Consider the following 487,587-nt stretch of genomic DNA (forward strand, 5'->3'; position numbering starts at 1 on the left):
GATACCTAATGAATTTCTACTTTGTTACTTTATATGATTTTTAAAATATGAAATGAAAACTTTCTGATACATATCACCTTCTGAATAGAATATCATTGGAATTAAATTTCTCTTTTTTTTTCCTCAGGCTGTATTATCAATGAGATTCTGTGGGCCCATTCGCTAGCGTTTATAAGCTTTTCAAGGGCTTACCAAAATTTTTGATACCATAAAAATATTTCAGCCAAGATATGAAAATGAAAAAATTGAATTTAAATACTTTAATATCTACAGAAGATAGCACTTGAACTGCCAGCCATCTCAATTCTGATGTAGGGAATCATATTTAATGTGGTTACATTTTAATGTGTAATGTAATATGAAATGCTTACTATTTGGCTGTGGAATCCCAAGTAAGAATGTCTAGACCGACAAAGGTTTTAAATTGGCCATGCCCTTGCTTTTCTTTTCTTTCTTTATATATATATATATATATATATATATATATATATATATATATATATATATATATATATATATATTTATACAGATTAGACTTTTTTTCTTCAAATGTTTCCCTGCAAAAGAGAAATGTGAATATTTTTGGAAGAAATTTCTGTGGCATCCACATGTTAATTCTGGGAGCACAGATGGAAAATAATTACTAGGCAGATCCCTTCAGATGCTGCCGTTTCCCCAGCACATGGACACATTTGTTAAGTATGTGATGTAGTCTTTCATGGGCTCTTCATTAGTACTTCCCAAACAATATGGCTATAGAAATCCTTAAACGATTCCTGCTGGGCCTCCTAGTTTGCTTGAAAAGAAAACTAGGTTAAGGACCACATTCTTCTGTTAGGCATAGAATAAAAAAAACCAAAGCCAAATACTGTTTTCTTCCTTGAGGCAGATATATTGCCAAATCTGCACAATCAGTAAAATGGCAGGTTTTTATGATCAAAGTTTTTGAATGAAAAGTAAAGAGTACTTTTAAAGGAGTAATAAATGGATAGTAATAAGTAACAGTAATGAGTGATTTGTGTTAAGTCCTACCCTTACCACCAGAAAAAGTTATTTTCTGATGGGGGAGTGGTTGGTCATATGAGCCATTCTCCTCTTTGATTGGCTTCTGTGAACGCCCTTAACTTTTTAATATGCAGAAAGGAAGTATTGAGATAGCTGAAATCTTCTCATCAGTCCACCAACTTAGAATTAGACAAAATGGTAGCACGTGAATTCAGAGTGGCAACAGGAAACAGAAAATATAGTCACGGAGGATTAAGCAAATGGGTGGAAATTTTATCATGTAACAAAAAGTCTGGATGTAAACAACAAGCGATTCTGATGCCAGTGCCTTCTTTGTAGTGATTCTCTTGGCCTTTCCCTCATAGTTACAGGAGTGTTGCCACAGCTCCAGATATCACATCTGTTTTCAAAGCAGGAAGAAGGAAGGAAGAGTGGGGTCTGTCACATCAGTTTCTTTAATGAAAAAAGTAACAGCTTTCATTGACTTATCCTCAGATCTCCTTGGCGGGAACTGGATCAAGTAGCCTCCCATTGCCGCAAAGGAGGTTGAAAACTAGGAAATAGGATTTTTCTGACTAATCAAAGCAGCACTATCGGCATTTGAGGGCCTGATAATCCTTTATTGTGGGGAGTTTGTCCTGTGCATTGTAGGAGTTTAGCAGCATCCTTGCTCTCTAACCACTAGATGCCAGTAGCAGCTCTTCCCCTGCCCCCTCCAGCTGTGACAACCAAAACTATCTCAATATTGCCAGATGTCCCCCTTTGAGAACCACTGGTTTAAGCCAATCATGATCCACCAGTTGAGGTTGGATATGTTGCTGCCTGAAAAAAAAATCAGAATTCTGTAAACAAAGGAAGATGACAGTGAGAGGTCTTAAGCAATCTTGTGCTGTTGGACATTTAGTTTGCTTCCAAATTTTGCTACTATAATCAATGCAACAGAGACTCTTCTTTGCCCACATGTGACTTACTTCCAAAGAAGAAACTTTTAGAAGTGAATTTGCTGGGTCAAAGGACATAGGCATTTTACATTTAGACAGGTTTTGCCAAATTCCCAAAGAGGTTATACAAATTTACACACCTGCCAGGAGTAGTCAACAATGCCTGTTTGCCCACACCCTAGCCAACACAGAGGGTTTCAAACTTTGATCTTTGCTAATCTGATAGGTGAATACTTGTGTCTCATGATAGTTATAGTTTAAAAATTATTTTAGCTTTCCCCAAGCACAATCAGGACCCCAGTAATTATTCCACGTGACAAAATCACTTTCAATGTGAGAAAAACATTTCTTGAAGCTCTTCAAATCTCAGCTGGGGACTTTGCCCTCCAAAAGGGTGTCAAATGTTTGTACTGATTGCTTCATCTGTCACGTGTCCCACCACGGCACTGCTCACCAGTAACCACGGTGGATGCAGAACAAAAGGCAAAACTGGATATTCAATGCTAAAAGCTAGCACAAGCTATAAGAATAACTGGATGTCACTGTTTTGGGTTTGTTTCTGTGTTTTTTTAATTATGATGTTTCTCAAAGGTAACATAGCTAGATATCGGGTAATTGTACAGCTTGTTCATGTAGCTGAACAAAAAAGGGGCCACCTCTGCCCCCTAATCCTCAGTGACTGACTCATGGATTTGCTCTTGGAATCCAAGGTTTATGGAGCCTCTGAGACAAAGGACTGTTGACTTAACTGAACAGCCATAACACTTAAAAATAAGTGCGCGCGTGACGGTGAGGCAAGGAAATGCGTTTAGGAAATAGGTGGGGAAAGCAGAAAACAGTCGTCGAGTCTCCTGTTTGGGAAGATTCTAGAATGTCGCCTAGAAGATGAGCCACCCAGTGGTCCTGGCAGGGTAAAGAAGCCTTCTGGCATGCTCAGGACATGATGGCGAGCCAGGAGACAGCAAAAAAAACAGGCTTCTTGGTGAAAAGCTCTAAAACCCAAGTTGAGAGAGTCCGTGACACAGTCACCCCATTGATCTTTTAGGTTTGTGCAGGCAGGGGTGTTTTGATTTCCCAGTTCTCTCCAAGGCTGCCATAAAAACTTCACCAACCCCAGGGAGGAGTAATGAGGAGGCCCACACCAAACCCTGCAGAGAGGAAGAGCTAGCAGCTCTTACAGGCAGGCTTTCTTGGCCTTTTCCCTCCCAACCACCCTAGTTCTTTCTTTCCATCTTTCTTCTCATCCTCCCCTCTTCTCCTCCCTTCATTCCTTCCTACCCCACCCCCCCTTTTTTTTAGAAAAATGTGGGATAATACACATACAATAAAATGTACCATTTTAACCATTTTAAAGTGGCATTAATTATCTTCCCAATGTGTAGACATCACCACTGTCTACTTCCAAAATCCTTTCATCCCCCCAAATGGAAATTTCCTCCCATTAAGCACTCACTCCCCAAGCGCCCCTTCCCCCCACCTCCGGCAACCACAAATCTCTTTGCTGTCTCTGGATGTGCCTGTTCTGGACTTTTCATATAAATGGAATCCAACAATATGTGGCCTTTGTTGTCTGGTCTCTTTAATTCATAGCCTCACGCCGCCAAGGTACTCCCACATCACACGATGTGTCAGTACTTCATTCGTGCTGACGGCCGACAACCTTCCGATGTGTAGATATTTGGACTGTTTTCTCTTTTTGGCTATGGTGAGTAATGCTGCTGTGAATACACATCTACAAGCTTTTGTTTGAATAACTGTTTTCAGTTCCTTTGGGTTTATACTTAACAGTGGAATTACTGGATCACATGGTAATTCCCAGTTTAATTCATTGAGGAACTGCCAAACTGGTTTCTCCTCCTTCCTTTTTTTTAAAATTTCAAGCACTTTTTAAAAAATTTATTTATTAATTAAAAAAATTAACAAACCAAATAAAACATTAACATATATAATCAGTCATTCACAATATCATCACTTAGTTGCATATTCATCATTTCTTAGAACATTTGCATTAATTCAGAAAAAGAAATAAAAAGACAATAGAAAAAGAAATAAAATGAAAACAGAAAAGGAAAAAAAGATTATATCTACCATATCCCTTACCCGTCGCTTTCATTGATCACTAGCATTTCACACTAAATTTATTTTAGCATTTGTTCCCCCTATTATTTATTTTTATTCCATATGTTCTACTCCTTTGTTGACAAGGTAGATAAAAGGAGCATCAGACACAAGGTTTTCACAATCACACAGTCACACTGTGAAAGCTATATCATTATTCAGTCATCCTCAAGAAACATGGCTGCTGGAACACAGCGCTACATTTTCAAGCATTTCCCTCCAGCCTCTCCATTACATCTTGAATAGCAAGATGATATCTACTTAATGCATAAGAATAACCTCCAGGATAACCTCTCGACTCTGTTTGGAATCTCGCAGTCATTGCCACTTTGTCTAATTTCACTCTTCCCTCTTTTGGTGGAGAAGGTTTTCTCAATCCCTTGATGCTGAGTCTCAGCTCATTCTAGGATTTCTGTCCCACGTTGCCAGGAAGGTCCACACCCCTGGGAGTCACGTCCCACGTGGACAGGGGGAGGGTGGTGAGATTGCTTGTTGTGTTGGCTGGAGAGAGATCTTCTCCTTCCTTTTTGATTCTGATGAGCAAACCTTCACAACTTAAAAAGATTTTAGCTCATATTTAAAATCTCTTCACTCTCTGCAAAGCAGACAGTGACTCCTTTAAAATATACACCTGATTTCTGTCCCCAGCTTATACCATTCCAATGACTTCTTCCCAATGCATGCAAACAAAATCCAACCTCCTTTCCAGGGCCTGCAAAACCCATGAGATCAGGCTATGCCTGCAGGTCACCTCCTAACCCATCTCCCCCCTCCCCCTCCAGCCATTCAGATCTGTGTCAAACGTAGTTACTCAAAGAAACTCCTGGCTCCATCATGTCCATTGTCTCCCCAGCAGTCCCTCTCTTCCACATCTCCCCAATGTTGTTTCCTCATGTTTAGCTCAGCCTGAGCAAATGCCTTAGCACAGCCTACAGGGCATAGCTGCTCTGGCCCTGCTCACCTCTCTGCTCTTCTGTGGTATCACCCTTTGCCTCATGCTCCATGTCCCAACCTGCCCAACTGGCACCTGCCGCAGGCCCTTTGCACTTGCTGCTTCCCCACCTGAAATGCTCTCCTCTCAGATATTTCCATGGCTGTGCCTTCTCAGTCATGCAGTTATGGCTCAGCTCTTGCCTCATCAATGAGGCCCTCTGGGATAGGTTTATTAAGGGCACAAGGTGTTCATTTCATTACTCCTTTTCCTTCTATGAATGTTTGAAATTTTCCCCAATCAGGAAAAAAGTTTGAGGTAGTGCCCCGAATACATGGACAAATACTTATGCTCTAGAATTTTTAGGTCTTATGCAAATGCTTAGCACTAAGGCTTTTATTATCTTCTTAGAATTAAAAACATACCTAAAATATATATGTGGTTAAAAAAATACAACAGTATTGTTTGGTTACCTGTTGCAGCTTAATGAATCATTCCAAATGTGGTGGTGTAAAACAACAGCAGCCCATTATCGCCTCCCAGGGTTTGGGAGTGGTGGGGTCAGTGGGCGAGTCGCACACAGGGTGAGCCACGTGCTCAGGGTCAGGCAGGGATGGGGTCCACCCTCACTCACAGGCCAAGCTTGTCTGGGATGGGGCACCTGCACGTGGCCTCTTCCTGGGGTCTGGGCCTCTTCCCAGCTTGGAGGCCAGGTCCCTAGAGAGACAGCCAGGTGGAAGCTGCCCCGCCTTTTATTGCCTGGCCTCAGAGTCCTTCGATACCACTCCTACCCTATCCGATGCATCGGAAACGAGTGCAGCTAGGAGGTTCGACTTCTAGGTCACATCTGCAGAAAAGGAAGCTGGTTGCCTCCCATTCTCTTTTTCTACTTCCTCTGGGCTGGAAGCTGGTGAACATGGTGCTATGAGACGGCGCTTACCTGGGGGGATGATGGAGTGGGAAGACAGCAGTCCACATTCAAGGGGAAGAGAGTCAGACACCACCTTGTTACCGGAGAAGGATTCACAGATGGGTTTTTAAGTCACCACAGTATAAAACGGAGTTTGGCGAAAGGTAAGTCTTACCCACCCTGACTACCCTTCCCAGGGACTACCTGTTACCCTTTTCTCCTGTATCCTTTCAGAGATTTCTTTGAGGCTTTCAAATGTAAAGTTCTATAGAAATCGGGCAGAGTTCTTATTTCTGCAAAATGAACCGAAAAAGTGGAACTTGGCAGTTTCAGGTTTCTCATGACCTCAAAATCCCCATTTGAAACATAAGGAAGTGGCAGGGAATCATTTTTAAGGGCTCTACTTTTCAGCTCTGTCGGTAAAGTGAACCTTTGCCTACCCTTCTCGGGCCTCCTTTCCTTCTGGTTTATGGAGGTTCTGAGTTGACTCAAAAAGTTATGTCTTAACAGAGGAAGCAGTTTGCTGTGAACAATGTCTGATTTGCCATTTGGCAAGACTATAACAGCTCTGATTTAGTTTCACATAAATAAGAACTCAGCTTCCTCTTGTCAGCTCTATGCCGGGAAAAACTCTAATTTCAGTTCTTTATTTTATAGAAACTCCAGATAACATGAAATGTGGCAACAGAAAAATATAAAAATGCTGCCCTTTTTAAGGTTCTTATTCAATCTGAAATTCACACGTATGGGTGTCAATTATGGATGAAGATGAGGCATAAGGTGGAATGGTATGGAGGAGATTCCTAATTAGCATCTCCCCCTTTTGCCTTGTGGGTTTAAAACCTCCAGAGTTTCAGCAGAGTACATGGCCGCCCAGCTGAGCACCGTTTCCCCAGCCCCCACTGAAGCCCAGTGTGAGCGGGAGCTGTATTCTGGCCTGTGGGACACAGTGGATGTGGTAGGGAATGACCAGGAGGCCACATCATTGCCCCCCCAGTCTCTCCCATTTCCTTTGGGCAGAAGGCAGACATGCAGCTTGTGGTCCACTAGGACCTGGGGGATGACAGAGCACAAGACAGCAGGAAGCTGGGTCCCTGAAGGACCCGGAGAGTTTAACTTCCCTTCTGCCTGGACCACTGCTACCTCAAGACCGGTAGGTGAGAGAGAAATGAATTCCTAACTTGTTACAGCCACGTTATAGTAGCTTAATTTATACCCTAACAGAGGTGGCTTTCCCCTTTCTTTATATGACTTTGGTTTTTACCTTTTTAAACACTGTTTTTCACTGATCTATGGGTTCCATGAGGACAGGCCCTGTACCTGCTTGTTGACCATTACATCCCAGCACCTGCCACCTAGGAATAGTCGGAAGAAAATGGGTCCTAGACTTAAGAGCACATGACGACGAGCTAGACCATGGAATAACAGTTCACATTCCTTGGAGTCTCAACCCAAATCAGTGGAATCAATCTTTGAACCTGGCTGCAAATATATAAACTTTATTTGTAATTGAACAAAAGATTTAGTTTACCACAGCAAAAGTAATCATAAAATGTCCAGCAGCAAATCTCCCAAGAAAGTGGAGGACATGGATGAAGAAAGGTTTAAATTCTGCTGTTATAGTAAAGGAGGTTTGAATCGGTGGCAAGAAAATTGTTCTTAGAGAGTATCTTATTTCCCAGCTGCTATGACAAATACTACACAATATGTTGGCTTAAAAAAAGGCATTTGAATGAAAAGAGCTCAAGTTCAAAGCAGCCAGCCTGCTGCCATTTAGACATCCCTTTTTAAAACTGAGGCCAAGACTCCCGACAACTAGACTCAGATTTACTTTGAAACTGCTCAGGGTTGATATATTTCAAGTCTGTAAATATGGACACCAACGCCATTTAATCTAATTTAAGAACAGAGGGATTATGCAGCTTTAAGACAAGATAAACTTATGAAGCATGTAATAACATGGATGGACCTAGAGAACATTATGCTGAGTGAGTCCAGCCAAAAACTAAAGGACAAATACTGTATGGTCCCACTGATGTGAACGGACATTCGAGAATAAACTTGAAATATGTCATTGGTAACAGAGTCCAGCAGGAGTTAGAAACAGGGTAAGATAATGGGTAATTGGAGCCGAAGGGATACAGACTATGCAACAGGACTAGATACAAAAACTCAAAAATGGACAGCACAATAATACCTAACTGTAAAGTAATCATGTTAAAACACTGAATGAAGCTGCATCTGAGTTATAGGGTTTTCTTTGGTTTTTTTTTTTTTTTTTTTTTTACTATTATTACTACTTTCATTTCTTTTCTCTATATTAACATTCTATATCTTTTTCTGTTGTGTTGCTAGTTCCTCTAAACCGATGCAAATGTACTAAGAAACGATGATCATGCATCTATGTGATGATGTTAAGAATTACTGATTGCATATGTAGAATGGTATGATTTCTAAATGTTGTGTTAATTTCTTTTTTTTTTTCCGTTAATTAGTAAAAAAAAAAAAAAAAAGAACAGAGGGGAATTGAACCTTCCATGCTGAGGGCTGCAGGCTACTGCATCTAAATCAATACCTTGGCTACCCGTCTTAGGTAGCTCTTAGAATGTTGGCAGCACTTCAGGAGCAAGTCTGAGTGGACCCACATGTAATCTGTTACGAAAAACCATTTGTATATTGTATTTCATTTTTTAATATGTGGAAATAAAGAAATTTAAAGGATTTCTGTACAAGTCCCATTTGAATTTTTTTTTTTAATTTTTATTTGTGGTTCTCTGGAAGATCCCACTTGTGCAACTGTATAGATTTATCTCTCTTCTCCAGTGAAAATGGGGCCTTGAGAGCTGTCACCTATCAACCGAAACCTGGAGTTTTTGGCTACTCCAGGAGAATGATCATGATGGGACTTTTCCCCCTGCTCTTTTGGACTCTTTGTGCTGTGTAAGTGACAAGGAGAGTGCCTGCCCTTTTTGGTTTTTTATTTTTGATGTAAGCAGTAAAGAGGTCACTTGCTGACAGTTTCTGTTATGTCCTGAGCTTTTTTTTTTTTTTCCATTTGGTTTTAAGTTTTACTAATTTCCGTATGTAAATGAAAAAAAGAAAAGAAATTTATTGGCTCATGGTTTCAAGAAGCCAGAAGGCTTGCTTTCTCCTGGGGTCAGTAGGGTGCTGGCTGGAAATCCTTGGGTGCCTTGGCTTACCGAGACATGGCAATATCTTCACCTTTCTCTTCCAGCTTCCATTGACTTCCAGCTTCTGAATCTTCCCAGTGACTTTCTCTTTTATAGAGTCTCCAGAAATAGAATCAAGACCCATCTTGATTATTTTAACTAAAAATAACATCTTCAAAAGGTCCTATTTACAAAGGGTTCACACCCACAGGAATGGGATTAAAAACACATCTTTTTTTTCTGGGGTATGTAATTCAACCTACTACAGACAAAAAAGAATCCATTTTGGGAAGATGTCATAGTCCCCTAAATTTAACCAGAAGTCAATACAATCCCAGTGAAAACACCAACAGGAAGATTTTTGGAATTTGACAAAATGGTGCCAAGTTCCTCATGGTGGCAGAGCGGCTATAACAATTCTTGACTTTGCATCAGCATCCTGGGATGCACAGAAGAGCAGAGGAAGTATACCTTCCTGGCACGCCAAGCAGGAGGCCTGAGGTTTTCCCTCACTAGACTGCTTGGGTTACATGCCAATTCCTGGGAGTGGAAAGTGCTGACAGCTGAAAGCAAGCAGGCCCTGCTCTGGATATAGTCTGGAGGAGAACCCACCCTGTCACCCTGTTGTGGGTTGAACGATGGCCCCAAAAGTTATGTCCAGGTCCTAAACCCCTGACCCTGTAAATATGTCCTTACTGAGGAAAAAAAAGAAGTCTTGCTGATGCAATTAAGTTAAAGATCTCAAGATAAGATCACACTGGGTTTAGGGTGGCCCTATATCATGGGGATGCAGGAGAAGTCCATGTGGAGATAAGGCAGAGATTGCAGGGAGGCAGCCACAAGCAAGGAGCTCCTGGGCCACCAGCAGCTGCAAGAGGTCAGGAAAGAACTTCCCCCTAGAGCCTTTGGAGGGCGCTGGCCCCACCCACACCTTGTTTCAGACTTCTGGCTTCCAGAACTGTAATAGCAGACCCTTCTGTTCTTCCAAGCCATCAAGTTTGTGGCACTTTGTTCTGGAAGCCCCAGGAAACCAAGATGCATCCATAGTTGCCCACCAATGTTCATAGCAGCATTCTTCACTACAGTCAAAAGCTGCGAGAAACTTAGGTGTCCATCAACCGAGGAATGAATCAGCGAAATGGAGGATGTACATACAATGGAATGATACTCAGCCTAAAGAAGGAATGAGGTCCTGCTATATGGTACCTCATGGGTGAATCTAGACAACGTCACGTTGAGTGAAATAAATCAGATTGGTGTGATTTCACTTATATGATATAGCTAGATTATGCAAATTCATAGAGATAAAGTAGAGTACAGGTTACGGGGAGAGGGAGAAGAGGAGTTAATGCACAGATGTAGGGCTTCTGTTTTGGGGTGATGGGAAAGTTCTGGTAGCGAGTGGTGGTGAGGGTGGTACAACTATGTGACTGTGATTCATCCCACTGAATGGGGTGCTGGGAGAAGGTGAGAAGGGAAAGTTCGTGTTGTATATATGTCTGCACATTAAAAAATAAAAAGAGAACATTGTTCAGCCGTGCTCTAAATTAAAAGAAGTGCAAAGCAGTGTGCCAGATTTGCAATGGATGGAGGTGGCCTAAGGGTACAACTGAGGGAAGGGCTGTGGTGTTTACATACCACAGACTTCTGAGAAGCCTCAAGAAAGAATGAAGTTGTGAGGCATGCAACTACGTGCTACGTGAATGAAACTTGAGGACACTATGTTCAATGAAATGTCAGAAACAAGAAGACAAATATCATCATGCCTCACTCATATGTGCTAACTATAATATAAAAACTCAGAGAATTGAAGTCAAGAGCATGGATATCAGGTTGGGGCCTCTTGCAAAGGGTCCTAGACTGTAAGCCCTAACAGCAGTCGCTTCTGTTCTGGAGTTGTAACTATTATTTCTAAATTCTGAGATGCTGAGTTATTTGTCTATAACCTGGTCGTCCCCTGGAACTTTAAGTGTTTGTGTGACACCTGAAGCTCAGAGTTAGAACTCTGAAACTATGAAAGTCAGCACTACAGCCATACAACAACTGTTTAAAAAGTTGACAAAGTTATCAGACATTAAGCAGAGATGTGAATGAAGCTGATCTGGATAGGACTAAGGTAAACCACAATATAGGGTAAAGGATGATAAGATCTTGGTCTGTATTTTAAAACTTCAACTTCTCTGAGACCAAACGAAGAGATGTTTCTTTGGTGCAAAATTTATAATTTTGGTAGCAACCTATCTAATTTAACTTGTTTGGTCACTTTATTTGAACACCATAATTTCATTGAATCTTGAATAGGGCATTAGATCTTGTTGGTTTGTACAGGTCAATGTGATACCTTGATATATCTCAGAGTCATTTGGGCAGAAAATTAAAAATATTTGCAAAGACCCCTGGAGGGACTGGTGAGAAAAGAAGGAGTATTCAACTTCCCCACCTGGGGAATTCCTGGTAGCCTCACAAGAGTGGGGACAACCAATTTAATAGGTCCAGACATTGATCTTGGGATTCGACCCTATGAAACTTATTCCTGCAAAGGAGAAACTAAGCTTATTTATAATTATGCCTAAGAGTCACCCCCAGAGAACCTCTTTTGTTGCTTAGATGTGGCCTCTCTCTCTAAGTCAACTTGGTAGGTGAACTCACTGCCCTCCCTGCTACGTGGGACATGACTCCCAGGGATGTAAGTCTCCCAGCAACATGGGACATGACTCCCAGGGATGAGCCAGAAGCTGGCATCATGGGATTGAGAAAGCCGTCTTGACCAAAAGGGGAAAGAGAGAAATGAGACAAAATAAAAATTTCAGTGGCTGAGAGATTTCAGATTCAAGAGATTATCTGGCAGTCATTCTTATGCATTATATAGACATCCCTTTTTAGGTTATGGTGTATAGAAGTGGCTAGAGGGAAGAACCTGAAACTGTTGAGCTGTGTTACAGTAGTCTTGATTCTTGAAGATGATTGTATAACTATACAGCTTTTACAATATGACTGTGTGATTGTGAAAACCTTGTGTCTGATGCTCCCTTTATCCAGGGTATGGACAGATGGTGACAAAAATAAGGACCAAAAAAAAAAAAAAAAAAGAATAGATAATAGAAGGGGATAGGCATAAAAAAATTGGGTTGAGTGCAATACCAATGGTCAATGAGAGGGAGGGGTAAGGGGTATAGGATTTTTTTTCTTTTTTTCTTTATTTCTATTTCTGGAGTGATGCAAATGTTCTAAAAATGATCATGGCAATGAATACACAACTTTGTGAAGATATTGTGAGTCACTGGTTATATACTTTGGGTGGACTATATGGCACATGAAAGTATCTCAATAAAAATTTTTTTTTAAATGCACCTTGTTCCTATAGCTGCAAGGAAACAAATTTTGAATGAATTTGAATGAATAAGGAATGACTTCTCCCTTCAGGCCTCCAGCAAGGAAAACAGCCCTGCTGAAGCCTGGATGTTAACCTAGTGAAACTTGTGCCAGACTTCAGATCTATAGAAGATAATAAATGTGCATTCTTTTAAGCAGCAAAAATTTAAAAAGTGCAAAGCAAGTAATTTTCATCCATCCAGTTCTCAAAAATCCTGAGTTTGATAATACCCAGTTGTCAAGGACGTGAAGAACAGGATCACACTATATTGTTGGTGGGAGTATAAGTGGGGGTGCTTCTTTGGGACAGCAGCTTGAAAACACCCATCAGGATGAAGAAAGCACATATCTCGAACCCAGCAGGTCCATAACTGGAGATTTAACCTTATGGAAATGGAGTGGGCATTGCTGGGCGCACCCAGAATCCATCTCCCCCATGCTCTCTCTCTCCTCTACGAGAGGGGTACCACTTTCCATCACGACGAAAGCGGAGTTAAAGAGGAAGCCTGGAGCAGAGCAGGGCACAGCTGCATGGGACACAGAACCATGAGCCTGTCTTACACCCACATCCTGACTATGTCACTCGTTGTCCCAGCATCTCAGTTTGGGTTTTCTGCGAATGGCGAGTGAAAACATCCTAACTGGATCAAGAGATGATAGCTCAGATTTAGTTCTTCTGGGTCAAGATGGCGGCTTAACAACGTGCATGTTTTAGTTCATCCTCCAGAACAACTACTAAATAACCAGAACCAGTACAGAACAGCTCCTGGGGCCATGTCAGTGACCAGACACACAACATATCCCAGTCTGGACCAGTTGGACCGGCTGCGAGCACCCCTAGAACCGTGAGTTCCCAAAGCTGCGGCGGCCAGCGCCCCACCCCCACAGGCCACCTCCCAGAGGGGAAAGGAAAGGACTTTACCAGCAGCAGGGACTGGGCACAATCAAACGCCAATTGTGGAACTAATTAACAAATTCTGACTACTAAAAATAGGCCCCCAGCTTAGGTGAACCTGATCAAGGCGGAGGTTGTTCATTTTTGCCACGGCACCAAGGGGGCAGGACTGACAGAAAAAGGGGGGAAAAAAGAAGGAAACAGAGGTTTTTGTGGCTGTGTATCTACAAAGGCTTGACTGCCTCTGGATACAGTGGCAGGACTTTTCAGGCTGCAACTGCCCCAGGCATAGGCAGAAGTGAGCTCTTTTGGGGGCTTATCTGGAGCCTGTGCCTTCCCCAGGGGAGGGGTGAAGCCCAACTCAGATGGAATCCCTCCATCAAGGAATTCAGATCCCAGGGCTTGGTAATTTGAAGCCATTAAAACCAGCCTACAACCTCTCCTCTGTCTCCACCGCACCCCCAGCAAGGAGAGTCTGCCAAAGTTAAAGGTACCACATCATCTTATGCTGGTGGGACCCGCAGGCAGACAAAGCCACATACTGGGCAGGATAAGAAAAACAGAGTCCAGAGACTTCACAGGAAAGTCTTTCAACCTGCTGGGTCTCACCCTCAGGGAAAACCGACGCAGGTGACTCTTTCCTCCTGATAGGAGGCCAGTTTGGTCTGGGAAAGTCTGGCTGGGGTCTATAATATCTAAATAGACCCTTCTAAGTGTGTGTGTGTGGGGAAAGGCACCACACAAGCAGGACAAGAAACAAGAAAACAAGAACTGAAAAATTCTCCTCTGTTAAACAAAACTTAAGCTAAAGGTCCAGATAATGCTGAACGGAATGCCAAAGAACAGACAGACAACAAATTCATCCAGCAAGAAAACCCTAGATAAAAGAAGTGAAAGCAATCTCCAGAATAAACTAATTAAGGTAATTAAATGCCTAGACGCCAGCAAAAAAAAAATCACACTAGGAAAATTGAAGATATGGCCCAGTCAAAGGAACAAACCAACAATTCAAATGACATACAGGAGCTGAAACAATTAATTCAGAATGTACGAACAGACATGAAAAACCTCACCAAAAACCAAATCAATGAATTGAGAGAGGATACAAAGAAGGCAAGGAAAGAACAAAAAGAAGAAACTGAAAATCTGAAAAAACAAATCACAGAACTTATGGGAATGAAAGACACAGAAGAAGAGATAAAAAAAACAATGGAAACCTACAATGGTAGATTTCGAGAGACAGAACATAGGATTTCTGAACTGGAGGATGGAACATCTGAAATACAACAAGAAACAGAAACTATAGGAAAAAAAAATGGAAAAATATGAGCAGAGACTCAGGGAATTGAAAGACAATATGAAGCGCATGAATATACGTGTTGTGGGTGTCCCAGAAGGAGAAGAGAAGGGAAAAGGAGGAGAAAAACTAATGGAGGAAATTATCACTGAAAATTTCCCAACTCTTATGAAAGACTTAAAATTAAAGATCCAAGAAGTGCGGCGTACCCCAAAGAGAATAGATCCAAATAGATGTACTCCAAGACATCTAATAATCAGAATGTCCGAGGTCAAAGAGAAAGAGAGAATCTTGAAAGCACCAAGAGAAAAGCAATCCATCACATACAAGGGAAGCCCAATAAGACTATGCGCAGATCTCTCAGCAGAAACCATGGAGGCGAGAAGACAGTGGGATGATATATTTAAATTATTAAAAGAGAAAAACTGCCAACCAATATCCAGCAAAATTGTCCTTCAAAAATGAGGGAGAAATTAAAACATTTTCAGACAAAAAATCACTGAGAGAATTTGTGACCAAGAGACCAGCTCTGCAAGAAATACTAAAGGGAACATTAGAGACAGATATGAAGACAGAAGAGAGAGGTGTGGAGAAGAGTGTAGAAAGGAAGACTATGAGTAAAGGTAAAAGGAAGGAAAATTAGATATGACATATAAAATCCAGAAGGCAAAATAGTAGAAGAAAGTACTACCCATGCAGTAATAACACTGAATGTTAATGGATTAAACTCTCCAATCAAAAGACATAGTCTGGCAGAATGGATTAAAAAACAGGACCCATCTATATGCTGTCTCTACTCAAAGAACACGAGGCCAAGGACACAAATGGACATTTGCACACCAATGTTTATAGCAGCATTATTAACAATTACCAAGAGATGGAAACAGCCAAAATGTCCATCAACAGATAGTTTGCTAAACAAACTGTGACATTTACATAATATGGAATATTATGCAGCTGTAAGACAGAATAAAGTTATGAAATATGTAACAACATGAATGGACCTTAAGGACATTATGCTGAGTGTGATTAGCCAGAAACAAAAGGACAAATACTGTATGGTCTCACTGATATGAACCTACATTAGTGAATAAACTTGGAGTATTTCCTTGGTAACAGAGACCATCAGGAGATAGAAATAGGGTAAGATATTGGGTAATTGGAGCTGAAGGGATACAGATTGTGCAACAGGACTGAATATAAAAACTCAGAAATGGACAGCACAATATTATCTAACTGTAATACAACTATGCTAAAACACTGAATGAAGCTGCATATGAGAATGATAGAGGGAGGAGGCCTGGGGCATAAATGAAATCACAAAGAAAGATAGACGATAAAGACTGAGATGGTATAATCTAGGAATGCCTGGAGTGTATAGTGATAGTGACTAAATGTACAAATTTCAAAAATGTTTTTGCATGAGGAAGAACAGAAGAATGTCATTACTGCAGTGTGCTGAAAATAGATGGTACTTAATATTTAAAAATTTCAACTAATGTGCGAAACTAAAGCAAAAAATGTTTATTTGGTACAAATCTATACTTTGACTAGTGCATCTCCTAATATAACTTATGTAGATAGTTTATTGAACACCTTAAGTACATGGAACTTTGTATAGGACATGAGATTTTGTTGGTTTATCCAGGTGATGCCCTGATGAATCCCAGAGTGAATTGATCAGTGAGTGGAAAAGTATTTGCAAAGTCCCCTTCAGGGAGTGGTGAGAACGGGGGAAAACTCAACTTCCCCAAGTTGAATTCTTGATATGCTCACAAGCAGTGTGGACAACCAAAGCTATAGGCTGAGCCCCCAGTCTTGGGGTTTGTTCATATGAAACTTAACCCCACAGGGGATAGGTCAAGCCTACTTAAAATTAAGCTTAAGAGTCACCCCCAAAAGAACCTCTTTTGTTGCTCAGATGTGGCCTCCCTCTCCAGCCAACACAGCAAGCAGACTCACCATCCTTCCCCTGTCTACGTGGGACATGACTACCAGGGATCTTCCTGGCAGGGAAGTGGATCTTCCTGGCAGCGTGGGACAGAAATCCCAGAATAAGCTGAGATTCAGCATCAAGGGATTGAGAAAAACTCTAGAATGAGCTGAGACCCAGCATCAAGGGATTGAGAAAACCTTCTCGACCAAAAGGGGGAAGAGTGAAATGAGACAAAGTGTCAATGGCTGAGAGATTCCAAACAGAGTTGAGAGGTTATCCTGGAGGTTATTCTTATGCATTAAGTAGATATCACCTTGTTGTTGGAGAGGTAGTGGAGAGGCTAGAGGGAAATGCCTGAAAATGTAGAGCTGTGTTCCAGTAGCCATGCTTCTTGATGATGATTGTATAATGATATAGCTTTCACAATGTGACTGTGTGATTGTGAAAACCTTGTGTCTGATGCTCCTTTTATCTACCTTGTCAACAGATGAGAGGAACATATGGAATAAAAATAAATAATAGGGGGAACAAATGTTAAAACAGATTTAGTTTGAAATGCTAGTGATCAATGAAAGGGATCAGTAGGGGGTATGGCATGTAAAATTTTTTTTTCTGTTTGTTATATTTTTCTGTTGTCTTTTTATTTCTTTTTCTGAATTGATGCTAATGTTGTGGGAAATGATCATGATGATGAATATGCAACTATGTGATGATATTGTGAATTGCTGAGTGTATGTGTTGGGAATGTTTGTGTTTCTTGTAATTTTTTTTAATTAATAAGAAATTTTAAAAAAAAGAGAGATGATAGCTCAAGAATGCAAAGATGATCGGTGCGGACAAACACAGCAGCTGTGTCAGTAGTGGCAGAATAATGGAATCAATCTAATCCAAGGGGCACCGGTGAAATGTATGAAGGCACACACATTCCTTCTCTGGGTTCTGGAATGTTCTGTAGCAGTTAGAAAAAACGCGGCCAATCACTCTGTGTTAATATAGAGTGATGATGTTCAAGATGCATTATATGGCGAAGGCATCATGCAGAATAGTACGTGTAGAATCCCATTTCTATTTTCTTTCAACCAAATACGCCATATACTGTTTTATGTAATTTCTAGAAGGAATCCCAGGGAGCTTGTCAATAATTACTGCTTTTGGAGAGGGGGGCTGGGGAGAGTTGGATGTCTCGAGATGGTAACTTACTGTCTTCTACTTTTCTGCATTGTTTGAATTTTTTACTTAGGCTTTGGTTACTTTTATTAAAACAACCAACAAAACCTCCTTGTCCATTAAAGTCATAAACTTTTTAATTGCGAAACATAACATAAATGCAGAAAGCATGAAGAGTTTAAGAAATAAAGTAGTGCCATGTATTACAGCCACAACATTAAGTAGGAGAATTTCCAGTACCCTAGAAGTACCCCCATCCCCAGACCCTTCCTGTGTTACACATTCCTCATTAGGATTTAAGCATGCCTCAGGGAAAAAAAAAACAAGAAAGCTCACCTTAAAGCAAGACATAATTATATTTCTTTATATAATATCCATATGTGCATACTTAACATAAGTGTCATTGTGTGCGTGTAAATTTGTGTTTTACTCTATTAACCATAATTTGTAAGGACTTTTCTCACCCCATCCACATATACTCACCTCCTTTTAAAAAGTTAGCTTTACCAGATATGTTCCAGAGTAATTTGGGCAGTGAGCAAAGAATTATTTGCAAAGTCCTCTTTAGGAGACTGGGGAGAAAGGAGGAAATATTCAACTTCTACATTTGGAGAATTTCTGATATTCTCACATGCAGTGGGGACAAGCAAATCAATAGGCTGAGCCCTCCATCTTTGGGTTTGCTCTTATGAAAATTATTCCTGTAAAGGACAGGCTAAGCTTACTTAAAATTAGGCCTAAGAGTCACCCCCAGAGAACCTGTTTTGTTGCTCAGATGTGGCCTCTCTCTCTCTAAGCCAACTTGGCAGGTGAACTCACTGCCCTCCCCTTACGTGAGACATGACTACCAGGGGTACAAATCTCCCTGGCAACATGGGATAGAACTCCGGGATGAGCTGGAACCTGGGATTGAAAAAGCCTTCTTGACTAAAAAGGGGAAGAGAGAAATGAGACAAAATAAAGTTTCAGTGGCTGAGAGATTTCAGAGTCGAGAGGTTATCTGGAGGTTATTCTTATGCATGATATAGATATAGATATCCCTTTTTAATTTATGGTGTAGTGGAGTGACTGGAGGGAAGTACCTGAAACTGTTGAGTTATGGTCCTGTAACCTTGATTCTTTTTTTTTTTTTAATTTTTTTTTAAACATAACAACATATAAACACGAACATTCTTACCATATGATCATTCCATTCTTGGTATAGATTCAAAAACTCACAATATCATCACATAGTTGTATATTCATCACCATGATCATTTCTTAGAACTTTTGTATCAATTCAGAAAAATAAATAAAAAAAGAAAGAAAAACACTCATACATACCTCTTACCCTCCCTCTCATTGACAGCTAGCATTTCCATCTACCCAATATACCTTAGCATTTGTTTCCCCTATATATTTTTTCTATACCCCTTACCACTCCCTTTCACTTAGTAGCATTTCAATCTACCAAATTTATTTTAACATTTGTTCCTCCTATTATTTATTTATTTTTAATCTATGTGTTTTACTCGTCTGTCCATACCGTAGATAAAAGGAGCATCAGACACATCAGAAGCCTTGATTCTTGGAGACATTTGTATAACTATAAAGCTTTTCCATTGTGACTGTGTGATTGTGAAAACCTCATGTTTGATGCTCCTTTTATATGGACAGTGAGTAAAAAAAATGTGGATAAAGAATAAATAAATAGGGGAGATAAGGGGTAAAATAAATTGTGTAGATTGAAATACTAGTGGCCAATGAGAGGGAGGAATAAAGAGTATGGGATGTATGAGGTTTTTTTTTTATTACTTTATTTCTTTTTCTGGAGTGATGCAAATGCTCTAAAAATGATCATGGTGATGAATAAACAACTATGTTATGATACTGTGGGCCACTGATTTGTACACCATGTATGGACTGTACCTGTGTGAAGATTTGTCAATAAAAACATACATATAAAAAAGTCAGCATTAGCATACCACTGGGTTGACATGCCCAGGTTAGCCCTTCCCTCATTGGGACAAACTCAATCATCCCTTCACTTGGTGTGGTTCCTTCATTTTCTCATTGCATCTGATACGAACCAGGCACCGCAGAATGTTGGGGAGTACAGTGTGGACCTGCTCCCCCACTTCAGGAAGCTTGTGGCCTAGGGGGGCGGGGGGGAGACAGTTAGCAAGCAGCAGATTCTGATTTCACATCTAAGTGTCAATGCGAGCCCACACAGCTAACTGTAGAAGGCGCCTCCAACAAGCCCTAAAACGTGTCTCCAGACAGAGCCTGAAGCACAAGGAGGCGTGGGTCAGAAGAAGGGGGAAGCATCAAGCAGGTTCCTCGGGCAGAGGGGACAGCACGTGCAAAGACCCTTGGCTGGCAGGAAGGGCAATGGGGAGAGGTGGGGGCAGAGGGTCAAGAAAACAAAGCCCCAGTCAAAAGTGCCTTTTCCTATAGAGACCTTGATTATTCTGCCTTCCTAGGAGTCAGAAATAGGCTGTGCCAGTGGGGCTTCCTTTAACAGCCGGTCACCCCAGGGAGGGGTTCTCTGTCTGCTCTCGGGAGCTCTGAACGGAATGAACCATAATCCTTGGCTCACACAAGGTCGTCACTTGGTCTCTACACCGCCTGCTTGCATATATTTACTTAGGAGTTAATTGCACCCCATTTATATGAAATGTCCACCGTAGGCAAATCCGTAGGGACTGAAAGCAGATTGGTGGTTGCTAGGGGGTGGGTGTGGGGCTTCTTTTGGGAGTGATGAGAATGGTTTGGAATTAGATGGTAGTGAGCGGTGCACAATTTTGGAACTATACTAAACGCCATTGAACTGTAAAGGGGTGAATTTTATGGTGATCATTTTTTTCTATTTTTAATAATCCATCGTCCCAAACCAAAATTAAGGCCTGTGTCTGGCCATGTAGCGCCCCATCCACCTGTCCAACCGTCTTCCCAACCTGAAGCCAAAGCCATTGTGCTGGTTTGAAAGGATTTATGAACCCTAGAAAAGCCGTGTTTTAATCCTAGCACTCTTGTGAGAGCAACGGTTTCTTCTAATCTGTATTCAGTACTTTAGGTTGGAATAGGTTGGAAGCTTGATTAGATTATCTCCACGGAGATGTGGCTCGATCAATGTGAGTATCAAACTTGATTAGATGGAGACGTGTCACCACCCATTCAATGTGAGTCTCGATTAGTTACTGGAATCTTATAAAAGAGGAGAAATTTCGGAGAGAGTTCCTTTTGAGAACAGGAGAGAGCTGCAGAACCATGACATAAGGACGAGAGAACCAGAGCCCACCCCCAGCAACCTTTGGAGATGAAGAAGGAAAACGCCTCCCGGGGAGCTTCATGAAGCAAGAAGCCTGGAGAGACAGCTAGGAGATGCCGCCGTGTTCTGCCATGTGCCCTTCCAGCTGAGAGAAATGCTGAACGTCACTGGCCTTCTTGAACCAAGGTATCTTTCCCTGGATGCCTTAGATTGGACTTTTCTATAAACTTGTTTTAATTAGGACAATTTCACTGCCTTAGAACTGTAAACTGGCAACTTATTAAATTCCCCTTTTTAAAAGCCGTTTCGTTTCTGCTACATGGCATTCTGACAGCTATTAAACTAGAACAGCCACCATCCTCCGACATCTGTGTTCCACATCCCCTTGGTTTTTTAAAAATACATAGTTTGGTGACATCTCTATATATTCATAACAATATATATTTTTAATTGAGTTGCTTTTCGCCTTATCTTGCAATGCTAACATAGCATGAGGTGGTGTGCTGGTTTGAAGCTATTATGTGCCCCAGAGAAAAGCCATGTCCTTTAATCCTCATTCAACATTGCTGGGTGGAATCGTTTTTATTGCTTCCATGGAGATATGACACACCCAATTGTGGGTGGTAACTTTTGATTAGATGGTGTCTTAGTTTGCTAGCTGCCGGAATGCAAATATACCAGAAACGGGACAGCTTTTAAAAAGAAAAATTTAATAAGTTGCAAGTTTACAGTTCTAAGGCAGTAAGAATGTCCAAATTAAAGCAAGTCTAAAAAATTTCCAAATTAAGGCATCAACAAGAGTTTACCTTCACTCAAGAAAAGTCTGTGAAGTTCAGGGTTCTCCCTCAACTGGAAAGGCACGTGGCAACCGTGGTGATGTCTGCTAACTTCCTCTCCAGGCCTCTTGCTTCACGAAGCTCCCCCAGGGGCCTTCTCCCTCTTCTTCTCCAAAGGTCTCTGGTTGGTGGACTCTGTGGTTCTCATGGCTATCTCCACATTCTAGTGGCTCTCTCAGATCTCATGACTTTTCCAAAATGCTTCCTCTTTTAAAGGATTCCAGTAAACTAATCAATGCCCACCTGGACTGGGTGGAGTCACATCTCGCTCTAATGAATGGTTAAGACCCACAAGTGGGTGAGTCCCATCTCCGTGGAGATGATCTAATCCAATTTCCAACCTACATTGCTGAATAGGGATTAAAAGAAACTGTTGCTCCCACAAGATTGATTAGGATTAAAACATGGCTTTTCTAGGGTGCACAAATCCTTTCAAACCAGCACAGATGGTTTCCATGGAGATGTGTTTCCGCCCATTCTAGGTGGGGTTGCTTATGGAGCCCTTTAAGAGGGAACCATTTTGGAAAAAGCTTTGGAGCCACGTGAGCCACCAAAACCGACAGAGCCCCAGGAAGCTGTCGAAGGGAAAGCTAGCAGATCTCGCCCTGCGCCTTTCCAGCTGAGAGAGAAACCCTGAACTTCATCAACTTTCTTGAACTAAGGCATCTTTCCCTGGATGCCTTAGACTGGACATTTTCATAGCCTTGCCTTAATTTGTACATTTTCACAACCTTAGAACTGTAAACTTGCAATGTTTTAATTTTTATATTTAATTTCTCTTTTTAAAAGCCATTCCGTTTCTGGTATATCACATTCTGACAGCTTTCATACTAAAGCAGGTGGTATAATATCAGAAGGGTACTAGGTGCTAGGCTAGGGACCTGGTTTTCTCAGAAGTGCAACCACCAGATAGCCAAACAAAATCGGGGTTCTGCAAGCCAGGAAGTGGGGGGCAGAGGACTTACTATGGGGCACGCCTCTGCCGTCGGGGGCCAAGTCTGGAGTAAAACTTTTTTAAACTCTGAAGAATCTACGACACCCTCCCCTGAAGACGTAAGCAGTAAGGCAGGTAAAGCAAGTCTATCAGCATTCTTCTCATCTTCTCACGCTCTTTTCATTTTAAAAGCATGAAATACCAAATTACTTACAAATTTCACAGGAGTGGAACAGGTGGCTGGAGGACAGGCGAGGGAGGGGGACTTAATGTTTCTTCAAACACCCCTTTCTGTTTCTCTTGGATTTTGTGGAGCTCGGCTCTGGGAGCTGGTGGCCCAGGTTCAGATCCCGACTCAGTCCTTCCCTAACTGTGGGACCCTCGGATGCAGCACTTCCCTGCTCTGTGCCTCGGTTTCCTCATCTGAAAAGGAGGGGCAATACTCGTCCCGACTTCAGTTTGAGGATTCACTGAGCTAAGACAGAAGTCCTTTAGAGTGATGCCTGGCACACAGGAGTCAGACATATTAGCTGCTATTATTATTACCTACTCAAAATTATTTGATGCAAATAATTCAAAACAATTGAAACAAAGCTCCAAAGTTTTTTTCAAAACAAAAACAATTCTTGAAAACAGTTCTTTCTTCCTGTGCCTGGGCCCTGGAGCAGGGCCGAAGGTGCTGGCAGCAGGTGCCCCTGGGGAGCCCAGGTAGCACGCAGTACCTGGCACAGGTGCATGGACTTTATCCTGTAGGTGCAGAGTGGCCAAAGGTTTCAGAGGTGAGTTCTGGAAAGCTCCAGCTCCCTAGCGGAGGGTGGATGGGGGGATGAGAGGGTTTAGGCCAGGAAATCAGTTAAGGGGTTGGAGCTGTCATCCAGGCAGGAGAGCGACCAATAGTTCTCAAAGTGAGGTTGCCAGAGGAGCAGCGGCAGCATTAGAAATGCAGATTCTCGGGCCTCACCCCAGAGATTGTGAATCAGACCCTCTGGGTCCAGAATTTAGCAGCTGCCGCTTTCCCAGGCCTGTCAGGTGATTCTCTCACCTCCCCCAAGTGAGAGACCCACTGGTCTGAATCAAGGGGTATAGGTGGGGGCAGTGAAGGGACTCAAGTAAGTATCACCGAGAGAGAAGCCTTGGAGATTCGATGGGGGGGGGGGGGGGGAGAGGAAGAGTGGAAGAGGAATGAAGAGAAAAATGGCTCAAATGTACTGCCATTGTGTGATAACAAAGCTCGGAGTAAATGAATGAGGTTCTTAGGATAGGATTTCAGGACCTTTATTCTAATATCTCAGGCCAGGTAAACACATGGCTGAAATGCCCCCTTCCCACCCTATGGCTCCTCTCCCTTCCCCGAGGGGCAGGGCCTGGGAAGGCGGGGAGGGAACTCCCCTTCCTGTGGGGCCATGCAATACATCACACTAATTCCAGTTTGGGGAGATACTTTAGAGTCCCAACCTAATTCGAGGTCACAGGACGCCAAGCCATCTGAATCTACTCCAGATCGCAGCAACCTCAAGGGAAAGGATATTTCAGAGTACACCTGGGGCCTGCCTTTGAGAGCGGGACGGGGGACCTGTCAGCACGGGGGTTCCTTCTGCCTGCGAGGCATCGCCAAAGTGTCTGTCCTGTCCAGAGGATTCTCCCCCCACCACCCACTCCCGCCGCCCCGGGGTTCTCAGGCTTGAGGGTGCCCTAGCATCCCCTCCCAGGGGCGTGTGACTCAGTGGGTCTGGCGTGAAGCCCCAGAATGTGCATTTCTAGCTAGTTCCCTGATCATGCCAGGTGCTGCTGTTCAGGATGGCCCCAGGCTGCAGGTTGGACTCTCACGGAGTGGTTCAAAACAATGCAGCTGAGTCGGATCTCAGGGATGGGACACGAGCACTGGCACCCTTTTAAGGCTGTCTCCCTGCCAACCCTCCCAGGAGCTTCTAATGATCCACCACAGTTGAGGACAGCAGCTTAATTCTCGCTCATCCTACAGATGTAAATCCGAGTATCACTTCTTCAGAAAACCTTCCCTAACCTCCCACATGGGGTCAGATACCTCATTCATTCATTCATTCAACCATCATGTCGCTGGCATGCACCAGGCCCCGTGTTGGGGCTGGGGATACAGCCCTAAGGCCAGGCAAGGACTTTGTCCTCACGGTGCTTTGATCCCAGTGGCGGAGATGGCCGGTCAATAACCAAGCTGGAAAATGTCAGGGCGCAATACACAGAGAGCGTTCCTTTCAGGGGCTGCTCAGCCAGGACGGCTCCGAGGAGGGGAGGTTGGAGACACACCTGGAAGGCGTCACCAGGGGGAGAGTGTTCGAGGCAGGGAGCACAGCAAGCCATTCCTCTGTAAGGCAGCCTCCCCTCAGCCTAAACCAATTCCCTTCCTGGAGGGCATTTTGCTGAGGTGTAACAGGCGTAGAGTCCTTTTGTGTCCTGTGAGAGGCCCCAGTCCAGGTGTCCCCCTTACCCAGAGAAGCCCTCCGTTAATTTCTGTTGAACAAATGACTCTTGTTTCCTGACATGAAAACAATTCTGTTGGTAACGCCTACGTAAGACAAAATTTCACATTTTCACCACGTGTGTGCGTATCATTCGGTAATATAATTCGTAGTCACGATACCATGCCAACCGCCATCACCCACTACCAAAACTTTTCCAAAGCTCCAAATGGGAATCCTGGGCCTGTTAAGCAAGAGCTCCCCGCTGCCCCTCTCCCAGCCCCTGGCAACCTCAGATCTACTTTGTGTCTCAATGGATTTTTTTTCCCTCTCCCAGCCCCTGGCAACCTCAGATCTACTTTCTGTCTCAATGGATTTCCCTAGTCTAGATATTTCATACCAGTGGGTTCACGCACTGTTTGTCCTTTTGTGTATGGCTTCTCCCACTCGCATAATGCTTTCAAGGCTCATCTGTGTCACGGCGAATGAATGATTCTTGTTGAGTGGCTGTCCATTGGGCCACCGTGCCCCACCCCATCCCTGCCAGCACAGGAGCTTCTGCTGCCTGTGACTGTGCCCAGAAAGGTGCTGCCAGCAGGTGCTTTCCCAAGAATGTTTCTTGGGACCCACTTCTCCCTGGGTTCCAGCCTCTGCTGGCATGAACCTCAGCCTAGCGCTCAGGGACAGTTTTTCTAATCTAAAGGATTCTTTGCACCAATGCTGGTTTCAAGAATGTCCTCCTATCCACTGGGAAGTGGGCATCCTGGTGCCCTGAGGCTGCTGAATGTGTCCCCCAGGCCCCCGGGGACCCCAGGCAGAGGAGGGGGCTCTGAGGGGAGGGGGCCAAGGAGAAGAGCTGCGGTTTCCCAGGCAGCATGGAAAATGCTGCTCCAGCAGGGAAAATTGGAAAACCTGTTAGAGGACTCGCTGGGAATAGAGCTGTTTCATTAGCTGTAGTAGGAAAACTTGGCCTTAATTTAAAAACCCGGCTTGTCTGGGGCCCACCCACAGTTAGAGGTGAAGGAGTTCCCTTGAGTCAGGTAGAGAAGCCTGGGAACAAAAGCCTGAAGCAAGCAAGAGGAGGGAGGCGAAAAGCTCAGACTGTGGGTCTTTTGTTTACTTTGACATTCTTTCTGCAATGCTGCTTCCATAATCCTGCCACCCTTACACTCCACACTTCAGTTCCTCAAACACACAGAGAGCACTCCCACCTCAGGGCCTTTGCACTCCCTGTGCCCTTCACCTGGAATGCTCTCTCCTGGCTGTCAGGTGGCAGACTTTTCCTTCAGTTCTCTTCTCAAACCCACCTTCCCAGAGAAGTCCCACTGTGTTAGTTAGTAAGCTGCTGGAATGCAATATACTAGAATTAGAATGGCTTTTATAAAGGGAATTGGATAAGTTACAAGTTTACAGTTCTAAGGAAGCAAAAGTGTCCAAATTAAAGCACCAGCCAGGGTTACCTTCACTCAAGAAAGGCCGAGGGGTCAGGAACACCTGTCAGCTGGGTAGTCATGTGGCTGGCATCTGCTGGTCCCTTGCTCTTGGACTCCATTGCTTTCACCCTCTGTTCCTGTGGGGGTTTCTCATTTAGCTTCTCTTGGACTGGCTTTCATCTCTTGGCTTCCTTTGGCTTTCTCCAAGGAGTCAGGATGGCAGTGGCCGTCCGTGAAACCTGGGTACAGCGAGATGGAGAGAGCAGGTCCCTAGGTGAGGCCTGTGACCACTGAAACTTGGAACCCCGAATCTGCCCCATCTCAGGCTTCCTGTTATGTGGAAATAACTGTCATCATTGTTAAACCTCTTGGGTCGGTGCTTTCTAGCACCTTCAGCCAAAAGCATCTCCATGGATACGGATGAGTTACCCCCCCACACACAGGTAGTAGCAGCCACAATCAACAGTTATACGGATTTATTCAGTCATTGAATATTGAGAGAGGCTTCTGTGTTCCAGGATAGTTCTGGGCATCCGGGGTCATAATAAAAGTCCTTTCCCTTAAGTACATTCCAGAGGCTGGAGATGGACTAACTAAATAGACAAAATGATTTCAGATGCCAAATGCTGAGAAGGAAATAAACTCAAATGATTTAGTAGAGAATGAGAGAGAGTGGGTGTGATGGTTTGAAAGTATTATACACCCCAGAAAAGCCATGTTTTAATTCTGATTCAATCTTATGGAGGCAGTCGTTTACTTTAATCCTAATCCAGTATCGTAGGGCAGAAACTTTTGATTAGATTAACTCCAAGGAGCTGTGGGTGGGCTTTGATTAGTTTACCGAATCCTTTAAAAGAGGAAGCATTTTGGAAACCAGAGAAACGACTATAGCCTCAGAACCTACAGAGGAAGAGCCCACAAAAACTTAAGAGCAGAGCTGGCAGAGTCACCGACACTTTGAGAACAGAGACCCAGTTGCCTGAAGCGCAGCAGGCACCGCTGTGTGACGTTAAGCAAACCCAGAAAGGCGGAAGCCCCGCTGCCAGGTGGCCCTTTTTTATCAATGAAGAGCCTTTCCCAGAAGGCCGCTGGCGCACCACTGCCCACGTCTTATTGGCCAGACTTTGGTGACATGTCCATCCCTAAGCCAATCACATTTTGCCATCCAGGAAGAAGGAGGTACGAGAAAAAGAATTTGGGGAAAGCAAATTCGCAGTTTGTGACTACACACGTTATTTAATTTCATCCTCAAAACCCCTTTGCAGTGCCTATTAGCCATACACCTAGAATTTCCCCCCGGAGAGGGTCGTTTTTTTGGCACCTCCATTTACACCATTGTTTTGAATAATCATGTGGTCACCAGCCATAGTCTTGACTCCTTTTCTTGACTCCTACTTTTGTTGTTAAACAAACCAAAAAGAGCAATAAATTCCCATTTAAAGATATTCAGATTCAATAAAATATTTCGAGCATACACTGAGTCTGCATGTGGGGATGGGCATCTGGAGTTCTCTACACTTAATTCCATGTAGAATACAATATTTATTAAAAGATAAGTGACAAAATGTGTTGTTTGAAGCGTACATATACATTATTAAAACCCAACAGTCGTGTTATTAAAACTCAGCAGTAACCGAACAATTGTTTAGTACAAGATGCCTTTCCTGTAAAGGGCAAGATAGTAAATAGTAAATATTTCAGGCTTTCGAGGCTGAACTACTCACATATGCCTTTGTAGCATGAAAGTTGCCACAGGCAATATGTAAAGGAAGAGGTGTGGTTGTGTGCTGATAAAACTTTATTTACAAAAGCAGGCTGGGTTGGAGATAAGAACGAAGCAGATCAGGTCAGGATTAAGGTAATTTAGAATACAAGGGTAAGGAAGACATTTATGTTTTAGAACCTCAGCTACACTTTGAGACCAAAGGAAGAAAGGTTTATTTTGTTCAGAACCTAAATTTTCTGTAGCACATAATCTAACAACCTCAACCTGTCTGGATAGCTCATTTAAACAATCCAAACACAGGGAGCCCAGAATAAGCATGAGGGCCTTTAATCCTGTATAGCTTAATGTAACGCCTGGATACATCCAGAGTATATTAAGCAGATAATCAAAAAGTATTGGCAAAGTCCCTTGAGGGATGGGAGAAGAAATATGGAACTATTTAACGTTACCACTGGGGAAGTCCCTGATACTATGTGGAACATTAGGGACACCCAAATCAATACGCCAAGTCCTTGATTTTAAGGTTTGCCCTTGTGAAACTTATGTATGTAGCAGGAGAAGCTTAGACTACCTATAAGCATGCCTAAGAGTCCCCTCCAGAGCACCCCTTTTGTTGCTCAGATGTGGCCCCTCTCTCTCTAAACACAACTCTGCAAGTGAAACTATTGCCCCCACCACTACGTAGACATGACATCCAGGGGTGAAAGTCTCCCTGGCCCCATGGGAGAGGACTCCCAGGGATGAGTCCGGTTCTGGCACGGTGGAATCAACAATGCCATGTTGACCAAAATGGGGAAAAGAAATGTAACAAATAAGGTATCAGTGGCTAAGAGAGTTCAAATAGAGTCAAGAGGCTACTCTGGAGGTTGCTCTTACACAAGCTCCAGTTAGACATTGCTACCTATCATAACTTGCCAATCCCCAAACAAAACCATTCCAGCCAATCCTAAAGAACAGCTAGGCACTATATAAGATTCTACAAAGGTTCCATGCACTACAACCTCCAGAAGGGTCCCTGGACCAGGTAAGTCCTGAAACCTAGAGGGCCCAGCCTCTCCAGAACATCAGCTAGTTCCATCTTCCTATCCCATTTTATTGACAGCTCCTTCCAACAAGAAAAAGTTAGAATGGCCATAGCCCAGATACCCCTAAAGAGTGGGAGAAAGAGCAGAGGTGATGGTGGAGTTATACAGAGAAGGTAGGATGTAACTAATGAGCAGTGAGTGCTGAATCAGTATACTGATATTTCTTTTAGTCTCCAGTGTCTTAGAGTAGCTAGGAGTAAAAACCTAAAATTGTGGAGTGTGGCCCATACCAGACGCTGAAATCCGCTCTACGGCTGATTGTTGTGATGTGCTTTGAAATTTATTGCTTTTTTAATCGGTATTCTTTTTTTCCAAAAAAAAATTTACTATTTTTCACAACAAAATGAAAAACAACAACAAAAAGAATGGTGTTTTGTAGGATGTTGGCTTGAGGATTGATTTCAAGATCTTTTTTGTTAATTTAAATACGTAACATATGCAGGAAGTGTTTTATCAAGGAAAAACAAAGTACTTTTTCCCCTAAAGTAAAATAACTGATTATTGCAGAATGAGAAACAGGAATGTGTGGGACAAAATGGATGGATATAGAAAGTTGTAGGAGCCTTGTTGAAAGTTAATTTTACTGGTTGTGGTTAAGATTGACTAAGATTTTATAGTTTTATAAGGTTTTTAATAGTTTACTTATCAGACGTATCTTCGTGCCAAACAAGAATTTGATTTTCATGCTATTAAAATGACAATGTTTTCTTAGATTATTTGTTTGCTCTTAGCGATAAGCTATAAAAGGATTTTAACCATCTGAGTAATCTGCCTAGATGACAAAGAGTCTATGTCTTATCAGCCCAGTATACTTATTGCTATGTATGTTGACCATTTCCTTCCTTATTGTTTTAGACAATGCCGCCTCACTTAAAAACAAATTATGTCTTTGTAAAATCATGTTAACTCCTCTGTTTACTTTCAAACTTTTATGTCACCTTGATTAAATAAATAACAAAAAATAAATAAAATAAAGCAGGCTGGGGGTCAGACGTGGCCTGTGGCCTGGCGTTTGCGAACTCCTGGTTTAGAATCCTGACCATTACAGTGTCTTTTTCAGGAAGAGATTTTAGACTTTTTAGAGCCACTGGTGCATAGTGATAATAAAAACAAGACTGACTTCTAGTCGTTTTTATTTTTGTTTTTAAATTATCTACAGACAGCTGCAGCCCTCCCTGCTTGTAGGGGTGTGCCTGGCCCCCCACTGCCGTCCCGTAGTCCATCTCTGAGCCCATTTCACAGAGGGGCACCTGGGCACAGTGGGGGGACCTGGGCCCCGGGGCTCAGAGGGCGCATCTGGGATTTGGAGGAACTGAACTACTGGGGAGAAATCCTGGCTCCGTGGCCCATTTGGGGGCAGGAGGGGCTGGGAGGGGGCTGGCGGGGGCTGGGAGGGGGCTGGCTGCCGGCTGCTCTCCTGCCTTCCTGCGCAGTGGGGTCTTTGCTCCCAGGACTGTACCGCAACCCCAGTGCTGGGCAGGGAGTCAGGCCCCAGGGGTGGGCTTGCCTGCAGCGTGTGCAGACCCCCTTCAGAGGCTGTGGGGACCTCGGTCTCCCCCCCTTCTTATCTGCTGCCTCCCTAGCACTTGATCAAAGACCAACTCTGAAGCTTGCTTCCTATAGCTCAATTTCCCTCCATCTTCCGAGAGGCTTCTGGACGCTCTGGCCACCTCCTCTTCTAGCCTTCTGTCTGGCTCAGCCCTTTTAAGTCCTGCCCCAGGGCCCCTTGCACACCCCTCCCCTGTGTCACCCTCCACGCTAAGAGCCTGCGATGGCCTGGCCTGACAGCCATCAGCAAGTGCCCTTGCCTCTTGTATCTGCATTCCCATCTGTGAAATGGGGTGAGGATAATAGCGGGCATCAAGAGCACTTGGTAAAGTAACGCATCTAAAGAGGCTAAAATTGTGCCTGGCGTGTTGTAAGCACTCAATCAACGTTAGCTCATTCCTCTTATGTTGTGACACTCCAGGGTCCAACGAAATCCTAGGAGTTCTTTGAAACAGGAGAGGTGTGCTCAGGAAAAAGAGATTGGGGTACTTAAAGTTGGTCTCTCCACTCCCCTGCAGATCCTAAGAGCCTCGTCTGCTCCCTGGAGTGTTTGGTTTCATTAGTCCCCCAGGACCGTGTCCCCCCAAGCCTTGGCGTGCCTTCAGCCTCCTGTCCCACGTCCTCGGTCCCCTCCCAGGCCCCGCCAGCCCCCACCGGCCCCCGCCAGCCTGGCGCCTTGGTTTGCTTGCTCCATTTAACAAGCATCCTGTTCTGAGGGTGTCACAGGTGCCAACTCATTTGGTCCACATCACAGCCCTCGGATATAGGTATTAATAGTGCCATTTCACAGTTGGGGGGATTGAGGCACAACATCAGGTGACGTGCCCAAAGGACAGCAGGGATCTGAGCCTGGAAGGTCGGGCTGCTGCCTTTGTGTGGTTAACTGCCATACCCCCCTCCCCTCCCTGCTGTTCCCTGCCTCTCAGTGTCTCTTCCTCTGAATTACTTCCTCTTCTACCTTTAGGGAAGCCTGCATCCCACCCTCCCCAGAGTCAACTCCTGCATGCATTAGGGCATGGCAGGAAGTAGCTGGCACACTCAGAATACGAGAACCTGAAGACGGTTTAATGGACTATTTACAAAACTGCAGGGAAAACAAAGGAGACAGTGGAGCTGTTCCCATGGCTGGGACTCAGGCAGGAAGGAAGGGCGTGAGGACAGGGACCTGGAAGGGCAGGGGCTGCCTGGCCAGCAGTGGGCAAGGGGTACAGCCAGCCTGAGTGTCTCAGTGACCCATGGCTCTGTAACTTAAATCACCCCAAAACTTAGTCACCCCAAACACCTCCACTTCAGTATTGCTCAGAATTTTGCAGGGTGCTGGGACAGTTGGAGGGTCTCAGGGGGCGCTGCGCATGGCTGTGGGCTCAGGGCTCCGTGCGTGGCTGTGGGCTGAGAGCTTGGTCTTCCCGGGACTTCTCCACGTGGCTGCTTGGGCTGCCTCTTGGCCTGGCGGCTGAGCTCAAGCGGGAGATGTCCAAGAAGGAAGAGCAGAGTGGCCCATCTCTGAAGACCCACCTTCGGAGGTCATGCAGGGCCACCCCTGTGACCTTCTAGTGGCAGAAGCAGGCACATGGTCACCCCAGATTCCAGGGGAGGGGAGACCCCAGGTTAGGCATGGCTAAGGAGCTGTCGCCAACACTTTTCTTCTGCATGGAAGAAGGAACAGCTCATCTTCCCTTCTCTTACCTTCCTTGGATTCTCCCGCTGGCCAAATCCAACTAGAAACCAGAGGTGTGGGAGCCGGAGGGCCCCTTCCTGGAAAAAGGGGGGTGGGAGAAGCAGAGAATGATTCTTGGGGAGATAGCCTGGCCTAGCACCTCCTGCTGTCAAGCTCTTCTAGAACTCTCTATTTTCCCTCCACTGTACACGTTGTAATTGCAGACTTCCGTGATTGCTTTTCGTCTTTTCTCTAGACTGTGAGCCCCAAGAGGGGTGGGACAACGTCTGCTTTGCCCACCGTTGCATCCCCAGCCCAGCACCTGACACGGGGCAGATGCTCAATAAATATCAGTGAACTGGAGGACTCCTTCCCGATACAACCCACCTGGATTTCTTCTCCTCTTCAAGTGCGAGCCGTCCGCCAGAGTAGATTTCGAATCCATCCAATTCCTCTGGCTCTCCCTGAGTCATGGCGGTATAACCTTGGCACCAGGACAACTGGGAATTGGGTTGAATTAGACATTAATTCAACCACCCTCTGGGCTTACCAGATAGGCTGGGGTCAGGCCAGTCCTTAGCTTAAAGCTACCCAATGGCCTTCGGGAACCCCTGGAATCAAATCCAAACTCCCAAGCATGACTTCCTCGGGCCCACGGAAGCTGCCCCCACTCCCTTCCCTGTCCTAGCACCCCACCCCCCACCCCGTTCCCCTTGACCCAGCATTGCATTTACTTTCCCTGGGTTCTTCTGACATGCCAAGCTATGCCCATGCTGTTTCTACCCAGGCACGCCCACAGGTGTGTCCCAGCACCCCATACAGCACCGGCACATAGTAGGTGCTCAATCAACACTGGTAAATGAACAGAACAGCAAATGTGAGCTCTGGTTCCTTTCCCACGGAACAGCTGATCTAGGGAACAGATGGGCAAAAATGCTCAAGTTTCCTCTGGCCTCTGAGTCCCCCCTCTCAACCCTCTCTTCCCTTTTCTCCACTTTCTTCCTCTTTTTACTTTCTCTGCTTTTCCCTGTTCCCCAGCAGGGTGACTCATGGTTCCTGTTTGGGCTCTGGAGCTAGCTGACCTTGGTTCAGGTCCTTGCTCTCTATGCCTTGCCATCAACCACCTCCGTTAGCTTGCGTGCGATGCATCTCAGTTGCTCCTGGCAGGAATGATAATTCTGACCTCCGGGCTGGGTGCCTGCACGTGGAGATGGGCCCATCTAACATCTGTCCAGCATTTTACCCCACGCCAGTCTCCTGACTAAGTGTGGAACTCACTTAATTCTCATGATGACCCCATGAGGTAGGCAGCCTTCATATCATCTCCATTCCACAGAGAAGAAAGCCGAGGTACAGAGAGGTTAAGCAACTTGCCCAAGGCCACACAGCTGGGCAGCTGCGGAGCCAGCTTCTAAATCCGGGGGCTCTGGTTGCTGTGGTTCATGCAATCAACAGTGCATATTGATTGAGGGCCTACTGTGTGCTGGGAACTGCTCTAGGACCTGGGGATACAGCAATGAGCAAAATAGACAGTGATTCCTGAGCTCCTGGAGCTTGTATTGTTCTAGAGAGGAAGGGAGCGAATAAACAAGTAAATGAATCATGCAGTGTTGGATGGCGGCAAGAATTTGGGGAAAATAAAGCAGGGAAGGAGGCAGGGGGCCAGGGTGGGGCTTGTCATTTTAAAAGGGTGGACAGGAAGGAAGGCCTTGCTGAGATAAGGACATTGGAATGGGGAGTTGGAGGCAGAAAGGGAGAACCACGTGAAGTGTAGGAGCAGAGGGGAGGCCTAAGAAGGGAGGGGAAAGCGGCTTTGCGGCCGTGGAGAGGGACTTTGACTTGTTCTCCCAGGGAGGTGGGAGCCAAGGAGGTTGTTTTGTTTTTGTTGTTGTTTTTTAAAAGCAGCTTAACTGAGATATAATTCTCCTGTTCCACATTTCACCCACTTAAAGTGGACAATTTGGCAGCTTTTAGGACACTTCATCAGGCCCATTAGCAGTTACTCCCCATTCCCTCTGCTGTCCCTCCCAGCTCCTGGCAACCCCTCATTGCAGATTTGCCTATTCTGGACATTTTAAATAAATGGAATCATACAATAAGTGGTCCCTAGTGCCTGGTTTATTCACGTAGCATGCTTTCAAGGGTCAGCCACGTGGACAGTATCGGTGGCGTGGCTAAAACCCACTCTGACATCCCTTCATCCGTTGATGGGTGCTTGGCTGCTGGACCTCTCGTGGCCAGGTGTCTGCGTGGACACATGGTCTCGTTTCTCTCCGATGGACACCAGGAGGGGTAGAGCCCGGCCGTGGGGTGCCTTGAGGTTGAGCCTTTTGGGGACCTACTAGACTGTTTCCCACAGGAGGCACCCTGGTTTACATTTCCACCCCCAGGACCCCAGGGTCCCCATGCCTCCACGCCTTCGCCGGCCCTCAGGATGGCCTGTCCTTTTGGTCAGGGGAGGGCTGGGGGGCGGCGGAGGGTTTGCGTAGGATCCCTCTGACACCCGCGTTGATAATATTTGGTTTATCATCAATAACCTTTCATTTGGCCCTGCTTTGCCTTGCCTCATTCCGGCAAGACCTCCCTCTGAAAAGTGACCTCATCCTTCTCTTGCCCCCGCCAAGGCTGCCCTGCTTGCCACCGGAAGTGACTCTTCCTCAGCGAGGCCACGCTTGGCCCTCAAGTCCAGCGTCCTGTCATCTCTGCCCTTCTCTCTTGTCGAGAGGCTGTGGCTGGCGCGAGGACGCTCTGGCCAAGGCCTTGGGGCTCTCTTGGGTAAATACCACGTACTTTTGGACCTTGAAGATTTGGTAATAAATAAAAGCTAGATTGGGTGAGGGTCAGGGGAACTTGGGCCTTGCACTGGGTGGGGGCTGGGGGTGGGGTCAAGGAAGGGGAGACATGCCAGGCCAGGGCCGGCCAGCAGTTTAGTTAATTGGTTAATGGTCCAAACACCATAAAGGTCAATTAAAATAAACCAGTCCCCATAGCTAAAGGCTGGTGAAGGAATTCAGTTAAAAGATAGTGATCAATTGATTAATATTAACAGATTCATTGATTAATGAATTGACTAGCTAACTGATTATTTATTGAGAACCTACTATGTGCTAGGCATTGTTTCAGGTGCTGGAACATATACCAATGTTGGAATATCAAGGGATATACCAATCAGCAAAAACAGTCCAGCTTTACGCTCTCTTGTATGTAAGGGGGGGAGGGGGTAGTGGACAGACATGTATACAGATAAATGAATAAGATGATTTCAGACAAAAAGAGTAGTGGGTTGGGGGCACCTGTTTTCTGAGGAGGGGCTGTGAGCTGAGATCTGAAGGAGAAGGAACCAGCCATACAGGAACTGGGGAAGAGTGTTCCAGGCAAAGGGAATGGCAAGTGCAAAGACCCTTAGGTGGGAAAAAGTTGGGGATTGTTCAAAGAACAGAAAGAAGACCTGGGAAGCTGGAAGCAGAGTGAACAAGGGGGAGAGGGGCAGCAGCTGGGGCAGGGAGGTGGGCAGGAGCCAGCTCATGTAATGCCTCTCCCCTTCCACGATCACTAGTACCTAATAGTGCCTACATTAGGTTCTAAGTGTTCTAACTCGTTTAATCCTCACAACAACCCTTGGAGAGAGGTTCATATTATCTCCATTTTAGAGATGAGGACATTGATGTTCAGAGTGGACCAGGTCACTTGCTCAGGAGTGGAAGCCACCAGAGTATGGATTTCTCTGACACCACTGCCTTGCCCCAAGCACTTGATCTAGATCAGATATTGGGGCCACACCCGGGGACACTGGACAGTCTCAAGTCTCCCGAGGCCAAACAGTGCTAGGCAGGGCAGTCTGGCCACGCATAGTAGGTGCTCAATAAATAGGGATTCAGGTCACAACCTGTAGCTTAAAGATGGGTGTGGCAGAATGTCACTTCCTGTGAGGGTTGAATAAGTTTTAAAAGGCATTATTCTCACCCCTCAAGGATTGGCCTGGCTTTCCCAGGTCTTGGGGACAAAGCCAGGACACCCAAATTCTGGTTCCTGCCCTGCCCTCTCGTTCCTGTGGGACCGGGGATATGCCCCTTGCCCTCTCAGGAGCTCCATCTAGAAAATGAGAACATTGGCCTACTTCATGGACTGAAAACTAAACCCAGATGTCGAGGGTAGGGGCGGCATTGGGGAGTGGGCACTGGGGGCCGTGGAGGACTGCAGGTGGGCCATTGCCCATGGGAGCCAGCTGCCTCTTAGTGCCAGCGCCTGGTTCTATCCCCTGCCAAGTTTTCTTGGAGTACTTGTTAACCGCAATTATCCCATTGTTGATTTGCTGGCTTGTTCCTCATGTCTTCCTCTTCATCAGAGGGCAGGGATTTTGTTTACCCCTTTGTGCCTCAGTTTCTATATTTGTCAAACAGAGCTATTGTGTGGAAATCATTTAGCCCCGCAACTACGGGACTCCCCAGTCATTCATTATAAAATATTTCCTGAAGAGAATACTTCCTGGCAAGGGACCTCGTAGGGGGCATTCTCGTTGGGGGACTTGGCAACGGAATGTCAAGGTGCAGATGGGTATGTGATGTGACAGGCGGTGCTCAGTGATAAGGGTGGGCGTGCATGGGGAGCATGGGGGACGCTGTGGGGCTGGGGAAGGCCTTTCTGATAAGGGGACACCAGAGCGGGGACCAGAAGTCACAACCAGGCAGATATCTAGGGAAACGGAATTCCAAGTCGCGGGTGCACAAAGGGCCTGTTCCCGGGGAGCTGCTGCTAGGCCTGCTCCAGGGAGGGGGGCTGGAGTCCTGTGTGTGTGTGGGCAGGGGGGGCAGTGGGGGCAGATACGGTCGGAGGGGTCGGGAGCTGTAGACCATTGTAAGGGCTTTGGCTACCCTGAGTGGGCTGGGAAAGGCCTACTGATCGCGAGCAGTGAGGACGGTCGGTCGTGATAGAAGAGGGGAGGAAAAGGGACAGGGGGGAAAAGAGGGGACAGAGGAGAAAGGGAAATCGGAGGGAAGGAGGGTTGGAAGAGGAGGGGAAAAGATGGGAGGAGGGAGGTGAAGGAGGAGAGCAGGCGGAGGAGGAGGAAGGTAAAAGGAAAAGAGGGGGTAGGCGAGAAAGAGAGAGGAGGAGGGGCAGCGGGGCCAGGCCCAGTCCCGATCCAGGCGCAGAAAAGGAAGCCAGGGTGCGAGGCCAGAAGGCCAGGGACAGCCTGGAGGGGCGTGTCCCGGCGGCGGCGGCCCCGCCCCCCGCCCCTCGCCAGGGCCCCGGCCCGTCCGACCCGCGCCCCGCCCCCTCTCGCGGCGCCCCGCCCCCGGCCCGTCCGACCCGCGCCCCGCCCCCTCCCGCGGCGCCCCGCCCCCGGCCCGTCCGACCCGCGCCCCGCCCCCTCCCGCGGCGCCCCGCCCCCGGCCCGTCCGATCCGCGCCCCGCCCCCGCCGGCTGGCGCGCGCCCGAATCCCGATGCCCAGGGCGTCTCGGGGGCGGCGCGGCCGCGCAGGCGATGGCGCATAAAACCGCTGGTCGCCCGTCGGGCCGCTCGTCCGTGCGCTGCCGCGCCGCTGCTGCCCGTGTCCCCGGAGTCGCCGCCGCCGCCTCCGTCGCCGTCGTCGACCCCCCGCGTCCCGGCCGCGGAGCCCCGCGAGCGCCGGACGGGCGCCGGGGCGCGCAGACATGGGCAGCCGCGCCAGAGCGCGCCGGGTGGTCGCGGCGCTGGGCCTCCTCGGGCTGCTGTGCGCGGTGCTGGGCGCCGTCATGATCGTGCTGGTGCCCACGGTCATCAGGCAGCAGATCCTCAAGGTGGGTGAGGGGCGCGGCCCCGGGCTGCGTGCGCTCGGGGCCCGCCGGGGCCTGGCTGAGGCAGCGAGAGGCCACCGGGGCCTGACACTGGGCCGGCGCTCTGAGGCGGGGACTGGGGCCCAGGACGGGCCACTTGCCGCGCGCTGCTGCCCCGAGGAGCGCAGCGGCCAGTTTGCGAGGCTCCTTCCTCCTGCAGCCTGCGGTCTGGTAAAATTAGAGCTGCAGTTTGCCTGTTTCCTGTGGGTCCTGGGAGGCCCGAACTCGCCGTCCCGGTGGTGCTTCTGTGAGGCCCCCTGGCATGCGGGCACGGCCTCAGCTGGGCGGAATCTCCCCATAAAATTCCCTTCTCCGAGGGCCGTCCTCCCCCACACAGGCTTCTTGGCGTAGGTGTGGATTGCTAAGCTGCTTTTCTCCCCAGTCTCACTCAGAGGTAAGCCGGAGCTGAAAGCAGGGTGCCAGGGTCCTTTCAGCGCCTTCCCCCCCCCCCCCCCCCCCCCGCCCACGTCTGAGGTCTTTCTTCTCTTCCTGACTTTACACGTTTGCCCTTTTAACCCCCCAGGGGGACAAATGAAAGGTGTCAGCTGGCCTTCAGGCCAGGGGCAGCTGGGCAGTCGATTGCGGTGAACCTGGAGGCAACTGAGGGCCTGCAGGTTGCAAAGTTATCACCCTTCAGCTTTGAAGCCGGTGAGCCATGCAGGGTGCTAGAGGGGAAACAGGCTTGCCTTTGCGCAAAATCTTATTATAACCAACCTGACATAGAGCTGGGATGGGGCCATGAACTTGTCACACTCATTCATTTCTCTTTGTCCTGTAGATTTGCTTCTTTAAACTTGAGAGTTTCTTAAGAATAGGGACTTGTCCGTATTTCCTGACCTTTCTCTCCTGCCCAGCACAGGGCTTGCGGAAATGAATGAGTGAATGACTGAGTGAACGAGTGAAGGAAGAGACTGCTTAGTCCCGACTTCTTGGGCCCTGGCTGGCTGTAAAGCTGTGGGCAATGTTTGGCTTTTCTCAAGGTCTCTGGGTGACCAGTTGTCTGGAGTCTTCTTGACTATTCCTAGACTTTTGGTTTTTCACATTTTGTCCTGCTAAGTCCTGTAATCTGACTGCAAGGAGGTCCTGGTTGAGGGCGACAGCCCATCCCTGTGGCAGAGAAGCATGCGTTGGGGGATCCCCGGAGCGGCAGACCTGCTATTTCTCTCCTGGGAAGGATACGGCATGTTTCTCTGTTCTGCTTTTCACTGTCAATTGGGGCTGCTTGATCTCAATGAAAGTCTTTTGATAACGCCTGCCGATTTTGTGGTTTCTGTAGTGCTGCAGACCTCCCAGGGTGCACATGGTGAGCAGGCTGGCTCTCTCACCGCACGTGGAGAAGCTGTCACTCAGCTGGTATAAGCAGGACCAGCTGTGACCCTGTGCAAAGAACGACCTGCCCCTTTGGGGAGTGTGGGAGGGGATAGGATTTGCACTAGATGAAGAATCCTGTCGGCCCGGTAATTCTTGGGTTATTTCAGTGTGTTGATGAGGTGAAGGATTTCGGTGGTGTTTGTGTGTCTGTATGTGTGTATACATGCGTGTGCACGTGTGCATATGTGTGCCCCCTGATTTCCCACTCCATGGGCTTCCAAAGGAAAACCACGTGGTCCTCCATTGCCCTGGAGCGAGGCTCTCTAGGTTTAAAGTTGAACGAGAGCCTCCTAGCATCCTTTGTTAATATCTCATATGTGGTAGGTTTGGGGCCCGGTGGCAGGAAAACAGGAAGACAGCCCTGCCCAAACCCATAATTTCTTCAGCAACTCCGACTGGATCCCAGGCCAAGTGCTTTCCTGAGGAAGAATTCCGCCTGTGTCCAGGGGACGGAGCTGGTGGGACTCTACTATACGAAAGGAGGGTAGAACCGCCTGTTGGTGTTTACTTTGGCTGCATGCTGCTATGTGCAGTGTGAATGGGAGGCCTTGTGCTTTTATTTTCATTTTTGAATGCTTTTTTGTTCACCGGAAAGGTCCATATATGAAATACACGAATATTGGCTTGTTAAAAAAATTAAAAAGAGAGAAAAAGAGAATGTCCCCTCCCCCCCATTTTATTTCCTTCCTTGGATGTCAACCACCATTGATGTGTATCTTTCTAGACCTTTTAAAATACATCATAAGACATATGTGTGAATGTATTAATATGCATTTTTAAACAGCCATTGAAAGTATACTATATATAAGTATCCTGCTGCTTGTTTCTCAATTCAGTGTTAAAGCTTGAGTGATTTTTCCATGTTAGGGCATATAAATCTATATTTTTTCTCCTCACAGCTGCATAGTTTTCGTTGAAATGGATGTACCCTTATTTATTTAGCTGATTCTCATCACCAACAATTGTGCAGTGAATGTCTTGATACTTGCCTCATTGTTGTGCATGTGTGACTACTTCTATAGGGCAGATTTCTAGAAGTGAAACCTCAGGACCAGAAGATCTGCTAGGTTTGAATTTGGATAGAGACCGCCAAATCGCCCATCTGAAATGCTCTGCTATTTATACCTCCACTAACGGCATATGAAAATGCCCATTTCCCCCACATCTTGGCCATCACTGCAGATTGCTGATTTATTATGATCCTTTTTTAATTAATCTGATGGGTTTGATTTACATTTCTCGGGGTGCTGACGAGGTTGAGGAGGATATGATACATTTTGAAACCTGTATCCTTTCTGGGAGACGAGGGTTCCAGGCTGGGCTGAGCCGTTGGCTCGCTTGAGACAGTTGTCATACCTCTCTGAGCTGTGGTTTCTTTCTTCAGTTCTAAAACAGGTACCAGATCTGGTTACCTCCTGTGAGATGAGCAAGTACAAAGAGGTTCCCCATGTGTGGAAATGCCTCAGGTCTGCTTTGGTTCTCCCTCGGTTTTCCTTTGAACCTGACAACACTGGCACCGAATGGGCCCAGGCAGTGGTGTTTTCCAGATAGGGAAACTGAGGCACAGCAAAAGTCAGCCACTCACCCAGGTTCATGCAGTCTGTGGCGGTACTAGGCATGAATCCCAGTCGCTGAATTTTGGACAAGACTTCCTCGCACAAAGCACAGCTCAAAAATGACAACTTCAGGGGACGCTGGTGTCAACTAAGTGGGTTTCCTAGCATCTTATGTGATGCTCCCACTTAATGTCCTCCTGGACCTTTTGAGTTTGCTGCTAAAGTTGTTCTCTGCATTTTTCAGGTGACTCCGTCAAGGTGCAGGGAAGCAGAGAAAATGCTGCAGTAGGAAGTGCCTCTGGAACTGGCATTCTTATCCTCTGAGAATATAATATAGCCTATGGAACTAGGAAGCATAAGGGCACCTGGTGTCTGCTTGTCATGCACGCGCGTGTGTTTTCAGGCATGCATGTGTTTTCAGGCTTTTGCTCTGAACCCCGTGGAGGCTTCTCCTTCCTTGTCCTTGTTTCAGGTTAGGCCAGGGGAGGTGTAGGTTAAAGCTGGTTGCTGAACATTTTCGGGGTTCGTGCCTTCTTCTCAGGCATCAACATGTGTGTCTGCAGGCCTAGGAGAACCTTGGAGGGCTTTCTGTTTGAGTATCAGACACTCTAAATTGATTTCGTGACCTACTGGAGGTGGGGGGTCTGGGATTTGACAAACATTGCCCGAGAAGGAGCTTAGAAGGAGTCCTTGAGGTGGCCCTGGCAGCATTGCCTGTGATAAGTGGATGATGGAACAAACCTAAGTACCCATCAAAGGGGGACTAAGAAATAAAATGGGAGTGCCTCATCTGACTGATTTCTAGACAAACGTTAGAAAGAAAGAACTAGATATATATGTTGTAGGACTGATAGGTTGCAAAAACACGCTGCTGATTGTAAAAAGCTATAGTGCTACTTATTTAAACCAAACAGACAAACCAGAAAACTATATAGATATTTTCAGTGGTTTAATATTAGTGTATATAAGAGTATAGAAAAAAGTGTGGAAGGATGCACACTAGACTGACAAGAATGGTTCGTCTGAAAGGAGAGGACAGGGCACTGGCTTTGTGGCTAGAAGAGAGGCTTAACATTATTTCTGTAATGCTCCTATTCTTTTTTTTTTTTTTAGCCAAGAGTATGGATTCATATATTACATGTGTATCATTTTCCTGGGCTGCAGTACCAAAGCACCACAAACTAGGTGACTTAAAGCCACAGAAATTTATTCTCTTTCTGAATCAAGATCACAAATCTGAACCAAGTTGTGGGTAGTGTTAGGTCGGGGGAACAGGGCAGGTTACCATGACTCGAGCTGTGTAAAATGTGCTGCCCCTTCTAGACGTCATCTAACCCCCTTGCTTAAAAGCCGCCGGCACTGGGACCCAGCGGCGAGCTGGCAACTCCCTACCTGGAATTCTGTGAGCTCTGCCCGGGAGTGCAGGAATAAACTCGTTCACTCTAAGGTTTTTTGGTCTTCCCCTTCTCTCTTTCGCCTCCTAAACCTTACAGGTAGGGCTATGCCCCCTCTGAAGGCTTTAGGAATGGCTCCTTCCTGGCCCCTTCCAGCTCTGGTGGCCGCCAGCCGCCAGCCACCTTGGTGCTCTGTGGCCTGTAGCTGCATCCCCCCCCCCCCCCCCGCCCCGTCTCTGCCTCCATCTTCATGTGGCCTTCTCCCCGGTGTGACTGCCTCCTCTTCTCAAAAGGACCTGGTCATTGGATTTAGGGCCTACCCTCAGCCATCATCTTAACTCGATTACATCTGCAAGGACCCTATTTTCAAATAAGGTCGCCTTGGCAGGTGTCAGGGGTTAAGACTTCAACATGTCTTTTTGGGGTATACAATTCAACCCACTACTATGTGGTAAGTAAAAATTAGTAAGGGAAAGGCACACGGTGTTCCCCAGAGAACCACCTGACGAATTGGACACACAGATGAGGCTGGCTCACAGCCTGGCATTGGGGTGTTTGGAGAGGGCTTGGGGAAGAAGCAAAGAAACTCATTTCTGCTCCTTCCTCCCGCGGATGGGACTGGGTGAGAGGCGTTCAGTCCACATGAGCCCAGGTGTGAGATCGTGAGCTTCCCAGTGAGCTTTGTGTGTGCAAGGCAGGGCACGAGCACCTCTGGCAGGTTCTATCGTTTAGTCCGAGGAAGGTGATGTGACTGTCCCATTGTCATTGCTGACAGCTGAGGAAGCAGAAGTGGCCCTGCTGGTGAGTGTGTGTGTAGCTGGTGCAGAGCCCGGCCGCATGGCGATGCGTGCACTTGGACGTGAGGCCTAGAGCTGAGCCTGGCATGCCGTGGCCCTCAAGCACTTGAATGAAGAACAGAGGCCTGGTCCAGTCCCTTGAAGTTTCCGTGGGCCTCTGGTCTACCAGGGGAAGGCCCACCCATGCACAGTGGCCGAGGCGCCCCCTGCCGTGTGGCCGCAGGGGATGGAGCTTATCTCCTGGCTGCTGTGCACCACTATGGGTTCAGGCGGGCCTCCTCCCATGTCCGGGATGGAAGCCGAGTCCTCCCTGAGATCTTTAACTTGGTGTTCTAGTTGGAATCAACCTCAGGGGCTTTCTCCACTAGTTTTTCCAGCTTCTGATGGTCTCCCACCTGCGTTCCCCATCTTGATTAATGGTGCCTCCATTTTTCGACCCTTGGACCAGCCTTGTCTGCACACTACCTGTTTAGCCAGCATGTCTTACGGGCTCTTCTTTCACAACCTAACCTGAATCTGCCCCCCTCTCAACATCTGCACCGCTGCACACGCAACATCTCCTGCTTGGACTATTGCAGTGGCCTCTTCCCAGCTTTCCCGCACCTGTGTGGCCCCCTGCAGTCTGCTCTCTAGTGAACATCGAGAGGGACCCTGTGGAAACACTAGTCAGGTCATGGTCCCCCCTGCCCCAAACCTTTTGGGGTTCCCCCTCTTGCTTCAAGTGGATGCCAAAGACCTTTCAGTGGGCCAAAGCCCTCCACAAGCTGGTCCTCGTTCCCTTCTCTCCTCACCGCCCCCGCTCACCAGGCTTGGCCCCATGTCAGGGTCTCTGGCCTGGAAGACTGGCCCCCCTTCCCCTGTGCTGCCCCCACCCTGTTACGTGTTTTTCTCTGCATTCTCTTTCTCCTTCATGAGATGAAGTCCATCAGGGGAGGGGCTTTATTTGTCGTGGTCACTATGGTATCTCCGAAGATGGGGACAATGCCAGCTTCTGGCAGACCCCTGAATGCTAGTGGGATGGTGGAATGAACTGGGTGGTAAGTGCTGTGAGATAGGGTTGTTTCTTTACCCTCTCCTGCCTCCCCTGGCCCCACCCTGAGCCTCAGACTCTATTCACCCCCTCCTCCCTCAACCATAGCTGCATAATGAGCCCAGGAGCAGCGAGGCCTCATTCCCAAATTATTTTGTGTCCTTTGGCAAGCCTTTGCTTGCCAGTCAAAAGGTGGGAGTTGATGATAGCTAGCAGTTAGAGGGCACTTATTATGCATCGGACACTGCTTTGTTTTATATGTATTAACTTATCTAAATAGCTCTGTTTATGTTTTTTTTTTTTTTAAACTGAGGAAAATGGGAGCACAGAGATGTTAAGTGGCTCGCTCTAGGTCACACAGCTCAGAAGTGATGGCCATGCCAGGCTGCCCTCTCCTCGGTGGCCTTCCTGCTCTCCCTGTTTCTGAGCATCCCTACCTGATCTTGGGAGGCAGGGCAGGGACCCTTCCCCAGTTCTCTTCTTGGGCTGTCCTTTGTTTTTCCCTGTACCTTCAGTGGCCAGCAGGGATGCTCCCAGGCCTTTTTCCTTGTACTCACGGCCTAATCGCAGGTGCAGAGTTCCTCCTGACATCTGCTTTTCCAGGGGCAAATTTGATAGATCCAGGGTGTGTTCTGAGATCACAGAGGCCAAGGGAAGCTCGAGAAAGCCTCATGGTTGAATCCTCCAAGACAGTCTACTTGCTGACACCCTGGCCATTTCTTCCAGAAGCCCCGAGTCTATAGGACAAAGCTACGGTAGCATCAGTGGATGGGGGTGGGGGTGGGAGTGGGGGCCTCTCTTCTCCGCCTGTCGTGAAGTTCTGATTCTATTTTCCTTTTCTTCCTCTTTCCTGTGCTCTAACTTCTTATCCCTGCTGCCACATTGGAGGCTCACTTCACCTACTCCACGGGTGACAGCTGAAAAACACAGGTCTATTTTTAGTTTAGTTCTGGAGGCTCGTTTATTTTTGTTTCCCTCTTTGCTCTTGGTGGGTTTGCTTCTCTCTGGCTTCATGTACTTGCAGCTGTTTGTGTGCCTGCACATAATTTGTCCCCACTTCCATTCGGCTTTCCCAGGTCACGCACACTGTGGGACTGTGTTCCTTGGCCCCGCTCCATGGAGTGCTCCCCGACCCTTCCAGGAATGATGGCTTCTTCCTGTGCTTCCGCTTGGGAGATCAGGCATGGATAAGCTAGAACACGATTAAGCAGAAATGTGTAGCCAGTTACCTGGAATTCCTATGGTCTGATCTCCGGTTTCTAACCAGCTGACAAAGAAGTGAGCCCGTAATGAGAACTTGCTAAATACAGGTTGTTTTTTTTTCTTGGACACGTCCAGGTCTCCCTGGAGATTTGCCCCAAGCATCAGTCTCTGCTCACACTGTGAGTCTCTTGACCCATCAGTGCCCAGAAGGGAGACCTCCTGTCTTTGGTCAGCAAAAGACAGGACCCTGGGGCCATAAGCCACTGCTTCCCAAGCCTAGGGGACAATTAACAAAAGATTCCATCCACAATGTGTGACGCCAGGAGGGTTTCCCGGTTCCTAATGTGTTAAGTAGGGAATCCAGTTGAGGAACATTTTGACCAAGGCTTCTGGTTCCTGAGCATCACATTGTGTTTGTCGAGAGAATTCAACCATAGGGCTTGGCCAAAAGGGAGGGGAGGCCTTTATTTACCTGTCTCCCACTTTCGGACCTTGGCCCCACGGGCCCAGGGAGTGGCAGGTGGGAGCTGAAATATAAGGAGAAACAGAAATAGCACAGAAAGGTTCGCTCTTGCTTTGGAGGCTTAAAGCTCAGCAGCTGGATTTTGATCCTCAGCCCCTTGGGTAAGATCTGGGGCCCTCAGCTTTCCTTCTCCCTCTCTCCACCCCACTGTGTGGCTTCCTGTTCACTGCTTGCCTGGAGCTGGGGAGGGGAAAGGAACAGGAATGTCCCACCTTTGTGCACTTCCTGGCATTTGGGGTGAAGTTCCTTCCACCTTCTCTGGGAACTTCGAGAAGGGTTCTTGGGAGGACTGAGATGCCCTTTCTCTAAGATTTCCTCTTACACACCGGCTCTTCGCTGGTGCCTCCTTATCTTCCTGACCTCTTGGAATGTTCCAGGGCTTGGGCCTCTCCGGATGACCTCATTCCGTGCTGTCTTTGTCCTGGCCACTCCCAAACTCACATCCCAGCCCAAACCTTTCCCCTGGACTCCAGCTCGAGTATCCAGTGGCCGACTCTATCTCAGCTTGGATGGCCTACAGGCAGCTCACTCTACACCCAGCCTACATCAATCCATGGTCCTTCCATTCGCCAGCTCCCCAGGCCCCAACCTCAGAGCCTCTCCCTCTCTGTGTCACATCTAGCGTGCTGAACATATCAGGAAATTTTACAGCTCCATTTTGAAAATACGGAATCCATGCCCTGCTCGCCACGTCCAGTGCCACCGTCCTGGTCAGGGTGCTGTCTCACCTGGGTTCCAGCATCTGCCGCCCCACTGGCACCCCTGCTGCTGCCCTGCTCCCCCAAAGCTGCAGCCTGGGACATCCTGTTAAAACTGCAGCCAGATCAGGGCCTCCTCTGCTCAAAGCCAGACCTGTCCCTGCAACCCTGCTGCCTTTTGGCTTCCCTTCTTCCCCCAGCTTCTGTTCCTGGGGCTCCAGCTGCACCCCTGCCAGTGTCCCAGTCCTCAGACAGCCCAGGAGCCTTCCAGTGCAGCCCTTCTCTCTGCTCTGTGGGAAACCTTTCCCCCTATATGGATGTGATTCCCACCTCCCTTAGGGCTCCTTCCTCCCTCGGGGCTCCCGCCTCCATTAGGGCTCCCACCTTCATTAGTGCTCCCACCTCCCTCGGGGCTCCCACCTCCCTTGGGGCTCCCACTTTCTTCAGTGCTCCTGCCTCCCTTAGTGCTCCTGCCTCCCTCGGGGCTCCCACCTCCATTAGGGCTCCCACCTTCATGAGTGCTCCCACCTCCCTTGGGGCTCCCACCTTCTTCAGTTCTCCCGCCTCCCCTAGTGCTGCTCCCTCCGTTAATGCTTCCGCCTCCCTCAGGGCTTCTGCCTCCTTGAGTGCTCCTGCCTTCCTTAGTGCTCCTGCCTCCTTCAGGGCTCCTGCCTCCCTAGGGGCTCCCGCCTCCCTAGGGGCTCCCACCTCCCTCAGTTTCCCACCTCCTTTGGTGCTCCCACCTCCTTTAGTGCTCCCACCTCCTTTAGTGCTTCCATCTCCCTTAGGGCTCTTTTCAAACCTACCTAACAGAGGCCCACCCTGACCGCCCTTTTATATTTATTTATTTATTGAAATTGTTCATTTTTTTAATTATTATTAAACATACCAACATACAAACACAAGCATTCTTACCATATGATCATTGATTCTACATATATAATCAGTAATTCACTAATATTGTATATTCATCATATAGTTGTATATTCATCACTATCGTGATCATTTCTTAGAACATTTGCATCAATTCAGAAACAGAGATAAAAAGAAAACAAAAAAATTCATATATACCATACCCCTTACCCTCCCTTTCATTGATCACTAGCATTTCAATCTACTAAATTTATTTCAACATTTGTTCCCCTTATTTATTTATTTTTAATCCATATGTTTTACTTGTCTGTTGATAAAGTAGATAAAAGGATTATCAGACACAAGGTTTTCACAATCACACAGTCACATTGTGAAAGCTGTATCATTGTTCAATCATCATCAAGAAACATGGCTACTGGAACACAGCTCTACATTTTCAGGCGGTTCCCTCCAGCCTCTCCATTACACCTTAACTAAAAAGCTGATATCTATTTAATGCATAAGAATAACCTCCAGGATAACCTCTCGACTATGTTTGGAATCTCTCAGCCATTGACACTTTATTTTGTGTCACTTCTCTCCTCCCCCTTTTGGTCGAGAAGGTTTTCTCATCCCTTGATGCTGAGTCCTTGACCGCCCTTTTTTAAGAAATATTTTTATTGATAAGTCTTCACACACATACGGTCCATACATGCTGTATAATCAGTGGCTCACAGTTTCATCACATAGTTGGGTATTTATCACCATGAACATTTTTAGAACATTTGCATCATTCCAGCAAAAGAAAGAAAAATAAAGAAGTAAAAACATATACATCCCATACCCCTTACCCCTCCCTCTCATTGAGTATTTCCATCTACCCAATTTATTTGACCCCTTTTCTCCCCTAGAATCTATTTTTTAATCCATATTTTTTACTCATTTGTCCATACCCTAGATGAAAGGAGTATCAGACACAAAAATTTCACAGTCACACAGTCACAATGGAAAAGCTATATCTCTATAAAGTTGTCTTCAAGAATCAAGGCTACTGGAACACAGCTCAGCAGTTTCAGGTAGTTCCCTCCAGCAGTCCACTGCACCATCAACTAAAAGGGGATAGCTTTATAATGTGTAAGAATAACCTCCAGGATAACCTCTCTATTTGAAATCTCTCAGCCATTGAAACTTTGACTCATTTCTCTCTTCCCACTTTGGTCAATAAGGCTCTCTCAATCTCTTGATGCTGGGTCCTGGCTCATCCCGGGATTTCTGTCCCACAGGGCCAGGGAGATTTACACCACTGGAAGTCATGGCCCATTTGGGGGTGGGAGGGAGGGCAGTGAGTTCACCTGCTGAGTTGGCTTAGAGAGAGGCCTTATCTGAACAATAAAAGAGGTTCTCTGGGGGTGACTCTCAGGCCTAATTTTAAGTAGGCTTAGCCTATCCTTTGTAGGAATAAATTCCAAGAAGGCTCATACGATTGATTTATTGTCTCCCCTGGTTACGAGAATATCAAGAATTCTCCAAATGGGAAAGTTAGATATTTCCTCCTTTCTTCCCAGTCCCCCAAAGGGACTTTGCAAATACTTCTTTATTCACTGCCCAACTTACTCTGGGATTTATCGGGGTGTTATTAACCGGGACAGACCCACAAGATCTCATGCCCAATTCAAGATTCCTTGTACTTTTGGCATTCAACTAAATTGACCATACGGGTTAAATTAGGTAATGCACTACCAAAATACATATTTTGCACCACTAAACATCTTTCCCTTTGGTCTCACACAGAAGTTGAAGTTTTGAAATATGGACGATGTCATCCTTTACTCTGTATTCTGATCTAACCCCAGTCCTATCCAGTCAGCTTCATGCATATCTTTAGTTGAAGTCTGATCCCTTTTCACCTTTTTAAACAGTTCCTGTATGGGGTACTGCTCACTTTCATAGCTTCAGAGCTCTAACTGACTGAACACCCTTTTTTAAAAATAGCAAGTCCCCTCCCTGCCATCCTGCACTCCCAGCCCTCCTTACCCTGCTGTATTTTTCCTGTAGCTCTTATCACCCTCTAAGATACCATATAACTGACTTGTGACTCATGTAGATTGTTTTTTTTTCCTAATAGCTTTTTTTGAGACAGAATTCACATATACGATTTACTCATTTGAAGGGACAATTCATCGTTTTTTAGTATATTCAGCATTGTGCACCCAGCACCACAATCATTTTAGAACATTTTTAGCCCTTCCAAAAGAAACCCTGTACCCTTTAGCCATCACTTTCAGAACCTTCCTCCACCCCTGCCCCGGATCCCTGCCCCATCCTAGACGACCCCTAATCTACTTTCTGCCTCTATGGATTTGCCTGCTTTGGACAGTTCATATAAATGGAATCATACAATATGTGGTCCTTTGTGACTGGTTTCTTTTACTCAGCATCGTGTTTTTAGGGCTCCTTCATAGGGCAGAATGTATCAGAACTTCATTCCCTTTTTAAAATTCAGTATCATTGGGGTAACATCCATAGAACATAAAATTTCCCATTTTAACCATTTTAAGTGTCCCGTTCAGGGATAAGAACACATTCACCTTGCTGGGCTGCCCTCGCCCCCAGCCTCTACCAAGGTTTTTCCCTCACCCCAAACAGAAACTCTGCATCCATTCCATCATAGCTCCCCATTCTCCTGTCATCCTAGCCCCTGGAAACCTTTACTCTGCTTTCTGACCCTATGAATTTTCTATTTTAGATCTTTCCTATAAGTGGAATTATTACAATATTTGTCCTTATGCGCTTGGCTGCTTTCACTTGGCATTATGTTTTCAGGGCTCATCCATTTAGTCACTTGTATCAGAACTTCATCCTTTTTATGGCTTTTTATATTGTATGGATAGACCACATTTGGTTTATTCATTGATTGGTTGATGGGCATTTGGGTTGTTCCCACCAATATTATGTTAATGCAGCTGTGGACGTTCCTGCATAAGGGCTAGTGTGGATGTGTGTTTTATGTTTATTGTTCTTTTTTTGTCTGTTCCTCCCGGTGAAAATGTCAGGCCCATGAAGGCAGGGACCACTCTTTTGTTCATTGCCATGTCCCAAGCATCTGGAACGATGCCTGGCACATAATTGTAGATTCTCAAATATTTATTGCTGGCTGTTTAAAAGACAAGGGTTTCACAGGGTGTTTTGTGACCAGTGGCAGGTTGTGGCCCTGACACTGGGACATAGAGCCTGCTTCCCCACCTGCACGGCCTCCGAGACTGAGCCGCCACCATCTCTTACCTTCGGGGTGCGACAGGAGCAGGAAGCTTTGCAGGTTCTTGGATTCACAGCCAGAGACTCAACAAGCCCAGTCCTAGGTTCCAGTGACTCTTCTCTGAGTCCAGAGTCTGGGCGTTTCCCCTGGCCTGGCATCCTGCCGCAACACAAAGGCGAAAGACCTGGGAGGGAGGAACACAGGGTGAGATGATGTGGTCAGGGATGTCTGTGAGTGGTGAATAAAGAAAGCTGTGTCTGTCCTGGGCCAGGGGCCAGGGGCCAGGGGCAGGCGTGGGGGCTGGTTCCGGCTCCATCTCCCTCTCTGTGGACTGGGCAGGATCCTCATTGCAGCCATCTTGTCCCAGCCAGCTGCCCTGGATGGGGAGGGGGCTTCCCTCCCTCCTGTATGTGAGCTTAAGTTCCCCAGTTAGACTGAAACCATTTGCTTCATTTTCTTGTCCTCGCCAACAGAAACTGTGTGTGAGCTGAGATGTGCGATCCAGGTCCATCCCAGTGGTGCTTTTACTCCATGTAGGATTGTGCAGGTGTAGCATCTAGGCGTTCAGATCATGCAGACTCACCCGTGTGCACTCAGATTAAAAAAGAGGAAAAAGAACGACGACGTTGCAAGTCTAGACGCCCACACGTTGTCCTGGGGTCAGCGCGGAGCCTGGGAAGGGCTGGGACAGCTTTTCCGTCCTCCTCCCTGGTCCTGTGATGGGGAGCCGGGCCAAGCTGAGTGCAGGCCTGCCCCATTTGCCAGCAATTTCTGGGGCACGTGAAATGAATGCCATATGCAGCACGTCGGGGGCATGGGGAGACAGGCTGCTGCGGCTTTCCCATGAGATCTACAAAATGAACCTTCCAGGCTTTGATTTAAGGGTTGTGGCGGGAATGCTCCTTGGCTCTGATTGGCTGGACTTGGGTCATGTGCTCAGCCTTGAGCCAATCACTGTGATTTGGGACATGGCCTGCTCTGATTGGTCAGGCTTTGGTCACCCACATGCCCAGCCTTAGCGCTGGGCGGGGAAATTCTCCCTCAAACCAGCAGGACTGAAGTGGGGTTGAGATGGTTGGGTAAAGGGAATCCAAGAAGCTTTTAGCAGGAGGCAGAAAGGGTGATGGGCAGCAAAAATGGTAATGGGCCCCTTTGCCCCCAAATAACTTCCCCACCTCATCTCCAGGTTACCTCTTATTGTCTCTCCCTGTCTCTACTATAGAATTAGAGATTATTTTGTTTGGCTGTGTAGCCAAGATTTCTTGAGGTGGTTCCTTTTGCGCTAATTGTTGTTATCAGGGATGGTTTATAATCTCTGAGATTGTTAGCTCTGGGGTTGGGGCTTGGATATCACTCAGTTCCATCTTTTATTTTCTCCTTGAGGAAACAACAACGCAGAGGAGGTGGGGGTTTACTCAAGGTCACCAAGCTGGTTAGCAGTGAATGGTGGCAGGGCAGTTTGTCATTTCAGGCTAACAGAGAAAGTGGGATACTGGGTGGAGGCCGAAAGGTCAGTACAGCAAGATTGGAAGGGGCCCGGCAGGTGCAGTAAGACGCTGTTAGCTAGCATCCTTCAGGCTCAAAGTCCCCGGGGTTCTGCCTGCACCCCTGTCTGCCTACATCCTGACAGCCAGCCTGGGAATAGATGTTTTTAAATTAACTGGGAGTGATGTCAGGACTGGGGCATGCCAGAGTTCAGGCTTTGTCCACTCTAGATTGGGGAGACTTCCGGGGTGAGCACATGGCGGGACCTGTTGGGGCTCTGTGGCCTTTTTCAGAATATTCTCGGGTAAGAGGTGGAGCAGTTGGTCTGGAATCATCCAGAGGGTATAGTCCTCTATGTGCTCCAGCACAAATTTCAGCCACAGTCCCTGATACGATGCTGCCAATCTGCTGCCCCATGCTGCAAACTCTGGGGGCAAATCCTTCTAGCTCCCACTTCGGGTGTGTGAGGTGGTATCCCCAGGCCAGCCAGGATCCAGGGCCTCAGGGAAACTCCTAGCTGAGCTGGCAGTGTGCCCTAGTGCCCACACATGTACCCTCCCTGCTGAGTAGAAGCGTGGGGCAGGCTGGAGCATGGGGAGCTGAAAGTTGGCACTTCAAAGTCTGGCTCACGGCATCACTGTCAGAGGTCAGATCTGCAATCTCAAATCTGTCCCCCTTCTCTCCACCCGATTTCAGGGTCTCAGTGTTTAGGAATGTAGGTGGTCCCAAGTGTGTGGCCACCCCAAACTTGAATCCTGACTCTGCCTCTTATCAACTGTACACACTCGGGCAAGTTATGCAACCTCTCTGTGCCTTATTTTCTCATCTCTAAAACGGGATTAATAAAAATATCTTGTGGGCTGGGCTGTTGTGAAGGCAGGGAATTGATACATTAGAGCTCTCAGAATAGCCGGGCAGCTGTCACCAAGCAGTTTGCTGCTGTTGCAGAGATGCAACCATATAAAGGGATTATTTTGTCATAATTTCACCCGAATCAGGTTGTACAATGCACACTCTGCGGCACCCTGCTTCCTGGCTCGGCCCTCTCTTGTGTAAACCTTCCTGTCCCTGAGCAGCTCTAATTGACCATCGATATGGCCCTGAGTGGCCCCTGCTGTGACTGTGTCATCACTTCTTCTGCTATTCCCGTAAGGGAACTTTCAGTCTCAGAAAACAATCCATAAAGCAACCAAACATGTTCTTTTTCCACCCTGAGTTTTTTACTCTGCAAAAAAATGGCGAGAATAATCCCGTGAGCTCCCCAGGCCTCTCCACTGCACCACCAGTTGCCACCAGTTGCCTGACTTGGCTGCGGTGCCCTCTTTCTTTCTGGTTGCTGAGCTTTGGAGGGTTTCTTGTGGACTCTGGGGTCTCTCACCCTGGGAGCGTCCAGCGTGTGTGCAGCAAGAGCACAGCTGTCCCCTACGACCCCATACTGTGGCCATGCTTGGGAAAGTTCACGACCATTGGTTCTTCAATCCAACACCCCGTACTGGATAAGTAACACCATGTATAGGAGCTCTTTATTCTGATTTTTTAAATCTGGGGTGACGTACTACGTTTGGCCGTCTCGTCTCCTTCACCTCATTTACTCTCACTGGTCCCCCAGTCTTTTAAAAACATTTTAATTGGGTCTTTCAGGGCTTTGGTATTTGTGAAGTGGGGCCGGGCCTTGTTTGGCAGTATGTCCCTTCCTTTGGATTTGTCTGATTGTTTCGTCGTGGGGGAACGTTTTTCCCCAACAGCCTCTTACGCAATGGCCTCCTGGTGTGACTCGGATGAGTGCACATTCCCCTGGCTGGGCCGGCTGTCCGGCTGCCTCCCTGGCCTGGCAACACCCCACCCCCAGCAGGCCAGGACTCCAGGGTGGGTTTGGAACCCCCTGGACAGGAGGCAGCCTGCACCCCGGTCCTGCTGAGCTCAGCCACTCCTCTTCCTGCTCCCTAATTTCCCCAGCCTGGCCCGTGCCCTAGCTTCTGCGGTGTGGTGGTGCTCGGGCCAGCCCGAGTCCACCCCCAGGCCCCCCACCTCATGCCTACCTTGACTTCTGGGCTGGAAAGATCCCGGGGGCCCCACTTCATCTCCAGGTTGCCTCTTACTTTCTCTCCCTGTCTCTGAATTAGAGATTTTGTTTGGATGTGTAGCCAAGACTTCTTGAGGTTGTTCCTTTTAACCTAGCTGTTGTTATCAGGGATGGTTTATAACCAACCGAGTGGGCTGGCAGGGGCTTTTCTCCCTACTTCACCTCCCCACCCCACCCCATCCCTTTGAGCCATGCACTAAGGCTGTAGGTCAGCATGGGAGCTGCTGGCTTGGCAGAGGGCCGTGGGTCATGGTGGCTTTCAGTCTGCATCCTCTTGAGCCTCTGGAAGTCCACCTGTGCTGCCACGTGTCCTCCTGCCAGCCCCCAGGCACCCCAGCTTTGACCTGCAATCTCATGCTTATTGTTTTTAACTCAGTCTTTGATTTCTTTTTATTGTGAAATATTGCACACTTCATGGAAGGTGCAGAAAACACGTGCAGTAACTAAGTGGGTACTCACTTAGTTATCAATGAATAACTAAGTGAGCACCCATTAATCACCACCCAGATAAAAGCTAAACCTTGTCTACCCAGCAGATAAAAATATAGAACCTCGTCCACCTGCCAAGAAACCCTGCTGAGGAAACCATGCCCCTGGCCTGCTTTGCTTTTGGAGTATTGTCATCTCTATGTGCATTCCAAAGCGCTGGAGTTTGGTTCTGTCTGTGTCTGTGTCTGGACTTTAAGGGCTGTAATTTATTTTTTGTCTGGCTTCTTTTGCTCCACATTATGTTTGTGAGATTCATCCATGTTGCTGCACTAAGCAGCCCTCATTTTTATGGCTGTGTAATATTCCATGAGGCTCTCATGGTCTAGACGTCTGTGCTATTGTGTGCTGTTATGTATACCAGAAAAGCCATGTTCTTTTTCCTAATCCAATTTTATGGGAGCAGACCAATTGTTTAGGGTAGGATTTTTTGATTAAGGTCTTTCCATGAAGATGTGACCCACCCAATTGTGGGTGGGACCTTTTGATTAGGTGATTTTCATGAAGATGTATTTCTACCTATTCAAGGTGGGGTACTGGAGTCTTTTAAGAGAGAATCATTTTGGAAAAAGCTGTCAGAGATGACAGAACTGAAACAGGCAGAGACCTTTGGAGATGAAGAAAGAAAATGTCCCTGGGGAAGCTGTTGGAAATATGAAGCCAGAGATCCCAGCAGATGCCAGTCATGCGCCTTCCTAGCTGACAGAGGTGTTCCAGACACATTGAGCTTTCTTGAATCAAGGTATCTTTCTCTGGATGCCTTAATTTGGACATTTTTATAGCCTTAGAACTGTAAACTTGTAACATCATAAACTCCCCTTTTAAAAGCCATTCCATTTCTGGTATTTTGCATTCCAGCAGCTTTAGCAAACCAAAACACCATCCTGCTTGGGAAGGTTGTGAGTGCATCCTGTTCTGGTTTTGAACATTTTTGTATCTCTGCCCCTGAATCCATCGGCCTGAATTCCACTAGTTTATAAGTAGGAGCTGGTGGGTCCTGGCATGTAGACATTTGACTTTTCAAGGCAGTGCCAGACTGTTTTCCAGGCATTGCTGCCATTTTCACTCCCACTGTTCGTTTTGGAGAGCTGATGTCATGCTCCCTCCTTGCCAGTGCCCTCTCCAAGCCACCCACATCTCTGCAGAGCAGATACAACACCTTGCCTCCACCCTTGTCCCCACCTCCATCTCTTCCTGCCCTCCCCTCCCCTCTCTAAGCTGCAGCCGCTCAGGCCTTCTCTTTGCCCCTGGGGCCTGCCAAGCTCCACCCTACCTCCAAGCTTTCATCTTAGCTATTCCCTCTGCCTGGAACGTCCTCGCCTCAGAAGACACCTGACTTAACTTCTGTCATTCGGCTCGCAACTCCAACGTCTGCACAGCTCCCCGTTTTCTTTCTACATTTACAGCAAGCATTACCATCTGAAATGTCTCATGCACTTGCCTGCTTGTCTGTAGAGTCTTGTGGGCGGGGCTGTCCACAGCCGGATCCCCAGGGCCTAGAACGGTGCCTGGCTTGTATAAGTGCTCACGTGCAGGTGTCGTGAGTGGCACCTGTCCTTCTCCTCTTCAGCTCAGGGGTTGAGTTCATGGTCCCTGCAGCTAGGCGTCAGGGCAGCTGGTTTCCCTTCTGCCTCTTCCATCCCTTCATCATGCCCAGACCCCACCCTTCCTCACACTGGCCCCCACCTGGGTCCCTCCACCACATGTCATGCTGGAAGTCTGCACACGCAGCAGGGGTGAGGGAGGGGCAGGCCGGGATTCAAATCCTGCCACTGCAGCATGCTGAGAAGAGCCTCAAGGCTGCAGTATCTCACCTGTAGAACAGGTAAGACCACACTTTCCCTTGGGTTGGGGTGAAGACTCTGAGTGAATGGGCTCAAGGGCTTAGAGCCGAGCCTGGCCTGGTCCAGCACCCACAAGCAGCACTGTTTGTGTTTCAGAGAGGACCTCAGTGTCCTGGACGTGGCACTCGGGAGTGTGGTCCCAGGCCTGCTTTCCTCATGGCCCTGTCCTGCTGCCACCCGGAGCTCCTAGTTTGTGTTTGTCACATTTTATTTTTTCCCTTAGGGGCAGATTCCTAGATTGTGTTCACCTCCTGCCTCCATGGGGAATATCCTGGAGCCTGCCGCCTTGTAGTTCGTGGGAGTTTCCACAGGATGCGCTGGATGTGGAATTGCCGGGTCAGAGGGCACTGGGAAAGCCTAGCAAATTTCACTAAATTTGCTCTCCAGGAGGGCTTTGCTATTTACTGTCTCTGTAGCCTGTAGTAGTTAGGTTCAGGTGATGGTGCCCAGCAGATGTCATTTCAGGTGCCTTACCAAATTAGTAAATCTGTAACTACAAAATCCCCTGTATAAAAGCCTCTGTATTTCTGGTGTATTGCATTCTGTCAGCCTTAGCAAACTAAACATCACCCAGCATTTGGTATGATGGAGCCTTCTAGAATGTCTGTGGTTCCAGTGGGGTCCGCTGAATCCCTGTTTTGATTTGCATCTCTCGGTCGTGGGTTTGGACCTTATTCCTTCCGTAATGTTGATGGGACATGTGTGGCGCGTGCGTGTGTGTATGTGTGTGTAAATCTGAGGCTCAGAGAGCTTGAGTGACTCCATGAAGGATCACACAGTAAATTGGGGCTGGGCCTCAGATCTCTGGTTTGGTTTCATCAAAATCTTTGGCCCGGGCAGGCCACGGTGGCTCAGCAGACAAGAATGCTCGCCTGCCATGCCAGAGGACCTAGGTTCAATTCCCAGTGCCTGCCCATGTAAAAAAAAAAAAAATCTTTGGCCCATGGCAGCAAACCAAGTGTGCATGAGCGGATGGACAGATAAACGAAACATGGTCTGTCCACCTGATGGAATATTATTCAGCTATGAAAAGGAGGAAAGTGCTGATCCCTGCTACAAATCCCTGAAAACATTACGCTAAGTGAAAGAAGTCAGAGACAAAAGAGCAGGTAGTGTATGGTTCCAGTTACAGGAAATTATGGCCTTAGCAAATCCTCAGCATCAGAGCGTAGGACCAGAGGTTACCAGGGGGAGGAAACTGGAGTCATTGCTTAAAGAGCACAGAGTTTGTTTGGGGTGATGAAACAGTTATGGTGGTGGATGGCAGTGAAATTGGCTCGATACTGTGAATGTAATTATATTGCTGAGTTATGCACATGATAGCGGTCAACATGAAAAATTTTGTTGTGTATTTGTTACCACAATAAAAATTAAAAAAACACAAAAACCTCTCTGGCCCAAGCTGTGGATCTAGAGAGTGGCAATGGTGGCACTGCCTGGCAAATGTACTTAACACCACTAAATTGTCCACTTAAAAGTGGTTGAAATGGCAAACTTTATATGTCTTACCACCATTAAAAGTAAAGGAAAGGAAAAGCAAAACAAAAGTTTACCTAGCAACATGCCGGAGGAAAGGGTACATCACAAAGAGTGAAAACTATGGTCAAACCTTGGTACCAAATTGTTGAACTTGAGGACGCTGTCATCTCTACGGATTTGAGTCAGATGTGGGTCCCAGGGCTCAGCCATGAGGGCAGGACCAGAGAGGAGTGGAAAAGAGGGAACCACACCCAGGGAAGAAAGTGAAAAAGAAGTGGCGAACTGTGGAAAGGATTTTCTGTGGGAAAAAGAGATGGGGTGAAGAGTATATGGGTGCTTTTTTTTTTTAATGTACAGTGGTAAAATACATATAACATAGAATTTCCTTTATAACCATATTTGAGTATACAATTCGATGGCGTTGGTTCCATTTATAGGGTCATGCTGCAGTCACCACTGTCCATTGCCAAAACCTTTTCATTGTCCCAGAGGCCATGTATTTATTAAGCATTAATGCCCCGTTCCCCTCCCTGCAGCCCTGGGTAGCTGGTGATTTACTTTCTGTCTCTAGGTATTTGCTATTTCTAGATGTTTCATGTACATGGAATCATACAGTACTTTCGGGGCTGGCTTGTTTCTCTGAGCCTAATGTTTTCAAGGTTCATCCGTGTCATAGCAGGCATCGGCACTTCCTTCCCTCTTACCGCTGCATAGTATTCCATTACGTGGAGAGACCACATTTGTTGCCCATTCATCTGTGTGAATGGCCCCTTGGGTTGTTTTTACCATTTGCTGTGAATAATCCTGCTATGAACACTGGACGGTGCTGTTTTAAAATGAGAGTTCTAGAATGATTTAGCTGTTACAACTATGTGAATTTGATTTTAAAAAGAATCCACCTTTAAAATCTCTGGCCCTGATGAGTGAGGGGTTTTGTGGAGGGAGTTGTGAGCGGGCCGGCAGCACTGAGATTGAGGGAGGAAAGAGTGTAGCTTGTCCACCCCAGCCCCACTGTCCGGGAACCGGCCTCTGCTGATGGGATGCCTGTGGGGGCCCAGTGGGCATCTGCACTTGTGGGTATCAGTTTCTAGCAGCTGCTGTAACAACTGAGCACAAACCGGGTGACTTCGCTATTTATTCCCTCTGAGTTCTGGAGACCAGAAGTCTGAAACCAAGGCAGTCAAGGTTGGTTCCTTCTGGAAGCTTTCCTTGGCGTTCCTAGACATAGAGCTGCATCCCTCCAGTCTGTACCTTTGTCTCTGCGTGGCCTTCTTCCCCATATCACCGTGTCCTTTCCTCTTACAAGGACACAGCTCACGGGCTTTAGGGCCTGCCCTACTCTAGGGTGGTCTCGAGAGCCTTACCTAATTACATTTGCAGAGACCCTGTTTCCAAGTAAGATTACATCTGAAGTTCTAGGGGAACAAGAGGTTAGGGGACACCCTTCAACCCACTGCAGTTTGTGTATGTGTGTGTGTGTGTGTGTGTGTGTGTGTGTCTACTTGTGCCTGCCCAACATTGGACACACGGAACTCCGACTTCACATCCAGGCCCCAGTATTCAGGTTCTGTGGGAACCTGATTTTCTTCTGAGAGCCAATTTCCTCATCTGCAGAGCGAGCCGATTTTCTCCTCTCTCACAAGCTAAAGGGCAAGAGAGCAGCCTCAGATGTTCACTCCCGAGAGCAGCATGGATGAGCTCAGCAGGGCTCGTTCTTGCCCAGACAACTCCTGCTGGCATGAACCAGATGATGAAGTGCGGTGGTCCTTGTTCCTGGGTGGAGGCAAGGAAACTCAGAGAGGTTAAGGTACCGGCCCCAGGTCACGCAGCTGCTGGGGGAAGCAAGGCCGCCCACATGCCCAGGCCTGGCTAGAGAGGAGTTTCGTTTGGCTCTTGCTGATATTTAAAAAAAAAAAATTAAGGAAGTTGCCAGCATGTAAAGATTGGCAGAGTTTGCATCCAGATCTGGATTTCTAGGCCCTCTTTCCCTTTTGGAAGATCTGCGTGGCCACCCTTTTAAAGGAGCCCTTTCTTCAGTCAGCTTCTCCTCATTGCAGCGGGGCTTCTGGGCTGCTCCATGCCTCAGTTTTCTCATCTGGAATAGGGAGTAACGCCAGCCCTCTCCTCCCAGAGCTGTTGGGTTGAGGGCAAAATGATCCATAAATATGAAGTGTGTAGGTGTTGTCTGGAACGTGTTCAGTTGCCTGCAGCTGCCAGGAGGGGGCCTGGGTGAGGGCGGGTGCTGTGGCTGGTAATTCCACCCCTTTACAGAAGAAGTTCCGAGACAGGCCATGGAGACACGGGGTCCTGGGCAAAGGAAGAATAAAGAGAGGAGTGTGGTGGCCATGGGGCCCTGAGACACACACCTGGGAAACCTCCTGTTTCAATTTCCTCATCTGTGAAAACACTTTCTCTTTCTGCATTATCAAGGAAGGGCACAATGAAAACGATGAAAAAAATATCATTTGTTATTGTAATGATTATTTCAGTATATGTGGTAGCACAGGGTAGGGCTAAGAGAATGGGCCCAATTTCTAGCTAGGCCTTGGGCCGATGACCCATTACCTCTCCCAGCCTCAGTTTCCCCCTCTGTAAGGTGGCATGATTTTAGTGTCCACTTCATCGATTGTCATGACCTCGGGTAGCCGCTTTCCTGGCCACCGTTTCCCCATCTATAAGGCAGCTGGTGTCAGCTTCCACTTTACAGATGGTCATGACCTTGTGCCCCATTCATAAGGCAGATGGCATCAGCTTCCACTTTGCAGACGGTCGTGACCTCCCTGGCCTCAATGTCCCTATCCGTAGAGCAGATGGCGTCAGCTCCCACTCACAGACTGTCATGACCTTGCACAGCGACCTCCCTGGCCTCAATTTCCCTAACTGAAAGGCGGATGGCGTCAGTTCCCACTTTATAGATGGTCTTGACCTTGGGCAACCACCTCTCTGGCCTTGGTTTCTGTAAGGCAGATGGCGTCAGCTCCCACTTTGCAGATGGTCTTGACCTCGGGCAATGACCTCCCTGGCCTTGGTTTCCCCATCTGTAAGGCAGATGGCGTCAGCTCCCACTTTGTAGATGGTCTTGACCTTGGGCAACAACCTCCCTGGCCTTGGTTTCTGTAAGGCAGATGGCGTCAGCTCCCACTTTGCAGATGGTCTTGACCTTGGGCAGCCACCTCTCTGGTCTCAGTTTCCCCATCTGTAAGGAGATGGCGTCAGCTTCCACTTTGTAGATGGTCTTGACCTCGGGCAACTACCTCCCCCGCCAGGCGGGATGGCGTCAGCATCGGCACCACAGGGCTGCGGTGGCACCCAGTGAGTTGCCTGCCCTGAAGGGAGCTCCCTTGGTGCCCGCGGTGCTGGGCCCTGCTGGGAGATGCTGCTTGTGGTGCTCCTGGAAGTCTCGGCCAGGGCGTGCCTAGAGCAGCTGAGGACAAACCCAGCGTGACCCAAAGGCGGGGGCAGGTGGCCGCCCTTGGGGACTGACGTCGCCAGCCCTGATATGCACCCGGAGCGTAGATAAGCATGGCAGAGCGTAGACGTCGGGGCCATCATCTGTCCTTGGGGGTGGAGGAGCAGACCCGTGGTGATGGGGCCAGGGCCGGGGTCCAGCTGAGAGGTTGGTTTCCTTCTGCCCTGCACAGCTGCGTGGAGACAGCCCTCTGAACCCTCTAACGGGACGGACTTTGTAACCAGACAGCCTTGCTTTCTGCAGCATTTCCGCCTTTTCTGATGCCCTCAGCTGGTGGCCTGGTTGACCCCTGCAAGTGGGGCCATTAAAGCACTGAGAGTCTGCTTCACCTGGCCAGGTGAAGGCTCAGCAGGACAGGGCAGGCATCAGCAACATCCACTTGCTGCAGGCACGAGAGTGAACACTTTGCCTCCTGACCCCCAGAGGGTCAGGCTTGAGTGACACCCCCCACTTTACACTTGGGACCAACTCCAGGGGAGAATCAGCCAGGGCAGCTCAGGGAAGCTGGGCTTATGCACCCCCAAGTGGCGCAGACAGGATGGGAGGGGGCCGGCATTCAGCCTGCCTTGGCTGAGCTCCTATTGCATGCCAGGCCCGGAGGCCACTGCTGTAGACAGCCCAGACGAGGTCCTGCTTATAGGAGCTGGCATTCCAGCAAGAGCAGCAGCCAGCCCAAGGACAAGCCAACTAACAGACAGATGCACAAGAGGGTCAGGGCCACAAAGGGAACGAGGAGGTCGAGTGGACATCTAGCAGCTGGTGGCTGTCGGGAAGGACTTTGTGTGGGAGCGGCACTCCAGGTGGGGCCGGGGCAGGAGCCGGCAGCATGGAGGCCAGGAAGCAGGACATTGGGGCCGGTAGTCTGAGGTGAGGGGTGGGCAGGGGCCTTGTGGCACCCCAGTTCCATGGAGGAGGCCGTCAGAGGGTTACAGGCAGGGGAGAGCCTGGATCTGACTCAGGTCTTAAGAGCCCTCTGGTTGCTGGGGAGAGGAGGTATGGTTGGGGGGCCAGGGTGGAAGTGGGGAGAGCAGTAGCAGGGGTGTACCTCCCAGGCATAGAGAGTGGGGGCCAGGACCAGCGTGGGGCAGTGGAAATGGAGAAAAGTAAGTAGACTTCAGATGTCTTTTTGGGGGAGAGGCAACAGGATGTGCCAAAGGGCAGTGTGGGGGGCTTTTAGCTTTCCAGTGGGAGGAACGTGATAGAGTAGAGCCCTTCTCCAAGGGGGAAAGATCAGAGCAGAATCGGGAGGCCTGTGCAGGAAGGGCAGCTGGGGAGTGTGGGATGAAAACCTGTTTGTAAAGTCCTGGTTGGGTTTAATCTGAGAGGAGGGTGGGTGTCGGCCCCTGCTGGTGGTCAGGCTGTTGGCTTTGTAGATGGGAAGCGAGGGTACAGGGCCTTTGGAGTCACATTGAAGTGACGACACCCTGGGCCTCTTGCAAAAAGCTCTAGCCTCTGAAGGAGGCAGCTCAGAGCTGCTGATTCCTACATGCCCAGACCACCGGTGCTCCACATTACAAGACATCGGCACGCCCTGGGATTTGTTCTTGAACTTGGGCCAGCTGGTAGCCGAGGAACGCTTGTTTAGCAACAGTCCTCTGTGGCATGTACACCTGGGTACCTTCTTCAGAGCAGACCATGTTCTGGGTCATTCATTCTCTCTACCACCCTGGGTAGAGGAGGGCATAGCATTCAGATTTCCAGGTGGCAGATGGGGAGACAGGGAGAGCTGGGTGAGCAGAGGACAACCTGGGTCTCCACGGCCCTGTCAGCCCTGAAGCCTCCTCCAGGCCGCCCTAAGCTGCTGTGGCAGGGGGGGCCCTTTCCGAATGGTCTGGGACTGGAATCAGCAAATGTCCTCTGTAAAGTGAGGGAGTAAACATTTTCGTCTTTGCAGGCCAGACAGGTGCCACTTGGGCTTGCTGAGCTCTGAAGCTGCTGTACCGAAGCAGCCACAGATAATGCATAAATGCATAGCTGGGTGCCAGGAAAACGTGGTTTATGGACATTGGAATTTGATTGTCCATAATTTGAGTGGACATTTGAATGTGATAGAGTGTTCTTTTGATTTTTCCAACCATTTAAAAATGGTTATAGGCTGATAGAATCAGGCATCGGGCTGAATTTGGCCCACCTACCATAGTTTGCTGAATCTTGTTCTGAAAATAGAAAGTACTAATGTCTTGTTGGAGAACAACTGGCTTTATTATTTGCAGAGAGGACACTGTGGAGTTTGAAGGCAGAGTTATATTCCACCTGACTTACTTGGGAAAGCAGGGCTTAACTCTGCCATGGCAGAGGCTGTGCTTGCAAGAGACATGGACAGGTGGACGCCTGTAGTTCCCGTCATGGAGATGGAGTTTGGAGTCAGGAGAAGGCCTTGATTTGGGAGTTGGAAGATGAGATTGTGCTTCATTGGTCTTGGAGGTATGGAATCAGGCCTGCACGTGCTTTCCAGCAGTCCCCTCCCTTGCCTGTGATACTCATGGCAGCAAGGCTTCACGAAGGCAGTAGATACAGTGGGTGGAGCAGAGGTGCTGGGGTCAGGACTGAATTCAAGGCCCTCTGCCGCTGCTGGGCTTAATCTGAATGAATGGTTTAAAATCTCCGTGTCTTGTTCTCCTCGCCTGTAAAATGATGCTGATATCAGTGCTTATGTAAAAAATTATTAGGGCTTAATGAAAGAAAGCATTGTTTCAGGTGGTATCCTTTGGGCTGTAAGTAACATAAAACCTGCCTCTAGGCAGCTTGTATAATAGACATTTGTCATCATGCTTAATAAGCGATTGGAAGTGGTAGGTGTTTTCAGACTTGTTCAGGATTCAAAATGTCAGTATATGGGTCAGTGTCTCTGTGAATTGCTGGGCTTTGCCCTCGTGGCCTCCTTATGGCTGCCCTGGCACTGGGCATCACACTTTCTTACAACATCAATCAAAACCAGAGAGAAGCATGGTGCATGAGAGGGATCTGCTCAGGTCTCCCTCTTTTATTGGAAGAAGAGTTTCCTCAGCAGCTGCCAATATACTTCTCCTTCCTTCTGCTTGGCCAGAGCAAGGTCACAGGGGATTGGAGTATAGGCCCATTTTCCCTGAGATTTAGGGCTTCCTACCCAATACTAGCACCAACCCAACGTTCTGTAGCAGTGGGGCTTGGGGTGAGAAAGGGATAGAGACGGCCTTTGGGTGGGCAGTGGTCAGTGTCTGCCTCATGTGCACCAAACACTTGTTAGCGCGGCCTGGCCACAGTGAGCACCCAGTAAAGCCAGACGTCATCTCCATTAGGTCCGCATGCCGAAAGTTCACAGTCAGGTGTACGTGAGCACCCAGCACGCAGATCAAGAAACAGCAGCTCTCCCACCCCCGAGCTCCCTTGTGTCTGTCCCTCTCCAGCGGCTCCCTCACAGAGGGTAGCCATCACCCTCGCCTCTACCTGCACAGGCGAGTTGACTTGCTTTTTTTGCTCTTTGAAAATGAAGCCACACAGTAGGCCCTTTCATGTCGCACAACATTAGGTTTATGAGATTCACCCTTGGTGCATGTGGCCGTTCTTCCTCATTGCTACGTCGTGTTCCTAAGTGATTACACCCTAGTGTGCGCTGATTACCACTCGGCTTCTTTCCAGTTTGGGGTCCTTATGAATTCGGTACTGGGGACACTTACGTGGTGTCCTGGTGTGGGCACATGCTTTCCTTTCTGGGGTTACTGGGTTGTGGGGTGGTACTAGTGCTGCTTTAGTAGACACTGCCCGGCCTCTTGCAGGGTGATTGCACATATAGAGGTCCCCCAGCAGTGGGAGTGGTCCAGGTGCTTGCCAGCGCATGTCAGTAAGTTCATCTGATGCCCCCGAGCTTTTCTTACAGTGTATCTGAGTCATTTGTGAATGTCATGTTCTCTCCTCGCTTCAGGCGCGGCTTTCCAAGGGCAGAGGCTCTATCTGGTTGACTCTGCCCCTCATGGCACTAAGCACCAACTTTGAGCGTATTAGATGCTTGGGTCAGGTTGGAATGAATGAATGAATGAATGCTGTGTTCTCATTCCGTGTTACCGTAGGACAGGGATCGCAGACTCAGATGCCTGCAAGGGCCATGCGGGCAACGTAAGTGAGCGAAGCAGCCCAGCGTGAGGCGACGGGGAGGCAGGGTCTGTGGCAACGTGGAGCACACCCCCTGTCCAAGGGGCAGCCGTGGCTCAGCTCTGCGGGGTGCAGGCCCAAGGCTGGTACATCTCTCCGTTCCTCTAAAGAAGCCAGAAATCTGTCATTTAGTTATAGTTTTACCATCATGTTGATCCATTCCATTATTTTGAAAATACCATGTGGTCCAGAAGGTACCTGCTGGCCAGATCGGACGCGTGGGCTGACGGCTTATAGAGTTGTCTTGAAGACAGAAGACCTGGTCTGTGTTTTTTGCTGTTGTTTAATTTGGGGATCAGGTGGGTAGATGTTTTAAGTGATTTAAAAAAGCTGGTTATTATGAAACATTCAAACATACATCAAAATCAGAAGAGAGTAATGGAGTGCTCAGGTACCCCTCAGTGGCTTCACAGAATTTGCAGCTTACAGGCATCTGAGTTTGTGATCTCTGTCCTATAGTAACACAGGAGAACACAGCATTCGTTCATTCCTCTTCCCAGGTGGTTCAGGAGCGCAGCCTGACGTCATTTCCTGCATTGGCATCTCTGCAGCGGTGGTTCTCGAATGCCATCGTGTGTCGGCCACCTGGGGGGAAGCAGAGAGCTGGGCTCACAACCCTGTGAGGGGCTGGGTCTGCAAGTCTGAGAAGGGGCCTGAGAATGTCCATTTCGGTCAGGTTCCCAGGTGAGGCTGATGTGGCCGGCCCCGGGCCCCACTTTGCAAGCCACGGCTCCAACAGACACACCAAACTACAGCAAAACAACGCAGGGAACCCCCAGGCATCTGCCACGTGGCTGTGGTCAAGATCATTCCAGAGCGTGGTGACGGGCTTCTGAACAGGGAATCTGCTCAGATGTCCTGAAGTCCCCAGGCCTGCACCCCTTACTGCTCGGGCCCTTCCAGGAGGCCGAGGGGCTGTGCCTGGCGGTCAGCACTAGGCCTGGGTCCCAGTGTTTCTGTTTCCTGGGAAGTGTCTCGAGGACTCCAGGCCCTCTGCTTGCTCTAACCCCTGGCTGGCTTTTTTTTTTTCTTTCTAAAAAAATTTTCCCCCCTTTTTTTATTGTGGTAAAATACACATAAACTAAAATTTGCCATTTTAACCATTTTTGTTTTTGTTTTTTTTTGCATGGGCAGGCACTGGGAATGGAACCCAGGTCTCCGGCATGGCATGTGAGAACTCTGCCTGCTGAACCACCGTGGCCCACCCATTTTAACCATTTTTAAGCACGTAAGTCAGTGCTGTTAAGTGCATTCACAGTGTTGAGCGACCAGCACCCTTATTTCTAGATGTTTTTCATCACTTGGAGCAGAAACCCTGTTGTTGAGCAGTCACTCCCCATATCCCCTGCCCCCAGCCCCTGGCAGCCTCTCACCTGCTTTCTGATTCTGAATTTATGGATTTTAGATATTTCATGTAAGTGGGATCACACAGTATTTGTCCTCTTGTGCTGGCATCTTTCACTGAGCGTGATGCTTTAGAGGCTCACCCGTGCTGGAGCAGGTGCCTAAACCTTGTTTCTTTTGATGGCTGAATAATGTCCCATTGTCTGGTGGACGACGCTGTATTTATCCATCATCAGTTACCAGACACTTGAGTTGCTTCCAGAGCCTTGTAGCTGTTGTGAATAGTCCATGATGAAATCGCTGCACAAGTATCTGTGGGAGTCCCTGTTTTGATTCCATTGGGTATATTTACATCTTGGGTATGTTTGTGTTTTGGGGCCTGTTAGTGGGATTCCTGCCGGCTCTTGAGGTCCGCTTGGCAAGACCCCGGGCTCTGAGACTGCCCCGAGAGGGGCTAGTAGCCTTCTAGGGCTCTTCACATGCCCACAATATCTTCATGGCGCCCTGCCATCCATGGGTGGCACCTGGGTTTTCCCTCCTTTAGGGGTGAGGATGAACCTTATTTAGGGCACCACTCAGATGTGTTGCTGACACCCCGTCAAGCGGAGTTTTCTTTGCTCTTATAGTCAGGAGGTGCGGCCGGCGCCTGCAGCCCCTGCTCTCTAGGTCCTGGTTGCTGAAACAAAGGCCCCCGCCACTGTGCCACTTGAAAGGAGCCACCTGGAGTGTATCCTGCCCGGCAGGCCACCCATGCAGGTGTTTCTCTTTGGGCAGTTCAGGCTGCACATATAAAAGGGTTCACAGAGGTGGGGTGCCTTGCACCATCTGGGCGTGCAGTCTGACTTAAAAGAGGGCAGTTGGTCCTCTCATGGGTGGGACCCAGGCCCACCCTGTCTGCTCTCCTCCAGCTCCATCAATGTGCTGGGTGGATGCCTGCATGGGGGCCAGGCAGACCTCTGCCTGGGGAAGGGTGGGGAATGGGTGTGGGGGGCATGCCACCCTGCCCAGAGCTGGGACATGTGGGTGTGGAGGGGGCTGTGTGGGAGACACCCCTCTGCATCTCGGCATGGGTGGGTAGACGGAATAACAGCCCCTTAAGGTGCTACCTCTGAATCTCCAGACCTGTGAATCTGAGACTTCATCTGGCTAAAGGGACTTGCAGGTGCAATCAGGTCAGGGCTGTTGAGACGGGGAGGTGGTGATGGGTTGTCCACGTGGGCCCAGTGTCACCACAGGGGCCTCGTAAAAGGGAGGTGGTGGGGGGACCCGGGTCAGAGGAGGCCACGCAATGGCGAAGCAGCAGTCAGAATGATGCGGGGCCCCTGGCCGAGGGATGGGGACCCTGGGCCGAGGGATGGGGCGGCCCTTAGAAGACACAACAGGCAGGACCACGGGTTGTCCTGGAGCTTCCGGAAGGAATGCAGTCCTGCCACACCTATATCTTAGGCCAGCGAGGCCCATCTCACCTTCCAGACCCCGGAACCGTGCCGGGGTGTTTAAGCCTCTGCATTGGTGGTCATTTCTTGCAGCAGCCTCGGGACACTCACACAAGGAGTTTGCTTCCATTCAAAGCAGGAGAGTGAAGTTAGAGTACATTCTGGTTTGGGTATAAATCAAATATTTAAACCTAGGTATTTAAAAAGTTTTAATACATCTACGTTTCAGTACTTTTTCAGCTGCTTTAATGTTCTGGAGATCAACATAAATGCGGTGAACCTTTTTTCTTTTCCCTCCAGCTGTGATATAACTCAGCTTGTCACTGGTTTGACCCCCACCTTGCCTTACGGGACTGGCCCTAGTTTTTCTAAATAAACTTTATTTTTTTGAACAGTTTCAGATTTACAGAAAAACTGCAGAGCCAGTACAGAGAGTTCTCATACACCACGCACCCAGCGTCCTCCAGAAGTAACGTCTTGCCTTGCTGTGGTCTCTTTGTTACGGTTCTAGTTTGCTAGCTGCCGGGATGCAATATACCAGGAATGGAATGGCTTTGTAAAAGGGGATTTAATAAGTTGCTAGTTTACAGTTACAAGGCTGAGAAAATGTCCCAATTAAAACAAGTCTACAGAAATGTCCAGGCAAAGGTATCCAGAGAAAGATACCTTGGTTCAAGAAGGCCGATGACATGACGTTCAGGGTTTCTCTCTCAAGTGAGAAGGCACATGGCAAACACAGTCAGGGCTTCTCTCTCATCTCAGCTGGAAGGGGCACATGGCGAACAAGGCGTCACTTGCTAGCTTTCTCTCCTGGCTTCCTGTTTCATGAAGCTCCCTGGGAGACATTTTCCTTCTTCATTTCCAAAGGTCTCTGGCTGATAGACTCTCTGCTTCATGGTGCTACAGCATTCGCTGCTCTCTCTGAATCTGTAACTTTCTCCAAAAGGATTTCAATAAACTAATCAAGACCACCCGAATGGGTGGAGACACATCTCCACCTAATCCAGTTTAACAACCACTCTTGATTGAGTCACATCTCCAGGGAGATGATCTAGTTATGGTTTCAAATATATGGTACTGAATAGGGTTTAAAAGAAACAGCTGCCATTATAAAACGGGATTAGGATTAAAACATAGCTTTTCTAGGGTCCATACATCCTATCACACCAGCAGTTACCGTGAATGAACCACTATTGACATGTAATTCTTGACCAAAGTCCCTGGCCTAGTCAGCTTTCCATAGCATTCCTCAATGCCCCAGACCCCATCCTGGGGCCCACCTTACCTTTGGTTGTCATGGCCCTTTAGGCTCCTCTGGGCTGGGGCAGTTTCTGAAACTTTCCTTGTTCCTGGTTTGGAGGAGAACCGTGCAGCTGTTTTGTAGAGGACTCCTCACTCGGGTTTGTCTGCTGTTTCTCTGATGATTAGCCTAAGGTTATGTGGCTGGGAAGGAAGACCCATAGGTGAGTGCCATCTCATTACATCCTATCAGGGGGACCAGCGATTAATCACTGTTGAGGAAGAGCCTGTTTTAATCCTCATTTATAGATGAGGAAACTGAGGCACAGAAAGTTGTGTCAAGTCACTGCTAGTAGATGGAGAAGGGGCAGAAGGTTGAGGGGGCCAGGAGGGGCTCGCTGTGGCAGCAGGGTCAGAGCCCCTTTGGGAGGGGTCCCCCGGTCCCCTCCTCCCACCTAGGTTGCCCAGTGGCCTCCTGGTGAGTCTCCTCGCTTTCAGAAATACAGATTTGACAGGACATATACTATGTGCTCAGCTCCCATGGTTAAGATTTTTGTAACTTTCCTACAGGAGAGTGCAAACTCTTAGCACCCAGGCCAAAGTGATTGTACAACTTGTACTTCCACCAGCAGTGTGTGTGCGTTGTGGTTGCTCCACATCCTTGCCAGTGTTTTGTATTGCCATTTGTTTTGTATTAGTCATTCGGTCTGTGAATCTCATGGATTTAATGGGCATTTCTCTGATGATTTGTCTAGCCAGGGCTAGTGGGGTGGCTCAATGTAGTCACAGGAGATCCTCTCTTCTATTTTTCTTCCCCACCATCCTTTGCATATGGCATCCATTCTCAAGGCTGTCTCTTGGCCCAAGGTGGCTGCTTGAGCTCTGTCCATTATGACTGAATCCCTGGCAGCAGAAAGGGAAACTTATAAACAAATACATAAGAATTTCAGATATAGGTATCAAGAAAATAAAAGAGTGGATAGACCATGATGGGAAACGGGCTTCTTTAGAAAGGATGGTCTTTTTGCCCATTTTGTTCACTGTTGTAGTAATTCTGTGTTTATGTTTTTGAGGGACCAATGATAATTCTTTTGCAGCCCCTTTGCACCCACCTGGCAATTTCTGTAGGGGCAGAGTTTTCAGACTGTGGGGTGTGCTCAGTTAGTGGGTTGGGAAGTCACTGGGGTGAGTGGGGGCTAGTGTTTGAAAAGTAGAAGAGAATAACAGATTAGGAGGTTGGCTAGTGCAACTGAAGTCACATCATGCCAGAAACCGTGAGTGTCCTTCTGTGAAACTTCTGTCTCGGTCATCCCAGGTGGCACGAAGGGGGGGCAGGCCGTGCTGGGAAGCCGTTGCTCCATGTCAGGTGTGAGCGGGGACCTGCAGAGATCAGCTATGCCACACCCTCAGCGCCTTAGTGGAGCACCCCTCACCCTGCAGTGAGCCTCTTCCTGCAGGGCATGGTGCCCCCTTACCCTACCTCTGTGCCAGCCCTCAGTTTTCCCATGTGTCTTAATTTTTGTCTGTCGTTGGGAAATGGTATCTTGTTTTTTTTTTAAATACAATTTTGTTGAGATATTTTCCCATACCATCTAAAGTATACAGTCAGTGGCTCACAGTATCATCATATTGTTGTGCAGTCAGTACCACAATCAATTTTAGAACACTTTCATTACTTCAAAGAATAAAAAATAACACCCAAAACACCCCAACCCCCTTATCCCCCCTATTATTTATTCTTTTGTCTTTATTTTCTTACTCATCTGCCCATACACTGGGTAAAGGGAGTGTCAGTCACTGGGTTTTCACAATCACAGTGTCCCATCATAAACACTATATAGTTGCACAGTCGTCTTCAAGAATCAAAGCTACTGGATTACAGTTTAACAGTGTCAGCTATTTCCTTCTAGCTATTCGAATACACGATAAACTAAAAAGGAATATCTTTATAATGCATAATAAGAACCTCCAGAAAACCCTCTTTCTTCTATTTGAAATCTCTTAGCCACTGAAACTCTATTTTGTTAATTTCTTTTCCCCCTTTGGGTCAAGAAGGCTTTCTCAATCCCACGATGCCAGGGCCAGGCTCATCCCTGGGAGGTCCTGTCCCTCATTGCCAGTGACATTTACCTCTGGGAGTCATGTGGGGCAGAGCAGTGAATTTATTTGCAGAACTGGCTTAAAGAGAGAAGCCACACGTGAGCAGCAAAAAAAGGTTCTTTGGTATTTCTTTTAGGCATAATAATAAGTAGGCTTCACTTCTACTTTGCAGGGATAAGTTTCATGAGGGCAAGCCCTAAAACTGAGGCTTGGCTTATGAAATTGGGAATCCCTAATGCTTGTGAGAATATCAGGAATTCCCCAGGTAGGGAATTTTGCTATTTTCACATTTTCCCCTAGTCCCTCAAGGGGCCTTTGCAAATACTGTTTTATTTCCTGGCCGGAATACTCATGGATGCTTCAGGGTATTACATTAACCTATGCAAAGTAATAAGATCCCGTTCCCTATTCAAGGTTCCATGTAATTATGTTGCTTGAATAAATTGACCATACATATTAAGTTAGACAGTATGCTAAGAAAACATAAATTTTGTACGAAATAAATATCCCTTCCTTTGATCTGACCCAGAAGTTGAAGTTTTAAAATGCAGTCAATATCATCCTTTATCCTGTATTGTGATTTATCTTAGTCCTAACCCGATCAGCTTCATTCATATTTCTGACTGAAGTCTGATCTCTGTCTCAGCATCTGAAACAGTTGCTGTATGGAGTAATGCTGACATTCAGAGCTGCAGAACTCTCATTCTGAGTCTCAGGGGTCACACAGACCCGAAGTTCCAGGGAACGGCCAGGTTATACACAAAGAGCTCAGCATCTCAGGATTTAGAAATAACAGTTGCGACTCGGAATAGATGTGACTGCTGTAAGAGCTCACAATCTGGGAACCTTTACAATAAACTTTATTAAGCATTCTGTACTCCTTAATTACCAGTTGCCCAATCTCTGCCCACGTTCCAGCCCCTGGTAATCTATGCTCTTGAATTCATGTCTCAGAGTTTGTACATTATAGTTAGTCCATGTTAGTGAAGTCTTACAAAATTTGTCTCTTCTTTCTGGCTTCTTTCATTCAACATAATGTCCTCAAGGTTCATTCACCTGACAGCATGCTTCGCAACTCCCTTCCTTCTTGCAGCCACTCAGTATTCCACTGTGTGTGTATACCACGGTTCCCCTTTGGTTCATCAGACGATGTACCCTTAGGCCACCTGCATCCACTGCAAATGATGAATTCTGCTGCAGTGTGCAGATGTCCATGCAAGTCCCTGCTTTCAGTTCTTCTAAGAATATCGTAATAATGGGTGTGCTGATCTGAATCTGTGGTGGACCCCAGAAAAGCCATGCCCTTTGATCCTCATTCAGTATTGCTGGGTGGAAGCATTTTGATTGTTTCCATGAAGATCTGACCCACCCAGTTGTGGGTGGTAACTTTTAATTAGATGATTTCCGTGGAGGTGTGTCTCCACCTACTGAAGGTGGAGTTGCTTGCTGGAATCCTTTAAAAGAGGAAACGTTTTGGAGAGAGCCCTTTTGGTAGAGCCACGTGAATGCCGGCAGGCGCCACCATGTTTGCCATGTGCGCTTCCAGCTGAGAGAGAAACATTGAACTTCGTTCGCCTTCTTGAACCAAGGTATCTTTCCACGGATGCCTTAAATTGGACATGTCTATAGACTTGTTTTAACTGGGACATTTTCTTGGCCTTAGAACTGTAAACTAGCAACTTATTAAATTCCCCTTTTTAAAAGCCATTCTGTTTTTGGTATATTGCATTCTGGCAGTTAGCAAACTAGAACAATGGGGTTGCAGGAGGTATCTTGTTTTAATTTGCAGTTAATCTCTTAAAAGTTTACATTATGGTTTCAAAAACATCCTATTTGAAGTATAGGGTATGTATAGAAAAGCATACTCGTTGCACAGGAACGAAGTAAGCCCCATGTAATCAGCTTCCTGATCTGGAAACAGAAACTTCCCAGGAGCCCCCTGGCCCCCGCCCACCCACTTCCCGCATCCCAATTTAAGTCCACTTTCTTACCTATATTGCCGCACCCTAACCGTGCCTGTTCTAGAGCTGCACACAACTGGGTGCGTGCAGCTTGTATTCCTGTGTGTCTCCCTCTTTTGCTCAACGTGATTACATTGTATTTTTAAAGTAATAATCCATACCCTTTCCTCTCTTTTTTTTAACCTGAAATATCCTAGAGGTTATTCCATAGTTGTAAATACAGCTTGCTGACATGTGGTGCTTTGTAGTTGTGAATGTGAATGTGTGTGTGTGTGCTTTATAGTTGTGTGTATGTGTTTTATTTATTTATTTATTTATTTATTTAGGGGGGTGGGTGCATGGTCCAGGAATCGAACCCAGATTTCCTGCATGGAAGGCAAGCATTCTACCACTGAACCACCCCTGCACTCCAAAACCTCTTCGCCAACAAAGGAAGACTTTTTTTTTTTGGCACGTGCAGACTCTTAGGAATCGAACCTCAGTCTCCGACATGCAAGCAAGAATTCCAACACTGAGCTACCCTTGCATTGCCAGTGTGTATGCTTTAAATCAGCTCTACTGAGGTATATCTCATTTGCAATAAAATGTACATATTTTAAGTGTGCAGTTTGATGAGCTTTTCTTGGCAACGTTGTTCATTATAGCTGCAAACTGGAAGCTGCACAAATGTCTGTCAGCTCACTTGGCCCTTTCATACAATGGAGACTACGTAGCAACAAAAGGATGAATCTTAGAGACAGTAATTTGAGCAAAAGAAGACAGGAAACAGACCAGCTGCAAAGGGCTTGAGAGAAGTTTCTTTCTTTTTTTTTTTGTTGAGAGAAGTTTCTGAGGGCAGTGGAAAAATATTCTATATTGTAGGCCTGTTGATGTGTAATAATTTAAACACAATGACTTTTATAAAGATAAAATTCATATACCATAGAATTCACCCATTTGAACAATCTGGTGGTGTTTAGGGGATTAACTCTGGAGTTGTGCAGCTGTCCCCACCTCTGATTTTGGCCCCCATTAAAGCAGCCCTGTACCCTTTAGCCGTCCCTCCCCACCCCCGCCCCTGACAACTGCTTGTCTGCTCTCTATCGATGAACATTTCATGGAAATGGACTCAGGCAATCTGTGGTCTTTTGTGTCCCATCTCTTACACTTGCTTCGTGTCTTCATGGCTCATCACATGTTCGTTCATCCTTCTTACGTCAGTGTCCAGTGCGATGGGTTTTGTTAGGTGTGTGCCTCTCACTTGACTGACAACTCCAGGCAGGACAAGTGACACTCTCATCCCCCCAGACAGTTCCTTGATGACCCTTTGCAGTCAGTTGTCTCCCTCCACCCTCAGCCCCTGGCAACCCCTGCTCTGACTTCTGTCCCGACAGTTTTACCTTTTCCAGAATGTAGTATAAATGGAATTAAATAGAATCGGTGTATCTTTTTGCATCTAGCTTTTCCCCCTTAGGGTGCTACTTTTGAGGTTCTCCATGTTAGGGCATGTGTTAGTAGTTGCGCCCTTTTCTTGCCGAGCACCCTTCCTTTGTGCGGACAGACACCAGTCTGGGTTGTTTTTGTATATCGTTTATTTTTTAAGAGGGACATTTAGGCAGGCTGTCCTTTAAGATCCCCCAGCCTTTGCCCAAGCTGTGTCTTCTGCCAAGAATGTTCTCCCTTCTTTTCCTAACAAACCTCAGCCAAGAGGTAGATACCTCCTCCAGGCAGCCTTCCTGATTGACTGTCTCTTCAGCTGGAGGAGAGGGACCGAGATCTGTTTGGTGGGAGGACAGGGAATGGCATCCAGGAGGTATCACTCTGGTAGCCTCTCACAATCTCTGTGTCCAGGGCCACAACCTTTGGATCTCTGACCTTGGGGGTGGGCTGGGGGTGGGGTACAGACTCAGTAATGTTAGGCAAAAGGCCATGAGCTTCTCCAGCTCCCATATCTAATCAGCTGCTTGGACCATATGCCTCAGATCTGATGCTACTGAAAAACAGTTATTCTGCTGACCAAAAGCAGGGCGAAGTCCAGCCCCCACTGTGGCTGGGGGTGGGGCAGCCGCCTGGGCAGGAGGAAGGGACATTTCATGCCGGGCTGGCCTTCCCAACCCCCTCTCCCTGTGCCCACCAGACTGTTCTACACTCGGTACCTGGGTGCGCTCATTTCACCCTCACAATCACCCTGCACGGTGGGCACTGTCCTTACGCACGGTTTACGGATGGGGAAACCGAGGCCCATAGAAGGTCAATGATTTATTCACGGTCGCCCAGCAGGGAGGGGCAGAGCTGAGTCACGGAAGACTCTGGTGGGTGCTGAATGAACGGGGTGGGGTCCAGTGCCACTCGCGGTCTCTTTTGTAGACAGGACAGATGGACATGTGGGTTTATCTAATGACTTGTGAACTGGGGATGGCCCCGGTTCGTCCCCCATGCAAGGGTGAGCTGGTCGTGGCTGAGGACATCATGGGGGGTTCCGGAGGCTTCTCCCGCCCCTGCTGTCTTTGCAGAGACACGTGCCTGGGGAGGGAGGCAGCGAAGGGAAAGAAAGATCTGTTTGTTTTTCTTAAAATCTGTTGGGTAGAATTTAGCCATTGTGACCATTTTTGAGTGTGTAGTTCAGCGGCCTCCTGTGAGTGTAAATGTACACTGTTGTGCTAGCATGAGCACTACCCGTTACCAAAACCTTTCTAACACCCACAGAGCCTGAACTCATGACACACTTCCTCCTTCCCCTCCCCTCATCCCCCAGTGACCTCTATCTACTCTGCTTACTCACACTATGATTTGCTTATTCCAGATATTTCGTGTAAGAGGAATCATGCAATATTTGTCCAAAGAGGCAGCAGGCCCGTTGTGGCTCCAGCCCACCCACCCCCTCCTCCAGGAAGCCTTCCGGGACCCCCTCCATGCCCTTAAATGGCTTTTTGACATTGTCTCTCTTCAGCGTGGGGCTTTGTACCTCCGTTTCCTAGTCTGTTAGATAGGAATAACAAAAGTAACAATGCCTCAAAGAGGCCAGTGAGATACTAATGCACTGGAGAGTCTGGAGCAGTGCCTGGCACGCCGTGTGCCCAGGAAATGACCATTTGGTCACTCTGTTATCGGCCTTATGTTTATTGGTCACGTTTATTTGCTCCTGTTGTATGCCCGGGTCCTAAACATGAGTTGACACCGGCAGCTATACCAGCTGGTCGGAAGGTGTCCTTAACGATAAACACTTATTACACCCAAAGGCAAGTGTCTGATTCCTGATTTCATTCAAGGAAACCCACAAATGTGGATTTTATATAAACTCTCCCAATTTTTAATTCTTGGCAACGAGTTCAACTTTTCTTCACTTAAATGCTGTCTATGTGCAGTTAGACCCGGCTCAACCTTTCATGTGCTCCAGAGCCTCTGCCTGTGGCTGTGGCTGTCCTGGGGATGGTGGGTGGCCATCCATGTCCTGCAGGCCATGTTTGGAAGAAGGGGAGGGGACATGAGCCGGCCAGCTGCTGGCCTGGTGACATCGGGCTGTGGGCATCAGCCTGGCGGGGCCTGGGCTGTGAGGGATGTGAGTGCCCTGGGAGTGGGTCTTGGGGCACAATTGGGGGACCTCCCTGCCATGCAGGGGACTGCAGAGCTGGAGGAGGAGCAGGGGTTGTAGGCAAACCTGGGGAGTTGGCCCTGGGCCCCTTTCCTTGGGCTTTTTAAGAAAACGAACTTATTGCCAGGCTTTATAAATGGGGGGATTTCACACAAATGCCTACATTTCTGGCTTTTCATGCAAAACTGGTGCCCCCTCAGAGCTGTGCTCCAGCCCCACTGATCACCTTGCTGGGCCTGGAACTCTGTTTAGGCACCTCTCTGCCTCAGGCCTTTTTTGCTTTTAGTTTTTATTCTGGTTAGATAGATATGACACAGAATTTCCCACCTAACCCTGTCAAGTGTGTGGTGCAGTGAGTGTGATCACATATACGGTGCTGAGCTGTCACCACTGTCCGTCCCCAAGACTTTGTCATCCCCCGAACAGAAACTCTGTCCCCATTAAGCAGCGACTCCCCATTTTCCCCTCCCCCCCAGCCCCTGGAAGCCTCGAATCAACTTTCTTGTTGCTATGAATTTGCCAATTTTAGCTATTTCATATAAAGTGGAATCACGCAGTATCTGTCCTTTCACGTCTGGCTTGTCTCACTCAATATGGTGTCTTCAAGGTTCGTGCAGGTAGTGGCATGTCTCAGGGCTTCCTTCCTTTTTGGAGCTAACCCCCCACTGCATGCACTGCCCCAGGGCCTTTGCACTGGCTGTTCCTTTTTTTTTTTTTTCCTGTCATAGAATCTTTATTTTACACATTTGCATCACAGCAAGAGAATCCATCCCATGCTTCATCCTGATCCGAACCCCAACCCCATTATGTTTACATTAATCCTCTTCAATGATTCTTAGTGTTAAAAAAAATATTGATAAATCCTTCTGCATCCCAGTCTTAACCTGGAAGGCAAAATATTTACAGACCTTCAGGCCCCCGCGCCTGAAAATATGTCTGCTTTAAGGTTGCAGGTCTAGGCAAATCCAGTTTGTAATCTGCAAGTTGCTTAAGGAGTCAAGAAACTCCCTTGTGCATCCAGGATTTCTGGAGCCTTCTGTAACAGTGTCTTAAATGCTAAAAAGGCCAACTCATGTGGCCAAATCACACAGGAGAGCCAGATGACTTGGCTGTTCCTTTTGTGTAGAACTCATCTCTCCTGGAAACCACAGATTCTCCCCCTCACTGCCTGTTGTTTTCGTTTTCATTCATTTTGGCTTTTGTTTTTTTTGTGTGTGTGTGTGCATGCTATATGGCAGGGTTACATTTCATTGTTTTTCCATGCGAGTATACAATTATTGAAGCACCATTTGTTGAATTTTTGTTTGTTTATTTTGCTTGTTCATTTGTTTGGGAAGTGCATGGACTGGGAATCGAACCCAGGGTCTCCTGCATGGCAGGCGAGAATTCTACCACTGAATTATGCTTGCACGCTTGGCTTTTGGTTTTTGTTTATTTTTTCTACATTTCACCTTTCTGATTATCCTGTTTAAACTTGCAATCCTCTTCCCTACCCTCCTTTGTTTTCTCCGCCTCTGTCATATAGCATTTACCTTAGTAGTTTAACATCTGACTTGCCCCACTAGAATATAAGCCTCCACAGAGTTGAGGATTTGGGTCTGTCTTGTTCACTGTCCTATCCACAGTTCTTAGAACATGGCCTGACATGTAGTAGGTGCTTAGTGTTTGTTGAATGAATGAATGAGTGAATGAATGAATGACTTCATCTGGCTATACGGAGCTCACATTCCTGTATGGAGCCATGGGCTCCAGCTGCACAGCAGGCCTCCATCAGATGGAGGTCCCCTCCCTGTGCCTGTTTGCATGGTCCCCTGATAAATGCTCTATTTAAGAGAATTGGCTTGTGAGACTGTGGGACGGGCATGTCTGAAGGTTGCAGGGCTGCAGCGGGAGGCTCAGGCAGGGGTAGAGGCTGCAGTCTGGAGGCTGAATTCTTCTCTGAGAAACCTTAGCTTTTGCTCTGAGGTCTTTTGAGTGATGGGGTGAGGTCCACCCACATTTTTGAGGGGGATGGTTACTTAAAGTCACCTGATGGTAGGTGTCAGCCAGCGTGCACGGCACCCTCGCAGCCGCCGTGGGCAGTGTTTGTTGAAGCACTGGGGGCTGTGGCCCTGCCAAGGTGACACTGTTACTTTACTTCTGTGGACTCCAGGCGCTAGAGCAGCGTGTGCCTAGGCTTTTCCCCACTCCGAGCTGCTGGGGGTGGGGTCCGCGGGGCAGGGCAGGTGGGCGGCCCCCCGCGGCCCCCTCTCAGGTGTGCCTGTCCTGTCCCCGCAGAACGTGCGCATCGACCCCAGTAGCCTGGCCTTCAACATGTGGAAGGAGATCCCCGTCCCCTTCTACCTCTCCGTCTACTTCTTCGACGTGGTCAACCCCAGCGAGATCCTGAAGGGTGGGAGGCCACAGGTGCGGGAACGCGGGCCCTACGTGTACAGGTAAGGAGCAGGGCTGCACCCAGGGGACTGGAGCCAGCTGGGGTGGGGCTGCCGGGCTGTTCCTGCAGCAGGCAGACAGGGGAGGGGAAAGCGATGGTGCCCGAGAGGCCCTCTGTGGAGCGGTGGGGCAGCGGAGGCATGGAGCAGCCTGCAGGGTGTATGTGTGTGAGAGACGGACAAAGACATACAGACAGACATGCATGCACATACATTCAGGGTTGGCCACTAGGTGAGCCAGGACCTGCTCTCCAAGCTAAGCCCTCACAGGGCCTGACCCTACTGCCCTGGTGACCCATCCAGGGTAACCCATTCATTTATTCACATAGTACACATTTGTTGCACACCTACTGGGTGCCAGCTGCTGTTCGAAGCTCTGTACACAGTAGGGAATGAGATGGGAAAAAGTTCCAGCCTCAGAGCTTAGATTTAGGGATACAGATGAGAAATAAGTAAATGAATATATAATGTGATGGCTAGTTGTATTAAGTGCTGTAAAGAAAAGTCCAGCAGGGTAAGGGAATTGTCTGTGTGTGTGTGTGTATGTGCGCGTGTGTGTGCACAATTTTGTCCATCTTAGGTAGGGGGGCCTGGAAAGGCCTCTTGGCATTTTGCACAAGGGAGTGAGCCATGGGGAGAGGTGTTCCTGGCAGGGGGACAGCAAGTGCCAAGGCCCTGGGGCAGGAAAGAGCATGTAGTGTTTGAAGAGCAGCAGGGAGGCCAGTGTGATTGGGGAGAAGGAGCTGGGAGGAGGGGGTAAGAGACAAGGTCAGAGAAGGGCCCCATTTGGGACTTGAGGCCCAGGCAAGCACTCTGGAGGGTGGAGAGCAGGTGAGGGATGCGACAGAGCCTGGAATGTGGTGATGAGAGGTCTCAGAGGAGCAATTTGTCATACTGAGCCAGTGTTTCCTGGGTGTGCACTGCATGCCAGACACTGGGGACATGATGGTGACAGATAAGCTCTCTGTCTCCTGATGGCCCAGGACCAAAGGAAATGTAAGTGTAGAGAAGGTATGGAATTGAAATGACAAAACAGTGCTAGGCAGGAGAGGGAAGGGCATTCCAGGTGGAGGGCTTTGCACATGCAAAGTCTCGAAGGTAGGAAGGGGCAGGGGATGTTTGAGAGCAGAGGAGGCAACATGACTGGGCTGCCAAGATGGGGGAGCTTGTATGAGATGGGTCCGGTGGGCCATGGCAGGACAGCCCTGGGGAAGCCACTGGAAGGTTTTAAACAGAGACCAAAATTGGGAAGAAATGTTGGTCAGAGTTGGCAGCCTGCATTCCCATATTCATTCACTCATTCACTCACATATCCACTTCTTCTCTCATCCACTCATTCATTCATTGGATGGAGGGATCGAGGAAGGCTCATGCAGGAACACGCTGACCGAGTACCCATGGCACCTCTGCTTTCTGGCCTTGCCTTGCCCCTGACTGTGGCCTTGGGGAGGGGACTTTACTCCTCTGTGGCACCTCTGTGCCCCAATTTACCCAGGTGCCCAGTGAGGATAATGACAACAAGGCAACAGCCACTTCATCAGGTTGTCAGGACACTCACACGAGCTGATGATACATTCAGAGGAGGTGAAGACGGGGCACCTGGGATGTGATGGATACAGGAAACAAGGGTATCTCCCTTTTCATTACATTCCTTACCCTATGAATCCTCATAACAACCCCACACTTAATCATGCCCAGTTTATAGACAGGGACTCAGGCTCAGGCAGGCTCCCCAGCTTGCCCCTGGCCCTTGGGGATGGTGTAGGGGCAGGCTGTGGACCCACCCTCCGGAGCTTTATCTGTGGCTTGTGGAGCCGGGAGCACCCCTGAAGCGTGACTGAGCCTGTTCAGGCTTTCCTGGAAATGGGATGGTCAGGAAATGTTCTAGCTCTTTGAGAGGCACAGGTGGATTCCGGGGAACCAAGATGAAAAAAATCAACAAATGTGTCTGAGGTTTGTGGCCAGAAAGATTGATCAGAGTTGGCAGCATGCGTTCACGCATTCATTCATTTATTCGCTTGTTCATGCACTCACCGATCCATTCATTCATTCATTCAACAAATGTTTATTGAACACCTGCTAGGTACCAGCTACTGTTCTAGGTACAGACCCAACAGTGGATAAAATGGACATAAGCCTGCCCCTGGGGTGCTTGCAGTCAAGTTGGGGGTTGGATGAAGATGAATCAGTAAAATCATAGATTAGAGTCCAGTACTAAGAAGATAGCAGTCAAGGAGGGGCGGGGATGCTTCTAGAAGAGATGACCAGTGTGGTTTCAAAGAAGGAGACTGGGAGCAGAAACCTGACTGGGTAGGGAGCAGACCATACAGGGATCCAGGGAAAGGCTGTTGTGGGCGTGCAAAGGCCCTGAGGCAGGAGCCTAGGTTAACATTCCCCCTTGGGCACAGAGCCCTGGGGCCTGGTGGCACCACTGCCAGCCTTAGGGTTCCCAAGGCACCCTTCTGCCTTGTTCCTCCTGTTGGATGCAACAACCCAGCGAGGCAGGAAGCATTATCACCCCATTTTACAGGTGGAGAAACTGAGTCCTGGAAAGATGGTGGAGTTTGTCTCAGGTCATACTGCTTCTCTTGGGCCAGTCCATGGGACCATGGACTCTGGAATACTGCCTGGGTTGGAAATGTGGCTTTGCCACTCACCAGCTCTCTGATTTTGGGCCTCAGTTTCCCCATATGTAAAGTGAGATAGCAGTGTTTGCCATAGGGTGGTTCTGAGGACTGAGTGAGAGTTAGTGTGAAGCCCTCAGCCCAGTGCCTGGCGTACAGTATAAGCAAGCACTCTGTTCATGTTGCTTGCTAACATCATGTTAGTATTACTTCCATTTCATGGATGGGAACACTGAGGCACAGGTGGTAAGTGTTGGAGGCAGGATTTGCATCCTGGTCACCTGGCCCCCGAGTCCATGTTCCTAACACTGTGCTACACTGCACGCCCTAGAAAGAGCAGGGATACGTGGAAGGAGCCTGGTGGGTCACCCCATCTTAGCCAGGGATGGTGGCGGCTTGGCTGAGGTGGAGTGTTGGGATTTGGGACTCTTCGGGGGTGGATCTGAAAGTCGCGGAGAGGTTGGTAGCGGTGGGTGAGGGAGGGCAGGAGCAAGGCTGGGTGGACGGTGGTGCTGGGTGCAGGGGTGGGCAGATGGCAGGAGGGGCAGGCTTGGGGAGGTGGCTGAGCTCAGCTTGGCCATGGCCATCCCAGGGCCCTTCAGGTAAGTGTGGGTGGGCCCCGTGACACCACGCTGGGGAGCTCCCGCCAGCGTCCTCTCCCCCAGGGAATTCAGGCACAAGAGCAACATCACCTTCAACGGCAACGACACCGTGTCCTTCCTGGAGTACCGCAGCTTCCAGTTCCAGCCCGCCAAGTCCTGCGGCCTGGAGAGCGACTACATCATCACGCCCAACATCCTGGTCCTGGTGAGGCTGCCCTCTGCGGTCGCCCGGCCCTGCTCCCGCCCCGCCTCCCACCCCGCTCTCCTCCCATGGGGTGGACCCTGGGGTGACCCTCAGGCCTGGCGGGAGCTCCCCATGGCCTGGACTCTCAGTCCAGTGCTCTCTCTACTGTCCTGGTGAATTTTGAGTTTCCCAGGCATGCTGTCCTGTCTCTGATTTGGAAATACTGGCCAAAGTCATTGTCGTTTGCTTCCTAGTCGGACGTCTCCTAAAACAAGGCCCCAAGTGGGGGACTGGACCGGGCACCCATGGGCCACCTCATCACCTGCCCCACTTGCTGGAGAGCATGTGGGCAAGTCTGTTCTGAGGAGTCGAGAATCATAGAATTATAGTGACTGCTGGCATTTACTGACAGCTTACTGTGGGAGTTGGGGGTCCCCAAGACCACCCCAGGAGAATGCGGAGAGGAGGGGCAGAGGTTAGAGAGGGGCTGATGTTTATTTTATGTCTTTTTATACATTAAAAAACAAAACAAAACATGCACATACTGCTTTTTAAGAAATGATAAAAGGAGACCCTGTTATGTCCCCATGGAGCCAAGCCTTCATAGCCGGTGTTTTAGAAAACCCTCGTGGTGGAAATTGGCTTTTTGATGAGTTGCCTCAAATGAAACAAAGTAGCAATCAAAACATTGTCTCCAAAGGAAAGTAAAAATTAAAAGAAAAATAATTTTTTTTTGTTCCCAATACCCACGCGTTGGGTAGAATGGGTGAACATACGGAGCTCTTGGTGTTTGGGAAGCAGGCGATAAGGAAGTAGAGTCGTGTCTCCATTAAGACTCTTGGTTACAAGTGATACCAAAACCTGCTCCAAATTGGCTCAAGCAAAAAGGGAATTAATGGGCTCATGGTGCTGAACAGACAGGGGATGGATTGGTTTCAGGCATGGCTTAATCCAGGGCGCAGACAGGATTGCCCAGATCTGTGTTGGGTCTGTTCTCTGGCACTGCTGCCCCTCAGGGTGGCTATAGCCTTGCATGTTCCCATCCCTTCTACCTCCTGCGGATCTGGGGGTGGGAGTAACTTACCCTGAATTTGGGGGGTGAGGGCAGGTGGTTTGCAAGAGTCAACAGTGAACCTGTTACTAAAGGCCCAGGGATGGTTCTGGATGCCCCAGACCCCCCATGTCCATCCCAGGGCCCCTCCTGGTCTTGAATGCTTCCCCGAACAGGGTCCCTGCAGGGAGCCCCGCTGGGAGGCGGGGGGAAGGGCCCCAGCTCCCGGCCTCCCAGTGCGGCATCCACCCCCTCTGCAGGGCGCGGCGGTGATGATGGAGGACAAGCCCATGAGCCTGAAGCTGCTCATCACCATGGCACTCAGCACCTTCGGCGAGCGCGCCTTCATGAACCGCACCATTGGTGAGATCATGTGGGGCTACGAGGACCCTCTCGTGAACCTCATCAATAAGTACTTCCCAGGCATGTTCCCCTTCGACGGCAAGTTCGGGTTGTTCGCCGAGGTAAGTGTGGCCCTGCGAGAAGCTGTGAGTTCCAGGCCTGTGTCTGGTCCTAGCAGCCTAATCACCAGCTCGTTTGGAGCTGACCATGGCTGGGGGTCCAGAGGCTGTGGGTTGGAAATGCCAGGAAACCTTACTTATACTGTCCTGAGCAAAACAGCCAGTGGACTGGTTTGTATAACTGAAAACTCTGTTGATGGGTTCAGGTGCAGCTTGATCAGGGCTCAAATAATGCGATTGGGGCTTGGCTTAGAAAATCAGAGGCTGTTGCTAGAAGAAAGGGGGATGGATGCTGGGGAGACAGATCACAAATGTCGGCTCTGAGCTGCCAACTCTTTCTTAATCCTGACCCTGGGTTACCTGGTAGGTCAATTATTGGGTTCCTGAGTTAAGATCTGGTCCATGTAGGGTTGGATCCCTGACCTCTGACCCCTGACCTAGGCTCCCTCAACCACGAGTTTTAATGAGCCCTCTGGATTGCTCCAGCACAACCCTCTCTTTGGGCTCTGCTCATCTGGTCTAGAGTTTTCTGGGGGGTGGGTGGTAAATCACAGTTCTATACCTAGCAGGTGATAGCTGCTCAATATGTTTTTGACCAGGACCACAGGTTCTGGGTGTGTGGATAAATTGGCAAGTTTGGGGTAAGTGGCATGATTATGTAAAAGCATTTCATAAACTTTGACATGCTTTGCCAATTAAAATTATTATAAAGTCACATGTGTGGCTATAATCTGTTTAACTGTCTGTAATGGAAATCCCCGAACAATAGTCCAGCAGTTGGCAGTTCATTGTTGAACTGGTGGCTTCATAGATTGCAGGGATCTAGGATCCTTCCACTACACTGCTCTGCCGTCCTTAGGGCATGTGTTCCACACTGCAGATTACCTCATGGTCCAAGATGGCTTCTAGAACTTCAGCTCTCACGTCCACATTCCAGGCAGCAGGAAGGAAGAAGCATGGGGAAGGAGAGGAGTTAAGGACAAAACAGGATGTCCCAGCTGCCTCCCTCTTTGGGAGCTTTCCAAAGGGAAAGGAGGGGAAGGGAAGCTAGGAAATACAGCTTTTTAGCTGGGCACCTTGGTGCCCTAAGTAGGATTTGGATTTTGTTATGAAGCAGAAAGGAGAAAATGGATTTTTGGGGGTAGAAAATAGCAGTCTCTGACATACTTTGTCTATTATAACTATTACTGAAGTACTCTATTGGGTGAGCATTTGTTAATAATATTAACAGTAATAATAAAAATAAAGACTAGCCTTTTGAAGTGTTACTAGGTCCTAGGTGCTGTGCTCTGCACTTCTACACGTTAGCTCTTTTAATACTCTTGCCACCTCTGTTATTCTCTCCTCGTGATGGCTGCAGTACTCAGAGGATCAGTGAGGGCAGGTCATGCCCTAAAAGCCCCTACCTGGTAAGAGGCCAGTCTGAGCTCTGAGCTGGGCCTGCTCTGGAGCCTGTTTGCTTAACCAGTTGGTAATCAATTTAGCCCTTTGGCCAGAAACCCTTCAATGAGTTCCTAATGTGTGCTGTACCTTACATCATATAGCACTTCCACATTTGATCCAGGAGTTGCTCATTTCTTTTCACGATTTGCATGTCTTTGTTCTTAATTAGAAGCCACTGCTTCTAGCAGATGCCCTCAGAGTGCCAAAGCTTGGAGCCTATGATGTAGAGAATGCTCAACTAATACTGGGTCTTGTTTCAGTTAGGATAAGCCACGTTATGCTTCTGTAACAAGCATCCCTGGACTCTCAGTAGCTTGAAACAACCACAGTTTATTTCCTGCTCACATAGCATGTCTAGTGTGGCTGAGCAGGGGGCCCTCTGTTCATTGTCATCACCCAGGGTCCCAGGCCGAAGGATGCTCTGTCCTGACACACACTTCACACACACAGTCACTGCAGGAGGCACAGTGAATTACTCACTGGCCCCTGATGTGTCCATGGCAGTGACGTGCCATTGCTGCCGCTTTCCTATTGACCAACAAGGTCACGTGCCATGCTTTATTTAAGTTGTGGGGACTGTGTTCCCTGACACGCCTGGGAGGAGAGTTAGACTTTCCTTGCATTGGGAAGGAAAAGCAGGATGCTCCATTGAGCCTTGTAATCAGCGGAGTGTCCCAACCAGAAAGCCCCCAAGACCTCCTTCTCCCCTTGGTCCCTGGACACGGGGCATGCAGCAGTGAGTGAGACAGAGCAGGCCCCTGCCGTCAGAGGAGGGGGCACAGCCCAGATAAACAGGCAGGTTGAGGGCCGGCCGCATCCCCAGCCTCTACATGCAGTTTCTCTGCTGTTGTCTGCAGCTCAACAACTCCCACTCTGGACTCTTCACCGTGTTTACGGGGTTCAAAGACTTCAGCAGGATCCACCAGGTGGACAGGTGGAACGGCCTCAGCAAGGTGAGGGCGCGAGGTCTGTCTCGCTTCAAACTTGGGAGGGCAAAGTCGCATCGGTCCATCGCCAGGCCCTGGGGAGGTCGGGATTTCCTGTAGCGGGGGCACAGGGCGCTCTGGGTCTCGCAGGGTCCTACTGGGCGCTGGGAGTCAAGGGTTTCCTTCCTTTGGTTCTCACTTCAGAAGCATGTGAAAATATCCTACTAGAGATGCACAGAGACGTTGACATTAAAGAATGTACTGGAACAGTCAAGCTGAACATAATGAACAGGTCCCCCTTCGTGCCACCCCCAGCTCCAATTGCAGAGGAAACCCATGCTTAGCAGTATGGGGTGCAGTCTTTCTGTCTATTTTTAGCCCTTTGCACACATAGAAAATATAATGTTTAAAAAAAAACTTTTTTTTTTTTTTTTTTTTTTGCTTCTTTGAACATCACAAAGTTAAACTGGGTGTCCGTTTTTGCAATTTGCTTTTTTCATCGCCATGGCCTTTTTTTGATCTGCATGAAAAGGGCCGGGCAGTGGTGTCACTTCCACCCAGGAAGCTGCCTCCCTGCTGGAGGCCTGGGGCTGGTGCCTGTCAGCGAGCTCACTCTCCAGCCATCGTACCTATTCCAGGGGATGCGATGAGAATCCTGTGTGCTTAGTGTTTGTTTCTTTTTTCTTTTTTTTTTTTTTTTAACATTTTTACATTGTAACAAATAGCATAAAATATTTTGTTCTATGTTAGCCGCAATAAAAAAAATAGCATATAATCTAAGATTTCCGATTTTAACGACTTTGGAATGTACAACTCGGCGGCGTTAATTACATTCATGATGTTGAGCTGCCATCACCACCATCACCAATGCTTTTTCATCTGTCCCCCTTAAGCAGCAGCTCCCCATTCTCCTCCTGCTCAGCTTCTGCTAACCTCTCATTTACTATCTCTATGGATTCGCCTAGTCTAGAGATTTCATAAAAAAGTGGAGCCATACAGTATTTGCCCTCTTGTGTCTGGCTTCGTTCACTCGGCAATGAAGTCTTTAAGATTCATCCACGTGGTGGCATGCATCACAGTCTCATTTCTTTTATGACCAAATAACGTTCCGTTGTGTGTGTACGTTTTGTGTATCCGTTCATCTGTCCATGGGCAGTTGTTTGCAGCTTTTGGCTGTTGTGAATAATGCTTCCGTGAACATTGGCGTGTAAGCATCGTGTTTTCAGTTCACTGGGGTGTTTACCTAGAAGTGGGATTGCTGGTCATACGGTGAAATTCTGTTTGACTTTTTTTTTTTTTAATTTTTTAAAAAAAATTACAAGAAAGAAACACAAACATTTGTAACATATGCTTATTCCATTCTACATATATAATCAGTAATTCACCATATCATCACATAGTTGCATATTCACCATCATAATCATTTCTTAGAACATTTGCATCAATTCAGAAAAAGAAATAAAGACAACAGAAAAATAAAACAAAAACAGAAAGAAAAAAAGATTATACATACCATACCCCTTACCCCTCCCTTTCATTGATCACTAGCATTTCAAACTAAATTTATTTTATCTGTTTGACTTTTTGAGGACACATCTAACTTAATTTTGATGAAGCTGCTAATGTCTTAGGTTGATGCAAATGATTTCTTAGGAGTTGATTTTCTCCAACAGTAGGGTATTAGCAGAGCCCCTCCCTGGGCCATGCGGTGCCCGCCTCTGCCCGTAGGCCCCAAGCCCCTGCCAGCCCTGGCCTACTGCAGAGCCACTGCCACCATGAGAAGCCCCACGTCCTCACTTGACTCCCCCCTCCAATTCACGGCTGGTGACTGAACATCACCTTTGCTCCACGGTCCCCGTGACCTGTGATCACGCCTCCCTGGCGAGGGCCAGCCCTCTAGCACGGCCAAAGGTACACGGGATGGGGCGGAATCCAGTGGCAGTTGCCAGAAGGAGAACTCTGCTCCATCACCCGCAGAGCTTCTCTTACCCCAGTCAGCAGCTGCCGGATAGATCATATTTTCTTCATTGCTCGCCTGTCGATTCTTTTTGGCTAGTTTTAAAAATATGAACGCCTACATATGCATGCACATGGTTTTAAAAAATCCATTGGGCAGAAGGGGAAAAATCTGCTGTGTTTCCTCTAGGTATTACTCCCCAGAGGCAGCTACTCTGAAAGTTTCTGTGTTGGCGTCTCTTGGGGCCACCATTACAATTTTAAATATTTTTCTTCTGTGCTATTTCCTGACTTTCTCTGCATTTAGGAGGCGTCCGTTGACTTCTGTGGTGAACGACAAGCATTTCCACTTCCTACCTCCCACTCTTCTGCACACTGCACCCCTTGCTCTGTTTGTTCAGGAGCTGTATGTTATATACCCATTTCACAGATGAAGAACTGAAGTCTTAACAAAGTTATATGCTCAAGTATCAGTAGGGAGGGCATAGGAAGGTGTGTTCACTGTTCTGCATGTTTGACCGGCTACCCAGCTAGCTCTCTGACCGCCGTGCAGGGCCATCTCCCCAAGTGATCTGGCTTCTGTCAAGGAAGAGTTTCGGGGATGAAAGGGCAAAGTCCACACCTGGCTCTGAATTGGAAGTGGGGCGCCTGAGAGCATTTTGCAGGAGACCTTGGCTGCCCTAACTGGCCGTGTCTGAATGCTTCCCTGCAGGTCAACTTCTGGCATTCCGACCAGTGCAACATGATTAACGGGACTTCTGGGCAAATGTGGGCGCCGTTTATGACTCCTGATTCCTCGCTGGAATTCTACAGCCCCGAGGCCTGCCGGTAATGGCTCCAGTGGGGCATTTTGGGCCTCCTGTGCAGCGGGGACCTGCTTCCCAGATGGCTCGTGGCACTTGGAAAGTGGGCTGGCTTGCCGTAGGTTCCCTGGTCTTTCTGGCACCATCTTGAATTCTCTTTGCTTACATCATGATGAGTCAAACTCCAACTGCTGACGCTTTTGAGAGGCCCAGAAGGAAGCTGCTGGCAGTGGTTTGGGGCACGACGGTGGTAGTGGTGGGCAGGAAAGGACCAAGGTGTGAAATGAAGGCAGATTGTAGGCTCCCTTCCTCCACTGGCTGGCTGCCAGTGGAGGCATTTTTTCATTTGGGATGGTGACTTAGTCGGCCAGGCCGATATGAAAATCATCCCACCATGGATTGGCTTAAGCAATGGGAATTTTTGGGGTCAACACTTTGAGGCTTTGAGAAGTCCAAAACAGAGGTGTTAGCAAGGTGATGCCTTCTCCTTGAAGCCTGTCACATCTCAGTGCAGGCTGCCAGTGGCCCTTGGGTTCCTTGGCTGTGTCCCCCCTGCACATCACCTGGCATGTCCTCTCCTTTCTCTTCCGGCTGCTCCCTGTGGTTTTCTCTGACAATGTCTGAATCTCTTCTGCTTATAAAGGACTCCAGTTTTCTGGATTAAGAGCCACCTTCAATCCGTGGGCCACCTTCAAGAGGTACTGTCTCTAGAAGGGACTCTCGCCACAGGGATGGGAATTACGACGAAGAACATGCCTGAACCCATTCAGCCCCCCACAGTAGGGGAACATCCAGATCAGTGTCCTGTGGCCTCTTCAGAGGTGGCAGCTCCAGTGCACCCCACCTGTGGCTGAGCGTAATGGGGGGGGTGCTCAGCCACTTCTGGGTGTGGCTATATCTTCTCTTGCATTCTGGTCCCCCTGAAAGGTCCATTACATAGGAATGAACTAATGGGAACCTTATGTGCCTTCCTTCTACAGACTTTTATTAAGCTCCTACTGTATGCCAGGTTGTGGGGACATGGCCGTTCCTGTTGGCGGGGGGGGAGCTTACATCCTATTGTGGGGAGTCCGCCAAAGAAGGAAAGGAGGATGTCAGAGACTGAAAATGCTTTTGCTTTACATGTGTCACTTTTTAAGAATATAATTTTAAACTTGAGAGGAAAGTACATGTAACTCCCATGAGCCCTTTACCGAGATCAGCCAGTCTGTTCTGTTTTGTTCCATCTGCTCTATCATTACTTGCCACCTCTTTCTTTGTGTCTTTTTTCCTGAACCATTTGAGACTAAGTTCGAGATACTGAGCTTTATGTCTTTATGTGTTTTCTAAAACCTAGGATGTTTTATTATATGGCCACATTACAGGGATCAAAAAATCAGGAAATTTAATATAAATATAATACTATTATCTAATCCAGTGCTTTCCAATAAAAAGAATGCAAGCCACGTGTGTATTTTTATATTTTCTAGCTGTCACATTAAAAAAAAAAGAAACCAGCAAAATAAATTTTCATAATATATTTTATTTGACCCAGTATATCTAAAATATCATTTCAGTATGTCATCAATATAAAGCATTATTAAAGAGCTATTTAAAATAGCTTTTTCCACATTTAGTCTTAGAACTCCGGAGCGTATTTCCTACAGCACCTCTCGATTTGGACCAGCCCCTTTCGAGGGCTCAGTAGCCTCCTGTGGCTCGTGGTTGCTCCATCGGTCAGTGCAGTGACCCACACTCCACGTTACAATTCACAAGCCTGTTTGCAGAGTGCAGCAGGGTGAAGGGGTGGAGGGCATCTTGGTCACCCAGGGCTGCCGTAACAAAGCCCGCAGCCTGGCTTACAGCCACAGAAATTGGTCACCTCTCGGGTCTGAAGGCTCGAAGTCTGAAACCAGGGTGTCGGCAGGACCCTGCTCCCTAAGCCTGTAGGGGAGACGCCTCTCTGCCTTCCAGTTTCTCGGGGACGCTGACCTTCCTTGATGCTCTTGGCAGTGGCGGCATCACTCCCATCTCTGCCTCCTCCTTGTCCTGGTGCATCTGTCTGTCTCTGTGTCTCTTCTCATCTTCTCAGAACATCCATTGTATTGGATTAAGGGCCACCCTACTCCAATAGGACCTCATCTTAATTTAACTCATTCCATCTGTACCAACTCTATTTCCAAATAAGGCCATACTCTGAGGTGCTGCGGGTGAGGAGGTCCTTTGGGGGGCAAGTTCAGCCCACCCTGGAGATGCATAAGGTGGGGGTGAGGTGGGAGAATGGTTCTATTGCTGCCTCAGTAGGTGACAGCCGCACCAAGACCTGGTGGGAGAACTGAAGTCTGACATGCAAGGCTGGGAGCGAAAAACACTCTAGTAGCAGGTGCAAAGGCCCTGAGGCAGGGATGAGCGTATCTGAGGAGCAGTGTGGGGGCCCATGGGATGAAGTAAAGTGGGTGAGGGGGTGAGCCGAGGAGGGGCTGAACCCCGGAGGCCCTCGTGGACATTGGCTCTTACCTTAGGACCGCCTAGAGGTGACCGGAGCAGGTTTTGTTGTTTTTAATGTAATACAGCTTTTATTTTTTATTTTTATTTTATGTGGCAACATGAATAACATAAAATTTTCCATTTTAACCATTTTTAAGTGTACAATTCAGTGGCATTAGTTGCATCTACAACATTGTGCTGCCATCACCACCATCCATTACCGAGACTTTCCCATCACCCCAAACAGAAACTATCCCCATTAAGCATTGACCCCCGATCCCCTCTGACCCAGCAGCCCCTGATAATCTCTAACCTACTTTCTGTCTCATAGTTCACGGATGTGGACTCAACATGGTATCAGCCCTTTTGTGTCTGGCTGCTCTCCTCAGCTTCATGTTTTTGGGGTCCACCACAGTGTGGCCTGTGCCAGCACCTCCCTCCTTTTCAGAGCTGAGGTGCACTCCACCACGTGGAGAGAGCACCTCTTCTTTCTCGGTCATCAGCCAAGGGACCCTTGGGCTGTGTCCACCTGCCGCCTGTTGTGACTGGTGTGATTTCAGGGCTTTGGCAGGGGAGTGCTGTGTTCCATCCTGCGGTGGAGAAGAGCTGCGAGATGGGGAGGGAGGGTAGAGGTAGAGAGCCCAGGTAGAGGCTGTTGTAGTTTCGGGGGTGAGAGATGTCATGGTTTATAGCTGGGTGCTGCCACGCAGGTGGGGCACAGTGGGCCGATTTGGGCAACGCTCAGCGGCCCCTGGTTCTGGGTGGGTCCCTCACCTCCTGTCTCTCCTGCAGGTCCATGAAGCTCATCTACAAGGAGTCAGGGATGTTTGAAGGTATTCCCACCTATCGCTTTGTGGCACCCAACACCTTATTTGCCAATGGGTCCGTCTACCCACCCAACGAAGGCTTCTGCCCATGCGTGGAGTCCGGAGTCCAGAATGTCAGCACCTGCCGGTTCAGTATGTGTCGCCCCTCCCCCACCCCACCTGGGGGTTCAGGATGTGCTGCTCCTCCCCCCCCACCTGCCAGTTCAGTGTGTGTCGCCCCTCCCCCACCCCACCTGGGGGTTCAGGACATGCCACCCCCCCCCACCCCACCTGCCAGTTCAGTGTGTGTCGCCCCTCCCCCACCCCACCTGGGGGTTCAGGACATGCCACCCCTCCCCCACCCCACCTGCCAGTTCAGTGTGTGTCGCCCCTCCCCCATCGGACAGAGAGCAGGAGGGTGGTTCTCAACGAGGGGTTTATCTGCTATTCTGTAGCCTCTGAACTCTTGATAAGCCCATAAAGCTGGAAATAATGAGGGCAGCAGAAAGATAACTTGAAGAAAAAAAAAAGCCCAGTGTGTTAATTGCTGCCATAATAAATCCCTACTAACTCAGTAGTTTGAAGCAGCACAGATGTATGCTCTGACAGGTCTCCCTGAGCTGAAATCAAGGTGTGGGCAGGGCTGCGTTCCTTCTGGAGGCCCTAGGGGAGTATGCCCTTCCTTACCTTTTCCAGCTTCTCAGGGATGCCCACATTTCTTGGCTTGCAGCTCCTTCCTCCATCGTCAAAGCCAGCAACTTTGCATCTATCTGTTGCTATTTCTGTCCTCCCACCTCCTCTGATTCACCCCTCCTCCCCTTGTGATTTCCTTGGGCCCACGTAGTTTATTGAGGATGCTCGCCCTATTTTAAAGTCAGCTGATTTGCAACCTCAATTCCCTCTTGCCATGTAACCTAACATATTCACAGATTCCGGGATTGGGACCGGGGCATCTTTGGAGGGGGGGGACATTATTGTGCCCACCACGCTGCAGTAGGTGGCTTGAGAGTGAGGCTTGGTGGGGAGGTACCTCACCCCACCCTGGGACAGACAGTGGCCATGGTCCAACTTGTTTTGCAAAGTCCTCTCGGTTGGCAGATGGGGCTTCCTGGTGGGGGTGACAGTTGATGCTGGCAAGGTCACCTCTGGTATTGTCTGTGTCTTTTGCTTATGTGCCAGTCCCCAAGATGCCTTCGCCTCATTGTTCGGCTCAGACACTTGGACGTTAGCTGATCCCCCGTCCTCACCCCGTCGGCTGGCAATCAGCAGGCCCCACGGCTCCTTTTCCTGAGTCAGTCCTGTGTCCTGCCTCCCTCCCTCCCATCCTGCTGCCACCGCCTGGGCCAGGCCGCCATGGTCTGGTACCCAGTAACTCTAGCCCCCTCCCTGTCAATCTCCCTGTTGCCTGGTTGCCACCCATAGTTCTTACCCAGACTGGTCAGTTTGTTACTTCTGGCCCCATGTGGCACTTTAAATTGAAGTTGATTTAAATGAAGTACAATGAAGAATGCAATTCATCAGCTGCATCAGACCCATTTCAAATCTTCAATAGCCTTGTGTGCTCAGTGGCTAGACTACTGGGCAGTGTGGGGGACTCTTTCCATCACTTAAAGTTTTGTTGGGCAGGGTTCTGTCTGGAGGAGGAGCTTTCAAAACTCAGATTGTCACCCCAGGCTTTTCTTAAAATGTCTAAGGGTTCCCTTTGCATTTATAGAGAAGCCTGAACTCCCTGCCTTGGCCTTGAGCCTGCCAGCCATTCTAAAATAATTTCTTCCTATGCCCCTACTCACTCCCCTTCAGCTCCTCTGCCTTCTCCCTGATTCTAGAGTATATCAAGTTCAGTCCCATCTCAGAGCCTTTAGGTTGGCCTTCTCCCCCTGCATGGAGACCCCTTTCCTCAGATGTCCAGGCAGATCATTCTCTCATCTTCTTTTATTCTCAGCTCAGATGTCACCTCGTCTAAGAAACTGGCTTTGATTTCCTGGCATTATCTTTTCGTGATCTTCTTGGCACTTGTCGCAACCTGAAATCACTGACTGCGAACTTCATTTTACTTGTTTGTTGTCTTCATCGTGCCCTGGGCTGTAACTGTAAGGCCAGGCTCGGCTGCCCTGTATTCTTCTTTGCTACATCCTTGGCTTGTAGAGCTGCACCCAGCACCTTGGTGTGCTCACCAAATAACTGAACGTATGGCTGCACGAGGGTAGTCTGTTTAGGAAACTGAGGCCCGAGGCTGTGGTGTGACTGGGGGTCAGAGCTGGTGAACTGGAAACCAGCTCTCTGTCCTACTGGAGTCTCTCCAAGGACTTGCACCTTCATTGTTTGCCTTGGGAACCGTGTGGGTGGAAGTCACATGCTTCCAGCAACACTGGTTTGCAGCAGGGCATGGGAGGAAGGACTGCCAGCAGATTGGATGGATTCCTCGATTTCAGGCAGAACAGGACCCCTGAAGGTTCTGGGGACGGGGCCTGGAAATGCCCACCTCCCATCACGGCCCTGCTCAGCCGACCCTGTCCTTGTCCTCTTTTCATTCTGTTCATTCCTCTCTGGCGTCCACAGAATTTCTGCTTGAAGGGTGGGGACTGGGGGTTGATACCCAGACGTGGTAGTCAGCATGTTAGGACAGATTACATGGCAAATGACAGACTCCAGACACAACCTGACTTAGGCCTAAAAGGGTACTTCTTTGTTCATTCACTAAAAAGCCCGAGGCAGGTCCTTGAATTGGGCAGGGGACCAGAGCTCAGATGTGGCCAGCAGCTGTCTTTCTCCATGTCCCAGATGGGTTTCCCTCTGGGCTGGCTTTGCTGCCAGGGGCTCTCCCCTTGTAACTGCCCAGGACTGCACCACACTCCAATCCTCACACCTCTGAGCTCTGCACAAGAGCCACCTGGAGCCACTTCATTCCAGCAAAAGCCCCAGATTCTCTCTGGTGGGTCTGCCTTGCATCACATACCCAGCTATGAACCAATTACCATAGCCAAGGGTGGAACATGCCGATTGGCCAGGCTTGTATCACGTGCTCCTGGATCCATAGGTGGGGCCAACACCACTTGAAGCACATGTATTAGAGTAGGGGAGCACCAAAATTGGGGTACGGGTGCCAGGAGAAGAGGGAGTGGATGCCAGTGGGGCAGAAGCAACACATGTCCATGTACTATGGCAGACTTGGGATAAGGTTTGAACTGCCTTAGCTTAGTGCTAAGATATTCAGGAGTCTGCTAGGTAGGTGCACAGGTGGTTCTGTGGTGCAGTGCTCACCCGCCATGTGGGACACCCCAGTTTGATTCCCGGCCCATGCACACCCCCCAAAAAATAAAAGTTCTGCTAAGGCTTTAAAAAATACTTATTTAAAATTTTCACATTTCAATATTGATATACATATAGATATAAACTCTCCATATGAACATACGGAGAAGTACCCTCATCATTGTGCAGTTTGAATTTTCACAAACTGAGCACACCTAGGTAACCAGCTCCCAGATCAAGAAGCAGAACCCAATTGGCCTCCCCTAAGCCCCCATGTCCCCTTCCCAATCACTGTCCTGGGCTCTAAGCCTGTGGGTGAGGCTTGTCCTGTTTGGGATCAGTATGTGAATGGAGTCAGAGTACATACTCCCTTTCACGTAGCTTCACATTTATGAGATTTATCTGTGTCTTCATGGGTGGTTGTGGTGCAAATTTTTCCTTACTGTATAGTATTCCACAGCAAGAACTGACCTCGATTTACTTCCCCTTCTCCTCTTCATCAGCCGCTGAGCTTCTCTTGTTTGGCCGTTACTGTCGTGCTGCTAGGAACCTCCCTGTACATGATTTTAGTGCACACATGTCTTTATTTCGGAGACATCTTTTCTGAAGATAAGAAATGTCCACACATGCCCCTTTCTGGGCTCTGAACGTTTCTGGGAAGCAGAGAACTCTCTAGCATCAAATCCTCTGCTGTGTGAAGGCCTCACTTGCCCAATAGGGCCTTTAATCATAATAAGGGATGACCCTGGGCAATTACGTGTGGTTAGATGTGCCATAAAGCTATAAATTAATTACCACTTATCGCCTGGGCAGGTCTCTCTCAGTTTGGAAACAAAATGGAAAGGAATTTGTGCATGCATGCTTTTAAAAAAACCAAGCTGGCCTAAGGCCTGAAGCAAGGGTAGGTGCTGGCACATTGGTTCAATCCACTTCAATCTCCTCCTGTTTGGGGGTGACAGGGCTTGTTTGAGGTTCTTTATGTTCAAAGGTCAGGCTTGGGATCTCCAGAGTTTTGTCACCTGTAAAGACGGGGATCCTCATATTTGCCCTGTCCATATCCTTTCACCATTGAGATAGGAGGATGGGGAACAGGGATTTCCAAAGTGTGGGACACTGCACCTTGGGGTGCCCAAGACAGATTTAAAGGGTCCATGGATGTGACTTCAAAAACACTGAGTTTCAGGGTGAGAGGGCATCCTATTCCATTCTCTCCCTCCTTCTGGTTTCTTCCTGGAGGCAGTCTCTGTGGGTGCTGAGATGTACTGCCCATCTTTCTAACACTTATCATCCCAGTGGGAAAAGAGAAAGAACGGCTTGCAGGTACAGCCTGGCCAGGTAGCAGTCCTTAGTTAGAGTTTACAGCATTTCTTGGTTTCCATTGTTTATCCACCTATTTACGAATTGTGGCAATTACTAGAAAGATAGAAAGTTCCCTTTAAAAATATTTTTACTGAAGTAAAGCGATGGCAGGTGACTTCAGGAAGCACCTTATGTAACAGCTCAAGGAGAATCCGACGTGGCAGACTTGAAGAGGTCTTGGCCTCAGTGATGCTCGAGAAAGTTAAGGCAGTGAATGGAAGAGGACTCTGGGAAAAATAAAGTCAGACCGAAAATAATTGCCCAGCTTTTACTTCAACCCAATGCTTGGCTTTGCTAAGAAAAAAAAAAAGCAGAAATAACCCAGAAACTGGAATAAGCCAGACATGCATAAGCATGAACCCCCACCGTGTGGCGGGGGGCCAAGGAGGGGCTGGTGGTTGTAGGGAGGGAGATCTCCTCAGGTTTTTGTTTGTTTGTTTATTTATCTATTTATTTATTTTCACGAGCAGGCACTGGGAAAGGAACCCGGGTCTCCGGAATGGCAGGCGAGAACTCTGCTACTGAGCCATTGTTGCCCACCCTGTTTATTTTTTATTAAAGTGACATTCATGGAACATAAAACTGTTTTGAAATGAACGATTCAGTGGCATTTATACAACCACCAGTCCAGAACATTTCCATCTATCCCAGAAAGAGACTCCAGACCCACGAAGCCAGCCCTTCCCACGCCCCCCCTTGCCGCAGCCACCAGCCTGCTTTCTGTGTCTGTGGCTTTGCCTGGTTTGAGTGCTCTTGCACTTCTGGGGAGGGAGCTCATTCTTCTCCTTGCTGTGCCTGGTCTTGAACACATGGGGGTGAGTTTGACCTGGCCTTTGTTTGCGTGGGTGATGGCGAGGTTCAGCCTCAGGGTCTGGGAGCCCCTTTCTCCCTCAGAGGCTACAGCCCACCCCAGCTCACCCACACTGGCTTCCATCCTGCACACTGGCTTCTGGGAGAGAAGGGGCCAAACAGCCGAGTCTTGCTCTGTCCTGGACGTAAAGGAAGCTTGATGAGAGCTGTGCACACCTGAGCGGCTTGGCCTGGCGCTCGAGATGCTGCTCTCCTCCCCACCAGGTTCATACCTGGCCTCGACTTACCTTTCTGTCCTTAACTCATCTAATTCCTATTCACCTACCTAGGCCACCAGGCGTCTCCCCACCTACCTGCTTTGGCTCCTGCCAGCCTTCCCACCTAGACTCTTGTTTTCTCTTCCTTCCTTTAATCTCTCCTGCCAGAATCAGCGGCTCCCAGCTCGCCATTCCCCCAGCACAGAGCTTGTTGCTTGCTGTGTCCCCAGTGCCTGGCACCTCTTGGATGCCCAAGAAGTTTGTTTGGATGAGTGGCAGGACTGTGCCGCCCACCCTGGCTGGCATCCTGCTCTTTCCCGTTGGTGCTGTGCAGGTGGCGTCTCCCTTCTGACCCCCACGTGGGCCAACAGGCTCCCCTGGCCTGATGCCCCTCTCTGCCCCTCCTTTCCAGATGCACCCTTGTTTCTGTCTCACCCTCACTTCCTCAACGCCGACCCAGTCCTGGCAGAGGCAGTGCTTGGCATCCGTCCTGACCCTGAAGAACATGCCTTGTTTCTGGACCTCCACCCTGTGAGTCCCTGGAAGTGGGGTGGGGGCTGGGGATCTGATGGTGCACCCCAAACCCTGTCCTCTCTCCCAGGCACAATGCTGTCCCAGGGCTTGGCTGGAGAGAAGCCTGGCTTTCTTTGGCATCAATAGCTTCTAGAACATCGAGACATCAAAGGTCCCTACTTTACCCTGACTCCAGAGTTCAAGGATTTTGATGATCCTTTTATAAGGGAATTGACCCTATAAAAGGTCCATAAGACAGTAAATCAATTAGGAATTATCAGCCTGGTAGGTCTCCTGCAGATTAGCCAGGGGCAACCCTCTGTCTGTGCCAGGTACCTGTGGACCAGCAAGAGCTGGGACATCTCGTAGATAAGTAGGTTCAGGGGAATTTGTCCCCTGTTACATTCTGTCTAGAGGCAGTGACCAGTAAGGTATTGGATACTATGTATGGCCCTCCCGTGCTCCCTATTTTTTGTACCTCTCTGTCCTGTCTGTAAAATGTCATCAGTCAGAGTCAGTGTCCACTACTGATTAAAACATCCTGTGGGGTCCTGCTTCCTGAGTGGATGCCTGCAGCCTTCACCATGGGGCTTTGTCACAGTTCTCCTGCACGATGCTGTTGGACTCCATTTTTCTCTGCCCCCTGGCCTGTAGACTCTCCAGGCTACTAACAAGGAACCACCACCGGCCCCTCAGCAATCTGCCTCCCCTCTTTTGGGCTAATTTATTTTACTGCCACTCTCTGCTGGCTCCCAGGGAATTCCACCATGACCCTTCCCTGCTCTCACTGTTGTCTTAAAGTGTGGATTTTCTTTGCTCCCCCACATTGGGAAATAGGGATTCAAGTTGGCACCTTCTGCTTCTCTGCTTTCTGGTTAGCTTTAGCTTGGGGCAGACAGGGAGAGGAAGCGGCTCTGAATTTTTTGTTGTTGTTGAAGGTCGAACGCTTTGAGGGGAGGGTGATGAAGGAAGCTGTGTGCTGCCTGTTGGGCATCAGCTCTGAAAACCCAGAGCCTCCTGGAAGCCACCTCTGTGTGGCGGCCACTCCCCTGCTCCTGAACCTGGGAAGGGAGCTCAGGAGTGGCCTTGTTTTTGTCCTCTGGGTACGTGGAATGGGTGGGGCTCTGCACACAGTGGTGGCCTCACAAGAGCTGGAAGGACCAGCCAGGAGGGCTTGGGGAGACCCCAGAATGTGCAGCACTGTTCTGGAGAAGGGAAAGGGCCGGCGGGTTGTGTCGGGGTCCCCAAGACCACCCTCATACGATGACAGCCTAGCAGGACTCCCAGGTCTCAGCACAGAGTTGCACCCACGGCTCTGATTTATCAGCAAAGGAAGAAGGCACATCTCCCCGGGCAAAGAGCTAGGACAGCACGTGGGCAATGCTGTCTCCCAGTGAAGCCATTAGAGACTCTTTGCCCAGGGTTTTTAATTGGGGGCTGGTCACATAGTCCCCTCTGCCTGGTATGTACCAGTGTTCCCGACTCAGAAGGGAAGCAGGTGCTGAGCATAGACTGTGCCATTTGCACCAGCACTGGAGCGCAGAGAGCCAGCCCCTCTTACCAGTCAGGGAATGGTGGGACCTGCCCGTACCCAGGTTCCCAGGTGCCAGCCAAGGCCTTTCCAAGGAGAGCAGCCTCGGGCCTGCTGGGTGGGTTCTTTTCTGCACTCGTAACCTCACTCCCATCCAGCCAGAGGTCTCAAGTCCAAACCCTCCCCACTCCATGGGAGCCAGGCCTCTGGCCAGGCCCCCTGGGCACAGGGGCCTGAGGTCGTGGAGTGCTGGGCCTGCCCACTGGCCTGCCCAAGGAGAACAGCCACTGCCCTTCCTGGCCCTGAGCCGTGGCTGTCTTGCATACCTTATTTTGGCTTGGCAAAAATTTCATGATGAGTGTAAAGTAAATTCATTGTGCAGGTGAGCTAACAAGGCTCAGCTAATCAGCAACCTGATGGTCTTCTGACCTCCAACCCAGGGGCCAGGGCCTTTGCACTCTAACCTCCTGACTACTCCATGCCCTCCTTCCTCCTGCCTTTACTCATATATGTGCGACATTTCTCCTGTTACTTATTGGCTGTTTTTTCTTAAATAAATTTCTGCACCAAGGAAGCTTTACATCACTACCTTACATAGGATATTTAAAAGTTTCCAAAATTAAAGGAAAAAAAAAAAAGGAAGGCAACAGTAAAAATAAACACAAGCAAAATAAAATTAGACTCTGCTTAAAGTACTGTGGCTCACCAGTGGTGCTGAGCTCCAGGCCTGTCCACTCAGGTGTGGGTGCCTTAGAGCCAAGTTCAGGACCAGGCAAGCTCCTGACAAAGACTTTCCCTTTGGGGTGATCAGGAAAAGCAGGAAATGAGTTGAAAGGGGAGTGACTTTTTCACCATGAACTCCTATATTATTTAATGTGGAGAGTGGTGGGTTCACCTTAAAATATTATCCCACCCTTTGGAAAATGTAGCCTTAAGAGGACAGATGAAAAGGCTTGGGTTTTCCCATTTCTAGACGTTTCTAGAAGGCTCCACTGAGGCTGTGGGCACTAGAGCTTCTGGGGAAGTGTGTGTTTACCTGCCAGGCTATAGAATCAATTGAGGGGATCCCAGATGCATGTGCACACCATTTCTAAGACAACCCATTGCTTTGCTTTAGCAAATGAAAGCCAGCCACTGGGCCTATGTAGTTGGGAAGGCCACCCTCTGAAGAGCAGCCAGGTCAGAGGGGGTTTGAAGGGGTCCCTGGAGCACGAGAGAGGCCAGTACCCTCATTGTATATGTTTGTGGCCACAGGTTACAGGGATCCCCATGAACTGCTCTGTGAAACTGCAGCTGAGCCTCTACATGAAGGCCATCAGGGGCATTGGGTGAGTGAACGGGGTCTTTGAGCTGGGGTTGCATCACTCATTGAGAGGCCAGAGTTCAGGGTTTATGGTGGTCCAAGATTCCAATGGCTCCACCAGGACTGAGGGCTTCAGGGAGGGAGGTGGGCACAGTCCATGTGGAGTCCAGGCTCTGTCGGGCCGTGGTCTTAGCTCTGGGCTGCGGCCTGACTCCCCTGCTATCATCTCTGCCCCAGAATCCTTTCTTCCCTCTTAATGTAACTACCCTCTGCACCCCCCCACACCCACCCCCTGCCAGTGAAAATCTTCTATCCAGGCTGTTTCCCACTCACCTGGACAAAATTATGTTTGCATAAATGGAATCATGGATATGAGATCCGTGTATCTGGCTTCTTTCACTTAATTGTGATGTCTTCAGGGTTCCTTCATGTTGTAGTAGGTCTCAGGACTTCATTCCTTTTTAAGGCTGAATAATATTCTACGCTATGCACAGACCACATTTTCTTTATTCGTTCATCAGTTGGTGGACATTTGGGCTCTTTCTGCCTCTTGGCTATTGTGAATACTGCTGCTGTGAACATTCATGTACAAGTTTTTGTGTGTTCATGTTTTCATTTCTCTTGGAGAGGAATTGCTGGGTCATGGGGTAACTCTAGGTTTAAATTTTGAAGAACCGCCACACTGTTTTCCAAAGTGGCTGCGCCAGCTTACATTCCCAGCAACAATATGCGAGGATTCCAATTTCTCCATATCCTCAACATTTCGATTGATCTGGGTGAGGGACACACTGGTTTGTTACATTAGCGCCTGTACTTCTTAGCATATTTGACATAGTTTCACCAAAAAAACCAACCAACAAAAAACTCCCCTAGAAAGATTCCTGGGTCAGCTGGAGAGAATTATATTTTCATCCGAGAGCAGTGGAGAATAAAAGCTATACACTCATTTCCCTCCCTGGCTTTTTATTGTTCTAGTTGAGGTTGCTCAAGGGAGCATTTCATGGATTAGTGGAGGGTGGCACTGCCCCAGGAAGACTGGGAGCTTGCAGCTCAGGTGCTCACTCTGCTGCCCACAGTGGTGTGGCACCTGCTGTGCACACTCAGATGCCACTGGGACCAGTCAGGGAACCAGAAAAGGGACTGGGCAGGCTGGGACCTGGGAACGCAGGTCACAGCTTCCCGCTGTTCCAAAGGAACTGGAACCTGATTTTTAACAACTCTTGGCAGAGCACATCCGTAGAGCTGTTTCCCAAGCCCTCGCCGATTAATAGCTGCAAAATCAAATCCTTCCTGATCCCAGAGCTTATGACCACGTGTCCAAAGCCTGCTGTTGTCTCACTTCTTTCCAGACAAACGGGGAATATCAAGCCTGTGATCCTGCCCCTGCTGTGGTTTGAAGAGGTGAGGTCGCGACCCTATCCCTTCCCCGGTACCCTCAGGCATGGCGTCAGGTCTCCAGGGGAGGGCCTGGACAATGGGTCGAGGCTGGGTAACGGGACTGGCATACTGAACAACATAATAGAAACTTTTCACACCGCCCATGCACTTTGTGTCAATTATCCCGCCGAGTTGACGGATCATTCCAGAAGAGGGAAGGAAGCCAGCGGCTGTTTGAAAAGGTCCAGGCACCCCCCCGCCCAGCGTTGGTCGGTGTAAACACTCCTGCTGAGATAGGTCGACTTGGTTTTCAGCTGCCAACTTTTCACTTGAACCTTCTTCTCTCCCAGCGTTTTGGGGTTCCTGCAGGCCCAGCTCATTTTAAATCAGGGTGAGCTAAGGGCTGAAACAGGCTGGGAATCCCTGGTGTCCTTCCCGCTCGCATCATCGCCAGCCTTGGCTGGGGGAGGCGGGGCTCTGCTCCACAGAGGCATTCGGGATGCCCGGGCTCCTCCCCACTGGGGGTGGGCCACGAGACGGGCTTGGAAAGTACACACGTCACTCCGCCAAGTCCCCATTGGGCGGAACGCCATCACGCGTCCGCGCCCAACCCTTAGGGAGTCTGGGAAATGTAGTCTTGCTCCCTCACGTGCTATCGCCCAGTCGCTAGGGTGTCTGGGAAATGTAGTCTCGTTCGGTCACGCGGCCTTGCCCCACCGCTGGAGGGGTCTGGGAAATGTAGTCTGTCGCAGAGGAAAAGGCACCCATCGTCTCCGTCCCGAAGTTTGGCCAGTGAGCTTGAGACGCGGGATGGCGTGAGGGAGGGACAAAAGAGGTGGTCGCAACAGCCCGTGGCCCCAGCTCGTGGTTCTCTCTCTTCAGAGAGGGGCGATGGAGGGTCAGACACTTCAGACCTTCTACAACCAGCTGGTGCTGATGCCCAAAGTGCTGCAGTACGCCCAGTACGTTCTCCTAGCCCTGGGCTGCGCCCTGCTGCTCATCCCCATCGTCCACCAACTCCGGAACCAAGTAGGTGGTGGCAGGAGCATGGCCGGGGCTGAGCGGCCCTTTGCTTGGCGCCCCCGGGGGAGGGGGGAGGGCTCAGTTCCCATCCTCCAGCTGCCCCTTCCGCTGTCTGCACATACGCGCTCAGCATGGAGCCCCCATCTCCGGCCGTGGTCCCAGTGGGCTCCGTGCAGGCCATCGCCTCCTTGCTGCTGTGCCTCCTGGGGTCTCGCCTGCCCGGGAGCTCTTGCTGCTGCTGTCCCGGGGAGCCAAATGCCGCTTTCTCTTGCATCCTGCTTTGAACTTCTCTGCTGATTCTGGATGGCCTGGGGGCCCCACCCCACTCCCTCTTTTGGGGGATGGCAGGTGGGTCTTGGATAATGAGACCTGATACTTGAATCATTTGTTCATCTAGTCAGCATCAGCTGGGTGCCAGGGAAATAGCGGTGAATAAGACAGATGCGGGTCCTGAGGGGAGGGGGAGGGCAGGGCTGGCATTCCAATAGGGGAGACTGATGACAAAGAAGCAGACAGGTGGAAAGGATAATTCATCAATGATAAAGATTACAGGACATGTGATGGGCTAGAGCAGTGCTACCCAATAGGAATACAGTGTGAGCCACACGCATGATTTAAAATTTTCCAATAGTTACATTAAAAATGTAAAAAGAAACAGGTGAAATGAGTTTTATTTAACCTCATATATCCAAAATATAATTTCAACATGTAACCAACATAAAAAGTGTGAGATGTTTTGCACTCTTTTTTCTTTTTTCAATTGAGTCTTTGAACTCAATGTACTATACATTTACAGTACATCTCCATTTGGAACCCTTTTTGTCTCATAGCTGCCTGATTGGACAGTGAGGGCCTAAGGGGGTTGGGGACAGCTATAGGTAGACTGCCAGGAAAAGCTTCTCTGAAGAGGTAAAATTTAAGCTTAGGTGTGGTTGCTAAGGAGGCGCTTGGCCCTAAGCCACAGAGAGTGCTCCAGGCAGCAGGAATGGCATGTGCAAAGGCCGTGGGGCAGGCGTGGGTGTGGTCTGTTGGGGATCAGACAGGGCCAGGGTGGCTGGAGTGCAGTGAGCTTGGGAGAAAGGACAAAAGGTGGTATCTGAGAGGGCAGCAGGGGCAGGCTGCCCTCAGCCCTGGGATGCACAGTGAGGAGTTTGGAGGTGATTCTGTAGTGCCAGGAAGCCATTGGAGGCTTTTCAGGAGAGGAGTGACAGAATCAGCTCTTGGTTGGGAGGACCAGAAGCAGGGAGACCATTGCAGAGGCCCAGGTGAGCAAGGACGGTGATTTGGACCAGGGCGTGGTGAGTACTGGATACTTTGGGGTGTATCTGGGGAGTCTATTCCATACGCCCTGCCAATGGCTTGGATATAGGGGGTGGGGGAGGTAGACCCTGAGGTCGCCCCAGGTCAGTGGCTTGATCACCTAAGTAGATGGTGTGAGCCCATTAACTGTGATGGCGGCAGACAGGGTGGCAGCCTGGGGCAGTGCAGTGGATCCCTGGGAGCTTGGGCCGCGCCATCTCTTCCTGCCCTGAGCCTGCATATTCCATCCACGGGACTTCTTTTGCCAGGACTCTGGCCCTCCCTGCCCATTCATTTCCCAGAAACATATCCAGTGCCAGTAGATTCCAGCCCTGGGTCCAGTTTTGGAGCCCTGGGAGGCTCATTCCTGAGCTCTTGGCTCCTTCCTCTCCCTCATCCCCCAGGGGGCAGCACTTCCCACCCCTAGGGACCCCAGGCAGGGATGGCACCTGCCTCTTCCCCCTCATCCCCCCCCCCCCCGCCCCATCTCCAGGCCCCCTAGGCAGGATGGCCTGGCTCCCCCTGCTGTTAGTCTGGGCGCAGGCTGCATCAGCAGCTTCAGGGGTCTGGCCCCTGCAGGTAGCAGTCAGGTGCCTTAGGGTGTGGGGACCCCAGGAAGGCTGAGCCTAATGCACAAATGCCAAGTTAGCATCTGGGACAGTCTCTTCTTTCAGGGGGCCTGTGAGTTTGGCAATTTAAAGGTTATTTCCAGAGATGAATTGGCTCATTGTGGACCTTGGGAAAAGTACCCAGGAGCCGGAAGGGCCTTCCCCACTTCCTGGCAGAGGCTGCTTGACGGGGGAGGGGTGGGGGAAGCCCAAGGGATAGACTCCAGATGGAGGGAAGGAGCAGGCAGGTGGATGTCTGGATTGAAGTTTAGGGTAGCTGTCGGGGATGGAAGGTTGAATTTGGAATCATGACCACGTAGGCAGGTTTACTTTGGGGTGGGGGGAGCATAGCTGGAGAAGGGCTGTGAAAATGGAAGAGGAGGGGCAACAACAGATACCCCTTCTTGTTTGGAGTCATTCATTCATTCATTCATGACATTTGCTGACAGACAAGCAGCTTATTTTTTGCAGGGCACTAGTAGGGGAGGGTCTGGCCTTTTCCGATTTCCCTGACCCTGGAAGCCCTTCCAGGGGCTCCCCCCGAGTGGTCCCGGAGCCACCGGCCAACTCTCCCATGCCGTGTCAGCTCGGGCCCCTCCCTGCTGGTCTCTGGGCCATCTTCAGAGCTGCCTTCCTTGCTTTACCTTTGGCAGATAGTCTTCCTCTTTCCCCTCTTTCTCAGGGGGAGCTTTGCGTACTTGCTTGCTTGCTAGAGCCAGTAATAAACCTTTCTATGCTCGTTTCAGCTTTTGGAAACTGAACCAGATTTCTCTTCCAAATTCCCCCGACCCTTGGGTGAGACGGTGTCCCCTGGTACAAGGTTGCCAAGGGCCACCAGCGCTAGTGCCTGGTCCTTGATGAACAGTCAGTGGAAGCAGCCTTACTGGGCACCCCTCTTCTCTGCTGCTCCCCAGTTAGAGCTGGGCAGGGCTGGCCTGGGCCTCCAGCCAGCAGGAGGAATTATTATGTGGAAGGGACCAGAAACACCAGGCAAAGCATAATTGTGGGCTGCTGCCAGTGAAGACTTGGGGGGGGGCGGTCCTGGGGGCCAGCTGGAGGGGACTGGGCCAGGGTAGGGGGTGGCTAAGTCAGCCCCTGCCCTCTGTCCCCTTCTGTCTTGTTCCCATGAGAGAGGGAGAGGAACCCCCCGCCCTGGGAAGAAGGAGGGGTAGAACCCAAAATGTGACAACATCTCCAGGTTCCCCTTCCCCTGCCTCACCCCCAAATCAGTGGGACACACTTGGGTCCAATAAGAACATATCTGTTTCTGCCGACCATGCGGTCGAGGTCCTCCTCCCTGCATAATCTTTTTGGAGGCCAAATGACAGCAATTTGTCCCCTTCTGTATTCTTTGGCTTTGCAGGGTTAAGCCTCACGTGTTTATATTTGTCTCACCTTAAAAAAAAAAAAAAAAAAATCGCACATTGGTGAACTCAATGTTTTTAATTTCTCTTCAGTTGAAGCTATTCTTTTTTTTTTGAGGGGTGGTAGGGGACCATGGTAGCGCATGGTCCAGGAATCGAACCTGGGTCTCCCACGTGGAAGGCGAACATTCTACCCCTGAACCACCTGTGCACCTCTGGTTCAAGCTATCCTTAAAAATAATGATAATAATTAACAGAAAAATCTGTTTCTGGTTGATTCAAATGCCTCCCACACAGTGTACTGATTCTTGACAGCCAGCCCTCCCCAGCAGGGCCTATTGCCCCGCCTGGCTTCCTCTCTAGAGCCTGCATTGTCAGGGACATGCACCCTTTTAAGCTAGGCTTGACTGTCCATCCAAGCTTGTTTCCCAAAGATGCTTCTATTTCTGTCTCTGGTGAAGGGTAGCATCCCCCAAATCTCCGGCAACTCCAATCATTCTCAGTTGTTGAACTCTAAAATTCCGAACCCTCCCGGGCTCCTCTTTCCTGTTTGAAAATTGAAGAACCATGTAAACCCTTGGTCCTTGACTGCAACGTCAACTATAAATTAGCTTGGTTATCTTCTAGGAGAAATGCTATTTATTTTGGAATAGTAGTAAAAAGGGCTCAAAGGATAAGGAGGCCATTCAGGCCTATGCAGAATCCCTGATGGCCTCAGCTCCCAAGGGCACAGTGCTGCAAGAAGCAAGACTGTAGGTGGGTACCAGGTAACGTGTCGCGCCTCTCTGCCCCCTCCCGTAGTGAGTAGGACTCTGCAGCTTGAAACACTGTGGAGTCTACCCATTTCTTCAGCTTCACCTTCACCTGGAGTGTCTACAGACTTACAGTACCTGTATGTGTAGTTCGCCTTTGGAGAAACTGCCCTTCTTACTTTCAGAGTGAACAGCAGTTTCTTTCATCCTGGTGCTAAAGGGCAACTGATGTACTGGTGTCTTATTTGCAAGGTTGTATTAGAAAGGCAGGGTCCAAGGTTTGGACCAGGCTTGGGAACGTAGACTTTCCTGGGGAAGTTTGCTAAAAATGCAGAATTTTTGGGCCCCCTTCCAAACCTCCTAGAAGAAAATCGTGAATGTGGCCCAGAGATTTGTATTTTAATAAGTCCTTCAGGAAATTTTGGTGTAGGTGACCCAGGGACCCGGTTGGAGAAACATTAGTCTAAATCTGGGATGGCTGGCCAAGAAAAATAATTTAGGCATCAATTGAGCACCAACTGTGTATCTAGTATTTAACCTAAGAGTCGGGGTGCCATATTTAGCATAACAAACAAAACAAATAAAGCAATGAAAAAGAATGCCCTGCTAAATTTGTATTCTAGATAAATAGTGAATATGTTTTTAGTATAAGTATGCCCCATGCAATATTTTTAGTATAAGTATATCCCAAATGTTGCATGGGCCATGCTTACACTAAAAACTTATTTGCTCTATACCTGAATTTCACATTTAACTGGGCACCCTGATTTTGTTTGGCATCGTAACTGGAGAGAGAAGTAGGTGCCAGGGCTGGTGGCATTGGAGGCTGCTCCATTTTCCTAGCCATGCTTCTTCGGGTTCTGAGTCTTAGGAGAGCCAAGTCCAGGGGAGGTGGTGCCCTTCCAGAGAAGGTGATACCAAAGCTGTAGGCCCTACAAGTTGGGGGTATTTAAGGGAGGGGAGTCACCGTACTGATGTGCCTCTGATAATAGCTATTATTTTAGTTTCTGAAAAATGTGCCATCTGTGGCCGGGCCTGCCGTGGGATGAAATGGTTTTCTTGGGAGCTGCAGAGCAAGGGAGTGAGGCCAGAGCCCTGTTCCTGGGGCCAGGGGGCGGCTTCCACTTTGCTTCCACTGCCAGGCTGCAGGAAGGAATAAAATAGACAATGGCAGTGGTGGGCGGTAGCACTCTGGCTCCAGCAGGCGGCCGCCAGCCCACGAGGCAGAGGGGGCAGCTGGGCCTCCAGACAGCCACTCTTCATATGGGCTAAGAAGGGCAGGGCCCCGTCACTTTGGGGCTGAGGACCCAGTCCCAGGCTCGGGGTCAGGGCGTCCTGGCCCAAGATATGACCCCATTTCCTTCTCCCCAAATTCCTTGGGATGCATTGTTGTCAACAGTTGCAACCTGTGGCACCCTACCCCTTCCTGCTAAAAGTCACTTCTGCAGGAAGATGCTCGTCATTCCTGGGGTACAGAGTGGGGGTTTCTGGACATAGAGAAGGGAATTACTCATCTGTTCAGCTGTTATGTGGGGATGGGGGTGAGGGCTGGGGAAAGTGCAGAGTTGCTCTGAGGGCAGATGGAGCTGCTGGTTGAGTGGTCCAAGCCTGCAGACCCCAGGTGCACCTCCCTGACTCCCTGGGGCGGGTCCTGTCAACCTCCCACCTCCCTAAAAGTCAGCCAGGCTGGGGTTGCTTCATTTCGCCAATGGAGTCCCATTTTCAAGTTATTAGGGAAGCATTCAACTTAAGAAATCTTGCTGTCCTGCCTGCTGTCAGGTGGCTCCACCCCATCGCCTTGCCTGGACCCCAGCCTCTGGGCTTGGGGAATACGGTGCCCTGTTGTGGGTGGGCTTTGGTGGTGGGGGGCCGGGCACTGGGAAGTGGCCTGCAGGCCTGGGAGACCAGGTCTTTCTGTAGAGTGGCCTCCAGCCTGGGCTGAGTCATGGGCTGAGTCTCAGGGCTGGGTCCTTGGGGCAGACCCCACAACTTGCCCTACACATGGGTGTGGGGTTGGCCCAGAGGCTCTGGGAACAGGCCTGGCTGGGAAGGACTGCCTTGTGGGCATGACTAGCCCACAGGAGTATTTTTGTGTAAATAAGACAAAAAAGACTCCCCCTCTGGGCAGACATGCCCTGTTCCAGGATGGAGGGCTTGGCAAACAGAAGACGTGAACTGGTTTGGGCCCCCTTGGCTGAGCCGCTTTGTGTAGTGAACATCCTGGACAACTAACTGTACAGGGTGGCCCTTCAGTGAAATATCCCTGGGCCTTTCTTATCTGCTCCTTTGCTTTCTCCCATTCCAGTCCTTTCCTCAGTTAAACAGGAGTGGAAGGAGGAAGTGGAGGAATTTGCTTCACCACCTGCCTGGCTCTTTGGGGGGTTGTTACATTTTTTTTCTTTGAAAAGACCAGGAGCCCTTTCACAGCCTGGGGGTCATTTCCCCTTTTCACTATTTTTTTTTTGCATGGGCAGGCACTGGAAATTGAACCCAGGTCTCCAGCATGGCAGGCGAGAACTCTGCCTGCTGAGCCACCGTGGCCTGCCTCCTTTTTACTTTTGAGGGAGACTTTCTCAAGTCATGGCGCTATGGGCCCAAATTACTAAGGCCCTGGCCACCCATGGGTATCCCATGCTGCCTCTGGGTGGCCTTGGGGTGGGCCTGGCCCACACTGGCCTGGTCCCCGGGCTTATGTGGCTCCATCTGGGAAGCCTTGCTGTGTCCCAGAGTGGACGGGGCTGTGGCGTCTCTGTCCAGCCCAGAGTGGGGAGGTTTGCTTTCCCACCTGCTGGGGAAGAAAGCAGGCCCCTGGGGGTTTTCCAACCCCAAGTGTTGGGACAAGGGGGCTGTGGGGTCAGATCTTATCATCAGTATCTTTATTTAAAAATTTTTTTCAGTTGATAAATTTTTTTAAGGTGTAAAATTCGGTAAGTTAGAATATCTGAGTGTATTCTCACCCAGAGTCTGCAGTGATTAACATCTGTCTTATCTCTTTTCCCTTTGTCCCTCTCCCCATCCTACTGCCCACTCTCAGCTTCTAGAAGCAACCCCTGTTACGAAGTTCGGTGTGTGGGGTTTCCCCCTAATATGTATTCTGAACAATAGGTACTTTTTTCAGGTTTTGCTTAACTAGTGTCCTGTGTTGTGTCCTGTTGGGCAGCTGGCTTCCCCTCTTCAGTTTCGGGTCTGTGAGAACTGCCATGTAAATACCAACCCATGACCATACTTTAAAGATACGTTCTCCTTCTGAAGGATGTTTGGTTGTTGCAAGTTTTTCTGGGTTAATAGTATTTCAGATAAGGCTTGAACTCCCTGTTTGCCCGTCTTGCTTTATGAGGCAAGTCCCTTTGGGCCTTAGTTTCCCCATCTCTGATACGGGTGGGGGCAGAACAGGGTGGTGTCTGGTGAAATGAGGCCCTTGCCAGCTGCAGTCAACCAGTCTGTAGGTCACTCCAGCCTTCTCTGTTGTCATCTTGAGCTTGATGGGGAAGGAGAATGGGTGGTTTCCATGCTGGGGGTGGGGAGGATGTGGGTGGGTGCAGGGGCCAGGGTGGGGGCTTGGTGGTCAGGTCAGGTGATTAGCTTCCCCTTTCCCCACAGGGCCCCAGAGACGTCACAAGCCAGCCAAACCTGGCCGCTCCGCCAGACCTGCGCCCCAGCCCCTACACCCCGCTTCTTCAGGACTCTCTCAGCCGACAGCCCACAAGTTACAAAACCTGAGCCCCCCGGTTTCCACATACCTGTCCGCAGGCCTGCATACCTGTGCCAGCACATGTGCACACGCATACACAGGTGTGTGTAGACACACTCAGGGATGGAGCCACTGCTGAGAGGACTCTGGGGAAGGGAGGCTCATCAACAAGGAAAGTTCTGGGACCTTTCTCTAAGTGGCCCCTGGGCCTTGTGTCCTGTCTGTGGCTACCAGGCAATGTGGTCACTGCATCCCCTCCCTAGGGTGAGCTCTTGGTGACTCCCGCCACCCTTCTCCAGTGTCCCGCACTATCAGGCATGAAACACTGCAGTCCCTTGCTTGGTAGCTCGTCCCGCAGGACAGAGGTTTGCGCTAAGGGTCCAGGCCATTGTCATGAATGTCAAGCTGGAAGGGCAGGTTTCCAGCCAAAGTCAGTGGGCCTGGGCCAAGAGCTTCAGCCATGTGTGCACCCCCCTGGGTTGTGGGTGGAGCACCTTCAGACAGGCCTCAGAAAGCAGGGTGAGCCCAAGCTGGACATGCTGCTGCTCCGATCATCTCCTCACCCCGAAGCAGGGGTCCACCTTTGGAATGCCCATACAGGCATTGTTTTTTGGTGTCTGGGCCCTTTCCTCCAGGCTGACTGACATCATCCTTGACACTGAGCTGGCCACACCCTGGATGGGGTGGAGGCGGGCTCTGCCCCATGCTGTCCCTCCCCTAGGGGGTCCCTCAGTTTCTAGGTGCTGGGTTGGAGGCAGAGAGGCCTGTGTGGCTGGCAAGCCTCTGCCTCTTTTCTACTGGAAGAGAAATTAATTTTAGTGCCTTTTAAAAACAATTCACTACTGAAGTAATAAATCTTCTCAAAAATCAATGCTTGAGTCTGTGACAGCCTGTTTGTTGGGGTGGGTGGAGGGGGCTTCCCCAAATGTTCTGGACTCTTGTTTGTCTTGGTAAAGAGTTCTCTTCTGACTGCTGTGAAGAGTGCCTCTCAACAGGGCTGGGCTGCTGACTTGCCACTGGGTTTTCAGTTTCCACTTGGTATAAATTTAAATGTTTATATAAATAGTGAATGAACACAGTCCTTGTTTCAAAAAGAGGAAGGCACCCATCCCTCTGACCACTCACAGTCCCTGGCGCCAGGGCTAAGTTTGGCCACTGTGGTGTGGCGCCCCCTGTTTTCTGTGCCTTTATATAGAATCCCTCTGACTGTGGAACATATGTAGTGTTGTTCAGGACTTCTGCTCTTTCTCGTTACATAATATGGCAAAATCCAGGCTCTGCTGCTTACTAGGTCTGTGACCTCAGTCCAGTTGCTTGACTGCTCTGTGCCTCAGTTTCCCCATCTCTAAAATGGGGATAATAGTACTGACCTCGTAGAGTAGAATTATGAGGAATTAATGAGGTAATGCATAAAGTGCTTTTAGAAAGCAGCTGGCAACATAAGGGCAATATAAGTTTGCCGTCATTACTCTTAGTATCTTTTATGATGTATCCTGTAATTTGATTTTTCCCCACCTACGCACGTTGTCCAGGACACTATTCTTGGTTCAAGCATTTGGCGCCACCTCCTTTTTAGCAGCTGCATAGAATTCCAAAGGACTGTTTATCACGCTTGATTCACCCCCTCTCCCTGTCTGTGGACATTTGTGCTGCTTCCACTTTTGCAAACACAGCTCCAGTCTGCCGTTTTTCCTTCATTCACAGAATACCGAACAGCTTTTCTGTGCCTGGCGAGGGCTCCAGGGACTGGGATGTGGCAGTGAGCTGAACGTGCCTATTGTCGCTTCCTTTTACGAGTTTCTCCAAGGTGGATGAGAGATGTGGGATGGCCAGACACTAGCTGTGCAGCTTTCAGCCTTGACGGACACTGCCAATGACACCCCCCCACCTCCAGAGGCCTGCCTCAGCCCCATGGGGTGCCCCTTTGCGCTTTGTGTTGCTGATGTTGGGATACCAGCTGGATTTCTTCTGCCCCCTGGCAGGCCCCGAACCTAGGCCCCACAATTATTTTAGGGGCCCACAAAAACGTTTTAATTACTTCCAAAGTCAGGAACGTTATTTTCATTTTTTAGATTAAGGAAAACGGTTTTGATATATAGTATTAATATATTTGCCTTTATACCAATGCAGTTGTAAGACCTCACTTTTAACGGAGGAAGGGGCCCTGCCAGGGCCCGGCCTAGGGGGCTGGGGCGAGGCGGGTGAGAGCACAGCCCGGCGCCCCCTCCCCGGAGCCCCCACCCCTGGGCCACCCTTAGCGCCCACTTCCCCGGCTCTGAACACCTCTCTCAGTCTCGGCCCCATGCAGCGGCTGGGAATCTGCGGTAAAACGTGGGACTTCTTCCAAGCACAAAGCTCAAAGCTCTGATCACATTCTCAGAGGGATCCTGAAGGCCATGGACGTAGCGTTCGGAAACGCTGCGTTGATTCAAAGAGTGATCCCGATGACGCAAGGGGCGCGTGATGATGTAAGAGGCGCCGCGATGACGTATAAATCAGGGCGCCGGAAGACTTCCTGTCTAGTTTGGGCGCTGGGTCCTAGAGGCCGCCGCGTTTGGATCCAATCCTACCCTTTTAGGACTTGGCGCTTGGGGCTCCTTGCGGTCCTTTCGCTGGTTCTTCGGTTCAAGCACTTAGGTCCTCCCTCCCCCAAAGAAGTTTTATAATGCTACTTGCGTGCTCACGCACTGAAGTTGACATCTAAAAAATTGTTTTATGAGTTTGAATGGTTGCAATTCCCCACTTATTAAAATAAAATCATTTCATACTGTTTTGAATGTGCCCTTTGGGATCTAAATACGATGGCAGGTTGATACCCATCATCAAACATTTCAAATAATGGATGAATGTGCTCTTTAATAGTCAGGAAATTTATGTCTTTTTTTTCCCCCTTGAATCTGTTTCCTTTTTTTTTCCTCTTCCCATTTTGTCTGTTATATATTTTATGCTTTTAAATGTTTTATTGGTCATCCTATTACACGTCTCTGCAACGTAAAGTCTGCATATTATTTCTTCTGTCCATAAAGGTTAGATTTTTTGTTTGTTTGGATCGCTACTGAACTTCAGGTACCCAAGTGATCAGAACAACATTTATGTTTTATGACTATTACTTATTGCCATAATGAGACTGATTTTTGTTATCAATTCTATCTGTATTTATAGATATGAATGCACGGAGGCCCTGTTTACATAAATAAGTAGCTGGTTCTCAATTCTTGAAAACTCCTGTGCAATAGGCAACTAGGATCGGCATGCAGAAGGCTTTCTAATGTAGTTCTAAGGCTGAGAAAATGTCCCAATTAAAAAAAAAAAAGGCTTTTTAATGCTCTAGCAGCTGACAATTCCATTTCACCCTTCTCCAAAATCGTAGAAAGCAATGAACTTGCAAAAGGATGTATTACTTAAAGAGGCTGGGGGAGCTGCAGAGAGACCTAGGGACCTCTTGAGGAGGCCTGAAGGTCAATAGCAAATGCAGTGGTCAAGGTCGAGAAATGAGGAGATGGTTCCCTTAAAACTTCCTCTGTCAGTTCCCTTGGCAAGTCGAGCCCTGTGCCCCGGATTTCAGTTATTTGGTAACCACTGCAAGGATTTTTAATTTATCGGCTTTTGAGCCATATCATGGACACTTTTAAGTTTTGCATTTAGCTCCACCTGCTTATAAAAAAGAAAAACAAACAAACAAACAAGCTTTTCCATAAAGCATTTGTGGTGGCTTGGGGTTGTTCTGTACTCCAGGAAAACACGTTCTAAACCTTAGCTCATTTCTGTGGATGAGAACCCACTGTCAGTGCGCACCCTTCGGTTAAGGTGTGAGGATGGGTCTAAATCCCAGAGGCCTTAGCGAGCAGGCCACAGAGAGAGGAGCCCGGGGGAGCAGCCGGAACCTGCAAGTTGGCGGGGCCCAGAAGAGAAAGGAGAAGAGACCCCCATGTGCGTCGTCACGTGACCAGCCCGGAACCCACCGGAGGGAGGCCGCCTACTGGCTTCTGAAACCGTGTGAGCCAACAATTCCTGTTCCGCGTTAACCCCTTGGGTGGGTGGTATTTGTTTTAGCCACTGGAGAACTAAAACAGCGTTCTACCCTGTGTATGCACCTGTGTGTCCCAAGCGAACTTGGGAAGGGAGAGGTGACATTTCCCTCCCCCATGTGTTTTACTGCATGAGTCTCTGCTTGTGGGTGTTTTAAGATATGAATTCATTTGGATTCGGTACAACCTTGATTCATAAGTTGGTCCCAGCCAACGAAGTCGCGTGCCCCAAAATGGTGGAAGGGCGGCCTGTGCGGACACTTGAGGGGCAGCCTTCGTGAAGCGTGGCATTGCCCTAAGGAATTAATTTTGTCAGGGGTGTCTCTGACTTCATGAAATGTTCTTCTCATGTTCTCACTTTAGGCCCTGCCCCCCACCTACTATGTGACTCTACTACTTAGCATTTTCTTTAAATTGATTCACTTTTCTTTTGAGAGGAAGAAATGTGTATCTGTGAAATTACAGGTCCTAAACTATACACAAACTATTAAAGTTTAAAGATGGCCACGCAGGCTCAACCAGTGACTCCCCGCTGCCCCCTTGTGGTGTCCACCCCCACCCCATGACACAATTCCAGCCACGCCTCCTCCTCCAGGAAGCCTCCCTGATCACTCAGCTTTTCCCAGTCTTGGCTCTCCTGGGGCACTGGATCTGTACCCCACTTGATACTAAAATGTCTTATATCTCAGGAAGTCCTAATTCCAGTGCAGAGGCCCAGCCCCGGACACGCCACCCCGGGATGCCCCACTCTGGAGCAACCGGCTGATTCCATTCCCCCTGCACTCAGCCCCATCTCCCGGCTGATAGTCACAGCACCCTGCCAGGCGATTTAGGGCTCATTTCAGTTCAAAGGGGAGAGAGCGGCCTGGAGAGGCTGGGTGAATGGACGCCTAGTCCCAGCAACCAAGGGCCTGTAAGGTAACCCCGGGGGCCTGGCGTTGTGCCAGCAACTGTCATAAGCTTAGCTGAGACGGTCACTTAACTGTCATAAGCTCAGCTAAGACAGTCACTTACATCCCTTTGTATTCTTTCACTTGCTGTTTCAGCAAATACTTGTGCAGCCCTCCCTGTGCTGGGCATGCTTTGGTGGGAGAGGCAGACCCGGCCCCTCCTCTGCAGCACCCTTGCCATCCTGCCACCCACCAGCTCTGGGACTAGGCGTCCATTCACCCAGCCTCTCCAGGCCGCTCTCTCCCCTTTGAACTGAAATGAGCCCTAAATCGCCTGGCAGGGTGCTGTGACTATCAGCCGGGAGATGGGGCTGAGTGCAGGGGGAATGAAATCAGCCGGTTGCTCCAGAGTGGGGCATCCCGGGGTGGCGTGTCCGGGGCTGGGCCTCTGCACTGACGCGTCCCCCAGCCTCGGGGGTCCTTGCCTAAATCCGTGGGAGGCTTTTCCCATCGTCCAGGGGAGCCGGGAGCCCGGTCTCCTCGGCAGTTCCGGGATCGGCCGCTGGGCGGCGCGCTGCGCACACAGGTCGCTGCTGCCGAGCTGGGCACGCGCGCTCGAGGGCGCCCCTGGCCGCGCCACTGTTACTTCCCTGAATTGATTTGAAACCGGGGTTTGTTTCCTGGAGCTCACAGCCTGTCCCTGGGAACCCCCAACCCCCCGGAAATTGTTATCTTACGTGTGTCTCTGAGCATGTTTGCTGGGGAAGTGTTTCCTTAATATTCTTCAGGTTTTCAAAGGCGTCCGCGACCCTTTCCAAGCCCCCGAAGAGGGTCAGCCCTAAAGTAGCAAGCAGGGTCCCTCAGTGTTTGCTCTGCGCGTGCAGCAGAAGGGCCCTGCCCTTCCCGGTCCTGCTCAGGTGGCCCCGAGGGCCGTGCAGAGACACGCCGCGTTTCCAACCGCGAACCGGGAGGGAAAACGCCTGCTACGCCATCCCCAACGGACCCCAGAGGGTGAGGAGAAATCGGTGTGGGTGTTCTCTGTGGGGTCCAGGACTATTATGGAAGAGTCTCCAGCTAGCACCTATTAGATACCTACTGCATGCTGAGAGCACCTCCTGGACACTGGAAGAAAGTCGAGTTCTGAGATGGCTGTTGATACATTCATTCACTCATTCATTCATTCAACAAATGCTGTCCACTATGGGTCAGGCCCTGAGGTGTTGGGCACTTGGATCGGGCTCCCAGGAGGGGACGCTGAGACAGAGATTCCAGTGCAAGTGACTGATGGAGGCAGAACTCCCAGGGGATGCTGGCGGGGGACGAGCAGGCTGGGGATGGGCAAAAAGGGGAAGGGGAGGCAGCCGGCCGGGGACGGGGGGGATCTCAGCAGAGTCCCCAAGAGGGTGGCCCCAGCCTCATCCAGGGGTGGGGGTCTGTGCAGGGTGAGCCCTGGCTGGGTGACACCCCCCCCCCCCAGGCCCGAGAGCTGGGTGTTCATACCCCTCCCCTAAGCGCCATTGGGTAAGGGGCATCCCAGGAGGACAAGTTGGGTGATTGTCCAAGAAGGAGCCACAGGTGCTGGGGTTCGGACAGGAAAGCACACCAAAGCCCAGGGGTGCACAGATGCAGTAAGAAGGGATCAGCTGGGCTCTGGGGGTCAGGGTGGAGCACCAATATGCTGTCTTTGGCTTTAGAAATACTGTGACAGACAAAGTAGGAGAGGCCCCTGATGCCAAGGGTTTATGTCCAGTCACCAGTGAATGAATATCTCTCACTCCAGATAGCGTGGGTGTGTGGAAAGAAATAAGAGCAAGCATGACAGAGAGGAAGTGTGTGTGTGTGTGTGTGTGTGTGTGTGTGTGTGTGTGTGTGTGTGTGTGGTGAGACTTAGGTGAGAGAGTGTTTCTAGAAGTTTGCCTTGAGACGCTGCCAGTTATGATGATTCTTGCAGGATTTGAAGAGCCAGAGAAAGAGTGTTTCAGGAACAAGCCATAGCATGTGCAAAGGCCCTGAGGTAGCAACATGCAGAGCCGAAATGAGTGTGTGACTGGAGCACAGGAAGCCTGGGGAGGGGTGAGCATCAGCGGGAGCTGAGCTTGGAGAGTTAGGAAGAAATCATGCAGGGCATAGGAGTTTGGATTTTAAAGACAATGGGAAACCGGTGGAGGGTTTTAACTTGGGGACTAACATGATCTGGTTTATACTGTATGAACTGCCACGCTTTCGTTGCACGGGGCAATCTGTGGTGCTCTCGCTTGCTTCCAAGTCGCCGCTTCAGAAGGGGGCATTTCCTGGCTTCTTGCCCCCCTGAGTTTTGCTTTTCTCCTGCGTAAAGTATCTCCTTCTGCCTCCTGCATTAGACTCTAAGCTCCCGAGGGCAGGTATAGGGTCTCCTTGGTCCATGGTCTCATTCGCAGTGCCTGGCTCACTCTAGGGCGGAGGTGTGTGTGCAGATCAGTATTTGCTGAACAAATGAATGAATGATCGGGGGAGTGAGCAGGATTGGGGGCATGACTTGCTGGAGGGGAGAGGCCAAGTCACCCTCCAGCCTGGCTTCCTGGGGTTCTGCATAGGTCCACGACCAGCCAGGGGCCACCTGCAGGCACGGCCACCAGAGGGCGCTGGGGGTCCACCACTGCCGCACACCCGGGACAGCGAGCGGCCAGGCCAACAGCGACCTGGGGTGGATTGCAAGTAAAAAAGAAAATTGCACAAACTAGAGCTGCAAAAACTACACCCAGTTGTTTTATGTTTGCAGTTATCAAGTTAGCCATTTCTGCCTATAAAAATGCCATGCAACAGACATACATGAATTTGTGGGGTTTGTGAAAATGTGGACTCTCAGCATGCAGGGAGGGCTGGATTTTGTAATGGGGAACCATTACAGCACCATCCTCTTTCAGTCTGGATCCGACGTTGAGGACAAAGGGGTCAGCCTCATGGGGAGATTGGGTCCAAAGTCCCATTGGGGGGCTCTGGGGAGTGCAGGGCACAGGCAAATGGCCCACTTGTCCATCTCCAGGATGCCTGGAGGACATCACATCTCAGATGCTGGCCGCTCCTGGCCCATCAGGCTGAGCTGGGCCCCAGTGTCTCAGCTTCCCCTTCTAAAACATCCCGTCGGGTCGCTGATGGCATTTATTGGGCACTTACTGTGTGTCAGGCAGTGTTTTACCCTTGGCTCATTGAGTCCTTGTAGTAACCCAGCTAGATGGTTCTGTCATCCTCCTCATTTCACAGATGAGCAAACTGAGGCACAGAGCCGGGAGCTAAGTGTCCACAGCCTGTGGCCAGTCACTCTCAGCATCTGGATTTCATCTTAGTGGCCTGGCCCGGGCCACACACGCTGAACTATTTGTTGCATGGTTAGGAAGGATTTTTTGGCAGTTGCTGGCGACCAGAGACCCCAGGCTTTTCTCCTCCATTCTGAAATCACTCCTGGGAACCCGGCTTCAAGGAACGTCATTTCCGACCAAGGCGGCAAATCGAGATGTGTCCTGCTCCTGGAGAATCCGTGCAGGCTGGCCAAGGAAAGGAGGTTGCAAGGCTCATTTCTCCCAAACCCCAATCCCAGAGATCTCTTTCATCTTGAAAGAGGCCCTGTACCTCAAGCATGTGCCTGACCACTCTGGAAGGACCCAGCAGGGGCACAGCCAGGCTCATTCCAGAAAAGTTGAGGATGGGAGGGGAAGGAGAGGCGTTAAGAGTAAACATTTCTAAAAATAGTGCTTGGCTCTCGAAACCTACAACAAGACTCGAAAGAGGGCAGGAGAACTGGAGGAGGCAGCCCTGGGGATTGGCCACAGGAAGGAGAGGGCCCACTGGTTCTCGTACTTTCTCTTCTGAGGTTTGGGAGTCAAGGTGAATGTCGTGAGGGCTGCAGGTGTAGGGTATCTTCCTGAGGGTGAAACCCTGAGCCAAATGACAACATCTTTTGGAGTCTGGAGTTAGGCGTGGTTCCAGATTTCTCATCACATTTGCCACAAAGCAAATCTGACAGCATTCAGAAATCCTCGGTGGAGGCAGAAGGGAACCCTTTGAGGTAGAGCTGTTTGTTTTCTGCGTCAAGAAGACAGATGTTTGAGCAACATGGGCCACAACGCACATTTCTGCAAACGAGATCTCATTTACCTCCACGGCTTCCAGAATGAAACGTGCCTTCCACTCCCCTGGGAGAGTATCTGAGCAGATGGATTTGAGAAGTGTGATGTGGGAAGGCATTAGACTGGTGGTCAGGCCTGCAGTGTCTTTTCAGAACGGTGCAGCCCCCTTCTGGTGTCTGGGAACTTCACTCTGCTTTCGTGACCCACCCCATCTGTTCTTCCCAGAGCCACAGGAATTCCTTCCATTTCTGGGCTGCGGATTCCCAGACTAGATGTCAGCGTCTCTGGTTCTGCCTCATGGAGTGCTCTGCCCTGTGGGCTGCAGGCGGGAAGGATGTAGTTTCCTTCATGGTATCAGCCTTGGCTGTGAGGTGGGCTGCAGGGCTTAGAAGCTAGAGCTTTGTGCTGATGAGGCCTGGGTCCACCGCATCCCCTCACACAAGCCCCTTGATCGCTCTGTGCCGGGCCCACCACTGCCCAATAGCACCCCAATTCCCACCATGTCCACCTCACAAGAGTCTTGAGGAGGATCGTAAAGAAAAAATTTTATACACATAAGGCTGAAAATAGTTTTAAGAGATTTTCAGGTATCACAAAGTACTCTTGGAACAAACCCTAACATTAAGGATTCATTTTAAGTATTGATGTGGTCTTTTTGAGCTGGGCTGTAATACCGCACATCACCAGGAGGTGCCGCTGTCAAACACAGCGTGGGCATTCTCCTGCCGGTGCATCATTGTGGGGCTAGCCCGGAGGCCTGTAAAACTAGCTTCTTAAAGGGAGAGGTACATGTAGGTCAGAGGAGGCACGTGCACTGGCCACAGAGCCAGGCAGGTGGTGGTAAGAGGCCTGGTGGGCTGGGCATCTATTCACTGAGCAGCTGGAGGTTGAAGCCATATGCCCTGCCATATACCTTGCATGAGGACAAGTGAGGGAGGCAAACAGGTAGCTGATGGTTTTCCTCCCCAAAGGGGCACCTCTCAAAGCCTTTTTTTTGTTTATTATTTTTTAATGCAATTTTGTTGAGATACATTCACATGCCATAAAAAAACATCTGAAGTATACCATCACTGCTCATAGCATCATCACATAGCTGTGCCTACATCCCCATGATGAAATTTAGAACATTTTCATTACTCTAGAAAAGAAATAAAAGACCCTAATCCTCCCATACTCCTTATCTCCCACCATTACTGACCCACAGTACTCTCGATAAAAGAAAGAATAATCAAATATTACTGTTAACTATAATCCATAGTTTGTAGTAGGTGCATTCCCCCCCATACACCCCCCTAATATCAGCTCCTTGTAATAGTGTTGTACATTTGCTCTAGTTCGTGAAAGAACTTTTTTATATTTGCACATCCCCCTTTTAAAGGTCCATCACTGCATGTTGTTGCTGAGACTGTGATGAAACTGGTCTGGGCGTGAAGGCGAGGCTGATGGACCCGCGGGCGAACACATTGGCATTTTGCCTGTTGGGTGCTGGGTCTGTGCGCGTGATCCTGGGGTCTAGCTCTGCCTCCGGCCACAGCTGACCGCTGCCTTGTAGGAATGCAGCCAGGGGTGCTCAGAGTCTCCTTCTTCCTTGTTGCAAGAGAAGGTGGGAATTGGGTTTTTTAAATGTAAAGTCTCCCGGGTTTTAATAATTGGCAACAACTTCCAATTAAAAAAATACTGCATGGGCCAAACACAACATGTCTTGGACAGGGTTTTGACGGTTGGAGCTGTATCTGCCTTTGCCTGTTGGTTGTGCAAGCTAAAATGGTATAACTGTCTACCCAGCCCTTCACCTTCCTATGTGGGTGTGTGAGGGTCCTTCTCTGTCTCCTTCAGTGAATGTGTTTATCTTGTGCATGGACAAGATCAACAGATCATTCTTTGGAATCTGTAGCTTCTAGGGTCAGGTGGAACTGGGTTTGAATCTCAGCTCCGTTATTTACTAGCTGGGTGACCTTCTGCAAGTCACTTGACCTCTCTGAGCCTCAACCTTCTCATCTGTAAAAATGGAGATAATAGAGATGCCATTGTAGTGGCCCTTAGTAGTGAGTCCATCAGTCCCTTTTGACTCTCACCTCTGGGCTCATGCATGGATGGCATCTCCTGGTCCCCGGGGGGTTGACTGGGGCCTTGTGATTCGTTCTGGCCAAAAGCTGAGAGTGGAGTAACATGCATCTATCCCAGGCTGGAGCACCTTGATCACGAGAACCTTGTGAGCTCTTTTTCCCTCTGCTGTGGTGACAGGTAATATATCTCAGATGGTGACTCTCCATCAGCTTGGGTCTCAGAATGAGGGTGGCAGAGAGCAGAGCCCCGAGCTGACTTAGGGTGCATGAGCAAGAGATAAACCTTTGTTTGATTTGGCGGGTTATTTGTTACTGCAGCATAACCTGGACTGTCCTGACTGATACAATCCCAGGCCACGTAGTGGAGTGAGCATTCAGTGAAATAATACATTGAATGGGCTGAGTAACTGGCACATAACAAACACTCAATCCATGGTAGATTCTTCTTCATTCAGTTAATGGATATTTACTGGGCACCTACGCCTTTTTGGGCCCTGTTCTAGGCACTGGGATACAGCAATGAACAAACAGACCCAAAGCCTTGTCCTCACAGAGCCTCCACTCTCGCCATGCAGTGGCTCCTTTCCCTAAGCTGCAGGTTCTACGCACATGGAGCCACACTTTGTTGGGGGGCGCGGTGGACAATAAGGTGAATCTGCAGACACAAACAGGAGCTCGGGGTCCCCTCCTTCTCGAGGGCACAGTGGGCAGAGTGTGGAGACCATGAACTTCTCAGGCCAGGTCCACCCCAGCTGCCCAGGGTGATACCAGTGATTGAGCCAGTCCTGGGGCAGAGACCAGAGCCACCTGGGGAGCCTGTTAATATCCATGCAGCAGTAAGGCTGGGGTAGGGAGTCACCCCACAGCTCTGCACACCTGGAAGGTGTAAAGTTTTGCATTCAGACTCCGCCCCCTTTAATGCAAAAGCCAGGAACTGCAGTGAAAAGAATGCATCAGGAATTTCTTAAAAGGCCCTAACCTTTTGCAAGGGCCTTTTCCACTTGCTCTGTTCTTGGGTTCCATTAAACCTTTCAATCCCTACAAAAATTCTCAAGGAGAAATTGCCCTACATTACGTTCTGAGTAACGAAACCGAGGCTCAGAGAGGTCATGTGAGCTGCTACAGGCTGCACAGCGGGGCAGTGAGGCAGGTCTTCTGCCACCACGTCTTGTGTGTGTCCCTGTGCTAGTGTCTCATGATATTCCTGTGAACAAGAGGAAATGTGCAGACCAGATAAATGTCCTGGGCCCCCTTCCCTTTTTCAAGTCTTCCGGGGACCCCCAGCTGAGGCAGGCTTCTTTTCTTACCGGTTTTGATGGTTTTTGCTGCGCTGACTGAGCAGCTGCTGTGTACTGTGCTGAGCCCTCCACCCGCCAGGGGCCCTCACTTCCTGCCCATGCCGGCCCTGAAGGGCCGTTGCTACCCTCACCCACATTTTAAAGACTCCCTGAGCCCTGAGCGCTGCAGCCACTTAGCTGGGTGGCAGCTGGCAGGGGCGGTGTTGGGAAAATGATGCACCGAGGGGGGTCTGAAGCGGGGAAAGGGTCAGTGAGCTGTGGGGGCTCCTCCCGGGGGCCAGCGGGCAGGCAGCTGTCAGGACCAGTGTCCCCAGCCAGGGCCCTGTGGCAGGGTGAGCTCTGGGGTAACTGCACGCTGCTGTGGGGTCGTCTCCAGGCAGGGCCTGGGACCAGAGCAGAGGGTGCAAGCTAGTGGCCTGTTTTCTTTGGTTTTATATAGTGTTTTAAGGAGAAAAAAAAAATCTGAATTAGTGGCCAAGATGAAAAAAATCATGGGATTTTTGTTTAAAAAATCTGCCTTTCCAATGTGCAAAACTGGACGCTCTGGCCCCACTGGGCCGTCCCTGCCTGGGGGTTGGTTGTGCCTCTGAGAGGGGACACATGTGTTGTGTCACCCCACCGGGCCGGCCCTGGGGCTGGAGCTGAGCTTGAAGTCTGTGGACAGGCTCCCCCCGGGAACTTGGCTGTCCCTGGCATGTCATTGTCCCCCAGCCCTTGCAGCCCCTGACCTCCCCAGCCTCCAGGCACAGCGAGGGTGCCCACAGGCCCCTCCACTGCTCACCCTGGGGAACGGCGCAGCGCCCCTCCTTGACCCTGCCCACGCCCATCAGTCCTTCCCTTCGTTAAAGCCTCTTAAACCATCAAACTAGGGTTCTGCTTCCTGCTCGAGGCACACTTGTGATCTCCTCCCGTCCCTTCAGCCACCTCGTGACACGGGTTTAGGCACACAGAAGAGGAGACAAAGGTCCAGAGAGGCGCAATTGCTCACCCACTGCGTCCTAGCCCATGAACACCAGAGCTCGGCTCCAACTCCGAAGGCCACCCTCACCCACTCTGCCCTCCTCCACGTCTCTGGACAGTGGAGCAGCCAGGCACATACTCCTCCCACTCCCACAGCCTCAGTTTCTCCGTCTGTAAGATGAAGAGGAAAAATAATAACTACCGCAAAGCATTAGTATGAAGATAATTTTCCTTCCTGGCCTTGGGTCAGCATGAAAACCAACTTAGAGGGGGTGGTTTTTACATTTATGCTCCCCTTTCCCCTCTGCCATCTGGAAGCCATAGCTCGTGTTCAGTTCCTTGGGTAGTTGCTCTTGTACATTTTCTCCACATGGTTGCAGCTCTAAGAATTTCTAGAATCTTCTCAACCATGTCAAGGCTCTTAGCATTCTCTAACCTCCCATCAACCCCACTTCCGTCTTGTAACTCTTTAGACCAAGGTTTTGCAACCTTAGCACTGCTGACATCTGGGGCCAGATTATCGGTTGGGGGGTGTCCTGTGCATTGGGGGGGCGGGCAGCCGCTCGCTGGCCTCGGCCCATTGGATGCAATGCTAGCAAACCCCAAGTTGCAGCAACCAAAAATGTCTCGAGATGCTGCCTTAGGTCTTCTGGGAGGCAAATCAGATCTAGCTTAGAGCCACTGGGTGGGAGTTTGAGCTTTCCTGGCCTGCATTTGGAGTAGCTGTGCTTTTCAGGGGGGAACTTCCTGTCCACAGGCCCCCACCCCCCACCCCCCACCCCCCACCCCCCAGCGTCAGGTTTCCAGAAGTGTTCATTGCATGAGCCTGATTTGGGTTGTTCTGTGGGTCTCTAAAAGCTGTTTGCAAGTTCCACAGGGGTGTCTGTGTTTCCTTCTGGAACCATCCTGTTTGTCCCGAGGCCCCTGCACCAGCCCTACTCCCTTGGATCTTTGGGGAATGTCTCTTCCTGACCCAGAGGATTTCCAAAATGGGACTTCCTCCAGCCAGCCCTTTCCTCCACCTCCCTGCCCCTTAACAGAATTATGTTCCTGGAAAAAAAGAAAATCAATGCCTGTCTCCTCTGCACCAAATATCAGACCATTTTGCAGGACTTGAGCTGGCAGCCTATTCATTGACAGTGGATTAGTGCTCTCTGCTCTGGGGAGTGGGGACAGAGGTGGGGGGGTTGCCCGGAGAAGGGCAGAAGCCCAGATGATGCCGTGAAGTCCCTGCCACCTACCACCACCTCTCGCCACCTCCTGCCACCTCCCCGCCACCTCCTGCCACCATGCTAGCTTTGTCATTGAGGACGCAGGATTCACACAGGGCCCCCCGATACCCATTTGTCTCCCCTCATTTGCAAACCCTGGATGAAATCGTTCAGCGTTTCCCCGACAGGGCACAATGCTGCAACTCCAAATGAGCTATTTATGGGCCATTTTTTTTCAGCATTACGTGCGTATTATAATTAAGAGATAATGTCAGTGGAATAGAACATTGTCACTGGGTAATGGTCTCCCGCTGCTTCCGAAATGTCAAGGCAAAGTCACAGCATTTATCAAAAATAAATGTTGGCGGCAAGACGCGACGTTTGTTTTCACAGCAGGGACATTAATCCCGGGACAACGATACGGCAATGGCTTTATTTCTCTGCTCAGAGTGACGGATGCCAGCGGGGCGGGGACGGCTGGCCAGGCCAGGGGGGCGATGCTGCGCTGGGGCCGGCGGGAGGGCTCCGGCTGCCCTCACCGCTGCCCGTGGTCAGCAGATGTGCTTCGCCCCATGGCCCCTGGGGTGTCCTGCAGCTGGTGGCGGCCGTCTGCTCGGGAGGGGAGAGGCTAAACATTGGGCCCAGGTCCTCCCTTCTGCCACCGCTGCCGTCCCCGGGGAAGCAGCTAATGACGGGGCGGCATGCCCTTGGACAACCTCAGTTTCCGCGTCGCTGCCCATGGGGAAGCCAGCGTCCGAGGGAGCAGCGGACACAGCCAGACACCGGCTGTGACGAGCCCGGGTGGTGGCGCTGCCGTATGCCCTTGGCACCTATGACGCCAGTGGCAGTGCTTAATTGCAGGCTCGGCTGACCTTCCTGCTGCCCTGCTGCCCGCCGAGATCTTTCTCAAGTGCAAATCCGATTGGAGGAAACCTGCCAGGCCCTGAGGTTACAACCTCCAGCAGAGCTTTCCCAACTTGCCTGCAGTTCCCCAAAGCAGCCTCTTCCTTTCCTCCCGCTGTCTGGAGTGGCCTCTTGGCTTCCTGCCTGCCCACGGTTCCCCAGGCTGGCTGCTTTTCACTCCTTCTTCAGACTTCCATTTAGACAACACCTCCTCCAGGAAGCCTTCCTGACCTCCTCAGTCTTGGATATGCGCCCTTCCCAGGTGCTTCTTGCACAGCCCCTGTGCTTAGGCCCTTCACAGGGCTTTACCACATTGTTGTAAGCAAGGGGGCTCTTGCCTTTCTCCCCCAGGAACTGTGGGCTCTCTGCGGCCTCCTGACAGGTCTCTCTCTGGACACACACTGGATGTTCATTAAGTATGTCTTTGAACAGCTAAATACATGAGCGAATGGATGGAGGCCTTCGATTTGTTTGTATCAGTGATCTATTGGCAAACTCATGCTGCGTAACAAGTTGCCCCAGATATCAGTGACCTAAAACAATACCTGAATTGTACACTTCAAATGGATGAATTGTATGATATGTGACTTACATCTCAATAAAGCTGCTAAACTGAAACATAAAAACCTCCAAGCCTTTATTTGCTCATGAGTCTGATGCTTTTCCTATCTCAGAGGCGCCCGCTCACATGTCGGGATGGCCAGCTGCCTGCTGGGTTGTCAGGTCAGCTCTGTCTGCTCCAGGTTTGTCCTCCAGCCCGCCGGCCTGGGCATGGTCTGCAGGGGTGGCAGGGGTGCGAGAGGACAAACAGAAGCCCGCAAGGGCTTAGGACCCAGGCTCAACACCAGCATGTCGTCATTCCTGCATATTTTATTGACTGACACCAGTCACAGGGCCAGCTCAGACCCCAGGGGAAATAAACATCACCTTCTCAGAGGGAGTAGCTGCCAAGTCACAGTGCAGAGGGCGTGGAGGTAGGGCGGGTGTCTTACGGGGGGTTTGAATGAACTCCAGCTGAACTGTCCAGCTGTTACAGCAGCACACCTGGCCCTGCAAAGTATAGTGTAACGTGACTGTTCCTCTGGTGATGATGATGGCGAAGTGACAATGAAGGTCCCCTTGGAAGATGAACTCTTGACCATGGGGTTTATGGGGTGAGCTCTGGGCTGACACCGCTTGGCTTGAATCCCAGCTCTGCTGCTTTCCAATTGCCTATTCTCAGTCAAATCCCTCACCCTGAGCCTCTGTTTCCTCCTCTGTAAAATGGGAGTGTTCCAGTTTGCTAGTGGCTGGAATGCAATATACCAGAAATGGAATGGCTTTTAAAAAGGGGAATTTAATAAGTTGCTAGTTTATAGTTCTAAGGCCGAGAAAATGTCCCAATTAAAACAAGTCTATAGAAATGTCCAATCTAAGGCATCCAGGGAAAGATACCTTGGTTCAAGAAGGCCAGTGAAGTTCAGGGTTTCTCTCTCAAGTGAGAAGGCACATGGCAAACACAGTCACAGTTTCTCTCTCATCTGGAAGAGCATGTGGAGAGCATGGAGTCATCTGCTAGCTTCCTCTCCTGGCTTCCCTTCACGAAGCTCCCCAGGAGCATTTTCCTTCTTCATCTCCAAAGGTCACTGGCTCGTGGACTGAGCTTCTCATGGCTGTGTTGTTCAGCTCTGCTCTCTCTGAATCGCTTTTATTCTCCAAAAAATGTTCCTCTCTTATAGGACTCCAGAAACTTATCAAGACCCACCCAAATGGGTGGAGACATGTTGTCACTTAATCCAGTTTAACAACCACTCTTGATGAAATCACATCTCCAGGGAGATGATCTGATTACAGTTTCAAACATACAATATTGAATAGGGATTATTCCTTTCAGACCAGCACAGGGGCCAACAAGAGTCCCTAAAGTCCTAAAGCCCCTAAAGTCTGAGGACTAAATGAGGAAGGTGCTTAGGACGGAGCCTGGCACCAGAGAGCGTTGGCTGAGTCCTAGCCAAGTGTTGTCTCCCGGGAGGTTCTTTCCCATGACCTGCACCTTGGCAGGTCCCCACCCCCAAGGGTGCAGGTGAGGAGCTCATGGCTGGCCAGAAGTGATCTTTTTCTCTCTATCAGCCTATCCTCAGTTTCCCTGCCTCGTGAGGGCTCCAGGGACGTGGGGGCTGCTATTGCTGCCTCGGGGTTCCGCCCTGGGGAGGGGCCTGGCGGTGGGAGGGGGGTCCCCGCGTGCAGGCCGGCTCGGTTAGGGCCACCCGCCCAGCCGCCGCTTCCCCTGCCCAGACTGCAATTTCGGCCACCGCAGGAAGAGAAATGAGCTTGCACAATAGAGGAACATGTGCTCCTTCCGGCCCGGCCTGCAGGCGGGAAGGCTTTTGTGCCGAAGTGTACGAAGTGTACGGGGCGGCGGGGGCTGCTTCCTGTGCGTGCGCTGGGGGGGGGGGGGGCTGAGGTCCAGATGGATGTGGGGGAGGGGAGGGGACGGGGGAGGGGGTACGGGGTGGGGAGCTCTATGACTGTGTTTTCAAGAGACTGGAGGCAGGGCATGGAGAAACCACTCAGACAGAGATGGGAACTTCGGGCCACTTCCTTCATGCCCAGAGAGGTCTGTGGCACCAACCCAGAGGGTACCCTGCAACACCCCCCACCAGGGACGCGGGGAGGGGGCCACCTGGCCAGAGTGTGCAGAGAGCCAGGTGTGAGCACAGCCAAGGTCTGGAGGGCGTCCCCCCGCCCAGGTCGCACCCCGTACTCGCTATTTTTCAGGGGACAGAATGGGCATCACCTGTCCTAGAGATCCAAGGGCCAGGGTGGGGGTACAGAGTCATCACCCTCGGGGGGCTTGTGTAACTCCCGAGGCATTGTTCATGCCTGGCCATGCAGGGAGGTTGGGGGGGCCAGTTGCTCATTGGTTCCACAAATATCTGTTGAGTGTCTCTTCTGTCCCCAGCCCTGTCCTATTGCTGGGGGTACAGCAGTGACCAGAGCAGATAAAAGTCCCTGCACCCAAGGGCTTTACAGACACCAAACAAAGAAATACACAAATAAAGACAATTGACTTCCGTGTGGGAGAGGTTATCAGCAGCCTCCGTTCTCCACTCCTCCCTGCATCTGTGCCCTCTGCTCTGTGCCCTGTGACTTCTCCTCCCCAAGGGTTAGCTTGCCTTTCCCACCTCTTGACTTTGGGTCTATCCCATGAATAGCTTTGTCCCATGATGGGGTGGGGCATGGTGCTTGCTGGTTCCCACCCTCAGTCTTGAGAGGCCTTGAACTTGCTGCACCTCTCCACTGTGTGGTCGAAATGAGCCCTGGCTTGGCCTCCTGACCCAAGGATGAGGGGAGATGGGGCAGAGCCAGATCCTCAGAGCTGCTTGGGGCACAGCTGACCAGCTGGGCCTAGCCTGGGTCAGCTTGCCCCCAACCAACTGGCAGATGCATAAACAATAATGCACAATTGTTGTTTTAAGCCACTGAGTTTGGGGGCTGCTTTGTTACACAGCATGATGGTAGCAATCGCTAACTGATACATCAGCTACTACCAATTGTTATTATTCACCCCATTCTGTGGAAGAGAAAACCGATGCCCAAAGAGGTAAAGAGAGCTTCTTGAAATTACAGAATAATGCAGCTGAGTCTAGACAAGATCCTACCTCTCTTGACTCTCGCTAGCTTATTCATTTATTCAGCAAATTTTTATCGAACACCTACTATGTGCCTATAATTGTGCTAGAAGCTAGGGCTAGCACAAAGAATGAGCCGTTCCTTCTGTGAATCACCCCAGTTCAAAGAGAATGCCTCCTTTCTTAGGGTTTCAACAAAAGTCACAGAATTGGCCCTCATTGGCCTAGTGGGGGTCCCATCCCCACCCCAGAGCCCTTGCTGTCCTGATTGGATGGGGGTTGGGATTGGCTGGATCATGTGTGCATTGCCTGAACGACGTGCACTGAGAATGGAGGGGAATGGTTTTCCCAGGGAAAAATGAGGTGCTGCTAAAGCTTAAGGGGAGACAGATGCCAGGCAGTAAAACCATTGATCACAACAGGCCTCTGGGACCCCTTAGAAGACCCCCCAGGAGCTCCGTGAAGTCCTCCAGGGTCCACAGTAGCTCCAGGGCTCCCCTCACCCCTGATGTTCCTAGGGGGAGCTCTGCCCAGCTCTGGGAAGATCAGATGTGATTTATTCCTGGCATCTGTGCTGCCACTCGCCGCGAGGTGCTTTGCAGCGGAACAATAAGTTACAGGGCCATTTATCTTGTTGGCGGCTTCTGATAAAAATGAGCAGCCAGAGCAGACAGGGCCTATAACGAACATGATCAGGGCTGCTCATTTAGAAACCAGGAGACCTTGAAATTGGCTTTAATTGAAGGGGTTAGCAGTGAGGGGCTTGGCTGGGTTTGCTCAGAATGGAAGACAGCCCACCTCTGGGAAGGTCACAGCAATGGGCAGGCCTGGCCTGGGGTCTTGTCTGTGCCTCTACTCTGTGTTTGACTTTGGGCAACCCATGTGACCTCTCTGAGATTTCGTGTCCTCATCTGTGAAATGGAGATGGATCGGTCAGCACAGGCTCTGTTAGGTTGCAGTAACAACTAGTCCCCAAATATCAGTGGTTTGAAAGAAGCCAAGTTCATTCTCACTTATGCTGCCTGCCTGCTGTGTCCCGGCTGAGGTTCTACTCCACCACTGCCTGCTCTTGGATCCATGCTGCTGGAGAATCCATTACATGGGGCATCATCAGGTGTGAGGCAAATCATGCACTGGCTCTCAAAGTTTCTTCTCAGAAGCAACTTCCATCGCTGCAGCTCACATTTCACTGGCCAAGGCACATCACATGGCCATGCTTAACTTTTGGGGGTGGGAACGTGGGAGTACGGTAGAGAAGAGATATCCTGCCATGTAACTGTTGGCAGGAAAACCAGTGCTATTATTCATTAGAGAGCAATTCTGCTGAGCCATTGTAGGAGTCAGGGTTTTTTTCCTCTTTCCTCCTGGGGATGCTCATCATCTGACTCTAATCCACTCTGTATTTCCCTGCCAGATCCACCATCCTCCCCTCTGCTTTGCCACGTTCCTCCATCTGCTGCAAACTTCCAAGCTGACTGCTGAGCATTAAAGCTGGTCAGCCTGGTGTATTCAAAGAAGCCCTAGCCTGGCTCCACTCGAGAGAGCCAGGTCTGTTCAGAGAGGGTAGGGAGCAGGTATCTCTTACTTACCCTACCCGCTGCATCTCTAGCATCTAGAGCAATGCCTGGCACACAGTAAGTGCTCAATAATTGTTTGTCGCAATTGTGAGATGACTTGCCCAACATCACACACCCTGAGAAACATCCAAGGCAGGATTTTGAGCCAAGCCGGGCTCACTCCAAATGCTCAGCACAGCCCCCTGCCCCCACCCCGGATTATTGGCCTTTTACCATGCACTTGGTCATGCGTCAACCCCCCCGGCCTTCGAACCACCTTCCAAGGGTGGCGTTCTTGTGGCAGGATTCTTTCCTGAGATATCAATGTGCATGTGTTCACCCTGTAATTTTCCCTCTCCTGATTCTGAGACAGCATCCAGCCTTTCGTATTTTCTTGGTTTTTGTTTTTGTCAGGCAAGAAGTTGAAGCTTCTGGAAGATAGTCCCTCTATTTGCCTTTTGTGAAAACCCAATGTATCAGTCAGGATGTGTTTGCTAAGCTGCTGTAACAAGGGAGCCGCAAAGCATGGTGGTGCAAAGAAGATAAATGTGTGTTTCTCTCGGGAGCCGAGTGGGCGGGTGTGCCCAGGAAGGCCCCAGCTCTGCTCTGCAGTTGCTTGGGGACTCAGGTTCCCCCAGCTTATTGCTCCATGTGGGCCTCAACTGCACAGTTGAAATGGGGTCAAACCAGGTCCCCATCCCAGCTCCCAGAAAGAAGGCAGACAGTTTCCTGTTAGGGAAGTGATGTGGAAGCTGCACAAACCATTTCCATTTGTTTTCCACTGGGAGCAAGGCGGGTGGGAAATGGCACCTCCAGCTCTGCAGCCATGTGCCCCCTAAAATGTTACTATTGTGGAACAAGATTCACATGTATTTTGGGGGGATCGACAAGTCGGCTGCGCCCGAACCTGGCAAGGAGCTGTTATTGGTTCTGGAGGGGGAGCCAGGGAAGGAGCACGAGCAGGAGGCAGGGCTGTGGGCCTGGTGACCCCCTTCTGTGGTATGGAAGCGACAGGCTCCAGAAGCAACGCGGGCACCAGGAAGGGGTGCCCTAAGCAAAGAGGATCCTGTGCAGACGAGGAGCCCCGCCCCACCCCTAACACACACACCCGTTGTGGACGCAAAGGGTTTCACACCAGAAGGAGCCAACTTGTCAGGATCCATCATCTCAGGGGCCCCCAGAGGGAACCACTGAGCAGACGGACTTCGGGGACATTGGGTCTTTGATCCACTCCAGCGTGAAGAATTCCCAATCTTGAGATGAGACTGAATTTTCCATCATCCAGGTAGGATGAAAGCTTGATATCAGCTCTAAGTTAATTGGCAAAAATAAAAGTATATTATTTCTTATAGGCCTGGTGTTGTGACCTGAGATTTATACCACCTGCATTGATATCTCCATTGTATAAGTGATGAGACTGGGGCTCAGAGAGGTGAGGTCACTGCCCCATGGTCACACAGCAAGTGCATAATAAAGCTGGAATTTGGAACCAAGCCTGTAGTTTGTAGCCGCCCCCCCCCATGCATCATTGCTGTCCTGTATCAATTGGGGGGTTGGATGCAGGGAAGGAAGGAGGAGTTGGGTGATCGGGGGCTCTGGGCGCCTGAGGAGATGGCTGCGATGTGACGTAGGTTGGCAAACCATTCTGGAAAGTTAAGCAGGTTGTGCCCTGGGAAGCTTCTTGGAGGCTTGTCCATATGTGCGTCTCAGAAACAGTGGGCTGTTTCCTGCATGGGGTGTCACTGCTGTCAACTCGGCCAGAAGCCACTGGTGAATTATTCAGAGGCCACTCATCTGAGGTCCTTGGGCCTTGTAGGATCCCCTCCTCACTTCTTGTCATGTGCCCGTTTGGGGAGCAAACAAACAAATGTAGTCACAGAAAACCAGGCAGAACACGATTCCTTGTTCTGAAGTCTGAAACAAGTACGGCCCCATGATACATTGTTTAGAGCTGTGGTTCTCAAAGTGGGGTTCCTGGGCCAGCAGCTGCAGCGACTCTGGGGATAAAAGCACATTCTCAGACTCTGGCCCAGCACCCAAGCCTGTACCCTCGCGGCATTCTGAGCACACTCAGACCTGACAACCCCTGGTGTGTCACCCCAGACATTCTCCTGTCAGGACAATTTGACAGACAAGAGCATGGGTGGAGGTGAAAATCAGGGAGAAAGCGGGGCACGGGCGGGTGCCTCACAAGCCATCCTCTCGTTCTTGCATTGAAGAGTCGCTCCACAAGTGTCCAAAATGTTATTAACCAATTAATTAATTTGAAAAGAAATGAGTGAATATGTAAACATAGAAAAGAAACCCAGCGAGTCCCAAGATGTGCTGGATGCAGCCTCGCCTGCCTGCGGTCGTTACGGAGCCAACGCTGGCTCCTTCTACTGTGTCTAGGGGTGTTCATTGAAAGGAGGGTGGGGTCCTGCTGACCCCCACAAATAAGCCCTGACCTCTGCTGCCCGATGGACATTCCTTCCCCACAGGCCTCTGGAAATGGCCAGCTTTTCTCACCCACCCCCAGCTCCAGAAATTAGGAGTACTTGCTACAATTTGTTGACTTAAACCTAAGCACCGATAGCCACTCTGGGGGTCTTGGTGTCCCATTTTACAGATGAGGAAACTGAGGCTCAGAGAGGTTGAGTGACTGGCCCAAAGTCACACAGTTAAAGGAGCCAGGATGTGACCCCTCCCTTTGAGTTGAGAGACCAGTTAGGGCTGTATTCGCGGCTCCCTGTAGGTGAGGATGTGACAAGCAAGCAGGCCCACGCGGCAGCTTTTAGCTTTTCATAATGTCGTTTCTCCTGGGTTAGGCTGCCTGGGCGGGCAGCACTAATTGAAGCGCAGTCTGGGCCAAGGGATGTCGCAGCGGCTGTGGCACAGCAGGGCCGGAGGTGGGGGTGGGGGAGGGAGTGGCGGTCTTGGCAGCCGTGACAAATAGAAAACAGATTGTGTTTCCCTCTGCTTCCACCCCCAGCGGGGAAGGGGATGCGCCGGAACCCAATTACCCACTTACAATGGATGCTCTGTTGTGGGGTGGAGGCAAGGTCAGGGGCAGGCCGGGTGCAGAGGCCCAGGCACAGCTGGGTGGCCGGGCCCTGGCTGACCTAACTTTCTCCTGCCTCTGCTGCCAGGCCCCGAGTGCCACCCTTCCCGCTTCCCAAGGACCCTGCGCCCCTTTGCAGAGCTGGGTTTTGCTCTCCAAGTAGGCTGGAAGTTCTCACTGACTCAGACTAAAAACCATAGATCCTCTTCTGAGTGTTCCATGTGCTGGGAAAGGTTTGTTACTCACCCTTTCTTTCTCTCTCTTTCATTCATTCATTCTTTTGTTCTTTCTTGCCTTCCATCTATCATCTACCTGCTGCCTGCTACCATGTATCTGTCTATCAATCAGTCACCTTGTCAATGATCTGGGAATGTTTGGGAAGCCAAGCAGCTTGGCTCCCACTGAGATTCACTCATTCACTCACTATTTGTTGAGCACCTACTATGTGTACATACAAAGGATATGTTCGTTCATTTGCCAGCTACTTGCAGAGTACCTACTGTGAGCCGTGGCTACGTCCATTCCTTTGCCACATATCTATGGAGCGCCTGCTGTGCGCTGGGGCCGGGGATGCCGTGGCCAACAAGACAGCTGTGGTTTCTGCCTTCACACATCTTATGGTCTGGGGTGGAGCAGACACTTAACACCAGTTCAAATTGATGGACATTTATGGCCTACCAACTGTGTGCGGGCTTCTCCGACTTTTGGAGGGCAGGATTAGAGACAGCTGGTGGTCAGTGTGGGCAGCAGGATTACGAGTCAGAACAGGTCAAGGTTAGAATGCTGCCTCCATCACGGATTGAGTTTGGGATTCTGAGAGACAGACGTCACTCCCAGCATCTTCCATTTACTCCTCTGTAAAATGGGTGCTAGTGAGACCTAGAAAAGAGGCTTGTAGGGGATAGCTGTGGCTTTTGACAGCTCAGCATCTTTCCTCCTTTGGCAGCAGCAACTGGGGCTTGTGTGTGTGTGTGTGTGGGGGGATAATCCTCTCTGCACCTGCAGTTCAGGTGCGACTGGCCCCGCCTACCTCACGCCTGTGGGGAGCACATGACCCTGGCCAGCCAATCAGATGATCCCAAGCCCCAACCATATGGTTAGCTCAGGTGGGCCACATGATCCAGGCAGGGTGTGTGAGATTCAGTTCTGCCAGTTTCCGGAAGCCTCGGGAGGACCTCTTTCCCTGGGGTGGCAAGTGGGTGGGGCTGGGCTTGGTGCTGCAGGAGCAGAGAAGCCTGCCTGAGAATGAAGCCAACCCAGGAGAAATGGAGAAGATGAGTCCTCATGCTGCCGCTTGGAGCCCCTGGACACAGCCGTGCCTAAAGGCAACACAACTCCTAGGCTTTTCAGGAACACGAGCCAAAGTCTTTTTGCAACTTCGGCCACTTTGAATAGGGATTTTTATCACTTGCAACCAAGAGGTCTGATTAATAAATCGGCCTTTCCTCTCCCCTCATTTCATAAGACAGAAAGTCCACTATACCACCCATGGAACAGTGGAAATTAATTTCCCAGCTTTCTAAAAAGCTGCTGAGAAATGGATAACTGGAGAGGATGCCCATTGACTCCTTCTCCTTTGGAGTGGGAGGACATTCATTCCCTTGCCTGCCCCTGACCTCGCCTCACTGAACTGGAGCAGAAATCACTTAACCTTCTGGGCCTCTGCTGTTAAAGATTTATGATGGATAGAGCTTGGCCTCATGGGCGGAAATGGAAAATTCTCGGCTGATGGGTCTGTCCTTTCTTTCTGCATTTCCGAGCTGGCCCAGGCCAGGGAAGAGGTTGCTGAACTAAAAGCTGGTGGGTCCAGAGGCAGCAAACATGCTTTGTAACCAGCAGGATAGGAAATACTTTAGCCTTTGTGGGACATGTGGGACATGAGGGCTCTTTTGCGTTTTCTTCTTTGTATTTATGATCCTTTAACAATGTCAAACCATTTTTAGCTTGCAGGCTGTACAAAAGCAGGCTGAAGGCGGGATTTGGCCAATAGGCCTTAGTTTGAAGATCCCTGGATTAGGTCATAATTAGGGGGACTGAACCCAATTTCTTTCTTTCCTTCCCTTCCCTTCCTTTTCCTTTCCTTGTTTTCCCCTCCCTCTTTCTATCTTCTCTTCCTCCCTCCTCCTCCTCCTTTCTTTCCTTCTCTCTCTCTACTGGAACAAATCCCTTATTTCTCCAAACCGAGGAAATATCCTAGAAATCCTAACACTTTGGTGTCAAAACAAACGCAAAAGTGACCCTCTTCTCCTTTGCCTCTCATTTCTCCCCTTGGCACTAATCACAATTTGTAGTTACACATTTATTTAGTTGACTGTGGGCTCCCTGGAGAAGGAAAGCTGGGTGGGGGGTGGGGGTCTAGGTCTCCTGGCAATCTGGGGCTGATGTCAGTAGCTGCAGGAATGCTGGGCCATGTGAGCAGAACTGGAGGGAGGGGCAGGCAGCCAGCTGCAGCCCCGCTGCATGAGCCAGCTTCCGCATCGTCCTGAGTGCTGTGCCAGAGTGGGAGTAAGCAAACCGTCCTGGAAGTGTGCAAGTGGAAGCTAGCTGCCACCGGGGCCAGCTTGCAATGTGGTTCAGCCCCCAAAGGCAGATCTTTCCTCGGTTGGAGGAAGCACGCAGCTCCCTGGCCTGCTTGGAAACACAAGGCTGTAATTTGCTGGGGTCCAGAGCTGGCTGCTTTAGCACAGGGGAGCTGCCAGGAGTGGCCCTGTGCTCTTGCTTACACTTGTCAGGCAGAGACAGAGGGAGACGTGGGTGCTGTGGTTCTTTAGGAGCCCAGCTCCCTGGGAAACCCTCAGCTTGGGGTATCCTCTTGGCCTGGACTTTTTTTTTTTTTTTTGCATGGGCAGGCACTGGGAATCGAACCCAGGTCTCCAGCATGGCAGGTGAGAAGTCTGCCTGCTGAGCCACCATCGCCCACCCGTGGCCTAGACTTAAATAACCTGAGTCACCCAGCGACCTCCTCTGACAGAGCCCTTCTTGCCACTCACACACCCACTGTCCGAGCTGGAGGAAACCCCAAGTTACAAAAGCCGTAAACGAGCTCAAGGGGGGCTTAGGGACCAGACAGGACTTGCTGCCTCCCCACCTTTGGGGAGCCCAGCCCGGGGCGGGGGTAGCGTTGGGGCTGCCCCGCTGCCACTTTCTGTGGGTTTGGCCACCCTACCTGTCATCTGTGATTGTCCCCGTGACTCACCCAGCCTGGGCGCCCTGCCCGCTCCTGGGCGGTCACCCGTGGTGGCAGGTGAGGGCTCGTCAGAGGCTCAGCTCCCAGCCTGGTAGAGCTGCACCGCGGCGGCTGCACACTGACCCCGCGTTTAGGCCGGGTCCTTCTGATGGGCAGGTGCCCGGGCCATGGAGGTGGTCAGCTGTTCCGACGCCCCCCACCTGCGCAGCTTTGGCCAGGTGAGCTCAGCCATGGCTGGCACTTTGAGTCTCCCCACCCCATCTCAGTCACACACCTTGTTGGAGCTCCCCTCAAGAGGAGAAGCTCAGAACACCTTTACCGAGGTGGGGGGGGCATTATTATCCCCATTTCATGAAAGAGAAACTGAGGCACAAAAAGGCTAAGTGCCCAAAGGCGCAGGGCTGGGCCGCACAGTCATTTATTTACACACTTGTGTCTATTTGATGATGCGCTGAGCCCTGGGCCAGTATTGGGCGTCAGAGGTGGAGGAGGCAGCCCCCAATTCACTGAACATGGGCGACTCAGCTAAAGTCCGAGTCTGAGAAATTTCCCCGAGGACTGTAAACCCTGCGAGGGCAGGGCTGTCTGCTCCCAGCTCCCAGCTTGGTGCAGCTCGGTGCTTCACCAGCCAGCTTCTGCAGACAGCTCTGCCTGGGGCCAAATCGTGGTTCTGCCACTTAATAGCTGTGCCTCCGTTTCCTCACCTCATAGGTTTTTGGTGAAGATTAGTTAAATTATACTAGGATGGGACAGGGCCTGGTACATCCTAAGTGCCAGATGAATGTCATTAATTATTGTAGTTAACACTTGTTGAAATAAATAAATGGAAAGTGACATTTCTGCCCAGGCTTTGATCCTCAGGGGTAGAGAGTAGCCAGGCAAAGTGAAGACAGTGTGGGGAACAGTGTTCCAAATAGAAGAAACAGCCTATGCAAAGGCCTGCAATGTTATTGCATCTAAATGCATGAAGAGCTAAGTACTGAGCACAGGACAGAACTGGCTAAGGCTGAGGCCTGCCTTTCAGGGTTTGCAGGGATAAATCCAACCCTTCAAGGGGAGGTTGGAAAGGAATGGGCTGGTATGTCCAGGAGGGTGCAGAAGAGGGACAGGGAGCCTTGGATGCCATTTGTCAGCACAAAAATTACAGGGACCTTGCTGATGAAAATGATAACTCGGGTCTAGGGGCCAAGGCATGGGCATGTAGGTCTTCCTGGGAGATTACTCTTTTCCCCAGCTCCTCCTCTAGTCTGAGCCCCGAGGCTGGAAAAATGAAGAGTCTACCTTCCTGGTTGTGCACACGGGCCTGCAGTGACTCTCGGTTAGGAGCAAAGAAATGACTCAGATAAATTTGTCAGCAGAGGCTGCAGCTGCCGCCCTGGGATTAATTTGGAAAGTGCTGGCTCAGGATGGCAGAGCTGCAGGCCGACCATGGAGCCCAGGCCTTCTGTGCACTTTTGGGCAAGGTCACTCTCAGAGCCTCACTCTGAGGAAGCTCCACTCCCAGAGGGGAAGGGATGGACCTGCAGTGCACCCCTGGGAAATCATGCTGAGGCTTTTCTCTGCCCTCTTGTACTAGTGACAGCTGGTAAGAAGGCCTGCGGAGGGTGCTTATTCAGTTATTTAACCAGCAAATTGTTACTCAATCAACAAGCATTTGCTTGGCACCTCCTAAGTGCCAGGTGCTGTGCTAGCTGCTGATACCATGTTAAATAAAGTATTGACCCAACCTTAAAAGAATTTCAGCTGAATATGAGAGAGACATGCAAGCTGGTCATTACTCACTGTGAAATTCTTATGGATTAGGAGCTGTATTGACCAGGCTCTTTTGTAAGTGGTAAAACAAAACAACCACAACAAAAATCCTCAAACTAGCACAGACAAAAAAGGAAATTTTATGGTCAATGGGTAATTGACAAGTTAAAGCCACAGCTTCAGGTACAGTTTGATCCAGGGACTCCAAACATTTGCCAGGATTTAGTTTCTTTCCATATCATCACCCTGCCTTCCATGGTTTTAATGTGGCGGCGGCATAATGGATGCCCCCAAAATGTCCATGTTCTGAAACCCGGGAACCTGTGACTGTTAGGGTCTGTGGCAAAAGGGATTTTGTGGATGTAGTTAAGTTACAGATCTTGAGATGAGGAAGTTACCCTGGGGTAATGTGATCACAGGGGTCCTTAGAAGTGAAAGAGGCAGCCAGAGGAGATGTGGTGGAGGGAGTGACGTCCTCACCGGCAGGGGCCAGAGCCCAGGAACGTGGATGGCCTCCAGAAGCTGGAAAAGACAAGGAAGCAGATCCTCCCCCAGCGCCTCCAGGAAGGGTCCCAGTCCTGCTGACACCCGCATTTTAGCCAGGGAGGCTCCTTTTGGACTTCTGACCTCCGGAACTGCTAGACGGTGGGTGTGTGTCATTTTCGCTCACATCTCCTTTGTCTCCAGTCTAGTGGGAGCACATGGGTTGTTTTGTGTAGGCCCCTCCTGCACAGGTCCTGGCATCACTGATTGGCTCACTCAAGTGACCCGCTCAAGGGCTTCTATGCGGCACCCCTCATTGACAGTCCAGTCCAGCCCTGAGATCCTTGCATGATGGAACTGCTCAGGGTGGGGTAGCCTCTGGAGTTTGCTTTCTCTGGTGTTTTGCTTTTTTGGGGCATCAAGTGATTTCCAGCTCAGCACATGGGCAGGGGAAAGGGCGTTTAGTTTGGAGGGTCCTTTGTACTCTGACCCTTGCCTCTGTCTCTTAAAACAATGGCTTTATCCCCCCCATTGCAGATTCCAGCCCCCCAACACCCCTCCTTTCTCCTTCTGGGGAAGTCTGTAGGGAGAGAGGGAGGAAAGAAATTCAGACTTTGTTCAGTGTATTAGTTAGGAAAAGATTTGGCTATAATAGAAAGCTTAAGAATTGATTAAATAAAATAGTAGTTACTTTTCTGTTGCTATAAAAAGTCTAGAGGGAGGTGGGCTGTTGAAGGCTGCCGGTTTCAGGGACTGAGTTGCCACCTATCATTTTGTACTACCATCCTTGGTGTGGCTTATGAGCTTGTCTCATGGCTATAAGACGGCTGCTGTGGCTCCAGCCATCATGTAGGCATGCAGGGAAGGAGGGGAAAGGGGTAAGGGCAGAAGGGCATCTTCCAAGTGAGTCTGGCTCCTTTAAAAGTTTTCCAGGGGGAAATAATCCAAATATTCTTCAATAAATGGATGGGTAAACTATGGTATGTAGATACAATGGAATATCACTCAGCAGTAAATAGAAATCAGTTAGTGATATATGCAACAACCCTGATAAATTTCAAATGCCTTCTGCTAAGTGAAAGAAGCCAGACTGAAAAGACTGTGCTGTATGATTTTATTTATATGATATTCTGGAAAAGGTAAGCTTGAAGAACAGTAAAGAGTTCAGTGGGGGAGAGGTTGACTACAAAGGGGCATGGAGTGGTTTTAGGGGTCACTAGCACCGTTCATTTCCTCGATTGTGGTGTTAGTATACAATGCTACATTTCTGTAAACAACAATGGTTAGAAGGGTTGGGCAGGCCATGGTGGCTCAGTGACAGAGTTCTTGCCTGCCATGCTGGAGACCCAGGTTCGATTCCCAGTGCCTGCCCATGTTAAAAAAAAAAAAGAGCAGAAGAGGTCAATTGCAGGTTTTAAACCAGTTTGTGGGCGTGAGGAAGCCCTGATGTGTGTCATTCAATTTCCAAGATGTAAAATTCCTGAAAATTTCAAAGTCAGTGGGAATGCTACTGAATATTGCAGATAAATTAGATCTCAATAATTCTGACTTTTCAAAAGGATGCTTTCCAAGAAGCCGAGCCTAGCAACATCCGTTCATCACTCATTGGCGCTCTCGATCTGCAGGGGAGGTAGGGAGGTGGAGCTCTGCAGCTGGACATGGTGCTGCCCCCCACCCTGAAAAAAAAGAGGGATCTTGTACTTCCTCCAGCCCCCCAGGGCTGAAGACAGCCTCTCACCTGGTCTCCCGTCCTCTGGTTTTTCCCTACCTCAGGACCTTTGCACTCGCTATTCCTGCTACTTGGAACCATCTTCCCCTAAATCTTTGTCTCACTGGCTCCTTCCCATCCAGTTTTCAGCTCAAACGTCAGCTACTCAGAGAGGCTTTCTCTGGTCTCTTGGGCAGAGGAATCAAACCATCCCCAGGCTTTATTTTCAGTGTAGCATTGCATATTGTCTAAAATTACTGCTGTTTTTTCTTTTATATTGTCTGTCTTTCCTGGAGCTTGGTCCCTACCATGTTCTTGGAACTGAGAGACACGCCAGGTTCACCACCGGCCCTTTCTCCATCCTGGCTGAATGAATGAGGGTGATTACACAACATAAGCCGTCCTTGCCCACACCTAAGGCACAGTCACCAACCCAGACTCCATCACACAATCCCGTATCTGTGCCCCTAGGCCCGGAGAAGGGGGTGCGGCCAGCATTCATTTATGCCTGTTCCAAGTTGACCTTTCTCTGCAGAGCTGCGTTCTGGAATTGCTGAGATGTTTCCCACAGAGAAGTGAAAAAACAGAAGAGTTTTGCCAGAGAGTGGGAGAGAGAGAGAGAGCGCTAGCTGTGCGAAGGCCAGAGGCTGCCTGGGGCTGGGGCCCAGCCTTCGCCAAGGAGGATTTGAGCTGCCACAAGCCTCCAACTTCCCCTGCAGTCCAGAAGCCTCTGGGGGGGTGGGGGATGGGGAGAGAAGGCCTGGGGGAGGGCCCCCCTTTAGGGGAAGGTCTCATATGACTCACCCTTTGCTTGCAGCTGTGCCCCCTGCCCTCGCCCGGGCTCTCTTGGGGCCTGGAGGGACATTTGAGGCCTAAATCCTGGTGACTGCAATGAGGGCTCCAAAGAGGCATCTCATTCCTGCTGGATTTGGATCTGGACCTGGGAGATGGTAGCCATTTTGCCACCATGAGCAATCATCCTCCACCATGGAGGAGAGGAGGGATTAGATGAGGAGAAAGAAATCCAGGCCTGGTACATTATCTAAATCCCTGGATCCAGCTATGCCTGAAGTTGAACCTATTCCTGGAGTTTTAGTTACTTGAACCAATAAATCTACCCCCCATCTTTTTGTTTGTTTGTTTAACTCAATGTGATTTGCACGGGCATGTGAAAAAGCTTCCTGACATTATCTGTTGTGTGTGTGTGGGTGTGTGGTTGTTTTTTTTTTTTTTTTGAGCAAGCTGCAGCTCTGGCTCTGGCATTCTCAGGGATTTTTTTTTTTTCTTAATTCAGCAAGAATGTTGAGCAAGTGGCAGCTGTGGCGAGCACTGAACATCTCCTGCTTGTGCTCTTTTGGTCAGCGTCATCTCTGCACAGAGCCAGGGTGGGTGGGGCCGCCACCCGACTGGGTGCAGCTGCGACCACACACCCCATTCACCACCTGCCTGGTGTCAGGTGCCCCGGGGAGCCTGTCCTGCCCCTCCCACGGGCCTCCCCAGCCCCTCCGGGAACAGGAAGGCACACCCAGATGAGACCCTGTGGCCAGGTTGCCTGGCCTCAAAACCTGCCCCCGCACCTTCTCAGCCGTGGGGCCTCGACTAGGTTACTTTTTCCCTCATTGGTGAAATGGGCATTTTATTTATTTTTTTGTAAATGGGCATTTTAACAGCAGTCTGCTTTGGCGGTTGAGAGGATTAAATGGGAACAGAAGAAAAAGGCTTACTAGTAAGTTCTTGGTCAGCATTCGCTGTGTTAGCTTTCCTGAGCTACATAACCTCTCTGGGCCTCAGTCTCCTTATGCAAGCTGGGAGTGATGATGGTACTTGCTTCATGGGTGGCTGTGAGGGGCAGGTTCTTTTCTGCAGACCTCTTAGCGCTGCACCCGGTACAGGGTTGCTGTCACCTAAACAGTTCCGTGTGGCCTCTTCTCAATGCCCGCACAGGTCCTTAGAATTTCCCATCTGATGGATTCTCCATGATTTCACCTACAAGGTACAAACTCCAGTGCCTGCAGGGCCAGGCAGGGCAGGCAAGTGAGCGCTACAGGTGCAGGGATGGTTCCTGGGAGAGGTGGGGCCTGTGGCAAACCAGAGCTCTAGTGGGGCCGGTCTCCACTTGCTGTAGTGGATATGGGCCTCTTGCCAGATCTTCTGGATTTTCCTCTTGGGTTTTCTTCCCCGCCCCCCCCCCCAGTTGTGAATTGTAGCATGCATTAACACTGTCCCTGTTTTCCTGAGGCAGGGACAGGTGGGCTGCTTGCTCAAGATCATCTGGAGAAGCCGGGATTTGAACCGCAGAAGGCCTGGCTTCAGAGTCTGCAGGACTAACTGAGACACTGTGCCAGGCCACCTCTTTCCCAGCACCCCTAACCCTCGCTGTGTCCTTCTCCTTTTAGACTGGACTTTGGAGAATGAGACCCTTTAACCCACCCCCAGGCTGGGGCAGGGTAAGTGGGCAAATGCAGAGGAAGCCTGCTGCCACGCTTTCCTCCGGGCCAGACATCAATAATCGAGCTTTGCATATTCCTCGGAGGAGCCCACAGGCCTCCTCACAGCTTCCTGGGCAGCCTCTGCTCGGCCAGCAGGGTGGGCAGGTGGGATGGACCCTTTGCCCTTTTTGTTCTAAGGGGCCCTGGAGTTTTACTCACAGTGCTTTCAAATGCATTAGTTGGTTCTCTTGTTCCTCCCAGTAAAAATGGGGCCCAACTGTTTGTGGAAGAGACACCGTTGTCTGTGTCCCTAAGAGAGGATACCCATTTGTTTCCCCGGTTGCTCATGTGCTCTGTGGCTTTAGACGAGCTCTAACCTCTAAGTGCCCCCAATTCCTCGTCAGCAAAAGGGGCATTTGCAGCCCCTACTTCACAGGGTCCTTATCAGGGTAAATGAGAAATGCCCCCGTGTGCCTTGCACACTGACCACCTTGATTCTCGGCCACAGGGGGCTCCCCAACATGGTCTCTCCAGGAGGGAGAGACTCCCCCAGCAGGACAGAATTACAGTTTTATGTGACGTGAGTGACAGCCTGTCCCTTTTGCTATTGGACAGAAGCAAGTTACAGGAGTCCTGCCCACGCCCGAGAGGAGGAGGTCCCCAAGGAAGTGAAAGCAAGGGGAGGTGGGTCCTGGGGCCCCCTCAGAGTCTGTCGGCCACATGCAATGTCCAGCTGGGCTTTTATTTACTTTCAGGGATTGCTCAATCCAGAATAAAAGTGAGCATTTCTGTGGTGCTTAGTGTGAACTGGACAGGGTTCTAAGGACGTCATATGAATTAACTCTTTGAATCTGTATCAGGCAGGAGAGGTTAGGTTCTGCTGCAGTAACAAACGATCCCCAAATCCCAGCTTTACCAACAACAACAAAAATTTCTCTCTTCTGCACGGTAGGCTAGAATGGGGGACTCTCTTTCTTGCACATGGAACTGCTGGCATTTGAAGTGAAGTGGCTGAAGTGAATCACAGCAAACTGTGCTCGGGCTCATAAAGCAACACGCAGCACTTCTGTTTGCATTTTATGGGCAGAAGTGAGTCACATGATCATGCCGACATCCAAGGGGTGGGGAAGTGCAGTCCTACCAGTGCTGGGGCAGAGACCCAGAAAGCTAGCAGGAGACTCAGGGAACGTGACCGACACCCGTGTCCCCTCCTCACCAGCTGTGATACAGAACAGCTGCAGCTGCTACCTCCATTTTGCAAATGAGAAAACCAAGGCCCAGAGAGGTTGGGTAATTTGTTCCCAGACATACAGCTTTGAAGCAGGTAGCCCGGGCCATCATCTGATGTCCTCAAGGGAAAGGTCACAGTTCTCATTCATGCCACGTCCGCTTTTATCACCTTCCCCGGGACACAGACACACGTGCATGTGCCCAGTGGGGTGATGATTTGGAGCTTGTGAGGCTTTGGGGGCCCCCGCCAACCCCCCCGCCACATTCCTTCTATAGCTCTGCTGAGATCACAGAGATTTCCTGTTACCTTGTAATAATTTATGGCAAATCCAATGTCCCTGCCTCTGCGTGAGCTCATCCGAATCCCCTCTATTGTCTGAGCCTCATACCAGACAATACGTCCTCAGAAGGCCCTGGGATCGTCTCGGGGTGATTTATGGCATCAGCTTCCCTGTGGGTGGAGGCCGACCCAGTTGGAGGCTCGCCTGGCTCAGGAGGGACGGCAGAGAAAGATCTGGTTGGTTTGCTTTATCCCCAGAGGAGAGCCAGCCTGAGGAGTGAAGATTTGCAGAAACTTAACCCAGACAGTGCATTACATTTCCTGCTGCTGTGTCCTTGGAGAAAAACCCAGCTGGGCTACGGATGGCTAACGGGTGCTCAAGCATAACTTGTTTCTCACTGGCCTCGGACCTTCTCCTCCTGCTGCCTCCCCCTCTCTGACGGTGGCAGTTCCGTCTTCTGGTTACCGGGCTGAAAGCCTTGGGACTTAGCCCTGATGCCTGCTAGTCAATCATGCCCCACATGCAGTTCACTGGGAGATCCTATTGTTTTGATCTTCAAATTATATCCAGGATCTGGTACCTTTCCATGGCCTCCACTCTCTCCACTCAGGGTCCAGCCTTCATCTTGTTTGCTTGGACTGCTGCAGTAGACTCCTCCCCTGTCGCCAGTCTTCTGCCCCATTCCCTGCCTTCCCCCACAGCAGCCAGAGGGAGCCTGTTAAAACCCAAGTCAGATCACGTCACTCCCTTGCTCAGAAGTCACCCATGGCTCCCACTTCACCTGGAGCAAAAGTCAGAAACCTCACGGCCTCAAAGCACCCCCGTCTCCTCTGGCCCCTGCTCCTTCTCTGTGCTCACCTCACACCATGGACCCCTTCAGTCCTCTGTGTTGGCCTCTTTGCTGTTCCTCAAATTTGCCCGGCACATTCCAGCCTCCAGACCTTTGCACTGGCTGTTCTGTGTGCCCCAGAACAGCCCAGAACACTGCCCAACTCATTTCCTCACCTTTCTCAGGAAAACGACCTCTTCTCAGCAAGCTCTTCCTTCCTGCTCTATTTGTCATTGTACCCGCAGGTATTCCCTGCCCTTTCCTGCTTTGTTTTCTGTCTGGAGCAATGATCGGTAGCTGACATAGTTTACATACGTGCATTGTCTTGTGTATCCCTCTGTTACTTAAATGCCAGCTCTCTGGGGGCAAGGATTCTGTCTGTCTTGCTCACTGCTGTATACCTAGTACCTAGGATGGTGTTTGGCCCTTAGTAGATGCTCATTAAACGTTTGCCCGAATACATGTGTTCACATGTGCGCTATGCACATGCTGTGTGCCAGGTCCCGTGGAGTCTCTGGGGTCACTGCAACATGCAAACCCAATGCCAGACCTAACAGTGGGGTCAGGAGAAGGCAGATGGGCTGGGATCGAAGAAGCAGAGGGAGGGGCTGCAGAGGGGTCCAGGGCCCAGACTCTGGGCTGAGACAAGCCTGGCCTCAAATCCTGCCTCTCCAACATCCATGGGCCCGGGTGACGCTGGGCCTGTGGCCCGACCTCTCCAGGCCCCCATGTGCTTGTTACAGAACGGGGGTGGCTGCGAAGGTCTCCTCATAGGAGTGCTCTGGCCAGAAGCAGAAGTCCCACCGTCACTGATTTGTAAAAGCAGAAACATCTGAGAGTCGCTTTAAATTGCGCTAGACTTGTTGACAAGATGTTCGGCCCCTTTACTACCTAAGTCAGCACCAGTTAGTTTGGAGCCTGCCACAGTCTTTTCTGTTTTGGAGGTGATGTCATCTTGGTTTAAAGTCTCAGGCCTTGTCCAGGCCCTTTGAGCTGGAGGGCTCTGATTACTGTGCCCACAGGGCCAGCAGCCGCAGCGATGGGGGCCAATGCTCACAGGATCTCATCTACACCGTGCCCCCCTCCGCAAATCCCTTCCCGTGCTCCTGGAGTTCAGCCTCCCTCACCTCTGCAAACATCTCTGCACAGGGCCTTTGCACCTGCTGAGCCTCTGCCCTGCCCTCCTCTCATCGCATGACCATTGCCATGCATCTTTCAAATTTCAGCCCCAACATCTTCTCCTTGGAGAAGCTTTTCTTTCCTCCAAGGCCAGCTGGGAGCCTCCATTACAGGTGCCCATAGCACGACTGCCTCCTGTTTGGAGCACTTCTCACTTGATGTTCACGTGCATGACACCTTTCACGTCTCTCTCCCCTCTTCTCTGTCTGACAATTCTTCATCCTTCCTTTTTTCCATGCTCTTTTCGGTTCCTTCTGCTGTAGAGGAGGACTTTATTTCCCTGCCCTCTGACTTTCTCTTTAATTGATAGAATGAGGTCTTGAGAGCTCTTTGCTCTGCTGCCATTGCCCTGAGAAGAACAAGCCGAGCTAGGCCACTGGTTCCAGAGGGAGGGTAAGACCTGTGGAGCTGAGCCACCCTCTGAGCTGTTCCAGCTGTCCCCTGAAAATAACCCGCCTCCCTACTGGCCCAGCTGACCTGCAGTGACATGCTGAGTCCAGCTGAGGGCAGCAGAGTCCACAAGGCAGGCCAGCCTAGACCAGCCAGTCCCTAGCCGACCCCCAGATGCATCAGCTAAAATAACACCCATCGTTTTATGCCACAGCATGCAGTGGGTGTTTAATAAGTGTTTGCCCTTAAGGCCAGAGGTCAAGGAGAGGCAGCCAAATAAAGCTGACAGCACTGTTCCGGCCTGTAGCAGGTGCTTAATGCCTGCATGCTCCTCTGCCCACTTCCTTCTCTCCAGGGTGGCTGCAGTGGGTCAGAGGTCAATGTTTGGGACTTTTTGGCAACCATCACACTGTCTACACTTTACTTTTATGACAAGACGCCCCTGTCCACCAGCCACCACATCAGCTGGTGCTTGGCCACACGCGGCCTGGACATTTACCTCCTGCTCTGCTCTGCAGAGACTTGTTCCCAGGTCGTGAGGGAAACCAGAGCTTACAAGGAAGCCTTTTCATGCCCCAGCCGAGGGTGGCTGCCTTGTGTTTCTGCAAGACACCGGATTTGTCTCTTCATCCAACTCGGCTCCTGCTATTTATTATAAATAATCAAATAAGATCTGCTCCCATCCTACCCTTCCACCCACCCCCTTTTCACATGCAAAAGCCATAATTATTTCCACGCAGGGTCCCTGTCACCAGTCCGTTGAAAAGGAGGTACAATTAGCGCTGGCTGGGGATCCAATATTTCGTGTTTGTACACAGTGATTATTTTGGCAAAGAGAGCGGAAAGTTGAACCTGGAGGTGTGCTCGCTCTCCAGCCACCTGGGAAGCACCCTTCCCCACCTTGCCCCAGGCCGGTCCTTTAATTCCTGAACCTCTTCTGTCTGGGTGGCCCTTGCCCTGGTGTCTTCCAGACAACTGGCCCTGGCCATGCTCCAGGCGAGGTGGGAGTGGCCGTGCTCCAGGAGGCCAGGCCCGTGGGGCAGGGACAAGGGCCGGGAATCTCTCCTGGGCCCGCTGGTTCCTGGCAGTTCCTGGCCACTAGCTCTTAAACCGGTTTTTCCCCAGGCTCCTGAAACTTTTGGTGGCCTGGGGACAGGCCTCTTCATTCAAACAGCCAGGCCGAAGCTGCAGGATGTTGATATCTGTCTAATCTAGGTGTTCATATATATGCACTCAGCTCAGTTACTATCTGCCTCCTTTGTGTGATTGAAATAATTCGTAATTTAGAAGACAGTGAGAAAGTGGGTTTGGAAAGTGCTGATGTGATGATTGCTAGAGTCTAGTGTGCTAAATGAAGTTTGTTCGTTTTTTCCCAAGGTAGGGAACACTTGAAATGGTAAAAGGATTTAAGTCAAGCTGGTTGTACATACATGCACTCAGAATATACAAGCACCGCCTCTGTGATAAATGCTAAGGGCTTTGGTAACGTCCTCCCAAAATCTTCACAACCAAAACGAGACCACTTTGAAGGCTGCTCCACATCCCTAGGAAACCTATGATTTGCTCAGATACTTTGCTGCCATTATGAATTAGCTGTGAGTGGCAAAGAAGCCAAAATATTCAGGGTTGGGGCGGGTGGAGTTAAATAAAGTAGAAGTCTACTTATCACAGGAAAACAAAATCCAGAGGGAGTCAGGGCTTTCACCTCATGACCCAAAATGGCTGTTCCAGTTCCAGCCACCACATCTGAATTCAAGCCAGGAAGGAAAAAGGCCCTGTGCATGATGACTGTGCCTCCTCCATTTAATGGTGCTTTCCAGACATTACACGTATCTCTTCCACTTCTATCTCAGTGGGCTGGGTTTGGCCTAAGGGCCCTTCTGTGCCAACCCTGATTTAAGTGTGTGGATTCTGGAATGAGACAGCTTTTCTTCAAATCGATTTACTAGTTTGTATGACTTTGGGCAATTAATCTTTCTGTGCTTCAGTTTCCTGCTCTATAAAATAAAGAAGCTGGGTCATTCCAGGTCCCTGCAGGAAGCACAATGTCCCCTGGCTGGTTCCAGTGAAGAGTGTTTACTGAAGGGAGTCTTCACAGAGGCTGAGCAGGGTGGGGGTGCAGCAGCATGGGGCTGCCAACAGTAGGAGCAGTCCCCGCTGCTGGGGCAAAGGGCAAAGGTGGGTAACAGCCTTAGTAGGGCCCTGTGAGACTCAGAACCACAGAAGGGCCCCTGGTGACAGCTGTACTCCCAGACCAAGGAGCCATGGCCAGAACTGAGCAGGCGAGAGGGAGCTGGAGGAATGGGCACCCTGATTCCTCTCTCCTCCTGCCCCCCAGTCCTGCCTGTACCACCCATCGGCCAAGGCCAGCCAGAAGCAGAAGGCAGAGGATGCCCAAGAGACAGATTGTAGGGCTAGCTTCCTGGCACCCAGAACCCGCTGGAAACAGGCGTGGGCGCAAGTGGAGAATGCCTAGCACCAGTGCTGATGACAGCAGGACAATTGAGAGTTTAAAAACACACATGCCCATGCAAGTCAAAACCACAACGAGGTGCCACTTCACACCCTCTAGGATGGGTCTAATCAAGAAGTGAGACGATGCTAAGTGTTGGCGAAGACATGGAGAAATCGGAAGCCCCATGCACTGCTGTTGGGAATGCAAAACGGTGCAGCTGCTGCAGAAGACAATCTGCTAGTTCCTCAGACCGTTAGACACCGAGCCACCGTCTGTCCCCCAGTTCCACTCTTAGGTGTGTCCCCAGCAGGACCGAAAACCTATGCTCACGCAAACACGTGCTCACCATTGTTCATAGCAGAATTATTTGCAGTAACCGAAAGGTGGAAACAACACAATGTCCATCAGCAATGAATGGATAAACCAAATGTGCTTTATCCAGACAGGGAATATTACGCAGCCATAACAAGAGAAGAGGAACAAAGCTCTGAAGCATGTGACAATGTGGGCGGAACTTGAAGACATTGTGATAAGTAAAAGAAGCCGGACACAAAGGACACGTCCTATGGAAGTCCCTTTACACAGAAGTCCAGAGTGGGCCCTCTACAGAGACAGAGTGAGTTAAGCTTTGCCAAGGGTTGGGGAGTGGGGGCCTGGGGGTGACGGGGGTACAGATTTTCTTTTAGAGCTGATCAAAATGTCCTGACGTTGACGGCAGGGATGGTGGCATGGATCTGTGAAAATATCCCAAAGGCACTGAGTTGCACTCTTTGGGTAAATCGTATGCTATGTGGGTTAAATCTCAATAAAGCAATTATGAAAAACAAACCCAAGCCACATGGCCGGCCCACAGCCAGTGCCCCGTGGGGAGGGGACGGAGCGGCAGAGTGCAAGGCCTGCCGCCCAGAGGGAGACACAAAGCCTGGGCCAGGTCAGCGAGTAGGTGGCAGTCCCCCACCTTGGTCCCTGCTGGGAAACCCGTTCCCCGGAGCCTGGTGACCCATCCAGAACCTCGGCTTTTCTTCCCTGCCGCGGTTTCCAGCACAGTCGTTGGGGGGTTATCAGTGGGCCAGGGTCTTCAAAGGGGGCTTGTTTCTCGGAGTGCGACTGGGGACGCCATAGGTGCTTTCAGCATTGTGGCTCCTGCACACACATGGCCCTGACCGCCGTGTCCTGCCCCCAGCCTGCTCAGCTGCATGCGTGCCTCTTGCTCTCAGAAGACCCCTGAGGTGGAGCCAAATGGCCTGGGTTCAAAGCCTGGCTCTGCCATTTCCCATTGAGCACTAATTTACCGTGCTTAGACTTAGCTTTTCCGTGCCTCAGTTTCCCCACCTGTGAAATGGGGATGGTGGCGTTCCCTCCCTCCTGAGGTTCAGATGAGTTCATGGAAGGAACATGCTAAAACAGTTCCGGGCACCTGACAAGCACTGCGGTTTGAAACCGTCGGTATTGCCTGAGAGGATTAGAAATCCCTCTCTGCTTAAGCTGCAGTTTGGGAATTTCTGTTGCCTGCAGCCAAATGAAACCCTGACTTAGGAAGCTATCAAATGGATGTGACCTCACCGTGCCTGAGTCCAGGCCCCCTCCGAGGGTCCTTCTCCAGTCCCACCCCCACCCCAGACTCCCTCCTTCCCCCCAGCCTCTGCATTCAGCTGCGGAAGTCTGGGCAGGGTGCAGGCAAGCAATAAAGCAGAGAAAGCTCCGATTCTGGCTTTCCAACAAGGAAAGCTTAATGAGGCAATTAAGCAAAACTATTTTCTCTTTATCTCCCTCTCCATCTTCCCCAAGCTCTGTCAGAGCCTAAAAGCCTGGAGGGCCCTTGAAGATGAGAGCCGATCCGTCCCTCCACCTTAGAAACAAGAACGGGAAGACCAGGCTCAGAGAGGGCAGGGGCTGGGCCAAGGTCACACAGTAAGTTGGGAGAGCAGGGACAGGCTGGGGCCAACCCTGGTGTTAAAGGACCTGGAAGGGGAGGGGCCCGAGGCTGGACTGAGGCCAGTAGGAACTGTCAGGCTCTGACCAGAGAGAGCGGCAACCAAGGAGTGCCAGGAGATTGTGCCCACAAGGGGGACACGGGCCCTGTGTCACCAGGTCGGCTGAGTTTTCAAGAGAAACTAAAACTCACATTTATAGGGGCTGAGGGGGTGAACGGGTGGTTCAGTGGTGGAATTCTCGCCTGCCATGTGGGAGACCTGGGTTCCACTCCTGGCCCATGCACTTCCCCCACCCCATAAAAAATAAGGGAAATAAGGGATGAAACCACCAATTAATTTAAAATTCTAGGAAACCCAGTGTGGGGCAAACGCAGTGATCTGTGCTGAGGCCAGCGCCTGTGCTGGGATTGTGTGGTGCCCAGAGACACCCCTGCAGGGCTCTTTTCCAGCCTGCCCCCTCTGACACCCCCAGCCCAGGGCTCTGCTGCAGCCTTGCCATGCCCGGTGCACAGACTGCGCCCTGCACACAGGGGCCCGCCGGAGAGGTGACCGCGGGTTAGCCCTGCCCATGCTCTCCCTGTGTCCCTGGCTGCCTGCCTTAGTTCCCCCGGGCTGCTAGTGCCTGGACGGCTCAGAACAACAGAGATGCATAACTCTCACGGGTCTGGAGGCCAGAAGTCTGAAATCTGTTCCCTGCCTCTCTCCTGGCCTCTGGCTGTGGCCACCCTCGGTGTGCTTGGCTTGTGGCGCACCGGTCTCTGCCTCTGTCCTCTCATGTTGACATCTGTCAGTGTCTTCTCTGCCCTTCTTAGGAGGGCACCAGTCGTACCGGGCTAAGGACCCATCTCTTCTTGATTTAGCTGATCCCACCGGCCAGGACCCTATTTCCAAATCAGGTCACATTCACAGGAAGCAGGCGTGGGGACGTCCATGTCCTTTTTTGGGCACTGTTTGTTCGGGAAGAAGCATCTGACCCCTGTAATGCGTCCACCTGGAGGGGCTCCGTTCTGTAATTTCCACAGCGGTGCTGGACACATTTGGGTCCTGCCAAAGTGATGTCAGAGGAGCGAGAGCTTGACTGGGGGGAGGAGGGCAGGGACAGGAGGTGGTGGTGGTACTGCCCTGACCTTTGTGTAGGAAGGTAGCGCTGGGGCTGGGGAGCACCTCAGGCTCCAGCATGATTCTAAGAAACTTTTTGTCCTGGCCCAGGAGGCATCCTCTACCCTAAGCGCCCACCTGAGGGGCCCCACATCTTGCCAGAAGGGACCTGCCTGCCTTCACAGCCTCCTGTGCTCTGTCACTGGCTGGGCGCGGATGCAATGGTGAATTCAGAGCACAGCAGCTGGGGCCGTCTGTCTGTCTCACCCCACGGAAGGACAGCTGAGAGGCCCTCTTCCAGGGGGTGCCTGGTCTGGGAGAACATGGAAACAGCCTGCCTGCTGTTCAGCAGCTTGCATCTTAGGGTAGCCATTCAAGCACATTTTGCATCCTGCAGCATAAGAGATCTGAAATTATGGTGATCTAAAAATGTTTATTTCTCCATCATCCTTGTGGATTCCCCTGTGCCAGGCGTGTTGCCCTGTGCCCAAGGGAAGTGCATGGTCTTATACCAAATGCATCTGTTTCCTGTGGCGGCTGCAACAAATTGCCCCAAACTTAGTAGCTGAAAACAACACATGTGCATTGTACAGTTCAGGAGGCCGAAAGTCTAAAATGGGTCTCAAGGGGCTAAAGCCAGGATGTTGGGAGAACTGGTCTTTTCAGGGGGCTCTCGGAGAGGATGTGTTTTCCTGTCTTTTACAGCTTCTAGGGGCCTCTGACAGTCCTTGGCTCATGGCCCCTTCCTGCATCTTCAAAGCCAGCAATGTAGCGTCTTCTCTCCGCTCTGACCTCCTGCCTCCCTCTTTCACTTATAAAGACCCCTGTGATTACATCGGGCCCACCCAGAAAGCCCGGGAGGCCTCCCCATCTCAAGGTCCTTAACTCCCATCTGCAAAGTCCCTTTGCCATGGACGGTCACACAGTTGTAGTCCTGCTGATGAGGACGTGGGCATCTGGGGCTGGGGGTGGAGGGCACTACACAGCCAAACAAGGAAGTTGGGGTTGGTGGGTAGAAAAAGTCTCAGTTGGGAGGGAAGAGCCCAGGCAGGCTGTGTGATCCCTACAAGCCCCTTTGCCTCTCTGGGCTTGGTCCCTCCAGACCTGAACTCTCCAAGTCGACAGTTCCTGCTCTGTGTGCATAACATCCGTTCTCCCTTGACTTGCAACATCTCCCCAGGTTTGGGGGAGCCTCCCCCCAAAACCTTTCAGTCCAAGTGCTTCAAGTGGAGCTGATCCTCCCCCCCACTTCGGCTCCAGGCTGGGCACTGGGTCCAAGGCAGGCCCATCAGGGTGGTTCATCACCTGCACCCAGCCAAAGAGAATTGGGGTGAGGCCAGAAAGAGGGGCTTACTTTCTGCTAGGTGGCAAAGCCACTAGAATGAAAACCTGGAGCAGCTGGTGGTCATCCCATCACCAGTTTGGAAGATGCTGCCTGAGAGTGAAATCTACACAGAAGAAAATAGGCTAAGAAACAGAGACCAGTTTCCTATGACCTGAAGCACCTGGATCCAGTTGTACCTGAAGCCAAACCAGCTTGAACATTTCAGGTACTGGGGTGACGAGTCACCCTTGGGTTTATGCCGGCTTGAATTGAGTTCGTAATTCTCGCCACTAGGAGCCTTGGCTGGCACTCTCTTCACCAGTTTTGAACATGCAGCCCCCATACTGCAGAATTAACAGCATTTTGTGTGTGGGTGCTGAGCTCAAGTCTGCCTCACTTGCTTTCCTTCCTCTCTCCTCTTCCCCTGCCAGCTATGCCATTGGGTGATATATCCTAATGTATATTTAACAGTGGCTCAAAATCGAATTAATTTAGATTGGTTAATAAACTGTAACATCCGTTTCTAAATCAAGCTACATTTTCCTCTTGAGCAACTAAATTCATGCCTGTTGGTTTAATTTGTTGCTATTGTAATCCTTTAACGCTGATGAAATTATGGAAAGGTTTCTAGTGAAATTATCCAGATTTGATTAGGGTTGAACATATTAATATTTTTCCTTCCCAGTACTCTTTGGAGAGAGATTGGCTTGGAGTGTGCGGGTTGTGAGCTTAGAAAGCAGAGTCACTCTGTCCCTCTTCAGCTTGTCCTTCTTTTGGTGTGCATTTATTGAGCACCGAATGCATGCCCAGCCCTGTGTCCCTGGGGATACTTTGGTGAATCAGATGTGCTCTGCCACCATGGAACGCAGGGTCTAGTTGGGAAATGAAACACAAACCGACAACAGCCACGTGGTTGAGTGGGTGTCTCTGTTGGGTTCCCTGGGAGCAGACCCTGAAACAAGGGTGAGACTGGGAGAAATGTCAATGGGCAGGTATCACAGGGAGCAGCAGTGGGAGAGGGGGCGTGAGACCAAAAGGGAAGGGAAACAGCACAGGTGTGTTTGGTAAGCTGGCCATGCAGTGGACAGCAAGGGCTCAGTCCCACTGGGGGCCTCTGGAAGACCATGCAGGACGTGCCCCAATGCTGTCCCAGGCAAACAACAGGCCCCCTGGGAATTTCTCCACCAACTCCCTTCTGTTGCTGAGCACTGCTCCAGGGGAGTGTCCACGACCCACACTCCCCAACCACAGAAAGTCACAGGGGCCAGCAGAGAAAACCAGCAGAGTGTGCAGAAAGAGTGGGTGTCCCAGGGCATGGGGGCAGGGCATTGCAAACCCTGGGGGCTTCCTGGAGGAGGTGTCCTCTGAGCATGACTTGGAAGCACAGGGAGGAGTTGTGCCCTCTGTCTCCTTTGTCTGGGCCCGGCCCAGGCGAGGCGCTCAGCACCTGGTGTCCTCACTCAGCAGCCTCTGTGGGGTCTGCAGGCCCCACCACAGTCCTCGTCTCTGGAGCTAAGGCCCGGGGTGTCCCGGAGTTTCCTGTTACGGGAAGGTCCAGTTGCCAGTGAGCCCAAAGAAGACATTATAGGAGCAGCGCCCCCAAGTCTCCCCACTTCTCACTGACTTTTTTGTTGTTGTTATTGGGTGCATGGTCCAGGAATTGAACCCAGGTTTTCTGTATGAAAAGCAGGCATTCTAACCACTCAACTACCTGTCTCATTGACTTATATGACCTCACCTTCCAGTCTACCCCTCTCCATCCCCCTCTAAGAAGCACTTGCAACCTTCTCCTTTCCTCTGTGCTTCTTGGATAGGAATGTTCTAGAACACCACAGGCTTGTCTTAGGCCACAGTTTAGACACATGAACAGCTGCCAGGCCTGGGATACAATGCCAGTATAAAGTGTCAGTGGCAGGAGGGATCAGTGTGTTTGCTGGCCCTGCTCTGGAAATCTGTAAGAGGCCTGGGCTCTTCAGAGACAGCTGTTTCAAGGGGACATTTGCAGACACCCAGAGTCACCTTAAGCTTTGCCTCCAAGTGGACGCACCTCCCGCTGCGATGGCCCTCGCTGACTTGTTCTTGGAAACCGGGTGCCAGACACATTGCTAAATGCAAAACAGTTTGACCTTGAGCTCGAGATGGAAAAATTTCCTGCTGATAAACTGCACCTCTAGGGCAGCTTACGGCAAGCTGGAACAGGGTGAGGGCCAGAGTGGCAGAGAGGGCTGGGACCCGGTGGCCCCTTCCCCTCCCCTCCTGCCTCCTGAGGCCACACCTCCCCGCCTGCTAACTCCACTTGTTCTGGAATGCGCCAGGCTCCACCCAACAGTACCTAATTGTGGAGGAATCTGCAGTGCCTTCCAGGTTCCCTCCTTCAGGAAAGAGTGGGTTGGGGCAGGGTGTGGGAGCCAAGCTGGGAAGGATGATGTCAGGCCCCAGGGAGGGTCCCCAAACCCGACTTCCCTCCAGCCCATGCTGGGGGTGGGGAGGGGTGCATCCTGGGCAGAGAAACAAGGCAGAGTTTCCCAGAGGGGCTGCCCCAGGTTTCTTCTTGTGTGTGGGGGGGTGCATCCCGGTCATCCCTTGTATGGGCAAAGTACCCGCACCATGGTGGGCGCCTTCTGGAGCTGAGGCTGGGCAGAGCCTTCGCCTGTGCTGTTCCCTCTGCTGACCCTGCCCTTCCCCGCTGCCCTCTCCCCCGCCACCCCGTGCAGCGCCCCCCAGTGAGCCCAGCCTCCAGGTCTGACATCCCTTCTCCAGCGAGCCTCCCCCTTCTTGAAATGGGCTCTGCCAGCTCTCAGTATTTCTCCCTCGTGGAAAGGGACACAACGGTAATCCTAGAATTGTGAAATCATTTCCTCACACCCCGCTCCCCCCGCTGGACTGCAAATTCAAGTTCAGTGAGATCAGGGGCCCCACATGGCCTACCCAGAGGTGGCCCACAAATGTTTTTAATAAGTTGTCATTATTTTAAAAATTTTATTTATTGAAATGAAATTCATATAGCATAAAATTAACCATTTTAAAATGGCATTTAATGCATTTATAATGTCGTACAGCCACCATCTCTATCTAGGTCCAAAACATTTCCATCTCTCAGGAATAAAATTCCATATGCAATATACAGCCACTCATTTCCCCCCGGCCCCCCAATTCCTGGGAACCAACAATCTGCTTCTGTCTCTATAGATTTTCCTTTTCTGGACATTTCACATAACTGGGATCATACATTATGTGTCCTTTTGTGTCTGGCTTCTTGCATTCAGCATCATGTTTTCAAGGTTCCTTCATGTTTGCAGCATGAATCAGTAACCTTCATTTTACAGTTAGGAGCCTTCCCATTAAAAATCTAGATTTGTGGTTTTTGTTACCAAAATAAAACAAAGCAAAACACAGAAACTCTGGTAACCCTGGGCCCTCCATTCCTCATTACTGTTGGTTGGAACTGGCCCTTACGGGGGCAGGAACACTCTAGCTCACCTCCCACCAACCCTATCGCAGCATGCTGGAGCTGCTTCACCTGTTTTGTTGCCTGCCTGGCGCCTCTAGAGGCATTTGAGCTTTTAACTCCTTGCTTAGTCGTTTGTGTCCCTGGTCCCTAACTGCAGCTGGCACACAGAAGACCCTTTAGTCAGTCAGTGACTACAGCAACCCACCAGACACATCTCCCCACTCTCGAGGCTCAGAGAGGCTAAGTGCGCTTCCTGAGATCACCCAGACGGCGAGTGGCACAGCCAGGATTTTTTTTTTTGCAAGTAGGTAAGAAATTTTATTAAATACACACATGCAAGTAAAGATGGAGGGTGAGAGGCTCAATCTTAGCTTTGGGGCCATCTGCTTTCATTGCTGTGCTTTACCTACTCCCCTCCCCCTTCTTCTCCAGGGCACTGCCTGGTGGCAGGCAGTCCATTTGGGTGGGTCAGTTGGTTCCACCTTTCTCCATAGATGATGCCCTGGTTGGGAGGTGGGGCCCTTTGGTTCCAGATGGGTCAGTGGCCTCTAAGTGAGTGGCCCTGGACAGGCTGTCGTCCAGCCAGGATTTGAACCACCGATTCTGGTTCCTAAACCCGGGCTCCCTCCACACCACCCCATGTCTGCACCAACCTGGGGGGAGAAGGCCTCTTTTTACTCAAAATCCCACTGAGGGGGAAAAGAAGTATAATAAAGTATCAGTGGCAGAGAGAGTTCAAATAGAGTCTAGGGCTACTCTGGAGGTTGCTTTCATGCAAGCTTCAGTTAGTCCTTGCTACCTATCACAACCTGCCACCCCCCACCAGGACCATTCCAGCCAATCCTAAACCACACCTACGGCAATATATAAGATTCCACAAGGGTTCCCAGGCGCTAGAGTAACTTTCCAGAACCCTACAACCTCCAGATGGGTCCCTGGTCCAGATAAGTCCTGAAACCTAGTACAGCCTCTCCAGAATATCAGATAGTTCCATCTCTCTACCCCATATTAGTGACAGACCCTTCCAATATGAAAATATTTAGAATTGCCACAGCCCAAACACCCCCAAAGAGACGGATGGAAAGATCAAAGATGATGGTGGAGTTATACAGAGAAGATAGGATTTTACAAATGAATATGAATGTTGAATCATTCAATTGATATTTATTTTAGTCTCCAGTATTTTAGGGCAGCTAGAAGTAAAAACCGAAAATTGTGAAATTGTAACCCACGTCAAAGTCTGAAGCATGTTTTACAACCAATTGTGGTGCTGTGATTTGAAATTTATAGATTTTTTGTATATATGTTATTTCTCACAAAAAAAGAAGGAAAAAAAGTTGATTGTGATAAAAAAAATTCCTAAGCCTGTACTGGTTTGAAAGGATGTACATACTCTAGAAAACCCATGTTTTAATCTTAATCCCATTTTGTAAAGGCAGCCGTTTCTTCTAATCCCTATTTAGTACTGTATGTTTGAAACAGTAATCAGATCATCTCCCTGGAGATGTGACTCAATCAAGAGTGGTTGTTAAACTGGATTAGGTGGAGATGTGTCTCCACCCATTTGGGTGGGTCTGGATTAGTTTACTGGAATCTAATAAAAGAGGAAACATTTTGGAGAATGCAAGAGATTTCTGAGAGAGCAGAGAATGACACAGCCACAAGAAGCAGAGTCCACCAGCCAGCGACCTTTGGAGATGAAGAAGGAAAACGCCTCCTGGGGAGCTTCATGAAAGGAAGCCAGGAGATAAAGCTGGCAGATGATGCTGTGTTCACCATGTGCCCTTCCAGATGAGAGAGAAGCCCTGACCCTGTTTGCCATGTGCCTTCTCACTTGAGAGAGACCCTGAACTTCATCAGCCTTATTGAACCAAAGTATCTCTCCCTGGATGCCTTAGATTGGATATTAGTATAGACTTGTTTTAATTGGGACATTTTCTTGGCCTTAGAACTGTAAACTAGCAACTTATTAAATTCCCCCTTTAAAAGTCATTCCAGCAAGAATGCTTGCCTGCCATGCCAGAGGACCCAGGTTCAATTCCCGGTGCCTGTCCATGTAAAAAATAATAATAATAAATAATAATAATAATAAAAGTCATTCCGTTTCTGGTATATTGCATTCCAGTAGGTAGCAAACTCGAACAAGTCCTCTAGCCTCCTATATTCTGGAGCAGCTAGAAGGAAAAATCTGAGAGGATCGTATTGTAGCCCATGACAAACTCTGGGATCTGTCCTGTAACCACTTGTTGAAGAGTGCTTTGAAAACTATTGCTTTTTTATTTCTTTGCTTTGTGTATATGTTATACTATACAATAAAGAAAGTAAAAAAAAAAAAATAAAATGAATAGAAAGCTGTCTTAATGTCTATATTTGTAAGAAAGTTCTTATACTTTCAAAACATGCAAGGAAATGAAATATGTATGTGCATGCACAAACATATTCTAATAAAGAACTTAAATCAGAACATAAAAAAACAAAACAAAACAAAACCCCACTGAGATCCTTGTCAGAACTCCCACTGGCTCCCTTGAAATCGAGGGTTGAACACTCGTGTGCCCATGAGAAGCACGCAGGCACATACACGCGGGAACGGGGGTGCCCTGTGGAGCCCAGGGTGTGTCCGCTCAGCCCCTGTCTTGCGCGGCAAGCAGGAACATGGCCCAGTGTGGCCAGAATTTCAGATGTTTCCAGAAAGGCTGGATGCCTGGATTTGTGAGTGACATATCCCAGTCTTCAAGTGCAGGCCTAAAATTCCAATGTATAAAAGACCCTCAGTGGCCAAATTGAGTAAGTCAGAAGCTGGGTACTCCCCACCCCATGCTGCCAGGTTGTGCCCTCGACTTTAAAGCCTGGTTTTGACTGTTGGCTACAGAGATCTGGACTACATCTGGGGTGGCCTGGCCTCCTCACTCAGGGTTCTCAGGCGGGGTGGGGGAGCCCAGTTCACCTGGACTAAGGGTCCTTTGTGACGCTGGGACCCAGGATGCATAGGGACCGCCACCTCCAAACCCTAGAATACACGACAGCATCGTTTCCTCCCACCATCTCCAGACTCTTCCACCTTATTTATTTCTTTTACATTAAACAAGAAGAAAATTATCGAGCACTTATTACGTACCAGGCATCATGCAATGTCCTGTGTAATTTCCAAAACCATATCAGTACTGACTCCTGGAGCCTGAAAGAGATGTGTGCTCCCACCTTCCAGAGAGTCCGCTCCAAGTACCTGGGAGACAATCTGACACGTAGTAGGTGCTCAGTAAATGCTTGTTGAATGACAGAATGATAGGGTAATAGTAGCATCTCCTCCTACATTCACTAGTGGGAGTTCCACAAAAGGAGCTTCTGTAATTTCTCCTCCCTGAGGGATGAGGAATCTAAGATGCTGAGAGGGGAAGTAACAGCCCAGCATTTGAGCAGCTGCCTGGGGTGGGGCCTCTTCTGGCCTCAGCTAAGGATCAAAACCCTCTCTCTTTTCTCTCTCTGCCTTCCAGCATGCAACTGTAGCTTTTTTACATGGTGGATTTTCAGAGCCTATGGTTGACATCCAGAGCCACTCCTAGGACACTCACTTCTTGGAAAGGGGACTTGCCTCTTCCTTTCAGAAAAAGCTTCACTCTGAAATCCAGGCAGCCATGGAGAAGTTCCTTCTGGAACGATGTGTTAGCATTCATCACACATAATTATTTCCCTAAGCAAAATATTTAAACAGAGCTTCAAGGAGTCCAACAAAAGAAAATGAGTTTTAGGGGAAATACACGTGCACACACACAAACCACATTCTTTCCTCCAAACCTTAGCTGGAAGGATTTTATCTGCTCTCTCAGGGAAAACTCAAGAGGTTTAATTTAAAACTTGGGCGGGCTCGTGACCCATCAGTGGGGTGATTGTTCCATAATCCGACAGTGAGATAATAAGAAAACGTTCTGGAGCCAGTGTTTGATTTGGCTGCAGAAATTCAAACCGGCTTCCTTCTGAGAGCTTTCGGGCCTGGTGTGTGGCTGGGGCTGGTGTATCTCCCCTGGCCAGAGACCACATCTGCAATAATGTTTATGCAACTGGAGACTTCAGGAGAAGGCAGGCAAAGGAGGAGGTCATTTAACCTGGCTGCCAGGCACCCAGCACCGTGGTGGTGACCTAAAATATGGGCTAAGAAAATCGCAGGAATGGCCTGTCACTCCCTGGCTGCCCCACGACGCTGTGATCTGTCCCCTGCAGGGTTCCTGTCTCTCCTGCTGGCTTGCTGTCAGCTTACGGAGGGAAAACCCAAAGTGATCTCAAAAATGTAGATGACTGCGTTGCACCTGCTCCCCCTGGGCTCTTTGAAAATGGGTTTTATCGGGTTGAAAGGAGCAAAATGATATGTTGAGTGTCTAGGGCTGTTTTCCCCCCTCCCTCTTTGCTTTGCTTCTCTCGCTCTGCCTGGGGCTGTGCTGGGAAAAGATTCCCTTCCTAAAAGAACAGTTCATTCTTGGAGCCCACACTCAGGGGGAAGGAAGCCAGGTGGGAAGTGTGAACTGGCACCGTCTTGGGCATAAACAAGCATTTCAGGCCAGAGCTTCTGACTCGTGGGGGGCTGGCGGGGAAGGGGGCTGGAGGTTGAATCACTCACGCCGTAGGGGTCTTCCCCACCCCAACCCCCGTCCAGGGGACAGGTCATTTCTAGCTGTTGAGCAATCAACAAACATCCTCTTGAGAAAGTGGTTTAGTAGCATCCCAGCATCCTGCCCCGCTAGTCCACCGATGGGTTCCTGCAGGGGATGGTGATATCTGTCCCCATGGAGAGTCCCACTCCAAAGGCTACTTGCTGGCCTTCTGCAACTGGCTGTTTAGTCTAGAGGCCTGAAGACTCCCCCCATGGGCTTTCCTTAGCCCTCAATTTACTGTAACCTACCCACACCTCTTCCACCCTGGCCCGAGCCGTCCTGCGAGGTCCGAACACTTGGATGGGGAGTCCAGCCCTGGGCTGCTCTGGTTATCCCACCCTCCCCTTGAGGGGCACCCGCCTCCTAAGAGCCCTGCCTGCCATCTCTCGGGCAGCCCAGCACCACCCCTGCTCAGGCCTCCCACACTGGGTGTCCTTCCTGGGGTTTGCCCTCCAAACATGCCCTGAGATCAGAACATGACTGTGTTTCCTACGGATATTTCCCCTAGACCTTCAGAACCCATCAGAACAGACTGTGAGTCACCGCAAAAACCAATCCCCGCTTCTGGAGCACAGGGCAGGCTCTGTGCCCCCCACCCAGGTAGTGGGCTGGTGCTGGCTCCCCAGCTCCTGCCCACATCCTCAGCCCCAGGGCCTGGGCCTGGGCACTTATTTGGTAGAAGGGTCTTTGCATTTGTGATTACACTAAAGATTCTGAGGTTAAGGCTATTACCGGGGATTATCTGGGTGGGCCCCCTAAGGACAAGGGCTGTTGGAAGACAGAAGAGAAGAGAGGCACAGAGAGGAGAAGGTGATGCCAAGGTGGAAAGAGAGGCTGGAGGGCTGAGGCCACAAGCCAGGGAATGCTGCAGCCACAGGAAGCTGACGGGCAGGTAAGGGATTCTACTGGGGGAGAAAGAAAGAAGAAAGAAGAGAGAGAGAGGAGAGAAGACCAGAAGAGAGAGAGAGGAGGAGGGTGGGAGGAAAAGAGGGAAGGAAGGGAGGACGGAAGGAGGGAGGGAAGAATGGAAGTGGAGGGAAGGGAAGGGGGAGGGGGATAGAAGGAGGGAGGGAGGGAGGGGAGAGAGAGAAGGAGAGTAGATGAAGAGAGACAGAGAGGGAAGGAGGGGAGGGAGGAAGGGTGGGTACTGGAGCCAGACTAAAGAGGAGGGAGAGGACTGGTTATAATAATGAAGCTGCCTTAAGGGGGACAGAAAGGGAGGAGTGGAATTTACTAGCCCCCCAGAGAACCAACCCAGAGGGCAGCTCGAGCCAGTCCGCTCTACAATGACTCAGCAAAAATCCCTGGACCTGATAGTTATTGGTCCCGGGGGAGTCACATGCCCATTCATGAGCCAATCACAAGAGGCCAGGGTGTTGCCAGCCTCTGATTGGCCCGGCTCGGGTCACGTGCCCATCCTGGGCGCGAGTGGCGCAAGGAGGGGGAATGGCCGTCTGCAGGCACCAAGGCCAGCTGCCCGTTACACTTCCCTTCCAGGGGACAGAGAGCGCGGAGGTGAGGAGGCGGGGAGGGCCCGCCTTGTGGGAAGGGCTATGGCACGTGCAGCAGAAGGCGACCGAGGCGGGGTTGTGGCAGCCCTGAGGAAACCGGGGCGGGGAGCTGCCCTCTCAGCCTCCAGCGGCGCCGCCTCAGGCACCAGCCGCCCTTCCTTCCCAGGGTGCCCCCCGCCCACGGGTCCAATGACAAGTGCAGGCCACCCTGTGCCTTCCGACTTTGCCAAGCCGCCCACCTGCTAAAATGTATCTGTAACTCGGAGCTCAGTACTCGCGGCGCCTTCGTGGTCACTCCTGTGCGTGCGCTCCTGGGCACTGCTCCTTCCCAGCTGGGTGGGGGGGACTGGGCCTCGCCGCTGGTTCCAACTCCCCCACCGTGGACAGGTGCCCTTCTTGTGGCACCTTTTTTTTTTTTTTCATTTATTTGTGCTTTAAAATGGTTCTGAGGCTGAAGTGCTTTTAGTCTCCCTAAGCAAGGCGGTGATGTTGCCCTATGGAGAAAATAGGGGTGTTAGAGAAACTTCCTTCGGGCCTGAGTTACAGAGCTGTTGGCTGTGAGTTCAGAGTTAGTGAGTCAACGACATATATGAAATAAGGTATCTTACATAGAAATACATATTCAGCGTTGGCAATTGCTTTTTAGAACATAACTGTGAATAGCAAGCACTGACTTGTACTGAAATAACCCCTCCCCTTGTGGAAGCCTCCCCCAGGATCTGCACTGGGCTGAGCAGCTTTCTATTTCCCAGTTAAAGCCCTCATGGCACAGAGGAGAGAACTGAGCCTAAAAGGAGTTAAATGTCGTCCGCCAGGGTCACCCAGATGGAAAAATGATGCCGTGATTTGAACTCAAGTCAGACTGACTCCAGATCCTTCTCTCACGTATAAACCTCACAGTCTCTAGTCCCCTGAACATTGAGTCCAAGAGAAGCCTGGATGAGAATTCACACATTTGTAGCCTTATTTATTTTAGGCATTTGGGCTTTACAGCCCTCATTAAAAAACCTGTTGACCTGGCCAGCCAATGTGAGGCGTGGTGAAGGGTTAAAACAGTTTTTCTAGGTGAATCCATAGAGACAGAAAGCAGATTGTTACTTAGCAGGAGTGGACGAAGCAGGGAATTGTGTTACTGACAGTGGGTCTAGGGTTTCCTTTTGGGATGATGAAAATATTTGGGAACTCGATAGAGGTGGTGGTTGCATGACAATGTGAATGTACTTAGTGCCACTGAATTTTACATTTAAAAATGGATAATTCTGTGCTGTGTGAATTTTATCTCAACTTAAAAATGTCTTTCCTGCCATGATATCTGTCGTTTATCTAAAATTTCCACTGCTAGAGTTTATCTTTGGTCTTGGGGTATTGGAATCATACCCTTTGGTGTGGAGGTATTGTGGGACAAGAGGCCAAGAAAAGCATGTTTCCTGGAAAGTAGGTATGGGCTGCCAAGCCCCTCCTTTAACAGCTAGCCATAGTTCAGGATATCTCATTGGCCAGCTATCATTTCACAAGGCTAAAAGCAATTGGGTTGTGTCATGGGACAGATACGCTTTGCTTGGTTAATTTGGTGGAAGAGGGATAGAGGACAAGCGAGGTCAGCTGGGGAGATGGAATCTGAAAGTTTATCTGCTTCTCCTGATCTGGCCCTTAGCCAGTCCCCCACCTCCCTGCCTTCATTCTGCTCCCTGTCTCCCCAGCGTCTAGCCCAGCCCACCAGGTGAGCTGTCAGTCCTGGGAGCACTGTTCCCTGGATATTTGCTGAAAGGCCTGATACAGCAATAGCTCAATTTTATTGATCATGTCAAAAGCAGTAATTCAAGAAAGCTATTTAAATTCACGGGAGGAAGCCAGAGCAATTATCCATGTCTGGATCAGATTCTTCATCATTTTTGTTATTGGCTATTGAGCTTGGAGACAGGCATTTTACGTAAGGCTGATGTGGCAGTGAGGGGTCTGGTGAGAGCTGGTGTTTCATTTAGAGCCCGAAAAGAGCCTTAATCAACAGTTCACCAATATAAATCTATATGCATAAAGGTTTATGGGGTATTATCAGGGGGGCGTGCAGGCACCCAGTGTTTTAAATTCATTTTGTTCTTAATCCCAACCAAATCCCCTTGACCCAGTCCTGCATCTCCTATTTCAGCAGCACATAATAACATTGTGATTTGTGATGGAGCAGGTGATTCTTTTTGCAGTCTTTCCCCCATAGTTAAACTTTAATGAAAGCTTAAATCACAGCGGAAATCTCACGGGCGACAAGCAGATGCGATCTGTGGAAGGTACCGTGAGACTGGCTGGGATGGGCTACAGTAGGAATGGCTCCCACCCCCCACAGCGCCTTGGACCTCAGCAGACAGCAGTCTCGCTGGGCATGGATCGTGCTTAATTCAGCTCTAAATCCTTGGCTCCCAGTGCAGTGCCTCCAACATGGTGGCTGCCCAGTGAGTGATTGAATGAACAAACTGGGGAGCTGCCTACTTTGAACCGTTGTTTGCCAAACTCAGTCACTCCCCTTTGTCATGATATTTGCTGTTTCTGTGCTGGGCATCTTTTGTTCACCTCTCCAGAATCACTCTTCACCCTTTTCTACTCTGTCCTGTGGCCCTCTGGTGTCCTGCTGAGTGCAACCAGTGGGAGGAACCAGTTGGAGGTCAGAGGTGGTGGAGACAGAGGCTGAGTATTTTTACGTGGCCCCCTCTCTGCCTTACCTCTGGTTGGGTGTGTCCCTCCACAAAGTTTACCACTCTTCTGGGGATGGGGAGTGGGGGGAATCCTCTCTCTAGCTGCCCTCTTTGGGTTCCAATAACTGCCTCCACCTCCGTCCCAGTCAGGTGTGTTAAAAGCCCCCCCTCCCCACTTGTTGCTAGCCTGGGAGGGGAGGCTTCACCATTACTTGCCCCCACCTTTGTTAATATTCTTTTTATTATGTTCTTTTCAATTTCCTGTCTGAGCATGTCCTCTGTTTTCTATTGGGATCTGATGGATAACACATCTCAACTATGATGTCCTTTTGTTGTGCTTTAAAAATCAGTTCATGGTTGGGTGATAGTGGCTCAGCAGGCAGAGTTCTCGCCTGCCATAGCGGAGACCCAGGTTCGATTCCTGGTGCCTGCCTATGTTAAAAAAAAATCAATTCATGTATTTTTACTTGAGCACTGACTTCAGCCATTCTCAAAGGGTGGTGTCCAGACCAGCAGCCTGAGCGTCACTGGGCTGCTCGATGGAAAAGCAAATTCTTGGGCTCTTACCTCAGACCTCCTGAGTCAGACATTCTGAGGGTGGAGTTCAGCAACCTGTATTTTAAAAAGCCCTGGGGGTGATTTTAACAAATGCTTAAGCTTGAGAAACACTGCTTTTAGTAATAATTCCTGTGAAATCATAGATGCATGCTACTGGCTGCCTTCTCAGTAGTCATTCTCCTATCCTTCCTTGTCAGTGAAACCCTAATTTTGTTCAGGACAGCCGTGTGCCCAGTTTAAACTCCACTTTTCCCGGCTTCCTTTGCAAATAGAGGCAGCCCCATGACATAGTTCTGTAAGTAGAAGTTATCGGGTAGGCTCCTGTGAAAACTCTAAAAGAGGACAGGAAAGAAAAATAGAAGAAGCTAGTGCAGGTCTTTTGCCTTGTGTCCTTTTCCTTGTTCCCATCTGGAATGTAGATGCAGTGTTGGAGATGGAGCAGCCACTTTGTGTTCAAAGGAGCCCATAAGAATGATACTTAGAAAAGGGCTCAAGTGTCAGTGGCATGATAGTACTACCTTCCTGGTCCTGGATGGGCCATCTCCAGATGTCTTGTTAAAAAAACAAGAAACCCTTTATTTGGGTAAGCTGCTGCTATTTGAGTTTTCTGATGTATGTGGCTAAATAAAATTTCTAGTTAAAATAAACATGCTGGGCGGGCCATGGTGGCTTAGCAGGCAGAGTTCTCACCTGCTGTGCCAGAGACCCAGGTTTGATTCCCAGTGCCTGCCCATGCAAAAATAGAAAAAGTAAAATAAAAATAAAACATGCTCATCTGTGTGTACCACCCCAAATCAGCTCATAGCCATGAAACTGCTTGAATGAAGCCGTGTGGCTGAGGGCAAGATGCCAATCAAATCTGGCAAAGAGAGGCTTGGCCTGGTAGAGAGCTGGGTACGTAGCAGATGCTGGGTTTTATGCCTTTGTTTATACCTGTGTCCTTGCATAAATGGAATTGAAGAAAACTTCTGGAATCAAATTAAACTGAAATTAAATCAGGATAAGGATTAAGGAGACCTGGGAAGTCTCCAGTGACTTTTTTTTTTCATCATCATTATTGTTGTCATCATCATCAATCTCAAAATACCTAGAGCATCCACTATTTACAAGCCTTGTGCCAGGCTCTGGGGAATCCAAAGGCACTAGTGACCTGATCTGATCTGAGCATCTAGGGAGCTCACTGTGCAGGCAGGAGCGGAGACTAAGAGGTCATCAAAGCAGGGCAGTTGGGAAACACTGCTCAGAGGAGGTGGGAAAGAGGGAGTGCCCATAGACTATATATCTGCCTGTCTCGGGCACTGCTTTAGTGGCTCCTGCCAGCCTCATAACTGCTTTGTGAAATAGAGAAACCAGAGGCTCAGAGATGAAGAATGACTTGCCCAGTGTTACATAGCTTGTTAGGGGTAGATCTGGGTTTCAATTCTGAACTCTCAAATAGAGTCAACTAACATTAGACTATTAGCTAATTAGAATTGACTAGCATTATGGATAGATTCCCCCCAAACCATGAGAGAGGGAAGGGACCCAGAGAGAGTACAGCCCTTCAGTACAGTCAGTGCTAAGTATCCACAGAACCATAGTGCTAAGTATCCACCAGAACCATCTCAGGTACTCTTTCTCTTCCAGAAGAGGAAGCTGAGGCTCAGAGAGATGAAGCCACTTTCCCAGGGTCACACAGCTGGTGGAGCAGAGCTGGAACTTCAGGTCTGTGGGACTCTAGGGAGTCTGAGTACATTGGGAATCTCAGGAAGGCTTCCTGGAGGAGGGAGGCCTAGGTGGATCTGGATGGCAGAGAGAAAGGCATAGGCCAGGGTTTGATGGTGGGAACATGGGGTTTGATGGGGCCCAGGTTAGCAAGGAATCCATGTTCAATATCTCTGTGTGTACCGTTCTGAGCCCTTCTAACGAATAATAACAGGTATAACATCTCCTTTAAGCTTCACCACCCTAAGAGGGCGGTGCTAGTTTTGATCCCCATTTTACAGAAAGAGAGACTGAAGCAGGTTAATATTTAACCTCTTTGTTCTTTGTCATTTCTTGTGTTGCTCACTCTGCAGGCAGCCCAGTGCCCTGGGCAGGATTTTTGGGCAGGTCCAGGTGAGCATTGGCAACTGTGGCCGTGTGTCTCCATCACTCACAGGCTTTGAGCCTCCAATCCCAGTGTCTCACCTGATGGACGCAGACAGGGAGCTCAGGCTCCTGCAGTGGATATCGGTGTCCCTCCCTTCCCAGGTATTCTTCTCCTGGGAGGAAATCTCCCTACCATGTCCCCTCTTCCTTACCCTCCACCCATGTGGTTTGGGTGGGACAGAATCTGGTACACCACCACAGTGATTGGGTCATGACTAGTCATGTGACCCTAGTTCAGCCAATGAGAACCTTCTCTGACACTCTTTCTGGAACAACTAGGAAAGTGAATCTTTCTTTCCACTGAGTTGTGATGCCAGTGGGTTGTAATCAGCCCTGCCTGAGGAAGAAACCAGGAAACTGAGGCTCAGAGAGGTGAAGCTACTTTCCCAGGGTCACACAGTTGAGGGGTAGAGCACATCTGGAGGACTTTGAATGAAATTTCTTCCACCCCAATAGGAGGCAGAGCCCTGGGAGGAAAGAAGGGTGGGGCCAGGTGGGGAAACCTTTAAGTATGGAGGAGAAGGGAGACTTTGGACTTAATTCCCAAGGCAGGAACGAGGGTCTGTTACTGGTCTTTGAGCAGGGAGAGGACATGATTCGAGAGTTTGCTCTTGGGAGGTAGAATATAGTGGAGTCATATCCTTGTTGAAACTTGAGGACTCCATCAGACTCTGCTCCAGCTCTGGGTTGTGCAGGAGCAACCTCCCCTGCCTGAGCTGAGCCACTTAACAGCTGATGTGGAGATGAAAAAAGAAGCCAATCAAGCTAACAGCCCATCCTGGCTGCCCTGTGATGATCGGGCTCTGTGCTGAGCAGGGGGAAATATTGGCCATTTAAGCAATTGCACTCTCTGGGGAGCAGCTGCCGGGAGGAGGGTGACTGCCGGGTCAAACTTGAGGCAGATTAAGCTACTGAGAGATATTTATTCCAGGCAAGGCCAGTGTCCCTCCACCCACAAAATAATTTTTATAATGTTTATAAAAGTGATGTGCTCTTTATATATGGTGGTTTCACTTCAGGCCCATTTTACATATGAGGGAACTGAGATTCAGAATGCAAAAGTGACCCACCCAAGGTTCTAGTGCTTGGAGGTACTGAATGTGGTCCAGGACTGTGTGACTCCAAATTCTGCATCATTTCCATTGTGCAGGTGTCCTCTTAGAGCAGGTAGGAAGAAGGAGGAGGAGGTAGGCATGAAGTGGAGAGGCCCCAAGTCGAGGGCTTCACCAGTGAGACCTGGTGAGGGTGACTTGAGGGAGACAGCCTGAGGAGGGTGCATGTGCCTATGAGATGGAGAGAGGGAATTATCATTTTCATCCTTCCTTAGTTCTTTAGAATTTCTCATGTCCTAGACTGCTTCCGGGGAGGCCAATTATCCATTCACTCATTTATTCAACATTTACACCTTTTTAACTGAGCACCTATGCCAAGTTCTGGGAAATTTAACAGTGGACAAGACAGACACAAATCTGGACCTTCATGGAAGTGTACATTCTGTTTGGGGGATGGAGGGAAAAAAAGAGGTGAACAATAAAGAAGGGACAAAAAAGAAAAATGAAGAGCAAGTTTCAGGTAGTGACAAGTACTGTGAAGATACTAAGGTAGGTGGGATCAGACAGAAAGTCACTAGCATGGCCTGAAAGGGTCCATTTTGTATGAAATGATCACAGAAGGCCTCTTGGAGGAGGTGACATTTGATCTAGAGCTCATATGTCAGGAAAAAGCCAAGGGCTAGGTACCTGCAAGCTGGGCCTGGATGAACAGACCTCTAATGCCCTTTGCCTCCACCTGGGAGAAAAGAAGGTTGAAGGAAAACCCAACTTGAACTTAGCCCAGGAAAAAACTGCTTTGTAATTGAAAAACCTTGGGCTGACTGGATCCAGGGGCCCAAGTGATGTTGCCAGCATTTGATCTCTCCGTCTCTCAACCCTGCTTTCTGCTCTCTCAGCTTCGTCTTTAGGCAGGCAGGCAGACAAGATGGCTACCACAGCCACAGGTGCCCTCCATGTATCAGCTCTGCTCTGGGTATGGGGGCTTCATCCTCAGTCAGCCCTTGCCTCCGTGGTCACAGGATAGCTGCCCCAATTCCACATGCCCCATCAGAGACATAAAAGAGGCTGTGGTAGACAGTGCCCAAGCTGGCCCCCATGACTGATGACTCCACAGAATTCACCTGCCTGGGGGCTGCCTTACCCCTATGTGGTGCCTGGGATGGTCCATGTCACCAGTAGCAGAAGGCAAAAGTGACATGTGTCTTCTAAGGCCAGGTCCTTGCTCTCTCTCATACACGCAGGTCTTTGTGCTGCAGGAAACTGGTGGCCATGTTATGAGGCTACTCAAGTGGCCACATGGAGGGGCTCCTGTAGGGGGAACTAAGGTGTGCTGCCAGGATCACCTTGCCAGCTATGTAAGTGGGCATGCTCCACAGGAAAACCAGTGATGTCAGCCTGAGATAGGGAGTGGGCTCTGGGTCAGCCATGGTGTTTGTCATGGAGAGCCTGCCCAGGGACAGTTTCTTTGGATTTGAGACAGCCACATTGGATTCGAGGCAACCACATAGAACTGAATGGGGAACTGTGGCTCAGAGCAGTAGCTGTGGAGCTGTCCACCTGGGTTCAAATTCTGGCTCGGCCATTTTGCAGCTGTGTGACCCTGGGCACATAATGTAATCTCTCTGTGCTGCAGCCTCCCTATCTGTGAAAAGGTGATTTTGGAAGTACCTACCTTGTTGGGTCATTGTCTGAGTTAGATGTGAATACCTGCAAAGCGTGTAGGACAGTGTTGGCCAGGGGAAGTTATTCGTAGGTGTTGGCTGCTCTTTTTCCCATTGTCTTCCTGCCTAGTCCCCAGCACAACTGGCAACTTCCATAAGTCACATTGTCCTAGTTTATATTTATTATGAATAAAATTATGCACCAAAAAAATACTGTATTGATGGATACCTGGCTAATTGCATAGGCAAACTGTCGTGTTTTAAGATTACCTCGAGAATTCCTTAAATAACTAAAGACAGGAGATAGGAACAGCTCAGTTTTTTCATCCTCTACAAGTCAGTCAGCCCCCTCCCCTCCTCTGTGGAGGACCTAGGGCAGCACAGAGTGTTACTTAAAAAAATATAAAAGGTATTCTAGAATCCAGTGCTAATAAAATTACCCTAAAAGCATCTCTCCCTTGTTTGAAGTTAACTTGCTCCTAATGATGATAAACCCTCCCACATTGCCGGGCCCCGAGGCAGGTGGAACTGTTTTGCAAAAGGCTGAGGAGTTTCAGCCTCCTGCCAGAGTCCTGGCTTTCTGCCTCTGGAGCAGCCAGGGTGTGGTTTGATCGTCACAGGAGGGGAATGCTGGGGGCATAATAGAAGCTGTCTGAACCCCATCCTGGGGAAGGAAACCATTGTGCTGCTGCCTCTGACCCCTTTGGTTCCTCTTGATGAGCTTTCAAAAACAAAGGCTGAAGGTGGAAAGACAATAAATCCACTCTCAGATGCCTTTCCAGGTACCTCAGGAAGATGCCGGAACGTTTTGGCTCATTTCAGCTGGATACAGCCCAAATCCTGGAGGCTGTTCTGAAGATTTTGACACTTGGAACAATATTCTGGTTTTCACCAGTGAGTCACTCTTGGGAGACAGAGAGCTGTGCTGTTGGCAGTTTCATTTTGACCTTGTAACAAATGCGCCCTGCCCTCCTTATTCTCTTTACGTCAGTCTATAAAGCATCCATGCCTGAGGAGAGAGAGGCCCAGTTTCTCTAGATCTGCTTGGGGGAGGATGAATAAGACTTGGCTTTGGAGATATGGGCAAACTATGGTGAGTGAGAGTTGCTTTGTGAATTACCAGTCACCATCTTTCAGGAACTGAGTACTAATGCTTTGAAGGTTGGACATTCTGGAGTCCTTAAGTATGTAGCTGAATAGAAAAAAGGCTTGGTTCACCCCCATGGCCTCTGTGGTAGTTAGGTTCGTGTCAACTTGGCCAGGTGATGGTGCCCAGTTCTGTTGCTGTGAACTTAAATTGTCAGCATGTGAATTTCCTCTATGCCTGATTACGGCTGTGGTCAGCTAAGGGGAGGGCCTTCTATAATGAGTGACGTTTAATTTAATTAGCTGGAGGCTTAAAAGAGAGAGGTCAGAAGAGAGAGAAGCAGTTTAGCAGAGCCCAGCACAGTTTGGCTCAGAGTTCAGAGATGAGATAGACCCAAATGTTTGGAGATGCAAAAAGGAAATGTCCCTGGGAAAGCCTTTTGAATCCAGAAGCTGGGAGTGAAGGCCCATAGACATCGTTGTGTGCCTTCCCAAATTAGTAAATTTCTAACTAAATAAATCCCCTTTATAAAAGCCAGTCCATCTCTGGTGTATTGCATTCCAGTAGTTTTAGCAAATGAAATCAGCCTCTTTGGCACTAGACCACTGGGCCTAAATTCACTTTCTTAGTCTTGGTCTGAAGCCCATGGGTGACAGAACCCTTATGACCTTTTCCTGCCCAGCCAGCCTGAATCTCACTTGTTTCCCCATAAGCACTCACTGCATCACATATAAATTGTAGTGCACATTCAGGTAAGTTACGTCCTGAGAATTTGATCAGAAATTCAATCTGATCAAATTCAACCATTTTGTCTGAAACAGTCCTAAGAGCTATGCATTGTGCATCAGGAGCTGTGCCAACAGCTTGCACGTGCTGCTGAATGGCAAACAGGCTCAAAGAGGGATGGGACCGGGTTCCAACCCAGTCACCTGGCTCCAGAGTCTGCGTCTTGGATTGCTATGTCTACCACCGCTTGGCAGAAAAGTTATTCGTTTAAAAAAAAAAAAGCAGCTTTATTTGAGACATAATTCACATTCCATACAATGCACTTGGACAATTCAAAGAGTTTTAGTCTGTTCACAGGGCTGTACAGCCACAGCTGGTTTCAGGACATTTTCATCACTGTAAAAAGAACCTCCGCCCCATTTAGCCTTCACCCCACTAGCCCTCAATCCGTCCAACCCCTGGCAACCACTCATTGTTCTCTGTCTCAATAGATTTGTCTGTTTTGGACATTTCATACTGTTCTAGTTTGCTAGCTGCCAGAATGCAATATACCAGAAACAGAATGGCTTTTAAAAAGGGGGAATTTAATAAGTTGCTAGTTTATAGTTCTAAGGTCAAGAAAATATCCCAATTAAAACAAGTCTATAGAAATGTCCAATCAAAGGCATCCATCCAGGGATAGATACCTTGGTTCAAGAAGGCCAATGAAGTTCAGGGTTTCTCAAGTGAGAAGGCACATGGTGAACACAGTCAGGGTTTCTCTCTCTGCTGGAAGGGCACACGGCGAACACAGCGTCATCTGCCAGCTTTCTCTCCTGGCTTCTAGTTTCATGAAACTGCCCGGGAGGTGTTTTCCTTCTCCATCTCCAAAGGTGGCTGTCTCATGGACTCTCTGCTTCGTGGTGCTGCAGATTCTCTGCTCTCTCCAAACCTCTTGCTTTCTCCAAAATGTTCTCTCTTTTATAGGACCTCAGAAACTAATCAAGACCCACCCAAATGGGTGGAGACACATTTCCGCCAATCCAGTTTAACAACCACTCTTGATTGGATTACATTTCTGGTGAGATGATCTAATTACAGATTGAAACATACAGTATTGAATAGGAATTATTCTGCCTTTACAAAATAGGATTTAGATTAAAATATGCCTTTTCTAGGGGACATACATCCTTTCAAACCAACACACATACAAATGGAATCACACAACAGGTTGCCTTTGTGTCTGGCTTCCTTTACTCAACATAATGTATTCAAGGCTCATCCATGCTGTAGCCTGAATCAGAACTCCGTTCCTTTCTACAGCTGAGCAATATTCCATTTTATGAACAGATCACATTGGGCTTCAGTCATCTGCTGAGGGATACTTGGGTTGTTTTCACCATCTCACTGTGTTTTATTGGACAACGTTAACCAAGGGAAGCTTGACGAAAATAATTGGCATCTGGGCTCCCCATGCTCCAGCCAGAGATCAACAGAGATGGGCAGGCTGTGCCTTCTATCAGCCTCAGGCAGGCACCTTGCCTTGCAGAGCACAACTCCAGAGTTTCCTACCTCAGGGGTCTTAAACAATTGCCAACCACCTCATCCGGCGCTCAGCCAAAGAGCCAGCCTCTGGCCCAACACTGGAGAGAGACCTGGGGCCTTCCACAGAGGTTTGCAAAGGTAATTTTGAAACAGGCTCTTTTCACCTCAAGGGCTGACTTCACACTAATTCCAGCTGAAGGTGTGACCCTGTTGTGTCATCTCTTGAGCAAACCACTTAGCCATGAGCCTTGCCTCCCAAGGTGCAGCAGCAGCGCCTGCCTTTTGAGTTGCTAAGAGTCCATTCAGCAGCACGTGCAAGCTGTCGGCACAGCTCCTGATGCAGAATGCATAGCTCTTAGGACTGTTTCGGACAAAATGGTCCATTTCTGATCAAATTCTCAGGACGTAACTTACCTGAATGTGCACTACAATTTATATGTGATGCAGTGAGTGCTTATGGGGAAACAAGTGAGATTCAGGCTGGCTGGGCAGGAAAAGGTCATAAGGGTTCTGTCACCCATGGGCTTCAGACCAAGACTAAGAAAGTGAATTTAGGCCCAGTGGTCTAGTGCCAAAGAGGCTGATCTCATTTGCCATCTGTAAAATGGGGATAACAATAGTGCCAACCTCAGAGGATTGTGGGAGGAGCTTGCTAAATTAAAGTCAGTACCGTTAACTGTTCCCGTCACTGCGGTGAGATCAGGAGGGCAGGGGTCATCCCACGTCATTCTAGCCTTTTTGGAGTTTTTCACAGCCAGCACATGTGATTACATGTGCACATTTGAAACTAGGGAAAAAATGATAATGAATAGTTATTTTTTTTAACGTTTTTTAAATTGTGTAATATAGCATATATACAAATCAAAGAAAGAAAAAAGCAATAATTTTCAAAGCACACTTGATAGTTACAGAACAGATCCCAGAGTCTGTCATGGGCTACCATTCCACCATCTCAGATTTTTCCTTCTAGCTGCTCCCAAACACTGGAGGCTAGAAGGAATATTAATATAGTGATTCAGCCGTACTTGTTTGTTAAATCCTGTTTTCTGTCATACCTCCTCCTTCTCCTTTGATCCTTCTCCCAGTCTATAGGGATCTTTGAGCAATGCCCATTCTGACTTTTTCATGTTGAGAAGGGATGTCACTAAAGGATAGGGGGATATAATTACTTGATAATCTTGGAGAGACTAGTCGCTCTGGGTTTCAGAATTTATCTTAGCTAGGAACCCTCTGAGGATTTTATGTTCCAGGAGGGCAAACCTAGTGCATGAAACCTGTATAGAGTCTCAATTCGAGCTCTAGATGTTCTTAAGAGACAACAGGAATGATGTTGGTTGGGGTTTAGCAAATCATGGCAATTAGTACCCTCTAAGTGAAGCTTGCATAAGAGCAGTCTCCAGATAGCCTCTTGAGTCCATTTGATCTTGCTTGGCTACTGATACCTTATTTTATTTTATTACACTTTTCCCCCTTTTGGTCAGGAAGGGGTTGCCGATCCCCTCCGTGCCAGAGCCAGACTCATCCCCAGGAGTCATGCCCCATGCTTTCAGGGAGATTTTCAACCCTGAATAGCTTGTACCATGTAGTGGGGAGGGCAACAATTTTCCTTGCACAGTTGGGCTTAGAGAGAGGCCACATCTGAGTAACAAAAAAGCTTTCTGGAAGCAACTCTTAGGCCTCTTAGCTACGAGAAGTAGTTGTAGCTTCTCCCCTACAGAAATAAGTTTCATAAGAGCAAGCCTCAAAATCCAGAGCTTGGCCTATTTTCCTGGGAGTCCTCAGTGGTGGGAGGGTACCCAGGGTTTCCCAGGTGGGAGAACTTAAATAGTTCCATATATATTAAAGGATCTTTCAGATCCTCAAGGGACTCTACCAATACTGAATACTTATTTTTAAAACGTAAATTCACAGGGTGTTAAGAATGCCTGAACACAGCATACCCCCTTGGAGGCCGTCCTGTAGTTTGGGGGGTTTGCTAGGGGTGCAGGCCCAGCCGGGCAGCTCGGCCCTGTGTAAACCCTCACCCTTTCAGCTGGTGGACAGGGCTGTGGGCAGAGGCAGGGACCTGGGGAAGGGAGAGGGCCACCAACGTTTAGCAGGGGGGTCGGGAAGTGGGCTTACTCCTCAACAGGTCCCCTCTTGTGTTAGCTGGGGGCTTTGGGACAGCAGGCCTTCAGCAGAGCAGGCTCCTTCATGGAGGCACCAGCCGAGCCAAGTTGAGCTGAGCTGAGTTGAAACGCTCTGTTGACATACAAAGGAAGAGCTTCTTTAGGAAAATTCCTCGGCAGGGTGAGGTTTGCCAGGCCTTTAGTGCAAGGGACTGGGGGCTCCTGAGAGCTTTACTAAGAGGTGGGGTGGGGGCTGATTCTTCAAGTAACCAGCTTTCACTGGGTATCTTCTACATGCGTGTCACTGAGGACTGGCAAAAAACAAATATATGAGTATGATCACTCCAAAGAGTTTTGCATTCTATGAAGATGATAGAATCATTGGATGGGATCATGTGACTGGGTGGGGAGGTGGGGGGATGCTTTCAATTGAGTGGTCTGAGAGGGCTTCTCTGAGGAGCTGACTTTCACATGGACACCTGAGTAAAATAAGGGAACCGACTGGGTATTTCTGGGGGGACAGTGTTCCTGCAGAGGGCATGGCAAATGCAAAGGCCTTGAGGCTAGAGTCGCCCTGACATGTTCCTGAACCAACAGCAGATCAGTGTAGCTGGAAGGAATTGCTCAGGCAGGAAGGGGTGGGGGTGAGGTCAGGGAGGTGAGTAGAGCCCAATTGTGTGGGAATTTAGATTAGAAAATTTGTGTCTTCAGTTGCTCAAAAACTGTTTTGTAAGCACCAGTTACGCGCGGTGGAAGGCCCGATGCTCAGGCCGTTTAGCTGAGAAGCTCTGATTTCACTGATGTGCACAATATTGGGGCTGGACCCACCTGCTCACATACCACAGTGGAGAATCGAGGCCCAAGGGTGGTGTTCGGGAGGCACGGGGCAGGACCCGGTACCAGGCTCCAGGACACCAAGTCAAAGGTGGCACTGACCAGGGGCAGCACCTGTGTGCCTCACCTTGTTCACTCCAGTCCTGGCCCTGCAGGGCCCTCCTGGTCTGGACTCCACAGACTCTGGCAGCCCAGGCTCGGCAGGGGTTGAGGGGTACGAATGGTCTCCCTGAGAAAACTTCCAGCATCCACTTCACTGGGAGGGAGGCTCAGGGGGTCCCAGAGGCCGCCAGCTGGCCCCCACCCTGCCCTGCCCTCGCCAGTGCTGTCCTCCCCTGAAACACACACATGCCTGGCCCACCATCTGCAGGGCTTGTTACATTTCACACAGGTGTGAGCTGTGGGTGCTGTCACCTGCATTCACTGGGCTCTGAGGGATGCAAAGACCACCTGGTCACAGGCCTAGAGAGGGTCATGGGTGGGATGTCAACTACCCACTCCCTGGAAGCCAGGGCCTCTCCTTTTGTCCTTCACAGCTGTGCAGGGTGGAGGCTTCTGTGTGTACACAGGTGACCCGGGGTCTTGTGAAAATCCATTTTCTCGTTTGGTTGGCCTGGGGTGGACCCCAGGACTCTGCAGGGCTAACAAGTTCCAGGTGAGTCCGCGCTGCAGGTATGTGGCGTAGGCAAGGTTTAGGGGACAGCTCTTACTCACCCATCCCAGCCACGGTCTCCCATGTCTGCCTGGCTAAGGAACTGTTGTTTAGTCCAGTGTTCATCCTTCAGGGAAGGTGACGGTCCAACTCAGGGGGATTTGTCTAGCCTGGAGGCAGGAAAGTTTTTTCTATAAAGGGTGGAGAGTCAATATTTTAGGCTCTGTCATAGCTCCTCGGCTCTGCAGCTGCAGCACCAAAGCAGCCATAGCAATATGGAAGTAAATGAGCAGGCTGTTTTTTAATAAAACTTTATTTACAAAAATGGGCTGTGGGCCATATTTGGCCAGTGAGCATGCCCAGTTCCCCTTGCCAGGTCTTCTTGCAACCCATCTCCCATCTCTAGCCTATGAGGTGTGAGGGGAAACTCCACTGGGGGATTTCCAGGACGTGTTTACTTGTTCTTAAAAAAATAATAAACATGAGGAAGAGATGGCTGCTTCATCTTCTGCTGCACCTTGTGCTGTTGGGATACAATGCCTGGATCTGCAGCATCTATCTTGGGACCATGAGGGGAGTGCCCTCATAAGGGGGACAGAAGAGAGCGAGATGGAAAGAACCAGGTCGAAGCCATCAGTGAGCTTTTGAGTCACCCAGCCCTAGGACTCCCTCAGGACTTCTTATGGAAAATTATCTTCCTCATTATTAAAGCTTATTGAATTGGAGATATTTCTCTCATTTGCTACCTGTGTCATTCTGAGTGATACAGCTTTTTCTAGGTGCCCAGGCCCTGGGGCTGCTGACAAGCTCCCCCCACGTTAGCACTGTCTTCGTTGGCTCTGGCAGGCGAGGACCGAAGCCCAGGCCCCGTGGTGCAGTGCGAGTGCACTGACTTGGCAGTCTGCAGATCTGGCTCCTGGCTCTGAATCTGTGTGGCTTTGGCCAAACCACGAACCTCCCTCTGGCTTCCATCTGGAAAACGAGGGCAAGTCTACCAGTCAGACAGGTTTGTGGTGAGGTTTGTAAGGGTCAGACCGTGACCACACGTAAAGAGTGTGCAGGTGGTGGGGGCTGAGCTGTATCCCCCAAAAAGGTGGGTGCAATTCTTAAGCCTGAGGACCTGGGAATGTGGCCTTGTTTGGAAATAGGGCCCTTGCAGATGGAATTGATTCGATTAAGCTGAGGTCATCCTGGAGCAGGGTGACTTTACCCCACGTGGCTGGTGTCTTTGGAAGAGGGAGTTGGAGGAGGCAGAGAGTGAGGGACAGTCTAAAGCCAAGGAGCCCCAAGGATGGCCAGTGTTGTCACAGGGAGCATGGCTGATTTCAGATTTCTGGCCTCCTGACCATGACAGAGTACATTTTTTGTTGTTGTCAGCCCCTCAGTTTGTGGTCCTTTCGTACAGCAGCCCTGGGAAATAAGACAGCAGGTAACTCCTAAAATAACAGACATTAACTGAGACAGCGTGGGGCCAGCATTTCCTTGCAGGCCTCAGGCCAGCATACCCAACCCCGCCTCTGCATGCTCTGCTCCCAACTGCTTTGTCCTTTCTTCTGTGGGCGGTGGTGACTTAGGCTACTGGACCCACTCTGGCCCCTCACCCAGAAGCCCTGACCTGCCTGGGAATTGCATCCCTCTGGGGGGCAACCCTTGGTCCACCAACTGACAGTAGGAGAGTCCTGCCCCCTGGCCTCTGTGCCTGACAAACTCACACTCCAGAGGCTTCCCCAGGATCAGGCTGAGCTGTTGCTTGGCCTGAAGTGGCACCTTTGCTTGGCTCCCTGGAGCCTGGCCCTTGAATCTGTCTCTGGATATCTGCTGTAAGACCCAATGCTTGCTCTGTCCCATTTCCTATTCTAAGGGTATCAGCTGATCTAATCCTCACAAGAACTCCACGAAGCAGATACTAGTATTCCAATTTGCAGAAGTGGAAACTGAAGCCCAGAGAGGTAGAGTAATTAGTTCAGGGTCACACAGCTGGTCTGGCTCCTGACTTTGCGTTCAAAGCACTGCACTCTACTATGGAATGGAGTACATGGGCTCTGGGGAGGCCTGGATTTGAACCCTGGCTTTGCCCTTATCAGTCATGGGACTGTGGGCAAGTTATTTTGCCCCTTTGGGCCTTAGTTTCTTCATCTATCAACAGGTTATCACAAAAATTAAGGGAATGAAGACCTATAAGGGGCCAAGGGTTCAGTACACATCAGCTGGTATTGGTTATTAAGAGGGGTGTTGAGCTGGCTTTACCCTGCTGGGGTTGGCCCTGGGGGAGTGGGAGGTGAAGCGGCCAGCTGAGCCGCAGCCCACTCAGTGCCTGGAAGAGGCAGGATGCGGCCCACGCCGAGTCCAGGGTCGCTAGCTCCGTTGCCATGGCAGCAGCCTCCTGGCTTCTAGCTGCCCAAGGCGCCCGCGGGGCTGCCACCCACCTCCCTGGGCCGAGGGCAGCCAGAGGTGACTGCTGCCCTTTCTGCCATGACAGCCTCCTGATTGTCAGCACGGGAGTATCTTCTGGGGCAGAACATACACATCTGCCGCTTATGAGCTGTGAGGGGCCCATGCGAGGAAACCTCAGGACCACCCTGACCTGAGTGGGGATCCCTGAGGCTAGCCCACTCCCACTTTCCTCCTCATGCAGTTTATCTTTCCGGGAAGGGTGGACTCAGGGGTGGGGTGACAGGTTTGAAGCCAGATCAGTCACTTCTAGCGGGGTGGCCTCAGGCAAATTACTTTTTCTCTAGGGCTCAGTTTCATTATCGAAACAAACCAGGACCCGGGCCGAGCCAGCAGCCTTGTAGGGATGCGGTGAGGGGCAAGTGAGAGCAAGGGCCTGCACAGGACCAGTGGTAGCCCAGACGCCTGGAATGTCATGTGCCAGGGCAGAGCCCGTGGACTGTGAGGCCCTGTCATCATTGCCCTAGTCTACGGAGAGGGAAACTGAGGCACGAGGAGGTGATGGAGGTTGCCAAGTGAGGTTTCTGTTTCCCTCAGTCCGTCCATGTTGTACTTCCGTAGGGGCCTGCAGAAAACACCCAGGTCCGTCAGCAGGCCTTTATTGAGCACCTGCTCAATGCCAGCATGGCTCTGCTTCCTGTGGTGAATGGGGTGCCTGGAGGGGAATCTCGGTAGAGCTGGGACCCAAGGGGCCATGAGAAGTGTGGAGACTCCCTGGTCTCTGCCTCTTCTACGATTTTGTGGTTTGGGTCTTAGAAGGCAGCTTTGGGGGCCACAACCTATTTCCCTCTGAACATAGAAACGGAGACAGTCCAACCCTGTGTTAGAGGGAGCTCTGCATTTCTGGTTTCTGGTGGGCTCTGTCCAGACTGTTGGAGTTTCTTTGGGGTAAATACTGAGTCAATGTCAAACTCTTGGCCAGACTGTGTCCTACCCACCCCCTTCCACCTCAGGTGCTCTCCCTCCTGGCCCCTCCCCAAGGTGGCTCACAGATCCCAAGCCTTGGGCTCAAGGGCCGACCTCGGGATTCCGGCTGAGACAGAGCCACAGCCAGCATCTTGGGTCCTGCTTCTTGCTGGGCCTCAGTGCCTCCTCTATAAGATGGGGCCACTTTGAGAGGACCCCATGAGATAGCGCAGAGAAAGTACCTCCAGGAGGTCTGCTCCTTCCCAGCTCACCTAGGGTGGGGCTGGGGCTAAAAAGATTTGAATGTTAGGCTCTTCTCCGTCCCCTCCCTCTCTTCTTTCCCTCCCTCTCTTCCTTCCTTCCCTCCCTCCCTTGCCCCCCCTTCATCCCTTCTCTCCCTTCCTTCCTCCCCCTTTCCTTTTCTTTCCCCCCACCTACCCTTTCTCCCTCCTTGCCTGTCACTGCGCCCTTCCCTCCCTTTTTTATTCCTCCTGCCCGACCTCTCTCCCTGCTTCCTTCCCTCTCTTTCCTCTTTCTTTTATAGAAAAGAAATGTTCTTTTATAGAAAAGTTCAAAGCTCGCCCCCCCCCCCCCCCCGAACCCAGGGTTCTCCATCCCCCTCCTGGGGCGGTCTGGGGCCCTTGGGGGCTTACCGCGGTAGGGAGCCCTGGGCCAGCGGGGAGGGCAGCGTTACTCTCTGTAATGTCACGGTTGCCCTTAGCACTTTTCATGTTCAAAGTGCTTCCTTGGCGCTAAATAATTAATTCTCGCCACGCTCCCATGTGAGGGAATAAATAAATGTCACTTGTATGGGGTGACTAAAGCCTGCAGGGAACCAAGGCTGACAGCTCGGCGGCACCAGCAGAGGGGTCGGTTGGGGACGTTACCTTCAGAGCTTGTCGCTAGATGAGAGCTCGCTGATAGCTCAGCCCTGGTGCCGGGGGTGGGGGGGTGGGTGGGGAACGCCAGCAGAGGACCCCTGTGGGCCGGGCACTGGGGCCTGTGCCCTTTTCTTCCTCCTTAACCTTGGCTTTCTCATCTGAGAAAGGGGACTCAGCTCCCAGGGCCACCACAAGGGCAGAGCCCGCTCACGTTGCTTCTGGACTGGCCCTGTTGTATTCTCAGAAGCAAGCAAAGGGGACCCAGCCACAAGCGGAAGGACCCCCGGGCTGGGGGACGGGAGGGTGGAGATCAGCTAGGTGGAAGCCAAGAAGGCTTCCTGTAGGAGATGACCTTTAGGCTGACTGGTGGAGATGGGGAGCTTGGATATGGGGGAGTGAAGGGAATTAGGGTCTTTGTTTATATGCCCAGACAGTATGTTCATTCATTCATTCAACAAATATTTACTGAATTCCTACTGTGCTCCAGGTGCTGGTTTAGGTGCTGAAGGTACGCAGAGGAGAAGGCAGACAGAATCTCCGCTGTGCCTTGGCGGGCTGATGGTGTGGAGAGGGAGGCAGTGTGCTAGATGAGAAAAAGCAAAGAGCAGAACCGTCCAAGGAAATTCAAGGTGAGCCACTTGTATAATCTTAAATTTTCTTGTGGCCCTGAAAAAAAAATAATAAATAAAAACGTTAATTTTAATCATGTTTTATTTAATTCAATGTGTCCAAAATACTGTCTTTCCAATGGGCAATTGATAGAAAAATTATGAATGTGATATTTCACATTCTTTTTCCATACTAAAATCCAGTGTACATTTTACATGTATAGTCAATCTCAATTTGGACCAACCCCATTTCATGGGTTCAGTACCCACCAGGGTTTGGGGCTGCCTTTTTGGATAGTGTGGAGTTAAGGGGGGCTGTGTGGGAAATACAGTCAAGTTGGGGTGGGAGCTCAGTGAGATGGGGCCTTGGAGCAAGCACTTGAAGTGACAAGGGAAGGAGCCAGGTGGGTATCTGGGGGAAGGGCGTTCTACGCAGAGAGCTCAGCCAGTGCAAAGGCCCTGAGGTGGGGTCTGCAAGGGGGACAGTATGGCTGGAACAGAGTCAGAGAGCTGAGAAGAGTGGGAGATGAGTTGGTGACCAATGGGGAATTGTCATGTGGGGCCTTGGAGGCCACTGAGGCCTTTGGTTTTTACCTTGGGTGAGGTAGGAAGCCAGGGGGCCAGGGGAGGGTTCTGGGAATTATCATCACCCTCATTTTCTTTTGAAAATTTTGTTGTGAAATATCAATAGAGTTACAGGAAATTGCAAGAAATACTTGAGAGAAAGCCCCTGTGCCCTTCTTCCAGCTTCCCCCAATGTAACCTCTTGGGTAATTACATTGTCATTGATATAACTGTCATTGTTAGGAGATTCATTGATATTGTCTTTGATAGATTGTCTTTGACATAGTTCATGGACCATACTCATATCTTAGTTTTATATGCACTCATGTGTGCACATGTGGGCAGTTTGATCATGCGAAGGTTTGCGTGTCCATCACCTCCGTCGAGATTCAGAGTGGTCTCACCGCAAAGGTCCCTGGTGCTACCCTCTTATAGCTGCAGCAGCTGCCTCCTGGCTCCCAGCAACCACTAATCAGTTCCCAGTCTCTGTGATTATTAATTTAGGAAGGGTCTATAAATGGAGTCATATAGCATGTACCCATTTGGAGATTAGCTTTTTCCACACACATAAAACCCATGAGATCCACCTGGGTTGCTTTGTGCCCCTATAGTTTGTCCCTTTTCATTGCTGAGTCGTAGTCTGTGGTGTGGCTGTCAGTGGCCTTTTTGTCCATTGCTCATTAAAGGACATCTGAGCTGCTTCCATCCTTCAGCTGTTCTGACTACAGCTGCAGTGACATTCACTTAGAGGTTTTTGCATGAAAGTAAGTCTTCATTTTTCTAAGGTAAATGCTGAGTGAAATTCTTGGTCTGTCTTGTAGCTGCAGGTTGAGTTTTATATGAAACTGCCTTCTAGAGTGGCTGTACCATTTGCATTCCCCCAGCAATGGCCGAGGGCTCATTTCTCTGTATCCTGAAGAGCAGTTGGTGTTGTCGCTACTTTTCATTTTAGCCATTCTGATAGGTTATCACCCCCAGTTTACAAGGGAGAAACCTGAGGCTCGGAGAGGAGGGGTTGCTGCCCCAGTCTCCCATCAGATGGAGGGGAGGCTGGCAGGTTTCTCAGGACCAAGGGGTGGCTGGAGCCAGGATGTCTGGGTACTGAACCTGGCCATGCCCCTTCTTAGCTGTGTGGCCTTCAGTGGTGGCATGACCTCTCTGTGCCTCTGTCTTCCCTCTCTGAAATGGGCTCATCCTCGTACCTACGCTGGAGGTATGCTCTGAAGTGTCAGTGAGACAAATCCTAATGTGCCCTTCGGCGGAGGGTGGACCCTGGGTGTATTACCTACGTGGAGTTGTCATCTTCATTATGTGCCTCAGTCTACCCTCCCCCACCCCCACCCATACACACACTGTAACCCCTGGGATTTCTTCCCAGGTCTCACCTTCCCCAGACCCTTCACTATGTCACCCACCCCCACTTGCCCTCTCTCCAGTTCTGCCAGCTCCAGCCCCTGACCTCCTGGTGGCTCCTGCACACCAAACACGTTCCCATCTCAGGGCCTTAACCTGGCTGCTCCCTCTGCCTGGAACATTCTTCCCCAGTTATCCTCAGGGCTGGGCCTTCACTTCATCCAGGTCTCTGCTCATATGTCACTTCCTCAGGGAGGTCCTTCCTGACTGCTCTAAAATTATAAAGTGGATGTAGAATGCCATGTTCCACCCCTTGCTAGCCTTCATCCTTCATCAGAGACTCACCCAGCATCGTGTATTTGTTTCTCCTCTGTCTCCTCAGCAGGCTGGGAGCTCCGTGGGGAAGGGGCTGTGTCATTTTTGGTGAATCCCTAATGCCTAGAAATGTGCCCAGCACATAGTAGATGCTCAAAAAAAAAAATGAGTTTGTTTGTGACTGGGTTCCCATGGCCTGTAGTGGCTCCTGGCACATAGCAGGGACTCGGTAAATATTTGTTTTGTTCATTACTGTCCTTCCAGTACCTGTACTTTGTAGGCATTTGATGTTTATCGAATGTTATGAGTGAATGGTTGAATACAGGGCTGTTCTCTCCCCAAACAGAGTCTTCCAGAACATAAGTGCTGTGATATGGAGCGAGAGGTGGGGCAGTCTAGAAGGGCCAGTGCTTGCCGGCCTGGCAGTACTCCTGAGCTTAGCTGTCTGTGCACACGGGCGGCCCTCTCTGAGGAGCAGCCCCCCAGTTCCTTGCCTGGCATGGCCTGCTGGGCAGCACATGGCCCCACTGTACTCTGTCAGCCCGAGGGGCCTCACCCAGCACAGGCCTGGTCACGCAGGCGGAGGAGGGGAAGCGGGAGGGGGTGCCTGCAGATGGCAGGCCATCTGGCTGTGCAGGAGGCTGGGCCGGCAGGCGCCCTCCCCATGGCCCACGCTGTGCTGTCGTCTTCCTTTCTGCTTAATGGTGCTAGGCAGAGGCTCTAGGGCAATGCATGCCCTCACCTGGTTCTGGGCCCCACTGGGCACCTGTAGTATGTTGGGTGTACATCTGGCCCTAGAGCCCAGTACAGACTTGGCAGAGTGGGTGTCAGGAGGACTGTGTTTAGGGTGTCTGAGGCCAGGTCATGTGGAGGCTCTGAGGACAGGGCTGGAGGTTGACCCCTCCACCCTGTCAGCACCAGCACCATGCTGCCCACTGCCTCCCACCCCTGGCAGATGAGGGATGTGTGTATGGTTGAATGTGCATGTGTATTTGTGCATGTATGAACATGTGCATGGGTGTATGGATGCATATATTTATGGATATATGTATTGTGAGTGCCTGTGCCTGTGTATATACACTTGTGCCTGGGCATGTGTGCAAACTTGTGTGTCCCAGGCAGCAGCATGCTAGGTATTAGGGGCACAGACTAGAGCTGATATTCTGGATTCAAAATCTGGCTTCACCACTCACTGGCTGTGTGACCCTGGGAAAGTTACTTAACTTCTCTGGGCCCCATCTGATAATAAAAACGGCACCTACCTTGTAGGCTTGCTGTGAGAATTAAGCGAGATAATGCCTGGGACCCATGGAACTGCTTCTGGCACATAGCAAGCCCTGTCCAAGCATTTGCTATCATCATAATTTGTGATTATTCTCAAATGGTTGGTAGGACCTGGGATGGATACTGACACAGCATTAAATAATACTGAACAGCAAGAAACAGCATTCCCTTTTATCTTTTTGGTTCTTCTGCCGGCTGTAAGGAGAATGTCTCCATGGAGGGCTGAGAGGGCTGGAAGGCTGGTGCAATTTCCACTATAACAGAATGGGAGGAAATGTCAGTCTAAAACCTTCCTCCGATGGCAGGGACTAACCGGACTGTGGTGACACCCTTTGTTTGCAATGTATTTATTTTTATGGTCACCTTCTGTTTACAGCTAGCGATACCAGCTTTCCAGTTATGGGGTGATACAAACTTTCCTTTTAAGTCAATATATTTAAGTGAAAAGAAAGCATTTGCTTTTAAAAAACTGAGCAAATAGTAGTTGTCTTAGTTTCCTGAGGGTGCCATAACGAAGTCTCCCAAACTGGGGGGCTTAAAACAACACAAGTTTACTCTCTCCTCATCCTGGAGGCCAGACGTCCAAAAGCAAGGTGAGGGTGGCCAGCCCCTCTAAAACCTGCCGGGGGGGTGTCGTGCCTCTTCCAGCTCTCGTGGCCGCTGACAGTCCTTGGTGTTCTTTGCTGGCAGTTGTGGCACTCGAGTCTCTGCCTCTCTTGCCACATGGCCTTCCCTCCCCTGCGTCCAAGTTATTCTCCTCTGTGAGGACAGCAGTTACACTGGACTTGGGCCTGCTCTGATCCAGTTTGACTTCAACTAATCACATTTTCTAAGACCCCATTTCCAAATAAGGTTCCATCGTGGGGGCCTGGACTTAGGGCTGGACGTGTCCTTTCAGGGGACACAGACCAAGTGGGCACAGTTGTTCAAGTGTGAAGAATGCAGAGTCTGTTCCCTAGGGTGTAGGGGTGCTGGGGGCGGGGAGGAGGCAGGGACCATGTGGCGATGCCCAAATGCCCAGGGACTTGGCAGCCGTCTGGTGATTCAGGCCCAGGGTGGAAGTTTTCGTTGCACAGCTTCAAAGGGTTCAGTGATCTGGACTATCTTCTGATCTGTGTAGATACCAGCTGGGCCTAGTTCATGTTCAGCACCATCTCCCTGCACTTGGGGGCACCTGCCGGGGGTGGCTGGGCGGGACGGGGACCAGACAATCCCAGGAGATCTGACTCAGGGGCAAAGGCAGCCCAGGACAGAGAAATGGGGATGCCCTTTGCAATTCAGCCTTCTCCATTCTCAGTAGGAAGAAGCCTTCTGTCCCTGCATGTTCATCTTCAGAGGGTGCCACGTCCTGCCCACAAGTCAGTGAGACGCGGCTGCGCCAGCTTCTGGAAGGGCCCATGTAGAGAATGAGCGTTTGTCCTCATGGCTGGTGGGGCTGCCACATTGTCTAGGGAGGTTTGCAACAAGTACACGGTGGTGTGGGGGGTCACAGGTGCAGGAGCTCAGGTGCAGCCCAGCTTGTTCTTTCTCTCTCTCTGACAGACTTTTGTTTCCCAGGGAGGTGAGCTCTGGGGACAGAGTCCCCCACGATAGTGTCTGCCCACTGCTCTGATTACCCACCGCAGCATGGCTTAAATCAACAGGAATTGCTTTATTGTTGGGTCTAGGTGCTGGGGTTGACCAGCCTCTGCCAGGGGTTTGTGCAGGGTGGGTCCTGCAGTAGTGGTCAGAGGGGGCTGGGCTGGGGTCATCTCAGCTTTCCCGTGCTCATAGGTTGGGGTTAGGTGCTAGCTAGGGCTGTCAACTGTTCCCTCCATGTGCCTCCACATGTGGTCAGGGCCTCCTTACAATATGGCAGCCAGGTTCTAGAGCTAGAGGCCCTGGAGGTGTGGAGGAAGCTGCAGCACCTTCTGTGACTCTGAAGCAATGTCAGAGCCCTGGCTGGCTTCAAGGGGAGGGCCATAGATGCCCCTCAAGGGGAGGAAGGAATGTGAGTATGTTGCTGTGACCTCCTTGGACACACGCTGCCACTTCTATCCTTGCCTCCCTCTCTGCTCTCATTCTAGCCCAGCCTCTCAGCTTCTGATTCCATGCACTCTCATTGGGCATCTTCTCTATGCCAATTGCTTCCACTCATACTGTCACTTTCGCTGCCCACAGCTCCCCTTTGGGGCAGGTCTTTAATATTCTCATTTCAGAGCATGTAGGAAAGGCACCTGTCCAAGCTCCATGGCTGTTGGTGCCTTTGGGGAACACCATAGTCTCTGGTTTCCCTTGGAGACAACCCCTCGCTTATCTTAGACCACGTGGTTTGGGTAGGTCCAGAGATGGGCATGTGACTCAGGCCTGGTGCATCAGAGTTTTTCCTCCCAGTAATTGGGATCATCAGGTGATCCAGCTTGGTACAGTGGTAGTTAATTCCAGGACTGTTGCTAGATTAGTCAGGAAGTGAGAATGTGGCTGATAAAGCATCATGGACATTCAGCCAGGCTTCCTCCTTGAGGGCAGGGCCTGCTTGAAATGAAGCCAACATAGGCAAAAACAGGCAAGAGATGAAAAGAGACAGAATCCTTAAGATGACCTTAAGTCATTGTTTAAAGTTCTGGATCCAGCCATACCTGAGGTTAGACCTCTCCTTGCACTTTGTTATTATAGAGGCCAATAACTTTCTTTTTAATTGATGTCACTTTGAGTTGAGGTCTCTGTCATAGCCCAGAGACCCCTAGGTCATAAAGAGGCAGAAAAAGGAATTTGAGCCCAGGCCTATCTTAAGTGCAAATTCCAGATTCTTCCCCAGAGCTGTATTACTTTCCCATCCCTCTACCAGGACTGAGATAAACTCTCCCTCCTCCACAATGCCCTCCATGACAGTATCTCTGGAGTTTGTGACCTTTGGTCTTGGTGCTTTCAGGAATGGTTCCCTATGCCTTCTCCTGCTAGTCTTGGGTACTGAACTTCTGAACTGTCACCATCGGAGCATCAGAGCATCATTCCTTTGGGTTAAGCATTGCCCCATCAACTGATGTATTTTTTTTTTTTTTTGTATGCTGTATGTCAGGGTCACATTGCAGTCTTTTTCCATGTGAGTATCCTGTTATTGCAGCGCCATTTGTTGAATTTTTTTGCTTGTTTGTTTTTTTGTTTGCTTGTTTGTTTGTTTTTGGGGGGGAAGTGTGTGGGCCGGGAATTGAACCCAGGTCTTCTGCATGGTAGGCAAGAATTCTACCACTGAACTACTGTCGTACCCCCCAACTAATGTTTTTAAAAATAGTCTTGATCCCACTAGAGTCCAAGGAAAAACTGGATGCTTTAATGGAGCTTCAGGGTAGTGGTGGTAATGGAGGGGGCTGTGTTTGGTTCTGATGAGAAAGGAGAAAGTGACATTTAAGCTGGACCTTTAACAACAACAAAAAAAGGGCAGGATTTGGTGATCCAGGATGTGGGAAAGGGCATTCGAAGAGGAAGGAACAGACCAAGATATAAGAATTTCCAGAGCAGAGTCAGGAAACCATGAGCTGCTGCTGTGGCTAGTTTGTGGTGTCCATGGCAGGACTGAAGCCAGCAAAGATGACCCTGGAACCTTGAAACACCAGGCTGAGAAATTTGATACTTACTTCCCAGATAATAGGGAGCCACTGACGGTGTTTGAGCAGGAGAGAATCTCAATCTGAGCAGCACTTAGGACAGTTAATCTTGGGCCAGCATGGAGAGTGATTTGAAGAAGCTAAAGCAAGGCATGGCCAGCGGGAGTTCAAGTGAGAACCAGAGTTGGAACCACGAGAGAAGTGAGGAGCCAGCAGAGATATTTTTGGGACAATTGGCAAGACACAGAGATGGCCTGGGTGGCAGGGACAGGCAGAATCCTCAGAGCATCCCAATCAAGGCCATAGTAGGTTTCTCCCCCCTTCAAGAATAGGGGGGGGGTACCTCCACCTGTCCATACAATACCTGTGGATGTGTGCTGGGTGTGTGGATTCACTGCTGTGTAGTTTTCCATTGTAGGGATGTACCACAATCTTTTTATCCATTCATGGGTTGATGGGCATTTGGGTAGCTCCCAGTTACCCCCTTTTTAAACATCAGTAAATGTCGCTTTACACTAAGCAATAAAATCTATGAAATCATGCATAGGGTATGCTAGTTAAATTTTCTCTAGTACACATTAAAATCAATGCACAATTATTATAAATTTAAAATGTTTATCCAAGAACCACCTTCCATCGTTTCAGCCACACTTTGGCATAGGCTCTGACAACTGCTGCTGTGGTTGGATTGATAGCCAGGGGCACTGAGGTGAAACTCCCTTTCCCAGCCCCCAGCCCTGGATGGGGGGCCGTGGCCCCACCTGTGCTCAGCTGGACCGAGACACTGAGCTCAATTCATCCTGCCTTCAAAGAACCCCTGTCTTCTCCAGGCTCCTGGGTGAGGCCCTAGCGGTGCACTGGGGAAAGCCAAATCCTCGCCTGGAAAAGCACACTCAGCCCTTGTTTAGATCAAGGCTTGCCTGCAGTAGGATAGCCCAGCTGCGAGGGCAGGGTTCCCCCCTCAGCCACCAGCCCCATGCCCACCCGGGTGACAGCGGCTACCCTGGCAGCAGGGCCCTTACCTGCGCGTGTATCCTGGGGGTTAGATGCCCAGAGGCCTGTCCCTCGGCCGGGTCTCCCACTCCCCTCAGCTCTTAGAAGCTAGATGTGGTCCATTTCACTTTCTCTCAGGACTCAAACTGCCCCTTCCCAGCAAGACGCTCCCCATCTGCCATTAAATGCCCTCACAATTCCCCACTTTAACAGAAAAGCCTTTTCTGACGTGACAGCCCACGGCAGGGCCAGTTTACCGGGGGGACACTCCCCACCCCCGTTTGTTTATCTCCTGTTGCTCCTCTGTCCTGAGCAGGCTGGGCCTGTTCTCTGGCTGTATGTTTCAAAGCTTGAACAAGGGGCATCGGCATTTTTCGTCTAAAAAGAAGGCTGGCAGAAGGGTCAGCTGCTGGGATTGGGGCAGCAAGCAGGCGGTGGGGCTTGGTGGGGCTCTGCTCCCTCTCTGGGGGTGGAAAGAGGCTGCAGGGGGCTAACAGCCTCTGGATGACAGACGGCATCTTCCCAAAACCTGTGAGTGTGACCTGATTTGGAAATAGGGTCTTTGCAGATTTCGTTAGTTAAGACAAGGCCACACGGGAGTAGAATGAGCTCTAAATTTATCTGACTGGTGCCATTCTAGGAAAAGGGACCTTTGGACAGAGAGACACAGATGAGGCACAGACGGGAGGCTCTAGAGACCACCAGGAGCTGGATGAGGCCGGGAAGGAGCCTCCCGGAGGGGCTGCCCTGCCCGCCCCTCCATTTAGGGCTTCTGGCCTCCAGAGCCCTGAGACCCCCCAGGTTGTGGAACTTAGTTGCAACAACGCAAAGAAACCAGTAGAGGAAATCTGAGGTTGCAGGAAGTCCTTCAGCTTTTTAGAGACACAAGGCCAGGGTTTTGTACCAGCTCAGTCCCTGCCTAGCAGTGGGTTTGCCAGGGGTGTCCTAGGTTCTGACAGTTACCTTCCCAGGTCCATCAGAAGGCCCTGCAGTCTGCACCGGGCTGGCAGGACCCCAGGACAGAGGGGCTGGCAAGTGGGAGGGGCTCAGAGAACTCCTCTGGGATTAGTGAGGAAGTGGCATGGCCACTTCTCCAGTCCCCAAATCAGCTGCAAGCACCACCCCCCCCCAGCTAGCCAAGTGACCGCACACGATCTACCCCTTGGCCAAGCCTCAGTTTACCCTCTGTGCAGCATGATGGTAGAAAATTGGCTTCTGGTGCCAGACTGCTTGGGTCTGAATCTGAGTTTCCCCTCCTGGCTGCCCCTCTTTGGGGGGTGGTCCCTGCCCTCTCTGAGCCTCTCGGTTTCCTCTTATATAAAACAGGACTCATCTTAGCACTTTTTCGTGGGTTGGTCTGAGGGCGCTTCGCACGCCTGCATGCAGTAGGTGTTAAATAAGTACTTATGACTTTGATAATGATCTGAACTCTGAGACCTTTCAGAGATCCCTTTTGGGCCACCAAGCTGCACTCCCCATTTTCTGAGATTTTAGAAAGCCAAGGCCCCAGCCTCTGGTCTGCAGATAGAGATCTTCCCCTACAAGCAACCTGGCTCCCTGCAGATGCCCCCTTCCAGCATTGACATGGGGAGACTCAGTCCCCAGGGGCTATGCCCCAAATCTTGGAAGTTCTCCATCTGCCTCCCTTGGAGGGCAGCGTGTTGTCAGCGGGCAGAGGGGAGCGGGGTGCATGAATGGATGAGTGGGTTTATGGTGGTGGGGAGGTGGAATATGGTGCTGATTCATGGCTTCTTGTCCCTGCCCGAGAAAGCTCCAGACACACGTGCTCAGGCTGTGGTCATTTATCTCAGCCTTGCGAGAGCGGAGGTCACGCGGGAGGAGGGGGGTGAGCGGGGGTGGGAGGAGGGAAAAGGAAGGGCAGAACAGCGCAGAGCAGGTCTGGAGCTTGTCCACCCACCGGGAAACTCGTGAAATGAGTCAGAGGAAATTGCCTTGCGGAGAGGGAAAGCTCCGACTCAGGTTCCATTCTCTGGTTTCTAAAGGGAGGCAGGGTAAAAATTGTTCTGCAGATCTGCACACCTGTCCCACCCACCTGTCTTGTGTTGTTTTATTCCCCATCCCCTCCTGCCCCCCGCCCCCAGGCTCCAAGGATGAGGGCCCGCCCACCCCCGCCAGTGTCCTGCTGCAGTGTGAGGTATCTCATTAATTAGAATGGTGGGGGGTGGGGTGGGGGGAGGCAGATGTCACCAATCATTAGGCCACTATGCACAGTGCTGGCCTCCAGACTCCTTCTCCAGGCCCTGTCCTGCCCTTTGTGCTCATCACTTAATTCCACGCAACTCCCCTCCTGGCCCTGGGTCTGGGGAAGAAGCCTGGCGGGCAGGGGAACAGCTCAGCAGAACGGAGGTGCCCCTGCGTCCTTGCTGCCTGGGCATGCAGCCAGACGCGGAGGTGATGGAGATTTTTAATTTTCATCACGGCTGTCCATCGGAGCCCGGTTTTAAATCACTTTAACGGCAGATTAAATATATATAAGCTGATATTAGAGGACATTCTTAGTACCTTTATAAATATCTTAAATCATAAGTTTGGCTTAATTGCACTTGGGGGGTTTGAGGAGCCTGGGGATTGGTGGGAGGCTGGACAGGTAAGCTCTGGGGTTGGGGAGGTGTCAGGGGTATAGATGGAGGTTCTGCACACAGAGGGGGAGAGGAGAAGCTGCCCAGGGAGAGGGTGGGGCGTCCACAAGTGCTTGGTGTTAAAAAAAATCCATCCGTTTAGCAAGTGATGGTGAATATAAGGCCCCTCACTTCTCTGAATAGCCCCCAGTGCACAGTGCCCAGGGCAGCTCAGGGCAGGCCCAGTTCTCCCTCCATTGAGTTACAGGCTGGCAGGGAAGACCTGGGAAGGCAAGTAATTCCACACCACCATGACACAACAGCCACTGAGCGCAGTCGGAGGCATGACCTCTGCAGGCTGGGGATACATATGCTCTCATTTAGTCCTCATAACAGCCCTATAAGGTGGGCATTACTATCTTCACCTTATGAATGGGGAAACAGAAGCTCAGAGAGGTTAAGTGACTGGTCAAGGTCACACTGCTCTTCCATGAGAGAGTAAGATTTGAACCCAAGCAGCAAGGCCCCTGAGGCTGTGCCTGAGCCACCAGCTACTGAGCAGAACTTTCTGCCTCTCCCTCCAAGTGTCAAGAAAGACCACAGGGAAGGATGGGGGGAGCATAGGGGGCCTGACTTTGTCCAAAGGCTTAGAGGAGGCTTCCGGAGAAGGGGCATTAAAGCCGAGAGCGACAGCTAAGTAGAAGTAAGGCCAAATGAAGCAGAAAGTAGGTGGCAGAGGAGAGAACAGCAAGTGTGAAGGTCTTGAGGTTGGCATTCGCTTGGTATGTTCAGGGAACAGAGGAAGTCAGTGCAGTTGAATTGAGACTGAACCTGAGGGCAGATGGGACTACATGCCTCTTGGGGACGTCTTGGGGACTCTTGACTGAGGAAGGCTCATGGACCCTCACTGCCCCAGAGTGGCTGAACTAGACTCAGCCCTGGGAACAGGGTAGAAGAAGAGTGGGAAGCCCCCAGACTCACCAAGGTCCTGTTTGCGCCTCCCTGGCAGAATGAGGCTCAAAATAGAAATTCAGTTGAGTTCCAGAAAATTCTAGAGGATTCACTTCCTGCCCTCCTGAGCCCACAGGCTGAGATTCCACCTGCTGCAGTAACAGGAAGAGCAGGGATGAGGAGGGTTGGTGAGGTGCATTGACGAAGCTGATTTGGCTGGTGAAGAAATGGAGGACAGATGGTGGTCTGAGAAGCTTAGCCAAAGAGAAAGGCAAGCCGAAGCCCCTGATAGATTGGGATGCCAGGGGTGGGGGTCGGTGAAATGACTCAGAATCATTAAAGGTCAAAGCAGGAACAGCCTTTCAGTTGTTCAGGCCCAGGGTAGGGCAGGAACCAGTGAAGACCTTATTGTCTGTGTTGAGCCCTGTGTTTCTCTCCCATTCTGCATCTGCTCCATCCCTAATCCTGTTGGCAGTACAAAAAAATCCACCTCCACTCTAATCCCTTCCTCCTTCCACCCCACTCCCTCCCCCCGTCCTCATTCCCACTTGTTGTTCACCTGGACTCTTGCAGGAGTCTCCTCAAGGTTCTCCCAGTTTCTGCCTTAGCCCCTGCAGTCCATTCTCTACCCAGCAGCCAGAAGGAAATTGTTAAACCTCCGTCAGGACATGCTGCTTCTCTGCTCAAAAACCCACAACCGCTCCCTACCTCCCTGGAGTAAACGTTAGTTCTGGCCGTGGCCTGCAAGGCCCAGCACTGTCTGCCCCCACACCCTCTGTTATGCCTCTGAGCGCATCTCCTCCCATTCCTCCCTCTGGCCTCCTAAACACACCAAGCTCCTGCCCGCCCCAGGGCCTTCGTGCGGGCGGTTCCTGCTTCCTGGAACATCCTTTCTTCAGATTCCTGCTCCACTCATTCCCTTACCTCCTTCATGCCCTTACTCCAAGGTCACTTTTGTCCTGAGATTTTCTCCAACCTTTAAGTCACCCCACCCCTCATGCTCCTTCCTAGCCCTCACTGCTTTATTTTGCTTCATATCATTTATCGCTGTCTGATCCACTTTATATTTCATTTATTTTGTGTATCATCTACTTCCTCCCACCAGAGTGAGGGCAAGGAGTTATTTTCTGTATTATTCAGAGCTAAGTGTCCAGTGCTGAGGGCAATGCCCAAGCCAAGTAGATGGATGCTCAGTACATATTTGATGGATGAATGAAGGGGCCAGGTCACATGGGAAGGCCAGATGTCCAGTGCTCAGTTCTGGACATGGCCTGCAGCTGTCAGCCCAGGACTGCTCTGTGGGTACCCCAGGACCATGTGCCTCCTGCCAGCCAGCCCTTCTGGAGAGCAGGCCCCAGGCCTTGCGGTGGCTGCTTGGGCCCAGTCTCCTGCATTAACAGGTGGAGGGAGGCAAAGGGGTGGAGTCTCACCACTGACTCTGCAGTAGCCATTGTTTGCTTTGGTGTCCCTAGCATCCTTTCCTCCCTATCTGGCTGTTGCACCCCACTCTTAGTCCATGAGAAGGAGGGAGGCCACACCCCAAGTTCTGGGATAGGCACATGGCCAATCAGCAGAGTGCGATCCCTCACCACTGTTATTGTTTCAGGGATGGACATGTGACCTGCTATGGGCCAATGACAGTCAGCCCTGGGACTTTTGCTGGAATTAATGGAAAAGAAAGCTTTGTCTGGGTAGAATTTGTTGAGCTGGAGGAATATAAAGTAGGTGTTTTGTGTTGAATTGCATCCCAAAAAAGATGTGTTGAAGTCCTCATCTGTGGTACCTGCGGATGTGACCTCATTTGGAAATAGGGTCTTTGCAGATGTCATCAAGTTAAGATGCAGGCATTCTGGATTAGGGTGGGCCCTAAAGCCAATGACCAGGTCCTTCTAAGAATAGAAGGCTCAGACACACCGGAGAAAAGGCCCCCAAGACACAGGCCCTCCCTACCTAAGTCACCTCTGTTTTATTCTCTTTCTAGGCCTTATGGTTTCTGAGCTTACTTATTTGTAAATTGATGCCTTCTCCTTTCACAAACAGACTCGTGGAAGCAGAATCCTTGTTGCTCCAACAGGTTTATAGTAGGTCCTCGATGAATCTTTATGGACTGACATGCGAGCTCAGGCAAGACCCTCTCAGAACCTACCTCTGTTTTCTCATCTGTAATTCTGTGCCTGGTAGACCTATGGGATCCAAGGAAATTATGATGGCTCTGTACGCTCTCATATTATGTTGAAATGATACTAAAAAGTGAGAGCAGCTTGTTAGTTTGTGGGATGATCTCCAGTGCTCCGCACAACTTTCTAACCATAGCCTTCCCTAAAGCCACTGCTGAAGCAGGAATGCTCCCTGTCATATAGGCTTCAATCTGAGAAGACTGCCTGGAAGAGGGAGCACTCTCCCACTAGCTTATCACTCCTCCATCTCCAGGGTTGGCTCCCTCATTTCAAAACCTCCTCCCACCTCACCATTCCCTGCCCAAAGCCTTGAAGCTTCCCTCTTGCAAGCCCCTCACCCTATCACTGCTTCTCGCCCCCTCCACCCCCCACCCCCAGCCTGGATGGAACATTTTCTTCAAGAATGCCAACGGTCAAGGTCACAGTTTCCTCTCTGAGCTCCCCACCCCCTAGCCCAGGGAATTAGACTCGAGGCCACTCCATCTGTCTGAAAACAATTAGCAGTAAACGCCAGCGCCAAGGGGCTCTGGGTCACCCGGGAATGGAGCTGTGGGGGTTATAAATCCAGAAGATTCCCAGCTGAATCAGCCTTCCTGTCTGTGGGCCAAGAAGCATCTCCCCTGGCCTGGCAGGGAGTCTTCGCAGCCACCGATGTGGAGCGGGGCCTCACAAAGACCTGGCCTCAGCTGGGAAGGTAGAGGGGCCCAGCTGGCCAAGTGCAGGGACTGCGTCGCAGCCGGACAGGAGAGCAGCCTTATTTGCTGTGTATTGTGTGTTCCATTTCTCAAAACACTCTGTGCATATGCTTCAAGTGTACTGGCCCGCAACCAACTGGGACTTGGGGTCCAGGAGCTGGTGGTGGGTATGTATTGGGGAGGTGGGAGGGGTTTGATGGGCCTGCTGAAGGTTTCATACTGCACCAAGTGAGGACAGCTCTAACCCTGCCCCCTCCCCACCCCCACCTGGCCTGCCTCTGCCCCCGCCCCCTCCCACCCCCCAATCCAGGCTTGTGCCTGATGTGCCTCCTTCAAATTCCAGTTTCTCTTAGAAGGGAAGGGGAGCCTGCTTGGACAACCTGGACTGACTTTATCTACATAAGGCTTGGCTTACAGAGTTATTTTTTTCCTTTCTGTTAATTTGGATTTCTTGCTAGTGTTTCAAAAATCAAGAGATTCTACATAAAAATCTGGATTTTCAGCTCCTTTGGAAAAATGCAGGCCTGGGCGAGACAGCATGGCAACAGTCAGCCAGATTTAGGGCATGGAGGGGATGGTCACCCTTTAGAGTGGCATGACCCTTTTGTTCCAATCATTTGCTCATTCCTTCATTAGCGTTGGGACCCATCACTGGGCCTGGGCCTTTGTGGGGTTGAGATTCTCACAGGAAGCTAAACCCCTCAACCAGCACATGTATAGTATGTCAGGGGGTGATAAGGAAAGATAAAGCTGCAGGGGGTAGAGAGAGACGTGGCAGGGGGTGAGTGGATGGGGATGGTGTATCAGTCACGGTTTGCCGCAGATACAGAATCAATAGGAGTTTCTTTATCTTTATGTAATTTTAAAGGAATTGGCTCATGTGGCAGTGGGGCTGGCAAGTCCAAAATCTGTAGGGCAGGCCACAGGTGGGCACCCAGGCAGGGTTCGATACTATAGACTGGAGACAGAATCTCTTCTTGCCCGGGAATCCCAGTGTCTTAAGACCTTCAGCTGATTGATGTGGCCCACTCACATTACTGAGGTCATATCCTTTATGTCACATCAGCTGAGTGTAGATGTTAGTCAGCACAGAGGGGTTGTCACTGTTTTACCCCCGGGCCAGGAGGGCCTGGGTAAGGGGCCTCTCAGTGGAGGAAAGGCATGCCAGCTGGAGGGAACAGTGGGTGCAGAGGCCCTGAGGCTGCAGTCTGTTTCGAGTGCCTTAGGGGCAGTAGGAAGGCCGATGAGCTGGAGGGGAGTAAGTGAGGGGTGATCAGGCCTCTTGCGGGACAGGGGTTGGGGTACCTCAACCGGGGCATATGGCTGCTCAGTTGGCAGGCCACCTGCCCACCCCCATCTTGGACAAGTGGCCTCTCCTCTGGCAGCCTGAGTTTCCCCAGCTGTAAAATGGGGGCATATGAGAACCCATCTCAGAGGATGCCACTAAAGCCGTATCTAGACTAATAGCTACGTAAACATATTTATGCAAAATGTTTAGGTACATGCCAGGCATGTAGAAAGTGCTATCTCTTAGCCGCTCTAAGTTAGGGAGTGCTACCTAAGTAGCAGTTCTCAAAGCTTTTGGTCTCTGGACCCTGCGACCCTCTTAACAATTATTGAGGAGCCCAAAGATTTATGTGGGTTCTATGTATCAATATTTACCATATTACAGGTTAAAACAGAATAAAAATTAAAAAACTCTATCAATTCATGGGAAAAAGTAATATGCTCATTAGATGACACCATAAATAATATTTTTATGAGAAATAACTGTATTTTATAAGGCAAAATTCAATGTGGGAGAAGAATGGCCTTCGTTTATGTGCTTGTAAATTTCTTTAAAGTCCGGCTCGTTAGAAGAAGCTGGATCCTCCGATCTGCTTCTGCATTTGATCTGTTGCGATTTGTTGTTTTGGTGAAGTAGGTGAAGAATACCCAGCCTCATCCACATGTTGTTGGAAAAGGACGACCTCATCCACCCCACTGTGAGGGTCTGGGGGACCTCAGCACTTGCTGCAGGCTGGCTATGAAAACTCCCCTTCAAGGGCCTTCAGTGGCCCCGTTATCCCTGTTTTATAGAGGAGGAAACTGAGTCTTCTGCCCCAAGAGGCTGTGTTGCCGGTTATTGTGGGTAGCAGAGTCTGGGAGGGCCTCCAGGCCTTGACTCACTGCTGGAGGTAGGGGGCAGTGCCAGGCAGAACAGGGACAGCTCTCTCTCCCCAGTGTCAGGTGCCTTCTGGGGCTCTGGACGAGGCCAGGGAGACCTGGGACACGTCCCTCCCCTCATTCCTCAAGGCGCCACTGCTGTGGGACGGGCAGGCACTACTTCTGCCAGCAGCTCTCAGAGCCGAGGTTTCCTCATCTTAAAATGGGTGTAATGACATGTTGTAACGAGGATGAATGGAACGCATGCCCCGTACGGGTGGCACACAGTGGTCAGTAACCAACATGCAATCCGTGGCCTCTTCTGCTTGCAGAGTTCTCCCAGGACTCACTCTGCCTTGTAAACGAGGTCCCCTTTGTGTATGGCTAGGATGACGATTTCTAAAAGCGTAAGCCTTGGATGGACCTGAAGGGCTGACCCCTTTCCATCTTACCTCCATTAAAGTCACTTGGCAGCTTTGCCAGGAGGGTGGAGGTAGGGGTACCGGGCCAGGGCACCCAGGCAGTAAGGCACAGCCCCATCTCTGCTCTGTGTGGAAACTGCAATGAGCAAGGGGGCCTCGTCCAAGCAGAAGGAAAAGAGAAGAGAATCGACAGCCCTGGGTAGGCTCACGACGGCCCCCGTTGGCCCAGAATGTGGGACTTGAGTGCAAAAGCCAGGACTGTCCCGGTCAAACTGGGACGTGTTGGTGACTCTAACCCCACAGACCCTCTGTTGCCCAATCCAGGTCTGGGCGGGTGGGGAGTGCAGGGACCAAAGGCCAAAAGTCCACGGTGAGGCGCCTTCCTGGCCTGAACTCCCATGCAGACAGGGAAGGGGCCTGGGCAGGTGGAAGCTGACCAGGGTGGCTGGAGCCTGCCAGAGTGACTTCATCATCTCAGCCTGGGATGCTAATGAGATGATTTCACTGTAGATGGGGGAGGAGGCCCTCACCAGGGGCAAATATGGGACTGACAGGAAGGGGATCAGTCAGGCCTTCTCCAGAGCCACTTGTGACCCCGTGGATGAAAGCATCTCAGCCTCCTGGCTGGAGGTCCAACAGTCAGATGGTGATGGACGGTACCTTATGGGGCCCAGGACCCTTGTGGGGCTGATAGCAGAAAAATGACAATGAATACCATTGCTAATTCTTGTCCTTACCCCCCCACACACCCCCATACCCCAATATCCTACCCAGTCCTTACCACCCAACCCCCGATGAGGGAGCTAAGGCAATGGATCTGAAGCCAGAGCTGCTGCCTCCTGGCTGCATGCCCTCAGGCAAGTTGCTTAACCTCTCTGAACCTGTTTTCTCAGCTGTACAAAAGAGCAGGTTTGGCTGACATTCTCATTCCTTGGTTCATCCTATCTTTCCTGTGACCTTCTCAGCCACTGTCTAACGAGGTCACCTGAAAATGGGGGCTTAGAGAGGCCAAGGGATTGTTCAGAGTCCCACAGTCTTAAGAGGTGAGGCTGGGACCTGAATCTGACTTAGCCAGGCTAAGGGCTGTCTCCTCTCTGTGACACTTGGGCTACTGAGGAAGGGAGTAAAATGAAGAGCTGCCAGCAGAACTTTATTGCTGTGCTTCCCAAAGTGTGGTGCCAGGACCAGCACGGCAGGCTCACCTGGGATTTCAGAATCTACGGTTCCACCCCAAGCCAGCTGAATTAGAATCTGCTTTTTAACAAAATCTTCAGGTGATTTGTGGGCATAGTAAAGTTTGCGAAGCTCTGGGCTGGATCCGTGTTTCCTGGAGTGTGCTTAGGAAAATGAGTAGGTGTGATGAAAAGCAGAGGTAAGGGGTGGGATGAGGATGGGGGAGGAGGGAGTCGAGTGCTCAAATAAACCTGGGAAAGGCAGGATGAAACAAACGGCAACTGCAGGACTTATCAGGGCATTTAACATTCAAATATGTGTTTGGGATCTGTAGGAGACATTCCCTGATTGTATTGACCTCAGAATCTATTATTTTGGAGAAATGTATAAGGTTCTGTAGAAACCCTGGCCTGGGAGATATTGATAGAACATTATCTCCGGCTCACTGAGCACATTGTACATCAGGCTGGTACAAAGGCTACCAGACCAATTGTCCTCCCCGCCACCCTCTGAATTGCTGGCAGCCCTTGGGCCTTCTCCCTGCTTCTGGGTTTAATCTAGCAAAAGTAAAGGGGTCTCCTTGCTTCTCTAACAAGCACTGAGAGTCACTCCAATTCGACGACTTGGGGTCATGTGTATGCTCTAGATTGATCACTGTGGCTAGAGGAATGTAGGCTCTAGTTGGCTTACGCCTGAGTGGAGGCTGTACCCAAGGGCCATGGTGGAGGCTCACCCAGATGACAGGTTCTCAGAATGGGGGAGGGGATGTCCTAAAGTAAATATGGGGTTATTGCAGACAGAACGGGTGGTTGAGGGTGCTGGGAAGGCCAGGAGCAAACACCACCCATGATTGGTGGGTTGGCTGATTAGTTGGTGAATTGGTCAGGTGATTGACTATTTGGTGGATTGAATGAATGGACAGATGGACAGATGAATGGTTGAGCAAATGAGCGATGTATTCCCTAGGTGTTGCAGATGGTGAGCAAGAGACCAGGAGAAATGGAGTGATGGATGGAGGGCTTCCTGGAGGAGGAAGAAGGGGCACAGTTGATGAGGAAACTGTTTTCTCCCAAGATCCTTGAGCTGCAAACATCCCCCAAATTCATGCCTGGGCCCATCAGGGGAGGATGCCCCTTTGGCTCAGCTCAGCTACTGCTTTACAGATAAGGAAACTGAGGCACAGAAAGCAAAGTAAGTTGCCAGTGGTCACTCTGCTTGTAACTGCCAGAGGTAACATTTGAACCCAGGCAGTCTGGCTGTCGAGGCTGAGCTTATGATCACTATACTTCTGCCAGGGGAGAGGGCCCTGCATTCTAGTCCTGGCTCCCCTGGGCATCCACCAGCACCATCAGAGCTGGCCCCCACCACTGAGATATGTTTTTCTCATTTAACTGTTCTTTGGTCATCTTTTCAGACCCAGGCCCTCCTGCTCTCTCTTGCGGGGTGGGCAGCTTATGGCTCTCCAATGGCCCCTCCCCAGGTGAGAAGCTGACTGATGAGGCCAGCGGGCAGCTGTGTGGGCCAGGATGCTGGGATGAATGGTGGATTCTCTCCAGTTCAAACCCCCAGCTCTGCCCCTTAGGAGCAGGGACCGTTCAGGAGCCTCAACCTCCTCATCTGCAAAGTAGGTTTGCAGCCCAGGTGAGAATCTCTGTGAATATGGTACATGAAGCACCCAAGGTCTCAGGCTCCCTGCCCAAGGTAAATTCAGCCAGCAGTTTGACCAGCTTGGGCTCTCATTTCCTGCACACCCCACCACTTCCTATTATCTTCCCCACCGCAGCCTGCTTCTCTCATTTTCATTAGCTTCTGGGCCCCTGTGGGCATTTGAGCTAGCAATCCCTATTAGAAATGCAAAATGAAGTCATGAGGGATCAGAATTGGGTAAGCAGAGAGAAGAAGGAAGGGTGCGTCAGGAGAAGGAAGAGGCCAACATAACCAGGCAGACCAGGGGGCGTAGGTGAGGAGGAGTGGGAGGGGGGAGGTTATGGCCAAGTGGTCAGGCCAAGGATCTTTAGGGAGACTGAGAGAGACTGGCTAGGACCACCCTGACCTGGTCTGTAAATGCCAGAGTACACCTGGAGGCCGTGACTGGAGTCTGGCACTGTGTAAAGGGAAACTCAGCACATGCAGTATGTCGAGACTGACAGCCATGATGGGTGCAAGGATGCTGATTGTGGAGCTGCAGCATCTGCTGGGAGAGGAGGGGAGCTGTTAGTGAACACTGACTGTGTACTGTAGGCAACACACTCTTGGGATGAAAAGAAGGACACTCAAAGTTCCAAGCAGCTTATACCCCTCATTGATATGAGGTAGTGTGTACCAGTTAGGAACTACTTTTCACTGTAAGTGGTTCAGACACCCCATGGCCTAGTCTCTTGCATTAAAAAAAAGCCCAGAAGTTCAGAGCTCCTATGGTGGATTCATAGTTACCCAGAACCCAGGTTCTTCCTCGTAATCCGAGATGGCTGCTGAAAGTCCAGCATCACACTTGTGTTCAAGGAAGCAGAAAGGAGGAAAGAGAACATCTCTCAACCGAGTCATTCTTCTGAAAGCCCCTCATAATACTTCCCTCTTCATCTCAGTGACCAGATTTAATCATAGAAGCATATTTAATTGCAAGGTATGCTGGAAAATGTAGGTCAGCTAAACATTGTGGAATTGTTACTAAAGGAGAATGTGAAAGTGACTATTTAGAAGATAATTATTGGTCTCTGCCATGGTGCTTTCCTATAGATGAAAACCAAGAGAGGGGGGTCACCCAAGGACACTGCACATCAGTAGGGGAACTGAGATTTGAGCACAACACTGTCAGGTTCCTCAGCATTTGCTACATTTGTTCCACCATGCTGCCTCCTCCGTTACTCTCATTATCTAGGTCACAATTTGCCAAGGTGGTTTTTGAGGGAAATCAAAAGGTATTTCTTAAATTTTCCTCTTGAAGATTTTCTGCTCAGATAAGCCCACTGTTGTCATTGGAGACTTAGGCTCCTTCCATTTCTGTGCTCTGCCATCTTTACTGTCATCCCCTCATGGCACAAGATTGCTGCTCTTGCACCAGATCAGTCAGGAGCTGACTGTCCCCCTTCCCCCAGGCAAGTGTATTATTATCTGCACTGGTTGGGACCCTGCAAGAGACAGCTCAGCTCAGGATCATTAAAGACATGCAAGGAAGGATGTGATTTACAGCAGGTGGACCCGGCTGAGGGAACAAAAAGGGGAGATACAGCCCCAGGGCTGGCACCGGAGAAGGAGTGGAATGGGAGCCCCAGAGGGTAGAATAATGACCCCCAAGATGTCCACATCCTAATCTCTGGGGCTGAGAAGACATCAGGTAATAGGGTTGAAGAGAATTAAGGTTCCGTGTAAGGCAACTAGCGATGGGGAGCCCATACTGGCTTAGCTGGCTGGACCTGATGCACTCACCAGGGGCCCTTCAGGGCAGGTGACAGAGGCAGGAGGTCAGAGAGTCAGAGATTTGAAGATGCTGTGTGGCTGACTTGGAAGTTGGTGGGAGGGGGCATGGGCCAAGGAATGTGGGCAGCTTCTAGAAGTTGTAAAAAGCCTGGTGGACTCTCCCTGAGAGCCCCCAGAAGGAACGCAGCCCTGCTGACTGCTCATTTTTAGCCGAACAAGACCCGTGTTGGGTGTCTGATCTCCAGAACTGTAAGAGAATACATTCATGTTGTTTTAAGCCACTAAATGGTCATTTGTTATGGGATCCCTAGAAAATTCATACAGGTGACAAAAGGAAAGGTCTGCCTAGCAGGAGCTGGGACCTTCAAGAGAGGGTTTTGCCTGCTGCCACACCTTAGCTCTGCAAGGCAGGTAACTGCAGGAGTAAATACCCCCACCTCTCTTGTCCTGTCTGCTGCTGGTGCTTCCCATTGGCCAACCCAGCCTGAGGCCAGTGGGTAGAGAGTCTGTTGCGTGAGTTGATGCAAGCTGCATGAGTTGACCCTGGCAGGTACAGAGCAAGCTAGAAGAGGGCAAGAGTGGGTCTGCAGGGGCAAATGGAGAATGACCAGCACACCATCCTCATTTTATGGTCAAAGAATTGGAGATCCTTAGAGGTCAAGTTCATTGTCTCAGGACACTTGGCTGACAAGTGGCAGAGGCAGGACTTGGCACCCAGGGCCTCGTGGCCCCTCAGCCCCAGCTCTCCACTGCTACCCTGGGACAGAGTATCTGTGTGGGGAGCCCAGCCACGTGAGTGCATGGCATCTGCACGCACCTGTGTGTGTGTGTGTACTTGCTGCTTCTCACACCCCAGGCATGCCTTTCTGTGGGCGTTCTCTTTCTTCCGATCTCTGCCATCACCAGGGAATTTCAAAAGCAGAGAGAGAGAGTTGAAATGACACTTTTTACTAAACAGGAACTATCACCCACCATCTCCACTCACTCACAGGGCCTTGGTGGCTAATTAGTGGGTGTGTAGTTCTGGGTATGAACGTCAAATTGCTGCTCCCTCCCCGGGCAGGGCCAGTGGTGTGGGCGAGGTAGAGATCGATTTCTGGGAGGCAGGGCTGGGCTTGCTCATGTTGCCTCCATCACTTCCAGTAGGGCCTGGGGAGGCTGCCTCTAGAGCCCCTGGGGGAGCTGAATGCAATGGCTTCGTGGGGACTGATGGGTCTTTGGGGAAGCAGGACCTGTTACATGGGTCATGTTCTTGGCTCTGTGACTGGAAGCTGTTTCCTGGGACTCATATGGGATAGGGGGAAGGATTTAGTTTGGGTGAACACCCACTAAATATTATTCCATCTAATCCTTGCAGCAACCAGGGAGCACTCAGGAATGGTGGGCCCCAAAGCTAGTTGCTCAGCCCCTGAGGCTCAGCAGGCGGCTCCTGCCGGCCACTGCAGCCCCCCTCTTTGTGTTCCATCCATCCTTTCCTTCCTTCAGCCCCTCCTGCACCCCTAGCTACTTCCATCCTGGCCTTTAGCACATGCTGTTCCCTCTGCTAAAAAAATGCTCTTCCCTGCCTTCCTGGGCTACCTAATCCCTACTCATCTTTCAGGCCTCACCTTAAAGGCTGTGTCCTCTGGTAGGCAGACTAGGTCAGGCTTTAGAGCTTTGGGAGCCAAACTGCATGGGTTTGAATCCCAGCTCTGCCAGTTACTTAAACTGCCTGTGCCTCAGATTTATCTTCTGTGAAATGGGAACAGAAATAGTACTTACCTCCTAGGGTTGCTGACAAAATTGGGTGAGGGAAGTAAGTAAAGCACGCAGAATGATGTGTCCGGGGAGTAGAGGGGAGCGTGGGCTCCTATCACCGTGTGCCCCCTTGACCAAGTCTCCCTCCTCCCGCACATTACAGCCCTTCCCAGTTCTCCTTTGTTGACTTAATGCAGCTGGAATCACACTGCAGGCATTTGTGTAATGATGGGTCTAAGGTCTGTCTGGCTCTCCCAGGCTTCCCAGCATTTCCACATCAGGCCCAGCACTTTTTGATAAAAAAGTAAACTGGTGAGTGTGGAGCTTCCAGGCCCCATGCTCTTTTTCTTGAAATACTGCACTTCCAGAGGAATGCCTTAGTGGGAAGGTAGTTATAAAGCAACCACCACGAGCCAGTGCCCAGATCAAGAAAGAAAATGTGGTCTGTGCCCGGGAATCTGCATTCTACCCACCGCCGGCTGCCTGCCCTTCTTTGGTGTCCTCCCTGCGTCCCCCAGGACTAAGTACCAACCTGGCTTTGGTGATACCCATGTGCTTCCCTGTGTTGTGGTTCTGCTGTGCAAATATGTGTCTTTAACGCTGTGGATTATAGTTTTCCCTCTTCTACAAAAGCAGAGTGGTTCAGTGTGTTCTTCTTTCCTGCCTTTTGCTCAGCAAACATTTGAGATCTGCTGGTTGTGGTGTTATGTGCCTCAGAACTTTGTTTTCTTCTGTTGCTGAAAAGCATCCCATTGAATTGCAGTCTACAATTTGTTTATCCACTTATCTGTTGATGGACATTGGTTTTCTTCCCCCCAGTTTCTGGCTGCCGTGAATAAAGCTTCTAGGAACATTTGTCTTTGTGTGGATGCATATTTTCATTTCTCTTGGGAATATAGTCCGAGGAGTTGGGATTGCTGGGTCATGGGAAATGAATATCTTTCATCTTAGTAGTAATTACTATGCTGATTTCCAAAACGGTGGCACCAGCTCACCCCCGCTCGTGCGCACGTTGATTCCCTTGCCCATACTCTTGCTACCACTGGGTGTTCTCAGACTTTTTCATCTTTGCGAATCTGTTGGGCGCGGGTCGTTGCTTGCTGTGGTTTCCCCCACTCCCTAGGAACCACCAGGCAGAATCAGGTCATGGTGAAAATCCGGGGTTCGGAAACCCAGACGCCTGGGTTGGCGCCCCACCTCTAGCATTTCTTGGTGATATGACCTCGGGCAGGTATTTATCTTCTCTGTGCCTCGGTTTCTTCATGCATGCAGTGGGGGTGAAAATAGTACCTCCCCCAGGATCACATGGTTTAAGATGCATAAAGAACTTGACACAGGGTCTGATACCCAGGGAACTCAACAGGCGACACCTCTCATGGCTTCTGAAGTTGTGCTACTCTGCCCTGGGGTACTTGCTTCTCTGTCCCACCCTTAGGAGCAGAAGTTCTTCAAAGGCAGGGGCCTCTTATGAGTTGCTGGCTATTGCCTTGGCCTCCCTGTCGTTCCCGCCTCCCCCCACCCCAACCCCCTGGTAAACACACAGCGTGTCATCCCCTCCACCCTGACTAGAGCTGATCTGTACAGCTAGTAAGACACTGTGGCGATGACAGTTTCCACGCTGTGGCGCTGCGACTCTGCCTTACTCTCTCCGGGGTCCATCAGTCCAGGGATGTGGGCCACCATGTTGTCAGAACACTTCTGTTGCCTGCGTGATAACCCATAGCACTCCTACCCATAACCATGTGCCAGCGCTGCCTTTAGCCTTCAGGTGATGGCAGGCCCACTACCCTCTTCATCACAGCCTCACGAGAGACCCTGAGCCAAACCACCCAGGTAAGCTGCTCCTGAATTCCTGACTCACTGAAACTCTGTGAGATAAGAAATAGTTGTTTTAAGTGGGCCTGTATTAGGGTGGTTTGTTACACAGCACTGGATAACCAATATACCTGCAAAGGGGAGTCCCAAAGGCTAAACTTGACTCACTGCATGTTGGGGCTGGCTGCTCAGACCTCTTCAGGAGTGAGATGAAGCCCTGGGCCTGGAAGGTGGGCTCCAGCTTTCTCAGCAGCTCTGCCCAACAAAAGACAAAAGAGAAATGGGAGCTGGTAGATAACCAGCTGTGTTTTCATCTAAAGCTGTGGCCAACTCAGGAGCCTTTTTTCCTCACTCTTGCTGTCCTGAGATCGCACTCTGTCAAAATAGCTTTGGCAGGTAACCCAGCTAATCTGAGGTAAAACAAAGGGGCTGACAATTGAGGGGCCCCATCTCCTCCTGACCAAGAGGTGACCCCAGTGAGCCCAGCTAGCCCCTCTCATCCCAAACTTTGAGTATGACAGCAAACATAGAAGTAGTTGGGAGATGACTCACACCAGGGGAGATGGCTTGGCATGCAAAGCTTACTTTCTGCCCTCTCCAGGCCTAGCTCTTTAGCTCTCCCATCATTTTAGTGAGCCACCCCATATCCTTTCCCAAACTCTCTTTGTGTTCGAGTTTTGGACTTGGTTTCTGTTGCTTGCAGCCAAAGATCTCTAATAGATGTAGATACACAGATTCTGGCTGTTATTTTTACTCTTTAATGCAATGACTGATTTACACTTGGCATATAGCTGATGCTCAATAAACACTTGTCAACGGTGAATGAGTAATACACGCATGTACTGCGGGCACCTCCTCTGGCAGATAGATACTTAATCAGGACTGTTATTTTTTTTTTCAGGACTATTTTTAGAATTCTGCAAGGAAAGACACTCTGAAAATTTCCCTTAGCAACTTTTCTAAATGTCTAGCAACCCTGGATGTCATGAAATTCTTTCCACACACTCAACTTGTTTTTCACCTATTGCAGCTAAAACTCTCTTTTTTTGCTTTCTTTTTTACTTAAAAATTCCTGTTATTTGTTGAACAAATGTCTGTGGAACATTGCCCCTTAGCCAGGTCCTCTAGGAAGGACATAATGATAGATATGCCCTTTCCCTTAAGGGAAGACTGTAAGCTGGGAGTCCAGCGACCTGAATTCTCCCGAATTCTCCCCGTTTCCCTTCCAATCACTCCCTCCTCCCTTTCATTCACTCCCTCCTTCTGTTGCTCAAACCCTGCCTCTGGGCCTTTGCACATGCTACTCCCCTGCTTTCCCCAGATGTCTGCAGGACTGGCTCTTTTCTATCGGTCCCCTCTCACACCAAATGTGTTCCCTGACCTCCTTATCTAAATAGCCTGAAGCCATCTCTCACTGCCCATCCCCTTCTGCTATATTTTCTTCCTGTAGTGTCTTCCTGACATTACAATGGAGTGTTTGCAGGTTGTCTTTCTGCTCTGGAAGATAAACTCCTGGAGGGCAGAGACCTGTCTGTCTGGTTCTACCATATCCTGGTGCCTGGGGAGTCCTGGCTTTCAATGAGTGAAGGAGGATTTGTGGGCCTAGAGTAGTCAGAGTACTGTGGGTACTTTATCACTGGGTACTGTGATAAAGGCAGAAGCCAGTCCCCTTCTCCCACCCCAGTACCCCATACCAAAATAAATGGAGCCTGTCCCCCCCGTCCCCTTACCTGGACATGTGCACGTGCATACACACTTCTCATCTCCCCGTCAGAGAGGCAACGTGTGCAGTGGTTAAGAGTGTAGACTCAGGAGCCAGATTGGTTTCACATTTTTACTTCTTACTTACTGGCTTTGGATAAGTTACTTAACTTCTCTGTGCCTCTGTCTTCTCATCTGTTAAGTGGGACTATAGCAGCTGCCTGGAAACATTATTGTCAGGGTTAAATGAGGTAAAAGTTCATAGTAGATTGCAAAACAGGCCACAAATGCTTTCCATCCCTGTATGCACACCCCTCTGTCACATGACCAGGAAGCTCTTCCTATCAAGCAGGGGAACCAACCCCTTCCCCCCTCCCCCGAATCTGGGCTGGGCCATGTGACTTGCTTCGGCCAATGGGACATTAGCAAATGTGATATAAGCAAAGACTGGAAAAATGCTGGGGCTTCTTTCCTGCCTGTTTTTGATAACTCTGCGACCACCTGACACACAAAGCTGATGCATCCCCTTGCCCTAGCTGGCACTGAGCCCAAGGCCAGACATGTCAATGAGGCCATCCTAAATCTCCCAGCCCCAGCCAAGCCAGAACAGATCAGAAGTACCAGTCAGCCAACAAAAAGAGTCGTGACTAATTATAAATGTTAGTTGTTGTAAGCTAACACATTTTGGGGTGGTTTGTTAGGCAGCGAAAGTTAACTGATACATATCAGATGTGCTCAGTTACTGTCTGGCACATTATAAATGTTCCATAGATGTTTGTTCTAATTATTGGTAGTCAAATTTTGACTCTTTGTGGGGGAGCAAATACTCTGGCCTTAAAGTATTAAGAGAACTTTTGTGCCTGCACTGCCCTATGAGGCTTCTCAATGCTTCCCACATTAACCAGATAATGGAGAATAACTTACTCCACTACTTTTCTCTACTCTTTTTTGGTGGGGGATTTTCCATTCACCTTGAAACACTGCTATGGTCACACTGCCCCCACGGGCTGGGGACAGCCTGGTCATTGGAGGTTGTCATACCTGGGTTGACCCACATCCAGATGGGCCAAGGCCCAGGGCAGAGCTCTCTGGAGTCTTGCCAAGCAGGAGCCCTTGGCCTCCTTGGGTCCACTCCTCTGTGCTCCTTCAGAGCAGAGAGGACAGCCCACCTGGCCACATGGGGTGGGGGACAGGGTGGCCTCTGGGAGGATGATCTCTCCTAGGGAGGGCAGCAGGAGCCTGAAGATCAGTTCCCCTTTGGGAACATGGTACCTCTTCTCCCCCCTTACCATGAAATGAGTGAAGGTCAGAGAAGGCCCAGTCAAAATACCAGCCACACATGCTTGTCTGGTGCCAGTGCATGCCAGGCACTGCTGTAGCCACCCAGTTCGTGCTGACCCCCCGGGGCAGGCCCTGTCTCATGCCTTCGAATCTCAGGGGCCCATTGTCTGTGGCGCTGAAAGCAAACACATTCGGAGAAGTGGCAAATTGTCAGGGTTTACATGGCGACTGTTTTAGCTGGCCAGGCCTGCTGCCACAAAATACTGCAGAGTGTCTGGCTTGAGAGGAAATCCATCGGCTCACAGTATGGAGGATGCAGTTCCCAAATCCAGGTCTTGGGAGGCCAACCCTCTTCCCAGACCTGCAACATTCTGGTGGTGACCTCCTGGTGGTGAATTTTTGCCACTGTCACATGGCTGTCTGTGTCCTCTGTTTCCTTCTGTGGCTTCTGCTTCTGTTTCCAGATTTCCTCTGTTCATAAGGACCCTGGTCCTATGGGGTGTAGGCCCAGCCTGACTCGTTCAGCCTTAGCCACACAGGATCTTGGAAGATGAGCCCCCACCCACACAGGGCCTGGGATTAGGATTTGAGTGCATCCTCTGAGGGGGACAGCAGCATTCTCTGCCTTAGTGGTACACAACATCACGGTGTAGTTCTCAGTCCACATGTCTTGATTGTGATGAAATACAGATGGGGAAACTGAGGCCCTGGGAGACTAGAGGCCTTGCTTGAGCTCATGCTAGTGGTGACTGGGGGAGCCAGGTGTGGGCTGGGCAGGTGCTGCCCAGAGATCTCTGAAGATAGAGAGAGAAGCCCAAGGAGCCCCATCTGTTTGGGACTTTCTAGTCCAGGTGCCAGATAGGTAATAAGGGAGCCAGGGGCCCAGCCTCAGTCCCCGACACCCTCTGCGGCAGCCTATGGGAGACCTGAGGGCCAAACCATCCCACTGATCCATGCCTGAGTTCCTGATCACATACTCTGAGATAGGAAGTGATTGTGGTTGCTTTAAGCCTCCAAGTTGGGGGGTGATTTGCTATGCAGCCACCCTTGTTCTGGGCATTCATCATATGAGGAGATAGTCTTCTCCTACTGATTAATCCAGGGGTTAGCAAACCGTTTCTGTAAAGGGTCAGACAAATTATTTTAGGCTTTGCAAGTCCTCTGGTCTCTGCTGAAATGGCTCAACTCTGTAGTTGAGCTGTTCCAATAAAACTTTATTACAGAAACAGGCAGCTGGCTCATAGGTTGTAGTTCACTGATCCCTGGTTTAAGGATTTCTGGCTTTGGTTTTCTGTTAACGTGCAGGCTTAAGCTTCCCAACCAATACGGTTCTCCCATCACAGAACTCAGGGCTGAGTGCAAACATGAGAGGCTCGGGGTGTGTGTGCATGGCGTTCGGGTGTGTGCATAGGGTCTGTGTATGTGTGTTCATGGGCTCTGGATGTGTGCATGTTGGCTCTGGGTATGTGTGCATGAGCTCTGGATATGTACGTGGGCTCTGGATGTGTGCATGGGCTCTGGGTATGTGGGCACAGGCTCTGGATGTGTGTGGGGGGGGCTCTAGATGTGTGTGCATGGGGTCTGTGTGTGTACAGGGCTTTGAATATGTAGTTGTGTGAGGGCTCTAGGTGTGTGTATGGCCTCTAGGTGTGTTGGCATGGGCTCTGGGTGTGTAAGTAAGGGCTCTCAGTGTGAGTGCATGGACTCTGGGTGTGTACACATGAGCTCTGGGTATGTGCATGGGCTCTGGGTATATGTGCAGTGCTCTGGGGTGTGCATGGTCTCTGGATATATGTGCAGTACTCTGGGGTGTGCATGGACTGTGGTGTGTTCATGGTCCTGGGTGTGTCAACACAGGCTCTGGGTGTGTGTGCATGGGCTTTGGGTGTATATGTGGGCTTGGTGTGTATGTAGGGGCTCTGGTGTGTATGTGCATGGGTTCTGGGTGTGTGTGTGCAAGGGCTCTGGGTATGTACATGGTCTCTGGGTGTGCATGCATGGCTGCTGGGACTCCCACCACCTACCCCTGTCTCTGACCCAGAGGAACTGCGCCATGGGCTTCAATAACTGCTTTCAGGTCTCTTATCAAGAGGTTACCGCATACCTGCCTTTCTTCCTCCCTTCTCTGGAATCTTCTCCTCTGCCTGGCAGGAAGGAGCAGGGTAGCCTCCCCTTAGGCAGGGAGTTCTGGCTAACTCTGGCGTGGAACAGGCCTGCATAAAGAGAAGAGAGGAAGGAAGGTCAAGGTGTGCAGGTGGAGTGTCCTCCCTCGCCCCACCTCTGCCACCTCCTCTTGTGCCCACCTCAGCAGGGTGGACAGTAGGGTGGAAGAGAGGGGACTCTCGCTTCATTAACAACAGTAACAACGACTTGCCAAGCACTTGCTGTGTGCTCAGCACTATGCTCAGCATTTACTACTCAGGTGGCACGTGGTAAGGTAGATGCTCTTATCTGCCCAATTTCTCAGGCAAGGCAACAAGGGGCACGGAGAGGGGCTGTCACTGTTCCCAGGACCCTCTGCACTAAGCGGGGCTTCAGGACAAACCCAGTTATGAGAGGTGTGGGCGCGGACCCACCTCCGCTGCCTCCAGCCCAGGTGGGCCCTGCCTGGGCCCCCGCCAGCCGGGTTGATGTGGGTGACACTGCAGCTTGCCGCCTGCGTGCTCATCTTGTTTGTTCCAATTATGTCAAGTAAGTCATTATAATTTTATGTTTTCTAGATTAACATTTTCGCTCAAGGGCACGGTAATTAGCGTTCAGCTTGGAGTTTAACGATCCTGAAATGTGAGGGAAAGTTTTCCCAAGTAAATCTGTGGAAAGACCTGGAGGCTGCTGGGCCACCCCTGCAGTACCAGGAGAGAGGGGCTTTTTCATGGTGCAGACAACCTGGGTGGGGACAGGGGAAAACCAGCGTCCTGCATGCCAGCCCAGGCCAGGTGCAACGCCCAGCCTTCCCAACACAGCCCCTGCCCCCCTCCCCTCCACCCTTTATCTCTTTTGTCCAGGGCCTAGAATTGTGCCTGGCATGCAGTAAGTGCTCAATAAATATTTATTATTTGGATAAATGGACATAGGTTGCCAACTGGTGGCCCATAAACCAATTCTAGCTCTATATGCATTGATTCAAGCTAGTGTAGTACTTTTAATGCCATTTGGATAAATAACTATTATTTGATGAAGAGGATGTTTTGCACATGTCTAATTTTCCAGCTTCTCTAGAAAAGTTGGGCGTTCTGCCACTGGGTCCATATTCCCATTAACTGTTGGGGACGTCACATGGCTTCTTCCTCTAGATAGAGTGTGGGCTCCCATTTGCCACAGTCGCCACCATTCTCTATTGCCTTATACTCAACATGCTCCTCTCTCTTACATTAACCATCAAGTCCTGCGAGCATTTGGGTTGAGTCCTGTTGATTTAGAAATGCTCCAGTTTGTGGCTTAATGCAACAGAGTTTCCTCCCCACATAACCATTTGGCGTTCAGGGTGGGTATTTAGGTAGAGAAAGGCTCTCATTCCTCACTCATTCTTGACTCAGCCTCCTGTCAACTGTGGTTTCTCCCATGCCCCAGGGCTTCCTTGCTGCTTCAGCCTCCTGTTGGGGAAAGAAGAAAGGGACTGGGGAGCATACAGGGGAGGTTCAGAGGGCCAGGCCTGCAAGGTCGCCCCTGCCCCTATCACCTAACTCACCTTCCCTTGGCCAGAACCTGGTCACATGGCCTCGCCTCACAGCAAAGGAGACTGGGAAGTGCCATCTCTGTTTGCCCAAGGAGAGTGGTCCTGCTGGACAGCTGAAGATTTCTGCCGCATCCCCTGCTGCCCTTTTCTAGCCCAGGAGCCAGCAGCCCCCCTGGGCTGTCGATCAGCTGTCTTATCACTACAAACGGTTCTCCCCAATCTGTCATTGCTGGTGTAAACTTGATATCCAGAGCTCTTCATGGCTGAGGTTTTAAAGCTCAAAAGGACAGGTTCTTGCAGTTAAAAAGCTTTAGCTTCTGAAAGGGAACAGCCTTTCCTATGCTTGTCTACTTAACTGTTCTTCCCCGGAGGCATTGGATGACTCTTGGTCTAGTTTTCAAGAGGGAAGGGGGCAAGGGGCAAAGAAGGGATCAAAAGGACGTTGATTATTGCTTAATGGGTACAGAGTTTCTGTTTGAGGTGATGAAAAGTTTTGCTGATGAATGTTAGTAGTAATAGCACAACATGGAGGATGTAATTAATGCCACTGAATTGTACACTTGAAAGTGGGTAAAATGAGACATTTAAAGTCACATATGTGTTACTACAATAAAAAGTTGTGTTGTTGTTTTTTTAAATGGACATTGGTTAGAAATAGTATTCTGCCACATGGTAATTTGATACAAAGTTTTATGTCATGAGCCAGTAATTCCACTCCTAGGTATTTACCCAAGAGGAATTTACCCCCAACAAGAGGCTGACCTCGGCCTTTGGGGAAAAATGCTGCATTCTTGAAAGGTTCTCCAGCAGGAATCCAAGAGTGTGGTGTACCTGCCTCGCATCCCCACCCCCTCCCTACCCTTCTGAAACCTCCCAGCCTTTGCCAAGTGTTTCCTGGGCAGGGAGCAGCAGCTTCCCAGTTCTGCTGCTGCACAGAGCTGGGGGGAGAGTGGAGCTGTACTAGGGGTGATCGGCAAGCATTTAGCCGCACATGAGTGTGGGCAGAGGCTGGCAGGGGCTTTGGGAGCAGGAGGGCACCCTACACCAAGGGCTTGTCATTGCCTCGAATAACTCCCCCACACCCAGCTCTGTCGTTTAGTCACTCATTCAATCATTGATTCATTTTTCATCCTATGGTTCTAAGAACTGGGATACAGCAGTAAAAGAGAAAGGCCAACCGTAAGCAAACACGCAATGCTATTTCGGGCAGGAAGAAATGATAGAAATTCAATAAAATGAGATGCTGGGGAAGTGAGTGACAGAAGGGGTGGGGCTGTTTCAGAAAGGCAGTTGGGGGGGTGCCCTGTTTGAAGAGGTGACCTTTAACCTGAAACCTGCCATACTTTGAAGATCTGGGGGAGGAGGGTTTCAATCTGAAGGAAAACTCCAAGTGCAAAGGCCCTGGGGCAGGACCCAACTAGGCATGGTCGGGGACCAATAGGGAGACCTGTGTTTGGCTAGGGTGGAGCGTTCACACTCAACACGGAACTGCCCCTCCCCCACAGCTCTTTTCTGCCTCCCAGTTCTGCCCAAAGTCCTCAGCATTCAGTGCTCTCCACCACGTGGACCCCTGCCCATCATCATGCTTCCTGGTTCTCTGCCACCTCCCCATTATTTCCCACATCCTTGCTTTCGCTCATATCCCATTAGGATTTATTTAATTAATTAATCATTTTTTAAAACAAGAAGTAGTCAATCATGGGCAGATCCGTAGAGACAGCAGATTAGTGGTTGCTGGGGGCTGGGGGAGGGGAGGAGGGATTGTGGAGGAGGAGGAGGTTTTCTGTTGGGTGATGAAAAGTTTTGAAACTAGAGAGCAGTGATGGTTGCACAATGCTGGGAATGCACCCAAATTTATTGAGTCGTACACTTTAGATGGTTAACTGTATGTTTATGTAAATTCAACCTCAACAGAAAATAAAAAAGAATTAGTAGCATGCAAGCACTTTTCAGAGTCACCTTCTCAAGGATCTTAGAAGTCCCTGGAGAAGATGGGATGGCTGGGATGCTGAGATTGGGGACTGAGAGGAAGAGTAATTGAACGAGGCATAGGGAGGGGGGCACTTCAATGCCTAATGCCAGAGCACTTTGTCATCCTGCTACAGACTAACTTGTATCAATCCATAAGAGCTGGCACCTGGAATCTTCTACTTTAGGGGCATTGCTGCTGTATCCACGACCCCCCCAAAAATCTCTCTGGGCCTCAGTTGCGGTGTCTAGGGAATGGACCTAAGATTGCTAACCTGGTGTCCAGACAGCCAGGAGATGGACTCAGCCCTGCTCATAAGACCAAAGTTGCCAGCCCACACCCCACTCTAGGCCACTTGTGAGGTTGTCTTATCTCTTCTGGGTAATGGGGACCCATTTAAGTGATCTTTTCATCTCCCAGCCTCCGTTTGCCCTTCCTGGAAGGGGGCAGTCTCACTCCTGCCAACCCCAGGCTTCCCGCAGTGCAGCAACTCGGGTTCATTCCAGGGGATCCTGACAGCAGCAGAACAGAGGGGCCAACCTTGAACTCAGCAAAGAGGAACGCTTGACTCTTTTCCAATTGGAAGGATATGTGATGGCTGGGAATTTATGAGCCTGCTCTAAGTAAATGCTCAGCGTTTTTGTTAAGGGGGAAGGAAAAATAAAATCCCAAATCAACATTAGATGGATGTCTCTTCCCCAGACAGCAGTCCCAGGCCTCTGCAGCTTCTGCAGTTCAGTCAGGTGGAGAAGATGCCATAGCTGCCAAGGCCATGACCAGGGACAGCCACCTCTGCCCAGGTTGAATCCTCAGCTGGGCTTTGTTTATTGCTCCCCAGGGTGAAAGGACCATCCCACTTCCCATGGAATAGCACAGATGAATCCCATACCGTGTTCCCTGCACCTATTGCTACCCTGTACCTTCTTAGCCTCACACCGTATCCCTTGAGAAGCACATAGCAATGTTGTCACCATTTGGCAGTTGGTGAACCAGGAGGCCCCGGGGGGTGGTGCAGTTTACTTGAGGTCACCCAGCTGACCAAGGTAGAGCAGGGATAGGAGTCCACACAAAGTTTCTTTCCCAAACCCCGTATCACCAAGTCTATAGAAGCAAGAGAATACTGAATCAATTAAGAATGCCCTTGGCTGCAAGAAACAGAAAACTAGGCTAACAGTGGCTTAAATCATAAGGCCATTCATTGTTTACTTAGGGCAATATTGGGAAGTAGGCAGTGCCCAGGTGGGTATAGTCCTTCCTCAATATCGTGATACAGGGTTGACAACTCTGCAGGTCTTCTGACCTTCTTCTCATGATGACAAGAGGGCTGTCACAGCTCCAGACATAACTTCCTCACACAGTGACTTCCAAACGCAGGAAGCAGGGTGGGGGTGGAGGGGAGAGCTAAACTGAAGAAGTTTCCCTTCTGATGTCTTTCTCATTTTATTAGTGAGACCTCTCTTTCCTAGTAGCTGCCAGAAGTCTTCCCCTAATTTCTTATCAGCCAGAAATGGGTCACAGGCCCTCCCCTAGGCCACCCCAGACCCAGAGGGGTGGAATTTAGTTCCTTCCACATGATGGGCTGGAGGTTTGAAATAAAATCGGCTCACTAACAGAAGAAAATAAAGGGTGCTGTATTCCTCACACCTTGAGTTGATTTGTGGTGGTTTGAAGCTGTTATATACCCCAGAAAAGACCATGTTCTCCTCATCTATTCCTGTGGGTGTAGGTGGGACCTTTTGATCAGGTTATTTCAATCAAGGAGTTGCCCAGGGTGGGTCTTAATCCTTATACTGGTGTCCTTTAAGAAAGAGGAAATTACTAGAAGCCCATAGAGAAAAGCCCCAGAGAAGCTCAGAGAGGAAGCCACTGGAAACAGATACTGGAAGCAATGAAACCTGGGAATGAAGGACCAGCAAATGCCGGCCATGTGCCTTCCCGTAAGACAGAGGTGTCCTGGATGCCAACAGTCTGTCTTCAGTGTCCAGGTATCGTCCTGTTGATGCCTTGAGTCTGACATTTTCACGGCCTTAGAATTGTAATCTTATAAGCTAATAAATCCCCATTGTTAAAAGCCAACTCATTTCTGGTATATTGCATTCAGCAGCTTTAGCAAACCAAAATAGGGTGAGATTGGTATCTGATACTCTTGACTCACCAGAACCATGAACTCCTTGAAGGTAGCATAACACCCCATTTGGAATCTCCCCAGAGTCTAAGCACTGTCCTCCATCCTTCTGCTAACACCTTGGCACCCACTCACCAGCCACTCTTGCCTGGACTGGCACTGCAGCCTCCTCACTGGGCACCCTCTCCCACCTCTGATCCACCTTCAGCTGGTTCTCATCACAGCCGTGAGAGGGACCCTGTTGGAATCAAAGTCAGGGAGCCTCTTCCTCTGCATATAAGTCACCCCCATTTCACCCAGAGTCAAAGCTGAGTCCCTGGCTCGGCCGAGAAGGTCTCCACAGTCTGGCCCTGTCACCTCTCTGACCTCATCACTCCCTCTACTCTTTGTCTTTCTCTCTCTACTCCAGCCACACTGGCCTCCTCATTGCTCTTCTCATCCACCACACCCACTGTCGCCCCAGGTCCTTTGCACTTGGATGTTCCCTATGCCTGGATATTGTCATGCTCTCCTCACTTCACTTAGGTCTCTGGTTAGATGCCACTTCCTGCGAGCAACCTTCCTTGACTCTTTGTCTAAAATAGCCTGCTCCCCCCATCTTACTCCATCCCCACCGCCCCCCCATCCCCAAGGTGGTCACTGCTTCTTCATAAGTCTGCCCTGTTCCACACTCAGCTTATAAACCTCTGATGTCCCCACCTTATGGGGAGGAAGCTAGTTTCAGAGAGGTGAGACACTTGGCCCAGGTCACATAGCACCATCCCCACAACCCTCAACGGTAGCTTCATCTGCCAGCAGTACCTTCCAGCTCCTTCACCCGAGGGCAGGGCAGGTGCCTGGCTTTCCCAGGACTCCCCAACAAAATGCCACAAACTGGGCAACTTAAATACTAGTGATGGATCCCTTCACATTCTGGAGATCAGAAGTTCAAAATCAAGGTGTGGGCAGGGCCACTCTGGCTCTGAAGGCTGCTGGGAGGGTCCTCCTGGCTTCACGCTTCTACCGTCACCAGCGATCCTTGGTGCTCCTTAGTCTGTGGCAGCAGATGCCGATCTCTGACCCCATCTTCACGAGGCGTTTTCCTCCCTGCCTGAGTCCCTTCTCCTTTCCCTAAAGGTCACTAGTCCTACTGGATCAGGACCCACTCTAATTTGGTCTGATTTCATCTCCACTGATCCCATCTTCAGGGACCCTCCACCCCCCAAAAGGTCCCATTCACAGGTTCTGAGGGTCAGAACTTCAACATCTCTTTGGGGGATACAGTTCAACCTGTACCAGTGGATGAAAGAGAACACACAGGAGTTAGACAAATTCAGGTAAAATTCCAGTTGCATCACTTGTTGTGGGGCCTTGCAAATTACTTCACCTCTGTGGGCCTTATTTTCCCCATGTGGGAAATGACTAGAATAGTAGCACCTGGCTCCTAGGGTTATTCTGAGGATTAAATTATTTATCAACAGTCAACATCATTAGTCATTAGGGAAATCAAATCAAAACCACAATGAGCTACCACTTCACATTCACTGGGATGGGTGTAGTAAAAAAACAAAACAAAAACAGAAAATAACAAGCACTGGCAAGGATATGGAGAAATTGAAGCCCTGATACATTGCTAGTGAGACTGTAAAATGGTGCATCCACTATGGAAGACGGTTTGGCAGTTCCTCAGGAAATTAAACATAGAATTACCATACAACCTGCAATCCCACTTCGAGGTATGTACAGCAAAGGAATTAAAACAGGAACTCAGACAGCTCCTTGCACAACAGTATTCATAGCAGCATTATTCAGAAAAACCAAAAGAAGGAATCAACAGATGAAGGGATAAACAAACTGCAGCTATCCATGTGATGGAATATTATTGAGCCATAAAAAGGAATGAAATACTGCTTCATGTATGACAGTTCATCATGTACAACATAGACGAACCTTGAAATGCTAAATGAAAGAAGCCAGAAATAAAGAACACGTAAGATATGACTCTGTTTCTATGAAGTGTCCAGAATAAGCAAATCCATAGAGATGGAAAGAAGATTAGAGGTTGCCAGAGGCAGTCGGGGACAGGGGGTGGCAATGGAAGAGTGATTGCTTTATGGGTAAGGGATTCCCTTGTTGGGTGATGGAAATGTTGTGGAACTAGATGGTGATGGCTTCACAGCACTGCAAATGTAAGAAATGCCGCCAATGGTAAAGTTTACATGATGTGTATCATACTGTAATAAAAACATCCTTTATGACCGTCCAAAAAACATTATAAATCAAGAGAGGGAAGGATGTGCTCTACAGAAGACAGGTGCCTGGGACCGGTGGGCCTGGACAAATGGCTGCTTGTCACCACCCAACTACACAGCCCCCTTGGGCTTACGGCTCAGGGAAGGCGGGTCAATTGCCAACAACCCATCCTGCCCCATAGGATTTATTCATTAATTTACTTATTCACTGGATACTGATTTGTTCTTGCCGTGTTCCAGGTGCTGTGCTGGGCACCAGGAGTACGCAGGGAAGATGAGAACACAGGTCACTGGCGAGAGGCACAGGGGGCCCGGCTGCAGGGAAGGAGGGCCATGGAACAGGTTTACTCCCCAAAACCTGGGGCTGAAGCCAAGAGTTAAAGATGACACGTGACCAGTGTGGAAACTGAAGCCCTTGGCATATGGGCTGGAATGCCATCCAGGGCAGACTACCAGGGAGGGTCCCCAGTCGTGGCACGCAGGGTCATTTGTCCCTATTGTCCCTTGGAATCAAAAGCTTATGCAAACGGGAGAATGGCGTGGGCCCAGAATGAAAATTTGCATGGAGGAAAGGCACTCGCCAAGCACGCCTGGCTGTTCTGAATTTCCTGGAAGCGAGAAGGAGGCAGCTCTCCTGCCCAAGCCCTGGTAGGTGTTGGGCTTGCTCCTTTCAGCAACCAGCATGGCCTTGCATGATACCTGCCCTACTTCCTGGGGGACTTAAAACCATGGGCATTTATCCTTTCTTGGGTATGGAGGCTGAAAGTCTGAGACCAGAGTGCGGGCAGGGCTGGTTCCCACTGGAGGCACTGAGGGAGACGCAGGTCCACTGCTTGCTCCTGGCTCCCAGCAGCTGTGGCATGCCTCGGGGGTCCTTGGCTTGCAGCTTCAGCATGCCAGCCTCTGCCTATGTCTTCTCATGGCCTTCACCTTTCTGTGGACCTCTGTGTGTATCCTCTCTTTCACTTAGAATGATTTAGGGCCCAGAGTAGTCCAGTCTGGCTGCATCCTAACTTAACTAATTACATCTGCAGTTTATGCACAACCACATGCAACCAGACACAGCTGGAGTGGGAACACAGGTCAGCAGAGGGCATATCTGCACAGCCTGAGAGTCTCCTGCCTCACCTCTCCCATTGGAGCTCAGCAGAGAGATCTGGGCTCAGGAGCATTGAGGAAACTTGCCCCCTCTGTTCTTGAGTGGAAGAAAGATGCTAGTTATTCCTTATTGGAGTACCTACTAATAATGAGTCTAAGAACTTTCACAGAGCATTTCATTTAAACCCCCTCACAACTCTAAGAATTAGAAACTATCGGGATCATAAAGTCCAGTTGTGCAAGCTGTGCACTGCATAAGGGCAAGCGGAGACTGGGATCCAGCCTCCACTCTGTCACCAGCCTGGGCGCCTGGTGCAGACCACATCTACCGAGAGAGAATGTTTCCTTCTGATTTGCACAAATACACCTTAGAAAGGTGAGTGGCCCTCGGAAAGTTAAACATTGAAAGTTAAACGTATCCCAGCGGTTCCACTCCTAGGCACGCATATTCAAGAGAAATGAAAGCATACGTCAATACCAAAATTTGTATGAATGTTCATAGCAGCATTATTCGTAATAATCAAAGTAGAAACAACCAAAATGTCCATGAACTGATGAATAGATAAACAAAATGTGGCATACCCATACAGTGGAAAGTGATTCAGCCATAAAAAGGAACAAAGTTCTGACACATGCTAAGCATGGATGAAGCTTGTAAATATGATGCTAAGTGAAAGAAGTCAGTCACAAAAGACCACACATTGTATGAGTCCATTCACATAAAAGGTCCAGAAGAGTCAAATACACAGAGACAGAAATGAGATTGTTGGTTGCCAGAGTCTGAGAGTTGGGACAAGAAAAAATGGGAGTGACTGATGATGGATAGGGGGTTTCCTTTTGAGGTAATTGAAAATGCTGTAGAATGAGATAGTGGTGATGGTTGCACAGCTTTGTGAATATGCTGAAAACCGTGGATTGTTTACTTAAAAAAAAGAGTGTCTGCTCTGAAAGCTATTACTGCCCCCATTCTACAGATGAGAACACTGAGGCTCAGAGACTAAAATGACTTGCCCGGAGACATAGAGCTGGTATGTGGGGAAGCTGGGATTTAAATTCAGGCCAGTTCAGCCTCCAAAGCCCCAGGTAACCCCATCTAAGGGTCTTCCCTCGTTTTCCCTCTCTTTGGCTCAGTGTCCCCTGTTTGCACATTAGGCCTGATGCTAAGGGGCATGAAAGTGCCTGCACTATGCAGGCAGAGAACAGACACAGCAGAAGATGTTACTCACCCTCCTCTGTTTCGAGAAAGAAGAGAGAACAGCCTCAGCACACCTAGGCCGGTGGAGGCTGTGACTGCCCAGAGAATCTCACTACCTCCCAGCACCCATCCCCAGGTAGGGAGTATGGCCACGGTCTCGTGCTCCTGCCGCCAGTTTGTGGGTGTTTCCTGACACCCCCTTTGTGCTCGGGAAAGCACATCCTTGGTGACATCCCCCTTGCCATGGCAAGAGGTGTCCTCTTCTATGAGAGTGACAATCACCACCTCATTGAGACTGGAGCCAGAACAGCCTAGAGGCAGATTAATTCTGCCCTGGTGAGTCAGACTCGGAGGCTCTGTACCTCCCGGGGAAGCCAGCTGCCTTCCCACTGGCTGCTCCTTCCATGGGAGCAAATTGAGGGAGTGCCAGACTTCTCCCAGAGCTTTGCCCTATTCCCTTAGGGGCTCTAGGCGGGGACATGGCAAGCTGACGTGAGTTTGATTCTTGGTACCTCTTTATAAGCTGTGTGACCTTGAGACTCAGTTTCTTTGTTTGGAAAATGTAGCTTTGGGGTTCACATATTCATCCAATCAGCATTTCTTGAGCTTCTGCTAAACACTGGGGAGACAGCAGGGAGCTAGAGAGAAGGTCTGTGTCCTTGTCAAACGAGAATGAATATTTGGGAGGAGTGCTATGCAGTCGGGGGAACTAAAGTGATGTAATAAAGAGTGTCAGGAGAGGGGACTGTGACTTTAGCCTGGGGGAGTGAGGAAGAAGCTCAGGGAAAGCCTTTGCTGAGCCATGCCTGGAGGGACCAGTATGCAGGTAGTGGGAATAGCATGTGCAAAAGCCCTGGGGCAGGAATGGGCTCAACATGTTCAAGGAACAAGAAGGCTGGTGTTGCTGGAATGGATTGAGCATGATGGTGAAAGCAGGAGGAAATGATACAGGAGGGGAGGGCAGAGGCCTGGTTATACAGGGCCGTGTAGGCTGCTGGGGGAATCTGGATTTTGTTTTGAGAGCAAATGGAAAGCAACTGGAAGGATTTAAGCAAGGAAGTAGCAAGATCTGTTTTCCATTTTAATGAATCCATGATGGAAAGTGCCAGGCACACAGCAGACGCTTAATACACAGGCATGTTACTATTGACCTGCCCATGTGGCCCTTGGGCTTCTACACTCCTACCCCCCAAATTCAGAATAAAACCTTGTGAAAAATGCTTTCTCTCTACTCCCTCCAAGTCTGACCTTAAACTTGGCCAAATCTCCAGCCCACCAGCATTGCAGAGCTCTGTATTAAGCACTTGGTGGGGAGACTCAAAAGAATGACGTGGGGGGGAAGGGAGGGGCTCGTTATTGAGTGTCTGCTGTGTGTCGCACCCACCCTGACCCTTCCCTCCCACGGCTCATTAACTCCATTTGCTAACTGACGCTGCTGTCCTCCCTAGTCGGCCCCAGCTCTGCTCTTATTTCCACATTCTAACCCATCTTCTTCCAGGTATGCCTAGGACATCTGTGCACAGGAAGGAAACAGTCATTCAGAAAAGTTGCTTTAGAAAAAATTCATGTAGCTACAAATGATGCGCCTGTCCTCTCTTCTCCTCTCCTCTAAGTGGTTAGGTAGTAGAAGTGGGTGAAACCTACCCACTTCTGCTACCACTTGCTGGAAGATTACACCTCTGTGTCCTGATGAACACATCTATTGCCAATCTCCAGAGTTTCTGCCTTCATGAAAATGTATATTACCTGTCACCTGCATTTTTAGTCAGTACTCTTGGTTGAAAGTGACAGAAACCCCAATTCAGTTGGAGAGCTTATTCGCTCACTTAACTGAAATATCAAGGGGTAGTACCTTCAGGCATGGCTGGATCCAGGGGCTTGAATCATGTTGTCAGACTCAGTCTCTCACTGTTTCTCAGCTTGGCTTTCTTCTGAGTTGGCACCTTTTCCATGATAGCAGTGAAGGTGGCCACCAGCAGGGACCAGCGAACTTTCATCCTTGCCAGCATCCCTGGTGAAGGAGAGCTCCGCTATACATGTAGAACCAGAAAAAGTTCCATGGCTGACTGTTAAGTGGCTGAGTTTGGGTCACATGCCCATCTCTGAACCAACCACTAGACTGGAGGCGTGGAGAATTCTGATTGGACAGACCTATGTTGTGCCCAACCTGGGAGTGGAGGAAATGGCTGGTTTTCTAAAGGGACCTTCCGGTGCCAGGGGAGGGGGAAACAGAAGTAAGAATGGCAAGTACAAGAGACATCTGCTCCTACCCTGAGTCCTTCCCCTTTCCCCAGTTGTGGGCTTGTGTGTATATGTGAGTATGTGTTCAGTAGGGCTCCAGACACCAGCCTGAGCCTTTGCCCTAGCCGACACCTGCCTCTGTGTCACCCCTCCTGAGGGGGCTGCTTCTGGTAGAAATGACACATGAACTGTAGTTTATAAGCGCGCCTTCTGTGTGCTGGGCGCTGAGCTCAGCATTTTACATTCAGCAGTGTGTAAGCCCTCTGGACAGCACACCAGGGTCCCCGCCTTACAAGGGAGGAAACTGAGGCTCAGAGTGCTTGAGCCACCCAAAGGCCCATTGGGAATACGTGCTGTGGGATGTGTGAACTTAGTTGGATTCCAGAGCCCAAATCCCTCAGTCTGCCCGTCATGCCCCTGCAAAGCCACCCAAATACTCCTTCTGGCACATACAGGTGTTATCCATTCAATCTGTTTTGAAAACATAACAAATCTTTCCTTAGGCATTTGTTTTAAAAAGGAAAAGGGGGCTAACAGAATCTTCTAGATTGTTCCAGATCTTGCCAAAGTTCTGACAGGAACTTTGGAAAACAGGCAGTTTTCTCAAACGCTGTACATGAATTGCCATAAGACCTAGCAATTCCACTCCCTGGTGTCTACCCAGGAGACCTGGAAGCATATACCCACACGAGCTTACACGCCGCTACTCATTACGGTATTACTTATAAGAGCCCCAGACTGGAAACAAACCAAATGTCCATCCACTTGTGAGTGTATCCGCAAAATGTGGTCTGTCCACGTAATGTAATGCTCTTCACCCACGAAAAGAATGACATTTTTCATTCTTCACCCTGGGAACATGATGATGAGTGAAAAAAGCAAGGCACAAAAGGACCGCATACTGTATGATTCCATTTATATGAAATATCCAGAAAAGGCAAATCCTTAGAGATGGAAAGCAGATGTATGATTGCCAGAGAGTGGGGGTGATGGGGAGAATGGGAGTTTTCTTTGGGGGGTGATGAGATGTTCTGGAATTAGATAGTGGCGATGGTTGCACAACCTTGTGAATACACTAAAATCCATTGAATTGAATACTTTAAAATGGTGAATTGGTGGTGTATGAATTATATCTCAAAAAAACAAAACAAAACTGGATGCTGCCCACTTGCTTCTTCCCAATCAATTCCCCTTTTATCCCCACCGCCAGGAAGCCACTGCTGTGCTTTCTGCCCCACATAGGTTAGCTTTTGTCTGTTCTTAAACTTCGTATGAATGGACTCATAAGACATGTGCCCTGTAGCCTCTGGCCTATTTTGCACCACACAACGTACCTGAGATGTGTCTCTGCTGCTGCAGGTGTCCGTCTTTCATTCCTTTTCATTGTTACTCTGGAGAGATCAGGATTTGATTTTCCTCTCACTCACCGATGGACATTTGGGCTGTTCCCACTCTGGGTGCTAATGAGTAGAGCTGCTGTGAACATTCACATCCTAATGAAAATGGAGGTGAATTCTCCCTAAAGTGACTTCAGAAAGGGCGAAGTGCCCGAGATGAGGCCAAAGGCAGTGTTCTCACCTGCCATGGGGGCTGAAGGATGGTCTCATGCGTCATCAGGGCCCAGACCCTAAATTTTTTAAAAAAGAAAATAGACAAAAACTAGGAATCTGGGAGAATCCGTGGGAAGTGGAGCTTTCTGGAAGGGGGACAGAGGAAGCCCACACACTAGGGCTGGGATGGGCAAGTGACCAGCAGCTGAACCATAATGGTGACCACAGATTGGATGCCATGTTCCCTGCCGCTGCTCCCCCTGTGGGCTCTACCCTGGTCCAGGCCACCACCATGTGCCAGGACCACTGCAGTAGCCTCTTCCTGCTCTCCTGGCAGCCCAGTCTCCTCCCCACAGCCAAGAGATCCAGTGTACACACTTGACTAATCCCGTCACATCCACTCTCAGTGCTCCCCAGCTCAGAGTGAGATCTCGGGTCTTTGCAAAAGTCCCAAGGTCCTGGATGATCTATCCCCCTATTTTGGTTTGCTAATGCTGCCAAAATGCAGTATACCAGAAATGGGTTGACTTTTATAAAGGAAATTTATAAAGTTCCAAATTTATAGTTTTCAGGCTATAAAAATGTCCAACCTAAGGCATTTAGAGAAAAATACCTTTACTCAAGAAAGTTCAATCTGGGAAGGCACGTGGCTGGCATCTGCTGGTTCTTGTTCCCTGGTCCATTGCTTCCAGCTTCTGATGCCAGTGGTTTCCTCTCTAAGCATCTGTGGGCCTTCACTTAGCTCCTCCAGGACACAACTCTGGGTTCTGGCTTGTTTAGCATCTCATGGGAAGGCACATGGCGACATCTGCTGGGCTCTGGCGTCTCCAGACATCCATGTCTAGGCATCTGCTCTCTCTGTTGGCACTCCAAGCATCTCCAAATATCTGTGTCTCTGTCAGCTCTAAAGCAACTGTTCTCCAAGTGTCTATGTCTGAGGTTTTTCTAAAATGCTTCCCCTTTTGAAGGACTCTAGTAAACTAATCAAGACGCATCTTGAATGGGTGGAGTCACATTTCCATCTAACCAAAACACCACACCTACAATTGAGTGGGTCAGTCTCCATGGAAACAGTCTAACCAAAGGTTTCCAACCTACAATATTGAATCAGGGTTAAAGGACATGGCTTTTCTGGCTTAAAAAATACCTTCAAACCAGCACACACCCATACCCACCCCTTTCTAGCCCTGACTTGCTCTGCTCCAGCCAACCAGTTCCTTGCTGTGTGTCGCTTTGGCTGTTCTTTGCACCTGGGCTCTCTTCCCTGCACCTGGGCTCTCTTCCCCTTCTCTCCTTAAGGTCTCTCTGCTCAGTGTCACTTGGCGGAGCTTCCCTGACTGCCTTGTCTCATTAGGCCCCCTCCCTTCCCACTCTCACCTCCCCCCATCCTTTATTTTCTCAGTACCCTTAAAGCTCTCTGGCATTATAGGACACATCTATGGGGAGGGCTCTGTGTCCCAGCTCCTCAAACAGCCCTGCAGATGGCAGGCACAACAAGAAATATTTATACAGTGAGTAAATAAATAAATACTGCTCAATCAGAAGAGCTGATTGAGGCTCAGAGTGGTGGAATACCCTACCCAGAGTCACACAGCCAGCAAGCAGGCAGGTTGGAATCTGAACCCAAACTTTCCACCCAAGCAGGTTAAGCCAGTGACATACAAGCAGGAGGCACAGCCATTCTGCCTTTCCCTCTCCCATGGGGACAGGTTCCTATGCATGACCAAGTCTCCTATTCACCAAATGCTCACTCTGTGTTAAGCCTGATGCTGAGAATCTTTTTCTTAGGCCTCTCACCACCGGTGACAAAGTAGGTGCCTAAAAGCTATTTTACAAATGAGGGAAACTGAGGCCTAGAGAGAGGAGGGCTGGTAAGAGAGGACAGGATCTGCACAGTGGGCCTGAGGTTGCCACTATTCTACATCCCTGGGGTCTGGGCCCGAACAGGACCCAGAACAGCTGTTCTGGAACAGGACTCCGGAACAGCTCGGAGGCTAGTGTGGGTGGATCAGGGTGAGCAGGGGTGGGGGGTGGGTAGGTGGGAAGGAGATGGGGTCTGACAGGTGGGGGCAGAGCACCCAGGACCTGTGGACCAGGGGAGGGTGTTGATTTTGTTCTCAGTGTGAAGAGCAGGTATCATAAGCCCAGGTGTGAGCTAAGCCCTCGACATTCATTATCACGTCTAGCGCTCATGATGGCCCTGGGACCCAGGCACGCTTAGTGTCCCCATTCCATAGGGGAGCAGACTGAGGCATAGGAAAAGCTGCTTGCTCAGGGGCTCACTGTGGCTGTGCCTGACACATCCCTGGGTGTTCATGTCCTCCACTTCCCGCATGCCACACATCTGGGCTATAGAGACCAGGTGGGAAGTGGCCTCGGTCCCAGGTGGCCCCTTGTCATTCCTTCCTTGAAGCCGCAGCCAGCTGACCTGTTTTTCCCATGGTGACTTCCTCCAGAACTCCTGCCAACATGCCAAGCAGCTCGGGCCTGGCCTGGGTAGGGGAACCCCCTGTAGCCACAGAGCAGGAAAGGCACCTTTTATTTTTATTTATCTTTTTTTTTAAACTCTTATATACACATGCTTAAGATTTTTTGGTGAATGGTGTAAAGCAGGTTTCTCCCTATATCATCCTCACATCCTAATTTCCCATCCCAGAAGCATCTATGGTTTCCAGTTTCTTCTGGGTTCTTCCAAAGCTGATATAGGAACACACAAGCAGAAGCAGACACATGTAGGTAGAAATATATGCCTCAGAATAACTTCCCTGGTCTCCTGTGCTCACCTGACTTCGTACCCTTGACCGTATAGCTTGAAAAAAATCATCGGACCTGTAATCCCAGTCTAGTCGTGAGAAAAACAGCAGACACATCCCAGTTAAGGGACATTCTGCTAAAGTCCTGGCCAGGGATCCTCAACTCTCCAGGTTAGAAAGGGGGGAAATTCAGCTTCCTCAAGTGGAGGATTCCTGATATTCGCACAAGCTGTGTGGACAACCAAAGCAATAGGCTGAACCCCGAATCTTGGGGTTTGGTCATATGAAACTTAACCCTGCAAAGGTTAGGCTAGGCCTACTTAAAATTAGGTCTAAGAGTTACCCCCAGAGAACCTCTTTTGTTGCTCAGATGTGGCCTCTCTCTCTCAGCCAACACGATAAGCAAACTCACTGCCCTCCCCCTCTCTATGTGGGACATGACTCCCAGGGGTGTGGACCTTCCTGGCAACGTGGAACAGAAATCCTAGAATGAGCTGGGACTCAGCATCAAGGGATTCAGAAAACCTTCTCGACCGAAAAAGGAAAGGGAGAAATGAGACAAAATAAAGTGTCAATGGCTGCGAGATTCCAAACAGAGTCGAGAGGTTATCCTGGAGGTTATTCTTATGCATTAAATAAATATCACCTTTTTAGTTAATGTGTAATGGAGAGGGTGGAGGGAACTGCCTGAAAATGTAGAGCTGTGTTCCAGTAGCCATGTTTCTTGAAGAAGATTGTGTAATGATATAGCTTTTGCGGTGTAACTGTGTGATTGTGAAAACCTTGTGTCTGATGCTCCTTTTATCTACCTTATCGAAAGATGAGTAAAATATATGAATTAAAAATAGATAAATAATAAGGGGAACAGATGTTAAAAGAAATTTAGTAGATTGAAATGGTGGTAATCGGGTATCAGGAGGGGGAGGGGGGATGGTATGTACAAATTATTTTCTTTTTATTTCTTTTTCTGAATTGATGCAAATGTTCTGAGAGGTGATTGTGGTGATGAATATACAACTATCTGATGATATTGTGAGTTATTGTTTATATACCAAGAATGGAATGATCATATAGCAAGATGTTCATGTTTTTATGTTGTTACGTTTAAAAAAAAAAACTATAAAACCCACAACTCTCCATGTCATTTGCAAGGAAAGTCTGAGAAATGGTCACAGCCCAAAAGTGTCTCAGGAGACATGACAGCTAAATGTTACATGATATGCTGGATGGGATTCCTGATAGAAAAAAGTTATCAGGATGGAACTGAAGAAATCCAAATAAGATGTGGATTTTGGTTAATAATAATATATCAGTGTTGGTTTGTCAGTTGTAACCAATGAATCACAATAATGAGAGATGCTAGTAATAGGGAAATAATAGAGGGAACGGCCTGAGCTGCATGCGAACACTCAGTACTATCTTCTTAATTTCCCTGTAAATCTGAAACATCTCAAAATTAAGTCTGTTAAAAGAAAGGAAATATGTAACAGTTGATCAAGCTGTACACCAAAAATGAGTGCTTGCGCTCTTTCCTGGGTGTATGTGATCCCTTGGTTAAAAAATGCAAGAACAGAAATGACACAGGAACATAGATTTTGGCGATTGCTCTTAGCCCCGATGGCGGGGCAGCCTTATTCTCTGTAAGGGCTGCTGTGTCCTACTGTCGGGAAGTTCAGTAACTGATATGACCCTTCTATCGCATGCGGGACTGGCATCTGCCATCAGCCCTGCTGAGCACGTCCTCATCCATACATCTGAGCCCTGTTCTGTGCCCTGGGCAGCCTCTCTGCAGAATAACGCCCTAGAAATGGAACAACTGCTTTGATGAGTGCCTGTCTGAGCAGTTTGGTTTTAAGGGTAACTCTGCCATAGAAGAAATCTCCCCCCCGAAGAGGAGTGCAGAGAGATGGTACAGGTTGGGGGAGGGGGGCTTGGCTATTTTATTGAGGGTGGTTGGGATGACCTCTCTGAGTGGATGACATTTGATCAGTGACTAGTATAAAGAGCGAAAGAGAGACAGAGCCATGTAGCTAAGTGGCACAAGGGGGCAGGTGGAAGACATGGCATGTGCAAAGGCCCTGAGGTGTAATCTCTTCAGGTGTGCTTGAGGAATAGGGAGGAGGTTAGTGGGTTGGAGTAAAAGTGGGGAGGGAGAGGGAGGGGAGATAAGATCATGGGGCTGACAGGTCCAGATCATGGAGACTCTTTTCAGCCCTGGAAAGAAATGAGGATTGTTTAGGAGCAGGATGGGAAAGCTTTGAGGGAGGATGGCAGGCCTGGTGTAGTTCTTTAAAGGATCCTTCTGGCTGTTGTGGGGGAAGGGAGCAGAGTGGAGACCGGGAGAACACAGAGGAGGCTACTGCAAGGTTTCAGGCCAGACAGAAGGGTGGCTGGGACCAGGGTGTTCTCTGTGTGGGTGGGGGGAAGGGGCAGTTTCGGAGTATTCTTGGAAAGCAGAATCAATAGCACTTGCTGCAGTACGAGGCTGCCAGGCCAGGGCGGGTGGGAGGATGGCATCCCAGGTGGTGGGGACAGCGGATGCAAAGGCCCAGCAGCAGGGGAGGGCCCTGTTCACTGCCAACCTTGAGGCTGAGTTCTAGGGGAAGGACAAAGGGCTCTGCCTGCCCCAGCCCAGTTGACAGGCCCCCCAGAAATTTGTCAACTCCCTCCCACACCTCTGCCTTTGTCATCCCACTTTCCTCCTTCCCTCCTTCTGGTTCAGGCAGTCAGACCCTCTTAGCACCAGTGCTCACACTTCCCTTGTAGCCCAAAGGCTGTTATTCTGACACCTGTCTGGAAAACAGGAGGTGAAGAGGGCGGTTTGCAGAGAGATGCTACTGGTGGCGCTAGCATGGTCTCCATGAAGCATAGTCTCCTCTTGAAACTCAAATAACCCCTCTTTCAACTGGACCCATAAAAAGTGGTTAAAGAAGGCAAATCTGTACATTTGCAAATGGTCCTTCTTTAGGGCTCCTCCAGCATAAGTGGGTGACTGTGTACCATTTCTGTGCATCTCACTCCTGGATCTGAGTCCCAGAAGTCCTGACTGCTTCAAACCCCTTGACCTGAGAGCAGAAGGCACTTGTCTTCCTCCTAGGCAGAGAGCAACGCATGGCCCATTGCCCCTCCCACCTGGGTTGCGGGACACCCAGCAGCTCAGCTCTACAGCAGCAGCTTGCAGAGGCTCTGTTGGGAATCTTTTTCTTCCTCTTCTGTTCCAGTGCTAATGCATGCATTATGGGGTGCAACCTTGGGTTGACCCCATTTAAGGTCATCTCTGCGGCTTCTGAGAGTTTCCACAGCCTCTCCCAGCCACCCCAGCATTCCTCGTCTCAATGGTAGGGCTGAAGCCAGGTCAGCCCCCCACCCCCCTCTCCCAACATCTGGGGCCACCTGGCCACACCCCTGGTTCCAGATATCACTCACTGCTAACAAACCACCCCAAAACTTAGTGGCTTAAAACAAGGACCGATTTTTTGTTCGTGAGGCTGCCGTTTGGGCAGGGCCCCACACTGGGTGGTGTATCTTGATGCCATGTAGTGTTAGCTGGGGCTGGCCAGCCCTGCAGGGTTGTACCCACATGGCCTGGCCCCTCAGCTGGGCCACCTAGAAGGGCTGGGGCTGGTCAGGATTCTCTCTCTCCATCTGTGATGGCTCATCCACCTTCCCATCCAGGGGTCCCACATCTGTATGGTCTCCCACGACTCTGCAGTCTGGCCTGAGCCTCTTCACTGGGCAGCTGCATCCCAAGGGAGGGAAGGATGGGGAGGCATCTTTGCAGGCAAGGTGGGGCCTCAGAGGCCTCCGAGCAGCAGGTCCCACCTGGGAGATGCCAGCAGGAGGCGGGGGTTCCGAAGAGTGAGCCTTGTTTGATTAATAAGTGAGGAGTGGATGGTGATATCCCACCAGAGCACAAACATGAGCCACTTGGCACTGTTCTCTAACTGGGAGGCTCAGCACACAAATTAGACAGTTATGAGAATAAACAGTCATTAGAACTCAAGAACTAAATGGAAGTAAGCACTGATTCAAGATATTTTGCTGATTCTTCTCTGAACTCTGCCTGCCTGTGAATCTACTGGTTTTCAGCTTCCTGAGGCATGTGCATAGGTGTGTGCATGCACATATGTGGGAGGCCCTCGAAGTGACATGAAGTTACTGAGTGCCTTGGTCTCCTCCCCTGTAAAGTGGGAATGATGATAGCTCACAACAACTCAGGGTTATGTGAGAGTTAAGTGAGGCGATATATGTAAAGCAATTAGAACAGTGCCTGGTATATAGTAAGGGCTCAATACATGTGAATGTAAATTTCACTCATTCATTTATTTCATTCATTGTGGAGGGCACAACCAAGGGGATGCTCTGGCCTTAGTGTTAGGGATCCAAAGACTGCCAAAATCCTGGCTCCAGCCAGTGCCAGGAATACAGGAGGGGCCAATAATTGGTTTCTTGAAGAATGAATGGATGGACTTTGTCCCTGAGAGCACTCAGTCTTGGGACAGAAACAGACTAATAAATATATCACTGCATATGGAAAGTGCAAAAATATGCAAAGTGTAGATTTCACGCGAAGGAGTGAATGAAAGACTGCCTTTAGTGGTGGAATTTCAGACCCAGTGGCCAAGTTGGGGAAAGGTTCGTGGGCTCTCCTGGTACCTTTAAGTGGTACCTGGTCTTCACCTGCTCTTGCTGGGAGAGGAGGGAGCATGGAGAGAAGCCCTTAGTAATGGAAGATGCTGCTTCTTAGGACCGCAGGCCTCTGTGCTGGCTGACCCCCGCCACGAGCTCCATGGCCCTCAGACCAGGGGCTCCTGGTTTCCGGTAGGAGCTGCAGGTGGCAGGGTCGGGCGGGTCTGCCAGGGCAGGAGATTTTTACAGCAGGAGGGCCTCTGACTCTGTCTGTGGTGCCAGTTAATGAGTGACTCTGGATTTTTAATCAAAACCAGACATCACCTCACGCACGGTCGAGCGGCTTCAATTTCTGCAGAAGATTCTTTGGCAGCGGCTTGGAGGCCACGATGTCTCCAGTGGCTTCTGGCCAGGGTGTGTGCAGGCCTCAGCATTTGGGGTCTTGAGCCCAGGTTGCATTTCAGACCCCCGCTGGCTGCCAGGGACCCTGTGTGTCGGTCTAGGGTGGGGTCCCTCTCGGGGATGGCTACATAATTTTCTGGAACTGGTGCAAAATGAAAATGCAGGGCCCCTGGTTCAAAACTTGTTAAGAATTTCAAAAGTGGGACAGCAGAGCATTAAACCAAGTGTGGGGCACTTCTGAGCATGGAGACCCGTGCAGCTGCGCAGGCTATGCGGGAAGCCAGCCCCGTCCACATCAGCCTCCAGAGGACAGACACAGGATTCACAATAGGGGCGCACAGGTTGGTGTGCAGAAGTCCTGCCTGTACGCCTATGTGGCTGGATTCTTGTACCTCTAAGTTGATCTGGAGAGCTGGATTCTGGGGCCTCAGGTGTCCCCACTCCCACCCCAGCAATCTGACAGTTCCTTGCCTGGCTGATCTGCCAAGTGGGTTCAGTATATTGTCTTCCTGACCCGCAGGGGATGTGAGCCTGGGAGGAGAGCAAAATGAAACTTCCCTCGGCCATAAAAACACAAGGGGTGATTGCGATGGCTCTTAGCTTTGGCCTCCACAAAAAAGTGTGGTTAAGGGCTTGGCTACATGTGATGCCAAGCCAAGGTCAGGGCCTTGTATCCAAGAGGTGCTTAATAAGTTCTTGTTTACAGAATTGAGTTGTAATGTGCAGATTGAGCTGGGGATACTCAGGCCTTACTTGTCGTCTGGGACTTGCTGTGGCCTCTCAGGGCCCTTGGCTGTTTCATTCACGGAGGTAAGGAAGGTAGCATTCATTTGCTAATCAGGATTAGTTTGCTGAATGCTACCAGAATGCAATATACCAGAAATGGAACAGCTTTTACAAAGGGAATTTTATTAAATTACAAGTTTACAGTTCTAAGGCCATACAAATGTCCCAGCTAAGGCATCCAGGGAAAGATACCTTGACTCAAGAAAGGCCAATGGGTCTGGAACATCTGTGTCATCTGGGAAGGCATGTGGCTGACATCTTCTGCTGGTCCATTGGCTTCTGGTTTCAAACAGCTTCCCTGGGAGCGTTTTCTTTCTGCATTTCCAAACGTCTGGGTCTCCTGTTAGCGCTGGGCTTTCTCCAAAATGTCTCCCCTTTTAGAGGACTCCAGTAAACTAATCAAGGCCCACCTTGAATGGGCAGAGTCACATCTAATCAAAAGGTCACACTCACAACTGGGTGTGTCACAACCATTGATGGAAACAATCCAATCAGTGTTTCCACCCTAAACAATATTCCTGCCTCTACAGATTGGATTAGGAAAGAAAACATGGCTTTTCTGGGTATTTAACAATTTCAGACTAGTATAGAAGGTGTGAGGCAGGATTAATTTTTCTACCCCAGAGGCCCTGAGAAGGATGGAAGGGCACACTTGGACCCAGCTGTGGATGGAGGTCCTAGAGCTAGAATGTTGGAAGACCACCTCCTACCCAGCTCAAAGGCACTCCAAATTTATGGGACTAACAAAATCCATCTCTCTCCCTGGTCTGTGGGCCCCATATGATTTGGACCCAGTGCTCTCTGACCCACCCCTGCTTCCCTCTGGTCATCCTGGCCCCTTGCTGTTTCTTGAACAAGGCCAGCTTGGTCCTCCCTCAGGGCCTTTGCACTTGCGGTTTCCTCTACCAGCTACTCTCTTACCCAAGATATTCACAAGTCTCAGTTCTGCACTTTCTCCTGGTCTCTGTTCACGTGTGACCTCTTTAGGAGTGCCTCTCAGGTCATTCTATCCCTGTCTTTCTTTCCCCTTTGCTCTCCTTTATTATTTGTCACAGCTCTTATCATAATATTATATTTATATGTCTACCATCTCTCTCCCTTTAATGCAATGCCAACTTCCTGGAGGCAGAGACCTCATCTGTCTTATTCATTGGTGTGCTGAAAAAAGTCTGCTTTGTGCCCGAATGTAAGTTAACTTCCCATTTTTGCCAATGAGAAGATACTCCCTCAATTTTTGTTGATGAACTTAAATGTAAAACTTTTGGGGTATAAATTAATCAGTCAAATGTTTCCCTGCACACTTATATTAGTAATAGAGTTATATATGCCTATTTCTACCCATTTAAAGTCACACATTATATAAGGAATATAATGCATTAAGGGACATTTTCTCTTGTTCCATGCTTTTATTAGTGAAATAATGTTCTCCAAAGCCTCCACCCACATCTTTGACATCCACATTTTTGAGTCATCAGAGTTTGGCTGATCCCATCTGCTTGCCTTATAAGTCCAGAACTTTTGAGACATGACATTTTTTTGATGCAGCCACTGGAATTGTCATCCCCAGCTATGGGCACCCTTTTACATAAATCAGGCCATTGGTTGTTTCACTGGTGTGGTGGGTGTATACTTTTGATGAGCTCCACAGAGTAATCATTTATTATGTCACTTTTTAAAGTAATCTTGTAAAGGTTTGTTTATAGTGACATCCATACCTGTGACTGCAAAGTCATACCCTCCAGAGTGATGGCTGAATTGTATTAAATACAATTCAGTGATGGCCTTTTTATAAATGACTCAGGGATATATAAGAATCGCAGGCAACAGTGCTTAGGGTTGCTTCTGGGTGATGCAAGTTTCTCTGAGTTGGACTGGGTGGCTGCCCTGCAGGTCTAGCTTGGCTGGGTGTGGGTTGGGAGGGACTCTGGAGTAAGACATTGTCATAAACACTGTCCTCTCCTCTGGGCTCTGGAGAGAGATCACATGCCCCTGGGTTTGCAGCCCCAAGAGTAGCTCTTTGTCTTTGCCCTTCAAGCCTGGAGTTGGGAGATCTAAGGACCACTTGAACCCAGTAATTACCACCCAGCAATTACAGCCTCACTGAGAAGGACTTCTCAGTGGGGGGTGTTTTGGAAATTTGCGGAGGGAGCGGTTTTGATCTTCGTGGTAACTGGGGGTTGCTGTGGGCTTTGAGTGGATGGAGGCTGGGGGTGCTCAATTTTTGTCCTCTAAAAATAGAATGGGCCCACCCCCTACCCAGTTTTCAAAACTCCACTCATTTATTTGTGTGTGTGAAACCCTGTTTTATAATGAGCCCAGACTAGAACCTGACTGTGTTGTATAAGTAAACTGAAAGTGTTTGGGGCATGGATTTTGGTGTGTACCAGATTTTTTAGGAACAGGATGAATGTGTAAATTGAGGGAGATTGTACTCAGTTTTGTTCTGAACTAGGCCAAAAATTGGGTGCCACCGTGGGACATCACATCCCCAAGGGAAATGCCAGCGCAGCGCACCTATCAGCTGGCACGTGAGGCTTCACGGTGATGCTACATGGAGGGCAAGCATCCGGCTTACCTCATTCTGTCTCTGGAGTGGTCGTATTTGAGATCTGACATAGAAAACGCCTGTCTTTTTATGACAGATTACTTTCCTGGTATTTCAGATAGGTCATCGTGTGTGTGTGTGTTCGTGTGTGAACTTTTGGTAGTAGTGCTATGTGCAGTGGTTCCTATCAATCATGAATTTCATTTCAGGAGTAGAGGAGACATTACAAATGTGTGTTATTGAAAGGGGTGCTGGGTTCTAGAGAGCTCTTGAGCAGGTGCCCAAAGGGTTTTCATTGCAGTCTTGTTTGTAATCAGCAAAAATTGAACATGATCCATGTCCATCAATAGGTGACTTGTTCAACTAACGGAATACAATGTGGTGGTGGCAAGGAATGAACTCGATCCATGCTTATCAACATGGCTTAATGCAGAAACATAATAATGATCGGGAAGTACTAATTACAGAATAATTAATGCAATAATATACCACTTAGGTGAAGTTTTAAAACGTGTGAAACTAGACTGTAAACTGTATATGGCTACATTTGAGTGGAAGAAAAGTACTAACAGCTGGAAGGAAATCTGCAATGAGACTCCAGGGTGCTGCTTACTTCTGGGGAGTGAGGGAGGGGAGTGTGGTTGTTGAAGGGAACTGGCACATTTTATCTGCGTCAATGAAGTTCTATTGCTTTAAAAATTTATCTGAAGCAATTATGGCCAAGGTCGAACTTTCGTAAACCTGGGAGGTGGATACATGGGTGATCATTTTTGAATCCTCTGTACTTTGGGGGATACTTAAATATTGATAGTACTAAAGAAGATCAATTGAGCTGGGGGTGGGATTGCCAAACCCTTGTGGAAATTGACAGGACTAAGAAGGAATCATGTCTCAGCAGCCAACATCTCTCCCAGGGACAGGAGTGAGTAGAAATGATCTGCGTCCCTCCCTCCCTCCCTCCCTCCCTCCCTCCTTTCTTCTCTCCCTTCCTCCCTTGCTTCCTTCCTTCCATTAATCGGATTCCAAGGGCCATTTTTTTTATTAGTTCTTGTAGTAAGTCTTGCAACAATGAGCACTGTTAACCTGTGTATAGCACTTTACAGTTTGCAGAATCCCTCTATCTGCTGCTTCTCATTTGACTCACCTGCCCATTTTATCCAAAATCCTCCCTAGAAGCTCCCACCAGACTTCCCTTGGTTCCATTTACCAAAGCAGATCACGCTGCCACTCCCAGCCTAGAGCAGGTATCTTAGGTTGGCTTCCTTAGAAGGGTCCCCCAAAGCCTGGATTGCTGTGCAAGTCGTTCTCAGAGGAAAGGCTCCTGGGAGAATCTGTAAGTGTGTAGGGAAGCAGGATGGGAGAGGGGAGAAGCTTGGCAAAGAAAGGGGCACTTTGAGGTTGAGCTGCAGCCTCAGCCTGCCCCGCAGGGAGCCCTGGAGCATGACAAACCATAGAGTTGTGCCCCTTGGGTGGAGGAGCTGGGCTGTCCAACTCTATGCTCAGGCAGTGCCTGGTGGACAACCTGGAAGAGGTTAGCGCCTGTGCAGGAAGGTGAGCAGGCACCATGAGCCCAGAGTGAGTCCTCTACAAAAGGTCAGTGTCCCAAGAGCCCAGAACCTGGGGACTGGAGGTAGAGAGGCTGGAAAAGTTCTCCAAGGGAAGTAGTGCAGGGCATCTGCAGGGTTCCCTGCACTGGGAAAGCCAGGAGCTGAAATACCAGCCTCTCCCTTCAAGGACAAGGACAGGGAGAATGGCTGTGGGTGGGGAAGCTGCAGTGTGTGCCACAGGACTAAGCAAGCCCCTGGGGACCCCCTGACCACAGTTGACCTCACGGATGGGCCAAGAAAAGGTAGGAGGCCAGAGGGCCAGAGGAGCAGGACGCCTGAGCCCCCTTCCTGGGGGGCTTCCTGGGCCCCCCTTTTCCCATTCAGTGCCCCTGACTGGTTCTGATGGCCTGAGACTGTGACAGCCCTTCCCACCACCACCAGGGAAGAGTCAAGAGCCAGGGGCGTGGGGGTGGGTGACCTAGACACGGAGCTTTGCTGGGCACCTAGAAAAATAAAGATACCCCTGGCAATATCTTTATTTTGGCAATAATCCGGTTGGCAATCAGATTAGGGGCTGTGGTTTAGTCGTTCTCTTCAATGCCTTTTGCAGTAATAAAGAGAAAGATTCTGAGCACGAGGTGACCCGTAATAAACTAAGTACAGTGTGGGAGGCCTGGGGCTAGGAGGAGAGGGTGCCCCGGGCTGGGGGTTCATTCGAGGGGCTTGTTTAGAGTTATTATGAATGTGACATAGTCTGTGTCGCCATACTGGGTTGTTTACTTAGCACGTTCGCCTGGGCGCCAATCCCCAGGCAGGTGCCTTAGAACTCCTGGACCCTGCATGCATTCTTCCAGCCCAGAGATGCATGACGGGTGTGTGAAGAAGTGTAGGTGTCCGCGTGCTGGTGGAGATCCAGCGCTGGCTTGTTCTCTGCTGCCCTCCACGCAGCCACCCTGGCTGGGCTTTCCCAGCTCTGACGGAAGGGCCTTTGTATAGCCTTGCTATGGGTCATTGTGCAAATGCCCAGCTAGGGCTGTGTGAAGGAGAGGGGACATTTGAGACAGGGGCTGTGTAGGCAGGAGTGTGGGGCAGGGAAGTGAGGGGCCAGGGTGGGGGTTCAAGGCCCACCAGGCCCATGACGGCAGCGCCTGGCTCCCGTGCCAGTGGAGGAGCGGCAGACAGAGTGGATGGGGTGGGGCCGTGTGTCCCTGTTATGAATTGTGACCTCCCCCAGGAGATATGCTCCCACCCTAACCCCCATCATGGCTGAGCAGCCATCCCCGGAGGAGAACTCCTGGGCAGGGAAACTCCCAGGCACTTTGGTGAGGACACGCCCGAAGCCCCAAAGTCAATTTCAGTTGAAATAAAGTCAGACCCGAGTAGGATGGGCCTTAAATCCTGAGGTCCCTATAAGAAGAAGAGAAGAGACAGGCCCTGGAAGGAGGCCCTGTGAAGATGGAGGAAGCAGAGAATGGACAGAGGCTGCCAGAAGCCAAGGATGCTGGAAGAGGCCAGGAAGGAACCCCTCTCCCTCGGTCCCCCAACATCTTTCAGAGGATGCAAGGCTCTGCTGTCCCCTCGGGTACAGTCTTCTGGCCTCTGGCACTGGGAGAGAGCCAGTGTCTATGTTTATGCTGCCCAGGCTGTGGGACCTCATTTCGGCAGCCCCGCGAGCCCGGGTCCCTAATCCCAGAGCCACAGGCCTTCAAGACCAGGAGGGCATTTGCTGTAAACTTCCCAGGCTTTAGCAGTGAAGGTCCTGGGAAAACCAGGAGGGTGCAGCAGCCTGTTTCCAATGCCCCAAGCCAGGAGAGGCCCAGAGGTGAAGGGCACGGCCCTGGGAGCCGCACGCCCTTGGCGTTGGTGCTCTGTCCTCTCCACAGTTGGCTGAGGAACTCTGGACAAGCGACTCCTCCGTGCTCAGCCTCCTCCCTGAGAAATGAGAGCAAACCTGCCTCATGGAGTCACCTGGAGAAGTGAAGGGGAGAAAACGCCTGAACTCCTCCTGGCACAGGGGGAGGGCCCAGGCATACCCGTGATGCTCGTGGGTGTTGGGTGGAGGCTGTGCTTTCACAGTGAGTGGATGGCCGAGGGGACAGCCTCTTGAGGGCAGAATTGAGCAGGGAGGGTATGCTTTTGCCTCCGGGAAAGAAAATGATAAAAATCAGAGGAATGGTCGTAAAGACCTGGGGATATTTGTTACAGCGTTATGCCAAAAAGCAGAAGACTGAGCTGCTCTGGTTGTCTGCCAGTGGCTGGTGAAAGCGTTATGGGTGGAAATGTAAAATGGTGCGGTCTCTGTGGAAAGCAGTCACTCAGTAAGTTAAACATAGAGTTACCATATGACCCAGAAATTCTACCCCTAGTAGACCCCCAGGAGGACTGTAAATTTACGCCTGTGCAAAAACTTATGGCAGCATTACCCACTCCAGCTAAGAGGTGGAACCCACCTCAGTGTCCATCAAGGAATGAATGGATAAACAAGTTGTGGCATGTCCATACAATGAAGTAGTGTTCATTCACACAAAGGAATGAAGCACTGATACATGTTACATTCTGGATGGACCTTAAAAACATTAGTATAAATGAAAGAAGCCAGACACAAAGGGCCACCCGTTGTATGATTGCAGTCAGATGAAATATCCAGACTAGGTAAACCCATAGAGACAGAAAGCAGATGTGTGTTGTCAGGGGCTGGGGAGGGGTCATTGGGAGCACCTGCTTCACGGGCACAGGGTTTCCTTCAGGGTGATGAAAACGTTTTGGCATAAACGTAGATGATGGTTGCACAACATTATGAATGTGTGAACTGGCACTTGTGGTAAACTGTGTTATGTGTATTTTACCACACACTCACATAAAAGGCAGAGGAGGCTTACACACACACACACATACATGTGCATGCACACATCCTGGAGTACGCACAAAATATCTTTAAAAGGGTGAAGAGAAGTTGATAGCTGTGGCTGTCCTTGCAAGGGTAAGTGGGGGACTGGAAGGCAGGGAAGCAGCAGATTTTTTATTGTATATCCTTTGGATCTGTTGGAACTTTCTTTTTTATCACATGCATTGTTACTTTAGAAGAGTAATTAACTATCCAGGTGAATTTTTTAAATGATGTAAGAAATTCAGGGGAAATAATGAGAGGTCAAAGACAGCTGCCCAGAGGTCATGTGGTCTTACAACCAGAAAAACACTGACTCACTCATCTTTGATGCAGCTCTGCCTTTGCCACTGAGGACAAATGTTCTTTCAAATCCCAGGGGAGGAAGATTGGTTGGATTGAATTCCTGGTTGGCCAGGAGACAGGAAAAGACAGCTTGAGAGAAATCCCTGGGGTGGTGAGTGGAGCCTGACAATGCAGAAGGACCATAATTTCCTGAGTAGAAAATAATACGGATTCTGGACATCCCCAGAGGGGGTCTGTCTGACAGCAAGAGCTCTAAGCGAAATTCTGGAACAGAGCCTTACACAGATGGCTTGTGACTATTTAAGAGAGAAAATGCTAATCGTGAGGAGCTAACACAAGTTCACTGAGCTAAGTTGTGTTGGCTAATGTCGTTTCCTCTTTAGAGGGGCAGAGACTACTCTGGTAGACCAGATGGCTTCCTGAAGGTTCTGTACCGTTGTGGTTTTATCACTTTTATATAGTGGGAATTTTTATTAATTTCTTGATTATCTGCTTTGTGTTTTCTCTATCTGCATTATCTATCTGGCAATATTTATTTCTAGCCCATGTGTTTTTAGGCCATTTCCCCTAATGCTTATTTGTCTACTTATAGGTAGATTTGTTTTCATAGTCGATATTAGTTAAGAATCTTTGGTTGCAAGGGAAATAAATATAATTAAAATGACTTTTGCAGAATTATCTGGGGGTGTCAGGTTTCAGGCATAGCTAGTAACATTTGGAATCTGTATCCACTGTTTGTTGGACCTGCTTTCCCTTGTGTTGGTTTCATTCTAAGGCTTAATTTCTCCAAATGGAGGTAAGATGATACCAACAGCTGTTGGATTACATCTTATCAATTTGACAACGTGAGCAGAAAGGGGCACCTGACAGGTCCAGTTATTTGAGTGTTCTAGCTGGCTTGTTACCGGAATGCAATATACCAGAAATGGAACAGCTTTTAAAAGGGGAAATTTAGTAAGTTGCAAGTTTACACTTCTAAAACCGTGAACATATCCAGATTAAGGCAAGGCTATAAAAATGTCCAAATTAAGGCGTCCAGGTAAAGATACCTTGGTTCAAGAAAGCTGATGATGCTTGGGGTTTCTCTCTCGGTTGGAAAGGCACATGGTGACATCTGTTAGCTTTCCAAGAATCTTCAGTGGCTTCCCAGAGCTCTGTCTGTTCTGTTGGCTCTGTCAGTTCTGGTGGCTTTTTCCAAAATGGTTCCCTCTTAAAAGACTCCAGTTAGCAACCCCATCTTGATGGGTGGAGACACATCCATAGAAACCATCTAATCAAAAGTTATCATCCACAATTGCATGGATCACGTCTCCATGGAAACTATCAGAAAGATCCCAGTCAGCAACATTGAATGAAGATTAAAGGACATGGCTTTTCTGGGGTACATAATAGCTTCAGACTGGCACATTGAGCTAACTCTGACTGGCCTGGACAGGGTCTTATACTTAATTCTCAACAACACCCTGACTCTGATTGCCAGAATTGGGCTATATTTGCCACCGAAATCATGTTAGATATATTTTTTTCAGCTAGCCAGTTGGGGAGTCAAGGTTCCCTGAAGGAAAATTGAGATGCAATTAATGGAACAGAAGGAATTCCTAAGGAATCACTCAATGTCACTAGTAGTAAGTTTTGATCCGGCAAAAAACACAGCCTGTCAAATTATAATTATGCCATTGTTGTGCATGGGGGAGAATCCTGAATATCATCCCAAAGCCAATAGGAGTCTGCTGTTATCTCCCCACCCTCCTTCCCTCCACTGATATGGAAAAGGGCCCGTGAAGACTAGATGGTTCTTGTCTTCCCAGCTGCTAAAACCAATACCATGCAGTGGGGTGGTTTAAACAAGGGGAATTTCTTGGCTCACAGTTTTGAGGCTGGGAGAAGTCCAAAATCAAGGTGGGATCAAGGCAATGCCTTTTCCCCAAAGACTGTGGCATCCTGGAGGTGGTGGCCAGTGATCTTTGGTCCTTGCCTTTTCTGTCACATGGCAAAGCATGTGGCTATGTCTACTCCTTCTGTTAACTTCTGTAACTTTCCATGGCTTTCTCTCTCTCTGTCTGAATTTCATTCTGTTTATAAGGATTCCAATAATCCGGATTAAAGCCTAACCTTATTCACTTGGGTCACACCTTAACTGAAGTTACATCTTTAAGAGATCCTATTTACAGTGGGTCCCCACCCACCAGAATGTGAATCAAAGCCATGACCATGTCCAAACTGGGGCACGCAATTTAGTCTACCCATGCTTTTATGGGATCTGCTTATATGTGGTGTTGCACTGTAGCCACATGGAAGAGAAGGCTGTATTTTGAGGCTTTGCTATTAGGGAGAGAAGGAGGAGGGGTTCAGAGAAGGCAGCTATGGATGGGCTGGCAGGTTGGAGAGACGGTGCTCAGGACACATGGGGTGTGAGCACCAGTCTCAGAAGTTCCCTTTTCTCTTCCAAGCTCTCTGCTGGGGATGGTGAGTCTCCCCAGTGTTCCCCTGGTAGAAATGGTACCTATGGCTTAGCATCCTCCAAATTAAGGCAGGGGTTGAAAGTCAGTTAAGTGTCATCCCAAGTGCCAGCCACAAACACTGACAGCAACTGCCTTTGATGTTGTGTTGCAAAGAATTCGAGACTTTATCTGAACTTTGTGGGCAGGAGTGCTGTGATCGGTTAGCAATGTCTGCCCTGGCAGCAGAGGGTGAAGGGATAGTATGCACACTTCACATTTGCTGAGACTGGGCTGGGCCTTCCTAAAGCTTATTCCAAAGAGAGGGGAAGTCAAGGAACCATCTCAGCAACTCAAGGCAGGTTTATTTCCGACTGATGCTAAATGAATGACCTCTAAGCAAATAGTACTCTGTATAACATCTGTTCTCCTAAGCATCTTCTTTTAACCTGCATTTCCAATAACAGGTGTTTGCTGTTCATTCAACTCCAACCACCAAAAATAGGCATGCTATTCACGATAGCATCATACAAATCTCTAGACTTCAGTCATTCCTGAAACGCCTTTACTTATTCATACACCAGTGCACCACTGTTTCTACTGTGTAACTGATACTCTTATTTAAATTGTTTCACTTTTTAGAACTTTTTTACTAAGGTATATCATAGTACAGCAAAGTGCACAAACTTAAGTGTACAGCTCAAAGAATTTTTGTAAAGCAAACACACTCCTTAACTGGCAACCACTTCAGGAAACAGCAATCTCAGCCCCTTAGGATTCCCCTAGTGCCTTTGGTAGTCACTGCCTCCCTCCACCCTACCCCCATTCCAAGGGTGACCACTATCCTGACTTCTGTCTGTAGATTAGTTTTGTCTGGTTTTGGACCTTCAACGAATAGACTCTTACAGTTTGGACTTTTTTTGTGTGTCAGATTTCACTCACGTTGCTGTGTCTCACTGTGGTTCATCCTTTTTCATTGCTGAATAGTATCCCATGATGCAAATATGTCCATTTATTTACCCATTCTTCTGTTGGACTTTTAAGGAGTTTCTAGGCTGTAGGTACCCTTGTACACATCTTTTTATGGAAAGATGGGTGCATTTCTCATGGGTATAAATTATCTGAGGGTGAAATTGCTGGCTTGTAGGGTAGGCATATGTTCAGGCTTAGTAGATACAGCTCTTCAAAGAGTTTGAACCATTTTACACACTCCCTTGGATGTAAGAAAATTACTTCCTTTCTTTTTGAGGCTTAACTTTATTTTATATAGCTATTAAAAAATCAGTACCACTTGCCATGAATAAAATTATTATAACTTCTATTATACTTTTATTATAACTGTTATAAGAACTAATAATTATCAAAAAGATTCACTCATGAACCACCTGAAAGCATATCATGTGCCATCACAGTGTGGATATTATATTTCCGGAAAAACTGGAGTGGGTACCTCCCGTTCTGACCCAGCATGAACACCTGAATTGTGCCAGGATTCCCACCTGTGCCACCCCTGCCACACCCCAGTCATGGCCTGGGGTGGAGGGGGCAGCTGAGCCTATCCCCAGCCCAAGGGAGGCCCTGATTGGTCTGATCCTGATCCAATCTCCTTTGCCTGAGATTGATTCAGGATTGAGCATGTGACCCAATTCTGGCCAATGAGGTATGGGGGACAGTCTTCTGGGGCAGGGCTTCTGGATCAATTCCCTTTCTCCTGGGAGAACCCTGGGTAGGTGATGTTTCCTCTCTTCTGGCTCAGTGTCTAGAGGTGAACCTCGGAACTGCTCCTCCTGCTTGTCCCTGGCCTGCAGGGAGTCAGCACCCAGACAGCAGGTCAAAGAGGCAGAAAACCTTGGGTCCGTGAGGACCTCACTGGGTCAGAAGCCCCCCACCCCACTTCCTGGTATAGAGGACCATATGGCTGAGTGCTGAAGCCATTTGAGTTGGGTTTTTCTGTCACGTATAGTCCAAAGCATCTTAATTGATGCAACTGGTGTCTGGGTTTTCAGGGCAAACATGGACTCCAATCCCACCAGGGTCTCTTTTTGAGCTTTGTGATCCCAGCTTAGTCCCTTTGCCTCTCTGAGCTTTGGGTTCCTGATTTCTCCAGTGGGTCAGTTGCATCAATTCCCTCTGTGCTGGTTTGAAACTGTCATGTACCTCAGAAAAGCCATGTTCTTTAATCCTAATTCAATATTGTTGGGTGGGATCTTTTTTATTGTTTTCATGGTGATGTGACCCACTCAGTTGTGGGTGATACCTTTTGATTCGGTGGTTTCCGTGGAGATGTGTCTGTACCCATTCAAGTTGGGATTGCTAACTGGAGCCCTTTAAGGGGGAACTGTTTTGAAAAAATCTTGATTGCCTACACAGCCAGAGACCTTTGGAGATGCAGAAGGAAAATACTCCCGGAAAATCGTTATAAAACGAGAAGCCAGGGGAGAAAGCTAGTAGACACTAACCACATGACTTCCCAGCTGACAGAGGTGTTCCAGATGGTATCAACCTTTGTTGAGTGAAGGTAACCTCTTGTTGGTGCCTTAATTTGGATATTTTTGTAGCCTTAGAACTGTAAACTTGCAACTTAATAAATTCCCTTTTTAAAAGCCATTCCCTTACTGATATATTGCATTCCAGTGGTTTTCGCAAACTAAAACATTCCCTCTCCCCCACCCAGAGATGTGATATGAGAGGGCCTGGCGCCCAATAAGTGCTGCTCTGCTTTTTTCCTGCAGTGTGGAGGTGAGGCAGTGGCCTGGCCATGGTGGCCTCTCCCAGGGCCCCACTACAGGCCTTGTAGCTCTTGGAGTGACCCTCCAAGCAGGACACACTCCCCTGTTCCTGCAGCCTACCTTGACCTGGTGTAACCATAGCAATCACAAGTACAGCTGCAGAACGCAGGGACCAGGGTTTAAATCAGGGGTCAGCTGTGTGACCTTGAGCAGCTGACTCAGTTGCTGTGTTCTGCTGTTTGATCATCAGAAATTGTCCCCACCTTGTGGTCCTTGTGCCTTGATTACCTGGCTCCCCACACCTTGGCCTCTGTCCTCTTTGCCTGAAATGCTTTTTCCTAAGGTCTGAGAACTCCACGTGACTGAAATGTCCCCTCTGCACAGTGGCCTCCCTGGTTACCCAGCACCCATCACTCTCTGTCCTTAACCTGCTTATTGTTCTTCATGGACATTATATTTTATATGGATCGATGTTCTTATTGCCTTCACCTCCACGAGTGTGGGGTGAGGGGGGGGGGAAGGGCAACTCTGTTTTGTGCGTTGTGGTATCCCCAGTGACTAGAGCAGAGCCTGGCACCCAATAGCTACTCAAAAAATATTTTTAAATGAACTGATGCTTCTTGGTAAGTCTTCACAGAATTCTCTATCCATGCCCCAGTCTCCCTCCTCTGACCCTTAGGTTGAACTGCCTGCTACACTAGTTTGTTCTAAGGACCATAGCTGTGCCCAGTGGAGTGATATGGGTCATAGGGGACCTTTGCCCACAGCAGGAGAAGCATCAAGGACCCCAGCCTGTTCCTCTGGATGCCTGTGCCCTTCCCCTCCCCATGTCTTCCTCCAGCACTCCCCAGCGAGTGATGATATTCAAAAAGTCCAGTAAGTGCAGGTGTCTGCTCACTTTGCCTGTCAGCTCAGGAGCGTTCACCAGCTGTACTTGCTGTTGTGAAACTTGACTATAGTTTTGTTAGGTAAATGTCCGAGGGTGGCAGTCCCTGTCTGCTGTTCTCCTGCCTGGCGTCCCAGGGCACAAGTTGCTGAGAAATCATGGATACAGACTGTTTGGGAATCCCAGGCAGGCAAAGATGATCCCTTCCCCTTGTTCCACCTTCCTCTCAGTAGTTCTCCCCAAGTAACTGTTGCAAACGCCAGCCCCATCCTGCACCACTGTCCTGAAGTTTGCAGTCTCCCTGTGCTCTTAGTAGCCATGCAGGGTTGGCGGGTTGGGGAGGGGGCTGTCCCAAGGCATCTGGCCCTGCCAGCCCCTCAGCTATGTACACATTAGCCTCCCCCATTGCCAGAATCCAATGTTACCCCCTGAATCCTGCAAACCACTCTGGGGACAAGTGTGAGTCCATTTTACAGATGAGGAGACTTGAGTTCTTGAGAGAACAGCATGCCAGGTCTCAAGACAAGTAGCCAGGAGAGCTCACCAGTGTACCTCCAAGTCATAAGCCTGCTACAAAGTAGGCACTCAGAGAACATGTGTCAGATGAACAGAAGAATTTTTAGTGAGAGAATGGAAGTGGTGAGAGGCTGGGCCAAGGGTCTCAAGGATTAAAGGCTCCCTGGGGGCCTACAGGTAAGATCCACTTCCCAGACTTACCTCCTGGGAGCGTGGAGGCTCCATGCAGCTGGGGTGGGAGGAGAGAGAGGGGCCGTTTGGGGGGGCTCCGGTTGCCATGCAGATGCTATGATGCATGTCTATGCAGAATACACGTGAACATGTCCCCACTTCACCGCTGATCAGCTGTGTGGCATTGGGCAATAACCTTTCTCTGTCTGTTTCCTCACCTGTAAGATGGGGATACTCAGAGCATCTACCTATAACATCATTAAATGAGGTAATGAATGAAAAGTGGAGACCAGCTTCCAGCACCTAGCAAGTGCTCAATTAATTTAGCTATTGTTACTATTCTCCCCATTTATTGATTTACTCATTCATTCAACAAATATCCTTTAGACATTTCCAGCCTGCTTGGATGGGGGTGCTGTTGTGCGTGTATGTGTTGGGGGAGGCAGTGTGTAAGGGTCTGTGTATGTGTGTTTGTCCTGTGTGTCATGCATTTGTTCATTCATTGTACACCATTCACTTCACAAATACTGAGCCCCTATCCTGTGCCAGGCCTTGGGACCCAGCAGTGAACAGACAAACATCCGGGCCACCAGGGAGCTGAATGCTGTTCTAATGAGGAAGTCAGATAGTGGATCAGTTAGCCAGCATATGGACAATAACGTGCCCACCATGATGAGCACAGGACACTGCAAGGGAAGGTGAGAGAGTGTCCCGGGGTTACTAGTTTTGGTGTAGGGGTCAGGACAGTCTCCTCTAAGGAAATTGTGTTCAAACAGGCCCTGGATGATGTACGAGGTTCTCAGCACATTGTCACCTTGGGGAGGACTTGCCAGGCGGAGTACACAGCCAGACTGAGGCCCAGAGGTGGTCCTTCTGGCTGCGGGGAGAGAGCTAGGGGGAGGGGGCAGGAGACAGGGTAGGCTGTGCAGGATCTGTGGGCCAAGGGAAGCCGTGTGTGTGTGTGTGTGTGTGTGTGTGTGTGTGTGTATTCTCTGTCCAGCCATGTCCATCCAGGGCTGGTGGCATAAGGAATCCAGTGAAGAGAGACAAGGGCTGCCCAGTGGGGCTGCCCTGAGCTGGAGCCAGAGAGGAGGTTGGGAGGGAGTTGTCTACAGGGAGGAGGCAGCTTAAGGGATGGGTGGGATTCCTCCCTGAGGGCTGGGACAGCACAGCCTGGGAGAAGGGGAGCTGGGATAAAAGAACGAAGGGCAGGGGAACCAGTGAAAGGCAAGTGTGGGGAGCACCCCCTGTTCTCTTTGCCTGGGACACAAGGGAGGCGTGTGAATCTCAGCTGAGGAGGTCAGACTTTATGCTCCGGGCTCTGGGGAGCCTCTGAAGATTGTGGACAAGAGAGTAGCATGTTCATATTGATGCTTTGGAGAACTCTGTTTGCAGAGAAAGGATGGGTGGGAAGGGGCAGGACTGGAGTTGGGGAGACGAGGCAAAGGTGGTGTAGGGGCGGTTTGGACCAGGGTGCAGACAGTGGAGGAGAGAATAGGTCAATGCTAGAGATTCTCTGTCAGTCTCCTTAGCAGGATTTGCTCACTCATTGAACCTGGGGTGTGTGAGGAGGCGCGGAGTAGCAGAGGACTACAAGGGCTGGGTCCGAGTGTCAGGAAGGCCGGAGCTGCCATCTGTGGGAATGGGAAGCTGTGGGGGAGGGCGACGCTGTTTGGCCATGGCGAATTGGCGCTGCCTGTTAGCCTTGTCAGGCTGCTGGATGCTGGGGTCCAAAGTTCCTGGGGGCAGTGGGGATCCAGGCTGAAGCTAGGATTCTAGACGTCACCCCCGAGAAGATGGATGCAGGGAGAGGGCGTGCTCAGAGGGGTGAGCCCTGGGGCCCCCAGCCTTCTTTAGAGGCTGGGAAGATGCTGCAGAACTGGACGGAGAGGCTGAGCAGGTGCAGCTAGGAGGGGAACCAGAGTTCAAGCCCGAGAGGCTCCCTTTAGTCTGCACTTGTCAGGCACCTCCAGGGGTTCAGGCCTGGAGGGAGCGCCTGGCCTCGGGCAGTGAGAAGATGCAGTCAGCACCTGGTGGAACCAGCTTAGCCACCACCAGCCGCAGGAGGGAGACAGGCAACCACTGAGATAAAAGGCAACTCCTGGGGGGATTATTTCCAGGTGCTGCTATCTCCCTGGCCCAACCTAGAACCTCCCTATTAGAGCAGGTGGCCTGAGACCTGGCTGACCCCACCTATATAGGTCTTTTCCTTCACCTGCCCTCCCAGCCCCCCCTGGGTTCTCCCTGGGCTCCCCTGGTGCTTCTGGCCCCCCTAAGCACCCCAGCTACATCAGACCACCCCTAGCCCTCCCAGCCCCTGCAGCACCTGGGGCAGGACCCAGCCTCGAGGCCTCAGACTTTCTCTCCCCACCCAGACACCCAGAAGGCTCTCTCCCCTGTCCCTGAGGGAGACTCTCTGGCTTGCTAATCTGACTTCTGGCACATTCTAAATCTGGTCCTGTCTCCTGCAAAGTCCTGGCAGGACAGAAGGAGGAAACCATGCTCTGGCAGTGTGAGGGAGGGGACGAGCCCCAGTTCCCATGGCCCAGGCTCAGCAAGGACTGGGATGCTAGCCGAGGCAACTTGCTGGGGAGGCCCCCTCCCAGTCTTAGGGCAGGGCAGGGCTGCAGCCCAGGAGGCACAGTGCAGTGACCTCTCCTGCAGGGTGACCAGCTGCCCTGTAACTTCAGCAGTCCTAGCGCCTCTAGGTCAGGTGGGGTTTCAGCACTCTTCTCCTTTTTGGGAATTGTCTTTGGGTGAGACCATAGGGCAAGGGTTGCAACCTCAGATGCTCCTGGCATCAGGAAGGTCAGGGCACGAACCAGAGGACAGGTACCCTGTTTACAGGCCCAGGATGGCCAGGTCCTGCCATTTCTTCAAGAGAAGCCATATTTTCATGTGAAGTCCCCTGGCGTTTAAAGCATGCCATGGTGCTCACAAACACCTGCGGGCCGAACTGAAGAGTTCCGAATTTGCAGCATGTGTTAGTTTTCTAGGGTTGTGTAACAAAGGAGCACGAAGTGGGTGGCTTAAACAACAGAAATTTATTCCCTCATAATTCTGGAAATCTGAGATTCAGGTGTGGGTAGGGCCAGGCTCCTGCTGCAGGTCCTAGGGGCAGCTCCTCCCTGGCCGGTGGCTCTGGTGGCTGCCGGCTGTCCTAGGTGCTGCCTGGCTGGTGCCTGCTTCCCACTGAGCTCTCTGCCTCGGCCTTTGCGTGGCCTTCTCCTCTGTGCATCTCTCTCTTTGTCTTCTTCTCTTCTTATAAGGATGCTAGTCATTGGGTTTAAGACCCACCCTAATCCAGAATGATTTCATCTCAAGATCCTTGACTGGTTCCATTTGCAAAGTCTATTTCCAACAAAGGTCACATTCACAGATGCAGGGGGTTAGGACTTCTACATATCTTTGGGGGGGGGGCACAATTTAACCCCCATGCACCATCCTTGCAGTAGGATGTGTTAGCTGTAGTAGAGGCAAGGCTTTGAAGTCCGGAGTCCCGGCTTCAGATTCTGTTCCCCCACTTGCATGCTGGGCCATTGCTGTGTTCTACTGAGTTCACTCTCCTCACCTGCCACATGGTGGCTGATGAAGATAGTGGGGATAGAGGTACCCCCCCCCGTGCCCAGGGGCTCCTCGAGCAGGGGCTCCTCAAATTACTGTCCTTACTCAGCCACGTTTGGGGACTCCTGTCGCCACAGAATAATCAAGGCAATGGACTAAGAATTTCTGGATCCTGCCTGAGAAATAGGCTGTAGGAAAGATAGTAACTGCTATACTTTGTTGAGTATCCCTCTGGGCTTTACTCATCATATCATTTTATCTTCACAACAACCCCATGAACAGGTCCCATTACTGCTGCCATTTTACAGATGAGGAAACAGGCCCAGAGAGTTCCTCTGCTGGACAGTGGCAGAGTCAGGATTCGCACCCAGGACATTCTGCCCATGTGCCTGTGCTTGAGCCTATCCCATGTATGGCCACACCCTGGGCCCTGAGAGCCTAGCAGTCACTGTGCTCACCACCAATTGGCCATTCTCCCCTTCTTTCTTTCCACGGGAACCTTGGTTTTGTGAGGGTCTGTGCCTTCCCATATGACTCAGGAAAAGGGACATGTCCCCCACTCTGGGGAATTGGATTGATCTTCAGCCATCTCTTGGCAGAGATTTGTTAGGCCATGGGCATGGGACCAAGTTCTGCCTAATGAGACTGGAGAAGGCTGCAGTGGGCTTCAGAGAAAGGGTTCTTGTTCTTAAAAAGGCTCCTGTTTTATACACTGGATGTTGTGTCTGGATGTGTTAGCTGGAGCACTGACAGCTATTTTGTTACCAGAGGGGATTTGAAATTTGAGAACAGAGTTGAGGGCAGGAAACCAGAAAGAAGGGAAGAACCTGGAGGACCGTAAGTGGTGCTTAATTAAGCCAAATCTTGAACCATCCCTCTTCCTGATTCCTTGCTATGTGAAATATTAAGCGTTCTCATTGTTTAATTCAATTTAAGCTGGATTTCTGTTATTTGAAGCAGAAGGTGTCAGAACATGTACAATTGAGCAACTGTCACCTGTGTAGACAGGAATGTTTGTCTGTCTTGGTTGTCACTATTGCTCCAGTGCCTGAAACACTGCTGCACAGGATATGTGCCCAAGGAATATTTGTTAAATAAATTAATGAGCTGGAGTGGCTAGAGTGCACAAATGTAGGCTCAGAAATAAACAGAGGGAAAGTTGGAATCCCAAAATGGTGGCAACTGCAGATTTTGCAGTCTGGTAGGCTGGCTTCGAAGGCCAACCAGGGGACCTTAGACACATTCTCTCACCTTGCTATATGTGTGTGGCAGGTGTGGCAGGGAGAAGTATGACACACGCACCCAGAGCCGTCCATGTCTGAATCCCTAGAACCTGTGAAGATGGACCCTTCCATGTTAAAAGGGACTTTGCAGATGTGATGAAGTTAAGGAATTTGAGGTAGGGAGCTTGTCCTGGGCTCTCCAGGTGGGCCAAGATGATCACCAGGGTCTTTACAGGAGGGGGCTGGATCAGAGAGGAGATGCGAGGACAGAAGTGGAGGTCTGAGTGAGGCAGAGCCAGGGAATGCAGGTGGGCTCTAAAAGCTGGAATAGACCTGGGACAGATTCCCTGCCCCTGAGCCTCTGGGAGGAGCACAGCCCTGCCCACACCTTAACTTCAGCCCTGGGGATCTATTTCAAACTTCCCCCCTCCTGAGACTTAAGACGGTAAGTCTGTGTTGTTCTAAATTCCTGTTTGTGCTCATTTGTTATAGCAGCTCATATAAAAGGGGTAACAACTGTGCTGACCTCTGAGGATTCTCGTGGGGACTCAGGGATGTGGCAAGTTCAAGCATGAACCTGGCACTCTGTGAGATTCCAGTCCCAGCCCCAGCCCTAGCCCTGTCTCTGCCAGGAAGCCACATCTGATTCTTTCAACCTAGCCAACTTTTCCCATCCCAGTGTCCGTTAATCAAAAGAGTCGTGGTTGAGTGTATGGGGCCCAGGTACTGTGCGAAGGGCTTTACACCCAGAATCTCACTTAAATCTCAGGACCACTGCATGATGAAGGAGCTTATATTATACCCGTTTCACAGAGGAGGAGACTGAGGCATGGGAAGGTTAAGGAAGATAATGGGAGGAGGTTGAACTTTCCAGGCCTGACAGCCCTGCATTGGACACCCCTCGTTGGCTTTTCTCGGACCCCGATAGCCAGGTAGGACTTATATTGACCCCACAGTGTGGGCCTTTCTACACATTGCTCCGAAGGATTGGAGGGAAAACAAATCCACACTTTTCTTCCTCATCGCTGCCAAAGCAAATTGTTCTACATGTACAAATGGGCTCTACTCCCTTTCACGGCTCACACTTGTCTCCAGGCCAAGCCCCTGCAGGTCCCTCCTCTGTGCTGGGATGCTTGGGAGATGGGAGGGAGCCCTGCACCACTCTGGCATCCCTTCCCTCCTTCCTGCATATCTCTCCATATCCTGACATTTGTCATTACTCGTGGCTATGGCCTCCAAAGTGGTTTCCCACCTCCCACCTCATATGACCTAATTGGGAAATAGGGTCTTTGCAGGCGTCATCAAGCTAAGATGAGGTCATGCAGGGTTAGGGCAGGCCCTAGGTCCAATGATGTGGCCTTATAAGAGGAGGGAGATTTGGACACAGACACACACAAGGGAAAAGGCCGTGTGACGCCAGAGCCAGCGAGTGGAGTGACACAACTGTAGGCCAGGCAACACCAGGGATTATTGATAACCTCCAGAGCCAGGGAGAGACCCAGAGGAGCCCATCTTTCTTCTACTGGTCTCCAGATTTGGGAGAAAATATATTTCTGTTGTTTGAAGCCTCCCCATTTGTGATAGTTTATTGTGGCAGCTGTAGGAAATGAATATAGTAGGTGCTCAGCAAAAGTTTGCTGAGTTAAGAGATGGACTTTCAGTCCCAGCTCCACCACTTCCCCTTGCATCTCTGAGCCTCTTTAGCTTCTTCCCTTGCCTTTTGGACACCACCGGTAGTCACCATGAGATGTTGTGGATGAAAATTACAAACCAGGTTTTGCTGAGACAGTTCCATGCCTGGTCTCTCTCCTCTGAGCCTACTGGTCTGGCTAATCTTTTTGATTATTCAAGATTCTCTAAAGGTCTTTCCAGAATAATCTGCCTTTTTATAGAACTGTATAGGCTAGCTGTTGGGAAACACAACCCCAAAGTTTCAGGGGCTTAGTATAATAAAATTTATTTCTCACTAGGTATTAGGTTATTATTATTATCATCATTATTATTATTTTGCTGAGATAATGCTGCATAACAAACAATTCCAACATCTTCGTGGTTTGATAGTAAAAGCATTTATTTCTCCCTTGTGGGTTGACTGGCTCTGCTGGGCTTTATTCAAAGCCATGGGTTAGATTCCATGGCCTCCTCCTTCTAGAACCGGAGGCTTCCCGGGATAAACTGGTCTCGTGACAAAGGCAGAAGGGAAGAGGAGCCGTGGAACCCCGTGATGCTTCTTGAGTCCTTGTTACTAAGCTTGTGAGTGTTGTTTTCCTCCATAAGTCATGTGGCCAAGGTCTTAGTTGGCGTGTAGGGAGTGTGCTCTCCCTGTGAAAGCCAGAGCAAAGGGCCAGGAGGGAAGGAAGGTTCGGGAGCAAATAACACCACCTACTGCAGACACGTAAAGTACATAGTGCGTGTTCCTGATTGGTGGGCATCTTTTCCACCTGGTGATCCAGGAACCCTCCATCCCATATGTGGCTCTGATACTTTCAGCATGTGGCTTCCAAAGTCACCGGCTTGGAGAGGGAGTCTGGAAGTTTTTTTCTTTTTTTTTTTTTTTACATGGGCAGGCACCGGGAATCGAACCCAGGTCCTCGGGCATGGCAGGCAAGCACTCTTACCTGCTGAGCCACCGTGGCCCGCCCGAACCTGGAAGTTTTGTATGGAGATTCTGATGGGCCGGGCCTACAAGGGGCATCCCTCGTATCCACCTACGTTCCATTGGCCAGAACTTGGCCCCATGGCCACACCTGGCCGCAAGGGAGACTGGGAAGTGTGATCTTGTGGCTGGACCCCAGGGGAAGAGGAGCTGGACCAGTTCCTTCTATGCCATCTCCCCAGCATCCCTGGATGCTGGAGCCACCCAGTGAATGAAGTGAAATGAGATGAGAGACTTGGGCTGGGGAAAGCACCCTGTGAACCGGAAATCCTCAGATGGCACATGAAATGCCCTTCATAATGCTGCCACAGGACTTTAGAATCAAACAGACCTGTATTTGAACCCTGCCTGCTGCTTCCTGTCTGTGTGACCTTGGGTAGGTGCTCTCCCAGCCTTGGGTTCCTCCCTGTTAATTGGGGCTAGTACTTGGCCTTCCCTCTGTGGATTTGCTGTCGTCAACCCCCAGCTCAGGGCCTGGCACTGAGTGATGCCTCGGTAAGCAGGAGCCCTGCCTGTCCGAGATGAGGAGGTGGCTCACAGGGGCTCAGGGCCCTGGCCGGCCTCAGACACAGCCTCTTCACCCGTGTTACCTTGTTTGCTTACTTCTTCCACCGAAAGCTCTTGGAGGCAGCCAGGTGGGAAGGTGCAGTGCTCATTTCTACTAAAATGGAAACCAAGGCTCAGAGCCATGGAGTGACTGGCCTGAGGCCACACAGCTTTTATTTGCCGAGCTGGGGTTCAAATCATGCTGGTCTCAGTGTATTTGTGATCTGTGGCTACATAACATGTGCCCTAAAGCCTGGCAGCTTAACGCAACAACAAACATGTATTTCTCTCAGTTTCTGTAGGTTGGGAATTCAGGAGCGGCCTAGTGGGTGGTTCTGTCATGAAGTAGGGGCCAAGATGGTGGCCAGGACTTCTGCCTCCTCCACAGCGCTGACCAGGGCTGGGGTACCGCATCCAAGATGCCCCCCTCGCATGCTGGCAGGTCAGTGGTGGTCATGGGTGGGAGGCCTCTGCTCCCTGCCATGGGTGCCTCTCCACGGGACGCTAGAGGGAACTTGTGACTTGGCCACTGGCTTCCCCAAGAGCAGGTTGAGCCACAGAGCCCACAGTACCCAGCTCGGGGCCACCTCTGCCCTTCCCACAGCTCCGCATGGTGATGCAGAGCTGGAGGGTCTGCCACGCAGCAGGAAGGAGGCGGAGGTCACTGGGGCTATCTTGGAAGCTGGCTATCACATGGGAAAGCTGATATTTATTCACTCACTCACTAAATATTTCATTAGCACACTCCTCTGTGCCACGTGCCTTTCGAGGAGATACACCAGTGGAGAAGGTAGACGAGGCCCAGGGGCTCATGGAGTTTTTATACCTATTGAAAGAGACAGAAAATAAAGTACATAAATAAAAGATATGTTAGAAGATGATAAGTTCTATGGAGAAAATTAAGCAGGAGAGGAGGGTTGAGCACTTTGGGGAATGCGTCATGGTTTTTTGAAAGAGAGGTCAGATAACATTTTGTCAAAGACCTGCAGGAAGGAGGTGAGGGAACAAGCCATGGGCCATCTGTAGAAAAGCATTCCAAGCAGAGGAAATGGCCAGTGCAAAGGCCCTGACACAGGGCTATGGGTGTGTCGGGGAAAGAAGGAGGAAGGTCAGTGTGGCTGGAGCAGAGTAAGGAGGAGGACAATAGGGGGTGGGGCAGGGTTGCCCCTCTGGGCCCTCTCCCATTCCCCACTCTTATCTCTTTTGTTTTTCTTTCCCCTCATGTACTTCCACTCTTGTCCTCCAACATGGTCTGGAGAAGCTGCTTGTTCTTGGGGTGACAAGTACTATGGTAATGATGATTCATATCGACCAGACTCCAGTTAATGTTCTAACATACAAGGTGCCATTACAGGGCCAGTGGGGCCCTATTTTGGGATACAAGGACATCAGCCCCCCACCTCACATGGATGTTCATTCCATCGTTGGCATGGCTGCCTTGTCTGAATAGTGGAAATTACAGTGCAAACAGTGACACACCTGGATCTCATAGGCTGCTTCAGAGAAGGCTCCTGAGTCAGACCAAGCTGGGTTCAAATCTCAGATACTTCCCAGCTGTGTGATTTGGGGCTAGTGATTTACCTCTCTGAGCCTCAGTTTCCTCATCTGTATAGTGGGGATCGTAGAAGGTCATTGGAAGACTCTGTGAAACATAGCAAATAGCTTATACTGATAAAGCATTTGCCACTTGCCTGGCATTGCCTGCTCTGCACATGTTAATCCATTCAGTCTCCACAGAAACCCTGCCAGAGAGGATCTGTTAATGTTCCCCATTTTACAGATTAGGAAACGGAGGCTCAGAGAGTTTGAGTAACCATCATACCCAAAGTCACACAGCCAGGAAGTCTGGTGAGGGTGGGTGCACCTAACCACCGTGCTGCATGCCTCTCTAGATCAATAATTGTAAAATGCTCAGACCACATTCTTTCTTCTGAAAGAACCCTTGGTGTCTGTAGGGTATTCAGCTGCACTAGGTCATGGAATCTCCTCAACCACCCACTGAAGTTGGCCAGGCAGGGAGTCTACCCCCATTTTACAGATGAGAAAAACTGAGGCTCAGGGAGGTAAACTGATATGCCCATCCTCATTCTGGTCTTGGATCTTCTCTTTCAAACACATGGAGAGTTTTTTCTCCATCATATGGTCTTTGTACCTGCTGTTCCTTAGGCCTAGAATGCTATTTCCTCACCTCCTGGCTACTTCCTTTTCAACCTTTGGGTGTCATCTTAAATGTCACCTCCTTAGGAAGGACCTCCCAGATGGCCCAGTTTCAGGGCTGTCTTCCCTTCCCTCCAGTTCTGTGGTCTCTAGTTGCTTTCTTTCTGGCAGTCACCACCATTTGTAACTATGTTCTTCTCTCTTCTTTACTTCCTGGTTTGTGACTCCCTCAGTCTTGCAGGGAAGAGACTCTACTATGAATGGTTGAAGGGATTCAATACAGGATATTAAATGGCTGAAGTGCTTGACGCTGAGACGCTGCAGAACTGGGTTGTCAGGGAAGCTGCAGACCCTGCCTCATCAAGAAGCCACTTCGGAATGAGGCACTGCCCCCACAGACGGCAATTCCAGAACCTTCCCCATGGCTGCACTCTGCACAGCACTGTGGCTGCCTCAGGCCTTCTCTCCCCACTCCAGACTCAGTTCCAAATTCAAGCATTACAAATGAATGTCTGAAAACTAAATCCTTAGGAAACTTTAGCTGCAAGGGAGTCTCTAAACATGGTTATTGTCATCTGCTGCCCGGGGAAGGTAGACCAGGAGGAGGGAGGGATGGATGCTGGGGCAAGCCCAGCTGCAGAGTCCCCTATACCCATCTATCCAAAAACCTGGCCCCATGCCAGTGTGTTTGCTGCTGGGTTCTGGTCTTGTTCACAGTCAACACTCAGTACATGTTTGCCAGCGACTGAACGAGGTGGCAGGACTGGAAGTGGAGCCCCATCTGCCTGATTCAAAACTGCAGATTCTTTCTTTTTTAACTTGCTTCTCTCTTGCTGGGGCCCTCCTCCAGGGTCTCACCACCCCATAAAATTTCCACCTGCAGTGCTGGGTTTTAATCTTTCCTGGGGGTGTCCCAGAGGGCCAGAGCAGACCCTACCATATTGATAATCTGAGAAGCATCACTGGCTCAGTCCAGGCAGACCAAAGGAGGCCTGGGGTGACGTATTCCCAGGTTTAAGACCCCAGGCCTCACTGCCTTCAGGCAGCCTCTGGGTTCTGAGTTAGGCCTTGACCAGGCCCTAAGCTCTGGCCCCACATGCAGGGATGCCTGCGGGTGGGAATAGATGTGGTGAGGACACTTCCACCATTTGAGCCACCTGGGAAGACTGGGGCATCTGATGTTTTCCCAAGCCCACTGGAGGTCTGGCCACCAGGATCTAATTCCTGACCTTCTTAGGGAGGCTGAGAAATAGCAAGTGGGGTGTCAAGATGCCAGAAAAGAGATCTGGAATTTCTAGAAGGACTCCAGAAGCACAGGGATATCCAAATCCAGATGTTCAAGCTAGGAAGGAAGGGACGGAGGGGAGTAGAAAAGGAGGGAGGAGAGTGGAGAGGGAGCAAGGGAGGGAGGAAAGAAGGAAGGAAGGAAGGCAGAAAGGAGGGAAAGAAAGGAACTTTTAAATAGGTTAAAGACTATCTTTAAATAGTCCAGGCCATACAAAATATGGTCAAAACAAGTCTCCTTCTACCTCAGCCCCCACTTCCCAGTTCCCTGCCAGAGGATTAAAAACGCATGTGTGAAGGTTATGGGCTGTGAGACCCAACACACACCCAGGAGGATGGTCCTAGAAAAAGAGAAGCAAGTTCAAGTTGAAAGAATCTGCAGATTCGAATCAGACAGGTCTGGGATCAACTCCCACTTATCAAGTTCTCATGTCTCCTGTTACTTTTCTGACCTCAGCTCCCACCATACCCTTTTCCTCCCCACTGCTCGCTCCATCCATTCCTCTTACATTGGCCTTTTTGTTCCTGAATGTGCCAGGCATGTTCCCAACCCAGGGCCTTTGCACTGTGTCCTCTGATCGTTCCACTTTTGCCCCAGATATGTCTGCCAGGTTTTTGCTCAGTGTCACCTTCTCAGTGAGGTCTTCCTTTATCTCTTCACTTTTGTGAACTCTGCCTTTCCAGATTTATTTTCTTCAGCATACCTACCACCTTCTATTACAGCGTATAATACACTAATTTAGTTCTAATTATGCACCTCCCCCTTTAGAACGTCAACTCCATGAGTGCAGAGACTTTGCCTTGTTCACAGAACCTCTAACCCCCCACATCAAGCGAGATGTGTAGCACAAAGTAGGCATTCAGTAAACATTCAACCAAAGAATGAATATTGTTCCAGAAGTACCCATGCATAGACAAGCATGTCTATGCACATTTATTCCCATGCACCCACCCCTTTTTCTCACAAAAGGTACCACCTTGCACACCCAGTCCTGTACCTGCTTTTGCACTAAACAATGTATCTTGGAAATCTGCCCCCATCAGAAGACACAGTGTGCTCATTCTTGTTCAGAGCTGCCGACCATTCCATTGGAGGGCTGCCTAGGACCCACATAGCAAGCCCCACTGATGACCACTCTGGGGTCCTGGGTAAGTCTGTGAGACCATCGTCTTCCCTGGGTGTCTCCTCCTTGACTGTGCACGTCTTCGTAACCGTGCATTTCTCAGTGTCTGCCCCACTGGCCTTGTGAGCCGAGATTCAAGCAGATGCCCACAGGGCTGGAGAACACACCAGAAATTCAGCCCTGGAGAAAGCGAGTTGTTTATCTTCAGAGATAATCATGCCTATCTGAGAGGGACATGATCATGTTCCCAGCTGAAATGCAAATGCTGTCATAAGTGAGGTGCAGACACCAAAGAAGCAGGGGTGACGCTGCAGCTGCAGTTTTGTGCAGCACAAGAGGGAGGGGGATGGGGTCCCAGTGACCTCCTGGGTAAAGCTTTGGCAGGACTCAGGAGAGCGCCTTCCTTAGTGTGCTTCTTTCAAATGCCAGCTCCCCACTGGGCGTCTGTTCCTCAGGGCTGGCACTGCGTCACCTTCACTGCTGTCTCCCTCAGTGCCTGGCATACAGTAGGCATTTAATAAATATATATATATCGAATGAGCAAAGCTGTGACCCCCTTTTGAAATTAGGTCTGCTTGTACTTTTGAAAGAGGATCCCCTTCCACCAAGCAAGTTTATGAAGTCCCACCCTAGCCCTCCATTCGGGGCAGGAACCGGTGCTGGCTGAGGGGAGAACTCAGGACCTGATGTTCTGTGGGGGTCACAAACAGGCCGCCCCCTGCTGAATGTGGTGTTTGTTTTGGCTGCACTGGAATTTTAAACAAAGGCTGACTGTGAATGGCTGGGCCAGGCTTGGGGTGTGCTGCAGGCCTCGGCTGTGTGCCTTGTTCTCCTCCCCTCCAGCCTCCGGTTTGCTGTTCCTGCCTGGCCCTGCAGGCTTTTGAGTTTGCCAGGCCTGTTTCAAAGCGCATCAAAGCATGAACGATACATACAAGTTCTGGGCGCACATGCAAGGTCCACCCCGCGGATGTTCATGGGGCATCTTTTGGGTTGTCACTGACAGTGACCCAAGAGGCCCCAAGAATTAAGGATTTTCTTAAGTGTGTTCTGATTCACGGTATGGGGCTCTTAGGGCTCCTGCACCCTCCTTGCCCCCTTACATGAGTGTCTGACCCTCTCAATACCCTTAGTTCTCCAGGCCCTCCCAGGAAGCATTTTTCTGGGGCACCACCCCCAGAGCTGCTGGACCTTTGCTTGTGGTTGTCCCTCTGAGCTCAGGTAGTCCAAATGGGCATCTCCTGGGTGTCAGGCCTTGGGCTGGTACCTGGGGAGCTCCCCCTATCTACCTAGAGGTTGACACCAATGACAAAGACTTCACTCAAATGTACTCTGGGAGTAGGTTCTAGAAAGAAAGGGTACTGGCCTGCACTCTGACTTGTCTCTGTATTTCCAGGGCTGGGGACTGCCCACCAGCCAGCCACCTTTCCCCCTGTGTTACATTCATTCATTTATTCATGCTCAACCTTTTTCTTTTCTTTCTTTTTCTTTTTTTAATTTCTTTTCTCAACCCATTTTTATTGCATGCCTATTATATGCTGAGGATATAGCAGAGAGCTGGTGGGGTGGATGAGGTCTTTGCTTGCATGGAGCTGATTCTCTTGTGATGACAGACAATGAAAAGGTGGCAAATAATTTTGGATGGTGATCCATGGTGAAGAAAACAGATAGGGTGATTGGTTAGAGAATGCTGGGCGGGGGGGGGGGTGTTCTTCAGATAGGGGGTCAGTGAGGGCCTTTCTAAGGAGGTGACATTGAGCTACCACCTGGAGATAGAAGATTGGAGGAAGGGTGTCCTGGGCAGAGGATCAGCAAGTACAGAGGCCCTGTGGTCAATGATTTAAGAGGAAATGGCTGAATGACAGTGGGGACATAGCCTAAGGGTGGAATTTGGGCCAGTGAGGCCCGAGCCCCTTGGATGTGTCAACACTACTCCATGTGTCAACACTACCCCCACCCCAGTTTCAGTCTGACCTAAAGTCCTTGGGTGATGCCCCTAACTTAGGCTTAGTCTACCCACTTGTAAAATGGGTATATTGAAAGTCTTCCATTTGGGAAGCTCTCAGCTATCAATAATACTAACTCACAATCCCAGAGATTTGGGGTCTCCTCAGAGAGCTTGTTGGGGGTGGGGGGATGTGTTCTTTGATAGGATTTCTAAGCTGCCGTTCCAGTTAGTTCCGTGTGGATTCCAGTGGTTACTGCTCAGAACCCAGCAGCAAAGCAGGTACTTGTTGGGGTCTCTTGAGGACTGGAGGGTGGGCAGGGGCTCAGCTACCATCCCCCATTCAGAGTCTGGGTGCTGAGTGACTTCAGCTAGTTAGGTTCTTATTCTCTCTGGGCCCCAATTACCCCTTCTGGAATGTGGGGTGAGTACCAGGACTGAGGGTCACTGGAAAGAGTTAGTTAAATGGCCCCTGAAGGCCTGTGGTAAGGGCTTTGAACCCCACGGAGAGTAATGACTCCAGCTGACAACTGGGGGAAACAGGAGTGGGCAAAACCGAGGGCAAACCTCCTGGTCTCAGGGATCCCTTCTGTAACATGGTCAGGCCAGGGGCCTGAACAGTTTGTCTCTACTTGGCACCCAGACAGGGAGCAGCCTGCAGACCTTTGAGGTATTTCCAGGTGACCCCAGGGACATAAATCTGCTAGTTCCCCTACCTCACCCCTCCTAGGCCTGCAGCCTCAGCAACAGCCTGTGAGTTGCCCCTGGGGGCAAGAATCTGGGAGAAGGAACCCCTGAAGATACTGGGAACCCTCCTTCCCCAGCACCAAATCCCAGCTCTGCATCTCTTCATTGAAATGCAAATCCCAGGGAGAGTTCTCAGGTGATATGGGGGCATGGAGGGGCATTTGGGAGAACCCCCTTCCCTCCCTTGGGGGTGGGGCAGGCCTTCCTTAAGCAGGTCTGACTTTCTGCATACGGCTTCCCACAGTCTGACTGGGCAGAGCTGGACCTGCTGGGGCCAGAACACGAAGGGGGAGGCTCACTGACCTATGACCTCCTCCTGCTCCAAACTGCAAACTGCCTGCCCCCAAACCCCACTTCCCTTTTTCCAAGTTTCTGTCAGCTCCAGGCCTCCTCCCCTCCCCATCCCCTGCAACACAAACAGCCTCAGGATGACTGAAGAGGACAAATTGCTACAGGGGAGGTAGGCACCCCCTGCATCCTGGCAGGAGGCCACCGGGGCCCCTGGAAACCGCCTGGCAGCCGCCCCACCGCAGCCATTCCCCGCTCCCCCTGGGGGGTTCTCAGATGTTCGCAGATGGCAGAACTGAATCTGCTGAGACGTCGCTCCAAAAAAGGAAAGTTGAACTGAAAAAAAAAAAAAAAAAAGAAAAAAGTCTCAACATCTTAGGGGAAAGCAGAAGAGGAGAGGGGGAGACTCCAGGCCTGGGGTTCTCAGTGCCTTCTGGCATTTAAAAAAAGACCACCTCCCTACTCCTGTTTAGGAGGGCAAACCAGGAGGGGAGGAGGGTAAGTGAGGACATGATTGTTGTCAGGGAGTCCTTCGGAGCTATGTGTGCCTGCGTGTGCATGGCTGGGTGTGCAGTGTGTGTGCACGTGTGTGCTTGTCTGCGACCCTGGGTGCATGGCAAGACTCCAGACCAGAATATGTGCATGGCGTGTGTCCCACAAGTGTATGCATTTGTGTGCCAGAATGTCCCCAAATGGGTGTTCACATAACACAACACACATAACCGATACTGTGACATGGCACTGAACACGGTATTAGAATTCCCTGCCTTCATGACACCATGTGTGTCCCAGTGTTTATCTGTGTGTGATCTTATATTTAAGTCTATATATTTAAGGCTTATATATTGTCTTATATTTAAGGCTGTGCTCATGTCTGTGGGGGGTCCTGAGTTTCCAAGCATGCCCTTCTGGGCGAGATCAGTCACTGCGAGGCTGTGGCCTCGTGTGATCGTGTCCCCTGATGAGAGTTCTGCATCCTAGTGCGTGCGGAGCTGCACCGTGTCGTCCCTGAGTATCTGTATGCGTGTCTCTAAGGCCCTGTGTGTAGCCCTCCCCGTGCGCCCCCGTCGCCATCCACTGGCCACTCCTGAGTTATAATTTAATAGCTGAAACGCGATTCCAGTAAAGTATCTGGGGCTGGGGAGGAGGGCGTGCAGGCCCTCGGAGGAGGGGTTCAGGATGGGGAGGCGCCTTGCCCCTCCTTCCTCCTTTGGGAAGCTGCCAAAAAGAAACTCGGCGCCGCGCCCTAGTGTGTGTGTGTGTGTGTGTGTGTGTGTGTGTGTGTGCGCGCGCGCGCGTTTTGGGGAGTGGGGCGCGCAGGGGCCCGGGAGGTGGCGCGGGCCCTTTAAGGAGCCCGAGGGGGCCGGGCCGGGGCGCGTCGGTGCGGGCGGGGAGCGGGGAGCCGAGAGGCCAAGCCACCGCCTCCCCGGCTCCCGCCCCGCCCCCTCTCCCCCTCCCGCCGCAGCCGCTACAGCCGCCGGGGAGCGCGGAGCCGCGGGCAGGCCGGGCCGCAGCGAGCCCCGCGTCCGCCCGCGCCCCGCCCGAGTCGTGCGCCCGCGCCCTGAGCCCCGCCATGCGCGCCAAGTTGCAGGCCGGGGACCCCGGGCCTGCGCCCTAGGAGGCGGTGGCGGGAGGACTGCGCCCGGGCCGGAGGCCGGGCCTGCTGCGCGCCCCCAGCCCGCGCGGCGCCGCCACTTGCCTGAGCGCCCGGGCGGCCCGAGCGCGCTCCGAGCCCGGGCGCCGCCGCCGCGAGGTGAGTTGAGGCTGGGGGTCCCGGCGGGGTCCGGAGGGAGGCGCGGAGAGCGCTTCCGGGGGGTGGAAGGGGGGGTCGGGCCGCGCACGCGGCGGAGTTGGTGGGGCCCTTGCTCTCCCGAGTTGGCGCTACCGTGGGGTGGCCTGCTGCGGAGCTAGACGCCCTGTCTAAACTGCGGCCCGCGTGCGTGGAGGGCGCCGGGGAACTTAGGGGAACTCCAGGTCCCCAGCGAGGGGGCGGGAAGGAGGGAAGTGGCGTGGAGAGGGATGGGGGGGCACCCTGCAAGCACTCAGGGTGCCCCCACCGTGCGCCTCAGCCCTGAGGGTATGGCTGCCATGCGTCCTTCTCTGCCCCCACCCTCCAGAAAGCAGCCCCGCACTTGGGGGGCGACACTGCGCATTTTGCAGCGAGCAGCGCGTATTTGGGGGCGCCCCTGGAGATAGCACCCCAACCCCCTGACTCGATGCTGTGGAGGGGCTCGTAGGGGTTTCCTTTGCCAGCCCCGGGGGGGTTGACCGTGTCTCTTCTTGGGCAAGGGGCCAAGGGACGCTGGGCAAGGGTCCCCCGGGAACGGCGCCTCTTGTTCCCCCCTCCCCCGCGGGTCGGTGTTCCCGGTGTCTGGGCCTGCCTCCCGCGGCTGGTGACGCCTCATTGGGCCGCCTCTTGGTCCCTCCCCCAGGCTGTGCGGATACTTGGGATGCCACTAGTTTGGGAAGTTGGAATTCAGAGCTGATCCCACTTGGGCTGGACCAGCAGGCCCCAGGCCCTAGTGTTGTGGGGAACGCCCCCAGACACTTGCGGGGAGTGGGGGACCCGTGGGGGAGCGCCTTCCCCGCCCCGGGTGCTTGCAGGAGAGAGCCTGAGGGAAGGCGGGCTGCGAGGCAGGCGGGAGAGACACGCTGTACCTGTGAGCTGCTGTCGCCGGGGCCCAATTAGCGTGGGGCGCCCGGCGTTATTTTGACATTGTAGGTTTATTTTTTGGGAAGTAAGTGTCCTCCCGTCGCCTATCGCGCTCTTGGGCTCCCTGAGGGTCTGGTGCAGGCAGCGGGGGCGGATAGGCTCTGTCGGCTGAGCCTCCTCCCTTCCTCCCCCTCCTCCTTTCCCCCTGTTGGTGAGAACTGGTTTTATTTCGATTATTTTTTTTTCTCCCCTTTTGCAGATTTGGAGGAAGGATGTGTGAGGGAGGCAGGGGGAGAGGGGAGAGGATCGCGAAGGGCTGGAGTGGGGGCTTCTCCTGGGCATGTTGGGATGTGTTCTCAGTGGCCTTGACTTTGCCCTTTTAAACCAGATCTGGGTCCTTGGGGCTGGTTTGAGACTAGGGATGCTCAGGGCCCCTTGTGAGCAGCGAAGGCCCCCCAGGGCACTGCTGTGTGCTTTGTGGGTGGCCTTCTTGGGAGAAGGGCGGTGGGGGCAGCAATACAAGAAAGAAAGAATCCCTGAGAGGCCCCCTTCCTCGTGAGGGAGGATCCCCAGCCTCCCGGGAGCACAGACTGCAGCCTAAGTCCCCAGGTTCTAATCTTGCTTTGCCCTTTGCTGGTTGTGTGGTCCTGGACCTATGACCTAATCTCCCCAGGCCTTGGCTCCCTCACCTGCAGTGTGTGGCTGATAATGGGATGAACTTCCTAAGGGGTTTGTGGGAACTGAATGTCGTGGTCCTGGTATGGTACTCAGATGTGTTACTATTATTACTTTCTCGTTGCTGTTGTTTATGGGTTCTAAAACTTGGCTGTGAATCCACACGCCTGGAAACCTTACTGCCAGGAGGTTTGGGGGTGAGGAGAGGGTGCTTCTCATTTTGCCTGGGGCATGGGGGGATCTGGTGAATAGGGTCCTTTTCTTTTTGCCTGGGGCGTGGGGGGATCTGGTGAAGAGGGGGTCTGGGCCACCCCAGCATTCCCCTTTCCCCAGGAGGATGGAAAAGGGCAGGTGACTTCAGCCCCTTGAACAGATTTGAAGACCAAGACTCAGCTCGGAGGGCCTGGGAGGAGGAGCAGTGAGTAGGCAGCGGAGGCCACTGCCGTCTCTTCCCTGCACTGCCTGCCATGTCCCAGTTTGGAACTGGACTGCCATCCGCCCAGTGCCCAGGGAGTCTGTGGGCCCAGACGTGGGGGCGGGGCCGGCAAGCCCAGCCCTGGCCTCTTCCCACTGAGCTCTTGATGCTGGCTGGGGGATCGATGCTATTGATAAATCCATGTAAGTGGTAATGGGGCTGCCAGGCCCGCTGAAGGATGGAGGGGGCGGGAGACCCCTTGTGGGGCACCCTCCCCTCTCCACCAGGGCTTGCCTACAGAGATTGATTTGGCATAATCTGTTCTTTCCTCCCAATTAATAATCCTGAGACCACCTCTTGAAGACTTCAGAGAGCTCTGCAAACACGAATTTAGCTGCCTGAAAACCCAGAGCTGGGGAGGGCTTCAGGGTTCTCTGGGCTTTTCCGAGCTGGGACTGGCACCCCTTACACCCAACCGCTGCTGTTGAAAGGCGGCCCCAGAAGTCCTGGTCCCCAGCAGCTTGCCACTGGGGTGGGAGGCAGAGGCTGCCTGGCCCGGTTCCCCCCCCAACCCCTGCCCTCCCATGGCAGGTGGGGTGTTCCTTGTTCTGTGTTCCCACCCCCCCACCTGAGCCTGTGGGTGGAGGAGTTGGTGGTTGACTTTGAGATTGGTGGGGGATCGCACCTCCACCTAGACCTAACTGAAGAGGGGGCTGCTCGGGGCCTTGGCCGTGAGAACGATGCTTCTAGCAGGGGATCTGGGGCTCTTGCCCCTCCCTGCAGCTCTCTGAACCGAAAATCCCCGACATCAAATGCTGCCGCTGACAATAGGGGGTTGAGCACTTGTATTTGTGTGTGTTTTTTCCCTCCTCCTCTGTTTCCTTTTCATGTCTCAGAAGCCACACAGCAGCCTCCCCAGGTGACACCCTTGAGCTGTGGCTCCCTGCAAGGGGAACAGCTCATAGGAGCTGGTAAAAGTCCAGCTGGACGGACCCAGGGGAGGGGGCCGGGAGGGACCCAAGCCTGGACTACTGCCTGAGGAGGGCCAGATCAAGGGCATCTTCTTAGAAGGCCTTTGGCTCCAAGTTGAGTATGTGGGGTTCCCAGGGACTGATGCTTAGGAAGGGTCAGCTGGGCATCCTTTGGGGAAGCTTAGAGTTAGGGAACAGACTTTCCAGCCTGTCAAGTGACCTTTGGCCTAGGAACTGGGAGATACTATGTGTAAAGCAGTAATATCTGCAGCCAGTACTTACTAAGTCCTTACCAGGGCGGCACTGGACCCTTTTTGTATCCACTCATTTAATCTTCATGATCCCCCTAGGAAGTTGGGGCTGTTATCAACTCATTTTATAGATGGTGAAATTAAAACACAGAGAGGTTAAGCAATTTATCCAAGGTCACACAGCTTGCCCCTGGGACTAAGAATGAAGACCGGGGATTATTCATGGTCATGACAGGGCAGCAAGAATTTGCCGCAGGCCTGCTTTGTAGAGATGCCTATTTGCAGAGGATACAAATAAGGGAATTAAGCCTCTTATTTGCACAGCACCTGCAAACCTTTGCAGGAGGCTGCACAGGGGGTAGGAGACCAAGGAACTTATTCTCCCTGGGGTTGGGAAGGGGGGAATAGGGAGCAGTGCCAGTAGCAGGCCTGGTATTTCTTTGAAGTCTCCCATTTTATCTTAAACATTCATGCAAATCTGGCATTCGCCTTGGTGACACGGCTGTGTTTATTTTGAAATGAAAACGTGGTTTTGAATTATTTAGCATAGCATATAATGGGGCTCCAGGAAGCTGCATCAGATGAGTTCTGTGGCCTGGTGTGCCCGGCATACTGGCACAGGGCCCTGCGGGTAATTTATACTTGGAGGCTCTTTAGAGCCTTAAGAACTCATGGGGTGGGTGACAGCTTTATTCCCATTTTACAGATGAGGGGCAAGGCTAGCCCAAGATCTCATCCTGATGGGACTTACGCTTAGGATCATCAAAACCACTGTTTTTGTTATTCCTATTTTAGAGCAGAACCTTCCAAGCCTGGGAACTTCCACCCCACCCCGTCACCCCCATCCTCACCCAGAGCTGAGCAGAGTCGGGCTTGGGCTCGCCCTTGGGGAAGGCTCTAATGGTTCACAGATACCTAAAGAGTTTTCCCCAACAAACAGCCCAGGACAGATCGGGAGTATTTCACCTGCGATCCTCAGGAGGATAGCTGATTTAGAATCGCGAGGTCTGAGTTCAAGTCCTGGCTCACTTTTATAAGCAGTGTGACCAGGGATGGAGAATCCTCGCCTGTAAAATGGGCGCAGTGCCCCCTACTGGGCAGGAAGGGGCAGGAAGCAGGAGTGTAAATGTCTTAAGCATTTTAACTCAGGACCAATTACTTTAACTTTCCTGGTCCTCAGTTTACTCATCCCTAAAATGGGGATGACTTTGATTCTGACTTTTGTCATAGGGAGGATTGAAAGGGTCGATATGTGGCATGGGAGCTCACGGTACCATGTTGGCTTGCCCTGTAGGAGAGTGAAGAGTTTCCTGTGGAAATTATACTGTGAACCCGTGTCCTTACCTACCGGGCAGGCTGGACTGCTCCCCTCTAAAGAGCTGACGGAAAGTGCCCTCACCCTAGCCCCCAGTCCGGGCCTGTAACCCTCCCCCAAAGTGGTGGGCTCCTTTCCTGTGCGACTGGTGAAGATGATTCGCAGGTGTGCTCAGCTCCCTACTGCTGCCCTTGAAAGCTGAGTATTTGCAGTGTGCCTTCATTCGCTCCCTGCCTGTCTGGCTCTTGGAGCATTTGGAGGTCTGGGTGGGCTGGAAGGTGAAGGAGGGCTAGGGGGAAGGCTAGGGGAGGTGTCCTGTGGGAATGGAGGGGCTACAGCATCCCCTCCACTTGTGACAAAGGCACTGTGGGCTCTTATGAAGTTGGACCTGGGTTCAAATCCTGGACCTGCCAGTTAATAACTGAACTTTGAGTTAAGTAACTGACCTTAGATTCCTCATTCTTAAAATGGAGAGGAAAATAATGCCTCTCTTAGAGGATGGGTCAGCACCGTCAACTAGAATTTTCTGTCATGTTAGAAATGGTCTTTGTCTGTGCTGTCCAAGTACCAGGGCCACCTGCCTCCATATGGCTACTAAGTACTTGAAGTGTGGCTAGTGCGACCAAGCAACTGAGTTGTACTTAATTTTAATTCATTTAGATTTAAATAGCCACATGTGGCTAGTGGTCCCGTAATTGGACAGCCCAGAGCCAGATGATAAAGTAAGGTCCTATGGATTGGAGCAGGGGCTGAGTTCTTAGTATCTGCTTTCCCCCCCTTTCAGGTGCTTTTTCTTTGCATGGTGTCAGTACAGTTGCATCCTCTAGGAGGGTCATCTCCCTTCTGTGGTCCTGTTTCAGAGGCAGAGCCCCGAGTGTCTTCCCTAAGGCTCCTTCATCCTGTCTCTATGTCGTCTTGTCCACATTTTTAATGTTATGCGTGTCCCCCCTCCCCATCCATTGCTTTTCCCACTATCCTTTGGGGCAGCCCAGTCCACTAGAACTTTCCATGATGGTGGAAATGCTCTCTGCCTGCTTTGTCCAGTACCGTAGCCACCAGCCTCATGGGGCTGTTGAGCACTTAAAATGTGGCTAGTGTGGCCAAGCAGCTGAATTTTAAATTTAATCTAATTTTAATAAACTTTGTCATACGTGGCGAGTGGTCACTGTCCCTACTGGTCAGCACTGCTTTCGTGCCTTGCTTTCTCTGTTGACTCAGGTCCAAGATGCCTGTTGTCTGGCTGCTGGCTGTGTGTTCACATTCTTTTTGCTATAACACCCCCAGATCCCCCGCTCCCGACAGGGGAGCTCTTTGGCCAGCCTCCCCATTTCCTTCCCACCATTTCCTGAGCTCAGGACGCAGCTCCAGGTCTGTGTAAACGTGGGCAGTTCTCACTTCCTGGGGCCGAGCTTGGGTGGAAGACCTTGGCGTGTGGGCCGTGGACCCAGCCAGGCCCAGGGGACTCCTGGATTGGTAGAGACCATCCTTTCCGGCCTCTTGTTTGTTTCTGCATGTGCATATGTGCACGGAGTGTCTGCTTTCCATAACGGGCTCATCTCTCCGTATGTTTTTCTGATATGAATTAATTCATCGTGGACATCTTCCTGTGCAGGCACAGATAGATTAACTCTTTTTTGGGCTAATGTTGCTCTGTACTTTTCATTTGAGAAATATAGCAAAACGCAAAAAGAGTCGTGCCCTTGGAACTCTGCTACTACTTGCTTTGGACTGTTTTTTTTTTTAAGAGCTTATTTTTGTAAAAGAATATGATGGACCTGTTTAGAAAAAAAGAGTACAATAGAAAGGCATGGCCCCTTCTGATTCCTGATCCCTGCTTCCCAGTTATCATCTCAGCAAACCGTAGCCCATGAGGTAAATCTGGCCCATTGCCACACAAGCCGCGAATGGTTTTCACATTTTAGTGGTTGAAAAAAATCAGAAGGTCAGTTGTATTTTGTCACATGTGAAGTGATAGGAAGTTTACATTTTGGTGTCTACAAATAAGGTTTTATTGGCATGCAGCCACACCCGTTCTTTTACCTCTTGTCTCTGGCTGCTTTCCTACTGCAATGGCAGAGTTTAGTAAGTTGTAACAAAGGCCCATAGGTTGCCGAAGCCTAAATATTTACTATCTAACCCTTTACAGAAAACATTTGCCAACCCTTGATATTGAGCTGCCTTGTTTTTTTGACTTCACCGCAGCCTTCCAGGGTTTTCACTGTCGAGGAAATTGAAGAATGTGACTTTGAGGGTTTTCTGGCCTGGGTCATTGTTCTTGCTGAGTGATGTCCATGTTCAAGGTTATAATTTTGCTGTCGTGGTATGCAATAGGCAAGGTGTGAAGTTAAGGCAGCAGGCAATTGGGGTGATTTTCCCATGAGGTGATAATACCTTCTGTATGGTGCTATGTAGTTGCTGTAGCACTTCTGTTTGGTGCTACATAGTTTTCATAAGTTTTGGGAAGCAACTTATAACTCATCCTGTTTCCCACTTTGCTTTGGCTGCTAGGAAGCTCAGAGCCAAATTTGCAGTCCACTTTGGGCACTCACTAGTCTTTATTTTGCTTTTACTTACTTTGTCCTGATTTCAGATTAGTTTGTTCCTGAGTTTTCCCTTTGCCCTGACCTTGCGCTGTGATTTTTATCTTATCTGCATTCCTGAAAGCTGTCTCAGCTCTCGAAGGGAGGAGTGTAGAGCAGGAAAACACTTGGCAAGATGTTTTCATATTTGTTCTCCCTGCTCTGCCTATGTGTGGCTGGTGGGCTCAGCCCTGGGGAGTGAAAACAGGGTTTTGGGTTGCTGATCTTGGTTCAGATGTGGGAAGATGCCAGTGAGCCACCAGAATGGTAAAAGATGAACTCTCGGAAGATGCTTGTCTTTCTGGGGTCCCGTGGGGCCCTTCCAGAGTCACTTGGAAGTGAGATGGGCTCTGACGTGCTCACAGATCTGGGGTGGAATGTGGCTTGTCCATATCTGGGGAACGCTGGTGCCCAGGGGTCTCAGAATTGTTGTGGTGGCCATACCATGGGTGTTTCCCCCAACTGCAGGACCCCGGGGGCATCTCATTCCAGCCTCGGCTGGCTGCTGAGGCTTCCAGATGCCTCTGCTTTTATCTGCAGGCAGGGCCACCTGCCTCTGCTGGTATGTACTGTGTCTGGGAGCTGGGTGACTCCCTCAGGGTCAGTCTAACCTGCAGGAGGGGTGGCTAAGGCTCCCTGCCCCCATCTCCTTGGTTTGGTTTGTTTCCTAGGACCTGGGTTTGTGGTCTGGGGCTTGAGGGAGCCAGAGGTTCTGGGTGTGAGTCCTGGGTCTACTTCTTCTGGGCTGGGCAACCTTGGGTAAGTCATGGAGCCTCTGTCCAAAGCTCCTTTCAGTTTACCCACCAGTGAGAAGGTGCTGGGTGACAATGATGACCTCACAGTGAGTGGGGAAGGCAGAGGAACCGAGAGGCCATTGGAGGCAGGGGTCATTCCTGCAGCCTGTGGGCAAGGTCTCTCCCCCCATCCAGGGCTCCAGCCCACGGAACCTCCCGAGCTCAGGCCTGAGGCCCGGATGGTGGAGCCTCGTGGCCTCCCTGCTGCTGCTCATGGATGACAAGTCACTTACCTGAGCTGTGCCTTCGTTTCCCTCCTGCATCATGGGGGGTACTAGCACCCTCTTGTAGGCTTGTTCTGAGGACAAAATGCAGTAATGTTTGCTTGGCTCTGACAGTGGCCAGCATGCATTATTATAAATACATATTGGTGCTGGGTGAGCTCCCAGTACTGTGGTCTGGGTGGGTGGGGGGAGGGCCTGGAGGGGTGGTGGGTGCAGGCCTTTGGTTTTTCTCTGTGGTTGAGGGGGCCTCTCCAGGGAGATGGTCTAAGCAGCCAGCCCTGGGGGGAGAGGGACTTCGGCTGAACTCCAGCCCGTGGTGCCCGCTGCAAACCCTCAGGGAGTGGTGCGAGTGCTTGGTGGTGTCTTGGTGGCCATGGCAACCTGCCTGGCATTGCCGCCCTGCTCGTTAGGCTAACAAGGTATGCCTGCTGGGCAGAGGTGGGGCCGGGGCGCTCTCCAGGGCTTTGGGGGCCTCTCTCCCGGGCCACGGGGCCAGCCTTGTCTGAATCAGGAGTGCCTGCTGCCAGCGTGGGCCCTGGAGGGGGTGTCTGTGACTGAGATTTGTTCTCTGGAGCCCAGTGGGAGTCAGGGGCCACCTCCAAAGCCTGGGGACTTGGTCCAGGTCCATAGGGTCAAGGTTTTCATGTGAATTATGTGCGGAGTAGCCCCTGGGTAACGTCTGCCTGTTAAACCCGAGGGAGAACGTCAGCGGGGGGACATTGGGAGTCAACCCCTTTACCCATCCCCCTACCCCCCCAACCCACCAAATGCCATCGTCTACCTGCTTATATATATTTTAATCTGTTTTCATCTCTTGTGTCCACTGTCAGCAGGATTGCTTACTGGAACTATTGTAGTAGCCTCTTCACCGGTCACCCCGACCATTTGTTCCCCCCAGGAGGCAACCACAGGGACCCCTTTAAACCCAAGTCATTCCTGTCCCTCCTCTGCTAAGCACCCTCCCATCTCATGCAGCATAAAAGCCAAATCCTTGCCTTGGCCCTTGGGGCTCTGCATGCCGACCTCCCATTCCCTCTCTGACCTTCCCATGCCCATTCCCCCTCGCTCACTCTTTTCCAGCCACACTGCCCTCTTTACTGTTTCTTCCCAAATGCATCAGGTATGCTCCTGTCTTAGGGCCTTTGCACATGCCATTCCCTCTGCCTGGAGCCTTCTCCTGCCTCGTGTCTATGTAGCTCGCCTCATTTCTTTGTCATCTTTGTTTAACTGTCACTCTGTTGAAGACTCCTTCTCTGATCACCTTATTTAAAATGACTTTTAATGGTTTCCTAGCACATGTCACTGTCTAGTCAGCTATGGCTGTACCTCTTCATCTTGCTGTTATCTGCCACCCCTGCTGGAATGGATGGTCCCTGGGCAGGCGTGTTTGTCTCTGTTCCCCCCCGCACCCCAGGTTGTAGAACGGTGCTGCGCACACAGTAGATGCCCAGGATATGTGTCCTGTCTCCATTGTCCTTCTGTCTTCCCTGCACCTGATCCTTTGCCCTCACTAGTGGCCTCTCCTGCTCCCTGAGTACCGAACCTTCAGACATTTCTCTTCCCGTCCCTCCCCCAGGTAGCCATGACTGGCCCCTGCCGCCCAGAGCTTGGTTCCCAAGTTCTGGGGGATGCCACAGCAGGGCCTGAAGTGGCCAGGATTTGGGAGAATGACATCCTGGTGATGTCATCTCCCTGTGCTTCAGTTTCCCCCATCAGTGAAGTGGGGGCTAACCAGGGTTTTTATCTCGGTGGGGGTGGTGAGGGTTGAGCGAGTGTGTGAAGGTGCTTAGCGCCTGGGGTCTGGAGGTAGAAGAACTCATTTGGACAAACTCTTGCCACTGGTATTGTCCTCTGTGCCATGTGGATATTCTTTTGTCTTACTTTGGAGGAAGGTTTGGACAGCAGGGCCAGGTGACCCCAGGTGCCTGCGAGGGACTCGAAGCCTGTGTTCCCATCGGCGTGAACAATGCCTCTGGTGGGAATTGGTCCCTAACCAGCTCCCTGGGGCAGTCTGCTGGGAGAATCCCCAAGACCCTGAGTTTGGCAAGAGAGGACACCCAGTTAATTCAGAGAAAGCTGCACACCCCTTTCCCTTCCTTGAGCAACGTCCTCCTGTTGCTCTGTGCCTCAGTTTCTGGATCTGCTAAATGGCAGTGACCGTATTCAGGCTTGGTAGGGGAGTGGGGCAAATTAGGGTGCCCAGTGAGGGCTGTTGTGATGATAACTGGGTGTGGCTGGGCTGTGCCAACGCTTGTGACAGGTATGTCCTGTTTGTCATCACAGCTGCCCTGTGCCCAGGACACGACTGGGAGCTGAGGGCTTGGCTAGGGCCTCGGTAGTGCCCACCACTTACCTGGATCCCCCAAGCTTTGCGAAGTGTGCAAATGTCAGAGAGTTTAATCGGGAGAGCCAGTCCATCCACTGGTGTCCGGGGTGTGGGCGACTTTGGCCCCTTCTGACCCGTGGTGTCTGGTGTCTGGGTCAGGCAGGGCAGGGGTGGCCTGGAGGGCTCTACCCTGGCAGAGGTCACCCTGAGGGGGCACATGGGTGTTTGCTCGGCCACAGTTTTTCCTGTCTTGGCTTATGTAAGCCTCACAGTAACCCCATGTGGCCAGCCCTTTTATTTCCATCCTCTACCCTGCCCCCCTTTACAGATGAGGAAACTGAGTAACAGAGCAGTGACGTCCCTTGTCAGTGCACACAGTTCATGAGCTCTGACCTTGACTGTCAACGGCAGGGCCTGGCCAGCTCTGCTGAACACTGGCCTTTCCTGGCAGCTCCTTTTCCCTGGACTGTGGACCCTGAGGGGGTCTCTGAGGACAATCCTGAGGCTGCCATGTGATCAGCCTTGGATGTTGTGGCCCATATCTCTTCCTGGACCTGGCCTACCCCTATGCCCTCCAAGAGGTCACCCATACAGGCTCCCGACTACGGCAGGCTCGGCTGTGCAGGAGGCTGACCCAGTCTATCTTGGCTTTTCCCAGCTCTGCTATAAATAGCAGCTGCAGCAGTGGGCAGGAAGCAGCATCCTCACGGCACCTGGGCTCTGGCGTCTGCCCTGCTTGCCGCTGTGCCTTCCGGAACGGTGCTTCTCCCAGTGGGAGTGCTGAGGGGGATGTGTGCGTGTACACCCACAGGTTGCCCTGCAGATTTGCTGTGTAACCTTTGGGCTCTCGCTGTGCTCTCTTTTTCCCTGAAGGCCAAGCTGGTTGCTGGGTCCCTGAGCACCCCCTGGCATATGTCTGGCCGCCTCTGTGCCCCCGGTGTTGTAAAGAGCACCTCGTGGGTGTTGGATGGCCACAAAGGAGGCATGGAGGGTACCGGGGGCTGGTTGGCAATGAGAAGTGGGTGGATGGGGCCAAGAGGCGTTCCTGTCTGGATGTCAGTTGAGGGGTGTAGGAGGGAATGGGACCCAGCAGGGCTGCCTGGAAGGCTCTGGTGGGGGTGGGCTGTGTGTGTATGTGGGGAACTGTGGACATTTGAGATGCATCTGGACTGCTGGGTTGCTGTATGGTTTTTGCATGACCTCCCTGGGCCTTGGACTCCCCAGCTGTGACATACTAGTGATGCCACGTCCAGAGCCCCTGACAGGAGAGACACCAAAGGAAAGCATTTCATTGTACACTGTCCTCTGTAGTGTCATGATGCTAATAGTGTGAATGTCATTATACAGGTGAGGGGGTGGAGAGACCTGTTTGGGCCTACGTAGGCAAGTTGGGGCTCAGTTTGTCCCTGGCTGTACCTTTATGGGGGGCCTGAGTCAGGGCAGGCTGGGACGTGGGCTTCCACAGCTGTGGAGCAGGGAGAGGCACTCACCTGTGCTAGGAACGTCGTTTGTGACTGCTGCCAGGTGCACTGGTGGCCTCTCTCCTCCTTAGCCCCTTCTAACACCGTCCCTTTTCCTGCCGGACACTGACTATGTAGTGAGTGCCAGTGCTGCTTCGTACTGTTGACATTTTTCAGAGACTGGGTGCCAGGCTGTGGGTTGGTTATGTGCTGCGAAGCCTTCCAGGGCCAGGCTCCCTGATGACCCTTTGAGATGTTGCAGATGCTGTGGGTTTGGGGGTTGCCAGCAGCACTGCTGGCCCAGAACGTGGGGAACTGTAGGGTTCTTGTTGGAGTGTGGGATGTACATTAGGGCACTTTGGAGCTGGTCAGAAAAAAAGAAGTCACAGACAATATTGACTGATGAGTTACTTGTTGTGGACTTGGAGAGGGAAGCCTCTAGTGATGGGCTGCAGGCCTGATTCACGTGTTCATCAGAGATTAGATCGAGTAGCACTGGGGACATGTAGTCACTATACAGGTGATGGAGGTGGTTGCCTGCTCTTGCCACGTTGGAGTGGAGAGACTGAGTCACACAGACCCCGATAAACTGCTGCTGGGGCTCCCTTGAGTGTTTTAGAGCCCAGGATAGGCACAGTAATGGTCCCCAAAGAGGTCCCTGTCATAATTCCCCAAGGACCTGGGAATATGTTAGGTCTACGTGGCTGATGGATTTAAGGTTGGTGATCAGCTGACCTTGAGCTGGGGGGGTTATCCTGCATACCTGGGTGGGCCCCTGTGTCATAAAGGCATTAGAAGTCAGAGAGGTAGGCAGGAGCCGGAGAGAGATCTGAGCGTGCGCTGCTGCTACTTTGGAGATGGAGGAAGGGGCTGTAAGCCAAGGAGTGTGGGTGGGGGCCTGTAGAGCCTGGAAAAGGCAAAGACATGCCTTCTCCCCAGCACCCTCCAGAGGATTGCAGGCTTGTCCACATAAAGGATCCAGTGAGACCCGGATCAGACTTTGGTCCTCCAGAATGGTCAGGGAATAAATGTGTGTTGTTTTAAGCCTCGCGCTGATGGTGCTTTTTGTTGTAGCAATTGTGGGTGACTATAGAGACCTGGCATCTTCCCTGAGAATTAGCATCCCACAGCTGAGCCAAGGGGTGGGTGACGTGGTGGCCGTGTCTGTACCTTGTGACCTTGGGAATCATGTGACATCTCGGTCTCTTCACCTTGACCCTGGGCCATGGGTGGGGGACACAGCTGAAGTGAGAAAGACCTGCAAACTTCAAAGGGCTGAGCCGATGAGAAAATAAGATGCAGAAGGAATACCTTGAAGAAGAGATGTGCTCATCTGGAGTCTTTGGGTGGCGAGAAAGGTGGCATGAGGTTAGGATGTCTGTGTGTGTTTTTCCTTTGTTTTCTGGTCTCCTTTTTATCCCTGCGAACCCAGTGAGCTTACCTGGCCCCAACAGATGGACGAGGGAGTGTGTCCTCAGCCTGCCTGCGCCTGTGACGAGCTATGGTTGATTAGCCGGACAGTTTCTGGCTCCGTGGCCCTGCTCCCAAGAGGCAGGTATTTTAGCTTCTCAGAGCTGGGAGCTGATGGGCAGTGCTGTGCCACTTCCTTCACGGGGTTATGAAAAGACGAAGAAAATGACCCACACCTCCTGCCCTGAAGGCCTCTGGGCCTGCATCCAGAAGCCCAATGCCTGCAATGAAATGAAACGTAAGCCAGCAGCGGGGACAGGTTTTCCTGTTGAGGTGGCTCCTGAGGATCCTCCTGGATCGGGGTAGGGGGGTCTTGGAGGGAGGTCTGGGGCTGGAAGTGGGGGTGGGGTAGGGACAGCAAGTCCACCACAGGGAGATGGGAGAGGGATGAGGTGGAGCCAAGCGGCCGAAATCAGTCCAAGGGGCCGTGTGCTGGGTGGAAGCTACAGGGAGGCTGCTTCCTACAGAGGGAATGTTACAGGTGATGGCCAGGTCACCCAATGCCCTTCTCCAGAGGCCACCACTTCTACTGTGTACTCTTCTGGCCCACCTTCTTGTTCCCTGCGGGGCCTGGAGCCTGCCTGCGCTGGAGCTTGGGCAGCGGACGTGGACCCCCCATTCTGTGCACCGCCGTGCAGTTTGCAGTCTCAGGCCACATGAATCTGCCAGTTTTGTGGGTCAGAAGTGATTGGATATTGCCAACTTTTTAAATGACCTGACCTTGTCATTTCTTCTCTGAGTTTAGAAAGGCAGAAGACTGGAGTGGCCAGGGACAGGGGTTTGGGCAGCTTCCCCATCCCGCCACTGCCCCTTGCCAGCTGGGTGTCATTGGTCGTGTTTTTGCGTCTCTCCATTCTTCAGTTTCCCTGTATGTAAAATGGGAACAGAATAGTGTATACCTGGTAGGATGGTGGTGAGAATTAAAAGGTGATGTTTGTGGCATTTAGAACAGAGCCATTAACTGTAACTTTTTATTTTTATATGATTTTCTGAACTGGGCTGGTACCGTTAGAATTGGTTGCTTTGACTTTCTGGAGAGTATTTTGCCAGGGTACCATGTGACGTGATGGGTGTCATCCCCTGGCGATGACCACTTGGGTTTCCGGAGTTTGCTATAGGAACAGCACTGCTGTGGAAGCTTCTTGGCAGCGTCTCGGTGTGCTCACGCACTGTCTTCTCGTCCCTGGATCCCCCATGGCGGCTCTTCCAAATGATTCCAGCAGGTGCTCTTTTGGGGCCGCGCTCTGTTGACTCTCCAGTGGGGTCTTGGGACCCCCTGTGCCTCAGCCTTGCTGGCAGGAACTGCCCCAGGGCCGGGCTGGGCGTGTGGTTTGACAACTTTCTTTATGAAAAAGACTTTTTTTTTTAGAAGCAGAACAAATGTACTCTCTATAAACTGGAAAATTAAGGGGAAAAAAAGCCAGCGAGTAAATATTCAACCACGTTTCAATCCTGCAAAGAGGGACCAGCAGACACTCAGCATCTTCAGTCTGTGGGGGTTTTAATTTAAAGAAACAGCTCCGACCTCAGCCCCTGTATTAACAGGGTTCTCCAGAGAAACAGAATAGACAGGATATAGATATAAAATTATGTTTGTAAGTATTAAGAGATTTGTTATAGGACTTGGCTCACACGACCGTCGGGATAGGCACGTCTGAATTTCACAGGGCAGGTTGCAAGATGGGAGTTCTGAAGGTTTTTTGTGTTTTTTAGCTTTTTAATTTTGAAACATTTTCAAACTTACAGGACAGTTACAAAAATAATACAAATCCCATACACGAAATTCCATCATAGTCCTGTCCCCACCAGATACCTAGATCCACCGGTTTTAACATTTTACCACCTTTGCCATTTCTGTCTATCCATCCATCCATTTAGTTCTGAAGGTTTTGATGAATTTCCCAGGAGAAGTTGTGGCTGAAGTACAGACAGAAATTCTTTCTGACTGCTGAAGTATTAGTTCTCCCTTTAAGGCCTTCCTCTGATTGAATGAGACTCCTCTCATTGCAGAAGGCCATTCTCCTTTGTTGATTGTAGATGCAATCAGCCATAGATGCAGTCAATGAACTAATAATGTTATTCCATCTACAAAATGCCCTCCCAGTAACAATCTGGCCAGTGCTTGCTTTACCAAACAGCTGGGCCATAACCTGGCCAAGTTGACACAAGCCATCACAAATGTGGTGGCTTGGAGCTCTGCAGTGCAGAATGGCATGTTGTTACTTTTAATCCATTCCTGTGAGTGTGAACTCATTGTGAATAGGACCTTTTAATGAGGTTATATTTAGCTAAGCTGTCCCCAAATGAATTGGGATGGGTCTTAATCCTATTACTGGAAGTCTTTTAGAGAAGGCCACAGGGAGAGAAACCAGTGGGAGTGGCCAGAAGCTTGAGGTCAGAAAAACCCAGAAGAGAAAGGAGAAGACACTGCCATGTGCATTGCCATGTGACAAAAAGTCAAGGAACCCCCAAAATTGCTGTCCAGCCAGAAGATACTGGTCCTGGGGGGGAAGCAAGCCCTCTATCCTCCAAAACCCTGAGCCAATAAATACCCCTTGTTCAACCACTCTATTTTATGTTGTATGAGCAGTTAGGAATCTAAAACAGATCCCCAGGAAGTGATGTGGGGAAAAAGGACCATGGAACATACAGATTCTGAAGCCCACTCCATACCCAGTAGACCAGAGTCCTTGAGGGGACCCCGAGTCCTTTGGAGCTGGGTTGAGGGCCCTGCAGTGGCTGTGTGACTGGGGCATGGAATCTCCCCTCTCTGGGTCTTGTGACCTCGTCTCCTAGAAGGGTACTTGTGCAGTAGGTGCAGTTGAGTAGCTTTGCTCAACCTCAGCACGGTTGGCGTTTGGGACAGATGATTGTTTGTGGTGCGGGCTGTGCCATGTGGCATCCTTGCCTCCACCCACTTGATGCCAGGAGAACCTCTTACCCACTGTGCCACCGAAAATGTCTCCACACATTGTCCAGTGTCGCTTGGGGGACACAGTCACTCCACTCCCAGAACCCCTTGTGTTACAGGATAGGATGGCAGAGGGATGTCTGGAGGGCAGAGGCCCCATGAAGGGATTTCCTTGGAGCCTTTGGCCATCATGTAGGTGTGGTGATTTCAGATGATTCCATTAAGTACCTGCTGTGTGCAGGGACATGGCGGGAACAAGGTGAGCAGGGCCTCCCCCCAGGTATGGTAGGACATTCTGCCCACTTATCTCTGCTTGGTATTGGGGGTGTAGTGACTTAAAGCCCCACCCTACCTTGGTTTATCCCCTGTGAAATGGGGCAGTGGTTGTCCTGAGGGTTGCAGGGTCTGTTTTCCCCTCTGGAGAGTGGGGTTTGTACTAGCATCTCCCTCTTGGGTGCCCTGGATGAACGAGTCACTTTGCCCGGCATGGCTCACAGTGGGGTCTTTGGGGAGGTGAGCCATGACACCGGGATTGTAGGCAGCCTCGAAGGCTGGTGCACGCGCCTCTGAGGTTAGCCTCATGCAGCTGGCTGGGGCTGGGGTGTGGGCAGGATGCCTGTGGCGCCTTCTCCTTGCCTACCCTGCTCAGCTGCCCTCCTCCCCAGGTCCCAAGGAGCTGGCTCCGTGGAGATCCCTAAGGGGATTAAGTGGGATCATTTGATCCTGAACGTGAACTTGAGCAGGCGGCTTATCTCATCCTCTGAGAACAAAGCTGGGCAGGTGATGAGCCACCTGGCCCAAGCCAGGAGGGCTGGATTTTATTCTGCAGCCCCAGCCGCCAGGGCCCTGCACTGGGGGCCTTGGCCTTTCCTGTGGCCTGCCGGGGCTGGAAGGAGGAGTGAGGTGTGCCCATTGCTGCGTGTCCGGTAGTGGCAGGCACATGCGGTGTTCATTCATCCAACCCTTGCCATTGTCTTCTGGCCTAGTTCCAGGGCTTGTTTCCCTGGCTTACTGGTGTGGCCGCTGAGGCTCAGAGAGGGTAGCTACTTGCCCAGCACCACACAGCGTCCCGACAGCCCCTGGCAATATTTACTGCGTATCCTGGGAAACCCCCTTTTGCTCTTTGGAACTTCAGCTCGTGAATAATCAGTGCAGTGCCCTGACTGTCACTTGCAGGGAAATGAAAGGAAGACACTGCCGGCGCCCACTCAGGATGAGTAAGATTAGACTCGAGGGATGTGAGAACAGAGGCACCTCAGTCCTGGCACTACATGAAAGCCACATAAAGAAAAGCTGGCTTTCGGGTCAAGACTGTCAGGTTCCATAACAGCCAGGTCTTCTGAGGATTGGGCCTTTTTTGTGGTATAGGGCCACGTGCAGGTCACAGGGTGGACAGAAACATCCCTGCCCTTTTCTAAGATGTTCTGGGCCCAGGACCACTGTAATGGCTTCTTCCCCTGCGGTCATGACCCCAAGAGGAAACAATAATGATAATGGTAAAAATAATATGCTGTGGGGATGGGGTCACTGCTGTTGAGGCTCTCTCCATCCTCAAATCAGTAGTAATAACAAAGGCAGCAAGGACAGGCCCCTGTGACCCTTCCCTCACCACCTTTTCCCCTGGCCCCCACCACGGCAGCTTCCACCTGGTCCCCCAGACCCACTCACGTCCCTGCCATCCGTTCTCCCTGTTACAACCAGAGGGATCCTGTTGGGAGGAAGAGGAAACGTCAGCCTCTGGCCCGAACACCTCATTCTCTTCCACTGAGCTGAGAATAAAGCACGCTCTCTCTGGTGAGGCCCCCATTTACCCAACCACAGGCCTTCCTGCCTCAGGGCCTTTGCACTTGCTGTTCCTCCCTACCGGGAATGCTTTTCCCCGAGAGATCAGCTGTTTGTCCCAATTCACTGTCACCCTCAAGACATCCTTCCTTACCCCCCAATCTGAGCAGCCCTCATCTCTGTCACAGCACCACATTTATTATCTGTAACTCCTTTCTGGGGTTACTCTGTTGATTTGTTCACTTGTCTGTTGTTTACTTCCTCTTCTGGAATGTCAGTTCTGTGGAGGCAGGAGTCACGTCTTTCTAGCTCACTGCTTCCCCCCTGGTGCCTGGAACGGTGTCGGCACTAGCAGGTGCTTTGGCACCTGCTGGTTTGCGTTGGTGCCCGGATATGCCTTGGCCTGACCGGGGGAGAGGGGGTGGAGAAGGAGTCCTGGACACAGGCCCTGGTTGGTCCCTTGAGTGGTGGGCCGGCCCAGAGGGTTTGATTTCTGATGGTGCATCCACGCTGCCCAGGGTTGAGGTGGCGAGGCCCTTAGGAGATCAGGGTGGAACTGGGGAGACCTGGGTGGGGGTGGGGGTGGCCACAGGCAGCGCTTCTTAAACTAGGGACAATTTTGGTGCCCAGGGGCACCTTTGGCAATGTCTGGAGATGTTTCTGGTTGTCACAGCTGGGAAGGATGCTACTGTCATCCAGTGGGTGGAGGCCAGAGATGCTGCTAGGTGTGTTCCAGTGCACAGGACAACCCCCACAGCAGTTATTTCCTCAAATGTCAGCAGTGCCAAGGCTGAGAGAGCACAGGCCTTAGGAAATCTGCATCCTGGCCATGCCCCAGGTGGGGAGGGCTGAGTACACCAAGGTTCCCCTTAGTGACTCATCTGTGTCTCTGCCACCCAAGAGGTGCCCCTGGGGAGGGTCTCTGCATCCTGGTGCTGTTTGTCCTGGCCATCACCAGCACAGCGTGGCCTATCAGCCAAGATGGTTTGTGCCCATACTTGCTGGGCTCTCAGAATCTGGCTTTCACGACCTCTTGCCTTTCTCTGGGCCAGGAGAGAAGCCGGGATTCTGAAAACTGCAAGTGTCAGAGATGCAAAGGCCCTAAGAGCCTCCCTGGAAGCACCCAGAGAGGGTGAGGAATTTGCCCAGGGTCACATAGCATGGCAGGCTGGAAATCTGGAGGCCCCAGATGGTCCTATGGGGACTTTGAACAGATGGAGGAGACCCAATGGGAGAGAATGTCAGATACTCACCTGTCACTGCTCTGCCTCCTGGGTCCCCTCCTTTCTGCCAGATACCATGTCCTCATAATCATGATTATTTTATAATTTTGCAGATTTTAAAATTGTCTCATGTACATGTTTACTTTACATACCTTGTCTCACATTTCTATATTATCTATAATGTACTTATTTTTCTTATTTAAAAATAAACAATTGGTCTAGCCATACGATGGGATGTGATTCAGCTTTGAGAAGAAATGAAGCTCTGATACATGGCATGAGTTGATGAGCTTTGAAAACATTAAGCTAAATGAAAGAAACCAGAAACAAAGAACAGATATCGTATGACTCCATTTGTATGACATATCCTGAAAAGACAAATCTAGAGAGACAGAAAGCAGACAATTGCTGGTTGCCAGGAGCGCGGGGCGGGGGGGGCAGGGGGAATGGGGAGTAACTGCAAACAGGTAGGGGCTTTCTTTTGGGGTGATGAAGATGTTTTGGAACTAGATAGGGGGAGTAGTTACAAAAAATTATGAATGAATGTGTTCAGTGCCTCTGAGTAATTCACTTTGAAATGGTGAATTTTGTATTATGTAAATTTCACCTCAATTGCAAAAAAAAGAACACTTTGGGAACTAAAAAACAGAATTATTGAGCCGTTACTGTGTGCTACACACTTGACATGCATTTTCTCCTTGAGCCTCTGAGACAGCCCTGGGAAACGAATTTTCTTTTTGCGATTGAGGAGGAAAACTCAGAGATGTTAAGTAACATCCTCAGGGTCACACAGCTAGAAAGTGATAGGGCCAGAATTTGAACCAGTCTCAGGCTGGGTCCTGAGGTCACAGGAGCTGTGCTCCGTGGCCCCACTGCAGGTTGAGCTGAGCCATGCAGCAGAAAAAGCCTGTGCCCGGGATCTGGCTCTCCTGTCTCCCTGCCCAGGATGGCGATGGGCGCTGGACGGGGGCGAGTTTGGGTGTGTTTGGTGTGATTTGGAGAAGCTGAACCTGTTTCTTGGCTTCCATGGATGCAGCTTTGCTCACCTGCTGGCCTGAGGGGCTGCTCTACCCCGGGCCACACTGCAGAAGCTGGAACTTTCTCAGTCAGGGCCCCGGGCAGGGGATCCTGCTCAGTGCACTCTTGAGGTAGGGGCTGTGGGGGCAGGGGCTGTGGGGCCTGTTTTCAGTTTCTCCCCAGTCTCTGACTCAGGGCCCTCCTACTGTTCTGGCCCTGGGGACATTGGCTTCCCAGAACTTTTGGGGCTGCCTCGCTTGTTTCAGGGACCAGCTGGAGGCACCTTGCACTGCCATTCGCTTTTCCCATCTGTGTGCTGGGGTCAGCCAGCGTTATCTTGGAACAAAGAATGGGTGCCCTGAATCCCTCTATCTCCCCTGCTCCTGCCCACCTGAGATGTCCATGTAGGGCTGTGGGACTGGGCTGGGGGGCTGGTGGATCCCAGTGGTGAGCCTGAGCTCGCCTTTGCTGTGTGCAATTCTTATTTGGCCTCACAGCAGTTCCACGGAGTAGCCCCTGGCGTCACCCCCATTCCACAGATAGGGAAACTGAGATTGAAAGAAGCAAGGTGCCTGCCCCAGGTTCTAAAAAATGGAAGGGTTGGGTTTGAGCCTGAGCCTGGTTGGTTTAGCCACTGCTGTTACTATCTCCCTTTATTTTTGAGGAAGCAGTCTCAGAGTTATTAAGACCCAAGTCTGAGTGGTTGAGAGCCCAGAGGTGGGCACCAGTCCCTGGGTCAGGGGGCTGGGCTGGGGGATGGGGGATATTGAGCTTGTGATGTGTAGGGTACATCTAATGGGAGGCCTGTAAGGGAGGGGAGAGAAGAAGGGGGAGTTTCAGGGTCCTTGCTCTGTGTTCTAGGGGGCTGTGAATTAATCTTAGGAAGGAAACTGCATCAGCTGGTGATGTTTTCCAGAAGGGACTGCGGGGTGGGGAGGAGGCCCGGAGGGGCTTCTGGAAGTTTCTGGGTTCCACCCCATTCCTCAGAGTAGCCGCTTCTTTATCTCCCAGCCCCGTGGGGGGGCCCTGGGGAGGGGATGTCCATCATCAGGGGTGTCAAATTGCTTGGGGGTTTGAGATGATGCCTGGGAGCCAATCGCAGATCAGTGCAGCTTTCTGGGCTGGTGGTTTATAAAATGGCGAGCACGGGTGAGATTTGAAGTCCTAACCTGTGAACGCAACTAGCCTTGGAGGGTGGGCTCCAGGCCCCTCAGCTTGTAGGTGCTGCTGGAGGTGACCGCATAATGGATAGACAGATGGATCGACAGTTGGCTTCTCCAGGCTTCCTGTCCTGGGCCTCTGTAGGTCTTGGAGACAAAGCCCCCTTTCCCGCCCTTCCCCCAACCTCCACTGGGTCTCTCCTCCATCACCTGCTGGGCCTGTGCTCCTGTACTTGCCTGGAGCCAGACCCCCCTCCCCTGCCCTCCTGTACCCTGCAGAAACCGTTGGGTGGATACCAGCTCCTCCCTGACCTCTAGTTGCTCTGTCTGCCTCTGTCTCTGCACATGGCCCTGTACCCCAGGTAAGGAGAGGGGCCCGGAGGTTTCTGAGATGCATATTTTAGAGCAAATTGGGGGTGGAGGGGGTACAGGATGGGGCAGTCAAGGACAGAGGGGCCATTTGTTTATGGAGGCCCTTGTCACATGCTTGGGCTCAAGCACTGTCAGCCCCTCCCTCGCTCGCTGTGCCGTCTCAGGCTGAACCTCCTTGGGCCTCAGTTTCCCCATCCAGAAAATGAGGTCCGGACACTGCCTACCTCACAGGGCTGCAGAGGTGGTCCAGGGCCTGACACGCAGTACATGTGCAGGGGGCTCTATTGTTGGGGGATCACTGTGGTTGTTTTTTTCTGGTTGGGGCCCTCCTCTGTTGTAGTGCCCCAAATTGAATGCAAGATAGATGAACTTGGCTGTTTGGAGGAGGGGCAGATGTAGAGGTCAGGGTTGCTCTTAAACACTCTCCTGGCCGTGTATCCCTTGCCCCCAGATGGGTCCTGTGTCTCCCCATTGGGTGTGCTGGGTGACCCCCCCAGATGGGTGATATGAGCCCCCCTTGGATAGACCATGTGCTCCCCCTTAGGGGGCCACTGTCTCCACCTGCTCTTACTGTCCTCTCCTCACCCTGTCCATGCACTCAAGTCCCGCCCACCCTATTGGCCTTGTTTTGGTAGCCCCGCCCCTGGGGGAGGGGAGAGTGGGAGAGGGAGAGAGCCTCTGTCCCGACACCCCCATCCCAGCAGTCGCTTGTTGGTGGGGACTTGGGGACCTTGAGAACTCCCTGAGCCTGGCCCTGTCCCCTTTGGGCTGTCCAGTGTGAAGTTGGGCAGGAGGGCCATGACCCCCTCCTCAGAGCCTCGGCCCTGACCTGCTCCAGCTCCTGGGCACCTTGGCCGTGTTGCCTGTGAGGTCTCCAAATGCCAGCCTTCAGGGGCAGCTTCCAGGGCTGCCATACCCTGGGGGGACAGTGCCTGGAGCAGGGGACCCCTGGGTCAGCTTGGGGGCTTCTGCAGAGCACGCCCTGCAGCTTGTCCACCCTGGCCTGGTGCTCCTCCCATTTGCTGGCCATGTAGAGGCTTGTGGAGGTGGTGGGGGGGGTCGCCTCCCTTTCCTCACAGTGTCAGGTGGGGGGGCCCCTGGGCCCTGGTGCGTTTGTGGAGCTGTGACTTGTGCCTGCCTAGGGGTTGAGGTGTCCGAAGGTCAGCACTGAGGGTCCTGGCCTGGCTCTAGCCCTCGGGGGCTCATTGACATTGCTGTGAGCTAGAGGTGATTCCTGGGGCAGGGGGCGCCCAGGGCCGGCCAGGGTCCATCGCTCCATTCCTTCGCCTTGCATTTGGCCTGTGCACTGGCTGGGGGAGGGGGACAGAGGCAGAGAATGGGGAGCCCCTCAGCCCCGGGGACACAGCCAAAATGGGCAGAAACAGGACCCTGGGACCCAGTTTGCTTATCCCTGAGCTGGGGGATAGGCTGTTGGGAGGGACTGAGGGGATGGGGTGGCTGAGCCAGCCAAGGGCCACGCTGTTACTCAGGTAACGCATGCAGGGGAAGAGCACGTGTGTCCATGGGACAAGTGACCACCACTCTGTGCCTCAGTGTCCTCATCTGGAAAAGGCAGACAGTAAAGTCCACAGCAGTGAATAGATAGCGACTGAGCACTGGGCCTGCAATGAGTGATGAGACCTTCTGTGAGTCTGGGTAAGACCACTGTTGTTGTTATTGCCGTCCGTGTTGTTTTATGACTGTAGCAGGATTGCATGGTGCCGAGTTCAAGGGAGTAAGGGCTGCCTGGAGGAGGGTCACTGGGCTCGTAAGCATGGATGGAACTTGCATAGGTGTGGAATGGGTTTGGGGGGCTTGTCTGGAAGGGGGCTGGGTAGTACTCACAGATTTGGGCCTTACCTCTGTATGTGGGGTCTCATGGTACACCTACTATGTGCCATTCCCCAGGTTGGGCCTGTTGTGAGCTGGCTGGGCCCACTTTGTGCAGGCCTCTGCCAACCCTACTGGGTGTCTTACCCCACAGTTTTGGGCCCCCTGTGTTCTCAGCTGGGCTTTTCTGTGTCTGGCCGCATCGACTTTGAACTGATCCTGGGCCATCTGGTCCCACTGTGCATCTGGCTTTCAGTCAGGCCTTGTGCCTGTGATGGATGAGGTAGCCCTTTCATCAGAGCTTAAAATTCTGCTGGTGGATGACCACGCTGAGCTTTTGAGGTGGGTGGCAGTGAGGGCCAAGGCCTGCTCGACCATCAGGAAAGGCTTATTTATGGGGGTGCGGAGTGGAGCTGGGCTTTGAGGAATGTGTAAGAGCTGTCTGGGAGCCCCCATGCAGTTGAATGTTTTAGATAGGCCATGGCTGTAGGCTTGCTTTTTCTGGACTTGGTCTGCTTAGCTGTGACATGAGCCTGTTGTGGGACTTGGCCAGCCTGCTAGAAGGTCCAGAAAAGGTTCAAGTCCACCTCTGTGCTTCCAGCTGAGAGGCATGGGACAGGTGGCCAATCTGTCTCAGTTTGCCCATCTTGTGGAATGTTGAGATGAGGGTCCTGACACATGGCAGGTGCACATGGTGACTGTTCACTTGCCAAGCACCTCCCACGTGTCAGGTCCTGTCTAAGGGCCTCACTGGATTAACCATTGACTCATCATGGCACCTCTAGAAGGTGGGTGCTGCTGTCACCCCCAGTTGACAAGTGGGGAAACAGAGGCACAGAGAGATGGAGGAACTTGGCTCAGGTGCCCAGTATGGAGACTGCAGGGCTGGGATTAGAACCCAGGTAGACATTTCTCCCACCCTGTCCCACCCGTCCACCCTGTGGGTGCTCCATCAACACCTGCCCTCCTTTCCATACCTCAAAAATGCTTCTCGTGAGGGCACCGCAAGGGTACACTGGGGTGGCCACTGCCCAGGGCTGCTGGCCTCAGAGGAGGATTTGGGCTGTGCATGGCTTGTGCAATCATGGGTGGTTTTCACAGTCTGCCCCTCCCCTTCACCCCCGGGAGTGTGCAGAGGAAGTGACCGGGAACTTAGGGACCAGCAGGGTCAGGGCCTTGCCCCTGGGTGGCCATGGGCAGGGCCTGGTGGGAAAGGCCCTGAGGTGCTGGCCAGGCATTGTCACCGAGGACCCTTGGTTCTGCTTTTTAGGAAGGACTCTCCTGTGCAGGAAGAGGGCTAAGGCTGGCCAGGAAAAGGTCATCTTCCTCATCCTTCTGCTTGCTGAAGCCTACTGCCTCCAGGGGGCCCTTGGGGATTACCTTAGAGATTTTCTTGCAGGCCATGCCTCACCCGGGTCCTACTTTTAAAACCGAGGGAGAGGCTCCCTCTCCTTCTTGCTCTCCACCCTCCACCCTGCTGGCTGCTTCTACATTCTCTAGTACCCCCAGCTGGTTCCCGCCTCCACGCCTTTGAACTTGCTGTACTTTCCACCTGGAATGCTCTTACTCTTTATCTCTGCATGACTAGTTGCTTCTTGACATTTGGGTCTTTGTTCCAGTGACCCCTTCACAGGGAGACCCTTCCTGACTTCCCTGGGTAAAGATAAATCCCCCTCCAGGCATTCATATCTAGTCCTCTCTTGTGTGCAGCAGTGCACACTCTTTGAAATCGTTTTGCTCATCTCTTTGGGTGTCCTGGTGCATATATGTGTCCCGAGAGCCCTTGCCTTTCGCACTCATGGCTATAACTGGGGCTCCCTTGCTGTCTGCTGACCAAGCGGTTGACGATGTGTCAGTCGAAGCAGGGTGGCTGGCACTGGCTTTGATCCTGGCCCTGCCTTCTTGCAGCTGTGTGTCCTTGGGCTGGTGGTTTCCTGTCTCTGGGCGTGGCAAAATGGACAAGTCCAGTTGGCTGCTGTGGCTGGGGTGTTTGAGTGGACTTCCTGAAGGAGGAAAAGGTGGTGTGTTGATTCTGGGAGTACAGGTTGGGTTTGGTGGCAGAGAGGAGGGGGAAGGTGCATTTGACTGAGTTGAGAGTAGAAGATGGGTGCTGGGCCTGACGGAGCTTGTTTGGGGTCTGGCGAGGGGGTTGGTATCAGGTATCCCAGCTCCAGGGTCCAAATATGTCGCCTCTTAGCCCGGAGGGTGTGGGGAGCCAGTGACGCACTTGAGCAGAGGAACATTTGGTTTTGGTGGGCTCTGGGGAAGGACGCATGGTCAGCACTGGCAGAATGTCCCTTCCGTGCACATCTGCTTTGCTGGGAATGAGTCCCGCCAGCCCCCAGGAGAGGAGGCGGGTGGTGGGGGGGTGCAGGCATTTCCTCCTGGGGATGGATTCAGCTGCTGGTGGACTGCGCCAGGACAGGCCTGCAGCCGGAAACGCTTGCACAGGGAGGCGGAGAAAGCAGGGGGCCTATTTTCCCCACCGGGCCTTTCTGGACTGAGGAGGGGTGAGTGCGAGTGTGCAAACAGGGGCTGTATGAACGAGTGTGTGTGACACGTGAAACAGTGTGAATGAGGAAGAGTGCATGAGTGTGAATACTGTGAGTGTAAAGGGGTGTGAACACAGTGAGTTTGAGGCAGTTAGCGAGTCAGAGCAAGAATGCATATGTGTGACCGAGTGAGAACTAGTGTGAGTGAGAGTAAGTGAGCAAGCTTAGGCAAGTGTGAGTGAATGTGAGTGAGGCAGCCTGCGTGGTGTGGGGGATGCCAGGGGGGCTGCAGGGCTGGCCACTTGCTAGGTGTGGAGCTAGATCTATCACCTCAATGAGGAGCCCCCGAGCTGGGGGGCTGGAGCCAAGGGACTGGGCAAGACCTTTCAGGCCCCAGAGAAGCCCCTTTGGGATGGCTGTGCCCGGGAAGGTGTTGAGCACCAACCCACCCTGGTGGGTCTGTGGTGCAGGGGCCGGAGCGGCCACCTCCCCCTTGCGGCCAGCCCCATCCCACCCAAGAAGGGAACCCTGCCCAGGGCCCCAGCCCTCTGTGCCTGAGTGCTTGGGCCTGGGTTCCAATGTGCTCAGCCACTTTGCGCTGTGTGGCTTAGGGTGAGTCACTGCCCCTCACTGAACCTCTGCCTCCTGGTCAGGAGACTGGGCCAATCCCTTAGGCAGGGCTGTTGTGAGGATTGGATGAGGTCACAGCTTAGAAAGGGCTCAGAAAGTACTTGTTGTTACCCCCTCCCCCTCCCACTGTCCAGGGTACCTGTGTAGATGTCATGGCCACAAAGTTGAGCGTCACCTCCTTGGCTCCTTGGCCTGCTGTCCTCTGCTCAATGCCTCCACTTGCTTAAAGGTCTCCATCCCGCCCCCTCCTCCCCTCTGTTGCTCCCCCCCACCGCCCTGGGCCCATGCACCCCATCGCAGTAGCCCCTCCCACCTTTGTCACCTGTTCTCCGTGTGGCATCTGGAGAGCACTCTCCAAAGTTAAGATAGGAGGTAGTCCCTCCTCTCTTGCACAAGGGGGTCTCTGCCCTCTGGGAATAAGCCCAGCTTCCTAGAGCAAGGCTCTGTGGAAGCAGCCCCCGCCCCTCCCCTCTTGCTCAGGTGGCCTGCTTTCCCACCTCCTAGGCCCTGTCCAGGCCACCCCTCTACCTGCAGCTCTGTCTCTGATTCTGGCCAGCTTTCCTTCTTCCCTTAGGCCCCATCTTAGCCGTCACCTGGTTCCACCCCACACCTTTGGACCTTTGTGCTGCTGGGCCTCCCTGAACCTCCCCCAGGGCTGGACGGTGGCCTTGGGGCAGCCCTGACCCTGCCCAGGACCCTGTGCATGTGTCAGTGTGTCATGGGCTGCTGGAGCTGGGAGGAAGTGAGAAGAAGACCTCTGAGCTGCAGAGGCTGCCTACAGAGCCCTTGGGCATCAGAGCTGGGGTCGGCCTGGAGGCCTGCCTGGGCCCTCCCTGCTCCCAGCTTCCCTGCTGGGGCCTGTCTCTGGAGCAGATGTCAGGACCAAGTGCCAAGCCTGGGGGCCTCTTAGGGGAAAAACAAGAACTTAAAAAAAGGAAAAGGGCAGGGAAGAAGCGGCGGGTTTGTTCTCCCCAGAGCCGCCTGCAGCTGCCCCTTCGAAGGCCCTGTGGGGTCGGAGGAGGCCTCCCAGGGAGGGAGGGGGCTTCAGAGTGGGCAGGGCTCCCAGAGCCCAGCTGCCAGATAGAGCCCTCACCATGCACAGCCTGGCCCTGCAGACATACCCACAGAACGCAGGGCTGGAGCTCCCCACGTTGTGAGAGCGGGCGGCCTTGACCCCAGCAACCTCTGGTCCCAGGGGTCCGGTGTGGGGTGAATGGGGGGCTCCTCCAAGGTCCATTCGAGGCTGAGATGTTGGTGAGTGGGTGGGCTTGGGAGACAATCGTGTAATGGACCCATTTTCTGATGGGAAAACAACTCAGAAAGGGCTGGGTGGGGGCCCTTGACCAAGATCACGGCAGTTAGTGGGAAAGCTGGGACCATGGCCGGGTGCTTGCACTCGCAGTCCAGCACTCTGCCCTCTGTATTACTTTTTTCACTCATTTTTTTTCATGCAAAAGTTAACATGATAAAGAATATAAATGCATGCCTATGTATCGATGAATAATTAATTATAAAAGGGACACCCTTGTAGTCACCTGCCTTCCCTCTCCTCAGAGGTGATCACTGTCCTGATAACTTTTTTGGGTCTCGCACTTTTTGACAGCTTGACCAGCTGTCTCTGTAGACTACTCTTTGCATGTGAATGTGGACTTTTCCTTTCCAGAGTCAGGTAAATGGAACCATAGAGAATGCAGCCTCTTGAGCCTGGCTTCTGTGACTCAGCCTGATGTGTGGCGTGTATACCAGTAGTCGGCTCCTTTTTAGGGTGGGGGATTCCCCTGTGGTGTGGACGTACCACCACTTGTTTATCTGTTCCCCTGTCCGTGGGTATTTGGGTTATTTCTAATTTTTTTTTAGTGATTATGAATAAGGACTCATGTACGAGTCTTTATGTAGACATTTATTTTCATTTTTCCTTGGTAAACACCTAGGAGGAAGATTGCTGGTTCAGATGGTAAATGGCTGTTGAACTTTATAATTTATAAGAAACTGCCAGGGTAATGGCACCATGTTACGCTCCAGCCGTTTATGAGTTCCCGTTGCTCCATGTTTTCACCAATACTTGGTATTGTCAGTCTTTAATTTTAGCCGTTTGCATGCTCCTGATGACTGATGATGTTTTTCATGTGCTGATCAGCATATCCGATCTGCATATCTTCTTTTGTGAAGTGTCTGTTACAGTCTTTCCCCATTCTTCTGTTGGGTTGACTGGCTTTTTCTTTTTTATTTCTGAGTGTCCTGTACTGGATACTAGTTTTCGCTGAACTGTTCCTGACTCTGTGTTGTGACTCAGTTAGAAATTCTTGAATGAGAATAGTAGGCCCTCTTCCCTCCATTGTCAGCCTGCCCTCTTGTTTATGGGCCCTCTGGGCAGTTTCATGGTGATGGTGACACTGGGGTATGGGACCTGGAACCTTCTGATGGCTTTGCCAGGGACGGTGGGCTGCCTTGGATTGAGCCCTAGCCCTGTCAGTTTCCAGTTGTGAGACCTGGGACCAAAGACTTGGACTCTCTGAGCCTCTGTTTCTCTCTCTGTCAAATGGGGAAAACATTGCCCGTCTCCTAGGACTGTCGTGGAGAAATGACTATCCTAGTGTGCCTATGTTCTGTGCCCAGACCATCAGGTACCCTCCTCCCTCTGCTGATCTGTTGACGTGGTCCTGCTTTGGAAACTACACTATTTAATAACAAGCCTTGTTTTCTTTCCTGCAGGTCTCCCAGAGTCTTTGAGGACACAATGTGGCTGGCGGCAGTTTCTGGTAGGCACACGTCTCTCCCCACTTCACCATCCCCAGGGGCATTGCATGCCGGGATCTTCTCATGGGAGGGGTTCTGAAGTAGCTGAGGAGTCAGATTCCTCATGGCAGATAGGGAGGGTGGGCAGCGTGGCCTCGTTGGGGGGGGGGGGTCTGGTGACCCAGAGCTGCACAGAATGAGGAATGGCTGGAGAGTTGGTAGGGTCCCCTGGGGATGACTTACTTTCTGGCTGAGGGAGTGCAGTGATTTCCGGATGATGCCTGGAAGAAGGAGGCCCGGCAGTGGAGACGTGGGGTCGTGGCTTTCCTCTTGTATCTGGGCTTCCTTGGGCAAAGGTTGCTTTGTTCTCTCATGGGGGCTGCAACTTGGGGAGGGCAGTCACAGATGAGCCTGGTGTTGGAGGAAGCCCTTGGGCTGGGCAGCTCTAGCCATTGTGCCCAGCAGGAGAAATGGCTGCCTGGATTCTAGTCCTGGTACTACCACCTCCACGCTGTGCACCCAGGCCGAGTGCCTCCATCTTCCTGTGCTTCTGTTTCCCCATCTGTCAACTGGTGGTGACAGCAGCCCCCATCTCCTGCTGGTGCTTGACAGTTCAGTGGTTAATCCAGGACCTGGCACGGGAGAGATGGTCGGCAAGCGAACAGTCACCACATGCATGTCATGTAATACCCCACTTGGGACCCTTACAGCAACGTTCCACAAGATGGAGAAACTGAGGCACAGATTGGCCACCTGTCCCATGCCTCTCAGCTGGAAGCACAGAGATGGACTCAAACATTTTCTCGAGCTCTCAGGGGGATGGCCAGGTTACCACCCACAGCAAGCTTATGTCACCGCTGAGCAAACTGGATCCCAAAACAGGCAGGTCCATGGTCATGGCCCACCTTCCACCTGGAAAATTCAGCTGCAGGGGTCTCCTCAGAGAGCTCCTATACATCCCTCAAAGTCCAGAGAGCTAGAAGACTGGGATGTAGGGTTCAAGGAAGAGGGAAGGCAGGTTCAATGTAGGTAGCCACTATGGGCAAAGGCTTAGAGGTGGGAACTCATGGACTAGCCTGACTGCCCCCTGGCATCTTTTATTTTATATTTTAACTGAAGAGGTGTAGAGCTTTAGAACACTCTGAAACTTGCTGCCTGAGCATGAATATTCCTCTGCTACTGATTATCTGAGTGACCTTGGACATGCCCCTTACCCTCCCTGTGCCTCAGTTTCCCTCTCTAAAATGGGGTTGTAATAAGATTATCCTGCCCACCCCCCACATTGGAATATGTGAAGATCAAATGAGTTTCTAGAAAAGTCTGTGGCACAGAGTGAGCACTATGGATATGTTGGTGATGGTAGGTTGTTGCTATGATTTTCGTGGGGTTTTTTGAGCAGCAGAGAGGCCTTGCAGAGGAGGGAACTGAATCCGCAAGCCCATTTCCCCATGTCCTGTGCCTGTCCCCAGAGACTTGGGGTTTTGCTGGGGGTAGGACGTCCCGGCTGACTCAGGCCTGGGAAGGGCGTTGCCGTCCCTGGAGACCCTGTGGGTGTGAGAAGGAAACACCACTTCCCCTCTGCACGTCAGGGTGATTTAGGTAGAGCAGGAAAGCAGCTGGAGGATGCCTCGGAGGTGGTGGCGTGGCCTGGTGGCCCCTGGGGCATGGGCTGAGGCCCAGTCTCTGTCCCTGCCTGTGCAGGAAGGAGCGGGCATCAGGGTGCAGCTGTCTGGAGTGTGGGCGCCGGCCTCCTGCGAGGGGCAGCTCGGGCTCTGGAGGCAGTTCTACCAGTGGACAAGCATCCCACAGACCTGTGTGTGAATCCCAGGAAGGTGAGATGTCTTGGTGCCTTGGTTCCCTCATCTATAAAGGGATGATGAGGCCCCGGATGCTTATGGAGGTTGAGCTCTGCGGGTCTCCAGCACGTTCTGACTCGTGACTGGCTGCTCTCCAATTTCATTCTTCTCTCCAATACATTCAGAAGTTGAGCAGTTCTTTCTTCTTCTTCTTCTTTTTTTTTTTGGTACATAGGCCAGAAATCAAACCCAGGTCTCCCACATGGCAGGCGAGCATTCTACCACGGAAACCGTGAGCAGTTGTTTCTTAAGTACTTTCCGTGGGTCAGGCCCTGTCCTGGGCACTGGAGAGAGAGCTGTGAATGAGACTGATGGAGTGTACTCTCCAGGGGACACTGATGATAAACAGCAATAAATAGGTCAGATGGGAAGAGCGTGTGTCATTTGGTGGGAAGTGGGGGGCAGGGCAAAGAAACAAACAGAGAAGGTGCTTGGGGTATGTGTAGGGGTTGGGAGTTGTGGTTTCAAATAGAGGGGATAAGGGTGGGTCCCTGAGAAGGTGGTATTTGTGCAGGGACCTGAAAGTGGGGAGGGAGAGAGCCATGTAGGGAGCTGAGGAAAGGGTGTGGGGACAGAGGGCACAGTCCATGCAAAGGCCCTGAGGCTGCTTAGAGTGGACCTCCAGGTTTGCAGGATTCTGGGCCTGTCACCTGGGTATGGATTTTTTGGGGGAGGCTTCTCTCCTTTTCTCCTTTGTTCCTGAGCCTCTGCCCAGTAGCCTACGCAGTGAGTTTTATCTAGGAGGCGGGGGAGGCGGGGTTGACACTAGTGGGGATGGATGTGGAGGTCCCCTCCAGGAGTGGCCAGCTGGGCAAGGTTTTACCCCAGTGCTCTTGGTGCTTTGAAGTTGGAGGGTGGCTGTGCCCAGGGTAGTTTTCCTTCCTCCTCCTCCTCAACGCCTCTCACTCCTCCATCAATCCGCCTTGCAGGCCTAATGGGGAACCTTCCTCCTGTGGCTGAGTTATCTGCTTGTCATGCCAGTGGCCCACCCGAGGACGAGGACGATAAAAGGGCTTTTTGTCTGCAAGCACTTAGCTTCCTCTGCTGGGGCCATCCATCAAGGTGGAGGGGGAAGGAGGCAGACAGGCGGGGGAGGGGGCACTGGCTAGGGGGTGGGAACTCCTTTACCCCGCTGAGGGAGCCTTAGATCATGTCCTGGGAATGCCCTGAAAGGACCCTCAGACAGAGCCTGTCTCTCGAGGGGCAGGGGTGGCCCTGGAGCCGCACTGCTGAGGGGCCTGGGAGCAGGGCAGGTGCTCTGACCATTCCCCCAGGAGAGAGCCCACTGCCCGCATCTCCTGGCTGGCTGCTTGGAAGCTTTCTGGCATCTGCCAGAGGGGCCACCCACCCAACTTGGGGAGGGCTGGTTGAGTGGGGGCATGGGGTGCAGGCCCATCTGGAAAAAACCTTGACAAGGGGTGGAAGGGAAGGTGATGGCCATGGGGCTGGGCCCCGGTGATGGCTGGGACCACAGCAGCTTGCACTTGCATTGCTCAGGATGACCCCTGGAGGCGGGCCCTGGCTTTATCCCCAGGAGAGCACGCAGGTGTATGTGCGGGGACAGGAACTGGATGGTCCTCGGGGGCGTCACACCTGAGCCAGGTGTGGGCTTAGACCCACATAGTCAGGATGCAGGAGACTCCAGCGTCTGAGGTGAGGGGCTCCATGCAAGCCCCAGAATGCAGGTGGGAAAGTGGGGTTTGCCCGGAACTGGAACCTCCCTGGGCACTTTCTTCACGTGGGAAGTGAGGGAGGGGAGGTGGGTGCCCCCAGCTTGGGGCTGGTCTGTAAATCAGAATGCAGGATGGGCTGTGAAGGGCGGGGGCGCCTGGGCTCTCTGAACACCTGAGGAAGAGGCTGAGCAGGTCTGCCCCTGACAGCCGAGTGGTTGGGGTTAGGGTATGTGGTTGGTGGGTTGCCAGGGACGATGTGCCTGCAGGAGCTCGTTTCTGGGACTCTCTCGGCTTCACGGGGCACGGGGTAGACTGCCCTTGCCCTGGCCTGGGGTTGATGGGGAGAGCTGCGGGGCTTCCCCTCTCTCCAGGGACATCGTCCTTGCTCTGCTTCCAAGCCAAGAATGCTCAGCCCTGGGCAAGCTGCCCGTCGCCCCAACCCTAGTTGCTTTCTCCTCCTTCACCCCCCACTTTTCTTCCCTCCCCCTTTTTCCTTCTTCCCTCCTCCTCCTTTTCCTCCTTTCCTTCCCTTCTCTTCCTCCCCACTTTCCCCTTCATCCACCTTCCCTCCTCCCACCTCTTCCCCAAACTCCCTCCTGCTCCATCTCCTTCTTCCCCCTCCTTCCCTTTCCTTTTCCCCCTCTCCCATCTCCTCTCCCTCTCCCCCTCTCCTCCTTCTCCCCATAGGCCAGCCTCAAATGACAGCAATTAATGGTGTCTCTGATGGTGGCTGGGAGGACGAGGCTGACAGCTGAGCGTGTCTGCCTGCGGCCTGCGCTAATCGGCCCGAGGGACGCCTGCCGCCTGCTCACCCCCCCCACCTCATCTGGGGCACGTGAGCAGGCGCCAAAGCCCCCCACCCCCATCCCGGCTGACTCCCTCCACATCCTCCTTATCTTTTTTCTTTCTGGCTGTACTCTTCTCCCTGGGGCTCTGGGTGACCTTTGCCCTGCACCAGTTAATATAGTCATGATGGCTGGAGCCCCCAAGATGCCTTGCTCCACAGATGTCCTTTTCAGGGAATGACCTCTCTGGGCACACTCGGGCTACTCCAGGGCCCCCTCCCGGGAGGGCTCCCCATCCGTTGTCTCTTCCCTCCTGAGAGGGATGGGGTGGGTGGAACTCAAAGAGCCCCTAGCTGGGTTGTGTCCTAGACAGCAGGCATCAGTTAAGTGCCTTGGCTGAGCCCTGGAATTGGAATTCATACTGGGTCTATAATCGCTTGTCAGTTTATTGCTTTCAAACAGCAATAATGAGGCACCTGCTGTATGCCAGGGCCTGTAGCTGTTAATTTCACTTTGGTTGATTGTACTTGGATAATCCTCTGAGAAACAAGGAACATTCTATCTCTAAACCTGCACTTAGAGGTATGGACTCCAAAGGGCAGAGAGGCAGGTGATCAACCTAAATGATGTGTGAGAAGGGGCACACTGGGATTCAGACTGGTCTCCTCCAGCACTCATAAGTTGGGGACTTTTGGGCAACTTGAGGGCCAGTAAGATATCAGCAGAGCTGGTCCCTGGGTTCTGGAAGTGGAATCACTGGTGCTGATACAGATGTCTATATTTTTCTGTTATACTTTCAAAAAATGAATGTCATTGAGGTGTGATGAACATGTAATAAACTGCGCTCATTTTAAGCGTTCAGTTCCATCTCTTTTGAGAAATATACATTCGCATAATTACCACAATCAAGCTACAGAACATTTCCATCATTCTAAAAAGTTCCCTTCAACCCTTTGCTAGAAATCGCCTCTTGCCACTGCAGGCAACCACTAATTTGTTATCTTAAGTTCTAGAATCTTCTAGAATTTTATTTGCCATTATCATGCAATGTATACTTTTTTTTTGTGACTGGTCTTTCACTCTGCATATTTTTGAGATTTATCTGTGTTGTTACATGTGTCAGTTGCCTGTATCCGTAGTTCCTTTTTGTTACTTAGTGGTGTCTCTGTGTGGATTCGCGACAGCTGGTATATTTGTTCACCGGTTGATGGACAATTTAGGTTGTTTCTGGTTTTGGCTGTTATGAATAAAAGCTGCTGTGAACCTTCTTATATGAGTCTTTTTGTTAACATGTTTTCATTTCTCTTGGCAAATACCGGAGAGGGGATCTGGGTCATATGATAAGTGTATGTTTTACTTGATAAGACATTGCCAAGCTGTTTTCCAGAGTGCTGTATCATTTTTCATACCCACCTGCAATGGTTACTCCACATGTTTGTCAGTACTTTGATATTGTCAATAGTTTTTAAATTTTAGCCATTCTGGTGAGTTCTAGTATACGTTCTACTATACTTCAGTTATTGCTATGTTTTGGCAAAGCTTGTTTACTTTTTGATATTACATGTCTGGCCACTTGGCTGAATTCTCCTATGTTCTGGGAGAGCTTACTATGGCTCTGTCTTCCTTTCTAGTCTTTACACCTCTGACTGCCTTTGCTTGTTGTGTTGTGTTGGCTGAGCCCACGGTGGTCTGTTGGGTAGGAGCACTTGGTTTTTCAGGGTTTGCTAGCTGCTTGTGTTCTCAACACTCCTGTTTTACAAAGGGGGAAACCGAGGCTTAGAGAGGCCAGGTGGGTCACCTAAACATGTGACTGTGAGTGAAGTGTGCTCTATCGTCCCCATGAGTTGCCCTGAAGGGACCAGCCCCATGAGTTGCCCTGATGTGTTTACCAGTCTAGAGAGTCATGCCACGAGCTGGTGCCGGGGCCAAGGCCACCCCTTCTCTCCCAGGGTGTCCTCTGCAGGAGGGAGAGGGCGTGGTAGGGCACGTGCCTTCTGGGTAGACGCTGGTATGCGGTGCTGGGCACTGGGGAGGGAATGTCAGGCCTGAACTCTGCTGAGGACCTGCCTTTACTTGATCCTCTCATCTTGGGCAAAATCACTCAGGCCTTCCGGGGGGCTATTTAGGGGTGAGGTGGGAGCATGACAGATGGAAGCCCAGAAATAGGGGCGGAGGTAGGGCAGGGGCTTCTCCTGGCCTCCTCCTCCTTCCTCCCCTGAGGGGTGTCAGCCAAGATGGCTTTTCGGGGAAGAAGGCCTGTAAATTAAATAAGCAATCCCGAAAATAAATAAGTAATGAAGTTAGCGGGGTGCCTAATTACATCAAATTCATAATTATGGATGGATGCCTGCCCGATAATTGCACTTGTTTTTAATCTTTGGCTCTGACATGTGTCTTCTCCCATCTGATGGTAGTCCGTTCCCCCAGCTGGAGGGAGGAGGTAGGGGCTACCTTTCGGGGCTCCCTGCGAGCCCGGGTGGTGGGGGATCCCTGGTGGGTTGTGAAGCTGGCCTTTGGCCCCAGGATTTGCCTTTATGCTGCAGCCAGCTTTGAAGTTGCAGCAAACAACATTGACAACAGTAATAGTAACAACATTTATAAGAGTTTTCCTGGCAGGCATGCTTGAAACCACCCTATGTGTTATAGTTTATGTAATTCTCCAAAAATCCCTTAGAAGTAGGCACTGTTGTCATCCCTAATTTAGAAATGAGAAAACTGAGTCACAAAGAGGTTAAGCAACTTGCCTGAGGTCACACAGCCATCCTCCCCAGAATCCGTACCCTTGTCTGCCACACCCTCCTTCCGTGGCCTCCAGGTCATCCTGTGTGGGACGGGTGGCGCCTGCATGGTGAGCTCTCACTCCCTGCTAGGCACCCTGTGCAGGCTTCTTGTTTATTAAATGCCTCAGCACTGCCCTTCGAGGGAGATCCCGACCCAAGGTGTCCAGGCCTCAGGAGCCTTCCGTGCTGGAAAGATCACATCACCCTCTTCTGTTATGCCGTAAATTGAAATTGAAACCTTTCTGAGCCATAAAATAAAATTCTATTCTCTTAATGACAATGTGTGCTTATTTGCTGAAATTGAAATGCTTCTTTCTAGAGCTTCTCTCTTTCTTCATATAGCCCTGATTAGCTGGCTCTTTAGGTGCTCCTTGTTCTGCCTCTGGCAGTAGAATAATCATTGTTAGATGCATTTTACAGATGAGGAAAGGGAGGTGGAGGGCCTGGCATGCCTACTGCACAGCTGGTGGCTGGTGGCACTGGGATTCTGAAGTCCTGGTGGCACTGGGGATTCTGAAGTCCCTGGCGTGGTGTGGTGGGGCTGCCTCTCCCCTCCGAGGAGCCCACGGGAGCCACATGTGCCACAGGCTGGCCTTGTCCTTGCTGCTGGGTGGCCATAGCATGCTGAACTGGCGAGCCCAAACTTCCTTCAGGTTAGCAGGCCGGAAGACAGGCTGCACCCACCTTGGGGGTATCTCATGAAACCTGAGAATATGGGAAATGGATTTGGTGACAAAAGGGATGGGGTGGCTGGGTGGGGTGGGGTGGTCTCAGCCTTATGCAGCAGACCCTGGTGCCCAGCTAGAGTCCAGGCCTCTCCCCCTAACCATGACCCCCATTTCTCTGAACACCCCGACCCTACAGAGGGGCCTGAGCTCTTGAGATGCTTGGGCCTCCACCAAAGAGTCACCCCTTCCAGATGTCAGGGAGGGAACACTTTTTACTTTCCAGGCTGCGCTCATGGAACCAGATGGGGCCTTTCTGGGGTTCTGGCAGGGGCTACCACTTGGGCCAATGTGGGGACGTGCATCTACCCTCTGCTGACTTCAGGCTCGTATCTTGGTGGAGGCTCTCCCTGGGCCTTGGGGAGGGCACAGAGGGTAGTTGAGCTGAGCCCTACGTAGAGAATTGTGTGTCTCTCTGGTGCTCCTGGGGGTGACAGCAATCCAAGGAGGCTGCCTGGAAGAGCTGAAACAAGCTCATTGAATAGTGAGTGGTTACCTAGTAGTAATTAATATGTGTAAAGTGCTTCAAACAGGACCTGGTATGAGCAAGTACTAAATTTATTACAGGAGCTAGCATTTCCTGACAATTTATTTGCTTTAGTGCTATGTAAGAGTTTGCCATTGTCATTGTCATTATTAACTTTGATTTCTTATGGTCCCTGAACATTTACTTTATGCCATTCTGAGTTCTAAATGGGCCACAGACATTCACTCATATACTCCTTGTGACAGCCCTGGGAGCTAGAATCTATTATCCCTATTTCATAGGTGGGGAAACCTGAGAGCACACAGAGACTAAGTAACTTGCCCAAGGTCATACAGCTGGCAGCTGATGGAGCTGGGATTCGAACCCAGACTTCAGACTGTTTGTCGTTTGGTTATGTGAGGGACTGCCTGCACCCTCCTGATGCCCTGGTGGGGGGCTACAGGCCAGGCTCCATGTTCCACGTAGGACCTTCAAGCATGTGGCAGCTGCTCTGGGCGGGGTAGGGGCTTCTGGGTGGGAATGGACAGGGTATGGGAGTTCTGCTTCCTGCCTCCGTGCTACCAGGGCCTCCTGGTGTGGGTGGGTGAGAGAGACCCAGCAAACAAGATGCCAGGGCCACACCTATGGCTGATGGGGAGATGGACTGTGCAAAACCAAACGGTACAAGTGGGGTGCAGTCTGGGTGGGGTATAACAGTGTGAGAGGGTAGGGGTGGCTGTGGTATCAGGGGCTCATTTCAGGTAGAGGGATCAAAGGTGGTCTCTGAGGACATAGGCATTTGAGTCAGGACCTGCATAACAGGAAGGAACCAACTGTGTGAAAAGAAGAAGAAAGAGCTTCCAGAAGAGGCAGCAGCAGGCATCAAGGCCCTGAGGCAGTAACAAGCAGGCTGTGTTGGCAGAGTGTGTGAGGCGGAAGTGTGGCCTTCTGGGTTTGCAGAGCGTGTGAAGGGGGAGTGTTGGGCTACTGGCAGTGGTCCCCTGGATCCAAGGATGGTCTATAAATCTCAGAGCAGGGCCCATTTTTCAAATTTCAGGCCAAAAGCAAGCTTAATGGCATTTGTGTCTCCCTCTTGTTCTTTTGCTTATTGATTTATGTTTATTGGCCACGTGGAATGTTCCAGACCCTTGTTGGTCACTGGGGTGGGAATGATGGAAAAGGTGGATATCATCTTTGTCTTTGAGGAGTTTAGTGTCCAAAGGGAGAGTGTGATGAGTGTTGAGACCAGAGAGCGTAGAGTGCAAGACCCTAGGAACCCATGCCTTGTAGTGGGATCCTTGTAGCCTTTGGTGAGGACAGGTTTCTTTGGACAAGTATTGGAGGTGAGGCCTTAGGGCAGTTAATCAGGGACAATTAGTAAGGACCCCCAAGCTGTGACAGAAACACAACTCAAGCTGGGTTAGGTCACAGGTGGAATTTGATTGGTGCTCGTAACAGCAAAGTCCAGCCTAAGACGAGTTCAGTCAGGCATGGCTGGATCCAGGTGCTCGGGCAATGCCTTGGGATTCGACTCTGTTTTGCTCTGCTTCCTTCTGTGTGAGCTTCATTCTCAGGTAGGTTCATGTGGCCGCTTAGCCAACCAAAGGGAAGGAGAGTCACCTGGAGCCTCAGGAATGAAACTCTTTTCTCTTTTCCAATTCTGTACTGAATGAGGCCTTCAGCTCATGCTCAGGCATTTTCAGCACCCGGGGAGGTGGGCAAAGGGGAAGGGAAAGCACTGAGTGAGTCCTTGCAGATGAAAGGGAGGGATGGGGATTGTGGCCAACAGGCATGCCGGATATTCTGATTATTTTCCAATAGAAGCTAGAAATCTGGATTTTATAAGAGATGGCCCAATTTTTTACAAACATTGTGTAGGCCGGACAAAGCTTGCCTGTTAGCCTTTCTTAACTGTGATTTTTATCTCAAAGTATTTTGCCTCTTGTGATCTGGACAGAATGTCTCATAGAATGTACCAGAAGGTCTTAGGGTTTGTGGGACTTGGTGAGCCCACAGAGAGCCCAAAACTCACTTCTTTGGATAAAAGTCACTTTTTATTGCCTCTGGAGATGCCATTTCCAAAAACTGGGGCCTGTGAACATAACCATTCCTCTGAGAACAATGCTATATCTTCAGTGGTACCTCCCCCCTTCCCCACCCCCACCAAGAGACAGTAAAGTCGGTTAAGTCAGGCTCGGGTGCCAGACTCCCTGGATTCAAATCCTGATTTTGCCACTTCCTGGCTGTGTGCCCTTGGGCAGTCACTTTGCCTCTCTGCGCCTCAGTTTCCCCATCTCTACAACGGGGTTAATAATTCAGTATAGCAGTGTCGTGAGGAGCCAAGGGGCATATGAGAAGCCCTGAGCCCCACTCCTGGCACATTGGGAGTGTATGTGACCTTGGGCTGGCTGTGATTTGTCCCTCCATGCCCAGGTCCCCGTGATGCAGCCTGTCGTGGCCGGGAGCATTCCTGAATATGTTGTCCAAAGAGTAGTCTCCTGGGGGTCCCAGAGCAGGCGGCCACCCACCCCCTAGCCCACCATCCCTGCCAGTTGCTCCACGCCTGTCACATGGAAAAAGGGAGAGCCTTTGCTGCCGGATGGTGCTGCAGTTGGAAGACAGTCTTGGATGAGCAATTAGTCCCACCAGCTGCCAGCTCACAGCTGCTGTGGGTGGAAGTGGCCCCTTTTTACAAAAAAAAAAACCAATACCCACCGCCAAATAGCCCTAGAAGACTGTGTGCTTCCTGTGCCATCACGGCCAAGGTTTTAGATTTGATGCTCTTATAGGGGAGATCCCTGTGACTAGATTAAGGAAAGGATGGGGGACTATATTCATTTTGATTTGGGGGAGTCTCAGATTCCAGATGAAGGTTGTGGCATGATTTTGGCCTCTCCACCCAGGAGGTCCCTTGGCGGTGAGGTACCCGTGAGTGGGTCTCAGTGTCCCTCTATAGGGCAGGGTCATCTCGGCGGCTGGAGGTCTCTCTTTACTGGGCTCAGGTTGGGAGGGGGCCAGCCACTGGGGTCTCCCCAGCCTGTTTCCAGCTTGAACAGTGGCACGGTCCCCTGGGTGTGTGCCAGGAGATGCCCAGAGCCCTTCCAGCCGGGAATCAATGGGAAAGGAAACTGGAGAGGGGACTCCAAGGATTTTTCGGGGCGTTTGATGCTGCAGAATTGGGAGTCTTGATCATCGTAGTGGGTTGAATAGTGTCCCCCCTTCCCCCAAGATATATCCCCTTGAAACCTCATGACCTCATTTGGAAATGGGGTCTTTGCAGATGTCATTGGTTAAGGACCTTGAGATGATGTCATCCTGGGCCCTAAATCCAATGACAGGTGTCTTAGAAGAAGAGGAGAGGAAACAGAGACGTGCAGAGAGGAAGGACACGTGAAGGCAGAGGCACAGGCAGGAGTGACGCGCCCACAAGCCTGGGGCACTGGGGGCCATTGGAAGCTAGAGGAGGCCGGGCAGGCATACAGAGGGCGTGTGGCCCTGCCCACATCTTGGTTTCGGCTTCTGGTCCCCAGAGCCCAGAGAGTAGGTTTTGGTTGTTTTAGCCCCCTAGGGTGTGGAGTTGTGAGTTTTATCTTCATCGCACTTGAAGCCCGAAGACCTCCAAGTGGCCCCTGAGGTCCTTGTGACCTGGATCCGGGGCATGTCTCCCCTCACCCCTGCCACCCTCCATGGCTTGTCAGCTCCAGCCACACGACCTCCTGGGTGTTCCCTGGACACCAGGGGTGGCCCCACTGTGTGCCTTTGCCCTGGTGAGCCCTTCTGCCCCAGCCACTCTTTGGGTGTTTACCCAGCTCCCTCCCACTTTCCCACCCCATCCCAAAGCAATGCCATGCCCTGTGCCCCTCTATTTGCTGGTCTTCACAACCTTCACCTGCCTTAGATCACTGATTGCTGTCCCTGCCTGTTCTCATGCCGCTCCATGAGGGCATGTTCTGTCCTGTTCCCTGCTGAATTCTCAGTGCCCAGAGCAAGGCATACAGCAGCGGCTCAATGGATGCTTATTGAGTGTCAGATGGCTCCAGGCCTGGAGTGAGGGCCCTTATCCACCAAGAGGTGGATGCTGTTTTTGGAAAGCAGTAAACTGGGCTGGGGGGGTTATGTAGCCACTCAAAGCATTTTGTACAGGGCCTTGCAGGTGAGAAAACAAGGCTGCCGGGGGAGGTGGGGAGGCTCTCACCCCAGGTCCCGGAGGATGGGGTACAGGATGGGTGAGGATGAGGTTAAAGACAGTCCGACACCCTCCATTTTCTTCCTCTGTCTCTTCCCTCTCTGTCTCTCTCTGTTTTTCTGTGTTCCTCCCTCTCCCTCCCTCTACTTCTCCTTCTTTCCCCCTCATACCCTCCCCTGCTCCCAGACATAGGTCAGTGCCAGGCCAGGGAATGGCAGCCCCAAGGGGCAGAAGTGAGTGGGATTCCCCATAGCTGAGTGGCTGTGCACCCAGCTCAGGTCCCCTGGGCCCCGTGTGCAGACTTTCTGTTGACCCTGAGCTTGGTGGGCAGGCGGGTGGGTGAACTGGAGAGTGGGGCTCCCCCTAAGGCTGCTTAGCTCAGGCCCCCTTCTCCTTCGTGACCCCCACCTATCCTCACAGCATGGCCTGTAGTTCATTACTGATCTTTCCCTGCCCCCTGCAGAGCGCCTTTCAGTGGGTTGGTCCCTGGAAGTGGCTTGGTGGTGAGTTATGGTCAAGGGATGTTTTTCAAAGTACCATGGGCTGCCTGCCAGCCGATTCTTTGCCAGCACAAGGAACCATGCACCCCGGGGAGGGGCTTAAAACTCCAGGAACGTATTCCCCCACATTTATGGAGGCCTGGAATCTGAAAGCGATGTGTAGGCAGGGCCATGCTGTCCCCGAGACCACAGGGAAAACCTGTACCTGGCCTCGCTCCTGGTTCCAGGTGGATGCCGGAGCAATCCTTGTAGGCAGCGACAGCCCATTGCGTGGTGGTGTCTCTCCTCTTGTGCCTGTCGGATCAGACTTCCTTCTTCTTCTAAGGATGCCAGGCATTGGGTGTAGGGTCCACCCTGATGCTGTGACCTCACCTTCACTTGATGACATCTGCAAGGACCTGATTTTCAATTCAGGACACATTCACAGGCAGCGTTTCTTTGGGGTGGAAACAGGATAGAACCCACAGCACTTGTGTATTAAGGAGTTATTTTGGTAGGCGGATAACCACACATCAGTTTACTTGGAACATGAACTCAGCTTTGGCGGCCGGCTCTGTGTAGAAGCTGTTGCGCGTGGCCGTTTCTGGTGTTTGATGACTCCTCGTTGTCGTTAAGTCACTCTACTATCGCCTGGCTGCTCAGAGCCTAGAGTGACTCCGGTGGGAATTTGGAGGAGCTCCTCCTGAGTTGAGGCCGGCTTTGGATGGAGGTCTGGACACAGGTCTGTGTCCAAAAGAAATGCAAAAGAACTAAAGGAAGCCCTCTGTCCTGACTGTGCTGCTTGCTGGCGGGGCCTTTAGTTTCCGGGGTGGGAGCCAGAGGCAGGGGTGCAATGGTGTTTGGATTGTTGGCCTGAAGCATGACTTTCTATCACCCACGTCGTCCTGTGCCTCAGTTTCCCCATCTATAGAAGAAGCTGTTGGGATATAAAAGTGTCCACGTTTGACTTTGGAGGGCAGATATCTTCAAGCCTTTGAAAATCCTCTGTGGGGGCCTCAGCAGCCTCCTCACTGGCACCTTTGGGTTACTCTGGTCCCCCTGCTATACTAGTCCAGGGGCCATGGATTTTTATAACACTTAAATCTGATCTTAATCCCTTCCTTGGCTCCTTGCTGACTATGCTATGAGGCATGGTGGATACAAGCCAGGTTCCACCGTTTGAATCCCGGCTCTGCCACTTTCCAGCTGTGTGACCTTGGGCAAGTCACTTAACCTCTCTGGGCCTGTTTCCCTCTCTGTGTTTGGGAGTTCATAAGCATGCTTACCTTGAACAGGTAAGCTCACCAGGGAGCAGCGAGCACACAGCATTGTTATCTCAGGAGGCTCCAGCCTATGCTGTTAAGTAGCTTGCTCAAGGTCCCCTGACCTCTTCCAGTCCTCTGAGCAAACTGGCCTCACGTTCTTAGCCTCCCCACTGCAGTTGCTGCACACTGGCCACACCGGCCCTCTCTTTCTCTGTGATATTCCGAGCTTGGTTTGGCCTCCAGAACTTTATGTTCATTTGCCTTTCCCTTCTGTGCCTGGCGGGTGGGACCCCTTGTTGTCACTCAGCAGGCCACCGTGGGCCAACATCTCCTTGCCTGAGCCAGACTTCTGGCTGCTGGTTGGGGCAGTTAAGGCTGGAGCCTGTTTTTAGGGCCCTTCTGCTTCCTGGGGAACTGGACAGCTTCCCCTGACCCCCAGGCAGGCCTGCTGGGGATAAGCGGTACTCTCTGCCCCTTCTTCAGACTGGACCTGACACCCAGAGATGCATGGACTCGTCCCTGAGTCACACAGATACTTGGACCCAAGTCTGGGCGCCCTGGCTGATCACTAAGCCTCCTTTATTGCGTGTATGTGTGTGTGTGTGTGTGTGTGTGTTTGTGTGTGTAGTGTGTGCCTTTTTACCCCCTGTGGGCCTGTAACTGAGATCACCCTAGATCAAGTGTCAGTGCGAGGGGCTTATCTTTTCTCTGCCTGAGAGTAAAAGCAGGATAGAAATATTTTCAGGGCAGGGCCTACCCGTGGGACCATTTGCCTGGAGGATTTGAGGACCAGGCAGAAACAGGGCAGGGGCGTTGGTTTCAGACTGCCCCAGGGCCGGTTCCAGCGCCTGCTCAGGGGACGAAGCCCACAGGCCCGGCCAGCCTCCAGGGCGGATGGTCCAGGATGGGTGGAAATAAACGGGTTAAAGGAACCGGAGCAGTGGCTGGAGCTCTCTTTCACTGTGAACAGTGAAGAGGTTTTTCTAGCCGAGCTATAAAAAGGCCTCACAGTGTTTCAGCTCCTGAGTGTCTGCTGGAAGCCCGCCAGGGTTACCATGGCGATGAGGAATTATTACTTACTGCCAAGGCTGGGAGAAAAAGCGCGTACTTTTGGCTCCCAAACAGGAGGAGTGGACTTATGTAATTCTCTGTGTTTATAGACCTGGGGTGGCAGGAGTTGACAACAGCTCACCAGAGGCTCGACGTCTCGTTTTCAACCCAGCCGTGGGGGCGGGTGACCCTGGAGGTTGACCCTGGGTGGGCCTCAGCCCACCCCTTTATTGAGGGGTGTTGGGCTGGAGGCCTGGGGGGGCCAGGCCCTGCTGCAGGGGCCCCCGCGGCCGGGTGGGAGGCTGTAGTCTCGCGGGAAGCGTCGCCAGCAGCTCTCGGGGCCGCCCCTCTCCCGGGTGTCGCCCCTCTCCCGGGTGTCACTTCTGGAAGAAGGATGGGTTTGGCGTTGGACGCGGTGTGTCTCCCAGAAGCCAATAGAACAATTTGTGTGTGTGGACTCCACTGACCCACTTGCTGGCGCCTTGTACTTTTCTGATTTTTTTTTTTTTTTGTGGGAGAGTTCCTGCAAGTTGTGTTTGGAGCTGACGTGAGCGAAAGGCTGGTCATGTGCTTGGGTAAGAGAAGTTGCCGGGTGGTGGGCAGGGAGGCGCAGCATGGGCACCCAGCCCAGTATGGGTGGATGCATACTGGGGTGGGGGGGCATGGCCCAGGGGGAGGGCCCTGTGCTCTCAACACGTGCAGGGGTTGCTCTTGGGCAGGGGGGTTGGTATGATAGACTTTTCTGGAAGGAACCCCAGTCCGGCTGCCTGCCGGACGTGGCGGCCCCAGGCCTGGGCTGCATGTGTACTGGTCAGCTGGTGGGGGAGGCTGGGTGCTCCCCTTGCAGGCTGGGCGTTTGTCAGGCCTCGATGCAACGGGACAATGGGACAGGCTGTCTTATCGGACAGAGTTGCTGAAGTCATGGAAAAGAGCCCCGAGAGGCCCTGGGCAGGCCAGGGCGGGCCGGGTCGGGGGAGAGGATTTCTTGGCTGGCTCTGTGGTGGGAGTGGATTTGTGGGTTGGGGACTTGGTTCCTTTTTCCAGAGCTGCAGACCAGACCCCTCCATCCCTTTTGGGAGATCTTGGTGAGCAGAGGCATCTGGGTGTTCTGGGTGTTTTCTCTTCAGGGTTTATTGTGGGGAGCCGGGTTGGGGGTCTTGGGAATTGTAAGGGTTGGGGGAAGTGTCTCTGCAGGGTACGAGGCTGGGAAGGGGGAGCCAGGTGCAGGAAGTGCTGAGCTGGGCCCCGGCTCCCGCTCCCACTGAGGTGGTGCTTGGCTTCGTGCCCGTGTCTGGTTTGAAATCAGCGCCACCGGCCCAGGCTTGCCCAGGGACTTGGCAGCCAGGAGCTGGGATAAACACTGGAAAGTTGGAAGGGCTTCCCGAGCTCACAAGGAGCCTTCAGTTGCAAACAGAGGGGATGAGGGAGTGATTTGTTCCGAGGTCTGGGTGTGCCAGGACTGTTTGGAGGCAGCGGGAGTGGCTCGTGAGGTGGGCAGGCTTTCAGATGGCCGTGTGAGTCAGCCACAGGCCTGTGTTTGAATCCTGGTTCTGCCCCTCTCTACGCTGTATGCCTTCTGGTGAGTTGGCCCCCTGCCCACCCCTGCGGACCTCAGTCTCCTTGTCTGTAAAATAGGGCAACAGTGGGAGCCACACAAACAGTTGTCTCATGGGGAGCTCTGGGGCCCCAGCTTGCACGCTTACCAGTTGTGTGTCCTGGGATGAGTCTGATGGCATCTCTGAGCCTCAGTTTCCCCATTTGGCCAGTGGACGCTCTGGCAGTTCCCATATTGGAAGGTGTTTCCTGGCTTAGGGTAGCTGTTGAATGGGCTGCCAGGCTCCCAGCAGCCTGCTCAGTGTTAGCTGGTGCTGCAGTGGCTGTTTGAGGCCTGGCCAGAGCGTAGGCAAATTTGTGGCATCTTGGGGCGAGGTTGTATATGAGGCTGCAGTGGCCGGACAGCGGATCGAGCCCTGACTTGATGTTTCACTGACATGGGACCTTGAGCAGGTCTCGTGATCACGCTGATCCTTGGTTCTTGCACCTGCGCCTTACGAGCAGCAGCCCGGCCTGCAGGTGCCTGCAGGAGGAGCCCAGGGGCACCCACAAAGGGCCCTGCAGCACCTGGCATGTGGAGAGGGCACTCTGAGTGGGGTGATAGTTTGTTCATGGAGGTTTCTTTTCTTGCCTGCAGAGTGCCCTCGCGGATCACAGATGTGGAAACCCACCCCAGAGAGCAGGGAGAGTGGGTAGGCTGTGCCTCCCCAGGCCTCGAGCTCTGTCTTCACTGGGCCTGGACCAGGGTCCCCAGGGCCCCCCAACTCGGGTCCGTCTTGCTGCATTCTGCCTCCAAGCCTGAGTCGGTGGCCCCTGGGAGCTGGGCCTGTGCCTGCGGGCCCCAACAGTGTCCGCTGTGATCTGCACTCCTACTGTCGAGGGGTCAGCAGTCCTAGGTTTGCAAGTGACATCTGGGGGCCTTCTGGTGGTTGGTTGGGGCCCACTCTTCTCGGGCCAGCAGGAGCCAGTGGGCAGTTCCCCAGCATTCATACTGCCAGCAGAGTGCTTGTCCTTGGGCCTCTCCTAGGGACCTCAGCATGGCTTCCACAGTGGGGCGTCCCCCAGGACCTTGGTCTCCACCTCGGCAGGCTGCAGAGCTGCATGTGGCTACCCCACATCTGCCCGTCCAGAGCATAGGCTTGCCACCAGTGATGCAGCGGTCACACAAATCTACACAACATATATTTACTAGAACTAACTATACACACACACAGCATGCAGAAGTGGAAGCTTGTAAAACTAGTGACCTCTGAAGAAGAGGGACTGTATCCATGCCAGCTTCGTGATTAGGACCCTGTCCGATGGTGCATAAGGTGTTACCATCGGGGGTTGCTGGAGGAATGGAAGTTGGGACCTTGGGATCTCACTTTGTGATTTCTTTAAGCTGCTGGTGACTCTGTGGTCGTCTCAAAATCAAGTGTTAAATAAAAAAAAATAGTAGGAACTTGGGGACCAGTCTACCCTGGGTTCAGTTCCAACTTTGCCCCTTTGTAGCTATGTGATGACTTAAGTGATTTAAGCCCTCCAAGCCTCAGTTTCCTTATCTGTAAAATGGGGGTGGTTCTTGGTACCTGGTAGGGTTCATTTATGGATTAAATGAGCTAATACTTACCTAAGTACATGGAATGGTGGAAGCACTCCGGCAGGGTCTGCTATTGGGGTTGTTAGCATCAGTCATGGGAGGGGAGGGTGGCTTGTGAACCCCACTTCTCAGATGAGAAAATGAGGTTCAAGAGGTCAGTTGATCCGCACAAGGGCTGAAGCTGCAACTAAAACTGAGCCGGGGCCCTTGTGAGATGGCTCTGCTGCTTGCTGGCTGGGTGACGCTGGGGAAGTTTCTCGCCTTCTTTGGGCCTCTGTCCTCTTCTCTGTCTTACCCGTTTGTATGCCCAAAGCCTGGAGCAGGGGCTGGGGTCATGACCTGTGAGAGCCAGACAGCCCAGACCTCTGGGCCCCTCACCGTCTTCAGAACCCACAGTCTCTCAGCCCAACCCGCCTCCTCCGAGGCCACCTGGAGCAGCTCCCGAGGTCAAACTTGGCCTTAATTCTATCTGTGGTCCAGTCCACTCTTTGAGCACTTGCTCCTCCTTGCTCTGTCCTCTTGGCTATGCATTTTTCTGGTCCTGCTCGTCCTTCTTTCCAATTAATTTTTTTTAATTTTTAATTGTGGTAAAAGATATATATATAACAGGAATCATTTTAGACATTTAAATGGACAGTTCTTTGACATTCAGTTCATTGGCAAGACTGTAACTTTCACTGCTCCCTATTTCCAGGCCATTCCCATCATCCCAATTGAAACTCCTACTCATTGAGCAGTAGCTGCCCATCCCCCCACCCCTGGTAACCGCTGCTCTGCTTTCTGTCTGCATGAATTTGCTTTTCCTAAGGATTTCATATAAGAGAAATTAGACAGTGTTTGTCCTTTAGGGTTGCTCAGTGTGATGCTTTCAGGTTTCCTTCATGCTTTCATGTGTATAAGGACTTCATTTCTTTTTATGGTTGAATAATATTCCATTGTATGGATAGAACATGTTCTGTTTATTCCTTCTTCAGTTGGACATTTGGGTTGTTTCCACCTTTTGGCTACTGTGAAGAATGATGCAGTGAACATTGGTATACAATTATCTGCCCATGTCCCTGTGTTCACTTTTTTGGGGTGTAACACCTAGGAATGAAAATGTTGGGTCACTTGGTAATTCTATGTTTGACTTTCTGATGAACCACTAAACTGTTTTCCATGGTGGCTGCACCATTTTAGATCCCCCCCAACAATGTGTGAGGATTCTTACCAACACTTGTTAATTTCAGTTTTTTAAAAACCATTCTAGTGGGTGTGAGGTGGTATCTCGTTGTAGTTTCAATTTGCATTTCACTAATGGCTGAAGCTGTGCATCTTCAGCCCAGGGTGGGGGCAGGGTGTTTTTGAGGGTGGACGGGGTGGGGAGGGGGCTGGACGAGCTTCCTGCACAGTTTAGTTGTCCTGACCTCTCCAGTCAAGGAAGTGGCCCTCGGAGGGTAAGCAGCTTGCCCAGAGACCAGCTGCAGGCTCACAGCATGACGAAGAAATAGTGTTTGTGCTGTTCTGGGCCCAGCGTGACACTCGGCACTCAGAAGTGGTTGCCTGTCCTGTCCCCAGAGGCTCTTCTGCTAGCCCCTGTCTTAGAGAGAGGGTGCCTGGCTGCCGAGGAGGCAGAATTTGAACCCGGGTTCGAGAGGCAGGTGCTGTGTTCTGGGGACCGACCTAGAGGGGACTATCTTCCAGGCTGAGAGCAAGTGCTGTTCTGTCCAGCTTGGAGGCCCAGAACTGCCCAGACTTTTCTAGAGGGCTGGTGTTGGTTTCTCTGAGTGGGCCGGAAGCTGGGCGTCCCCCAGCTGTCTAGTCCACAGCCCACCCATTTCTCCCAGCCTGGCCTTTGCATGGCAACGAACCTTTGTCCCTGGATCCAGTCTCCTTCTTGGCTCTTGACCTAATTCCCCCCGTGATGTCATCTTGGGCATCGGGGTTGGGGGCGGGTGTCTGGGCCTGTGTGCATGGAGTTGGGGTGCCCCAGGGCCCTGGGCGGAGAGCAGTCTTTCCTCCCTGCAGAGGCTGTAAGTGGTGGATTCACCCTGGGGACAAATATACTCTGTGAAGGGGCAACAGGCTGATGTGGGGCCTGTTCTGAGCCACCTGCGAAGGGTGAGTCCTGTGCCTGGCCTCCCCTGGAAGAGTGTGGGTGAAGCCCCTTGGCTTCCTGTAGGCTCAAGGGAGGCTCCAGGCCCACGGCTGCCATGGGGTCCCCCATGGAGCAAGCTGGGTACAAACCCTGGGTGTTTGGCTTGACTCTGTGCATCGGTGGGGCCTCTAAAGATGTGCCCAGTGCTCACCCTTCTGCAAAATCAACCTTATTTGGAAAACGCCTTGAGATGAGGTCACCCTGGGTCACCCCGTGGCCCTAAATCCAGTGACGTGTGTCCTTGTAAGAGACACAGAGGAGGAGGCGGGATGCGGCCAAGAGCCAGGGATGACCTGAGCCCACCAGAGTGGGAGGAGGTGGGGGTCCCTCCCCCGGGGCTCCAGAGGCTATGGCTGTGTCCCTAGCTAGACTTTCCCCTTTCATCCTCCAGAACTGGGGAGAGGGCATGCTGTTGTTTAATCCGCCCGGTGTATCGTCATTGGTTACGGCAGCCCTGGGGGACGAAGCTGGTGACCGGCCATTTCCAAGGGGATTTGAGGGCTGCTGGCCCACCTTCTGCTGGCCCCAGGAGTCTGGACCCTCTAGAAAGGAGGGGTATCTGCCTTTCACCCAGAACGCACATCCACAGAAGCCTTCCCTGCACTACCCGCTGCCTGCTCTCCTGCCTCGGCAGTCCTGCTAAGGTGGGTCTGCCTCTGGAGGGAGGGGGCTTCCTTAAGGCCACTCTAGGCCCCCTCCCCAGGCCCCAGGTGCCCTTTCCCCGCCCGCCTGTCTGGTCACTGAGCTCCGGGGTTGCAGCCATCTTCCCAACAGTACTCCTTGTTTACCAGGTGCCCTTGACTATGGAGAAACTGAGGCCAGAGTGGGCAGGTTACCTGGTGAAGGTGACCCAGCCTCTCAGTCCCAGCCATGGCTAGTGGGCATGTGTGTTTGGTCACATTGACAGTTGTTGTGTGGCAGGCAGTGTAAACGTGGAATCAGTTACCTGACACTTTCGGTCACATGGTTGCCTGGGATGAATTGTGCCCACTGTGTACCATACCCCAAATCCTGCGCTCTCAGCCTCAGTGGTCTTTGAAAGTCCGCTTAGAGTCTGTGATTCCGTTCTTAGAGCTTTGAAGGATTCAAGCATTTATTGTGTGCCTGCTGTGTGCCATGTGCTGGAACACACAGACATGGGGAGATGGGGAACAGGCAACAAGGATGTCAGGAACCAGGATTCTGGCCCCTGATGAGGAAGGTGGCAGAGCATGGGGCTGAAGGAGGAAGGTTGCTGCTGTCCCTGCTCTGGGGTGCTGGGATGGGAGGTTTGAGTGCTCCCATCCACAGTGGCCCTTGGGTACCTCTGACTGGTGGGACTTAGGCCTGGTGCCGTGAGCAGGGATGTTGACTAGGGGCTGTGAGGCCCGAACTCCAGCTTCCTGGGGAGGTGGGGACCTCCTCCAGCCCGGGGAGGGAGGCAGGGTGTGGTGGTGATGGGGTCCGATGACGTAATGATCAGGAGGTAGATGCTGGGCAGGACAGGCCCGGTTTGCATCCAGATTTTGCCACTTGCTGGCTGTGTGACCTTGGGTAAGCTACTCAGCCTCTCTGTGCATCAATCTCTTAAACTGTAAAGTGAGGGTAATAATAGAACCCACCTCCCAGGGATGTAGGATGAGTTAGTGAGGTGATCTAATGCAGCGCTGTGTTGGTGATCAGCTGTGATGATGTTTGGGCTACTTATCTTAGGTCTGTTCAAATGGTGAGAAAGTAGTGACTGCCCAAGGCCCAGGAGCTGGAATCAGCATTGGTTAATATTTCCATGGCCTCATTCCTGGCTGTGGGTATTGGACAGGTTTCTTTACCCCTCAGAGCCTCAGTTTCCCCATCTGTACAGTGAACAAGCACCCACGTGGAGGTTGGGAGAAGAGGTTCATGAATGGGGAAGGAAGTGCTTGCAGGTGGGAACTCTGGACCCCCACCTGCTCCTGGTTGAAGCTTTAGCCAACCAGCCCCGAGAGCAGCTGGCCCAGACCCGTCTGGCAACCTCCATAGCCTCTGGCCACAAACAATGCCCCTTTCTTCTGGCCTAGTGTGGGGCCACGGGACCAGCTCAAGCTGGCCTCCCTTTATCAGCGCCTTTGGTCCCGCATCCAGGTAGCAGATGTTCCTTCCGAGAGAGATCAGGATGTTCCTTCAGCCGCAGGCTCTGGTTACTGCTGGGGCAGCCGACTGGTGGGGGTGTGCCTGCTGCAGAGGGGTGACCCAGATCTCAGTCTGGCGGTGGGAAGCAGCTTTATCTGCAGCACCTGCTGCATTCCTGTTCCCCCATTAGAACCACTGACAGCTCAGGATGGGAACAAATGCCAATTCCTTCTCATGGGTGAAGGCCTGCCTAGAGCTTGTGCCTGGCCCTTTCCTCCTGGGTTGGGTCCTTCCTCCTGGGTTGCAGGGAGATTTGTGGGGTTTACAAGTCAGGCTTTAGGTGAATTGCTATATCAGGTCTCTTGATTGCAATTGGCCGAATCCCAGCTTCTCTTGCATTGAGCACAAGATGCTCAAGGAACTGAAAAGTTCAAAGGAAGCTTCAGGCACAGTTTGATCCAGGGGCTCAAGTGTTGAGGCAACCCCACACTAACATTGCAGCTCAGCAGTCCCAGTGGAAGGAAAGCTTTTTATTTCCAAAATTCTAGCCAAAGGAGTGAGTGAGTTTTATTGGTTCAGCCTGAGCACTAAGCTACAGCCAGTGCCTCTGTGACTGATGCTGATTGGCCAGACCTGGGGAGTGGGGGCCAACCTTCCCCAACACCAGGGCTGATCCAGCTAGTGGGGTGGTTCCCCAAAGGGAAGTGGGGCGCTGGGCTGGCACAGACAATAGCAGCTGTTCGCCATGTGTTGGGGTTGGAGCCAGGTCGGAAGATGGGGTCCCTGTCGGCCATCCCTTTCACATCCAGTGTGTACCCTGCTGGGATGGGGGGTGCTGTGCGGGTTGGCTATTCCCTGGAGAAGGGTGGGCCTCTCTATCCAGGGCTCTGGTGGAAACCCCCTCCCTGTCGGCGGCTTCTCAGGTCCCACCTGGAGAACATTCCCGCCTCTCACCTGCTGTCACTCCCTCCCCACCCCTTGCTGGGCCCACTGAATTGATCAGTCATAAGCCATGGGCCACGCCCTAGCAGCCTGAGGGCCGTATTTGGATGCCAGTCTAATTTATGAGGTTTGTATTCAGTGTTTGTTTGTTTTTCTTCCCCAAGAAAATTGTTAACCGGGAGACGTATCAAAATAAGGCTTTCTTGCTTTGCTTGAAAGAATCTGGCATCTTCCCCTCCTCCCCCATCCCGGGTCCCAATATGGGTTGGTGGTGCTGGGCTGGGGCTGAGCCACTGCTGCCCCCTTCTTACTGGGTCTGTGCCCTTTTGCACATCCCAGACCCCATGATGCCCCTTTCCTCGGCACAGTCCCTGCCTGGCCCTGGTATAATTGGTGGGGGGAGTCTGTTTTCACCCCTCCCTACTTCCAGCCCAGGAGCCTCTCCCTGTGGTCCCCCCACCCCCAGCCTGGCACTCCAAGAGCACCTGGAGGCTTCAGGTCACTGGAGCAGTTGTTCATTGTCTGGAGCTCCTGGCCACGGGGGCCATGGGCTTTTCTGTGATTCTTGATCTCTGCCCCTACATTAAACACTTACTGATCAGTCCTGCCCCCCCATCTTGCCCGGGGGTTTCCTTGAATGTCCTCTGTGGGTCCATATTGGTGCATTATCGGTGCAGCTGATAAAAAGTGAATTCTTTTTGCGCCTTGGCGTGGGTATTTGGGTGGCTTGTGGGGGGGCGTCTGCTGGTTTCCTGCATTTAAAGGCCCTTGTGGAGTGGGTGGGCTCCCCACTGGAGGCTGTGGGGGCTGCTACCAATGCAGCAGACACATTGGTCCTTGATCACGTGGGGTGGCTGAGCTCTTCTCTGGACCTCATGCATTCCTCAGTGGTCCTGCGGGCCCTGCATGTGTGGGGGCGGGGTGGGGGTGAAGGGAGGAGGTGTTTCCGGCAGCTGCACAGCTGTGAATGCACTTGCCAGATGTTGATGGTACAGGGAAGTCTGTGGGAATCTAGGGGCTGCACCTCCACTCTGGTGAGGTGCCTCCTTCACGAGGGGAGGGGGGGTGGGGAGGGGACTATAGACCCTGGGCCGAGAGGGTCTTCACACCTGGCCTGGGCTGTCTGTGGGAGTGTAGTGTCCTGGAGCCCATCAGAAGGAGCAGAAGTTTTGGGTCAGCCACCTCCCTGTGCCCAGTCCCTTCTAAACCCTCTAGCCTGGATTGGAGGCAGCTGCCCAGTAGGGGCTCCATATATCAGACATTTCTGGGGGATGGGAATTGTGAGTCACCCTTTGGCCCTGGGGCCTTCAGAGGAGGGGGTTGGAGCCTTGGCCATGGCCTTGGCCTTGGCCATGAGGATCTGCCAGGGGTTGGATGCCCTTGGGAACCACAGTCTGTTTTAATGGGGGCAGCTTAGGCATTGGAGGCAGCACAGAGCAACAGAAGCCCAGCTCCGGCCCTTTGCTGGCAATCAGGGTGGTCTCCCTGTAGGCAGTGTGTTTCTGTGACCTGTGTATGCTTCTTGTGATTGGTTATTCTCATACAGGCGGTGAAATGTACAAAGACCCAGGAAGCTGAGCTCCTTGTCTGTTAGAAGCCCAGGCTCCTTGGATAAGACAATCCACCCACCCTCTAGCGTCCTCACCTTGTGCCTGGAGGACACTCTGAACCCTGAAGAGCTTGGGGCTCATTACTGCTGCCTCACTCTGGAGGCAGCCTCTTTCCTGTTGCCCATGCCCCAGGGCATGGGGTTAAGCAGCCTGCCCAGAGTCACACAGCTGGTGCCCACGCCCCCCTCTCCTGCCGCCCAGAAGTCAGCCTCTTCTCTGGGTTTTCTTCTCCCCCTCCTTGCCTCTGCAGAGAAAATTGCTGTTTGGAAGGCCAGATGGAGGAGCTAGGTCTAATGGAAAACACGTCCCTCCTGGGGCGCCCAGAACTTAATGAGGAAGAGCCAGGGAAAATCAGGCGTAATGTTTGTAAAATACCCAGGGGGGAGGGCCGCTTCACTCGTCAAGGGTTTTCGTGCAGAACCCTGAGAGCGTGGTGTGCAGGCAGGATTTGTCATGGCTCTGCTTTATCTCCCTCTCTTCCTTTTAAAATTAAAAGAAAAAAATGGGAGCCAAGGAGGAAGCGATTCCGAGCAGACCGGCTGTGGTAGGGGAGGCAGGGCCGGGTGGCCAAGCTGGTGGCAACCCAGCAGGCACACATGTACCTATTAGCCTGCAATCAGAAATGGGCCACTCTGACCAATGCCACTTCCCTTCCTGCTGCTTTAGGACTGGGGATGGGTGTGACCTTGGCAAGGGAGTCTCAGTTTTCTGATCTGTCAAAGGGGCTAATCATGGTGGTTGTGAGCCTTGTGTGTATTGTCATTCGTAGCTGAGGTAGAACCTGCCAATGCCGAGGGGTATACATGGGGCCTAGAGGGGCTTGATGAAGAATCTAGGAGAGTCGGGGGGTTGATGGAGGTTCTCCCAGTTGCTGAGGCTGCTTTTAAGGTAGGTGAGGGGTGGGGTAGGTGCTGGGGGTCTGTTTTGCTCCAAGCCTCTGTTTTTCCCTGGAGAGTTGGTACAGGATATACTATTTGGAGGTCTTTCACACATGCTCCTTCTGCCAGACTACTCAGTAGAGGTTCTGTCCTGGGCCCCTGTCATCACTGTGGAACCTGATGCTCTTTTCCTCATTTGCTGCTGTGTGTTTGTCCCCTGTGGGGCCTGAGGGAAGCTGCCCACCTCTCTAGATGCCTGAACCATAAGGACTTGGGAAATGTGGGCTTAGGAAAGGCTCAGGAAATGTGGCATTGGTACTCATGTGCTCAGGAGTTGTGGCCTTGGGAATTGTGGATGCAGGAAAACATGGCCTCAGGAAACATGGTCTGGGGAATTATGAACTCAGGAAATGTGGCACCAGGAATTGTGGCCTCTGGAAATGTGGCCTTGGGAATTATGGCCTCAGGAAGTGTGGTCTTGTGAATTGTGGACTCAGGCAACATGAACTAGAGAACTGTGGCCTCAAGAAACATGGTCTTAGGAATTGTCTTTGGGTATCCTGGACTCAGGAAACGTGGCCTTGGGAATTGTGGACTCAAGAAACATGGCATCGGGAATCATGAGTGTAGATGAAACACTGTGAGGTCCAGCTGTGAGCTTGAGCCTCTAGCCTGGGATGTGAGCTTGGCCATGTGACATCAGCATGCTGTGTGACCTTACTCATGTTCCCTACCCACTTTGGCTCTCAGTTTCCCTACCTACTAGAGGGGGTGTTGAGTAAGATGCCATCTGGCCAAGGTTTCAGGGCTGGGGAGGGCAGCTCTTCTCCGTGTGAGACTTGGCAGGGCTCAAGTCACCCTTCTGGAAAGCCTGTTAATCTCTCCATCTTTAGGGGGTCTCCCTGGTCCTGTTGTGAAACCTTCCAAGGTAGGGCCTCCCTCTGCCATCATGTGGTTAGTTAACTTCCTTGCACCCCCTTTTTTCCACCTGCAGAGAGAGGACAGTGATGGTAACAACTGCCTAGCCTCGCTGTGGGTGGTCACCTCCTTTCGATGAGCTGGCAGCTGAGTAGAGCTTTTTTTCCATGGGACTTCTTCCAACCACCCCCTGACGGTGATGCCAAGCCCAAGGTCATATGGTTACATAAGCAACAGGGATAAGATTTGAACCTGGGTTGGCCTCACTCTGCAGTGGAAACCCTTTGGGATGGTTGAGCAGTTGAGTCTCTAGGGTTTGGGCACCTCCTTTGCACCCACTGCACACCTAATCCCAGGTGGGGCTCGGGTGTTGGCAAGGAGCTTGGTCTTCTGTGGAGATGAGCCAGAGAAGAGGTGGTCACGGAACCTGGAGTTCAGTCCATGTGAGTGGCAGGGAGAGAGCATTATGGGAAGTCAGTTGGGGTTGGGGTCCAGGGAGGTTTGCAGAAGGTGGTGGTGGAGGCAGGAGGTGCAAGGCTGGATTGGGCAGAACGAGGTGAACAGAACCTGCCATCACTGAATCTCATCAGCCAGGCATCCAGCGGCCAGGCAGTGGACATAAATAAAGGTAGCTGGTCAAGGGGAAGTGTGTCCAGCCAGTGTGGGAGCCCCTGTCCGCCTTCAGCTGCTTGTGGCTCTGTGGGGACAGAGCCTCAGTTTTGAGAGAAGCCAGAAATTGGGGCTTTCCTGTGAAATCCCTCCTTAGAATGCCTCTGCTAAGATGGTATCTGGGGCTTGATTGAGCTGAGCAGAGAGAGGGAAGCCACTCCTGGGGAAAACCTCCCAGCTGGTAGCAGATGTGGTACCTGACCCAGCATCTGGGTGCAGAGAAAACTCAGTTTCTCTGGCTGTTGCCTGGCTGGTGTGGCGTGGTGTGAGGGGTTCGATGCTGCTCTGAGGCGGTAAATCCTTGCCCCGCTGCAGGGAGGGTGTTTCCGAGGCTGAGTCTGTCCAGCTTCCCTCTCTTCCTCCCCCTCTCGGGGGAGGCTTTTGCTTGAAGAGGAGATGTGGTGTCCTAGGGGAGGCTGGGCTGGGAGACCCTGATTCGATTCTGGAGTTTGCCCAGTTGGCTGGACCTTGGGGAGCAGCTGTGCCTGCCTGGGATTTGTGGGGTGAACGTGCTGATCCATGGCCCTCACCATGGCTGGCAAGGAGCATGTGGGAAGCCCTGGGGATATTCGTGGAATGAAGGTACACGTGACTATGGGGATTGGTTTAAAATGTGAGGCCCAAACCCTGGAAAGTGGAGCAGTGGTAGACCTTCCCCCTCTCTCCTTTCCTCCTTCCTCCCCTCTCCCTCCTTCCCTCCCCCTCTCTCCTTCCCTTCCCCCTCCATGCATTTTTTTTTTCTTTTTTATGTGGGCAGGCACTGGAAATTGAACCTGGACTCTGGCGTGGCAGGCAAGAACTCTGCCTGCTGAGCCACTGTGGTCCATCCTCCTCCAAGCATTTCTGTGCCAATCCTCACCCCCTCCATCTATCCCTCCATCCCCCATCTGCCTGTCCATCCCTCCATCCATCCATGGAATTTTCTTTCATTTATCCATTTTCTATTCCTACATTATCGATCCATCCATCCTCCATTTTTTCTGCGTCCATTCATTATTCATCCACCCATCCCGCCTTCATCTGTTTGTCTATTTTCTACCCCTTCTATACCCATGATTCTCCATCCTTCCTTCATCCATGTATCCTCATTCTACTCTCTCCCCATCCCTCTGTCTCATCCCTGGATGGGCAGTTCACCTGGGGGCCCAGGCCCTCCCTAGCTGTCAGCTTTGCGTGGGCTGCTTTCCTATGACTTGTTCCCTGTTGTGGCCCCGGTGCCTGTTTCAGCACCTGCATAGCACAGATGCCCAGATCATTTTCTGGTTGATGGAAATGGGATGGAGACCAGGAGTTTGGGTTGGATTCGTCTTGCCTGGTCCCAACCTGGGGAGTGGGCAGGTCTCATCCCTGTGGACAGCACTTGCAGGTGATCCTCGGCCACTCTAGACCTCTGACCTTCGGGCAGAGCCAAGGACAGGCTGTGGTTGGGTAATGGGCTCCTCCATAGGCCTTTCTGTGGGCAAGGGGCGGAGGCCAGTCTTCTCCCACCAATCTGCCTGGGTGTGAGGGTGAGGCATGCTTCTCAGGACCCCAGTGACTGGTGGCCTCAGTGGTGTTAAGGCTGCAGTTGGGCCCTGCTACCGACACCGAGCACACAAAGCCTGCATTGATTGCTCTTTGACAAAAGAGAGCACAGCTAAAATTTCCTTTTAATACAAAGACCCTAGGGTGGGCTTGAAATAGGAGACTGTGCACATCACTCCTGCTCAAAGCACTGCAATGACGTCCTTCCCACCTCTCTTGGAGTAAAAGCGTGAGTCCTAAAAGCCCTGCATGACCTCACAACCCCTGTGCCTTAGCTTTGACCACCCTCACCCTCGCTTACTCCACCCAGTCATACTACTCATAACACCAGGCACCACCCCACCATAGGGCCTTTGTACTTACTGTCCCCTCTGCCTGAAACACCCTCCCCCAGGCATCTACAACCTTCATCCACCCATCTGCTCATCCCTCCTTTCTCCCTCCATCATCATCCATCCATCCTTTTTTCATCTGTCATCTGTCCATCCATCCACCCACCCATCCTTCATTCCTCTACCTATTCTTCCTTCCTGTAAAATCCATCCATCATGCATGCATGCATGCATCCATCCATCCATCCACCCATCCATTATTCCAACTGTCCATCTACCCATCCATTATTCCATCCTTCCTTCCTTCCTTCCTTCCTTCCTTCCTTCCTCCCTTCCTTCCTTCCTCCCTCCCTTCCTTAATGCCTTTACTTAAATGACATCCTCTAGAGGCCTTCCCTGACCATTCATATTGAAATACATCCCCCTCTCCACTTTCCCTGCCTAACCTTCTTCTGGTTTTGTTTTTCTTCACTGTACTAACCTTGTAACGTCTTATAAGTCCTTTTTTCTCCCCCACTAGAATGTCGGCTCCATGAGTGCAGGGATTTGCGGTCTGTTAATCACTGCTGTGTCCCCAACAGCTGTCACACAGTAGGTGCTTGCAAATTGAGGCTGACTCAGGGAGAAGCGAGTGCTGTGACAGGGAGCAGGATTCTGTCTTTGCCCTGTTTACGTTTGCCTTGGAAGCACCTCTGGATGGGTGGGTGGGGTTCACCCATGTTGCGTCCCATGGGGCCTTCTGTGCCTCACTTGAAAGCTGGACCCCTGAGCACATGCCTGGTCCAGGAGTCTCTAAAGGTGGCCATCAAATCTTTGGCTGGTTCCTTAATTTTTACAGCATGCCGAAAACTAGAAACACAAAGTGTAAACAGTCAGATTAATTCTAGCAGGAGTTTCGGCAACATTTTCATTTCACATCCCAGAATTGCTTCTTTCTCAAGTGCTCCCTGGGTGGCCTTTCCTGTCTCCTTGGCCAGGTTGGCTGGTGTGTTTTTGTTCAGCAAATGTTTGTCAAATGCCTACTGTGTGCCAAGCACCGTGCCTGTCTTTGAGGATTCAGTGATGGAAAAAACAAATATTTATTGAGCACTTACTGTATACTAGGCAGCACGGCACTTGCAGGAAATTCAGCAGTGAACATAACAAATATTTGTCAAGGACCTACTGTGTGCCACAGACCATTCTAAGTGCTTGGAGAGGCAATGGTGAGCTAGACTGCCGGGACCCCTGACCATCCCAGGACATTCTGATGAGCAAGTGTGAGTGTGTGTGTGTGTGTGTGTGTGTGTGTGTGTGTGTGTGTGTACGAGTGCTGTGGAGGCTGTGGGTGTCTGCCTGGCAGGCTGACTTTTTATTTGGAAGCTTCCGCACCTACCACTGGTTCCAGTATCAGTGCCCACTGGGTCCAAGAAAATTGTAGGCCTTTCATCTTGGATGCTAAGCCTCTCAGCCTCTTTTCCACAGTTCCTGGCCCCCCAACAAGTACGTCCCCCTCCTTCCCATTCTCCAAGACCAGGCCAGCCTGGCCCTAACTCCCACTCTCCTCACAACATGGACATCAGTGGAATGTGCCCCCGTGCAACTGGGGCCAGTCTGTGTGCAGTGGGAGAGGGATAGGGGTGCAGGAAGCTCTGCAGAAGCTTTCAGGCCCCCAGGAAGATGCCTTCTGCCCATGGAGCAGGGGGCAGATGCAGGCATGGCAGTTTATGGTGACATCATTGCTTTGTTGGCACATGCCTCTGCCGGACAGATTCATTCATTCATTCACTCATCAAAGATGTGTTGAGCGCCTGCTTTGGCCCTGGGCTGAGGTTGGCCTTGGGGATGCAGCAGGGAGCAGCGCCAGTTGTACCGCAGCGAGCTCTTTCTTGTGTCTGAATGAGCCCCCACGATGTTGTGCAGGTGGGAATAGGGAGTGTAGGGTTGGCAGAACTGTCAGACCCCGCAGCCCACAGGACTCTCCCTAGGCAGGTGAGCGCCCACTGCTGCAGGGACTTCCTCCTGGGTGGGTGTGGGAAAGGGCAGCTCATGAGGTGTCAGCACTGCGCAGTGGAGGATGGGTAGGATGCTCCCCTGGGCCATTTGTGGAGTGTGTGGCCTGTCTTTGGACTGCTCAGTGGGGCCAGGAGGGTGCCTGGGCTGTGGTTTTGTGTCTTGGACACGGAGAGGTGCGGTTGAGCCTCTCGTGTCCCCGGCTGGGGCTTTGAGTCTCAGAAATGGCCCCTGGGGAAAGTGGAAACCCTGTCTCTCTCATGCGAGGCCTGACCTTGCCCCACTGCGTCCCCGAAGTTTACCAGGCACTGAGTGCCGGCCAGTGGAATAGGAACTCTCATCTCCTCCCACTGCAGCCGAGGAAACTGAGGTCCAGAGCCATGAGGCCCTTCACCCGAGCCGGTGCATGGAGGTCCCAGGCAGCTGTGGGCTGTTGTCTCCTTCCCCCTTCACACCATCTGCCCACATCCCACCCCAGCCCACCAGCATCCTCTCTCGCTTGGATACTTGCAGTAGCCTCCCAGGTCTCCCTGTTTCACAGGGCATACTTGGAAGACACCCTAACCCTTAGCCGTCTCCTCGCCCTGCCATGCTCCTGTTGCCTGCCTCCGCCTCCCTCTCCAGGTGTGACCCTGCCTCCCCAACCCACGAAATGTGTCCCACATGCGGTGCCAAGTCTTCCTTCTGTGCCCTGGTGACCTCTTCCCCTCTGCCCGAGCCTACTCTCCTTCTCCCCCTATCCCCCTGGCTCTCTCTCATCCTCATGGAGGGGTTTTCCCTGCTGTCCTCTTCCTCTCTCCAAGGCTGAGTTAGACTTGAACTTCTGGAACCTCTTGTTCTTCTTTCTCAACCATAGTCACTGCCCCCTTCTGCCCTGCTGGGACCCTGAGACCCTCCAGGGCCTGGCTTTGCCTCCTCGCTCACACCGAATCCTCAGCAGCAAGGGTGGGTTCAGCGGGCTGTGGGAGCCCCATGTGTCTGTAGGTGCATGACTGCTGACTACTGTCCCTGGCCCCCAAAACAAATGAACCCCATGGTGATCCGGGACCTGTCGGGGCCTGGTTTCCCAACCTGCCAGACCAGATGCCTGAGACCCACATGTTGCCAGCAGGTCTCCTACATCCTGCCCACCCCTGTCTTTGGCACTCACCTCCAGGCCTCTCTGGTGAAGAGTCTAAGCTTAATTTTTGTTTTTTGAGTTGGCCACAAATGTGGCTGAGGTTGGGAGGGGAGGAAGTTTGGTTTTTGAAGCTCGCAGTGAGTTGGGTAGGCAAGAGGTCTCCAAGTGATGGGCAGCAGGGGCTCCTGGGCCCATCTTGGTGGTGGGCATCCTGGGAGCAGGCAGCCAGCCAGGCCCTGGGCCTTGGCACAAGGAGGCACCCAGGGCTGTGGCCAGGGCTTCTCTAGGAGTGGTTTGGAAGGGTACAAACCCTCCCTGTCTGCCGGGGGCCATCTTGCGAGGCCTGCCACCCCCAGGTGACGTTTCATTAGGCAGAGGTGATTAAGACAGCTGTGGGCAAATTAGACTTCTTTGTGGGTTGCCTTACACAACTCAGAACTAAATGGTAATTTGGAAATTGCCCTTGGTGCGCTTGGAAGAGGTGCTCATGGCTTGAGACCCCTCGCTGCTCATTTCCTTGGAGGGCTGGAAGAATTGCTTAGAACCTATAGGGATATAGGGAGGATGAAATAGATTTTGCTCAGCTGTGTGAGATGAGCAGGGCTTTGACACAAGCTAGAGCCAGGGGAATCCTGGGAATGGAGTACAGTCCCTGCAGCAACACCTGCCCTCTTCGAAGGCTAGTTTCCAGTCTCTGTGCTGCAGAACAGCTGCCACCTCACCCTCGTTGGGGCTAGGCAGGGCAACTCTGCCTTCTCACCTAATAGCATTTTTGTATCTGGGATGTTGATCCTTCATTGGTGCTACTAGTAATAGTAGTAAGAATAGTCGCTCCTCTCTGCTGAGCATGTACTATGTGTGTGACACCTGATGGATGCTTTCTTAGGGTGTAGTGCGCACTCGTGGGATGCTTTTAGGGAATATGCCCAAGTAAATGCCTAAGTAAAGGCACTTAGAAGTATGCCTAAGTAAAGAAAAGTGACTTGCTTTGAAGAAAACTCTTAAGTAAATGATAGGACTTTTATGACTGAGGGTAGGCAAGTGTGTCCACAATAGTGAGGTGATCTGGGAATGTTGGTGCTTGGGAAACACCGAGTATGTTCATCATTATCATGTTGACCCTGCAGTACAGGGACTGTTATTGCCCCATTTTGCAGATGTTGAAACTGAGGTTCAGAGAAGGAAAGTGATTTTCCATAAGCCACTTGGCTCAGAGACAGTGGAGCCAGGACTTTATCCTGTGCTCATAAAATTGACATGGTACATCCTGCCTTGGTGCCTGGGAAAAATCCTTATGGGTAGCCTCCTGTGGTGGTTGTAGGTGCATCAGGCTTGGCTTTAGAATCTCTTGGCTGCTTAGTGTTTGAAGGCTTGACAGCACTCAATGGAAGCATCGCCTCCTCTGTGACTCCTTCCTCCCCCACGTGCATTGGAGCTCTTGGTGACAAGTGGCAGAAACCCATCTTGGGCACACAGAAGGAATGCCTCAGCTCCCTTAAATGAGACGAGCAGGCTGTGATCCGCTGTCACCAGGACCCTCCAGCTCTGCCTTCTTGTCGGCAGTCTTTATTCCCAGTCAGGCTCCTGCTATGCGGTGGCCCTGAGAACTCCAGGCTTTTGTCTTCCCAGCCCACTTGCCCAGCAGAGAGAGCACTTTTCTGGTTCTTTCAGCAAAACACCCAAGATTGACTCTTGGACTCAGATTGTGTCACATGCCCATCCCCTAGCCAATCAGTGATCTGGGGGGAAGCTGTAGGGATCTGATTGGCCAGGCCTGCATCATGTAACCATTCCTGGAGCCTGGGAAGGGAGAAGTGGCTCCTAAAAGGAAAGTCGAGTTGATAACAGCAGAAGAAAGGGGTAGGATGGGGTGGGGGGTTCAGTCAGGGCCCCAGGTTGGTGGGGAGGGCTCTCATTTCCCCTCAACTACCCTGACCCTGATCGTTTCTCCCAATATTCCTCCACATCAGACCAATGGTGAGATTACCAGTAGAGTGTGCAGGGTGTCTGCCGCCCAGGAGAAGGACAACTCTTAGTTTCTGGGCAGGGAGATGAGGGTCAGTCACCATGATGAAATTGCAGGGAGCTTGGGGTGGGAGTGAGGGTGCGATGTTCTAGTGAGCGAATGCACTGACAGAGGGAGCCCCAGGGAATTCTCTTTACCCACTCCGGCCCCTTTAACCACATGAGGCCTACCTTCAGCCCTCCAGCACATGGGCATCTTCAGGTGGTGGGCCCCATGGTATCATCTTGGAATGGGTGATGGGCATGCCATTTCTGAGTGGCTGGTGAGGGGCAGGTGTAGATATGGGCAGATGCTGAGCTAACATTGGACTCTGAATCAGGGCATGGGTGGGGAGCTAGGAGCAACTCCAGGCAGATGGAATAGAGTAGAGGTTGGCAGAGATATGGGAGAAGGATTCTGGGGAGGCTGGGGATTCTGGAAGCTTCTTGGCAAAGGTGGTCTCCCTTGGCTCCGTACTGAGACATGAGCCCTTCTTCTTGCCTGGTCTCAGTTTTCCCACCTGAAAAACTGATCTTGGCCAGTTTCTTGAGACTCTTTCCAGTGGGGACACAGTGGTTCCTCTCCGGTGGGAGGCCCTGTTTCCCATCCCCAGGAGTGATTGGGCACCCTCTAGCTCAGAATGCAGGGCCCAGCGGGCTCTCGTCCAGGCCAGCAGCAGTTCCTCCCGTGTGACTCTTCACTTCTATTTTAGTTTCCCAGCTTCTAAAACAAATACCATACAGCAGGTTGACTTAACAACAGAAACATTTCAGCTCACGGTTTCAGAGGTTGCAAGGCTGGCTTCCTCCCAGGTGGGTGTCTTCTGGTGCACAGCAGTCCCTGGGGTTCCTTGGCTTTTCTGTCACATGGCAGGATCCATGGCAGCATCTTCTCCTTTCTATTCTGGGTTCTATTGATCTCCAGTTTCTTGCTGCTTCCTGTGTGGCTTCTCTGTCCCTCCATGTGACTTTTGCTCTGTTTATAAAGGACTCTAGTAATCTGGATTAAAGCCCAGCCTGATTCAGTGAGACCACACCTTAACCAGAGGAAAGCTTCAGGTGATCCAATTTATGATGGGTCCCCACCCATGAGAATGTGGACCAAGACCATATCCACACTGGGGTGCACGACTCAATCCATCACAGCTTCCCAGTGCCCCCCTTCCCTTCCAAGGTCACGTCTGTGCCAAATTGCCATCTGTCCTGCTCCCACGTCATAGAGTGTCCCTCCTGTAGTGGGCAACAGGGAGGCCTGGGCAGGCCTGGCCTTGCCCAGGGCCATGGTGACCCATGTTTCCACCTGAGCCAACTCTGCTTATGACTTGCTGAAGATACTTGTGTGACCCTCCCTGCTGGCTGGGCCTCTGGACAGGCCTGGTGGCTGCGTGCCCGAGCTGCCAGGTGCTTTCAGAGAACTTTGTCCCGGTGGCTTGGAAACCCACTCCCCCCCCCTGCCCCGAGGACGTGGGGTGAGGTTGGGTGGGCCAAGTGGCTCTTGGGAGACATCCAGCCCATGGGGAGGGCAGTGCCCACGGAAGTTTGGTCTCCTATGCCCGCTGGGAGAGGGCCAAGGAGTACAGTGGGGGATACACTCGTTCCTTAGGTGGCTTGTAGGGCAGCTGCTGGGCCAGTGGGATTTGCCTTGTAGATTGGAGGGGCTTTGAATGCCACCCTGCGCCTCCTTTTGCTCGATAGTGGACAGGGAGCGTGCTGGCAGGTGCCAAAATGCCCCTGAATGCTCCAGTTGTCCACCCTCTGATCCTGTTTCTGTTCTCTTCTTTGCTCACAGGTCCTTTCTGACAGGGCAGCCCTCCAGTGGACGATGACGGCTGGCTTTTAATCCTAGGTGGTGATTGAGAGAGTGCCTGCCGGGACCCACCAGACCCCCGGACACCGCCACCATGTCGGGGTCCACACAGCCCGTGGCACAGACGTGGCGGGCTGCTGAGCCCCGCTACCCGCCTCATGGCCTTTCCTACCCGGTGCAGATTGCTCGGCCCCACACGGTAAGGGGGTGACAGGACTGTGCCTGGGATCCACCTTCGCTGCCCCCGCTTCTGTTCCCCACGATCCCCGACCCCTTCCTGCTGGGAGCCACGGGGAGCCACAGGGAGCCACGGGGAGCGGCGGGATGCCTGAGCTGGTAGAATCCTGTAGGCCTCATTTAAAGCTGGGAAGATGGAGCCCTGGAGCCAGGCCCAACTGGGGTCCCTGACTCTCAGAGATGGTTCGACGACTCTGTTGCTCTCTCTTGCACGCCAGTGGTATTCACCCACCAAAAAAAGCACCTGCTGTATACACATTCCTTGCAGTCCTGCCTTATTTGGGCTGGTCTTCTTTTAGAACTTGGGTGGCTTCCTCCAGGCACTCCAGTACCTCCCCCCATACCCAGATCCTCTCCCCATGGTCCCTGTCTTTATCCCTGTGATGTGGCTCATGGCTTGAAGACAGCAGGGCCCACCCCAGTCCTGCCTCTGAATTCCTGATTTGAGGGTGCCAAGGCGATAGTTCTACTCACTGGGGAGCTTCCCCCTTCTCAGCTTCTTGGGCTGCTGCCTGCACATGTGTCCCGGATTGGCCCCTTTCAGCTGTAATCTTTCCTCACCTGGTCCTGAGCAGTAGCCTCATGTCCTCTCTTCACCTCTCGCTTTTGGCCGAGCTGTGAGGATGGGCCTCTGGTTCTGCTCTGTTGGGGTTTCTTGGTACCTCCTGAGCTATGGCCCTGGGTGCTTCCTTCCCAGAGGACTCCCAGGGCCGTGGGTGGGGAGGTGGGACCGGGAAGCTCTGCCAGCGCAGGAGGGCAGAAGCTGGCTCTGCTGGCCTGTGTGTGCGTGTGTCTGTCCTGCTTGGCTGCTGCGGTCCCTCCACGTGAGAGGCAGAGAGGAAACGTGTGGGAGGGCATTTCCATAAGTGAGTGGGACATTTTTGCATTTGAACTCACTGGCCCAGCTTGGGAGAGCCCCAGAGACAAGGGCCCCCCCGGATGCTGTTTAGAGCTGGCTGCAACTAATGGGAGCACTGTTGGGAGATGGTTGCCCTGGATGGATTCACTGCATTCTCACAATGACCAGTGAAACAGCAGCTTGCTTTATCATCCCCACTTTGCAGATGAGGACATTGAGGCTGGGAGAGATGAAACAGTGGTCCCTGATTAAACAGCTGCCAGAAGGCAAGCTCCTGGCACCGTGGCAGCCTGGCTGCAGCATCGGAGATCTGAGCCCTGTGTCATCAGGCCTTTATTGGACACCAACTGTGTGCCCAGGGCTGAGGAATATGCCCCTGGGAACAAATTAACATTTATTGTGATTATCATCCTTAGCATCATCATCAACAACAAAAATAAGAGCTTTTATTGAGTGCTGACTTAGGTAAAGGCTTGGTGTTCAATGCCCTTTATGCATAAAGTTTTACATTATCTTCCTAATCACCCTGTAGTGGGTACTAGGATTCTCTCATTTTATAGTCGAGGAAATGTTTTATAGGTGAGGAAACGGGGCACGCTGATTAACCTCTCTGAGCCTCAGTTTAGCCTCCATGAAATGGGGAAGCAGGAGGGCCCACCTCTCGATTCCAGTGAGGATCAACAGGAGGTGATGATCTGTGGAAGGCTTCTAGAGCAGCACCTGGGAACAGGCAGCCACTGTGCTGCTTGCTGTTGTTAACTGTTACTGCAGCTGCTCCCTGGGGGCCGCTGGCTGCCTCTTGTTTCTCTTCCTCTCCTTGCTGGGCTCCTACTCCTCTCCTACCTCCTGCCTGAAGGCCAGCCCTGGGGGGCCCTTGGAGCTCCTCCAGCCCCTCCCACCTCCCCTCCTGCCTTTTCCCCAGTTGGGCCCTCTCCCCATCCTCTGAGGTCACCTCCGTCTTCCCCTTGTGCTGTTGGTGATGCAGGATGGGCTGGACAGGACCAAGTGGTCACCACCCCCTCCAGGCAGGGAGGCCACACCGGGTGCCTGGCCACCACTGGAAGGAGTGTTTCTGCCCATGTGGACAGTGGCAGAACCCGGGGCTGCCCAGGTTGGGTAGGGGGCAGCACTTAACCCCTGCCTGTCTCCTGAAAGGCAGGAACAAGTATTCTGGGGCCCCTGGGGGTCTCGCTGCTGGGTGTATGTGCCCTGGGCTGGAGTCACTTTTCCTGTGGCTGCTTTGAGGTGAGCACTGGGGTGATAAAGAGACCCCACTGGTGATCCCACACCCCCAACCCTCCTTCTAGTCCATCTGATGTGCAGGGGGCCAGATGCCTCCTTTTTCTTGAGCTCCTTAAATCTTTGACAGATGGAGGGCAGAGAAAGGGGAAATCAAGGCACAGAAAGACAAACACCCCACCTGGGGGCACAGCTCCGAGGATGAGTCAGCAGTGGGCATGCAGTGTCCTGCTTCCTTGGGTACTAGCCGGGGTGGGGGCTGCCCCTCCAGGAACCAAGGCAGGGAGCCTGGTTTTAGGTGACCCCCACACATGCCCCTATAGACTTGGCTCCCGGGTTGGCACCCCTGTCCGCAGAGGCCTCTGACAGCTTTCCTTGATGGCAGGTCCCCCAGAGCCTGAAAGAACTGCCACTTGGGCTCTGAGTCCCTGTTGGCCCCCACCTAGCTAAGCACACTGGGCTGCTCACATCACCCTTGGCACCAGCTTGGCTTGTCCACCTGCAGCAGGGATGCCACAGCGCTTTCATCTGAGCCCTAGTGGGGGCTGCCCAGGGACAGGAGAGCCGGAAGCTGGGCCCTGGCTCCTCTGGGCTGAGGAACGCCATTGGCAGGGGAGGGGAGGAGGGAGCACATCCCTGCCACCCCAGCCACAGAGACACTCCACCCAGGCCCCTGCTTTAACAGTCCCCTGTATCTGGATCCAGCCTTTTGGTTCTAGTGCCGATGCCCCTGCGCCTCTGTCCTAGGGGACTCAGGCACCACTCCCTTTGTGGGGCCCAGCCAAGGAGGCACCCGCCCGGATTCCCTTTCCAGGAAATTGCCTATTGCTCGAGGGGAGTTTGAAGGGTGCAGTTGTTTGTTTTTTGTTTTTTTTGTTTTGTATGGGTGGGCACAGGGAATCGAACCTGGGTCTCTGGCATGGTAGGAGAGAACCCTGCCTGCTGAGCCACTGTGGCCCACCTTGAGCGGTGCAGTTTTAAGGGCAGCATCATTTCCAGCTTCGTAGGCCCTATGGCTGGAGCCAGGCTCCCAGAGGCCTCTGATTGGTAGGTGCTTTTCCTGCCCCCGGTGGACCAGTGTGGGGTGGGGGGTCTGGCTGCTATCAGGGCCTGGCTGGGTCCGGGGAGGGAGGCAGCTCATTCTCCCTTGTGCCTCTCAGAACTTCCCCTTCTCCTTCCTGTGTTGCCCCAGCCAGTCACTTGTCGTTTCTGTGCCTCAGTTTCCTCCTATTTACTTGGGGCTGCTCACATGCCCGCCTCATGGGAGAGTTTTAGGATCAGGTTAGTGGCCGTATAGAAGCATTTGGGGTGGGCAGTTTGTGAGTGTTGGCAGTTACGGTTCACCACCGTGGTCTATCAGTAATGGTGTCGTGTGACCGTTTCCCCTGCTCTGGGGTGGACTGGGAGGATTTTAGCCTGGGAGTATTCAGGCTCATGTGACCACCATGAGCCCCCCTTCACCCCTCCATGCGCCAGTTCCTCTCTTGGGTCACCCCCATTCTTGCCTTCCTGTTGAGCTTTCATACACCTTCGTGTATGCGGGGGGAGCCCCTGGACACCCAAACATGGCTACTAAGTTTCTCCCCACAGTAAGGATTTCCCATGAACTCATCTTGCGTGGCTGTGAAACAGGGAAGCTAAGGCTGGGGAGTGTGTGTACAGGGTCTCCCACAGCCCTCCACCCTGGGGCCTCCCACAGTGCTGCCTGCTTCTCTTCCTGCCCCTGCTGGCAGTTGTCAGCACCATCTTGCCGACGACCTCTCCCAAGGGATTGGACTGCCTACCTCTTTGCCTCTTTGCTCATTTTGCTTTTATGCAGAAGAGAGTGAGGTTGGGGGAGAGAATTTTCTCCCTGGCAGACTGCAAGGCGTGCTGATTTCTGCTCACACCTCTGAATGTGTGTGTGTGCAAGAGATCTTTGCCTGGCAGCCTCCCTGGTGGGAGCCTAGAGGCTTCCCCTCCCTCCTATCTTTTTCCTTCTCCTCCGCAACCCCCATTTGGCGAGGGCCCATGCCCTGGGCCTTGAGCCACACACCATGAGGTGTGGGAGAAGGCTCAGCCTTCTTTGCCTTCTGGAAGCTGGCCCCAGTCTTGGGGGAAGTCCACCAGAGAGTTAAGGAGGATTAACTTACAGAGGTACAGAGGCCTTCCATCTGGGCCAGGCATCCATTCCAGAGACGAAGAAACTGAAGTACAGAGGCTTCAAGTGACAGGTACAAACCAAGGCCTACAGGCTTGAGGCCTGTGACTTCTTATTTGTGCATCAGGCTGCCCAGGGTGAGGGGTGGGGGTCTCCCTCAAAGTTACCATCCCCTGGGGTTGGCAGGGTCCCTGCTGATCCCAGACACTCACCTTCTGTAGCTTCTGGGCTCCCAGACTCTGATCTGTTTGCTTTGTAGGGTCTGGAACTGATACAGTCTTAACAAATCTACTTGGTGCCATCTCTTCTTTGCAAAAATAACTGCTGGGAAAAAAAAACAAAGAAAAAACTGTCCAGCAAAAGAAATACTGAAACTTTTTAGAAAACAGGGAAAAATTAAGAACGAATGCCAAGAAGAAAATAACTAACTTTCAATCCCATTCTCTCCTGTCCTTTACCATGTCAGACATCAATAATTGATTACCACATACTGTGTCACTGAATGTTCCAGGCAGACAGAACTAATCAGTTGGGATCATGTGTGAAACCTGTCTTGTTTCCTTGTTTGAAAGGCTCGTTTTTGTTTTTAATGTTTTAGTATTTCTGAAATCAGAGTATAGATGACAGTTGGGATACATTTAATTTGTTATTGTTTGGTTTTCCCCAGGATAATAACAGATGTCATTTTATTAAGGGAGGGATTTTCCTGAGGTTTGTCCTCCTGCCTTTGATCTGTGCTTATGGATGTGTCGACTTTTAAAAGAAAGACCCAACATGTACCTCCTAGGTTGGATGTTTAGAAAACTGTATTGTGGTGACATATAACATAAAATTTGCCATTTTCACCATTTTTAAGCATATATTTCAGTGGCATTCATTACGTGTACAGTGTCATCACCGCCATCCCTTACCATGACCATGCCATTCCCTCAAACAGAAACTATGTTCCCATTAAGCTGCATCTCCTCATTCTCCCTCCCCCTTGCCCCTGGGAACCTCTGATCTACTTTCTGTCTCCTAGAATTTGCGTATTCAAGATATGTCCTGCAGGTGGTATGTGGCCTTTTGTGTCTGGCTTCTCCCACTCGGCTTATATTCTTTCCAGGGCTCCTTCAGGTTGTAGGTAGAATCAGAACTCTGTTCCTTTTCATGGCAGAGTAATACTCCATTGCATGGCCAGACCACATTTTATCCATTCCTCTGCTGATGGACGGCGATTTGTTTTGAAACCTGGACCTTCCTCATTTTGCCGCCTGTCTCACGTGTGATGTTATGCCTTTCCACTCACATGCCAGCCCTATTTATTCCCCCACTTCCCTCTTGATAGACATGTAGGTGGAGCATTTTTCCTGCTTTCGTTTTACACATTTCTGTTTCTACAGATAGTAGCTGAATCCTTGTTGTGCTGCATTTTCCAAGTTGATCCCCCTGGCTTGGGGAAATTGAGGCTTAGACAGCTTCTTCAGCTTGTCCGAATTCATGTAGCTGGGCCACAGTGGGGCTGGGTTAGGTGAGGGTCCTGTTCCGGCTGCAGTGGGGCTGGGGCAGGGGCTGCTGTCCATGGACTGTCCAGAGCCTCTGGTTGTGCTGTGCCCGGTGCACTCACCGGCTGCTTCCCGTCTCGTTGCAGGACGTTGGGCTGTTGGAGTATCAGCACCACGCCCGGGACTACTCCTCGCACCTGTCGCCCGGCTCTATCATCCAGCCCCAGAGGAGAAGGCCCTCCCTGCTGTCCGAGTTCCAGCCCGGGAATGAGAGGTGAGGAGAGATCGTGGATTGCTCACCCACAGAGCTGCTACCTGAGGTTCCTGTGGAGGCCAGACTTGTAGAGGATGGCGTGCTGGCCACGTGGCAGTCCTTGTCCTGGTGTGGCCCCTGCCTTAGGGCAAGGACACGGGATGGGCAGAGCTGATGCCTGGGCCTTGGACCACCAGCCATGGCCCCTTGGTAGGCCCTGTGTTGGGGGGAGAACACCAAGTTGGGGGCCAGAGCTGGGTGGGGGAGGGGGGTGTCTGTGGGGGTGTTACAGAGAAACATTCTAGGGGAGCTGCCTACCAGGAGGTGTATTCGGAGCAACTGGCCTATGTGCAGGTGGGGCTGGCTGGCAGGTCTGCACTCCATAGGGCAGCCCTGGTGGACACTCAGGCAGGAGCAGTTCCTGCCATTTCAGGGCAGAATTTCTTCTCTTAGAAACCTCGGTTTTTGCTCTTACCTGTTGGGATGACCCACCCCCACTCCCACCCCACCACTGTGGTGGAGGGTCACCTCCTATGAGTAAGGTCGGCTGATGGCCCCTCACCCTCAACTACAAGCACCTGCTCAGCACCACCCAGGTGGTGTTGGATGAAGTAAGCAGTTGCTGTCGCCTTGCCATGTTGATGCAATGGAGTGCCCACTGCTTCCCTGCCCTCCCCCCTTTCCTCCAGGTTCTTTTCCCATCCTGCATCCCGCAGCTGGCAGGAGAAGGTGCAGAGCATTTTCCCTATGGGAAAGGAATGAGAAAAGGTGGCAGGTAGAGACCTTAGTGAGGGGGGCCGGGGCTGAACAGGGCCCCGAGGTGCTTGAGACAGTGAGCACATAAGAGCTAAGGCGCAGAGCACTTAACCCATGCTGGACCATTCCGGGTGATGGGCACAAGGCGGCCACAGAACAGGCAGGCCTGGCCACCTGGAGGAGATGCCCTGTAAACGACACCCAGGATTGCTCCAGCTGTGGCAGGTACCATTAAAGGGGTCACAGGGGTGACATGTCGACCAATGGGCAGGGTGGGAGAGGGTCTCTGGTGGAGCTGGTGGCCAGGACAGACACTGGGAGGAGGGATGCTTGGCTGCTGAGGAGCCTGGCCCTGGGGGAGCTGGGGAAGTGCCTTTACACAGCAGAGAAGCAGCACGTGCCCAGGCCCGGAGGTGGGAGTGGGCTTGGTGTGTTGCAGGAAGGCATGGAGGCCGGGGGCCTGGAGTGGGTGAGCAAGGGGGCGGGTTGGGAGAGGAGGGGGCAAGTAGGCAGGGGCCAGGCTCTGTGGGTGCTTTACCCTGACTGAGAGGAGAGCGAGGGGGGGCGGGTTGTAAGCTGGGGTGGGCCAGGATAGAATTTCCATTCTAAGATCCCCCAGGCTGCGTGCAGGGAGGATTGCAGGGGAAGCTGCTCCATGGGCCCCCGCACCCTCGGTGCCTCCAGGTGGAGTGAGTATTGAGAGAGGGCACCAGTGGTCCTGTGTGGATTCTCGACCCTAATGGCCACCCTCCCATGGACTCAGAGGTTTGACGGTGGGAGGTACTGTGCTCACAGGTGCTCTGAGTGGGCAGCATCTGTGGGCATCTTTCTGGAACCTCTGCTGCTCCCTGCCCAGCACTGCAGGGCTAAGGCCTCGGTGGGGGCCGGGGGAGGCACCCTTGGAGAGCGGAGCTGGCGGGTGTTGACAGAGGTAGAGGGGCCATCAGCTCAGGGAGGCTGGGCAGAGTGGGAGCTGCAACCCTCGGGGCCCAGCCTGGCAGACCTCAGGCTGCGGGGGCCTTGGGAGGGGAACTTCCACTTTGGGGGCTTCTATGGCCCTTCGTGGATGCTTTGGCTCAGTCTTTGCCTGCCAGCCCCGGGCCAGAGGCCCCTTTAGACAGCAACAGTGATCTCAGGGGTAGTGGTTGTTGGGGTGCCTGCTCCCCTGCCTCCTGCCAGCAGTGCAGGCTCCAGGTCCCTGGCCCATCTGAGCCTCAGTTTCTCCCTCTGTAAAATGGGACAAAGCTGTGTGTTGTGGGGTGGCTCATAGAGAGAATGGTGCAAAGACAGGTCAGTGGGCCATGTGCCCTCGGCCAGGCGGGGACGGTGAAGGCGACAGGGTGGGAGTGGGGAGCCACCACCTCATGCTGTAACCAGGCAGCCACGTGAGTGAGATGGGCAGATCACTTGGCTTTCTGGAGAGGTTGGGCATGTTTGCTTTAATACGAAACTCTCCATGTATTTGCAGATTGGCAGTGAATTTGGATTTTAAAGGCCTTCTAGCAGAGCTGGTCTAGGGGACAGATTTTGGCCTCGGGCTCTCAGGGTATAAGTTCTGGGGCCATTTGGTCAAGTCCTTTCTCCCTCCTCCAGGAGCTTTAGCTGGGGACGTTTGAGCTGTGGGATTCGTGCCCCCTTCTCAGTGAGAATGCTGAGGCCCCCAGGCTAGAGGCCAGTCCGTGTTAACTCAGCCAGGACGGGGGCTTAGGGTCAGGCCTGGGCCTCTCCGTGCTGCCAGAAATCCTTGGAGGTGTCCTAGGGCTGCAGCAGGAGGCTACGGAGGGGAGGCCATGCCACAAGGGGAGGCCACGGATGGGGAAGCCACAGCTGCAGTTCTCTTGGGAGCAGGTAGGGCTGCTAGACTTAGTTGGGCGGGAGCACCTGGAGGTTCAGGAGGAGCCACATTGGGTGTTCTTGGGGCTTTGCCCTATTTACCTGCATGCTTCCTGCCAAGCACCTTGCACCTGCAGATCTCCAGGTCCTACGTGGATGGGACGGAGGCTTGTGGTTCGGCTTTGGAAAGAGCCAGGTGTGACAGCCTTCCAGGGCAGCAAGCACAGAGGGTGGTGGCCTTGTTCACGTGGTGGGTGGTGGGTTTAAGTCAGTCTTCACACACTGATGGGGCACCTGCTGAGTGCCAAGCCTCGGAATTCGGTGCTGAACCGAACGGATGAATGACCCTGCCCTTGCGAGCTGGCATTCTGGGTTGGGGGGCATCCAGCACACATGTACGGCATGACGAGCACATCTAGGGGCTGGGAAGGAAAAGAGAACCGGGCAGCTGGTGGGGGGTATGACCTCCCCGAGGAGGAAGAGGGAAGTAGCCTGATAGGAGGCAAGTGCAAAGGCCCAGAGGCAGGAATGCGGTTGTCAGAGTGCTGTGCCTGACAAGTGTTATCTGCCTGGTGGGTGATAAGGGAATGGCGGCCCACGTGCTTCAATTATCTGCCATCTGCCCACAGTGCTTCTTCAACCCCGCTGTGCACACAAATCACCCTGGGATCTTGTCTAGATCAGGAGGTCTGGGCTGGGGCTCAGAGTCTGTTTCTGCCAGTTCCAGGAGGGGACGATGTGCTGGCACTGGGACCACCCTGTGTGGCAAGGGAGCAGAATATCACCGAGGGGGTTCCATTGTCAGCACTGCTGCAACCTTTTCCTGTAAATGCAGTCAGTGAGTGTTGGCGGAAAGGAGGCAAGGCTGGGTCTGGGACCCACCCTGCAGTGTGGCCTTGGGTTGCAGGCTCTTGGGAGCACTAGCCTCGGGAGAATAGGACCCAGTAGGTGCTTGGCTAGGAGGGGCACAGGGCCTTCAGGCTGTCAGGTGGAGTCCTGGGGTTCTCAGAGCCTCGGTTCCCCATTTGATGCCAAGTACATGTGCCTCCCGCAGGTCCCAGGAGCTGCACCTGCGACCTGAGTCCCACTCGTATTTGCCTGAGTTGGGCAAATCGGAGATGGAGTTCATTGAGAGCAAGCGCCCTCGCCTGGAGCTGCTGCCTGATCCCCTGCTGAGGCCCTCACCTCTGTTGGCCGCGGGGCAGCCTGGAGGCTCTGAGGACCTGGCCAAGGTAAGGCCTGGCCCTAGTCTTGTAGCTGCTCTGCTGCTTTGGGTTCTGCTGCTGAGTGAGCTGGGGGGAAGGGAAGGTGCAGGGTATGGGCAGAGGCAGCCACAGGGTGAGGAGCTAGGCAAGGGAAGAGCTGGGGAAGGTGATAGGAGCACCAAGCACAGGGGCCCTGAGGCAGCCACAGTCTGGCTTTGTATTGCTGTGGCATAAATGCAAGTGAGGGATGGGGAGGGTCCTAGGGAGCCACAGAGGAGAGTGCTGCGATCTGCTAGGGGTGCCCAGGCAGCCTCCAGCTTCAGCTGAGCATGTGCTGTGGTCTGATCAGTGCTGGGGTGAGGCTCACACAGCAGATGGGCTTCCAAGTCTTGAACTCGGGCCTGTGAGTGGCACAGCTCAGGCTCTGAGGCCTCTGGGGGTCCTGTATCTGCTGGTTCAAATGGGGAGTGGGGGTCCCAGCCTCTTCTGGAGTGAGTTGGGACAAGGTTGGCCCCCAGGGATGGTGCTAGGTCAGGCCTGGGCCTGGGAAAGCCCCCGGCCAGGCTGGTAGTCATTCTTCCTATTTCCAGCAGCCAGCCAGTCCTCAGGCACCAGGTTGCACCAGGCTGGGTTGCACTAATCTGCCTGAGGGACCCCGGGCCAGGTGTGGGTAGAAGGAGCTAGGCAGCTTCACGTTCATGTGTGTCCCTGCGTTTGGCTGCCCACTCTGAGTGTGCTTTCTGGCAGCCCGGGGGTGACTCTGAGGGGTCCTGCACCTGGAGGCTAGGGGTACCCCGGCCCCTTTCTATCCTCTGCTTTCCTCGTGGCCTTGATACCTGCTTACCAGGTGCTGGGATGTGAGTGTGGTGCCCTAGGAGGCTCTGCCTCCCCCCCCACCCCGTACCTGGGGCAGGGACGACCCCAGCTGTCAAGGAAAAGCAGGGTCACTTCACAAGCACCTTGGATTGAATGTGCCTGAAACTCCATTTTGCCAGGCCCCTTGCTCCCTCCCAGGCCTCCCCCTCTAGCTCCATCCTGCGGCCCCACAGGGCCTCCCCACTTCCCATCCATCAGCAAATCCTGATGGCTCTGCCGTGGTCTCTGCCGCAGGTACGCCCCCCCAATCCCACAGAGTGCCGGGGGGATCTGGGGAAGATAGCAGCTTATATCTTCCTGTGCTCTAGGCCTTTCCATGACTCCCAGCTCATGCAGCAGAAAGGCATGGTCCTCACAGGGCCCGGCCCCATCACCCTGCCTCCTGTCTCTCCCTGTGCTCCCTTGACCACCCTGCTTCACCCTCACTGGGGTCCTGGCCGTACCTCAAGCATGCCCTCTTCCTGAAGTGCCCTCTCCTGCTGAGCCTCCTGCCTCCTTCCCTCACTGCCTTTGTGTCTGGGCTGCCTTGCCCCCTGCCCGGACCTGAACTGTGGGACACTTAAGGCCATCTTTGCAGGGACCTCCAGAGGCAGCTCATGCTGAGGCTGCTGCCACTGTGTCTGCCAAGGAACAGTTGGGGGTCCTTGCTGGTCACTGAGGGGGATCTCTCTGGACAGGAGCTTGGGCAGCCACATGGGAGCCTGGGCTTGGGAACGATGCAGGGGTGTCTGGAGGCTCTGGGCAGGCCCTTCACCCCACCCTTGGCTGGGAGGGGGCCTTGGCTTTTGGGGCCTCAGCCACCACCCCTCACCCATGAGTCAACACTCCTTCCTTTACCCTCCATCCTTCATTCTTTTCATTTATCCTTCCATCCATCCACCTACGCATCTACCCTTCCATCTATCCGTCCGTCCATCCGTCCGTCTTCCTCCCTGCGTCCAACCTTTCCACCCTCTTATCCTCCCTCCCTGCCTCCCATCCCACCCACTCACCCTTCCACCTGCCCTTCCATCCACCCACCACCCATCCTTCTTTCCATCTACCTGTCTATCTACCCACCCACCCACCCACCCAGCATACCACCCCTTTTCCTGCTCACTGCCCCATTTACCTATCTGCCTTTCACCCACTTCTCCATCAATCCCCCCACGTACCTGTTTCCTTGTGTTCCCCATAGAGTTGTGCATCCTTCTGCTCATTCTCCCGTCTTTCCCAACCCAGATCTGCTTCCCACCTTCCCTTCCCACCGTCATCCAGCTCTTGGTTCATGTGTCTGTGCACCCATTAATCCATTTACCTGCCAGACCTCCCTGCAACCTTCCCTTCCACCCCCTCACCCATCACTTCTACCTGCCATGCACTACACCCGCCCAGCCAGCCTTGCACCCAACCATTCATTGCTCACCCACCCCGTACTGCTCTCACCCCCACACAACCCGTCCACTCCCTGTTCACCCGCCACTCCTCCCACCTGGAGCACATATCTTCTTCCCCATGAGCCTGCTCATTCCCGGGAGTCTTTTGTCTTCCAGTAAAGCCCAGGATAGACCTTTGCAGGGTGGGTTGGGGGTGGCTGGGGAGGGGCTGTGCTCATACCTGTGTCCCCCTGCAGGGCTGCCACACCCTCCAGGGCCCCAGGGACCCCATTGAAGAGGGCCTTTCATCTGATTGCTCTTGAAGATAGCCCAGCTATTCTCAGGGGGAGGCTGTGCGGGGGCCGAGGATGAATGGCATATGGTGTGCTGCGGGCCTCTCCCTGCGACTTCCACTTCACCCAAGAGAAGCCTGCCTTCTGCCAGCGCAGACCTACAGGAATGCTGACTGGGGGCCCCAGGCTTCTGTCGTGGTGTCCCCAGCAGCCTTGGGAGCCCCTCTGACTGCCGGGCGGGGTGGGGTCAGGCTGAGCGGTTCCTCCAGGCTTCTGGCTGGCCAGAGGCTGTACCTGAGCTTTCTCGGGGCCTCTTGCTGCAGGGTGGTTGGCCTGAGAAGGTGGGTTGGGTTCAGGGACCAGACTAGGGCAGAGAAGTCAGGGCTCTTCTCCCCATTTCACAGCGCAGCTCTCTCTCTGTCACCCTCGGGCCGAGAGCTGGGGTGGGGGAGCAGCTCCCTGGGCCCCTGCCCCCAGTCCCTGCCCTCTGCCTGCTCGGCCCTGTTGGAATACCAGTCAGCACCCTCCTTGTTTTGTGGAGGATGGGGGGAGGTAGGAGGGACACCCAATTCAGCCCAAAGCGGGTCTGGGATGGCAGTGGGGAAGGCAGCATTCCACTCGATTTTCTCCTCAGTGACCGTCACCCACGGAATCTGCCTCGCAGGTACATCTGCCCCAGAGAACGGGGCTCTGAGGGGTGCCTCTGACAGGTCCCCAGGTCTCCCAGCAGCTCTGTTCCCCTTTCTCCTTGGTCTTCCCTGTCCCCCTGTTTGTTGGGGTTCCCTCTGCTTGGGGACCCCCTCTCCATCTGTGGATATCTCCCTCTGTCTGTCCATCTTCATGTCTTTGTCTTTGTGTCTCTCGGACTCTCCCTGTCTTTGTGTTTCTCTCTGGGGGTGTCTCTTTCCCCTTCCCGGACCCTGTGGGGCTGGGGGGATCTGTGGGCCCAGTGCTGGGGCCTGGCTGAACTGCGGTTGTCATTGCTTCAGGCTGAGAGCTTCGGAAAATCTGAGCAATTCCGGACTGGCGAAAAAACTCAGGAGAAACAATTCTGAAAGCATTCAGATGTTTTTTGTGTCTGCTGTGTGGTATTCAGCTGCATGCATGAAACAGGAATTTGATTTTTTTTTTGACTCTCTCCACACTCCCCTCTCCTGATCCTTTTTCATATGAAAGTGGTCTGTTTTATTAATGTTTCCTTGCTTTTGAGCTGCTGGAGTCCTGTGGCTTCAGCGGTTTCCTTTAGAATTCATAAAATTTCACTTTAGGGAACTTTAGAATGGTCAAAAACAGTACCACTTCTGTAAGTCCCTTGGTCTGTTGGGATCTGTTGGCTGAAGGGGGCAGAAAACCCAAATCAAACTGTCTTAAGCAGAAGTCCTGGCTCTCAGAACTAAAGTCCAGGAGTGGGTTGGCTTCAGGTGCAACTTGATCCAGGAGTCAAGTGGTATCTCCAGGACTCGCTCTTTCCCCATCTCTTGGCTCTGCTGTCTTTTACATGGCCTTGGTGTGTAAACTAGGTGGCAGCTTGTAAGTCCTGGCCTTCCTCCTCCCAGGTTCAATGCCAGCAGAAAGAGGGAACCCTTTCCCTTTCCACAGCTCCAGGGGAAAGCTGCTTTTCCTCCTTGCCTTTGAGAGTGCCCCCTGCCCTTCCTGGAATCTATCATTGTGCCTGGGGGAGCTGACTACGGGAATGGTGAGACCAACTTTGCTCTTCCTGGAGCTGAGATGGGGGATCCCAAGGTGCCTCCATGTCTTTAATTTTGCATAGTAAGCATTTCGCTCTGAGGTTGGTGTGAACTTTTACATCAGGGGCATTGGATTGCGAAAATGACACCAAGTGCCATCTACTGACATGTTTTCCCCTCTAGGGTTTAGGTTGAACCTTCTGGGGACTCAGTGGTTGGATCCCTTGGTCCCATACCTGGGAAACTGCCACCTGGGTATGCCTTTTTGGTGAGAATGAAGCCAAACCTGATGCCATGGCCAACAGTTTTGCAAGGCCTCAGAAAGTTGGACATAGAACGACCATGGGACCCAGCAGTCTGAATTCTTGATGTGTACCCCCCAGAAGAGTTGAAAGCAGGAACTCAGCTATTGTTCTCCATCGCCAAAGATGGAAATGACCCAAGTGTTCATCAGTAGATGAACGGGTAAACAAAATGTGGTCTATGCGTACGATGGAATATTATCCTTACAAAGGAATGAATTGCTGACGCGAGCTGCAGCAGGGATGAACTTGGAGACATGATGCTGAGTGAAAGGAACCAGACACAAAAGGACAGATGTTGTATGATTCCACCTAGATGAAATCTCTGCAGTGAGCAGTAGAGATAGAAAGTAGATTAGAGGCTACCAGGGGCTGGGAGAAGAGGGGGAAAGGGGAGCTGTCATTTAATGGGACAGAGTTTCTGTTCAGGGTCATGAAAAAGTTTGCAAATAGATGGTGGTGATGATTGTACAATATTGAAAGTGTAGTTAATGCCCTTGAACTGTACACTTAAAGTGGATAAACTGTACAGTTAAACTGGACCAAGGGATCAAACTGTTGAGTCCCCAGAAGGTTCAGTCTAAACCCCACAGGAGAAAAAGCCTTTATCCATCAAGATTTTAACGAAAATGAATTTCCAGCAACATTTCCAGCAGTTCTTAGTGGTTGCCAACTGCTTCTTCTAACCCTTGTGCTGTCCCCACCAGCCTCGGAAATTATTTTCAGAATTATTTCTGAATTGGATGAATGATTTGGTCTCGCAGTTTTGGGGTAGCCTGGCCCCAAAGCCCTTGCTTCCTCAGTCCTTGTTCTTGTCCCATTTATCCTGTTTCTCAGTCCTGGTGGACGAGCGAAGAGCAGGTTGGCTGGGGAAACATTAGCTGTACCAGGTAACACAGCTAGGCCACGCGAGTTGTTTCACCATCACCTTTTGTCTCAAAAGCCCTGAGAAGCGAATAGGGCTGTGGCAATGAGCTTGTGTAGAGGTGGGGTAGAACCTCAGGTAGGGCCTGGGGCGTGGGCATGGGGTGGGTGAGGCCAGTTCCAGCCATCACAGATGTGGAGCCGGGTACTCAGGGCAGAGGGGGCAGCTTGTGCAAAGACCCTGTGAGGCCGGAAAACACAAGCTGCCTTTGTCTTTGTGTGTGGGGTCAGGGCTCCTGTGTCCGCCAGCTCAGGCCTCCCGTCAGGGAGGACGCACACACACTCACGCACATACGTGTACAGACACAGACGCTCTTCCAGGTGTTTTTCCAGGTGAGTTGTTCATCCATGCAGTTTTGGGTGTGATTTCAGGGCCCCGAGAAGGCCCAGCCCTGCAGCTCTGTGTGATGAATGTGTAGCAGGGACCCTGCTTCTCCCATGAGAACCTCTGTAGCCTGGCTGTGACCTCTGCCTGCCCCTGGAGAGCCCAGACCAAATCCTGTGCCTGTGCCCACCGAGCCAGGGGCTGGGTGAGCCTGAGCCTCAGTCTCCTCCCCTGTGAAGTGGCAGAAGTCTTGTTTTCACCTCCCAGAGTGGTTGTGAGCATCACATGAGTCACCATGTAGGGATTGCTTAAAGCAAAGGTTGGCAGACTGCGACCCCCAGGCCCCATTGATCCCCAGCCTGTTTTTGTAAGTTAAATTTTACTGGCACACGACCATGTCTGTGTCTGCTTCAGCAATACGATGGCAGAATTGAGTAGTTGGAACTGGGATTATCTGGCCTGCAGAATCTGAGATATTTATCCCCTGACCCTTTACAGACAAGTTTGCTGCATCCTGGCTTAGAGCATTGCCAGCCACATGACTCGGGGTCCTTGGTTTCCTCATCTGTATGACAAGGATGAAATGGCAACCTTCCTGCAGAGATGCTGGGGGTCCAGTGGGTGGGGAGGTGGCACGTGCTGAGGACTGGGATGGGCTGAGCAGAGAGTGGTCCCGGGTTTAGTTCCTAGGGTGTCCCTGGTGCAAGGTAACCTAGAGGTGCATGGAGGTGGGGAGTTGGGGGTACTAAGGCCTTCTCTGCATTCCTAGAGGGTCTAAGTGTGGAGAGTGCCAGGGGGCGTCCTGACTCTAGCTCCCCCATGTCTCAGAGGGACCCCTTGAGGCCAGAGGCAAACCCAATGTGATCCTGCGACCATCTGGGCCTTGGCAGGGGCTTCCTAAGGGGGCAGATGCCCTGAGGTCAAGAGAGTGGGCATAAGCTGGCACAGTGTCTGCTAGGCTCACGACAGGGGGCTCTGAATGGCCCTCAGGCCACAGTTGTCCAGGGAATAATGTGTCCTGTGTGCTGTGGGTGGCAGCTGCGTGGGGGTGGAGAGGCTGCGCTGGTGCTCCTCCTGGGGCCTGCTCCTCCAGCAGCTGCCAGCTTGGCCTTGCCTGCTGGCACAGACGGGGGCTGGGTTGGCTGGGATATGCCTGTGCCGCCAGGCCCAGAGCCCGGGTCTGGGGTGGGCCAGTCACAGCCAACATTTACAGAGCACTTAGGGATGCTGGGCCCCGAGCTGAGCGCTTTGCCCTCATTCGTGCTTGTAAGCTTCACAGCAGCCTGGAAGGTGGGAACCGTTATCTTCTCAGTATATGGATGAAGAAATCGAAGCAGGGAGTACTTTGTTCGGAGATTTGAACCCAGGCATCGGGCTCCAGAGGAGAGCGTCCTGGAGGCGAGGCTGTGCTTTTTATGTCCCTGTCCCCGTGCCCTCCCGGCACAGCTCCATGCTCGTAAACTTCAGTTGTTCAAATGGTGGAGTCAGGGAGCAGCCAAATGAAGGGCTCCTTTGTTCATTTGGCATGTTTTCAAAATTAAACAAAGAACAATCCCCAGTGAAGGAAAATACTCATAAACTAAAAAAAAAGGTGAACATCCCCTCTTCCTTAACTACTCTCACCATCTACATGTCCCATCTTGGAGTATGTCTGCGTGCTTGTGTGAGCACACGTTTACTTTTTTTAACTGCAGATTTTACTGAGCTATATACGCATACCTTGTAATTCATCCAACGTATATGATTAGTGTCTCATGGTATCTGCATGTATGTTTGCTGCAAAGCCGGGTGTTGTGGTGTCTACAGTGTTTTGTCACTGCTTGTTTGGGTTGAGCCTTATGAATAAATGGGCCTGCTGAGGCCAGGCCTGGGGAGAATAGAGGTTGTAGGGCCTTGGATTCTCCTCTTGGGGCATTGATTCTGGTGAGGAGGACATGTGTGGGGTAAGAGGAGTGCATAATGGGGAAAGGGGAGGTTGAGAAAACATTCATGTAGGTGGCGGCATTTGAAGCAAATCTGGAGGAATGCAAGGGATTCTGACCTTTGGGAATGGAGCGAAGGGCTGGGAAGGGTGTACCTGGCAAGGAGGACAGGACCCATGGGGACAAAGGCAGAGTGGCAGGACCACAGAGCAACCTTGCGGCTGCATTGTGGGGACTTTTGTGGCAGAAGTCCAGTGTGCAGGACTGGAACCTGGGGCAGGAGGCTGCTGCCTGGGGGTGCCCCTATACTGACCTCCTGCTTGTCTTTTCTCTGCCACAGGAGCGCAACCTGACAGGCAAGCTGGAGCCAGTATCTCCACCCAGCCCCCCTCATGCTGACTCTGAGCTGGAGCTTGTGCCTCCGCGACTCTCCAAGGAGGAGCTGATCCAGAGCATGGACCGTGTGGACCGCGAGATCACCATGGTGGAGCAGCAGATCTCCAAGCTGAAGAAGAAGCAGGTGCAGGCAGGAGGCCTGATGGGGCAAGGTGGCTCTGCAATGATGCACTGAGCACTGCCCATGTGCTGGCTGTTTTATGCCTTTTACGTTTATTAAATAAGACTGCTGTGTGGTGCAGCGCTGCCCAGTAGAACTTTCTGCAGTCATGGAAATATTCTAAACCTATTCTGTCTGATATAGCAGCCACTACCCACATGTATGAGCGAGTCTGAGAAACTGAACTTTTAATTTAACTTAGCTAAATTAAATTAAATTGAGGCTTGAATAGCCACATGTGGTTAGTGGCTGCTGTACTGCCCAGCACAGGTATGGCGTCTAGGAGTTCAGGATTCAGAGCCAGGCTGTGCTATCTCAAATCTGTTTTCTATAACTTCCTGGTTATGTGGGTTGGGCAGTTACTTCTCTGTGCTTCGCATTTCTTGTTTGTAACATGGGATTATCAGCTGGTACCACCTGGCTCTGGAATCTGAGTTGTCTGGGCCTCCCAGCTCTGCCCATCCCCCACCATGTGGCCTTAGTCTCCTTATCTGTAAAATGGGCCCAGACCCAGCACCCATCCACTTCATTGGATTGTCAGGAGGAAATTGGTCTACAGTTAAAATAAGTCCATATATGCAAAAGTGAAAAAATGGTGTCAAGGAGAAAATAGTTCCCCCTCCTACTTTTGGTCCTGTCCCCACCCCTGAGGTCACCAGTAGCCATGCAATGGCACCTTTATTGACAGCATTCCTTGTGCCTGGGACCAAGCTGTGCACTTCCCAAGTGCGATTCATTTAATCCCCACCATGAGTGACTGGGGAGAGGTGAGTGTCAGTTTTTCTCCCATTTCACTGATGAAGACATGGAGGTGCTGAGAGCTGATGCAACTTGCCTGAGGTCCCACAGCTTGGAAATGCCCAAGCTGGTCTTTGGAGCCAGACATTGGGGCTCCATTGCCCCTACTTGAGTGGTTGCTTGTCTGAGAGCATGCGGCGACCATGTGCATAGAGGGAGGTCTTAGGACATTTGCTTGTTAAAGGTAAGAAATGTCCTTGCATGTGGGGACAGAGCTGAGGGCTGGCTTTTCTCCTTCAGGGGCAACAGCCCCTGCTGTCCAAGGAATCTGTGGTTTCCAGTTCAGAGCTTTGCTCTCCAAGGATGGGTGTGAGTCTTAGGAAGATAACCTGCTAGCAGGCTGACATCCTGGAAATTCAAGCCCCAGGTTTCTAGAAACAATCTAACTGCCTGCCTGTGCTGCCTTTTCCCTAGACTTGGCTCAAGTCAGTCTTTTCCTGCAAGACCCCTTGCCTTTGTATGTTTCCTGGTGGCCCCATCTCCCTCCAGCCCCTGCCTCCCCTGGAGCCACCTGCCTCGACACTAGCCCCTGAGGCCTCAGGGTTTCTGTGAATGCTCCTGAGAAGTTCTTTTTGGGCAGTACATGCCCCTCACCAGTGGAAAAGAATCCTCCCCAATCTGGCCCATGCTGTGCTGTCCCTGTGAGGAGGCAGGGGCACCCAGAGCCCTTGGCGTTCTTGGGGCCTCAGTTTCCTCATCTGTGACCTGAGGCCATTGGGACCTTCCCTGTGGGTGACCATGGGGATTGACGCGCTTGTGGCTGTTTGGGACGGATCCTGACGTTGAGCTAGTGTGCCCCTGCTGCTTGGCTTACTCTGCAGCTTGGTATGCTTTGCCCTGAACCCTTTCTGCTCTCTCGCCCTGTTTCTCTCCCACTCACTGCTCTAGCAGTGCCAGCCTTATTAGGCTTCTCAAACACTCCAGCCTTGTTCCCACCCGGGACCTTTGCACAAACTGTCCCCTCTTCCTAGAATGCTCTTCCCCTGGATCTTGAAATGTTTGCCTCCTTCTCTTCCTTCAGGCTTCACTTGGAGTTCACCTCCTCAGAAGTGTCTCCCCTAGCTACCCCTTCTGAAAACCCTGCTCCCCTATCATTCACTGTCTCCCTTCTCTGCCTGTTTTCCTTCCTAGCACTCATCGTTCTCTGATTTGGGGTGCACTTTGGCTTTTTTGTTATTGTCTTTTCTCTTGGAGGGGAGAGGTTTTTGTCCAGGTTTTTCATTGCTATGCCCCCAGTGCCTGGAACGTGGCTGGAAAAGAGGAGGTGTTCAATCAGTATTTGAATGAATGAATAAATGAATGAAGTAATTGATATCAGGCAATGAGAGGGCCCTTTGGTCAGGATCCTGGTCCCTTTTGGAGGTATCCCAGGGGTCCCTGAGTGGAGATGCCTTTGGAGCAGCAGCATCCTGCCACCTCTGCTTGGTTGGCCAATGCCCTGGGGCAGCACCCAGTGGCCCATCCCAGGGTCAGTGCCACAGGCCCCTCCCCTTCCCCACATGGCCTGGCAGTACCCAATGCAGTGTTGAGCTGGTTATGTAATTGTACTTGCATGTGGGGACTAAGTGGCCATGCATGTGTCCCCTTTCTCCTACCCCCTTAGCTGGTGGCCTATTGGATCTCCACCCCTTAAGGTCAGTGATCAGCCCAGAAACCCAAACCCTTCTCTGGCTGGGTAGGTGGGTCCATTCTGCTTGTGGCCTGGTTTCATGGGCTTTGGTGGCTATGGATTTTGGCAGGATGGGACTTTGCTTTGCAGTAGCTCAGTATGACAGTGCCCGAGCTGGGGCCTCCCTAGGAGCAGAGATGATGGGCTTGGGTACCTTGGGAAAGGCTCTCCAAGCACAATGGACACCAGGACAGCTCAGGGGGTAGTGTGTGAGTTGGTGTGGCTGGCAGAAATCCAGTAAACAATAATTCAGGAACCCAGAAGCAGGAGCAACCATGGACCTCAGAAGTCCAGCTGGATTCTGGGGTTCTGAGACGGAGGTTATGGCCCATCACCCAGAACCTTCCTCCAGCCTGCTGTCATGGAGTCTACCAGGTTATGTACGCTGGGCTCCTATTAATCTGGGGATGCTGAGCCAGGAGGTCCTGGGATCCAGTCCCAACTCAAAAGCTCCCACCACTCTTCAAACACAACCCCAGCCCCCACAGCCTGCCATGGCCTTGCTCTGACCCCTCCCAGGGTGGCCGTGCACCCTCTCCTCCCCTCTCCTTGCCACACTCGTCCCAGTGCAGTGCCCTTGCCCTGGCCACTCGCTCTGCCCAGACACCTTTCCACAGCTCCTCCAGGGTTCCCTCCTTTGCATCCCTCTGGCTGTGGCTCAGCTGTCCTCTGCACAGGAAGCTGTCCCTGACTCTTGAGCGGCACTCACCCCAGCCGTGCTCCTTGCCAGGGGCCAGCCAACCACAGGCCTGCTTACCAGATGCAGCCTGCTTCCTGTTTTTGTAATTAAAATTTCATTGGAACAGCCATCCCCATTCGTTTATATATTGTCTGTCGTTGATTTTGTCCCTGGCCTTGGGACAAGGCTGATGCTACAGCTCATGTGTGCATGTCTGTGGCTAGGGCAGAAGCCACAGGCAGCCCTGCCAGGCACCAGCACCTCTGTATATTATCTCCTTTCACCTGCATGCAGCCCGAGGAGGCGGGTACTGTTCTTACTTTAGTCTCACTGAAGACACTGAGGCTCAGAGAGGGAAAATGACCTGCCCAAGGCTGCACAGCGCATGAGCCATGGAGCTGTTTGAACACAGGCCCAGCAGAGTTCTGAGTCACCTTCTTGGCTGGATCACTGTAGGTGTCTTGTGGAGGACTGAGAAAGGACCGCCTTTACTGACTGAAGAGACCCTCCCTTCCATCCACCCTTTCCAGCTGTGTGCCTCTTTCATTTCTCTGGCTGCGTTTGGATGTACTTTTGTGGGGTGGCCACGTTTTCCAGGTGCTGGCTGCTCTTCCATGGGCCACCACCAGACATCGCTGTGGGGCTGTGGCAGCTTGGTTCAACTGGCAGAACTTTTCACTCTGTAACCAGCCAGGCCACTGTGCCTGCAGGAGCCAGGACTCTGACTTTTCTGGCTCTTTTTGCATTGCCCTCCTTTGGCCACCTTTTTGGGTTCTTGACTGTCAGCCCCCTGATCAAATGTAGGATGCGAACCTTACGAACAGAAAAGTAGTACTGGGGCCTCTCATGTGCCCTGTCTGGTTGCAGGCAGGGCCTGGCCTCCTGTGTGACCTTGAGCCAGTGTTTTAGGCTCTCTGGTCTGGTATGAAGCAGACAGTGCCACGAAAGGACACCCTTTATGGAGATGTTTGGAGGAAGGTGGGTGACCCAGTGTAAAGACCATGGGCCAGATGATGAAGATAGAAATAGTGATGAAGATGATGAGAGGCTGCTTATTGGGTGCCTGCTGTGTGCAGGTGCTCTGCCTGCTTAGCTCCTCTGACCCTCACACCCACCCTCCAGGGCAGGTGCTTTAGTTACCCTGTTTTCCAGATGAGGAAAGTAATGGGTCCCCTTCTGGCCAGCCTCCCTGGCCTCCCCAGCAGTGGTGGGACTCACAGCCCCCATGGTGTGCTGTGTATGGGCCTGCTCATTTAATCCTCCCTGCAGCCCTGTGAGGGGGACACAGTGGTCAGTCCCCTTTTACAGATGAGAAAACTAAGGCACAGAGAGTTGAAGCTGCTCACTTACCCTTACCCAGCTGGGAAGTCGTGCAGATGGACTTTGTATCAGGGAGGTCTGGCTGCAGAGCCTGGAGGCTTGTGCTGGCCTGTGGGCTGGGCCCTTCTCCAAGGGAGTAGGGCCTCTCCAGGGTGCTGAGTCCCTGGGGCTGACTCACAGGAAATGGTTAGTAGCCTGACTTCCTGTGTGCGGCCACCAGTCCAGGCTGTGAGGGGGCTGCTCTGCTACTGTGGGGGTGCCTGCATCTCCTTCCGCCCCACTCATGATGCATGCCCTCCCTGCTTCCCACAGCAACAGCTGGAGGAGGAGGCTGCCAAGCCACCCGAGCCCGAGAAGCCCGTGTCACCGCCGCCCATTGAGTCCAAGCACCGCAGCCTTGTGCAGATCATCTATGACGAGAACCGGGTATGTCCCCCTGCCCCTGGGTTCCCAGAGCCCCTACCTCCTACTGGGCAGCTGCCCTTTGCTGCCCACCCTGTTCTGGCTGTCAGTAGAATGAGGTGTCATCCTGAAGGAGCTTGCTCCCTCACCAGGCCTCAGTGTTCCTGTCTGCAGAATGGCAGAGCAGAGTTGGGGACTCAGCAACCCGCCGCCCAGAGACTGGGGTTTGTGAGCAGGTCGGGAAGGGCTGGCCATGGGGACCCAGCTTGGTGTGGCTGCAGTCCTGTCTGAGCATGTGTGCTCGAGAGTGTGGGCTGTGGCTCCAGCCTGCAAAACACAGAGTGAAAATGTGGGCATCTGGTGGCAGAGGAGCACCAGGGCCAGTGGATCATCTGGGGGCCTGGAGCTGGCCTCATTTTAGACAGCTGGAAGAAATATCTATAATGCAGAAAATAATCATAATAATAGTCACAATAAACCTAACATTAATGGAGCATTTTTTTCTGTCAGGCAGGGGACCAATTCCTTATATAGTGGTCCTAGGAGGGTAGATATGGCAGTTTCCATTTTACATAGGAGGAAACAAACCCAGAGAGGTTAAGTAACTTGCCCAAGGCCACACAGCCAGGAAGTAGTGGGCCTGGAATTTGAACCCGTGGGCCACTAGGCACCAGCACCTGCTTCTGTAGTCCTGGCCTTTGTTGGAAGGGGCCTTTAGGAGGGCTGAAATCCAGAAAGCCAGGGTCTGTAGCAGGCAATGAGGCAGCTGGGGACCCTGGGAGGGATGAGGGGTATCCAGGGCAATGTGGTGCCAGGGGCTGGACCTCAGGGGTCCGAACTGCTCGGGGCAGAACCTGGAGTCTGGTAAGACCGTGAGCTCCTGGTATCCCAATCAGGCCACTGCGAGTTTAGGTTAAATACCTGAAAGTTGACTTTTCCCATATGTGCTCAGAGTTGGTGGCTGTTCAGTCCCACATCCTTGTTTTATGGATAAGGAAACTGAGGCCTAGAGATGGTTGGGTGCTGAGGTGAAGTGAAGTGTGACAGATAGGGGGCTTCCCCTCCCTGTCTCAGCTCCTCTGGTCCCCCTCCTCCCCAGCTGCCCCTGCTGTGGAATCTGCCCCTGTCTGGATTAGTTCCCAGAGTACAGGGTGAGTGGGGACATCTAGGGCCCCAAGGGTCTTGGTGGCTGCTCGGGGGCCTCTGAACACATGGTTGGTGCTACTTGAAATAACTCCAGGTAGGAAACTACCAGGTCAACCAGTTTGGCTACGCCTCCTCCTCTTGGAGCAGCAGTGTGATTTGGGGTGAGACTGAGCATGCTGAGGGGGACTGTATGCTGGCCTTGCAGCCCCTCATCCACCCTCTTGTGCCCTGTTCCCTCATCCAAGTAACCCTAATACCATGGTAACAGTGGGAGAGCCTAGTGCCACCTGTTTTTAGCATTGAGGGCTTGGGCACCAGGTGTCCTGTGTTCAAATCCTGACCCTGCCACTTCCCTGTGACCTTGGGGAATTTACCTAACCTCCCTGTGACTCACATTCTCCACCTGCAGAATGATGCTCCTTACAGCACCTCCCTGCATGGCTGGTGTGGAGTGTAATGAGTAGGGCATTTTGGGGTGCCCTCAGAACAGCATCTGGTGTTGAGCGGGTGTTAGCTGCTGTGACGTGGTTGTTGGCGTCATTGCTCTTTTCTTCTCCTTGTTATTGTTTGTATTTTTAATGATGCCATTTAATCCTTACCTACAAAACAGGAGTATTCTTTCCATTTTGCTGTTAAGGAAACCAGGCCTCAGAGAGGGAAGTGTTGCTGCCTGAGATTGCACAACAAGGGAGTGTTGAGGTTGCAAACTGGAGCCAATATTGAGTTGGTTCCTGGAGCCCTTGGTGTATAGGATGGGGGCAGGGATCCTGGGAGGGTCACCCCAGTGGGCACCTCTGCCCACCTCCCTGGTCCTTGGGTGGGAGAGCAGACACAGTTCTCTCCAGCAGCTGTGGAGACAAGTTAGCAGCTCTGCTCAAGATGTTGCCGTAGTGCCCTTGAACCTTGCTGGGGTCTCAGCCTGGCTGGGGTGGGGGGTGGGGGTGGGGGTGTTGGGTTGGGTTGAGATCTTTGGCAGGTTGCAGCTCTCGGCCCCTCCCCAGCCAGGTGGACTCAAAGGTGCAGACTTGTGCCACTCCCTATAGGGAGCTTGCTTGTCACCCTCCCCAGCATGGTTTCTTCTAAGTAGTACTTTGAGGTCCCCCCATCCCCCATCCCCCACCCCTCACCCACCCCCACTCCCCCAGCTGGGTCTCACCACGTTCTCCCAGGGAGCTGTGGACACAAATCGAATTGGCTCTTTGATCACCTCAGCCTCCCCCCCAATACCAATTAAGCAACCGCCTCCCAGTTCTTACTCAGTGCAGTCTCCCCACCAGAATTGCAACCTTCATCTGATTCATCTGCTTCAGTTTTCCTCTTATGGAACCTTGGATTCCAGTCCAGCCTATGCCCTAATGGGTTGTGTGGTTTAGTCTTTTTTCTCTGCTGCTCCTGGGTTCTGGCCATTTTCTTGAGGTCATGGAGTTGATATAGCTGAGATGGTGGTGAGAAGGTTTTGTAAACTATAAGGGTACTCCTGGTAGGTTCTGGTAAGTTAAAGTTGGATGTGAGAGACAGAAACTCAGCTCAAACTGAGTCTTGTAATGAAAAGTTGGTGGGAGTTTGCTTCAGGTATGGCTGGATCCAGGTGCTCAGATGAAACTGTCTAGTATCTCCTCCCAATGCCATTCTCAGGCAGGGTTTTAGGATATGGAAAAGTGGCTGCCACTAGCTCCAGGCTCTGCCACCCCCTCTTCAGGGCAGATAGGAAGCGCTTCTTTACAGATAGTCTTGGTGGTAGCCCCGGTTTGGCACTCAGTGGCTGGCTGGAGCCACGTGCTCATTTCTGAGCCAATTCCGAGGCCTGGGGATTTGATTACACTGATAGGTTAGGTAGGGCTGGATCTCAGACCCAGCCTTGGACTCTGGGGGTGGAGTGTGTCCCTTGCCCACCCCGCAGACTGAGAATAGGGGAGGGGCATCTCCGAAGAGGATATCAGAGATGGGAGGGCATGCTGGTCAGGCTCAGGCAGGTTTCCAGAGCTCTTAGCACATCTCCCCTAGTGCCTTAGCCTGGGTCTCTCTGCTCATCTGCACTGCATCCAGCCCGATGGTGTCCTGGGGGTGGGGCACAGGAGTCACTGCTCCTCCTACTTAGAGATGAGGAAACTAAGGCCCTGGTGATTTCCCCAGAGGCTTCATATTTGAAGCTGAGACTTAGCCCTGGTTCCTGATTCTTCAGAGCCTAGTAATTTAGTCCGGCTAAGTGCATCACACTGTACTGTTCTTTCATTCAGCCAGCAGCTACACACTGAACACCTGCCCTGTGCTTGCCACTCTTGCATGCAATGGGGATGTACCTTGGGGGACATAGTTAGAATTGTACCCCAGGTCACCGTGTGTGTGGGCAAACTGTTGATCTGAAGGGTTTGTACCTTAACTGCCCCTAACTCCCCTTCTCTCCTCTCCTTTCCCCCCTACCTCTGTTCTAGCCCTACTGGCTTCCTGGTTCTTCCTCAAACACTCAGGTATGCTCTGGCTTCAGGGCCTTTGCACCTGCTGTTCCTTGTGCTTGGCGCTCCTCTCCCTGTGCCATTCATGGGCTCACTGTCACCACCTTAAGGTCTTTGCTCAAATGTCCCCTTCTTGGTGAGGCCCATTTTGACCCTCCATGTAATCCTGAGACCCCTTCAGCACCCGTTTTCCCCCTTCCTTGTTTTCCTTCTGAGCATTGTCCCTGTGGGATCTGACATATATTTCACTTGTTCTGTTTATTGTGAAGGCAGGGGTCTTTGTCTCGTATCCTGCCTGTGTCCCAGCACCCAGAATGTTGCCTAACACATGGTAAATGCTCATGAAATATTTGTTGAATGAATGATTAGTGGCAAGAGAGAAGGGGAGATGGTGGGTCAGTGGCCTTCTCCCTGGTCTTGGTTTTCGGGGTGTGGAGACTTGACCCCTGTCCCTGTGGGGAGTCAGCGGGGGCTCCTTCCTCTGCCTGGGCTGAGCTAAGAGACTGGGAAGCTGGGTTGGCAGGAGGCCTTGCACTTGACTTTGGCAGGAGCAGCCAGAATTTACTGTCCCTTGGGTGATCAATAGCATTAAATTTTAATCCTCCTTCCTTCCTGATGATTTCTCAGAGAGGTGGTGGACAACGGTTTGCCTCCACACATTGTGCTGGCTGGAAAATGCTGTGTCCTTGCTGGGCAGGGCGTGCCTGGCTCTTCTGAGGACCGAACTCCAGCTCACTCTCTATTCGGAGCACACTGCCAAGGCGCCAATGGGCATGCGGGCTGGGGGAGTCAGCTGAGCTCGGCTCCTCCAGGAGCCACTTGGGTGGGAGGGGCAGCGCAGGTGCACCCAGGTGGGGAACAAGAGAGGAGAAAAGTGAGGAGGGGGAGGGTGCAGGCAGGCTATGCCAGAGTGGGGGGAACAGGAGGCAGGGCTGGTGCCCGTCCAGAGAGGCAGGGACACATGGAGTGGCGGGAGGGCCTGCCGGGGAGGCACTGGGCTGTCGGCACGGAGAAGGGCTTTGGAGGGGTCATAGTGCAGGAGTGTGAGCAGTAGGTTTTTGAGTGCTCTTCAAAGGTGTGTGTGGAGGGTGGAAGGTGGAGGTTTGGCGATACCCACACTGAGTTTGGGTGAAACAGTAGTGCAGAATGAATAGATAAGGGCCAAATGGCGAGGTCCAGATGGTGGGTACAGCAGAACTCAGGGCAGTGGGAGTCTTGGAGGGTGGGCCAGTCAGGGTGAGCTTCGTGGTGGAAGCAACACTTGGGCTTGTTCTGCAAGAAAGGGAACTTTTGGCAAATAGAAGAAGGATCTGGATGGAGATGGTTCTGTGCATTCGTAAAACAAGGAAGAGGCAGGATACATGAAAGCAGAGGGCTCTGGTTGCTGAGTGATTCTCTGCAGAAAGTCAGAGAATCAGGTCTGAGTCAGGTCTTAGATTTTAAGCATCTTGAGAATAAAGCTTTGCTGCAGTGCGATTGGAGGTAAGTAGGGCCAAAGTGACTGTTTCTGTCACCAGTAACTGCAGCATGAAACATGTACCCTTTTGGGGTACCCCACCCTGAGGACGGAGATTGAGACACCTCTCTCATGATATGGCTGAAACATCCGTGTCCCCTCCTGTGCTCTGGCCATTGGGGAGCTGAGTTTTCAGTTCTGACCTCAAGCATGCAGAGAAGCTGCTGGTTCTGGGGTTGGGAAGCCAGTTGCCTGAGGCGACCCAGCCCTACTCCAGAGGCTAAACCCAGAGCCCAGGCTGAGAGGAAGAGGCCTGACAAGCACACATGTGGCTTCTGCTTGTTGTAGGGTCTCTTGCAGGTGGCACATGGAGTTAGGGCTCTCCCTGCAAATGGGGGGTTGGGGTCTCACTCCTCCAGGGTCCCCAGGTCTGTGTAGCCAGGCCTCCTGTCCGCCAGAGAGCCCAGGAAGCTGTGTCTGGGCACAAAAGGCCATCATTCCTGCAGAGCAGGTGCCCACGGGCACTGTGACTCCACAGGACTGTGGGTGTATGCCTGATATATATACTCAGAACTCTGCACCTGCCTGCACACCGGCTTATGCACACCCATGTGTACACATGTGCACATTGTCATTCACTCATATGAGATACCACGTGTGCACCCATGGGGACACATGCAAATGCATGATGTGTAAATGCAGCTCAAGACACATGCACTCACAGGCCAAGTCACACACGTGCACACACCACGGCTGTGTACACCCCCCCCACTTAAACAACCACACGTATGTCCATGCATACACCCACATGCTCACATAACCAACACGTGCACACAAACGTGTATGCACGAGCACACATGTACATACACATATGGTTGCAGCTCTCCTCTGGGGCGAGAGGACCAGAGCCTGAAGTCCTAATCCAGTGCCCCAGCCCACACCTGGCTCCACCATCTGCGCTGGCTAAGCCCCAAGCTTACCCTCCTTGTCTGCAGAATGCCCCCCACCCCACCCCGGCAGCTCCAAGAGCCCAGCGCCAACCCTCCCCCATTCCAGATCACACCCCCAGCATGGCATCTGCATTCCTCCACCTCCTGCATGGTGTTGGAGGGAACAGCGTCCCCCTGTGGCTCTGTCTCCCCACCTACACACTGCGGGGCACGACCTAGGCCCAGAAATGCTCATGGGTTTGATGAATGAGATCCTGTGGGCAAGGCATTGAGCCAGCATTATTAAGTTGGCAGTCACTGCATGCGAGGCGTGGGTTTTGGAAGGACCCCTGAGCACCAGGAGGATATAAGACAGAGGCTGAGCTGGGGCCAGGGCCTGCTGGACACTGGGGCTGGACACCTGGTTCCCTTGGACCTCTGACCTCACAGCCAGCAGGTGTCTGCCCATCCTGGACTTCCTCCAACTGGAGCAGCCCCTCCTTCCTCCCTGCTCAACCTCGGGGCAGGTCAGTTCAGTTTTGAACAGCATGTCCTCACCCCCCTGCGAGCTGGCCTTGTGCCCCAATGAGGACAGGGACAGACAGGAGCTAATGTCTCAGTGCCTGCTGGAGGGCAGGCCCTGTGCTAAGCTCAGAGCTGGCAGGAGGGTGCTACAGTCTGAGGGAGTGCTCTTTGAGGGGGGAAGACAGGAAAAATGAGCAGAGGGTAACCATGGAAATACTGGGGTCGGTGAGGGTGGGAGGTTCCAGGTGGAAGGGAGTTGGCTGAGCTGGGAAAAAAGATCTTTAAGTAGGGGGATTTGGGATTTTGCCTAGAATTGTATGGGTTCAGATCTTGGCTTGGCCCACTTCTGGTTGGGTATCCTCTCTGAGTTTTAGTTTCTCCACCTCTGAAGTTGGGGCAGTGACCATACCCCCCAGGCGGGTTGTTGAGAGGCTTAGTGATTCCAGCCTAGACAGATGCAGAGAGGCCTCTCCCACGGCCTCGGAAAGGGCAGGCCTGCAGGGACCTTTTCCTGCGGCTCTGAAGAGAACACGCCCTGGCTCTTCAGTCCTGGGCCGGGCCCTGCTGGACCTAAGGGCTATGTAGCTGGTCCCAGCCTCATCTGCTCCAGTGGGGATGCACTGGGGCTGTGGGATAGGCAGGGGGCCTGGAGAAGGGGTTCATATCTCCTGGGCTCAGAAGAGAGCCCAAGCAGGGGAGTCTATCATCCACGGTCTGGTCATATAGATCCTTCCTGAGTCCCAGGCACTGCGGACCCAGCAGAGGACAGCACCTCATGCAGCCGATATTCTAGGGGCAGACAAGATATGCAAGTGAAATGCAGACGCACTTCTGACCAGATGCTTGCTAGAAAGATGGCTGGGTGGAGTGGGTCAGGAAGGCCTCTCTGGGGAGAGGATGTTGAGTTGAGCCTGAACCAGGGGCAAGTGGGAACATGTGAAGATGGGGATAACAGCATTCCATGAAGAGGGAAGGGCATATGCCAAGGCCCAGAGGCAGGAGCAGGCTGCTGTGACTGGGGGCCATTGTTATTATTGTCAGCAGTAATAATAACAACCACCAACCCTTTATATAGCGCCTGCTGTTTGCTGGGCCGTGATTTTTTTTTTGGGTGCGTGGTCTGGTAATCGAATCTGGGTCTCCCACATGAAAAGGGATCATTCTATCACTGAAACACTGGGCCCTGATTTTAAAGTGCTTCATGTGTCAACTCATTTAGTTCTTGTAACAGCTACATGAGGTGGGGGCTGTTATTTTCCCCATTTTATAGATGAGGAAACTGAGTCCACCCGGCCTGTAGGTGGATTTGAACCCAGGCTGCTGGTTCCAGGGCCCACAGCCTTGACTATTGTGCTGTAATCCTGCCTCTCCAGCAGTGCAGTGTCTGCAGAATTTATGGCAGATTTCTCCTGGATAAATTGTAGGCACATCGCCTTTTGGATATTGATTGGGTCTTAAAAGCCTTATAGAGCTCAGAAGGGGAGGCTGGGGGAGGCCTTTAGGGTCATGAATGGAGAGCTAGCTGTGCAGGGTGCACCAGCAGCCTGAGGGTCCCTGTGGCTTGGGCACGTCAGGCACAGTCTCCTTCTTGCCCTTTGGTCTCTGGAGGCTTGTGGCTGAGGGTGAACCCACTGCTGCTGATTTGGTGCAGGCTTCCTGAGCCCCCTCTGTGGTCCCCACCTGGGTCCCAGACCCTGACCTTCCTATACCCAGGGACAGACTTGGCCATCAGGAAACTGCTGTGTGGTGGGTACACCTGGGGCTGTGGTGGCCATTGAGGGGACACCTGTCCCCCTGCCCATGAGATGCCAGGTCCCTGGATGGGACATGACCTATAGTTTTCTCCCTTTGGGCTTGGAGATCAGAAGAATCTTCCTTTCATCCTCTCTCTGTGCCTCACTTTCCTCATCTGTGAGATGAAGAGGCTTCTTTACCTGCTTCTCACCATGCTGATGTGGGATTGACGTTTTAATAGGAAAAGCTGTGTGCCCAAAAAGTAAGTACACAGTGTACTGTAACCATGGCTTACAGTAAGCGCTCAATAAAATGGATATTATTAAATAATAACACCCCCCCACACACCTGTTTTTCTGGCCTCAGCCACACTCTGAGTCTGCTGGTCTGGGGTTCCAACTCTCACAACGGGGGCCGAGAGCATAACTCTGTTCTTGGGTAGGCTCTAGGCAGAGGTAGTTCTAGGTGCCAGCGTGAACCCACCTGCATGCGAGAGGAGTGAGGCTGGCGCTCAGCACGAGGAGGTGGAGCCCCTGGTTCCACCTCCCTCCACACTCCCTGAGGCTCTGGGACCCCCCTCTCCTAGGGGTCTGGATTTGGAGATCACTAGGGGATGGTTTTGATGCTCTGAGGATGACTTGCTTGGTCTGTCCCCCCGATCCCACGCCAAGTATTGAATGGACTCCCCAGGTTCGGCCGAGTCGTGTGTGCCCCGCATTTCCTGGGTCACAAGTGGGACTCCTGTGTGTTGACTGTCCCCACGTACAGTGTTGCATGAGCCCTGTTTTCCAGCACGCAGAGTCTGAGTGTCTGTGGACAGCTTGGCTGGTAGTGCCAAGACCTGCCCAAGTCCTACCCCCTACTGTCCTGGAAGCCATCCCCGGGAAACCGCCCTGCCCAGCCCCTCTGTCTTTATGCGCCCCCAGTCTCCCTGGCAGCCCCAGTTCCTCTGGGCAGGCCCCGTGGTCCCAGACTGGGGGCTGGGGGCCTGGGGTGGGGCCGGGGCCCAGCCTGTTGAATCAGTGGCCTCCAAGCCACTCTGCCACATGTTCCTGTTTTCCTATAGAGTCCTGGGTTGTGTGGTGGAGAGGGAGGCGGGGAGGCCCTGGGGCAGCCCGGAGAGAGCACGTGATCTGAAACATAGGAATCCTAGAAAGGGGATCTCTCACTGTCTCTTTCTCACTCTCCCTCCTCCTCTCCCTGCCTCCCTCGCTGGCTGCACCAGCTCTGAGGTAATTGTAGACAACCCAACCAGCTTCCAAGACGAAGGAAGACATCGCAGGCCTGGCAGTCTGGGCCGTGGGCCTGCGAGGAGCTGCGTGTGCCCAAACCATTGAGCCCCGGGCAGCGGGGCCTGGGGGCTTGGGGCAGGGAGGGGAGCTCCGGCGCCAGGGAGCAGGCGCGTTTGTGCAAATCGAAACTTGGCAGGGCTTGCCAAGGCCGCCGTGAGGGTGTCGAGGCCCCTCTGTGCTCCTTTTCCAGCCTGGGGAAGGCTCAGAGTGGGGAGACCCAGGCCTCCTGGCCCCCTCCCCGCCCCCTGGGCTGTGGATCAGTGTGGGGTTGGGCAGCTGCCCACTGTTCCTTGAGGCCTCTATTTATAATCTTCTCTGTTTTTCTCCCCCCTCCGCCTCCTCTCCTTCGGCCTGCAGAAGAAGGCAGAAGCTGCACATCGGATTCTGGAAGGCCTGGGGCCCCAGGTGGAGCTGGTGAGCTGGGGTACAGGGTGGGAGCCTTGGTGGATGGGGGCCAGAGAGGTGGCAGCGTGGCAGGGGGGCTGGGAAGAGGAAGTCACCGATTGGCAAGAGCCGCCCTGAGTGACTTTCGTCCGAGGAGGGAGGAAATGCACCCCCTGATAAGAGGCGCTGGCAGATAGTGATGGGTGGACCGCACTGGGCTAGGGGAGTAGGTGGGGCCACCCATTTGCTCTAACTCAGCCCCAAAAGCCCGTGTTCTCAGTCAGATACCTTGGGTGAACTCCAGGTCTGCCACTTGGTAACTGTGTGACCCTCAGCAGGTTCCTAACTGTTTTGTGCCTTGGTTTCCTCCTCTGAAAGGGGGAATGCTGATACCTGGTCCCAAGGCCACTGGTCGAGGTGTGGATTGCTAGATTAATCTGTGTTGAGCACTTTGAACCATGCCTGGTCCATGGTGAGTGCCAAGTGTAGCTGCCGTCATTATCATCCTTGTTATTTTTTGTGGTCGTTACTGTGCCCAGTGACATTTTTCTGATTGGGAGGTTCCCTGTCGGCGGCAGACTCTCCTCTTCTCTCTCAGATGCCCCTCCCCTTTGTGTGTCATCAGAGACACGAGGCAAGGGAGCCTGCCCCGGCCAGCTGCAGCCTCTGGAGCCCCCAGCTTGGGTGGAGGGTGGTGAAGGCAAAGTCTCAGCCCTAGGGGAGCAAGTGAGAGCCCAGGAGCAGCCCACGTCCCCTCTGGGCTGGTTGACCCTGAGCTGTGGAGGGCAGTGGTCAGCTACGGTAGGGGTTTGGCTGACCTGTCTGTGCGCAGGATGGAGATAAGGCCCACGCGTGTTGGGGCATTTGGTGTTGTGTGCCTGTGTGTTCATGGGTAGAGATAAAGTCTCATATGTTTGGAGCTTGACTTTAAACTTAGCTCCTCTGTGGATTTGCTGAGAGGTCTTGGTAAAGGGACCGGCCTTCCAGAACCTTGGTTTTCTCATCTGTGAAATGGGTATGACCCATGGGCATTGCTCCAAGAATATTTTTGAGGGTAAAGGAAAATGGTGCCTCTCAAACGCTGACTTAACCCAACCTCCCCTGGCCCCCAGCCTGGGGCTCAGCGATTGTGGGCAGTGGGAATTAGGGGAGCCCAGCTACTGTGCCTCAGAATTCTCCCCAGATTGTTCTGTCTTCTGCAGCGAGGGCTGCTCCCCAGCCTGGGAAATGTGAGCCGCCTGCCTGCTGCTGGGTGCCATGCTCCCAGTGGGTGGAGATAGGTGGCTGGAGCCCAGCACCCCTGGGGTGAGCTTGAGGGCTTAGCCTGCCTTCTTCCTGGCCTGCAGATGCCTCCTCAAGGTCTGCCTGTGGCTGGGGGTCCCCGAGCCTGGGCTCTTGCTCCCCCGTTGTGCCTGATTTCTAGAAAGTCACTAGCAAGCTGCTGCCACCTTTTGCTTAAAGAGCTCTGGTGAGAAGGGATGCACACACCAGACAAGTCACCCTTTCCAAGTGCGCACACATCCGTGGTTTGAGCGTATCCACAGATTTGTGCCGGCATCACCAAGGCTACTTTGTGAACATTTTCATCACCTTGGAAGAAATCAGTACCATTTGCCCATCACCTGCCTCTTCCTGCCACCCCCTGCCCACCCCTCCCCCTGGGAACCTCTCATCTCCTTTCTGTCCTTACGGAGTTGCCTCTCTTGGATACTCCATAGAAGTGGGGCCACGTAACGGTTGTCCTTTTGTGTCTGAACGTTTTCAAGGTTCATCCCCAGTATAGCAGGTATCAGAGTTTCATGCCTTTCTATGGCTGGATGATAGTCCCCTGTGCAGAGAGACCCCTTTGGTTTTATCCATTCACCAGTTGACAGACACTTTGGTGGTTCCCACTTTTTGGCTCCTGTGACTCCTGCTGCACGTTTGGGTACATGCATGAGTAGCTGAGTGTTTTCAGTTCCACTGGGAGTGGAATTGTCAGGTCTTGTGGTAACTCCATGTCTGATGACTTGGGGAAACTACTAGACTGTTTCCCAAAGTGGCTGTGCCGCTTGCATGCCTGCCAGCAGCTGCTTCTTGCATTAGTTTCCCCTTTTCCCAAAAGCCTATCAGGATTGGAGGACGGACTCAGACATTTCTGGGCTCAAGGCTCCCCTTTCCCCTTTTGTGATCTCATTAGTCTTTGGGACTCCCTGGGTGGGGAAGCGATCGGAGGTGCTTGTGTTTGGAGGCTGAGGGCTACAGGCCCCAGTGTCGGTGGGAACCGAGCCGGGGGCCTACTGCTCTCAGGGGCTTTGGAGTCAGGGGACAAAAATTTCTTCTCTCGTTCTCTGAGGGTGAGGGAGTCAGCCCCTGTCTGAGGGTCTCAGAGCAAAGGCTCTGTGTGGGCTGGGGCACAGATGGCCAAGCTCTGGAGTGTCCAGTAGCTGTGTGGCTGCCAGACCTCATCAAGTCTGTAAAGCCTTTGCCTGGTGGTCCTTATTGGGTGCTGTGGGGGGTGTGAGCTCAAAGGGGGTGGGGGCTCACGGGGACATGGCCCCTTCCGCGCGTCAGGCCTCAGGGTGGTGTTGCTGCTTGGTGTTGTAGACGGGGCCCCCCTAGAAGGGTATGCCTTGTCCACGGCCACCCAGCAAGGCAGCCAGGTCAGCCCTCTGTCTTGTCACTCCAAGAGATGTCCTGCAAGTGGGGGTGGCCCCGAGAGGCAGGGGCTACTGCGGGTCTGTACCCAGCCCTAGGACTCCAGGTCCCAGGGTGCCTCCAGCCCGCGGCCTCCGAGCACAACCAGAGAGCACTTGGCCACCATGGAAGTGGCTTCTTCACCAACATCGTGAGTTCACTGACCAGTGGGGTGCCCGGTGAGCTCACTGGGAGGGCGGCCTGGGCCTTGGGAGAAATCTGTGCTGGGAAGGAAGGAAATAGCACAGGAAGTGCCACTGTCTGCTCCCCAGCGGGGTCCCAGGAGGGCCGGTGGGACCCGGGCATCTGGGGCAGAGCCTGGCAGGAGGAGGTGTGCGCAGCTGCAGCCACGACCTCCTCTGCTCTGAGTCACTTGGTTTCCTTCCTGTTGAGAGGTGTTATTTTAAGAACGTGGTGTCACCCGCGGGTTCAGGGCTCGGCCGACACCTCATTTATTACCAGCTCCATCCTCCCGGGGTTCCTGGCTGTTCTCAGTCACCCTGCCAGCTGGCTTGTAGACAGGCCCAAAGGGGACCCCCCTTCTCTCTCACTAGGTGCCCCCTCTTTTTTTGGGCACACCTCCTGATTTCACACGCCTCTCCCCTTGATACGCTGTGTCCTCTGATTGCTTCGTGGTGCCCCATCTCAGAGGAGGAGAAAGAGGCACCGAGGAGGTGAGGGCCAGGCCTGAGGCTCCCGTGAGGAAGTGTGGACCCTGAGCCACCAGCCCTGGCTCCCCGCAGCCCACAGATCCTCGGGTGTCTGTGGTAGGGAGTTTCCCTCTTCTGTGTTGTGTCCTCCTGGCAGGGAGTTGGGACCTGTGAGGTAGCGAGAGGCAGGAGGAAGCTGTGTCCCGCCAGCTCCATGGGTTGGAAGGTTGAAGGTCACCCTGTGGCCACCATATTGGGACCTGCCTGCAGGGACAGAAGCCTTGACCAAAGGAGTGCCGGTTTTTCTGCCGTTCCCTCTGCAGGAAGTGAGGATGGGGGTCAGGGAGGTCCCCTCTGTGCTGTGGCCCACCGCCCAGTGGTGACCAGCCTCCCTGTGGTTTCCCGGTTCACTTCAGGTGCCTCCGAGATGGCTGCCCGAGGGGTTCACTGCCATGGTCACGCGCAGCATCCCTGAGACTGCTTGGACCCGAGTCTTCCCCTGGCTCCCAGGGTCTCCTTGGTCTCTAGGCATGCCCAGTGAGAGCCTCCTGAGTAGAGGCAGTCACCCCACCTGTCTCCTTGTTCTCTCCAGTCCTGAAGGCTGCCTGGAGGGTTGTTCCTGTCCTGAGCAGGGGGAGGTGGCTGAGCACTGGAACGACTTCCCTCCCTTCCCGCTTGGCAGGTCAGGGCCCTGGACTGAGGGGACCCCCTCCCTGTTGTTCTAGCCCAACCTGCCTGGTAGAGGCAGCCTCCCGCTCTGCCCATCCACTCGCTCCTTCGGTCTGTGCTTTTCATGGCCCCTGCAGCCCCTTCCTGGCCCCCTGCAGTTGTGAAGGCTTTGACATTCACTGTCTTTAACAACAGCAGGCAGAGTGACAAGGCTGATGTTTCCTGGGCTACCTGGAAGCCGTAGGAGGTTCGTCTTCTTTGCTTTCTGCCTGTTTTACAGATGAGGCAACTGAGGTCCAGATAATTGAAGTCATTTGTCCAAGGTCACGGGTAGGTCAGGTCTGTTCCTGGAAGCTGTATCTTGAAGCCATGCCCACGCCTGCCCAGCCCTTAGTTGACCTGCCTGTTGGGGCACGTGAAGGATCCGTGCAATGCCACCCTGAGTGAAACACACAGAGGCCCACCATCTTGAAATATGCATGGGTATCTTTGCAGGTCCCCTCACCCTGAGATGAAGATTCTCAGCCTTCTTCAGGAAGGTCTTAGTTCTTCTCTCCATTGGAAAGTTCTGTAGTGAGTTCTGCCTCAGGCTGCCCTGTGCACTTTCCCCGCCTCTGTGGGCACAGAGAAGCCTTGGGAGGGTGGCCTGACCCAGTATGGGGGGAGAAAAAGTCTGTGGCAGCCATGGGGTGACATTTCTTTACCCAGGAGAGTAGCTGAGCTTAGAGCCTGGGATTGCCTGAGGTCAAAGGTGAATTGCCACAGTGGGAGCCTGGGGGGTGTTGGGAGAAAGGTGACATTGGCATCAGCTAAAGCCACCTGCGAAGCCTCTCCCCAGGGCCGTGGAGGCCTGTCCTTGAAGGCCCTCCCTGTCCATCGGGGGCAGGTGGCCTGTCCCTGAGAAAGGGGGCAGGTTGGGGCCTGTGATTGAGCTATCTGGGTGGCCCCCATCAGTTGAGGGTCACCAGAATGTTTGGGGTGTCAGGAGATGTGTGAGGCTCCATCTCAGGGGAGAGCTTTGAGGCAGAGCCTTATGTGCTCCATTTCCTCGCCCAGCAGCCTGCGCAGGGCTCCAGGACTCTGAGTCCCCGTCCTAGCCCTGGGTCTATGCTGCTTGGCCTCTTCCACTCTGTACCTGGCTTTCCTACTAGCTCCAGGTACCTGACTGCTCCAGGAGGCTCCTGCTGTGTGCGTGTGTTGTTTCAACAGGAGACAGACAGACACACACCCAGACACATGGAGGCCCAGTTAGAGAGGGAGCCACAGAGAGCACTTCCCAGGGCTGTAGGTGAGAGATGAGGTTCTAGTTCCAGTCCGTCTCCTCCTAGCTGTGGGCAAATGTTTTAATCTATAGGGGAGTCAGTTTTTCCATCTTTAAAATGGGGCTAATAATTCTATCAGTTTGCTACCACTTTGTAACAAACCAGCCCCAAATTTAGCAGCTTAAGACTCTAGGAGTTAGTTGCTGGGTACTTTTGCTGCTGTGGGCTTGACTGACCCATGCGTATGTGGCAGCCTGGGGGTTGACTGGTGGTCCTAGCTGGGGCTGAGCTGGGTCAGCTCCACTCTCCTCCACCAGGTCAGGCCAGGCTTCTTCTCTCGGCAGGGGCAGGGGCCCAAGAGAGGGAGCAGAAACACAAACACGCATTTGCATGCCTCTGCTTTTTTCAAGTCTGTTACCATAGCATTAGCCGAAGTAAGAGTGTGGGTACGGGGAAATGTGAAAAACCTGGGCCGTTAACAGAGCCACTGCACCCCGGTGATGCTATAGATGCTGGCACTTCTCCGGCATTTCCGTCTGCCAGGTTCTGGGCCAGGGCCTCACATGCATCTCCCTGTTTCCTCCTGTCCGTGGGCCGCCCAGCTAGAAAGTTCCAGAGCCAAAATTCAAGCCCGGCACATGCCCTTAGCCCCTCACCACAACGCCTGCCGAGCGGTGCAGAGAGATGCGGCATCCAACTCAAGGCCTGACCCATTGTAGACACCGAGTAATTAAATACATCGCCGTAAACCATGTGTTACATAGACCTGCGGCAACCTGCCTCTTCAAAGTGTGCCCATCGTGAAACTTTGTCCATTTCCCCTGGGTGGGTCTAGTTTATCCATTCCCCGTTGCTGCATGGTGTTCATAATATAAATGAGGCCTGATTTCCTTATCCGCTCTGGCCTTGGTGGGCACTTCCTAGCTTTGATTTGTTGTTGGTAGGAGGCGTGGTCTGTGCCCATGGCACCCAGCACCGAGCCTTTCTAGCCACCCACAGAAGTGGAATGGCTGGGCTGGGGACATGCACCTGCATTCCTTAGCAGATGTAGCCAGCTGCTTTCTGGGGTGCGTGGATCCAGGCACAGCCCTTCTGTTACCCCAGGTCCTCACCGACCCTTGGCATTGTTTGGCTTTCCATCCTCTGCTGGTCTGTGGGTATGAAGTGGTGTCTTGCAGTGTGGTGGACATGGGTTTTCATGACAGCTAGAGCAGTAGTCTTCCCAGTTCAGGGGCTGTGGCTTGTGTCAGCTCCCTGGGGATGTGTGGGCTTGTCCCTGGGGCACTCCGGACAGTGACTCCAGGACTGTGAAGCCCACAGCCAGCTCTGCCCACTGCCCTGCAGAGCAACCTTAACGACCTTGGCAGGGGGTCCCAGTACTCACCCCTGTGCCCAGAGGGTGACAGCTCGTTCCTGGATCCCTCTGTTGTGTTTGTGCCTGCTGGAGGCTGACTGCTCACGCTGGTGGATGCCTCCTTCATGCTGGAAGCGCGGACTGTCCAACTCAGGTGGAGATGGGTCTCTGGCCACTGAGCTCTGCAGGGGGTTGTGGATCATGGCCAGTGACCATCCCCACGCCCCATGCCTGCCTCTCACCTGCCTCCCTCTCTTTTTCTTTGCAGCCGTTGTACAACCAGCCCTCTGACACCCGGCAGTATCATGAGAACATCAAAATGTGAGTACTCAGGCAACCCCTCCTCAGGGGACCTGGGGTGGAATGTGGGTGCCCAGTGCTCATCAGGGGCTCCCAGCCAGGGCTAGGGGCTGAGAGGAGGAGGTTGGATTGGGGGCAGGGTTCTGGGCCAGGCAGTGCTAGGCCAGGGCCAGTGCAGGCCTGGGCAAGGTGGACAGCAGATTGGGGTGCCCCAGGTGCTGACAAGAGGCCCTGGGATAAGCAGAGGCCTCAAGGTTTGGGCTCTGGAGCACAGGCCTCAGGAAAGGTCCTGAGATCTGCACAGAGAAGGGAAGCTGTTCAACATGATGAATCCCAGAGATGGGGGCCCTTTTCCCAGTTGGAAGCTGGGAGGGTGGATGTCCCTCAAGTGTTGCGTGTGGTTGGGTGGGTGGGCTGGGTGTGGCGGGGACACTGGTGCTGTGCTGGAGCTGGTGGCTCAGTGTTTTCAGGCTAGGAGTGAGGTTTCGGAAGTGTGGCTCCTGGAAGGAAGCTGGCTTGATCTTGGGGTTCATGGGAGTATAGTCTCCTGAGCTAAGGAGGGGATAACCCCATTTGTGATCTGGGAACCTGGAAAGTAAAAGGGGCAGAGACTTTTCCCCTTGAGGAATGTGTGGTTATGAGCATTCTGGGAGGGGTTAGATTGCAGGCGAGAGACCCTTTGTGATCACAGTCATTGAGCTGTCCCCTTTTGTACATTGTACAAGGGTACAGGCCTCTCATGTGTGATGTAGGAGGGCTTGATGGATGAATAAAATATAGGTGCAGTGGTGAATTTCTCATCCATGGAGGTATACAGATTTCCCAGTGGTCCTCTGGTGCTAGACTAGTTGACAAGAAGTCCCTTCTGCCGTAGTTTCTGGTGTGGTGTGACCAGTTCAGGCATAGGCCAGTGACCAACCTGGCCATTTTCTTGTGGCTCCCAGCGCCTGTTGGAACCCCCTAGGAAACCTCTGTAGCTGGGTGGAGTCCTTGGCAGCCTGCTGAGGCTGCCCCATCAGCATCAGAGGCACCTAGTTGTTCTGAGCCTATGTCCTGCACGGCCCTACAGCAGGTCGAAGGCGCCAGGGTTCTGCACCCAGGTGCCCCAGAGTGGCTCTGAGATCCTCACATCATACGTGGCTGTGTTTCTTGTCCAGCCTTGGGGGCATCTTGCTGCCCAGGCTCCACTTCTCTCCCAGCTCAGTATGGTTTGCTTTTCTGTCTGGTTCCTTCCTGCAGTTTCCTGGAACCTGCCTTGCCTGGGACTGCTGCTGGGGGTGGGGAGGCGGAGAGGAGGGTGGGAGAAGGCAAGGGGGAGGGGCTTTTGGGGCCTTGTCACAACTGGTTTAGGGAATGAAGGTAGGGTATTCCGTGTGAGTCAGGGCTGTGGGAGCATCTGTCCATCCATTCATCCATCTATTTGTCCATCCATTCACACATTTACTGAGTACCTACTATGTGCTAGGTTTGTCTCTAGATCCTGGGGATTCAGCTGTGAATCAAAGATCCTTGTCCTCACTGAACTTTTAGTCAGGCTGTGGGGATACAGGATAAATGAAATAAATAAAAAACATACTACCAGCAATACACAGTGGTGGGAAGAGAGAGTAAGCAGCTGGGGGGAAAGGAAGTGAGGGGGTGATGTTAGCCAGGAGAGCTGGCAGGGCCTTAGTTGTGCCATACTCGGGGGCTGAGTGGCAACTAGGCGATGGGAGCAGCCAGTGCAAAGGCCCTGTGGCTGACCAAGAAGGGCAGCATGACTTGAGGGGGTGAGGCACAGTAGAGGAGCAGGGGGCCAGGTCCCCGGGACCTTAAGGGACTTGAGTCTTACCCTTGTGCGCAGGGAAGCCAGTGCTGGGTTTGATCAGGGAGGCAGTGTGACCAGGTGTGTGTTTCAAAAGCTTGCTCTGGTGGCCTTAGGAACGAGGTGAGGTCTGGGGGGTGGTGGGAATGGAGGCTGTCTGGGCACACAGAGGTGGCCCTGATGCCACTGGACCCTGTGGGGCCCTCTGGGGCAGGGTGTGGAGAGTCGGTGAAAGGGACATCAGGGGTGCTGCCAAGGATGGCTGAGGATTTGAGGATGGGGAAGCTGCTTTCTGAGATGGGGTTGTTTCGTTTCTAAGTACTGCAAAGGTGGGGACTCAAGACAGCAGACATTTTTGTCTCCTGGATCTGGGGGCCGGAAGCTCCATTGAAGGTGTCGAAGGGTCCCACAACCTCTGCAGCCTGTGGGGGAGGTGGCTTCCTCCGCTCTTCCTGCTTCTGGTGCTTTCCGGCAGTCCTTGGCATCTCTGGATTTGCAGATGCATCGCTCTGGTCGCTGCTCCCTCCGTCTTCACGTGGCCTTTGTGCTGTCTGTCCTACTAGGTCTGCGTCCAATTCTCTTCTCATAGGGACGCTGGTTGTCATGTTGGATCAGGGCCCAGCCTCATCCGGTCTGGCCTCATCTCAGCAGATCACATCTGCAAATAAAGTTGCACTCATGGGGAGATGTGTTTTTTGGGGGGACATAATGCAAACCGTAACAGGGCAGACAGGGCAGAAGCAGGTTTGGGGGTCCCGAAGCCTTCAGTGGTGACCAGCTGGGGGTGGGGTGCCTCTGGGCTTCTGTGAAGTTGGTGGGAACCCCGTTTGTGTGCTTCATGTGGCCCTTGCTGGAGCTGTGAGGGACGGTGAAGCCACGGTGTGGGGTGGGAGGGGGTGCTCTGGGGCCCCTTTGACTGTGAGTTCTGCTATTCCCTGAGCCCGATCTAGGGCTGGGCCTTGAAGGGTGGCCTGGGAAGCAGGGAGCAGAAGGAACAATGTGGGTTCCCCAGTGACCAGACCTGATAGCCACCTCATGTACCTTACAGATGGGTGGGTCGGGGGGATGCCAGGCTCATCCTACCGTGATTTCAGCAAAGACATGGCAGAGACCCTATTGTGGTCCTTGCAGACCAAGAAGGACCCCCAGCAGTACATGGAGCTCAGGCTGGAGGGGGTGTTACTCTTCTGGAACCTTCCAAATGTTGCCAAATGGCATTTGTAGTTGGGGGGTAGGCAAGGCCCCTGTCCTAACACAGGCCTCGTGTGTGGATCCTAAGGCCAGGCTGCCTGGGTCTCCGTCCTGGTTCCCCATGGACCTGTGTGATGTGGGCACAGTCCTGAACAGGCCTCGGTTTCCATGCTGTGCCATGGGGCTCAGTGTATTCCGGCCCCCTGGGCTGCTGTGGGGATTCATTCTTGGGTCTCTAGCATGCTCAGTGTGGGGTCTGGCATGCTGTGTGCCGTGCATTCCAGAGATGAGCTATCGTAACTGAGGGTGAGTTGCTTGTCGTTGAATCTGAGGCAGGCACAGACGGGGTGGGGTGGTGGTGGTGGTGGAGCTACAGCTACAGCATGGGTGCTGGAGTCGAGCCCTGGTGACGACCTGGAGAGATGAAAGAATGGGCTTAAAACCTCAGGGTGGTAGTCAGTAGTGAGGTAAGCAAAGATTGTATTTGGTGAAAAAAGAGCAGAGCATTGTCGTGATCCAGATGGGGAGGGGGGTCTTTCACCACACAGGGTGGACATGGGCTTTTAGGTGCTGCTGGGTCAGTGCCAGGGGGCATGGGCTGGGTTTCGGGTGGGCATAGATGGTGTCAGTTAGGTGGCAGTGTAGTGTCTCTGAGCCTGTGCTGGGTGATTGGCTCTGAGGGGTGTGGGGCAGATTTGCCTGGTCTCTGAGAGCTTGTGGGTAGGCCCCAGATGGACTTTTCTCCACTAGGGTTGTGGGACTAGCCGTGTGCCCTGGAGGGCTTGGGAAGGAAGAGAGCGTGTGCTCCTGGGCTGGGGTCAAGGGCGGCTCACCAGGACCCTGTGGTGGCCACCGTACCATGTCTGAGGTCGTCTGTCATTTTGTCTCATACTCTCTGTCTCCTTCATCTTTTGGAGACTAGTATAAAACCGTATCTCAGGTCCTTACTCAGCCTCCTCCCAACCGTCTGTGTCCTTAGTATCTGAGAGTCAGGTTTTATCCTCCACCCTACCAGGAGCCATACCTCTCCATTCAGAATCAAAACACAAGAGACTCTTCTCCTTTCCATTCACATTTCAGAGTGCTCTCTGGTCTAGGAGAAGAGTATTGATGAGTGAAAATAGGGTAAGGGAAGAACAAATGGTAGGGTGCAATAAATGAGATCGATGTATAAAAATACTGAGGAAAATTGACTTAGAGCATGAAAAACAATTAGTTCGACCACTGTTTTGCAGTTCGTCAATTGACAGTTTACTAGTAATATACTATACTACATGCAGGGCTCTGTCCGGTGAGAACAAACCTGAAGCCATTTTCTAAGAGGCCCAAGCACCTGAGGGCAGTGGAGCAGAGCTGGGCACGGATGGAGAGAGATGGGGTGGGGTCATTAGGAAATACTCTTCTCAGCAGCTCTGGAAGGTGAAAGTCAGATCTGCTGGTGGAACTCAACAGAGTGAACTTGTGTCTAAATAAGGCAAAACCAAGCAGTGGTGTTAATAGCTGCCAAGGAAGGCAGTGAGTCCCCCATCACTGGGAGGTGACCAAGTCAGACATGGATAACACTGCACATTAAAGGCTGCAGAGCTCAGGCAGTTAACACAATGTATCTCTTATGCCTTCTTGGCTTTGGTTCTAGCATTTTGTGACTGCATGTGGCAAACATCAGAAACCACCATATGCATAGTGCTTGTACCAGGAAAGGGAGGCCCCTATAAGCCCTGTCCCTGTGTGTGGCTGGACGTCTGGCTCTCAGGTCTGGCCATGGTTCTGACTGCAGATTTGACTAGCTGTGTGCCTTTGTTTTAGGGCCTCAGTTTCCCCTCCTTAAAGATACCCTGCTTTATAGGCTTGCTGAGGACTTGATGACCTATGACACCTTAAGTGCTGAGCTCAGTGCCAGACATGTAGTAAGCCTCCTTTCTTAGTTCTACTTGTTTTATATCTGGTTGATTGATTCATTCATTCAACAAATATTTATGGAGCATCTACTACGTGCCAGCGTCTGTTCTGAGCCCTGGGGAGACAGCAGTGAGTGATGTCTGACATTCTTGTGGTGGAGACGGATAATAGTCAGATGTCTAAAATGTAAGGACAGCACGATAAGTGCACTAAGATGGGTAAAGCTGGGTCAGGTAGGAGGGTCCTACTTTGCATGCTGGGAATCCTTTGCCTGGGTCAAACTGCCTGTCCCACCCTTCTCTCCTACTGCCATCATTGTGAGCAAATGGGTGGACCTTGCTGCTGTCCTTTAATTTCTCTGCGTTTGAGTGCTAGACTACACAAGATAGTTCATTTCATGCTCAAGTTTATGGCATGCTGGCAATTTCAGATGTATGGAAGTCACCTATATCCATCTCTCTTGCTTTCCCTTCACCACCCAACTCATGGATGGGTTGGGGGCAATTGCCCATGCTCTGTGGGGTTACCTTGGAAAGCTAGGGCAGGGGCCAGGCTTCCCGCCCCAGCCCATCACTGGTTTGGACAGCCCCAGGGAGGCCCGACTGGGGCATTGTGCCAGGAACTGGCCCCGGCCTCTGCAATCCTTGCCAGGAAAGTTCGCAGCTGTACTCACTGGGGCCTCAAGGATAGGACTCGTGGATGGGCCACAGGTCCCACCTGGGTGCCTTGTACCATGGCTACCCCACCCCACCCCACCCCCTGCAGAGCCTTGGGGCCCGGCTGCTGGATGGTTAGCCGCTCATTCTTCCCTGGCCTTATTCCTTTCATCCCTTCTGACTCCATATGTTCTTCCAAGACTGCCTCTCGGGGCTGCTCTCCTGCTCTTCGGTTTCTTTCCTCCTCTTGCATCGTTTTGAGGTTGGCTGACTGGAACTGTCAGTCCTGGGGCTGTGCAGGTGGATAGGGACCCACTTTCCTGTTAAAATGTCTCTGTGGACTTGCTCTGGAGGTTCAGAGACATTGAGTGACTTCCCTAAGGTCATACAGCCAAATTCTTAGACCAGTCTGGTCTCCATCCATTCCTCATTCCCTTTCCTGTCTTTAATCCAGGTGGTTCTTCTTGCTAACCGGGTGACCTTGGTCACGTCCCAGAACCTATGAGTCTCGGTTTGCTTATCAGTAAAATGGTCACCATGGAGTGTCTGACTCAGGTCTGTGAGTGGTTTGCAGAGCAGGATGGTGCTGAGGGAAGGTCCTTGGTGCCCAGCAAGCAGGAGGCTTGAGACCGTCAGTTTCTCTTGATGGGGCGGGCTCTTCCCCAAGGCAGGTAGGGGCAGCATCCTGGTCTCTGCATGAGCTGCCTCTCTTACTGTTCCCCAATGTTTAGGGGTCTGGTTCCCCCCTGAACACCCCTTCTTACCCACCTCCCTTACCCCCAATTAACCATCACCCCTGACTCCCCTGGAATCCAGCGTTCTTCTCATTTCCCTCTGCCCTCCACATCTGTCCTCAGCTTCTTCCAAATTTCAGCTCAAACCTCCCTTCTTCTAGGAAGCCTCCCCTTATTGCTCCAAGCTTCCCTTTTCCAGAACCCCATAGGTCCACCCAGGGTCCTGTCATATTCTCCTTGAACTTTTACGTACACCTCCTTTTCTCTGCCTCCTAGTTCCTGATTCTCTTTATGGTCCAGTGTCAGGCAGGGAGACCTACATTGTTTTTACAGGTTGTGGATTTTGAAACCCTGAGTTCTCCAGGACACAGTAGGTACCCTTTGTACCCTACCATTGCCTCCACCAATGAAGTCACCATATCAGCCCCTCCAATGCCCTCTTGAGACTGTTTTCTTCATTTTTTTCCTGAACAGAAGCATAACAGGAAGATTTGTTTGTGATAAGCTATTTGCAGCTCTTATTCTAAAAACACTGCTTAGAACCAAAGAAACACTCAAAAAATGTTTGCTGGGAGAATGCTGAATGAGTGGACACCCTAAACCAGTGTCTAGGGGGTTGAAAACTCATGCATGTGGCAGGGGTGGGAAGGTGAGTCACCTGAGTCAGGAGGGCCAGGAAGAGGAGCACTTGGTGCATGGAGTGCTCTCAACCCTTTGAAAGCGGCATCTAGGCCTCAGCTCCCAGCTTGTAGCTGTGAGAGAATGTGGCTGGAAGGCCTGATTTGTCAAGAGAAGCTTCACAATCAGTGTTTTCCACAGCAGCTCCTGGTTTTAATGCTGGCAGCAAATTCAAGATTTTTAGAAAGCACTGTAGTCCAAGCCCCACCCTCTCTGTGGGCTGGATTGTGCCAGTTTGCCACCTGTGGACTCAACACTCGTCCTCTTTGGCAGTGGGTGGGTGCCCTGGGTGCCAGGCACAGTGCTTGCTTTGGATGGAAACCCAGATCAGCCAGAGAATGCATACCCTCTTGTCGCTTTTCCTCAGGTAGTGAGTGGAGGCGGGCGCACATGTCACGTCCCCACCATGCTTTCCGTTTCCGGAGTCGCTGTCAGCTTGCAGCGAGAGGACGGTGATGTGTTGACAATTGTTACACGCCTTGCCCCCTGCCAATTAAGTATTGGCACACTGCTGTCAGCCAAACTCCAGGCTTCATTCGGGTGTCCCGAGTTTCCCTACTAATGTCCTGCCTCTGTTCCAGGGTCCCACCTTACATTTAATTGCCTGGTTTCCTTAGTCCCCTGAAGGGTGTGACAGTTCCTTTGTCCTCATGTTTTTTTTACCTTGAGTGCTGGTCAGGTATTTTGTAGACTTTCCCTCGATGTGGGTTTGTCTGGTGTTTTCTCATGATTAGACTGGGGTTATGAATTTGGGGGATGGATTTTGCAGAGGTGATGTGACTTTCTCAGCACGTCTCAGCAGGGCTCCCCAGTGTCATTCTGAGGCTTATGGTGATGTTGGCCTTGAGCTCCTAGTTCAGGCAGTGTCTGCTGGGTTTCTCCCCTTTCCGTACTTATCTGTTAGAAGCCCACTCCCTGGGGGAGGGCAGGTAAGCTCTGCCTCCTGGAGGGAGCAGTATCAAAGAGTCTGTGGATGCATGGAAAACACCACAGGGACTAACAGAGTATTTTTGGGGGGAATGCTCTGAAACTGTGCAAATTTCCTGGTTCTCTTTAGAGTTTTGTCAACTAATTTAGCATCCATTGGGGTCTCACCTGGTGTTCTAATGGTGGTTTTTCTATTTCCAATATTTCTTCTACATTTATTAATTGAAATTCTTCTCTAGGGAAGATTTGTCCCTTCTTCCCATTTGTTTATTTAATCAGTCACTTATTTATAACAGGATGGACTCACCAAGGTTTATTTTATTCTTTGGGTTGTAATCTAGTGCTAGTGCTATTTATTTTGTTGCTCAAATTGGGCCCATCAGAAGCTTGTTTGGGCTGGCTCAATATACTTTTGACACATTTCTTTTTAGCACATCCTTTCTGTAGCAAGATGCTACAGGCTTATCTGTGTATTCCCTGTCCTGGCCCTTGGAGTCCTTTCCAAGGAGCCCAGGTTCCTTTTATTGAAAAATGGGATTGGAAGCTGTGATCTCGGTGCTGGGATGTTTGTTGCTACTGAGCTATCCCTCTTTTGCTTTTTGAAGCCCAGAGCTCTGACTGAGGCCTACCAGAGCCCTGAACAGCTGGTCCCTGCGAACCTCGCCCCTTCCCTCTCCTCCCTTGAAATACTCCAGCCACAGGAACCTTCTTGTCTGCTCTTCACATGCTCTGGGTTTGTTCCTCCTCAGGGCCTTTGCACATGCTGTGCCCTTGCCTTGAGTGTCCTCCCTTCTGATCTTTCCACACCTGGGACTCTGCGATGATCTCAGTGTAAGGCCATCTCCTCAGCAAGTCCTTTTCGAACTTCTAGATTGAAAATAGCTATGTCCTCCCTTTTCCTTACCGCCCCATTTAAGTTCCCAAATGCAGAATTCCCTTAGTTCTCCCATTTGTTGTTAGTATGGCCTCTAGAGTATCACCTCTGAGAGAGCCAGAGACTGGTCCCTCCTATTCCCTGTCATGCCCCAGCATTTGGAGTGGCGGCTGGCGCACAGTAGGTGCTCCATGAGTATTTGTTGAACAGCTGAGAAGAACACAGGATGCTGTTGCTTCCATTTGTAGAATGGGACACTGAGGCTTGGCGAGCTTCTGAGATTTTGTTCAGTGCCTGTCTCATTTGCTGGGGCTGCTGTAGCGCAGTGCCACCCACTGCCAGTGTAAGACAACAGAAGTTTACTCTCTCACCATTCTGGAGGCTGGAAGTCTAAAATCGGGGAGTCAGCAGGGTGTGCCCCCTCTGCCATGTATAGGATGGCATGTTGGTAACCCCAGGGATTTTCTGCCTTTCATGTGTCCATCTTCTCTCTCTCTGGGTTCAGATTTCTTCTCCTTATGAGGACAGTAGTCATATTGGGTTCGGAGCTGAGAATTGCCCCCTGCCCCCCACCATGGCCATCCCCAGGCAGGCATGGCATCTCCTTGTGGGGACGTGGGTGGCACCTGGGGGCCCATGAGGGGCCCTAGAGAGGACAAGGAGCCCACATGCTTACTGTGGCCCTTTGCTCCTAATTACAAGGGGTGATGCAGGTCCAGGTTAGTTCATCAGTGTTTTGGGGGCTTGAGACCAGAGAACGGGGGTCCCGGCCTCTTGCAGGAGTCTGTGGCTGTTGGGAGATCAGGTGGGGTGCACCAGCTCAGGAGGTGCTTCTGGCTGACTCCTCAAGGCCCTTTTGGGCAGGGGGTGGGGTGTCCACCGTCGGGAGCATGAGGGCAGAGAAGGGGTCTCCCCGGGTTCCCTGTGTCAGGGTTAATGAACCCAGGCCCTCCTGCCTGCGAGGCGGGGTGTTTGGGGGGCTTGTGGGTCCGTCAGGCCTGGGCTTTTTCTCCTCTTGTCCTTTTCCTACCCCAGGGTGGAGTCCTGGGTGGCCCAGGTGAGAGCCTTGACATAGGGGGCACAAGGCCCCGAGGAACTTCTGAGCTCTTGTGGGTTTTTCTTAAAAACCTTCTTTTTTTAATTGAGGGAGATTCATATAACATAAATGTAGCTTTTTGAAGTGAACAGTCTAGTGGCATTTAGTGCCTTCACAGTGTTGTACAAGCATCACCTCCATCTACTTCCAAAGCACTTAAATCACTCTAAAAGAAAACCCGTACCCGTGAAACGCTTATCCCCGTCTCCTTCTCCCTCACTCCCTGAGTTCTGTCTATGGATATACATATTGTAAATATTTCACACAAATGAAACCATAAAATATGTGACATCTTATGTCTGGCTTCTTCCGGTTAGCATAATGTTTTTGAGGTTTATCTGTGTTGTGGCATGTATCAGTGCTTTATTATTTTTATGGCTGGATATTATTCCATTGTCTCTGTCTGTCCGTTTGTCTGCTGATGGGCATTTGGGCTGTTTTCACCATTATTGTGAACAGTGCTGCAATAAATATGGTAAAGAGGTATTTGTTTGAGTACCAGTCTCGTTTCCTTTTGGTGTGTCCCTAGGAGTGGTACTGCCTTACTAGCCTTTTTTTTTTTTTAAATTTAACATTTTCTTACAAAGCAAAGAAAGAAAAAAGCAATACTTTTCAAAGCACACGGAGACTCTGTGACGGTTTCATGCACTAGGTTTGCCTTCTTATGGGTTTTGGGCTCAGCTGAGAACTTGGGGAACCCTTCCGCAGTGAAGTGGGTGCTCCTGCCGGGCCTGGATTGCAGCAGGCAGGTTCAGGGGCACAGTGGGCGCCCAAGGCCTGTGTGTGACGGGTGTGTCACAGACTGATACACCCTGCCTTGGAGGTTGTGGGGGCTGTGGCCGAGCTGGGCCACTGGGCAGCAGGGTAGGGGCCTCAACCCACAGCTTCATCCTCCCTGGCTCTTTCCATTTATCTCTGTCTTCATCTGTCTCTGCTCCTTTCTTGCAATATTGTCTAGTCTCTGAATCTCGTCTCAGCCCCTGTGTCTGGATCTCTGTCTCTTTTTCTCTGTCTGCCTCTCGGATTTTCTCACTGGGTTGCTCTTGTTATCTCTTGTTTTCCAGCCCTCAGTCTCTCTGCATCTCCCTTTGGCTTTCTTCTCACCCCTCCCTCTCTCCAGCCCCATTTCTCTTCATCCCTCCTTTCCCCATGTCCTGTCTCTCTGGTTTCAGTCTCCCTCTGCTTCTCCATCTGGTCCCTCTGGGTCTCTGTCTCTGCATTTCTGTCTCTCTCTGTTTCTCAGTTTTCCTCTCTGGGTCTTGCTCTCATCCCCTCTCATTTGCTGGACCTCGATTTCTCCCCACAGCCCAGCCTCTCTCTGTCTCTGCATCTCTCTGTCTCTGAGCTGCCTGCATCCTCCCCAGGAACCTGCCATGGCCCTCGAGCCTGCAGTCCTGAGCAAGACCTGCTGGGCATCGCCAAGAGGGCCCGGCTCTCTGGCTTCAGTCCAGGCCCCACTGCCCCCCAGGGTGAGACGCTGGCTCCCCAGCCCCTCCCTGCCTGCCTGGGTTACCTCCTGCATGGCAGGGCAGGGTGCCTAGAAGCCAGAGCTCAGCACTTGAGGACAGGAGGTGGCCTGGGGGGACCAGGGTTAGACCTGAGACCCCGCTTCCGAGTGGCAGCAGGTCTCTGGTCTCAGTCCTGCTGGCTGTGTCCCCTGCATCTGTCTGAGGCTGTGGATGTGTGTCTGTGGCCTGTTTCCCATGGGCAGGTGTGGCTGACAGGCAGAGGGGAAGCTGGACGCACCTGTGGGTGGTGGCTGCTCTAGGGGAGGGGGGGAGCCACAAAAACTAGCCTTGGCCTGAATGTTGGTGGGGTCGCCTCAGGGTGGGGGGTGAGGAAGGACATGTCTTGGCGATTTGTGACTCTCCGAGGGGCTACAGGTGTTTTTTTTTAACCTCACCAGGAACCAGTCAGTGGGTGAACTTGGGATTCACCCTCAGAAAACATCACAGGAAGGGACAAACTACCTGACAATCTGCCTCTCTGACATGCCCCATTTGTTCTTTCCTTCCTGCATAGAAACCAGGCAATGCGGAAAAAGCTAATCTTGTACTTCAAGAGGAGAAATCACGCTCGGAAGCAATGGGTAAGGCTTCCCTGCCACCACCACCCCCCCATCCCCCCCCCCCAGAATTTGGAGAGACTTGAGGCCACTTCAGGCCACGCCTGCTGGGACCTTCCCGGGGCTGCAGCTGCCCCATTACCGAGTGTCCAGGCTTTGAAAAGAAAGCTCAGGACAGTGAGAGAAAGGGGAAAAAAACAACAGCTGCTTTGGTAAAGCCGGGCTCAGGAATGGCTGACCCCGGGAGGCTGTGACGAGGGTCAGGGGACTTGGTTTAGCAGCTCCTTTTCCAACCCAGAAGGGCTTTCTCAGCAGGCATCTCGGAGGGTGGCTTATTCGAGCCCCTTTGAAAGGCAGGCTGGGAAGAAAGAAAAATGTTGATCTGGAAAATTGGGTATTAAACGCTCATCAGAGGAACCATTGTGGGCTGTTCAGGAAGAGAGAGGGTTGTTGAGAAAGGTGGAGGGCTAGGGCGGGCTGAGGGTGGGTGGCGAGGACTGCAGAGTCCCTTCTTCCTTAGAAAGAAGGCCTTCCAGTACCACCATGGCCTTGTCTGCACTCAGGGAAATGAGGGCACAGAGAGACATGAGGCCCCTTCCTTGTGCTGGTTGGCAGCAGCTGAATCAAAATAGAAAGTGCTGGTGGCTGCTGCTGCTTACTGCACAGTCCTGTACCCCAGCCAGGGAAGGCGCCCCAGGCAGGGCGAGCTGCTATGAGGGAACACCTGCAATGTGGTTTAGGGTGGCCATGCAAATCACTGATTCACTACAGGAGGTTGGGCCTGAGTGATGGAGGGGGTGACGAGTTAGGCTTCTTTTCAGTAGGTTAGAGAAGCTGACTTGGGCTTCAGCCAAAGAATTGGTACAGCTGTAAAAGTTCGTAGGTATGGATCTCAGGAGCAGTTGGATCAGGTTTCACCTTCATTTTTGTGCCATTTTCTCCAGCTGTGTGTGTTGATACATTGACAAGCTGGTTTCCCTTATGGTACCCGAGTTCCTGTAGCAGCTGTGAATCTTCTAGAGCCAGAGAGAACTGCCCTTTCTCAGACCATCTCCTGAAGGCTCTGACTGGAGCAGTCAAGGACATGAGTCCCTCCAAACTAGTGGCCCGTGCCAGGGCACTGGAGTTTTCTTGCCTGCCTTTGGTTTCTCGGTACCTTCTCATGGCTGGGGATGAAGCCTCCGACTCCTCCCAAGCCACGGACTGGTGACAAGGTGGCGGGGGTGGATTGAGACTGGGGAGAACCCGGGAAGGTCCACCCCATGGAGACAGAGGCAGCCTGGGTGGGGGCTGCTGCTAGGGGACTCCTGGGGTTGGGAAGCGGTAAAGGCTGCTCCAATCTGGGGGTCTCTGGGGGGTCAGAACTGGGTTTGCTGGAGGATGGAGGGGTTCCTCTCAGGCCTGCACCCTTGGCCCTTCTCTCATTGTTGAGGAGGAAGCCTCCATAAGGACCCTCGGTGTCCTGGCCTCTTCTCCAGCTTTGGGGTCACAGCCTTGCTGCCCTCCAAGAAGCACCTGCTCCCAGAGAGGCTCTCCCAGCCCAGGAGGCAGGCCTTGCTCATCCCTGCACCTAGTAGGTCTGCGGCAGACAGTGGGTGATAGCTAAGTGATGAAATGGGACTAGAAGGCATCAGAGGCATCCCTGATTTGCCACTGTTGAGCACCTACTGTGTACAGGGCTCTGAGTTGCTGAGACACAGTCCCCATTCCCCAGCGTACAGAACTGAGCCAGTAGATTGTGTGCAGGTGACTAGTGGCCCCAGCAAAGTGCTTCTGTGGGTGCTTCTAGGTGCTTCCTGCATTTTCACACATTTAGTCCTGTGAAGACTGCAGCCTTCTTACTCCCAGCTTACTGATGAGGAAACTGAAGCTGAGAGAGGGTATACAACTGGCCCAGAGTCACACAACTGGGAAATGGTGAAGTCAGTCTTTGAACCCAGGTACTGTGGTTCCTGAGTCCAGGCCCTGAAGCACCCCAAGAGGCAGGGGGATTCTAGGGCAAAGGGTGGTGTAGCTGGAGATCTAGGGGAGGTGTCCGGGGGATTGAAGGAGAGGTGAGGTGGGGCCAAGGGGATGGCAGCCTAAGAAGACGGCTGGAGGGGGAGGACCCTGTAAGGTTTGTAAGTGGGGCCTATGCCCTGGAGGCTGGGCTGTGGTGGGTGGGGAGAGGGCCATGGATGGAGGGTGGGGGCAGGGGAGGGGTGACCCCAGCCTGGCAGGAGCTTGGGCCCAAGAGAGCCATAATTTGCAACTTGCTGCCCTCCAGGCCTGGCACGAATGCAGCTCTGCATTTAGAGGCGAGAAGGTATCCCCAAAACGGGTGAATGGCCCAGGCAAGGGGTCCAGAAGAAAGGAGGGCAGGGTACATGGACAGGACTCAGCCTGGGGCCCGCATACAGTAAGCACTCAGTGTGAGTGCATTGGTGCTACTGCTGTAATTACTGCCATCACTGTTGTCACTGCTCTGAAATTCTGGCAAGAGTGAGCAAGAGGTTGGGGCGGGACTTATCTCCATAGCTCTCCCTCACTGTGGTCCCAGGTGAGCTCGCCTGCTCCTTTTCCTTGCACACTGGCCTGGCTGTGCTCCAGCCTCTTGTATGTGTGTGCGTGTGTGTACGAACACGTGTGTGTGCATGTGTGAGACTGAGTGTTTGCATGCAAAAGTGTGCCTGTGTGTATGTATGTGCGAGTGTGTGTCAGTGAGTGTGTATATTCTATTTCCTCTCCTGGAGCGGGTCCACTCTTGGGGAATACCCTGATAAGCAGTCAGCAGTGCCCAGGGAAAGGGATGGAGCCATCCGCGGTGCGTCATCACCTGGTGCCCAGCACCCTTGGTTCCCTGGTGAACTGAATGGACATCCAGCATGGTAGATGTTGGTGTAGGCTACAGCAGGCTGCACTATGGCTAGACATGGAGGAGGACTTCCTTCTCTTGGTCAGACGACAGAGTTGCTGCTCTGGTCTTTATCCTGTCCTTGGGGTTGGGGAGCATTGTTGGATGTTCCCTCATGGACATCCTGTCCCATATCTCTTTGCTCTACCTGCACCCTGCAAGGGCTAAAGACAGAGCTGGGAACATCTTGTTGGCTGCCCCTGCCTGCCTTCCACTGGACACGTGGAGAACCCAAGACCCTGTAGCTGGCCAGGGGCCCTGCTGGCTTTGGCCTTGCCGTTCTTCACCACAAGAAACATTCTTTACTCTGCTGGGTCTTGGTGAACTTTCCTCACCTTTTCCCTGTCTGCACCTTCTCTCACTCCCACCCATCAGACTGTAGACTTTCTAGAAGGGTTGAGAGGGCTGGAGAGTCCTTTGCTTGGACTGGTGGCATTGCTAGGTGCTCTCTGTCCTTCTGGCTCACCACTGGGACCCTGGCTGTCAGTGGTCCACATACCCAGGGGCCGTAACCTGTCATTAGAACCATCCCTTGGTCTCTGACAGGTTCTTGGAGCTACCCCACTTAAATGTGGGGTCCTAGGAGCTGGGGTTGAGTTCCAAAGCCCCCAGACACCAGCCTGAGCACCCCTTGTAGTCTGGTGGTTACCAGGTCCCTTCACATTGCTGGCTTGTTGTGAGTGGCGGTCTCTGCCCTTGGTCAGAAGCTGAAATATAGGAAGGCGGAGGACTAGAGAGGGCTTCTGATTGCACCGAAGCATTGAGCAGGCATTCATATGAAACTCCCAGACTGAGCCATCTGTCCATTTGCAGCTACTAGAGATGGGAGAACTGGAATCTCATGGGCAGCCTGATGCCCCCTACCGGCTTGAGGCCCCTGTCACCTTGGAGTCAAGGGGCCAGACTGCCATGTTCTGGGTTGGAGAGGGGATCTTTTCTTTAAGGACACAAACAAATGATATATCTTTCTACCTAGAAGCTGCTTGGGTCTTTATACTAGTCCTTGGGGTTGGGGAGCATTCCTGCGACAGTGGCTGGGGAATGAGAAACCTTTAGAAAGCAGATGCCACAAGGCTGCCCTTTGGCCTAGCACGCACCCTCAAGCGGTGCCATCCCAGTACAACGTCCTGTGATGTGAGAGTGTCCTCCTTCTGTGCTACCCAATACACGCAGTAGGCACAGAGCACTTGAAATGTGTCTGGTTAGATGAGGAAATTGAATTTTAAATTTTATTTAACTTTATACAATTTAAACTTAACAGCCACATGTGCCTGAGGGCTTCTGGGCTGGGCAGCACGTCTCTGAGGACCAGGGGAAGTCAGTACCCTTTGGGGAGCCCAGGGCTTTTTTTTTTTTTTTTTTTTTTTTTAAAGGAAAGACAGAGAGAAGGAAGGAAGGATAGAAGGAAGGAAGGAAGGAAGAAAGGGAAACATTTTTAAACATTTTCTTGTTTTATTGTATTCTGTTTCTCCGTTTTTGTTACATGGGCTGGGGCCGGGAATCGAACCGAGGTCCTCCGGCATAGCAGGCAAGCACTTTGCCCGCTGAGCCACCGCGGCCCGCCCCAGGGCTTTTTTTGAGGGACCCACTCCTCTTCTGGGTCTGCCTGAGCTGGGCCAGCTCTGTGGGTCCCTGTGTGACCGTGTGTGTGTGTCTGTCTTTGTGGCCATGTGTCTATCTATGTGTGGCCTTTTGTGTGACTGTGTTTATCTGTGTCAGTCTGTCCCTGCCTGTGACCTGTGTGTGTATGTGTGTGTCCGTGAGTCTCTTCCTGCGTGGGTATCTGCAGAATGGGTCAGGAGTGGGGACACAGGAGGCAGGTGTCTGCCATGGGGACAGCCCCTTAGTGCCCAACCCCATGATCACCCAGGAGCAGAAGTTCTGCCAGCGCTATGACCAGCTCATGGAGGCCTGGGAAAAGAAGGTGGAGCGTATCGAGAACAACCCCCGGCGGAGGGCCAAAGAGAGCAAGGTGCGCGAGTACTACGAGAAGCAGTTTCCTGAGATCCGCAAGCAGCGTGAGCTGCAGGAGCGCATGCAGAGGTGAGCCGGGTAGTCCCCGCCCCCCTGCCCCATGCAGCCCAAGTCCCGCCCTCCCACCCTCCCTCCCTCCCTTCCACCAAGAGGGGCCAAGGGTCTGGGTCACTGGAGGTGTGGTCAGAGGAGGCCCATCCAGCGTGTAAGAGACAGGCAGACCAGTGGTCTCCACCGTGGGCCCCGGGCGCCCTGGCAGTCTCTCGGCTGCATTGCTTAGAGCTGGTGTGGCCTTCACACTAATTTGAAACTTCAGTGCCTTTCTGGCTGGCCTTGGCCTCGAACCAGGCAGCTTCATTTGTTGCTGTGACCTACGTAGCCCCTGAAGGCCCCTGAGTCTGAGCTCCCTTGCTGGGAGAGTGGGTTTGTGGTCCTGGTCTCCTTGCTGGCTGTGAGGGTTGAGTGAGCTGCTCCCAAGGGCGTGGCGCAGTGGGTGCTCAGCCACAGGAAGCTGTGGTTTCTCTCATCACAACCGAGGTGATAGTTCAGTAGTAAGAGTAGTGGCTGCTTTTACTACTTTCTAAGCGCTTGAAAATCCATACCTCATCCACAGTAACCTTTGGAGCAGGGCCACTTATAGCCCCACATTATGGGGGGAAATAGAGGCACAGATTACAACGCTGAGCCTAGACAGTGTGGCTGGGATTTATCGGGTGTCCTAGGAGAGAGCATGGCACTGAGCCTCCAAGGTCCTGGGCCCTGGCCTTCCTGAGTCAGCGTGGGGCTCCGAGGCCTGCCTTGGGCCCTTGGCCCATGGTGCTTCCTCTCTGCCCACCTGCCCTCTGTCTCTGGCGTTGGTCCTGAGCATGTCCCTTTTGCTCTCCAGTAGGGTGGGCCAGCGGGGCAGCGGGCTTTCCATGTCGGCTGCTCGTAGTGAGCATGAGGTGTCTGAGATCATCGATGGCCTCTCGGAGCAGGAGGTGAGTACTTAGCCCCGCCTCTTGGCCCAGCTCCCCGTCCCCCGTGTCCCCACCGTGTGTGTCAGCATCCTGGCAGGAAACAGACCTCATCTTGGGTGATGTCACGAAGGCACTTGTTACCCAAATGTGGGCAGAACCCCCGAGGTACAGTGACTAGCAATAGTGGGGAGCCTTTACTTGCCCCCAGGACTGTAGGGAGAGGTGGAGGGAGTGGGGGTCTTGGGGGGAGATGCTGACCGTCATGAAGTGTCCCAGCTACTGCATGATTGGTGATGCCACATGGGGAGAGAGCTGGGGAATACGTCCCCCTACTTCTTGCTTCTCCTTCCTCCTGCCTTCTTCCAAGGCTCCCCATTAGCTGGGTGATGGGATTATAGGGTCAGGCTCCTGGTGCCCAGAGCCGGGGTCGAGGGCATGATGGGGGCAGATGGAGAAGTCCCAGTACAGCAGGTATCCCCAGCTAGGACATCTGAGCAGGAGCCCCTGCCCTCCAGCTTGAACATGGCCTGTGTTCCTCTCAGGCACCACCCTAGCTGATTGGGTCAACCCCGGTGGTCCTGGCTGTGGCCCCTGGGTCAGAGTGTCCTGCAAGCAGAAGGCAAAAACACTTTCTCCTGGGGAAGGAGAGATGCAGCCTGTCCCTCCAGGTCTTATAGGTCAAATGGCCACAATGACAGTGCCTGCCCCATGTTCCCAACACAAGTGGGAGATACGCAGAAAAGAAGGGGTCACCTCTCTCATGGGGGCTTTTCTCCAGGGCCCTTGTTTGGATGGGAAGTTAACACACTGCAGCTCAGGACAGTAACCAAGAATTAAATAATTAAAATGAAATAGAAAGAAAGATTTGATTCCTCCCCTTCACTTGCCACGCTTCCCGCTCAGTGGACATGTGGCTGGCGGCTCCCATATTGGCCAGGGTAGGTGGTGAACGTCTCCGTCATCACAGAGCACCCTGTTGGGTATTGCTACTCCACGCTGCTAATTCTCAGATCTGATGGACAGAAGAGTCCTGGGGTGGGGATTGGGTGGGGGTGCTTGTTTAGATTGCAGATTTGCAGGCCCTCCTCCCTGAGATGCTGATGCAGACCATGTGGCCACCAGGAACCTGAGTTTTATGCATATGACTTTGGTGCAGGGAGTTCAAAGACTGTCTGGCCATTTAAAAGAACCTTTACTTTAAAACTTCTTTTGATACGTCTTGTTTCCAGTGACTGAGTGTGGAACTCAAAAAGCCATCTCCCATGGCCATGGCCATGTGACCTCACATATGCCATCAGGCCTGGGGCTGGGCTTGTTTAGGACTCCATCGTGCCGGGGCTGGGTAATGTCCCCCACAGACCAGATGCACGGAGGAGAAGGGGGCAGCCCCTCCCAGGGGTTCCTGGTGTGACAGCCACAGTGTGTAGCCTCTGGACTGAGGAAGTTACCCCTCATCCCAGAGGCCCACTTCCTTGGTCCTGGCCACAGGATACTGCAGCCGCCAGAGCTCGGGGAAGTTGAGGGAGCAGTGCCTGGGGGTAAAGGCTGGAAAGGAAACGGGGGAGAAACTTCAAACTCGACCAGCCAGACACTGACTTGAGGTTCCCTGGGCAGTGTGAGAGAGGGGCTTGGGCAGAGGAGAACATCCATCCCATCCTTCAGGAGCTTCCAGCAGTCTGAGCATGTGCCACGTGTTAGAAAGGACAGGTGCAGCCACCACCAGTGGGGCTGAGCTGGCTCCTGCTCCGGCGAACCATGTTCTGTGGGTCTGCCGCTGTTATGTCTCAAGGCCACGCAGAATAGTGGGGGCACAGGGCTCCAGGGCTGCTCCCGGGTGCTGGGGGTCAGAGGCCTGGACTGCCTGTGTACTTCACCCCCCAACCCCCCTAGCCCCACTTGGGAGTCCTGAGCATGAATAAAGAGGCTGGATGGTGGAAGCTGGGTAGCTGGCTGCTTGGCAACAGCTGACCTTGGCTGGGGCGGGCCTTCTCTGCCTCCGGACTGGCTGCAGGGATTTGAGGCCATCCTGATGTATCACCGCCAGCCGGCCTGACTGCTGGGCAGGCTCCATCCTGGGTGGGCATTCTCAAAGGAGCCAGATGCCAGGATACAGGGTGGGTGGAGGGGCTGGGGGAAGAAGTATGCCTGCAGTTTTCCTCAAGCTCCAAGAGCGAGGCAGCATCTCCTTGCCCCACTCTGTTCCCACCAATGACAGGCCACTGTTCCCCAAGCCTGCCTGTGTGCCCTCTGGTCTCCTGAGCTCGCTCGGCCCAGCTGGCCTGCACATCTCTCCTGCAGTGTTTTATGGCGCTTGCCTTTCCAGAGAGAAGATTCACAGCTCCCCACCTGCTGCAGATAAGGCCAGGCAGCTCTCTGTACATAATTTATAGCCCTCCCCACCGTAAACCTGTCTGGGGCAGCTTTTAAATTCTCCCTCCCCAGAGCAGGAGCTAATAGTGTTTTATAGAACAGCTTCCTCTTTCTCTTGGGCCTCAGCTCTTCCCTGTCTGACTCGACTCTGACCACATGCGCTCTGCACTCACCTGGGTGCCCAGTGCTGGCAGGAGCCCCTCCCTGGCCCCCTTGCCCTCTGACCTAGGCTCTCAGCTTTCTGTTTTCCCCCCAGAACCTGGAGAAGCAGATGCGCCAGCTGGCTGTGATCCCGCCGATGCTGTATGATGCCGACCAGCAGCGCATCAAGTTCATCAACATGAATGGGCTCATGGATGACCCCATGAAGGTGTACAAGGACCGCCAGGTCATGAACATGTGGAGTGAGCAGGAGAAGGAGACCTTCCGGGAGAAGTGAGTCCCCAGGGCATGCTGGTCTCCTCCGCCCTGCCAGGGGGAGCCTCAGGGCAGGTCTAGGAAGCTGGACCGTGAGCAGGGACCCATGACCGGCCAATGGCAGTTTGATTTTCTTCTTACTTTGCAAGTAGCCTCTTGGTGAGCCTGTCCCGAGTCCCCTGGCACTGGGTTAGAGGTGCCTGGAGCAGCTTTGGTGGAGAATGCTTTTGCGAGTAGCTTTTACTTATGGAAGGTTTTTAAAACACCTAAAAACCGAGGAAGGCATGAGGAGCCCTCGTGTACACATTACCTGGCTCCTATGACCTGCAATGAGGAGTAATCTTTCAGGGAGGAGACTCCAAGATGTGTTGGGGTTTGACATGTCCTGCTCATAAATGCAGAAGAACCCCAGTTCCTCCACGGCCCAGGTGTGGGTCTTCCCTCTGGTCCACGTGGTAGTTTTAAGATTGAATCAGTGTCTCCCTATAACGTATTTTACAATTTTAAATGATTGAAGTGACTAAAGAATAGCCACAGATGCTAGGAATTGCTGTTGCATTACAGATCTTCAGAATTTCCCCTGGTGTTAGGATATCTTTATTTCCTAAAAAAGAGGGGTTTCTAGGGTATTTTCTGTGGCTTCTGTTTCTCTAGAGATTGCATATTGCTGTTGAGACCTGTCAGGGAGCTGAATCCAAGGGGACCTGGGCGTCTGGTATCTGTCACTGTAGGGCTGGCCTAGCTTCGGTCCTGGGTGTGACGGAGTTTGGCACCGTGTGTCTTCCAGGGAGGGGGTGGGGTGGTCCTGTAATTTCAAAGAAATTTCTAACTCATACGGCTTTTGAAAATCGCAGAACAACAGCCTAGAGCTCTGCTGCTTTTTGTCTGTTTGGTCTTGAACAAGCCACTCCCCCTCTCTGAGTCTCATTTTCCTCATCTGCAGAGTGGGTCTAGCAGTGATGCTTTCCCATCACAGTAAAAACTCTATTGCCCAATCCATCAGTTTTTAGTAAATGTTGCTCGGGGATATAGGGAAGGGAGGGAAGGTGGGAGGGAGGGAATCAGAACAGGTGTAGGTCAATCTCAATCCCAAGTTTGGGTCCTCATCTCCCAGGGGCCCCCTCTCTGCTTGGGGAAGCCCCTTGATGGATGGTGGGGGGGCAGGAAATGTTACTGGGGCAGGAAGGGGGAGGGAAGAATAAGACTCCTTGTCTGGAAGAGAACGTCTTTAGGCTGGCTTGGGGTTTGCAAGCTGCCTGAGGCAGGATCCCAGGCTGGGAAGCCTGCCACTCCGCAACTGGCTGCTTCCTCTGGGGAGAATGGGCTGTTCTGGGTTCCCCAGTGACTGGCTGGGGAGCAGGGGAAGGGCCCATGGGCCTCCTGCCTGGCCATCTGGAGGGCCAGGCAGGGCCAAGCCTGGGGCCTGTGCCCAGCCCCTCAGTCGGAGCCCATGGCCCCTGCTGTGCTAGCAGCCATCTCTACCCACAGAAGGCCCCAGGGCAGAGGCGTGGCATGGGGATGGCGGCCCAGGCTGGGCAGGGGCCAGTGACTCACCCAGCATCCCTGGGGCAGGCCGTGACCCACATCTCCGCCCCCACTGCTGGCCTGCTCTTCCAGCCCTGACATTTCAGCCTGGCCCAGCGCTTTCCCAGTAACTCTCCTGGCTGTGCAGGAAGCCAGTTGGTATGGCGCCAACTCCGCGCCAGCCCCCTCCAGCTTACGTCCATTCCTGCCGCCTCCTTGGCTGTTCTGTCTTCTCCCTGCGTCCCTGCAGGCACTGAAAGACTCTGCTGCCTTCTCTGCCAGGGAGGCCCAGCAGCCTGGCGGGCTGTGACCTCGTGGTGGGGGCCTGTCGAGTTCCCAGGCAGGCCCCGGGTGCTGTGGGTGAGGTCCAGCTTCCCAGACCCGGCCGGAGATAGAAACAAAGCAGATTTTAAAAGGGGGGGAAGCCCCACCAAAGAGCTCCATGTAATGTCCTCATTTTTCCTGGAAGCCGCCTCCAGCAGGACAAACAAATATATTTTCAAAGGCGCTAAAGTCAGTGACTCACTCCAAGGAACGCCCTCTCTTACCCCCCCCCCCCCACCCCACCCCGCCCGCCACAGCCCTTCCCATACCCCCTTGGGTTTAATTGCTCCGAGTGGGGTGGTGCCCGCAAGCTGGGGCGGCAGCAACGGCCGGCGCCTGTGAGCTCGCGCTGCCAAGCAGGGAAGCCCCCCTCCGCCCGGTCTCACGCCTGCCCGTCTCTTCCCACAGGTTCATGCAGCATCCAAAAAATTTTGGCTTGATCGCGTCGTTCCTGGAGAGGAAGGTGAGCCTCCGCCCTGCAGCTCAGCAGCTGCCCTGCCCCGGGACCCTCATGTGGCAGCTGCTGGGCTCCCGGTGAAGGGCCCTCCCTGCCCACGAGGCCTCAGCCTGCGTGACCCCTTGCTTTGGCCATTGGGCTCCTCTCTTTCCATCCCTCCCCTCCTTCCTTTCTTCCTTTCCTTCCTTTGAAGCAGTAACAGACTCCACCCCAGATCTGGCACATGGGGGTGGAGCATCAGGTCGCTGAGCACCTGTGAAACCCCAGGAGGGGGTTTGGGCAGGCCTCCTGGGGGCAGTGCTCTGGCTTCGCCTCCGGCCCCTCACGTGGTATTGGACTTCCCTGCAAATTTCATTGGGTTCTAGAAACAATGCTGCACCTGGTTTCCCTCTCATGGCTTTACAAACAAGAGCAGCTTTCCTCCGGCAACTGTACAGAATTACCCTGCTGGGTCCCTCTGCCTGGCACTGTGATCTCTGACACTCTTGATTTCAAGCCCAGTGTGTGGTCAGTAAGTCCCCATGCTTTCAGACAAATCTTCATAGAGCTGACCTTGAACCCCACCTTGCCCTCAATCACCAAACCCAGGTCCCAGACAGCTCCCCTCGTTGCTCCAGCTCCCAGTTGGCAGATAGGCTTCAAGCCAAAGTGCTAAACCCATCTGCTCACACACAAGGCTGTGCTGGGCTGGACCTGTAGAGGCCACAGGTGGGGCAGGAGGGGCCGGGGTGGGGGGGCTTGGGTGAAACTGTACACGTGCAATTGGACACTGGAGCCCTCTGGCATCATTAGGATAAAGTCAGAGGGCTCCCACAGCTTATATCTACACGTGGTTTTACATTTTGGGGCTGCTGCTTTGTGGGATTTCAGTGGCTTTTCCTAAATCATATTTCTCAGAGGCAGGGGCCGTCCACGCTTGGTAAAGCCCTCCCTGCCCAGCCCACAGGCTTGTAGACTCTCTGTTAATGGGGGAGGGAGGTGGAGGATGGGGACAACCAGGAGCAAGGTCCAGGGGGCCATTTGAAAGGATAGCCCTTCCCAACACCTGCCCTTTAACGAGCTGATGATCAGAGAGGGAGAGAGATGAGAAGGAAAAAATCTCTCCCTGCCTGAAAAACCAGTGTGGAGTGACAAGCTCTTTAAATAGCCTTTCTTTGGAGTTAGCAACGCCACGCTAGGGGTGTGGGCAACCCAGCAGAATTGGGGTTCAGGCTCCCTGGAGTTGGAAGAAGGGTGCTTTAGAAATTGGTAACTGGGTGATGCTGTTTGGAAAGGAAGGAATCAGAACTCTCTGTACTAGAAGGTAAACTTTTGGTGTTCTTTGACCAAGTGAGTCTCTGGGGTAGGGGGTTGCCAGTTGAGAGGCCTGCGGGGGCCAGCATGACCTGACAGTGAGTGAGGCTAAGGACAGGTGGCAGTGGTAGAACCGGTCAGCCTGTGCTTGGTGCAAGGGGACAGATGCTGCTTAGAGCCAGGTCATTGTCTCTCAGCGCAGGATGACCCCTGAAGGGTTGAAGGAGAGGCCAGACACCCACGTCGCCTGATTTGCAGAATTGGCATCTAATTATAAAATCTCGCTTCTGACTGCTGCATGGGTCATGTTTGTGGTCCAGGTTTAGTCTGGGGGCCACCTGGGAACAGCCTCTCATTATTTGCCCTGGATGGGCTGCTGGTGGCCTTGCTTAAGGACATTTGAGGGTCTGAGGCCCAGCCCCCTTCTGCATCCAGCAGACCTCATGGATCACCAACCCTCTGCCCAGACCAGATCCTGGTTTAGCGCTGCCTCCAGGGGCTCCAGAACCATTTACATCCTATTGGAACAGTTGTTGGCATTACAGGGTTGTCTCCTGGAGCCACTCTTGCCACAGGTGGTAGGTATCAGCTTGCTGACTCCTCCAGTTGTTTTCTGAGACTGTCTTCCTATACTGGGCCCATTCAGCCACGAGGCGGCTGTGGTTCATAAAGGGTGGGTCAGTTACCCAGCAAGTGGCACCCAGAGATCCACGTTGATAAGATCAGGGCAGAGAAGATAAAGAAATTCCAAGAGATTTAGTCTTGACTGGGGTCATGAGTCAGTCCCGATGAACTGGGGAACTTTTCCTGGAAACTTGGAAGAGATTGTTCAAGGCTTCCAAGTGGTAGGAGAGAGAAGGCTAGAGACCACAGATCTGGGGTTTGGGGAAGGCTTTGAGCTTACCAGCTGAGAGCTGAAGGCCTTGTCCCACCCAGATTCGGGGGATAGCAGATGATAATTGCATCACTATCATTAACAAAACAGCAACAACAGACAGCACTTCTAGAGGGTATTTGGTGCTGAGCACTATTCAGGGGGCTGGGTGTCCTTGTCTATGTTAATGTCTTTGCCTTCATAATGACTCCGGGGTCAGTGAGTATGTTCCATTGGTGTTCCCATTTTACAAATGAGAGAACTGGGACAAAGAGGTTAGGTTTTCCCGCCGGGTCCCTTAGCCAGCAGGTGGAAAGGCCAGCATGCAGGTGGAAGGACTTGAACCCGGCAGCTGGCTCCGAGTCCCTGCTCCGATCACCCACCCTGCACAGCACTCAGGGTTCTTTTCTCTTTCTGTCTGGCAGACAGTGGCTGAGTGTGTCCTCTATTACTATCTGACCAAGAAGAATGAGAACTATAAGAGCCTGGTGAGGCGGAGCTACCGGCGCCGTGGCAAGAGCCAGGTGAGAGACAGGGGTGCGGGTGGGGTCCCAGGGCATGCTGCAGCCCTGGCTCCCATCACGATGGGTGGCTGGTTCCCAGTATGCTTGGCGGCCAGCTCCCAGCATGCCCAGTGGCCAGCTCCCGGTGTGCATGGCAGCTGACTCCCAGCGTAATTGGCAGCCAGTTCCCAGCATGCTCAGAGGCTGGCTTCCAGCATGCTCAGGGGCGGCTCCCAGCGTGCTCAGCGGCCAGCTCCCAGCATGCTCAGAGGCTGGCTTCCAGCATGCTCAGGGGCGGCTCCCAGCGTGCTTAGCGGCCAGCTCCCAGCATGCTCAGAGACTGGCTTCCAGTGTGGATGGCAGCTGGCTCCCCAGTGGCTTGGTGGTCGCTCTGCCACCATATCCCCACATGGTTTAGCATCTGATATCCTCAGTTTGAGCTTCCCTCAGGGTGGCTGCGCTAGGGAGACTCTCACCCTGCCTGGCCTTTGCAAGTCAATCCCTATAGCAGAGAAGAGAGCTGGGGAGAAATGGCTGCTCTTCTTCTCAACCTGGAAAGTTCTGGAAACCCGTGGCTTGGAGACTTGTAGTCCCCATCATCAGAAGGGTCACATGCTCATGGCAAGGGCTGGGTTCTCATGATGAGGTGTGGTGATCCACAAACCTGTGTTTTTTACTTTGATAGTGTTGTGTGTTTACTTAATACATATTTGAAATAAACAGCACTTCAACCTGCAGTTTTGGGGGCAGTGTTGCTTAGGGCGAGACTGAAGGGTTATTTAAGTTAGAACAGGGGGTCAGCAAATGATGGCTTGTGGGCTACGTCTGGCCTACCACCTGATTTTGTGAATAAAGTTTTATTGGAACATAGCCACACCCATCATTTACATATTATCTATGATTACTTTCGTGTTACAGTGGCAGTTGTTGAGTAATCTAATCCCAGCAGAGACCGTCTAGGCTGTAAAGCTTAAAATAGTTACTCTCTAGCCCTTTCCAGAAAGAATTTGCTGACCCCTGAGTCAGAGGAGGGAGTTGGTTTAAAAAAGCATTCGGTAACTCAAGATGATGGAGAACAGTGGCATGCGTTTGAAAGGGGTGTTGCTGAGTGCTTGGAGTTGGGGAGGCGGAGAGGGTTTCACTTCTGGGCTGGGGAGAACCGCCTTGAGCGGAGGCTGAGGCTTTGTGTGGGGAAGTGAGTTTGGGTCCTGGGAGGCGGGACCCTGGAAGGGGTTGGGGAGCTGCTGTGAGATGCTGGGTGTAGAGCAGAGGATTGTCCTTCCCTGGGAAGATCTGCAGCCTGGGGGAGCTCAGGAAGGAGTGATAGAGCCTGGATTAGAATGGGATGGGAGGGTAGGAACCCCAGGGTTGCCTACTCCTTCTCAGGCCATTAGTCAGCGTTCCTGAGGGGTCCCACTCGGGGTTGAAATTCCACATCGTGCATCAGGTCAGTCCATGCTCCTTCCCAGCCAGCATCCTCTGCCTCTTCCTCCTGCTGCAGGGGACTGGGCTGTGGGGCCAGATCTGCTCTCCCGTTAACGCACATGCAATCGAAACAGGGAGGCAGGGCCTCTGACAGGGAGAAGAAATAGTCCCTCTCTGTGTTTCAAATACTCGATCAAGATGACTGTGGCACTGAGCATCCAGCCACATTGGTGTGGGTCCTTGGAGGGTGGCTGTGTTGGGCTTGCGGGCAGGATTCTTCTATCCATTTCGTGTAGCCAGTTGGCCAGTCTGTCCTCCCATCTAACAGGTAGGGAAAACCGAGGCTTAGTGGATTGGAGCTATTCACTTCCTAGGACCTGGCCGTGGTGTTTTAGAAATTGAAGTATATTCGGGAATTTTCTAGACTGAGAGGTAAAAACTCAGTGCCAGACAGGGACTGTAATTATGCCAAGGTGAGAGGTAGTAGGGAGTGGTAGAGAATTTGGTAAAATAGAGAATGAAATAAAGCTTTTATTTTTATCTTACAAATGTTGCCCAACATTTGTTGAGCACTTGCTGTATGCTGGTTCTCTACTAGTCTCCCAAGACCCTCCCACTGCCTTGTGGGGCCAACAAGGGTGGGCTCGAGAGGTCCGTGCTAGTGGCTGGGCTGGGTGCTCTGGAGGGAGAGAGTTCAGAGTCACATGGGGAGAGGTGGGTCCTAGTTCCTTGTCACCCTGTGCTGAGAGCTGTGTTTGCACAGAGGAAAGTGGGTAGACTGCGTGTGTTGGGTCATCTAGGGAAGAGGTAGCCCCAGATGAGGAGGATGAGGGATGTCAAAGCTCCAGATTTCTGGTCTTGTCACATTGCCTTTTGCGTTTAGCTGCAGAAGCGTAGCTGGTTGATTCCTCCACTTGTTGGTCATTTATTGTGTGCCAGCTGTGTGCTGGGCACTGGGACTCTACGCTGTGGTATGGCCAGGTGTAAATAAGCATTCCCCAACCAACACTCCTGAGGTTTGCTTGAGGGGCTGTAGGTGCCACTGGGGATGGTGCTTGGGGGAAGGTCCCTGTCGCACCAAAGATGATGTGGAGGAGGAACCTTTGGGTGGACAAGGCTGGAGGTAAGCTTGTCCCAGGCAGGAAAATAGCAAGTGCAAAAGCCGGGGAGTGTGGGAGAGAGTGTGGTGACCTTGGGAGCAGCAGGAAGCTCAGAGATCTGGGAACCAGGGCCCCAGTACCTACTGGAGCTTTAAGTGAATGAAGAAATGGAGAAAAACATTCTTATACTCATTTCTGATGGATAAATAGAAATATCTCCTTCCCCTATGGAAAACAATAGTGCAAATGGAGAAATAAGTAGCAACTCCTATGTGAGGCAGTAAGGAATACTGAGGTCTGTAGCAAACTGTCCTCCCTCAGCTCCATCTGCTTCTTGCCAAGCAGTCCTATGTTGTTAGATCTCCTCTTTTTTTTTTTTTTTTCAGGATGAGCTGGAGGTCTCGATTTACCTGAAAATTGCCTGATTATTAAATTGTAGGTCCCCAAAATTTGTTCTATTGGCCAGACATTTCATATCTTGCATTGGGAATCTGTTCTCAGCCCCTACTCTTGGACTGCTGGGTTTGAGGGCAGGTAGGCTGAGGGGAGAGGTTAAGAGGGGATGATGGAGCTTGGGGATGGGGGCCAGAAGCCACGGCAGGTCTGGGAGGTACTGAGGAGCCTGGTCCTGTTTAATAGCCAAGGAAAGTCATGCTCCTCCTTCCACGTGTGACTACCCCGGGCCAGTCGTGGTGCCTGGAGAGTGTGTCCTGCTCTACAAGTTATACCATCTGTTCCAGCAGGTATCTCTGGTGGGTTCTTCTAGGATGGACACCTCCTCCTGAGCTCGGCCTTTCACAGAAAGATGGATGGAAGCAATGGGGAGGTCCTCCTGTCTCTCCTTTGGAGTTGGGACATGTCTCAGGGGGTCTCCCACCTCCTCCTACCAGCTAGGGCAGCTCAGGGGTGCTGGCTCAGCCAGGGCCCTGCTAGGGACAGAGATTTACACCTGAAGCCTAGAGCAACTTCCATGTGAGAGAGCTCTGCTGCCCGCACCTCTCCTTGCCAACACTTTTCATAAATACAGACTTAATGGCTTGGTCCTGAGCTTAGACTTTGGGCCCGTAACTCTTCTCTCTGCCCTGTGATAGCGTCATAAACTGCAGGGACAGGCCCCGTGGCCCATCTTGATTTGAGATGCCGTGACTGGAGCAGCCTAGACTCCTGTATCTCTCTTTGGTTTTATAAGGCCTTTGCCCCGGCTGATAAAACTCCTGGCGAGGAGGACGGGGTTGTCTGTAGCCTGACATGGGATGGACCTGGGCATGTGCTTGGACGTGTGCAGGTGAATGGCTGGGTGGACTCCAGGCAGTGAATGTCTCCAGGTGGCCAATCCTGTGAGCAAACAACCTGCAGCTTCTCTGTCAGGGAGACGAGAAAAGCCGAGCATCCCCCTTCTCAGTGTATCCAGAAATTTTGGGTGAAAATAGGAATGGAGGGGAAACTGTGGTCTTGAGGGTAAGCCTGAGGCCCAGAGTGTGTTCAGATGATGGCTTTTCCATCCTGGCTTTGTTTCTATCAGGCCACCTGGTGGCTGAGATCCTTGGACTGAGGTTGGAAGCCAAGGCCACGGAGCACCGTGCGTCCCTCCCTGACTCCCAGCTTTCCCAGCCTGCCCAGGAGGCTTGTCCACTCCTCTCTCTCCCTGACACTTCGTGGGGGCTTCTGGGTAAAAGGAACCCAGCCCCTTCCCTCCAACCCGGTAGATTGCCCCTTTCTCTCCCAGGCAGCCCCAGGGAGATGCATACTCGGTTTATCCCCAGTGGATGAGGGATCTGGCCTTGGAAGCCTCGGGGATGGGGCGTCAACTGCTGCAGTGTCCCATCCTCGTGGCTGCCTTCTTGGGTGGACGGAGGCTGAGTTATCCGTGGTGTGCTTTTTCCCGGTGGGCTCACGGTCAGATTCCCCCACCCGCCTGTCCCCTTAGAAAGCTCAGGACGCAGGCTCGGGTCATCTCAGTCTCTGTTTGCCAGCTCCTCGTAGGGGATGGGGGCGTTGGGAGTCCATGAGACCCTGGGTCCCCGTTGGATGGAATTCCAGGGGTGCTGGGCCTGCAGTGGGAGGGGACAGCCCCTAAGGGGTGGGGTGATTTCAGGGCCAACAGTGACGATGACAGCAGTAATAGTAGCAGGGCCTTTCCTGGGGGGCTCAGCGCATATCTACTTGGATAACCAGCCAGCAGTTCTGATGGGGGGCATGGCTGCTGTCCTGCTGGATGGAGGAGGAAACGGGCCTAGGGATGTTCAGGAGCCTGCTGAGGCATCTGCTGTTCTGTGACAGGTGCAGGACACAGGCCCAGCACTTCTGGCCGGCGGCGCCAAGGAGGCCCCCGACATCCCGTTTTCCAGTGTTGTGACCAGGTTCACAGTTCCTCGGGGTTGCCCATGTGAACTTTGTGGTCTGTGGATTTTCCCGGATCTGGTCTGGTCTGGGCCCTGTCAAATCGGGGTGGCCACAGCCTTGTGGCAAGGCCCTACTTCTGGGTGTGTGAGTCCCTGGGCTCCAGACACGGGGTGAGACACTCCTGGAATGGGGGTAGTGGGTGAAGTCCCGGGAGGGGCAGCCAGGCAGTGGGGAGGGGCAGGCAACTGGAGCCAGCTATGTTTCTTCTCCCACCCCGGGTCTCCCTCTGTTCTTGTCCGTCTGTGAGTCCCTCTCTTGGGAGACTGTGGCTCTCCTCTCTGTTCTGTCCAGTTCTCTGGTTCTGAGGAGATGCTGCTCCTGGGCAGGGGCCATGTCTGTCTCTCTGTCCTCGGCTCCCCTCTCCTTGTCATTGCAGTGGACTCTCTCAGTGGCCCCCAGCCTTGTGCCATCCCCCTCTCTCTTGGGTTGCCAGTGGCTGCAGAGGCTGCCCATGGGGGACCCAGTGAGGCTGTGGTGCTATGCTCGTGGCACAACTTCCGTGGCTGTTGGTTAGGCCCAGCGTGTGTGGCCACTGAGCTTGTCAGCAGGTCAGAGGCCACTCTGGTGGGCACCCCCGCCTGCCTGTGTTCTCGGTGGTCGAGCCCGCCCAAGAGGTGTCGGATGCCTAGCGCGTGCATGTTCACGGTGGGGCATCTGTTAAGTGCCTACCACATGCCTGGTCACAGACCCTTCCCTTGGGAGGCACATCAGACCGGAATCCTTCAGGAAAACAGAGGAGGCGGTCAGCCACGCCTGGCCCATCTTGGGGCCCTTTGCACTGTCCTGGTGAAGAGCCGTTGATGCAGGCATGACGGCTGAGGTGTTGTGCACAGGGTGCCCACCCTCACCCCTTCCCCACTCATGGCCACCCTCAGGCTTGATGCCCCTGCCACCTGTTTCCTGAGCTTGTTACCTCACACTCCACAGCCAGGAAGATGCCTCTGATGCCCCTGAGTTGCCCATCCCCTTTCTGTCCCTGCCTTGGGTGGTGTTGAGACGGGCAGTGAGGGAAAAGGAGCGTGGCAGCCTCCAGCCTTGAATCCCGGCATCTGGGGAGGAAAGGGGACCCCAATGCTGACAGTGGGATGTGCATCCCGGCCCTGAGGCCACCTTCTGCTGGGCTCACAACTGTCCGCTCGCACGGGCTGTGGCCCCCTCCTCCCAGCCTCCTGCTCCCAGGACTGCATTACAGGGGCCCATGTCCTAGGCTGGGTTCCCTGAACTGGGGTTCTGAAATAGAGTAGGTGGTTGGTGTAGTTCTCAAACTTGAGCAAGCTTCAGAATCCCCCGGAATATTTGTGAAAACATACATCACTGGACTGTACCCCACAGGAGGTCGGGGGCCTGAGAACCTGCATTTCTAACCAGTTCCCTGGGTGGAGCCTATGTTTCTGGTCCAAAGCCCATGCCTTGAGGACTACTGTCCACAAAATGTCAGCCCCTGAGGAGGGGAGAGGGTGGAGCAGGGTGGAAAGGGGTAGTCGAGTCAAGGCAGGCTAACTGACAGCCTCAGCGAACCCTACGGCAGGCTCTGGGGCAGAAACAGGCCCCTCCCGGGTGTCCAAAGTCAGTCTTCCGTGCTGGGTCTTCCATGCCTACTCCCCATGCTGGCTGCAGGCAGTGGGCCTCCCAGGAAAGGGCCCGATGTTGAGTGAGCAGTGGTGCCTGCAGGGGCTGGAGGAGAGGTCGAGCTGGTCCTGCCCCATGTCCCTGCCGGGCTGTGCACCTCCCTCTTTGCAAAACTCTGCTTTGAAGGGACATCATCTGCCCCAGTACTCCAGGGCAGCGTGTGCACCCGGCACTGCCACCATCTGTCTAGCTAGTTGTGCCGCACCCACCCTGTCGAAGCCACTAGGCCCAGGCCCTGGCCCTTGATGACTGCCCATCCCTGCCCAGCGGGACAGACCCTCGCCGCTCACCCTGAACCAAAGTGGTTTGGGTTCTCATTGTTTTAATGGTTGGATTTTGAATGAATGGTGGTTATAAAAGTGGAGCTTAAAAATCTTTAATGAAAGGAGCTGGCCATTCAGATATCTCTGGGCTCCAATTCCCAGCTGTCCATCACTGTGGCTACTCCATGAGAGCAGGGCCTGCCCAGGAAGTCATCTAGCTGTTGCCTGGCTCTGCGGCTGGCTGGAGGCGAGGGGTGCGTCTTGGCTGTCCCCCTTCCGGATGCTGCTGAATGTGTCTCTCTCTCCTGACCATGGGGGATAGAGGCCCAGGTGCGGGCTTTATGAAATGCCAGCCCCCTTCATGCCCACTCTTACGGGACCCGCATACATCTTAGCTTTGGCAGTAAAAACCTGACCCCCATGTCCTCCATCCTGGCCCCAGAGAACCAGGCTACGTGTGACCTGGTGAGCTCGTAGGGTCAGCAACAGGCCCCAGCATCCTATCCTAGCTTCCTGGCCCCGAGTGAATCACCGGTAGTGGGAGGGACCAGGAGTCCCGGGTGATGGGCACCATGGTTTTATAGCCCATGACGCACAGACCAAGGGGCCACGTTATTCCGGTTAATTGCAAAACCAGAGCCCAGGAATGCTGTGGTCACTTGACAACTTAATTATGCAAATCACCAGGGAGGCTGAGAATGCTGGGCTGACTGTTGTGGCTCCCTGTGTGCATTCTCTCTCCCATAGTATCCTGGAGCTCCTCCGTCCCCATGGCCCATATGGCCAGGAAAGGGGAGCTGTGGGGTGCGGGGGCCTGGTTGGGGTCTCTGTGTGGCTGGCATGTTCTGTGCCTTCTCTTCCTGGGGAAGACACTGGGATAGGAAAGCCTTTGCACAGCTCCCTGTGCCCCTGTCCTGTCTTCCCAGCTGGCTCCGGCTGAGGGTGGAAGGTTGGGAGGTGGGGGCCATGTCCTCATGGTGCTGCTCTGGCTGCCTGTGCTTGCTGGCCACGCTCTCGCCAGCCTCAAGTCCCCGCTCCACGTGGTACCTGCTCTCATCTCTGACTGCACCCTCCATCTCACCCCTCTTGTCTCTCCTGTTCTCTGTCTCCTGCTTCTGTGTATATGGCTCTGGCTCTGGCTCTATGTGTCTGTGTGTGTATGTCTCTCTTCCCCTTCTCCCCTTCCACAGCCACCCTCCCATCTTTCTCTAGGTGTCCACCCTCCTTCCATCTCCACATGTCTCCAATCCCCCCGCTCCCAGCCTCCCTATGAAGGGTCAGGTGGCCTCGTCCTTGGGCTGCTGGTACTCCAGGGGCTCCTGTGCCTCAGGCAGCCTGCACGGGGACAGTGTGGCCGGGAAGGACGCTCCTGGGCTGGACTAGCCCAATGTTGGTCCACAGGGGCGGAGCCAGCTGCCATGCCCCTAGTGCTGCTTTCCAGGGCCTGGCTGGGTCTCCAGCCAGTCGATGAACTCACTGGACAGCTCACTCGGGTGAAGTCTGGCAGGGCCATCTGGAAGGCCAGGCTGGGTGAGGGTGAGTGTGAGCACGCCGGCCATCTCGTCCCAAACTCTCGCTGGGCCGGGCTGGGTGGGCAGGACAGAGGGTGCCTGGCCGGGCTGGGTGGGCAGGACAGAGGGTGCCTTTACTTTCTTGGGGGCCCCAGGCCTACAGGAGGTGGCAGTCTTTGTGTGATGCTGAGGGCAAGCTGGGATGGGCGGTGTGGTGGCCAGATTTAGGGCCGAGGTGAGCAGATGTCCCAATTCCCTGCCTGGCTTGTACTGAAGGGGGAGAAGCAGGATGGGAGCTCTGGCAGGCCCCCAGTTCAATGGACACGCCCCTGGGAGACCCTGCCTTCAGGGTGGCAGCTGGTAGAGGGGCTCCCACGAGGAAGGAAAGTCTGTACCCATGGGGTAGAGCAAGCTGCACTGCTGTTTTGGGAGAAGATGAGTGTGGCCTTCCCATAGGCCTTGATGCAGGTGGCCTGGGAAGGGGAGCAGCTCCCTGCCAGCCCCGTCCCTGGCAGACCACATCAAAGGGATGGAAGGAGATGGAAAATGCGAGCTGCTGCACAGTCCTCCCTGTGGCAGTGGATCAGTCAGACGCTAGGGGGTGAGAAGCGGGGGCTGGTAGGCCTCGTGTGGGGGCATGTCAAGCTGAACTGCCAAGGAGTCACTCATGTTGTCCAGGCACCTCAGCCAGCACAGTGTCCTTGGGAGGACGGCAGCTCGAGGCAGTCCATTTTGTAGTGCCTTCACAGAGTCATAGTTTTGGGTGATTCCGCAGTGAGCAAGACAAGGTCCCCGGAATGACACAGATGTGGGGAGGAGGGGCGAAGCACAATTCAGTTTGTGTAGTAATTTGAGGTGCGGTTGTTAAGGGCTATAAAAAGAGTAAGCTAGGGTCAAGGGGCCAGCAGAGGGAGGGAGGCCCACTTTTAGAGAGCCGACTCTGAAAGAGGAGTCATGCAGCTCTGCCCTGAGCCAGGAGCAGGGCCTGGGCTGGCAGAGTTGGGAGAGAGCACCCCAGGCAGAGGGCATGGTGAGGGCAAAGGCCCCAAGGCCTTTGCCAGGAGGAAGTAGAGAGCAGGGGAGAGTCGCCCTAGGGAAGTGGGAGGGGTGGCAGGGAGATTGGGCCAGCCTGGAGGTGGGGGCCACTGATTTTCCACCAGGAGAGACAGGATCCGATGTCCAATTTCAGATGAGGCCTGTGGCTGTCCCAGTCACACATCATGGCCGCCTGGGCGTTCTCGTGCTGGTGGAGGCAGAGCACCCAGGCCCAGATGCCTGTGTAAACATCACTCCTGTTCTATTGACATGCGGCTGCACACGGTGGCAGCTTGTAAATGCTCAACAGCCAGTTCCCTGGAGAAGGGAAGCCCTGCTGTGTTGCATCTGCGGACTTCCCTGGGGTTGACTACCCATGCCAGTTCCACTGAATGTGGAATTGGGACAGAACATGCACAGCCCGTTTTTATATAAACTCCATCCTTTCCCCACCCCACCTCGAGAACCTAGGTGACAGCAAAATGTATTCAAAACATGAAGAAGTAATGAGTTTTGAGTACTTAGTGTCTTTTTTTTATAATTTACTGAACAACACAGCTATGTATTTCAGGTTTTAATAATGGCTGTTTAACAACTGCCAAGCAGAAGTCCTGAAATTTAAGTCTGTTCTCCTTAGCCTCACAACCCAGCTCCAGCACACCTCTGTGTGTCTTATAAAAAGACATCCCTCCTGGACTAAGCAGCATTCTCTGGTGGCATTTTCCCGGGAAGGACAGGTGGGTGGTGGGGGCAGAGGCGGAGGGCCAGGAAGGGGCTGCTAGCCACAGCGCAGCAGGCAGCTGTTCAGTCTCAGATCTGACCCCTGTACCCACTTCTCACAACAGCCTTGGGCTCCTGGGATCCCCCTCACTCCAGCCTCCTGGGATCCCTCTCCTACCACTGCCAGGATATAGAAGGTGTCACAAGGGCAGACCCTCTTGGGACTCACTTGCAGGACACCTGGCACATAGTAGGTGCTCAGTAACATGCTGGTTGAACGAACGAATGAATGCAATTACGGCGCAGTGGGTGTTGCTGGGTTCCGGGAAGTTCTCATAACATCAGAGCTGAAAATACGAGGATTAAATCTCATCAGGTTCTAGCTGGATTGGAGTAAAGCTGCCCTAGTTCCTGAAATTGTCCCCATATCCCTCCCTTGATCTGCTTCTGAATTATCCTTAAACATCGGCAGGACCAGGTCACCCTGCCCACCCTGTGGTCTTCTGAGAAGTGCCTTCAGAGGCTTCCCTCAGCTTTTAGGATGGGTGGAAGCCCACATTTCCCTGCACGGTTGCAAGGCTGGGCCAACTCCTCCAACCGGTCCATGCCTGCCGCTTGGCACCTCCCCAGAAGTGCCCTTGCTCGGTGTGCTCGAGACGCAGCTCCAAGGCTGCATGTCCTGCCGAAGCCGCCTCCCTTGTCCCCCAGGGCCAGGATGAATCACTTATGCCGGTGCCCTTAAAATTTTTTTTGATCATAAGAAAGAGCCTCCGTCTGTCCTTTCATCATTTCTTGTTGTCGCCAACGTAAGCACAAACTCTGTGGTAGGTACAGCATCTTTTTGTGGCTTGGTGTCCCTCTTGGGAGCTCAGAACATGCTTGTGGAGGGAATGAACAGGGGAGTGGCATGACTTTGCATGAGCAGGGGCAGAGAGAGGTCTGTGATTCCCACAGCCTGGGATGGGAGACAGTCCTGACTGGAGGAACTGCTGGAAAATGCCCTGTGACCTTGAGCAAGTTACATAACCTCTCTGCGCCTCTCTATTCTCATCTGTAGAACAGGGCCAATACCAGAGCTGCTGGGAGGATTCAGTAAACCAGCAGTAGGGTCTGGTGAGAGGAGGGTCTGGCTCCTGTGTGTGCCCAGAAAGCATCTGCTGCTGTGACCAATACTATCTTCCACACGGCTCTCAGCCTGGGGCTTTGGTCACAGCTCAGCTTTGGAGTTACAGCCTTTTTGAAACTGGCCACATGTGAGACTTATCAGTGGGACCCTGTACTCACACTGCAAAGCAGAGGTCCCTTTGGGATTCGAATGATGGCTCTGGCCAGCCACAGGTTGGGCTAGATTTTCCGCAGAGCTGTGCTGCAACTGGGGCACTGGACACAAAGCCTGCCATCAGGGTGGTAGATGGCATGACTCCCCTCGTGAGCCCTAACGGCAATATTGGGCTTCTAGCTTTCTGTGCCATGCTGCTTCTCCCAGATCTCTCAGCCAGGGGAGAGGCTTCCATGGACATCCTCTGCACCAGTCACACCTGCCTGTGTGTGCTTTGCAAACCAGGGACCCGAAAGTCTCACTGCTCAAAATGTGGTCAGGGACTGGCAACATTGACCTTGGCCAAATTCTTGTCAGACATGCAGAGACTCAGGCCCCAGTCCAAATCCACTGAGTCAGGGTCTACATTTACCAAGACCCTTGGGGGGTTGGAGTAGCCCTGGTCTGATGCAGGGGTGTCCAAACAACCGCCTTTAGCTAGATGTGGTTCACCACCTGCTTTTGTAAATAAAACTTTACTGGCACACAACTATGCCCATTTGTTCCTGTACTGGCTGCAGCTGCACTCATCCTGCAAGGGCAGGGTTGAATAGTTACCACGGAGACCATGGGACCCACAAGGCCTTAACTATTTACCATCTGGTCCTTACAGAAAGAGTTAATGACCCTGCCCTAGTCAAAAGCAGGGGTTCTCAAATGTGGCTTCCTGTTGGAATAACCTGGTCCCACCCAGGGATTCTGATTTTAGAAGACTGGGGTGCGGCCTCACATGTGCTCATTGATGAGCTACCCGAGGCAATCCTGACATGCATCTGACGCTGCTTAAAGCCCGAGGCTCTAAATTGCCTGGGGACCCAGCAAGTAGATCAGCGATGGCGCGGCCCGGCTTTCCGACCCCAGGGGGGCCCTGATGAGCCGAATCCCGGCCAAGCGGCGCTCCTGGGACACGGAAGACTCCAGAGCCCCAAGCTGGCTGAGCAGATCTCCCCCCAGCACCCGGGATGGTAGGAACTGTGTGTTGAAACATCCTTTTTGCCCCCTAAGCCTCCCTGAGTAAGCAGGGGCGGCTTTAAATCCATCTGTCCCCATGCATGTGCCACCTGTGAGGCTGAGCAGGTGTGGGAAGGCTGGCCTGGTGCTTCTCCCTTCCCCTCTGCCAGTTCTGGGTGCCTTAGCTCGGGGCAGCCCCTTCCACAGGCAGGGAAGTCTAGGCCACAGGGAGGTACTGCCCATGGGGTTCTGTGGACAGCCCAGGGTGGCCCCTGGGGGGCTGGTGGGAGTTGCTGTGGGATGTCTCCCTCCTCTGCCCTGTAGGGTATAGAGCTTTGTCAGGGAGCAGGCACAGGGGCCTGCCAGCTGGGGTTACACACTTGGCTGGGGTATAAGGGAAGTGTGCGCAGGTTCCAACGCTGTGATTGGGGCTTGTGAGTCTTCCCCAAGATGGGCTTGGGCTTGGCCTCTGACCTGGGGCACTGTCCAGGCCTTAGGGGTGCGTGGAGGAGGCCAGGTCAGGTGGGGGTGGGTGGAGGTGCGGTTGGGACCAAGCTGGGTCCCAGGTTTGAATCCTGGTGCTCCAGCTTTGTTACATATCATCTTTGCTTCAGTTTCCCTTTTATAAAATGTGAGAATAGAAGTAGGTGGAGGAGACAGGATCTTCCACAGGGTGCTGTGATGCAGGCAGTTGTTATTAGTGTCTGTGATGCTGGCTGTGAGTATTCAGGCCAGGGGGTGCCATGGGGGCAGCCACTGAGCCCCAAGCCCAGATTCTGGTGGATGGGGTGAGGATGGTGGAGCCCTGCCTGCCTCCCTGTGGTCTGTCTGAGCCTCAGGCCCCTCCCCTGTGGGACTGAGGTACTGACCACTGCATTTTCCCCTCTGCGGTGGGGGGGTGGGGATTAAAGGGAACAGTTTGCAGAGTGCCTGGTGTGGGGACAGGGTAGTTCCCCACGGACGTCCACGGAGGGTGCTGACACTTGGATGTTCGTCCTCGTGGTTCTCTGCGGTCCCTCAGGGAGCCTGGCTGGTTGATGCACCACGTGCTCGAGAGGCATGGGCCTCGGGGGCCTTCAAGGAGGTATCTGGATGTCAACGCATTTTCCTCTGTAGTGCCCTTTGGGGCCTCGGCAGGCTGTGGAAGGGAAGGCACTCAGGGCGGTGTCTGTCCGTCCTGGGCACCGGCCCTTGGTGGCCATGGTGGCATTAGCGGTGGGCTGGGCGTGGTGCAGGGGCCTGGCCCGCTGTCTGGACCTCGGTGGGTGCGGAACCCTCTTTGTGATCCAAGGCTGGTCTCCCACAGGACTGAGGAACCCCCAGGGGCTGGGTCCCAAGGCCCTGGGCATGGCCCCAAGTGAGGGGGCAGAGTCTGCATGGTCACATCCTAAATAACTGTTCAGGCTACAGAAGAGGGCGAGGAGGGGGGCGCAGACAGAGACAGCCCTGAGTGCGGGGTGCATACATCGTGGGGGGAAATGAGACCGTCCCCTCCCCGCCGCATCCATCTGCTTGGCCTTCCTCTTCCTCGTTGGAGGGCTGCTATGACTGTGCCCTGGTTCACATTAAAGGCCTTTTTGAGTTGTTTATTTTTCTCTCACATGCCTCAGGGGATGGAAGGAGGGTCTGGCTTGGGAGCTGCCTGCTTTGGGGTGGCTGGGAAAATATATATGTGCTTTAAAAGAAATCAGGCGGGATGGAAAGGAAGCCAGGAGGCGGGGCTGAAAGGAGCTCGGTGCTCACACTTCCTCCTATCTAGGTGGAGGAGGGCCAAGAGGTGCAGGTGCTGGGGTGGGGAGGGGAGGCTGAACGGCTAGTTGAGCCCTCCCAGCCCACTAGCATGGGAGCCTGGTGGTGGGTAGTTGTGCTGTGAGTCTCTGTGACCTCCTGTTCTTTCCTCCAGGGGCTGGTGTAAGGGAGGGACCAAGTCTTGCTGGGCTGTTGCCATAGCAACACCTACCCTCAAACAGGCCTGGCTCCTGCTGTCCAGGTGCTGTGGAAGACTGAGATCATTCTACTACCTTCCCATCTTACAGACTTGGAGACTGAGCCTTCGAGAGTGGGCCTGAAATTTGTCAGGGACAGGGCTGGGGTTCCCCACTCACCCTGTCCTACCTGAGGCCGGCCAGGGTGCCTCCCTCTGGGTGTTCTTATTTAAAGATCCCAGCTCCTGACTCTGGAGAAACAGGAGCACAGAGACACGAGGTCCCTCATCCAAGGTCAAACAGCAACCAAGAGGAAGGGGCAGAATTCTAACCACGAATGACCTGCACTAGCACTTTTTACACCTCATCCCATGATGTCTGCCTCCCCAGACCTGCGGGCAGCAGTACCCCACCTTCCTGCAGCCCCTTCCCAGCTCAGGACCACCAGTCCCTGAATCTTCAGTCTCCCAGCTCCCCGCAGTGCCCTTTGCCTGTAGCTTGTCCTGGGCTGACTCAATACTTTTTCCCTTCTCCCCTGCTCACGTTCAGCCCAGGTGTGGAGATTCACCTGCCTCACTGTTGTTCCCTCTCTCCCTCCTCTGGGCCTGGCAGCAGCAGCAGCAGCAGCAGCAGCAGCAGCAGCAACAGCAACAGCAACAGCAGCAGCAACAGCAGATGCCCCGGAGCAACCAGGAGGAGAAAGAGGAGAAGGAGAAGGAGAAGGAGGCTGAGAAGGAGGAGGATAAAGCCGACTTGGAGAACGACAAGGAGGAGCTCATCAAGTAAGGCCAGCTGGGGTGGCTGGGGCTGTCCCCCAAGGGGGTGGGAGTGGCTGTCTGTGCTTAGCTCCAAATTGCAGGCCCTGGTCAGGGAGACCCCTCGGTAGAGGGTGAGGATGTGGCGTTTTGGCATCTACAAATTGCCTGGCAGGAAGGGAGGCTTTTTCTGCTTCTGTTTGTCTCTGACAGCCCCCTTCCGGAAGCCTGCTCATCTCCCTCCTTCTCTTCTTTCCTGTCCTCCCTCCTTCTCCTCCCACTCTCCCTCTCTCTCTTGCAAACCCTCTGGAGACCTGAGAGACTGATAGCTCATTTGAGCTCTACTCCTGAGCTAATAAATCCAGGCAATGACTTTGGAACTCTCTGCCTTCTCATCTCCCTCCCCCTCCTAGACCAAGTCTCCTGAGGTGCTGGAAGGGGGGTTGGGTGGGGGAGCCGTCAAAGGAGCTCTGTGGAAGGACTAGGTATGCAGGCAGGCAGCCGCTCTCACCTTTAGAATTATCGATGTCAGTGTGAGTTCTTGCAGATCAAGGCACAGCCTCGCCTCGGGGGCTGTGACAGCCTCCTGCACCCCAGGAACACAGCCAGCTGGAGATTCATTGCCGAGAAAGAGGGGCGGGTGGGCAAGACCTAGCGCCAGGTACCTGTAATGGGCCCAGAAGGCAGCTTCAGAGAACATCTGGCTTCTCTCCCTCCCCCTCCCCTCTTGTCTCCAGCCGGTTACAGCCTGGCCCTTTCAGGAAGATGAATGGGAAGGCAGAGGTGATAAATCGCAGCCTCCCTGCAGTAAACTCTCCTGAGGTGGCTTCTGAGAAAGCCCCAGCTCTGGGTATTGAGGCCACGTGCACCCCCCACATCTCACTTAGCCTGCTACAATCAGCAGGGGTGTCTCCTGCTATCATCCTGAAGGCAGAGTGGCCCTTGATGATACTGAAAGCCAGGGTACTGCCATTTAGGGAGCCTCTCCAGGAGTATCTCCTCTTTGGGGAATAAAGCAGCCTTGTGTATTGTACCTTCATTCAGTTAATCAGATAACTGTCTTGCAGACAGATAGCTGACCGCATCTCTCTGTTTGGTGTATGAAATGATCTTGCAGATCGCTACCAGCCATTACCCCTATGGAGGGATCAAAGCATCCTTGTAGAAAAACTCCCAGTACCTCCCATTTGGTGAATAAAATAGTCTTCTCGTTGCCTACCAGTCCACATTCCCTCATTTGGCAAATAAAGTACTCGAGAGCTACCAGCTCACACTTCTATTTTGGTAAATAAAATGATATTGCAGATAGTTGCCAGCTGTACTACCTTGTTTGGCGAATAAAGAAGCCTTGCAGATTGCTACCAGCCAGCTCTTAGTCTTTCTCCAGCTGATTAATACAAAAGAACTGGCAGCTGGTGCACATCCAGCTAAAGACAAGATCTCTTCCAAATGCCGTCTGGCTTTCTGACTCATGTGAAATCAGCCCTGTGTCCCCTCTCTGACTCTAGGGAGAAGACGGACGACACCTCCGGGGAGGACAATGATGAGAAGGAGGCGGTGGCCTCCAAAGGCCGCAAAACCGCCAATAGCCAGGGGCGACGCAAGGGCCGCATCACCCGCTCGATGGCCAATGAGGCCAACAACGAGGAGGCCATCACCCCTCAGCAGAGCGCCGAGCTGGGTGAGTCGGGTGGCCAAGGCAGGGAGGCTGGGAATGCCAGAGGCACAGAGGGGGGCTCAGAGCCAGGGCTCCAGGTCCAGGGCTTAGCTCCGGCTGTCTTTTTTGGACTTCAGGCCAGTCCCTGACCTCCCTCACCCTCATGTGTCACATCCCTAAATGAGGGTGACAACTCTGCCTGCCACATGATGATACAAAGTTCCTAGCTCTTGTTGGTGCTCTATGAATGGTGTTACCCTCCCCTCTTTTGCCACTCTGTGACATAGCTTTGCTGTTTGCCCTCTCTGGGCCTAGTTGGTAAAACGGATGGTAATCTCTGGCATGTGTACTTTTGGGGGGCTTCTTGGGGTAGAGCTCCTGGGTGGGAAAGGTTGCATGAATCATTACATGCTGGGCAGAGAAGCCAGGGGTCTAGGGTAAGAGGCTCTGGGGGTCCATTTCTTCTGGCCCTCTCTGGAGAAGCAAGGAGAGCAGGGCAGTGTCCATCCTCAGGGACACCGGCCCTATGGAGAGTGAGTCCCAGGCCCATCCTCTCCCTTAGAACCCAGAACAGTTAGATAGTTGCTGAATGAATGAACTGGTGGGTGGAAACTTGGATAGCAAGGTTGCTGGACGTTATATATGGGATGGCTCTTTGGCCCCATCCTGGGATGGAGGCTGCCTCTGGGTGGTTCAGCTGGGTGGGGGGCCCCGGGCTGCCCACCATCTGCTGCCCCCTTCACCTGCTGCCACTTCCAGAATCCCAGTCTGAAGGCCTCTCCACTGAGACCCTCAGGGAAAGCACCTCCCTTCTCCGATCACCCCTTTCCCAGCCTCCTGCTTGGAAGGTGAGGCCTGGGGCCTGGAGGGCTCTGCCCTGCCTCTCAGCAGACAGAGTCCTGTGGAGTGAGAAGACTAATTCGAAGCTGGGCTGGAGCCTGGCTCAGTCCTCCTCAGGCCTCTTATCCTCTCACCTACTAGTTTCAGCCCCCAAATCGGGGCAGGGGGTGGGCCCCTCTAGAAGTAAGACCCTCCCTTTTCCCTCTCTTCTCCTGGATCTCAATCCCAGCATTTTCAAAGCATCCTCTGGTTTGCTTAGCCCTGCCCCCGTCCTATTAACTTAGCTCTGTGGGGGAGCAGATCGCTTTCTGCTCTCCAGGACCTTTTGCTGTGGAGGGTAGGGCTCCCTTTCCACGTCAGTTCCCTACTGTGCACCTACTGTGTGTTTGCACAGCACCCACGGTGGTGGCCAGGTGCACCTGGGGCCGGGCCTCCCCTTGACCCTGTCTTGAGTTTGCACCCCCACTTGGGTTGGATACTGGCAACTCGGGCCACACCCAGCCAGCACACACACGCACACATGTTTTGTGTTGCCCACAGTTAAGTTGGATGAAATTTGAATTAATTGCCAACATCTGAGGGTCTGGATTGTTTAGTGTTTACAAGCATGGATTCAGGGTGTTCAGATTTCAAGCTTTGCTACTGATTTTGCTGTGTCACCTAGGCTGAGCCCCTTGACTTCTCTTTTCCTTCTCTGTAGAGTGGGGAAAAAAATCACAGGGGTCGCCTGTATCCGTCATGTGGGGGCTTAAGTGAGTTTCTGTGTGGAAAGAGCCTAGAAAGAGAATGGTGCTTCAGCCAATGGAGGGCTCAGGAGCTGTGAGCTGTTAATTGTTCCAGAGCTGGAGAAGTTCACACAAAGGCCCAGATCATGCATTTTGTTTTTGTTTTTCTTCATTTATTAAATCAGAAGGCCTGGCCGAACTTGGCTGGCATTTCCACATGGCAACTGTTAGGACCTGGACAGGGCTGTCCTCGCATAGAAGGTCATGGGCTCTAACTGCCCACCCTGACTCCCACCTTAGCAGACATCTTTGAGCCTCAGTTTCTCCTGCTCAGCAGAGTGTTCATTCCCCAAACTCCCCTCTCCCCAGTGGGGTGCAGGCCAGAGTGAGCCATGGAAAGAGTAGCAGTTCTCGTGTCCAGCCACAGGGGGGCAGCCGATGTGCGTCTGTCATCTCTGCATCTTGGCCATCTGCATCAAGCCCTCCCACCTCTGGAGACCCACCTGGGTTCCTGAGCTCTCAGGCTGACACCCCGGCTGCCAGCGCTGCTCCCCAGGGTGGCACCTCAGTTCCCCCTGTACCCCCTAGGGTCTGTGTGCAGGACACCTGTCACCTCCATCAGTCCCTGCTTCCTCCTTGTGATGGGTGGTCTAGACATTTTCATAGATGGGTTCCATGAGGTCTAGAAAGGTATGTTGTCTCCCTAAAGTCATGGAGTCAGCTGGATTCTAACCCTGCCCCCTTAGCCACAAACCCTTGGCAGCCCTCATACATAGGCTTTTGTTGGCTGCCTCTTGGTGCTGGTGTGTCTGGGGATCCAGGGCAGAGGGCTCCCCTCAGAAGCTTGCTGGTGTTCCTGGTCTTTGGGGACACTCCTCCAGCCCCCCAAGGCTGATGCTGGAGTTTGGGCTGGGGGATGGGAAGTGCAATCCTGGGTCCTCCAATGGGTGGTCCCCGCCACCCACATACACACACCCAGCTCAGGCGTTCGCAGCCTCCCTCTGGAGTCCCAGGGGAGTGAGGAGGACAGCTCCGAGGTTGTGTAGCTGGGTGAGGCCTGAGTAGGCTGGGGGGAGGCTGGGGCTGCTTTAGCTTGGGGGTTGACGCAGACTGCTGGTGGGGTGGGTGCCACGTCCCCTTCCTGGCTTGAGCTGTTGGTTTATGTGTCCGTCTCCTGCCAGGCGTCCTCCATGAGCCAGCCGGAACTTATCGGGTGCTCACTTGATGGTCTGGCGCTGCTTTCTCGTGCAGACTCCTTACAGGAAAGGTCCAGGGCCCATCTGGGGAGACCTGAGGAGAAGCTCCAAACTAACACCGAGCCCAGCTGCATACCCCTGAGGCCAGCCCCCTCCCTCCTGGATAACCTGAGAAGTCCCCCTTTGCATCGGATGGGTTGAGAGAGAAGCTAGTTACTCTCTAGAGCGGGGGTCCTCAGTTAGGGAGAGTTTGCCCCCTGGGGGACATTTGGGAATGTATGGGGATATGTTGGTTCTCACAGTGTGAGGAGAGCAGCTACTGGCATCGAGCGGGCAGGGGCCAGCAATGCTGCATATCACCCTACAAAGCACAGCCTGGTCCCCATGATGAGAGCTGCCCAGCTAAAGAGAGTCTATGGCCAGATGAAGGCCTGCCCACCAGGTGCATGGTGCTTACAGGTCACTTCTCTCCCAGGCATGTGCCCCCTTTCCAAGGAAGGGCATGCAGAGGCAGCTCTCCAGGTCGAGGCCTTTGACTGCCTGAGCCTCAGTTTCCCCCTCTGTAGAATGGGGTGATGGCAGATCCCCACCTCAGCGGTGTCAAGGTGGGACTCAAGTGGACACAGGGACCCGGCCCAGCATAAGTGCTCAAGAGACAGTGCCATGGGGGTCACAGAGGAGGGGCACCTGGGTCGTGGCTCAAGCCCCTGGAGTTGGACGGGCAGAGAAGCCCCCGTGGGGAAGGCTCCACTCTGGGCTGCTGCTGATCAGTTCCTGTCTCCCTTTGCAGCCTCGATGGAGATGAACGAGAGTTCTCGCTGGACTGAGGAAGAAATGGAAACTGCCAAGAAAGGTGAGACATTTCTGGTGACTTGCATTGGCTTTTCCAGCTTGGACTCCTGAAGCTTGTGTGTTGGGGAGATTGTTGACATACTTGGCCTTGACTATGGGCTGTGGTGTGGTCTGGAAGGGACCAGCTCTGGAGTGTTGGCCGCGTGCTCTCTTTACCTTAGAGCCTCACTTTTACCCTTTGGAAAACAGGTCTGTGCTGCTGCTTGGTTGGGTTCCAGAGTGTATCCCTGGGATGGCCTCAGGCCACTGCTCCAAAACAGGCAGTTTGTGCTGGGCGCGTAGCCTGGGGAGGAGGCTTCTGTGGTCACCTCCATGGCCAGCACTTCTTGGCTGTGTCAGCAGAACCAGGAACCCTGCTGGGTGCCTATAGGGCTTGCTGCGGCCACCATGTAGGGTCACAGGGTCAGTGAGACCTGCAGGGCCTTTGTTGTCACTCAGGTATCTGGCTCCCATGCAGAGCTTCAGAGGCCCCCTCTCCCACTCCTCAGCCTGGCTGGAATATGCCGGGGCTCTGCGTGCTCACTCACATTGGCCTCATCTCCAGCCCTGAAAGGCAGGTCCTGTACCTGTCCCCATTTTATGGGAGAGGACTGAGACTCAGAGAGGCCAGGGGCTTACACGGGGTCCTGGAGGAGCCTGGAGGCAGCCCGGGTCCTGCCGGCAGCCCTGCCTTCTGACCACGCTGCTTTGTGCAGAGAGCTCCAGGTCGTGACTCACAGAGGAAACAAATTGCCTTCAGAGCCAAGGACCGGGGATCATGGGGCAGGCCTGCATGAGAACAGAGGGCCCGGGAGGTTGCACTCCGACGCCTTGGACAGTGGGCCTTGCCCCCTCCTGAGAAGACCCCTGCAGGCCTGCTGTCCTGCCCCCTGCAGTCCTGCCTGGGCCCTGGGCTGCTTGGCCAGCCTCTCCTCTTTCTGCCATGTTCCCAGCCCTCAGGTCATAGGAAGAGCCCGCCCCAGCCGCACCCTCAGATCAGTGCAGCTTGTGTTTCCAACATCTGGGAATCCAAGGAGTGATAGTTGGGGGCTGCAGGCACTGTCTGAAACTGGCAGGGCACAGGGGCCTGGCAGCCCCCTAAGCGGCCACCTTGTGGTGTCCACTGTGTGGTTTCCTGGGTGAGCTTCGTAGCAGGGTGTAAAGGAGAATGTGTAAGTTGTGTGAGGGGTCCCCCCCTTTTTATTGTGGTATAATGCATATAACATAAAATATCGTTTAAACCATTTATATGGTTAAACAATTCAGTGGCATTTATTAACTCACAGTGTTGTGCAACTATCACCTATCTCATTCCAGAACTTTCTCATCACCCCAAAAGGAAACTTGCCTGAGCAGTCATTAAACACACGCACACGCACGCACACACACACACACACACACACACACACACACACACACACGCTCGCTTGCTTTCTATCTCTCTGGCTTTGCCTAATCTGGATTTTCATGTGAATGAGACCATACAGTAAATGACCTTTTATGTCTGGCTTTCTTCACTCAGCAACATGCTTGCAGGGTTCGTCCACATGTGGCGTATAGCACAAACTCCATTCCTGTTTGTGGCTGTGTAATATTCTGTTGTCTGGACACGCTATGTTTTGTTGATCCATTCTTTGATAGCCTCTTGGGGTATTTGCACCTTTCGGCTACTGAGAATAGTGCTACTGCAAACATTCATGGAAGATTGCATGTGTTTTTAACAAGACCCCGAAGTCCCTGGCCTCCTGGCAGTGACGTTGCCCAGAGGATCGCTCATTGGTGGCAGGAGGGGCTCCACATGGATGTGCTGTGGCCCTGTGCCTTCTCACCCCACACTCGGGCTGTCTCCCATTGTCACCACCACCCCAGTGCCCTCCTGTTGCCTGGAAATCAGGAGTTGATGGCTCCTTCTCCCATTGGAAGGACATATCCAGAGGTTGGGGTGACAGCCAGGGATTGACTCACCAGGCTGGGGTGGAAGTGCTCCGTAGCTGCCATCAAGGAGGTCCTGACGGCAGTGAGCTCCTCCTGGGTCCTGCCCCTCCACCAAGTGCCCACAGGAAATCCCCTTTGGCTTCAGTGCTGGACCATGCATCCTGTGGCCCTGCTCAGTGACATTTGCAATAATGCAGTGACCTCCAGCATGCTTGTCAACCATGAATTGCGGCCAGCTTGACAATTACTGCTCGCGGTGATGGCTAATGGCTACGTATCCCATGTAGTGATGGTGGACAGGGCTGGGAAGGCAGGTGCTGGCCGCCCCAGGGGCTCCTTCTCCCCAGCAGGGTGGGAGTGTGTAGGCCAGGAAGGGCCCCATGCCTCCTGCCTAGCCCTTGCAAAAAACCCAGGAGCCAGCTGTGCCTGAGGCACATGGTCTGTCTCTCCTTCACCCTGTGCAGGGCTGGGATACCCAGAGGCAAGCCGTACTCAGGCCTTCCCTCAGGGACCTGGGCTGGTGGGCAGCTCAGTGTCCCCAGGGCCTTGAGGCATGGGAACATCAGGGAATACTTAGCCCTACCTGGAAGCCTGAGCTGTAGAGTCCCCCATGCCAGAGCTACGAGATCTCAGCCTCTGGGCTTTCTCTAGCTCTGTGACCTTTTGGCAAGTTAGTCAAACTCACTGAACCTCAGTTTTCTCATCTGTACAGAAGGAATTAGAGCATCACCTAGCTTCTGGGGTTTGAGTGAGGCTGAACAGGAAAAGCTCTTTGGGTGGTGATGTCTTAGGTCTACTGAGTATTTGTAGCTGCAGACAGCACCTTATCTATGTGACCATGGCCTTCACTGTCTTGCCTCAGTTTCCCTCATTCTCTAAAGCGAGGCTAGGGATGGGGAAAGGGGATACTGAGCCCTTGAATGTATGGTCCCAGCATACAGAAGGTGCTCAGAAGTACACTCCTTGAGCTCCATGTAGACTCTGGAGCCCTTCGACCAGAGCTTGCAGCTCAGCTCCACCTCGTATAAGAATGTGGGCTGGAGCAAGAGCCTGCACCTCTCTGGCTCGGCACCCTCCGTCTGTAAGTCAGGGTGCAGGTGTCAGATGACAGTTAAGAGGCAGCGCCACAGGACTGGCCGAACACCTGGAGGAGGCCCTGGGCAGACAGCCACTGTACTCATCCCTAATGATGGATGCTGAGAAACACTGCTGAGCTGGTGCAGGTGCTACTTGATTCCCTACTGATAGTAAGTCTCATCTTTCCTGTAGCAACTGCAGGTGTGCTAGGAGTGCCTGTACTCAGACAAGGAAACTGAGGCCCAAGCCCGTGAAGTGAGCTACCCCGCCATTCAGCTGTTTCAGGTGGACCTGGGACTCAAACCCAGGCCCTCTAGTTGCAGAGTAGGAAAGGTGTTGGTGAGGATGAGGGAGGCAAGCCACAGGGAGGCCTCAGCTCTGGCCAGCACATGCACAGGCCTGGGGACTGTGTTCCCGTGAGAGGCCGTCAAAACCTAGAAAGTGATGGAGAGAGTGGCTGGGGGTGGAGAGGCCAGCAGCACCTTGGCCTTGCCAGACATAAGTCTGAACTTGGCTGTTACACCAACAGCAGAGGGGCCCATTAAGGGGTAGGTGGTCACCTTCCCTTGTGTGTGTGGAGTCAGGGTTACCCGTCCTGGCGCTCACATTGGGTGGGGACTGAGCATGTGCAGAAAGCATCGTCCCCAGGAACCAGGCAGCCCAGGGAGCTGGCTGTCTGCCTTGGGCCCAGTGCCATGCTGGGCGGGAGGGATCGGGCAAGTGCTCGGCTAGGCTGTGTGACTTGCTCCCCTGGGAAAGGTCAGCCCAGCCTGGCTTGGTGTCTTGATGCAGTTGAGCAGGAGGCCCAGGGCTCTGCCTACAGATATTCCCAGTCCCCCTGTCCCTCTTCACAGGCAGGCAAGGAACTAGCCTTTTAGAAGGGCCAGGGAAGCCCTAGCTGAGCCATTCCAGACCAGGAGAGGGCCCCAGCCCAGCTCCAGCCCCTCCCTGACCTTGAGCAGCCTGCCTGGTAAGGGCAGAGGTGAGGGATGAGTGACCCCCAGGGTGGAAGATGCTTCAGGGCTTGGGCATGGCGGCCACAGGCAGGCCCCGAAAAGCTAGCTGGAACTCAGGCAGACCTACTGCTCATGCACCTACTGGCTGGCTTTAATTGTTTTTATTGATAAAGAGTTTAAGGCTTGGGAATGGGGGGTTGAGCCCCCACCCCTGCCCCAGCCATGAAGCCTGTGGAGTGGGAACCAACCTGTACACATCTGTTATCAATGCCATGTGCTGCTCCCACCCAGGAACCATGAAAGTGGAACAGCCTGTGTGCTTGGCTGGGGCATAGCCATTGAGGCTCATGGGGCAGTGTGGTCCAGTGGTTAGGGCTAGTTAATGGGGGCCAGAGGCTTGGCAGCAGATGGGGCCAACACTTGGGGTGGGTATTTGAAGAGGATCCATTTATAGAGACAGGTGGGGTTCAGTACCCCAGAGTGTTTCAGTGGGGGATGTGACCACCCTTGGCCTGGAGGAATGCAGCTAGGGAGGTGCCCTCTCCAGATCCACCCAGATACTTCTGATGTTTGGGAACAGTCCATGTGACAGATCAGAAGCAGGAGAAAGTTGGGGCTTCTGCATGATCTCAAGGATATAGCCAGACCCAGGGCCAGACTTGAGACCTCTCCTGTTCTTCATCACCACCCTTGCAGGTAAGGCCAAGTCTCCACTAGCCCACCTTCCACTCCTGGGGGACAACCCACAAATGAGCTTTCTGGGCGGTGCTGGAGAAGGACCCATGTGGCATAATGATTCCCACTTCTGCCTGGCATGAGGTTACTTTACAAGGACCGCCTCGCCTCCTCCTCACAAGGGTTCTGTGAGGTGGGCACTGCATGTGTCTACACACATGTGGCTTCTGTGCTGCAGAAGAGAAAAACAAGGCCCAGGGGGTGAGTTAGCGCCTGGGCTTGCCCAGCAATTGGTGGCGGGGTTGGGGCACAGAGCCAGGGTGGCCCTGTGACATTATCGCTCAGCTCTGTGGGAAGAATGGACATTTAATGTGGAGCACAGCATCTGCCCAGAGTAGTTAGGAAGGCGAGGCGTGGTCATATGAAGACAATGCTCTGTATCTCAGCGGATATCTGTTTTGACGTGTTGGGAGGTGACGTAGCTGCCTCACACTGTTGTCTGTGCCTTGTTCACATTAAGGTGACAGCAAGTACAGAGATTTATTTTTTTTATTTTTTATTTTTTATTTTTTATTTTTCAGAGATTTATTTTTAAAATAAAAAGGCAGGTCACCAAAGGTTCGGGTGTGTGTCGATCTTGCCAGTCTCCCGATGGCATGTTGGGCACAGCGGGAGTTGGGGGTGCTCTGATGTGCCCCCTGGCGGTACCCAGCAGGGCTGCCCCCTGAAGGGCCAAACAAGTCTGAGCCACCTGGGGCTTGGAGCTCCTGAAATAAGGAAGTGGCACAGCATAGGCCTGGCTTTGTGGGTCTCCCTCCTTTGATCATGCTGTGGGCAGAGTTCCCTTTTGCCCACTGGAGTGTCTCTGGGAGACCGGCGGCTGCAGGGCAGTTAGCCTCGACATGCCCCTTCTCATGAGCTACCCACAAGACTTCACCAAGGAAGCAGAAGCTGCAGGTCGGACTCTCCTGCCTTGAGTGGGGGGAGTGGGTCTCTTGGGGGAGGAGGGTGTGATTTCCAGAGGGAGCAGCTGTGAAACTCCCAGGATGCAGATGGGCTGTGACGGTGCTGCTAGTGACCTCCCCTCCCCCCACCCAGTTTATTTTGACTTGTCTTTAGGGTGGTAGTTGGGGCAGGGTGCTGATGAGAGAGCTGCCTGGGGCAGACACCTGAGAGCATAGTGATGTGGGGTATGTCCGGCTGCTCTGTGGGCCAGGAGGGGGCTCAGTGGGGATGTAAGCCTCTCTGGGGGCTGGACTTGAGCTGAGCAGGCTGAGTTTCTGCTCTCCTGAACATAGCTCAGGGTGCCCTGGTAGGCAGAGGAAGCAGCTCACCGTGACGGCAGAGCCCCTCTGGCCACCCCCTCCGCGGCCACCCGTGCTCCTTGGCGTCCTGCGTGTGGAGTATGTGACTCAGGCCTCCTGGCTCAGCTTCCTGTCTTGGCCAATTACACTTCCTAGTTACGGCCTCCTGACTCTTCAGAGCGAAACGCCTTCCTTAGAAATTAGAAGTGGGGTCAGGGAATCCAGACCACAGGAAGCATTGGCAGCATCTGCCGTGGCGGGCAACATTGGGGTGGGGAGGAGGGGGCCCCACCTGGCTGGTGAGAGGGGGGTGCTTGGAGATGAAGCCTGAATGAGGAGGGGGACAAATCATCCTTGTGGAGATGTCCTGGGCCAGGAATGTTCTGGCCATATTTGAGGGACCTGGATTTAGTGAGCAAAGGGAGAGAGGTGGGGGTCAGGTGGGCAGGACTCACAGGCCATACTGGAGCCTTTGGATTTTACTGCAAGAGCTTCCAACAGTCGTTGGAAGATTTAAGGAGGAGCAGCATGATTGATGGGCACCTTGAAAGCTGACTCGGCCTTCCCTGTGGCAGGCGGGTTGAAGGGCCCCAGCAGGAAGGTCTTTGGTCCTGACACCTTAAGATTTGCTGTCCTCCTGGCATTGTGACCCAGGGGAGGGGTGGGGGCAGGGTTCCAGATTTAGGAGCTTTGGGCCGTGGAGATGCCTGGTGCTGTTCAGGCTCCATGGGCCGGATGAACTGGCCAAGGGTTAAAGGGACAAGGAGGCCAGTGACCCCAGAGCCAGGGAAATCGGTCGTGACCTGGATGTAACTCCAAAGTTCAGCTCAGTTAACTTTCAACCGCCCAGCACTGCCGGGTACATCCGTAGCAGGTGTTGGCAACAGGAGCATGCTGATGGGTCATCAGGGATGTCGCCGAAGTGGGAAGTAAAGGGCTGCCAGTTCTGGAGACCCTCCAAGGCAGAGAGCCCTCTGGGGACCCCAAGCCCTTCCCCCACCCTGGAGGTTGGAGGTCTCCTTTGTACTTAGAAGAGGAATCGCAGATGCTAAACTCCCTTCCCCAAATGCTAAGCTGGCCCTGCCCACCCACAGCCCAGTGGGTGCTTTAGGGACCGAGGCCCCCTTTTCACTGTCCCAGGTCCCTGAGTCCCACCGAGTCCCCTGCAGAGGGCTTGACTGAGGCAGTGTGAGGCTGATGGGAGGGCAGACCGCAGGTGAAACTGGCACAGGGAGGATGACAGCGGAAGAATCTGTTTGCTCCCCGTCTGCCGGGGGTGGAGAAGCTCTGTTTTTCTGGAACCCTCATCTGTTCTTACCGCTGCTGACGCCGCCACCACAGCCACGGATGGGGAGAGAGGGAGGGGGGACGCCAGTGCCAAGTTGGCCCGCCCCTTCTGAACCTGGGCCTCTGCCACGCTCCCCCGCCCACTCCTGGAGCCTCCGTCTGGAGGTCACATTCAGTCCTGACGCGTCTCGCTGGGGCGGGCAGCAGAAGGCTCAGACTTAGCCCAGGGCCGCGGCGGCCAGGCTGCGGGTGGGCACGGCTGCCCATCGGGCTGTGGGCTCTGCCCGGCCGGCCGAGGAGGGTCTGGGGTCCCCCGCCAGCACCCCTCACTGAGAAGGACTCACGGGGGCGCGGTGGTGCCCAGAGTGGTTGGGCACCCCGTGGCCCCTGGTGACGCCTGGCACAGAGCACCCCGTACGTACTGACAGCTTCCCGCGCCGCCCACCCCCTCCGCAGCAGGGCACCCCGCCCGCAGCCGCCAGGGGCGGGGGTGGGGGGAACAAGGCAAGACGGCTCCGAGGTGGCCGGGGCTGCGGGAGGAGCCACACCGGTGTGGAGCTGCTTCCCCGCCCGCGCGCCCCTCCCCCGCCCGCCCCCTGGACCCGGGAGGCTGGAGGCAGCACAGAGCCGGAGCCGCGGCAGACGCCAGCCAGAGCCCTGGGCCGAGCCCGCGGCCGCCACCCTCTGCCTGCCGCCTCTCAGCCCACTTCTCACTCGCTCCCGGGAGCATCTTCCAGCCGTATGTTTCCGGAAAACTTGGCCGAGGGGGAGACGCAGATGAGAGGATGTGAGTGAGTGGCCCTGGGGAAGGGGCTTGGGAGGTGGGGCAGGGAGGTAGGTGTTGATGACGGGGACTGCCAGGTGGCCATCTGGAAGTTGAGGCTTGGAGGCTGGACAGCTGTGTGCAGGAGACCCTGGAGTGCTGGACCCCGGGGGTCCCCAGCCCCACACCCTGTCCCTTAAGCCCCTTTCCCCGGTCCTCCTGGCTGTCGGGTTGGACTGTCCTGGAGGAGGGCAGGATTGTATCTCTGCTATGCATCCATGGGTGTCCTACCCCAGCCTGAGTTTGGGGGAGGTGCCTGCGGTACCTCCATTGGAATGTGCTTGGGGTGTACAGCCTGGGTCCGGTCTGGGGCAGTCTTAGAGGCATGGTGGGCTATAAGGTGCTCTCTCTGTGCCAGGACCTTCCCTCTGGGTACCCAGAACAGGAACCAGAGGGAAGTCCATTCCAGCCTCACCCCCTGTCTGCCCTCCTGCCCTTCTCTGTCCCCACCCCACCCCAGGGACTCCTAGCCAGCCCTAATGGGACTTCTGCCCTGGCTGTTCACCGGTACTTAGGGAAACCGAGACCCAGAGAGCAGAAAGAACCACATGGCATGTTCTGGGCAGGGCATTTGACTCCCTAGGCTAGGGCTCCTACACGAACCACCCACTTTCTAGAAGTACCGTGTGACCCCATCCTGTCAGCCTCTGCTACTCCCACAAGGAGTTAATTAGGGCCCCGCCCCCTCCCTCCCCTCCCCCCTTCTTCTCTCTCCCCTCCCCCTCCTCCTTCTCCCTCTTCTCCCCCTCCTCTTTCCCCTCCTCCTCCCAGTCACCTTATTTGTTTATTTAGTTTGGAAATGTCACTCTCCTCAGGGCCAGGCCACCGCTTGAGCTCTTGTGCCCTCCCTGTGCTCCCCTGCCCCCTCCCAGTCAGGGTTCCGGGTCCGCAGCCCCAGGCGTTTGCCCAGGCTTTCTTGGCCGCGGCTGGGAAAGTATAAATAAACGCGTCCCTGTTCTCCGTGGCGCTGGGTTCTGGAAAGTGGCAGCTGCTGCTGGCGCTGCGCGGGGAAGGTCGGCGCGGCTCACACTCGATCCCGCGCCTGTCCTTGAGGAGCCTGAGGAGGCTGCCGGCCACGTGGCCCCGGTGCAGGGCGAGCAGGTGGCCTGTCAGCCGGCCCCACCCCACTTCACCCGCCAGGCCCAGGGGGCCGGGGCACAAACTCAGGGCTCCCACCCCTCCCTGCACTCAGGGCTCCCACCCCTCCCTGCGCTGCCCCTTGGCCCTGTGGGTCTGGGGCGACTGTCTCCCCTTGAGTCTCACTGTGGCCCACCCTGGGGGCAGGAGGCTGTCGTGGTCTCTGCAGCAAAGGCGAGACTGAATCGTCTTTTTGGAGGAGGTTTGAAAACTCCATGTCACTTGGCAACATGCTGTGTGGTTTGTGGGTGTTGTTTTGTTGTTGTTCAGAACCTTGTACATGGTGAGCTGCTGGCAGACAGGTGACTGACTGAATGAATGAGTGAATCTAAGAAAACGCCGAAACAGAGACTGTCATCTCCCTAGCTCCCCTTCCCTACAAAGTTTGAGCTGCAGCCCTCTTTGGAGCTTACTTGAATTCAAACGGCCTGAAACTTGGTTGCAGGAACTGTTTGGTTAAAGTCCTTTAAAGTCCCCCTCTGGGATTGGGTAGCTGACCTGCTCCTGCCGGATGGAGCCAGGGGGCATGTCTGGGGTCCACCGCCTCTCCCTGCAGCCTCAGAAGGCACTGGCCTTAGGACTCCACGAGGCCAGGCTACCGGGAAGATGCAGGCTTAGGAGTGGCCTGCCCTCCAGCGCGAGTGTGTGTGCCCGAGAGAGTGTGCGTGTGCCCGAGAGTGTGCCCGAGAGATTGTACGTGTGCCTGAGAGAGTGTAGTGTGCCCGAGAGAGTGTGTGTGTGCCCGAGAGAGTGTATGTGTGGCCGAGAGAATGCATGCATGCAGATGGCTGAGCCCCAGGCCCATCTCCCCGGGCATTGCTACCAGAGATGGCAGGGGCTGCTTTTCTGCCCAGTCAGGTACCTGGGGCTTTGGAATCAGCTCCCTGACCTGAGCTTATGGAGCCGAAGGGAATTTTCCCGGCTGGGAGAATTCCTCACGTCTCTCTCCATTTCATGAGTCTGTGAGGCTCCGATGTGGTGGGAGCAGAGATGAGTATAGCCAAAGATGGGCGCCTGCCACTGGAGTATATCTTCCCAGATCCACCTGCATGCACTCACCGAGTCCAGGGTGGGCCTTCAGGTGTCCATGCGGGCTCTGGGCCTTGTGACCCTGGCTACAGAGGCTCCTGCCTCTGCTCACCCCTGGGCCCCTCACCCCTGAGCCCTGCTCACTCCGGCTCTTGCTTACCCCTGGGCCCCCGCTCACCATGTTCCCTACATCCTCTGGCCCGGTGAGGCCGGAAAACAGTGCCGTCTCCCGAGACCTTTGTCTGCAGCTGCAGGCAAGTGTCAGGGCTGGGTCACGACAGCCTAGCTCTCCACCCAGCCGAGGAGGGCCAGGAGAAGTGGGGCCCTGGGGGAGGGGAGCCGTGTTCTGCACGCCAGCCCTCACCCTTAGGATCTGTAGTGTTGGCCTTGTTGGGGTACACCAGAGACATGTACTCCCTGTCACCTGGGATCCTTTCACTGCTCCCCAGCCTAGAACCCAGGAGAACCAGAATCTCAGCCCCTGGGCAGCCCCTTGCTGTCTTCTCTCCTCAGGGGCTGGGTCACCTGTCCTTTTCGTCTCCCTCCAGGGCCTCAGGCTAGGCATCATCTGTCTGGCTCCCAGGCCGTGGCTGCAGGTGCCCTCCCTGCTGGCTCCCTCCCCTCACCTGCCGCCCCCCTACCCCCCACAGGTCTCCTGGAACACGGCCGGAATTGGTCAGCCATCGCCCGCATGGTGGGCTCCAAGACCGTGTCGCAGTGCAAGAACTTCTACTTCAACTACAAGAAGAGGCAGAACCTCGATGAGATCCTGCAGCAGCACAAGCTGAAGATGGTGCGTTCCCCCAAAGGGGTGAACAGAGGATGGACTCGGGTGGGGGCCCAGTTGGCTCCCCAGATCTCCTGGGGCATCCCGCCAGACTGCGGGGGCCTCATGTGGGCCTTGGGAGTGCTGGGGCAAGAGCTGCGCTGTGGGATCCGGGGCTGGGGCAGGGGGTGGAGGGGGAAACGATCACACCAGATGCCTCAGTTAGGACCCCTTGGCCGGCAGTAGACCCTAAAGGCTGGAGGAATTGATCAGTGCTGTAAATACCGTGGCTGGATAGTGGGGGCAGGCAGTGTGCTGCTCAGGTCCTCCCTCCCTCCCTCCCTCCCTTCCTCCCTTCCTCCCTCCCCTCTACTCGACCTGGCTGAGGGCCCACCGCCGTCCTGCCCTCCCACCTCCCCTTCTTCAGCCCCAACCCTCGCGCTCAGACACCTCTGGGGGGCCGTCAGCACTTAGGGTGTGGAGAGAGAAGGAGCCCAGCAGATCGGGCTCTGACTCAGCCAGGAATTTGTGGCCGTCAGCGTGTTGGAATGGAGGCCCAGAGGCAGATGGACCCCGGGCGAACATCTCCCCCACCCCACTTGACCCCACCGGAGAGGGAGGGACAAATGTGGGGAGCAGGCAGCCCATTCCTGGCCTCCTGAGGCTGAGGGCAGCCCAAGGCCTCTCCTCGTTCCAGGGGGGCTGGAGGGGGGGTTCGCCTGGCCAGGCGTGTTAACGGTCTCTATGGAGTTGCTTGCTTCCTCCGCAGCTGTTTCTGGGAATTGAGGACCATTTGGGGGTAGCCTCTGTGCCTTTTCTTTTCTTTCTTTCATTCTTTTCATTTTCTCGTGCGTTTGTGACCTGCTAGGCCTTGTCATGATTTTGCAGTTGGGGAAATCAAGGCCCAGCTAGGTGGGTGGCCAGATTGGGATTGGAGCTCAGGGCCTTGCGACTCAGGGCCCCATGTTTTTAATCTCCAGGCTGTGTGTTTCCCCTTAGATCTGGAGGCACAAGAGACGTACACCCCCACCCCCCTCAGTCCCCTTGCCACCCCCCTGCTCAGACTGCCACCCGCTGGGTTTAAGGTGTGTGCAGCCCACCCCCGGCACACAGAGTTGAATTGTTCCCCCATGTAGCCCACTGAGGCCTAGAGATGGGAGCGCTGAGCAAAAGGTAGGACTCCCTTCCCGGCTGTCCTGTGTGGCTTCCTAGTGAACACATGTGTGAGCAGCTGCTGGCTGCTCCAGGCGCCCAGGGAAGTCCGTCCCTGCATCACAGTCTCCGGCACTTCCCCTGCCCATGTCTCCCAGGAACTCACGGGTGGGCTAAAGGGTCTGTGCTTTGATTGGGCCTCTCCCCCTGCCCCATCTCTCCAGCTAAATAGCGCATCCTGTTAACACTTCCCTCCTCGCTGGTACTAGTCCTGGTGCTTGGTGGGCTTCAGGCAGTGCCCCCTTGTGTACAACAGCTCTGCCTTTTGTCAGAATTTCCAGTGCTTCTGATTGTGGCCGGTAGGAAGGCCCAGTGAGATGCTGAGCATGGAGCACAGCTGAAGTGAAGTCCTTAGAGCAGAGAAGTTGGCTGAGCAGAGAGGGGTGGGAACTGGCTGGGACCAGGTGGGGTGCCGGCAGGCTCTTCTTCCCCCAGAGCAAGGGCCCCAGATAGGGCATCTCCCACGGTGCAGAAAGCTTCTTCCTGCTCCCTCCTCTCTCCCTCTTCTTCCTCCAGGTCTCTCCTCCCATTCCCCTGGTCCTCTTCCTCTGCCTTCCTGCCACCTGCTCCCAATTCCAGGTAGCAAGGCCTCCCCTGCTACCAGGGCTTAGGGCACCACTGTCCTTCCTCACACCACTTCCTGGCCCCACGGCCACTCTTCCCAGGCCCCCTCAGGGCAGCGTGCCTGGTGAAACCTGCCCCCCTCCGTCCCCGCAGCTCCAAGAAACCCAAATGTGAGAGCCTAGGTTGGGGGGCCAGAGACACCAGCAAGGTTGCTAGTGCGGCTTAAGAGACAAGAGTGGGTCCAAGTCCCAGCTTGATGATTTAGCACTGTGTGACCTTAAGCAGCTGGCTTCGCCCCACTGAGCCTCAGTTTAGCCATCGGTGAGTTGAGGGAATAACAGTACTTACTGCAAGAGTTCCCATGAGGATTGGATGAGTCAGGACCTAGGAAGGAGGCTCTGCCAGGATCAGCTGCACCAACCCTGCCCCTGTCCCTCCTCTGATAGTTTTCACTGCTATTTGAAAGCACCCCCCCCCCCCCCCCACTTTCTCAAGGGTGCTCAAGGCGTTCTCTCTGGGATGTGGTGGAACCCAGGGCGATTCTGTGTTTGAATCCAGGCTCGGCCTGGTACATGCCTTGTGGCGTGGGACAACTGACTTGCTCACTCTGTACCTCAGTTTCCCCAACTATAAAATGAGGGTCACAACACTGCCTGTCTTACGGGCCTATGTGAGTTGAAATGAGTGATGGCACTCCTAGCTCTTCATGGGCTCTCCTTCCTCAGGGCAGTGCAAAGGCATCTGCTCCTGAAGTGATTGTTCATTCAGTCATTCAAAGAAGGAGCCTAGCACAGTGCTGCGAGCCAGGCCCCAGGGCTGTGTGGGTCCCCACCCCGGCCTGCCACCAACTTCCTGGTGGCCACTAGGGCCGCAGCGTCCTCTCAGGTCCTCACTTGCCTCCTCTGTAAAATGGGGGTAGGAAGAGTCCCTAATCCGTGGGGTTGTGTTGAAGGAAGCGAGTTCCCATATGTAGAGGACGAGGTGGGCCCTCGGGCAGCACCCTGAAAGCGTTGGGCATTATCATGGCTTATTTGGCAAATCTTTCAGTGTGGTTTGTATGCCAGGAAAGCAGCGACAGGCATCCTGGGAAGCTTAGCCCAAAGACAGAGGCGGGGTAGGGTTTTCCCACCTGCCCTAAAGGCTAGGAATTTCTTGAGTGGACAGTGGGGAGCCACTGAAGGCTTTTGGGCCATGGAGCAACCCAGGGCCAGGCTCTAGGCTCCTGTAACTTGTCCTGACAGCTGGGCAGGCAGAAATGGATTCAGGACTGGGGAGGGGGCCGTCATAGCGTCAGGGGGAGAATTGGTGAGAGTGTGAACCGAGAGGCAGGTGGTGGTGGCTGGGCAGGGGAGGGAGTCCTTTTGGATCCTGTGTGTGGGCTGGTGGCCAGGGGTTGGGATTGGGGTACCAAGCTGGAGGGACTCTCCAGGAACGATGTCCAGGCAGGAGGGCCCAGACGACAGCCCCAAGGAAGGTGCCATGCAGGGGGAGGCCCCTGAACCAGTTTTATGCAAAGGACCAAATGTTCCTGGCATGAGGGTGGGGTGGGCCCTGCCCTTGCACAGGCTGCCCAGATCCCCTCCTTGGGGCCCAGCCTGGATCTGCTCTGAGCGAGGCACAGCCAAAGCTGATGAGAGGGTCGTTCCCCAGACCCATAGTTCTGAACACTGGAGGGCAGGCAGTGGTGCTGGCAGCCTGTGGAAGAGGTGTGAACAGGAGGGGATTCCTGGGGCCCAGGGTGGGGTCACTGCAGCCCTGTGAGGTACTCCCGAGTTACTGTCACTGGCCTTTATCCTCATGTGAGGATGGTCAAGCCAAGAGGGGGTAAGGTACTGGCGAGAATGGAGGGAATTTGAACCCAGATCTGCAGGAGACCCTGTTTTTCTCTGTGGGCATCTTCTTTGTGTTAATAGATGTGGCTTACGTAGAATGAGTCGGGGGGCTGGGCCCTTGGGTCATGCTGGGGGCCATACAGAGGGGAGGGCAAGACCTGGGGGCTGGGAGCCAAGCTGAATACTTGTCAAATGAGAACCAGTGATTTGGGAGTGCCAAGCCGGTTCGTTCCTGGCCAGCCTTGGAGGGGCAGACAGATATTGAGTGGTTGTAGAGGAAGCACACTGCCAGAGGCGGAGACACGTCACCGGATGTTGGGGCTCAGTGTGGTCTCCTCCATCTTGATAGTGGCTGACCTCGGCACAGGGGTGAGTTCCCCATTGCTGGGGGACTCAAGTGGGACCCGGAACCCGGTGGCCTCTGTGTCCTACCCATCCCTTGGCCTTCCAGTCCCTGGGAGTGGGGCAGGTCCCTGTAGACCCTTGAACAGCAGTGGCCACCTCTGGCTCCTGGCCCCACCCCGTCTGGAGCTCAGGAAGGCATGTCACCCTTGGCCAGCGCAGGAAGAAAGAAGGAGGGGAAGCAGAGGGTCAGCGGGCGTCCGTCCCATGCCGCCCCAGTCCCAGCCCGCTGCGACATCAGCAGGAAGTGGGAGCGGGCAGGCTAAGCATGTTCATGTCTCAAGGTTATGTAACATTTGGCATCGCTGTCTTCTCCGAGGTTTTTCCTCTCCCTCCTTGTGGCCGAAGGTTACCCTTTCCTCCCATCTGTGGATCCAGGCCTGGGGGCTCAGCTTCTGAGTTTTTCAGTGTCTCCATCTCAGCCGAGGCCCAGCCTTGCCTTCTCTTTCTCCAGGCTGCACAGACCTCAGTGTCTGGAGGGAGATGGTCCAAGCAGGGAAGTATTTGAACCTGATGGCGTTCAAATCTGGGCTCCTCAGCTCATGAGTTGTGTGGTTTTGGGCAGGTATCTTTGGCCCTCTGAGCTGGTGTCTTGGAGTCTCAAGTTCATTCTCCCAAATAAGTAACTACTGATACTCTATTGTATGCCATGTACTGTTCTGGGTGTGCTAAGAATACATTTGTAAACAGACAGAGCTGGCGTTCAAGTACCATACAAGTTAACATGCAAATAATTTCAGATTTTGTTATGAACATGATATAATATAGGAAATAGTGAGAAGTGACTGGTAGGTAGGCTGGGGCTTGGCTAACTGGCTAGTTTAGTTGGGGTGATCAGGGAAGACTTCTCTGAGGGGGTGATATTTGAGCAGAGCCCTAGAAGAAGTAAGTCATGGTGATATCTGTGGGAAGGGAATCCCAGGCACAGTCAATGCAAAGAGCCTGTGGCAGAAGCAGACTTAGCATGTTTGCACAAGGAGGCCAGTGTGGAAGAGGTGAATGGGGTCCAGGTCTAGAAGAACACAAGGTGCTGTCTGGGAGCAGGGAGGACTTGGGAGTCGGGGGGGACAGACAGTTATTCCAAGGGTCTTCAGAAGCCCAAGGACTTGAAACAGGGGCTTCACGCCCGCTGTTCAGGGCAATTATACCGATCCCAGTGAATTGATACCTAAAAAAGCACTTGGCACGTATTAGGTGCTCAGTAATTGTCAGCCCTGGTTCTCAGTAACAGTATTGCCGGCATTCCTGATCCTGAGCGCACCTCCCACTGCTGGGCCATGTGTGGAGGCATGGGGTATAATCCCTGACCCTGAGTCCTAGCTTCATCCATACCAGCTTGCTGCCCTAACCACCCCATGGCTTTGGCTGCTGGGTCTCAGTGGCTTCCCCAGGAAGTCCTGCATCTCAGCCATGCCCATGGGAAGCTCCAAGCATTCCCGTTGGTCCCAGTTAGGGAAGCCTCCCGCCCAGCCCTGGGGTCGTGCTGAAAATAGATGGGGGAGGAAGGGGACCCTTGGCTATACCCACAGAACCCACATGCCCCTCAGCTTTCTAGCATCACCTCAAGCTCGGGCTCGGCTGAGGTCCTTCCGTCCTGGGAGCTGCACCTGGGCGAGCAGGTGCTTCCTTTTCCTTCCTGCATTCAGAGCTGCTGTTCTCAGAGGCTCCCCATTTGCTTAGGAAGAAGGCAGGACATGAAGTAGTCCCACCCCCAGGCTGGGGCTTGTGGACAGCACACCTGAGATCCCCCCTCCCTCCAATCTGGAGATTGTCCCAGAGAGTGGGCTGCCCTGTCGTTTGATGTAGGGTGGCTTTTTCTGGGTATCTAGAAGCATCTGGGGTGGGGGGCTTCATGGAGAGTTGTCAGCCCCTCTGGGAAGGTCATCAGTTCCATCTTCTTCCTTGGAGACCCCAGAGGGCTTAGGCTGTGACCCCTCCTGCCACACCATCTGCATTGGATGGATGCCTTCTTAGGGTCCATTCCCCAGTCCCCTCCAGACCTGCAGCGGGCACTGCCTCCACACACACTGTGACTCCTGCTGCTGATGGCTGTGAGCAAGCCCAGCAGGGCTGTTCTACACTGCCAGTTAGCACCAATCAGCAGGTGCGTTCTCAGCCCTCTGCCTGGGGAGGAAAGAGAGACGCCCTGACATCTTTCCTGACAGCCTGGATAGACTCCCAGGGAGAGACAGGAGGTATCAGAGGACAGTTTGATATTTGTGCCAAGCTGGGAGCATGCACACCTGGCTCCAGGCTGTGGGGTGCAGGGGCTACCAGGGATCGGGTAGGGGTGGCCAGGCAGGGAAAGGCTCGGCAACACAGGCCGCCTTTCAGTCCTCGTTCCACTGAGGCCTTTGCCTTGAGCTCCTCCACCTGGGGCATTCTCCCCCAGCCCTTCTCTGCTCTACTCACCGTGCCAAGAGGCCTTTCCTGACCTGTCCAAGGTTGCCTGCTGGCCCGCCCTCTCTGCTACCCCTCCCTGTTTGATCCTCTTCGTAGTCCTGGTCTCCACCCCACTGTCTAACTTTGTAAGAAACTGTCACACTGAATTCCAAAGGGGTGGACCGTTGTGCATTCCACCAGCAGTGAGTGCGAGTTCCTGTTGCTCCATATCATCGTCAGCATCTGGTGTTGTCAGGTTTTGGATTTGGGCCATTCTCACAGTGCATGGTGGGATCTCCCTGTAAACGCGCAGTTCCTGATGACATAGGATGTGAGCATCTTTTCATGTGCTTATTTGCCATCTGTGTATCTTCTTTGATGAGGTGTCTGTTTGGATCTTTTGCTGATTTTTTAATATGTATGTATTGATATACACTTTAAAATATATGAATATCTATTTATTTAGTGAAGTTTTAGGTTTACAGAAAAATTACGCATAAAAATATGTAGAGTTCCTTTTTATTCCCTCCCTCCACCACACACACATGCACGCACGCACGCATGCACAATTTTTCCTTTACTTTAGTTTGGTACCCTTGTTAGAATTGATGGGAACAATGTTGTCATAATTGTAATTGTTCTAAATCTGTGGCAGCCATATTTGATGTGATACCAACTTAACTTCAATAGCATGTACCAACACTGAGGCTCCCTCAACCTTTTGTTGTACTTATTACAATTTATGTCTTTATGCATTGTCTGTTCCAAGCCATAGGTCTGTCATTGCTTTTTATGCATTTGCATTTTAGAACCTGGTAAGAAGTAAGCAGTGGAGTTAACATACCAAAAACCACAATAAAGTAACTTTGGCATTTTTAATTACCCATATGGTTACCGCTGCCAGGGGTCTTATTTCTTTATGACACTTGGAACCATTATTGCATGACCCTTCTCTTTGGCATTGCTCGGAGGGCAGATCTAGTGGCAATGAACTCCCTCAGCTTTTGTTTAGCTGCGAATGTCTGCCTCTCTCCCTCATTTTGGAAAGACAGTCTCACCAGATATAAAATTCCTGGTTGGCAGTTGTTTTCTTTTAGTACTTAAATATTTTATCCTACTGCATTCTTGCTTCTGTGAGTTCTAATGAGAAATTGGTGGTTCATCCTCTTGGGACTCCCTTTACATAACACTTCACTTTTTTTTTTTTTTGACATGGGCAGGCTCTGGGAATCAAACTCAGGTCTCCAGCTCGGCAGGCGAGAATTCTTGCCATTGAGCCACCGTTGCACCACCCAACACTTCACTTTTTTCTTGTGGCTTCCAGAACTTTCTCCTTATCCTTGGCATTTGTTAGTCTGACTGTGTCTGGGCATCATTCTCTTGGTGTTTATCCTGTTTTGGGGTCATTGGGCTTCTTGAATTTGCATATTAATGTCTTTTGTTAAGTTTGGGAAGTTCTTTGCAGTTGTTTCTTTGAGTATTCTTCTGTCCCTTTCTTCTTTTGGGGCTCCCATAATGCATATATTAGCACACTTCATGGTGTCCTACAGGTCTCTTTTTTTTCATTCTTTTTTCTTTCTGGTTTTCAACCAGAATCATTTCAGTTGTTTTATCTTTGAGTTCACTGATTATTTTTTCTGCCCCCTCCAGTCTGCTGTTGAAACCCTCTGAGGAATTATTCATTTTAGTTATTATGGACTTCATCTCCTATGTGTCTGCTTGGTTCCCTTTAAAATTTTCTATCTTTTACTGAGATTTTCATATTGTTCATTCATCATTTTACTAATCTCCTTTAGTTCTTTCTCCTTGTTTTCCTTTATCTCCTTATAATAAAAATTTGTTTTTTAAAGTTTTTGTCTTGTACATCCAAAGTCTGGTCTCCTTTGTTGAGGGTTTCTGAATTTTTATCTTGTTTCTTTGAATGGGCCATCATTTCCTCTTTCTTTGATTTGTTGTCTTTAGTTGCACACATGCATTTTAATATTTTAATGTGTTAACTCTGGGATGTAGTCCCTGAGCTGTCTGTTCCTTAAGTTGTAGCCAGTATGACAGAGATTTCCTTGAGTGTCAAGAGCCAACAAAAACAAGCAAACCAAAGCAAAAACCACCTTTTACAGTCTTTGCAAATTGGCTCTGCATGGGCTGGTGTTCTCCTTCAGAGTTTAGCCTGCCTATCAAAAAGATCAGTCCTGGACAAAAGTAAAGTACAGGGGCCTCTCCATCTCTGCTGAACCTGTGTCTTGTCCTGGGCTTGGGTCTCTTCAAGAGCCTTAGGAATTCCCCAGTTACAGGAATTTGCATGCCCTTTCTACTTCCTGTGAAATAGACGCACACACACACCCCTTCCAAACACATACACGTACACACTCTATTTTATGTCTTAAAGCATTTCCAAGTAGGTAAGCCAGAAAGGAGTCAGGGAGGGAATATCAAGGGTGCCATCAGCTTCTATTCCCATGTTCAATGCTGTGTTTTCTTGATCTGGTATGCATCCAGTTACTGCAACCTTCCAACTGTGTTTTAGAGTTTTAAGGAAGATGGCTCTGCCAATTTTCACTAGTTTATAGATTCTGTGGGGAATGGCAACCTGGAGCATCTCTTGCCACCTTCTTGGCCCTGACTTCTGCCTGTTTTTAAATTAAGTTTGTTCGTTTTCTTACCCTTGAGTTTTAAGATTTCTTTGTATATTTTAGATATGTGTCCTTTATCAGGTATGTGCTTTGCAAGTATTTTCTCCCCAGGTTGTGGCTTGTCTTCACAATTGCTTCATAGTATCTTTTGCAGAGTGGAGGTTTTTAACTTTAATGAAGTTCACCTTTTCAATTTCCTTTTTCATGGATCGCACTCTTGGACTTGTATAGAAGTCGTCACCAAACCCAAAGCCACCTAAATTTCCTACTTCCTCTGAATTGATCTGCATGTTACCAGCCTTCCTGTGTAGGAGCCCATTGAGGGCAGGTGGTCTTGTCTGCTTTGTTCATTGCTGGTCCTTAGCAGCTGCCCAGGGTCTGGCACCAAGTAGGTGCTTTGTAGAGAACTGGGATAAAATGGACTTCCCAAACTAGCCTTGCCCCCCAGCTCGGTGGGGGCAGAGGAGAGGTATAAGGAAAAGGTCCTCTTGCTTCTGCGCTTTCATCCTGACTGAGCCTGGTAGGGTGTCCTGGAGTGTGTGGACTCTGCTCTGGCTGTAAGAGTAGCCGGAGCAATCTTGGAGGCCCTTCAGGCACAGGCATGTCCCAGAAGGAGGTCAGGGCCATGGACAGGCCATAGTGGGCCCAGGGAGTATTTGGGTCGCAATGGAAGGATAAAACCCTTGGTAAAAATAACCCCTGGCGAGTCTGGCCGCTGTTGCAGGGCGCGAGCAGGGGAAGGTCTCCTTCGGGACCAAGTGGCCGGGATTGCTGTCCCTCGCAGCTGTGCTGAGTCCTCAGGCAGAGGGAGTCCCTAGGCTGACAGCCCAGGCCCTGACCTGCCACTGTCCCTGTGCTCTAGGAGAAGGAGAGGAACGCACGGAGAAAAAAGAAGAAAGCACCAGCTGCAGCCAGTGAGGAGGCCACCTTCCCACCCGTGGTAGAGGATGAGGAGATGGAAGCGTCGGGCGTGAGTGGAAACGAGGAGGAGATGGTAGAGGAGGCCGAAGGTGAGGGCTGGCGCTGGCCAGAGGTGGGCTAGCGGGCCTGGCGCCGGGGAATGAGGGCGCGGCAGCAGCTGACATCAGCAGCCTCCCCTGCCCCAAAACAGCCGGGTCCTTCCTCGGTGTGGCCTTGGCTGCCGTGGGGGTGAGAACATCCCTTGGCACAAGTTTACCTGTTACGATGATGATGTTGATGTTAGCAATAGTAGCTCGCTTCCCAGTACCAGGCGCTAGTCTCCGGCTCCCGGTCTTATCCAGTCCTCCCACCCCATCGTGAGTTCTGGCCCAGGCTGGGGCACATGTCCACCAAAGCCTGGCCAACGGGTCCTGTCCTGCCCTCAGGTCTGGTGTCACATTTTAGAAAAGACCTAATTTTTTTTTCTTTTTTTTTTTTTATTAATTAAAGAAAAAAAAGAAATTAACACAACATTTAGAAATCATTCCATTCTACATATGCAATCAGTAATTCTTAACATCATCACATAGATGCATGATCATCATTTCTTAGTACATTTGCATCGATTTAGGAAAAGAACTAGCAAAACAACAGAAAAAGATATAGAATGTTAATATAGAGAAAAAAATAAAAATAATAATAAAAAAAGAAAAGGAAAAAGAAAAAAAAACAAAAGACACAAACAAACAAACAAACAAAAAGAACTATAGCTCAGATGCAGCTTCATTCAGTGGAAAACACCTAATTTTGAAGGTGAACCATCTTCTAAGACTATGGCTTTAAGTAGACTCAACCTGTTGGTTGATAAATATTTCAAAAGTTAGATGATTACTTCTAGTGCTTTCTCTTACTCCTGAGTGTCCCAATTTGGATGATGAATTGTACAGTCACTTTAATTATTGTCCCTGTTTTAAATATGGGGAAACTGAGGCTCAGAATAGTTAAATATCTTGGCTCGGGACCCTTAGGTATCACGCATTTGTATCGTCTTCACCTTTCTTAGATGATTCTCCCACCACGTCAGCACTGCTAAAGAGAGAGCGCGAGCAATGCCTTAAACTGTGCTGGCAGTTCTGCCCATTACAGTAAGCACGGGTTTGAGCTGTGAGACGAGGATTTCAGCCACACGAGGGTGTCCCCTTAACTTTAGAGCCCAACCTGTGTGATAAGTGTCTTTGTAGACCCTGGGATTAAACATGGGCTGTTCATCTCCAGACGCTGTGCTTCTGATCACTAATTAGTCCACTTTTGACCCTCCACCCCACCATCCACACTTCCCTTTCCTCTCAAAGATGAAGCTGGGTCTAGACCTTCCCCCAGTAGCATGATATCCCCAGAGACCCCAAGCCCTGCCTGGCTAATGTCTCTGCCTCTCCTTCCGTCTCCCTAGCGAGAGCAGTCCTAGCTGAGCCCCCGAATTTGTGGTAAATGGAACCTCTGTTTTCTCCCGCCCCCTGTCTGGGCTCTCTTCCTGTTGCCCTGTGTGCCTCTGGCACCTTGTTTAAACTCCCCAGCTTCTGCCAACGTGGTGAAGGAAGGTGTGAGCCAATTCCCTCGTTCTGTAAGCCAGGCCTGCAAATAAATACAAATTCTACCAGCCTGCAGGATAGCCTGAATCCCACTTCCTGGCTGAAAAATGGAAAACTGGGCCACTCGGTTACTGTTGTCTCCAGCTGGGGTTGGCTCTGGGGTCATGAGTCTGGTCTCCTGGCCAGCTTTGGGTTTTCCAGGCCAGATCTGACAAAGGGTGGCCAGTGTGTGCAGGAGGAGAAACCCATTCCCGTGTTTAAATATCCTCCAGGTTGCCAGTGTGGGCCAGAGGCAGGCTTGGTGGGGAAATTAAAGAAAGCCAGTCTTTAGCTCAGTTTTAGAATGAGAGCAGACACTTCCTAGCAAAAGGACTGTGTAGCAGTGAGCTCCACGTCACTTTTGTAGGGTTCCCATCCCATTTGGGTGAATGAGGGGCATTCTCTTCTGGGTTGGGGAGGGGGTAGGGCTGGTCTGGCCAGAGGCCTCTGTGGTTTCCTTGTAGCCCTCCCTGGTGGCCCTGAACAGGTTGAGACCAGTAGTGTAGATGATCCCAAGCAAGCCTCTTGGCACCCACCTTACAGCTCAGAGCAAGGGGAGCCATTCACCTGGAGTGGCACTGTTCACACAGTGTTGCTGTGTGACCTTGAACCTGTCAGTCCATGTCTCTGCCATCAAATGGACCTGTCTTTCTTGTGCCCCCGAATGTGTGAGGCCAGGATGCCCAGCTGAGAGATCCATGTCCCAGTCTTAGGAAAGACCTGATGGGCTGTTTTGAACCTTAGAGAGCTCTTGAGAGGCTTCCTGGAGGAGGGGTGGCCTGGTAGAGATGTCCTAGATGTGGGTGACTATCCAGTGGGATCAGGCGCTTGGTGGGCTGGGAGTGCCATACCAGTATGGGCTGGGAGTACAACTACAAGGAGTGGGAATGTGCTGCTGGGGGATGAAGGCCACCCCGATGGAATGTTCCAGAAGACCTGGCCAGCCCCCAGCATCACCACAGATCCCTCCGTAGGGATGGGCAGCAAGTGCTTTGTTGCACCCAGAGTAGGAAGGAACCCATTTGGCCCACCAGTGTCTCTAGTAGTTATAACAGTTGTCAGAATAACAATGGCCATAAATTGATTTTTATGTTCCCTGGAGTCCTATGGAGTAGGTGCTGTCGTGACTCCCATTTTACAGATAGGAAACTGAGGCACAGAGGTGACCTGATGTCACACTGCTGGTCTGATTGGGGTCCCAGATTCTGACTTGGAAACCCCGTGGGTGTACAGGAAGAGGAACTACTTTGTGAGCCCCTCCCGGGCACTAGGCTCTGTGCAAAGCCCCTGTCCTGTGTTCAGGGACAGTAGTCCAGGTGGGGACAATCAACAGTGTCAGCATCCTTTGGAACTTGTTAGAATGCTGATTCTCGGGCCCCACCCAGAGCTCCTGAGCCCTACATGCTTTGGGGCTGGGGCCGAGCACTCTGCTCTCCCAGTCCTCTGGGCGATCCTAGCATGTACTGCAGCCTAAGAGCCTCGGCTGTGAACAAGCATCCTGATGCCCAAGAGAGCGAGGCCTTAGCCGCCCCTGTTGTCAGAGAAGAAGCCCAGGCTCCAGAGGTGAAGTCGCTGTCCATGAGCTGCAGCGTGGGCCTCCCCACGTTCTGTTGTCGGCCTGGGTTGGAGCGGTGGACGCTTGACTTCAGGGCACAGGCACTGGGTTCTGATCCCAGCTTTCTTCCTCCCTGCTGCTTTGTGGCCCTGGGCAAGTTACTTCCTTTCTCTGCCACTCTGTTTCCTTCCCTGCAAATGGGGGGTGATAACTGTTCTGAGCCCAGAGGCTCTTGAGACATAAAGGTGTCCCGTGCGTGAAGAGTTGCACATAGGGCACCACACCCCCAACCCTTTGTTGTTGGTATCTCTTCTGGAAGTGATAGCCTCTGCCAGCCTGGTTCTGCTTCTGAGGAAGGAGACAGAGGTGGGCAGCCCCAAAAGCCTCTCCCTGTAGCCTTACTTGCCCCTGAGGTCAGGGCCTAGAGACAGCCTGGGAGCCTAGAACCAGAGAAAGCCAGTGTCTTGTCCAAGGTCACCCAGGAGTAGTCAAGACTCACTTCTTACCCTAAAGAACCCCTTTATCTGCTAGTCATGGATGGGCCCAGTGGCAGGAATGCTGTGGTCCCCCTAGCTGCTGAGGACCTCAGAGCTTGGAGGGAGAGGTTCCATCCCTCTGAGGATGACAGCTATCGGGCAGGGTGGGCTGTGCAGCCAGTGGAAGCTCCTCTGTGCTCCCCTGCTACCTGCTGAGCTTCCGGGCCCAAGAAACTCTGCCAGCCCTGCCTTTCCACATCTGCCTCCTACCTCCCCTCCCCTGCTTCTTGCCGCCACTTTGCTTCTAACTTTTCTCTAACTTCCTTCCAGCCTTACGTGCCTCTGGGAATGAGGTGCTCAGAGGGGAATGCGGTGCCCCAGGTAGGGATGTGGCTGGCTGGCCTGGGGGTGGGAGGGCTCAGGCAGGGGAGGGCATCCCATGGTTCCCGTCCTCCACGAGGGGCCTCCCTTCCTGAGCATGCCTCTAACCGCGAGGACCACTGTCGGTGCTGCTGCAGCTGCTTCTCTTCCCCTTTGCAGCTCAGTGTCTGTTCCCTATGCTGTTTCCTGGCATGCTCGCACAGATCACAGTGCCCAGCCAGAGTGTTTTGTTGATTTTCACTAGCGTTTCTCCCTGTGCCTGTTAGCTGGTTAATTTCTGTAACCGCAAGTACAGAGACTTTAATAAAAATGAGAGAAATTGAGTCTCAAAGAGGTTACCAGGAATACTGTTAAGGCTAAAGAGCCAGGACTGGCGCCCAGGCCCCCTCACCCCGCTATGTTCCATCAGTACTTCCCATGCACCTGCCATAGACAAGGTACCTGGAGCGAGAGAAAGAGAGTACAGTTTGTGCCACTTCCCTGGCTGTTTTTACACCATCACCTCCTGCTGCCAGTGGTGACATGAGAAGGTCGGGTAGACCTGAGGCCTTCACTCTGTGCCAGCATTCTCACTCTCTTACTCAACCCTGTGCTCTAAGAACTGATCTACACTGCACAGACGAGGAGACCAGGGCCCCAAGGGTAACCTGTGTTTCCCACGGCTGTGCAGCCAAGGAGGGGCAGAAGCAGGATTGGCGCCCAAATGAGAACGAGGAGACCGTGGGAATGGAGGCCTCTGCCCATAGCCCACGCCAGCTGCCCACGTCCCAGGGGCTGGACATTAACGAGGCAGCTGAACTCCAGGGTCACTGTGGGGAGAAGGCAACTGTACAAGCAAGGGGAGACCTAGTAGGAAGGGGCTGGGCTGTGGGGTGGGCCACCAGGCAGGGGCTTCCCAGGCAGGTAGGAGCCTCAGACATCTGGGATACACGGGGCCTGGGCCCACCTGAGGGGCCAGGTGTGCCATCCTCCCTGGCAGCACCCTGCCCGTATGGCTGCCCCCCATCACCATTCACCCCATCTTGGCTCTTTTCCCCCAGCTGCTGTCAACAACAGTTCGGACACCGAGAGCATCCCCTCCCCCCACACTGAGGCCTCCAAGGACACTGGACAGAATGGGACCAAGCCCCCGCCCACCCTGGGCGCTGACGGACCACCCCCTGAGCCACCCACCCCACTGCCTGAGGACACCCCAGCCCCCACCGAGCCTGCCCCAGCCCCCGAAGCCACTGGCCCGCCCACGCCCCCACCAGCATCCCCATCGCCCCCTGCCCCCCCTCCTGTGGTCCCCAAGGAGGAGAAGGAGGAAGAGGCTGTGGTGGCCCCCCCACCCGAGGAGGGGGAGGAGCAGAAGCCCCCTGTGGCAGAAAACCTGGCAGCGGGCGTGGGTAAGACAGAAGACCCTGGAGAGGCGCCAAGGGATGAGCCCACCGTCAAGAGCGAGTGCGAGGAGGTGGCTCTGGACAAGGCCAACAGCATGGAGCCCAGTGTGGAGCCCATGCCTGAAGGGCCTGTTAAGGCGGAGAAGAAGGAGGGCGGTGGTCCCAGCAGCAAACCCGCCACGGCCAAGGGCTCGGGCGCCCCCCAGGACAGTGACTCCAGTGCCACCTGCAGTGCTGACGAGGTGGATGAGCCCGATGGGGGCGACAAGAACAGGTGAGCAGGTGGCCTGGTGGCCCAGGCCAGGCAGGAGGCTTCCCGTGTGTTCATCCCACACTCGCTCCTGAGCACCGAGTGTATGCCAACACAGCCGCAGAATAGTCGACTCTGCGTGCCCTTGGGGAGCAGGCGCCATGCATGTGGGGAAAGGGCTGGGAGTGGGGACTCCAGGGAGCTGAGCTCCAGACAGAGGAGGAGACACCCATGGAGAAGGAGACAGCCATGGCAAGATCTAGGGGGAGGGTGTGCCAGGCAGCGAGAACGGCACGTGCAAAGGCCCAGAGGCAGGCACTACTAGGTGTGAGTTGAGAACTGACGAGGAGAGTGGAGTGAGGGGAAGGGTGGGAGGAGCTGGCGGTGCGACTTGGGTCCTTTCCAGCCTCTGGAGGGGTGGTGGCTGCATGTCACTCCCAATGCCACGGGAAGAACTTGAACTTTGTTGCTGAGAGGCCAGGATGGGATTTACAGTCTGAAACCGTCCCCAGGACCCCTGGGCGGGGCGGGTCTCCTGGTGGGGAGAGAGGCGGCAGAGGGCCTGCTCCGGCAGCACAGGGGAGAAGAAGAAAAGCAGACAGATTTGAGAGATTGAAGGCACTTCCTGTTCCACGCACCGGGGCCCACACTGTGCCCAGACCCTCTTGGGAGGAAGAGGTTCTTGGGGAGTTTTCCTCCTCTGGGGTCACCTGGGCCCCAAAATATCAGAGCTTTGTCCCTCCCCTCTCCTACCTGTCTTTGTTCCTGGTGTGGGGTGCCTGTTGCCCCCGCTTCCCCGCCTCAGCCCTGGGAACTGAATTTTAACCGTTGTCAGCACAGATGCTTCCGGAACCTGATGCCCTTGCCCAGAACAAAAGTGCACACGCCCAAGTGAGGGCCATACCCGGGTGGCCGAGGGCGGGGCCGCTCCCTGCTCACATCTGGACGCTGGAGGGATTGTTTTCTAGTGAGACAGGCGGGTCATTTTTATTTTGACTGAAAACAGTGTGGTCTGTTTTCTTCTCTTGCCTCTCTTGGAAAAGTTCAGGGCAGAGCAAAAGGAAGGAAAATCTGACCTTCAGATCCGACCGGTTCACAGGGAGCCCTTTCCTTTGCTCCGTGACCCCCCCTTTGGGCTCTTTGAAACAGTCAGTTCCAGAACAGTTCATATGAAAATCGGGTTCATTCAGCTGTGCCTGGGTCTCTGTGCTCCACAAAAGGAGGCAGGCCTGCGCGAACCTCTGCTTCGTGCTTGGGGTCCCTGGGATCCCCACTGGCAGGAACCCTACCCCGGGTGTGGATGAGAAGCAACCAGCCTGGCGGTGATCCTTTGATAGGGAGAAACCTGGCTAGCGGGTTTCAGAGGATGCAGCGTCCTAAGTTCCCTGCCTGGTGGGCAGCTGGGGAAAACAGTGCTCATGTTTGGCTTAGCCTGCTGGGGAGGGCGGGCAGCCAGGGGCTGGCTTATCCGCTCACCCTTTATTCCTGGGTGTTATAGTCAGGGCGGACGGCCCCCCCACCCCCACTGCTGGCTGCAGGACAGTGTCATGGAAATACACATTTCTGCCTTAGCTGGAAGCTGCTGAGCTCATGGGTACCTCCCTGCTGAGTGGGGAGCCTGCTCAGGCTCAGAGCTGGGAGGCACGGCTACTCTCTGGGCGCTTGGAGCCTCTCACCTTCTCCCCTGACATCCCTACCCAGAGACCTGTCCTTCCCTCCTCTAGCTGGGTCTGGCTTCCCTCTACCCTCTTGCCTAAATCTCTAGCATTTTCCCCTCAGGAAGCCAGAGGACTGGGCTGGGAGTCAGGACACCTGGCCTGTCACGCCCTCAGTGACCGGGGCTGCCTCCCCACCCTCAGGGCTGGCCTTGCCCTCTCAGCGAGTGTGGCTGGACCCGGGCCAGCCTGCTGACCTCTTCCTCCTGGCTGCTGGCCCGCTACCTTTCCCTCCCCCAGCCGCAACCGCGCAGGGCCAGGCAGGCGCCGGAGGACGCAGGCGAGATGCGTCAGAGCCCGCCCTGGCAGCCGGGCCTGGGCCTCCTGGGAAGGGCCTACAGGACGGGTGGGTCCCTGGGCCCCCCCGCGTCCTAGCTGCCCGCTCCCTGCCCTTGCTCCCGCCGCTGCACCCAGCAGTGGCCATGCTGCGGCTCTGGACAGACAGAAGGTGGCTGTCATCCTGGCCCCTGTCTGGTCCTGATGAGGTGGGGAAAGGTGAATATTGCCTCCTCCTTTTTGCTCTCCAGCACTTTCTGTGAAGCAGCCCCACCCAAGGGTTTTCTTGGCAGGCAACCAGAGATTATGGCTCTGATCTCAGAGTGCCGGGCTGCTCGTCTCTGGTCCGTTTCCCAGAGAAGGTACCTGGTACTTCTGGCAGGGTCAGGAGGAGAAGGCTTCATCCCACACCTCAGTTTCTCATCTGTATGCTGGGTGTGAAGACCCCCATTTGGTTGCCTTCTTGTGGGAATAATGGAGTTAATAGCCATAAAATGCCAGCCGGTGCCAGCCACAGTAGATGCTCGATGAAGAGTTTGCTGCCCTCCCTTGAATTTGCTTTAGGAACCCCCAGAGGGCCCTGCAGGAGGTGCTCTCCATTCCCTAAATGATCGATTGTGGGCCTGGGAGACACGGGGCACAGACAGGTGAGACCCTGGCTCGGGCGCTTGTGTCCCGGTGAGAGCAGCCTACAGGAAATGTGTGATAAGTGTATGAAGGACAGCGGGGGACAGAGAGGGGCCGTCATTCACCTTCTCCCTCAACTGGCAGGTGACACCGAAGGGTGCCTGGAGCCCACCATGGAGGGAAAGCTGGCCAGCAGAGGGCATGGACCTTGGGGCCTCTTGGACTCATGCTCACTGGGCAGCGATGAGCCCATGGGTGGCGCAGGGTAACGAGGGGCCTGGGACCTTGATAGCCAGGATCTTACTGGTGGGATTTGATGGAGGAAATCAAATTTCCCTGATTTCCTCCCTGCAAGTCCCTGACCCCAACTCCACCCTCCCCCTGGTAATGAGATTGTATCATCGCTGTCTTTAGTTCTGCCCCTATATTCCCTTTGTTTGAGCTCTCCTGCAGCAGGTCGTGGCTGCTGTCAGCTGTTTTCCAGGTGAGGGCCTGTGACCCAGGTCGGTTAAGGTACCACCAAGAGGCAGAATTTGAACCCACAGCCCGAACTCCCAACCATGGCCGGGCGTGGCCTTGGTTCCCCCCCCCCCCGCCCCCTCGCCTCCTTGCCACCCTCCCCAGGCCCAGCCGGGTCGGTGCCAGGCCCCACGCGCCCACACCCCACCCTTCCTCCTGAGGAAATAAAAGCCGCTGTCTTCCAGAATACAAAGGAGAGAGAGCAGAGGGAGGGCCATGGAGGCACCCTCACCAGCCGCCTGGATGAGGGGCTCGGGAGGGCCAGGCGTTGCCCTGCCTGCCTTCCCTCCTCCTGCGGGGCCTCGCTAACTCTTGGGGCGTGTGAACTGTAAAGTACTGTCCCCAGGCCTCCTGCCCCCGCTCTCACAACCCCTGCGTCACTGGGGGAGGGGTGCTGTGGCTCAAGGAAGAGGGGTCTGGGCCTCTGTGTGCATGCCCCAGGTGGTGCCCTGCCCGTCTGAGAGCCCCACGTAGGGAAACCGAGTCATGAGAGGGGATAGGGGACGGCCCATAGAAATCCCAATTCTCTGACAAGCTGAGTGTAACACAAACACTTTGCACTTTATATGTATTGTAAAAATATGCTTTATACATACCCAAGATGATATTCCTACTAAGACAAACATTTGTATTTTAGTTTTTAAATATTTTAAACAAGATGTTTTTGTATTTCATACTTATAAACGATAACAAATGACATCATTTTACTCTCACAGGGAAAAACATAGCTAATGTATCAGCCCTTGACTTCAGGGCCTGCATATACGGCCTGTTTGTCTTTTTCACAACAGCCTTATTGAAACATAATTCATGTATCATACAATTCAGCGGTCTCCACGCTATCCGGTGTTGCACAACCGTTAACTGCTATCTAATTCCAGGCTGTTTTCATCACCCAGAAAAGACACCCTGCACCCATTAGCAGTCACTCCCGAGTCCTCCCACCTCTCTCCGACTTCTGCTCTGTGTCTGTCTGTCGATTTGTCTGTTCTGAATATTTCATGCTGGTGGAGTCATACGACAGCATTCTGTGTCTCCCTTTTTCACCGGGCGTCCCAGCCTCTAGGTCATTCTGGGTTGCAGCGCGCAACAGAGCTCCAGTCCTTTTCACTGCTGGTCCCTGTCCCCTTGTGGGGCAGGCCACGGGTTCTCCTTTCTTCTGTCGATAGACGCTTAGGCCTTGTTTTTTGGCTCTGGTGAGCAGTGCCATTATGAACCTTGGAAGCAGATACCTATCTGAGTCCCTGCTCAGTTCTCTTGGGCATACACTGAATAGTGCACTTGCCAGGTCATGTGGTGGTTCTGCGTTAAACTTTTCAAGGAAGCCACACTGCAGTTGCACCATCTCCTGGTTAATTCTTTGGTTTCCTTGCAGCTGTCAGAGGGCCATACGTGGTGTCTGGGCTTATCTGGGCTGCCTTGCCTAGCCTTGACTGTCAAATGGTTCATTCTGGCCCAGGCCTCTGCCTCTACTCAGCTTCCTTGTCCCTGGGGTGTCCCTGATGGGCCTGGGGAGCTGCATGCTGCAAGGCAGCTACCTCCTCCCCTCGGGAGACCCAGCGCGGGGTCCTAGTCACTCAACTCCCTTCTCCCAGCTTCTCTGTCAGGCATTGCCCAGCCCTGTCCGCACCCATCACCCAGGGCGTGAGTCAGGAGAGGCAAGGGGGACAGGCTGTGTGCCCCCACTTGCGCCACTAACCTGACGCTCTCCTCCCTCACAGGCTGCTGTCCCCACGGCCCAGCCTCCTCACCCCTGCTGGCGAGACCAGGGCCAGCGCCTCACCCCACAAGCCCCTGGACCTGAAGCAGCTGAAGCAGCGGGCAGCTGCCATCCCCCCCATCGTGAGTGGACTCCCGTGGGCAGGGCACCAACCCCTTTTCCTCCCTAAGTCAGTCCAGCCCGGGCCCGGGGTGCACAGCTTGGGGGTGGGTGGAGGCCCACACCTGTGGCCTCGCTCTCCCTCCCCACTCCTGTTTCCTGGAGAAATCCCCGTGGAGCTGGGGCGGGAAGTGCTGGAGGTTAAGTTGCTGCCCAGTGCACTGGGTGGGGCGCTGGACAGGGGCCGGGAGCTTACAGACTGCGTCCTCCCTTCCACTCTCCCAGTCCAGTGCCCTCAGGGTTGGTGTGGCCACCCCTCAGCAGAGTTCTCCTGAGCCCCACACTGGCGGAGGGGAGTCCAGACTTGATCTGTGACCTCCTAGTACCCTTCCCCACAACCCAGAAAATTCTCCTAGCAAGCCGAGGGCCCTTGGTGGTGCCCCCACCCCTGCTGAAGGTGGCTGTCTCTGAGGAGGTAGAGCTGCACTTCCCCAGTGTGGCTGGGACCTCTGGATGAGAAACCCAAATTGTCAGGCTGGGGTGTTGATCGGGAATTTTTGAGGTCCAACGACTGGGCATAGCCTTTTTTCTCAATCTCCACTTCTCTGAGGGTTTTGGGGGTACTGGGAGGGAGCTGTGTGGAAGACAGGGGCCAGACCCCCTTTCGAGGAGCCTCATCTGCTCTGTACCAGGCCCTGCCCTGCAGCTGCGTGAGCCTCGTGACCTGGGGCAAGCCGCTACTGCGTCCTCTGGCCTTGCTTTCCATGCTCATCCCATGAGTAGTGCACGGAAGGCTCCTCCTGACCTCTGTGCCTCCCTCTGCTTCCTTGTCAGGTCACCAAAGTCCATGAGCCTCCCCGGGAGGACGTGGTGCCCCCAAAGCCGGCACCCCCTGCCCTGCTGTCACCACAGCACTTACAGCAGTCAGAGAGTGACACCCCTCCGCAGCCCAACAGCAGCCCTCAGGGCAAGAGCCGGAGCCCCGGGCCTCCCACCGAGAAGGAGGGTAAGCGCGGCCATGACTGAGCGGGAGAGGGGCAACAGGGAGGGTAAGGGATACGTGTGTGTTGAGAAAAGCTGTTGCAAATGCCAAGTCTGCATTGCAGGGCAGGTAAGGTGACCCACCTGTGAGCAAAACAAGTGGCATAAGGCAGTAGGGGTCTGGCGGGGACTGTGACAAACTGGAGGACTCATGTTCTTTCTGAAGTGGGTAGAAACGTCAGCCTCAGCCAAGAATTGCCACATAGAGAATACAGGCCTGAAGTTAGTTGTTCTCCCAGAGAAGACAGAAATCCATCTTGTCATGTGAAATCTCCCAGTTTCTCAGGTTTTTTGGCAGGTTTTTTCCAGAATTTTTAGATGCATCATGCAGGCACACAAGCCTCCCTACAACCCAGCCTCTGCTTTGGTGTGATTCCGGCCAAACGTGTATGTCTAGACCTCTGAGTGAGGCACAGCGCCTGTTCTGCAGCAGCTCTGGGGCCGGGGCTGAGGTCACCCGGTTCACTGGAGGGCCTGTGGGGCGATGTCCCACACAGCTGGGTTAGAACAACTTCCTGGCGCCTCCTGTATTGTCCCACATGAAGCTCAAGTTCAGGACAGAGGGTGGGCATAGTTACCTATTCTCTGGTTCTCCTCTCGGCCTCCCTGGACTCAGGAGGTGCCGAGCCATGTTCCTGAAAGGAACCCCTTCCCAGATCAGCCTGGTACACATGGGTGCTTTTGGCACACTGCAGGCGTGGGTGGGCTAATTCCTGGGGGTTCTCCACATGAGCTCATCCCAGGCTCCTGCTGGCTGACCTAGGGGCCCGACGGTGGCAGGCTGGCCCCCTTACCAGCAGGTAGCATTCCCAACCCTTCTCTGGGACAGGCTCAGGCGGCCATTGCTGCAGCCAACAGCCTGCCCACCTCAGTTTTAACTTCACTCCTTCTCTCGAAAGCTGGGCTGGCCTGTGGCTTTGGGCTTCTGTTGAGGAGGACAGTGCCACGTGTCCATCTGAGGACAAAGAGCAAGTCTGTCCCTGAAGGAGGAAGGCTCCATGCTTCCCACCAGTGCCTCAGGCCTGCCAGATGCTGCTCAGCTAATCAGCCAGCCCTGCCCACCTCCCGCTTGGCCTTTCATCTGCTGTAGGAAGTCTGGAGGGCGACCAGCTGGGCAGGTGTCCCTCCTGGCTAGCATACAGAGCTCTGTTGAGGAACTGGGCCAGGGTGTTCCTTGACCACCTACTCCTGCCAGACACTGCAGCAGACATTCAAGGCAAAGCCCCTGCTCTGTGGAGCTGTTTTCATGAGTAAGAAACTCACTTGTTCAACAAGGGAGGATTCCAGGCAGGGCCTTGGCAAGTGCAAAGGTCCCGTGTAGGAGCAAATTTGGTATGTTTGAGGAATAGCCAGGAGGACGTTGAGGCTGTGGGTATGAGTGTGAGGGAAGGGGTGGCCAGGAGATCAGAGAGGGCAGTGGGGGTCCCCTAGGGTATGGTGAGGAGTGGCCTTTGTCTGAGATGCAGTAGAAGCCTATGGAGGAATTTTAAGTGTGTTTGTGTTACTAACAGCATAATCTGACTTATGTTTTGGAGAAATCTGTCACTTTGAGCTCTAAGGAGTCAAGGCCAGAGGCAAGAGGCCACTGATGAGGCCACAGGACTGCCCCAGGCAAGCCATGGTGGTCATCTGGACTGAGGGGGCCACAGACTGGGGAGAAAAGGGTGGGAGGAGTGATTTTGCAGCAGATCTGGGGGATCTGCTGCCTAATCAAGTGTGGGGACACCGGATGAGGGTGCAGAGCGAGACCGAGTCCTGGCTCTTGAAGGCTGTTACAGCTGAGAATCACGTAGCCTGGTCAGGAGCCCAAAAAAGCTTGGCAGGTGTCAATCCCAAACAGGGCTGGGCTGTGCCCAGGAGATCTGGGCTCTGACCGGGGCCTGCTGGGACGGTCCTGGGGCTCCTGTCCTGGGCAAAAGTCAGCCACCACCCAGCAGTTTTGTAGTCTGGCATTTGGCCCATTTCCATGGCCAAGAGCCGAGCTGCTGCCTGGAACAGCTCCCCACAGAGGACTCGCACCTGGCACGAGGCCCTGCGTGTTCCTCTCACCATCCGAGTTGCCACTCGGCCCCCTCAGGAGGTACTGATGGAGCTTGGCCAAGTATTTGCTGGTGGCCTTGGATGAAGCCTTTGAGGTGTCTGTGCCTCAGTTTCCCTCTCTGAACAGAGTGTGGTAGAAGTCCCTTCCTTAAGTGCTTGCCCAGTGACTGTTGTGGCCACACTGGTGGAAAGCTTAGCATAGGCCTGGCACGTTTTCTTGCTCAACTGAGCTGCCGTGGCAGAGGCAGCACCCGCAGCGTCTGGGCTCAGGGCTCCCTGCCTCTGCCTCCAGGCCGCAGGGGAGGTAGGGGGACTGGGGCTCTTAGCCACCCCCACCCTGCACCCCCCAGCTTACATGTCCATTTCTGACTTCCTCAATTTGTTTTCTCAAGCAAACCTTTTCTGTAAAGGGCCAGATAGTAAGCCAGACGCTCTCTATCACAACTGCTCGCTCCGCCACAGGAAATAAACGTGGACCTGTGTCTGACCAATAAAGCAATATTTCCAAGTAGAGGCAGCGGCTCCTTATGCTGGGGTCTGCCATCTCCTGCTCTAGAGGTTCATCTAGGCCGCTGGCTTGCCTGGCACAGGGTGCATGCCTATGGGGTTATGAGTGCCTTCTCCTCACAGGTCCCCTGGGATCTCAGGTTCAGCTGGGAACCCCCAGCCACTCCCCGAGACACACACACACTCCTGTGCCGAGGAAAAGATCCTAGGACCCAGGGCAGGCTCGGGGGCCTTTCTGGAATAGATCACAGGCCGTCTCAACCCCCCGTTGTTGAGTGCCAGGAACCTGCCCCTGCCCAGGGCCAGCACTGTGGGCATGTGGAATGGGGGCAGCCAGGACAGAGGGGGTTCCCCAGGGGTGTCGAGCACAGCCTGATTGCCCTGTTTTGTACCATCTGCAGAGAAGCCCGTGTTCTTTCCAGCCTTCACAGGCGAGGGCCAGAAGCTGCCCGTGGAGCCCCCATGCTGGACGCCAGGCCTGCCCTTTCCCACACCCCCTCGCGAGGTGATCAAGGCCTCCCCACACGCCCCTGATCCCTCGGCCTTCTCCTACACTCCACCTGGTGAGTAGCGTGTCCCAGCGTCTCACAGGCAGCCACTCACCCCGTGTCAGCCAGGGCAGTCATGGGCAGCAGGTGTGCCAGCTCAGCACTCTCGGCTGAGGGCCGTGGTAGCAGGCGGGACCCACTGGGAGTCTTGGCCTGGCCAGTGCAGGGAAGGAGGAGGGATCTATTGGGTTTGGAAAATCTACAGGGTGGGATCGAAGCAGTTGGCCATAGGTAGCCACAGGAGCTGCTTGACCTGGCCAGGAGCTGCCTTCAAGTGAGACCACTAGCCTCAGAGCTAGAGAATGGACAGATGGAAAGAAAAGTCTGGGAAGGGCAGGAGGGGGCTGTGAGGCTGGGTTTCAAATCCCTTTCTGCTGGGCCCTCCTAGTGATAGGTGCTGCATAGCCAGGGTGTTGATGTGGGCTGGGCCACGAGCAAAGGCTTTACCAAGCTGAAATGATCCCAAAGGGTCGTGTGCAAAGTGAGCCAGGAGAAGAACTGGGAAAAGGGCTTGCCAAGTGGAGGGAGGCTTATGTGCAAAGTTCCAGAGGCAGGAAAGAGCAGGAGAAGCTCAAGAAATTGTGTCAAGCTGCCACAGAGGAAGCCTGGGGCCCAGAGACACTGGGGGACTGGCAGGGTCTGGGACCTGCAAGCTGTGTCAGAGGATTAAGACCGTGAAGCCAGTGGGAGCCATAGAGGGTTTACAGCAGAGGAGGGTGGAAACCAGTGGACTTTCTAAAAGATTCCTTTGGTTCCTGTGAAGGGAATGGACAGTGAGAAAGAAAAGTGGGCACAGCAAGAGGGTTAGGGAGTCTGAGGGAGAGCTGGGGCTTGGGGGCAGGGTAGAGGAAGGCCTCCCTGGGGGAGTAGTACCTGAGCATGCAGCCCGGAGGGACGATAGAGGGGTGTGTGTGACTGGGGAGCAGCATGGCCCTGGGAGCTGTGTCTTACAGGGGCGTGACTTCTGCTGAGCCCTGTGACAGACAGATCTCTCCCTCTAGGTCACTCGCTGCCCCTGGGCCTCCACGACAGTGCCCGGCCCGTCCTGCCACGCCCACCCACCATCTCCAACCCACCACCCCTCATCTCCACCAAGCACCCCAGCATCCTCGAGAGGCCCCTGGGCGCCATCTCCCAGGTGAGGCACAAGGGGTAGCCCCCCAGGAGCGGCTGTGCTGCTGGGGGATCATGGGTCAGCCCCCTTCCTCTCGCAGAGCTTTAGTCTTCCCATCTGTAAAATGAAGGCATTGGGCTGTGGGACAAATGATTCCTGAGTGGGGTCCCGGTTCTTGGGGGGCCTGAGTAGTTGCTGTTCACAGCAGTATTGGGGACTGATCTCGTTGGGAGGTCTCTCCATGGGGCTGTCAAGCCCACAAGCTCTGGGGCCAAACTGGGTGTCCTTGGGCAAATGACCTAGCTTCTTTGTGCCTCACTTTCCCTGCAACACATGTGGGGCATTTAATCGAGCAGCTGGCATTGGTTTGCTTGGTCCCCACTGCTGCCCCACCATGGAGCACTTTGCCCCAAATCTCTCCTGTGTGCCATGCACATGAGGTAGCGCTTCCCACTTCTCAGGTGAGGGCCTGAGCCCCAGGAGAGGAACCGACCTGTCTGAGGTCACCCAGGGCAGGGACTTGAGCGCAAGGCCTCTTGGACCTGGTGTGACGCAAGGCACTCTGTCCTCTTGGAGAGCGCTCTGGCCAAGGCGTGTGGTAGAGGAACACCGTGGCGGCCCTGGTGACCCCACAACCTCTGCCTCCCCAGGGAGTGTCGATGCAGCTCCACGTCCCCTACTCAGAGCACGCCAAGGCCCCCGTGGGCCCCATCACCCTGGGGCTGCCCCTCGCCATGGACCCCAAGAAGCTGGGTAAGGTCCGGGGCCCCCCCAGGCTTGGCATTAGGTGTCCGTGTTGGGGTGGGTTGAGGGAGGGGCCCCCTGGCCCACAGAACTTGGAGTAGCAGCTGGAGGGGCCCACCCATCAGTCTCAGCCCAAGAGAGGTTGGGGAGGCCTCCGCATCCTCTGGGAGTGAGGTGCTTCGGTTCCCGGGGTGGGCAGGGCTGGGGGCAATCCCTCCACGTCCCTGCCCCCAGTGGCATGTGCCTCACCCCTGTTGTGCCTCCCCCAGGACCCTTCAGTGGAGTGAAGCAGGAGCAGCTGTCCCCACGGGGCCAAGCAGGGCCCCCGGAGAGCCTGGGGGTGCCCAGTGCCCAGGAGACGTCTGTGCTGAGAGGTGAGGGCCAGGGAATGGGTGCCAGGTCAGAATCCACCTCCCACCCCCTCTAATGGGCCCCGTGCCCCAGTATCTGACCCTGTGCTCCAAGGAGGGCCCGAGCTGTATGAGACTCCTTAAGGGCCCTTTATCTAGAACCCCCCGAGGGGTGTCAGACCCTCCATGGGCCCAGAAGGCCCCTCTTCATTGTTGCCTGCTTTGCTGTTTTGGGGCAGGGGAGCCCCTCTGCACTGGGACATCAGGGGGTCTTGTAGGTTAGCAGGGGCTCAGGTAGGGTAGCTCTCGGTACCAGGGCCCGGGGAATGGCTGCAGCCCCTGGCTGTCATGTCTTCCAGGGACGTCTCTGGGCTCGGTTCCGGGAGGAAGCATCACCAAAGGCATCCCTGGCGCCCGGGTACCTGCAGAGAGTCCTGGATCCCACCGCGGCTCCATCACCCACGTAGGTGTCCTGGTGGCCGTGGCCTGAGGGGTTGGGGTAGGGCTGTGGGCGGGGCTGGGGCGGTGGACCAGCACCTCTTGCCCAGCTGACATGGGGGACAGCCCTGGGACTAGCAGTCCAGTCTCTGAATGCCACACTCTCGCCCTGGGGCCGGGCGCTTTGGTGCTCAGGAAGCAGCAGAGAGGAGACTACCTTCTCCCAGGAACCCACACTGTAGGGGAGGAGGCAGCTCCACACAGCAGGACCATTTTAGAGCATCAAGGGCCCTAGGACCTGGCGCTGGAAGGTCACTTTGGTGGGTGACTGGGGGCCCTCTCTGAGGAGGTGACATGTCAGCTGGGGCCAGATCAAATGGAGGGCAGGAGCCATGCAGGAGCCTTAGGAAACAGCTTTCCAGACCCAGGGAACAGTGTATGCCAAGGCTGTGTGGTACGGGGGCATGGACAGCAGGAGAGACACCGTTGGAGCAGAGCTAGTGAGGTGGCCAGAAGGCGTCAGGCTCAGCCAGCGTGTTGGCAGGGCCCCCTCCCAGCACAGGCCGTACGTCAGCCGAGCCCTGTCTACTACCACCGCCCCCCCTCCTCAGCCCCAGATCACACTTAGGTCTCCTCCTGTGCCACCTGGAGCTGGTGGGGTTGACAGCTGTATGTCAGGATTGCCTATATCCCTGGCTCCACCCTGTGTGGACGCCTGGAGAGGGGCAGCTCACAGGCCCCTCCTGCATCAGGCGCCCTGCTCACCTTTCCCTGATCACAGTTAGGGCTCGGGGATCCTGATTGGTCCATGACCTGCATAGCCCTCTCCTCCCTGGCCATGGAGCCTTCGGGGTGGCTCACTGCCTCCTGGGGGCCTCCCCTCTCTGAGCTGCTTCCCCTACCCAAACCCCCAGGCCTGACCTATGCTATTTTCTTCCCCAGTTTACAGATGAGAAGACTGAGGCTCAGGGATTAGATCCAAGGTCACACAGTGCCCAGTCCCAAAACACGGTGCCCCCGAATGCAGGGCCTGTGCACACAAACATGCAGACACACGCACACAGGCACAGGTGCAGGTACACACAGGCAGACACTGGTGCACAGACAGATGGACATGCACACGCGTACAGATTGCTGGATGGTGCAGGGCGAGGCAGCCTTGACCCAGGAGGCCTTAACTGTACTGCACTAGAGACCACTGAGGTTCCACGTCTTCTCTGAAAACTGTGGGTCGTGAAGCCATGGGCCCTGTGCAGGCAGCTCTCTGCCAGGTGCACAGAGCAGGTGCTTGGGGGAAAGTCCAGCCAAGGGCACTCAGGCCCAGCTCTGCCACACGCTAACTCCAGCAAGGGCTTGCCCTTCCCTGACTCAGTTTCCCCTTGGGTAAAGTCACTTACAGGCTGATTCTCATGAATCTTCTGGGAGAAAAGTCTGACTTTTTATGTGTTCCCTGGCATCCATCTGTCCCAGATTCCTGGGTGGCAATGACCCCAGCCAAGGTCACACTCACAGCCCTTTGATTGATTTTGGCAGATGACGGTAGCTGCCAAAACATGTAACGGAGGCAAGGGTCAGACTTTCCCCCAAGCTCGCCAGTTGGTCGTGATGCATTCGGTCCATAGGCCATGCACGTTTGCTTAGCAGGCAGACCAGTGTGGGTGGGTACGAGCGGGGGGACAGGTGCAGGTCGGTGGGCAGGGGCAGGCACCCAGATGGCACCCCAGCTAGCTCGGGAGGCCCGATAAAGGCCCGGTTCTCTGTCCCTCTCCGGGGTCCCACGCCTCCCTTGGCATAACAGTCTTTGGGATAGATACCAAAAGATTGTGTGCTCTGATCCCAGGAGCAGGTGTTGGGCAAACAGTTCTCTGTGTTAGTGGCCAGACGCAGGGTGTTGGGAATTGGTCAGGCGCATTGTCCCAAAGGACAGGGGCCACCACTTTGCTTTGCTGAACTTCGGTTCCTTGTTCAGGCCACAGAGGGGAAACTAAAATATCGTAGCCCCAGAACCCCCCATGCATGGGTTTCCCTGACCAAACCCATTCCCCAGGGAACCTCTGTGTCAACCAGGAGAAGGGTGCCGGATGCGCTAGTATCAGCTGCCTCAGGAGGGCACCCTTCCTGATAGGATTTTGCGGGCTCCCCTGCCATGGGCTTTCTGGAAAGGGGGTACCCTGGGCTGCCGTCTGGGTTAGCACCCATGTACGCTGTGTGTGCACAGGGGTTTTAAATGCACCAGAGAGCCTAACTTATATGATTTGCGTCTAAAAATTTGGGAGATCCTCTTAGATCCAGGGTGTTTTCTGCCATTCCCCTTCTCAGAGATCAGGATCTGCATCAGAAGCGGGGAGTCCCATATGCTGCCCCAGCCCCACCAGAGACCCCAAATGCCCAGAGTTCACTGGCCCAGGGTGGGGTGCACAGTAGGACCCCACACCATCAAATTGGCTCTTGAAACCATAGAAAGAGGCCAGGGGATTGGGATTTGGGGACATCTTGTCAGTGCCAGCTGCCTTTAAGAACTGTCACTTGGGCAAGCAGCATCATAGAGGGCATAGCAGCTCAATAGGTTCATGGCTGCTGGACCCCAGAGGCTTTGACTCCAGAGCCATGTTGCATCCCTGCCCACTCATGTCCTGGGACATTGCCCTTGCGGTCATCCTCTCTCTGCTTGACCAGGGTGCTCCTGCCCTCTGGAGGAGGGGTGACAGCCAGGAATGAGTTTAATTTTCAGTTATCACACCTGGGCTGAGAGGGGAGGGCTCCAAGCGTTGAGTGGGTGAGAGAGGCAGGGCCTCCAGTGGACGCCCCCCTACACAGACACACAGACGCAGACACACACACACACACACCAGAATTATCTGGCCCGAGCGTCACTGTTGCCCAGGTTGATGAGCTCAGCTCTACAGCTGCAATTCTTGGTCTCTGCCCAGAGCAGAGCCCTCATCCTGGGTGGGGGAAACTGAAATGCATGACACTCGGGCACAGGCACAGCCCAGGGGGCCAGAGTCTAGCGTCCCCACCAGTTAGTCCTTGTTGACGATTACATGGCTAGGCTCTGAGAAGGCAAACCCCCCACAGGTGGAGGACACAGATTCCTGGCCAGGTTGGCTGGGTCCAAGTCCCAGCCTCACCACTCACTAGCCAGGTGACCCAGAGTGAAGTCACCTAGCTACTTGGTGCCTCAGTTTCCCTGTTGTGCAGTACGAGCAGGCGTGGTAACCATGGCTGCTTTGTGAGGTTACCAGGAGGAATGAACCAGTTGATGTATTCTGTGCTCACGATGTTTTCTGCCACCCAGACAACAGGACCCTGGCACGTGGTTCTGCTTTCAGTCTGCCCAGCTGTGTCCTGTGGGGGCTCTGGCTCCCGCTTAGACGTGGTGCCCATGGGGTGGGGAACATGTGCTTATGAACTGCGTGGGGGAACCTGGAGGGGTGCGTGACCGTATTAGTGGGGGCCAGCAGGGAGCTGTGGGCCGCAGCTACAGGGCGCTCCTTCTCCGCAGGGCACCCCTGCCGATGTCCTCTACAAGGGCACCATCACCAGGATTGTGGGCGATGACAGCCCCAGCCGCCTCGACCGCGCCCGGGAAGATGGGCTGCCCAAGGGCCATGTCATCTACGAGGGCAAGAAGGGCCACGTCCTCTCCTACGAGGGTGAGTTCCAGGGCATTCCCTCTGTAGGAGCTGTGAGGAGTGGGTCGGGGCCAGCTGGGGGAGACCAGAGGGCGGGTTGGTGACCCAGCTGGTGGTGATTATCAGGTGCCCCGACATGCCAGGGTTGGGGGCCCAGCAGGAGCCAAAAGAAGCCCTGCCCTTGGGACACCCACCTGAAATGTCTCTGCTGTCCGTGACTGATGGGGAGTCGCCTCCTTCACATTGAGTCAGGAAACCCGTCCCACCCAGCTCAGCTTGTCCCTAAACCACAGGCCTGGCAGCCCTGGAGGCGATCGAGGGGAGGGTAGAGAAGGGCATGGTGTGGCAGTTTCTTCTGCCATTTCGTGGGGACTGAAGGGGGAGCCAGCTGTTCTTGGAGAACAAGTCGAGGTCTCCCTCTCCCGTGAGCCTCATGTGATGGACAGAGTTGGGGTGATGGTGTTTATTCCTGCTTTATAGATGAAACAACTGAGGTATGAGGATGTCCAGGAGTCCTTCCATGTGGTCTGGGCCTTAAGGGGACAGAAAGGAGGCCTGGGATTAGGGGAGAAGGGTGCCCTGCCTGTCGGGTGGCTCATGGGCAGCCCAAGCTGGGGTGACCCCTGAAGAGGTAATGGCTCCCCATCTCTGCAGGCAAAATAGCAGCAAGTGAAGGATGGGCCTTAGCTGACTCCCACTTCTGCCCAGACCTTCACAATGTAGGAAACAAGTTTGAGGGTGACCTCATCAGGCGCATGGTAGGTTTCCAGGGGAGAACGGAGGCCCAGAGAGCCACCTTGCCGACTCCCTCCACACTCCTGCCAGGCCTTCAGCCCAGCCCAGGGGGCAGGATGACTGGAGGGGTCGTGGCCAAAGTCAGAGCAAGAGCCGTCTCTTGCACCCAGAGTCTCTACTTTGGTGCCACTCACCCTCTGTCCTTTTCTGGGTTTCTGGGTTTCTGGGTTCCAAAACCAAGGAACCGTGCAAGGAAGGAGCTGTGGGAGCACAGGGCTGGGAGAGTGGAGAGAGAAGCCGCTAACTGGTGTCCCCCCTCAGCAGCTGGCAGCTGCAGGGCTGAAATTGCTTCCCCTCGGCGGAAGCTCTCTGACACATGAGCGCTGTGTGCTTGAGCACTCGGTGGGAGCTTTGTCCCCTCCACCTTCTCTGCCCAACGCCCCTCCCTATCCTGGGAAGCTGATGTGGCACTGCGTGTGGGCATACATCTCTCTGCTGCTAAGTGGAGTCGGGTCTTGGAGACAGGAGACGCTGCCTCATCAGGCGCCAGCCCCGGGTCCGAGCCGAGTACGTGGTGTGTGGCCAGGACGGCCCTGACAGCAGCTCCCAGTGCTCCCGTCTCCGCGCCGTGTGGAGCTAGCGCTGCACCGTCACTCGCCTCCGACCTCTTCAGCCGCCATTGCCTTCAGAGCGGTTGCAGTCCGAGCTTTTAAGTGCCCACGTGCTTCCTGGGGCTGGGCAGCTGAGGGGAAAGCAGGCTAGTAACGGAGCGCAGAGGTCTGGCGAACCAGAAAGCAGTTGATCCGCAGGAGGCACCTGCTGTGCCCCCACCGGTCGCCACCCTGTGTGGCGTGAACCTGCTGGCCCTGCTGCCGGGTCTCCACGTTTCCCTAAAGTCTCCCGCCGTCCACACATCAGCAGTAGACAGTGTTAGAGAGCCACACCATCCATCTGTGGGCTGGGCTTGGCCACAGGCAGCCTGTGGGGTAGTTTATGTGCTGAGGGTACCAGGAGGCAGCAGGCTGAAATCCTACGGAATGTGAGCCCTTTATCCTGCTTCTCCTTAGCTGCCCTGAGAGGGAGGGTCCCCTCGAGGAGCCCCCAGCCTGAGGGGTGAGGCCCATGCCTTTGCCTTCTTGGGGCCTGCGTCCTTCTGTCCAGGGTCCGCAAGCCCCCTGGAGATGCTCTCTGGGCCCACCTGGCTGGGCAAGGCCTCCTCTGCCACGAAGTCTCCCTTCCCCACGCTTCCCTGAGTGCTCGCACATGTGTGCACATGCATGCACATGTTTTCTGGGTGTGACTGGACACTTGCACGCAAACCCAGGTACTGCTGGCTCCCTCCAGCCCATCCCTGGACACAGAGTTCCTGTGCCTCGGTGGCTGGCACTGGCACGTAGACCCACCTGGTGGACACGGATGGCTGTGCGTGTCCTGCACCCTCGCTCTCTGCCTTGGTCTTGGCTTAATCGCGCGCCTGCTGGCACGTCCCTGTCGCACGTTGGTAACCTGTGTGTGGGTGTGTCTGTGTGCACAGGTCCACAATCTCACGTCTGGGCCAGGGCACCCCCACTGGCTGGCAGAGCAGCCCAGCAGGCAAGGGTAGGGGTCGTGGGACACATGCCCTCCCTCTCCTCTCCACGTATCTTGTCCTATCCCCGGCTGGCTCAGGGACAGGTTGCTGGGGCGCTGCCTGCAGGCTCCCGACTGGACCAAGTGGCATGGGTTCCCTGGGGAAGGCCCACCCGGACCTGCATCTCTGCCTTGGGGTGTGCAGGGCGCTATGGGGCCTGTGTAAGCTGCTGTCAACCTCCAGCCTCTGACCCCCGCCGCCCACCCTAGCCCTGTGCACAGGGATGTGGGGCCCTTATCCCTGCATGTCGTTTATTTTCCAGGCGGCATGTCTGTGTCCCAGTGCTCCAAGGAGGATGGCAGGAGCAGCTCAGGCCCTGCCCACGAGACCACTGCCCCCAAGCGCACCTACGACATGATGGAGGGCCGGGTCGGTCGGGCTGTTTCTGCAGCCAGCATCGAAGGTGGGTGTCCTGCCCAGCTCTCCATTCGAGGGACGCGGAAGCCTGGAAAGCCTGGGCCTGCTCCATGGCCCATCCCTGCTTATTGGGGAGGGACAGTCAATAAAGAAAAGCCCTCTCACCACTTCCTGAGAAAGCTGGGGAGCTGGTCCTGTTTTGTGGATGAGAACCGAGCCTGGGGTTTCTGAGGCTCGATTTGGAACAGTGCAGGGCACAGGAGGTGGGGTGCTTGCTCGGCGTGTCTTGATCCCCCGTTGCCACCATGGGGCAGGTTCTCCTGGGAGGAGCAGGTGGGCCCTGGGCTCTGTCACTGGCTGAGGCCGGGATGGGGCATATGTGACGGTGTCCCCCCCTCCCAGGTCTCATGGGCCGTGCCATCCCTCCCGAGCGGCACAGCCCCCACCACCTCAAAGAGCAGCACCACCTCCGCGGCTCTATCACCCAAGGTACGGCCAGCCCAGGGTGCAAAGTCCAGGGGTGTGGGGCAGGGAGACGGGCCTGGAACACTGTGGGAGCTCAGGACAGGTGCCCAGGCAGGAGCCTGCCACACAAACGTGTGACACATGCGTCTGGGAGTAGAAAGCAAGGATGATTCTCATGGCGTTGAAAATGAAAAGAGAAAGCAAAATAGCTGTCGGCCTCAGCCTCTGCAGTGTGCTCACACTGCCCCGGGAAGATAGAGGTTTGGCAGGCATGCTTTTTAGATAAGGAAACTGAGGCCTGAAGAGATCAGGTGCGAGTGCAAAGAGGTCAGTTTTGGGGCCAGATCAGAGGCAGAACCAACTGCCAGGAGCCCAACTCTGTGCTTTTTGTTACATTATCTCACCTGACATTCACCCTGTGGGAGCTGGTTTCGATTACTGGTCTTATGTGCAGTGAAACCGCTCCTGAAGGAGCTCAAGGCTGCTGCTCAAGGCCGCAGGGCCAGGGAGTTTAGACCCAGAGCCTGCATGGAGGCCTGGGTTGGGGTGGGCTAGGTGCTGAGGGTCTGCACCTCCCTTCACCCTGGCAGGAATCCCGCGATCCTATGTAGAGGCCCAGGAGGATTACCTGCGCCGCGAAGCCAAGCTCCTGAAGCGGGAGGGCACGCCGCCGCCACCCCGGGACGTGGCTGAGGCCTATAAGAGTCGGCCCTTGGAGGCCCTAGGGCCCCTGAAGCTGAAGCCCTCCCACGAGGGCCTGGTAGCCACTGTGAAGGAGGCTGGCCGCTCGATCCACGAGATTCCACGTGAGGAGCTGCGGTGCACCCCTGAACTGCCTCTGGCCCCGCGGCCGCTCAAGGAGGGCTCTATTACGCAGGTACGGGCTCAGGAGCCCAGAAGGGGGCAGTGGAGGCTGTGGAGGTTGCAGGGCCCACTGTGGGCTTTACAGATGGGGAGACTTTGCATGGCTTGCGCAAGGTCATACAGCTGCCCTGTACTGAATGTTCATGATGGAGGTTCCAGTTGATCTCGTTTAATCGTTCAGTGCCCCGTAAGGTTGGTACCCATGGTCCACATTCTTCAGGTCAGGAAACAGGCCCAGAGAGGTTGAGCAGCTTGTGTGAGGTCACAGAGCTAAATGTAGCAAGTTGAATCCTTGTGAACCACATGCTGCCTAAGGACTTTGCATCTTTTTGACAGTGTTTTGGGTGGTTTTCTTACCATTCCGTTGTATTGTTGAATATATATATGAGGTTCAGAGAGGAAAAGCAGCTTATCTAGGGTCACACAGCAAATAGATGGCAGTTGTGAGACTCAGATCTAGATGACCCTGAATCTGCAGCATCTTTGCTTCTTAACGTCCATCTCTCCCCGCAGTGGGGTGTGTCCCACGTGGCCCCAGCCCCCCAGGGATGTGAGGGGCCTGTCGGTGGGAATACCGAAGGGCCACTGTTCCTTCAGGTGGTCAGAGGTGGTCTGATTTGAGTCAGGGAGAGTTGGGAACCATCCAGAGGCCACTTGGGAGGCTGTGTTGGCTGTGCAGTGCCAAGGATCAGGGAGGGGTCCAAGAGAGGGTCACAGCTTGGGCAAAGGCACAGGAGTGTGGAGAGAGCATGGAATGCCAGGGGAAGCGTTTGGCCTTCCGCCTCCCAGCAATTTTGGAGGCATTGGCAAACGTCTACCACTGGTCAGCAGGAGGTGGCATCTGATTCTAGAATGTTCTTTTATTAAAATTAGCATGTTTTTCCCATTCTTGTGAAAGTAGCAAAGGTGTTCTGAACAGAATTTAGTGGCTTGCTAGGACACAGCCCCACGGTATCCAGTCTTTCCCAGGCCTGCTTAACAGGGTGGGGCTTTCTCCCAGGGCCTGGCAGCTCTGGTTTAGAGCCTCATCCACCACCTCCTTTCTGCAGCCTCTCTCTCTGGTCAGAGAAAACAAAAGCCGCAGCCTCAGTATCCCAAGGCCTCAAGCCTCAGCATGGGAGAAACTCGGGTTTTTTTTTTTCCCCAAGGAAGCTGGTTTTATTGAGTTGTTGAAGCTAAGGAGAAAGGACCACAGAAGGAGCACTGACCATCAACCCAAATACAGGGAGAGGAAGAGATATTATATGACTGGGAGGCAATGGAGCATCAACATAAAAATTAAATGAAGTAGAGTTTTGATGGACACAAGACAAAGCATGCCTTTTGTGGATAGAGTCAACATCTGTAATGGAGTCTGAGAAACTGGGTTTTGCAGCTGAGTTTCCCTGACCAGTGTTGAGTGGACTGTAAGGGTCCCAGGCTGAGAGGAAGGTGTTTGCCACACGAGGGCATTGGGCCTCTTTGCAGGAGGGCTGCCTGCTGAACTTTGGGCCCCTTCTGTAGCTCCTCCTCTCAGCTCTGGGGCCCTGGACCACTAGTGGTTTTGTTCAAGTCAAGTTTAGCCAAGCCTCCCTCTCCCTGCCCTGCGGCGGTGGGAGACCCCTGCCCTTCCACAGACAAGCGGCTGAGGCTCGGAGAGGCCTTGCAGCTGGCCGAGCCTCCCAGCTCACACCCTCCTCCCACAGGGCACCCCGCTCAAGTATGACACCAGTGTGAGCTCCACCGGCTCCAAAAAGCACGATGTGCGCTCCATCATCGGCAGCCCTGGCCGCACCTTCCCGCCTGTGCATCCGCTAGACATGATGGCAGATGCTCGGGCGCTGGAGCGAGCCTGCTACGAAGAAAGCCTGAAGAGCCGGCCGGGGCCAGCCAGCAGCTCAGGGGGCTCCATCACTCGAGGGGCCCCGGTCATCGTGCCTGAGCTGGGCAAACCGCGGCAGAGCCCCCTGGCCTACGAGGACCCCGGGGCGCCCTTCACCGGCCACCTCCCACGCGGCTCGCCCGTGACCACCCGGGAGCCCACCCCACGCCTGCAGGAGAGTGAGTGGGGCTCGGGTGTGGGGCGAGCTCCCCATCCCGGGAACCTGCCTCACTGCCCACCGTCAGCTGCGGTCGGGATCCCAGTGCGGCCCTCTCTCCCCCATAGCCAGTCCATGGCCAGAGGGACTCTGCTGCCTCCCAGGCCACTGAGACCCCACCTGGCTCCCCCGTCCTCTCTTGTTCTGCCTCACTCCACCCTTCGAACGGCAGCCAGGATAATTCTTTAAAATCTCAAATCCAATAATGCCACTCCCCTGCTCAAATGCTTCCAGTAACTTCCTGCTGCACTTAGAAAAATCTGAAGTTCCCTCCTGGCCCTGGGGCCCCTGCATGGCCCGGCCCTGCCCGCTGTCCCTCAGGCTCGGAAGCTCCCCTGGCTCAGCTGGGCTGGCCCACCTCGCTTCTCGTCCTTGAGCGGGCTCAGCCTCTGCACATGCTGTTGCCTCTGTGTGGTGCATCCGTCCTCTTAGGTCTTTATCCATGGTGCCTTTTCATCCTACTGGTCTCCATTCAAACGTTACGTCCTCAAGGAGGCTTTTTAAGACCAAACCCCCATCTGGGTTTCCTGTCACCCTTTTAAGTTTTGTTCAGAGCGTTTCTCCCTCTGAAGTTCTTACTTGTCTACTAGCATCTTGTCTGACTTCTAACATTCAGCTCCACAAGTGCCAGGATTTTGATCTTTTATTTACTGGGTGGTCCCAGCTTCCAGAACAGGGCTTGGCACATAGTCAGGGATTTGTAGACGTTGTTTGGTTGATTGAATGAACAAGTAAACAGATTAAAGAAAATACGAGTCAGCTAAAAAAAATAAAAATAAAAACAAAAACAGATGAGTGAATGAATAACCCAAAGAAAAAAAATGAACAATCAGATGAAGAAATGAATGAAACACATAAATGAACAGGCATGGCCATGGTTTCTGGGATCCCCAAAACCCCACGTCAGTGGCTTCCCAGGAACACTGCCCTCCGGCCCCGGCCTAGGGGATGGCTTGGTCTCACGGTGTGATGCCGTCCGCTCTCCACCCGTCCCCACAGGCAGCCTCTCGTCTGGCAAGGCCTCCCAGGACCGCAAGCTGACCTCCACGCCCCGTGAGATCGCCAAGTCACCGCACAGCACCGTGCCCGAGCACCACCCCCATCCCATCTCGCCCTATGAGCACCTGCTACGTGGCGTGAGCGGCGTGGACCTGTACCGCGGCCACATTCCCCTGGCCTTTGACCCCACCTCCATTCCCCGCGGGATCCCACTGGATGCAGGTAATTTGCCTAGCATCACCAGCGTCCCACAGCAAAGGAGGAAGCAGTGCATGGAGGGCTGGGGATTTTGTCACCATGAACTAGGGCCTCGTTGGGCATTGGAGACCCCTCTCAATGGGCAAACAGGCCTGGAGAGTGAGAGAGTCCATTGCAGTCCTGTGAAAGGTTCAAGTTAGAGCAGGCTGTCTTTAGTAGTCTAACATACATCCTGGGTTGAACATTTTTCGTTGGATTTCTTCTCTGTGGAACTTATCATAGCCTTTAAAATTGCAAATGGGCTCTGGGGTGCTTTGAAGGAGGGCTTGAGTGTGAGCAATTCCCAGCTGACGAGACCTCAGAATCTTTTTCTTAAAAGGAAGCACCCCTTAGGCATATAAACAGTCTGCGTTTTGGATGCCCTGGGTTTGGGAGACTTCAGTCCAAAGAACATTATCAGTAGGACTCACGTATTTTGGAAAGCAAATGTTTTCCTTCTTTGGGGTCCTCAGCACTGTTTGGGGGTGGTGGGGGTGTTTGGGGGAGCTGCGTGTGGAAGGGGAAGAAATTGTCGGGGTTTGGGAGCAGGCACATGAAGGTAGGTGGCTCAGGCTTGGCCCGGCCTCACCCTTGCCTCCCCTCCCTTGGCAGCCGCAGCCTATTACCTGCCCCGGCACCTGGCCCCCAACCCCACCTACCCGCACCTGTACCCACCCTACCTCATCCGTGGCTACCCCGACACGGCGGCCCTGGAGAACCGCCAGACCATCATCAACGACTACATCACCTCGCAGCAAATGCACCACAACGCCGCCACCGCCATGGCCCAGCGCGCTGATATGCTCCGGGGCCTCTCGCCCCGCGAGTCCTCCCTGGCGCTCAACTACGCGGCCGGCCCGCGAGGTGCGTGGGGCCGGGTGCGGGTGGGCAGCCCTCTGCCTCCGGGGTCAGCTGATCCTTGGCTCACCCGGGTTCACGCATATGTGCAGGGGACACACACCTGGGTGCACATGTGTGCTCGTAGGTAGCTGATGGGATACGGTCACTGTAGAGATGTGGGCTCGTGCGGTGCCTCCGGGCACGTGTGTGTGCCTGTGGACGGGCCCGTGCTGTGAGCAATGATGTGCGTGCTCGGGCCTGACGTGACGCCTGATAGGTGTGTGTTTGCTGTGTACATCTTGCACATCTACACGAGACAGTGGGCACACACCTGTGTATACCCTTGATGTACAGGCTTCTTGGGAATTTAAACTGATTAATAAACTAAAACGTAGAGCTGTTTGAATTTTGGGTTCCCCTGACTTGTAAGCAGCTGGTGGTTGGTTTGCACGTGCATGTGAAAGGGGTGTCCTCCAGAAACACTTCTGGAATGTCCTGGAAAGACCAAGTACTTGTCAAGGTCCATTCAGAAAAATCAAAGTCAGCTAGACATTCTGGACAGAGGGGCTTGGGTACAGGGTCTTAGACCTAACAGCCTCAAAGACCAAAAGAGCAGAAAGAGCTCACGAAGGTAACATGGAGATGCCAGCCAGAGGAAGGGGCCACTTGTCCAGCGTGGGATCCGAGGGGGTAGGCGGGCGGGCATTCAGGGCAGGGGCCCTGCCAGCTGGGCTGGTGCTAGGGAGGCCAGGCGGTTCCCTGCCATCCCCTGCTGTTCCCTGCCATCCCCTGCTGTTCCCTGCCAGGGTGGGGCCATGGTTAGCAGGCAGCCTGGCCTCTCTCCCCCTGGTGGCCCCAACCCCTTTGTCTTACTTCCTCCTGCAGGCATCATCGACCTGTCCCAAGTGCCACACCTGCCCGTGCTGGTGCCCCCGACAGCAGGCACACCAGCCGCTGCCATGGAGCGCCTCGCCTACCTGCCCACCGCGCCCCAGCCCTTCAGCAGCCGGCACAGCAGCTCTCCGCTCTCCCCAGGTAGCCCCACATCTCTCAATCAGGCTGTGGCCTAAGAAAAGGGGGTGGTGTATCCTCCAGCAGACACCCAGCTCTCTCTGTCATACCCCCAGTAGGCAAGCCGAGGCCCTTACAGGAGCCTGGGGCTAAGTGTCTGGCATTTTGGTTTTCCAGGGGGCCCCACTCACTTACCGAAGCCCACTGCAGCGTCCTCATCTGAGCGGGACCGAGACCGCGAGCGGGAGAAGTCCATCCTCACATCCACCACCACAGTGGAGCACGCGCCCATCTGGAGACCTGGTAGGGCCTCAGAGAGCCCCCCACTGCGAGGGTGCCCCAGGGTAGGCGTGGGTCACGTGGCCTGCCCCCTCTGACTCTGCGGCCCGTCGCCAGGCACGGAGCAGAGCAGCGGCGGTGGCGGGGGTGGTGGCAGCAGCCGCCCTGCCTCCCACTCCCACAGCCACCAGCACTCACCCATCTCGCCACGGACCCAGGACGCCATCCAGCAGAGACCCAGCGTGTTGCACAACACGGGCTCCAAGGGCATCATCACCTCTGTGGAGCCCAGCACGCCCACAGTCCTGAGGTGGGCCAGGCTGGCACCGGAGAGGGCCCGGTGGTGGGCGGGAGGGGGTGTGGGTGAGTGGACAGACGGATGGAATGGGGGCGGATGGGAGGATGGATGATGGATGGTTCAGCGAAGAGGTGACGTATACGTGGGTAGTTGGCGTAGAGGGGCGGGTGGGTAGGTGGCCGGGTAGAGGATTGCATTAAGGCAGCAGCAGGGGGGCGAATGAAATGGTTAGGTACTTGGGTGGGTGGATGGACTGCTAGATTGTCTGGCTCAGAGATTGCATCTGTGGGTAGAGAGAGCCTGAGTGAGGGCTGCGAGGAGAGATTTTCCTGGCCTTCCCCAGATTTGGCAGGGGTGATGGAGGAAATGAGAGCCTTCTTGCCTGAACTCTTTATCTCCCTAACATGGCAGAAGCTGTGTGTCCCCAGGGTCCACTCACCCCTCTATGGGGCCCAGGTTCCCGTCCGGTGACACAGACTCCATGGACTGTGGCCAAGACTCCTCAACTGGGGAGAGGGGGAGCTCCTCAGTACCCCAGTATCCCTCCTTACCCAGGGGTCTGTTAGGAAGAAGCTTGTTAGGCCACCTTCAACTACCCCCCGACCACAGTTCCATTGATCACAAATGATAGTGCTTCCCAAAAGAATCAGCTTTGTCCTATCTGACTGCAGGACCCAGCACATGGGACACTTGGCTGCTTATGAAGGTCCTTGGGCCCGAGACACTGTACACAAATGCTGTGTCTCCCACAGTGGCCACAGCCAAATGGAAAGTGCCCTGGGAAAACAGGCCCTTTTCCAACAGCAGCTGATGGCAGGGCCTGGACTTGGGGTTGGGAGCAGCCCTGGGACTTCCTCATGACAACTCTGGGTTTAAGGCTCCCTGAATCCTTGAGCCTCAGTTTCTTCACCTGCAAAATGAGGATTGTTTTAACCTGAGCGGTTGCTCTGAGAGTCGGACATTATGTATTTCCTTGTCCTCCTTCGCTGCAGGCTGCAATGGGGGTCCTGCCCGGTGCTGGGTATGGGGATACAGTGCTGGTTGATACAAGCCCTGCTTTCCTAGGGCTTACAGTCTAAACTGGGGCAGCAGTCAGGGAAGGCTGCCTGGCGCAAGGGGCACATAAACGGCACGGGCAGTCGAAGTTGGCCCTGCTGGAAGGGGAGAGCATTCTGGGCAGAGGAGACGGAAGGTGGCGTCTCTGTGAGCCCAGTGGGGTCTCCTGGAGCTGGACTGGGAGAGGCAGCCTGGGTGAGGTGGGCTCTTCCCACCTTTCTACCTTCCAGCTCCAGTCGCAGCAGCTTTTCTTGCTGGTTTCTAACCCCCAGCCTCGGCCCACCCTCAGGCCCTTTGCCCTTGCTGGTCCATCTCTTCGCGTGCCACATTTGCTTATGTATCCTGAGCAGGTCCAGCTCCAAGGCCACTTCCTAGGGCAGCCCTTCTGGACTGCCCTGCCTTACAGAGGTCCCTCGCTGTTCTCTCTCTCCCCCCGACTGATAGGCTTATTCACTGATCTGTTTACATGCCTGTAGGCTGTCTTCTCAACGAGGATGCAGGCCCCACGAGAACAGGCCTTTGTGCCTGTCTTAGTCACTGCTCTGTCCCCAGTGTCTTGAACAAAGCCTGGCATGCAGTAGGTATTCAGTAAAAATTTTGAAACGAATGAATGAATTTGGTGGGTGAGGCCATAGGGTCTTGCAGGCCATAGGCAGGAGGTCAGGTTTGTCCTGGGCTCAGTGAGGACTGAATACTATCTCCCACCTAACGGGGACTCATCGAAGGTGCTGGAGGGAGGGAGTGACCCGACCTAAGCTCCTGCAACCCCCTGACCATTCTCTGCTCTCCCCAGGTCCACCTCCACCTCCTCACCTGTGCGCCCGGCCGCCACCTTCCCACCCGCCACGCACTGCCCGCTCAGCAGCGCCCTGGACGGGGTCTACCCTACCCTCATGGAGCCCGTCCTGCTGCCCAAGGAGGCCCCGCGGGGGGCCCGGCCCGAGAGGCCCCGCGCTGACGCCAGCCACGCCTTCCTCGCCAAGCCCCCCGCCCGCTCTGGGCTCGAGCCCGCCGCCTCCCCCAGCAAGGGCTCCGAGCCCCGGCCCCTGCCGCCCCCCGGCTCCAGCCACGCGGCCGTCACCCGCACCCCCGCGAAGAGCCTCGCAGCCCACCACGCCGCCCTGGACCAGCCGGCGCCCCCCGCCTTGGCCGCAGACCTGCACCGGGAAAAGACTCAAAGTAAACCCTTTTCCATCCAGGAACTGGAACTCCGTTCTCTGGGTAAGACCACCCTGACAGCGGCCACCTTCATAGACGCGATAATCATGCGTCAAATTGCTCACGATAAAGGGCCGCGAGAAGGAGGTTCGCTGGCCATCGACCCCCCTCGCGACGGTAAGATCCCCGGCCCCGCCGCCCACCCACCCGTCTCGTGGCCTAAAGATATTTGCAGATCTCTGCTTTTTATACTCCCCCCCCATTTTTTGTTGATTTTGGCATTTTGGTTTGAAACCCCGTCGTCGATTGCACGCTCCGATGAATCTTCAAGCTGCCGCCACGCCCTCTCCCCAGTTTCGGGGCACCTCATCATTTGCACATCGTTTTATCATGATTTTTTTTTTAATTCTTTTTTTTTCCCTTTGAATGAATGGATCTGATTTTGACTCTGACCGTGCCACCCATCTCCCTACCTTGCGCCTTCATTTTGGGGAGCAGGGAGCGGGGCTGCAGGGGATTTGGGATGATGACTTTTGCTTGCTGTTTTGTGTTGATCTAGTTTGAGAGGAAATTGGGGTGGATGGAGGGAGGAGCCTGGCGGGGAGAGGAGCCTGGGGGGGGGGGCCTACACTCTCTCCAGAAGGAGCCAGCCGAGTCCTTAGTGGGCGCCCCATTTCCCGGTCTGCTCCAGTGGTGATGGAGTCTCAGGAGACCCCTTTCTCTGGCCCCGGTGCCCCTGGCTGGCTGCCTATGGCGTGCCTGGGGAGAAGCAGGGTCCTCTGGGTCCGGCCCCCCACCCCCGCCCTCACCCTTGGCTCCTCTGCAGGGCCCCTGGGGTCAGGGCATCCCCAGCCGCACCTGCCCCCTGTGCTCTGCTCCCTCCCTCTGCCTGCCACCCTTCCAGCCGCACTCTATCTCTGTCTGTCTGTTCTCCTTCTCCTCTGCATACCGCTCTCTCACTCACTTGTTCCACCTTGGTCTGTGGGTCCTGGTTTGTGTGTTTTCCTCCCCCTCGCAGCACACACCCACGTGCACACAGGCTTGTCCCTCCTCCAGCTGTGTCCCTCCTCCCCCAGTCAGCCAGCAGCTCCTCGCTCTGGCCTCTCCTTCCCTCCACCAGCCCAGGCCTCTCCCCCAGCTTGGGTCCCCTTGGGCCCCCCTGGGACGGGGTCAGCAAAGGGGACGGCCTGCCCCTTGGCTCTGCCCAGGCCTGCTCCCTCACCTTCACCTCCCCTCCGCCCGGTGCAGGTTACCACGGCAGCAGCTACAGCCCTGATGGGGTAGAGCCCGTCAGCCCCGTGAGTTCACCCAGCCTGACCCACGATAAGGGGCTCCCCAAGCACCTCGAGGAGCTCGACAAGGGCCACCTGGAGGGGGAGCTGCGCCACAAGCAGCCAGGTACCCCCCGGCCACTGCCCCCACACCCGCTCAGGCCAGAGCTGGTCCTCACCATGGCTCTCGGAGATGGGCACAGTCAGTATGGGGAGACTGAGGCACTGGGCACTGAAGGGCTTCAAACCCAGATCTGCAGGTGACTAGGACAGCTGTCCTGGGGCAGATGCCCCCGCCCCAACCCCTCTGCTTCGCCCACAGGCCCCGTGAAGCTTGGCAGCGAGGCAGCCCACCTCCCACACCTGCGGCCACTGCCCGAGAGCCAGCCCTCCTCCAGCCCACTGCTGCAGCCCACCCCGGGGGTCAAAGGTCACCAACGGGTGGTCACCCTGGCCCAGCACATCAGCGTAACTACCTCTTTTCCGCCCCCCTCCTCCTCACCTGAGCTCTAGGGCAGGGGCTGGACTTGGGGACAGAGGGCCTTGGGCAAAGCCCCTTGCTATGAGGGTAAACTGAGTCCTGACAGCAGGGCCTGGGCACCCAGGGGGTTGGCGAAGGCAAGCCATTCTGGGACATCAGGGTCTCGGCCTCGGGTGCTGGAGCCGCCACCTCTCTCCGCCAGTGGGGCACCGTGCAGGTGGGCACCCTGTGCTCCAGAGCTTTTTCAGACATGGTTGTTTAAAAAGTAGAATCTCCCTGTGCTTTTGACATGAGTGACTAATTCTATAAGTGGCTGGAAAACATGAAAAGTAAAAACCACCGTGAAGCAAACCTACCCCATCAAGGGCCGCTGGTTTGAGACCTCCAGCCCCATCCCCCACCCTGTGCACATGGGGTTGTGGTGGGCAGGCAGGGGTCACCGGGAGGCCAGGGCCCAAGCGTGGGCTCTGTCCCCACAAGCTCAGTGTAGCCCCTCGTGCCTGGAAGACCCTGCTGGGGCCGCCTGACCCTCTTCCCCCCGCAGGAGGTCATCACCCAGGACTACACGCGGCACCACCCGCAGCAGCTCGGTGCCCCCCTCCCCGCCCCGCTCTACTCCTTCCCGGGAGCCAGCTGTCCTGTCCTGGACCTCCGCCGTGCACCCAGCGACCTCTACCTCCCACCCCCTGCCCACGGCACCCCTGCGCGCGGCTCTCCACACAGCGAAGGGGGCAAGAGGTAGGCGAGGGCTGGGTGCTCCCTGCTGGGTGGTGTGAACACCTTAGATGGGGTCTTCCTTGGCACTCTGCCAAGGCACAGATGGGAAACTGAGGCTCAGCGACATGACACCATTTGCCAAGGCTGCCAAGCTGGGCAGTGGGAGCTGATGAGCGTGTCCATTCGCAGGGTCTCAGCACACCATCTAGGTCAGCTCAGGTCCCCACCACAGCCCCGGGAAGCACAGGTGGTATTGTCCTCCTGTTTCACAGATGGAGAAACCGAGTCACAGAGAAGAGAACAGACTTGTCCCCAGCGACATTAACCGCAGCTCTGACTTCTCTCTCCGTCCAGGTCTCCAGAGCCAAGCAAGACCTCAGTCCTGGGTGGCAGTGAGGATGGCATTGAGCCTGTGTCCCCGCCAGAGGGCCTGTCGGAGCCTGGGCACCCGCGGAGCGCCATGCACCCGATGCTGTACCGTGGCGGGGAGCAGCCAGAGCCCGGGTACGTGGGTGGTGCCACACTCCCGGCTGTACCGTATCAGACCCAGACCCACTAAGAAAACGTCACAAACTGAAGGGCCAGCTTGGTGGCAGCCTTGGGCTGGGGCCCGGCAGCTCAGGCAGCTACTGTTGCAGGGAGTGAGCAGAAGTGAGTTGAAGGCACCTACCCAAGCAGAGGGTTGGGAGCTGAGGCCCAGCGGGAAACGAGGCCTGGTGGCCTTGGGGCAGGAGCGGGTGGTCTGAGTTTTCACTGCCAGTTCCCAAGGCTCTTTGCAGAGGCTTGGGCAGGGGCAGGTGGACAGGTGACCCAAAAGGGCGGCTGGGAGGCTCCAGAGAGATCCTGAGCCCAAGGATATGGAAAGTGCAGAGAAGGTTTTCCTGTTGTTTTTTTAATGAAAGCACATTTCTGTAATTGTGGTGTTAACTATAGTCCATGATTTAAATTAGGATCCACTGTGTTATACAATTCCCTGCATTTTTTTAAAAAACTTTTATTCTAGGAGTTTATATAGAACCTGAAATTTTCCTTTTAAGCATGTTCAAATAGAGAATTCAGTGCTGTCAATTACAGGCCCAGTGTTGTGCAACCATCACACCAGCTATTACCAAAACTTTTCTTTTGTCCCAGATAAAAACGGTGTATTTTCAGCCTTAACTTCCCCTTCCCCAGGCATAAGACGTTAAAAGACAGGGTCTCCTAGGAGAGGTAGGATACAGCTATAGCTGGGAGAAGTTTTGTTCCAAATCTGTAAGGCAGCGTAGGTGGTGAGCTCCCCATCGTTAAAAGCATGCAAGCGCAGCGCCGAGTGAGCTGACCTGGGGGTGTCTGCTCCTCACAGCAGAATGGGCTCCAAATCTCCAGGCAACACCAGCCAGCCGCCGGCCTTCTTCAGCAAGCTGACGGAGAGCAACTCCGCCATGGTCAAGTCGAAGAAGCAGGAGATCAACAAGAAGCTGAACACCCACAACCGGAACGAACCGGAATACAGTAAGGGGCCCGCCGACTTCCCCTGGCAGTGCAGGGAGGCGCGGGGGCCTGTGGGCTACCTTGTGGGGTGGGAGTGACAGACACCCACGGGCCACTTCCAGAGCTCAGCAGACCCGCTGCCCACCTCTCCCCCAGCCCAGGGCCCACGCTCAGGGAATCCTGGTATCCTGGTTCTCTTTAGGTGCCAGTCACCGCACAGGTGCTTACGGCACAGAATCTGGCACTTAGAAGAGTGCCTGGCACCTGGTAGGTCCCTGATGAAGGCTAGCTGCGGGATGGGCCATCCCAAGCACCCTCCCGGGCACCAGGGGTTGGCTCTGACGCGATCTGCAGGTCTTGTCTGTCCTCGGCTCCCAGTGACTGTGTCAGTGGGTTCCCTTGGGGCATTGTGTGGCGGGACACAAGCTCTTGGTTTTGCTCCCCGACCCTTCATGCAGTGCCTGAAAAGCGGGGATGAGGTTGAGGGGCAGGCACGGAGAATCTACCAGAATCCTCGGTAGCCAGGGGAGTTTAAGGGCATTGCAGCAGCTTGTCTCCTGAGGCTAGAGCCTGAAACCTTGCAAGTAGTCACTGGCCCAGGCTGGAAACTCCAGAGCCCTGCTTGGAGCAGTCCATGGGCCAGTGGCATCAGCCTCCCCAGGGAGCCGCTGTGCAAGGCAGAAGCTCGGGCAGTCCCCAGCCTCCTGAGTCAGTCTGCTTTGAGAGAGGCTGCACCTGGCCTCGGCCAGACAAGGGGCAGGTGGGAGCAGGTGACTTTCCCCGCCCTGAGGGCCCATGGCCTCACCCCCTTGTCACCCCCCTGGCAGCTGTCGGCCAGCCTGGGACGGAGATCTTCAACATGCCTGCCGCTACCGGGGCGGGTGAGCCAGCAGGTAAGCTAGCAGGTGAGCCACCCGCCCTTCTCACCACTGATGCTCCCCAGGGTGGGGGCAGGCTGCCTGGGTGGGACTCTAGGAAGAGTCTCAGAGAGCAGGGCCTTGGGGGTCACAAGGCTGAGCCCCCCGGCCATGGCCATGGGGACAGGAAGCCTTCACTACTTCACGTGTCCCCCTCTTTCTTGTCTGCGCCAGCCTTGCCGTGAGGGCACAGAAAGGCCCAAAGACAGGCAAGTCTTGTTTGCTTTATAGAAACAAGCGTCTCCTGCAGGGGAGCGCCCCCTCTGCGCTCAGGGACGGGCCCCTAAGCATGCTGGATGGGGTCTGAGCGCCACGCTCGGCTATCTGGAAATATCTCTCCATGTGGTTGCTGGGTCTCTCTGATGGGGTTTGGGGGTCTGGGTGACCTGTGCTTAGGGGTGCCCAGAGCGTCCATAGTCCGGGGGCCTGTTGCTAGTAGCCAGAGCATCAGTTTCACTTGTTGAAAATCGGACGGGGTGGGGGGACTTGGTTTTCCTCAAATGATACGCGGATGTATTTATGGAGGCAACCATGAAATTCACATGCATTTTTAAGCTAAGTAAGATGCGTTTTTAAGCTTAAGTAAGATGTGAGACATTTTGGATTTGGGGGGCCCTTTGGATTGGACCCCAACCTTCAGAGTGGGGGGTGAACCTATTTCTACTGGGGGTGAACCTATTTCTACTGCCTCTGGGAAAAGAGTTGGGGGGCACTGGAGCCCGCCTGCAGGGAGCCCGCGGGGCAGCAGCTCTGGCGGACATCACCCGGCACCAGCACAGGGTCCCCAGGGACCCCGACTACCAGTACCCCTGGGCCTCTGGGGGACGTGCAGTGACCTTGAGCTCTGGGTGGTGAGCCGTTTTGGGCAGCAGAGGCCAGAGGCCACAGGGTGGGTGCAGGGTCCCACCTGGGGTACACCTGAGCCTCAGGCAAGGGGGAGGAGACGCTTTGTTCGAAATAATCCAGTGATGAAAACGCGTCCAGGATGTTCTCAGTCTTGACCGCAGTAGTAGACATGCAGGCGTGTGTACGTATAGAAATTCACCGTGATTGAGGTTTGTGTGGAAGTTTTTGTTTGTTTGTTTTCTTTTTTGCATGGGCATGCCCCGGGAATCGAACCCAGTTCTCTGGCATAGCAGGCGAGAACTCTGCCTGCTGAGCCACTGAGGCCCACCCTGTGTGGAACTTTTAATGTAAAATTCTATTCAGGTGTTTTTTTTTAAAGCACTTGAGTCCCCACACACATTTTCTGCGGCCCCCAGTCCCTGCTGCTGGGCCCCCGTTTCCGACCGGCCTTAGTGCCTCTCCCCGTCAGGTGGCGGGCCCACGGGCTGGGCCGGAAAGGCTCAGGCTTGCGCCTGGCGTTGCTGGAATGTTCCCTCTCCAGACAGGCGTGGCCCTGCTCCCCCCTCACCACTTCCACTGAATGTGGGAGTCTTTTTTCTTCTTTGCTTTTAACTGTAGTCCCTGGTTTAACTTCGGGTTCAGTGTTGTGTGGTTCCGTGCGCTTTTCTGTTGGGGTTTTTATTCTAGTGCCATATGCAAAGTACCGTAGACGCAACTGTCGCTTCCCCTGTGACTGCAGCAGGCGTGGGCCTCAGCAGTGCTGTGGCCACAGTGCCCAGCACCCAGCACCCAGCACCCGTCTGTTCCCGAGACCTTCCCTCATTCCACGCGTACTTTTTTTTTTTGTTTATTTCAGTGCTCACCCTGGTTGGAAAGTTTGCTTTTTCTTAGTGAACATGGCTTGTTTTTAGAGCAGATGAGATGTGGCAGAGACGCAGCTTGTAAGGGTAGAGAGGGCAGCCCTGGCTGCAAATGAGTTTGAAACTAAAAGGAAGCAAAGTAAAACGACTGCTACAGAAACATGTTTTCCTAAGTTGCCGAAGCCCTCCGGTCACAAACGGGGTTCACAGCCCTCACGGGTTGCCCAGCTCGAGCCTCTCCGCCGCAGCTCAGAGCAGCGCTGTCCATGCGGGACCCGCCTCCGCAGACGCTCCTGGCTGGGACTCCTCAGGGGTCTGGGCGCAGAGTCTGGCTTAGCCAAGAGGCCGGGAGAGACCCAGACCCGGGGTGTGCAGAAGCCCCCCCCAACCCCTGCACGGTCCCGCAAGCATGGGGGGAGGGAAGGGGAGAGACGGTCCCAGAGAGTGGCGGAAGGCTCCCCGGTGCCTGCTGGCTCTCCACTTCTGTCCTGGGGCAGGAGGGTGGGCCCGGGGGGGCCTGTGCCGCCTCAGCTCTGCCCTGTCCCCGCACGCGCGGTAACTGCATGGCTACCCTGTCCTTGCCCCCGTCTCTGCACCTCTTTACACCCTGTGGCTCCTGGGAGGGGAGAGAGTGTCCCATGTTGGGGACCGGGGATGGCGGCCCAGGCCTCACTGGCCAGGCAGGCAGCAGGTCACACTCCCTCCCTGGGCTCCTGCCCCAGCCCCACCAGCCCCAGGGAACCCCAGGGAGCCCCAGGGAACCCTAGGCTCAAGCTTGGCCCATGTCCCAGAAGCCCCTGCCCGCTGATCCCCACACACACTACCCCACCTCTGTTTTGCAGCCACTGGGAGTTTAAACAGTAAACAGCCCCAGCTGGGATTGGGGGTGAGGGGGCTTCTGATTTTCTAGAAGACAGAAAAAAATGAGGCTGGGGGCTGGTTCTGACCTCCCCCATCCCACCTCCTTAGAAATTCCCTCTTTAGGGACCCAAGTTAGAGACCACCCCCACAGCCATCCCAAGTAGGGGGAATGGGGAAAGGGGAGAAAACATGTTGCTTTGCCAAAATGTGCTCACTGTGTATTTCTCTCTTCTCTTCTCTCTCTGTCTCTCTCTCTCTCTCCCTCTCTCCCCCTCTCCCCCTCTCCCCCTCTCTTACCCTCTCTCACCCTCTCTCGGTCCTTCCCTCTGGCTCCCTGGCCCGGCCCTGTGTGTCCGTCTGTCTCTCTCTCCCAGGCCTTATGACCTGTAGAAGCCAGGCGGTACAGGAGCACGCCAGCACCAACATGGGGCTGGAGGCAATTATTAGAAAGGCACTCATGGGTAAATATGATCAGTGGGACGAACACTCACCGCTCAGTGCCAATGCTTTTAACCCTCTGAATGCCAGTGCCAGCCTGCCTGCTGCTCTGCCCATAACCGCTGCTGACGGACGGAATGACCACCCGCTCACCTCGCCAGGTCGGCAGGCCTTTTCCGCCTTCCCCCCCCCGGCCAGTCCCTGTCCCCCCACCCCTCTGGTGTCATTAATCCTCATCCCTCCATGTTCCTTTGGCCACCCCCCTTGAGCTTTGGAGCTTATGACCTGAGTTTTGTGTGTGTTTGATGTTCTGGAGTTTGCTAATCTGAAGCTGGGCCGCCGCCCCCAGCGTCCATGCTGCCCGGACCCCCCCCCCACTAGGCCCCAGGTGCTGGCTGCTTCTCTAAACCACCCGCCCTGCTGCCCGAGCCCTGCCCTGCCTTCCGCCCCTGCTGGACAGACGTCCCCCAGATGCCCTGGCATCCTGGGCCTGTCTTGTATCTTCTTGGGGAGACCAGACAAGAGTGAGGGCCCACCTCCTCCACGTGGATATGGGGGGACTCCTGGGCTCCTGGTAGCAGGCCCTGGGGGTTCAGTGTCTGCTGGCCCACATGGTGTCCTCGGGCCTGATGGGAAGGGATCAGTCTGTGTGTCGGCTTTGGGGGAGCCAGAGGGGCCCCTCCCACAGTCAACACCCACCGCCACTGGGCAGCAAAGAGAGCTCGGCTCCTTTGGTCCGGCCTGGACACTGAGGCTCCAGGAAGCTTGTGGACTCGTGGCACCCAGGCTTAGCTGCAGGGCCCTGCCTTTGGAGAGGGCCTGCAGACTGCCTAGCCCCAGCCCAGTCCTGGGGTCACAGGGCTGAACCAAGGGTTTCCACCCCTGGGTGGCTGGGGTCTCGCTGGTTTGGATGGCTGGACGGGCCGCACTGCAGCCTGAGGGGCTTTGCAAGCGGCTGAACCTGCCTCCTGGTCAGTCTCCTCCAGAAACGCGCCTCCGAGTTCCAGGCACATGGCTGGGTCAGGCATCTGGTCAACCTCCTCAGTGTCCCATGCTCATCCCAGCCTGGGCCCAATAAACTGGGTCCCCAGGGTGGGTTGTTCTCCCTCCATGGAGGGCTCCAGGGGGCTGGGGCCTCACGCCCTCCCCTTCCCACTTGTTCCCCTGCAGGTGGCGGCGGGAAGGCCAAGGTCTCTGGCAGACCCAGCAGCCGAAAAGCCAAGTCCCCGGCCCCGGGCCTGGCATCCGGGGACCGGCCTCCGTCTGTCTCCTCAGTGCACTCGGAGGGAGATTGCAACCGCCGGACGCCACTCACCAACCGCGTGTGGGAGGACCGGCCCTCGTCCGCAGGTGGGCGGCCAGCAGGGGTCCTGTTTTCGGGGGGGGAGGGCGTGGACTCGGGCAGAGCCATGGGCAGCTCCTGCAGGCCAGGGCGTGGGTCAGGCCCGTTTTGAGACGCTGCCCGGGGACACGGTCCGCTGAGACTCGAGGAAGGTGGAGCAGTCAGGGTGGTCGGGCGAAGGCTGCCTCTGCACAGCCCCTGACCAGAGAGAGCGGGGTTTCCAGAAGCCCTCGGAGATGGGACGAGAGGCCGTGGAGGGGGCGGGGGCAGCTGACATGGGCTCAGCAGTCCTTGCAGGGCCACATGGGGTCCCTTCCAGGCGTGGTGGGGAACCGAGGCTTTGGGGAGGGCAGCAGCTGCAGGGTCCAGAGCACAGGGGTTGGGGCCGGGCAGCCTGGCGGGTGGGGGCCCCGCGAGAGGGGGTCGCACAGTTGCAAGATGTTCTCTACGAGACATCCAGGCCAGACCAGCTCCCAGGCCGAGGCAGCTGTGTCTTTAGGGTGCTGGTGGCAGGGAGGGGGCGCCGCAGGGCTGGGGCCACTGCTCACAAGGTTGCTGGCGTCTCCCCGCCCTCCCCAGGTTCCACGCCGTTCCCCTACAACCCCCTGATCATGCGGCTACAGGCGGGCGTCATGGCCTCCCCGCCCCCGCCGGGGCTCCCCGCGGGCAGCGTGCCCCTGGCCGGCCCCCACCACGCCTGGGACGAGGAGCCCAAGCCCCTGCTCTGCTCCCAGTACGAGACGCTCTCCGACAGCGAGTGACCAGGAGGGGCTGGGCTGGGGGTGGGTGGCCGCCGGCTCCCCCACCGAGGAAGGAGGCCTTGAGTCCGCCTGTGTGTCTGTCCGTCCGTCTGTCCATCCAGAGCTGGCATCCTTGCCTGTCTAAAGCCTTAACTAAGACTCCCGCCCCGGGCTGGCCCTGTGCAGACCTTACTCAGGGGACGTTTACCTGGTGCTCGGGAGGGGACGGGGCCGGGGAGGGGCGCGGTGGGCGTGTGGTGGGCACACGCGCCCGGGGCCGGGGCGGCCAGGGACCCAAAGCAGGACGACCACGCACCTCCCCCGCCACTGCCTCCCCCTTCACGCATTTGGAACCAAAGTCTAAAACCGAGCTAGCAGCCCCCGCGCCCTCCCTCTGCCTCCGCCTCCCATCCCGCTTAGCGCTCTGGACAGACGGACACAGGCCCGGGCCCCACAGGCTGGCCGGGCGAGGCGGGGCCGGGAGCGGGCGCCGAGGAACTGGACTGTGTTTTCCACACACCGTGGCCGCAGCGGTGGGAAGGAAAGGCAGATGTAAATGATGTATTGGTTTACAGGGTATATTTTTGATACCTTCAATGAATTCAGATGTTTTACGCAAGGAAGGACTGACCCAGTGGTAGTGCTGCTGTGCTTTGACCCCTGCTTACCGTGCAGGGGCGTGTGCGGCCCATGGGGGCATCGCCAGCTGATGATGCTGTCGCTGTCGCCTGCAGGACCATGGGGGCGGGGGCACCGGCTCGGCAGCCCCCCGCGCGCCCCCTCTCTTCCTTGGGCAGAATGAATTTGATGCGCGTTCTGTGGCCGCCATGTGTGCGTGGCGGTGGCATTCTGTCATTTACACATGTTGTTCTAATTAAAAAGCGAATTATACTCGAGTCACAAAGATTGGTTGTTTCCTGCAGCCTGTGCAGGGCAGGTGCCCGGGGCTGGGGAGCCAGGGGCGTCGCCCCCCAACTCACCAGTCACCCTGACCCTTCCCACCTGTGGCTGCGTCCCATCCTCATGGCTGGATACTTTGACTGTCACCCCCGCCCCTGGGAGAGAACCCCAGACACTGCTGGTGCCACCTGCTTCCAATGAGAGGCAGAAAAGAAAGAGGAACCCTGACCAGCGCGGGTCTTCCAGCAGCAGCCAGGTTGCGTTTTGTGCTTTTGGTGGGTCTCTCAGAGAAAGACCCAGGCGCTTGGGCCCCAGCACCTGCCTTCCGGGCAGGCAGCCTGGAGGCGTCGGCGTCACGATTGTTGGTGATGTGTGCTGCTGTTCTCCGGCCACTCGTGGCCTCCCCGTACCCTTCCCCCCTCCTCCCCTCCTCCCCTCTGCGCCTGCCTGCCCCAGAATTGCAACAGTCGTGTCCACTTGCTGACAGCCCAGCTCAAAGCCCCACCTGGGTGAGGGTTACTGGTGTCGCCGGGGGCCGGAGCCAGATGTGGGGAGGCTCGCGCTCAGCCCTGCCCACGTGTGGCTGCCTAGTGCTCTGGAGGCTGTGGGCCGTGGTGAGCCCACTACCTGTTGGCCCAGAGGCAGGAAGGTGGGCCCCACCCTGGGGTGCTGCCTCTGCCATGGAGCTGGCTGAGGGCTCCCTCCAGGTGCCGGGTGTGGTAGGCCCAGAGCCACCCCAGCCACTCCCCACTGACACAGCCACCACGGGCCTGAGTGTGGCCTCCTGTGTCCCCTTCACTAAGGAGAGATCGAGAGCCCACCCTGACAGAGCCGGCAGGTCATCCCTGCCTCTAAAGCGTTCCTAGAG

The 487,587-nt window shown here is 52.6% G+C and overlaps 2 protein-coding genes and 1 long non-coding RNA gene across 24 annotated transcripts; 2 read left to right on the forward strand and 1 right to left on the reverse strand.

The window, feature by feature from the left end:
• Nucleotides 1-32,663: 32,663 nt before the first annotated feature.
• LOC143682228 (uncharacterized) lies at nt 32,664-33,516 on the reverse strand. Its single transcript, XR_013175039.1, has 3 exons — nt 33,381-33,516; nt 33,034-33,146; nt 32,664-32,744 (listed from the first exon to the last, which is right to left on the reverse strand). It is a non-coding gene; the product is annotated as an uncharacterized LOC143682228 (long non-coding RNA).
• Nucleotides 33,517-38,295: 4,779 nt separating this feature from the next.
• On the forward strand, nt 38,296-114,810 carry SCARB1 (scavenger receptor class B member 1). 4 transcript variants are annotated; one of them, XM_077159569.1, is made up of 13 exons: nt 38,296-38,424; nt 80,043-80,200; nt 83,487-83,628; nt 84,919-85,122; nt 87,420-87,515; nt 90,157-90,272; nt 93,506-93,672; nt 99,607-99,725; nt 102,493-102,566; nt 103,891-103,942; nt 104,801-104,947; nt 108,840-108,968; nt 112,565-113,526. In XM_077159569.1, the coding sequence occupies exons 1-12, from the start codon at nt 38,299-38,301 to the stop codon at nt 108,966-108,968; spliced, it is 1,530 nt and encodes a 509-aa protein (XP_077015684.1). In that variant the 5' UTR covers nt 38,296-38,298; the 3' UTR covers nt 112,565-113,526. The 4 variants fall into 4 exon arrangements, with proteins under 4 accessions (XP_077015684.1, XP_077015686.1, XP_077015685.1 ...); XM_077159572.1 differs by lacking the exon at nt 38,296-38,424 and adding an exon at nt 74,739-74,757; XM_077159571.1 differs by lacking the exons at nt 108,840-108,968; nt 112,565-113,526 and adding an exon at nt 114,360-114,810.
• A 51,305-nt stretch (nt 114,811-166,115) lies between these two features.
• On the forward strand, nt 166,116-486,715 carry NCOR2 (nuclear receptor corepressor 2). 19 transcript variants are annotated; one of them, XM_077159574.1, is made up of 49 exons: nt 166,116-166,212; nt 185,950-186,091; nt 299,727-299,773; nt 336,155-336,371; nt 342,278-342,405; nt 346,028-346,205; nt 354,204-354,383; nt 359,198-359,311; nt 369,180-369,236; nt 376,086-376,138; nt 387,999-388,065; nt 392,805-392,977; nt 393,795-393,888; nt 396,494-396,672; nt 398,911-398,965; nt 401,552-401,650; nt 416,522-416,691; nt 418,173-418,345; nt 421,873-421,935; nt 432,787-432,929; nt 442,787-442,934; nt 447,905-448,520; nt 453,355-453,475; nt 454,287-454,458; nt 457,442-457,603; nt 458,590-458,726; nt 459,353-459,455; nt 459,716-459,820; nt 460,156-460,259; nt 463,740-463,890; nt 466,497-466,637; nt 466,994-467,080; nt 467,647-467,933; nt 469,606-469,960; nt 470,998-471,219; nt 471,847-472,098; nt 472,960-473,109; nt 473,263-473,388; nt 473,482-473,674; nt 475,512-476,053; nt 477,125-477,274; nt 477,470-477,615; nt 478,173-478,366; nt 478,700-478,849; nt 479,688-479,836; nt 480,643-480,708; nt 483,674-483,898; nt 484,908-485,087; nt 485,659-486,715. In XM_077159574.1, the coding sequence occupies exons 4-49, from the start codon at nt 336,267-336,269 to the stop codon at nt 485,838-485,840; spliced, it is 7,647 nt and encodes a 2,548-aa protein (XP_077015689.1). In that variant the 5' UTR covers nt 166,116-166,212; nt 185,950-186,091; nt 299,727-299,773; nt 336,155-336,266; the 3' UTR covers nt 485,841-486,715. The 19 variants fall into 19 exon arrangements, 18 of the variants coding, with proteins under 18 accessions (XP_077015689.1, XP_077015697.1, XP_077015699.1 ...); XM_077159582.1 differs by having other exon boundaries at nt 475,512-475,939; nt 480,643-480,720; XM_077159584.1 differs by having other exon boundaries at nt 475,512-475,939; nt 480,643-480,720; nt 483,674-483,760.
• Nucleotides 486,716-487,587: the final 872 nt, after the last annotated feature.

This window comes from Tamandua tetradactyla, chromosome 5, assembly GCF_023851605.1.
Source record: "Tamandua tetradactyla isolate mTamTet1 chromosome 5, mTamTet1.pri, whole genome shotgun sequence".
NCBI classification, from domain to species: Eukaryota; Metazoa; Chordata; class Mammalia; order Pilosa; family Myrmecophagidae; genus Tamandua; species Tamandua tetradactyla.

Excerpts from the sequence above, each read along its gene's own strand:
- SCARB1 (XM_077159569.1), top strand. The coding sequence starts at position 38,299 with ATGGGCAGCCGCGCCAGAGCGCGCCGGGTGGTCGCGGCGCTGGGCCTC. Across the intron at positions 38,425-80,042 it reads TCAGGCAGCAGATCCTCAAG|AACGTGCGCATCGACCCCAG; the intron begins GTGGGTGAGGGG and ends CTGTCCCCGCAG. Across the intron at positions 99,726-102,492 it reads TGTTTCTGGACCTCCACCCT|GTTACAGGGATCCCCATGAA; the intron begins GTGAGTCCCTGG and ends TTGTGGCCACAG.
- NCOR2 (XM_077159574.1), top strand. The coding sequence starts at position 336,267 with ATGTCGGGGTCCACACAGCCCGTGGCACAGACGTGGCGGGCTGCTGAG. Across the intron at positions 336,372-342,277 it reads AGATTGCTCGGCCCCACACG|GACGTTGGGCTGTTGGAGTA; the intron begins GTAAGGGGGTGA and ends GTCTCGTTGCAG. Across the intron at positions 398,966-401,551 it reads CGTCGTTCCTGGAGAGGAAG|ACAGTGGCTGAGTGTGTCCT; the intron begins GTGAGCCTCCGC and ends TCTGTCTGGCAG.